At 39.8% G+C, this 576,716-nt stretch overlaps 3 protein-coding genes across 7 annotated transcripts; 1 reads left to right on the top strand and 2 right to left on the bottom strand.

Annotated features, from left to right (window-relative positions):
• Positions 1-175,319: 175,319 nt before the first annotated feature.
• On the top strand, positions 175,320-485,079 carry LOC132822743 (extracellular sulfatase Sulf-2-like). 4 transcript variants are annotated; one of them, XM_060836037.1, is made up of 23 exons: positions 175,320-175,515; positions 239,077-239,213; positions 299,728-299,827; positions 360,918-361,160; positions 376,406-376,645; positions 385,711-385,862; positions 397,303-397,472; positions 410,390-410,540; positions 418,644-418,819; positions 425,314-425,442; positions 430,642-430,698; positions 430,811-430,937; positions 450,859-451,066; positions 454,104-454,332; positions 457,492-457,588; positions 458,609-458,703; positions 464,653-464,718; positions 471,568-471,740; positions 472,772-472,914; positions 474,249-474,372; positions 475,779-475,812; positions 479,500-479,553; positions 484,118-485,079. In XM_060836037.1, the coding sequence occupies exons 4-23, from the start codon at positions 360,989-360,991 to the stop codon at positions 484,146-484,148; spliced, it is 2,628 nt and encodes an 875-aa protein (XP_060692020.1). In that variant the 5' UTR covers positions 175,320-175,515; positions 239,077-239,213; positions 299,728-299,827; positions 360,918-360,988; the 3' UTR covers positions 484,149-485,079. The 4 variants fall into 4 exon arrangements, with proteins under 4 accessions (XP_060692020.1, XP_060692021.1, XP_060692022.1 ...); XM_060836038.1 differs by lacking the exon at positions 239,077-239,213; XM_060836039.1 differs by lacking the exon at positions 299,728-299,827.
• A 14,839-nt stretch (positions 485,080-499,918) lies between these two features.
• LOC132822931 (sodium-dependent lysophosphatidylcholine symporter 1-like) lies at positions 499,919-549,009 on the bottom strand. Of its 2 annotated transcripts, XM_060836349.1 has the most exons (14): positions 548,496-549,009; positions 547,014-547,139; positions 543,049-543,173; positions 537,492-537,624; positions 531,798-531,876; positions 530,979-531,136; positions 529,075-529,165; positions 526,828-526,949; positions 524,936-525,019; positions 515,568-515,651; positions 513,722-513,834; positions 506,493-506,636; positions 503,428-503,604; positions 499,919-500,234 (listed from the first exon to the last, which is right to left on the bottom strand). In XM_060836349.1, exons 1-14 carry the CDS (start codon positions 548,583-548,585, stop codon positions 500,195-500,197), a joined length of 1,566 nt encoding a protein of 521 aa, XP_060692332.1. In that variant the 5' UTR covers positions 548,586-549,009; the 3' UTR covers positions 499,919-500,194. The 2 variants fall into 2 exon arrangements, with proteins under 2 accessions (XP_060692332.1, XP_060692333.1); XM_060836350.1 differs by lacking the exon at positions 499,919-500,234 and having other exon boundaries at positions 503,481-503,604; positions 506,489-506,636.
• Positions 549,010-553,139: 4,130 nt separating this feature from the next.
• On the bottom strand, positions 553,140-576,407 carry nsfl1c (NSFL1 (p97) cofactor (p47)). The gene is made up of 9 exons (XM_060836351.1): positions 576,266-576,407; positions 573,057-573,154; positions 569,816-569,887; positions 568,020-568,185; positions 566,202-566,294; positions 565,070-565,179; positions 561,745-561,882; positions 555,868-556,032; positions 553,140-553,767 (listed from the first exon to the last, which is right to left on the bottom strand). Exons 1-9 carry the CDS (start codon positions 576,368-576,370, stop codon positions 553,605-553,607), a joined length of 1,110 nt encoding a protein of 369 aa, XP_060692334.1. The 5' UTR covers positions 576,371-576,407; the 3' UTR covers positions 553,140-553,604.
• Between the last annotated feature and the right edge of the window lie 309 nt (positions 576,408-576,716).

Below are 576,716 nucleotides of genomic sequence, written 5' to 3'. Positions count from 1 at the left end.
CACCAATATAGAGGAGGCCACATCGGGTGCAGCGGATGCAATAGATGATGTGTGTGGAGGTACAGGTGAACTTGTGGCGGATATGGAAGGATCCCTTGGGGCCTTGGAGGGAAGTGAGTGTGGAGGTGTGGGCGCAAGTTTTACATTTCCTGCGGTTGCAGGGGAAGGTGCCGGGGGTGGAGGTTGGGTTGGTGGGGGGTGTGGATCTGACAAGGGAGTCACGAAGGGAGTGGTCCTTGCGGAACGCTGATAGGGGAGGGGAGGGAAATATATCCTTGGTGGTGGGGTCCGTTTGGAGGTGGCGGAAATGGCGGCGGATAATACGTTGTATGCGCAGGTTGGTGGGGTGGTAGGTGAGAACCAGTGGGGTTCTGTCTTGGTGGCGGTTGGAGGAGCGGGGCTCAAGGGCGGAGGAGCGGGAAGTGGAGGAGATGCGGTGGAGGGCATCGTCGATCACGTCTGGGGGGAATCTGCGGTCCTTGAAGAAGGAGGCCATCTGGGCTGTGCGGTGTTGGAATTGGTCCTCCTGGGAGCAGATGCGGCGGAGACGAAGGAATTGGGAATATGGGATGGCGTTTTTACAGGGTTCAGGGTGGGAGGAGGTGTAGTCCAGGTAGCTGTGGGAGTCAGTCGGTTTATAATAGATGTCTGTGTTGAGTCGGTCGCCTGAGATAGAAATGGAAAGGTCTAGGAAGGGGAGGGAGGAGTCTGAGACAGTCCAGGTGAATTTCAGGTCGGGATGGAAGGTGTTAGTAAAGTTGATGAACTGTTCAACCTCCTCGTGGGAGCACGAGGCAGCGCCGATACAGTCATCGATGTAGCGGAGGAAAAGGTGGGGGGTGGTGCCAGTGTAGTTGCGGAAGATGGACTGTTCCACATATCCTACGAAGAGGCAGGCATAGCTGGGGCCCATGCGGGTGCCCATGGCAACTCCTTTAGTTTGGATGAAGTGGGAGGATTGAAAAGAGAAGTTATTCAGGGTGAGGACCAGTTCAGTCAGTCGAAGGAGGGTGTCAGTGGAAGGGTACTGGTTGGTGCGGCGGGAAAGGAAGAAGCGGAGGGCTTTGAGTCCTTCGTGATGGGGGATGGAGGTGTACAGGGACTGGATGTCCATAGTGAAAATAAGGCGTTGGGGACCGGGGAAGCGAAAATCCTGGAGGAGGTGGAGGGCGTGGGTGGTGTCCCGAACGTAGGTGGGGAGTTCTTGGACTAAAGGGGACAGGACCGTGTCGAGGTATTGGGAGATGAGTTTGGTGGGGCAGGAGCAGGCTGAGACAATGGGTCGGCCGGGGCAGGCAGGTTTGTGGATTTTGGGCAGGAGGTAGAAACGGGCGGTGCGGGGTTGTGGGACTATGAGGTTGGAGGCGGTGGATGGGAGATCCCCTGAGGTGATGAGGTCCTGGATGGTCTGGGAGATGATGGTTTGGTGGTGGGAGGTGGGGTCGTGGTCAAGGGGGCGATAAGAGGAGGCGTCCGCGAGCTGGCGTTTGGCTTCAGCGGTAGGTCAATTCAGAATGTCCAGTTTTGGGCCTATGGTCACTTGACTACAGGATATTTCTGGACCTTCCACCTATTATCAGTTTAATTGTCCAACACCATTCCAGACTGGATGTGGCAGTAGACTTTGTAGAGTCTTGATGTGTTTTATTGGTTGGGGGATTGCTGAAGCCTATCTATTGCATTGTTTACCATGTGAGTAGTCCTGTCTTGTAACTTCGTTGATACGGCATTTTGAGATATCTCTGATACTGTTCCTTCTTCATTTTTTATCTAACCAGAGTTAATTGTCTGGCCTGATGGTAACAGTATGGTGAGGTTTATGCCAGGCTATCAGGTTAGAGATTGCGATTGAATACAATTCTGCTAATGATGACTCACAGCACCTCATGGATGCTCAGGTTTCAGTTACTAGATTTCTTTGCATCTGTTTCATTTCATATGGTGGTAATACCACATAATGTAGAATGGAGCATATCTTCAATGTGAAAATGGGACCTTGTCTCCAGAAGGTCACTCCTATACTGTGACACTTTCTTGAACAGATGTGTCTGTAACAAATAGATTGGTGAGGATGGATTTTAGTAGATTTTTGCCTCTTGTTGGTTCCCACATGACCTGCTACAGACTCAGTTTAATAGCAATGTCCTTTCGGACTTAATCAGCTCAGTCAATGCTACTGAGTCAGTTTTGGTGATGGGCATTGGAGTCCACTGTGATGGGTGGACAAAAAGATGGGAGACCAATTCAATACATATCTTAGTTCTATCTTCATAGATTAAGTCACAAATAACAACCCAAGAAATATGCAGGATCACATTGTTCCTTAATGGGAAGGAAGAATTGAGGATATTAGTAAGGAAGTGATATTGGGGAATCTAATGTGACTAAAGGCATTAAAACTCCTGGAGTACTTAATGTAGAAGAAATAGCAGATGCACTGCCGGTCATCCTCCAAAATTCTATAGACTCTGAACCAGTTCTTACTAGTTGCAGGATGGCTAATGTAACCCCACATTTTAAGAGGGGAGGCAGAAAGAAAACATTGAATTATATACCGGTTAGCTCAGATTTAGTAGTCAGGAAAATGCTCGAGTCCATTATAAAAGTTATAGTAGCAGATCACTTGGAAGATAGCAACTAGGTCGGAAAGAAATGGCATAGATTTACAAAGGGAAGTCATGCTTGACAAATCTGCTGGAATGTTTTGAAAAAGCAACTACAGAGGAACCTCGATTATCTGACTAACAATTATCTGAATTTTGGATTACCTGAATAAGATCTCAAGGTCCCATAAAGTATTACATCAAAGAGGTAATGAATTTGGTTTACCTGTACTGAAGAGTATGTGAAAACGCTGGGCTGGCAAAAACAAAGAAACACAAGCACCTCAAGCAACAGTGACTGGATTTTTTTTAGTAAGGGTTAGTTACACAGCCCTTTGCAATAGTAAGTGTTTTATTCCCGTCACTTTACCAGACCATTCATGAGAAAAGTAAACACATGCTCAAGATGGTGCTTCTGTCTTTCTATCGCAACACTGAGTTCAGCAGAAACTGTTAAAGGCTTTTGTGATTATAGAAGCTATTTGGGACCTTGCTTAATGCTGAGATTTCATTTATTTATGTGATGGTAAAGGTTTAGTCCCTCTCAGTTTAACCTGCAATTTGCAGAATGCAAAGATTAGTTTGTTAAAATAGAAGACTAATCAAAATTATACAAACTCTCCGGTAGAGCACAGCATTAGGTCAGTATGGCTTCCCTTGTTTAAGGTCAAATCAATTATCCGAATAATCAATTATCTGAACGAAATACTGCCCACCCAACTCGTTCGGCTAATCGGGGGTCTTCTGTATTAGATGGATATGGGGCAGTCAGTGAATGTGTTTTACTTAGATTTTCAGAATGCTTTCAGCAAGGTCTCATAAAAGGGGTTAGTCTGCAAAATTAAAGTGCAAGGGATTGGAGATTGTGTACTGAAATGGATTGAGAACTGGTTGGCAAACAGATTATTCACAGGGAAGATAATGGTGGTATTGGGAGCATTTGTATAATGTGTCATTCTGTAATATGAATGTATCAAGTTGTTTGACTAGTTGAACTAGGGCAGCACGGTGGCTCAGTAGTTAGCACTGCTGCCTCACAGTGCCAGGGACCTGGGTTCGATTCCTGCTTCGGGCGACTGTCTGTGTGGTGTTTGCACATTCTCCCCATGTTTGCGTGGGTTTCTTCTGGGTGCTCCGGTTTCCTCCCACAATCCAAAGATGTGCAGCTTAGGTGAATTTGCCATGCTAAATTGCCATAGTGTGAGGAACATTTGTCAGGAGTAAATGTAGGGGAATGGGTCTGGGTGGGTTACTCTTCGGAGGGTTGGTGTGGACTTGTTGGCCGAAAGGCCTATTTCCACACTGTAAGGAATCTAATCTAATCTTAACCAAAAATGCTCCCAATTTTGGCACAAGTCCTCAGACAAGGAGCACTTTTCAAAATTGACAGGGCTGCACTTACTATTGTTGTCTCCGGTATCTAAATTGACACTTAGTTGTCTGTCCAGTTTTATTCTTTGTTTGGGTTTTGTAGTGGTTTAGTAACTGAGTAGTTTGATAACCCATCTCAAAGGGTAGTTAAGAGTCAACCATATTGCTGTGACTCTGGAATCACATGTATGCCACACTAGGTAAGGATGGCAGATTTCCTTCCCTGAAGGTATGATTTGTTATTACAACAATTGTTAAAGGTTGCATATGGCTCACTTTGCAATTTCAGTTATTTATTGAATTCAAGTTTCACCATCTGCCATGGTGAGATTCATCCCCTGTCCTCTAGTATTCCAGATAATTATTCCACTGATATTTCCATTACACTACCACCTCCTCCACAAGGATACATCTCACAATTCTGCCTATTGATAGTTATGGCTTGTGTTTGATGGTCACTCAATAAATTGAGACAAAAGTTAAGTGCTGAAGAAACTGAAGGTCTGGTAGCATCTGTGGAGAGAAAGCAGAGTCAACGTTTTGAGTCTGGCAATACTTCATCAGAAACCTATCTGGGCTTTCTTCTTCACCTGTTGGCTCACCTCCACCGAACCCAGGCCTGTCTTCAGCATAAAGACCACTTTTTCCTGCACTGCTGTCAGTTCTGATGATGAGTTACCAGCATTTACATTCTTCCCAGAGGTGATACCAGAACTGCTGAGTTTCTCCAGTATTTTCTGTTTTTCTTTCAGATCCCAGCCTCTACAGTTCTTTCTTTCATTTTACTAAATAAATTGAATTTCATTTTATCCATGGAATTTGAGATTTTCTTTTTTAGGATTTGTATTCTTTGGTACTGGGTTGACATATTTTCTGACTGTATATTTTTAATAATAATGGATTATCAGTGGTGTTGATATTTCTAGAGATGAAGCAATAGATATTTTACTTGTTGCATTTTACTGTTATCACTTTAATTTATAAGTCAATATAATTTTATATTAATGAAATGAGACAGTCTAAGTGAACATTCTTATAACCAAGAGACACATAAAAATACAGCTGCTCTGCCAGGAACATACTGACTGAATTTTTATTTTTATTTATGGTTTGTATCTAATGTATTACTGCTACAGGGTTGCGTGAATTTTTTTTAAACCAGGGAAAAAATCATTTTGACTTTCACAAATGTGTCAATGGTTCTACTGATGATTTACTTTCTGAAAGAAATCCTTCTTATCTATCAATAAATGAACACATCTCAGGAAGAAATCAATGAAATTGAAGCCTAGCTATAAATATTAGTTGGTCCTAATGCAATGTTGTACATTAGACAGTGTAAAAAAAGTGATAAGTGGATAAGTGAAAAGATCTTTCAGTGGATCTCACTTTCAAAAATAATTCTTTTATCCTCCTTACTGTCATATGGATGTTTAGTTTACATTCGTGCCTGATTTTCAAACATTTGCAAAATTCACTGCCGACCAAAGTTTAGCTCTTGTCAAACATTCCAATTTAACTCAACAGTGATGGAGTAGAATTATGTTGTATGCAGTTTAAGGGTCACTTTCATCCAGTTCCACAAAATGTCTTTTGTTATGAGCTACTAGAAATGTTGAATGGTATTCATGAAGCACGTTTGTCTGGGAAAGTTAGATTTCCAGATAGGGCAGCTGCCTGTTAGTGGGATTTTTAATCGATATTCCAATCTATTCCATGCTTTCTTTGGTAGCGCCTCCCAAATTTGTAACCTTTCCCACCTGGAAGGATGTGGAGGAGCCTGTGTTGGATTCAGGTGAAAGCTAGTGCCTACAAACAAACCTGTTGGACTATAACCTGGTGTTGTGTGAATTTTAATTTTATCCACACAGAAGGAGAACAACAGGTCCGTGCAAACACCACCACCACCTGCGCGTTCCTTTAAGCGTCACACATTATCCTGACTTGAAAATATAAAATTGCTCCTTCACTGTTGCTGGTCAAAACTTGAAACTCTTCTCCTAAAAGCACTACTGGTGGATCTACACCACTGGAACTCTGACATTTCAAGAAGGTGCCACTTTCTCAAGAGCAAGTATATAGTGCTGGCCATATCAGAAATGTCTGAGGAACAAATTTGCAAAAGCAACAAATCACTTAATTATCTCCAAGATGCATTTTATCTGAATATCAGGGTATATCCATCCATCCTCAAAGTATTCAATCAAGTTTGTTAAAAATACAAACAAAAGAAACTTGAAAAGCTCAGCAGGTCAGACAATATCTGTGGAGAGAAATAATTTTTTTCAGCACACTGACCTTTCATCAGTACTGAAGTGAAATACAGTTTTCTGTGTTTTTAAATGGGAGAAGAGGGGAAGAACCAGGTGGAGGCCATAAGACATTAAATAACAAAAGGTTTCATTATGCAACAACCAAAAAAAGTGAAGTTGGCTAAAGGGAAGAAACAAAAGGTGGAATTCTCTCCTTATTGTGTGGCAAGAATAATATTGAGTGAGGTGACTAAATTGGCCAAGATTTTTACATTCAGATTATTGAAGCTGATAAAGAACTCACCTAGTTTGCTCTTTGAGCCTCAAATTTGCAATCTCATACTCAAATGGTGACAAGCATATTTCCTTGCATCTCATTAATACCTCACTAAGCACTATTAACTTTGCATTGCAAATCTCCTGTCCTCCAGCGAGAAAGTGGACAGCACAAAAACATGATAATTAGACACCTTGTGAGTTTTCTTCTCAGCATCAGCTGCAGTCTGCCAAATGCTGTGCTGGTCTTCCAAATTCTCTTAATATTTGAACAGCTTCTTATGTACAAGACTCCTATGCTCCTTTACCACTATCGTTCTCACTCCTTCAACCTTGCAACTTGGCATCGGCAAAGCCCCGGTCTTAAACACATCATCATGCCTACTCTCGAATCAATTCAGTCATCACTTTCGGGCTTCAATCTCTACTTTGGAGCAGAAAAACACCTAGGAATTGTATCATTCTGCCAGGTCACCTTCCCCCAGGGCTGGCCAGGCAGTCATGGATCTCAACAGAACAGTTTTACATTGAGAGTGTGGTGCTGGAAAAGCACATCAGGTCAGGCAGCATCCGAGGAGCAGGAAATTTGACGTTTCTGGCAAAAGCCCTGATGAAGGGCTGATGTTTGAACTGTCGATTTTCCTGTTCCTTGGGTGCTGCCTGACCTGATGTGCTTTTCCAGCACCACACTCTCGACTCTAATCTCCAACACTTGCAGTTCTCACTTTCACCTGGTTTTACATTGACATTAACACAAGCATCTTATGTGTCTTTCTTGTTACTTAGACTCACTGACTTTAGTGTTTTCATCGAGCAGATGGAGGAGTGGAGCGATTTTCTTTTTCAGTACAGAAAATATTGAGTGCTGAGTTACAGGCAGCCTTTGTGCTTTCAGTAAAAAGTGAGGTCTGCAGATGCTGGAGATCAGAGCTGAAAATGTGTTGCTGGTTAAAGCACAGCAGGTTAGGCAGCAGCCAAGGAACAGGAAATTCGACGTTTCGGGCCTTCATCAGGAATGAGGGGAATGTGCCAGGCAGGCTAAGATAAAAGGTAGGGAGGAGGGACTTGGGGAAGGGGCGATGGAGATGTGGTAGGTGGAAGGAGGTCAAGGTGAGGGTGATAGGCCGGAGTGGGGTGGGGGCGGAGAGGTCAGGAAGAAGATTGCAGGTTAGGAGGGCGGTGCTGAGTTGAGGGAACCGACTGAGACAAGGTGGGGGGAGGGGAAATGAGGAAACTGGAGAAATCTGAGTTCATTCCTTGTGGTTGGAGGGTTCCCAGGCGGAAGATGAGGCGCTCCTCCTCCAGCCGTCGTGTTGTTATGTTCTGGCAATGGAGGAGTCCAAGGACCTGCATGTCCTCGGTGGAGTGGGAGGGAGAGTTAAAGTGTTGAGCCACGGGGTGGTTGGGTTGGTTGGTCCGGGCGTCCCAGAGGTGTTCTCTGAAGCGTTCCGCAAGTAGGCGGCCCGTCTCCCCAATGTAGAGGAGGCCACATCGGGTGCAACGGATGCAATAGATGATGTGTGTGAAGGTGCAGGTGAACTTGTGGCGGATATGGAAGGATCCCTTGGGGCCTTGGAGGGAAGTGAGGGAGGAGGTGTGGGCGCAAGTTTTACATTTCCTGCGGTTGCAGGGGAAGGTGCCGGGAGTGGAGGTTGGGTTGGTGGGGGGTGTGGACCTGATGAGGGAGTCACGAAGGGAGTGGTCCTTGCGGAACGCTGATAGGGGAGGGGAGGGAAATATATCCCTGGTGGTGGGGTCCGTTTGGAGGTGGCGGAAATGACGGCGGATGATACGCTGTATGCGGAGGTTGGTGGGGTGGTAGGCGAGAACCAGTGGCGTTCTGTCTTGGTGGCGGTTGGAGGAGCGGGGCTCAAGCGCGGAGGAGCGGGAAGTGGAGGAGATGCGGTGGAGGGCATCGTCGATCACGTCTGGGGGGAATCTGCGGTCCTTGAAGAAGGAGGCCATCTGGGCTGTGCGGTGTTGGAACTGGTCCTCCTGGGAGCAGATGCGGCAGAGACGAAGGAATTGGGAATATGGGATGGAGTTTTTACAGGGGGCAGGGTGGGAGGAGGTGTAGTCCAGGTAGCTGTGGGAGTCAGTCGGTTTATAGTAGATGTCTGTGTTGAGTCGGTCGCCCGAGATAGAAATGGAAAGGTCTAGGAAGGGGAGGGAGGAGTCTGAGACAGTCCAGGTGAATTTGAGGTCGGGATGGAAGGTGTTGGTAAAGTTGATGAACTGTTCAACCTCCTCGTGGGAGCACGAGGCAGCGCCGATACAGTCATCGATGTAGCGGAGGAAAAGGTGGGGGATGGTGCCAGTGTAGTTGCAGAAGATGACTGTTCCACATATCCTACGAAGAGACAGGCATAGCTGGGGCCCATGCGGGTGCCCATGGCAACTCCTTTAGTTTGGAGGAAGTGGGAGGATTGAAAAGAGAAGTTATTCAGGGTGAGGACCAGTTCAGTCAGTCGAAGGAGGGTGTCAGTGGAAGGGTACTGGTTGGTGCGGCGGGAAAGGAATAAGTGGAGGGCTTTGAGTCCTTCGTGATGGGGGATGGAGGTGTACAGGGACTGGATGTCCATCGTGAAGATGAGGCGTTGTGGACCGGGGAAGCAAAAATCATGGAGGATGTGGAGGGCGTGGGTGGTGTCCCGAACGTAGGTGGGGAGTTCTTGGACTAAAGGGGACAGAACTGTGTCGACACTTATCGCTCAAATCCTCCAACCCTGGTAACATTCTTATAAATATTTTCTAAAACCTTTCAAGGTTCACAACATCTTTTGGATAGAAGAAGACCAGAATTACAAGTAATATTCTAAAAGTGGCCTAACCATGACCTCCCAAATCTCATACTCAATACTCTGACCAATAAAGGATCACTATCCTATCTATCTGTGACTCTACTTTCAAGGAGTAATGGACCTGCACTCCAAGGTCTCTTTGTTCAGCAATATTAAGTCCTGCTCTGATTTGCTTTTCCAAAGTGCAAGATCTCACATTCACCTAAATTAAACTCCCTCTGCCACTCTTCAGCCTATTGGCCCATCTGATCAAGATCCCTTTGTAATCTGAGGTAGCCTTCTTTGCTGTCCACTGCACTTCCAATTTTGGTGTCATCTGCAAACTTACTAATTATACCTCCTGTGTTCACATCCAAACCTGGACTTTGGGAATAAATTTGCACATTGATAGTTTAAGTAACAGGCTCAACTGAAATGAGGGAACACTGAAAGCTCATTTGGGCCACCAGTACTGAAACAGAAAAGGGAATGAGAAGGATAGTGAGGAATTGGTGTGTCTCAGGTACAGACATCCTAAAACAAAATTAGTTTCTTGTCATAGTGGATTAAATATTAATTGTGCAATAACTTACAAATGGCTGTGACTGCATATATAATGGATGAAATAAGTTGTTGATTCTTTCTTTTGGGGAGGATTTAATAACTTTGATCTTGAGGCCCTGCTGGACTCAATTGCAGTAACCATGTTGATGCTGGTTCAGTAATTCCAGAAATCTGGCTTAAACTTGTGCTTCACCAAGAGACTACAGGGAGAAGACAGGAGAATGGGGTTGAGAAACAAATCAGCCATGGTTGAATGGCAAAGCCGACACAATGGGCCAAATGGCCTAATTCGCTCCTATATCTTATAACCTTATGGTCTTTTGGGTTAGTAATTGTCAAAGAGTGAAGATTTCAAATTATAGTCTTAAGCAATCATGAGCATTTGACTGTACGCACTGCTTACCTCCTTGTTATGTCAGTTCAACAAGTCATACGTTTGCAAGGAATCTAAAAGTGGAACCTGATAAAATTCTTCATAAACATGGAGATTGATGTAGTTAATTCTGAGACTGGGGTCCTGAATTTTAATCAGGAAAACTACAATGATATGAGATGTGAGTTGGCTGTGGTAGATTGGGAAATATTACTGAAATGAATGGTCGTAAATAGGCAACGGCAAACAATGAGCAAATGGGTGAACTACAACAATTGTTTATTCCTGTTTGATGCTAGTGCAAAGAGAACAGTGACAAAACCATGGTTTATGAGGAAAGTTAGATATAGTATTAGATGCAACAAAGAGGCATACAAGTTAGCAAAAGAGAGAAAAAAACAATAAACCTGAGGGTTGGAAATAGTTTAGAAGTCAGCAGAGGAAGACTAAGGGATTGATTAAGAAGGGAAAAATAGAGTATGAATGTAAGCTTGCAGAGAATGTAAGAATTGACTGTAAAAAGTTTGATAGGTATGTAAAGAGAGAAAAAAAAATTGGTGAAAACAAGTTAGGTCTCTTTCAGTCAGAAATGGGAGAATTTATAATGCTGAACAAAGAAATGTCTGACAAACTAACTTCATACTTTGCTTCTGACTTCATAAACGAGGACACAAATAACACACCAGAAATGAACCTACGAACAGAGGGTTCAGTAGGACGAAGGAATGGACACAAATCTGTATTAGTAGAGAAATAGTGCTGGAGAAGTTGAAGGCTGATAAATCCCCAGCGTCTGATAATATACATCCCACAGTACTTAAGGAAGTGGCCCAACAAATAGTGGATGCATTGATGTCATCTTCCAAGATTCTTTAGACTCTGGAATAGTACTGTTAGCTAAATTCTTCATATCTACATTTTTATCAACTTTCTTATTGCCTTCCAACTAATTAGGGAATGACTTATCTCCCCAAAAAAATCATGTGAAATACCTACAATATACTTCCAGGAATTTATCTTGGACCTCTATCCATCCTAGTCTCATCTACCTATTGGTTCATCCTCTTATGCAATTAATTTGTAGAATATTTCAGTATTCTTTTCAATGATTTATTTCCATGTAATCCCAGAAGAGATATAAGTTTTTTTTGTGTTCTCAATACAAAAGTTGCCTCTATCTTTCTCTTCTTTCTTTTTCTCTCTCTCCCATCTGCTTTCCTCCGTTTTACTTGTCTATTGTTTGTTTTTCTTTCCAATTGAACCTCTTATTTCCCCATTTCTATCTTCCTCCTTTAACAGTTTAGCACTCCTCTTCTCTTTGTTGCACTTTCTTTCTCTTGCACCTTACTTCTCTTCTTTCCCCTTTTTTCTCTTTCCATTCTCCCCTCAGTGGCTTAACAACTTTGTGCTTTGGTCTTATCTCCAACTGTTGATTTGTTTCTTTATCTCTCTCTCTCTGTTCCTTTCCCAATGTTTGCACTATGCCTTATGGAATGTTTCTGTTGATGAAAAATTCATTTCTAACTTTCTCTTTGCACTCATTGTCCATTTGTTCTCTGCTCAAATTCATTGTATAATCTGTTTCCAGGCAATTAAAAAAAGAATTTATTAAAGTTTGGCCTGCTTGAAGGGCACCTGGTTAAACTCCATTACGCGTTTCTGAGAACAAGGAAGTTATAGAAGATTAACAGAGCTCAGCAACAGTTACCCTGGTAAGAGATTTTACTTATTCAGATGTGCTTTAAAAGCTAAATATTTTATGACAAAAGGTTTTAGCTTCCTTTAATAACTAAATGCATTCCATTGCTTCTCAGACTAAACAATGTAAGATTAGAATTTCAATTTTCTCTGCAAGTGGGGATTAATTTAATTATAATGATTTGAGATCTTGGAATTTTTCAGTATAAATAGTACTTGTTATATCAGAGTTCACCAAGCATGGGCACAATTGTACAATACAATTTCATTCAGATTTTACATGTGTACTCAAATGTGGAGAATAACTAATTCTTATTCAGTTGGGTCATTTGTTAAAAATGAATAAACTTGAAAGTCAGCTTATACAGTAACCAGATTTTAAAATTCAATACAAGGAAGTGTGTTATTTTCCTTTAGTGACCTTACTGTGGTGTGATTGGACCATGTTTTGTTTTAATTAGTAGCCCAAATTCAATTCTAGCATTATTGTTTGCTGAAAAACAAGCAATTTGTTTTCAAGTTCAAAGTGCACTAACAAAATCAGCCAGCCTCCTATTATCACAGTCCAGTGGTTCAATGGAAATGCTGATGAAAGTACAAAAGGCAGTGAGCTCTCCAGGAGTAGTCTCTAAACAGAACATTGTATGGAGTGGATGTGTTAAACAACATTGAGACCTTATTACCACTAATTATTTAAAATTAACACAGTGATTGTAGTCAGATTTCTGTATGAGGAGGTTTTGGATTCATTATTCTATGCTAAAACCTCAATGTAATACTAAGGGAATGCTGCTTTGTTGTGGCTATTGGATGAAATGTTAAAAAAAACGCCCATTTGCCTGTTCAAGTGTAAAAACTTTTCTTGACTTTGAAGAGTAGCAGGAAATCATTTTGGTCAATCTAATCCCCAGCCAACATAAAGTGTTAATCATTTAAAACATTTAACTAGAATAACCACCGGTATATTTTTATAAGACTATGTAGTACACAATAGGCTGGTTGCTGGTTTGCCTACAACTTAACAGTGACTACGCTTCAAAAGTGGTTCAACTGACCATTTGGGATTACTGAGAATGTAAAATCAGATGGGCTATGATCTTATTGAACAGTGGAGCAGGCTCAAAGAACCAAATGGCCTAATCCTACTCCTAAATCCTATATCTCATATTTCTGTGTCAAATTAATTATTCTCATTCCTGAGATCCTCTCCACTGCTTTGCCATCCGTTTCAAAACTAGTCACAGAGTTCTAGCTGAGATCTACCACAACTGTATTTTATGAGCAAATACAAAAGCAAAATCGATAGTTGCTCACATTGCCAGATTCACCCATTTTAGAAAATAAAAATGCTGTTAAGTCCAATTTGTTGAGAAATGGTTAGTAACAACTTGTAGGTGATAGAAACCCCATTTCCAAATAATTACTTAAAGATTATGAATGAGCAGCTAGTACAGCATTTCATTGTGAAAGATACACATGAAATGCAATGATTTTATTGAGATACAGCCCTCCAATAAATTAATGAGAGCAGTTCACAGCTTTCTGACCATGAAAGGCTGGATATAGTTGCACATAGAATGTCAAGACTGATATGAATTTCTCAAGTTAAGTAGGGTAATGCAATTGGAATTATTATGGGGAAAGGAAGCAATTTGCATGAGATGAAGGATGCAAGACAAAAGGTGAAGAACATAGACATCGAGGTTAATCACTCAGCAGTTTGAACCTGTCTGTCATTTAATTAGATCGACATTGGCCACTCCCTGAACTCCATTTAGCTCCAAACGATCCACATTCCTTAATGGCTATACCTAACAGAAATCTGCCAATTCCAGTTTTGAAAGTTTCAAAGACCTTTTGAATGGCTTTTGAGTTTAACAGATTTCCATTCCCCTTTGTAGCAAGATTCTCATGAATAGTCTACCTCTAATTTTAAGTTTATGCCTCGAGTTCTGGAATCTTCCACCGGAGGAAATTTTTTCTCAGTATCTATTCTATCCAATCCTCTAATAGACTTAAAGAACTCATCAGATCTCTTTTGAATCTCTTATACAGTCTGCCCTTAATCTATCGAACCATTTTGGTAGTGTTCTGGGGAGAAGGTGGGAAAGAAACAGGAATGGAAGGGTGTGCTGATAAAGGAAAGTTCAGATCAGTGACTTAGGGACATAGGAAAAGGGGTACACCATTCAGCCTCTCAAGTCTGTTCCGCCATCACAGTATTTTAACTCCTTTGAACTGCCCAGACTTCATATGTTCTCTAAACTTCTCCATCAAAACTTTATCAATCTTACATTTAATATAATTGTTTGAGCTGATTTCAGCTGGAGATGATACCCTATTTTACCACCCTTTCTGGGAAGAGGGAAAAAGCAAAACTCTTGTGCCTTACCAAATACTATGTACACATTTGATATCACTTCCATGCATTCATGTTTTTATTTATCAAGTCCAGAAGTGAATTTATTTTGCTGACTTTTTCAGCTGAAGGAATGCACAAATTATTCTTCATATTTTCAGTTTGAATATATATGTATTACTTACTGTGTTGCAAAGGTGCATGGGAGTTTAAGACATGCCTGTTCTTCATTGGAAGCAGATGGCATGATCGCACACACTCAAGCCAAATTTTCACTTCCATACATTCCACAATCATTGATATCCATTTGTGGAAAGATTTTCTGGGGTTTCAAAGGTTGATTCATGTGTTATCCACAGTATATTTCATCTCTCTCTATTCGAAGTCCCTTACTCTTTTAGATTGGCTTTCTTACACTTTTTTATTTCTACCGAAACTATGCTATTTCACGTTATCTTTTAGTAAAACTATTGCAAACACAGTCACATAAGAAAGCTGCTGAAAGTGATGAGTATTTATTTTAATATTTCCATGAGTTGTGTTCAGCTTTCTTGCCTATTTTTCACTGGAGGGTTTTGGGAAGCTTAGGAAACCTATGGATGTGTGATTCAATGTAAACTGGATTGAGCAATTTTCACATGTTTAAAGGCAGCCTGCTTCTTCCCAGATCCACAAGCTGCAGCTAAATACTGACATCAGCTGATTGGACCTGGCATCCAAGTTCACTTCCACCTTTGCTTGGGTTGTTCCAAGTTAAAATCTCTCCCTGAATGTTTTTGAAGGCTTCACTTTCACGAAGGAGATTGAATAGAAGCACTAACAGAATAAAATGAATGTAAGGGATAATATCAGTGAATTCCTAAGTTATTGGGTTACCCCAAAACAATTGGACATTAAACTTTCATTTAAATAGAGTTATAAATAACAGTTATAGATCTGAAATTCCTTTGCTTGCAATAAATAGAATGGAATGTGTGTTATTTTACAATTATAATCTTTTCACAATTCTGAAGCAATTACCAAGCTCACATCCTTTATGTACTTTGGAAAGCCTGTTTCTAAATTTATACAAATGTGATTAAATGTGGTACCATGTTAGCTATGCTGGTGAGCATTATCTTGGAATGACGCCAACATTTTTTAGGTGGATTAGAATGGCCCCAGTAATACAAAAATGTTTTGCAGTACCTCATAGCAACATTAGTGTACTCTTTGTGATTCTCAAGACCTGGTGAGAAATTCAGAAGTTGCATGACTGGAAGAAACATTAAGTTAAGGAGAGATAAATCTGCAAGATGGTGTTCAGCGCGTTTGCCTTCATTACATAGTCCTTTTGAATATAGGAGTTAGGAAGTCATGTTGAGATTGTACAGGACATAGGTGAGGCCTCTTCTGGAGTACTGTGTCCAGTTCTGGTCACACAGTTATATGAAGGATATTATTAAGCTGGAGAGGGTTCAGAGGCGACTTACCAAGATGTTGCCAGGTATGGGAAGTTTGAGTTATAAAGAAAGACTGGGCAGGCTGAGATTTTTTCACTGGCACAGAGGAGATTGAGAGGTAACCAAATAAAGGTTTATAAAGTCATGAGAGGTATGAATAGGATTAATGGGAAGTGTTATTTTCCCAGGTTGGGGGTTTTCATGACTAAGTGTTATACTTTTAAGCTGAGAGAAGAGAGATTTAAAAAAGACATGAGGGACAAATATTTTATGCAGATAGAGGTTCACTTGTGGAATTAATTTCCTGAGGAAGCGATGGATGCAGGCACAGTTCCAATGAATAAACAATACTGAAGTACTTACATGAATGGGAAAGATTTGGAGAGATAAGGGCCAGAAGCAGGCAGGAATGACTAGTTTAGTTTGGGATTATGTTTGGAATGGACTGGTTGGAACGAAGGGACTGTTTCTGTACTGTATGACTTTAAGAATCAATAAGAACACAGAACGAAAAGGGTAAACTCACTGATGCTATGCTCTTAGAGTCATAATTGAAGACAAGATTAGTGGAGTACAACACGGATCACAGAATTTATCTGATATGTGAGGAAAACTGTGATTATAAATAAAAAAAAGTATGTGAAGAGAATATTCTGGAAAAGAATATGACAGAAGGAGAAGCAAAATAATGTTAGGCAAATTATTCTGTAGGGAATGGATCAGTAGCAAGGCATCTCAACTATTGTGTACAAAACTCAGAACAAGTTGAGAGCAGCAGGCAACTGTTGGTGAATCAGATCTGAAATTACTGACATGATAAATCAAATAATGATGATTTTGCTAAGGAAAGAGTCGAGAGCAAATTAGGTTTGTGATGTGTGAGGAAAAGAATGGACTAATTGGTGAGGGAGCTCAACTTTGAAAATTAAGCAGGTATTCTGAGACTTGCCTTATGCAGTATATAGCTCAGTGGTTAGCATTGCTGCCTCACAGCGCCAGGGACCCAGATTCGATTCCAACCATGAGCGAGTGTTTGCACATTCTGCTTGTTTCTGTGGGGCTTTCCTCTGGGTGCTCTGGTTTCCTCCACAGTCCAATGATGTGTAGGTTAGGGTGGATTGGCCATACTAAATTGTTCATAGTGTTCATGGATGTGTAGGTTAGGATGGATTGGCCATGCTGACTTGTTCATAGTGTTCACCGATGTATAGGTTAAGTGCAGTAGGCAAGGATAAGTATAGGATAATAGGGTAGGGGAAGGGTTTGGGTGGGTTACTCTTTGGAGGATCGGTGTGGACTTGTTGGGTTAAAGGGCCTGTTTCCACACTGTAGGGATTCTGAGAATTTGTTATTGCATGGAAATCAGTAATCATAGGTGAAACTGATATACTCTTTCCTTTCTGTATAGACGACCTATACCATATCAATTCCATGATTCTGTTATGAAAATCACCACAGAATAAAGCATCATGTCTCAAAAGCAGCAGCAGAGTTACACAGGATATGAGCTATGGAAAACATCAAATTATGAGGAAACAGGAGATAAGGTACTCTGAACTTTGGTCGATGAGATCGTGTTTGGTGCAAGGTGGAGACTCAAACGTGCAGTGTACTCTTCTGAAAAACAATCCTGAAAGTGCTTGTTTCTGAACCAAGGTTGGAGAAACTTAATGAGTGTAATTGCTTCATTGGATGTTATGTCAGAAGGTTCATGGGAGGAATCAAACACTGTCACGTGTAACGCCAACCATATCAAAAAGTGAGGTCGAGGGCCTGACACAAAACAAGTGGCAGGCATTTCCAGAATCTATCCCCTTGCACTGGAGCAATTTAGGCTCTTCAGTGGGCCAGATTAAACGCATTAATCCATGACGGTTGGGAGGAGAGACCCATGCCAAAATGCCAGCCCAGAGAGCTTCCCTGCATGGACTGGTGGTCAGCAGGGGATCGTCTCATAAAATGGTCCCTTGGGCCCACTTCCAATATGTTACCATTCCCCCAGGTTTCCTTTACCATATGGGCTTTCAAACACTATATATCCGTCATTGGGACCATATTGGCAGGCTCTGGCAGCACCCCAAACAGTTGCAGAGTCTGAATCCAGTGCAGTTTACATTCTCAAGCCAAGAAAGCGGGATACACATCTGCTGGATGCAAGAACACTGAAGAGAGAAATACATATATTATGCCAGCTACAGCGATGCTTAATTTGCAATTATTTCGTCATTTGATTGCAAGCATGTAGAGTGAACAATTTAGAGTTAAAATGCTGGCCGAAGGCAATTGATAGATTGTTCCTAGCATTAATTTCTGACAATGTTCAATTTGCATCAATAAGATGGCAAGGATCCATTAGGAGGTGAAAGCTAGTTAAAAACAACCTATAACTTGTGACTCGCAAAGTTGTGAGAGTGGGAGCCAATCATTTCATCATCTCTCATGTAAGTATTACAATGGACTCTCAATGACAAGTTTCATATTTCATATGGGTCTAGGATGGGAAGATTTCAGACTGCAGAAGGCACTCTCTCTTTTTTTTAATAAAACATGAGTTCTCTCAGCTTGCACGGCATTATCATGAAGTTGATGCACATGCTAAGGCTAGAACTAGGTGAATTATGGAGCTCTCTGCTTGTCTCACTATGTGAAAGAATGTGCACAACCCTGATCTGCAGAGAATGCCACTACTGACTGTTCTCTGAGCTCAGAACCTCTTTTACCCCTTACGTACCCAACATAGGTCATTGATGCACCCAGTCATTAGTATGATGTTGGTCTCTGTGGCTGCCTTCTCAAGAAGGTGCAGGTGAATTCAGGAGGACTAGGGCTGACTGAAAGCCTTTGAACAACAGCAGACCACTCTGGAAATAAAGGAGCACCCAGCTCAGGCAGTGGTCTTGGCCGTAGATCCCTCAGGATGTATCAAGTCATCTGGAAGGTGAGAGTTGTTTGCTCCTGATTCCAATTTCTGGGGGTGAGCTAAGTGCGGTATCATCCCAGGACACTGATAGAACTATGCTGGTTGTTTGAGTAGGACCTGTAAGCTGCAAGAGTTGGGGACCATCCTCTCCTATTGCCACTTTGGACTTCCAGAGAACAATGGGAACCCTGTGTGGGATCTCTGAATCATGCACCCACAAATGCATCAGGACAGTTACTGATGTTACCTGTCCAGAATCACATTGATTAATTTGGTTGCCTCTGACAGGCTCAGTGCTGCAGCATGAAATGTCTCTGGCATTCCCAGGCGCAGGGTGTCATTGTCTGCACACACATTACACTGAGAGGGCCATATCACTACAGTGTGGAATTCATCAACAAGAATGGGATCCATCCAAAATTCTGTGTTCATTGTTATCACTTCCTGGAGATTTGTGCCCCCTAACGCTGCCTGCTGCCATGACTCCTACATCCTAGGGCTCCCGTCTGTACCTTGTGACTTTGATCATCCAAATGCCTCACAAGGTTGATTATGGGAGAACCAGGGCAATGATTGCAAGTTTAGCTCATGCCCAATGTGCAAACCTCGGACTGATGCGAAGCCCAGATATAATGCTATAATGCTTCAACCAGGCCCATGTTAGAGCAGATGATAGGGCTGCTGAAGATGTGGTTCTGCTGCTTGGACCAGTTTGGAGATGGCTTCCAGCATAGTCTGGATAGATTGTGCCACATCATCCTTGAGTCCTGTGCTCTGCAGAATTGGATCAGGCAGCAAGGTGATATGATGGATGCTAAGAAACTAGGAGAATGGGAGCAGCCTTCCAAGGAGATGGATGAGGACATTAGGAGGAGGAAGCTCTCCTCACAGATGATTGATCTCAGCTGCGTCAAGTTCTACAAGGCAGACAGAACCTGATTAACACCCAGTTCCAATAGTTGGCAGCTGAGTACAGCAAGTAATCATGGGCAGTAAAAGTTTTGTTGGCAATCGTACCAGCATTTGATTTGCATTGTGAGGGCAAGCTGCATCCTCTATTCCTTTGCTTAGGTCTGCTTCTTCTGGCTGTAAATGAAAGTTTTAGAATTGCCGGATTGCTTGTAAGTAAATAAAGTTCCCGTACTGGACAATAACAACCAGATGTGGGTCTATGTGGGCATTGGAGACAGGATAGCAATGACTTAGAGTGTTTAGTTAAGATCAGGTAAAGGGTGTACCATGGTGGGCAGACAGCAAATGGTGTGAGAGAATGGGATTGCAGGTGTGAGGGAATGTTAGCCTGCTGGCTGTCTACGATGAAAGGCATGGCTTAATGCTTCCTGTGCTATGATTTTGCCGGAAAGAGTAACACCAATTACCATCACTTGCTCATTTCACAGCAACCTTTGGAAAATGGCCCATGCATCAGGGATGCTGGTCTCTTGGAGGACATCCAGTGAAGGACGAGTTCTTCTGGGCATGATGGTTTGTAGAATTGGGGTAGAATCGGGTGAGAGGAGTCTTAGCCAAATAGGTAGTTGAGCAGGATGGTTTGGTAAGATGCATGGCAAGGACTCATGGAGAGAAACCGTCCATGAAACCTGACGAAACTTGCCCCAAAAAAAGTAAGATGAAGCCCATAGTTTCTGTTAACAGAGAATGCTCCTTCCTCTGATAATAGATTCTGAAATTCTTCCAGGCAGATTCTTGACTCCATAAATAATATTTAGCAAATCAGATATGAATCTGCTTTTTCAACTCAGAAAAAGACATTTCTCATTAGACTTTCATATTCTACAAAATTAAACAAGTCACAGGGCGAGACTTTTGACAACATTTATATTCATAATGCTCGGTCAGTTGTACATGGACAGCTTTTGGAAGTTTTCCAGCAGGAGAGGCTTTGATTCTGTTAAAATGTTTGGTAAAGAAAATGCTTAGACATTCTGTACTTAAGGAAGTACTGTTGAAATAAAAATATTAATGTTACTGCAAGTTTTTAATCGAGATCTTGAAAAGATGTCATGGGAAGGATAGAATGGTTCGGGAGGTATAGAAATAGAAGGTGAAAGAGGGGATGGCATGAAAAAGATGACAAATGAAGAATGGACTGGTGTAAGATAGGAATGGTGTTCGAAGAGTGCAAGGGAAGAGGTACCATCAGGTTGGCCAGAGATGGAGTGGCATGGGATGGAATTGGCACAGGAGCTGTGGGAGGGAGTGAATGTCAGTGGAAGGTGAAATGAAAATAATAAAATGGCACTACAGGAGTAGATGAGATGATGGAATTGGCTAAGTAAATGTATTTAACTGCAAATATTTTATGATTCAATGTCAGTTTATGTCAAATCAGAAGGAACATACTAGACCATCTAAGCCTTTGATTCATTTGGAAGGTATGGATGCCAACACACTCAACATGGTAGTCAACATGGGGGCAGAAGATTTAATTTATCAGCAGTACTTCCAAAGAAAAAAGCTTGCTGGTAAACAAGAAGATTTCAAGGAAATCAAATCCTGCTGATTGCTGAGGGCAACGAACCAGAAAATATCTTGTGGCAATTCTCAACGCTAAAGAATACTTCAAAGAACAACAAGAGAGTCTTTCAGACCTGATAAAAATATGCCAGAACAGACGGAATCTGCAGCTCCAGGATTAAAGTGTAGGCTGTTTCATAAGGTGCTGACTAATGAGAATTGAGTTCAACTGATGAGGAAAACAAATATCAGAGATTGCATAAACCAAAATGTAAAAATTCCTTGTAAAGAGGAGACCTTAATCATTACAGTAATTCAAGCTGAAAGGGCGCAAAGAAGTGTTGCAGCTCCAAGCAGGCATTACCACCATAGCACAGAAAGCACAAGCTAGATTTCCACTAATATGTTCTCTTCTCTGTGGACCTCTGGGATCAGTGTATGGCAGTGATTTCTGGAGCTGGAAGTCAATGCTTCAAATGTCATCAGACTCCTGAAGCACAACCACACTGTTCAAAGGAAACATTGGGGACCGGGCATGGATAGAAAAATAATGACCGAGACAAAAACTCACATAGTCTGGAAGTGGGGAGCTGGTCAAACTATGAATTTCATTATCTAAAGCTGATAAGTGTCAGGCAACTTAAAGAACTGTACTAGGAGAAAGTGAGGACAGCAGATGCTGGAGTACCAGAGTTGGCCTGTCTCCCCAAAGTAGAGGAGACCACATCGGGTGCAACGGATACAGTAAATGATGTGTGTAGAGGTGCTGGTGAATTTGCGACGGATATGGAAGGATCCATTGGGGCCTTGGAGGGAGGTGAGGGGGGAGGTGTGGGCGCAAGTTTTGCACTCCTTACGGTTGCAGGGGAAGGTGCTGGGAGTGGAGGTTGCGTTGGTGGTGGGTGTGGAACTGTTGAGGGAGTCGCAGAGGGAGTGGTCTCTCTGGAACGCTGATAGGGGTGGGGAGGGAAATATATCCCTGGTGGTGGGGTCTGTTTGGAGGTGGCGGAAATGACGGAGGATGATACGATGTATCCGGAGGTTGGTGAGGTGGAAGGTGAGGACCAGTGGGGTTCTGGCCTGGTGGCGATTGGAGGGGCGGGGTTCACGGGCGAGGTGCGGGAAGTGGAGGAGATGCGGTGGAGAGCATCATCAACATCATTTACTGTATCCGTTGCACCCGATGTGGTCTCCTCTACATTGGGGAGACAGGCCGCCTACTTACGGAACTTTTCAGGGAACACCTCTGGGACACCCACACCAACCAATCCAACCGTCCCGTGGCTGAACACTCTAACTCCCCCTCCCACTCTGCCAAGGACATGCAGGTCCTTGGCCTCCTCCATCGCCAGACCCTGACTACACGACGCCTGGAGGAAGATCGCCTCATCTTCCGCCTAGGAACCCTCCAACCACACGGGATGAATATAGATTTCTCCAGCTTCCTCATTCCCCCCCCCTCCCCCACCTTATCTCAGCCCCAACTCCCGGATTCAGCACTGCCCTCTTGACCTGCAATCTTCTTCCCGACCTCTCCACCCCCATCCCCTCTCAGGCCTATCACCCTCACCCTCACCTCCTTCCACCTATCATATTCCCAACGCCCCTCCCCCAAATTTCCTCCTCCCTACCTTTTATCTCAGCCCGCTTGGCACACCAGCCTCATTCCTGAAGAAGGACTTAAGCCAGAAACGTCAATTCTCCTGCTCCTCGGATGCTGCCTGGCCTGCTGTGTTTTTCCAGCATGACATTTTTCAGCTGAAAGAAGTGAACAATTCTGCTCTATCACAGAAATCTTTCTGAAGGCTCCAAAAGAAAGAAATCCTCTATTACAATCAGAAGTTCACAGAAATCCTTCAAAAGATCATCAAAAGATAGGAAAACGATCATTATTGTAAAATAAAAAGCATTAAATGAGATGAACTATCCAATCACATTCAGAACCATGATATCAGGAACAGTATTGCCAGGGAAGATGTTGTTTTTATTTCTGGTTATAGTAGAGGTTTCCCCCTTTCACAGCTTTAATACGGGATTTTCTGTGTTTTGGAAGACTTAGTTCAGAGATGCGCCAAATTGTTCAATTACTCTTCCTGGAAAACACAACTCTTGACATATAAAATAACTTCTGAACTGGATACTAAGTCAGAAGCTGAATAAGTACACAACTGGAAATATAGCAGATGGCATTTTTGTTTGTGAATATGTAAAATAAGCAACAAGCATATTCAGAGGTACTGAAACTTTTTGACAATTATTTCACCAACAGAGAGAATAAAATTTGTGAAAGAACAAGATTCAGCAAAAAATTACAGCATTCAGAAGAATCTGTGAATGTTTTTATTAATGTTCTTTACAGATTAATTGAGATTCAGAAGTCAGACTTGATAAGAATTGGTGTAAACATTACTGATGAGTATTTGTTAACATTATTTCAGTTCAAAGAAGAACTGACTGTGGAGAAAGTCATACAGATGGTGAATGAAGCAGCGATCCAGAAGCAATAAGTTTAATCCAACAGGAGGAACTTTTGAGCTGGACATGGACGATAGTGTCACAACATTATCAGATAACAAGTCTTGGTTGACAACACACTGTTTATAGTCAAGAGTGTGATGCTGGAAAAGCACAGTTGGTCAGGCAGCATCTGAGGAGCAGGAGAGTCGATGTTTCAGGTAAAAGCCCTTCCTGATGAAGGGATGCTGCCTGACCTGTTGTGCTTTTCCAGCACCACATTCTTGACTCTGATCTCCAGCATCTGCAGTCCTCCCTTTCACTTAACACATTGTTTATAGCCCACAAACATTTGATTTCATGGCTCAGGGATAGTCCCAAATAAAACTGAAAGCATGACCTACAAGGGACTGGCCAACAAAAGAGCACCAAATGCTTGAAAACCTGTATGTACTGCATAATGTGGAATTTTTACTCATGAGTAGAAAAGGATGTATTGATCTCAATCTCATTGAGGAAGCAAGAAGCTACTACCACCGATGAGAGTTCAGATTCCAAGTGCCCACAAACTTTGAGAAGAAAGGCAAACAAACAGGCAGCAACCAAATACCATACCCAACTCAAGGCAATGGAAGCATCTGCAACTTAATTGAGTCAGATTGTAACAGAACACAAAGACCAACCAGTTATGACAAATTCAAGCTAGTGCTGAGATGACTAGGAAGGAACAGTTTCATGTAGAATATCTGGCAGCCTTACCTTCCAAAGGAAACTTCACAATAACTGTAATGGAATTTTCATCAAGCAAAAAGGGATCTTCAGGTAACACAATTAAGGAAGTGAACAAGTTAGTGAATGAGAAAGTCCAATCTAATCAACTACTAGAAGTAATAAGTATGCTTACTTCAGCAATGATCTACAGGTTGGTTGTGAATGTCAATGCACTGACAATAATTAAAGATCTGGTGCATTACAACCTGTGAAGTACATCTGAGCTGGAGAACCTTTAATTTCTTGCGTCTTGTTTTGGAGGCTGTTGTATTTATTCATTTGATTTATCTTGAATCTTCAGATATTGTTGTCCCATTTTAGTGGGAGCAATATGCACCATATCTTCAATTTATGTCAGCACATTTATGTTCACAATCTACCTGTAGATCTGTGCTGAAATATGTAAATTTATGACATGGATCAGTTCATTTGGTCATTAATTGACCACCTGGAGGTCTTTGTCCACAAAAGTTTCAAAGCATGGCATTTAAAATGTAAAGAGTCCCCACCTGTCCAATGGGACCTTCCAATCCACTGTTGTGCTCTCCAATTTCCAAGTCCATTGCTGGGCATGGATTCTAAGTTCTGCTCCACAAGATTACACTTGGAGAGGCCTCTTAGAACGTGTTAAGAGTGGTTTTTGCAATCAGCCCTTACTTTATTACTGTAATAATCTTTACATTCCAATTGAGGCTGTCAATCACACTGTCCAAGACCATACTGATAACAACTCAACAAAACGGCTATAACATCAAAATAGTCTTTTATGAGAATTTAGTATTATCATGAAAGTTCCTCGAAAAAAATTAGAAAGATTTATATGGGGTTCAAATAGTTGTGCTTGAAAATTTTTCATCTTATGATTATAGTTATCACAATGGCATCCTGTTTAGCAAATTATTTTAATATCTGGAAAAAAATCTTAGATTACAAAAAACAAAGTTAGAAGTCATATTAAGTTGTGTAGATGTGAATAGTGACACAGTCAGGTTAACTGAATCAGATAGAGTTCAATTTGGGCAAGTGTAAAGTCATTCACTGGCTCTGAGTAATAAATTTTGATCTGTTCTCTTCATGATAAAAATCTAAGTGCTATGGAGGAGCAAAAGGATTTAAGATATAAGACACAGGCACAAATCACTATATACAAGTGCACAGATATAAAAAGCATCATAAAGGCTTATGAAATGTTTCTTTTTCTCTTTACAGTGATTGGAATTCAAAATGAAGCTTCAGTTCTCAGAGCCTCGGTAGTAATAATCATGGTTACAGTGCATTATTCAAGAAACATATTTACAGTCCAAAGGCTGAATTAATGTGACTTGCATTGGAAAATTCATATATAAACTATATACTCAGGTTAAAATCATGAAGCATAGTGTCACGTAATGACAAAAATTGGCGAACAACTTCAGCAAGCGATTGGAATTTTCGAGGGACGAGAAAGTTGAATTAAAATTATATTAATATTACAGATCAATACACTATACCTACACTACAGGCACTGAGAAACTAATAAATTTCACAATTTAAGTACGTTGTTGAGGGCCTGAAATGTGAAAGGAATAGATCTGTATCAGTACTTTACATTTCTATCCTTTTACATATGGGATTGAGTTTGGCAAGATCTTATTTTGGCAGCTGACATTCAACTTTGGTCAAATTTCAGGAAATTGACATTGGCCATGGAAGGAGTACTGAACAGATTATACCAGAATTATAACAGGTTTTAATTATTAAGGAAAGGCTGCATACATGTGTTTATGTTCTCTTGAGGTCACAGCTAGAAATGAACTCATCAACACCCTTGAACTTATCAAATGATTCAAAAGGATAGAAAGCTAATGGGGAATCAAGAACAATATTAAAATTATAACTAGACTATTTAGAAAAAAAAACGAAAAGCTTTTTTCTGGAGAAAGCAGAAAGGGTCTCCTTAAAGTGCTGCAACCATAGAGGAATCTAATCCTCTTTATCATCAGCAAAACATTTACTAGAGCTGTTCTAAACTGCTTATTGCAACATCTGGACCAGAGAACTGGTCAGCTACAGGGGTATCAGTGTGGTTTCAGAAAGGGTCACAACTTGAGAAAAAAAAATGGCATGTTTATTGACCTGAGAAGGCCTTTGACACAGTAGCCATGACAGTCTTTGGAAGGTAAGGGAGAAATTTGACTGCCTTGAGAAATCCTTTTAAATGGTTCAAAAGACCCATGATGCCATGCTTGCATGCTATGTGTGGAGAACATTCTGAATGATTCCAAATCACTCATGGAATTCAGTAGGGCTGCATGTTTTTTTCTCTGTCTTGTCAGGTGCTTTCCATTATGATGATCCTGGCATTGAGATCAGATATTGCATAGATGGGAAGCTGCATAATTTGAGACCAATCATAGTAAAGCTCAAGATTCCTAAGGATATGTTGCACACTTCTCTGTGTGCTGCTGACTTAACAGTAGCTGTCGGTTCAGAGCTGGTCTTGCAGTATAACGTGGACCTGTCCTCCAATACATGTAACAACCTACGCCTTATGATCTGCTCACAGAAAACTGAAGTAATGTACCAGCCTGTTCCAGGAAAGCCCTGTCTCAATTCCAAGGTTTCAGTTCATGGTCAGAATATGTCAGCAATAGATAAGTTCACTTATGCCAGCAGCACATTCTCTTGAGCTGTGTATATTGATGACGAGATTCATGCCTGAACTGCCAAAGCAAGTATAATCTTAAGAAGATTTCAACAATTAATCGGAGAATGAAAAAGAATAAAGCTGCTTACCAAACTGAAAGTTTATAGAGTAATTGTCCTGTACTCCATTTTTTTGCATCTGCGTTTTTGAATGGACCAGCGCTAAGAAAAGGAAATCAGTAACTTTCAATTAAGCCGCTTTTGAAAGCTTTTGAATCCCAGATGACAGAACAAAATACCAGCTGCTGAGGTGTTCATTCAAGTTGGTGTGCCACCCGTCCAGATCAAATTAAGATCATCTTAACTTGCGTTGGGCTAATCACGTAACAAAAATGCCTGACACTTATCAAAGTGAGTGCTTGAGTGTGCGGCTTCGTTCTCATGGAAGTTGTACAAAATGCTACAAAGGCACACTGAAGGCTTCATTTCAAAGTTTGATATTGATTTTTGCTATTGATTGCTCACACAGGATCACTGCACACAATGCAGCTCCTTAGAAAGCAAGCACACTCAGACACAGGGAGAAAACACAAGCAGAGTGGATTAGCCAGGATTGCGACTGAAAGGATGTTTTCCCTTGAAAGCAGTGAAGTCTGAAACATTGACCATTTAAGGCTGAGTTAGATATATTTCCCATCAACAGTAGACTCATGGGTTATGCAGAGCAGACAGGAAAGTGGAGTTAAGACTCAATTTGAACAGCCATTATGGCAGAGAAAATGCAGGGGCTGACTAGCCTAGGAGATGCTGGAGATCAGAGTCAAAAAGTGTGGCACTGGAAATGTTCAGCAGGTCAGGCAGCATCCGAGGAGCAGGAGAATAATTCCTGATGAAGGGATTAAGCCCAAAACATTGACTCTCCTGCTCCTCGGATGCTGCCTGACCTGTTGTGCTTTTCCAGCACCACAATTTTGGATTGAATAGCTTAGTCTTTGTAATTCTTGTGTTCTTGTATTCTTGTAAATCTTAAGTCAGCAATTCATCCACAATGCAATTGCCTTTGGTGTCCTGTCGTATTTGTAGTGAATCTTTCAGATGCGAAATGGACATAGCAGTCACGTATGTACACATCACAACTCCATCAAATACTGCAGTTGATGAACATGGTCACTTTCACCTCGAATGACAGACAAGAGATTGCATAAAGACTAAATGGATGGCAACAAATACCTGAATCTTTAAATTCTATTACCTTTGACGAATGTCAAAAGGAATATAAATTAGTTTTGTCCGTGAGGCATCCTTTAAGGCCAAGACATTAAAACTGTATTTTGTTGTTAAATGTTCCCTTAATATGTTAATGTCATTCACAGCACAGATGTAGCTCTGTGAGGTTATTTCTTTTTTCCTATTTTATGATAGGAAGTAGGATTTGTCAAGGCACAATAGCTCATTATTTACATTCTTGAATGACTTAAGCACTTAACAATAATCATTATTTGTTATTTTTCTCTACTGGTTTTTGTTCATGTTCATTGTGAGGTACAATTATTTAATCAGTGTAGTGGCGGAGAAAACATCCTTATAATTTTAAAAGCAACAGAATACTACTTCTGTAACATAGCAAATAAATTAATTTAGGCTATTGTTTGTTGATAGGAATTACTCATTTAGCCAGAAGTATCTCAGCATTGAAATGGTACATTTATGCTTTCCAATTAAAATTGTCTTAGAACAGCTGAAAGGTCTATCCTATTTAACATGGTATGAAAGGTCAGATAGTGACAGCCACATTTGGAATATTGCGTGCAGTTCTGGTGACCACACAATAGACAGGGTGTGGAGGCTTTGGAGAGGGTGCAAAAGAAGTATATCAGAATGTTGCCTGGATTGGAGTGTATTAGCTATAAGGAGAGTTTGGACAAGCGTGGTTTGTTTCCACTACAGTGTCAGAGACTGCGAGGCAACCTGTTAGATGTGCTTACATTTGTTAGAGGCATGGATAGGGTGAATAGTTGGAATCTTTTTCCCAGAGTAGAAATGTCAAATCCAGGGGGGCATAGGTTTAAGGTGCGAGGGAGAAGGTTTAAAGGAAATGTACAAGGCAAGTGTTTACACAGCGGATGGTAGGTGTCAGGATTGTGCTGCTAGGGGAAGTGGTAGAAGCAGACATGGTAACAACATTTAAGAGGCATTTAGGCAGACACATGAACAGGCAGGGAATAGAGGAATGCACAGGCAGATTGGATTAATTTAGGATGGCACCATGGTCAGTGCTGACATAGTGGGTTGAAGGGCCTGTTCCTATTCTGAGCTCTGTGCATTTCACCAGATGACATGCTATTCATTCTCCCGATTCCTGATCCAGTCTTGACAATTAAATACATAGTGACAATTCTGACTGATAATTTACCAAGAATGCTATACGTACCAGGACCTGGTGGGCTTTCTACTGGCATATTAATTATTCTCTTCCTGGCAGAAGCCTGGCCAATAATACTTACTTTGTACTTCTTGTGTCTTAGCAGCCACTTAAACGGTCAAATAATGGTCAAGAATGTTAATCTGTCTCTGGAGAATTGTAAAACATTAAGCAGAGTCACATACTTGTAAATCCTTGTTCAATGATGTGATCATTAGTGTGAAGAGTAGCTTTGTGATCAATAACACTGATACCAAGATCTTTGAGTTTTGTTATGTAATCAATCACGAACTTATCATTCAGGAGCAGAAATTGTTATACTTTTTCTTCTATGCAGCTAAGAGAGAGAGGTAGCTGAGCAGCCTTGTGAAGCAGTTGTATTCCTGCTGCATAGAGAAAAACAAGTGCCTTAAATAAACCGCCAAATTAAACTATTTTCAGCATAAGACATTACATGAGAGACAACTGAGCAGTGGTAAACAGCAATAAAGGAACACAGTTCAACATTACTGTTGTACATGCTTCTGGCCATAATTATGCCTGAAATAATTTGTGTACATTAGTGTTTGGTGCAATAATTGATGAATTGATTTAGTATCTAAAAGAAAGTTACTTGTCATTGTAGCAATGGCACTATCAGTGGTTATTATTGCTCATGTGGAGTCATTGTTAAGGAAGAGTTCAACCCTGTCTCATTTTCTAGGATTTTGCTGCAGTCCCTAACTCTAAAAATATTCAGACTGAAATTGAATTGAATTAAATTGAATTTATTGTCACATGTATCGAGGCACAGTGAAAAGCTTTGTCTTGCAAGCAATGCAGGCAGATCACATACTTAAGTAGCATAGATAAGTAAATAATAGGTAAACAGCAGCAAAAACAAAACCACAGGTACAGGCAAATGTTAAGAATTTGTGAGTCCATTCAGTATTCTAACAACAGTAGGGTAGAAACTGTTTCGAAACTGATTAGTGTGCGTGTTCAAGATTCTGTACCTTCTCCCGGATGGTAGAGGCTGTAGAAAAATATTGCCAGGGTGGGATGGATCTTTGAGAATACTGACAGTGTTTCCTTGACAGCGGGCCTGGTAGATGGATTCTTTAGATGGGAGGTTGGCCTTTGTCATTGTCCGGGTCGAGTTCACCACTCTCTGTAACAGTCTCCGATCTTGAATGGTACAGTTGCCATACCAGATAGTGATACATCCAGACAGAATGCTCTCGATGGGGCACGTATAAAAATTGGTAAGGGTATCTGCTGTCATACCAAATTTCCTCAGCTGCCTGTGGAAGAAGAGACATTGTTGGGCTTATGTAACCAGTGCATCCACATGAAGAGTCCAGGAAAGCTTGTTGTGGATGACCACTCCCAGGAGCTTCACACTATCCACTCGTTCCACCTCTGTGCTGTTAATGTTTGGTGGGGTGGGGGGGCATGAGTAACATCCTGCCAAAAGTCAATAATGAGTTCCTTGGTTTTGCTGGCAATGAAAGCTTGGTTGTTCACAGTGCACCATTTTTCCAGGTTTTCCACCTCCGGTCTTTAGTCTGTTTCATCACCATCTGAGATTTGACTGACTATGGTGGTACCATCAGCGAATTTGTAAATGGCATTAGTCTGGTATTTGGCGATGCAGTCATGGGTATACTGCACGGGGCTGAGTACACACCCCTGGTGGGGTGGGTGGGGGGGAGGGTAGGTGGGTTGTTGAATGTTAGTGAGGTTGAAATATTGTCATCAATCTTCACTGATTATGGCCTGTGGGTCAGGAAACTGAGAATCAAATCGCAGAGGCTTAGTCTGAGGTCACTAAGTTTAGTAATCAGTCTCGAGGGGATAATAGTGTTGAATGCTGAATTGTAGTCAATGAGTAGGATTCTTATGTAACTTTTCTTGGTGTCAGGAGGTTCTAGGGAGGAGTGAAGGGTAAGTGATAATGGCATTTGACATGGATCTGTTGATCCGATAGGCAAGTTAGAGTGGGTCAAGAGTAGTGGGGAGGCTGGATTGATTAATGCCATGACCAGTATTTCAAAGCACTGAAACATGTAAGATTCAGAGGTGCCTTGACAGGGTAAACATGAAGGTTGTGTTTCCTCTCTGGAAGAATAGAACTATGATCATTGTTTAAAAATCAAGGGTCATCTGTTTCAAACAGACGTTAAGCGATTCTTCTTCTTAGTGGGTCCTAATTCTTTGTAAGTCATTTCCTGAGACCGTGTTGGAGGCAGATCCTTAAGCATTTTTAAGGTAGAAGAAGATAGATCCTTGTTAATCAATGGGATTGAAAGATTATCTGGAGAAGGCAGAAATGCAGATTTGAGGTTCCAATCAGGTTAGCCATGATCTTATCAATTGGCTGAAGAGGCTGATAAATATGATCATGCACCTTGAATGTACACACCTCAGTGACCATGCCTTACTGGTGATACCAGAGCCACACCATTTTTTAAGTCATAAACCATATTGTTTAAATAACATCACTGCACTAGCTTGCCTATGCTCTCCAAAACAGTTTTCCGAACACAGTCAGTTGCTATTTTAGACTGGGACCCTACTACGAGAAAGTGAGGACTGCAGATGCTGGAGATCAGAGTCAAAAAGTGTGGTGCTAGAAAAGCACAACTATCAGGCAGCATCCAAAGATCAGGAGAATCGATGTTTCAAGCATAAGCTCTTCATCAGGAATCCTGATCAAATCTCTTGCTCCTTGGTTGCTGCCTGACCAGCTGTGCTTTTCCAGCACCACACTCTCGGACCCTTCTACATTCTGAATAATGTCAACACATTCAGATTTTTTTCTCAGCTTATTCTAATCTCCTCTTCATCCAATGTCCAGACATTCTCGCCAGCAAAAATCATTCAGGATGAGGAACCTAGGCCAACTCACTCTTTAGAACAGCAAGTTGCAGGGGTCAATCATTGCAATCATACTGCCATTCTGCAGGAGCTCTGCAGACAAAGTTCAATGAAATTAAAATATCTCAGAAGAAAATTAACAGTCAAGCCTCTTGAGGTAGCAGAAGGCTGATTCTGGAGGCCCAGAGATGCAAATTTCCCCCAGCTGTTAGCAGTGCATACCAGTGGTTTCATTCCATTGACAGGGGCCATTGTGGTAGGGTGATAGTGCCCCTAACTTTGAGCCAGGTGGCCTGGTCTCAAGTCTCACCTCTAGAGACATGTCTTAACACATCTGAACAAGCTGATTATATAATATGTAGATTGACACATTTGATGTTTTCTTGTGGCAGAAAGGTAGTGTCTCTAACTCTGGACCAGGTGACCCAGGTTCCAGTCACACTTTCTCCAGAGCATGTGATCAGATTGATTAGAAAGTAACCAATTAGACTGACTGACAGAATCTTGAAGAGTAGTTTGAAAGAAAACAAATAACTAAACAGAGTGAAACTGTGGGAACTGCAAAACGTTAATGAGTAAAAGCAGGGGAACTGTAAAGTGGACGTGCTTGGTGTGAGAATTGGCTGCTGAGTGAAGAAAAACATAAGTTCAAGAGATGTTTAAGTGTTAGCTCAACTTAGCCCAACAAGAGGTGATTTGTAAAATGTGAAGGATGAGTAAAACAAGGCAGTCAATTCTCCTGGGAAGCAAACAACTATTAAAAGGAAAAGTGATCATTCATCAAAACACTCTGAACAAAACGGGATCAGTGCTATTTAAATTAACTGTAAATAATTCCATATAATCAATGTCTAGGTGCTCTTGATCACAGTAGGATAATAGTCTGACTGTAAGCTTTCATCATAAGGCTGATTATGGTGGTTTCACAATTTGCAGGATGAAGCAGAATTGGCAGTTTGTTGCTAAGGGACCGAGGCATTGCCAGTTGTCTATTGTTGCATTCTGAGTGGAGATTGATAACCTGAAGAAAAAAATGAACCTCCAGTTAATAGCTGGCAGGTTTTATAACTATCACTTTAACAATGACTAAAAGAAAACTATTCATTAAACAATATTTTTAAACAACCTATACATCAGACTGCAGAATCATACAATTCACATCCAAAGGAATTAAGCCCATGTAGTAAATAGTTGTTTCCAGTTCCCATTGGGTTCACATTTTTTCATTTCACCAAATAGCATCTTTGAGTAACCCCAGGCACTAGCCTCAGTTTTTGGACTGTTTCTCAAATTCACTACCAACAGTAAAGTCAATTTGTTTCTTCTCCGAGTTATGCATCTTCCAGACTGCTTAGATTGCAGTGTAGATTGAGTAAGAGACCATTTCCTTCCTGTGTCCAGCTTCCAGCTCACAAAGAACATGTAGCCTCGTTTTGCTGCTAACCAACCAACAGATTGTCTTTTCTTCCCTCTTGTTTCTTTTCCCCAAAAACTTGATGCCAGCAAGTCAGTTGAACATAACCGCCCTCGCTCTTTCATACCAGGTATGGGAGCTTCAAACTTTGTTCAGCCAGTTCCTTAACGAGGCCATGTGTCTTGTCAAGCAGATTCAGCACAGTCAAATGTCTCCCTTCACTTTAACACAAGTTTTATTGACTCAGCCTAAGACTTAATAGTCTTTCTTATAAATCTCATAACTGCACCACTGGATATTAACACCAGTGAGAAATTCCCAACACCTAAACAGAAATGTATGATCAGTTTTTAAAGGAGCAATATATAATGTCTGGAGAAATTATTTATTTTATCTGTAAATTATGTACAATCCAAAGATGTGCAAGTTAGGTGAGCTGGCCATGCTAAATTGCCCATAGTTTTAGGTACATTAGTCAGGGGTAAATATAGGGTAGGAGAATGGATCTCAGTGTGTTACTCTTCGGAGGGTCAGTGTGGACTTGTTGGGCTAAAAGCCTGTTTTTATACTGCAAGGTACCTAATCTAATCAGATCAAGTGGAGTCCAACATTACAAGCTCAAAAATTCATCTAAGGTCTTTTGCAATGTTTAGTATAGATGAGTAAGTAAAAGCAATCAAAATAGTTTCACAGCTAGGAAGTGGTGATCAACAGCTTTTCAATTTATGAAAACAATTCTTGAATCCTTGAGTTAAATTCACTCTACAGCAATCCCTTCTTCCAATATTGCTATTCCACCTGTTTGGCAGGAGTTTTATGATTCATGTGATACTTCTGGCAAAAATACATCATGAACATTCCAGAAAAAGTTCAATGACTAACAGAATGCACTTTTTTTTCATGGGAACAACACATTATTTACATTTAGGCAATAGCCCAAAACTTGCTGGATCTGACTGGGCCAGCAGCACAGGTGCCTCTTGAGCAGCACATGCCAGGCCTCTTTATACATGATATCAGAAATCATGCATGTCATTTCTGGCCAGCTTAATTTAACAATTGGGATTCTTTTAATTGCGTGAAACATATTGAAGAGAGAGATCTAAATGCTGGACAAAATCTGTTAACTGTAATTGATTTTAAAAATCACAGCTTTTACCAGTATTCCAGTATTGTACATGGGTTGTCATCAGAATGTAGCAGTGAAATAGAAGATCAGCACCTTTTCATTCTCTTGCATGTTGTAATGCCTTGTATTGCCTGGCCGTCAGTATTTTGTCCAGTTACTAAGGAATAGTTCACAACATAAATTATCTCTATGTTGGATAATAATAATGGTCTGAAAATGTGTTGCTGGTTAAAGCACAGCAGGTTAGGCAGCATCCAAGGAACAGGAAATTCGACGTTTCAGGCCAGAGCCCTTCATCAGGAATGAGGAGAGGGTGCCAGGCAGGCTAAGATAAAAGGTAGGGAGGAGGGACTTGGGGGAGGGGCGATGGAGATGTGATAGGTGGAAGGAGGTTAAGGTGAGAGTGATAGGCCGGGGTGAGGTGTGGGCGGAGAGGTCAGGAAGAGGATTGCAGGTTAGGAGGGCGGTGCTGAGTTCAAGGGAATCGACTGAGACAAGGTAGGGGGAGGGGAAATGAGGAAACTGGAGAAATCCGAGTTCATCTCTTGTGGTTGGAGAGTTCCCAGGAGGAAGATGAGGCGCTCTTCCTCCAACCGTCGTGTTGTTATGTTCTGGCGATGGAGGAGTCCAAGGACCTGCATGTCTTCGGTGGAGACAGTTCCAATACCGTACAGCCCAGATGGCCTCCTTCTTCAAAGACCGCAGATTCCCCCCAGACGTGATCGACGATGCCCTCCACCGCATCTCCTCCACTTCCCGCTCCTCCGCCCTTGAGCCCCGCCCCTCCAACCGCCACCAAGACAGAACCCCACTGGTTCTCACCTACCACCCCACCAACCTCCGTATACAGCGTATCATCCGCCGTCATTTCCGCCAACTCCAAACGGACCCCACCACCAGGGATATATTTCCCTCCCCTCCCCTATCAGCGTTCCACAAAGACCACTCCCTTCGTGACTCCCTCGTCAGGTCCACACCCCCCACCAACCCAACCTCCACTCCCGGCACCTTCCCTTGCAACCGCAGGAAATGCAAAACTTGCGCCCACACCTCCTCCCTTACTTCTCTCCAAGGCCCCAAGGGATCCTTCCATATCCGCCACAAGTTCACCTGCACCTCCACACACATCATCTATTGCATCCGCTGCACCCGATGTGGCCTCCTCTATATTGGGGAGACAGGCCGCCTACTTGCAGAACGCTTCAGGGAACACCTCTGGGACGCCCGAACCAACCAATCCAACCACCCCGTGGCTCAACACTTTAACTCTCCCTCCCACTCCACCGAAGACATGCAGGTCCTTGGACTCCTCCATCGCCAGAACATAACAGCACGACGGTTGGAGGAAGAGCGCCTCATCTTCCGCCTGGGAACCCTCCAGCCACAAGGGATGAACTCGGATTTCTCCAGTTTCCTCACTTCCCCTCCCCCTACCTTGTCTCAGTCGATTCCCTTGAACTCAGCACCGCCCTCCTAACCTGCACTCCTCTTCCTGACCTCTCCGCCCCCACCCCACCCCGGCCTATCACCCTCACCTTGACCTCCTTCCACCTATCACATCTGCATCGCCCCTCCCCCAAGTCCCTCCTCCCTACCTTTTATCGTAGCCTGCCTGGCACCCTCTCCTCATTCCTGATGAAGGGCTCTGGCCCGAAACGTCGAATTTCCTGTTCCTTGGATGCTGCCTAACCTGCTGTGCTTTAACCAGCAACACATTTTCAGCTCTGATCTCCAGCATCTGCAGACCTCACTTTTTACTTAATAATAATGGTCTGCTACATACAATCTGTTTCTGAAGGCATTGTAAACTCATTCCAGTGTAAACATCTGCAATTGTTTTCTTTTAGTTTGCTATTTTTGAACTATGTAATGCCTCTTTGTTAGCTCCAAGGTGGCAACCAAGTTTTAATGTTAAAGTTTAACTTTTGCACAAAAATACAAGGGAGAGAAATCTATGAAAGTTAAGCTGAATGCACAGCTATTACTAAATTCCCAAAACTAACTCAGCAGAGGCAATGGAGATGAATGAATTCACTACATTGTTGTGAGTTTTGTACAGTTTAGATGATTTTTGTCATTTCAGTTCCATCTTGTTACACATTACTCTTGACACCATCCAGCTAACACTCGATTGGTTTTTCTCAAACTCTTTTTCCTTAAATCTTTATGCATGTGAGATATTTGACCCAGTCATCAATTTATCACAAGTATATTTTTTGCAGCTTTTGTTTTAGTGTTGCTTCTTGTCTAAAACAAATTCTTATTATGTCATTCTTCCCAGCTGATATCTGAAGATGTCGGGTGTTTTATCTTGTGCTGCATGTTTATGCTACTACCTGCACACTGAGATACTATTGTGGAATATCTTGGGTTTTGGTTATCTGGCTGTAAGGCTGTTTATTCCTTATCTCTCCATAAGGCTCTTCAACTCCTTCCATGCTGTAATACTCCTTTATTTCTATCTGCCCATGGTAGGTGATCAAATACAGCTCCTACTATAGTGTCTAAAACCTCTTCCATTAATGCTTATTCTAGAGTTGTCTCTTCTTGCTTACTGATGCCTGTCACATGATCAGTTACAGCATCTCAATTTAGATGAATCTCATTGTAGTACAGTTTGTGCTCATTGTACCAACTTATCTCTACTGTGGAACAAATCATGTCCATAATTTTACTGTAAGGTTAGCTACAAAGCATGTCCATAAGATGCAATGTCATAATGGCATCATATCACCTAGAGCTGGAACCTATGTCTGTTGGGTTCCAGAGATGTCTACTCTTACCATAGTTATATGTAAAATGCTTGATAAAACCTGCCACGATTCACTTATTGTCAAGTTAATGATAATGGTCAAATAATCAATCGATCATAGAGCTTTATTTAAATTGATTTACTTAAACTGTGAAACACGTGGTAAGTTATAAAGCTGACATCACGGCAAGCAATTGTTTTCAGTGTGTGCAGCTTTCTAATCCACAGCAGATTAACAGCCAGGCAAAGTCACAATGCCTTAGCCATTCAGCACATGGAGGTCTTAAAGGTGAGGCCTCTTAAAAGCCAAGCACATACAGAAAATCATCCTCCTTTCTAAAAGCGGTTAATCTACTTACAATAACAGGTTTCCTTAAGAGTCTCGATAGTATATAGGTAACTTGCTGACACATCCAGATCTTGTGATAGTGACATTGTCTAGAGGCGATATCAAGTTTTTCTTTCCTGGACTGTCCCAGATTACAATTAATATTTTTTTCAGCAAGAATTTTAAACTCTGGATCCTTTGAATTCTGTCTACGCTTCTGCTGGTCCAATATATTTTCTCCTTCATGGCCTGGTCTAATAACTGCTCAGCCTCTCCCCATTTACTTTTCTGTCATGTCTTTGTTGAAGCCTGAAGCTCTTATTCTTGCTGCTTTGCTGGCTGTGTGGTTCTCTATATCTTTCTGAATTCCTTCCCTGGAGCATTATTGTTGGTATTGATTTCTAAAAGGAACATTGTGTGTATTATGAATCTCCAGGCCTTTTTGCAAGTCTGTTGTCTTCACTACAGTACTACAGAATTACTACATTGCTGAAGGAGGCCATTCAGCCCAGCATGTCTGCACTGGTTCTCTGAGCATTTAACTTGATCTCTTGCTTTGTCCCTGTATCACATCATATTGTTTCTATTTAAAAATCACCCAGTGTCCCCTTGACTGCCTCTACCATACTTCCAGACAATGCATCAATGCATCCCAGACTGTACCTACTCACTGCATGATGATGTTTTATCACACTGATATCATTCTTTTGCAAAACTCTTTAAAACAGTGTCCTCTTGAGCTGTTTGAATGGAAAATGATTTTTTTTCCCTATCCACTGGACCAGACCACTCATGATTTTGAAAACTTCGATCATCAAATGTCCTCTTAGAATTTGACCCTTCCAACAGTCATGACTTTTCCAATCTTTCATCATGACCGAACTGTCTCATTTCCAGAACCATTCCTGTAAACCTCTATGACACTGTTTTCAATTCATACACATCCTTCCTAAACTGTGGCACTTAGTGGGAGGTTGAGGGCTGACATTATAGAATTTTATAAAACCATGAGGGCATTGAAATGGTGCATAGTAAAGGTCTTTTCCCGAGGGTAGCGGAGTTCAAAACTAGAGAGCATAATTTTAAGGTGAGAGGAGAAAAATATAAATGGAATCTGAGGGGCAACATTTTCACACAGAGAGTGGTTTGTATGTGGAATGAACTGCGAAAGGAAATGGTAGATGCAGCTACAGTTACAGTATTTAAAAGACATTTGGATAGTTATATGAACGGGAAAGGTTTAGAGGGATGTGGGGCAATGCAGGCAGTGGGACCAGTTTAATTTGGCAAACCTGGTTGGCATATTTGAGTTGGACTGAAGTATTTTTTTCTATACTGTTTGACTCCATGATCTTATGACTGTGACTCTGTGCATAATTTTCCAGCTGAGTGCTAACCATAGTCTTATATAAGCTCATCATAAATTCCCTGCTCTTGTACTCTATGAAGCTTAGAATTTTCGTTCTTTTATTAAGACCTCTCTTTACCTACCTTAATGACTCATGTACATATACACACAATTCTCTCTGCTCCTCTACAACCATTTTTAAAATAATCATTGTGTGGGAGGTGGGCATCGCTGGCTGGCCAGCATTTATTGCCTGTCCCTCGTTGGTGGTGGTAAGCTGACTTCTTGAACTGCTGCAGTCCACCTACTGTGGGTTGACCCACAAAACCATTAGGGAAGAAATTCTAGGATTTTGATCCAGTGAATATATCTGACTTGGTGGTATATTTCCAAGTCAGAATGGTGAGTGACTTGGAGGGGAAATTGAAGTTAGTGATGTTCCCATGTATCTGCTGTATCTTCTTCTTCTAGATGGAAGTGGTTGTGGGTTGGTATGTGCTGTCTGAGTACCTTTAGTGAATTTAGAATAGTAACCTTTTTTCTCTATTACTTCTCCATGAATTTTGTCTTCCACCTGAGTGCCCACTCCACCAATGTATCAATATCCTTTCGAAGATCTACACTATCCTCATAAATTTTGAAACTTTACTAAGTTTTGTATTATTTGCATGCTTGAAATTGTTCCTTGCACATCAAGATATGGGTAATTAATATATCAAGAAAAGCAAGAGTCCTGATACTTATCTTTTGGGAAACCCACTATAAACCTTTTTCTAGCCTGATAAAATATCCATTGACCATTATCCTCTGTTTCTTATTCCTCAGTCAATTTGGTATCCACACAACTAGTGCACAAATCTGTTGTGTGGCACTGCATCAAATGCCTTTTAGCAGTCAGCGTACTCTACATCAACAGTCTTCCCCTCATGAACATGTCTGTAGAGTTTGATTCCTAAGACAAGTTCAAGCAGAACTTGGGAAGTAGTAAGGATGACAAAAACAGTCAACAGTGGGACATAGGTTTTTGCTCATTCACTTTAACCTGTCAGAGAATATGATGTGGGAAAACATCTCTGACAATGTTTTATTTTCTGCTCTGTGCCTTGGTAAATTGAGTGAAAGATGGGCATTTCCCTGGTGCATGCAGAAGTGTACAATTTCTACATGTCTAACTATATTTCTAGTGATTGAATAAGTGTTGAGATTTTACTCAGGACCTGTAAGATTTTTCAACCTGTGAGGATTGTTTCATGCTTATGTCTATCATTCAGTATCTCTTCATACTATAGGTTTTTAACCGGATATCAAATCTATCAAATCTTTATGGAAAGCTTGCATAGGATGGATGTGAGTACTAATTCATATAGCTAACTCCCCATTTGCAAAACCATAAAACGAACCTTTGTCTCTATATCTGCTCATGAAGTGATCTATGGACTGTGGGTTTATGACTAAATGACAAGAATTCTAGTAAATGAATGTGGACATTTAATCTCACTCTGAGTTGGTCTTTGAATGTGATCCATATGGAATGTGGATGTGGAAATGTCCAGTGTAGTAAAAAGGTGCCATAATCCTATTCTCTCCTTAGAGAGACAGAAGATTGGTGGTGGCATACCTGAGCTGACTACATGGATGTAACCCACAGGGTACACTCAGTTCCAAGATTATCAAGGCAGAAGTGGGGCAGAAGCTTATTGCAAGTTTTTCACTAATGAGTATGATGTGCATCTAAGAAAGTCTGTATTTCTAGTTATGAGTTCTGTTGGTCTTTGTGTGGCAGATAAACTTGATTGAGGAGCCAAATCTCTACCCACACATTTGGCAGGTGTTTCCAGGAGGTAGAATTGATCTATGACCTTGAGGTTCCAGGCTTTCCTTTCTCCAGGTCTTTTTTCATACTTCCTCTTGCCAACTTATATTCTCAAAGAATTGTGTCCCTTTATACAGGAATTTCAAGTTGATTTCTTCTGAAAAAAAGGTCTCCCACACATTGACATCTACATTGCATTTCCTGAGGAAAACCTTCAGTGTGTCTTTGAAACCATTTTTTTGCCCTCCTCTCATTTGAGTGTCTTCCTTGAAATTGTCAAAGATGATTTACTTTAACAGTTGGAACAGGCATCCTAAGCACATGGCCAGTCCAGTGGAATTGGTTTTGGATAATTGTGACCTTGGTACTAGTGTTATTGTCTCCTTCTAGAATATTGATGTCAGTATGTCTGTCCTCCCAACTGATGTGGAGAATTCATCTCAAACAGCATTGATGGTACCTCTCATGGTGGCCGCTACATAGTCCAAGTTTTGGAATCATATAGAAAAGTCAGAAGGATGATTACCTTATACACAAGGATCTTGGAATCAGCAAAGATATCACCCTTATTGAGACCCTCATCTTTAGGTATCCTAGGGTAGTACTTGCAGATTAGAAACAGTGTTAAATCTCTGCATTGACGTCAGTCTTAGATAAACAGTAAGAGAAATGTTTCACTTTTGAAAGAATTTTTCTGTTGATTGTAATAGACCACCGCATGACCTAGGGCAAGTTGATAAAGGCTATGAGTCTTCTTAAGGTTGAGGCTGACACCAGTTCTTTGATATGGTTCTCTGAAGGTGTTAAGTGAAACTCAAAGATTTGTTTTTCCGAGAGAACAGAGATGACGTTATCATCCACATACAGAGGTTTCACAAGTAAAGTGGGTGTCATTTTCTTGGATTTCAACTGGTTAAGTCTGAAAAGTTTTCCATACATTCTGACAATGTCCACATCACTGGGAAGCTTCTTCTTAACAAGATAAAATATGATGGTGATGAAGATGGAGAAAAGGATGGTTGGCAATGACACATCTCTGTTTGACCCCTGCCTTGAATTTAGAGGATCCTGTCCTATTACCTTTCCTACTGCTGCAGCCTTCATCCAACCCAGTAGCCATTGAAATCAAATAAATATCTTCTGCCTAGATCATTCGTTGAGGACTTCTTTTGGATTATGCTTTGTCCACCCCATTCTGACCACCTGGTGGCCTTGCCAGGAGTTATGAACTCGTGATGGCATTGTCCTTAGGATCAAAGGAATACTCAAGTCTCTCAATTTCAGCAAGGTGGCAATTGCCTTTTGGAAGTCCATGTATATTATATCAACAGCTTTTCCCTCATAGAAGAGTACATATTTTTCAATTGATAGGACAACTGAGAGATCACTTAAGTCAAGTTCAAAGGACATAGAATTAGTAAAAGACAGAGGTGGGTTCCAAGAGAGGATTGCTGCTTAAGGGCTTATGCCCAAACTGTTTGCTCTCCTGCTCCTCAGATGCTACCTGACCTGCTGTACTTTTCCAGTGCAACACTTTTTGACTCTGATCTCCAGCATTTGCAATCTTCACTTTCTCCTTGCTGCAGTTAATTGTACTGTACATTCTGTGTAGGTGACTCAGTAAGGCATTGTGGGCAGTTAGATGGCTTTGTGCTGTTACAGCTCAGAAGGGAATTCTAGAAATTAAGTGCAGCTAAGTGTTGGATCAGGACTTAAGGATAAATCCTGGTGAGCTGAGAAAGCAGGAGTTTGACTGGCTCTGTGCTGGTAGAAGCTGGGAGGAGCTCAGATAAAGTCCCAAAATATTAATAATTAAGTTCAAGTAAAGTGGGGTTGGGTTAAAAATCCTACAAGAAATATTTGCTGGTGGTTCTGAGCAAGATTGGAGTTCAGGGAAAAACCTATAGACAGTTTTAGCTTGATGGTGGTAGCTGTGGGTGAAGAGTTGGGAGTTATGCCTGTGAATGAGTATTTCAATGTCTTTCAGAGATTCAGAAGCATACACCCAGAAAAGGAGGAAGATTGGCCAAAATGTGAGCAGTCATTGAGGCAGTCCATGGTAGAATGGTTGTTGAGGGAGACTCAAGGTCTGACTGACAAAAGTGATTTCTTGTGAAATGTAATAAGATTTGATAATCAAGCACGTGAGTGGGTGATTGCTCAGATATCCATGAGATCTATCTTGATTGTATCTGTTATTTGAAGTGCATTGTGGAGGGGGTGGGGGAGGGTTGTTTCAATTGCAGACAATGTACCATAATAATCACATGTTAAGTCCAGGTGTTAGAAATAAGTTGTACATGTCTTGTGGATTGTATCACTGTGTTAATATTGTAAGGTAAAGCTTATTCTTGCTTGTTCAAAATGATGGCGTCTTGTGGCTTTATTCTCTGAGTTAGTTCCCTGGATCTTACATTTTGACTACTGGAACAATAAATTTACTGGTCCCTAGCCAGACAATAACATAAATTTGGCTGTCTGGTCCAATATCATAACAACTCTTTCTTTTGAGAAGAATGACATCAATTGAAGAAAGTCACTTTTTCTGTCTATTTTATTGTACTTGTACAAAAAAGCAGCAACCACAATTGGATAAAGATATTCCTCCTTGTTGTGAAGATCAAAACAACATAGAGAAGCAGAAAGATACTGATATTCTGTAGTCCCAGATGCCATCAGCTGCACCTAACATCCATTGGAGATGAACAGAACCAAGGTGACCAGAATAGAAAGTTGCAGGAAGCTCAAATGAAGTTTAAGGACTTGCCAATGTATATTTTAATCAATCTGTTCAAACCTCTGGAGCAGGTTGGAACACAGGGCTCCTTGCCAAAGTTGTAGGTTAAGTGCAATGAACAGCCACCAAATGTAGACACCCACACAATTAAACAGACATCAGCTGAGGAGGAGCTTATTCAATCGAACGTAATCCCCAGCCAAGATTCAGAATTTTATATAAGCAAGACAATATCAGAGAAGCTCTGGATTTTGGAATTAGAAAATGATCATTAATCATGTGTGAAGACGACCTCAGGGCTTTGACATAGATTGAACATCAAAGGGAGCTTGCAAATATTAATAATAAACTACTGTTACAGAACTCTAATTCTTTTTTGGGGAGGCTGTAGTGTTGTGTGATGTCTTTGGATTAATAATCCACACTGCTAAACTAATTTTTTCATGCTATGGTTTGAATCTGACCATGGCACCTGTAGAATTTGAACTCAATAAAAATCTGGAACTTAACATAACAAAAGGCTAGCCGAAGGACAACCATGTAACCATTGCTGCTTTTCATTTTTAAAAAACCCGTCTGGTTCACTAATATAATTTAGGGAAGCAAATCTGCCATCCTAACCCAGTCTGGTTTACATGTGTCTCTAGACCCACAACAATGTGATTGACTCTTAGATTCCTCTCTGGGTGGTAAAAGTTGGGCAATAAATGCTGGCCCAGTGACACCTACACCCCATGAAAAAATAAACATTCTGAGCCAGTTAACTAAAGGTGCAGCTATTAGCCATCACACTGAAAAACCATAAGCTAGAAGTAGCTCAATCAGCCCACAAGACTGCTCTGTCATTCAACCAGAGCTGATATGTTTCTCAACCCCATCTCCCGTGACCCTTGATCCCCTTCTTGATCGAGAACCTATCTATCTATCTCTTTTAAAGACACTCAAAGACACAACCTCAGCTGTCTTCTGCAGCAATGAGTTCCACAGATTCACTACACTCTGGCTGAAATAGTCCCTCCTCATTTTAGTTCTAAAGGGTCATCCCTTCGCTCTGAGGCAGTACTCTTGGGACCCAGTCTCTCTCACTAATGGAAATATCTCTTTCTTGGCCACTCTATTCAGGCTTCTCAGTATTCTGTAAGCTTCAATGAGATTCCATACCCATCCTTCTAAGCTCCATCAAGCACAGTTCTCAACAGCTCCTCATATGACAAGCCCTTCAAATTCCTAGGATCATCTTGAGAAACTACTCTGAACCCCCTCCAAGGCTGACACATCTTTCCTTAGATACGTGGCCCAAAACTGCACACAATATTCCAAATGTGGTCTGACCAGAGCCTTCCAGAGCCTTCGCAGTACATCCCTACTCTTGTGTTCTAGTCTTCTTGAAATGAATGCTAACATGGAATTTGCCTTCCTAAATGCCAAGTGAACTTGCAGGTTATCCTAAAGAAAATTTTGAATGAGGACTCTTAGGTTTCTGTGCTTTAGATTTCCGAAGACTTTTCCCACTTTTAGGAGGTAGTCTATGCCTCTATTCTTCCTACAAAATGTGCATAACCTCACACATTCCCATATTGTATTCTATCTGCCACTTCTTTACTCGCTTTCCTAGCCTAATGCTTCTGCAGCCTCTCTGAGTCCTCAACACTCGCTGTTCATTCACAACACAACACTATCAAGCCTCAGAATCTGAAAAGAAAATATTAAAGAAAATTTCTGCAAGTGCTCTATGGAGACAACCATTGCTGTTAAACAATTGGCAGAAAAAAGAGTTGCTCTATTAACAGGAAATTCTTTTACTGGACTATTCATACCTCGAAGATCACTGTGGATTATTTGCTGAGGAAAATTTTCTGCTGCAATCAATGAGTAATGACTCTAACAATGTGAAAAATAAAGTCTTGAGAGACAAAATGGTGTTGAAACAAGGTTGTTTAAGTTTGTAGAAGATTATCATGGAAAAGCAAGCCATCATGAATGGCAGAGATTAACTCGAGAAGGAGTACGATTTTTTTGAAGAGGGGAATATAAACACATATAAACACCAGGAAATGAAAAACAATTCTGTTATCAACATCTCACTACTGGGGAACTGATAAACTCTGAATGTCATCTTATCATTCAATCTACTGTCAACTCTGCAAACCAGATTGCTACACAGGAACTTCCATCCTCGTGCAGTATTGCCTTTATTGTTAATGGTGCATTCATACATGTTGATTGAGTTCCTGAGGTGACTCTTACCTACAAAGAAGCCATTTCAAGTTGAAGCCTCCATGGAAGTAATACCACGTCATAAAGAAAAATAAATTCCTACACTTGGAGTAGGAGGGAAGTCCTCATATGCTTATCTCTTATCTTCAGAATGTTTTTCATTCTTTTTATTTACTCCTTTTACTGGTCATAGTTGTAGTTCATCAATGTGTTTTATGTTCCAGTACACAAATCCATATAATCATATGGGGATAACCATTGCTTCATAAACTTTAAGCTTTGTTTTCACCCAAATATCTTTGGATTTCTGTTGTGTATTTTGCACCCAGTAAGGTATTTGTACCTGATGTAACAATGCTTATAATATATTACATTCACAAGCACATCCAAATCTGGGCTAACATCAAGCTATTTGTTTATAAAGGGCAGTATTCTTTTGTCAGCACATCATGCTTCAAGTAGCCGGAGTTAAGGTGGAATATGAAACTCTTATACACTTAGGCCACATGCTGTCACATAATGATGATATCATGAACATATTGCTTAAAGGTATACAGACATGCTGACTGTTAGCAATGATTCAACACTTTCCATATCCCACTTAATTAATCAAAAGCAGCAGAAGTATAGATGTTTTGTTGTAAACTGCAAAATTCCCTTTCTGTGATAATTAACCCAGCAAGGCATACAAACACATTCTCTTGTTCTAACAGAACTGAATGAAATAAAAATACATTTACATCATAGTAAATAAATTAAAATCCATCGGTAATTCTGGCTGTATTTAGATTGATTTCTATTTATTTTAAACATTGGAGGAGCAATGGCTTTGATCTGTGCTGTTTTCAAATGCTGTATTTTAGTTTCCAAAATATTCAATCCCCTTGTTGAACCTTTTGTCAAGCAAGAGCGAGTTAGTTTGGCTGAAAATGAGAGAGAAAGTATATTCAGAGCAACATAGGGTGGATAAAGTCTGCCTGTATGGAGGCATTACAAAACATCTGTTTTTTGTATCCTTGTTAGTGGAAAGATTCCACTGGCTCTGTGATTACTAGAAATGAAAGGTTCTGCTGATGTTTAGTCTTCTAAGAGTATGGCTCAAAGAGAAAGGCTGGAATCAGCAAGTGATGTGAAGAACTAAACATCCTCCAAAGATGTTGCAAGGGTTAGGGGATTTGAGCTATAGGGAGAGGTTGAATAGGCTAGGGCTGCTTTCCCTGGAGTGTCAGAGGCTGAGGGGTGACCTTATAGAGGTTTATAAAATCATGAGGGGCATGGTTAGGGTAAATAGATAAGGTCTTTTTCCTGGGGTGAGGAAATCCAGAACTAGAGAGATAGGTTTAGGGTGAGAGGGGAAAGATATAAAGTGGACCTAAGGGGCAACTTTTGCACACAGAAGGTGGTGTGTGTGTGTGTGTGTGTGTGTGTGTGGAATGAGCTACCAGAGGAAATGGTGGAGGCTGGTACAATTGCAACATTTAAAAGGCATCGAGATGGATATTTGAATAGGAAGGGTTTAGAAGGATATGGGCTAAGTGCTGGCAAATGGGACTAGATTGGGTTGGGATATCTGGTCAGCATGGCCGAGTTGGACTGAAAGGTCTGTTTCCATGCTGTACATCTCTATGACTCTATCTAGAACTGGTTCAATTCATAACAATGTTTGCTGTCATTTGGACATAGGGGAATATAATTTTGGTATTTTATTCCATGTTTCAATGTGATATTTGAAGGTATCTCATGTTTCTACTCCTTGCTTCCTGGTATATTTTGATTCTGCATTTACAGCAATCTTTAATAATGCTTATTCATTGTGACTAATTTGCTGACCTATGTAGTCAATTTCTGTGCCAACATGTTTAAAAAGAATGTAAGGAGAGACATGAACTATTTTCAGGCAATTCAAAGAGCAATACAAATAACAGGATATATAATTCATGAGCAATCTTTTTGTCTCAGTTCCCATGGTACATAGATCCACACTAGAAACAGATGTTATAAATACAATATCATTTTTTTTTATTCCAGCTGAATTTTAGCTTTCTCCTGTGATCTTTGACTTCTTTTGTCTCGTATTGAGCCTACTATTGAAAATAACTAATAAACTAATGCAACATCTGGCTTCAGCAATGCAGAAGGTTATATTAGAATTTTCTTAAACAGTGTATTTTTCATTTGTGGAATGTGTTCTTCAATAACTGGCCAGTAATTTTTGCCCATTGCTATCTGCCCTTGAGAAGATGGTGGTGAATGCTTTTTTGAACTGCTGCAGTCCATTTGTTGCAAGTAGGCTTACAACAGGATATTGACCTGGCGACACTAAAAGGAACAACAATATATTTACAAGACAAGATAGTGATTGCTTGGAAGGTAACTCTTAGCTTGTTGAGTTCCCATGTATCTGCCTCCCTTGTACTTCTAAGTGGCCGGCATGAAAAATGCTGTCTGAGAAATCTTGGTGAATTTAGAGGGAAAAAAAATCTGCAGATTAAAGAGGTAACAGTTTAGAGAATAGACAGAGACACACCAAAGGACTAAAAGAGAAAGGCTGAAATCAGAAAGTGATGTGAAGAACTAATTCAAATTGTCCCCGAAGGTCAACTCTGTTTCTCTCTCCATGTATGTTGTCAGACAACAATGGGCTACCAACGCAGTAAACAATATACTTCTCTATTCTTCATGGATGAGTACCAATTTTAACACATTTTTCCACATAACCCATGCTGTATCTTTATCAATAGTTCGACTGGGACAATACATCCATCATAGGACAAGCCAAACAAAGACATGCACGAGAATTCCGAGAAGCATGGTATTCCAACCGGAACTCTGTCAACAAACATCGAGTTAGACCCCATCTACCACCTCCTGACAAACAGAACAGGAAGTGACTTCACCACAGGAAATAACATCACCACAGGAAATGACATCACCAACCCAAAGAAACCCAAACATATAAATAGAAAGCAGGAATTTTCAGCATTGCTTTGCATGAGGTCCACTGAAGATGTTACCTAGTAAGGTAACGAAATGTTTGGAAATGAACCTTCCAGCTCAGCGAGCAAACCTAATTCCAAAACCTCAACCTGAGTTACAATTCTTCTCAAAACTCGCTGTTACCAACTAATTCTCTCTTTTTCATATCAGCCACAAATGGCCTACAGAGTCATCATCCAGGAAAATGGCACAACCTGATGACCTACTCTTTGAGGAAGAAGTGTGAGTCCTCAGAGGATGCCATGAGAAGTTGTCCATCTGCAATGTCCCCAGCTCAGAGACATTCACCTCAGTGGGTCCTTTATCCAGCCCAGATTCAGAGACACAATCTGGTGTGCACATCACTTATGTGTGCCTTCAGCTGATTGAGGAAGAAACACCCCATTTCTGTGAGGACAGTTGGAGGCAAAGTACTGCTCAACCCCAGGCAGAAGACATGTCTCTGTTCTTGGCCATTAATAACTTGTGGATTAGAGTGGTGCTGGAAAGGCACAGCAGTTCAGGCAGCATCCGAGGAACAGGAAAATCGATGTTTCTGGCAAAAGCCCTTCATCAACAGCTTGGTCAACCTGTAGTACTAGGTACGGGAACATCAGACAGGCATGCCACAGACCAGGAATGACTGATGGTAGAGTCATTCCACGCTCTCATTATTGTTCAAGCCGCAAAAATTTGGATGCTTCAATGAAAGGAGGGGGAGCCACCTTGGTGCCCTACTCCAGAGCACTCAGTATCTATCATGTATGCGCTCAGGTGAGCACTGCACTGCGCTAGCCACAGGTGCTCAGCTTCAACAGAAGCGGAGGAGGGGGTCAGGGGAAAACAAGATTCCTCAACTTCACAGCTGGTGCCTGTTTCTCTGAAGGGGATAGGGTGTGCCAGCCAGCTCCACAGTGAGAAAAAGAGACATGCCAACACACCAGCAGCTTCTTGTCAGCACTTCCCAGAGCTGGCCTGCCTTTCCCTGTCACTCCAAACACTGTAGCAGTTCAAGTTGAGTAGTGTGAATCTGATTTGTTTCACTTTGGTTTGATTTATTATTGTCACATGTATCTAATCAATGAAAAGTTTTGTTCTGTGTGCGGATCATAACATACAAAGATCAGAGGATGATTGAACAGAGTGAGGAACACAAAGTTACAGCTACAGAGAAGGTGCACAGAAGCAAAATCACCATTACATTTGAAATTTGAGAGGTCCATTCAGAAGTCTAACAACAGTGTTAGCTGTATTAGCTGTCCTTGAACCTGTTGGTATGTGTGTTTAAAGCTTTTGAATCTTCTGCCTGATGGAAAAGGTTGGAAGAAGTTATAACTGGGGTGGGAGGGGCCTTTCTGCAGCAACAAGAAGTGTAGGTGGAGTCAATGGCCTGGGCTGTGTTCACAACTTTCTGCGCAGGAGACTCTCAGTAGGTCTTTAGGCCTGAAAACACCAGGGTGGCGACCTCCCAAGCTTTCAAAGACACCATGACATACTGCAAAGCAGTTTCCCTTTGACCCAGCTGTAGGAGCTGAGCCGGCGCCAAGACAAAGTGAGAGGGAGAGAAAGAAGAAAATTACTGAGGACAAACCTGTGGCATGGATATGCAATCAATTTATAAATACACACTTTTGTAAATATCTATTCACCTGCACTATTATTTCATCTGCTTTCAAATGACTCTTCCTAAAGGCCGAACTTAAGTTCCATTATCAGAAAGATGTGGAGCATTTAAATCAACAAACATAATTGCCAAACATTGGTTGTTCCTTCATAAGCATCAAACTGGGTGACTACAGATAGCCTAAACCATCAGGAAAATACACATCTAAAATTTGGGGATTGCAACCAAGCCATTATCAGTACATAACTGCTGAAGAAAGATCACTGGATTCAAATATTAACTCTGTTTCTCTCCACAGAAGCCAACAGACCGACTGAGTTTCTCCACATTCTCCACATTATGTTTTTGTTTGTTTCAATCTCCAACATCTGCAGTTCTTTTGCTTTATTATAGTACTTGCCTCATCAGATCTCAGTCAACTTTGAGACTAAGAGTATGATGTAGCAGAGGGGCCAGACTTCTGATTTCCATATGGTTCTCTTTCTCTCACTCATCTTAAAAGAGAAATGGTGATGTGTGTGTTATTTCCACATACTTCACAAGTAAAGATTTGACTACTGTGCCCTTCTCAAAGAAATAATGTTTCTCTTATGTCAGTGAGATGGTGCACAAATCATAGCTCATTGCAGTTGAACTGCTGTCAGATAGGATGCTGAGGCATAACAAGGGACTAGTGTGGTCTTATTGCAATGTAAAACATTGAAGGGATGGTGATAGAAAATCTCTCATAAGCGGCACTGTCAGGATGAGTGACAACTTGATCAAACTCATAAGGCAGTAGCTTCCCCGAAAGTACTCACATGTCTCAGGCTCAAGGACTACACCAACGCCAACATATAGCTGAACAAATTAGTAGAAATGTTCACTGGTTCATTGCTACTTTCATGCTAGTTTTGCTGTCGGGGAGTTTTTGTACCAGCTGATTTGCTTTTACAGAGGTGAGATTAGATCCATATTAGGGATAACAACTGATCTTTTTATTGACTACAGAAATGAACGAAAACACTAACTCAAATAATTGGAGCTAAGTAAGACACTAAGTAGAGGGCTGGCTGCCAATTTGCAAATGATATTAGAGTTTGCAAATGTAAAATTTCCATCCAGCTCAATAATCCTGGAGGGTATAGGCTATTATTTTACCTCCGCCCTTTGGATTTTCTCTGAACCATTGTTCTGTCTTCATCTCATTGATGCGCTTCATGAATCATAACAGGATCCTTACTCTCATCTTCCTCCTCATAGGATTCCTGTCATGTCTGCATTTCCTCCTTATCCAACATATTCCTGCTTTTGGGAATCAGATTGTGGAGACACGCCACACCATAATGTTGTGGCACATCCTACTTGGACTGTACTGCATCTTCCAGAAATCAATAGTCTGCTTCATAATGACCCTTGCTGAAGTGTAGTCAGCATTGTACATTTGTTTATGGCATATGATTATTTCTTGGAGAGTATATGAGCCAGGTTTAGAGATGATAACCTTTGTATGGGCTGATGATCCTGGAAAAAGGCTGGTACCTATAGTGATTGTAACGAGGTCAGCCAGAATATGAGTTCCCTGATTGGGGCTGTTATTCTGGTCCAATCTGGGAATCATGGCTGACAGATAAACACAGCAGTGTCAGACATTCTGCTCACTCTGAGAGCTGGCTCTGAAGGAACTGAATCAATGTCAAGGACTATCTACGTGTAAATAAAGATCGACTTAGTGATGGGATACCACCCTCTGTGGAGTTATTCCAGGACCTTTGTATACTCCCGTATGTGTGAGCTGTTGAAACTTGCTGGATATCCACCACAAATTACAAAATGTGGCCAGTATGATTACGGATCAGTTGAACTCCAAGGGAATAGAAGTCTTTTCAGTTCACGAACTTTTGGGTTAGAGATTGGGCACTTTGGGGACAGTTGTTAGCATCCTGTACCTGACAGGATGACAGAGTCCTGATGCTCTAGCTGATTGATAACATCGTGTGGGAAGCAATGGACGGTGGTGTCTGGAGAATATTTTATCAGTGTGCAACCAGAGACCCTCATGAACATACAACGGTGAGATGCCATAGAGTCATTTAAATGAGTCACTGGTGAAGGAATCAAGGGCAGCTTTAACCTCAAGGGCTAAAGGATCTAGTTGTCTCCCGATTCTTCAGATGGATTGTCACCCAGTCCTCCCCAGCACAGGTCCTCATCCAACAGATGATCTGGGTGTGACACAATGGCTTAGGATATCTTCCAGTATTGGAGCTCAGTCATTTGCAGATAGTTCCAATCAGGTCTGTTGATGTGACTCCACACCAGAGCTCTGTTTTCTTGGTGGATGAGCGACTCCTTCTCCTCTTAGAGGCTGAGTGCTAGCTGATAAGAACTGCTGTTGGTTCTGAGCCTGAAACCCTTTCATCTCTGCTACCTTCTGTTTCACCCCAGAAGCAACAGCACCAGAAAGACAGATGAATCAGTTTTGGCCACTCTCAGCTCAGTAGATGTAGAATGTGAAAAAAGTCTAACAGATTACAATGTGTTTTCAAAGGGACATCCTTCACAATAAACTAGATTACTAGGTGGCAACCAGTGAGCACAATGAACCCTCATACGTCTTTCATGAGCAATGGCCTGAAGTGGATTAGCTGAAGCATATTGACTTCCAGATTAAATCTGAATTGAAGGCAGATGGCTAGGAGTGGGTCCATCGGCCTGTTCACCAGCACTAAACTCTGCCCTCTTTGAAAATAAACAGTATTTACTCTTCCCACTTTGCAAGCAATCCACTCATGTTTCAGAATTTATCCTGCAGTTGATTTTTGAATCAGTATGGTAAAGTTACAATTTGTGACTGTATAATGGAGTTGCAGACTTGCCTGTGACCCATGTTTAACCTATAACTTTTCATGCCCCTTTTTCTTTGTTATCTCTCTGGCACAATGACTCTCATGCCCCATAAACTCTTGTTTCAGTCGAATTCCTTTAGACTATAATTAAGTTGTGCCCTCTTTAATGCTGGAGACTGTTGCTCTCCAAATTCCTATGTACTTGACAGTCCTTTGTCCACATCAAATCAAGACCAGAGTGACCATGACTTAACCTAAAAGCCCCTTTGGGATTACACAGGCCCTTATGATAAACTACCATGTCCCAACCTTGTATCTCCAATTGCCCCCATCACTGAGGCCTTTCACTCAGAAACTCTGCGCAGAGATACATTCTCAAACTTGAGCTACTCACAACCTTGATGACATCTTGAATAGACATCAATAAAACCCTTAGATTATGTCTGATCCACCTGTCCTGATTCACCTCTCTTGAGACTAATTTTGTAACAGAACCCCAATGGATTGACAAGCATGTCCCTAACTACTTATACTTGACTTGGCTGATCTTAACCTAATCCCAAGAACACGAGGATCATCAGACTTACATTGAACCAACTACCTGACTGGCCATGACTAATCCCCTGAACTAAAATGGCCCAGACCCTGGACTGACTGTGACAGTGCACCCTGACTGATTATAGCTCACCCTCAACTCACGAAACACTTATCCCTTTTGATTTCCATGCATCAGCATTCCCTTCAATCACATGCAGTACATGTGTTGTTCAAGAATTCCACAGACTGCTCCTATGACATCATCTCATACAGCAACATGTGTATCCCCTGTAGGAATTTTACTTATACCCTTCAAAGTTTTTGAGAGGCATAGGTTTCATGCCCCTCTCCATCTGCTAAATGACTATCTGTAAATTAGAATGCTGGCTGCCTGTCCATCTGCACCAAAGCAGTATCTAAAAGCCAGAAGATGTTTGGCTGCCTGTATCTGTTTATGCAATGTATAAGCCAACAAGTGATGCCTGATCCTGCTCGATACTAGGTGACATGATATTTTGAGACTGATACATTGCCTTGTCCAGTTCAGTAAATGAAGACAATTACCATATATCATGGAGTCATCTGCTGCAATTAGGTCCATAAGTTAAGAAAATGAAAATGGCTGTTACAGCCAGAACATACCAGGATTCAACACAGAGGAGTGAATGAAGCAGGCTCCCATTCTGGCAATATTGCCAAGTTTTTGAAAATTAAGTTTCTCAACTTTGAATGTTTATTGGAAAAGAAAGTCAATACAGTAAGCTGCATAATTAATGAGATGTAAGTGTATGCTAAAAGCCTTCTTGCCACCTAATGGTGAGAAGTTGATCTCATTATCTAAGAAGGAGAATTTAATTATGTGTTTTTCTCATGATGGTGAGAACCTGATTTTTGGACTCTTGCATGAATAGCTCATCAAGATCACAAATATTCTCCTTAACTCAGGGAGAGGAAATCACACCTATAAATTTTGCTTTTGATAATTCCCAGAGAAATTTGTTCTCTAAAATGATTCAGGGATTGTTTTTATTTAACTTAATGTCTAATATCACAATAACAGATCATAACCTCAAATAATGTATAGATATACTTAATGTTTAAGTATTGCATTTTTTTTTGAAGAAAGACATACAAACCAAAAGTTGGCCAAGGATGTAAATTCAGTGGCTACCTAAAATCCCATTGTGGATTACATTGAATACCAAGCCATACTTATAAGGTGCTCGTGTACCAATCAAGTCTTTGGACTGGTCCCAGGCTTACATTTTGAGGACTTGGGTTCAAATTCCACCAAAGCAGACGGCAAAATTTGACTTCAATGCAATCTGGATTGACACCAAAAATGCAGAAATGTAAAACCCTATTTTGATTTACTAATATCTTTTAAAGCGATATCACCGCCCTCTTTACCTGTTCTGATCTACAGCAATATATTTGATTGTTATATATCCTCTGAAATATCAATAATTCAGTTCAAGGCCATTAGAGATGGGCAAAAAAAATGCCAGCCATGCCAGTGACATTCACAGCCTGTCAAAGAATAAAAAAAATGGAATGTTGCATCTGATGATTGCCAAAGGTACTTCAGATAATCAAAGTTTGTGAGAAGATTTGTAGCTCGGGTGCTCGCTGTCGTGGTTCTGTTCGTCGAGCTGGGAATTTGTGTTGTAGACGTTTCGTCCCCGGTCTAGGTGACATCCTCAGTGCTTGGGAGCCTCCTGTGAAGTGTTTTTGTGATCTTTCCTCCGGCATTTGTAGTGGTTTGAATCTGCCGCTTCCGGTTGTCAGTTCCAGCTGTCCATTGCAGTGGTCAGTATATTGGGTCCAGATCGATGTGCTTATTGATTGAATCTGTGGATGAGTGCCATGCCTTTAAGAATTCCCTGGCTGTTCTCTGTTTTGCTTGTCCTATAATAGTAGCGTTGTCCCAGTCGAATTCATGTTGCTTGTCATCTGTGTGTGTGGCTACTAGGGATAGCTGGTCGTGTCGTTTCGTGGCTAGTTGGTGTCCAGGACAAACAGGAAGACAGCTAACGATCCACCTCCATGAACACCAACTAGCCACGAAATGACACAACCAGCTATCCCTAGCAGCCATACACGCAGATGACAAGCAAAATGAATGTGACTGGGACAACACTACTTGGACAAGCCAAACAGAGAACAGCCAGGGAATTCCTAGAGGCATGGCACACATCCACAGATTCAATCAATAAGCACATCGACCTGGACCCAATATCCCGACCACTGCAGCGGAAAGCTGGGACTGACAACTGGAAGCGGCAGATTCAAACCACGACAAATGCCAGAGGAAAGATCACAGAAGCGCTTCACAGGAGGCTCCCAAGCACTGAGGATGTAACCTAGGCAGGGATCGAAATGTCGGCAACACAAATTCCCAGCTCGGCGAATAGTACTTCAGATAGCAACACTTTAAAGGGACATGTGCTATTCAAAGAAATGGAACTGTGATTTCCCATGTAATGTGTTCCAGATTACAGATATTATGAGTTAAAATGGAGACAATTCTAGGCACAACACGTGTTTGTGTTCTACGATATGAGGAATACACAAAAAAGGGGTTGAGTACAAACTGAAACTCCTGGTCTCCTTGTGCTAGATTGAATGCGATAGTGTAATTTTTGATTCTCGTGGCAGAGTGCTAAATGATGCTATGAAGGGACACAGCTGAGAATGTCCACTTGACATCTCGTATGTGCAGGCAAGTAACGAAATAAATTTGTCCTGATTGCTGAAAACTAGTTGAGTCAGAAACCCACCATTGAAGGAAACCGGACAAACTTCTAAGTAACCACAGAGCAAGAATCTCCAAACCATTATTCAATTGCCAAAGTCAGCGCTACCAGATTTATCTGCTTAATGACCAGAATGTCTTACAAGTGATTTGTCACAGAAAAGCCAAAGACTGATTTGCATATTTATTTACTTTTAATTTTTGGCTCCTTTCTCATCTCTAATCTGAGTGTACATGTGCCACATTTAATTAGTTTTTCTTAGGTTATGGTCGCTAATAAACACATTCTTTTCTAACACACAAAAGCCTAGTCCTTCCTTACCTGGGGGCATTGGAGGAATTTCATCTGAAATCATAACAAATTGGGGGACCTCACATGGGGACAAGAAAGAGCACTTGTGTAAAAATCAGATCAGAATTACAATTAATTTTTAGATAGAAAAAATAGCTGGTTCTGGAAGAGGTATTACTCAGCGTAAAATAACTTTTAGAACTGAAGGGTGACATAATATTTCAAATTGTAAACTGATATACAGAAGACATTGATCAGAATTTTATACTCATTATAATGTCAGAATTGGGAATACTTGTGGATAATTTTATATCTTTCAGTATATGTGTAAAGGAGGAGTTAAGTGGGTTAGAGTTTTAACAAGTAGTAGAATTATGAGCTGGAGGCAAGTCCACCCAATCTTTCCACTGAACAAAGGTAAACATGCACTTTTTATAAATTTTCTAACTTCCTTGGCTGACACAAATAATTTATACATCGCTGCAATTGCATACACCCAATCAGGTTCATCATGTGACTGTGTGATCAGACCATGGACAACTTTAAGTCATTTTATGTTAGAACATAGAATGACAAACTTCTAGGTAACCGCAGAGCAAGAATCTCCAAACCAGTACAGCACAGTACAGGCCCTTCGGCTCAATGTTCTGCCAACCTTTTATCCTGTTCTAAGGTCAAATTAACCTACATACCATTCATTTTACTATCGTCCATGTGTCTATCCAAGAATCACTTAAATGTCCCTAATGTATTTGACTCTACTACCACTGCTGGTAGTGCATTTCACACTCACCACTCTCTGTGTAAAGAACCTACCTCTGGCATCTTCCCTAAACCTTCCTCCAATCACCTTAAAATTATGCCCCTTCATGATATTCATTTCTGCACTGGGAAAAAGTCCCTGGCCTCTTTATCTATGCCTCTCATCATCTTGTACACCTCTATCAAGTCACCTGTCATCCTTCTTCACTCCAGTGAGAAAAGCCCTAGCTCCCTCAATGTTTCTTCATAACACATGCCCTCCAGTTCAGGCAGCATCCTTGTAAATCTCCTCTGCACCCTCTCTAAAGCTTCCACATGCCTCCTATAATGAGGCAACCAGAACTAAACACAATATTCCAAGTATGGTCTCACCAGGACTTTATAGAGCTGCACCACAACCTTACAACTCTTAAACTCCTTCCCCCTGCTAATGAAAGCCAACACTCCATACATTTTCTTCACAAACCTATCAACTTGGGTGGCAACTTTGAGTGATCTATGGATGTGGACCCCAAAATCCCTCTGTTCCTCCACACTGCCAAGAATCCAGCCTTTAACCCTGTAATCCACATTGAAATTCAACCTTCCAAAATGAATTAGATTAGATTAGACTTACAGTGTGGAAACAGGCCCTTCGGCCCAACAAGTCCACACCGACCCGCCGAAGCGCAACCCACCCATACCCCTACATTTACCCCTTACCTAACACTATGGGCAATTTAGCTTGGCCAATTCACCTGACCCGCACATCTTTGTGACTGTGGGAGGAAACCGGAGCACCCGGAGGAAACCCACGCAGACACGGGGAGAACGTGCAAACTCCACACAGTCAGTCGCCTGAGTCGGGAATTGAACCCGGGTCTACAGGCACTGTGAGGCAGCAGTGCTAACCACTGTGCCACCGTGCCGCCCACCGTGCTTTACACTTTTCTTCCATCTCCATCTGCTGCTTCTCAGTCCAGCTCTGCATCTTGTCAATAACCCGTTGAAACCTACAATAGCTTTCCACACTATCCACAACTCCTCCAACCTTCATGTCAAAGGTAAACTTAATAATCCAACCTTCCATCTCCCATCCAAGTCATTTTTAAAATCACAAAGAGCAGAGGTCCCAGAACAGATCCCTGCGGAACACCACTGGTCACCGAGCTCAGGATGAATACTTTCCATCTATTACCACCCTCTGTTTTCTATAGGTCAACCAATCCTGTATCTAGCCAGCCAAATTTCCCTGTATTCCATGCCTCCTTACTTTCTGAATGAGTCTACCATGATCTGATGATGTTCAGCAGATCACCCTTAACAATTATCCTTGAGTCTACAAAATGTATCTCATTCAACCACATTCCAGACAGCATTCCCATTACTGACAAGAGGGGGCCTCTTCTAACCACCTTAGATTGACTATCCACAGGAATGCAGTTAAATTCCAAAATACCTTTATACTTAAAACTCCATTTTGATGTCTAGCATGTCACTACACTTTGTCATATAACACAATATGTGATTAAAGGTAGCTGCTTCAGCAATAAATTGTCCCACCAACATCCCCCTTTCAGTAATATCCTACCTCTAGGTCTATTAACCAAACTATTTCTCATTTTACTCCACATAAGATTCCTTGCCTCATCAGGCCGGGCATATGGTATTACTGCCCCTTTGTTTACACCCTTTGAGGGTGATCCTGTGTAAGGTGTCATTTTTCCATATCACATTGGTATTGGCAAAATGGTACCAGAGGGAGGTGTTGCCCTATAGGATGCCTAAGTTTTCTATCTGATGATAGGGTAGGGTCCCATTTCTATAGTTGCAATGGCAATCATCAAGATCATCCCTATTCTAGTGGTACTGTTAGTCTTGCAGTTGGGAATTACTGGGTAGACCTTCATTAAATGTTTAACAGTACAATCATGCACTGTCACCTTATATCTAGTCACTTTAGCCAACAGTGTACTGTTGACCCAATCAGATACCTTTCCCCCACTTAGGATCTGCTTGAGATTGTGCTTCATTCAGTCTACAATCCACAATTTGCCTTTGCCTATGTTTACTGATATCTTGTCATTCTCTATCAATCAAGCAGTAGGTTTTTTACCTCAGCTCAGATTGAGGTCTTTCATAATTCCTCTAAGGCATTCCATATTCTCATTTATCCCTTTGGCCAATGCATCAAGAATCCACTTCTCTTTATTCCTGCTTCTAAGCCACCCAGATAATTATAATTTCAGGGAGCCTCATGTCTCACTCCCATCTTAACTGATTAAGTTCCCATCAAGTCAGGCACTTCCTTATAAAGCTGACAAGCTTGGGAATATATTGTACCATGGAAGGTCAATGAACACCATCTCTCAGTCTTGCAGCAATTGTAGTTTCAACTTCTCAACATTTTGTCTTCTGTTTGCATGTCCTTAGTTGATTTAGAACAGAGATTTGGTTCCCTCATGGGGTATCTGTACTTATTGTGTTTAAATTAGCTCTTGGATGATTCTGAGTCCAAGCTATCTCATGTATACTGTTTGATTTAAGATTGGAGGAACTGATGTAAAGGATTCTAGTCTGATCCTGACTCTAATTTTTTATACAATTGCCCTTCATTAAGCAGGATAGCACAGAGTCAATCATTTCACCGGTGTCATTGCAACCATTAACATCTCTAATAATATTGCCATTAACACTGATGAAGTTAAACTTTGAGTTATAAATGTTATTTATTGAATGAGTCATTAAAAGGAGCTTCCTTGGAATTGTAAGCTTTTTTTGGACATGATCTTAATTTCTCACTTTTCTTATAATTCTTCTATGTCATTCTTCTTTTGATCTTCAGTGTGTCTGCTCAAATTGTCTATGTGATTTTTCATTCAGTTAATCTATTCCATAATTTATTTCAAGATTCACCACATTCTATCATCCATAGCCTCTGAATAATATAGACTCAAATTTATGCTCCTAATTTAGTTTGTTATCCTCCAGTTCTCTATCTGTAGGTAACTTCACTCATTAACAGTAAAATAACATTATACATGGACTTAATATTCTCCAGCTCTCAGTCATCTGTATCTGTTTTAAGGATATTTCTTACTAAGTGGCAAACTTCCCTCCTCCTTTGCAATTTTGATCGCTTTAGCAGGTATCATTAAGTTTAATTATATCCTAATTGTTTGAAAGTCAGTTTCTCTAATGATTGATGTATTCTTTTACTTTATGGGCCACATTAACCTATGCATGCCAGGTTGTTTGTCAAAGGGGAGGCATTGAAACCACTCTTCAGTGCAATATTTGCCATCCTTTGTACCAGTCCATTTTGAACTGGTTTCAGCATGTTCTCACACACTTATGCAGTAACCTAATACCATGCCACACAGTCTTGACTCTCACGTGATCTGATGAAAAGACCTGTGAGACTTTAACTTATCTCTCAGTGTATCATCCCATTGCCTTGGGTGATGGCTTGATTGTCAAATTCAGTCCCCTTAAAAGGAAAGCCAAGGGCACAAACACCATCAAGAGAAAGCTACAAGTTTACTGTTTTCATTCCAACTTTCCTTTCATTAGAATACATGTTAATTTCAACTGAGAGTAATACATATTATTGTAATCTTTGTTTGCTGCCAAACATCTTCTGTCACCACATTCCAGCCTTAAGCTCTTCCTTGCATCCAATTTGGCAAATCAACCAGTTACCATCCTATTTTATTTCTGAGCCTTGGAGAGATTTACAATGCAATGGAATATTCAATAATATTTTTAAAACAGAAGTCACACATTTCTGTTTGGTTCCAGGCAATAACATGCTTTGTGCATTCTTTCACTTGGATGACATTTTGTCAAACATTACTGATATATCACACTGGATATAAACATTGGTCCAAATTCAGTAGTTAATTTACTTCTTCAAAAGACACTAACGATTTTCCTCCCATTTCTTGAAACCACAGATTTTCCAGAATACTTTTAAAATTTCAAGTAACTATTCTCCTAAAATATTTTAAAATGTCAAGCCATGAGAGTCTTAACATAATTTCTTTTAGTTATCTTTTAGTGTTCCCAGGCTTATTAGTTTTGAATTGTCTGCTATTCAATATATTTGATGTTTTCACAGTAGTTTGCCTATACATAGGTACATTGTTAACATATAGCTTGGTGTGTTAAGGATGATCTGTTCATCACTCTGCTGTGACATTGTAAGTCTGCAGACAAATTCAGAAAATCAAAACTATTGGAAAACCCTATGTATCTGCTCTTATCTGAAGCACAAAACTATCTATCCATCCCATTTGCATAATGGGTTAATTAATCCTAACATTTCTATTGATAAAATAAATTAATTTATTGAGCATCATAAATTCTCCAAGCTTAAATTTTCCCAACCCTGAGTTAAAAAGATACTTAAATTGGGGAATTTGCATGCTTTTAAAAATCTTTGACTTTGTGATAACTCTGGGAAATTGGGACTTGATTCCAGTACACTATACCTGTGAAGCATAACATATTCAATGGTATTGCCAGAATTGAATCCCCCAACATCTATATCTTGTGTGAATGCAGGGAATACCACTTTTTATCGATTGAAAGATGCTGCCTGAGTTGGTGAATATTTCCAACAATTTTCATACACACCAGGTTTCCACTATTCACACTATTTTGTTTCTGGATCTCAGAGACATCGAATATTGGATATGTGTCGGCACAATTTGTGATTCAGCTGACTTCCTTCAATTTAATTTTTTTTAATAACTGCAGCAGTAGTCCAAATTTGAGACACACCCAAGTTCCTTTGTCTTGACAGACTGGCTACCAGGAGATACATTGTAAAATGAAATAGAAATGGAAATCATGGAAGGAACAGAGCAAGAAAGGTCACAAAATCTCTTAAGATTGCTCCTTTCAATGGACTATGTGCAATTTGTGCCGTCATCATGTTCCCTTTTGCACAGTTGAATAATCATAAAAGAAGCTTTGTAAAAATTCTTACAAAGTAATGTTAAAAAAGCCAAGCGTCTGTGAAGGACACTGGGCCCATTGAAACTTTCTGTTTTTCTGCTTCCATAACACCTTTCAGTTTTCTACTTCCTCAATAGAACAAAGCTGAAACTTCTGACTCCTGATCTTACTCTAGTAATATCAAAACCTATTTTGAATCTCTTTTATCCCAGTTGCTAGTTTATTTCAATTTTTTTTAGTAAAGATGTTCCATCAAGAAATTATCTTACGTTTATTTTTCATCTATTTCAGTGTTTGTCCTCCACATTTCTTGCTAATCTGAATGTCACCCAAATGAACTAATGATGCCTCGTTATGTGAGGTCAACTTTTAAAATAATAAGAATAATCAAAGTACATTAGTGCTGTAACCACTGAAGGGAACAGGCCAGAATGCTGTCGGTGCATGACAATTTGCGGGACTGTTGGCTGCATTTACAAAGCAAACATTTTTTTTCGGGACTTTGAGCAATGGTTTTGCGAAGACTGAATAAAAAAAAACAAACAAAGGTCAGGACAACCTAGGAAAAATTAAGGAGAAACTCATTTGCATATTGTCCTTTTCACATACTACATAGACTTTCAATTGTTGCATTGCTATGCAGGTAATTAGATCTTCAGCTTACCACACATACGTAAAACTTGATTTGGACTAGCTGCTTGTTCGAGCAAAAATCTGATTTTCATCCCTATTGAAACCATTGGAAATGAAAATTGAAAGGCTTTAAGGACAGGTGGCCAATCTTCAAAACTAATTTCACACCCAGAAAGCAAATTGAAATCATTTAATTTGCACTTCAACCATCGATTCTCATGATACTCTCTCTTAAAGGTCGCTGTCATATCAACTTAAAACTGGTGAGTTTTTGGCCAGCAGTGAGGACAATCATTTCACACTAATTTATTTCATGATTACTCATGGTTATACTAGGCCATTAAATATGCTACTTTGGCTGCAGAGTCTGTTATGTTACAAACATCAGACTATCATGGCTATCCAATGGATGTGAGCAATGTTAGGCTTCAGAAAGGAGTTATTTAATAGATGGGGCAGCTGAGTATTACAAAATTAAACCCAGCTAGTGTGACAGCCAGGACTGAGATACGAAGGTAGTTTTAATCTAACTCCCCGACCTCTAAATGTACCAAAGAAAAACCCTATCAATTTCATTACATATAATCTTTTATTCAACCCTCACCAGTCACACTCCATGAATATAATTTCCATGGTTCAAAAAGTGATTGAAAATAATGTTTATGGAATATTAATTATGTATACACATTGTCCTGGTAAATCTTGTTGTAAATCTTTTCAATTCTGTTTGGATACTCGGTCTGCACCTCTACTGAGTGTTTACAATTCTGTAGGAAAATTGTACGGAACAATAGTTTCTGATTATTTTGTACAATGGCCTCCACTCATGAGATTATAGTTAATGTCAATAATCTACTTGTATTATCCATTTCTTCCAGCCTTTTTGAAACCCAGGATGATGCAGTTTCTCAATCCTTTTACTTTCATCAACAAAAACAAATTCATTTACACTAAATTATTTTTAAGATATTTATTTTTAATAATTTAGTAACTAACTAACTCACAGTATTTTCTTTTTTTTAATTTATCTCATTAACAACAGATTCACATTAGTGGAACATCACAACTAATTGTTTCTTTTTCAAATGAAGAAGAGAATTAGCATGAAATACAGCAGACAATATAATGCAAATTTGGTATTGTGTCACTATCATTGGATTTAAGTTTCTATCGTGCTAAATTGATTTAAGGTGGTATACATTTGGAGATTAATCCCTTGAAAAGATGTGATTCTGTTTACAGAATGAACAGAAATTATCGGGAGCTCAAGATTTCCAAAGCATTTAAAAGATGAATACCTCAACCTTTTTAAAATTAGGTAATAATATGAATAGAAAGAAAATGATCAAAGTTATCAAATGTTTCCAAGATTAGGTATCTCACATGATAGTGATGTATAAAACTAAATCTCCATCTTTTAAGAATACTGAGAAACATATTTTACATGTTTTCTAACTATTTTAATATCAGCAATGTTTATCAGCGAGACAAATCCTTTCTTTCTTAATCTGTTGTTTTAATTTAGTTTATTACATGCTCTCGATGTGTTAGGGAATTTTGACTTCCTTTTTAGTTACCAAACAGGCAATGTTTAAGAAAATATCTGTCCTTTAGCTGTTTCTGTTTATTTTGCAATAAATTTTGTAACTTAATTGGCAGCAAGTTTTGTCTGATGGTTGAGTATTGATGAAACAGCTCTGGATCTATATTCCAATGAAACATGATAAATATTAGATCAGGAAAAAGAGAGAAATAAATGTTATCCTAGAAGTCCAGTTCTGGTCACCTAGTTATAGGAAGGATATTATTAAGCTGTAGACGGTTCAAAAGAGATTTACCAGGATAATGCTGGGTTTGAAAGGTTTGAGTTATAAAGAAAGGTTGGATAGGCTGGGACTTTTTTCACTGAAGCATAGAAGATTGAGAGGTGACCTGACAGAAGTTTATTAAATAATGAGAGGTATAGATAGAGTTGATAATAGTTGTCTTTTTCCCTAGGATGGGGGAATTTCAAGACCACGGTCATATTTTTAAGGTGAGAGGTGAGAGATTTAAAAAAAGATATGAGGCAATTTTTTTTTACACAGAGGATGGTGCACATGTGAAATAAACTTCCTAAGGAAGTGGTAGATGTGGTTACAATTACAGTGTTTAAAAAACATTTGGATGGATACAGGAATAAGAAAGTTTTGGAGGGATATGGGCCAAGAACAGGAAATTGAGATGAGTTTAGTTTGGGATTATGTTTGGTATGGACTGCTTGGATTGAAGAAACTGTTTCTGTGCTGTATGACGCTATGATTCTCTGATTCTAAGTGGTGATGGTTTCAGAGTCAGATTGCATTACTTTCTGATCATTAAATACTCAGTACAGTGAACAAACAGAAGTGGTTATTTTTGGTTGACCTATTTCTGAAGATATTATAAATTATGCAGGTTATTGTGTTCATTACCATAGTACCTGAATTTCTGATCATCCAGAGGTATCGACCATTAAACGATCTGGCATCTTAGTCCAGTTTAATTTTATGTCAACATTCAATCAAGTTCAAAATGTGGTCAGCAATTTTCGTCAAGTCTAAATGATTTTACTTCAAGTGTATCCACAAGCATAGCATGACATACGTGTGAAGATATTAAGACCATAAGACATAGGAGTGGAAGTAAGGCCATTTGGCCCATCGAGTCCACTCTGCCATTCAATATTCTGGGACAGAGACAGTTAAATTAAAGTAAGTTGTAGTTGCACAGTGTGTGACATTCAGGAGTTGTTTGTACTATCTCAATGTGCCTGAAGGAAACACTATGCTAATGTCAAACTCTGATCATGTTTATCACCTTAGACTCGTGGTTAATGGAAGCATACTTCCGCTAATTAAACCACCTTTGGAAACATTCCAGTTGGCTTTTGAATCCACTGTTTGAAGTTACATTATTTAGAATTTGGACTTCACAGCCAATTTATCTTTTTTGTTCATGAGTGCAGTTGAAAATTATGATCTGAAAATAAAATATAAGGAACATGTCAGTAAGTTGCATTCAGTACGCAGCCTAAAAGTACATTTAGTCATTTGCTGGAACAGTTCAGAACATTTTGTTTGCTATTCTGTATTTCTAGGCCTAATCAATCATATTCAGAGATAATAAGAAATGCTGAAGTTGTTAAACGTATGCCTTGTTATTTAAAATGAGAGAGATTGGAACTTCAGAAATGGCTTCAAATGGAAAAAAAATGCTACAATGGATAAACCTCAAAGCCATGTGTTGTCTTTGTTTTTACATGCCACGCTGGATGTTGCATAGAATCCTTACAATATGGAAGCAGGCTTTTTTACCCATTGAGTCTACACTGATTCTTCGAAGAGTATCTGATACACACACACACACACACACCCCCCTAACCTATAACCCTGTATTTCCCCCTGGCTAATCCACCTGCCTTTTGTTCTGTAATAAATTTCCCAATGAAAGCTGGTGATATATTCAGTGTCCATGACTCACTGCAAGAGTTATAGAAATTCCTGGAAGAAAATCACAGGGCACAAGACTGATATTGGAGAACATCTTTTCCACGTAAAAACTAACTGAGCTGATACTCAGAAGGGGCAGAATCACTGGCAGGAAATTCAAAAGTATTTGGTATAAAATTTAAAGAGATAACCCACATGTGAGCTGCCATTCCTTAAAGATGTATGCAAGTCCCTAAGGGGATAATGCTTAAGCAACTCCATTAAACACACGCACAGCCAAAAAAAAAGACAAATAATGAAAAATAGATGATGGGCAAAAGGTAAAAAAACTGGAGAGACAGTCCAGTTTTCTTTGTTCCCAAATTCTGTTGTTGAGATGATCCTTGCAATTTTTTCTGTGGGCCAGAATGTTACTTCAGTAATCTTTATTCAGAGTTCCAAGCTATTTGGTTACCTGAGAACTAATCCAATGGTTTATGGCAGGTAAAAGATCCCTGTCCTTGATATCTGTCCTGATGAAGGGCTTATGCCCGAAACGTCGAATTTCCTGCTCCTTGGATGCTGCCTGACCTTCCTTGATATCTGGTCACTAGTTCACAGACCAGTCCATTTTTTATTGACAACAAAAGCTGCATCTGTACACTGCTTTGATTGTAAATCATCTGCAACATTCCTTCAACCACTGTTTGTTGAAAAGTTTGTTTACATAATGCCTGAAATGATTATCAGATTATGTGCTTTTCAAAACTAAAATCAACTGTTCACTGTCAGTTCACAGTTTTTAAAACATAAAATAAAAAAGACATAGCCTTTTCAAATGATGTTAGGAGAAAACCTTTAAGTTATCACACATAGATCAATTGAGTTGGGTGTGGTCCGGCTATTGTGACAACATTGTTAAGAAGTCATTGGAGATCCAGCACAGGTCTGTCATGGTCAATTGAAACAGATTATATGATGGTGAGTTCTTGAAAGCAACTTAATGCCAGATCACTTGACATATGGACAGTTCTTTAAGTAGTCTGCATTACCTGTTGCTTGTAGCAGGAGCTGGCACCATATCTAAAAGCTAGACAGCCCTCTGTTGGAGTTAGAAATCATCTTCTCCATTTTTTAAAAAAGCCCTGCTGTTTCAATTTCTGCATCTGCAACCTTTCTTACTTCAACACAAAAAGAAGTTCCACATTTTAGGGAAAACACAGATCAATCGGTGACATTAATAGTTTCAACAGAGCTCTGAGCTGTCACAATCCACACGCTGTACCACCTGCAGCATTGGATAGTATGTGTGATTTCCATGTTGTCTTTATCAGCAGACAGGAATGAAGGGCTCCTACCCGAAATGTTGATTTTCCTGCTCCTCAGATGCTGCCTGACCTGCTGTGCATTTCCAGCACCACTCTAATCTCGACTCTAATCTCCAGCATCTGCAGTCCTCACTTTTGCCAAGTTGATTTTACCCTTACTGCGAATCATCTTGCCTACCTTGAAGAAGTTCTCCTCATCTCTCTACAATAAATACTATATCAGTGATACAATGTAACATCCAATTGAATCCAAGGTATTTGTATACCTAATCATTTAAAGCTGCTTTAATAGAAGCTTATGAATATTATGTATAAATAAAACACAGACAAATAAATTTCTACTCAGCTTATTCATTGGGAGTAGGTATATCAGCTCATCATGGGCAATGTGAATTCAGAGTTGCCCTGCATGTTGACATGGTGCCACTCATAAGTTTTCCAGGCAGGAGGTCAATTGATTTGGGAGCCAGTGAAGGCTGTACAATCTGTGTGAGGGTGTAGGCTGTTTGGATGCACAATCCTGGCAAGGGGTGTGGAAAGGGATTGATCAATGGAGGAAAGACAAGGTGTAAATTGGAAGGGAAAAGGTGTTAATTGAAGGGTCAACGTGGTCAGAGGAACACCTGCAAGGAAATGAACTGCTTGTGCTGTTGGTCCCAAGAGGTAAATGTTGGATAGGGAGGAACAGAAGGCCTCATGGTGGAGTTGGAGATATTGGAGCCATTCTAGGCATGCAGATTTCTCACAGAGGCAGATCGATCCAGGAGGGCCATAAAGGGATGGGCCTTCTGAATTTGCAAAAGCTGCCTTAGCTTTCAGGTTTCCGAAGGTTTAACACTTGCTCATCTTTCAGTTTTGAGTAAAGTTGGACCAAGGTTGGATATGTATTTGGATCTGCTTTCAAACTGTAACCTTTCAATCAAGTTTGCACATTCTCTCTGTGTCTGTATAGGTTTCCTCCAGGTGCTCCGGTTTCCTCCCATAGTCCAAAAATGTGCGGGTTAGGTGAATTGACCATGCTAAATTCCCCGTAGTATTAGGTGAAGGGGAAAACGTAGGGGAATGGGTCTGGGTGGGTTGCGCTTCGGCAGGTCGGTGTGGACTTGTTGAGCCTTCGGCCTGTTTCCACACTGTAAGTAATCCAATCAAACCAAGTGCATTTTGCTTTTATTTAAAATTTCCTACATGGTATTGAAGTGCAGAATAAGAAAAGAAATGAGAATAAGAAAAAATACCTTGAAGAGTCAAATGCATATTGGGTAGATCATCTGCCCTCACCCATTTTACACCTCAGCCAAACTTGTCTTTTATCCCGACTGAGACTTAGAATATGATTAAGAAAAATAAATGATCCAGCGGAAATTTGATTTTGATAGGAGAAGATATTAAGATGTTTGAAGGATTGTGGTCAGACCAATAGAGAATTAGCTTAATACCAAGACCAGCTGAAAGTTAATTCCTGGAGTGAGGCCATCATTAACTGAAATTCTTGGACCAAATCCATCAGCAAACCAAATTCCCGAAGTAGAAAATCTAAGACCAACACTAACATCATCGAAATGAATTATAGACATTGAGCCACTAATCCAATTATTTAAAATTTTGCACTTGCCAAAATTGTAACTTCCTGAATTTTGAGGAATATCTTTGAATCAATATTTGCTTCAACATTTCTAGGCAATCATTATAAAGAGAATGTTATATTTACCTCATTAGCACTTTGCTGACACAGTTCAGACAACCATGCAATTCATGTCATCTCATTGATATGCCACATGCCACCCAGCCATCCACCCATCACTAGCCCAAAGTATAATCTTCTGGATTTGACTTGCCTTTCATTCCTTTAAGTTCAATGATTGTGTTATATTCCTTACAACTTAATGAAGGCAAGAGAGGAAAAGCAAACAATATAGACCAAGTTTAACACCTGCTATTTGGAAATTGCTAGAGTCTATAATTAAGAAAAAGGTGACTTTTTTAGTTGATCAGAGGCAACTGGCAAGGATTTGTAAATGACGGCTTCTGCTTGATTAACCTATCGAATGTTCTGAAGAAGAGATTAACATGGTGGACAAGGGAATCATTAAGGTATTATTTTTGTTGACTTCTTAACGTATTTGATAAAGTCCTTCAAAAGAGATTGTTAGCTAAAACTCAAGCTCAAGGAACTGAAAGCAAATTATTGACTTGGTTAAGAAACAGACTGAGCTGGGACAGAGAGTAGCAATCATATTCAGATGCTATAACAGGCAGGATAAGACAAGGAGTGTCCTACATGAATAGTTGGGGCCTCAACTATTCCCTTAATTCAATAATGACTTACATGATGGGCTAGAGATTCATAAAATTAAATTTGCCAATAGCATAAAGATAGGCAAGCTTGTAAACAGAGTAAATGGAAGCATTGACTGGAAGTGTATAAGGGTTTGAGTGATGTGAGCTTTGACAAGATTTTGGGTAGAATTCAATGAGAAATCAGGCAAATGATGTCAAGAGCATCTTGCACTATTGTTTATGCTCCTGCTGACCAGGATGACAAGTTCCTTGGTAGGAAATGGAAGGTTGCCAACCAATGGGGATTGATGCTTGCTGAACATTTTTTAATGATCCAACTCACCCCACTAATGATGTAATATTACTTCGCAATATAGAATATCTTACCAAATGCACCAATCAAGCTGGTATTGAGAAATCTTAACATGGAAATCAGGGGGGAGGTTTGGTGACTTCAACTTGCTGTTTACAGAGAGATCTGGGTGTTCTTGTACACCAGTCAATGAAGGCAAGCATGCAGCTATAGCAGGTCGTGAAGAAGGCTAATAGCATGCTGGCCTTCATAACAAGAGGGATTGAGTATAGAAGCAAAGAGGTGTTTCTGCAGCTGTACAGGGCCCTGGTGAGACCACACCTGGAGTACTGTGTGCAGTTCTGGTCACCAAATTTGAGGAAAGACATTCTGGCTATTGAGGGAGTGTAGCGTAGGTTCACGAGGTCAATTCCTGGAATGGAGGGATTACCTTACACTGAAAGACTGAAGCGACTGGGCTTGTATACCCTTGAGTTTAGAAGACTGAGAGGGGATCTGATTGAGACGTATAAGATTATGAAAGGATTGGACACTCTGGCAGCAGGAAACATTTTTCCGCTGATGGGTGAGTGCCGAACCAGAGGACACAGCTTAAAAATATGGGGTAGACCATTTAGGACAGAGATGAGGAGAAACTTCTTCACCCAGAGAGTGGTGGCTGTGTGGAATGCTCTGCCCCAGAGGACAGTGGAGGCCCAGTCTCTGGATTCATTTAAGAAAGAGTTGGATAGAGCTCTCAAAGATAGTGGAATCAAGGGTTATGGAGATAAGGCAGGGAGCGGATACTGATTAGGAATGATCAGCCATGATCATATTGAATGGTGGTGCAGGCTCGAAGGGCTGAATGGCCTACTCCTGCACCTATTGTCTATTGTCTATTGTCTACTCTGAAGAATGTTCATGTTAGGATCATACAGCATCACAATACACGGGCACCAGTCATGTACACATCTCATGCATGGATATTGGCTTCCAACACTTGCCAAACCCTCATGACCATCATGGCACCTGTCCAATTATTTCAGCCTATATAGGAAGCAGAGGCTTATATTGCAGGATGTGCCATCAATTCATATTGAAAGGTTACAACAGGAAAACCTTGCATGTACGGGTAGATGCCCAGGTCACAGATTGGGCTAGCCAACATCTCAGGACTGCTCATTTGTTCTTTTAGCATTTGCACAACTTGAACTTACCTGAACATTCATGCTATCCATGATGCAGTCTGGACAGTCTGTAGCAGCTAGTCCTGTAGGGCCAGAATCAATAGTCAGGGGAAGCTGCAAGCACAGCATTCAGTGTTGTGTCATGTCTAGAGGCTGCTTGTCAAAGTTGGTGTGGGTGTGTGTGTGGGTGTGTGTGTGTGTGTGTTAGACATCCAATGCCAAGAAGGTGGGAGATTCAAGATTGAGGGGAAAAGACAATTGTGGAGATAAGAGAGGCAAGCCTCAAAGTTTATGGGGATATTTGGAACATCATCAGAGGGCATGATAGTTGTGGGAAGAGGGTTTATCGGTACTGGCAGTGATTATTACTGTAGTCTCCTTAACTTGAGTGTAATGGAGCAGGCTGGGCATCATTAAGTTGTAATGTCAGGGTTCTAATTCAAGGAAGACAGTTAGGGGCAAAGTTCAATGTGCTGGCTCTCTACATGAGCGGTGGAATGTGTGGAAAAAAAGGGCTGGCAGGATTATCTTGCAGGCTTTACAGCAAGATTCTCTCCGAAAACTCAACTCAACTTGTACTTTGCCAAAGAAAGAAGATTCAGCCCATTAACGTACAAAGAAACATTGATCTGCAATAGTTGGATTTCTATGTAAGCAAATGTTTGAGAGCATCCCTTTTCATCTAGAGAAGGTACAACTGATTTATTTTTGCATTGGGTAAAGCAAGAAGCATTGAACATCCAAAGAAGCATGGGTGTCGACATACGTAGGCCATTGAAAATGTCACAAGCAGAAACAGAAGAGTCAGAAAGCATAACAGAATACTGGCTTTGCAAATCAAGACAAAAAGAATAAAGTAGAAAAAAGACACATTTCAGCTTTACAAAGTCGTATGTAACAACAGTAGGAGGAGTGTCAGCTGTTCTGGGCACCATGCTTCAGGAATGATATAGCTGGTCTGGGAGGGAGTACCATATAATTTAACAAAACACCACAGACTCCAAAAAATTAGGTGCAAAGGAAATTTTAAACAAACTAGGGTCTCTGAAATTTAGAATTTAAGAAGTCCAAGATTTCAAAATTTTAAGAGTTAGGGCAGCTTGAGAAAAAACAATTTCCCATTGGTTGGAGAGTCAAGGACCAGGGGACATAGTCTAAAATGTAGAGCCAGAACTTTCAAGTTTGAAATTAGGAGACATTTCATTGTACAACATGTACTGGAAGATTAGAACTTTTTCTTCAGTGAGAATTTATGTTAGGTTAATAATTAATCTTAAATCTGTGATTGACAGGTGTATGTTATGACAAAAGTGTTTGGTAAATATGACATTGAGTCACAGATCAACCATTATTTCATTGAAGAGCAGAACAGAATGAGGGACGAAATAGCCTATTTCCGATCCTATGTTTTGTAACTCTGCTTTAGGAACAGCAGGAGGATCGTTTCTGTAAATGTCGCAGAGCGCATCAGCAAGGATTATTGGTGGATAAGAAAAGCAAAAGTTGGAAATCCCGTTTGGAGATTTCATTATACAAACATTGGGTGTGCTTTACTACATTCCTGGCTTTGCTATTTTTACACAGGCATTACCCACTGAAAATAAATAGGTTAACACCTTAATTAAAATAGTTATTAGCACATTAAGGGATTGAAGTTGGATAGCTGCCGAAAACAGCATGGGGATTGCAATATGCATTTAACCCATACCTGTTCATTACATTGCAAATAATGTTACATTGGTGCTGCCTGCTGTTTTACATGATTGTGGCTTGCTGCCAGTACTCCCCACATTGTCCATTGACTGAATGCATCAGCGGGGGACTGGCTGCTCCTTCGTAAAAGCAGCCCACTCATCTTAAAGGGGATGTGTTTGGTACAGGGCAGAGTCCTTTGTGAGCTGAAGCTACATTGTAATTATTTAGAAGTTTGGATGATTCTGTGAATAAGTCAAGGATAAAAAGAAGTCTTAAAAAGCCAAAGAGCAGAAGAAATAATCCAATAGCTAGCTTAAAAGTTCTCAAATATTGTTTAAAGGAGACAGGAAGTCAAAGGTTTTCATTTGCATTAATTGGAACTGACACACAGAATTCTGGATCACAATAAAGCAAACCTTGACAGAGAAAATCAAAATATGCTGCATGCGAAGATGATACTGATTGATTGGGCCATCATTGGCAAATACATTTTGCAGGGACAGTTAACAGGAATTCTCAGACCAGGAAGATAGTCTCTGATTGGTCAGGACGCTACCAAGGGAATAATGTAGGCATTGGCAGTCTCCATGACTCAGTTTTGCCAATGAAAAAAATGCAATGCATATACAAATCCCTTTTCCTTAAACAGGAATAAAACTTCAACAGGGTCATATGTGTTAATGTAGCACACGTTACATTGGTGCTGCCTGCTGTTTTACATGATTGTGGCTTGCTGCCAGTACTCCCCACAATGTAGCATCTAGTACAAATAAGTGCGTCACACTGTGAGCATGACTGATAATTTTGAATTGGTTGCCAGTGTAATTCTTAGCACAATCCAGATTATTTAATAAATGTTGATCAATAGCAGAATCACATCTCATGTTGGACATTGTGTTCTAAGGCTCGTAGGCATGAACTGGTTAAATATAAGCAGCATTCTGTCACTGCAAATATCAACAGGTCACTTTGTTTGATGTTGTGGGTGTACCTGGTCTATTACACTAGCAATGAAACTCATATCACATATTTCATTATTCATTCCTATGGTGGACAAAATATCATTTTGATTTGGCGGCAGCATCCTGTTAGGATAGAAATCTACTTGCGTGTTTGCTGCAAAGGAGCTATGTGAGACTGCTAGCTTCACTTGTTGTTCAAACTTTTTGATACATCTCCCATCATGAACAGGTCTACGGCACTACTTCTGGGTCTGAATGGCATCCAGTTTGCCTCAGGTTACCCTGGAAGGCAAAGGTGTCTCAAAATTTCAATCACAGAAGCCATCTGTCATATACTGCTACTTTGTAGTAAACACACAAATGGATTTCTACACTAAATAGGATACTGTCATCAAGCCAAACAGACATTTTGTCAACCATACAAATGAATAAAGTAACTTATATGTTTCAGTGCCATGTTAAAGCTGAAATAAAGCAGCACTTTGAAAGAGTATACATGGGTTTACAAAAATAATATTTGGATTTCAGGGATTAAGTTATGAGGAGAGATTATACAAATTAGACCTGTTTTCTCCAAAGTTTAGAAGGTTAAGGGGTAATCTGACCAAAGTCTTCAAAATGTTAACAAGACAGGGTAGATAAAGACACACTATTTCCACTGGTTGGGGATTCTAGCACTAATGGGCATAGTCTGAGAATTAGGCTCAGGTCGTTTAAAAGAGATATTACAAAGCAATTCTATACAAAAAAGGTGGTAGAGGTATGGAACTCTTTTCCAAAAACAGGAGTGGATGCTGGATCAGTTGGCGACTTTTGTTAAGCAAAGGTATTGAGGGATCAGTCAAAATCTCAGTGAATGGCAGACAGACTTGAGGGGCTGAATGGACCACTTCTGTTCCAAATTCCTAGGATGACCTTGAGCATGGAGTTTAGTGATTGGAAAGGAACAATTTCAGAACAAAATGGGTCACGTACAGAAGGGCAAGAAGATCTCTGTTCCCAAATTGCGCTGAATGTCACAGGGTTGAAAGTGGAGCTGAATGCTGGACTTGGCCAACCCTCTTTGGTTTACTTGGACACAAGAATGGCCAGACTGAAGGAAGTGTTGTTTAGAAACAAGCAAAAATAGAAGTCTGCATGAAGTGAGGACACAAGCAGATTTTTAAGCTGAAGAAATATACTTAAAGAACAAAAATGATCTTTGTAGGTCTCAATCAGAAGACTGAACATGAAGTTGGCACGGTGGCTCAGTGGTTTGCACTGCAGTCTCACAGCACCAGGGACCTGGGTTCAATTCCAGCCTCAGGTAAGAGTCTGTGTGGAGTTTGCACATTCTTCCTGTGTCTGCGTGGGTTTCCTCTGGATTTTCTGGTTTTCTCCCACATACCAAAAAATATGCAGGTCAGGTGGATTGGCAGTGCTAAATTGTCCATAGTGTTAGGTGCATTAGTCAGAGGGAGATGGGTCTGGATGGGTTGCTCTTCAGAGGTTATTGTGGACTTGTTGGGCCAAAGGGCCTGTTTCCACACTGTAGGGAATCTAATCTAAAAAAAAATTGATAATATATCTCAAATCTGCTGCAGTTAAATATTTGAGTTAACTAGGAAGACCAGGAAACGTTATCCAATGATACCTGTACTAATTACAGATAGGGTAATAAGTGATTAGAATATACAAATGGGATTAATGTGAAAAACTTATAAAAATATTTTAAAACATGTGGATTTTATTATTCTTTCAAAATCCACAAATCTGATAGTCAACAAATAGATCATTTCTCTTTCGGACCGACTAAGTTCTTTTCAGCAGTGTTAATATGGTTTTAGTAATAAAAATGTTATACCTTATTCAACAAAGTACAACTTTTTCATAGCTTTTTAGTGCGAGGCTTAAGAACAGAAAATTGTAAATTTTCACCATTTCTAATTGATTACATTTAAGAGAATCTCAACAACACACCCACCTGGAGAAGTTCTGAATTTCTGACAGCAGTTTCTGGATTTTAAATGAAGTTTAACTGCACATGTACAAACTCCAGAACTTGCTTTTAGTTTCTCTGAAGTACTTAACAATGGCAAAGCTAACAATTTTGCTGTCATTATAATTGCCAAATCTGGACCAATGCTGAATCCTGTAACTTTTCTCTGGTAATTCACATTTGACAAAATCGCAAGACCCTTTAGGGTTGAAAATCAATGTTCAGTTAACACCACCAAATTTCAGCTAGTATAAATCATAGCATTTGTCAATGTTTTTGCTATTGTTCACAAATTACTTGTTTGCATTGTTCAAGGCCTTAATAATTCTGAATAACCAGAAAGATCAAGTAAACAACCACATCCTGGATACAAAGTGCCTATTTACATTTTTCTTGCATGACTCATTAAAGAACAGACACTGGTATTTCATTCACTGAGCTACCTTTTAATTAACTTATATCATTGAATGAGGGATTCTGAACCATCTTGACAGATAAACTGTTGAGCTGACATTTATAGATATTGAAGTTTGCCACTTGAAGTTGAACGCAATTTTACTGACAGGATGGTGTTTCTTAGCTTTATGTAGCATGTACTGAAACCATTTAATCTTCCCAGGAAATGGCTACAGGCTTCTCTGTTTTCTTCTCAATCCTTCTATTCACTAATTTCTCTGCACCCTCTGAAAGGCCTTGACATCCTTTTTAAATTAGCATATTCAAGGCTAGACATAATGGGCTGAATTTTCCTGTGTGCATTGGGACCATTTATAGCCAATTAGGGATGGTGGGTGACATACGGGTGAAAGAGAGTCAATCAGAGAGGCTGACCCAAGGATTGATTAACAGCCCCACTGCAAGAGATAAGTGAGGTTCAGTCCGTTGGGGAACGAAAGGGCACCACAAAGTAGAAATACTCACCTAATGGTCCACCAATTGTCAGAACTGTCAAGGGCATCAGATTGCAGAGGAAATGGCTGCAGAGGAGTGTATTTGCTTTAGACGTGGTGTATATTATGCTGCTCCTTTATATATGAATCATATGATGGCACACAGAACTCCCACTGTGAAGTTGTGTCTGATATTTGGTATATTATTGGGGACCTAACAGACCTAACAAATATATCATTTGTAAAGATTCATTGAAATACTAAAATAAGGGCTAATGCACGCTTTAGTATGTTAATTAACTATGTATTGCTGTTGGCAGGAGAAGCTACCTCAAAGAAAAGCAAACAAACAATGACCGCATTGGAGAGCTATCATTCCTCCATAACTCCAAAGATCTCTCCATATAGCTAGGAAATTTCAGCAAGAAATATGAAATTGTGATGTGCTGATTTTCTGAATGATAAGGATGACAGCTTTGTTCATTGATACGTCTGTTTCTATGAAGTCAGAGAGGTGTGGAAAAGTGAAATGTATTTGAGAACAAGAGGATAAAGTCTCAGAGACTTTCAGGTGTACAGCATAGAAAAAGACCCTTCAGCCCGTCGAGTCTCTGCCAAGTCAGTCAAAAGCAAACCACCTAACTATTCCATGATCTGGGTCTGTGTTCCCCTGGGAACACAGTGTTCTTGTTCCAGCATTAAAATGGTAGTTGCTGATGCAACTCAATATTCACCATTGTGTGCAGAAGAGGCCTGTAAGTAGATTGGGAATGTGCCATGATGGTTCTGGGATGATGCCATATGTTAAATGCCAATATCCATGGATGCGGGTTACTTTTGGCATGTGCTGTTGGATTGTGCCCTGAAAGTTGGTGCCTGATATCCAATGTAGAGGTTTTTCAAAGCAAGCAGCGAGCTGAAACTGCCAAATGCTTGCTCTGGTATGTTTGCCTGGAATGGGAAACATGGGAAACGAAATACTAATGAGGGTGAATTGGGCTGTTAACAAGACAGTTAACAAGCAATAATCGCCGTTAACTAAGAACTTGTCACCGCCTAGTAAGGATTTTGCAATGACACTTGTGAAAAACATTAAGGATGGCACTAGTTGCTCCCAATGTTGAGATAAGATTTACTGCACTTGTCTGCCACATATTGAACCATGCTGAAGATGAATTTCGCTCTTGTGTTTAGAAAATCTTTCATTGTTTCCCTCATATCGGTTTCCAATATTGACCATTTTAATTTCCTCACTTACATCCTCTCTATATTTTCTAAACGACTGGAATATCTTTAATGAGCCTTAGTTTTTTTTTATCAGCCATCTTTTTGTATGTTATTGTAAATTCTCTGTTCTTTCGCTGGCCTCTGCTTTTTGCTGCATTCCCTTTACTGCTTCCTAATAACAATCTGGAATTGATTGAACATGCCTTTACTGCTTGCGAAGTTTTTATGCTAATCAACTTTTGTTTGAAAGTTTCTCCTTACTTGTTTTATCTGCCGATTTTCTTCCTAATTCACATGGATAAGTTCTATTTTTATCTTATTAAAATAAACTTTTTCTCCAGTCAAGTCAGTGTGTCTTTGAACGAACATTTTCATTTTCAATTTTTGTATTGAGCCTAATTATTTTAATGTCTCTGCAACCAGATGTTCCTTTTTGGCTAGTTAAAATCACTTACTTTATAGCCAAGATGTTTCTTCATACTTGTTAATCGGTCTGCATATCTTTTTCTGTTTCTCATTTCTAGTATTTGGCATACTACCTTTTAATACAATACCATAACAGTTTCCTTTCCATTTCTCAATAGTCGAGCGCTGCAGTGGAATCTTTGATTAATACTGTTCCTGCCCTCTATCGTTTTCTAATCTAACATTTCAAAATAACTTGCAACTGGGTATGTAACTCTCTCACATCCAACCTCAGTCTAAATCACAAATTGATTAATGCAATTACATAATTTCTTAATAACAATCTGGAATTGATTGAACATGCCTGTCTGCTTGTCAATCTTTTTAAATCAATTTTCCTCCTGGTCTGTTTGTTATACTTTGAATGTTGTCTTTCTATCAACATCCCTTGCCCTTTATGTTTTCCTCAGTGTTTTCTTGCCTTTGGTTTTTACTATTTCTCTCAACACTCATTGTAACCCTCCCTGACAGCATGTTGCTGTCCTGTTCACAATAATGTGGAGGTGCCAGTGTTGGACTGGGGTGGACAAATTTAAAAATCTCACAACACCAGGTTATAATCCAACAGGTTTATTTGGAAGTGGGGCAGTAGCTAGTGGGGCAGGACCATAAGACATAGAATTTATCGCAAATGATCATAGTGTCATTCAACTGATACCATGTATTGAACAAACCTAGATTGCTGTTCAGTATTTCATCTTTTAGAATGGGTTGCAGGTTTTGGTTCATTAACATGTCAATCCCAGAACTTCTTTCAAGTCACATTCCCGAGATAACTTAAGATTTTATATTTTAAAAAAGTGACATCTCAGCTCAGACAATGTATTAAAAGTATGAGTTTGGAGTCTGTATGTATTCCAATCTTGAGAGAGACAGGTTCTATTTCCAAAGTAGGAACTTATAATATGTCACATGGATTGACTGCCTGCAGATTGTGTACTTTTTGAAGTTGCATTTACAGAATTGTATTTTCAGATGCATTCTATTTTGTTTGAAATGCACACAATCTTTAAGCACTCAATATTTTTTATAATCCATGTGACATTTTATAAATTCCTACTTCCGGAAATAGATCCAGTCTGACTCAAGATTGGGATACAGATAGACTCTAACCTTACATCTTTAATGCACTATCTGAGCTGAAATGTTACCTTTTTTTTATAAAACCTTAAGTTATCTTGAGAATGTGACTTGAAAGAATTTCTGGGATTTACATATTAATGAATTGATACCTGCAACCCATTCTAAAAGATGAAAGACTTAAAAGCAGTCTGGGTTTGTTCAATATATCATATCAGTTGCATAGCACTATGAACGTTTGCTATATATCTGTGTCTTTTGATCCAGCCCTATCAGTTAGCTGATGAAGGAACAGCGCTGCAAAAGCTGGTACTTCCAAATAAACCTGTTGGACTATAACCAAATGATCATAGTGTCATTCAACTGATACCATGTATTAAACAAACCTAGATTGCTGTTCAGTATTTCATCTTTTAGTATGGGTTGCAGGTTTTGGTTCATTAACATGTAAATCCCAGAACTTCTTTCAAGTCACATTTGGACTATAACCTGTTGCGTGATTTTTACCTCTGTTCACAATACTTCTAATACTGATGGAAAAAGTGTTTCAACCATTTAAAATCAGATTGTGATTTGAAGACTTTAAAGTTAGATTTATTCGTTGAGTATAAAATTTGAAGACCCTTCTATTAAGTTATATGATTACAGCTTTCAATGCCATTTAATGCACATTATAAGCATGATATGGATGATCAAATTTATGTTCCCATCATATGATTTTTTTTATCTATGACCTTTCATGGAGTAAAATGCTTTTGTAAACTGGGGGAAACATGGACTCAGTATGCTAGCTTTGATGACTTGATGATAGCTGAGGGCAAGTTTTGGGAGAACCCTGTGCAATAAACAAAACTGTCTACACTGAAATTGTTGTTCTAGCTAAATATATCAAAACCAAGCAATTGAGTCAGTGTCAGGAAATTTGTAACTCTTGTTTAATTTACATATGCATGATAATCTCTTGTAATCAGGACATGAAATGCTCGATTGCCAGTCAGCCAATTTGGGAAGACAATGGACACAGAAAATACACGCTTATCTATATTTCAACATTGCTTAATGTTTGAGCAATAAAGTAGAGAGAAAGAAAACTGAATTTGTGAAAATGAGAGTTGGAACTCTTTCTCTTCCTAATTGTTTTTCTTAACATTTTGAAATGTAATGCCTAGTGATAGGGCAAATTTGGAAAATAACCATTCACTGAGAATGCAAAGATGTCTACAGATTAATTATCACTGAGGACACTAATCAACAATAAATCAACAGTAACCTTGGGTTAAAAACTAACCTGAAAGGATCTGAGGACTATTTAGCTCTGTAACATTTGTTCTTCATATCTGTACCAGACTCTCCATTTTTAAATTCTTAGCCAGTTTTTGATGTTACGTTTTTGTTTCAGGGTTGTTAGGTAAGAAAATTCCACTTGCTTTCACCAAACAACCATCTTTTAGTTGGAGTGTAAAAGCTGAATGCTGGAAAAATGAAAATACTTGCTGTGTCCAATTGAAAGGGAATTATAAAGTGAGGAGCTGTTAACCCCTCATTACCTGGTTGTGACACAGGTTAGATTTAGTTTTGAAGAATGTATTGAACTGCTGCTTAAAAAGTGACTTTAAAACTCACAGTATTGCCTTAACAGCATGATTATAAACAATTCATTGATTTATCCCAACAATATGGAACTAATTTAGTCTCTCAAAGTCACATAATGTTTGCAATAAATATTATGTGTAGAGTTAACATTTAATTTTGAAATAACAATACATTATTTTTTGTATAGATGACCCAAAGGATTTCAAAGTAATTGTCATTTGGCTTTAGATCAAACTATTAAATCTGGTTTACTGGAATTCCAATTGCCATTTGATTTCTGCATAACTTAAGACAATTTAACAGTTTTCTTGTCTTTGCTAGTACCGAACCTCATTATATTTCCAAAATAAAGATTTTTGCTGCACAACCCATTATTCCCTACAGTGTCCCTATAATGTTACACCTCACTGCTTTATGGTGCTCTGATCAGTGTCTCTGTACTGACATACAGATGCTCTAAGCAATTGAAAATTTCATTTAGAATTCCATTGGCCAATTCAATGTTTTATTTGGTATAAGGATAAATTTGTATGGAATAAACTGTACTTGTTTAACTTGATACAGCCCACCCAAAATATTGGCACCCTCACAGCAGATACTCGACAAATATTAAGACATTTCTCTGGGACCCTTGATTCTGATGTTTGTAGGACAGTACCAGCTAGGGTAATTGCAATACCATTTTTATTGATATTTTTATTGATGTACTTCATGAGAAATATGTCTTGGTGAAACAAATTACAATCTCTAGGGAAGTGTACCTAGAAATTTATTAGAACTAAAATCTGACAAGTCCCTCACCTTGTTGAGTTTTGGTCTTTAAAGAAATAGCTACTGAGATAGTACATGCATTGGCTTTTGTCTTACAAAATTGCTTAAACTCTGCAAAGTTCCTATCATAATGGAAAAGCAAAATTTCTTCTCAAAGGGGATTGAGAATCTTTGGAAAAGTGCCTCAGGGAGGGTGGAAGCAGAGTCATTAAAGCTTTTGAAACTCGAGGTAATTAAATTTGTGATTAACAAAGGAGTCAAAGATTATCTGGCATAGGTTGGAAAGTGGAATTGAAGCTGCAGTCAGGTTTACTTAAGAAAGGAGGAAGGCAGAAAGTACGAACTCACAGCTTAACATCTCTAACTGGGAAAATGCTGGAATCTATTAAAAAGGGGGTGATAGTGGTCACTTAAAAATGTCAGTGCAATCAGGGTTAATGAACATGCTTTTGAGAAAGGAAAACATGCTAATTGGAATTATTTCAGCAAGTAACAAGCAATGTGGATAAAGGGGTGCTGGCCAATGTGCTGTACTTATATTTCGAGAAGGCATTTGACAAGGTGTAACATAAAAGGGTGTATAGTCTATATTTCTTTTTCTATATTTTGATTGAGGGATGAAATGAGAAGACAATGGTATGAAAAACCAAATATTATCGAAGAATCTTTGTACTTTTTAAAAGCAAGTAATCTGACACTCAATTCAGGGAGGAGTTGGTGTCATGATAATGTCACTAATCTAGTAATTCAGGATCCAACATTAATGTTCTGGGACATGAACTCATATGCCACCATGGCAGATAGTGGAATCTGAATTTAAAAAAACAATAAAGATAATCTGGAAAAACAATGGAGATCATGTATCCATTACCAACTGTCACAAAAATCCAGCTGGTTTACTAATGTCCTTGGAGACGGTCATCCTTATTGTCTGGTCTACATGGTAGTTGACTATTAATTGCCTTCTAGACAATTAGGAATGGGCAATAAATGCTGACATAAACAGCGCAATCGACAAGCTGTGAACAACCTTCTAAAACAGTGCTATTTACACAGCTGCTTGTTCAAACAGTAGTAGAAGCTTAGCTTCTAGATGAACTGGAGCCAAGGGGTGTGTACAACTGGAACACTCATCTGTCACTAGTGACTAGTTATCAATGATAAAGGCCTTCTGCCTACAACAATGTGGTGGGCTCCCAAGCAGCTAAACAGCTTGGAGATGTGAATAGTTGGGAGAAATCAATGGATCACTTCAAGGAAAAAAACTTTCTCTTCCTTTTCTTTGTAGTGAAAAATTAACCTGAGGAAAGCCAGTGTATTTTGCTCTCAACGGTTACTGTAAGCTGTGGCTCTTAATCAGTAAACCATCAACCCTGTACCTCCTACAAGCAAGTAAAGGTATCAGGAGAAAGAGAATCAAGGAACAGCATGTTCTGACACACCAAAAGGACCATCTTAGTTAACCACATGGATGGGAGTAATGAACTGTCTTCCCTGTCTTTCCCTCTGCCCATTACACCCATGACTTTTTTTTAAACTATCTATGTCTATGTCTGCTTGTCTGTGCCTGTGTATAAAGGATTTACAAGAGAACTGGAGTTTTAACAAACAGTGTCAAATGTAGACAGTTCATAATTGTTTATCTGTTATGGGGTTTATTTTCAGCACACTACTCCAGTGAATTGTAACAAAGTTATTACACAAATAAGAAATGATGATGTGGTGGGGAGGCATATTCGGAAGACACAGGATTGATTAGACAGCAGGAAATCTAAATATAGAACATACATAAACGGGCCATTGTGAAATGGCAAGACGAAGTGAGTGGAATGCCACAGGAATCAATGCCCCCAACTTTTTCAATGTTTGGATGAAGTGACTGAAAATTTGCTTGCTAATTTGCTGATGACACAAAGATAGGTAGGAAAGCAAGTTGTGAAGAACAACTGTGAAGAGAGTTTGCCATTAGATATAGATAAGATAGTGAGTAAAACTTTGGCAGATGGAGTTTAATACAGGAAAATGTGAATTTGTTCACTTTGAGAGGCAGCATTGAACAGCAGCATTTTAATTAAATGGATTGAGGTTCAGAATTCTGAGATATGGAGGAATCCGTGTGTCTTTGTAAGTGAGTTACAAACTGTTCATATGCGGATATTGCAAATTTAAGACAAATAGAGGGTTCTCATTTATTGGAAGAAGAAATAGAATATAAAAGAAGGGATGTTTTGCAGGGGATTTGTACAGGGCACTGGTCAGATCACATGTGGAGTACATTATACAGTTTGATCTCCTTATTTAAGAAAGGATATAAATGTATTAGAAGCAATTGAGACAAGTTCACTTGACTGATTCCAGGAATTTGGAGGATTATCTTATAAATGGTTGAACATGTCAGCCTGTAACCATTGGAGTTTAGTAGGATAAGACACAGTCTTCCTGAGAGGACTTGAAAGGTGCCTGCTGAAAGAATGGATGGTTCCTCTTGTGAAAGGGACTAGAACCTGGGCATAAACTACAATATGTTTAAAAATGAAGAGTCACCCATTTACAATGGAATTGTGGAGAATTTCCTCTGTCAGAGCATTGATAGCCTTTCGAACAGGGCCTTGGAGAGAGGTGGAAGCAGAGTCATTAAACCTTGTCAAAGCAGAGATAGATAAATGTATGATTAAAGGAGACAAAGAAAAATCTGGTGTAGGTTGGAATGTGCAATTGTAGCTGCAATCAAATAAAACATGACTTTATTAACTGGTGGACAAGCTTAAGGGCCAAATGGCCTCTTCCTGCTCATAATTCATACATTTATAAATACAGGAAAGTACAGAAAACTGCATGTATGTATACAGAAATATTACTACCTGGCAACACCCTCCCATAGACCGAGTTCAGAAGTCATTCTGTTGCAGTATTGCTTCACTGTCGAGGTTACTTGATCGCTCTTTCACAATATTTTTAATGAGATAGCATGAAATGTAACATTTAGACTACAATAGATGACCAAGAACCACTCATGATGATAATGTAAACAATCAAGAATGGTACTTATGGGAACTAACTCTTTACTGATTTTATAAGCATTATTCCTTGTTCTATGGCAACGGAAGAATAATGTTCCATTTTATTCAATATGCATTTTTAGTTAGGCAGTTTCCTCAGAATTCGCAAAAAGCAGCTCTTCAGAAGCAAATGCAAAAAGAAGCACTCCAGAGGAAAGAATGCAAGTTTGGTTCTCAAATAGTCATAAATGATTAACTATGATGTTAAATATCCCCTGCTGAGTACTACATCAAGGCAGCAGACAAAAGGCCACACATTCTAATCTGTTCCTCAATTACACATCTTTTGCACTCTGCCTTTTGGCAATATCTTCAAGATCTGTGGACCTGAGAAAGAGAAACCAATCCCAGTTTAATTACCCCTTCCTGTGCACTACTGCATATTTTTGCGACAAAAATCTGGCAAGTGTTCACCTGTCTTTCGGCACTAAACTTCAAGTTTAATTTATGCAAGTACAGTTGGTTCTGCTATAACGCTTATTTAGATTAGATTACTTACACTGTGGAAACAGGCCCTTCGGCACAAGTCCACACCAAAGAGCAACACACCCAGACCCATTCTCCTACACCTAACACTACGGGCAATTTAGCATGGCCAATTTACCCAAGCTGCACATTTTTGGACTGTGGGAGGAAACCGGAGCAAACTCACGCAGACGCAGGGAGAATGTGCAAACTCCACACAGACAGTTGCCTGAGGTGGGAATTGAACCAGGGATTCTGGCACTGTGAGGCAGCAGTGCTAACTGCTGTGCCACCATGCTGCCTGTATTTCTTCAATGCAAATTGAAGAATTTAGACCATTATCTGGAGAACATAGTGACCCCACTTTGTATCAGCTATAACATGATTCTAACCCCATTAGTTTAAATAGCGTGGATATTGCATGATTTTCTTAAACACGAGATCACACGAGAATGGAACTATCGTGTTACATCAAAACGAACTGTATCTGCATAATTTGCATGAAACTGCAAGACAGTCATGATTTTAACCTGTAATAGAATATGTCTTTCTCACAAATGGTCAGGGATTTATGCTGCCCACAATAATACAAGTCATCTTTTCACAATGAATGAGTATTGTACCCAGTTGGATCACTAGATGAAACTTTGTTTTTAAACAGAAATTTTCCTCCTTCATAAATTTCCTGTCAAAAATGCGTCTTGCCTGCATTGTATGCCATATTTTAAATAGGTGGGAAAAGAACTTTGCACATAGTCCTATAATTCTGTTGCATTTATGTAACTTGGAAGTATCATATGATCCTGAAAATATATATGGAAATTTTTATTTCCCCATTAGTTTATAGTGGGTAGTAATGGTCAAATAAAATAATCAATATTATCATCTTTAATGACTTTTTACAGTAATTACTTTCTGCAAAATGTTCCATAAAAAAGACAGTTAATAAAACGAAGGATGGATTTTCAATCAGTAGGCTTATTCTCACAAGCATTGTATTGGCATGTGCCCAAGTCCTGCTAAGTACCAACAGGGACTGTAGCATTTGGTTTAAAGGTTAATGACTGTGTGAATATTACCTCCCATAATGATGATGGAAGAGAACACATGACTGAGAAATTGAGGGTTTGGTTAAGAAAAAGAAGGTATATGTCAGGTATAGACAGGATAGATCAACTGAATATTTAGAAGAATATAATAGCAGTAGGAGTATACCTAAGAGGGAAGTCAGAGGGCAAAAAGGGAACAAGAGAAAGCTTTGGCAAACAGAGTTAAGGAGAATCTAAATATTTTGTACAAATACATTAAGGGCAAAAGGGTAACTAGGGAGGGAATAGGGCCCCTCAAAGGTCAGCAAGGCAGCCTTTGTGTGGAGCTGCAGCAGGTGGGTGAGATACTAAACGAGTATTTTGCATCAGTATTTACTGTGGAAAAGGATATGGAAGCTATAGAACATAGGGAAATAGATGGTGAGATGTTGGAAAATGTCCATATTACAGAGGAGGAAGTACTGGATGTCTTGGCATGGATAAAGGTGGATAAATCCCCAGGACCTGATCAGGTGTACCCTAGAAGTCTGTGGGAAGCTAGGAAAGTGATTGCTGGGCCTCTTACTAAGATATTTGTATCATCGATAGTCACAGGTGAGATGCCGGAAGACTGGAGGTTAGCTAATATGGTGCCACTATTTAAGAAGGATCATTTGCACGAGCCAGGGAACTTTCGACCAGAGAGCCTGACAGCAGTAATGGGCTGGTTGTTGGAGGGAATCCTGAGGGACAGGATGTACTTATATTTGGAAAGGCAAGAACTGATTATGAATAGTCAACATGGCTTTGTGCATGGGAACTCATGTCTCATGAACTTGATTGAGGTTTTTGAAGAAGTAATGAAGAAGATTGATGAAAGCAGAGTGATAGACATGATCTATATGGACTTCAGTAAGGCATTCAACAAGATTCCCCATGGGAGACTGGTTAGCAAGGTTAGATCTCATGGAATACAGGGAGAATTAGCCATTTGGATACAGAACTGGCTCAAAGGTAGAAGACAGACAGTGGTAGTGGAGGGTTGTTTTTCAGTCTGGAGGGCTGTGACCAATGGAGTGCCACAAGGATCGGTGCTGGATCCACTGCTTTTCATCATTTATATAAATGATTTGGATGTAAACATAGGAGGTATAATTAATAAGTTTGCAGATGGTACCAAAATTGGACGTGTAGTGGACAGCGAAGAAGGTTACCTCAGATTATAACGTGATTTTGATCAGATGAGCCAATGGGCTGAGGAGTGGCAGATGGAGTTTCAATTGGATAAATGTGAGGTGCTGCATTTTGGGAAAGCAAATCTTAGTAGGACTTATCCACTTAATGGTAAGGTCCTAGGGGGTGTTGCTGAACAAAGAGACCTTGGAGTGCATGGTCATAGCTGCTTGAAAGTGGAGTCACAGGTAGATAGGATAGTGAAGAAGGCAATTGTTGTTCAGAGCTGGGAGGCCATACTGTACAGGACATTGGTTAGGCCACTTTTGGAATATTGCATGCAATTCTGGTCTCCTTCCTATCAGAAAGATGTTGTGAAACTTGAAAGGGTTCAGAAAAGATTTACAAGGATGTTGCCATTTTTGGAGGATTTGAGCTATAGGGAGAGGTTGAATAGGCTAGAGCTGTTTTCCCTGGAGTGTCGGAGGCTGAGGGATGATTATTTCAATGAGCTCCCACACACCATAACACAAAGGAAATATGCAGAGCAGAGGAAAATCACTTATACAGGGTATTTAAAAAGAATGGGTACCCAATGAACACAGTCCTCCGATTTCTCAGCAACGAACCCAAACAAGCAGACAAAACATGTCCAGAGATGCTAGTCACTCTCCCCTACATCAAAGACATCTCAGAAATGTCTGCTAGACTACTCAGACTCCTTGGCATCATGGTAGCCCATAAGCTCACCAACACACTGAAACAGCAGCTAATGAACTTGAATGGCCCTATAGAGACAACAAGCAAAACTAATGTAATTTAGAAAATACCTTGCAAGAACTGTAACAAACACTACAATGGACAAACAGGCAGAAAACTAGCTACCAGGATACATGAACATCGACTTACCACAAAAAGACATGACTCACTCTCTCTAGTATCCTCACATCTGGATGAGGAAGGACACCACTTTGACTGGGACAACACATCCATCCTAGGGCAAGGCAAACAGAAACACATGTGAGAATTCCTAGAAGCATGGCATTCCAACTGGAACTCTATCAAAAAACGCATTGACCTAAATTCCATTTACCACCACCTGAGAAAAAGAACAGGAAATGACATCACTATAAGAAATGATGTCACCACAAGAAATAGCAGCACCAACCCAAGGTAACCCATACACAAAAAGAGAAAGTGTGCTACACCACCAGTGCTTCATCCTGAGGCTCACTGAAGATGTTACCTAGTATGGTGACAATACGTCTGAAAATGCACCTTCCAGCTCAGCGAGCAAACATATATCCAGAACCTCAACCTGAGCTACAAATCATCTCAAAAGTCACAAAGAGGTAATGAGAGTCAGAAACTCAGCTTTCCAATTTATTGAAGGCTACACCACAGATGCACAATAGTCTGAGAAGAAAATCCCAATACAGTAATGTCAAGCTTCCAGTCAGAAAACCAAGCAAAGATCATGGATCTGGTGAGAAGCCTTGTGAAAGAGTAAACAACAATTTAATGGCACACTCGTCAGACAATTGTGGTATTGGGGTCCAGAAGGGTTAATACTAAAATGTGCTATAAGGACTATCCACTATGGTTCTGACATATACTTGAGAAAAACAGCTGAGGATTTCAGATCCTCCTCAAAGTCTCAATAACAATGTTAATCATATCAATGTAACCTTCAACTAATTACTAACATATAATAAGATCTAGCTTGCTGACTGCAAGCGAATGATAGAATCTAATCCCTACAGTATGAAAGCAGGCCATCCAGCCCATCAGGTCCACACTGACCCTCTGAAGAGCATTCCCCCCAATCCCTGTAATCCTGCATTTCCTGTGATTGACTGACCTAGCCTGCACAACCCTGGATACTATAGGTAATTTAGCATGGCCAATCCATCACACCTTAGGTCTGTGAGAGCAAACCCATGCAGACACAGAAAGAGTGTGCAAGCTCCACACAGACTGTCACTCAAATCTGGGACTAAACCCAGGTCCCTGATGCTGTGAGACAGCAGTACTAGCCACTGTGCCACCCCAGAATCTTCTAGTTATACCAGCAATTTGCTTTCCTCCATCACACCAGACTGAGCAATGTCTGAATTTTCTTTTACTTCAAGAGGATGATGGCAACAATCTTCTTCATGAGAAGCAGCTCATAAAATATAGCACACTAACAATATGCTAAGTAGTGACGCAGATTTGATTTTAACTTCTCAAACGATAGTTTTCAATGGTTTTGTAATGTCTTAGTAATAAATACTTAGGCTAGCTGAGATACTCTTAAGGAAAAGACAATAACCATAGTAATATGAGTGTAAACAGTGTTTGACAGTTTCTAATACCAAAAGGGAAATTTAAACATCAAGCAAACCACCTGAAGGCTGAGAAAATTTACCATTGGTTAGTAAATTTGCATTATTTGAGAAGTTTGTCCACAAAGAAAGACAAATCAAACTCAAAGTTGGACAAATCAGAGAAAAAGATTGTTGAATTACAGAATTGCTTCAAGATTCTGAAGCCAAACAGGTCAATACATTACTTTTTGAACTCTGCCAGTGCTTTTTGAACTACACCAAAAAAAATCCACATGCCCAAACATAGCAAATTTGGCATTTGAAAAAGCCTGACTTAACAATGTTGTAGGGCAGAGAAATTCACCCTATGACTCAGTGCATAAAGGTCTGGCAAAGTTATCAAAAGGTATTATGTTTATAAAACTTGATACCAAGGGTGGTGGTGCCTTTGAAGAAAAAGTTAAAATAACTATCAACCTTCATTACTCCATTTGGGAGATTTTGTTTTAATTATGGTATAATGTCAGTGTTGGAAATATTTCAAAGAAACACATTAAAAATTTTGCAGGAGCCATAAAGGAGTATTATGGATGACATGTTAGTACATGGTGAATCTCTCAAAGAACATGACCTGAAGGTTAAAGTTATTTTGAACTGGCTACAAGAAAATGATATGACATATAATAAAAAGTGTAAATTCTCAAAAATGTCTGTTGTTTGCTAAAGGCTTGTGTTAGTAGCAACAGCATAACAGTAGACCTACAAGAGACAAGCACAACTTAATGAGTCGTTACTTTCACCCAAGGCTTCAGTGATTCTTTGGTTGGTTAATCAGCTGGCAAAGCATTTGCCTAACCTTGTATAAATTTCTGAACTCCTGAGAGAGTTTGAAGGAAAACCCACGCACAGTGTTGGGAAATGCATTAAGTGATGACATTTCAAAAATGGAGAAAAGGCTTTCAAATGACTTACTAGCTGATTATGACTTCTCAGAATCAATCACAATTGCAGCCAAAGCCTCCTGTACAGGGCAGGAATAGTCTTTTTTCAATAAAAATCAGATAGTTCTTGATGGCTGGTTTACTTTGCATCTTGACCATCATCTGTCATGGAAAGGAGATATACAGTTACAGAGAAAGTTGTCCTTGTAGTCACTTGGGGTTGAAAAATGTGCTCATGTTATATCTTTGGCATATAGGTTATCATAAAGATAGATCACAAACCCTAGTTTCCTGACTTAATAAAAAAAACAAACTCAGCAGGATGCCCCTAAAATTCAGGGATTCTGTTTGAGATTAATATACTTCACCTATGAAATAGCATATGTCCATTGGCAAACTGCAATTGATAGCATTTTGCAGAGCAACCACTGACCATTCTACACAACAGGATGTCAATCTCAGGATTAATATTTAGTCAACTCTTAGATAGCTACAGGTCAATTGCCAGAAAACTCGAACAAGCTGCAAAAACTCTACGTGAATACTATAAAGGATGCATTTGAGATTAATGGGAATCTGTTTGCCAAGGTATTTCAATATAATTAAATTTGTGTTATATGTAAATAGTTTGCTTTTTTCTATTTTGATGTTCATTTCTTGGGCAGAGTAAACTTTGGTTCTATTGTTAAAACTGAATCTGCAATATTTGTGCTTATATTTCAGTAAAAGGCCAACTTGTTAAAACAAAAGCAAAAGACAAAATATGATCTAACAAACTAGATTTCAATCTGTGAACCGTCTAGCTGGGATCATAACATAATAGATTTTGATTTCATAATCAATGACTGACTTAACGTAAAGAAAATCCACTTCCTTCCACTTCTGAGCTTGGTTCTTATCTCCATCTTTGGATCAAGGCTGTAAGAGGTCTGGAGACAAGTTGTTCTGTCGGAATAGGATGAGTTACAATTATCATTAGTTCTGGAATGAAGCTTCATCTGAATACAGACATTTTTAATCTGAAGGACATCAATCAAACATACTGGTAGAAATAAATTGAATAACTGATACTCTGATTTGTTGTTCCTTGAGTGGAGTAGCTGGGACAAATGCTAAGGAAATCACAGCCCTGCTACATGACAATTTATTTCCAAGCATGGTGATCTCACAGGTCTTTGTGAAAACCATTGCATTCTGGACTACTCATAATGAGATCTGCAGTGGTAACAGTGATGAGATACTGTTGTCCAAAGTATTGCATTGCTACATTTTATGAAAAAAATGTCATTTGTGGTCACCATGTCAACACTAGGCAATATAACTTTACTCCTTTACTTGCCATCTTGCATTTGCAATATGAGTCATGTAGTGTTATCTCCACAAACTCACTAACTGCATCCTCACAGATATGTGTAGTATTTATAAACAATGAAGGTACCTTCAACTTTGTATGGCTGTGTATAATGGTGATAGCTTATCAGCAGTCCATTTATGTCTCTACCAATTCTCATTTCTAGTGATTGCTGATTTATTACACCCTTTAAACATTATTGCCCCAAGTCAAAATCATTATCCCATTAAGGGATCTTGTGGTATCTGTTGTAGTGGCAGTAGTGGTGTCCTTATCTCTGGGCAAAGAGGCATGTGTTCAAGTCCCACCTGCTCCAGAGGTGCACAACATCTCTGAACATGTTGAATAAAAAAGCACTCCCTTTAGTCAAGTTGTTCTCCTGTTCTGAACCTCTTTTGGTCTAAATAACAAAAAAAAAGCAACAGTATTAGGATTGTAGAGCAAAGTTTGCATTGTTTGTGATTATGTGTGGAAATATGTCTATTCTTTTGCAGATAAAAGTGAGAAGGTAATTAAGATCTGTTAATACTAGGCTGAAGCTTCTGGATTCAATTTGCCTTATTTTCTTTGTGCATTTAGGATATCCAGCAAGATCTTATCTGAGGTATAATTTCTGCACCCTCTTCCATTTCGGAACTGTTCATCCCTTCAAGGCTAGCTTTAAAATGAGGGTGGGCCAGGTGTTCAGTTGTCCAAGAACTATACTTCTTTTTTGTTTTGCTTATTGAAATTGCATCCTGCCTTGACATTCATTTTATGATAAGGTCACAGGAATTATGACAAATTAACAGTATTTCCATCTATTCTTTTTGCTGGTTAATAGTTGTGCCCCATGCAGCCTTTGGAAAAGCTACAATAGAATTTGATCCATGTACAATTATTGTTAGTGCTGGCATATGGCACTTTAGATATTTTATAATGAACCTATTCAGCAATACTACAACATACCTTTGGAGTAGATAGGATTTGAACCTAGATTGACTGGGCCAGAGGTAGAGATATAATGACTGCTCCACAAGATACTTTCTAATCATCCTGTTCAAATGCGTTAATGTACACCTCTGGAACAAGTGAGATTTGCTTTTTAACTCAGAGCACGCAGTACTTTAATGAATTAGATACTTCCCCTCCCTAATGCATGAGATCCAAATGCAGGTACTAAGAAGGGAGTCTACTTTGCATTCAAAATGAAGGCAGAGGTGGAATGTTCAGTCAGAATTATGCCATTCCAATTTACATAAGTAAAAGGCTTGTTGTGTGCTGGTGCTGGCAGGCAGGATAATGTGCCAAAGTTACTGGCTTGCATTTTTGATGGCTTTTATGAAACCTGGATTTCATCGTGTTGAAAAAAATTGCGTACAACTGAAATCTACCAAAAATAATTTGTGGTATTTTTGAAAAACATTTCTCAGAATTTTACAATTCCCTGCATAAAATAAAGTGTACAGACTGCATTGATTTAATAGGGTATTCAGGTCTTGAAACTGTGGGATCAATAGCATAACTGTAGTTTATGTCAAATTGATTTACTTTCAGGTCACTTCCCAATATAAAAAAGATCACCTGTAACATCGCCAGCTCCTCATTAACTCTAACAGCAATTTGTGTAAACCTAGCATTTCCATTTCTCATATTAAAAAACAGATGACTGATATTTGGTATAAAACCTGGAGTCTCTGTCTTTCCCATTAAACAAATGTTATTCTGTATTGGATGATAGTGATATCTGAAGAAATAATCTAGGATTCCAAGACTTTTCAGTAAGGTCTGATGCATGCAATCATTTAATAGTGATCAATTTAATAAAAAGGTTAATAATAAAACTTCAGGGATATGGAGAAGAGTGATATCGGACTCAAAATGTTAACTCTGTTTCTCTCTCATAGGTGCTGCTAGAGCTGCTGAGTTTCTCCAGCATTCTTTGTGTTTCCTTCTGATTTCTGGCATCTGCAGTATTTTACTTTCATTAATAATTTAATAAAACCCATTTTATTATGACTGAAATATTTGTTTTATAGTGGAATAGTAATAAGTCACTCACCTAAGCCTCTACTTGTCCAGTGCTGTGGGTGGTTGCGTTTCAATTCTCACCATGGCAGTGAGCTGAATCTGAGCAGTAAATAAAGAATTGTCTTTGAAAATGTGAATGAAAGATATGGTATTTCTTTCATTCTAATATGAATAGAAAACTTTGCAAAAATGAGTCAGCACTTCCAGTCTCTTAGAGCTGATAATAACTTTAGGAAATTAATGATTGACCCCTGTAGTGATTGTAAAGCAGTCAACCAGGTGGACCTCATAGAATATGAGTTTCTGAACTAGGGCTGTTAATCTGGTCCAAAGCAGGTGACAGGTATAAAGTGGAGTGTCAGCAGTATGTTGACTCTGACAGCTGGCTCTGAGGAAGCCAGAACAGTGACAAGTGCAGTGCAGGTGTGAGTAAAAGGTGACTTGGTGATGCGAGTTATTTTAACCACCACCAAAATAGTTAAGTGTCCCTCTTGTTTTCAATGTTTGCCTAGGTACAGGCCATCTGTTTGAATGAAGATTCCCCCGCAACCCTTCCAGATTAAATGAGTTGGGAGTTCCTTCAACTCCCCCTCCCACTCCACCAAGGACATGCAGGTCCTTGGACTCCTCCATTGCCAGACCATAGCAACACGACGGCTGGAGGAAGAGCGCCTCATCTTCCGCCTAGGAACCCTCCAACCACAAGGGATGAACTCAGATTTCTCCAGTTTCCTCATTTCCCCTCCCCACACCTTGTCTCAGTCCCAACCCTCGAACTCAGCACCACCTTCCTAACCTGCAATATTCTTCCTGACCTCTCCGCCCCCACCCCCACTCCGGCCTATCACCTCACCTTGACCTCCTTCAACCTATTGCATTTCCAATGCCCCTACCCCAAGTCCCTCCTCCTTACCTTTTATCTTAGCCTGCTGACACACTTTCCTCATTCCTGAAGAAGGGCTCATGCCCAAAATGTTGAATCTCCTGTTTCTTGGATGCTGCCTGACCTGCTGCGCTTTTCCAGCAACACATTTTCAGCTCTGATCTCTAAGATTTGCAGTCCTCACTTTCTCCTTTCAATGGGATTTGTCAACTTCATTAAATAAATTAATATAATCAATAAGTCTTTGTATATTAATTAATATATTCATTCAAAAAGTGTGCAAAATAATGTATTAATTTAAATAATGCACAAAATACAATTTTAAACAAAACACTCACAGACCAAGAGCAAATATCTTAACAGATGTTTGGGGAAGTCTTTGGCCTGATGCCCTGATTCATTTTGCAGTATTCAGCTAATAAGTTCCAAATGAATATTTAGAAAACCCTTTGGATTTCAATCTGACAAGCCCGTGGATGCTTCCATTATGCCTTGGGATATGGACTTCATGACAGTAACTGCTACTGAATTGTTTTGAGTATCTTTGGGTTACTCTCTGCATGATGATGCTTGGTTTCCTCTGCATTTTATATTAAAATGTTCTAAAATACTAGATAATATCAAACATAAATACAAACAGTAAGTTCTATCATATCATTTACAGACAAACTTTGTGATAACTGAGTAAGATTAAGTATTTAATTCATTGTTCTGACCTCACATGTGTAATTGCATTTGAAGCATTAATGGGCGACCCTTTCTTTTGGATACTGGTGATTCTACTTCAAAAAGTTTTACGCTTAGATTAACCTCTCAATGCCTGATTGATTGTTTATTTATTGATATTGAATCATAAGAATGCTTTTAATTTGAATTATAAAGTTTTGGATTACATTCAATATGAATACAGAGCAATTTATTGTCACTACTTGAGTCATGCAAGTACTAATATTGTACACTTTAGCCCAAAGCATATCCAAATTGCCCTTCCATTTGGAAAATAGATTCATTTTTCTGAATTAATCATATTAAAGTAATTAGCTAGTTAAGTTACATATGAATTACACATAATAGTGTTTATGGTATAGCCAACATTTGAATGGGATTTTAAAAATTCTTTTATGGAATATGGGTGTCACCATTTGACGAGCATTTGTTCCCCATTAGTAATTCCCTTTGAACTGTGCAGTTTGCTCGTAATTGTTACTAGCCAGCCACATTGCTGTGGATGTCACGTTGCCCAACCAGGTAAGGATGTAGTGAACAACATGAACTCAAAATCTGTGGTAGTTTCATGGCCACTGTTACTGATGTTAGTTTTCAATTACAGACTTGTTAGTTAACTTTAATACTTAAATTCAAAATGTCAGCAGCTGCTGTGGTGGAATTTGAACCAGAGTCCCCGGATCATTAACTTAGGCCTCTGGATTACCAGTCCACTGACTATTTAGATTAGGTTAAATTGTTTTTGAAACGCATACAAATTATTTATATACACCACAGTTTGCAAGATATTTTTCCAAAGACTTCAGCTTGCAGTAATTTCTGAAAATAGCCCAGAAAATTAATTTCAATACAGTATAACATGTGGATTTTCAAATTACAAATGCATACTCTTGTTAATATTTGGTGCTAGGCTTTCTTACTTTTTTTTATATAGTCCACACAAGTCAGGCTAAGCACAAACAAAAATTTACATTATTACAATTTCTTCTATGTGTTCCATTTGTCTCCCAAAATACTTTTCTCCAGGTCAAATGCTATAATCAGAAGGTAGTTATTGCCAGTAGTTCCAATAAGTAATCTTTCTCAGGCATCAACCTTTTAATAAATGCTGCTGAACATTCAGCCTTCTCTCTGACTACTCCTTTAATGATCAGCAAATATTAATTTTGGAATTTGGGAATGGCAAAGGCATGCTTACAATTTGCTGTGTCATAAAATAACAAATAATATAAATGCTCTGATAAATGTTTTCCTTCTATTTGGAAACACATATCAGCAACTTCAAGCTGTAATCTACTACAGTTATTATAATGGCCTTTTAGTGGCCATTGATTGGATCTGGATAGACAATTGAAGTAGGGAAGTGTTATGGATAGCACCCTTGTTTCTGAGCCAGATGCTGAGGTCCAAGTCCCACTTCAGGACTTGTTGCTTTGGAATGTGCACTCATATCATGGCAAAACAGATTGGTAAATATTTCTGATATATCTAAGGAAGGCTGTAAAAGCAATAGAGTCTCCTGGTCAATGATATGGATTAGCCCACCTCAAACCCAAGCCTCTAGTGGGGAACTTGTTTCAAAAAAACTGATAATGGAAACAAGCAGACTTCCTTTGTCATTAGATGCAGGAAGGCTTCTTAAAAAATGCTGTGCCTCAGTTAGTAGATATACTGGTCTCTGAGGCCAAAGGGGTTGAGGGTTAAAGTGCTACTCTAGGCTTTTCCAAAAGCTGTTTCTGGAATGAACAAATGTTTCATGGTTCCCCTGAGTGTTGGCAGAATGGACGTGAAGGTTGGGCCACAAGGTGACTCAGGTCTCTTGCTAACAAGAACAGGTTTGCTATGAGCACATTCTTAGTGCCGTTTCTCCACTAGTTTGGATAATAGTCTTAAGAGAATACTCCCAATCAGACATGATAGTCTTCAATTTGCTTCAACAGCTAAATGCTATTAATCTTCATTCAGCAAAATTTTGACTAGTGATACCTGCGCAATATTGGCAGAAGCAAATTGTACATATATTTGAAATATAACATTCTCAATGGCTGATAAAAAGTATCAGCAATTATTGTGCTATTATTTTCCCCCTTTAACTGTTAAAGATTTTCGTGATGTTTTGTCTGTGTATTTTAAGTCTGAAAAAACTTTCGCCAATGTTATGTTTGCTCTGAATATCTTACAGATGGTTGGGTCTTGGCAGTCAAGTTGAAATTAGAATTTGAGCTTTTTGCACGCAATCTTTTCATACTTAATGAATCTTGCCCTCTGGGACCTAATATTTTGTTCCCACCATAAGATTGTGAAAGATATCATTGCAGGAATCAACAAGAGCAAAAATATTTTACTTGCAACAGAATGGAATTTGTTGACACAAGAAGGAGCCACATTTTTAACATGTAAACCATTTAAACAGGGAATACTGAAAGACATGATTCATAGTCATCCCACAATTGACCTTTCCAGCTGACAAACTTATTTATCAAATTTTCTTCTTTAAGATCCTAAATTACCTCTTTCTACGTAACTCTCCACTCCCTGGTTTATGATCTGTTGTGACAGTATTGGCCATCTATGCAAGACTACTTTAATTAAAACTTCTGTGTAATAAAATCTACTCATCTCTTTCCATTTATTCTGTATCAACTACTACTGCTTTTCCATGTTTGTGGTCATGATCAATATTCATAGACAAGCTATCGATCTTTCACTTTGTTTTACCCAACAACCTTCAATACCAACTTTGAATGAATATGTGCTTCCAATTGAACACTTGTTAAACCTTGGCCTTTAAGTTTGATTCGGGACCTCTCAGCATAGCAGTTCCTTATATTATCTCTTTCTCAATTTGTGCTGAAACTGAAAAGTACACACCTTTGTACCCTTTTCAGATCTGAACTGTTTGAAATCCCATCTGGACTCACACTAAGAACATCTAACCATCATCTTCACACTATTGTACTCTTGAATTCCTACTTCAACAACATCACAACTGAAATCCTTATCCACTCCTTTCTCACTTATAGATTTCTTGAATACTGAACCCCTTTGAGCCACAGAACACATGATCTTCAATGCTTCTTCTCTCTCATCTTGACTTATTGACAAAATGTGTCATTTTGACTCATTGGTAGCACTCTTGCCTTTGAGTCAGAGATTTGTGGGTTCCAATTCCATTGTAGCACTTACATGGTAACCTAACTCAATTTATTCCAGTACTGAAGAAGATGTGGTCAATAATAATTGATCCTCTTGCACTACCAGAACATACTCTGAGTATTCATTCTTCAGTTAGCACACCAGTATTACTTTGCTCATCATTCTTTCTTGTGTGGATTCTACTGTGTTTGTATACATAACAGTAACTCTATCTCAAAAAGTAATAATTTGGTCGTGAAACATGTTGTGGCATTCTCAGGATAAGATGAGGAAAAAATTAAAAATAATTATTTTCATTTGAATACCACTGTCATTTCACTTTGTCCTTGTCATATGTACATTGGTTCACAAAGGAAGGCCCATGGATCCCTGGGATCGGCAAAGACATTTGTGGGGGGGTGTCTTTTAAAGGCATGATGTGAGCAATAGTATTCAAATGAGCTTTGCTTCTGCTTCTGCTCTTCCCTTTTTATCTCTGTACTCTGTCTGTGTTCTTCCTCCTCATACTCTTGTTCTCTGCTTGTTCTTGTCCTTCCCATGCTTCCCCTTCATCTGTGCCCTGCAACATTCCTCCTACTCCAACCCCAGTGCCTGAGTGCTTTTCCCAGCTCTATTATCTACATGCTTGTTTTCACTCCGCAGTCTTCTTACCCTGGGTGTCTGTCTTACAGGGCTCCTCCCCTCCCAATGTTCCTGCCAAGAATAGCCAAAATCTGTAACAAGAAGCAGCCGCAGCCATTTTGTGAGTAAGGGAACACTGGTTTTCTTATAAGTAAAAACATCCTTTCCATATAGTTTTTTGATGATTATTATGTGGGATTATACATTAGATGGGTGGTGGCTGGGTTGTGTCTGTGAATATTAATCCCATTTGTAAAGGGTGATATAGCCAAAAGGCTGAAGACCAGAGCTGTTAAAACAAAATCCTTCATAACCTTGCTTCTGAATATCTCTACGGTCTCCAGTACTACAGATCATACACCACAATTTCATTGAGTTTGAAGTTCCTCTCTGCAGTTCACCATCATTGACCTGCTTATAAGATTTCTCTTCCAGAAAATCAACATTTAGATTGATTATGTTCACTTCATCGTTTTTAGAACTGCAAGAGAAAGCTTTCGTTCATTATTTGGCGTCTGAATTATTTACCCTTTTCTTGCCTTGAGATGTCTCACTCAGTCAATGTTATTTACGTAAGCGTTAGTTGCTGTTGACAGGATAATGATGTGAACTTTCAATGGCAGATTTTTTAGGATTGCATGTGAATTATTATCATTCAAAATGTGGAAGCATTTTTATTGATTTACTTTTATTTATGCAATTTTTACGGTGAACTAATATTACTAAACAAACATAGAATGAACAACTAGGCAAAGGAAATCTCTGCTACCAGTTAGCTGTATTATATTATGTAACATGCCCATTCCAATAACAAGAATGATGAGTAATATGGTGAAATTTATAACAAGGATAGTCAGAAAATAATTGTAAATGTTGAAAGGCATTCAGTACATCCCATTGAACAAGATCCTAAATTCTCAACAATGTTGTTTCCCATTTTGAAATGATTTCAGAGTTTGTGCCTCAACTAATTTCTATTGATCACTCCACTGGAGATTTAATTAAACTGAGAAGTTCAGGATAAGTTTAAATTTAGCCAAGTTATATGAAGAAAGAAGTATAGCATTTAAAATATATATGAGCACATTAAATCTCGTGCAGACATGATTGGTGAAGAAAGAAAGAATGATTGATGATCTTAGTATAAAATTCACTTCCTGAACTGATGGAAGTGTCTGGTGTCTTGCCCAGTTCGGGCATGAAGATATTACAAATAGAAAGAAAATGTTTTAAGGTGGCTGGCAGCATATCATGGGACTTTTGGCAGTACACAGCTCCAGATGGTCCTGAAACTCAAGGCAAATACATAATTTATATAAGAACAAACACAGCAATTGTGAAATACATTGGACAATTTGCCCTTCTGCCTCACTACAGACAATAGAGGTATAATGGATGCTAGATGAATATGCAATTGATCTTATTGACCTTTCATCATGGTGTGATGACTCTGCATTCCAAACACAAAGACCTTGGCTGTATGAAACTCTCAGGGTGAAAACAAAGTGTAACGCAGGATGTTTACCAACCTATTCTATTTGAGAAAGAATTTGGATTTGCCACTCCTAATCAAACATTGGGTAGAATAATGTTTCCACATGTTGTCTGTTTTTTCTTTTGCCTTTCTCTTTAAACTTTGGATTATTTATGTTTCAGAAACTGTTCATCTTTTATTTACTCTACTTCAATTCTTTATAACTTTAAACACCAGTCAACTCTGTTTGTTTTGGAAACAATACAATTAACAATTCTCAGCAATAATACAGTACATGGGCACATGGATAATGAGCTACATTTGTTACTACCACGGATGGCATCAGAAAGCTCAACTGAAGCCATCAAGCCAGCTTTACGGCAACTACACAGCCAAGGTAATAAAAAGGCATGCTGCAAATGTGTTGCTGGTCAAAGCACAGCAGGTCAGGCAGCATCTCAGGAATAGAGAATTCGACGTCTCGAGCATAAGCCCTTCATCAGGAATAAGAGAGAGAGCCAAGCAGGCTAAGATAAAAGGTAGGGAGGAGGGACTTGGGGAAGGGGCGATGGAGGTGGGATAGGTGGAAGGAGGTCAAGGTGAGGGTGATAGGCCAGAGTAGGGTGGGGGCGGAGAGGTCAGGAAGAGGATTGCAGGTTAGGAGGGCGGTGCTGAGTTGAGGGAACCGACTGAGACAAGGTGGGGGGAGGGGAAATGAGGAAACTGGAGAAATCTGAATTCATACCTTGTGGTTGGAGGGTTCCCAGGCGGAAGATGAGGCGCTCCTCCTCCAGCCGTCGTGTTGTTGTGTTCTGCCGGTGGAGGAGTCCAAGGACCTGCATGTCCTCGGTGGAGTGGGCGGGAGAGTTAAAGTGTTGAGCCACGGGGTAATTGGGTTGGTTGGTTCGGGCGGCCCGGAGGTGTTCTCTGAAGCGTTCCGCAAGTAAGCGGCCTGTCTCACCAATATAGAGGAGGCCACATCGGGTGCAGCGGATGCAGTAGATGATGTGTGTGGAGGTACAGGTGAACTTGTGGCGGATATGGAAGGATCCCTTGGGGCCTTGGAGGGAAGTGAGTGTGGAGGTGTGGGCGCAAGTTTTACATTTCCTGCGGTTGCAGGGGAAGGTGCCGTGGGTGGAGGTTGGGTTGGTGGGGGGTGTGGATCTGACGAGGGAGTCACGAAAGGAGTGGTCCTTGCGGAACGCTGATAGGGGAGGGGAGGGAAATATATCCTTGGTGGTGGGGTCCGTTTGGAGGTGGCGGAAATGGCGGCGGATGATACGTTGTATGCGGAGGTTGATGGGGTGGTAGGTGAGAACCAGTGGGGTTCTGTCTTGGTGGCGGTTGGAGGAGCGGGGCTCAAGGGCGGAGGAGCGGGAAGTGGAGGAGATGCGGTGGAGGGCATCGTCGATCACGTCTGGGGGGAATCTGCGGTCCTTGAAGAAGGAGGCCATCTGGGCTGTGCGGTGTAGGAATTGGTCCTCCTGGGAGCAGATGCGGCGGAGACGAAGGAATTGGGAATATGGGATGGCGTTTTTATAGGGGGCAGGGTGGGAGGAGGTGTAGTCCAGGTAGCTGTGGGAGTCAGTCGGTTTATAATAGATGTTTGTGTTGAGTCGGTCGCCTGAGATAGAAATGGAAAGGTCTAGGAAGGGGAGGGAGGAGTCTGAGACAGTCCAGGTGAATTTGAGGTCGGGATGGAAGGTGTTAGTAAAGTTGATGAACTGTTCAACCTCCTCGTGGGAGCACGAGGCAGCGCCGATACAGTCATCGATGTAGCGGAGGAAAAGGTGGGGGGTGGTGCCAGTGTAGTTGCGGAAGATGGACTGTTCCACATACCTTGTCAATGGTAAAAGTACTGTCCTCCAACTCGTTTCAATTTCAAATTAATCTGAGAGCTGATATTCTGGCAATTATAAGGGCTAAACCTTTTTTTCCCATATGGTCCAATTTTTATGTCTCACATTTCCTATCGTCATAGGTGAAAGTATGGTATGATCCAAGAGTTATTGGGGTGGATACCTTCAGTAAGTGAGCAAAGTGGGAACATTTCAGTTGCACTAGAGAGCTGAAAGAAGTTAAACATGATGCCAATCTTATCCCTAATTCCTCCCTCCCTTCACCAAGCCTCGATTTCTCCTTCCATACAATACCACACCCTCCAAATCATCTTCCCTTCACCAACTCCCTACCAATCTCCCCTTCCTTCACCACAGCTCAGTTACCAGAAATGAAAACACAAGATTTTAAAGGGGTGACTGAGTTGTCAGGAATCAGTCCAAACTTCATGGTAGTCCTTGCTACTTTGTAGCTCATGACCCAAAAACTTTGTTTTACAACCACACTGAAGGTCACAACTTACAATTTGGAATGCCTTATATAAGAAGGTCCACCGCTTACTAAAAATTCTCTGCTTTTACAAAGCCTTCTTTCTAGCTAAAATATCAGTTAATCTAAGAAACTACAGGTCTGCTACAAAAGAGTCTGAAGCAATTTCAAGTTGTAACCAAATTAATTTTTCTTCATATAGAGCCAATGTTGTGCATTTGATAGTGTTTGAGAGACATTATATTTTACAACTCTCAGGCAAATGTATCATAATAAATAATTGCCAAAATTCACAAAAAGTTGGTACTAGAATCATTTAAATTAGGAAGAAAATAATTTTGACTGTAAGAGAGCACATTAATATCACACATTAAATCTTATAAATTGTGAGCAAGAATAAATTTCTTAAGCTTTGCGCATGACATGTGTGAATCCAGATCTATAAGCAGACTAATATTTTTGATGTACCTACCAGATATATTTTGAATTATAATTAATTTGTATGAATTTTTATTAACTTTCATGACTATTTCTCATTTGTGATTTGTCCATTGCTATCAGCTTACTTTACTAAGCCTGTGTTGACCTCTTTATTAACTACAAATGTAACAAATTTTACCCCCTAATGTCAATGTAAGGAAAAGGTTCCATTTCTAGAGCTGAAAATGTGTTGCTGGAAAAGCGCAGCAGGTCAGGCAGCATCCAAGGAACATAAGCCCTTCTTCAGGAATGTTTTCCATTTCTAGCCCTCACATAGGTTTTGATTTGCAGTACTGTTTCTTGAGTAGGAGTAGGTTTTCATTATTAGCCCCAATATACACTTTTATTTTACTATACTCTTAGGTAGATACCAGTTTGTATTATAAGCCTTTGCGTTAGTGTTACATTTCATAATTAGCTCCTATATGTGTGTCAGTCTTCATCACTGGACACTGTTTGAATGTCAACTTTTATGACTGAACTTACATATGTGACAGTTTCTGTCAACAACTCCTAGGGATATATCACTTTTCACCAGTAACCTCTGTAACACCAATGAGATTTGTTCATTGTACTGATTCTGAAAAATGCAAGATCTGACAGAAGTCAAAATTGGCCTTTAGAACTTCAACTTTTAGATCTGGTCTATCGTTTTCCATCACAATTTTAGCTCTAATAGAATTATGGTCACTGGTCCCAAAGTGCTCCCCCTCAATCACCTGCCCTACCTTATTTCCCAAGTCGGTCAAGTTTTGCACCTTCTCTAGTAGGCACATTCACATACTGAATCAGAAAATTGTCTTGTATGCATTTAACAAATTCCTCTCTATCTAAACCTTTAACACTATGGCAGTCCATTTCTATGTTTGGAAAGTTAAACTCCCCTATAATAACCAACTATTATTCTTACAGATAGTTGAGATCTCCTTACAAGTCTGTTTCTCAATTTCCCTCTGACTATTAGGGGGTCTATAATATAATTCCAATAAGGGTGATCATCCCTTTTTTATTTCTCAGTTCCACCCAAATAACTTCCCTGGGTGTATTTCCAGGAATATCCTCCCTCAGCACAGCTGTAATGCTATCCCTTATCAAAAATGCCACTCCCCCTCCTCTCTTGCCTCGCTTTCTATTCTTCCTGTAGCATTTGTATCCTGGAACATTAAGCTGCCAGTCCTGCCCATCCCTGATTCATGTTTCTGTAATTGCTATGATATCCCAGTCCCATGTTCCTAACCATGCCCTGAGTTCATCTGCCTTTCCTGTTAGTTCCCTTGCATTGAAATAAATGCAGTTTAATTTATTAGTCCTATCTTGTCCCTGCTTGCCATGACTGTTTGACTTGCTTCTATTCTCAACTGTACCAGTCTCAGGTTGATCTCTTTCCTCACTACATGCTTTCTTTTATTGGTCAGAGTATTGAGTACAGAATTGGGAGGTCATGTTGCAGCTGTACAGGACACTGATTAGGCCACTGTTGGAATATTGTGTACTATCCTGGTCTCCTTCCTATCGGAAAGATGTTGTGAAACTTGAAAGGGTTCAGAAAGGATTTATAAAGATGTTGCCAGGTTGCAGGATTTGAGCTATAGGGAGAGGCTGAACAGGCTGCGGCTGTTTTTCTCTGGAGCATCGGAGGCTGAGGAGTGACCTTTTAGAGGTTTAAAAAATTATGAGGGGCATGGGTAGGGTAAATAGGCAAAGCTTTTTCCCTGGGGTCTGGGAGTCTAGAACTAGAGGGCATAGATTTTGGGTGAAAGGGAAAAGATATAAAAGGGACCTAAGGACCAACTTTTTCACGCGGAGGGTGGTACGTGTATGGAATGAGCTGCCAGAGAAAATGGTGGAGGTTGATACAATTGCAACATTTAAAAGGCATTTGGATGGGTATATGAACAGGAAGAGTTTGGAGGGATATGGGCCGGGTGCTGGCAGGTGGTACTAAATTGGGTTGGGAAATCTGGTCGGCATGGACAGGTTGGACCGAAGGGTCTGTTTCCATAGAGTATCTCTGTGACTCTATGACTCTAAGTGTTGAAAATCATAAAGATTTCAGGCAGAGTAAATAAAAGATGAACTGTTTCTGGTGGCTGAAGGATCAATAATCAGAGGTTTAAAGTGAAAGGCAAAAGAAAAATAGAGGCAATTTGAAGAAAATCTCTTTTACTCGATATGTGGTTAAGAGTTGAAATGCATTACCTGATAGGTTGGTGATTACAGATGTAAGAGGAATGGAACTGGACAAAGACTTAAAGGCAACAAGTTGTAGGAAGATAGAGAAAGGGTGGGGATAAGTGGAAATACTCTGCAAAAGATTCAATCCAGACTGAATGCCCTTCTTCTTGTATTGCACCATTCTATGATTCACTAAAATGGGAGTCAATAGTTCCTGTTTCTTACTTACTTATTATACGCATTATTCGCAATGTCAAAATAAAAGACGAACACAAGAGTTAGGAATAGACTACTCAGCTTCTCAGACTGTCTCTGTCAATCAAAATGTTTGTGAATGATCTGATTGTGGCTGTTTATATCGAAATAGCTCAGTTCAGAAAAAATTGTGAATTGTGCAATTAAAAAATTAATTGATTAAAAACAAGATTGTATTAGCCAAAAGAAATTCTGCATTGCGAGCACATTTGAAAGAGGAGGAATTATACTCAGGAAAGTGATTGACATGTGCAGACTGGCAAGGTGGTAAATTAGGAGCTAGAGCATTCTCAGGGCAGAACAGACCAGGTTTCGAATTTTGATGATAGGTATTTCAAATACCAAGGATAGAATGATCACAGATAAAGGGCAGGTTATAAATGCCACAGAGAATTTCATGCAAAGGAGAAAAAGGCATGCGCACATAGGGAAAGCAGTGTTCTCACTACAAGTAGTTAAATCATTTTGCACACAAGTGTCTGGTGAAAACAAAGCCCAACAAACAGATATAGATGCCTCCTGGAGCAACATGAGCTGAAGATTTCAGCAAACCCATCTACACCATACAGAAGGTGATTTCAATTAAGTCAAGATGTGGGACATGGTTTGCCACTAGTGGACTCAGGAAAACATCAGATTAACATTAACTATCATGCGCACATAGGGAAAGCAGTGTTCTCACTACAAGTAGTTAAATCATTTTGCACACAAGTGTCTGGTGAAAACAAAGCCCAACAAACAGATATAGATGCCTCCTGGAGCAACATGAGCTGAAGATTTCAGCAAATCCGTCTACACCATACAGAAGGTGATTTCAATTAAGTCAAGATGTGGGACATGGTTTGCCACTAGTGGACTCAGGAAAACATCAGATTAACATTAACTATCAGAAAAACACCAGCGCATCATGAATTGTATTGACCTTCATAGACCTGTGTAAAATGCACAATATGGCCATCAGAAATGAAGCCCTCAAAACTATGGGTTGCAGGTAAATAATGGCATCATTTTCATGCTGAGAGGACAGATCACTCTGATGGCCCATTGCAACACCATGAAAAAGGAGCTGGACTTTTAGATCATAGATCATAAGCAAATGCTGCTCATTTCTGTTGGGGCAAGTCTAAAGATTAGACTGGTAACTCCCAGTGTATCAAAAGAAATTTGCAACACATTGCAGAACGTTACATTATTGACAATAGGACAGATCATGGGGAAGAACAACAATCTGTATACAGGGTTAGGATGCCTTCAGGAAGAATATAATCATGAAGTAGATTAAAATGCAAGATCAAATCACCATCTGCTGAGGCAAATTTCAGCTGCCCTCTAGGCTAGTTTGAAAGACAATATGAAGTTCTGGAAAATAAGGGATTAATAAAGAAACTGACAACTTCAACAGAATGAATTAGCAGCTTGTTGGCAGATAGCACCTGTAAAGCTGAGAGTATTAATTAATCCGAAGAATCTAAGTAAAGCCCTGAAGAGCTCTCATATCTCATGTTAAACATTAAAGGAATTTTGACGCAACTTTCAAATATAAAAATCTTCAGCACCCTATTTGTGAAAGTTGGTTACAGGCAAGGAAATCTGGATGAATGAAGCAGCTTTCTATTACATTCTGGAGATCCTTCAGAAAATACAGATGGTTGTACTTGTCATTGACATTTCCACTGCTCCAGAATAATATCAACATAGACAAGGTGAAGTCATTGGTGATCTTCCCAGAGTGGAAGCTACAGTGGCTGATCTGCTTCTTTAGCTGTGGAGGATCATTGGCAGAAGCCATTGCTGGCCATGATCAAATTCACATGTGATTGCTCAGTAGAGCTTGCCAGGTGAATCAGAACCTGATCAAGAAATTACTGACGGCAAAAGAAGCTCAAAATCACATGCCACATACTGACAGAAAAAACTCTTTGCCCATATCCCCTCAAAAAAGACCTGTATCAGACATAAAAGCAATGCAATGGTTTGTTAGATTCACCAACTGCTTGGCAAATTGCTTGTCCAATATGTCCAAGGAATTGAGTGAAGTCTGAGGGAGGCAAGAGAAATGCTCTACTAGACAAATGTGAGCAACAAAATCAAGGACCACATCAGCTGGTGCAGTATTTACAATGAGTGCCAAGCTAAACAAGCCAGACAGCTGCTGATCACATATGATGTCCCAGACAGCCCATGGATGAAGCTGGAAGTGGATCTCTGCACACTCACAGGAACTTATGATCTTGTCACAGCTGACTACTGGAAGCTGGACCAGCCAACTTCAATGCTGCTGAGATTATCAAATGCAAATTTCAGCCATTATAACATTCTTGATGCTTGTTGTGATGAGTGACAATCACCTTTAGTTCACAAGTGAAAAATTCAGTTGCTTTAGAAACAATTAGGAAATTCAACATCAAACTATCATCTCCCAGTATCTGCAGTCAAATGGAAAGGCTGAGGTAATGATGAAAATTAGCAAAGCAATTGACAAATTTCATGTAAGATTTATTCAAGGCAATCTTTGAGTGGAGAAACACCCCAAATGTTTGACATTTGATGTGGCCAATGGTATGGAAAGTAATCTAGTACAAAGACTAATTTCACGGTGTACATGAGAAACTCCTCCAATTCTAAAAAAGACTGAAGCCAGAAATATCAGGTATGAATGATAAATTCCATATGAAATGGCACAAAGCCAAATTTTATTGCCAGAGTAAGGCATTAAAGGACTAGTCATGGTAACTCTTTCAACTTGGAACTTGTGTGGGGCAATTGTCACCTTGATCGTACACAGTGGTCTTGAATAACCAGACATATCATTGCACGTGTGCCCAGTTGCAGCTTAAGGGGGTTGATCAGGAAAAGGTGATTGTTACCACCAAGACAGATCAGCCATCAGACCCAGCAGTCCACAGCAACCTGTCAACAGAAATGAAACAACGACTGGTGCTACAGCAACAATAAGTGACACAAGAATGACTTTTCCAAGAAAAGTAACACTTCCTAGAGATTGATGAGAATAACAAATTGCTAATGCATAAAAACAGCCATGTGATAATTTACATGATAATGCTTTTTTCTTGCTTCCTTTTGGGTTATGAAAGGAGGGGCGTTGAATTGAAATACAATCATGTGCAAATGTCCTTCATGGTCTGCCATCATCAAGCAACGTTACCTTGCAGTACCAACAGCATTAAGTTGACTTCAAGAAAGACCTCAAGTTCAGCACACTGGTAGATTATACACATGAAATAAAAGCATCAGCTCCATTTTCTTGTCTATCTCCATTACCCTTCACTTCCCTGTGGATATAAATATTCTAAAACCTGTATTTCATCTTCATTGGTGAAATATTTCATGATGCTCCAGATTAAATTTCTATCTGAATTCTAGATACAAATTTTGTTTAGGATGGAAGCAAATGCTACATATTTGAACCACTTTCCAAATATTGTGCTTTCCTGCCCCACTTCAATGCATTTAAGCTGAAAGAAAAGTAAATGCAGAATGTGTATTCGTTTTGACACAGCAAATTTCTTTTCAAGTTTGTTTCACTTTTAACCAGATCAGAAAAGAAGCAGCAACTATGTGGACTGGGGAATAGGGCTGGAAGAGAAAGAAAATAGCTAGGCATGATAGCTGCAGTGGTTGGGCCACGTTTGCTTAGCTATTCTAGTTAATGTTGCAATGGTTTCAAATCTGATGCTGAAATAATGGTAAGTTTATTAACATGTAAATGGTCCTGCAATTTTCGAAAAAGAAAAAAATGTCCCACAGATTGTGAAAAGTGGCAGGATGATATGTGACTTTCTGCTATTAGCCTCACAAAATTAGCAGCTGACCCTTGACTTCACCATGAGCTTTGTGCTACGCTTGTGTATTAATTAGCCATTAAACTCACCATGGTAAGTTAAGGCTCGTACCTAACAATGTATGTACCTTTTTAATGAAGAAATTAACATTCATAGAATGACATTAACAGTCATGCAATGCCAATTTCTCCACCCCCCAAAAATTTAACCTATGGAGTTTCATATCCACAGTATTGAATTGTTAGTCATTTTTCTCATTTAAAAGGTTTTGTTTTTGTCAGAAACATCTTACTTTCTCCCTCGTATTCCAAACACACTCTTCATCCCTTTATTTCCCTCTGTCTATCTGATTTGATTGAAATTCAAGCTAATTCATGTTTTGTTCTTCTTCTGTTTCATTTTCTATTGTTAGTTTTAACTGTGAAGATGCTAGATTTCCAGATGCCACATTACCTCTGTTGGGGAAAATGTTTTGATTGAAGGATGTGGTGAAAAGTGTATCTAATGGGACAAACTGTGAGGTAACCTGCTCCATTGAAATCTATGCCATAAATTGCATAACGTTGATTATGAAGATTGGAGTTTACTTCAGTTTTTATGCAAAAGTATTTCCTCTGTTAGTAGAATTGGATTGTGTTTGACATCTATTTGATACATTTTCTGGTGGTCGCTGGTAGTCTCTTTTGTACAGAAAAGATTGTTGCAGCAGTGTTTTCTACAAGTACCAGTGAATAAAACAGATAGGCTTGAAACTTCTAAGAACAACAATTGGCATCTGGTTGAGCCTGGAGAGTATAGGAAAGGTTAGAATGAGGTCTGGGCTGAGTTGGATCCATAGGTGTGGAAATAGAATTAAGGAAGACAGGGATGGCGGAGCTTGGTGTGCAACAGTTCAGGTCCAAAATGGAGGGAAAGAGGAGAGAACCTAGTCAGACCTGAAACTGGGTGTTTCAGGAATACAGGAATGAATGCCAGGTCTAGGAAGGTTGAGGCTGTTTGGGACAAGGGAATGTTTTGTGCCCATAATGAGTGAGTGAGTGGTTCAGTTTTATAGTTAGCCAAGGGTTGGAACAGGTTCCAATTCCTCCAAGTTTTCCTAGTTACCTATCCAGGGAAATGAATCAATCGATCCAAAGTCTCCAACTTTAACTCAGAGTTGGGGATTCTTTGGAGGATTTCAGACATTTAATAATAGACCATTTCAAGTTTAAACTTACTGGGCAACCATCGCATAATCTATACTTCAGTATTGACCATCCAAGATCTGGACCATATTTTGTCATGTCATTTCTGTGTCCATTGGCCTTTCTCTGCAAAGTTATAATCTTCAAGGAGAAAGTGAGGTCTGCAGATGCTGGAGATCAGAGTTGAAAATGTGTTGCTGGAAAAGTGCAGCAGGTCAGGCAGCATCCAAGGAATAGGATATTCGACATTTCGGGCATAAGCCCTTCATCAGGAATGAGGAAAGAGTGTCCAGCAGGCTAAGATAAAAGGTAGGGAGGAGGGACTTAGGGGAGGGGCGATGGAGATGTGATAGTTGGAAGGAGGTCAAGGTGAGGGTGATAGGTCGGAGTAGGGTGGGGGCGGAGAGGTCAGGAAGAAAATTGCAGGTTAGGAGGGCGGTGCTGAGTTTGAGGGAATCGACTGAGACAAGGTGGGGGGAGGGGAAATGAGGAAACTGGAGAAATCTGAGTTCATCCCTTGTGGTTGGAGGGTTCCCAGGCGCCTGGGAAAGTTATAGTTGGTGATTTGTCCACAAAATATGTAATGTGGTACATTCTTAAGCAACTGTTGATTGAATTGCATGAATATTGGCTGTTGGTCAAGAAGTGGAAAGGGCAGTGACCTACAGTTATTAATTGAAATTTACTCAATCAATAAAAAGTCAAGTGTACTGAATGTAACACAAATACTGAGCACCTGAATGTTTTCAAGTGAAAAAAGGTACCATTTTGACTAAGCTATTCCATGGACTGTTGGCATTAAGGAATAACTAGAAAAATTACTCTGAGCTGGCAGCCCTACTCACCATCCAGAGAATCCAGCAGGTTCATCACAACTCGTTCTGACTCTATTGTCAGCGGTTTGTTCTCTAAGGTTGTGACTGAATTCCACCACTGTGAGGCAGTATTTCACACCTCTCTGTACTGTCTGCAAATCACAGACAAGCTAAGTGGGATTAAGGTTCACTGGTGCCAGTCAGGTCAGTGCTGGATTAGAATCTTGAAAGACGAATGGCACTTGCCCCTGGGAGACCTTCCATAGTGGACCCCCTGACCAGGAGGGAATTGGCTAAGTTTGCAGGGATATGACTTTAACGACTGGTGGCAGCAAGAGGCCCTTAGTGACACTCAATAGGCTAATTGGCCTCTGGCTGAGCAGGCTATCTGCTCCCACTGATAGTAAAATATGAATGGAGATGGGAAGATAAAGGGCATGAAAGCCCCTGCCATCTCATTTGATTTTATACCCCCACCTACCCCTCACCACTGATCCTGGAACTTCCTCAATGCAGCTACTGTCTAATTAAAATTTTGCAACATCTAGAAACCTAAAATACAAACATTGTCATTGTTGTTGTCCTGCATTATTGAGATAAATATTTTCAGCTACAAGAACCATTATAAACATTATTCGTTCAGTGATCAGTGAGCTCATGCAGCAATGTTAAGAACAGTTCTTGAGAGTGGTTTTGTCCACAATTGCCAGAATCAATTTATCTGTGACAGTTGCTATCAGGAAATGTGACCTTATTTCATCTGGCATCATTTGGATCCACAAATTCAATGTTGTAGAAATGAATGAAATCACAGACTTACACCAAGATCCTCACTCCAATTTCCTTCTTTATAAATTTAGTATTGCTAGATTTTCCAGCAAAATTTCAATCATGCTCTCAAAACCCCCTTTCTCCCGCAAAATATTGAAAGCATAATGCTCAGGATTACATTCATCTTTGTTCATAAAGAATTGAATTAATTAGGTGTGTTACTGAGCAGATAAATATCAAGGGATCATATTAAGTCAATGGAATTTAGAGAGCGCACAGAGAGACTGATCAAGTTTTGTGCTAGATTGTTTCTATTTAAATTAACTATACCCTCTGGATGAATACCATTTGTCCTCTACAGCCTGCACAGATTAGTGTCGTAAAATATTCCATTCTGAATGTAAATGAGTCTCCTTTCTGATTAGCATTCTGTTTGATAATGTAGTCCCAATTAAAATTTTACGCAGTACAGGTTTTTTTAGCAGGTGGTTTTAAATCTGCAATAGATATCATTATTTGTTTGGCTGGTTAAGTGAAAAAACTTAGGCTGAAGTTTTTAATACCTTGGATGGCAGGGGAGGGATCGTACACATAGAGTGAATGGGAATTGCAGAAAAAACATGGTTATAATGAGAAGACAGACAATCAGTTACTTTTTGTCACTTTGCTAATTTTATGAAATATTGTTTAATTTATAATCATACATTTGGGATTTTGGGAAGATGCAAGACATTCTAGTTTCCACTGCGGTTGTACTTACAATATCCTGAAACGTTTAATCATTTGTTGTTCAACTTAGAATCATGGAATCCGTATAATGTGGAAGCTGGCCATGAGGCAAACTTTTCTTCTCTGTAAAACCTATTGATATCTTAATTTTCTTGATTTCTCTATTTTCCTTCACAGATAGGTATTTCCAACAGCTTATGGTCTGGATATTAATCCTATGAAGTTTGGGAAACACCTAATAAGCTTCATACACTTCGGGCTGAATCCTATGTTTATTGGCCAAGTCCAAGTTATGTTTGAGTTTTTTGGAGGATTTGTCAACCACATACCTAGCACATTGTCATGACATATCTTACCAAATTCACGGCATTACTTGCCAACCCATCCCTATGGTGTCTCCTCCATCTCATTTCTGCCTCACCTTAACCACACTCTGGTCAAAAGCCACTTTCCAAATGCTATAATGCATCCAGACAAGCATTAGCAATTTGATTTGCCCTGGTCATTGAAGAGTATGTCTACAAGGTGCCAGAGAAGGGGAAGATGGCAGCACAAATCAACAGATGGGACCTGGAGACCTGGAGACCTGAGTGGATGGGATAGTGCAGAGGAGGGCTGTTTTCTTCCCAGAAGAACACCAGCAGACGCTGCTCAATTCTGAACCTGCCAGACTGATCTCGGGTCATTTCTGGATTAAGTGTTACCTGCAGGGTACAGAAGAATGGCCAGCAATGCCGCCAAAAGATCAAGAAATTTCTCCATTCCACCAGAATCTTCTCTCTGCCACCTCACACTCAGTCTATCTCTGCCATTGCACAGACCTCCTACCGTGGCTCATTCCCCACCACTTGCACTATTGTGTGCAATAGCTTTCCTCACTCACTCTCCCCCTCAGCCTCCCTCCCCACATAACCTTGCACGCCCTCTGTGCTGTCTTCTCAGTCCTTTGCTAAACCTCACCACCCTTGGCCCACATGCACCAGTGCTGACAGTCATGCCACCCACTGTCATCTCACTTAATCCTTCCCACCTTATTCTCATTACAGGTGAAGACAGGCCGTAGCAAGACATGTAAATGGAGGTTTGCCCAATTTCCATCTTCTTACCCGTAAGAGCAGAGAATGTTGGCCCTTGCAGGAGAAGTCTGGGATTGCTCCTGTCGAGATACTGAAACATCTCGATTAAATGGATAAGTAGAATTCTACCTGCAATTGCCACTGGCACATCTCTCCCGCTATTACTATCAGCCATTAACATCACTTCTAGCCACTGGCTGCAATGCCTTCTTTCTATTTTTTATTGCAGGCTCTGGAAGTCTGCCTTCAACCTCAGTGTGAGATTGCTGGAGAGCCATACATATCTGCAAGCTTTCAGACTACTGCTCCTTTATCAGGAATGGTATGGTAGGGAGGTATAAGACACAGTATGAGGAAGGAGTGGAGCTATGAAAGCTTGCAATTTCAAATAAACCTGTTGGACTATAACCTGGTGTTGTTTGATTTTTGACCTTGTCCATCCTAATCCAACTCTGACATCGACACATCATGAACAATGTTAAGGAATGTTCTCCACTTTCTACAACACTCTTGGAAGTTTCACAAGTCATGGGGTATTTTTGACCAGCATTCACCTATCTTTATGAAATTGCTACTAAGTCTTGCACCACTGAGATGTCAATGTTAGATTTACAAGCACTGATGATGGTTTGATGCAAATCGCTTTGGACCAACATTTTAACTTTAAACACATTCACTCCACATGCATTTCAAATACACAAAGCATGTGCAGCCAGCAAGCAGCCGTGTCATAAAAGTTTAGCAGAGTAGTCCTCACAGCGATCTGCGAGGTACCAGTTACATAGGGATCCTGGCACAGGAAGTGAAAAGCAGCCTCCTATACTGGTGAAGGGATTGGTCATGGAAAGGTGTGCAATTGGGGTCTGTGGCCTCTGTGGTCTATGGGGACTGTGTCACAGTTAGTCCTGTCATTTTACACTCGGTTGTCTGGGGCATGGGCAAAGTAGTTGGGAATACCTACAGTTATCAGTCAGGGGTCTTTGCACTGATTGTACTGGACAGTCTGGATAGGCTACTCAGGGGCTGGGTTATAAACAGTTCGGCATTGTCCAGAGAAACTAGGGGAAAGGGTGCTGGTGAGATCTGCTGTCATAAGGAGATCAGGAACCCATTTATGTGGAGTGGTGACAACAGACTAAGGGGAAGGGGGAATGACATTTGTAATGAGGGCAACTGTATTTACAAGGGGTAGACATATTAATGCATGGATAGGATTAGGGTAATGTGGCAGCGGATTCGTCTGCAGTCACCACCGTGGTTTCGAGGTCTGACCACACCTGGCATGATCACTTTATACGTTAGGGACATATAGGGGGGAATGATGGGTCATAGACACTCAAGTAGACAGATTAAGTGGAGACTTGAAGAAGTATCAGGCCCATGAGGGTTCACAGGAGAGGCTATTAGGAGGGGATTTGGATGCTCAGGCCATCACCAATACATAGAAGTAGACACTGGAAGCTACTGGTGAAAGAGTGCCCGTAGTCCACTTCCATCATGTCGGAAGTTGAAACCATGCAATATGAAAGAAAATACCTGTGACTACAACCACACTGGGTGAGGTAAGTGGTTTCACCTGTGAAGGAGTGGGTTGCACTGACGTTCTTGAGGGCAAGAACATGGCACACAGATCTATGCACTTGATGGATCACAGACCTGTAGGATCTGCGTTCTGCGTTTTCATTCCTGTGTTCTGAAGGAGAGTCACTGGACCCGAAACATTAACTCTGTTTTCTCTCTGCAGATGCTGTTAGGCCTGCTGAGGTTTTCCAGCAGTTTCTGATTTCATGCATCCACAGTTCTTAGGTTTTTTTTCCGAAAGAATAGAGCTGTTTGATCAAGTGAGGTCATGATGCCAACAGAAACCATTTCCTTCTCTATGCCTTGTACAGCCTGCTATGTGCTCATGCAGGCCATCCCCAAAGATATAGATCATAGTACCTCCTGTCCTGTGTGGACAGAAAGTTAGGCATTATCCTGACACAGTCACATTTAGGGTAACACAGAGCCTCAAAAGGCCGATGTATTATAAAACTAGTAAAATTTGTCCAAACATGATACTTTATATACAGTGTGTTTTTACTCGTGCTACTAAAGTATTCTCAATTGTTTTGTTTTTGTTTCTTTCTCTCCAACTGTGATGTTGTTTCAGGTTCTGCAGCAGTGTGGAATCTGTTGGCCGTGGAGATTTGGAGGTGGCTGCTGGAGAATTTGTGTCTGGATGGGCCAGACATGCTGAGGGTTGTCTTGCCAGAGGCAAATGGAGCCTTCTTGGCTTCAATTTCCAAAGGCTGGAGGTGGAAATGAACGGTGGATGTGAAGGGCTCAGCCACCTGTGGCGTGTCCTGAGAGGGGTCTTTCAAGTGGCCTGTATGCTACTTGTCCTCTGACACCACCCTGTATACTTGTGAGGAAGTGCCACCTGCAATGTGTACCAGGTTTCCTATCCCTTGTCATTGTGCCTTCAGTCATGAGAGGCAATGTCTGGGGAAATGGTGTGCAGGAGAATGCATCTTTCTGTTGGGTCAAAGATCATCAAATGCAAAGTGGCAATTGATTGGAAATTTAACTCTGAATTTTGGCTTTCACAGCCAATGTTTCACAAACTGCTAAAGCATAAAGGGGCTGACAGATTGGAAAGCTTTTAAAGATTGATCAATGGCAACTTCTTCCTTTCTTCAGTGAAAGCCTTTTGTTCACTGGACTATTGAGAGTGTGACTTCTGTGCTTTGGAGGTTATTTCTGCCCAGCTTCGGCTCCTTGACTTTGTTCTCTATTTCCCATCTCAGTCTTAACTATACCAGAGAGATGTGACTTCCTCTGAGGATTGCCCAGAATTCTCCCAAATCAGCTGGTACATCATGCTTGCTGGACCTATGAGAGATGAAAGGCATGAGTTAGAATTGATAAGTGGCAAGGGTTCAAAATCATCATAGAGTAGACAATCACATTGGTTGCATCAATTTAGCAAGAGTGAGTGATGTGCTTCATCTGGCTTTGTGATATTTAATCCTGTAGCCAGGTTTCTGGGAAATCGCTATCTCTCTGTCTTTTAATGGCCAGGCTCCCAGCCAGAACTGACTTTCAACATCCTTTCCTCCAAAGTGTGCAGAATTGCAAATACTGGAATTGAAAACTCCTCACATTTCCTTTACTCTTCTGAGAACTCTGTGCTGTCTTCTCCAGGAAAGAAAGAAAGCAGAGTTCTGACTGAAAAACTGCAAGTTAGATGACAATATTGTGGGGAGTGACTTCGGGGGATGGGTATGAGATGGCGTAAGAAGCAGGAATGATGGTTATTGAGGATGTGAAGAGTGACCTGAGAAAGGAAAATGACTGGAGCCACAAACATGTTCAGGAGATGTAAAGGATTACATTAATGGGTGAGCAGTTAGTTGACTGAATGTGGGATGCTGCTTTCCTTTCCTGTTAAGACCATGAATGCTTTCATCACTGGATGCATGCAGCACCAATTTTCCAGATTTGATTTCAGTGTCTGGCCTCTTATTTCTCAACACCACGCCCATTCACTGGGAAGAAAAAACGTTGTGGCACCTTAGCGTCTCCAGCATGTCCTCCAGGGACGCCCCCAAGAATTGGAATGGCCACCTTTCCACAGTGAGATTCTAACATTGCCCTTGCTATTTCTGTAGTATTACAATAGTTCCATTCTGAACCCTCCCTGACTTTAAAAGCCACGTGTAGCTTGTTATCACACCAACCTGTTCTGTCTGGTTGCAAAACCTGGATGCAGGTCATTAGTATAGTGGCTGAGGTAAACAGCCAGGAAAGAGCCAAGTCTACAAACATTCATGTTCCAGACTTGCTGCCACCCTCCCCCGTTGTGAGTGGGATGAATTGCAAACATTCTGTTTGTACGCTTGGCTGGAATATAAAGGTTTTCTGCAATACAGATTGCAGATTGCATACACATACAGTGTCACTAGAGATAGGAGAGTGCAAATACAGTGTGACCAAATTTTGTATGCAGTTTTCATTATAAATATGCACATAAGATTTCAGAAAGAGAAACTGATTGATTTTTTTCATATATGGATATACAAAATTTTATACACAATGTGCAATATTAGGTTATTGAACAGTTGTGTTGAGTTTGGCTGGTGTAAGAAAAATATAAAAGACTTTAAGAAATTCACTGGTGTTCACAGATCCTAGTCAACTAATAAATAAGAAAGAAAGATGTGCAGTCAAATAATGCATTGCCATGTTGAAACATCTCACTATGTCAAAGTGCTCCCACATAATTAATCATGTTTTAGAATGCAGTAGAGTTGGTATGTTGCCACTGGCAACTTGTTTCAAGTTATGTTGTGCCAGAATTTGCTGGAGCTGGAGATTATCTGACATGTCCAGTTAGTCAGCCTATTTTTTTCAAACAGCAACTGAAACACGTTTTACCCAGAAAGCTGCAAGGTGTGTAAGAGCAACCAGGCATCTGGAATCTTGGTGAATGATTGGAGCCACCATGTATCTCCTTAACCAATAAGGTTAAATGATCAAAAGTTTAACCTAGAAAGGACTGACAAGGAGAATAAATTCAAAGACAAATCAGGTACAGAAAGAGAATTAAACAAAGGGAAAATAAAGATTTAGTTCAGAAAATGAATATAAGTAAAAAATAATGAGAAAAGAATTCTAAAAAGAGAGTAGTTTGTCAATTTTAAGATAACTAACAACGTACAAGTTGAAGAATTGTGACACAACATTTTAATTCTTCACTTTTGAGGCAAAAGAGTTCGACAAACAGTTAATAACAATTCTCAATTTGTTAAAACTAATAGAATAAAACAGAATAGAATTGAATAGGTTTTATTGTCATATATAATGAATGGGTATTGTGAAAAATTTATACCTCTCCAGCTACAGCACTGACTTAGATACAAAAGTACCTAGGCACAGTTTCTAGTTAAAAGACAACTGAGAAATAAAATGTCGAGCAATACAGAAATAAAAGTTCAGTACAACAGACCACACTGGCCCCAGTTCACACCAGGTCCTGGCTCCACACTGTGCTGGCAACACCCCATACTGAGAGACTCCTGTGGGAGGATGCCATCTTAGAGACCCCTACATGAGGAGACCATTGCACCAGGCTGGGGGTTCACCACACTTGCAGACCCCTCCATGAAGAGGCCACTATGCCAGGCTGGTAGTTCACCACGCTGGAAGAACTCTACGTGAGGAGGTCACTGCACCAATTCAGGAGGTTACCATGCCAATGCTGGGAATTCATTGTGCCAAGTCCGAAGGTTTCATGCCAACACTAATAGGCCGTTGCGGGAGTACAGGAGGTCACTACGCTACATTGGGAGGCTGCTGCAGGAGACTTCTGTGCCCGGCTGGGAAGCTATTGGAGATGCTGCAGCAGGCTGAAAGTCACTGATGGAGGCCAGGAATTGTCACCAGAGACTTGGAATCATTGTTTGCAGGAGGCCAGGAATCATTACTGGAGGCTGGGACTCATCATTTGAGGTTGGGAATTGTCACTTGCTGGAGCTAGTAATTGTCACTGGAAACTGGGGGAAAAAAAATGAAGAAACTAAAACACTAAGAGGAAGAAAAAGATGAAAAGAACAGAGGGGGCAGATAAGCTCTAGCTGGAGTGTCCCACTATGCCTCCAGCTTGTAACAGGTTAATTGCTAGACTTAACTTTGTATGGTAAACTTAATTGGTGATTAATATACACTTGCATGAAACTTATGAAGGAGTTAAGGACAAGATGTTCTTTTTGTGATATTAACAATGGGCCAGCACAAATTGTCCTGAAACTTGTGGGATTTGTAATTCATGAATTATTTCTTGCTCACCAAAAGTTTCTGGGTGAGTTTTACATTAATCTCAGCTTGTATCATTCAAATGCCATTGTTTCTCTTTAGCAATGCCAGCCCGTTGAGATGGATGTTTTTGATGTTTTTGGATCAATGAGAATTCTAGGTGAGATCATCAGGAAAACATTTTCTATCCTTTGAGTAATACTATGGGATATAAACAGACAAACAAGATCTTGGTTTAAGTCTCAGCCACATAAGCAAACCAATATAATAAACATAGGGCGTCAAGTTATTAGTGCTATAGCTTTTTCAAAAAAAACTATCTTGAATGATGAAAAAACACAATGAATTTTCAGTATCTTCTGTATAATTCAGGTGCTATGTTTTTGAAGAATGCAATTTCTAAGCACGCATTCCTTCATAAAACAAATACTTTTCTCATTCCACTAGTTACCACTTCCCGCTAACTGTAACTATCTTTGCATTGTGATATTGCACTCTGATTCAGCATGTTCATTTTTCACATTATGAATACTGCTGTTAATTATTCATCTAATCTGCTGCATATATTTAAAATAGGCAGCCATTGATAATTAAAGGTTTTCCATCTATGACTGAGTGATTATATCTTGACGTGGCAAAATATAAAATTACGATGTAATTTACAGCAAATTATCAAACAAGATTGTAATTTACAGCCTAAAAAAATCAAGTCTGATAAAGTGCGACACAGCTGGACTACATTAGCAATCAAATTTCTTGTATCTGGACTAGTAATAAATTGCTGCTCATAAATAATCAATTACAGATGTGTTCATTACTTACAGACCTAGCTCTCCCCTATGTCTTTTTTTTATTTCCATGATTGGTTAAGCATTTTATCTTTTCATTTGCGTTTTCTTCCAAATTAAGGTCACAAATATAATGAAGCTTAACACTTACCCTTTTTAGTTTAATTAAACTTTTCAACTCATTTACAAAATGTTGCATTTGTGTCTTTGTCATTATTATTATAAATAGCAAATTATTATAGCAAAGTAATGATGGAGCTCCATCCCATCTAATTGATTGGAATCACTAAATCACTATTGGACAGTGTAATGATTGTAACAAGGGCAGCCTTGAGTTCTCTGATGGGGGCTGTTAATCTGGTCCGATCAGGGAGCCCTGGCTGACAGATATAAACATGAGTGTCAGACATCTTGTTCACTCCGAGAGCTGGCTTTGAGGAAGCTGGATCAATGTCAAGGACTCTTCATGTATAAATAAAAGATGACTTGGTGACGGGATACCAACTCCTGTGGAGCTTTTGCTGTGGCAAAGGGAGTGGGATTTGAGAAAACAAAAGAATCCCACTGGACCTAAATTGAGTAAGAGAACTCATAGGCCAGTATCCAGAAGAATGTACATCCTGCAAAGTCCACCTACAGCTGTTTGGAACAGTTACAATATTTAGCAACATCTAAATTGGAACCAAACAAAACAAACATCCAGTTAAATAGTCACCTGGTTCTAATGGAGGTCAACACCAGTGCAGCTGTTTCGGTGATCACAGAACCAGTCTTTACCAATCTTTGCTGTCGACTCCAACCATTATGTTCATGTAAGACCAGGGAACCTTTACAGATTAAGTGTACAACTTTGGTCTGGTCTCTTATGAAAAGCAGCTAGTTAAGTTACTGCTGATTGTAGAAAAAGACTCAGACCTAAGTCTGATGGAGTGAAAGTGGTTGAGAAGGATTCACCTAGATTGGCTCAATATTTTTTGATTAGTAAATGGCTGCCTGAGAGAAGTCCAGGTTAAACACCAGATATTTTTCAGGAATCATAGGATCCCCACAGTGTGGAAACAGACCATTCAACACATTAAATTCAATCAAGCTACCAAAAAACATCACTCCCAGACCCCGCCCCCCCCCCCAACCTATAACCCCTGCAGATACCATGGACAATCCACCTCATCTGTACATTTTTGGACTGTAGGAAACCAGAGCACCCAGAGGAAACCCATGCAGATTTGGGGAGAGTGTGTAGACTCCATGCAGACAGTTGGTCGAGGGTAGGATTGAACATGTGTTGCTGGCTCTGTGATGCTAACCACTGAGCCACCACACCACCCTTTGGTCCACCATTTGCCATGGCAGATTTTGAACCTAGGCACAAGATCATTACTGGGATCTCTGAATTTATAGGCCAGTGACAATACCACTAGGCCATTGCCTCCCTGTTAAGGTGAGCTATGGACCTAGGAAGACCTAGAATAGTCTAAGGACTATCAAAGGAGCCAAGGCCACCTTGCATGTTGACAAGGAAACAATTCAATGATTCTGCAAAGCCTGCTCAATGCAATTTGCCTTATGGACAAAAGTAGAGGCAAAAATGAGAAGCTGAAAAACAAAGGAATCATGAAACCTATCCAGTTTGCAGATTGAGCAACACCAGTCATACTGATGGTGAAGCTCAAAGGGTTGGTTCAGATTTGTGGGGATTTCAAACAAATGGTAAACAGCTTTTCACAGCTGGAAAAATACCCAATCCCCCACATAGAGGATTTTATATGCAAAGCTGGCAGGGGGTGCTGTCCACAACAAAGCTGGACATGAGCCATGCACACTTGCAATTGCAGTTAAATGAGACTTCTCAGAAGTATGCTATGACTAATACACATAAGGGCTTGTACCAAAATACAAGCTTGCCATTTGGGGTCAGCCTGTGCAATTTTTCAGCAAATGATAGAGAACATTTTACAAGGTTTAACTCAGGTCACTATTTATCTAGATGATGTGCTAATAATTTTGAAGTTCAATAAAGAGGACTTATAGAATTTGGTCATAGTCTGTAGGTGTTTCTCCCAACCTGGTGCACACCTTAGAATGAACAATGTTTCGTTCAGGCACCCCAAGTGATCTACTTGGTCTACAAGATCGGGTTATATATGTTGGAAGATAAAGTGAGGATGATCAAAATTGCCCCAGCTCCCTTGTCTGTACCGGAGCTTAGGTCTTTCCTTGGGTTCTTGAATTATTACGGAAAGTTCATACGTAACCTAACCTCCATACTGGCATCTTTGCATCAACTTTGGTAAAATAGGTCAACTTTGGAAATGGTCACATAGTCAAGCCATAGCTTGGGAATTGAAGAAACAACTATTCTTCTCTAAGGTATCAGCACACTATCATCCCACGTGTGATCTGGTATTGACATGTGATATCTCCTGGTACAGCATCTGGGTAGGATTAGCTCATTGGTGGCACAAAGGAAAGGAACACCCAATATTGTATGCATTCAGGATTTTGGCTAATGCAGAGCTAAGATAGAGAAGGACGGTTCGGTGGTCATAGTTGGAGTCTGAAAGTTCCACCAATATCTTTACGGATGTATATTTGTAATAATAATGGACCGCAAACCCATGCTAGGTCTTTTTAAAGAGGGAAAGGCAGTGTCGCCCGTAGCTTTAGGCTGAATTCAGCAGTGGGCTCTAATACTAAGTTGGAACACCGTCCGAGAGGCCAAGTAGAAATACAGATGCATTGAACTGCCTCCTGTTGGCAAATACACCATCAGTGATACCACCACTAGAAGAGTCCATAATGGTTTTAAATTTTCTGGACACACTTCCAGTCACAGCTGACAATATCAGACTTTGGATGCAGAAAGTCTGGCAAAATTGAAATAGCTGGTGGTGGTGGGTGAGACCAAATGGCCGTAACAACCAGAATTGAAACCTTTATAAACCCGTAGAACCTGATCACAGTAGAGGACAGCACATTATTATGGGGAGCAAAAGTGATTGTCCCAGGTGAAGATTGCCGCCAGATACTGGCTGAACCCCACCAGGGTCGTCCAAGAGTTTCCAACATGAAAATGCTAGCGAGATGTCTGGTGGTTAGGATAGGATGCTGACATAGCTGCATTCATGGGGCAGTGCCCAGAGAACCAACAGGACAAAAATTGCCACCAGCAATTTAATGGCTGAGTAAACCCAGGGCTCCGTTTCACATCAACTATACAGTCTCTCCATGGCTCAGTGTTCTTAGCCATTGTGGATACCCACTGAAAGTGGTTGCATGTGCATCGAGTTCTTTATCAAACACAGTATGATGATAGAAACACTGTGCACATCTTTTGCAATATGCAGACTCCCGGAAGTATTGGTAACAGATAACGGGCCACTGTTTACCAGCAGGGAGTTGAAGTATTTTCGAAAGTCATATGGTATTTGTCATGTAAGAACAGCTCCATACCACCCATCATTCAATGGTCTGGCAGAAAGAGCAGTCCAAACTTTAAAGGCAGGCTTAAGGAAACAGCCTACAGCTTCAGAAGATACCAAGCTGTCCTGGTTCCTGTTTGATTATAGGACCACCCCTCATGCTCGCTAACGCTGATCTGATCTTGCTAACATTGATCTCCCATAGTACACACCCTGTGCAATGTTTCCTGTATGCCTCTGTCAAAGTCTTTTTGATCTGTACTTCCTTGCTTACTATGATCTGCTTGTAAACAAAGCTTTTTGCTGTACCTCAGTACATTTGGCAATAAATAAATAAATACATAAATCATGCGGCTACATGGATAGCTCTAGCAGAGTTGCTGACGGAGCCAAAACTCTGCACCTGATTAAATTTGATCTTCCCAGACCTGGGGAGAGGGTAAAACTATCAGGAACACCAATGCCAGACTCAAAAAATCTGTTAAGTGAAAAAGACAGTTTCCTTCGAGGGGCCAATTTTAGTGTCGGCACCACAAGAATGACCCTGCATTGATAATAGGCCTAGACAATGCAAGGTCAATTCCAGTGTTGTACAAAATTTGGGTGGATGTGATAGTCCTTAACAAGCACAAGGATTAGATTACATTAGATTACTTACAGTGTGGAAACAGGTCCTTCGGCCCAACAAGTCCACACCGACCCGCCGAAGCACAACCCACCCATACCCCAACATTTACCCCTTACCTAACACTACAGGCAATTTAGCATGGCCAATTCACCTGACCCGCACATCTTTGTGACTGTGGGAGGAAACCGGAGCACCCGGAGGAAACCCACGCAGACACGGGGAGAACGTGCAAACTCCACACATTCAGTCGCCTGAGTCGGGAATTGAACCCCGGTCTCAGGCGCTGTGAGGCAGCAGTGCTAACCACTGTGCCACCGTGCTGCCCACTAAGGACCATATGAAAGCTGCAAACTTACAAATGGTGCAGGAGTAAAACGTGCCCACCTCCTCGACTGCTTTTCTGACTGTTCCGGAAGCCGTGTGTTCTCCCTCTCCATCAAGCATCTTGGTTCCTAAGATGGACACTGCAGATGTCGCCACCTCAATGCCTTTGCCATCTGAAGAGGAGAATGAAGTTCTTCCAAGACTCTCCAGGTACAAGAGGCAAGCTGCTGTATGTTACACGCTAGGTAAAAACAAGGACTGCAGATGCTGGAAACCATATTCTAGTCAGCATCTGAGCAGCAGGAAAATCAATGTTTTGGGCAAAAGCCCTTCATCAGGAATAGAGGCAGAGTGCCTGCAGGGTGAAGAGATGTTATACGCTGCCTGTGAGAGGCAGAGTTGATGCAACCTGACACAATGCTAATACTGAGAATTACAAGAAATACTACCAGCCCAAGTCCTCGAACCCAGAGGGGGAGAGATGTAGTGATTGTATCGATCTCATAGTATATGAATTCCCTGACTGGGGCTGTTAATCTGATCCAATCAGAGAGTCCTGGCTGACAGGAGTATCAGAGGTTCTGTCCACTCTGAGAGCTGGTTCTGAGGAAGTGGGATCAGCATTAAGAACAGTCCACATGTAAATAAAGGGTGACTTGGTGAGGTGGTACTGACCTCTATGGAATTATTTCAGACAGTTCCAACTTTTATTGGATCAACATTTTCAGCAATATTGTGACAAACCTCTGAACCCAGGCCACATGGCTCAGAGGCAGGGACACGCACTAACAGTTCAGTTTTCTTTACATATCCAAAAATGCTTTCATACACAACTGCATGGGTTTTTTTCCCGTATTATTTTTCACCTGTTATCAACAACCTCTAAATAACCCATTTCTAATTAATCAAATTACTTGCAAAGCCTCTGTTAAGGGATCTTAAAACCATGAAGCAATCAACCCACCACTCTCCCACTCTGCATGTTTTTTAGGATTCAAATCCAGGTCCCTGGAACATTACCTGTGTCTCTGGATTAATAGTCTAGTGACAATACCACTTTGCCTTCGCTTCCCAATGAGGTTTATTGACAGCTCACAGATATTCTTGAATCAACCCATTCAGAGATGTCATAACACATATCTGCAACACGTGTACCTGAAACCATGCCTCCTACCACTGGCTTTTAGGACCACTCTAACTGATAATTTAAATGGTTTCTAATCAACCTGTTTAGAGATGTTCTTACACACACATCTGGATAGGTAGGACCTGACCCCAGGCCGCCTGGCTCAAAAGTAGAGATACTACCCATGACACCAAGCCCTAACTGACACTTTATGTTTTGTAATTAACCTATTCAGAGACCATATTACATGCCTCCAGAGCAGGTGGGATATAAACCTGGTCCTCCTGGCCCAGAGACAGCAACATTACCTCTGTGCCACAGCCCCATTCCAATTCTTAGTTCATATCCAAGACTTAGCTTAATTTGTCATCCTTCATACTTGTCAATGGGCTATTCCTTATGATGGTAATGCCACAGGCTCAGCCCTACTCCTCATCCTAGGCCTATATTGTATATTTCCAGTTGCATTTCGATCAGGAGCAGGGTTTCAAAGTGCTAAGGCTGATTGTAATACTGCTGTACCTGTTTTAGATGAGGTAGCAAAAGATCTGCAAGATACATATAAACAACTAAAAAAATTAAAACTCAATCTCTTTTTTTTATATTTCTGATTAAGTGTTAGTTCCTCATGACTGTGCTCATTTTCTGGTGATGAATTTATTGCTTTATTAGGAGTTATATTTGACCAAGTGAAGATCATAAGATCTAAAGTTGGTTAATGAAGTGAAAGTTGCATGATATCATGAGTGGGTTTTTCACTTGCTTGACATATGATACAATTTTTTTTATGTTTATGCTTTTTTGTTTCTATCTTTCCATATTTACCTCCTTTGCTGCCTCTCTTAATTCAATATATGTTCTTATTTTTGTTTCCTTTTAGATGGAATAATATATGTGATGTGAAGTAGAAATCAGTCACCAGAGGCTGTGGGCTATTTTTGGAGTAGGAACTGTTGAAGAAATATGACCCATTGCAGATCCCTTTACCAAATGCCAATGTACTCATTACACGTGCAAATGCATCCATTTCCTCATATTGGGACTTTTGGAAATCCCAATGCAAAGACTTGATTTGTCCAGGAAATTTAAACTGCATCCAAAATCCTCTGAAAATGTCTCCAACTCTGAGCGAGTGTTGGACTATTGACTTACTTAGCTAAAGTCTTGCTAAGGAACACAGAAAATACTAGAAGGATTTGCATCATTTTAAACACCATGATAATTAAATAACTGATGATGGATGAGGGGAGCATGTGGCTTCAGCTGCTTCTTCAATGACCTTCCCTCCATCAGAAGGGATGTTTGATGATGATTGCATAATGTTCAGCATCGTTCATGACTCCTCAGATATTGAAGCAATCCGTGCTCAAATGCAACAAGATCTGAACATTATCCAGGCTTGGGCTGACAAGCAGTAATTAACATTCATGCCAATCAAATGCCAGACAATGAGCATCTCCAATAAGAAACAAACAAACTGCCCCTTGGCATGCAATGGTGTTATCGTCTCTAAATCCACCACTATCAACATCCTGGGAGCTTACCATTGACCAGAAACTTAACTGGATTCATCATATAAATGTGCAGTGAATAATTCACCTATTGACACCCTAGAGCCTGTCCACCCTCTACATGGCAAAGGTCAGGAGTACTTCCCACTTGCCTGGATGCATGCTGCTCCAACAACATGCAAAAAGTTTGACACCATACAGGACAAAGAAGCCTGCTTGATAGGCATCACATCCATGACCATCCACTCCATTTACCACTGGCACTCAGTAGCTGCAGTGTGTACTATCTACAAGATGCACTGCAGAAATTCCCACAACAACTTCCACCCAGAAGGACAAGAGTAGCAGATACATGGGAACACCACCAGCTGCAAGTTCCCCTCCAATCTACTTACTATACTGACTTGGAAGTATATTGAACCACTGTCATGGGTCAAAATCCTGGAATTCCCTCATTAAGGGCATTGTGGATCAACTACAGGACATAAACTGCAGCAGTTTAAGAAGTCAGCTTGCTATCACTTACTCAAGGGCAACCCGGGCCAGGCAATAAAAAAAAGATGCTGACCAGCCAGAGAAACCCACACCCCACAAGTAAAGAAAACAAAATGCTCTAAGATAGTGTCACAAGGTGAGGAACATGGAGGCTCTTTAAAGTCAGTGGCAAGCTAAGGTCACTTGGTCCTCGCTCTGCCTTCCACGTTAAGAACTCAAGGCATGTAGTTTGCTTGTGGTGGGTGCTAGATGGAAATCTGCAGATTAATGAGATGAAATGAGTAGGTTGTTAACAAGCAATAATGCCGCTTAAAGCAATCACCATGCTCTGGCAAGATTTACATCTCGATGGCTGGAACATAGTTAAAGGATACAAATTGTTCCTGATGTCGAGAAATGGCTCACCAAACTTCTCATTTGCTTCTGCCACATTTTTCTCCATAGCCCATATTGTTCATGCCTCAATAAGATTCTGCTCTTTGAATATTTTTAAAGCAGCATTAGATAGATTCTTGATAAACTAGGGAATGAAAGGTTATCAGGGATAGGCATGAAAGTGAACTAGACAGAACAACCACAATCTTATTGAAAGGAGGAGGGCGCTCAAAGGGACACTTAGGTGATCTTTATGTTCATATGTAAGTTGTCAACAATGCCTACTTCTCATGAAAGTTAAAAAAAACATTTTTTTAAAGGATGCAATTCAAAAACTGGGGCAAGTGCCAATAATTCTTTGCCCATTTTTTTTAACATTCCTTTCACTATTCTGTACCCTTTAGATAAAGCAATGATAACAGCATTAACTGTAAGTTATTTCTTGCTTCCAATAACTCTTTCATCAATCATTAACTTCTTATCTTTTCATACGCATCTCAACCAAAGAGCTGATGGATTTTAGATGGCTAGTACTCAATTTTCTATCCTCAAGACTGTAGAATACTACTACAGTGCTTTTATCTTTTATAACATTGTTTTGTTCCCTTGCAAGTGCCTGAGTGATAAGGTAGTTCATTTTTCCTTAAAGGGAATGAGTTGAGATTTATAATGGTTGAACAAGGGAGCTGTCATCAAATGTTAGCTGTGCCTCTTTAATTAATTAACCATCCAATTTTTATGTTCATACTCCTGACATACATCAGGCAGGACCTTTGGCTTTTTAGAGACCACTTATTGTTTTTAAAAATTAACAACTAAAATACATATTTAGCTCTATTACGGTCTTGTAAAAATGACAAACATATATAATAAAAAGTGAAATAAAACAGACAGTACTGAAAGATTGAACTTAAAACAGAAATGCTAAATGACTCAATAGGACAACCTAATGAGAGGTCTATACCTGAAATATTAATATATCTGCTCTGTCCCCAGGTATTGACTGGTGTGCTGCATGTCTTGGGCATTCCTTTGTTTTTTTTTGTTTCAGGAATATGTGAACTATGCCACTTTATTGGCTACGTGCAAAAGATATAAGAACCAAAGGAGTAATAGATATAATTTATGACACACAAAGCTGTGGAGCCATTGACTCATTATTTGGCAGAAGCACGATCAGCACTTGCATAAAACAAAATCTCAACCACAGATTTCAAGCAATAAATATTGATATGACCCCTTTATCAACAGCTGGTATATTATAGGTACTGCTACTTTGTTTTATCGATTGGAATGTTTGGTATTCTTTTGAACATTTTACTGTCATGTTGTAAAATTTCTTTACGTACCTTTGACTTATGAAAATAACTTCATAAAAATGAAAGTTTGTACAGCACAGTGAAAGAAGAAAAATGATATTTGATGCAAGACTTAAACACATGGATAGCCTAAACATGGATTCTTTATTATGCTAGTATTAGGATTTTACAAATATGAAGGAAAATTAAAATTTGATTCAGAAAAGAAAATAATTATATGGAGTTACCTTATAGTTGACATCTGCTTCATGTCTGAGTTCCCTTGCTCATTACCATCCCTCACTATCATGCCTTTAAGACTCCATTGTCAATTTTCCTCCTTAAGACCTACCATCTGGCAATTATACTGAGGGTGCAGTGACCATTCATTAAACAATTTTGTGATCAGCAGCTTTGATTGCACCATGATGGCTAAGTTTTCAGGTTCACATCGATTGGCAGCTTTCTCTTTTTCCATCACCATTTGGGTAAATTGGATCTAGATCAGGTAGGTAAAAACAATGTCTGCAGATGCTGGAAACCAGATTCTGGATTAGTGGTGCTGGAAGAGCACAGCAGTTCAGGCAGCATCCAAGGAACAGCGAAATCGATGTTTCGGGCAAAAGCCCTTCATCAGGAATAAAGGCAGAAGCGTGGAGAGATAAGCTAGAGGAGGGTGGGGGTGGGGAGAAAGTAGCATAGAGTACAATAGGTGAATGGGGGAGGGGGTGAAGGTGATAGGTCAGGGAGGAGAGGATAGAGTGGATAGGTAGAAAAGGAGATAGGCAGGTAGGACAAGTCCAGACAAGTCATGGGGACAGTGCTGAGCTGGAAGTTTGAAACTAGGGTGAGGTGGGGGAAGGGGAAATGAGGAAACTGTTGAAATCCACATTGATGCCCTGGGGTTGAAGTGTTCCGAGGCGAAAGATGAGGCGTTCTTCCTCCAGGCATTGGGTGGTGAGGGAGCGGCGGTGAAGGAGACCCCATGACCTCCATGTCCTCGGCAGAGTGGGAGGGGGAGTTGAAATGTTGGGCCACGGGGCGGTGTGGTTGATTGGTGCAGGTATCCCAGAGATGTTCCCTAAAGCGCTCTACTAGGAGGTGCCCAGTCTCCCCAATATAGAGGAGACCGCATCAGGAGCAACGGATACAATAAATGATATTAGTGGATGTGCAGGTAAAACTTTGATGGATGTGGAAGGCTACTTTAGGGCCTTTGCCAGAGGTCAGGGAGGAGGTGTGGGCGCAGGTTTTACAGTTCCTAAGGTGGCAGGGGAAGGTGCCAGGATGGGAGGGTGGGTTGTAGGGGGACGTGGACCTGACCAGGTAGTCACGGAGGGAACAGTCTTTGTGGAAGGCTCCTGCCTTCCACATTCATCAAAGTTTTACCTGCACATCCACTAATATCATTTATTATATCCGTTGCTCCCGATGCGGTCTCCTCTATATTGGGAGACTGGGTGCCTCCTAGCAGAGCGCTTTAAGGAACATCTCTGGGACACCCGCACCAATCAACCACACCGCCCCGTGGCCCAACATTTCAACTCCCCCTCCCACTCTGCCGAGGACATGGAGGTCATGGGGCCTCCTTCACCGCCGCTCCCTCACTACCCAATGCCTGGAGGAAGAACGCCTCATCTTCCGCCTCGGAACACTTCAACACCAGGGCATCAATGTGGACTTCAACAGTTTCCTCATTTCCCCTTCCCCCTAGTTTCAAACTTCCAGCTCAGCACTGTCCCCATGACTTGTCCGGACTTGTCCTACCTGCCTATTTCCTTTTCTACCTATCCACTCCACCCTCTCCTCCCTGACCTATCACCTTCATCTCCTCCCCCACTCACCTATTGTACTCTATGCTACTTTCTCCCCACCCCCACCCTCCTCTAGCTTATCTCTCCACGTTTCAGGCTCTCTGCCTTTATTCCTGATGAAGGGCTTTTGCCCGAAACATCGATTTCGCTGTTCCTTGGATGCTGCCTGAACTGCTGTGTTCTTCCAGCACCACTAATCCAGATCATGGATCTAGATCAGTCAAGTCTCTAGTAGTCATATGATCGGCAATAGTGTGAGAATAGAGATATATTTCCAAGTCAGGTTAGTGAATAGATTGTAAAGGAGCTTGCAGTTGGTGGTGTTCCCATGTATCTGCTGCCCTTGTTCTTCTAGACCGAAGTGGTTGGAGGTCTGGAAGTTGCTATCTAAGAATCTTTGACAATTTACTGCAATGCATCCTGTAGATCATACACGCTGCTGCAACTGAGCATCTTTGGTGAAGGGAATGGATGTTTGTGGATGTGGTGTCAATCAAGTGGACTGCTTTGTCCTAGATGATGCCAAGCTTCTTGAGTGTTGTTAAAGTTGCACTCATCCAGGCAAGTGGGGTGTATTCCATCACACTACACTCCAGACTTGTAGATGGTGGACAGGTTTTGAGGAATCATGAGTTGAGCTACCCGCTGGAGTACTCCTAGTCTCTGACCTGCTCCTGTAGCCTTTGTATTTATATGGCAAGTCCAGTTGAGCTTCTAATCAATGGTGAATACCCCAGGGTGTTAGTAGTGAGGGATTCTGTGATAGTTACATCATTGAATGTCAAGGATATAAAATAAACCTTCACATGCTGGTGTCCAACTCCCTGTGATGCTCCATATATCTTTTCCTTAGACTTACAGTGTGGAAACAGGCCCTTCGGCCCAACAAGTCCACACCGACCCGCCGAAGCGAAACCCACCCATACCCCTACATATACCCCTTACCTAACACTATGGGCAATTTAGCTTGGCCAATTCACCTGACCCGCACATCTTTGGACTGTGGGAGGAAACCGGAGCACCCGGAGGAAACCCACGCAGACACGGGGAGAACGTGCAAACTCCACACAGTCAGTCGCCTGAGTCGGGAATTGAACCCAGGTCTACAGGCGCTGTGAGTCCTATTGATTCCTTCAGCATTCTCTGATATTGTCTGCACATTATGGAGTGGGGCTGCCATCTGTACATTGTTTTCTCAAACTCTCTGTGGAAACCAACTGGATGAAGGTTCTATGAACTCGAAAGCATGAAGAGAAATCCCCAAAAAAAGTGCATTCTCTTCTGTATTTATACCTTTAACATATGTTTCTCTTAATAATAGTCAACTGAGCTGGACTCATAAATTGGACAAAGCTGATCATGATTATATTTCCAGATTCTTCTGAAACCCTGTCTTATATAGGCATTTAAACTAATCTTAACATAAAGGGGACTAGAGAAAAGCTATTTGCTTCCAGCCAACTCTGGAACAAGAAAACATCAAGGCACATTTTACTAAAATGAGCACTAAGACTTTTGCAGGTCATAGAATCCCTTCAGTGTGGAAACAGGTCCTCCAGTCCAACAAGTCCACACCGACCCTCCAAAGAGTAACCTATACAGACCCATTACTCTACATTTATACTTCGCTAATGCACCTAACCTACACATCCCTGAACACTATGGATAATTTAGCTTGGCCAATTCACCTAACCTTCACATCTTTGGATTGTGGGAGGAAACCAGAGCACCCAGAGAGGACCCATGCAGACATGGGTAAAACATGCACACAGACAGTTACCTGAGGCTGGAATCAAACCCAGGTCCCTGGTGCTGTGAGGCAGTAGTGCTAACCACTGAGCCACTGTGCCACACATCACTGAGTTGGCAGATTGTCTCAAACTTCCACCTCTGTCTTAAGTTATTGGCCAGAAAGAAGCCCAAATATAACCTGCACAAAGGAAAATTACTGAGCCCAGCTCACAAAAGAAAACTTATTGGACACTAATCTCCAGGAAGTTGTAACTCCATGAACTGATTTTTTTATACCTTTGGATTTATTAAAGATTGTAAATTGCAAGTTATCCCCTCTCCTGTCTTATCTTTTTTAATTTCCTGAGCGCTTGTCTGTGTGTGTATGGAATAGCAAATGATTCCACTATGCTTTGAGCGTTTTGTTAATAAAGCCTACTTTTGATTATCTTAAATGTTTTTGCTGTGGTTTATTTCAAAGATTGGAATCTGAAAACCAGAGTTTGAGGATTAGCCTTGGGTCTACCTCAGTTAGGATGGGATTAAAAAGGAAAAGTAGCAAAGCAAAAATTACTGTGACATCTTGGGTTTAATCGGGGAAAAGCAATCATAATTTAAACTCACCCCATACCCTTTCCACCTGTGACAGAACCCACCCAGTTCTTCACTCCACTACTGCTCAGATTTTCTCGTTGGCAGGAGTCATGGCTTCCAATGAATTAGGTTAGATTAGATTACTTACAGTGTGGAAACAGGCCCTTCGGCCCAACAAGACCACACTGACCCGCCGAAGCGCAACCCACCCATACCCCTACCTTAACCCCTTCACCTAACACTACGGACAATTTAGCATGGCCAATTCACCTAACTTGCACATTTTTGGACTGTGGGAGGAAATCGGAGCACCCGGAGGAAACCCACGCAGACACGGGGAGAATGTGCAAACTCCACACTGTCAGTTGCCTGAGTCGGGAATTGAACCAAATAAGGCACCACATTTTTGTTTCCAGAAAAGTTGGTATTCCTGTGGTTTGACTTTCAAGCTGAACTACAAAAGTAGGCAAAGGCTGCATTTAGGCAGCATCCGAGGAGCAGTAAAATCAACGTTTTGGGCAAAAGCCTTTCATCAGGTTCCTGATGAAGGGCCTTTGCCTGAAACGTCGATTTTACTGCTCCTCGGATGCTGCTTGAACTGCTGTGCTCTTCCAGCGCCACTAATCCAGAATCTAGTTTCCAGCATCTGCAGTCATTGTTTTTACAAAGGCTGCATTTAGTCTTTCAAAGGCCCCTTCAAATATCCAGCCAAAGATAACACAAAAGAATATATAGGAGGGACTGGAATTCAGGTCACCAAAATCTTTATCCATCACATGCATGAAAGTGACAGGGGCATAACAGAGCCCAAATTGCATTCTCATCTATTTATAAAGTCACCCGGTGCTGGTTAGGAATGCTCATCTTTTTGATGTCTCGTTCAGTGAAGGATAGCTGTTTATAATCCAGAAAACTTTGCCCATTTAAGAACTTCTAATGCCTCTTCAGGTGGAACTGGAAGATAAGCTTTCTTTGGAGTATTTGCATTGAACATCTGAAAATTGACACTGATCCTCAATTTTTCATTTTTCTTTCTCATGAGGAGTGTGGGTGAGATGCAATAACTTGATATTTTTTGGATGACACCTCATTGCAAAGTAGTTCCAGATGTCCTCCCAGCAATGGCATTGGATCTGGTGTAAGGAATTTTTATTGGACTGTCATGATTAGTCCCAATATTATCACCATCTTTACTGAAAGTTGTCCTTTTTTTTTATTCATTCCAGGATTTGGACATCAATGTCTAACCCAGAATTTATTACTCATCCCTGAATGCCCAGAGGGCAGTTAAGAGTCCACCTCATTGTTGTGGGTCTGGAGTCACATTTTAGCCACATCAAGTAAGGAAGGAAATTCCCTCACTTAAAGGCATTAGTGAACCAGTTGGGTTTATCCAACAATCGACAATGGTTTCATGGTCACCATTAGACTCTTAATTCCACCATCTTCCAAGGTGGGATTTGAAAAAGGTCTCCAGAACATTATCTGCGTCTCTGGATTAACGGTCCAGTGATAATACCACTAGGTCATCGCCTCTCCCATTTGATAAGAGCTCAGACAAATTGCTTCCCGAGGACTCCTTCAACTTGCCAACATCCATATTTGAACTGAGATTAGAGATGTCTCTTCCAGTTGGTCATTGTCCATGATAGTTTAAGGTCACCTACAGGTGCTCGTTGTTGGAAGTAAACATCTTCATCACTGAAATTGTCACCCTGCAGGGGTATCTGACCACTTCCTCTCACAGTGATGAGGACAATCCAGAGTTATTGCAAATGGGGACTCAGCTACATATGACAAGTGACACTTTAGCAAGGCTCAACATTGGCCAGTTGGATTCAGCTAGCATGAGCCTTCAAGAGAAGTCACAGTGCTGTGGAGTAAAAGAACAAATTGATTTCCTGTTACACAAATAGTTCTAAAGTCCTATACAGACTGATGTACACCTTGAGTGCATGGAGCAAGGGCAGAGTCTCCTTAGATCCCTGGGCTAACCTGGTAATATATTACTTATATTGGTTACAGTTTGTACTTTCCACACCCTATTATCTCTTTTCATGAGCTGAAAATGTGTTGCTGGAAAAGCGCAGCAGGTCAGGCAGCATCCAAGGAGCATGAGAATCGACATTTTGGGCATGAGCCCGTCGATCCTCCTGCTCCTTGGATGCTGCCTGACCTGCTGCGCTTTTCCAGCAACACATTTTCAGCTCTGATCTCCAGCATCTGCAGTCCTCACTTTCTCCTATCTCTTTTCATGGTCAACCTCAACAATTTCAACATTTTTCTTTGAGATAATAAGGACTGCAGATGCTGGAAGTCAGGATTGATAAAACATTGAGCTGGAAAGGCACAGCAGGTCAGGCAGTATCCATGGAGCAGGAGAATCGATGTTTAGGGATCCAACTTCTTACTTCTCTTAAAGTATTGCTAGGTCCGAAACTGCCAGAAAGCCTGGGCAATGAGAAGTGTCATTGAGGACTGATAAGGAGGGCTCAATGTTGCTATGATAAGGGTTATCTGACCACTACAAATTGAGACCTAGAAGAAGAAAGAAATGTCAACAGCTCATTTCCCTCAACAATGTGCTCTTGGGAAAAAAACTGACAACATTAAAACCTTTACTCCAATGACAGTTATCCTGTGCTAAAATTTTTCTGATCATCAGTGACAAATGATATTGGAGTATCTTATCTAACAATCAATGAAGTGTAATACCACATGAATGAATTACCAGTTTGCTGTCTTGTCTAAATTAAGTCAAACTACTCATTTCCTCCAAATGTTGATGTTGTATTTCTGGTATAATACTCAACTGAAGCAAAGGTTTGAATCTCTAACCTGTTCGAAAATGTGGATAAACCACTTGTATAGATAACAAGGTTGAGTGGTGTGCTTATTTCAGACTTTAGACTATTGCAACATTTGAGCAAGGTTTTTTAATTGATCTTTAAGACATTAAGATAATTTTAGAATTTGAATTTTAAGTACCGTTAATACTTGAAAGGAATGTTGTAAATATTTTATATGCCTTATAATATGTCCATGATACCCTTGTCCTATCACCCTTGGTTGATATTCTTTGATAACAATAGAATTATGAAAAATATCAGTAAAAATTATTCAGTGGAGCCACATCTCATCATTCACTGGGTCACATCCTTTGACCATGTACTGTTTTTGAGTAATCAGTAATTTGTTTAGGGGACAAATTCCACTCTTAGGTTTCAGATAATTCTTAATGGCAACTTATACTACTGCTACCTTTAGCAATCACTAATAGGCTTTCAATAATCCCTCATATACTAAATTAAAAAATGGAAAGAACTGTGGATGCTGTAAATCAGAAACAAAAGCAGAAGTTACTGGAAAAGCTCAGCAGGTCTGACTGCAGCTACAAAGGGAAATAAAAGTTCATGTTTCAGGTCTGATTTTGAAGAAGGATTACTGGAACTGAAATGTTAACTTTAATTTCTCTTCACTGATACTGCCAAACCTGATGAGCTTTTCCAGCAACTTCTGTTTTTGGTCCCTAATGCATTATTGTTTTTTTTTTGAATTATAGAATGACATGTCACAGAATGAACCATTCAGTCTATTCTGCCTGTGCCAGTTGTTTTGAAAAGCGAGTCAATTAACCCCATTCTCCAATCCTTTATCCAGAACCTTACATTTTTCCCCATTCAGGTCATGTGTCACATCAAAGAGAAATACATGATGTTTGATCACTTTTGGTTTTCAATTCAAGGACAAATAAGACACTGGTGGGATTACACTTCAATTGCAGCTAGGTTTCTAGATAGCTTTATTAATGACCTGCTTGAACAATCTGAACCATGTAAACATGAAAATCGACAATCACATTTGTGAATGTATCTTCACTGTCTTTTAACTAAATTAGTCGTTGAACTTCTTCAATCTAATGAGGAACTAACTCTAAAACATGCAGTTCAAGTAGCAATGGAGAGAGAGTCTAGAGAATTGTTCCAGAAACAATATGCAGCAGAAGTTTCACTCAAACACAACATTCCACAGACAGTGTTGACTATTAAAGGAATGAAATCATTTAGAAAATAGAACAAAGAAAATTGCAGCGCAGTACAGGCCCTTTGGCCCTCAATGTTGCACTGCCCTGTGAAACCAATGTGAAGCTTATCTACCCTACACTATTTCATTTTCATCCATATGTTTATCCAATGACCATTTAAATGCCCTTAAAGTTGGCAGGTCTACTACTGTTGCAAGCAGGGCATTCCAAGCCCCTACTACATTCTGAGTAAAGAAACTACCTCTGACATATTTCCTATATCTATCACCCCTCAATTTAAAGCTATGTCCCCTCGTGCTAGCCATCACCATCTGAGGAAAAAGGTTCTCACTATCCATCCTATTTAACCCTCTGATTATCTTGTATGTCTCAACTAATTCACCTCTCAAACTTCTTCTCTCTAACAAAAACAGCCTCAGGTCCCTCAGCCTTTCCTCATAAGATCTTCCCTCCATAACCAGGCAACATCCTAGTAAATCTCTTCTGAACCCTGCCAAAGCTTCCACATCCTTCCTGTAATACGGTGACCAGAACTGTATGCAATACTCCAAGTGCAGCCAAACCAGAGTTTTGTATAGCTATAACATGACCTCATGGTTCTGAAACTCAATCCCTCTGCCAATAAAACCTAACACACTGCATGCCTTCTTAACAACCCTATCACCTTGATGGATTTATGTACATGGACACCAAGATCTCTCTGCTCATCTACACTACCAAGAATCTTACCATTAGCCCAGTTATTCCTTATTTCTGTTGCTCCTTTCAAAGGGAATCATTTCACAGTTTTCCCCATTAAACTCCATTTGCCACCTCTCAGCCCAGCACCGCAGTTTACCTATGTCACTCTGTAACCTGCAGCATCCTTCGGCACTGCTAAATCACCCTCAACCCCATGCCTCCATATTTTTTGCAACAGCCTATCATGGGGAACCTTATCAAACACCTTACTGAAATCCATATACACCACATCAACAGCTTTACCTTCATCCACCTGTTTGGTCATCTTCTCAAATAACTCAATAAGGTTTGTGAGGTACAACCTACCCTTCACAAAACCATGTTGACTATCTCTTAATCAACTTATTTCTTTCTAGATGATTATAAATCCTATCCCTTATAATCTTTTCCAACACTTTACCCTTAAGACACTTTAAGAAGTAAACTTATTTGAAAAACATTCAGTATGTGATATCAACATGAAATCTCAGGTAAGCTGATGCTACAGTTACAGGTGTGGCTTCCAAATCCCAGATCGATAAAGACAATATCATCCAGCGATGCACCCACAATGTATTCATTGTAGGAAAAGAAGTCATTTTTTGGAGACATACTCCAATCTTGATGTACAAACCAAGAATCAAACCAAATTGCTGCCAGGCCAATATGTAAATTCATGTCTCTTGGAACAAAACATTGAAGTGCTGGTCAATTTTGCAATGGAACAGGTTTCATTGAGAACAGAATTACACATAAACAACATTACTCTTTTCGCAGAGGATTACACAATCCAGAGGCTAATGTTGGAGAAGAAATGACTCAACTTGCTGTACATTCCTGCAAGTACACCAAAACAAGACCCTCCAGCAAACACTGCTGATCTAATATAAGCCAGCAATGAAAAAGAAAACTCATCAAGTTTATCTTGCATTTATATACCATATTTTAGTATTTTAGAGTTCATTTATCAACATAGGTGTATCAAGTCAAAGATTTGGGAAGAGTCAGAAGACATTTAAAAAAAAATGTGGTTTATTTTATCAAAAAATGTAATCTAGATAACTCATCTGTGAATGCATAAAACTGTTAACCAGTGTTTATGAATGGAGGATGGGTGTTTTGTTAGGATGCTATGACCTCAGAGTCATCTTGTGATAATGTCATGGAGAATTTCCTCATTAGGCAAAAATAGTGAGTGAAATTAAAAACAAGTAGAGAAACATAGACAGGGAAGCATGTGGAGTAGGCTGACTAGCATTAGGCAGTAGAGAGAAATTTTAATTGCTAGTACATGCATTTTGAATCTTTTTGCTTCATAGTAATTGTTAGCTATAATTTGATGTGGGTATTATTCTTGTCAAATAAAAACTTATGCTTAAGGAAACAGAGATAAAGCTGTCTAAGCTGCTCTTTTGAAATGATTTGGAGGTGCTGGTGTTGGACTGGGGTGCACAAAGTTAAAAATCACCCAACATCAGGTTATAGTCCAACAGGTTTATTTGGAAGCATTAGCTTTCAGAGCACTGCTCCTTCTTCAAGTGGTTGTGATTAAGGTTGTGATGAACCACCTGATGAAGGAGCAGTGCTCTGAAAGCTAGTGCTTCCACATAAACCGGTTGGGCTATAACCTGGTATTTTGTGATTTTTAGCTTTACTGAAAGAGTGTGGTATTTGCATTGTGACACTTTGATAATACAAATATTCAAGAAGTTCATGAAATAACATTTTGTTTGACTTCAGTATAAAGATAATTGTAGTGTGTATGTATGTTAACATGATGGCTTCAATGAAGCTTCAATGAAAGCTGCTGCTTTCGAGACAGCATATTTGCAGTGGCAGTGGGACAGGTCTCATAAAATCTAATTTGATCATTTTGATGCCAATTGCTCACTATCCATATTATGGGAGCTGGCAGCTGAAAACCAATATAAAAGCAACTCACCTCTCAGTGGTTCATTTTCAGAGGGACACGGGTAATTGTTCCAATGTCATTTTAAATCCAATTCCCACACTGGCACATTAGTCCTGCAGTCAGTCATACTGTTGTGCTTCAGTTGCACCTGACAGAAAGGAACTGCAATGCGGTATGAAATATATGAAATAGTAATTTTTTCAATGCTGGAAAAGCTTAACTCTTAACATAACCAGACTCGGCAAAATTCTAACAGAAGTATATATTGCCAATCAGTGAGTCTGCTAAATATGTCATTAATTCCTTCAATATTAATACAAAGGACCAGTTTTAGCGAATATGCTGATAATACCAAATTATTTTATTTTTAGAATAACCTTAAAAGACTTCTCTAATATTCTGGAGATCACTGGCTCCCAAGATCAAATACATTATGCTGATGTACTAATATACTCTGAAAAACAATTACTTACCATGTCTTAATTACCCACTCATCATTCTTTCCTCTCAAATCTTTAACTTGCTTATAATCAGAACTGCATTAAGTTGCTTAATATATTATTTACTATCTAAATAAAAACAGGAGATCTTGGACTGAAATCATGCACACATCAAAATTAGTAAAGTTTCACAACAGACCTTTGAAATCCACAATTGCTTTGTGTTTATTGACTCAGCTTAGACTACTTCTGATTGCAAAAGTGATACTTTCTCGCTCAGACTAGTGACATATCAGCCATATTTCACATTACTGAAACGTGCAGTCGATTTCCATGTGTTTAATCAACTTCTTTCAGAATTCAGGAAGCCTTAGCATTCAAAACTAACTAATCAGTACATTGACTCCTAATTTTCATTGAATCAATCTCATCATTCCTGTGCTATGCAATATCCTGGTATTCTGCACACTTGGAATTATGAGGTTAGTTCAGTTGGCTGGACAACGTGTTTGCAATGTAGAATGATACCAACAGCACAGATTCAATGAAGGTACCATGAAGGTTTCTCCTTTTTAACTTCTCTTCTCAGGTGTGGTGATCCTCAGGTTAAACCACACGAATAAGAGAGCAGTCCTCTGAGATTATAGTAACTTTACTATATGCATTTGTAGTGTGTAAACAAATGCTCATTAAATATGTAAAGAATATTCATTTCGTATATTCACCCCCTGGTATTTTGAAATATAAGAAACATGACTTTTGAAAATAATGGCAGAAAAATTATTTTTGTTTATCTCCTTGTCTCCCACTCACTCTTTCAAATTCTCCACATCAACGTTGAACTTTTTTCAATGACTTCCAGGGACTTCATTATGTTGCTGCTTTCCTCCCAATGCAGTATTACATCAAGACTCCTTGTTGTTCAAAAGTGACAAGTCTGAGGGTGTATCAGCAAGATTTTTTTCAGCAAGATTCCATATTGTGTCCCATTAGCTTCCTTAACATGCACTTGTGTCATGGTGTTTGCAATGCAGATATGACAAGACATCTTTAAGTAAAGCCATCCTTATTGTGACCATTTTAAACTATAAAAAATACGAGTGGATAATTAAGTGCAAAATGGCTGTAAGGTCTAATTTATCACATTGCGACGTGAGTATGAGTGCAATTCTATGTGGTGGTGAAAAATGGTGATATCACATTGCTGCACATTCTGTACAGCACCTGATACATGGAATGAAATATCAGGTACTGAGAATAGCAGGTAGCCAAATAGATATATTTTGTTCCACAATCTAAAAAAAAAATTCTACTCCATAGCATCTGGTTAAAGTGGTATCTTTTGCAGTCGTATCACCTTCTGAACCCCTGTGTGGCTAATTTCTCCACACACTATTTTAAGCACTTTGGGTTTCTAGGCTAGAACTAATACACACTAATCAACTTTCAAATATCCTAATCTTGAACTTCACTAGTATGTTCCTGAAACACTTATTTGTTTTCACGTGTCCTATGAAGGGTAGTTGGATTACAGAGAGAAAACCAGGATTTGTGGGTGTTTCAAAAAACTGCGTTCAGTTTCCTTCACTACCCCTTACTAGCCACAGCCTGCTCAGCTATCCTGGTGATTAAGCAGCATGTTACATGCTTGAAAAGTGTGAAAATGAACATCATTACTGGTGATTGACTAGTTGCTGCAAATTTGAAGTGGCACAGACCTAACTAGAGGAAACCTGGGGAAGGCCCAGCAGCTTGATTGGCAAATGCTAATCACTAACTGAAACAGATGGACTTGAATAATTATTTCCAAATTAGGAGAATACTGTATATGTTTATTTCTCTTATCATTTCTCAAGCAACTAAATGGCAATGTGTTGCAATGCACAGTTAACCATCCGATGCACCTGGACATGCCCATTACTTGCTAACACTTGACCACATGGCTCAGTTCCACTGGTGAAAAGGGCATGAAAAACCAACCACAGACAGATTCATCATCATTCTCAATAATCAGCATTGTAATCAGTGCAATAGGTGAGAGAGATAATAAATTAGGGATCCACATAGTGTGAAGTGCAGCAGCTAATAGACATTGAAAGGATAACAATAAACACAGCTGCTTCAAATCCCACTTGTTCCAGAGATATATTATAGTACATCTGAGCAGATTGTTTAAAAATATTTAGATGCAGCTGGGGGGAGAACAAATGCAAGCTCAAGATCTGCTGAAGATGGCAGAGGTACACACTGTAATGGCATCTACTTCAGGAATGGCTTTAGGCATGGAGAGATGGGCTTTAAGCAACCATGCCATGCCTTCTGCTTTTGCAACATTATGAGACAAGACTCAAATAATCTACAATGTACTGTGAAACATGAAGGACTCAATGGAAACATTCATTTGGGCCCTAACATTACAATTTTTCAGGACCAGCTACTCCTGTTTTTTTTCTTCTGGAATTTAATCTGGCCTGTATCCTTTTCATGAATTGGAATAACTAAGAGATTGTGAGGATAGGGTCTTTGATTGCTCAGTAAACTTCCTATAGTCTGTTCTCTTCAAGATCAATGCATGTGCCGAAACAAAAGTTGCATATCTGCCATATGTCATGTCATGATGCATGCAGTCCTCTCTAGCAATCACAGCACATCTGCAGCCTTGCACATCCTCAAGCTCTTTCTAAGTCACAAGGGTCAATGATAGCTAGCCTCATGTCTATTCAGATTTTGCTCCTGGAAGTCAAGTGAGCTGACTCAGATACCATATACTTGTTAATTCTCTCTAGGTCTCCAGTTGAACTTCTGGGATTTGCTGCCTCTATCTTCCTCCTCCCTCAACTTTCTAGTAGGTATTGCCAGAACATCTCACATTTTCTGAGCTGCACAAGCATCTAGAGGTCATCAGATCAGGCAGTTTTTGACAAACTGTCAAAACCATGAACTAAGGAGAAAGTGAGAACTGCAGATGCTGGAGATCAGAGGTAAGACAGTGGTGCTGGAAAAGCACAGCAGATCACACAGCATCCGATAATCGACATTTTGAGTGTAAGCCTTCATTAGGAATGAGGCTTTTGGGCCGGGGAGGGGGGGAGCTGAGAGATAAAAGGGAAGGGGGTGGGACTGGGGGGTATATAGCTGAGAATGTGATAGGTAGATGAAGGTGAGGGAGAAGGCGATAGACCTGGGAGGAGGGTGGAGCAGATAAATGGGAAAGGTGATGGACAGGTCATGAGGATCGTCCTCCCCCCACTCCACCAAGGACATGCAGGTGCTGGGTCTGCTCCATCGTCAAACCCTTACCACACAATGCCTGGAGGAAGAACGCCTCATTTTCCATCTTGGGACCCTGCAACCACACAGGATCAATGTGGATTTCACCAGTTTCCTAATATCTCCTCCCCCCACATTGTCCCAGTCCCAAACCTTCAACATGGCACCGCTCACATGGCCTGTCCATCACCTTTCCCATCTATCTGCTCCACTCTCCTCTCTGACCTATCTCACCTGCTTCTACTTATCACATTGTCAGCTACCTTCCCCTCCAACCCCACCTCCCTCCCATTTAACTCTCAGCACCCCGACTCACAAGACTCATTCGTGATGAAGGGTTTATGTCCGAAACATCAATTCTCCTGCTCCTCGGATGCTGTGCTTTCCCAGCTATACGCTCTCAAAACTATGAACCAAGCCAAGCTGTTTTCCACTAAATTCAATTAACTAAACAATTGTTCAGATGGTTTTCGAACTGTACAACCCGGTTTACTGTAGTTCAGCAAATATAGCAGTCCTGCTCTTTCCTATTAAAGTTGTTTTGGGGTCTAACCTGCATCACGGCTTAGACTTACATAAGGAAATCATCTGCCACTGAAACAGGTATATGCTGCCCTTATCACAACTCTATTCTAAATTGTATTGGTTGCATCACCAGTATTAGCTGGTAACAAAGAACATTGTGAGACTATATATATATATATATATATATATATACACACACACATATATGTGTGTGTGTAGAAATATATATATATTATATATATATAAGCGAGTTCATTTAAGATCATTGTTATTATTCTTTTTATGTAGATCAAACTCATTGCGTAAATGCTATTGTTAGAGTTAAACCAAAACAATAACTTAATTGTTATTCCCTCATTGATCTGGAATCTTATATTTAACCACCAATACTGGTACATGATCATATACTTACATCCAGGTCATAGAATCATAGAGGTCATGGAGATGTATAGCATGAAACAGATCCTTCGGTCCAACCCGTCAAAGCCGACCAGATATCCCAACCCAATCTAGTCCCACCTGCCAGCACCTGGCTCATATCCCTCCAAACCCTTCCTATTCATATACCCAATCAAATGCCTCTTAAATGCTGCCATTGTACCACCACTTCCTCTGGCAGCTCATTCCTTACACGTACCACTCTCTGTGTGAAAAAGTTGCCCCGTAGGTCGCTTTTATATCATTCCCCTCTCACCCTAAACCTATGTCCTCTAGTTCTGGACTCCCCAACCCCAGGGAGAAACTTTGTCTATTTACCCTATCCATGCCCCTCATAATTTTGTAAACCTCTATAAGGTCACCCTTCAGCCACCGACATTCCAGGGAAAACAGCCCAGCCTGTTCAGTCTCTCCCTATAGCTCAAATCCTCCAACACTGGAACATCCTTGTAAATCTTTTCTGAACCCTTTCAAGTTTCACAACATCTTTCAGATAGGAAAGAGACCAGAATTGCATGCAATATTCCAACAATGGTCTAACCAATGTCCTGTACAGCCGCAACATGACCTCCCAACTCCTGTACTCAATACTCTGACCAATAAAGGAAAGCATACCAAACACCTTCTTCACTATCCTATCTACCTGTGACTCCACTTTCAAGGAGCTATGAACCTGCACTCCAAGGTCTCTTTGTTCAGCAACACTCCCTTGGACCTTACGATTAAGTGTATAAGTCCTGCTAAGATTTGCTTTCCCAAAATGCAGCACCTCGCATTTATCTGAATTAAACTCAATCCGCCACTTCTCAGTCCATTAGCCCATCTGGTCAAGACCCTGTTGTAATGTGAGGTAACCCTCTTCGCTGTCCACTACACCTCCAATTTTGTTGTCATCTGCACACTAACTGTACCTCTTATATCGCATCCAAATCATTTATGTAAACGACAAAAAGTAGAGGACCCAGCACCGATCCTTGTGGCATTCCACTGGTCACAGCCTCAAATCTGAAAAACACCCCTCTACCACAATTCTCTGTCTTCTATTTTTTAGCCAGTTCTGTACCCAAATGGCTAGTTCTCCCTGTATTCCATGAGATCTAACCTTGCTAATCAGTCTCTCATGGGGAACCTTGTCGAAGTCCATATAGATCACAACTACCACTCTGCCCTTATCATTCCTCTTTTTACTTCCTCAAAAAACTCAATCAAGTTTGTGAGACATGATTTCCCATACACAAAGCCATGTTGACTATCCCTAATCAGTCCTTGCCTTTCCAAATACATGTACGTTCTGTTCTTCATGATTCCCTCCAACAACTTGCCCACCACCAACGTCAGGCTCACTGGTCTATAGTTCCCTGGCTTGTCCTTACCACCGATCTTAAACAGTGGCCGCACATTAGTCAGTCTTCCGGCTCCTCACCTGTGACGATCGATGATACAACTATCTCAGCATGAGGCCCAGCAATCACTTCTCTAGCTTCCCACAGAGTTCTAGGGTACACCTGATCAGGTCCTGGGAATTTATCCACCTTTACCCATTTCAAGACATCCAGCACTTCCTCCTCTGTAATATAGACATTTTGCAAGATGTCACCATCTATTTCTCTACAGTCTATATCTTCCATATCCTTTTCCACAGTAAATACTGATGCAAGATACTCATTTAGTATCACCCCATTTTCTACGGCTCCACACAAAGGCCGCCTTACTGAACTTTGAGGGGCCCTATTCTCTCCCTCATTATCCTTTTGTCCTTAAAGTATTTGTAAAAACTCTTTGGATTCTCCTTAATTCTATTTGCCAAAGCTATCTCATGTCCCCTTTTTGCCCTCCTGATTTCCCCCTTAAGTATGCTCCTACTTCATTTATACTCTTCTAAGGATTCACTCGATCTATCCTGTCTCTACCTTACATATGCTTCCTTCTTTTTCTTAACCAAACCCTCAATTTCTTTAGTCATCCAGCATTCCCTATACATTCCAGCCTTTCCTTTCATGCTAACAGGAATATACTTTCTCTGGATTCTCATTATCTCATTTCTGAAGTCTTCCCATTTTCCAGCCATCCCCTTACCTGTGGACGTCTGCCCCCAATCAGCTTTCAAAAGTTTTTGCCTAATACCTTCAAAATTGGCCTTTCTCCAATTCAGAACTTCAACTTTTAGATCTGGTCTATCCTTTTCATCATTATTTTAAATCTAATAGAACTGTTAAAGGCAAAAGTTTAATTAAATTTCTGTGAACCTAAAATAAAGGCATTCAGTACGACAACGCAAATATACTGAGCCATTCAGACCAAAGAGGTCCAATATCCTCTCGGTTCAGTGCTGAGGGTTTGTTTATGAAAACCCAGGTGACAGTAAAGGATGATAAAAAGCTTTTTGCTCCTGTGGGCTATGGACAGAAAAACCTCAATAGAAGTTACTCCTACGAAGTTGGTGCATACATGGAGCTGGTGAGGTGAAAACCAGGTTGGGTTTAGTTGCATCACTTTGATATTCCATACATCTCCATTGTATAGATATTCAGAGACTCATACAGCCTGTGGAAATGCACCCCAGTGATATTCAGCACAAGAAGAATTATATCCTAGTCAGTGCCAATAAAAGGGGCCTGCAGGACAAGGGGGAAATCTTGGGAAGGAACAGAAGAAAAACAAGGAGTTTCTTAACAAGACAAATTACAATTCATTGAGGAGGCAGAATATCACCTTAGATTTTGGGCTGCTATGACATGAGTTTCTTTAAGAGACATTTTACTGCTGACCTTTCTAACGTAGTTGAAATCAATCAGATTGCTTGTCAAGAGCTTAAACTCAGGGATTGTATCTTCCTTCTTTGTATTGATTATAATATAATATATGTAAGTTTGGTGGAAAGGTGGCAACAGGCATCTTCTGTCCTCCTTGAAAATTGTATTGGTGTGATTCAGGAATGACTGTTCAATGTGAGAACTATTGGTCAGAGAGATCCACACCTGCACCTGCTCAGCGATGAAGTGGTACAGCATTCTGGGAGATAGCATTCCACCTTGATTTCTTATCCCTGAGCCACTTCTTACAGACAAAGTTAGAAGTTGGGTGTCAGAATTGGAATACATAACCTCCAAGTTGGAGCTGAACTTGTTTGATAGAATGTTGGGCAGCAACTGTAGTCACGTTTGAGCTCAAAAAGTGAAAATGCACAGGTGTTTAAGCACAGAATATAAACATGAACAGCATTTTTCTAGGGTTGCTGGCATCAGAACCCAGGATTCACTCTTCCATTCTTGAACAAACTGGGAGAGAGAGTTGACAACTCATACTATTTTGCAAGATCTGACCTGGCTGTCTGCCCTGTTTGCTTTCTCAAATTTGTTTAATCATCATAATTATTTCAAACTCACCAGCCTGCAGTGTGAGTCAGCACCAAGAACTGATCCAGTTATATCAAGTTTGAAAATGAACTCTCACATTGTGTAACCAGAGAGCCAGAGACATCAGAGAGATCAAAAGCAAGAAAAGGTAAATTATCACCAGTTGATCTTTCGATCACAAATCAATAGAAGCTCCAAGACTTCGCAGAATTCTTGACTGAAAATTCAAGATCTGCAGGGAAACACCAATCCTTAATCTGCCAGATTGACTGATTGGCAAGATTTAGACAGTGAATGTATTCTGGGATCACCAATTTAATATAAACTTGATAATACAATGTTAAAAATCACACAACACAAAGTTATACTCAAACAGGTTTATTTGGCAGCATTATCTTTTGGAGCATCGACAACTACCCAGCAAAGGAGCAGCGCTCTGAAAGTTAGTGCTTCCAAATAAACTGTTGGACTATAAACTAGTGTTGTGAGATTTTTAACTTTACACCCCAGTCCAACACGGGCATCTTCAAATAATTATACAATGACTGCCTTTAGCAAAAGAAAATCCACATCAAATTGTGATGATCAATTTCAAACTAAACAGGAGTTTAAACTGTTTTTAAACTTGGATTGAGAAATTTCAATTCGCCTCTGGCAATAGACTGCAATTAAAATGAAAAATTATGACAACTTGAGAAGGGATACACCCTATCAACTGAATTGGTGCTCACACCAATGATCACATCAATACCTGGATATTCTCTCTACCCAAATAATTATTCAGCTTTTAAGTGTAAACTGACAGAAAAAAACTTTATTCCCAAATCCGAAAATACCTTAGAAATACAATACTCCACCTGGTGGAATTGTGGGTGAATTCTGTAACAATTTCAAAAATGGTTCTCAGCTGTAGGCAGAAATGTTGTTAAATTTGCAAATGCAACAATTTTCATATCCTGATTTGCATATTGATGGCATTTGTGTATTTTTCAGGCTGGTAGCTGCCTGTTGATGGGATTACTGCACGTCTGAGTATTACATCAGGTGGATTTGGGACCTCCCTGCTGCAAATGAGGTGTTGTCCCTCACCCACTCACTTTCATTTGTCAATTGTTGAATGTTTAAAGGCTCACAGAGCAATTGAAATGAAGTTGCACAATTAAAAGCCCTTTTAAAATATCTGCTTCTGAAAATTTTGATCAAAAGGCTTACCATTCAGATTTTTCTTTTACCAATTGCAATTGCCCCACTGTGGGAGACTACATCTTAATTTGCTTAGACACCAGGCTCTGGAATTGAGGGAGGGGGGTGGTTCAATGATAACACCATCTGTTTGTGATGGTGATGGTATCTTTTTCTCTGTGCTTGAGGTCGAAAATAACACACATCACTCATTCAAAGGGATGATGCCTTTGGTGATCTTCACATTACCTGAGTAGGATTGAGGATATATGGAGACAATGTTCCTAAAAGCACAGTTCAGCCATTATGGCATTCTCAATATTGCCTTGAACAAGTGAAGGATTTAATTGCTTCATGGAAAGAAATTGGAAAATTCAATAACACATACCACAAAATAATTAATCCTGGAGAGGACTTCTTCTGTATTGGAGCAGTCTATGATTCTGTGATATGGTGTTTAATTTTTCAACCTTTCATGAAGCAATTAAATTCTTCACTTACTCAAGACAATATTGGAATACCATAATGGCTGGACTGTGCTTTTAAGCATTTGACAACCTCAGCAGTAGCTATTGACGTCAACTTGTTCACTTCCCAGAAATCAGAACAGTAGTCTATTGTGACAAGATAATCAGTTCCTGTGAGTGTGAAGAAATCTACTCTCAGCTTCATTCATGGGGTCCATCTGGCATGTCATGTATAATCAACAGCTCTCCAACTTGTTTAGCTTAGTAAACCATTACAAACACTGCACTGGCTAATGCTTGGCCAAAGTCAGAAGTCACATGACATCAAGCTATAGTCCAACTCGCTATTGTGTGACTTCTGACCTTGCCCATCTCAGTCCAATACCCGTACGTCCACATCATGTCTGGTCAGCAGAGCATATCTCTTACCTTGCTTAGGCTTGACTCAGTTCCTTGGTGATTGACCTGGATGTGTTTTAGTATCTCTCCTCTTAGCTACTTCAGCTTAATGACTCATTTTCCTTTGTACAATATGCAATCTCAGGTGTCAACTCACCTCTGTATCCAATGCACTCTTGTAGCAATAGATGTAGCCTTAGTGCACTTTGGCTTTCCTTTTATCATTTCTTCTCAATATTTACTCTGAGCTTCACAACTGTTGGGAAGTTCAGCACACATCAATCAGCATGGCCTCTGCTTCTAGAAGCCATCTCCGTGTACAGAATTCCGAGGTGCAGTCACACTACATTTCAATCATGGTCAGCAATAACGTTTCATTGTGTCTTCACATCCAGGAAGATCATTTACTATCTGATGTTGTCTGCAACAATGTTTTTTTCTGGACTAGTGAAAATGCCAAATGGCATGCATGACCATCTGTATCTGGTAAAGGGCATCCAGAGTATATCTGCTTTCAGCAAACTTCACTTACCACTCACATTCTTTGCAACCAGGGTGGTGGAGATTGTTTTACCTCTGCAAGTTGTGGCATAATTCCTTTAAAGATTGGCATGACATAGTGAAATCTCTTCAGAGCTTTATTTGGGTCAATGCATCCTCTCAGGTTTCCTGGTTGTTTTACTGTTCCTGTGCCAATTCTACAGGAATTGTCATTTCCTTGACGATTCCCTTCTTGATCAGCTCTCCTATTTACTTTGTCTTTCATGCTGGCCCTGAGTTGAGATGAGCAGCATTTGTTCATGATCTGTGATCTGGAACTCCAATTCCTTTTTCATGTTGTTGCAATGGGCTCACAGAGGAATCTGTCCTCTCTGCATGAATATGATACCATTGCATAACCCTAACCTTAGTTTTGAGAGATTCATTTGTGAATCACCTTGTTGTCCACTTCACACAGGTCTATGAAGGAGATGACAATGCATGATGTATTGATGTCAATCTGCTAGTCAATGCTGATGTGATGTTTTCCAATTGCAGTCCTCAATTCACTAGTCAGAACCATGTCTATTCTATTGAATTAATTGAACTACCTTTTGTATGATGTAATGTGATTCATTGGAATCTCCAGCTGATGTCTCTCCAGAGGCCATCTCTATCTGTTTGTTAGGCTTCCTTTTAGCTGGACACTTGTGTGCAAAATAATTCAGCTTCTTGGAGTGAGAACACTGTTTTCCCTATGGTGGATAAGCCCTTTTCACCTTCGCATGAAGTTCTCTGTGGCATTTGTATCCTGCCCTTTATCTGTGATCGATCTTTGGTATTTGGAATATCCATCATCAGAATGCAAAACCTGGACTGTTCTGCCATGAATATGCTCTAGCTGTTGATTCACTTCTGCACAAGTCAATTGCCCTCCTGAGCGTAAGTTTATCTTCTATCAGTAACCATCTTTTCACTTTTGGATCCCTTATTCCTCATAAAACCCTGTTTCTAATTAACTCATCCTTTAATTGTGCAAATTCAGACACTTATGCAAACTGAGATTAACGATGTTATGTCTCGATCTATCAAGTTTGAATATGTACCATTAGTCTGTCACTTGGGACTCAAAGCATGCCATCAATGTTTTAAAATTTCTGCTGGATTATTTTCTGCATCACACAGAGACTTAGGGTAGTATATACCTTGATACACAGTCTCTATCCAGCACTGATATTTTATTGAGAGTGTTTAAGAGGATAAGAGTGACAATGTCATTCAGTAATTAGACATTTTTGGTGCTACCAGATTACTAAGTACAGTTTTGAGGATGTGTGTGCATGGATGTATGAGGAGAGCTTGGGCACAACTGTCTTTATTCTTTGGATCTTCTAAGACCAATAGATAATCTCATTGAAATGTATAATATTCTCAAATGGCTTAACAGGGCAAATTCTGAGGTTGGCTTCTGTCACTGTGGAATCTATTAGTAAGTGTTAAAGTTTTGGAATAAAGGGATGTCTATTTGTCAGCAACATGAGGATAGATTTCTACAATTAGATTGCTGAGTGTTTGGAATCCTCGAGTCAAGAAGACAGTGGATATTTAGTTATTGAGTTTATTCAAGTAGAACATCAATTGATTTTGAACACAAAGGCAATAAAGGAATATGGGAATGTGGCAATCAGGGTAGATTTGAATAGCATTCAGTAATACTCTTATTGAGTGATGAAGCAGGTTTGAGGGATTAAATTATTTCCTCCTTTTTTTTATTTTTTATGCCCTGGGGTTCTTACATTGAGTGCAGCCATCTTCTTAACTTCCACAGGCAAGGCTGTATTAACAATGAGTTCATATTGATATCTTTCCTCAATTTAGACAGTTAGTCTGCTTGGTTAAAAGTGCACCCTATAATATTATTGATAGGCCAGCTGGCAGGATGTTTCCTTTTAGAATGGAAGTTTCTTTTCAAAGTATAGTCTTTGGTGCCTTTCTACTCACTCCATAATTGCATTGCCTGAGGCCACTTTGGTTTGAATCTGCCTTGGAATTACTCATTCCCATTTATTTAGTTAGCTTTTATATCAAGCGCTTTCCCTCAGCTCCAGCCATTACTATTTATATCAGCAATTTTCTCTAACCAGCACCGTAGAGATATAGGATGTGGGACATATGTTGTACTTAAATTTGTATCCTTGTATTCAGGGGCACAAGTAGCATGTAAATATATGCTCATCACCATGAGAGAAACTGAAATAGAAACTCCAGAGTACCAATGTGGGCATACTCAAAAATTATAGTATTTCTCTGGCACTAATTTAGTTTGAATTCCTATGTGTAGATACCAAATGCTAACTCTGTATACATTATAAAGGAACAGCAGACTTTGTATGACAAACTTCTGTACATTTCTAAAATAATTAATTGACCAAAATAAACTTAAGACATTGAGATCATTTCTTTTAATTGCTTGTTTGTGTAGAATGTAAGTATTGCTATGAAATAAGACATCCTATTGAAGCTTTAAGCCCTTCATTAATCAGGTCAGTATTCTAAGAATACCAAATTTCAAAGGGGATAACAATTTCTACTGCATAAAAAAATGGTGCTGAATAGTTGGGAAGTGGAATCTGATCAAGGTGTTTCCATGGAAAATGCACCATGCAAGAGTTCTTCCTTCCTTCATGGCCACCATTATAACCCCAATAGGGGATCCCAATGGCAAGCGTTGTCTGTGTCTGTGTCTGTGCCTGTCCCTGTGCGTGAGTCTGGCTCTGTGTCTGAGTCTGCGTCTATCTCTGTCTCTGTCTATCTCTGTCTCTGTTCCTTGATCTTGAAGCAACACCCTCTCTTTCACCTCCTAAGCTGGAAAACCTCTGACAGGTTCATCCACTTCAAGAGCTCTCACAACAGCCTTAATTTAATAGAGAGCCTGTCTCCAGGCCGGTGAAGGGAGGATCCCCTTTAAGATTCCAATTAGTGATTATTCACCCTGGGTTGGGTGCAGCACCTAGTAACAGTTCTAATCTTTGTTTCCCATGTCTGCTGACCAATGAGCTTTCTTCAGAATTGGGTCACAACATGACCTAATTTTAATAAGGAAACTCTTCATCCATTTGTCTGCATTATCCTGATCCACTTGAATTTACATCTCTTTTTGGAAATCATGAATGTTTGTTTTCAGCAGTGCTGAATTTAATAATAGGTTAATTTTAAACATTGGCTCTGAAAATATGTGGAAGGCAATTCAATCCAGTGACAGACTGAGTCCCACTGGAATTTGAAGGGTCAAATGAGTGCATCCGAAGCCTGCCCAGAATTCCCTACCAGCTTTGAATCCTTTTATAAGGGAATGAGTTATAACTTCTTTAACAAAAACCTAATCTTCAGGCTCAATGGGAAAACTGAGCCTCATAAGCTTTCTAAGCAGTTAATTCTGCCAAACTCCCATCCAAATTATGGCAGGAGTCCAAAGGAACTGCTGAGGAAATTCAGTCCTGTATACAGTCTTCATAACCCAGGGGTACCACACCTCTAACTTTCTTAATACCATACACCATTATCAAACAAGCTGAGATTTCCACTTGCGGCTTTCCTGACACACTAGATCATGAAGCAATCCTGTATTATAATTATCATTTCTGGCCCTTAGTTGAACAATTTCAATTTATGTTTGGCTGGCTGAAATTTTCCATTAATATAATTAGCCTCTTTGCATTTGTTCTGCTTCTGTGTTGAACTTCAAGTCTAATCCAGTGGTGTGTAGCAACCCTATGGTAAGGATTCTGCGACTCCATGGAGACCAGAATAGGAGAGAGTAGGAACTAAAAATAATCTAGCTGGCAAGTTGTCAGGTTCCCCAGCTCTACCCCATCTCCAGGACATTTTTGTAGAGGTGAGTTGTGCTATATCTCATAGTATGTCAGTGTACCTTTAAGAAGCACATATGTCCAGATACCTTTAAGAGGCATGTTCATGATATCAACACTGTCTCAACATATGATCTAAGAGTATAAAGATTGCATGCTTTTCTACAGTAACTGAATGGTTTAAATCTAGTTCAGATACTACTGTGTCTGTTAAATTCATAATTGTATGTACTAACCAACTTAGTAAGTGTCTGCTGGATCCCTTAAAACCACAATATTCATGCCTGTTATCTTATGTTATGAATGGTTGCAATAGCATTACTGCCTCAGGTAACAAACAGTTCTGGAGTCAAAACCTTGTATATGCGTTCCACATGGTGTTGCATAGTGGTGTCATGAGCAATGGTCACAGTGGGTAACCTTTGTCTTCTGGTAACCAGCCTTGTAAGAAGGCTGGACACTGAGTTGCCAAAAGTATTTGAGAGTGCTCCAGAATGTAAGGGTCATGGCAGCTACCAGGATTATAAACAAACGCCTCCAGGAAGTGCTAATGATGATCGCAGATGATTTGCACATTAATTGAATGGAATTCCTTCCTAATGATGAATTCTATGATCCTATTAGTGCCATATATGGGCAATCATTGGCACCCTGTACCCAGCTCTGTTGCAAGTCCCACTACCCAGCTGCAGCACTGACTTTGTTTTGGGAAGTGAAATGAACTGGTATGATTTTATACAGATGGTATTGGTCACTGCTCTGATGTATTTGTTGGTACATGACTGAGACATCCCACACAAGTCATCTGTCGCTCTTGGAAGGGGCCAGTGACATGAGTGTTCAGAACAGCTATCACCTTCACAGACAGAGAGATTATGGTTTCCCATTCCTGCAGCCCACATGTCCTGTCCCTGGACATGCAGAGCCCGTATTGGTACTGCACCTCTCTCATCTCCAGGAAGTAGAGGCAGAGACAAAAAGCTCAGCGTCTTTAGTGCAGCCCACACATCCTGACGGGCCCTGCATCAGTTACCTGCCCCTGAGCTGTGCGCTTCTCAGCCTCTGCTGGGACTGACTGCCACTCCTGGGCTTGGTGTCAGCCATGGTCCTCCTATATCCACCTCCATCACTTTGGGAACGTAGCCACAGCAACCACCATCCAACCAGTGGCAGGACTCTCATAATGTACCTGGATAATAAGGGCTACATCTCCATTATCCACCCATTTTCAGGCTCAGTTTGTGCAGCAACTTGGTGAAGGTGTCATGCTAGATGAATAACCATGCAAAATGTCACTGAGTGTGTGCAGTGCTCTGACACCGTTCCCATCTCTGACCCGCATCAGCCTTTCAACCTCTGACTCCGTTCAGTAAAGACCATCATTATATTTATTTGATGAATGAGGATGGATGTTGTGTGGCTCCCGCAGTGCCCTGGGAAGTTGCATGAATAAAAATTCATCTTTGGCCAATGTAATCTCAACATAATTAAAATGCTGATGTTCAACTTGTAAGCATCAAAGGCATGTTGCAAATTACCTTTGACCAGCATCTGATCCTTAAGTATATTCACTCTGCTTGCTTCACAAATAGACGTTGAAATGACTGCAAATCAAATGTAGCTGGGGTTTGTAAATGGTTACTTCATGTATTTGTTCCCTCAATGCCCTAGCATCCAGAAAATAGGATTCCCATATTTTTATCCATCAAAGTGACACTGACTCCATCCCACACATTGTCCTGGCAATTGTTTCGCACTCTGTATCAGCAGAATGGGAAGTTGTGGCAGGGAATACACCCTTAATGTCCTATTTTATCCCATACTAAGTCAACAGTTCTTTAACACCCACCTTGCCCATGTCAAGACCCACCACAATGAAGCTTGCCTGTGCCTGAACACCAACATTACACCTTAATGATTCCCACCTTGGTCCACAATGTTCCCCTTGTACAGGCTGCAGCGGTAGTCATTGCCAGTAATCTGATCTCAAGACCTTACTATTGACACATTACTTGATGATTAATAGAAGTATGAAGTCATATTGGTAGACCAGCAACAATTTACACATTTTAGGCGCATCCAATACTATCACTGAAATCAACAAAATGTCCCAAACCAACAAGATCTGTCACAGATAGTTTGTCATATCTACCCAAAAGCTGTCCAGCTTTTCTTGATATCTGTAAAGCATCTGGCATAACGTGTCTCAGAATAGTTAACAATGGCAGGGGTCATTTACCGTGTTTTCTGTGTGCAAGTTGTTTTGGAGATTTTATACCCGCTGAATTGTTGTTACACAAAAATGTCGCAGTGCAATGCAAAAACCTTGTTTTGTTGCTTCACTTTTAATTATCATTGATTTCACAGCACATTCATATGTTCTGCAAGATCATTTGACTGTGGATAGTTAGGTGATGATGTGAAATAGGTTGCTTCATGCTTGGTAAACACATCTTTAAACCAATACATTACAAGCCTACTGAGACAAATTGAAGAAAGCCAGCTGAGATTTTCCTGTTGACTTCCAGGGCACTGCAGGTGTTGGGGACTAGATTGAAGATTAGCACTTCAGGCAGGCTGAGAGGCCCTCCTGGGATTGCTTGTGTAGCAGAAACAGATCACTGTAGGAGATGCTCCCAGCAACCTTGCCCTATCTCATTCCAACACACGATTGAGGTACAAAATCTTTTTTTTAAATTTCAGTTGTAAAAGTTGGAGAGAGGATGTATAAAATAAAATGCCCTGTCACTTTCTTAACCTCCATATAGTAGTCCATCAATGCCTAATTCAAAGTGAGTCATTTGTCCAACTCATATCTAAAAAATTCTACTGCATGGTCATCAAGTCAGCATCTGTATCGAATGTTGCAGAGTTACCAGGTAAAGAAATATAAACAAGGGACATAACTCAATTAAAACAACAGCAGATGTTGCAACAATGACTCAACAATCTTGGCAGGAGAAATAATGTTTTTATTTCAGTTTGGTGACCTTTCCATTAGAACTGGATAAATTCAGAGATGTGTGAGGTTTTAAGAAAGTATCAGGAGAGTGAAAAGAGAGGAGCCAGGTGGAGAACAAAGGGATGATCTGTGAAATGGTAGAAAACAGGAAATTATAAATAGAAAAGAATTGATGGTGCAAGGTTAAGAGATATGATAATGAGACAATAAAGAAAAGTCATACTAGGAGAGACCTGAGATCTTTTTATTCATACATAAGACATGGTCCTTGCAGGCTGAGTATTTAGAACCCATATCTAATTGCTGTGGAGAAGGTAGTGGTGAGATGCCTTCTTGAACTGCTATAGTCCTTGATTTGTAGAGATACCCATGGTGCTGTTAGGAAAGCAGCTCCAGAGTCTGACTGAGTGACAGTGAAGGAAGATTGGAAGATGCTGTTGAATGGGTGTCAGTAAGTTACTGCAGTACATCTTGTAGATTGCATACATTGATGCCACTCTGTGGTGGGTGTCAATCAAGTGAGTTGTTTTGCCATGGATGGGGTTCAGCTTCTTGACACCTTGGCATGTCTATGAACAGCTGCTATCCATAAAGGTGTTCAATGTTTACATGATCAAACATTTTGCCATTTTGTTTGAAATTTTTATTCATTCAAAACTCATCAATTTATGCAGAGTTAAAATCAGGCCTTTAATCTCTCTTATCCTTCACCTCCCTTTCCCCATCCCCATCACTGTACTTGCTTAAAATCTTCCATATTTCTAGCTTTTCCTAGTTCTGATGAACATTCATAGATCTGAAATATTGAGTAGTATTCTCTCATGGGCTTGAGGAACCCAAAGTTGCAGCCAAGTATTAATCCTGGACCAGACTGGAAAAGGTATTTTCTCATTTGCTGGCTTCCTAATTGGTTACTTCCTTGTGTGCTATACTCTTATGGTCATGGGTTGAATGGTTGACGATGGGACTGCTGTGTTGCCAGCAAAATGCTGGTGGGTCCCCAAATCATCTCCAATTGGGTTCCAATTATTTAAACTGGCTGCCACCAGCAGAGGGCAAACACATTTGCATTCTTGTATGTCCCTGAGAACCATTCTGATTACCCAGAGAACTATCCTATTGCAGATTTCTGTTATTTTCCTGAGCACCCCACCCATACCTGCCATCCTGGGACCAGGAAAACTCTGCCCATTAACTCTGTTTCTTTCTCACCACAGATGCTGCCAGACCTGGCATTTCCTGTTTTAGGGCAGGTAAGTGGGATCACAACTTGTTTGATCATAATAAAGGAATTGAAGAGAGAGGGGGTGGTGATACAGGTCAATTCTTGGTTGGCAACACATGAAAATTGGCAAAAAGTAATGACTTTTGCAGCACTTGCTTATAACTAGTACTTAAACCTGTAATACATTTTACATGGTCTTTTGGGGTGGGGAAGTTCTAATTTTCCATGACCAAATGAAAAGAACTGGAGACCAATGAAAGCCAGTTACTTTTCAAAGATTTCCACAGCCACTGATTGATTCTTTCAACTATTCGTTTACTATTATTACACGTGAACCTAACCTTTTACTTGTATATGGCATTACCTCAGTTTCAGACATTTCTCAGGCTCTTTTCTAGATTGTAAAAATCTGTATTTAAGAAAAGGAATAGCATTTCCCTTTATGACAGAATCTGTTTCAGGTATCATCAATTGTACATCCAATATTCAATGGGCCTGGGCTAAATGTTACATAATGAACCTTATTGATGCAGTCATATTGTCATTATGGTAGGAAGAAGTGACATTTGAGAACACCGTGTGTAATCTACTCATTTTGCAAAGCCACTTAGTTTATTTAATATCTCTCATTCTTCATATTTATTTTTGGGATGTGTGAATCATGGACAAATCAGAATTTATTGTCTTTGCAATTTCCCCAGAAAATGGGAGGCCTTTCTTCTTGAATCACTGCAGATTCTTGGCAGTGAATGTCTTGTTTGTCTCTGTTACAACATGTTTGAGTAATTTGCTATGCAGAACGGTGTGGTGCTGGAAAAGCACAGCTGGTCAGGAAGCATCCGAGGAGCAGGTGTGTCGACATTTTGAGCATAAGCTTTTCATCAGGAATGTGGGGGTGCCCAAGGGGGAGGTGAGAAATAAATGGCGGGGTGGGGGCTGGGGAGAAGGTAGCTGGGAATGTGATAAGTAGATGAAGATGGGGAGGTTGATGGTGATATGTCAGAGTGGAGGGTGGAGCAGATAGGTGGGAAAGAAGATGGACATATAGGACAGTGCAAGAGGGCAGTGCTGAGTTGGAAGGTTGGATCTGGGATAAGGTGGGAGGATGGGAAATAAGGTAACTGGTAAAATCGGCATTGATTCTGTGTGGTTGGAGGGTTCCAAGGTGGAAATGAGGCGTTCTTGCTCCAGGCATTGGGTAGCTTGGATTTGGTGGTGGAGGAGGCCAAGGACTCGCATGTCCCTGGCATCGTGGGAGGGGGAGTTGAAGTGGTTGGCCACAGGGCATTAGGTGTGTCCTAGGGATGTTCCCTGAAATTTTTTGTAAATTGACGTTCTATCGCCCCAATGTAGAGGAGACCACATCGAGAGCAACGGACACAGTAGATGGTCCGTGTAGAAGTATAGGTAAATCTCTGTCAGATGTGGAAGGATCCTTTGGGCCCTTGGATGGAGGTGAGGAGAGAAGGTGTGGGTACAAGTTTTACACCTCTTGTGGTGCAGGGGAAAGTGCCGGGAGGTGAGGGTGGATTGGTGGGGGGTTGTGGAGCTAAAAAGAGAGTTGCAGAGGGAATGGTCTCTGCGGAATGCAGGCAGGGGTGGGGAGGGAAATATATCCCTGGTGGTGGGGTCTGTTTGTAGGTTTGTAGGATCCTTCCACATCTGACAGAGATTTACCTGTACTTCCACACATGATATCTACTGTGTCCGTTGCTCCTGATGTGGTCTCCTCTGCATTGGAGAGACAGGATGCCAACTTGCGGATATTTTCAGTGAACATCTCTGGGACACATGCACTAAATAACCCAACACCCTGCGGCCAAATACTTTACCTCCCCCTCCCACTTCGCCAAGGACATGCAAGTCCTGGGCCTCCTGCACTGCCAAACTCTAGCCACCCGACGCCTGGAGGAAGAACACCTCATCCTCCGCCTTGGGACTCTCCAACCCATGGCATCAATGTGGTTTTCACCAGTTTCCTCATTTCCCCTCCCCCACCTTATCCCAGACTCCACCCTCAAACTTGGTACCGCCTTCTTGAATTGTCCTAAATGCCCATTTTCCTTCCCACCTATCCGCTCCTCCATCCTCTCCGATCTATCGCCATCACACCTCCACCTTCATCTACCTATTTCATTCCCAGCTACTTTCCCTCCAGCCTCCATGCCACCCACCCCCCACCCCACTCCATTTATATGTCAGCCCCCTAGGGCCATCTCCTCTTTCCTGATGAACAGCTCATGTTCGAAACATCGACTGTCCTGCTCCTTGAGTGCTACCTGACTGGCTGTGCTTTTCCAGCACCACACTTTTCGATTCTGATCTGCAGCATCTGCAGTCCTCACTTTCTGCTATGTTTCATACTGACCCAGGAAAGTCCAGGTTGAAGAATCAACTTTTTATATATAATCCAAGGAAGACCCGTCCTCTTGTTGCTTTTTGGCACAAGAGGAAACAATAAATTAGCTGATGAGAGAATCCGTGCTGCCAACTGCTTCTCCACTAATTCTCCAGCTCACTAGGACAAACAAAACACAGCATAATTTTCAGAAGCACTGGTATATCTCCCATTCAATAGCTGGCATGAGCAAAGGAAAATACTACTTTTGCCACTGAGCAACTGCACAGCTGGCATAATAATGTGACCAGTCAATCACTTGTAATCGCTTTCATTTTTAAGTGATCAAAGAGCACATGTTCTTTATCAGTAGGTATTGAAATGAAATTCTATAACATGTGTAAGATGCTGAAGGTACTCACAGTTCAATTAAATAATTCCCCTATAAAGTGATAATGTAACAAAAAAAGTTGCTGATAAAGCGGAGTTAAGTTTATTGTCCCTCATTGTGTGAAAGTGTAACCGTGAAGAACAAATCCAAGCAATGATAACAGAAAAATGTTGAACTGCATTGTAAAATTGAATGCCAGGAACTGAAGAAACAAAGGGCAGAATCTGCCTGCCCATGTTTTTCAAAAGATGTGGGACTATTTCCAGAGCTCGATCCTAGTAATTCTGACTTGTGTTCTCCTGAGTGATCGTACCTATAGAGGACATTGATCTGGCTGCTTCCCAGGAGTTTTGTCCAATAAAGGATGGTAATCATACTGCACAGATAGGCAGCTAATGAGAGAGTCTGAAATAGTGGGTAGCTGGAAACCTCACCATGAGAGATGCACACGGCTCATATGGGAGGGAGACTACAGATGGAGGCAATTCTTTCAAAGAAACATTAAGTAAACTGTGGCTGTAGCTACCAGTTGTGGTCCTCTGGGAGGCTAGGCTCTGTAAGAGGTGACCTCTCTGTTAGAGACCTTGCTAGCCCCTGGCCAGTTGCTAGGAGGCTGCCAGGAGACTGTCAATGTGAAGCCAGTCCACTCTCTGCTCAGTGATATCACTGACTGTAACTTATTACAATCAGCTGCCATTTTTTATTCCTTCATCGGATTTGGGTGTCACTCGCTATGCCAGCAATTAATGGCCAGACGGGCAGTTAAGAGTGAACCATATTGCTGTGGGATCAGGTAAAGGTAGCAGATTTCTTTCTCTCAAACATATTAGTGAACCAGATTTTTTAAAGCGACAATTGATCACCATTAATTCCAGATTTTTAATGAATGCAAATTTCACCAACAGCCATGCTGGGATTCAAACTCAGCTCCCGAGAACATTAACCTGGTTTTCTGTATTACTCGTCCACTGACATTACCACAATGTCACCCCCTCCCCTTAGCTAATGCTGTAATCAAATCAGCTTTCAAAAGGGTCCTCAAGAGACACGATGTGGTTGGGTAGAATTCCTGGCACTCAAGTTTTAAAGACGCTGTCTTACCTCCAAAACATTACTAATAAGATTCTACTCAAAGTAGGGTAGGGCCAGTGGCTAATTGTCAGCACCTGAAAGAAGACAAGAAATCCCAAGTGGAAAACCTTGATACAGGAACAGTTACAGTGTTAAAAAGACATTTAGACAGGGACAAGAAGAGGAAAGGCTTAGAGGGATATAGGCCAAATGCAGGCAAATAGAATAGTTAATTATGACTCCATGGTGATAACTCAAAATGGACACAAGCTGAGAGACATGGTTTTGTATTTGTAAATTAATTGATGTTCAGAAAATTGCTACTTGTGATCTTACCTGAGATGAAAGAAGCTCACTAACATATTGGCACAGACACCACTAAAAGACCTGCTTTATATTCCAGTCTTGTTACAGTCTTAGCTTGTGCTTCTCTACAGCTGTACAATTTTCAGAACAATAAGTTAGGATGGGGTCACAGATGTCATTCTACCCTGATTATAAGCATTGCTGATTCATGGGACTGTGTGAATATGTTTTCTTTTGTTTTTTTTAAGACAGGCAATGCAGGGCAGTTGGGTTACAGGATTAGGAAGAATTGCTTCCAGTGGCCTGTGGACCTTATACTAGAGTGACCTATTTGAGGTTAGTAAAATGTCTACATAAATTAAAAACACACATTGCTTAGAGCTGGAGAACTGGCCTTTTGTTCACTATTGATCGTAACTTAGTGTCATAAGCACTGACAATCCATTCCACAATTTTTCTTTTTATTGATTGGCTAGCATCCATTATTATACCCTGAACAAGAAACTGTTTTGAATCAGAACAGTTACACTGATTTCATCTTCGAAACAAACTATAAATGTTACTTTACACTTTGCCTGTACAGGCTCAAACATTCAGCTAAATCTTTGAGGGCTTGGTGTGTTATTGGCAGTGGTAAGATTTGTTGCAGAATCAGACATAAGGTCCAGGGAGACCATTCTTGATGTCAATGGCATCTCATGCCAACTTTTGTCTTTTTTTGTCCTTTTTTTCCCCCACACTACCACCTGACAGGAGTGATGCTTATTTTTCCCCAGCACCCATGTCATTAGATTAGATTACTTACAGTGTGGAAACAGGCCCTTCGGCCCAACAAGTCCACACCGACCCGCCAAAGCGCAACCCACCCATACCCCTACATTTACCCCTTACCTAACACTACAGGCAATTTAGCATGGCCAATTCACCTGACCCGCACATCTTTGGACTGTGGGAGGAAACCGGAGCACCTGGAGGAAACCCACGCAGACACGGGGAGAACGTGCAAACTCCACACAGTCAGTCACCTGAGTCGGGAATTGAACCCGGGTCTCAAGCACTGTGAGGCAGCAGTGCTAACCACTGTGCCACCGTGCCGCCCACGTGTCATATGTGTGCAGGTGTTGGACACAGTGAAAAACAACAAGTGTATGAATCTTTGTTTATATTCTACCACCAGGAAGAAAGGAAACACCTGAGTGGCCAGTGACAAGCATTGCCTTTCTCAGAGGACAATGCTGCATGGTCAAACAGTGAAGGAGAGGGCAATGATTAAATCAAAATAGAGTCAGAGGGAGTAATAATACACTCCATTCCCTGTGGTGTCCACCTTTCCCTGAAAATCTCGAGGGTGTTGGTGGACACCACATGCTCAGCCCACTTTGTTAATATCCAGCTTCCTTTCTTACCAAATGTGCTGAACAAGCCAGATGTCAGGGAATCTCAATATGAAAATGACAGTGGGTACCTGGTGATTTCAGTTTGATGGATTAGGACCAAACAGCATCTCATGGGCACCAGCTGCACCACCTCTCATTCATGGACATTGGCACACTAACACAACTCATGACCATCAGGGCACACAGCACTACAGGCAACTAGCACTGATAGGCTGCTACAAGGACAGTTTTCACACGTGGCCAGGCACCCAGTTCACACACTGGGCTAGGCTGCATCTCAGAGCTGCTCACTCCCTTAGTGATCAACCACTTAGTGCCTAACTGCATGCTAGCAGCTTCCCTCCCTTGTCATGCCATCTTATGCCATGCCTCCAGTTCTGTGGTCTTCGTCAGAGCCAAATGCCATTAGTACTGTCATATTGACAAGCTCCTTTGTGCAGGCACACAGAGAGGCTGCTAGTCATGCCTTGTCTGTAGGGTTCTATCTGGGGTGGCCATCCCAATGTATGGCTCACTGAAACGTGAATCAAACCCCCACTCACAGAATGTGCCTGCTGGCTGTGCAGAGAAGACTCTGCTTTTGTAGTCAACCGAACGGCTATGTTGGAAACTGGGGCTGATCTAGACCTCAATTCAGTTAAAATGGGGTTGGGGAGGTGGGGTATACTATTAGTCAGGGGTCCTGGTACTGTCAATCAAGGGCACAGTCCAAATACAGTCCAGGGGCTTGGCTATGGATAGTCATTCACGTAGGATGCTCATGGTCAGGGGATTTGCCCAACTGCAATCTGGGGAATATGTCAGTACTATATGGTGAACATCAGGAGTCACAGGAGTTATGTACAGTCAGTCAGAGAGCTACAACAATAAAGGTGGGGTCTTGTCAATCATGTTCATATGGTCCTCAGCATCTGTCCATCAATGATTAAGAAGGCTGTAAGTACAGCCAGTAGTACAGCAGGGAGATCATTGCCAAAAGGAGTGAGGGAGAAAGCAGGGGCAGTAATAAAAGTAAGGACAAAGACAGTGATGGGGAAACTCAAGGTGCAAGAAGGCCAAGGTTGGGTATGTGTAACAGCATCAGAAGAAATAGTAGATTGTGGGAGGAAGAGTTATGGCAGTGACCATCACCATGTCCTCACAGAGGAGCAGAATGAGCAGGGTGGGCAATTGGAGGTGAAATTTAATGTGGTGGGTCTCCATCTAAGAGGATGAGTGAATCAACTGCTAGGACCAAGTTTGGAGAGTCAGGAAATGGGTTACTCGCTACAGTATTCCTAGTCTCTACCCTGCTCTTAGAATAGAAATCAAAGAAACCCTACAGTGTGGAATCAGGCCATTCAGCCCATTGAGTCCACGCCGACTCTCCAAAGAACATCCCACCCTGACCCACCCCCCCTACTCTAGCACCTGGAGAACCCTGAGGAAACCCACGCAAACATGGGGAGAATGTGCAAACTCCATACACACAGTCACCCAAGGGTGGAATTGAAACCGGGATTCTGGTGCTATGAGGCAGCAGAGCTAACCACTGAGCTAGCATGCTGCCCCACCATACTCTCGTTGCCATTATTATTAAATGGCAAATCTAGTTGAGTCTCTGGTCAATGGTAACCCCAAGGATATTGCTAGTGGGGAATTCAGTGATGGTAACACCATTGAATGTCAAGGGCACAGTGGTTAGATTGTTTTTTATCAGCAGTGGCCATAACCTGGCATGTGTGTGGTGCAAATGTTACTTGCTGCTTGTTAATTGTCCAGAAGCAAAAAAAACTGCACATGCTGGAATCCAAAGTTGACAGGCAGGAGGCTGGAAGAACTAGGCAGCATCAGGAGGTGGAGAAGTTGACATTTCAGGTGTAACCCTTCTTCAGGACTGGGACTGGGTGTAAGAGGAACTACAGATAAAATGGGTGACGGGGACAGGGTGGTGAGTGGGGATAGGTGAAGACAGATGGAGGGTATGACCTGGTTGGTTGATGGGAGGAATGAATCTGGTAGGCGGTTGGGAGGGGTGGAAAGGAGGGGAAGGGGCTGGGAAGGGAGGTTATTTGAAATTGGAGAACTGCTGGATCCTCCGGGCTGTAGACTGTCCAGGTGGAAGATGAGGTGTTGTTCCTCTAATTTTCAGTTTGGTTCAGTGTGGCAATGGAGGAGGCCAAGGATGGCCATGTTGGAAAGGGAGTGGGAAGGGAAATTAAAACAGGCGGTGGCTGGAAGTCAAGGGTGTGGTGCTGGAAAAGCACAGCAGGTCAGGCAGCATTTGAGGAGCAGGATAATCGACATTTCGGCTTGAGCCTTCTATCAGGAGGTCTGGTCTGGAGTGCTTCAGCATCTAAGGAGTCCGTGAATAGTACTGAACTCAAGGCAATCATTGGCGAACATCCGTACTTCCAACCTTAAGATGGAGGGAAGGTTGTTTATGATGCAACTCAACATGATTGGTCCTAATACACTACCCTAAGGAACTCCTGCAGAGATGTCCTGGAGCTGAGATGACTGATCTCCAACAACCACAACCATCTTCCTACGTCAGGTGTGATTTCAACCATCCCAGAGTTTGCCTCTTCATTCCCATTTGCTAAGGTTCCTGGGAAGCCTTCAGGAATGAGATAACAAGAATCCAGAGAAAGTATATTCCTGTCAGGGTGAAAGGGAAGGCTGGTAGGTATAGGGAATGCTGGATGCCTAAAGAAATTGAGGGTTTGGTTAAGAAAAAGAAGGAAGCATATGTCAGATATAGATAAGATAGATCGAGTGAATTCTTAGAAGAGTATAAAGAAAGTAGGAATATACTTAAGAGGGAAATCAGGAGGGCAAAACGGGGACACGAGATAGCTTTGGCAAAAAGAATAAAGGAGAATACAAAGGGTTTTTACAAATATATTAAGGACAAAAGGGTAACGAGGGAGAGAATAGGGCCCCTCAAAGATCAGCAAGGTGACCTTTGTGTAGAGCCATAGAAAATGGGGGAGATACTAAATGAATATGTTGCATCAGTATTTACTGTGGAAAAGGATATGGAAGATATAGACTGTAGGGAAATAGATGGGGACATCTTGCACAATGTCCAGATTATAGAGGAGGAAGTGCTGGATGTCTTGAAATGATTAAAAGTGAATAAATCCCCAGAACCTGATCAGGTGTACCCGAGAACTCTGTGGGAAGCTAGAGATGTGATTGCTGGGCCTCTCGCTGAGATATTTGTATCATCAATAGTCACAGGTGAGGTGCTGGAGGTTGCAAACGTGGTGCCACTGTTGAAGAAGAGTGGTAAGGACAAGGGAACTAGAGACCGGTGAGCCTGACCTCGGTGGTGGGCAAGTTGTTGGAGGGAATCCTGAGGGACGGGATGTACATATGTTTGGAAAGGCAAGGACTAATTTGGGATAGTCAACATGGCTTTGTGCATGGGAAATCATGTCTCACAAATTTGATTGAGTTTTTTTGAAGAAGTAACAATGAAAATTGATGAGGGCAGAGCAATAGATGTGATCTATATGGACTTCAGTAAGGCGTTTGACAAGGTTCCCCATGGGAGACTGATTAGCAAGATTAGATCTCATGGAATACAGGGAGAACTAGCCATTTGGATACAGAACTGGCTCAAAAGTAGAAGACAGAGGGTGGTGGTGGAGGGTTGTTTTTCAGACTTGAGGCCTGTGACCAGTGGAGTGCCACAAGGATCAGTGCTGGGCCATTTATGTAAATGACTTTTTGTCATTTACATAAATGATTTGGATGCGAGCATAAGAGGTACAGTTAGTAAGTTTGCAGATGACACCAAAATTGGAGGTGCGGTGGACAGTGAATAGGGTTACCTCAGATTACAACAGGATCTGGACCAGATGGGCCAATGGGCTGAGAAGTGGCAAATGGAGTTTAATTCAAATAAATGTGAGATGCTGCATTTTGTGAAAGCAAATCTTAGCAGGACTTATACACTTAATGGCAAGGTCCTAAGGAGTGTTGCTGAACAAAGAGACCTTGGAGTACAGGTTCATAGCTCCTTGAAAGTGGAGTCGCAGGTAGATAGGATAGTGAAGAAGGTGTTTAGTATGTTTTCCTTTATTGGTCAGAGTATTGAGTACAGGAGTTGGGACGTCATGCTGCGGCTGTACAGGACATTGGTTAGGCCATTGTTGGAATATTGTGTGCAATTCTGGTCTCCTTCCTATTGGAAGAATGTTGTGAAACTTGAAAGGGTTCAGAAAAGATTTACAAGAATGTTGCCAGGGTTGGAGGATTTGAGCTACAGGGAGAGGCTGAACAGGCTGGGGTTGTTTTCCCTGGAGCGTCGAAGTCTGAGGGGAGACCTTATAGAGGTTTACAAAATTATGAGGGGCATGGATAGGATAAATAGACAAAGTCTTTTCCCTGGGGTCGGGGAGTCCATAACTAGAGGGCATAGGTTTAGGGTGCGAGGGGAAAGATATAAAAGAGACCTAAGGTGAACTTTTTCACGTAGAGGGTGGTACATGTATGGAATGAGCTGCCAGAGGATGTGGTGGAGGCTGGTACAACTGCAACATTTAAGAGGCATTTGGAAGGGTATATAAATAGGAAAGGTTTGGAGGGATATGGGCCTGGTGCTGGCAGGTGAGACTAGATTGAGTTGGGATATCTGGTCGACATGGACGGGTTGGACCAAAGGGTCTGTTTTCATGTTGAACATCTCTATGACTCTATGACTCTATGTTCAAATGCTGCCATAATCAAGGGGTGTCAATCTCACCTCACCTTTGGAATTCAGCTCTTTTGTCCATGTTTGAATCAAGTCTATAATGAGGTAAGGGGTGAGTAACACTGGCGAAACCCAAATTGGGCAGGTTAGTGCTGAGTACATTCTGCTTGAAAGCATTGATGATGGCACCTTTCATCAGTTACTGTTGATTGATGGTCAACTGATAGGACAGTGACTGACGTTTTAAGTGTGGAACATGACTGTGAAATCTTCACATTGTCAGGTAGATACCAGTATTGTAACTGTACTGGAAGAGTTTGACTAGGGGTGCCGCCATGTCTTCTCTACTATTGCTGGAATATTATCAGAGCCTGTAGCCTTTGCAGCAACCAGTGCCTCCAACTGTTTCTGAATATCAGATGGAGCAAATTGAATTGGCTGAAGACCAGCTTCTGTGGTGCTGGGGACCACTGGAGGAGGCTGAGATGCATCATCCACTTGACCACTTCTGGCTGCAGACCGTTGCAAATGCTTCAGCCTTACCTTTCTCACTGATGTGCTGGGCTCTTCCATCATTGAGGGTGGGGATATTTGTGGAGCTTCCTCCTTCAGTGAGTTGTTTCATTGTCTACCACCATTCACAACTGAAAGTGGCAGGACTGCAGAGCTTAGATCTGATCTGTTGGTTGTGGGATCACTAAGCTCGGTCTACCACTTGCTGTTTATGCTGTTTGACATGCAAGTTGTCCTGTATGGTAGCTTCACAAGGTTGATACCTCATCCTCAGGTATGCATGCTGCTGCTTCTGAGATGACCTTCTGGCTTGATGGTAATGGCTGAGTGGGGGTTATATTGGACCATGAGGTTGTAAATTGTGCTGGAGTACAATTCTACTGTTACTGATGGCTCCAGTGCCCTGCTGGATCTGTTTTGAGTTGCTGGATCAGTTTGAAGTCTGTCCCATTTAGTGCAGTGATAGTTCCACACAACATTGAGAGCCGAAGGGCCTATTCTGCACTGTATTGTTCTAACACTGTTCTTATAATGAAGGTAGGCCTTTGTCTCAACAAGGACTGTGTGGTGGTCGCTCTTACTGATGCTGTCATGGACAGATGCTTCTGCGGCTGGCAAATTGTTGAGGATGGAGTCAAATATGTTTTTCCTTCTTGTTGGTTCCCTTGACCCCCCCCCCCCAACACACAAACTCAGTATTGTAGGTATGTCCTATAGGACCTGACCAGCTCGACCAATAGTTCTGCTGCTGAGTCACTTGTGGTGGTGGACATTGAAATCCCCCAGACAGAGTACATTCTGCATCCTTACCACCCTCAGTGTTTCCTTCAAGTGTTTTTCAACATGGAGGATACTGATTGGTCAGGGGAGAGAGGATGGTGCATGGTAACCAGTGGGAGGTTTCCTTGCCCATATTTAGCCTGAAACCATGAGACATCATAGGGTCTGGAGTCAACATTGCGAACTCCCAGGGCAACTTCCTCCTGATGGTATACCACTGTGCCACCACCACTGCTAGGTCTGCCCTACCCATAGGACAACACATATCCAGGGATGGTGGTGGTAGTGTCTGGGACATTGTCTGCAAGATTTAATTTCCTGAGTATTAATATATCAGTTGTTTGATTAGCCTGTAAGACAGCTCTCTCAAATTTGACAGCATCCATTAGATGTTAGTAAAGAGGACTTTGCAGGGTCGGCAGGGCTGTTACTGCCATTGTCTTTTCCGGTCCTCAGGTCGATATCAGGTGGTCCATCTGGTTTCATTTCTTTGTTGAGATTTCATGATAATTGATAACAACTGAGGTGCTTTTTAGGCCATTTCAGAGGGCAGTTGAGAGTCAACCACATTGGTGTAGGTCTGGAGTTGCACTAGCCCACACCAGATGAAGATGGCCGATTTCCTTCTCTGAAAGCTACTCAGTCCTCTCCTGCATCCTCTGTATATTATGTTCAATAAAGCCTGTTGCTGTTCATTCACAAAAGTGTAGATATCACAGTTTTACTGTTATTGGTGAGCATTCAGCTGATCTAAAGAAAAGATTATGGTTAAAGTGGCAGCTGACAGAATGCAGCAAAGGACTCAAGAGTGATCTTAACCGTCCTTCCCTGACCCCACAATGACCAACCTTTCCCGGTGGTATGGTAGTAATTGTTTTACTTTTTAAATATCCTGGCTAATTCTGATAATTTTTTCAATAGGTATCGTATTTCTGAAATTATATCTGCTAAGCAATAACATGGAATGTAACCAAATATTATACAACAAACTGAGGTTAAGGTAACAATATAGTAAATCATTACTCACCATAGGAAGATGTGACATTTGTGTAATAATAATGTAGAATGTTACAACAGGAGACCTCAGGGTAACGACAATGCATGAAGTTAATATAAAATGAGCTGACAGAGTAATGGAAGCATAGACTGTTACACAATATAGTATGAGCTCAGGTTCAGGTACAATAACTTAGAATTTTATATGCCATTATAAGAGCTTGTGGTTAGATGGGGAAGACAGATCTGTTGTGATGCAGATGGAAGAGCTTTTAAATCAGTAATTTTGCAATTGTAGACGTGAAAAGGTTGCATTGCATCTTGTCTCCCAGGGAACAGTAAGATAGGATAGCTCGTGTATAATTAGTGTAAGCACTTCTTATCTTACAAATACAGCCATGGAGTCAGTTTTAAGAATCTGTTGCATTGCAACATAGCCAGATCTTACTTCCCCTGAAATGAGATGCCTTTTATAGCACCTTTATGGCTGGAATAAGCCATCCTGTAAGACAAGTTGATTTTCAGCACATGTGCTAACAATGCTGTCTTGAACTTCATCTCCCAAGCAATATTCAACTGCATTTCTGAAAAATAAGGAATGTTTTAGTAATGGCTTTATATATAAGTAAAATATTCCATATGTTTTCTAAGAGTTATATCAAAGGTTAGAAAAATAATATTCCTGGGTACTGATGTGAATTCCTTAACCTATCAGAATGTTCATGTCACATGTGTAAATGATTTTTGATCCTTGCTCCTAGAGAGTTTCAGACAAGTGGGTGGCAAGTTACATTACTAATGACACCCACAGAAAGATATTTAGAGGAAACAAAGTAAGCATACAAAAACTTTCTGAGTGACTGCAGCCATTCTATTAATACTACGTTCCTTGAACACAAAACCTCTACAAAAGCTTTAAAGCTGAGGTGTATTCTATTGTAGCACAGCTGCAAAAGTCAGAAAATTCATTTTATTTCAAGAAATTTCAAAGCATATTTTGAGAAATTTGCAGAAATTTTACAGATAGACAAAACAGTTGGGATTGTGACTAGATAGAAACACACTAGATCCTGAGCAGTCTTGATAGGACATATGTGGAGAGAATGATTTCTGTAATGAGGCAAACTAAAATTAGGAGCAATTGATGAAGTATCAGGTGCTCCCCATTAAAACTGAGGTGAGGGGAAACTTCTTTTCTCTCACAGAGCTGAAGACTTATAAACCTCTGAACGAGAAGATGGCACAAGGAGACAGTCCTTGAATATCTTTAAAGTAGAAGTAGATAGATTTTTGATGGATAAAGAATGAAAGGTTATCAGGAGTAGGCAGGAATCTGGATTTAGGGTTACAACCAGTTCAGCTGTAATTTTGATGAATGGTGGAGAAGGCTTATGTCTATTCACATGTGTGTGAATTACAATGCAGTAAAAGGGGGTGGATAGTTTTTATTAGTAGTGACAAATTGGCTGCAGATATTTGACAGTCTGTTTTATTCTCTATTTAATGTTGTTTTCCATTTGCACAGGTTTTAGCACCAGCATCTGCTAATGTGCTGTAGCTCATGCTTGTGCTTCACTAGGTGATCAAATGCACTATATGTTCTTTATCTTCAGCTAGGCGACCCACCTGCCTTACTGTCACTGTGAAAATAGTTGTAAAGCTTATTCAGATATAAAAGTTTCCATCTATATCCAGGCAATTTGCTTGCTTTGTGTCTGCTGCAGATTGTACAGGTAAAGTGTAGTTTACATAAATCATTGAAAAATCGATATAATTGATTTATGATTCATTTACTGTTGGGTTAAAAGGCAGGATGGGAAACTGATTTATTCACCTGTACATTTTACAACTCATTCTTCCTCTATCACATTTGATTTTCAGAAATTAATTCCCTTTGGAATCTCTCGGTAGGAAAGACATTTTCTGCACTGTTCTATCATATTTAAGGCATTCGAATGAATTCAATGAATTGCTGCTGGGACCAATTAAGCCAACTGTTTCCTAATAAATAAAGAATACCTTTCCCCTCTGTATCCATAAAAAGCAGCTGATCAAACTGACATGTCTGCTACAGATGTACTGTGAATGCACAAATATGCCCAGCCAAGAATCTGCAAAGTCCTTGAAGCACAGGCAGCTTAAGCAGAACCGATCCACTTAGTAACTTTCCCCACCTCACAGCTCATTTACCAATTAGCTGTGCAAGGTACCAGTCGTAGAATTCTGGAGTGCTTTAGATGGTAATCTACGCTCCGCCTCTGCTTCTAGGAAACACCCAGCCTGCAGCTTTCAACTGGGTGCAAACAGAGTACAGTGACTAATCCAGGCGTGTTTCAACAGATGGTTAGAGCTGGCCTAATTCAGTCACTGCAGTTGAATGAGGTTGAGAGGAGAAGCTACTGAGAGCCCTTTTCGGAGCTGTGTGGTCTCTGCGCTTCCTGGCATTGTTAAGGGGATCCTCTTTGAGAAGCCCGTGTCCCAGAAATGAGAGAAAGCTGACTGATAAAGGTAGTGTGAACTGCTGCAGTTTCATGCTTTACTTTGTAAGCCTGTGCTCTGTATCAGTGCTGTGTTTTAGGCTAGTCGTATTTACAGTAAGCTAATGCCATGCTGCAAGTAAGATAGTGTCATGTTGAGAAAATAATAATTTTGTAATGAATGTTTTAGTTAGCTTGCAATGCATCCTGTTTGGAGCCTGTGTTTCTATTCTCATGTAATGTTTTACCACTACTACTTTACCCCATAGCCAGCTGAGTATAGTTGTCTGGAGCCTGAGTTTATGATAGTAGCCAAGATGAATGAATTGAATGAGTAAAGCTTATATACTGTTTTTATTGTAAATTGTGATTCTGTATGAATAGTATATTTATGTTGGCAGTGAATTGGTAATTATAGATTTAAATTCAGTGATTAAGGTCTAGGTTTACTTATAGAACAGTTATAGTTCTGGGTAGCCAGAGAACCTCTCTTGCTTTGTCTTCTATATTCATTTTGTAAGCCTTTTTTTAATTTAGTTTCCCATATTTAATAAAATCAAGGAATGCAAGTGATCAATTCTTGTGACTTGAGCAACAATGTTAACCTTTCTAAACCTCTATGAACCTGCCATTTTTTCAACCTGTTGTATGGGAATATGTTTTGAACTCTGTAATACCTATACATACCCAACTTAACACTAGATGCTGCTGGATATGTCTGCTTTTGCATACTGATCTTAAAGAGCATCATTTTCTTTAGTTTGTTGCAAAAGCATATTTAAGGCTAGCTCTTCATCAATAGTAATTGTTTATTTAAATTTAATTTTTAAGTAAGCTTGAGCATTTATGCAAAAGGAGTAATGTTTACATTATGAATTACTAATATTTGATCATGAAATCCAGCTTCTGCCCTCGAATGGTTTGTAGACAATGCTATTCAGCTTGGACATGTTTTTTTTAAAATCTACCTCTTGCCTAAGAGGAGGAAGAATTCTGCCCATTTGCCATAATCAATTTGCCTATGTATATTAAAATCAATAATTGGTTTATCTTCTGATTGCCATAGTATCAGCAGGCTTTATAGGTGCATTAGGTAATCAAATAAACTTAAATATCCTGAGTTGTAAATATACAAAATAAATGGTAACTGCACTGAGACCATCTACAAGATGTAAAAACATGTAAAGGAAAAGATTCAAGTTTGGTTTGGTGTATTTTCTCTTTAATAGCTTTGAGTAAGTTATTTCACCATTTTTGACAATTGTAAACTCCATTGATTATTTCTGCTTTGCAAACAATTTATAATCTCTTGATTTTTTTTCACACTGTGGAAGTACAAGGTCTGACTTCTAACTTGAATGCCAGTGTCCCAAGGTACAGATCACATCTCTCAGAATGCCTGTGATTGTGCTGGGAATTGGTCTGGTTTTGTTTAATAACTAAGCTGCCATTGATCTATGGACTGAATCCAATCTGAGTACAGTGCCAGAAACACTCAACAGTTTTTTTTTATTCATTTAATGCACAAAGATCTCCATATATAACCAAACTATATTTAGAAAATGTATTTTTCCATTATTATTTATCCGTGTGTGCAGACTGAATTTATGCTGAGATTTGCACACAAATTGTGTCTGTATTGATTTAAGATGCACTCGAGCCATACTTGAATAAAGAAAGATGATTAGTTTCCTCTTTAATATACACAGGCCTATTATAAGTGCAGATTAGCTCCAGGTGAATCACCAGTGTAATATGAAGTCATTGTGGTTGTAAAGAATCCTGAATTATTTCAAAATAGCTTAGAGGGAAAGTGAGACAGACCATAACCATTAGCCATCCTTCTGGTTGGTTTGATCAAGGTATCTATCCATGTTTTCTTTTGGAAGATGGACCTTTACCTGGTGGGAGAGCCTCTATCTTCTGTGTGTGTGTCATATCAATGGCTCTAATGGTAGTCAGGTTGTGCACAGAATTGATTTAAATATTAATGAGGCAATTTGAATAGTGCATGATTTGCACAAAGCCAAAATTAGAATTCTATGCACATTGGGGATTGACTGATATATCCCCAAATGTGTCCCTGAATAAAAAGGAGTTTAGCCATTGTGTTAAATGAAAGGAAAATGCAGTGCGATATTGATGCTGCATTCTGATTTTTTTTCTCCTTTGTCTGCCTATTCAAATATGGAAATTAATTTCTGTGTAGTGTGTCCTTTTTACCAGAAATATTTTCTATTCTTTATCAGTGTGAATTTTCTGGAACCAGATGAGCCACTAGAGGGAGTCATTTGTTACAATACAATACAGCGTTGGGCTAGGATGAGGTTAGCCCGTGGAAGATGTACCTACTTACAACCAGCCGTAGTGATAATACCATTGTTCAGGCTGTTCAAGTGAAGGTTTTAATCTGAATACAGTTTACTGTACAATTACCTGGATTGTAACCTTTTTGGGATTCTGATTTATGGCCCGAACAAAACTTGCCCTTTTTGGAATTTCTACTGTATCTTAAAAGAAAAATCTTCTACGTGTAAAAGTCATAGCTTCCCAATATACCCATTTTAAAAATAAGGGACTTACTGCCTGAAACATGAAGTTAATTTACTTAATACGGTCGGCCTTGCAAAAATGTTAGTGGGATTTTCATTAGTGTGATGGAAAAGCCACTGTCATGTTGTTCTGAGGCTCTTACTGCTTTTTTATGGATTTTGATGAGTAATCGAGGTTGAAATGATTAAAAACAAGTTAGCGAAAGGTGAAGTACAATAATTTTGCCAGATGATTCTAAGATAATTGTGTATCAGTTGGTTTGAATATAAAACCAGAAAATCACCAATGTAGCTGCTGATGATTGAGTTAAATAATGAAACAAAAATCCTTACCACCTTAGGGAAAGCTTGGTGCACAATTCATTGTGGTACCCTGCTTAGGACTTGGTCTCTCGCTTTCTTTCATTCAAGATTTGACTCTGTACCTTTTATACATGGAACAAGGACAACCTGGAAACAGTCAGTTTATGGGCCCTATAGCTGAACGACCAGGGGACATTCTGAGCAATAGGCAAGTGCAATATCTTTTGATTCATTCACAGGATGAGGCATCGCTGGCTAGGCCAGCATTTGTTGCCTATCCCTAATTGCCCATGGGGCAGTTAAGAGTCAACCACATTACTGTATGTGTGGAGTTACACGTAGGGCAGACCAGGTAAAGATGGTAGTTTCCCTCCTTAAAGAACATTAAATGAGTTTTTCACAACAATCATCAATGGGTTAATAGTCATTATTAGTCTCAAAATTCTGGATTTTTTAAAATTGAATTCAGTCCTCCATATCCGAAATAACGTAGGTGAGCTTGTAGCATGGATAGGTACCTGGGCCTTCTATGTTGTGGCCATTTCAGAGGCATGGTTAGAGCAGGGTGAGGAATGGATGTTGCAGGTTCCAGTGTTTAGATCTTTCATTTAGAACAGGCAAAGTGGTAAAAGAGGGGGAGGTGTGGCCTTGTTAGTCAAGGATTGTATAACGGTGGCTGGAAGAATTTTTGACGAGGACTCATCTACTGAGATAGGGTGGGGTGAGGTTAGAAACAGGAGAGGAGAGATCACACTGCTTGGAGTTTTTTTATAGGCCTCCGCAGAGTTCCAGGGAAGCGGAAGAGAGGATTGGCAAAATTATTCTGGGTAGGAGTGAAAGGACAGGGTGGTCATTATGGGGTACTTTAACTTCCCCAACATTGACTGGAATTGCTTTAACTCTAGTACGTTAGATGGACCAGTTTTTTTGTCCAATGTGTATAGGAGGGTTTCCTGTTGAAGGGCCGACAAGAGGGGAGGCCACACTGGATCTGGTGCTTGGTAATGAATTAGTTGTAGATGAGCATTTTGGAGAGAGTAACCATAATTCAGTTATGTTTAGTTTAGCGATAGAAAGGGATAGGTACATGCCACAGATCAAGAGTTATTGATGGAGCAAGGGCAATTAGGATGCATTGAATGGGGTAGCAAAATGCGGGGGATGCAGAAAATGGAAATGTGGAGCTGGTTTAAGGAAAAGATATTGCGTGCCCTTGATAGGTAGATCCCTGTCAGGCAGGGAGGAAGCGATAAGGTAAGGGAACCGAGGTTTACTACAGAAATTGCATCTGTTGTTAAGCAGAAGAAGGAGGCTTATGTGTTGATTGAGGCAAGAGGGTTCAGATAAGGCAATGGAGAGTTACAGATCAGCTCAGAAAGATTTAAGGAGAGAGTTAAGAGCAAACCGAGGACAGATAGTAAAGGAGAAGTCTAAAGCTTTCTATAGGTATGTGAGGAATAAGAGGATGACCAGGGTAGGAATAGAGCCAGTCAAAGACAGAAGTAAGAAGTTGAAGGTCAACCCTGTGGAGATCAGAGAGGTGCTAAACGAACATTTCTCATTGGTTTTCACTCAGGAAAAGGAGAATATTGTAGAGGAGAAGAATGAGGTACGAGATATTAGACCAGAAAGGATTGAGGTTAGTTACAAACAAGTATTATCAATCCTAGAAGGAGTGAAAGTAGACAAGTCCCCTGGGCCAGATGGGATCTATCAGAGGATTCTCTGGAAAGCTAGGGAGGAGATAGCAGAGCCTTTGGCTTTGATATTTGACTCATCATTGTCTATAGGTTTAATACCAGAGGACTGGAGGATTGCAAATGTGTCCTTGTTCAAGAAGGGCAGTAGAGATGACCCAGGTAATTATAGACCAGTGAGCATTACTTCTGTTGTAGGAAAAGTTTTGGAAAGGATTATAAGAGGTGAGATTTATAATCTAGCAAGCAACAGTTGGATTTCAGATAGTCAACATGGTTTCGTCAAGGGCAGGTCGTGTGTCTCAATCCTCATTGAATTTTTTTGAGAAGATAACCAAGCATGTAGATGAGGGTAGGGCAGTTGACGTGGTATGCATGGACTTCAGTAAAGCCTTTGATAAGGTTCCACATGGAAGGCGGTTGGAGAAAATGCAGAGGCATGTGATTAAGGGTAATTTAGCAGTATGGATTAGAAACTGGCTTTCTAAAAGAAAGCAATGAGTGGTGGTTGATGGAAAATATTCAGCCTGGAGTCCGGTTACTAATGGTGTGGCATAAGAATCTGTTTTGGGACCATTCTGTTTGTCATTTTTCTAAATGACTTAGATGCAAGCATAGGTGGATGGATTAGTAAATTGCAGATGACACTAAAGTCGATGGAGGAGTGGACAGTTTGGAAGAATGTTACAAATTGCAGGGGGACTTAGATAAACTACAGAATTGGGCTGAGAGATGGCAAATGGAATTCAATGCAGCTAAATGTGACGTGATACGCTTTGGGAAGAATAACATGAAGGCAGAGTACTGGGTCAATGGAAAGATTCTTGGTAGTGTGGCTGTGCAGAGAGATCTTGGAATCCATGTACATAGATCCCTGAAAGCTGCCATCCAGATTGATAGTGCTATTAGGAAGGCATATGGTGTGTTAGGTTTCATCGGTAGAGGGATTGAGTTCCAGAGCCGCAATATCATGCTGCAACTATACAAAACACTAGTGCGGCCACACTTAGAATATTGTGTACAGTTCTGGTCACCATATTTCAGGAAGGATGTAGAAGCATTGGAAAAGGTGCAGTGGAGATTTACCAGGATGTTGCCTGGTCTGGAAGGAAGGTCTTATGAGGAAAGGCTGAGAGACTTGGTTCTATTCTCATTGAAAAGAAAAAGGCTAAGAGGGGATTTGATAGAGACATACAAGATGATCAGAGGATTAGATAGGGTAGACGGTGAAAGTCTTTTTTTTCCCTAGGATGATGTCAGCTTGTACGAGGGGGCATAACTACAAATTGAGAAGTGATAGATTTAAGACAAATGTCAAAGGCAGGTTCTTTACACAGAGAGTGGTAAGAGCATGAATGCCGTACCTGCCAATGTAATTAACTCAGCCACATTAGGGAGATTTAAACAATCCTTGGATAAGCACATGTATGATGATGGGATCAGTAGGGGAACAAGCTGAGAATAGTTCATGGGTAGGTGTAACATTGAGGGCTGAAGGGCCTGTTCTGCGCTGTATTGTTCTATGTTCTATATGCTGCTGCAAAATTTGAAACTAGATCCCCAAAGTATTACCTGGATCTCTGGATTAACAGTCTAGCGATTTTAAAACCAGAAGGTTATTGCCTCCCCATCGATCTGGTAGGTTGAAAGTGACAAGGAGAAGTGTGAATCAAGTTGTGGGAGACGTACCTTCCTAGCAAATGTACTGCAGCTCTGAAGAAAAATTCTTTGGTGATGGCAGAAATTGGTGTGATATCATTCGACTTTAGCAAGGCTTTTGATCTCTGTTTCTCAAATATTCAGCCCAAAAAGAACCGGAGCCAGGTTTCTGAGCAGGCTTGAAAATTGGCCAAATCTCAAAGTGGTGGTTATGAATGGAATTTTGTTGAATGATAAGTGAAGCCATTGGCAGAGGGCCACAAGACCTGTATTGGGGCCATTGCTGTTTTCTTTGTAAATAAGAAATTTGAAACTTTTGGACAGAAACAAACTTGTCTAAGTTATAAAGATAGTATTAAATTGTGCCAGTCTGGGAGGTTGGGTGGGGGGGGGGGGGGTGGTGTGTGGGGGTGGTGAGATTGGAAACAGTGAAAAGACAAACAAGAATGTTGAAGAGATGAACTTAGATGCAGTAAAAGGTATTCCTGACTGAATTATGTTTCTTAATATTTCACAGGATAAGGGTGTTAACAACTAGGTCTACACTTATTGCCCCGGAAAAGATGATGATGAACTGCCTTGTTGAATCACAGCAGTCAATGGAAGTGGGGTGGACGTACACTTTCAGTGATGGTAGAGAGAGAGTTCCAGGGTTTTGATAGAGTCACAGTAAATGAATAGCAATAAAGTTATATATCAAGGCTAAGATGGGAAGATTTGTTTCAGGATGGAATCAACAACAATGAGGTAAAAGGCAGGGAAGTGGCACAGGAAGGCACAGGAGATAATGAGCTCGCATCTATGTTCTATATGCTGTGATAGAATGGTGCTGCAGACTTGATGGGCTGAATAGCCTATTTCTGCTCCTATATTTTATAGCCCTACAGTTCCACATCTGGACGGCATTCGGGTTGGCAGAAACTACAAAATATTGAGAAACACAAAACAGACATTTCCTACTACTGGATAAGTTTATCAACATTAATAGTCCATTAATGCAAGAGCAATAAAGATTGCTAGCTGGATCCTAAGGCGTGTAACCACCAATATAGACCACAAGTTCCAGGAACAAGTGGCAGCTTTGGGTATGGTCCTGCCTGAGGTGTTGTGTTCAATTCTGGTCACAACTTCAGTAAATATTTTCAAATATTTTTGGAACTATTAGTGAAGTTAAAACATAAGACATCACAAGCTTTTAGTTGAGAATGCTTACTTTTTAGGAAATGAATGCTCAGGAACCACTTCACATATTCTTATAGCAATCTTTAAAAATAAATTATCGGAAAATGGTAAGCCTGGGGTTACCACAAATTCCAGACCAGATTTCAGACTGATGTTTGGAGGAGAAACGTTTATCCCTAATCTTATTATAACTATATTCTGAATGCAGTGATTGTCCAGATCTCTGCAGTGACATAACTTTTACATGAATTTCAACTTCTGGTTAAAAGCTGAAAGGATGACAAAATTAATCTTTTGTTCTTTACAGTAACAAAGGAAGCACAATAACAAATGTTTTTGTAGGTGGCTTAACTACAGGACTAAAATCTTCCCTTCAATTTTAAAACAAATGATAAGCCCACTTTACAGATGTATTTTTACTGTTCCTAAACTAGTTGTTCAATTTTCATGGACTTTGTACAAAGTGATTCTTAACTCCTGGCCTGGTGACTTTAACCCCAGAATTTTAAAACAAATTGAGGCTTTTTTTGCTAGCAGTTAGTACATGTAGGTGAATTTCCCAGCCTCGCTAGTTGGGTATGTTCTGTGAAGCTCCTACCCTCATGTTCTGTGCAGTGAACTATGGAGACTGTTGACCTCCAGCTGCTCCCTTTCTCTTGGATCTTGGCAGAATAACCTTGTCTGTGACTTCTCCCACATGAGACCCCATCTCACTTGAAGTCCATCCCATGGTAATATGATTCACATGGTATTCGTATCCAGTAGAAATCTAGCTTTGAGTCTCAACTTGTGGAAGTAAATGGGCAGTTTAAAGCACATCTGTTTACAAAACCGTATTCTCAACACTTTGACACTGTAGGCTCACTGCCCACATACGGACAGATATGCTGTTGCCAATGTTTCCAAGTATAAAAGTCCTGCAGCCTCTTCCCAGTGAAATGATACTTTATGATTTCTAATAATCAAACAGGTTTTATAGTCAAAAAGTTACATGACTCCATCAAAGGACAGTCCAGAATGCAACAATCTGTGTAAAGTTGCCACTCTCTCTCACTCACTCACTCACAAAGGAATGACTAGTGCTGAGTTTAACCGGAGGGTCACCATGCCTCCGCAGGAGGGAAGGTTGAGAAAGCATGATCAATCTTGATGGTCTAGGCTGGTATGGGAATTGAACCCATGCTATTGGTGTCACTGCTCGCAAGCCAGCCTTCAACCAAATGGACTAACAAACCTCCAACAATCTATAAACCTAGTAATTGTGACATGGGTTCTCAAACTGCAGTCTACATTAGTGTAAGATCAACAGATCTCCATTTCAAACATCAATTTCCCAGAGAACCTATCGATCTTCTGCCAAATATACGAAGATATGGGGAAAATCTCTGTGGCAGTTACAGACATGTAAGCTTTCTAAGAGAAAATGTAATTGAATTTTCAAGTTTGTAGTCTGACTGTCATGCTGTGATTTCTGCTATATCTTTCCTATGATTATAATGTTAAATATTAATCAACAAAGCAGGCAGTACTCAACCTTTTGTGTCAGTGAAATCCGATAATCTTCAAGTTGTGCTCAAATCTTATGTGAATTTCAAAAAAAATAAACTACTTTTGTAGGGCCAGAAGGTGATAAGATCAGGTCTCATGAACAGTCGATGCCATTGAAAACGGGAAGTCTTTCTGTCAGGACAGTGGTTGTGTAACTTTCTACATGGGTTCCCTCTTTACTCAAATCATGACACTTAAACAATTTCACTTCATGATACCTTAAACAACTTCAGTTCAAACAGTTGCTCCCTGCTGTACTCTTTTTTTTAATGTGGCATGTCAGTGCTTTGGGTTTTTTGAACTCAATGAAATGGAGATTATTGCAAACATTCATCATGTACAGATGAAGGTGACAAAAAAGCCTTCTAGCTCAAAATATCAATTTAACTTATTGTAACTGTGATATCTCAATTATTGATGGTTTAAAAATTATTTCTGTATGCAATCTGGACGTCATTTGTTTTCCATTTACTGGCCTTGAACTGAATAATTCCTAGGCCATTTTGGAGGGCAATTAAGAGTCAACCAAATGGATATATGTCTGGAGTCACAAGTAGCTCGAACAGGCAAGGTGACTGATTGCCTTCCCTAAAGGACATTAGTGAACCAGATGGCTTTTCACAACAATTGTCAATGGTTACATGGCCACCATTAGACTGGCTTTTAATTTCAAACATTATTGAATTCTGATTTTACCTTCTGTCACTAAAGTATTGAACATGTCACTTTGGAAATGTTTTTAAAGTTAAACCACAAAAGTTTTCACCTTTTACCTAATGAGTCATATGACATCATTTTGAAGACGACCAAAAGAATTCTCTGGAGTGCTGGGATGCGGCTGTATGCAAAGTATTTTTGCATTTTCTACATTACAACAATGCTAAAATTATTTTGTTAACTTTAGCAGATCTCAAAGCACTTTAAAAGCTATGTAAGGTACTATATAGATGCAAATATTTTTTGACAGCTTTTCACTCTTCAGATGGGAGGAAACAGTCCACAACTTTACTTTACGAAATACTGAAGTGGTCAGAAGCTATTGTTCAAGATTTCAGTTGTGGTTGAGTGTACCAAATCAAATTACAACTCAAACCTGATGTTCAGTTTCATTTAAAAATGCTAGTAAATTGATGGGATTTAATTCTCAGATTATACATTTCAGACGTAAGATGACGTCCTTGCACAGAGGCCTGAAATATTTTGCTTATGGTACTGTACACAATCCAGTCTCCATCCCGTAAAAGACATTGGTGCACTGGAAAATGTACAGAAATGAAATTTATGACCCGTAGGATTATCATGGGGTGGGGGAGAAAATGGAACAGAATGAACCTGCTTTTCCTTTTTAGGAAAGAAAAAATAGTGAAGATTTGATAGAAGTCTTTTGAATTTATGAATGGGTTGAGGTGGTGTGCAATCTTTCCATGGCCTTGGGGAAAACCCAATCTGGAAACTGTTGTAGTATGAGCTGTTTAAAATAAAGTCTGGCCCACAACATTGGTGTGCCATTGGGTTTGCAGTATACTTGTGGAAATTACATTGGAGTTCATAAGGAGTATAGCATGAAGGTGGACCTCTTGAAAGGTCACCTGTTGTTTCAAACCACAGCTCACATTCGTATTTAAAATCCCCCTCAGCCTCAGTCTTCATTTTTTGCATCTCCCCTATGACTGTCTGTATCCCTACCAGGTAACCCCCTTAGCCACGCAAACAATGTGTAACCAATCCTTGAGTTGAATTCAGTTCTATCAAACAATTTTCATCAAAAAATAAACACTTTATCATCTAATAAAAAGTTTCTATATCATTGATATAGAGGGAAAAATATTTTGTCATGTGAAGTGGTGGGAGGGGGAGTGGAGATGTTGGAATACCTTGCAAGCTAATAGCTTTCAAATATTGCATCAACAATCCAGAAATGATACCAAAGGGATGATCTGTTGATTCATATTGCAACTGAAAACTCACTTAAAACTCAACTAGGAGAAAGTGAGGACTGCAGATGCTGGAGGTCAGAGTTAAAAAATGTGTTGCTGGAAAAGCGCAGCAGGTCAGGCAGCATCCAAGGAGCAGGAGAACCGATGTTTCCAGCATAAGCCCTTCTTCAGGAATGAGGAGGGTGTGCCAAGCAGGCCAAGATAAAAGGTAGGGAGGAGGGACTTGGGGGATGGATGTTGGGAATGCGATAGGTGGAAGGAGGTTAAGGTGAGAGTGATAGGCCGGAGAGGGGGTGGAGGTGGAGAGGTCGGGAAGAAGATTACAGGTCAAGAAGGTAGTGCTGAGTCAGAGGGTTGGGACTGAGAAAGGGTGGGGGGAGGGGAAATGAGGAAGCTGGAGAAATCTGCATTCATCCCTTGTGGTTGGAGGGTTCCTAGGCCGAAGATGAGGCGCTCTTCCTCCAGGTGTCGTGTTGCCATGGTCTGGCGATGGAGAAGGCCAAGGACCTGCATGTCCTTGGCGGAGTGGGAGTGGGAGGGGGAGTTAAAGTGTTCCGCCAAGGGCGGTTGGGTTGGTTGGTGCAGGTGTCCCAGAGGTGTTCTCTGAAATGTTCCGCAAGTAGGCGGCCTGTCTCCCCAATGTATAGGAGGCCACATCGGGTGCAGCGGATGCAGTAAATGATGTGTGTGGTGGTGCAGGTGAATTTCTGATGGATATGAAAGGATCCCTTGGGGCCCTGGAGGGAAGTGAGGGGGAAGTGTGGGCGCAAGTTTTGCATTTCTTGCGGTTGCAGGGGAAGGTGCTGGGAGTGGAGGTTGGGTTGGTATGGGGTGTGGACCTGATGAGGGAGTCGCGGAGGGAGTGGCCTTTCCGGAACGCTGACAGGGAGGGAAATATATCCTTGGTGGTGGGATCTGTTTGGAGGTGGTGGAAATGACAAAGGATGATCCAATTTATCTGGAGGTTGGTCGGGTGGTAGATGAGGACCGGTGGGGTTCTGTCCTGGTGGCGATTGGAGGGGCGGGGTTCAAGGGCGGAGGAGCGGGAAGTGGAGGAGATCTCCTCAGACGTGGTTGACGTTGCTATCCACCCCGCCCCTCCAATCACTACCAGGGCAGAACCCCACTGGTCCTCACCTACCACCCCACCAACCTCCAGATACATCGTATCATCCTTCGTCATTTCCGCCATCTCCAAACAGACCCCACCACCAAGGATATATTTCCCTCCCCTCCCCTATCAGCATTCCGGAAAGACCACTCCCTCTGCAACTCCCTCGTCAGATCCACACCCCTCACCAACCCAACCTCCACTCCCAGCACCTTACACTGCAACCGCAAGAAATGCAAAACTTGCACCTACACCTCTTTCTCTCCCCCCCCCCCCCCCCCCCCCCCACCTCACTTCCCTCCAGGGCCCCAAGGGATCCTTCCATATCCATCACAAATTCACCTGCACCACCATACACACCATTTACTGCATATGCTGCACCCGATGTGGCCTCCTATACATCGGGGAGACAGGCCGCCTATTTGTGGAACGTTTCAAAGAACACCTCTGGGACACCCGCACCAACCAATCCAACCGTCCCGTGGCTGAACACTTTAACTCCCTCTCCCACTCCATCAAGGACATGTAGGTCCTTGGCCGCCTCCATCGCCAGACCATGGCAACACGATGGCTGGAGGAAGAGCGCCTCATCTTCTGCCTAGGAACCCTCCAACCACAAGGGAAGAATGCAGATTTCTCCAGCTTCCTCATTTCCACTCCTCCCCCACACACCTTTTCTCAGTCCCAACCCTCAGACTCAGCACCACCTTCTTTACCTGCAATCTTCTTCCCGACCTCTCCGGCCTATCACCCTCACCTTAACCTCCTTCCACCTATCGCATTCCCAATACCCCTCCCCCAAGTCCTTCCTCCCTGCCTTTTATCTCAGCACGCTTGGCACCCCCTCATTCCTGATGAAGGGCTTATGCCCGAAACGTCGATTCTCCTGCTCCTTTGATGCTGCCTGACCTGTGCTTTTCCAGCAACACATTTTTCACTTAAAACTCAGCCAAGTATTCAGAATTTCAGTTGACTGAATGATAGACTACTCTCAGAAAGAAAGAACAGAATGTGCTCATTGAAATGCACAGTGCATGTTGCTCATTGTACGAGATCAAGTTGTTAGAGCCATAAACATCTCAGCACAACAGATGTTGCCATGGGATGACAGATATATTTTTAACCTTTTTTACACATTTTTCACTGCATTATGATGTCTTTTCCATTGGAAAAGTACTATTATTCAGGTGGCAGAGTAAAAGAAACTGTTTAAGGATCAATTTACCTTCCACAAACAAGTCATTATAATGAATCACTTACAATTGTAAGTATTTTTATCACCCAGTAGCGGCATTTGTAGATATGGAAACATTTTACACTTTTAGCATGTTCTGGATTACCCAGCAAGCTTTCTATTTTATTGGGCTTATGGACCGTAAGCCATTATTTTCAAGAGGAATTCTGATTTTCATCTCCCATGTCAAACAAGAAACCAGACTTCAGCAGGCAGGATGGGTGCTTTGCACATAAGGCATTCCTGACCCACTCAGCTAACAAGAAAATGATGCAGGGTTGGAAATTTCAAGAAAAGTCTGATTTCCTCCCCGAAGTGTATCACTCAGTTCAGGATAGCTGAGGATGGGCAATAAATGTTGACCTGACCAGTGGTGTTCGTGACTCATTGAAATAATTCTTTATGACTTTGCAGTGCAGCATGAGAGGATGAAGGGGAGCTTGCTTTCCTCCAATGACCTGACTGTTGAAATCCTTGAGCTCAAGCTGTTAGAGGAGCAGTTTCAATTTGCAGATGGGAACTCTGAGTCATACAACTGACTTAAAACAGTGTGCAATGAGCTAATGGACAACATATTTTAGAAAGTTGGAAATGATTATTTAAGTGCCCAATCAGTGGCACTGAGGTACATTTCCGAAGAGGGACATGAAGCTACTGGCCTTAGCTCTTCTCGCACTCCCTCCGTTCACCCCCCCAACCGACCACCACCACCCCTGCCTCAAATATCCAGTAGCTTAGGAATTTGGATTATCCCATCTGGAACCATAATTGGGATGTGGTCATAACCATAAGTGAGGCAAGGTAGATGGGGTGAGTGAGTGGAAGGTTAAATCTTCCTCTGAACCTGGGGAAAGTAAACTTTATCTGGCATTTGTTACCTTGACTGTTTTGTGTCCTTCACTGTGAACCAGCCAAGGTGTTTCATTTTAGTAATTTGCTGTGTACATGACTTTGCAAAGTGGATGATAGATGGATGATGCGAGGGATTTCAAACATCACTCTCCTTTTGTTTGGAGGGTGGAGTGACAGAGGTGAAGAGGATGAGTGTGCACTATGGGGTGAGGGGCACTGTTGAGGGGTCAGTCAGGCCATCCCTAGCTGTGTAGTATTAGTAAGATGACATGACCATGCATGAGCTTCATGTTGGGGCAGCCTCAGTCACAGAGCCTCTTAACCTGGATGAGGAATGATGCCAGCATCTTGGAGTGGTATTCTCTACCATCAGCTTCTTCAACTGCTTTGACCCTTTTTATACAGCCCTTACATAATGGGTGGATTGGCTGGATGCATCTCTACATCATCTGTCTGTTTCTTGTTCTCCATGTTAATCTCTGAAGGAGCCTGTATGCTGAAGCATGGACACTTCCCATTTTCCTGCCTTCATCGATAAGGAGCTCATCTGCCTCTAATGCTCCAGAAAGACCCACTTTGTTAGTGATTTGAGTTTCAGAATCTCTCCCAAGCAGAGCATGATGTGTGTCAGTTGTAATCACAACTGAGTCTACCTTGCCCTGCTCCTCCACACTGTCAGGATGCATTGCTCCCCCTATGCTCACTGTTTCAAGCTAGTTTGAGATCCAACCAAGGCATGGATGGTGTGGACCTATAATGTGCTGGTAAAGGTTTGAGTCTCTTCCTGCCAAGGGAATTGACAAAAACAGTCCATGCAGTGACATTCTGTTGTCCCTCTGCTGGAAGCCCTTTGGGAAACACATGAATGTGGTGATAAGGACTTGACCACTCAGGAGGTGCTCTACCAACCCTGCAGATGTTGGTATGAGCCATCGTATGTATTGTGCAGGAGCCTCTTTCATGCCGTTCAGCAGAAGATATTGGTATGAAATGATACTGCTGCTCCCAGCTTCCCATTCCTGTGGTTTCCTCAATATCCAGTACTACCACTTCCTTTTGATGTCAGATTGTTAGTGTACCACACACCATCTGCCTACTTGATCCTCTTTGTGGGAGTTGTTGTTTTTACATTTCCTGCAGAATGAGGAGACATTGATATGAGTAGCCTGTTTCCGTCTCCTATTCCAGCATGATGTTGACATAATCAGAAATGCTCCACTTCTCAATTACACTCTGTACATGAAGGTGGCTTGGTCACTTGTCACAGAGGATGATGTGCACTCAGTTTCTATGAGCTGAGTAGACTTCTACCACCTTTTTTGGTACTCACCTTCCCAGACCTTTTTATTAGGTCATGGATTATTTTTCCACACTGGATCCACACATTCTTGGTCACTCCTGTTCTACTGACCATCATCTCTTGGTATCTTCTTTCTGCTTAAAAACAGGGAACAATATTGTTATACCTTTTTTGGCAACTCCCTCTGGTTAATACACTAGAGAAGAAACTGAGCATGTGACCTCTGAGCTCTTTCCTGTACCGTTTTCCCAATAAATGGTGATCCCAATCAGGATGACCACTTGCTTTTTCATAGGCCCCCAGTTATTGGTCATGCTGCCATGGCACTCCCAGTGTTAATTGACTTCTGAAACCATCTGCATGCCAATAGGTTCTTCATTTTAAAGTTAAGCTGCATCACTAATGCCAGCACAGTCAGTGGGTCAGCATCTGGATATAATGCAGAAGTTGGATTCCTGACCCCTGGATTTAAAATGTGTGTCTGCTAATGTTTTTCTTTGGTGATACACAACAGGGCCTAGTTGATGCGGGGCCTACCATAAGCAGCGTTCCTGTAGGTGTTGAGTAGGGAGGAGTATCACTTCAGAGATTTATGATCGTGCAGAGAAAACCTCTGCTCTAGTTATTTTCTTCATAACACACCTGTTCAAAGTGAATGTAATCCCTTCAGATTTTGTCACTGAAGACCGGAAAATACTGCACAACACCAATGACAGCAATAAGCCATGAAATAGATCTGGGACTGAAGCTGCTGAAATGCTTCTAACGCAGAACAGATGGAAGCTGAATTGAATGGCAAAAAACCTAAATTCCCTTGATATTCAGAAATATTTTAAAAGGTACCAGAAAACCCTTCAATCACTTTTGAATATGAATATTATGATTCCCTCCTCAGACATTTTAGATTTTGAGCTATGGTAAACTTATAAACTGACTACAAAGCCACTGTGTCTATCTCTCTCCTTCATTAATGATTCACTTTTTAGCTATGCGTGATGCATTATTAATGCCCAATTTGAAACTTCCAGCACTGCCAATCAGTATTCTAGTTATTAACATGGCTAAATAAACCATGAGCATTCACTTCTGCAAGGCCGCCCCTTTCCAACAAGCCTCTACTGTAAGCAGTAAATGCATAGCCTGAATGAATATTCATGATGAAATGAAGTAAGGGATTGTGTTAAATGCTGTCTGCAACCTCAGCAGTGTTATGAATGTCTCCTTGGTTTTCAAAAAAAACCCCAGAGAAGGAGCTAGACAGACAAGAAGCCTTTTTTGGAATTCCTCCTGGCTGCTCCAGCCTGTGTTCATTCACTGGCACTTTGCCCTAAGCTACTTTTGTGGAATAGGATTCTGAACCTGAGCCAGTCATGTTGGTTAGTATTCCAGCAGGATGTGCTGATATTGGCAATAGGCGCATAATAAACTGACACACTTGTGGCATTGAAATCCCTTGTCACCCCTGGTGAGAGGGATGATGGGTGTATCTGATCCTGTGTTTGAAAGAATGGGGTTAAAGCTGCATTGACCTTTTATTGAGATTCTGTTTATGACCTTGTTAACCTTTGGCAATTGTCTAACTACGGGTGTCCTGGGAACCAGAGGTTTGTTTTCTCAAAGGTGGCAAAGCTTTAGAATTGTGCAACCAGTGTTTATTGTGTTAGTTGCATGTTACTTAATAGAAATTAGCTAACAAGCCCTAGGGGCTTATGGCTGGGGCAAGATGTAAACGTCATTGATTATGTGTGCATTTTTAACAATATTTTATATATACAGTGTCATACTATCTCGCACTTTTATCTCATGCTCACACAGTTGCTGATGATGTTAAGGCCATTTGCCAAAAAACACTGGATTATTATAAATGTCAATTATGACACAGCTGAAAATGGCCTAGGAATCTGCCTGAGCGAATGCATGAAATTTTGCAGCAGTGTACTGTTGGAATTGGTTGGCTTTTAACAACCACCAGATATATCTTCTTTTTGTGGCTGGAGCCATACTCTGGTACAAAGAGTTTTCTCCTAATTTTTCATTTCCCTTGGCTTTTGTTTTTACCAGGACTCTTTTTAGAGCTATTCATTCAGTGTTGTCTTGTTAATGGGAACAATCATTCCCTTCACTTCTGGAATTCTGTTCTTGATCCATATTTGGACCAAGAGATCTTATAAAAGAAGTAATCTTTTTAACCCATTACTCAATCCAGTTTTGAGCATGAGCATTGAAAGAAATAAGGAGACTGCTCAGATTAAACACTAATGTTACAACTGTTATTTGTTTAATAAAGACCATTTATCATTGTACCATATAATCATGGCAATATGAGCAGGAAATACACATTAGTCACTTTTATTTTGTATTTGTTTGTGGCATGCATATGTCACTGGCAGGGCCAGCTTTAATTTCCATCCCTAGCTGCCTTTTGAATCACTGCAGTAGTATAGATATATCCACAATGCTGTTAGAGGGAGGTCCAGTATTTTGTACCAGTGACACTGAAAAATGACCAAATATTTCCAAGTCAGGATGTTGAGTGACTTTAAAGGGAACTTGCAGATGGTGGTGTTTCCATGTATTTGCTCTAAATTATATTGGTCATGGGTTTGGAAGATGCTGTTTAAGGAGTCTTAATGAAATTCCTCAGTATATTATGTGGCTGGTAAACACTACACATCTGTTAGAAGGACTGAATGTTTGTGGATGTGATGCCAATCAAGTGGTCTGCTTTGTCCATGAAAATGTCAAGCTACTGGAATGTTATTGGGGCTGTGCTCCCCCAGGCAAGTGGGGAGTATTCCATTGCCCTTGCGCCTTCTAGGTTGTAGACAGGTTTTGAAGAGTTAGACGAATTATACGTTGGAGGATTCCTAGCATCTGACTTGCTCTTATAGTCTCGGTTTTGTATAGTTAGTCTGGTTCAGTTCTGGTCAGTAGTAACTCTCAGGTTGTTGATAATGGAGGCTTCAGCAATGGTAACACTATTGATTGTCAAGAGGTGATGGTTAGATGCTTTCTTGTTGGAAGCCATCATTGTTTGGCATTCTGTGGCTTTGTAGTATATCACCAATTTTTACAAATGCACCATAAGAAAGCATTCTATCTGGTTGCATCATTGCTTGGTGCAATATCTGCTCTGCCCATGATCTTAAACTAGAGAAAGTTGTGAACACAGCCCAGACCATCATGCAAGCCAACTTCCCATCCATGGATTCTGTCTACACTTGGTGCTGTGGAAAAGCTGCCAACATCCTCAGACCCCTCCCTCTTCAGTAATACTCTCTCCCAACCTCTTCCATCAGGCAGAAGCTTAAACACACATGCCGACAGAATCAATAATTGCTTCCATGTTGTTATTAGACTGCTGAATGGGCCTATCTAATGTTCTTGCTTTTGTGTGTCACCTGTATAGCTGTAACCCTGCTCTGTCTAAGTATCCTATGATGTGTATGTCCTTGTAAGTTATGATCAGCTGGTACTGTATGCTAAACCAAACTTTTCACTGTACGTGGGTACGTATGGCAATGATAAATCAAATCAAATATAGGGGTCTATTTTATGATAGACTCAGGTAATGAGTTCCAGCTGAGCAGGCTGTTGTCTGTTACAAAGGAATTTATGCTCCATGAGTTCCACGATTTATGCTTAGTAATTCCCCTTGGGCTGTTAGGGGAGTTACCACCGGCATGGATATTTCTTGCCACTCATTAGCCCAAGCCTGGATATTGTCCAAGTCTTGCTGAACATGTTTGAGTATCTGAGGAGTCATGAATGATGCTGAACAGTGTTGATCAGAGGGAGGTATTGACTTCTGGTTCCTGAAGCTGATGTGGAACTCTGAAGACTGCACAGTGGCAGGAAAAGTGAGAGGGATTGTAGGTGCTGAAGATTGTACAATTCATCAGTGAACATCCCCACTTCTTACCTTGTATTAGAGGGACAGTTATTGATGAAAACAGTTGATGGTTGGGTCTAGGACCCTACCAATAAACAGCTCCTTCGGACAGGTCAGCCATCTCAGTTCCAGGACTTCCAACAGCCAAAACAATCTTCCATTTCTAATGTATCTTAATTTGCATTTGTTCTATATCTTTTTGCACAGCACCTCTCTAACATCTGTTCCCCATCCCCTATGTCAAAAGTATATTTAAAAACAATTTTAAAACTCCTTTTCAGTTCTAAAGTTCATTTCACACTGTGTATTTCCACAGATGCTCCCAATATCTGCTGAGTTTTTCCAATATTTTCTGATCCTTTTGAGCCAGCAGAGAAGTTTTACACCTCCCCACCCCCACCCCCATGATCAACACAGATTTCTCAACTTTGGGGCTTCTGGCTGCTGAGTTCAGTCAAGTTCTTCTTGCTGTCAAAGGCTGTCACTCTGACCTTACCTCTGGAATTCAATGCTTTTGTCCATGTTTGAACCAAGGCTGCAATAAGGACAGGAGATGAGTGGCCCTGACAGAACCAAACTGGGAGCGACTGTGCAGATGCTGCCAAATAGCACTGTTGAAGACACCTTCCATCACTTTATTGATAATCTAGAACACACTGGGGCACTAACTTAGTTGGGTTGAATTTGTTGTTTTTGCTTACAGGACAAGCCTGGGCAATTTTCCACATTGTCAGGTAGCTGCCAGTGTTATAACTGTGTGCTGAAAGAGCTTGGCTAGGGGTGCAACAAGTTCGGTATCTAAACGTGTGGCTCGTTTGGAAGCAAGGTCATCAGGTTTACAACATTCAAGCTGTCAGCATATATAGAGTTTGCGCTGCCCAGCACACTCTTTTATGTTTACAAGCAAAATGAATTTAATTGAATTGGCTGAATGCTGCCAATTTATCCGTGGAGGAGACTGGGAAAGATCTCTCTCCCTAGTAGCTGACTATACTCTGATTTGAGTTCAGGAATTCCAACTGCTCCTGCATTTATCCACTTTCAGTGAAGATCATGACTTTTGGGCATTTCTTCTTTTGTACTGTGGACCTCAGTAAAATTTGGGCTTTTTAAATTTTGGAACCAGAATCTAATTTGCTATACTTTTGCTCACTTGTTTCTTGGAGTGTTTTTCATGGTAAATAAAGCAAATTCAATGGGAAATAGCACATTTATTGTGAAACAAAATACACTCTTTCCTGCAATTATGTGTACAGTAATATAGTTTGCTGATTACAGAGGATCAGTCTTGTCCATCAACTACCTAAAAGGCAAAGCTAAAATGACACCCTTTTTAAAAGAGATTTTGAAATTTGTAATGTTATTATGGACAATCTCTTCTCATTCAGCACATATTCCTTTTGGTGGATTACAAATAAAATGGATGGTACAAAGATGGCTACTGGAATTATCTGCAGCCCTGTTAATGTACAACTATGTCTCAACTATGTTAAGAATTATGGATAAAGCGATGACTGTCAAGCTTAGGATCATCTCTCTGAAAACTGCTCATTTGAATTTATGGCTTTGTCCTTTCTGTAGGTTTGTCCTTTTTCTAGTCCTTTCAAAACTCTCTAGGAAATTCGTGAAATCTAATTATAGTTCATGGCATGGAAGGATTTTGTTTTGCATCATTCTGTTTCATCCTGCCATCTTAACAGAAACTCAAGTTACCAGTGATGGATACGGAGATGGCATAGACCTTGGCATATGTATAACTCTAACAAAACATTTGGAGAGCAACATGAGCCATAACCACAGAATCGTTACAGCCAAAAGGAAGCCATTCAGACTTTTTCATGTCTGCACCAGCTCTTTGAAATGAGCATTTCGCTTAATGTCATTCTTCTGCCTTCTCCCTCTAACCCTGTACATTCTTCCTTTTTTAAAAAAAAATCAGTTAATAGCCTGGTTTCCTTTCAAATGTTATGATGCTTTTTTAGTTGCTCCTGTCCTGCTGGCTTCAGTGACTTATGTAGTCAGATACAGAGGTCTCTTTGCTCCTGTGCTAGAATTTTATCCTTCACCTTTTGCCTTGTCACAGCATTCTTCCTAGAGAAATGAATTTACTTCACACTTTTCTCTGCATTGAACTTCACCTTCCACTTGTCCACCCATTCAGCAAAGTTGACGAGCTTTTTGAAGTTCACACTCTGCAGCTTACAGTTTACCATTCTTCCACTCAGCATTGCCAGCAAACCTTTTGAAATTGTGTTAAGGTTTAGATCATTTAATGTTTGTGTAAAGATTTGTAGCTCAGGTGCTGTAGTTATGGATATGTTCATTTGAGCTGGGAAGTTGATTTGCAGATGTTTCGTCCCTTGTCTAGGTGACCTCTTCAGTGCTTTGGAGCCTCCTGAGTGCCATCCTTCTAAGAATTCTCTGGCTGTCCTCTGTTGAGTTTGTCCTATGATCATTGTCTTCTCTCAGTCAAATTTGTGGTGTCCATCATCTGTGTGTTTGTGGGCGGCACGGTGGCACAGTGGTTAGCACTGCTGCCTCACAGTGCCAGAGACCCGGGTTCAATTCCCGCCTCAGGCAACTGACTGTGTGGAGTTTGCACGTTCTCCCCGTGTCTGCGTGGGTTTCCTCCGGGTGCTCTGGTTTCCTCCCACAGTCCAAAGATGTGCAGGTCAGGTGAATTGGCCATGCTAAACTGCCTTTAGTGTTAGGTAAGGGGTAAATGTAGGGGTATGGGTGGGTTGCGCTTTGGCGGGTCGGTGTGGACTTGTCAGGCCAAAGGGCCTGTTTCCACACTGTAAGTAATCTAATCTAATCTTTAAAAAAAAAGCCACTAGGACAACACCAAGATCAAAGGACAAGCTCAACAGAGGACAGCCAGAGAATTCTTTAGAAGTATGGCACTCAGCAATGGACTCCATCAACAAGTACAAAGACCTTGACCCAGTATACTTGCCACTACAACGAACAACCAGAAACGGCAGAAATGGAACCAAATACATTCGAGAAGAGAGTACAACAGTGCTTCACAGGTGGGACTAGATTGGAGGGATATGGGTCGGGTGCTGGCAGGTGGGACTAGATTGGGTTGGAATAACTGTTCGGCATGGACCGGTTGGACCAAAGGGTCTGCTTCCACGGTGTACATCTCTATGACTATGTCACCTAGACAGGGAATAAAATATCTGCAAATCAACTTCCCAGCTAGGCAAACATAGCCACAACCACGATAGATCATTAATGAGAAGAAACAAAGGTTTCCTCAACTGACCTTAGTGATGCTCCACTACAAGTCTTCCTCCAGCCAAAGAAGCATTCAGCAATTTCCATTTCCACTTCCCTCTATATCCTGGGATATATTTCATCAATTCTTGCTGCTTTATCAACTCTATGTACAAACATCCTATTCAATAGCAGCTTGGTCATATCTTGGAGTGTCCAAATTACCACTTCCTTTCATAAGGAAGATGATGCTATCAAGATCATTTAATAAAGACAGGTACAAAATATTCATTAATAACTCAGCTATGTCCTCTGCCTCCATTGATAAATTCCTTTTTTTGATGTCTCTTCAGTCTACTCCTATTTTTCTCACCTTTCCTTCTCCAGAAGATTTCGGGAGTCCCTTTTTATATAGTTTTTTTTTACTTCCCATTTTACTTTTTATTTGTAGAGCAGGGTTATGTTCAGGATAACATGATTATCTTCCTGTAACTCACTTTTTAGTTACTATTCTGTACATTCGGAAACATGTGCATTAACACTGACTTTGATGTTATTACTCTCTATCTTTTTATTCCATCCCTGCCTATTAACTTCCTATTCATTAGTCAAGTGATGTGCATATCTCTTCCAGTATTGTGTGTGCCTTGGTAATCCTCTTTGATTTTTTTTTTGTTGCCTACATCCCTACCAATCTGGTTTAAATCCTCTCCAATAGCATTTCAAAGCACCCTGCATGACAATTTGCCACTCGTAATATGGGGAGCTTTCACATTCTGTCCCCGCATCTGCGTGAATCGCTGTCAGGTAATCCAGTTTCCTGCCACAGTCCCATGAATGTAAAGGTTAAGGGGGTTAGCCAGGATAAACTGCTGGCTAATGTCCACTGATAAGCAGGCTATGAGGTTTTTGGGTTAGGATCGGCGGTAGTTCCGGATGAGGTACTCTTCAGAGGGTCAGTGCAGACTTTGATGGGCTGAATGAACTCTATGCACTGTAGGGATTCTTAAAAATTAAAAGCCCCAACTCCTACATCAACTATCCAACTACACACACACCTGTTCCATCTTTCTTTCTACAGTGGAGATTATTGGTGTCCTTTTTTGGTTTTTGTGTATAATAAGCTTTACTATAATAAATTGTTAACAATTTGAAATCCTTACTGATGGTACATTTACTAATATTCATGCGCCTTACTATAAGTAATGTGCTTTACATTTTTAAAACAAAAACTTGCAAGTTCCTTAGTTTTTTCAAGTAACACCTAATTTTCTTTCCCAAATGCAGATTCCAACTATTTCTTAGTAGAATTGTGGCTTTATATCCATGCTTCAGTCTCGAGGGGAGATGTGGGCAAATGCTTATCCATTTCAATTATCAAATGTAGAGTGGGCTAAATATTGCCTGGCTAGAAATAAAGTGCTTTTTTTTCCAAAAAAAAACTTTCCTCTATTCTGCTATAATGTGTCACACCCCTTTTTTCCCCAGTGTGATAAATTGTTCCAGTCATCCTGCAGTTATTCTGAGCTAAATTGCAAACGTGTGCTTTTAAGCCCATTCCCAGTAGGAAACATGTTGACAAATGTGAAAATTCACTGCAATTAGATCTTTTTCAGGCAAATCCTTTAGCACCAACTATATATTCAATCGTGCTCTGTCCATTTCACTAAAACTGGAGCATGATCCTTTACAGGATATGTTTGATTAATTATCATAGATTTTACAAATTAGAAAGCTGCTTAGCTCATTGTGCCTGGGTTGGTGCTACCTATTTCTTGTTTTAAGTATATGTCTATCTATTAAATACTGTACTGATTCTTTCACTGTATCATTTCTAAACAGCATTTTGGAACTGACCTGATTGCACAAAAAGCTATGACACAGTAGGTGTGTGTGTTGCAATATAAACTCGTGCATGGAGCATGCTTCTATTGGTCAAGCAGGTACAAACAGACCTTATGAGGTTTTTTTGAAGTATCATAACTGCCCAATAAACTATTCTTTAAAGCAAATACTCTGAAGTCTTATTTTCAGGTCTTGGTTTAAGTAACACCATTTATTATAAAAGGTGCACATGATTAAGTGAAATGAAATCCCAGTTTCACTATGATTTCTAAACAAAAGTTGTGTTAGAATTTAAGGTGTTTCTGATGGATTTTATAGAATTTAGGAATTTTCTCACTTTTGCTGGTTAACAATTTTGCAGAGATTCTAATGCTAATGTGTTTTGTTTAGTCAACAGTAACCTTACACAAAGGTAGAACAGATAAACTATGACACCCCTGCATGTTTGTTCAGGTAATGAGACTGAATAGCTCATCAGAGCATACACCAATGATTCGTAATGCATTGCTCCACAACCGTTTTTTGCCATTTCCTATATCATTTATTTACACATTTAATAATTTGCAATGTTGTTTTATAGTTCATCTCTGCACTGCCAAATCTTGAATTGGGGCCTTTATGAAAAATATTCCAAAACAAGGTACAAAATAAAATGAACCTTTGTTTTAATTCAGTATAATTTAAAAGATAATCCGCATTTACTTGAATATGGTTTATCCTGTTTGTCTCAGAATGAGATTAGTACTTTTATTCTATCGATTAACAGGGCTGCTTTGTTGAGTCCTTTTTTCTTGTTGTTTGTAGAAATTATTAGGATGTGAATATGGATGGTTAGTAAGTTTGTGGATGATGCCAAAATTTGTGACATAGTAGACAGTGAAGAAGGTTCTCTAAGGTTAAAAATGGATCTTGATCAAGTGGGTCAATGGGCTGAAAAATGGCAGATGGGGTTCAATCTGGATAATGTGAGGTATTGCATTTTGATACAACAAACAGGTAGGGCTGATAGAATTAATGGAAGAACTTTGGGTGGTATTGTAGAACAAACAAAGGGCTCCGGTATATGATTCTTTGAAATCTATGTCACATAGAGTGGGTAAGAAGGTGTAAAGCATGCTTGCCTTTATTATTCAGCACCTTGTGAGTATAAGAATAGGGATATTTACGTTGAGGTTGTACAGGATCTTGGTAAGGCCTTTTCTGGAGTACTGTGAACTGTTCTGGTCCCCCTGCTATAGGAAGGGTATTACTAAGCTGGAGAAGAAATTTACCAGGATGTTGCCAGGAATGGAGGGTTTGAGTTATAAGGAGAGGCTGGGACTACTTTGACTAGAGCGTAGGAGGTTGAGAGATGACCTTTTACAGAGATTTATAAAACGATGAGAGGGATAGGCAGGGTGAATGATATGTCTTTTCCCTAGGGTTGGCAATTTCAAGACTAAGGAGCGCATTTTTTAAGTGAGAGGAGAAAGATTTTAAAGACGAGGGGCAATTGTTTTTACAGTGGTTTGTATGTAGAATAAATGTCCAGAGAAAAGTGGTGGATGTGGATAAAGTTACATTTAAAAGACATTTTAGATAAGTACATGAATAAGAAATATTTGGATGGATATGGGCTAAGCACAGATAGGTGGGACCGGTTTAGTTTGAGATTATGGTCCACATGGTCTGGTTGTACTGAAGAACTGATTGGACATATGACACCAACTCCATGACAGTGATTTGAAAGTGAGGCAGATGTTTTTAAACCAGATATATCACATTTTTGTGATCTCCTATAACTGTGTGAAATGTACAATGACTATTTGGCCTGGAATCTATGCTGTAATACATGCACTTTCCAACCATTTTTGTATTATGATTTTAATTGAAGTCTTGTCTGTGGCCTTTCTACCAGTTGGGGCCTTTTGTAGGGAGCAACTAATACCTACTTAAAGGCCATATTATGCCCATACACCCCACCACCACTGGCATTAACCCAACAGCAGGTAGAACATTTGCTGTACAAGGAACTCTACAAGTAAACCCATGTGAGACTGATTGTGGGCTCCTAGAATGTGGGAAGTTCTTTTTGTTCAGTTGTACTTAGTGCCAGATTGAGGGCTGCAGCAAGCAGGGGGAGGGAGTCTCATTAGCCCACTGAACGGCAACCTGACCCAGTGATCTTGTTGCTGCATTCACTGTTTCATTCCTATATCTAGCCATAACTCAGCATTGCCTGGGTTCCAGCAATGATTCTCTGTGTTTCTTAATGCTAGTCTCTCCTACAAAGGGAAATGAGCTTTGAGTGTGATCTGCTGTCAGCATATTGTATGTTTCAATAAGGTCACCTCCTGTTGTCCTAAGCGTCAATGGATACAAGCCTAGCCTGTCCAGCTTTTCCTCCTCTGGTAACCACCCACCGTATCAGTTGAGCGACGACTCTGAACTCGTGGCATGGAAGGTCAAAAGGTAAATGTAAAATGGGGATCCTGCAAAGGCAAAACAGAGAGCAGACAGGCGGCATGGGAGGCTGGATTTAGAGCAGAAAAGTCATGGGGACATCGGGCTGCAATTTGGAAGGGTAGATGGGGTAATGGTAAAGGGTTTGAGATGTCGGAAGGGTCACTGGCTCTGATCAGAGGTTGAGGAAATGGATAAACTGGAAAAGGCAGATAAGTGAAAAGGTAATTAACTGGGTCCAACTCTGTCTCATTTCTCTTAATTGGTTTTCTAAGGCTTAGAAAAACCAGCTGGCCAGGGTTCAATTTAAAGTAGTGGCTAAATGGGAGGCAGGAGCCTTTTTTTTCTTATTTTAAATTAACAACGCGCTTCCTGGCAGTTTCATCCTTTCAATTCTGCCAACATCATTGTAAATCTTTTCTGAAACCTTTCACATACTTTATTTTTATAGTCTAGTGACCAGAAATAAACCCCAATAGTTTGTTTGAAGTAATTCTGGCCAATAATAAAAATACTTGAATCATACTGCCTCCATTTCTTTTGTTTTAGCCCAGTTAACGTCAAAGCAGTTAAAACTTATTGGCTTTACCCTTCAGGCTGACCTTTGCCTGTCGCGGGTATCAATTTTAAAAAAAGATATACGACAGTCACTGAAGCAATTAGCAAGAATGAATGCAGTTTAATGGGAACACAGACCACTTTTATGAAGCCATTTTCAATGTACAATTGCATTGTGTGGTTCTAAAAATAGATTTATTTATGGCAGATTAGTCTTAACACAATTAACTTCATGTTTATTAGAAATGCAGTCCTTTCCCTTTGAGGCAAGTTACTGAAAAGATGAATGCAATAATAAAGACATCTCATTTTTAAGCAAGGAGGTACAAATTACTTGTAAAACCATGATGCAAGTTATTTTTTGAAATTGAGATAGAATATGGTGGTTTGGTGGACAGTGAAGGAAGTTAAGTAAGATTGCAAAGCAATCCCGATCAAATGGGCTGAGGAGTGGCTAATGGAGTTTAATTTGGAAAAAATGTGAGGTATTGACAAATAAGGGCAGCACTGAAACTTCCGAAGGCCCTACTTTTAACTCTGTTGTAGAACAGAGACACCTAGGAGCTCAGTTATATAATTCTTTGAAATTTACATCACAGGTAGAGAGGGTGATTTAAGAAGGCGTTTAGCACGCTTGCCTTTGTTGCTCTGATCTTTTGAATACAGGAGTTGGGACATTATGTTGAGGTTGTACAGGATGCTAGCGAGGCCTCCTCTGGAATACTGTGTATGTTCTGCAATAGGAAGGATATTAATAAATTGGAGAGAGTTCAGAAAAGATTTCCCATGATGTTGCTGGGAATGGATGATTCAGCTATTTAAAAAAAAAGGCTGGATAGGGCAGGGACTTTTTTCACTTGAGCTTAGGAGGTTGAGGGGTGACCTTTTTGTAGATGTTTATAAAATCATGAGGGCATAGATAAGGTGAATAGCAAGGGTCTTTTCCTTAGGCTGGGGATGGTCAAAACTAGGTGCATTTTTGTAAGGAGAGAGGAACAAGCTTTTAAAAAGGAAATGAGGGACAAATGTTTTACAGAGTGTTTCATATGTGGAATGAACTGCCAGGTACATGCAGGTGCAATTGCAACATTTAAAAAAAAATTTGGGTAAGTACATGAAAAGGAAAGGTTTGGCGGGATATAGGCCAAGTGGGACCAGTTTAGTTTGGGAACATAGTCAGCATGAACTAATTGGACCAAAGAGTCTGTTTCTGTGCTGTATGAATCTATGCCAATTCTTTAGGGAGTAGTGCCTTTTTAGTTTTACACTTTTTGCTGGCATGATGTGCTCGTAATCTGTGATCTGCTGTGTGGCAGTGGTCAAGTAACTTTTTTATTAGGGTATGAGAGCAATCTGAGAAATTGTCTAACTTGGTAAAGTTTTGGGGTAAGTATTTAATAAAAAGTGAGGTCAAGGCGTAGTGGTACTGTGAGTGGGCTTGAAATCCAGAGGCTGAAGTCAGTACCATAACGACACTGGTTATCAAAATCCATGATTATATTGCAAAAATCCGTGATTATATTATGTCTGTGTGGCATAGCAGTAACATCCCTGCCTCTGACAGAAGTTCTGGCTTTATGTTTGAACTGCCTCACATCTCAATTATGTCCTTTATATGTCCCAACAGAACTATTTTAAAAACAAAACTTTTAATGAAAATAATACAAATTTTAAAATGAGCTCTTGTTCCAGGTTAAAACAATATCCTATGATTTTTTTTTGTCTCCACTTGTTCAACACTAGGATAAGTTTCACATCTTTCCTATGAAAATATATTTTCACTAGTAAAATCCATTCCTGAAATCTTTATGTAAGTAATTCTGACTGTTTGTGGCAAACATTAAAATTGGAACAGAGATATCAAGCATTTTCCGCACTTGGTTCATAATTATGCAATTTAATTTTTCATCATTTTGACAAATTATTTCATGGGTCATGGTTACAGCTGAGAATGCTACCATTACAGTAATCCAGGAATTTTTCCCTAAAGGAAAAATGCCAGATAAAGTATTAAATGTGTTTCAGCATAATGGAATGAGTCTCCTATGAGTTAAGTCGATACAGACTCCAGTTCTGAAGAAGGGTCACTGGACCCAAAACATTAAATTTGATTTCTGTTCATCAATTATTGTCAGACATGCTGTGTTTTACCAGCAACTTCTGTTGAAGTTGCCGAAATGTTTGGTTCTGACACTACTTTTCCTTTTCTTTTGAAAAAAAACAAATCAATAAAATCCAGTTTCACAATATGACTTACAATCTGTACAGTTGGACTCATTTGATCGCACACCCCACCCTACCCCACCTAAAGCCTTGACCTGAGCTGAACCCACTTCCTACAAACTGTTGCGGGTTAATCATCACAAGTTACTTTTTAATTCTGCTAAATATTTAAGAAATATCTCAAATCAAGTGCTAAAACAATAGTTAAAAATTTATTAAGCCCCCCTCAAGTAAGCAAGAATAAGTCTGTGATCCAACTTAGCTATTACCCAATTAGTGGTGAAATCTGGCTAGGATTTCAATAGCAATGTGTCTCTGGAAGTCCAGGGTTTGGTCCTAGTGCAGGTTTGTGGTGTGACACTGTTGATGATTTGATTGATTCTTTCATTCCCTAACATTGATGACACTTCTGGAGACCTCAAGTCTATAGCTTGCCTTCTCATCAAAAATAGTTCCTTTGTTCCATGTTACACCCTTCTAAAGCACCCTTTTTCCTGCAATTAACTCCTTTGCTTCAAACATTTACTTCTGCAGACTGGTCTAATTGTGAGAAAGTGAGGGCTGCAGATGTTGGAGATCAGAGTCGAGAGTGTGTTGCTGGAAAAGCACAGCAAGTCTAGCAGCATCCGAGGAGCAGGAGAATCGACGTTTTGGACATAAGGGCTGATGAAGGGCTCATGCCCGAAACATCGATTCTCCTGCTCCTCGGATGCTGCCTGGCCTGCTGTGCTTTTCCAGCGCCACACTCTCGAGATTGGTCTAATTGTCCAATTGTTATGAGGCAGCAGAGTATCAAGCAGTGTTATCTCCTATCCACCAGGAAACGGTTTGTTTGTGTTGTTTTTGCAACATCCCAGGGATGTTGCATTCACATGTTGCTTTAACTCCTTTTGTAACAGTGTCTTGTTCCTTTCATCTCGAGGAACAGTTCATTCCAAAAAGAGTCATTGCTGATTCTTTCAATCCATAATTAACAGTTATTTAGATTATGAAGGTTGTCACAAAACAACAGAATTCAACAGGTTCACCAAATTCTCCATGAAGTTTCTCCACTTCTCCTCAGTCTGAAATATTTTGCCTGTATCCTAAAACTATGACTCCTTAATCTGGGTATTTCCACTAGAGGTAAAAAGTGAGGTCTGCAGATGCTGGAGATCAGAGCTGAAAATGTGTTGCTGGTTAAAGTACAGCAGGTTAGGCAGCATCCAAGGAATAGGAAACTCTACGTTTCGGGCATAAGCCCTTCATAAGCCCACTAGAGGGACATCATCCCTCTATGCAGCCGTGTCAGTTAAATTCTATCTCATTCTTCCAAATTTCAGTGAATGTTGGCCCAGTTGACCCAATATGATAAACCTGCCATCCTATGATATATATCTTTCTTTAAATCAGGAGACCAACACTGCATACAATGGCTATACAGTAGCACACTCCAAAGGAGTTGCTGGGAAATCGAACATTCTACTGGATAATGGCCCTACACCTGGAGCCTCCTGAAAGTCTCTATTTATATCAAAGAATTCGGATGTTTCCACTGAAATTAAGGAAACAGTAAGTTAGTAAAGGTTAGACTATTAAATACGCAGTCTAACTCCATGCTAACCATTCTACAGACTCCCCACTTGCATCTCAGACTCCCAACTACATCTCCCCCAGACCCGGACCTGACCCTTCCAACCCATCCTTCCCCCAATTTCCTGCTAGACCCAAACTTCTCCAAACTCAACAACCATCTTTCCTACCGCAGCAGATTTTTTTAAATTTATTTTAATCACAGAGTCACTTACCTGGTCACCATGCACTCTGGCAACCTACTGACTTGTCACCCCTTTCCCATAGCGTCCTATCCTCCAGGCACCTTACCTGTTGGCAGTCTGCCCTTACCTACCTGGCAGCCTAACCTCCCACACCCTTCTATCACACTTGTCTTATACCCACTGTTTGACTGTAGCTGTCAGAGCAAGTGTCTGGAATTGTTTTAAATTTCAGATCATGGCAGCTGGCTGCTGTGAAAGGGTGTGCGGTTTGTCTTTCTCTGACAGTTCTGCATGATGAAAAGACTGTGTCAAAATAAAAGTGCTCCACATTTTCAAAGGAGCCCTGACCCTGATGAGAATTTCCTGTCACATATTCTGATCTCCCTTCTTTCATGCAAGGGAATGGCCAAATGGGCAACCTATGTGGGATAGCCACTCCTTGGAAAATCTGACCCATTGTTACAGCCAGCTAAGGATGGGTCACAGTTGAGTTTTTTTTAAACTTCCTCTCAAACAATTGCAGTATATGTTATCTTTTTCTTCAGCATGTAGCTGTAACACTTTAATTAAACTTGCCTGACCATATTCAATTCTGAGATATCTTGAGCAAGACAACCTGGGTTTTATTACCTATTGAACTTGAGAAAAATAAAATGAGACATCTAAGAAATACAAATTTCACATTGAAATTGGTTGGGAAAAGGGTGTGTTGTACAGGCAGTAAAAGCAAATGCTGTTACAGATCTCAGAAGTTCTTTCGTGGTACAAGAATGAAAAGGACCTGTATCCACCTTTTTTAGATGTTGTCCTGTTTCCTCCGTAATGGGAAAACTGCCACATGTTGGAGTTCTCAGTGAATCATTGTTTCAAGTTACTTCTGAAACCAGTACCCATTTGAAAGGTGTGTGTGTGTGTGTGAATTCCAGTTTCTTGCTTACAAATCCATCTTCCCATGTCTGTGTTCTGCTAGTCACAACTAGATGTTGATAAAGTTCCAGTTGTATATTCCTGAGTCTACTCATTGATTGTGGAATATTCAGCTTGGGAAAACCATCTTTTATCTTAGTATATCTTCCAGAAAGATGCCAACCAGGGGATACGGATGATTTTCGGCGTCCTTTTCATAATAATTTTGGCTCACTCTGAGACTTGTTTATTGATGATTCGTGAACTTGGCTAGACCTCATCAGGTGTTCACAACCATTATTTTAGGCACACTTGTCCTCATCAAATTTGTTTTTACTCAATTAAATTCTCATGTGTTAAAGTCAAATGACTGTTACTACTGCATTGAAAATGAGGTATCAATATTTAACAATGTACTGCAAAAAAAAACTGAAGAAATTAATCAGTCCTGGCAGCATATGTAGCAAGGGAAAGATGGTTAACATTTTGAGTCTAATATGGCTATTAGATAGTGGAATCAAGAGTTATGGAGATAAGGCAGGAAGAGGATACTAATTAGGTATGATCAGCCATGATCATATTGAATGGCGGTGCAGGCTTGAAAGGCTGACTGGCCTACTCCTGCACCTATTGTCTGTTCAGATTTTCACGAGTTAAAAACAGTTCCAAAGAAAAATCAGATCAGACTCAAAACACCAACTTCCTCTCTGTTCACAGAAGCTGCAAGACTTGAGTTTTTCTAGCATGTTATGTTTTTACTTCAGATCTCCAGAATCTGCACTATTTTGCCTTTATAAACTGACTACTTTCCTATTGCTCTGATATTGGTCATTTTATGACAAAGTGCTCATTCACTATCTCTCACTAAATAAATTGTTTTACAAACTGCAGGTTATTTTCCACAACCAGAAAGGGATGCATACCAAATAAAACCAAACATGAAATGAGACTTCCAAGAAGCATGGGTTTACTTTACCGTTAAATATTTCCGTCAATCATTCAATGTATCTGTAATTGCCAGCCCAGTGGGACCAACTCAGCAGTGGTAGTGGAATCCTGCCCAATCAGAGTCTGGTTTTCAACTTTCAATTAGTTCTCCTTTTCCTGGCAATAATTAAATCCAGACCATCAGTATCAGTATCTTGCAAGATATTATCTGTCTTTTTTCTCGGTATTTCGTTCATGACTTAACAAATGACCATTCACAATGAGTGCTATAAACCATGTGGCTATTGCAAGTGATACATATTCCTAAACAGCTGTGTTCACTCCAATTTGAATGCACTTTTGTAAAAGATATGCAGCCACTTCAAAAACTGCATTAAAAGGTTTGCATGATAGATTTTGCTGTACTACTTCACATACAGCGCACAAATTGAGTTTGAATCCAATTTACCATGTTAAATAAGGTATGACAGAATACCTCATAAAATCATTTTTAAAAAGAACAGATTTTTGCATATTAAAACCTTTTCCTAATATCTCAATAACAACAGGTTTATTCTGTATTCCTTTCGGTACATTTGTATATAAATCGGAATGATAGAGGAGTTGCATTGGTAACACAGGAGAGTTTGGTTGAGTGTTAATATATAATAGAAAATGCTGAAAGTACTCAGGTCAAGCAACATCTGAGAGAAACAGAGTTAACATTTTAGGTCAATAATGGCCCCAATTCTGCTGAATGTTGCTAGCATTTGTTTTGTTTTTATTTTGATTTGAATCATTTTGCTTTTATGTTAGTGGTGTGAAATATTGAATTTCCATTTAGCTTGCCTGACCAAATTGCATATTCTTGCATTTGGAATAATAGATTAGCTCATGTTGAATTTTTGCGAAGGCCCACCTGGAACATTCTTCTGTGGCAGCAGGAGGTACAAAACATGCCACTACACGTTTCCACCGCGCCGCTCCCCCCCGCACTCCCCCCCCCCCCCCCCCCCCCCCCCCCCCTCCCCCAACCTCCATCCAATGCCCCAAAGACTCATTCTAATCTGGCAGAGATTCACGTACATTTCTTCTAACCTGATTTATTGCATCCATTGCTCCCAATGTGGTCTCCTCTATATCTGAGAGACCAAACACAAACTTAGGAACCTGTTCAGGGAACATTTATGGTCTGTATGCTCCAATCAACCCTAGCTTCCAGTTGTCAGCCGTTTTCAATTCCTGCTTCCACTCCCCCAATGATATGTCTAACCTGGGCTGCCTCCACAGTCAAAATAAGGCCGAACCCAAACTGGGGGAAAAAAAAACACATTTTCCGCCTTGGAGCTTACAACCATATGGCCTTAACCTAGAATTCACCAGCTTTCAAATCTCCCCCAGCCCCCACCTCGTCCTAGGCCCAGCCCTCCCTCTCCACCACTCCCCCATTTCTCAGCTCTCTTTCCCCCTCCCCCAGTCCTGATGAAAGGTTCCAACCTAAACTGTCAATTTCCCTTCTCCACTGCTGCTTGACCTGCTTTTTCCAGCTCCACTCTTTATCCAGTCTGACTCTCCAGCATCCGCAGTCCTCACCACTTTCAAGCTAAATTAGTCAGCCAAGGGATATGGTGGCAGTGTCAAAGAGTGTGGCACTGGCCAGTCAGGCAGCATCTGAGGAGCAGGAGTATCTATGTTTCAGGCATAAGCCCTTCATCAGCAATCCTGAAACATTGGTTCTCCTGTTCTTTGGATGCTGCCTGATTGGCTTTGTGTTTCCAACGCCACACTGTTTGACTCTGATCTCCAGCATCTGCAGTCCTCACTTTCTCCTGGGATATGGTGCCAGTAAATGTATGTAACAAAACGTATAATGATTAATTTAAAGTAAGTCTATTTGTTGACTAAGCAAGTTTGAGCTACTGGGAGTGACTGAATAGGCTGGGGCTGTTTTCCCAGGAGCATCGGAGACCGAGGGGTGACCTTATGGAGGTTTATAAAATCGTGGCAGGTATGGATCAGGTAGATAGACAAGGGGTGGGGGACTCCAGAACTAGAGGGCATTGATTTAAGGTGAGAGGAGAAAGATTTAAAAGGGACCTAAGGGGGACCTTTTTCACAGAGAGGATGGTGCGTGTATAGAATGAACTGCCGGAGGAAGTGGTGCAGGCTGGTACAATTACAGCTTTTAAAAGGCATCTGGATGGGTATATGATTAGGAAAGGCTTAGAGGGATATGGGCCAAATGGGGGCAAATAGCATTGGGTTAATTTAGGGTATCTGGTCAGCATGGACGAGTTGGACTGAAGGGTCTGTTTACGTGCTGCACATCTCTATGACTCTAAGTGGGACAATTAAAGCTCTTGTTCTCCCATATTTATGGGTTTGAGAAAACCATTGGTGGTTGTGAAAAAATTACTAAGGGATGCATGCACCTGGAAGTGCAGTGTTAAACACAAATCCATCTGCCTGGCTTCACTTTGACATCTCATCAGCGTTATTTGCTAAATATGTTTTTTGGTTAGTTATATTACGGGCCATTTCTTAAAATAATTTATATGTTTTATTAATAACTAGAAAATTATTACTGCTGTGATTCATAATTAAGTAGCCAACATGGGGGAAGATGATTTGTGGGCTATATTTGAGTGGTTTCCTCTCCCTTGGATTTGGCTCTGTGTGAATATTTAAACATGGTAGAAAATTGCTTGAATCTGCTCCTCAACTGCGAATTACATATACACTTCTCATAACTTAATCCTTTGGCCAAAATGCAAACCAATTTTAAACCGCAGGAAGAGTAAACAGTCACATAGAATCAGAGGTCTACAGCATTGAAACAAGCTCTTCGGCCCAACTTGCCAATCCACTCACAATTTAAACCAGTCCAATTTGCCTGGGTTTGGTCCATATCCCTCCTAATACTTACCTCATCCATGTATCTGTCTAAATATTTAAGTGATGAAATTGTACTTGCTTCCACCACCACTGGCAGCCAATTCCAAACATTCACCACCCTATGTGTGGAAACAAATGCTCCTCTGGACCCTTCTGTGTATTTCCCTTCTCACCTTACACCTATGCCTTCTAGTTTTAGACTCCCCTACCAAGGGGGAAAGCTGTTAGCTTACCTACCTTTATCTATGCCTTTTATGATGTTATAGACCTCTATAAAGTTACCTCTCAGTCTCCTATGCTCCAAGGGAAAAAAATCCCAGCCTATCCAACCTCTCATCTCAACTCAAATCTTCCAACCCAGGTAGCACCCTAGTATATCCTTTCTGCACTCTTTCTAGTTTAATGATATCCTTTCTGTATTAGAACAACCAGAACTATTGACAGTATTCCAGATGTGGCCTCACCAACATCTTGTACACCTGCAACAAGATGTGCCAACTCCTGAAAGCAAGCATGCTAAAAGCCATCTTCACCACCCTGTCTACCTGTGACTCCATTTTCACGGAGCCGTGAACCGTTACCCCTAGATCTTTGTTCTTTAATGCTCCTCAGGGCCCTGCCATTGACTGTGTAAATCCTGCGGTGGATTGCTTTGCAAAATGCAACACCTTGCATTTGTTTATGTTCAGCACCAGCTGTCATTCCTCAGCCCACTGGCCAAGTTGATGAAGATTTCAGTACATTCCCAGATAATCACTTTCACTGTCCACTCTAACTACCAATTTGGTGTCATCCACAAACTTACTATTTATCTAGAATATCCTGGTCCAAGTGTAATTAATCCAGAGTCTGCTCCTCAGGTTTTTATCTTGAATCTCCCACTTGGTGTGCGCATAATCTGGACAAGTTTCTCAAGTATATATCTCGAAGTTTCTGCTGCTACTCTGGTGTGCTTTATCTAGGCTCCCATCTCATCAGATATTTACGATCAAGTAAGACTTTAAAGGATGAATAGAATAATGGAAACACTTCCTTACATCAAGGATTCTATATGTTTGGCATTAAGATGACAAAAATTACTTGGTTTGTTCCACAGTGTCTCAAATGCTTTGCATTGAACTGCAAGTTGTAATGGCCACTCTGAGCATTACCCTGTGTAATCCATCACCGGCATGTTTTTGTGATTAGAAGGGATCTGTTGGAAATGGTTTGTTTTGTTTGTCTGAGGCGTGCTTCCACGAAAAGGTTTTTGTCTTTAGGCATACCTTTTTATTCATACCAGTGAAAATAACAAAACTTAACAACACGCAAATGATGCTGTTGTAGCCCCCACCCCAAAAAATTTGACTAACCAACCAAACACAAATGGCTCCAGATCAGCTGACATTGGGAATTAGCAATGTTGGCATTATTTCTCTGTGACTCAAATGTTGCACTGTTGGCTGTGTACTATCAGCTTAATTTCATATATGAAAGGGTTTTAGGATATGGAACAAGCAGCTTATGGTTAAAACTTCACCTGGGAATGGTGCCATTTATAATAGTGAGGGAGATGGGCATAAAAATTATGTTTCTGCTTTTCAAGGTGAGGGCTGATACTGAATCCTTAAGAATGACAGCACAGCTAGTCACCTTTCAGCCTACACTAAATGTTTAACTACTGCTTTTCACTTGTCTGCGGCTGGAACATTTTCCACTTTCAGCTCATTGTGTCAGCATCAAACATCCAACCCCTGTAAGGCTAGATTTTGTCTGGCTGCAGAATAAAGCTGCTTTTTCCCAACTGTATCATTTTCTGCTAACCCAAACATCTGAAGGTCATCTTGCTTTGATGCCGATCTGATGTTATTTGTGCTGGTCTGTAGGCGGTTTTGTCTTGATTTTTATTAATCAGCTACAGACTAAGCTGAAACTCTGCAGAATTGTTTCATTTGAGAGAATAAAAGCCGGCACTGAGATATGAATCCCATCAATTTATATCCAATGTTCAGGCTGTTAATCTACCCTATCACTGAAGATCTCTCAACATTCTTTGGCGAAAAAAGCATCAAAAAGAAGAAAACAAAAGATTTGCTTTTAGTTATTGTACACAGGATAACATCCCTCCTAAAGGCATAGTCATAGAGGTCGACAACATACTGAAAGGCCCTTTGGCCCATCACATCTGCACCAGTCAAAAACAGCCATCTAAGTATCCTAATGTATGCATACTTGCAGTTTCATTCAATGTTATTTCCTTTCTGAAAATTTCTGAAAATAACTTAACTAAAAAGCTTTGAATAATTGGATGGGAACGTTCTATATCCAGATCCTCATTGGTGTGAGCAGAAGCCTAAACTGAACTTGCATTGATTGTACAAAGTTGTTTTGTTTCTTCTGAGGAAGTTTAGTGAGTAATTGGAATAATATTGTACTGGTGTAGCTGATGAATGGATGGTGGGTATAATTTAAGAACTAAAGCTGGTTAAAACATTGAGATGGAGTACAGGAAACTCGACCCATCTAAACTTCAGCCAATTCAGCAGATTCTCACTGTAACTATGTCCACTGCAACCTAAATCACCAATGCCTGAACTTACTCATTTTGACGTGGCCCTGTAATGGGCAGAACTTTTGCTCACTCCGTTACAAACGAAGGGCCTGGAAAGTGGCTCGGATCCCTTCTATTGGGAGCCTTGAGTTCGGACAGAAAATTCCAAAACCGAAGAGGTGTATTTGCTTCTTCCAGTGAATATTCAGGCACAAGCATAAGAAGCAACAGGCTTTTGAAGGTCAAGTTGGTTAAATATTATAAAAATACCATTACAAGCTGGAAATTAATTTAAGCCTGATAATATGTCATATGTATTTTCAATCCTTCCATTTTTGCATATATATTCACTTATAGAATAACTTCCAAGAATGGCCTCTCCCAACATATATGCTACTTTTATCCTGGAGTTAAGCAGGAGTTGTACTTGACCAGCTCCTCTTTCTGGTTTGCAAGAAACCCAATAGCAGCCTCTGCAGACACAGGGCAGCATTTGTGTGTACAATGGTGACAAGTTGCTCTGCTTCCCATGCACTTACTTTGATCTACTTTCTTGTACTATCAGCCAACTTAGCCAATAAACTCTCTTTTTAGTCAATTTTTTTGAAAAGAAAGTCTCAAACTCTGCATATTTGCCACTGACCGTTCAGATAGAACCCATACAATGTGGAAGTAGGCCATTTGGCCCATCAAGTGCACACTGACCCACTGAAGACTGTCCCATCTAGACCAACCATCCCTCCTACCCTCAACGTCCCATGGCCAATCCTCCTAACTTGAAAACTTTTGGATTGTGGGAGGAAACTGGAGGAAATCTGCACAGACATTGGGATAACGTGCAAACTGTACATAGTCACCCAAGGGAATTGAACCCTGGTCCCTCATGCTGCAAGGCAGCAGTGCTAACCTCTGAATCACAAACCTGGCTCTGTGATTGTACCTGGGGAGAAATGGATGAATGGAGCTTCTAGTTGCATTGATCGAGGGAGTGATGAGCAGGACAAAGCTGAAGACATCAGAGAGTAGGCTTTGGTGCCAGAAAGTGTTGCATCACTCACCTTTTTCTACTTTTATCCTTTGAACCTCTTCTAGATTATACAATGTTTCCAGACAGACTGGGTGACCACTTTGCAGAACAGCTCTGGCGTGCACGAGCATGACCCCCACTTTTCCGTAGCCAGTCATTTTAATACAGTGTCCCATTTGTGTGTCCTCAGCATGCTGAGGTGTTCCACTGACACTCAGCACAAATCGCAGAAACAGCATCTCATTTTCAGACTAGACACTTTAACCCTTCTGGACATCATAATATTAGAGTTCAACACTTTATTCAAATTATGAACCAACTCCCATTACTTTCCTTTTTTTTAGTTTTGCATTCTCTGTCACTATGTCCCCTCTCCCTTCCTCCCACTCCATTGGATCTGTCTGTTCTTTCAAGGCTGGCAGTTAGACACACTATTGTTCTGCTTTTCTCACAATCCAATTATTTAATCTGCACCATCCACATCCTTTCTCCCTCAGCACTCTACACTCCAACCCTCTCCTCAACTATAGCATAAATATTGCCCCCTTCTCACTTCACATCAGCTCTAATGGAGAGTCATCTAGACTTGAAACATTAGCTTCCTGTCTCTCCATGGATATTGCCTGACCTGCTGTGATCTCCAGCATTTGTTTTCATTTAAGGGACGCATACCTGCCATCCACTTTCTCAGCTGCTTCCATCACTTTTTGCCTTTTGGCAGAAAACAGCATTTCTCTTGATTTCCCCAGATCTTGCAGCACGAACCTTGGAGATGAAAAGACTACAGATAAGACAAATGAGGTCTGAACTGCTGGTGAACGTTGAACGTATACCATTACAGCCCAGTACAAGCCCTTCAACTGTCAATGTTGTGCCATTCTTTGAAACCAATCTGAAGCCCATCTAACCTGCACTATTCCATTTTCATCCATATGTCTATCCAATGACCATTTAAATTACCTTTTAAAGTTGGCGAGTCTACAACAGTTGCAGGCAGTGTGTTCCATGCCCGTACTACAGAGTAAAGAAACTACTTCTGAATATCTGTCCTATATCTATCATCCCTCAATTTGAAGCTATGCCTCCTCATGATAGCCATCACCACCCGAGGAAAAAGACTCTCACCATCCACCCAATCTAACCCTATGATTATCTTCTATGTCTCAATTAAGTCACCTTTTAACCTTGTTCTCTGTAACGAAAATGGCCTCCAGTCTCTCAACCTTTCCTCCATAAGACCATCCCAGTAAAACTCCTCTGAACCTTTTTCCAAAGCTTCCACATCCTTCCTATAATGCAGTGACCAGGACTGTGCGCAATACGCAAGTGTGGCCGCACCAGAGTTTTGTACAGCTGCAGTATGACCTCATGGTTCTGAAACTTGATCACTTTACTAATAAAAGCTAACACACCATATGCCATCTTAATAACTCTAATCTGGGTGGCAATTTGAGGGATCTATGTACATAGACATCGAGATCTCTCAGCTCATCTACAATCAAGAATCTTCATGTTTGCCCAGCACTCTGCATTCCTGTTACTCCTTCCAAAGTGAATCACCTCACACTTTTCTGCATTAAATTCCATTTGCCACCCCTCCACCCAGGTTGCAGCTTATTTATGTACCTCTGTAACTTTCAACATTCTTTGGCACTATCCACAACTCTACTGATCTTCGTGTCATCCGCAAATTTATAAACCTATCCTTCTCTGCGCTCATCTAGGTCGTTTTATAAAAATGACAAACAGTAGTGGACTCAAAATGGATCCTTGTGGTACACCACAAGTAACTGAACTCCAGAATGACCATTTCCCATCAACCACCCCCCGTCATCTTTCAGCACGCCAATTTCTGATCCAAACTGCTAAATCACATTCAATCCCATGTCTCCATATTTTGTGCAATAGCCTACCATGAGGAGCCTTATTAAATGCCTTACTGAAATCCAGGTACACCACATCAATAGCTTTACCCTCATCCACCTGTTTGGGCACCTTCTCAAAGAATTTAATAAGGTTTGTGGGGCCTGACCTACTGACGATCCCTAATCAACTTATTCCTATCAAGATGATTATAAATATGTATATGGGACTAAAATTCCATCCCCACCAGAGATTCCAACTCTAATGTCACCCATCTCCACTGTAACTCGAAAGGAGAGTTAAAAATCACACAACACCAGGTTATAGTCCAACAGGTTTAATTGGAAGCACACTAGCTTTCGGAGCGATGCTCCATCAGGTGACGAAGGAGCATCACTCTGAAAGCTAGTGTGTGCTTCCAATTAAACCTGTTGGACTATAACCTGGTGTTGTGTGATTTTTAACTTTGTCCACCCCAGTCCAACACCGGCATCTCAATCTTGAAAGGAGAGAGCATTGAAATCCTCAACCATATCACCTCCAGATATTTGTCTCTTTTAGGAAAGTAACAATTTAAGGGTGCTACGTGAAGACTGCAAGACAATATTGTGTAAACTTGCGAGCAAGCTGTGGATGTGCATGATGACCCCTTTTTTACAAATGCTCACAGCAACATGTGTATAATGAGACATTTTTCAGGACACAGCGTATCCCTGAAACACCACATGCATGCACACCTTCCGAATGGTGACAAGTATGTATGAGGTATTTCCATTAAACAAGGCGGTTGCAGCTGTTTGAGGCTTTTCTATACAGTAAGCTGGGATGTTTATCTGTCCCCTGCAACACCCTGAGATGATCTATTTGGTTAGGACAGTGGTGTCATTTTGAAGTGTTTATTTTGTCACTTCTATGAGCATAGAATTGATGTGAGCAATAAATAACCAGTGGATTTTCACACTTGTTAAATCTATTAAATGTATCCATTCAAACCTGCTGTTAGCCTCAGATTAAACTTAATTGCTAATACTGAGTGAACATGTGTGGCTGCCAGTAATAGCTTAAAAAGGGAGTTCTGTTGAGATAATCTTTTAGTTGCTGCTACCTGCTGAGCTGTCATGTTCACTAACCTCTGGTACTGCTAGGTGTAAAGTGAGCACCTCATTCTGTTCGCACTGAACAGAATTTTGATGAAAATGCTAGGTATCTCTATGGAGAAAGACAGTGTACCTTTTTGTATTGTGTGGATAGCAACAGTTTTCATCTAAATTGTCACTTGACAGACCAGGATAGAGATGGTTTCATTTGAGAATCACAAACGTGCAATTTAAGCTTCATTATGTCAATCTTTTCAGAAATGGAAAAACGTGAACAGTTTTTCATGAAGTGTGTGTGTGTGTGTTTGTGTGTGTGTGTATTTTTTTCAGGACTAGTAAGATGTGGGTTCAATCCACCATTTTTTTAAAAAGATTCTCCTGTTCTTCTTCATTAAAATAGAAGCAGAAAAACATAAGGGCTGCTCATTTGATCACCTCTGTTTAAATTTACATTGTGGGCATGAAGTAGGAAGTAGGCATCTATCATTTGAACTTGACTGGGGAATCAGATGTTAGATTATGTATTTCTCAGCTCCTTGGAAGGGTGAGTGCAAAGCAATAATACGTGGCGATGTTTCACACACACGGTTCCAAATGAATTCTCAAGAGGACCATTCTGTTTAGTATTCAGGGTTCTGAAATACACATCAGATACTTGTATTCCTGGCTGCAAAGTAGCCAAGGAATGAAATAAATTGCATATAGTGTACTCTACCCTACACCTTACAGATTTAAACTTTACTTAGGTTTTGTAAAATTTGGATTAATACCATTGTCCAGAAAATGATGTACTGAATATTAGTGTTTTTGGTTGGTCATTTTTGTTGAGTTAGTTTGAAGATGTCTTGCTATCTCTTAATAAACTCACCTCCTTTAACTCCCAACCCCATCTCTATGGTGCTCCTGTTGTTTGATTCCAGCTCCATCTTACCACACTCTGTGCCAAGGTGAACTTGCCACTCACTGAACATTTGTCAGAAGGCTGGTATCCCCGGTGTTCACGTCATCTTTAATAAGGCACTGTGTATCCTGGACAAATGTTGGCAATCCAAAGTTGTCCCTTAGTGGTCGCACAATGACACAGCAGCCACAAAGCCACACTATTTGCTGCACACAGTTGGCATGGCTGACACTCCCTCGCACATAGAACTTTATTCTCTCAGCCTAACCACCACTTAATTAAAAGACGACAGAATTTATTTGTCCTCCGCTACATCCCATCTGAACACTCTTGCTAAGTCATTGCTACTCTGTGCCCAAAGCCTACTGTTCATCTGTATCTTGCTGTTGTCCTTTAAGAGACCATCACGTGGGAAAGCATTTGGACAATTTCACGTGAGTTTTTTTTGATAGACAGCAAAAATGAACACCGTGTATAGAGGCCGCAGTTCACCTCCAAACTGCAAACCAAATTCTGGCATCATGTCCAATGCCTATTTGCTCGTGGTGGTCTTCAGCATCTCCTGGAAGTGGGTGTTGTCTGGCTTATATTGCCCATTGCAGCTGAGCTTTGTATCTGTCATGGACAGGGTGAGCTGCTTCCTTGTCCTCCTGAGAAGACTGTTCCCATTCCCCAGTTCCTCAGCATCTATCACGTGACTTTGTTGCATACTCCAGTTGTTCAGTGCATAGCACATCCGGATAATGCAGTACACTTTGTTCAGACTAAATTCTGGCTGAAGCACCAGCTCGTTTCAAGCATTTCCAGCCCTATGGTTTGCTCCACCATAGCCCGAGTTGAAGCATGGCCAGTACAATATCTGCACTCCACATCAGTCAGGAGTTATGTGATGGTGTCATCAGCCATGGTTGCAGTTGGTAGCTCTTGTCTCCCAGTTAACCTGGTTTTATATAACCAAGGACCAATCAAATGCATCAGATACATAAGAGGGCTCTGGGTATGTAGAAGTTGTAGCAGCTGCCAGGGTAGCAGGCATAAACCTCCGAGATCTGGTAATGGTGATCGTGATCACCCGAATGTTAATCAAATGGAGCTCCATTTGGTTACTGAATGCCACTGTTATAATTATCAACCTCTGTGTGGGGTGTGTGCATGCAATTGATGGCACTCTGAGCAAGGCAGCTTTGTTTTCAAATCTTGCTGCACAGGCTGCAGCAGCCTGTCATTTGGAAATAATGTACCAAGTGTGAGCTGTAAATGTTAGACCTCGCTGAGGGTGCACAACCCAAGACATCTCTCATGGATCACCTATCGTTCCTGGGAAGAGCCAGTTCAGTTCCAAGCAGCTGTCACCTTTTTAGCCACTGGGAGAGGATGACCCCTCACTTTGAGGGGAGGTGATGGTTTAGTTGTATTATTGCTGGGCTGTTTGGTCCAGAGACTCTGGGAATGTTCTGGGGACCCAAATTGGAATCTGACTTTAGTAGATGGTGGAATTTGAGTTCAATTTTTTTTAAAAAAACTGCACTGAAGAGTCTGGCCATGAATCTATTGCTGATTGTCAGAAAAAAACACCTGGTTCACTGATGTCTTTTTAAGGAAACTGCTGTCTGTATCTGGTGTGATGATGCTGCTCCTTTTAACAAGGTTATGCTGTCCTTGGCTTTTCTTCATAGAGGTCGTAAAAGCAGAGTATTCTGAAAGGTCTGGCTTTGAAGGGTTTGAAGGCCAGTTTGATTATACCTAACAGATACTGCCTCAGGCAAAAGGCTTTTAAATTGGGGGAAAATAATTTGTGCAGTAAAAAGGGAATGGCCAGTTCTCCCAGCTCAGCTTTTCTCTGGTTTGGTTTAGCAAGCAGAGTTGTAAAGCTGCTGGACCCAAACAAGCAGGTTTATGCTGATCTTCCCTCTCTCTGACTGACTGCTGTCTGTAAGATGCCGTGTTTGATTTTATCTTTTGTGCCAAGGGGTGTTTATGGGGATTGTTGCGAGTATTTGGAGCAACATCATTAAGTTGGGTGATTTGGATTTTGAGATAGGTTAAGTTGTTCTGTTCATTTTTGTTTGTATTTCACTCAGTAATCTTATAAATAAATTCTGTTTTGTTTAAAACAAAGTGGTTTGACCAGCTGCACCCCTACAGGACTATCTGCTTTACATCTGCTTTACATCTGCTTAAAACAACTGGAAAAGATAGGGTCTGGACTACTTTTCTTGAAATGTTTCAAGGGGTTCTGGCCTACATGTGATTCCAGACCTATAGTAATATGGGCTCTAAGTGCTCTCTGGGCAATGAGGAATGGACAATAAATGCTGGCCTAGCAAGCAACATACTCTGAATGAATTTTTAAAAAACTGGTAGCTCTTGGCTGCGCTCTCATGTTCATCAGTGTCCTGCGCCATTAAGAGCCCTGTATCGGCTTCCAGCAGGAGGAGTTGGGGATGATAAAATGTGGTTCTTCCCTGGATTTGACTCGTCCTGCTGGAGAACCTGTGGCTGCAACATCTGCCTGAGCTGGTTGCTTCTTAGTCTGTGCAGTGATCTGCTGCTTCTCAAGAGCTTGCCTGTCTGGCCAGTGCGGAAGCAGGCTATTCGGCCCAACAAATCCACACCAACCTGCCAAAGAACATCCCACCCAGATGCAGCCACTGTGCTGCATACAACCTTTATCAACGCCAACTTCAAGTTTAGATTTGTCCCTTTTTAAAAGATAACCTCCGCATTAGATGGTCCTTCTGCACAAAGAAACTTCTTAACATCACTGTCTGATAAACCAATCTGTGCTAATTTGTCAATTTTGATGTTGCATGTGGATAGTCTAAAAGCTACACTTAGAATAGGCAAAAGAGTTTGAACAGAAGGCTGTGTGTTGTGTGAAGACTTGCAGTTATAATTCAGTTCCCAGCTTGAATTCCTGTATGCTGTCATAATTCATTTTCTTCAGCAAGTGCTAAGGGAATTCTATCTGAAGCTGCCCTCTAGTTATATAGGTGCAGTACTTTTACATGTTCCTACCTATGTCCTGCAACTCTCCTCTTTATAGAGGTCAAGGGTAGTGTCGTTGGCCATGCAGCTGCTTGGATGTTCCACCCACACTGATAGATGTGCCAATTCATTGGCTTCCACTTTCAGAACCTTCTGTACAACTTAAAAATAGATGCAACATTTGGTTGTGAGTTTGAGATTGTATAAGATTCACTACAGTATGGGAACAGGCCCTTCTGTCCAACAAGTCCACACCGACCCTCCAAAGCATAACCCACCCAGACCAATTCCCCTACCTTATATTTACCCCTGACAAAAGCACCTAACAGTATGGGTAATTTAGCATGGCCAATTCACCTGACCTGCACATCTTTGGACAATGGGAGGAAACTGGAACACCTGGAAGAAACCTCCGCAGACACTGGGAGAGTGTACAAACTCTACACAGTTGCCCGAGGCAAGAATCGAACCCGGGTCCCTGGCTTCGTGAGGCAGCAGTGTTAATTACTGTCACTGTTTGGAAGGCACTATTACAGGAGGATGGGCAAGTTGTTGCAATCCATTTTGGTATGGTATGCACTGACACTGGGCACTGATGCCGAATAAGGTGCTAAGCAAGCAGGTTGCTTTGTCTTTGCATGATATTGAGCTTCACAAGTGTTGTCAGAGCTGCATTCCTCCAAGCAAATGGTGAGTAATCCATTACATTTCTGACTTGTAGCGGATGGAAAGGCTTTGAAATTTGTAGTGAGTAATTCTCATGATTAGATTTCTCAGCTGCTGACATGCTGTTGTGGTGATAGTATTTATATGGCTGGCTTATTTTAAGTTTCTGCTTTAATGGCAACATAGTTGGCAATTAATGGTCATTGCCTGGCACTTTTTGTGTGCTATAAATGTTACTTCTCACTTTACGAGCCGAAGTTTAAATGTTGTCTTGATCTTGCTGCATGTAGGCACATGCTGCCTTAGTATCTGAGGACTTGCAATTAGCACTGAATGTAAAAAATAGGAAGTCAAGTAACACACATTGCAGTGAATGGAGATGTAAGATTTTTAAATAAGTTTTTAATAAGTTATTAATAAATTATAGGTGTCAAGCAATCTTGAAATGAAACACAAACATAATGTAGAAGAGGAAATTATGACTACAGTCCTGCTTTGTCGCTAATTGAAGCAAATTAAAATGCAGTGATGTCATGTATTTTTGATAACCTTGTTGCTTTCAATCATGGGATTGAAGATGAATAATGATGCACATTATAAGAATTGGAACTACATTGTACAGTGAATATTCAATATGGAGCCAGTATTTGCATAAAGGTAGAGTTAGAATGGCAAGACTCTACTCAGCTGGAAATAAGGATTTTGACCAAGGTCAGACAAAACAATTCCCCACTTGCCTTCGGAGGAGTTTTGCAGATGAACGCCAGGGCCAGGAGCCTTCCCAGCCAAAGAAGAACAGACCAGTCTAGGAGTCCCTGCTGGCTATAACTGTGTGGCTCGTCACTAACATCACAGCCCTTACCTCTGCAGTAATACCATATTCTATCATTTAAAGCTCCGAAACCACTTTGAGAATTGTATGAGGTAAGTAAATGGCTCAGGGCGCCAGATAGCTGGTACAGATGGATGTGGGCTAGAGGACAGAGGCTATGATCAGATTCAATTGGAGATGGGGTGCCCACGGGGTTGTTTGGAACTGGGGAGATGTGGAGGAGGATTGGCGGTTGTTCTGGTGACTTGAAGATGTTGGTGGGAGAATACTTTAGAGTTCACCAGGAGCTGGGGTAAGGTTTTTTAATTACTGTAACCGTTTCTAGCTAACTATCCAGCTAGTTGTAGCTGTCCAAATTCTCTGACTGTAACTCAGAGTTTGGGCCAATACCAGACATTTCCAAATGTCCATGACTGCAAAGTCAATTGCACAGGTACTTTTGCATAATCCCAACATGTGATGACCACCTATACAAGTATTGGGAGTGGAATACATTCCAAAAATCAAACCCTGACACAATTGACCAAAACACAGAGCAAGAAATATCTTTTGAACTTGAATTATTATATTATGTCAATAGCGACAAATAAACCTACTTAAGTATTGCTTAAAATGTATTGAATTTGGGACATTGGCAGTGATTTGGGGATTTGTTGCTGTAAAGGTCTGCAAGTAATGCACAATATTCTTCATTGATCAAACAAGTTGATGGGGTGGGGGACAGGGGAAGAGAATGTGAGCATTGAGAGTATCGAGATAGTGAAGTGTTTTTGACTAGCCACATAAATTCTCATCAGTTCTTGTTTTGCTGATCATTACACAATAGATTAATGATATAAAATGCACATAATTTACACCATTACTCCCAGAGTCTTCCAGTTTTGTCTCTTATGTATGTGCTGTTCTTCAGCAACATCATTCAGAAGCATGACATTGGGTTCATCATGAACACTGATTAATAACTAACTCGATCTCACCAGTCCCACCACCTCAATCTTCCACTCGTGCTCATTTTCCACACTGCTTATCCCTCTTCTGGTAATGGAATGTATTCAACTAAATTATTGGTAGGATCAAAGCTCTTTATCTTTTGAGCCTAACAGTGAAATTTGTTCCCTGGCCTCTGATTTCTATCCTTCTCCTTGGTAACTTTGTGAGTGACCCAGATTCCTTATGTCTTTGTTGTATTTGACTCCAAAATGAACTTTAACCACTCATCTGCACTGTCTGCTTCCTCCTCTGTAACATTGCCTGGCTAGCACCTGCCTTAGTTTAGCTGCCATTAATGTTTTAATTTCCCCTTTTTTATTAGCTCCAGGCTTCATTTCCAGGGCAGTATTGGCCTACCTCCCATCTTCTTTAAATCTTCACCCAGTTATCATCAAGCTTATGTTTGCTGAATCGTATTGATTGATTCAACTTCAAAATTGTCAACCTTTTCTTTCACATCATTCTATGGTGTCACTTGTCCTATTTAACCTTCTTCCACCATACCCACCTCCTAAGATCACTTCTCCAATTCTGTCATTTGCCAATAATTACAATCCGCCAAACTTCAGCTATTTGCAGCCTATGCATTGTAACTCTCCCTCCAAAACTACTACTCCTCTCTATCTCCTCTAATTTTAAGAAACTCTTGGAAACCACCTCTTTCATCTGTCTAGAATCTCTGGAGTGTGTCAATGTTAAAATTTGTTTGCAATGCTTTTGTACAGCCCATTGACATTAAAGGTAGTTATACCAAAGGAAGTTATCCTCGTCAATTATCTTTGTTTTATGAAAGCTAACTTTATGGACATAAAAGATCTTAATATCACCCTCCCTATCTTGCTATTGTACCAGTTCTGTAAGTTATACATGTACTGATTTAAAAATCCATGTGTATACAGTTATTTCCATTCATTGCCAGAATTCAAAACTTTGTGCATTATTTTACTTCAGCTTCATTTGTGTAGAAAAAGGTTATATTTTAAAGTATTCACTCATTTGTTTCCAGAGCTTTTCGTGCTGTAGTGTCTAATGCCTTATGCATTACCAGATGCAGAAGTAGTTTACAAACAGCAAAAGTCTGGTATGGGCTATAAATTGCTAGTATGATTTATGAAAAACAGTGCTGTGTTCTGTATTTGCCTGCACTTTTTATTTTGTGTACTGTTTGGAGTAAGAATGAGACCTTCTGTTGAATTGTTTTTTTGGCCTGGTTAAACATTTTCAGTGATGGGAAATAAGGATCACTGCATTAAATCCTTCTCAAAAAAAAACCCTTATTTTTAAACAGTAACCATTAGTTCTAGATTCTGCCTAAGAGGAAACATCCTCTTGACATCTATCCTGTTGATGCTCCCTCTGGGATCTTGAATGTTCTAGTCAGTCACCTCTTACTCTTAAATGTCAGCAGGTACAAGCCTGCCCAACCTTTTTCTCATAAGCCAACCTGCTCATTTCACTTCAAATGTAAAAGCAACGCATGTGCCATTTGCAAGACATTACATAAAACATGCAGCAAGTCAATAGTGGAAGGGGAGAAGGTTTGTGGATGTGGTGCTAATCAAGTGCGTTGCTTTGTCCTAATTTGTATCGAGCTTCTAGAATGTTGTACTCTTCTGGATGGATGGAGGGTATTCCACTACACTCCTGACTTGTGCTTTGTAAATGGTGGCAGTGCTGAGGGAGATAAGGACAAGTTATTCACTACAGAATTCCCAGCCTCTTGTAGCTACACATTAGCATGACTTATCCAGTTCACTTTCTGGTCAATGGAATTCCTAACCACTTGATAGCTTGGAATTCAGTGATGGCAAAGCCAGTGACTGTCAGGAGGCGATCAATAGATTCTTCCTTGCTGAAGATGGCCACTGCCTGGTACTCGAGACAAAAACAGCATATCAAGCCTGTTATAGTATTAAAAAATAACTGAAAGGAGATAAAATAGATGCTAAACATCAAACCCCACTGTGTATCAAACATGTTCCTGACTGTTTAATTATTTCAGCTGTGGTGTAAAGTCCACTTGGAAGTAAGGTGCCAAAAGTGATCAAATATTAGTTAGTTGATGACACCAAAAGTCGATCATAATGTTTTGAGGTGCTGAAAATAACTGTGTAGAATAGCATATGATGAATACTTCATTAAACCACCATTATGTTCCTCTTCATTATTTTGAGATATTTTTGTGAATGAACTTGAGTAGAGAAAAAAAATTCAGATGAATTTTTTTAAATTTTGGCATTCCACTTAGGAAAAAGAAATTCAATGCATGTTTAATTTATGAACATTGCCTAATAATGTTTCATCCTTGAACTCATTGACTGCTGTGTTTATGTCAGAAGCAGCATGCAAGCCAGATGAGAGCCATTAGATTCTTGTGAAGAAGAGTTTTGAAAATTCAACTGACATTCCAGATGGACTTTGATTCGTGAATTATTATTCTCTGTTCTTTATCAATCCTCCAAAGCTGCCAAATTTTAAGGGCTGAAATATTCTGTCCTTCCTGTACTGCCTTAGAGTGCTCAGACAGCTGATCCCACAACTTGTATTGCAAGCTGTGAGATAAGCTGGTATATTTTGCCTTCTGTTGCTGGAGAAGTGGCTGACAAAAGGGAGAAAACATGCTGCTGGCCACAGGCTGTGAATACAACATCAGGTGCACTTGTGTGGGATTTTGGAATGATACTCAGTCTCAGCCGCAAGACAGTGTCAGCAATCACATTCCATTTGCTGTTGAGTTTTAATTATTGTGAAAATGCAGCAACTTCAGAAAGCATGCGGGGAGGTTGAAACCCAGTTGCTTTTTTTTGTGTGTGAAGTTGACAGTGGAGTGGTATAAATCATCTAGCAGCTTGTTTTATAATTCATGAGAGAGCTCTTCCTTACCACGTTGCTGGCTGGTATCCATGTCAATAAAGCCATGCATCATTCACTTTTTTAAAAAAAAAGTCATGTGAAGCCTGGGATCATTATGTTATGCCTTGTACATGTAGATTTATTTTACTGTGACCTAGTAAGAAGGGCTATTCAGTGATATGCTGCAGCTTGTCTGATCCAGTCATGAATGATGGTAGATCATTAAGTGACTCTTCTGAGGAGGTGGTTCCATTTAAACAAAATCTCCTTAAGATGAGGAAACATGGCAAATTAATGCAAAAAACCAGGCTGAAGCATTTGCAATCATTTTCAGCCAGAAAAGTCAAGTGGATAATCTATCTTTGCCTCCTCCCCATGTCTACAAGATCACAAAAGACAGTCTTCAGTCAATTTGATTAATTCCACATGCCATCCTGAATGGCTGAAGATGCTGAATACAGCAGTGTCTATGGACCCTAAGAATATCTTGGTTGTATTGTAGAAGACTTGTGCTCCAGAACTAGCCAAGTACCACCTTAGTGAAGTTGGTGCAGTATAGCTGCAGTGCCATATCATTTTTAATTTTTGGAAAATTACTCCGTATGTACACTTCACAAAAAACTGATCAAATCCAGCTTGTGATAGAGGGTATCATCGACAATGCTGTAATGCAATACTTATGGAGCAATAACCTGCTCACTAAAGATCCATATGGGGCTCATTACAGCCATAAGAGCTGAGGTTGATGAGATGGGAGTGACTGACTGTCCGTGACAGCATGCCTCACTGGGTCAAAGGTTGCTTTGAAAGAGCCTTAGTAAAATTAGAGTCCATGGGAATTGGGGAAAATTGTCAACTGGTTGAATAAGTAGTCCAAAGGAAGATGTAAGTGTGGTTGGTGGCTTCAATCCCAGGTCATCCCTCTGTTCTTCAGGGTAGTGAGCTCGACTCCAGTTTGAAGTGGTTCATCAGTAACCTTCTCTCTATCCAAACACTAAGTAGAGATGTTAGCTGATTATTTCACCAAGTTCACCATTCTTGACAAATTAATTACTGAAGGCATCTGTGTCCATGTGCAACATGACCTGGACAAGTGGCAAGTAACACTTTTTTGTCTCGAATACCAGGCAATGCCATCTTCAGCAAGGAAGAACCTATTGATCACCTCCTGACAATCACTGACTTTGCCATCACTGAATTCCAAGCTATCAAGATGTTGGGAATTCCCATTGACCAGAAATTGAGCTGGACAAGTTATACTAATGCTGTGGCTACAAGAGGCTTGGAATTCTGTAGTGAGTAACTTGTTCTTAACTACCATCATTTACAAGCACAAGTCAGGAGTGTGATGGAATACCCTCCATCTATCCAGAAAAGTACAGCTTCAACAACATTCTAGAACCTTGATACAAACCAGGACAAAGCAAACCACTTGATTAGAACCACATCCACAAATCTTCTCCCCTTTCACTACTGTTGTACAGAGATAGCAGAGTGTACAATGTATGGCAGAAGCACAATTGACACAATTCTATCTCGAAGCTAACAGCTTTGTTGCCACATCAAAAACTTGAAAACAATATGATGACTTCAAGCATACAGTTACCCCTTAGTCAGACTAGGTTGACTGTGGGTGGAGTTTGAATCTGATCTGACTAGGACAGATTTGCTTGCAGTGGGACTTACATTATTAGTCTTACTCTGGATGGTGCCATCTCATTCAAGGTTCTTTGGCTGATTTCACACTTTGGCTGCAAGTCAAGTGCTTCTGTGGTTAACTTCTCTCTGCCCCTTGAATTGTCTGATTTCTGGAGTGCCCGTTAACTATATGATTCATGAATTGGCCGCTCATTTCTCTGGCAAAATTAAACAAATCTCGTAATGTAGTCTTTCACATGACCTCTCCCATTCCTATCCAGGACAAGAGCAACAGACACGTGAACACACCACCTGCAAGATTCCCACCAAGCCCCACACTATTTTGGCTTGGAATTATAACACTTCTTCCACTGTCTCTAGGTCAAAACCTTCAACTCTCTTCCTGATAATACTGTCCTTATTCCCAAGGGCTGCAGCAGTTCAGCAAGGCAACTGCTTGTGGGCAGTTAGGGACAGGCAATAAATCCTGGACTTGCCAGTAATGCTCACAGTCCGTGAATGAATTTTAAAGATGGAAATTTCTTTATAGATGCTTGATATAGGCTTTACAGTTTTCACATAAATAAGTATTTCACCCTGAATTATACTTGAATTGATTGGAACCAGGCAACTTCCTTCAATCAGCATTTTTAAAACAAAAAAGTTAGGACCAGATAGTATTAACAAATCACGTGCAAAAGAATATATAAAATAGTGAAGTACGGGAAGTTGACCCATCTAATTTAACGCTGAAAAATTATGGTAATTTCTTTTTGCATTTCACAAGAAAACCGATGTATTGTAGTTGAAGAGTACTAATTTTAGAAAGAAAATGTTGGAATTTTGGACTTATTCTGAAAATGATAATTATCCTGAACCTGTTATAAATCTGTGAAATGTACTGAATATTTGTGCATCTAAAATGCATGATAGTTAGACTTCATATTGACTCCACGTTTCATGCCGGTTTTGTCAAATGCACTGTATCTGGCATCAGGAATTTCATAAGATCATTGTTAAGTATTTCACCACCAGTAATGCCATTTTGAGACTCATTACCAAAAGAATGAGAAATGTTGTTTCTCCGACACAACTGCTTAGAGAAGCATGTTGCTCAAAGATATAAATTGTTTATACAATTTAATGATCAGCCATGACTATCTGGTTGCTTGAATATTGTCACATTCTTGACTTGCAATGTTGTGCAATACAGACATGTAAAACCCAGCATCCTGAAGACTGCATCATTCTCTCACTCACCTCTTAAATGTACAGTTCATTTCTGCTCTGATGACTTGAAGAAAACAAATATCTTTTGATGTAATTTCTCTGCACAATAAGATAACATTGCCCTTATTAGTCTGTACTACCGGTGCCAATGGCACTAGCTCATGTACCTAGTAGTACTGCTCCTGATTTAACAAAGGACAATGGTGTTTGAGACCTAATATAATTTAGCCTTTCCATTGGAAACTAACTTCATGACCAACTTTATGACTAAAGTTTGTAGCATGGTTATACTACAAGCTCATAGATATTTGCTGAACCTTCAAAAAGAAAAGTTATTGCTCAGCCTAACAATGGGGATAATTTTTAACCTCAAGGTGGTAGGTGTCAGTATGCATTGGGTGACTGGGGGATGGGGAGGACAATGGTGACATACTGGTTGGTTGTTGATTTCTGCAGTTTGTTCTGGTGCTTTGCTGTATCATTCAGTCAGGTCTGTGATTTTAAATGTGTAAAGAGCCAATTGAATACTCAGCTCTGGACTCTATCTTTTAACAGCTTGCACTGGTATTTTCTGAGCTGTCTGAAACTTGCTAGGTTGACTGAAGTAGCAGTGCATCAGGGGTTGATGGGCTTGTAAAATTGACAGGGTGGGAAGCAAAGAAATAGTGAACCAAGACAGCTGCTACCTTGTGTGAGTAAAAGATGTTGCTCACAGCACTTGTTTTAAGAATGTGCTTTCACTGCGTTAGAGCTGATTCTTCCAACTTTGAGGTCCTATTCTGCTACCTTTGGTCTATTCTGACTTTGATTTGCATATCCTGCTTCCCACTTTCATAGGACCATGGGAACAGCTTATACCACCATTTTTATTCTTTCACGGCAATGTGAGTAACTAGACCAGCATGTGTTTTTTGTGCCTAAATAAAGTTTGATGTGTAACATCAACAATAAAAGTAACACCATGACAAATTTTGGCATCCAAGGCATTTGACCTTGGAAAGCACCCATTATTTCACTTTTACTTTCCCCTTTCTTCCACGTTGGCTAGGCCTGTATTTATTTCCTGTCCCTATTTGCCCTTGAGAAGGTGGTGGTGAGCTACCTCCTTGACCTTCAGTCTATGTGCTGCAGGTAGACAAAAATGCCATGGGGAGGAAGTCCAGGAATTGGATTCTGCGACAGTGAAGGACCGACAACATATTTCCAAGTCAGGATGGTGAGTGATTTGGAGGGGAGCTTGTAGATGGTGGTATTCCCATGTATCTGCTGCCCTCATTTTTCTGGATGGCAGTGCTCATGTGTCATGGTTATGGAAGGAGTTGTGTAAGAGGCTTGGTGTATTTCTGCAGTGCATCTTGTAGTTGCGCACACTGTTGCTACTGAGTGTTGGTGGTGGAGAGAATGGATGCTTGTGGATATTGTGCCCATCAAGTTGGAACCTTTTACCCTGAATGGTATTGAGCTCCTTAAGTGGTGGAGCTGCATGCACCCAGGCAAGTGAGAAATATTCCATCACACTCCAACTTATGGCTTGAGGATGACAGACCAGCTTTGGGAATTCAGGAGGTGAATAACTTGCCACAGTATTCCTGGCCTCTGACCTATGCTTATAGCCATTCTATTTATGTGGCAAGTCAAGTTCAGTTTCTGGTCAATGGTAACCTCCTAGGTTTTGAAAATGGCGGTAATATTATTGAATCTCAAAGGACAGTGAATATCTGTCTGTCTGTTATTGGATATGGTCGTTGCCTGATATTTGTGTGGCAGGATTGTTACTTACTACTGTAAGCCTAAGCCTGGATATGTCCTTGTTGCATTTTGTCCTTGGCAGCTCTGCTTATCACTTGTTGCTTATGCTGTTTGGAAGTAAGTAGCCCTGTATGGTAGCTTCACCAGGTTGTCACCTCGTTTTTAGCTATGCCCGGGGCTGCTCCTGGCACACCCACCTGCCCCCTCCATTGAACCAGGGGTGATTCCCTGGCTTGATGGTAATAGTTGAAGGGAGGATATGGCAAATCATGAGGTTGCAGATTGTGCCTGAGAACACACAGCATGATTGTAACTGATGGGTTTCTCCAATCTCTCACCACCAATGCACAGTGCCTCTGGAAATACTGATAAAACTTCACTCATTATCTGCTACTGCTCCAGGCACTTGACAGTTGCATGGCACTCGCTTTCCTGTCCTGATGAGAACATTTAAACCTTTCAGTTCCTGAATCCATAATTACAGACCATCTCCTGGCAGTTGCCATCTCTGACTTGCCACAACATGCGCTTGCTCTCAGAAAATGGACTTTTTCTCCCTGTGCCAGGAATAATCATTTTATTTAGGTTTTTAAAACCCATGGCATTAGTTCCCATAGTTGCCTCTGAGAACCAGGGTCATTTTTTAAGGAGGTGTCATTCCTGTGTTGAAATATCCTTGTCCAGTCCTGCAAATTGCAGATTGAATCCATTTTGGTGTCTGCTGACCTCCTCTTTTTTTAAAATGTTGGGGATTCCTCAATATAATGTGACTTTTGATTCTACCCCCCTCCCCCCACCTTAATTAGTTTACAAACACAGTTGATAAAGTCTACAGACAGTTGCCCCAGGCTGGAATCAAACCTGGTACCGAAGGGCAGCACGGTGGCTCAGTGGTTAGCACTGCTGCCTCACAGCACCAGTCCTGGGTTCAATTCCAACCTTGGGTGACTGTGCAAAGTCCACACAGACATTCTCCCTGTGTCTGCATGGGTTTCCTCTGGGTGGCTCCAGTTTCCTCCCACAGATTAAAGATGTGCAGGTCAGGTGAATTGGCCGTGCTAAATTGCCCAGAGTGTTCGGTGCATTAAGTCAGAGGGAAATAGGACTGGCCGGGTTACTGTTCAGGGGGTCGGTGAGGGCTTGTTGGGTTGAAGGGCCTATTTCCACGTTGTAGGGAATCTAATTTAATCTTAAAAAAAAGAGAATTCCAAGGTCATGCTCTTAGTGATGCTAGAAAGGGAAAATGATCAATCCCTTAATTTTCTTTTGAATAGTTTGTAATTTAAGCTTTTGCTATTTCCTTATAATATGAACTTCTATAAGGTAACAAACTCCTTTCTTTGAGTTTCTGCTTGGGTATTGTAATACTCATTTTGAGCACAGGATAGAACCCAACCTTGTTTGAGCCTTGCCCAGTCCAATAATGTGTTTTACTTTGGAATATAGCTAACAGAACACTGATGGAAAGTTGATTGGTTCCCAGCCCAACTAACTAAAACAACTTGGACTCTGATTTGTCATTGATCAGTTAAACTTCAAGTAATAGGAAGAGCTATTTAGAGATCATTCAGAGATCTTTAAGGTGAGATAATACACGCACAAATTGAACATGAAATAAGACAAAATAAAACTGGTCATAAGTGTTTTGGCCGATAGAGCAATTGTTCATGGAGTTATAATGAGAGGGAAGCAAGTGAAGACACAACTGTTTCTTTTATCTCCTAATACCTCTGCTAACTCATCCCATAATAACATTGTTTAGAATTAAGATGTGATCTGACATACAATTCTCCCATATGTCAGGAAATTGTAATGTGGGGAAGGAGAGGGATTGAAAAAAAAAGTGACAGAGGCAAAGTGCAAAGACAGTGTATAGATGTGGAAACTAATCATGGTCAATGAGCCAAGTTAGTGCATAGAATCATAGAATCCCTACTGTGTGAAAACAGGTCATTTGACACAACAAGTCTGAACAGCATCCCACCCAGACTCACCCCCTCTACCTTATCTGTGTAACCCCACATTTCCTATGGCTAATCCACCTAACCTACACATCCCTGAGCATTATGGGCAATTTAGCATAGCCAATCCACAAAACCTGCACATCTTTGGACTGTGGGACAAAATTGGGGAGATTGTGGAGTTTGCACATAGTCAGTCAGTTGCTCGAGGCTGGAATTGAACCCAGGTCCCTGGCACTGAGTGGCAATAGCGCTAACCACTGTTGTCTTTTTTTTATTAAAGTTTATTATCTAATCAATCTGCCAGAAAGCTTTCTTTTACTTTGTTCCTTTACGTGCACAGGAAGTGAACATGGCAGATGAAAAAGAAAATTAAGCTATCCTGTTTTAAAAATCTTTTTTCCCCTTTGGAACCCTGCATAGGGTCACTGCACCAGCTTGGAGAAGTCATTGATTATACATGTAGAATATTCTATTAATCCAATGAGTGGAAATGAAGATTTATTTGCTATTTCAAGGTCATTTATGAAACAAATGGGAGCACCTTTCACATGAATTACCTCTGAATATTAATTTACCAAGGAATATTGTTGTAGTTAGGGGGGAGAAAAAGAAAGGGACTTGGTTCTTTCCATACAGGACTGATGCGTTTCACCCAGACACTGTTAAAAGATGATGGCACTTAGCCATGCATTCCTAATTAGGGATGGGATAGAAGGATGAAAAGAGGGACTATGCGAGGTCAATGAATGGCAGGAGGAACAAGACCTAGGCTGTGTGTGTGAGCAAAAGGCCTGTTGTCTGTTTATGGGCACATTGGTAGCAACTAAAACGAGGTTTGATTTGACTCTGGTCAACCGTGCAGGTCCCTCCCTTTTACATTTTAATCCTATTTCAAATCAACCTGTGCTTTTATAATGCTGTTTGTTATTGTTGGGTCTCTATGCTAAATTTTAAAGTCCAAAGACACTGTTCCTTTATTCATAATTATTTTTACTTTCTAAAACTTGTTCTTTGAAACTATCATTCAATACTATCCATTGCAATGGGAGCATAATTGAAATTTACTTCAGTTATGCGGGTTCTCATCTTTAGATTTAGATCAGTTAGATCATTAATTTTTCTTTAATTGTATTTTCAGTCTTCTCTGACCCCGCCACCTCTCCCCAATCCCCAACACCTAACGTTTCCTTTCATTACAAATGATTTTATTTGTGGCCCAGTGTTTTTATTACCTCCCTCTTCAGATAATCTGATAATTCACTTGCTTGCATAGAAATTATATTCATAAAGCTGCTGTAAACAATGAGATCTAATGCTTCCCTGATTATAGTCCCCATGTAGTCATGTGAGCAGTTGAATTCTTGTGGTGGCTGTAACTATTGCTTTTCATTGGTTAAACGCAGCTACCCTTGTCAGTACAATATGGGTTTAAACAGCATCATAACGAAATGTTTCCAGGGGTAAAAATTTCACTATTTGAAAACAATTGGTGTATGAAGGAAAATGACTAAACTAAACTAAGATGCCAGAATTATACCTCAATTAAAATTAGGGTTACCAGAATGACATCCCTGAACCTTTCAATGAAGAATCTGCTTATTTCATTTTTATTGAGTCTTTGACATTAGCTTCCTTCAAACAACTGGAGGAAAGATGCACTTTGTGGAAAGATTATAAGCAGAAGTCTGCACCCAGAAGCCCATCATGTGTAGTGTTATTAGTGGAAAGGTTGAGAACTGGAGACGCCAATATAAGCTGATGAGCAAACGCAGCGTGAAGGAAATGTTTTGTATGCACATGTTATCATCTGAATTGCATTGCTTGGGTGTGTGATGTAGGCAGATTTAATCATGATTTTCTAAAGAGAATTGAATTATGAGAAGGGAAGACTGTAGGGCTACAAGGAAAACATGGCACTAGTTGAGTAGCTCTTCTAGAGATTCAACAAGAATTGGAGCTGAATGGTCTCCTTCATTATTGAAATCATTCTGTGATTTGGTTCTGCACTTGTTTTCATCTGTTCTTTGAGATGGATTAAATTTAGGCGTAGTTTAAAGCTGTGGCACCGACCAAGACTGCCTAGAAACTAGTAAAAGCATTTATGCACAAATGATACTTTAGGTTCTGTCGTGAAGTTTCTGATAGTAATCAAAGGCTGCATTAATAAAGGAGAGCCTGGAAATTTGAAAGGCAGAGGTCCATCTTTATAACTTTGAAGTGCTTGCTGAGGACTGTGGATGTACTCATCTTATGGTACAAGTACATAACTGCCAGCCCTCTTGACTGCTTTCCTCCCTCCTCCCTCTTCCCTCTAGTCTCTCCTGAGGTTCTCTGCCAGTATCCATGCTGGCTGATCTTGCTACTCCCTCAGTACTATGTTAATGATTTCGGTGGACCTATTTACAGTGATTCTGTCATTGTTCTCGTTAGCATGTAGTATGCACTGCACTAGGATCACACTACAATTTGGACATGATCCAATTTCTAAGCCAAGGAATCAAAACCTCAGGAAAAAATAACATTCAGTCCTTAAGTATTACTAGATGGATCCTGATGTTTGGGATATAATTTTAGAAACTGAAACTGTGCATTGAGATATCACTATGTAATCTATAACTCCTCTCAATCATTTTATTTTAAAATAAGGTAATCCCTTAACTAAATAGAGGGGGAGTATTTCAGATGAAAATGAAGCCTTTAATTTCCAGCGTAACTTCAGAAACTGTCTCAGAATTGCAGTGTTTTTGGAAACATATGAAGATATAATCAATTTATTCGAGATAGCTACTTGCAATATTCAAGACGACAGTCCTCCATAACTCCTCCAAAAGCAATGATGCCCATGACTATCTCCCTGCTTTCAAAAGCTTCCAAGAAACCTTTCTCTTTAACTGTATCTTCAGTCTTTACCCCCCCCCCCACTCCTTTCATCGCAAATGATTTTATTTGCTGCCCAGTGCTTTCGCTTCTTCCCTTTTTAGATGATCTGATCATTCATCTGCTTGCATAGAAATTATATTCATAAAGTTACTATAAACAATGATATTCCTTACAGAAATGACCTTTCAAAATCACCCATGAGAACAATGATTACAATACATGATATTTGGAGAATATGACTATGGTTGTTCTGTCTAAAAGGCCTGTTCCAAATATAGGTTGTACTATCTTAAATTCTGTTAATTCTTCATAATCTTCCTATATCTTTTATTGACGCCACCATTTAATAAAGCTTCAAAGTGTCTCAATATTTCCTTTTTTAATGTTATTAGACTCTCATCTGTGAAGCTTAATTTCCCTTATAATATATCCATTATAATGTTGCATATTTTTCTGAAATCGGGTCTTTTATACTAATGCTGAAGATTCTGATAAATTATACTGCTTATCTGGGCCACATGCATCAAATACTTGACAGGGAACCATTTTAACTCTGTGTGTCATGAAATAATTGTGTATATCTGACAGCGAAATGTGTTTCAGCCTAATTCTGAACAATAGCTGGGTTTCAGCTTTCTTGGAAGTTTATGGGGTAAGCCAACTGAAAGCTAACAAAGAATGTTGATTTCCTTTTGCTCCAATTTGTTACAAAGAAAGCATTTCTTGTGTAATAATTCATGAAGAACTTTAGCATTTTCACAGCTGTTTGGTTTGCAAATATACAGAATAAAATGGAGGGGAGAAGGTCTGAAAAATGTAATGCAGAGGATCCCAAAATCTACCTCCATTTATAACTTAACCCAAATGTTCCTTTTCAGAATCAATGTATTTTCATTAGCAAGTAAACCTTTGAAAGGTTATTTTCAGAGGTTATCTTCTATTCCAGGTTCTCAGTGATAGGTCTTAACCACCATATAGATTTTTGAGTTAATTTTGATCCTTGACATTTTTCTATCCAGTCTATGTGCTTTTGCATGCGGCAGAGATTATTTCATCCTCCAATGCTTTGGTGGTTGCATTTTTGATAGCTTTCATTTATCAAAAGAAGCTCTTACAGATTTTTGATATTAGCATGAGAGTTTTTAGATATGACAGTTTTCAATCACTTACGGCTTTTTAGTTTAAAGAAAAACTTATCACATTCATTCTAAATGATTATACAACAGTAAAAAATGAGGTCTGCAGATGCTGGAGAGCACAGCAGGCCAGGCAGCATCTCAGGAATAGAGAATTCGACGTTTCGAGCGTAAGCCCTTCATCAGGAATGAGAGAGAGTAGCCAAGCAGGCTAAGATAAAAGGTAGGGAGGAGGGACTTGGGGGAGGGGCGATGGAGGTGGGATATATGGAAGGAGGTCAAGGTGAGGGTGATAGGCCGGAGTGGGGCGGGGGCGGAGAGGTCAGGAAGAAGACCGCAGGCCAGGAGGGCGGTGCTGAGCTGAGGGAACCGACTGAGACAAGGTGGGGGGAGGGGAAATGAGGAAACTGGAGAAATCTGACAACAGTGCTGAGTATGAAGACCCTTGAATGTATGGAAGTAAAAATCTGTTATAAAGGTGTCTCATGAGTAGAAAAATGAATGTGGAATGCTTCAGCATTGGTTAAAAAATAAAACCTGTTAATAATTTGGGTTTGTGATTCTTAGAAGAAAATAGACCAATAGCAATGTCTGAATTCTTACTGTGTCTTGTGCTATTAGAAATGTATAATATATTAATTCTTTGAATTGTGCAATTACAAACAATGCCCCAAACTAAATTATATTTATTGATAAAACTGAAAGAAATTCCAAGTTCTGCCTGTGTTGACATTTTATTTTACTTTAGTGTTTTGTAATGATTTCCCTACCATGCCTCCCTAAGTTTCTTGCTCCCATCGGGCTGCTGAAGTGGTATCCTGTGATCTTTTACAAATTTAAAAATAGAAACTGACCTTGCCCAATATTTAAGATAGTTCAGAATGTCCGTGCACGCTAGTGGCCCTGGCTTCGGCTTTCTTTCAATTCTGCCTCGTGCCTGGCCACTATAAATTAATCTATTGTCAATTAAATGTCCTTTTCCCTTTGCAAGCCAAATGTCGGAATCCTTTGTGCGGTGCTAATTTTGCAGCTAACATTCTTCTCTCGTATGGGAATCCTCAGCTGGAAGAATTTCACATTTTGATTTGTCAATCAGTAGTGTATTAAGCAAAATCCAGTAATCCAATTGGGTCTGCTTATGGAATGTAACCAGTTTGAATAATCAAACTATGGTTCCTTTATGTCTTTGCAATTGATCTCTTGCAGAATACGCATTGGAATCAGACTTCATATATAATGTTCTTGCGGACATACACTTTCTATGCCGCTTGAATAATGAAGCTGTAACAAAGTGACCAGTTCCAGGACCCCTCCTTCCCCACTCAAGGGTGAAAGCACTGAAGGTAAGAAGTGTTTAATGGAAAATGACATGTATCAAATCACAGGGTTGTGTGAACAAAATAACAAGTAGATGGAAGATTTATCATCATTTAGTTTTTGAATGACATGGGAAATTGTCTGGCAGCAAATACAAAGTTAATTCCCTCAAAAACTGAATTGTGAATGCTCTGTTGGAAACACTATGCAAAATGAATGTTTTTCAGTGTAAGCACAAGAAAGTTAGGAAACTCTCTCTGGCCTGTTCTTGCAAGTAAATTATTGTGCAATATATGTAAGCTGCTTGCCCAACCCCTACTTTCTTGTAGTTGGCTTGTAGTCTACTGAAATCTGAGGATTGCACAATAATCACAGGAGGTTTCCATACAAAAGTTACAATCAATTTTATTCCTACATCTTATTGTTTTCATCATTTCTGTAAAATCAGCTCTTTAAAAAAAAACCTATGTAAAATTAGGCTTAAATGAAATGAAATGAAACTTGAAAGGGTTCAAAAAAGATTTATAAGAATGGTGCCAGGGTTGGAGGATTTGAGCAATAGGGAGAGGTTGAATAGGGTGGGGCTGTTTTCCCTAAAGTGTCAGAGGCTGAGCAGGTGACCTTATAGGGGTTTATAAAATCATGAAGGGCATGGATAGGATAAATAGACAAAATCTTCTCCCTGGGGTGGGGGAGTCCAGAACTAGAGGGCATAGGTTTAGGGTGAGAGGGGAAAGATGTAAGAGAGACCTAAGGGGCAATATTTTCACGCAGAGGGTCGTACGTGTATGGAATGAGCTGCCAGAAGAAGTGGTGGAAGCTGGTATGATTGCAGCATTTAAAAGGCATATGGATGAGTATATGAATAGGAAGGGTTTGGAGGGATAAGGGCCGGATGCTGGCAGGTGGGACTAGATTGGTTTGGGATATCTGGTTAGCATGGACAAGTTTGACTGAAGGGTCTGTTTCTGTGCAGTACTTCTCTATGATCTAAGCCAAGTACTGAGATTTATTTTAGTTTAAAGAATTGAAAACTGAGGAATTCCTGATGCACTTGTTTAGCATTTTTATTAGGCCATACTTTGCACAGTTCTAGTCTCCAGCTTATAAAATTAGTGAAGGTCTGACAAGGATGATACAGGACTGGAATATTCAGGCTGGCATTCTTTCCTTAGCAAAAAAGGTTGAGGCTGAACCATTAAAGGTCTTTAACTTCTGAAACCATTTCATGAACTAAAATATAAATATTTCTAGAGTAGAGATGAGAGAGGAAATATAAAGAACATCAATGAAAAATAGTTATGTAATAAATCCAAAAGGGCATTCGGAAGAAATATTTTTTATTTCAAGAGTGTTGAGAGACTAAGAATGTGAAATGTACAATCTCAAGGAGTAATTGGAGCATTTGATAGAGATACCTTTGGAAAGGAAAGCTAGAAATGCATGAGGGATAAAAGAATAGAAGTATATGCTAAGAAAGTTAGATAGAGATGGACAGAGACTCATTGGTTTTTCCCGGTGTTTCAACATTCTTCTGTTTGAGGAATTCTGTCTTTCACTGAATTGAGGAGCATGTGGTGTGGACAGGAGTTCTGGCAGAGGATCAGACCCAAATGTATTGAATGTCAGGGCAAAGGTGTATGATTTCTGCCCACTTCTATTTCTTACATACTTGCTAGTAGGTCAATTCCAAGTTTGAGATGTAACATGCAGTCACATTTACTGAATTGGAATGAATCTTTTGGGAGTGCTTTTGTTTTTGCTTTCTAGTCAGATGTTTGCAATGGCAGCAACAATTTAACACCTGGAGGTAAGGATAACCGACTGACTGCAAGATTTTGACTGCTCCAGTCCAAATCTTGTCATAGAAAATAACTAGTGTCATTAACAAAATCATTACTTTGGATGAAGGCAATCATTCAGCTCATTTGTCATGTTTATAATTCAGTCACCAATTCTGACACACTTTTGATGGTGAATTCTATATTCCAGTGACATATTGAGGCAGGGAAGATGAAAGGATGGATAGCAATGAGGTTCATCTGCACCCAGTGCAGTCTCTGCACACAAGCTGTGATCATGGACCTTGGTTAAATTTTCTACAACAACCACCTTTTATTAATCTGTGTTCAATGTAGTTAGATTTACTAATGAAGTAATATTTGAGATTTGCAATAAATGGTGAGCTGACCAGTGGCAGTCAATGATGCAGTTGCCATCTGCTTCTCTATTACATACTCACTAACCTACCACAAGGTAAATTTGCAATGCCCTTATTTGTAAGCAGGCCACTGATGTTTTATTCCTAGGACAAACACTTGCCCTGTTGGGAAAAGTGTAGCAGAATGAAAAGGCACTGCAATCATTCAGGCTGACAGGATCCACAAGGTTGAAGAGGGCATCGACTATTTCATTGATGTTCTGAATTATAGAACTGGAAATGCTGCTGAGCTTCCCATTTGAGGAATCTAAAGCCACAGTAGCACGGCAAGGGAGCCCTCAAAAATCTGTACAGCTTGGATGAACTTGGGAAGAAACCAGAACTGCAAAAAACAGTACAGCCTGCAGATCTTCAGGAATAGATGTTTCTGAGTGAGGTTAATCTAGAAAGTGTGTACCTAAGCTTTCTGCTCCAAAGGAAGGGGACCTATCTGTATCACTATGGCCTTCAATGCTGCATCCATCATGCTGGATCCTCTAACTCCTTGATTCATGTTCTTCAAGTTTCCATTGCGCTAATCATTTTGTCCAGCCAATAAGTTATCAATGGCACCCAATTAGCCAGGTTAAAGCGACATCAGCATAACTGGCAAAAGACAAGTTCAGGTATTACACTAGGAAACAGCTTTCCACAGAATGCTTAATGTCTGAAGTGTGTGCAAGCTCTTTTGGTGGTGGGGGAGGTGCTATTAATAGTGGTAGCAGACTGCCTAGAGTCATTTTAAGAGTTAGTTAGACTGTAGTTCTCTATGAAAGTATGTGTTAAATAGGTAGAATGCCCCTATTTAAAAATCTTTGTTGTCTGGGCAACTATAAACCACTAAATTCTCATCACTTAATCCACCTGCTTCAAGTCAGAGAACCTTAGAGCTTCAACTTTATGGGCTCTGTAGCAGCACCTATATGGAATATCTAAGCTCTGAAGGAGTCTTCTCACTAATGTCGGTGTAGATATGCCTGATGTTTGAATGTACTTTGTGGTGGTTCTCTAATCTGTAGTTATGTACAGGTTAGAAACTAGGTCACTCAAAATACTACATCGGAATTTTCAGGTTCTGTTTTCATGCAACTGGAAGGTGTTCATACTCAGCTCATTTTAAGCAAGGATGTGAAATTTAACTCTCTCCAGACCCTCAGGCACAGGAAAGATGTGCATGGGCACTCTGGCATATAAATTCCTATAATGTAACCATCACTTCCCCTCTCTATTCTGCCTTGTTGTGTTATCCTCCCTTTACTGATTAAGTGATTCTTCAGCATGCCTAAAAAATAGAAAAGAAACAGAAAGTAAATACCCTTTCGTTGTCAATTACATGGCAGTACATTTTGTAGCATGATGCCATACTTAAGTGTACGCCCCTGCAATAAGGAATATGAGAGTCAGTGTCCAAATAGATGAGATAATATAAGAATGATGAACTAGATTTTTGCTTATTTAATACATCCAACTTTACAGCTTTACTTCTACAGCCCCACAACGTAGAGTCCTAGAGATGTACAACACAGAAACAGACCCTTTTGGTTCAACTTGTTCATGCCAACCAGATATCCTAATTAATCTAATCCCATTTGCTAACACTTAGCCCATAACCCTCTAAACCCTTCCTATTCATATACCCATCCAGATGCCTTTCAAGTGTTGTAATTGTACCAGCCTTTACCACTTCCTCTGGCAGCGCATTCCAACATGCACCACCCTCTGCGTTGTCCCTTAGGTCTCTTTTATATCTTTCCCCTCTCACCATAAACCTCTAGTTTTGGACTGCCACAACCAAGGGAAAAGACCTTGTCTATTTATCCTATCCATGCCCTTTATGATTTTATAAATCTCTATAAGATCAGCCTTCAGTCTCTGATGCATCAAGGAAAATAGCCCCAGCCTATTCAGCTTCCCCCTGTAGCTCAAATCCTCTAACATTGGCAACATCTTGGCAAAACTTTCCTGAACCCTTTCAAGTTGCACAACATCCTTCCTGTAGGAGAGAGACCAGAATTGCACACAATATTCCAAAAATGGCCTTAACCAATGACATGTATGTTCGAAACATGACCTCCCAACTCAATGCTCTGACCAATAAAGGAAAGCAAACAAAGCGCTGCCTTCACTATCCTATCTACCTGAGACCCACTTTCAAGGAGCTATGAACCTGCACTCCAAGGTCTCTTTGTTCAGCAACATTCCCCATGACCTTACCATTAAGTGTGTAAGTCCTGCCATGATTTGTCTTTCCAAATTGCTGCACCTCACACTTATCTAAATTAAAGTTTAGGAGCAGAGGACATTGTGTTGTAAGTGTTAAGAGAAAATTCAGTTAAAGCTTAACAATACAAGTCCATCACAACTCCTAACTCCCCAACCTACCCCCAATAACAATAGGTATCTCTTACACATGGAATAAGTACTTACCAACTGTAAATAGTTAACCTTCTTCATTTATGCGATTAAACAGAAGCCTTTTGGAGCAGATTGTCCAGTCTACTGATTTTGTCTGATTGTCAGTGAACCACCATGGATGGTGATTGGATTCATTAGATTCTGTGCCAAAGTTGAAAGTTTGCCCTAAACAGCCAGAATTGTACAGTACAGTAATTTGTTGCTATGTAAGCTTTCAAGAATCTTTTAATATTGTCAGACTGCTTTCATAGAGCATTCAAAGTGTAGCAACATATTAATATATTTATTAATCTTTTATTGGTGGTTAATTCTTTGTATTTAATGAATTATAAATTTGAAGTCAATCTTTCTTACAGACTACTTTGATTCTTTTTATTACTTCTAAAGTCATACTTTCAGGATGAGTGCCCAGAAAAATCCACCTTACCACACAACAATACTCCTATAATTCCCCTGTAGGGATTCTATTATTCTATCAGTGTGTGGATATTACTTTTATTCATTATAATCAAAGATTTTGTTTTTCACAAACCTTGAGGAATTTGTCAATAAATGTACACATTTTTTTTGATTGACACTGTTGTATGTAGCTGCTAGTTTCCTGTCACGCAGAACCATCCAAAGAAACGACCAGCCAGGTTGTCCTATTCAAACAGCTGTAAAAACTTGCACATCATTATTCCATTCACAAACTATGACTTATTCTAGGAAAGACCAAGATATTTAAAAAAAAATACAACTATGGCTAAGGCAAGAAAATCTCTAGAGAATTCATCTTCAACTCCCAAAGGCAGGTGAGCAAGGCAAAACTTCCCAATAGCTTGCAGCTAATATAAGTAGAACAAGCCCAGAGGGATTGATGTGTGCAAAGTGCATTGTGAAAAAAAAGTTATTCAATCAAAATTAAAAGGTTTTTGTGTTATAATCCAGTTAAAAAGATTAAATATTTCCAATTTGAAACAGTCTTATTTACAGATTAATGGGTGTTTCATCCTGCATCCAAACTTCTGAATTGTGAATTGAATTGAATTAGCTTTGTCACATGCTAAAATGAGTACAGCGAAAAATTTCTAAGTCACTACTTACTGCACCATCTTAGGCACAGAGTACCTAAAGTACAATCCTTTATTACAGAATAGAGAAATGAAGAAAAAAAGTTACAATACAGCTATACACAGTTTAATCATAAGTCATTAAGACAAGAAGCAAAGTTAAAAAGACAAGCATCACAGTCTCTCTCCAAAGGCTCTCTGCAGCAAACCAATCCCCACTTTGGAATGCTGGTGTCCATTGCCGCCTCAATCTGAATTGTGTTCATTATTATAGATTTATATGTTGTAGTTTTGGCTAATGCAAAGTAAGTTCTTTGCTAATTAGATTCTGGTCTTTTTGTGGAACATCAGTGGAGGCCAAGATAGCACATCCATTTGATTATTTCTGGGTTAAGATAGTTGTGACTGTATCAACCTTACCTTATGCTCTGATGTACTAGGCTCCTCCTTCATTGAGGGTGGAGTCTTTTAGTGAAATCTGTAACTGTCCACTGCCATTAAACTACTGCATGTGGCAGGACAGGACAGATTTGACCTGATCCATTGTTTGTGGAATCACCTAACTCTACCTATCATATGCTGTTTCTGTTGTTTGACATCCAACTAGTCTTGTGATGTAGCTTTACCAGGCTGACACTTCTTAGGTAACCTGGTGCTGCTCCTGATATTCTCTCCTGCATTATTATAAGAACTGAGGTCGATCCCCTGTTTTGGTGATGGTAGAGTGAAGGATATGGGTCGAAAAATTGTGGTGCTGGAAAAGCACAGCAGGTCAGGCAGCATCCAAGGAGTAGGAGAGTCGATGTTTCCTGAACCATTGCTGATGAAGGGCTTATGTCCAAAATGATGACTCTCCTCCTTAGATGCTGCCGGACCTGTACTTTTTCAGTGCCACACTTTTTGACTCTTGACTCTCCAGCATCTGCAATTCTCGCTTTCTCTTGATATGCCAGGCCATGAAGTTGTGTTGTTGAAGAATGATTTGGCTGCTTGTAATGGCCCATAAGGCCTCCTGGATGCCCAGTCTGGAGTTGCTAGATCTGCTCAAAGTTTATGCCAGTGAACATTGTGACACAACATGATCAAGGGTATTCTCAATATGAACACAAGACTTTATCTCCACAAGGATTATGCAGTGGTCACTCTTACAGATACTGTCATGGACAGATGCATTTGTGTTAGCAGATTGCTAAAGATGAGATCAAACACATTTTTCTCTTTTGGTTCCCTCAGCATCTGCTACTGACCCACTCTAGCAACAATCTCCAGTATGACTTAACCAGCTCAATGAATAGGGCTGATCAATTAGTAGTTAGTGAGGCCTCTTCTGGAGGTCTGTATCCAGTTCTGTTCACCTTCTTTTGGCAGGATATTTTTAAGCTGTAGGGATTTAGCAGGATATTGACTGGAATGGGAGGTTTGAGTTAAAAGGAGAGGCTGGGGCCTTTCTTTAATGGAGCATAGGAGATTGAGGGATGACCTTAGAAGTTTATAAAGTATATAGATAAGATGAATGGCAAGTGTCTTGCCCTCAGGTGAAGATTTCAAGACCAGAGGACATATAGTTAAGGTGAGAGGAGAAAAATTTAAAAAAGACTAGGGATGGTTTATGTGCGGAATGAACTTCCAGAGGAAGTGGTGGATGCATGTACAGTTACCATGTTTAAAAGGCATTTGGATAGGTACATAAATAAGAAATGTTTAGAGGGATGAGGGCCAAGCCCAGGCAGGGAAGACTAGTTTAGTTTGGGATTATGGTTGGCATGGACAGGTTGGACTGAAGGGTCTGTTTCCATGCAGTATGACCCTGACTATGATTCTAACAGATTGAGGCTGGCTACGTAAATTTCCTGAAGGATCTTACAAATCACAAGAGCAACTGTAATTATGTTAATATAAACCAAGGTCAAACTCATCAAGGATGAAAGGTGTCGATCTCAATTTACTTGAAACAATATAATATTAAAATTTCTATCATGCCTTTCACAATGCTCCCCTCATGTTCAGTTCTAAATTAGTAAGCGCAAAGTAAGAGGTTCAAATCCGAACTATTTAAAATTTTGACTTTTGTTTTAAAACAGATTTTCATTTAAATAGCCTCCCTTTGAAATTTGGTATGGCCTGAAAACATTTGTGGAGATCACAGTTTGTGACGAAATTCTGCCTTTTGCTTCTAATGCAAACCACACACAGAGAAAGTTGCCATAACTGTCAGAGGACTATGGATTACCTTCATTACGTCCACACAGCTAGTGTTGAATTTTTAGTGTGAAGATCAGCATGCCTCGGAGATTGCAGAAAGCAGGGCCTTCCGGGTGCCTTCAGCAGTATGGGAATTGAACCCACATTGGTGTAATTGTGCATCATGAACCTATCATCCAGCCAAGTGAGAACACTAACCTACAGTATGCTACCTATTCGCTTAGCTAAATGTTAGGTAAGGTAAGGTAAGGAGTGACTACCCAATTGAATAAGGGACACAAATCTGAGAGCAAAATAAGAGTTCAAGCTACTCTTCACTGAAGTTAGATTGCATCTTTTTAAAAGCAGTGTGTTTTGACTGGAGAAGAGTTTGGGAATGAGTTTGACTTGAGAAAGTCACGATAAAGTATTCCAGTGTAGAACAGGAGTCCTCTATGAAGGAGCTTGATGGCAGTGAGAATGAGGTTCTTTAGCCACTGTGAAGGAAATACGAGCAGATAGATGTCACAATTGATTCCACCAATGTAGCTCAAGGAGCTGGATGCACTTCCGCCAGAGTTCAATAACATTACATGAGTAGCCGATGAATGCATTTTCAAATATGCTTTTCCACAAAAAACACTGAAGACCGTTGCCTGCTGTTCAACATACTACACTCATTATCACTAGCCTAGCCACAATCTCTATAATTACGAATTGTATGCAATATTCACATCCTCATCTCATCCTCATGCAGTTACTGCTGTTACAGGCTATGCATCCACATCTCTCGGGTTGCATACTTAGTTAACTGTTTAAATATGGGTGCCACATCTCTCCAATCTATTGCATTACACTCTGATGCACTTCGCTGTCTTCTGGTGGTGGACACTTACACCTAATGGTGGGAACACGTGTGGCTGCAAGCCCTCACCCAACTGCAACACAGAGAATAATGTGTCAGTGGCAAGGTTGACAGTTTCAAAAATGATGTTATGCTTAAAATTAATTTCTCTCTTCACATTTATTTTCCACCACATTCCACATTCTCTCCTGATATGCAACTAACAGTTGGTATAACACTCACATCGTGCTTTCTTTCTTCCTCTTGATACAATGCTATCCCTGTACTTTTCAACTTTCAGATACCTAAGAAGTGCAGACTGGTCTGACAATGTTGCAGGGTTATGAAGTGGAGGAGGCAGAAGAGACTTTTGATGAAGAAACATAAACACTCATTGTCTCACAGCCAATATCTCAGATACTGACACTGCACAACTAAAAAGGTCACTTATTGGCAAGATTGGCATATGGGGAGTGGCTTGCAGCCGAGTTAGGGAGAGGGTAGGCAGAGGTACCAACTCACCAGATGGTAACATCGCACATGAGTTCTACTCTTTAAAAACTTGGATAAGGAATTTAAGTGAATTATGTGCAGAAAAAGACAATGGTTATTAATACAACTGTTTAGTTCATTGTAAAGCCAGTTAGAAAGACTATAGAAAGTCGAGCATCAATGTTGTCTATGGCTTTCCATAAAGTTTGAAACCTATCATTTCCAGCATTAAATTGCTTGCCAGTTCAATGAGTGCAATTGCAAACATAACCATAATGTCAACTCTGATAGGCCAGTACTTCCATTACAACGTAAGGAACAGCCACCCAACATGAGATTCCCATGGTTGAAACTAAACTGAGGTCAGCAAAAACTCAGCCTACTACCACGTATGCTCAATCTGCTTCCATTAACTTTGGCTGTAGTAATCAATATTCAAAAGAGCTTGCAGGATCTCCCAATATAATGCCCTTCACTGTATTGAGGGTTGCTGAGGAACCAGTCAAGAAAAGTCCCAGTGGCTCCATGGAGCTTAAACCTATTGTCTTCTCCCAGGAGAACAGCATTTGCTTTCACAGCGCTGCCTGCTCTGCCAGTTTCTGTGCTGTTATCTGCTGTCCAGCCAGCCTGAACTGCTATTATTTGAGGCGGTTCAGTCAAAACCAAACCATTTCCAACCAGGGGTGCTTCAGAAGGCTCTGCAAAGTCATCTTGTAATCCCAACAACCAAAAGCCAGCAGCTGTCTACCAGCCATACTATAAGCACAGGAACTGAAGCACTACTGGCAATCGAACAGGGAATACAGACAGTAACAAATAAAGAATAATGATAAGTTGACCTTCGTATGCAATACAGCTAGATTTAATCCATAAATTTTGTTGGAAATGTTTATTCTGAGGTATCTTTCATTTTAGTAGGATAGTCAAACATATAGTTCTTGAATGAGGATTTGGGGGACTGGGCTTAGAGATATCTTGGTTGGATGAGCTGATTTCCAGACAGCCTGGTCAGAAAAAAGCCTGTGTTGGTTATCTCCTTCCCTCCTGTTCTTTCTCCTCAACTTTTATTAATGTTGTGAAACTTGAAAGGGTTCAGAAAAGATTTACAAGGATGTTGCTAAGGTTGGAGGATTTGAGCAATGGGGAGATGTTGAACACACTGGGGCTGTTTTCCCTGGAGCGTTGGGGAGGCTGAAGGGTGACCTTTATAGAAGTTTACAAAATTGAGGGGCACGGATAGGATAAATAGGAAAAGTCTTTTCACTGGGGTGGGGGAGTCTAGAATGAGTGGGCATGGGTTTAGGATGAAAGAGGAAAGATCTAAAAGAGACCTAAGGGGCAACTGTTTCACGCAGAGGGTGATACGTGTATGGAATGAGCTGCCAGAGGATGTGGTGGAGGCTGGTACAATTGCAACGTTTAAGAGGCATTTGGATTGGTATATGAATAGGAAGAGTTTGGAGGGATATGGGCCGGGTGCTGGCAGGTGGGACTAGATTGGGTTGGGATATCTGGTCAGCATGGACGGGTTGGAGCGAAGGGTCTGTTTCCATGCTGTACATCTCTATGACTCTATGTATAGTGCAAGATAGTGTTGGCCATTGTGATTTAAGTGTTCAGTTTTGGAAAGGTATTCAGGGTGAACATAGTTCCTCTGGAGTAAATCAGCATTACTTGCTGCCTGTGATCACAATCTGTATGCTCCAAATGCCCACACAAATGACCAACCTGCACCAACAGCTGTTGTGACTGGCACCAAAGATGTGCATGCAAGACACAGATGCCTGTTTGGACCCAAAACAGCATCTGTACTGCTGAAAATAAATATAGGAACTATGCAATGAATTTTACTACACCTCTTGTTTTCACTGTAACAGGCAGCACATGTTGATGCCGTTTAGTGATTCAGAATGTGATCTTACACGTTTACTTAATGTTTTGAACGAACTGTGTGCAGCTGTACTTGGAATGAATGGCTCATTAGCTCAAACAGTTTTGTGCCTTTGGGATTAAGCTTTGGGAGCATTCAATATTGTGCACCACAGTTTGCAGCAGAGATTTTTTTTTGACTTTGCAACTGGAATAAAACGTGCTTTTGTATTTCTTAAAATACATGGCTTACAATTTTGGCAAGGAATATTTTCCTCCTTTCCATTCATATATTTCAACAGGGTTTTTCAAGACACAGAAATCTTCAACATATCACATAGTCAAGTATGATCTATGTTAAGACTGAATGTATTTGATATTTCTGCTTTCCATTTCCTTTATTTTTAATGAGACTACTTTGATACAATTCACCATTTTCACAACTTACTTTTTTGTTTTAAAAACAAATTGATTTGCTGTTGTTCATAGCACTAATAATTATTCCAGTGTCTGAATTATTATTGATTTCAGGCAATTTTTCTAATACATATCCATCATATTGAGAGCAATGTGTTAAGTATGCTAGGGACTTTGGTACTTTTGAGCATAATGTTTACTGTGCTAACACCTGTGAATGTTGAGTGAGGACAGAATTTGAAACTGCTATGAATTTCCTCTGAGGTAAAATAACCCTCCTTTGGGTGAGGTTTCAGAAGGTAACACAACTCCGTAGAACTGTACTAATAAATTATATAGCAATACGTAAAGGTTTCAATCCAAAAAAAGGACAGTGACTGCAACCAGTCAATGTTGGCATTTATCTTCAGCATAGACAAACAATTACAATAAGAAATAAAGACGTGCATGTGTGAGCCTTACACAAACTCCTGAACAAAGTGCTTTAAAGTCAATTAAGCAATTCACTTTAAGTGAAATTGTTGTTGTAATGTGGAATCCAAATTACACGCAGCAAGCTTTTTTAAGGAAAATGACCAGATGATCCTGTTTGTTCAAAAATAATTGCTGAGGGACTGTAATTGACTGAGGTATTGGGATTACCTCTCCTGATTCTCTTCAAAATGTCATACTTTTTAGAATATATTTGGCCCACCTGACGTGACAGAGAGGACCTTTTGATTTAATGTCGAGGGTTGGCAACTGTGATTTGAGGGAGTTCCTGGAAGTTTCTTCATGTGACTGGTCCTCACATTTTAACTATTATTTGGCTAACACACCTAGCCCATGTGATGCACTTCCTTCCTCCATCAGATGGAAAGCAAAAATGCTTTTGCCTAATTGAATGATGCTTGATTGTTAGCCAGGAGAAAGTGAGGTCTGCAGGTGTTGGAGATCAGAGCTGAAAATGTGTTGCTGGAAAAGTGCAGCAGGTCAGGCAGCATCCAAGGAGCAGGAGAATCAATGTTTCGGGCATGAGCCCTTCTTCAGGAAACCTTCTTCATGATTGTTAGCCATTTTTCACTTTTTCTTCAAGTCTGCGATAAATAAATTGTGAAAGAATGAGAAAAATTTCATTGAGCTGTTTGCGGTGATTTAAAAGAGCCAGTTTGAGTCTTGTATTGTAGATTGTATTCAAGTGCATGCTAGGCACAAGCTCCATCTGATTGATTTGGGGTAGCTGCTTCAACAATCCAAACGTTTCAGCAATGTTTCTGATTCTCAACTTGATGCAGCCCCACCCCCTCTTATCTCAATCTCCGCTTTGGATCTGCTGGTTTCTATAGCAACTCAAGCTTCAGTTTTCTGTTCTCTCCACGCTCTGAGTAGCAATGGATAATTGTTGCAACTTTCATTCGAAGCCAGCTTCCCACAGGAATGGAAACTTATCCCATCATTCCTACAATATTAGCAACATATCTCATTGTGTTTTCAGTGCTCATAAAATAGACAAATGTGGCTAAGCTATCAGGGTTCATTTAACAATCTTAATCAACTGTCTCACTTCAGTCTCTTTTGATTTCATGATTTTCCTCCAGGATTGCATATAGCAGTGCCTTGAAGATTAATCTTCAATTCCTGAGGACTCTTGGCCAATCCTGGAGTGTTATCAATCTATTAACATTTCATCTGAAAGATGGTGTCTTAAACAGTGCAAAGTTGTCAGCATTGCACTAATGTCGGCCTCGATTTTTGCATTGTAGTTTTACAACTGTCCTGGTCAAAGGTGACAATGCTAATGCAAGGCATAGAAACAGAAATTGGGCCATTTGGCCCATCCAGTCTACCATTCAATCATGGCTGATAAGTTTTTCAACCCCATTCTTCTGCTTGCTCCCTTTTTACAATCAAGAACCTAACTATCTCTGTTTTAAATATATTCAATGACCTGGCCTCCATGGTCTTCTGTGGCAATAAATTTCAGACTCTCTGGATGAAGAAGTTTCTCCTTATCTCTGTTCTAGAGGGGCTTCCCTTTACTCTAAGGCAGTGCTCTTGGGTCCTAGACACTCCTGCCTATAGAGACTAACTAAACCATGACCAGCCCTTTTTTTTTCTATATCCTCTTTCCGTATACTTTTAACCTTATTTGTTGTACCCATTTTATTCCATTCAATCTTATCTTGAATGTTCATGTTTCTGATTAATCCTGGCTGGGAATTCCAAAGACACTTAACTGTTTGAAGATGCTTCTCCTCCTGATGATGTTTATCAGTTCTTACATTTTACCTTGTATTTAATCTATACGATCTCATTCAGAGTTCTGAAAAATAAGTCTACTTCTATGTGTCTTGCCCTAGCATATCATAATTTTAAACAATGCTATCATATTTCTCCATGAACTTGTTTTAATGACAAATATCAAATCCTTACTTCCCACATTGGGCAGTATGCCAGTAAATCTGTATTTAATCCATTTTTTAAACCCTCCATTTCTTTCTCATATGTTATGTTGTACATAGTACCCTTACTGAGCTGTTAAATGTTTTTGCTGGTTATTTCTCAGCTTTCAATCTGCTTCATTACAAAACTCAGAAGACCACGATCTATTTGACACATTTTGGCCAATCTGATTTGTTACTCATCTTTTTTTACACAGTTGACTTGTACCTTCCAATTGCGCTGCTCTTTCATATCACTAAAATTAAAAAGCAGTTTGTGGTTATAGAACACAATTTAAATTCAAAAACATCTCCAGATAATACAAATGATCACAAATGGACCATAACAAAACTGATACTGAGCCAAATAAGGAGCCATTAAGATAGATGACTAAACATCATTTAGCAGTAAGAGTGAGAGTCTTAGAGGCAGATATTGAACAACTTAGGAAGGGAATTCCAGAAGTCACCAACAGTTGCATGAAGTAAGTGGAGAATGGGCAAGAGAACAGAGTTGGAATAATGCCGAATTCCTGGAGAGTTGAAGAACTGGGGGAAGGTGCAGACCTGGGAAGCAACAAGATCATTGAGTGATTTGAACACTGGGAGTTTAAAACTGCAGGAGTTTCAAGAGCTAAAGCCAATGCAGGTCAGGGAGCTTTGGCATGGCAAATGAATGGGACTGGTGAGGGTTAAAAAATTGACAGCAGTTTAAGATGAATGGTATTTGTGCTGGTGGGGCAGGGATGGAATTTTATCATCTGGTAAGGTGTGGCCAAAATATCAGATCAAATAGAGTTCAGAAACAGGTGGTGATTTCCAGAAAGGAAAAATAGTCAAAACTTGTCAATGACCTATATCCTGGCATGGTTCAACTTTTATACCTCAAAATTAAGCTCCAGTACATGCATACATGGAGAATAAGTGATCAGTAGAGTTGGACTTTGGGAATGTGAACTTTTAAAATAAAACTAGTTAAAGTATATGCCTAGAAACGCAGTGCAGCATCTTTGTGACCATCATTTTGTTGCTTCATAAGTTTATTGACAGTAATGGAACCAAGAAGGATAAATAGAGTCAATGTACAGTCAAGCCATGATCGAAGTAAATAGGAGAATCTCATGAGGGAATTCATAGATCTCTAGTTTTCCAATAAGTTTCTTATTCCAAGAAAGTTGGGTACGTTGGTTTAGTCATCTTGAAAGATTTAGCAAACATTTTAGTTCACACTTTTGAACTCTGGGAGAGTACAAATATTTTAAGATAGTTGCAAATAAGAAACAATGAAGCTCGAATTGAGATGACATTCTGGCATCCATTGTAAAAAATAAAAAAAAAACAACTACAGCTGAGGAGAAATTATGGTACAGGTTACCTGCAAGTGAAAACTTAGCATATCAACATAATTGTCAACTCTATATATAAACTGAATAACAGATTCCAGTGATCTTCAAAGTATTAACGAGTATGCAAGCAAGTAGTTTGGCTCAACTTGTCCATACTGCCAGATTTCACAATTAATTTAGTCCCACTTGCCTGCATTTGGTTCATATTCCTCCATACTTATCCCATCCATGTACCTATCCAAATGTTTCTTAAATGTTAAAATTGTACTTTCCTTTTCTATTACCTCTGGTAGCCTGTTCCCATCAGTCATCATCCTCTGTGTGGAAACAAAATTGCCCCTCTGGACCCTTTTGTATCTCTCCCCTCTCATGTTAAACCTATGTTCTTTAGTTTTAGACTCCCCTACCATGGAAAAAAGCTGTTGGCTATCTACCTTATCTATGCCCCTCATGATTTTGATTTTACAGGTTTCTGTAATGTTATCTCTCTATCTCCTGTGCTCCAGGGAGAAAGCTCCCAGCCTTTCCTTATGATTGAAACCTTTCAGTCTTAAAATAATGGACATCTGATAACTTTATTAGTGTTAAGTTTTAAAAAATAAAATCCTGGAATGTTGGCTCTGAAGTCTGATTTTTGAATAAAGATAAGTGCTGTTTTGGCAATTAGTGGCATGAGGTAATCCTTTGTTACACTTTTGTTACACACCATATTTTTCCTCAGGTGAACACAAGTTTTAAACAGAATATTCTCAGTAAATGCGACACTAGGAGCTGCTTAATACTTTGGGACATTGAAGATATATAAGATGTTAAATTGCCCATAGTATTAGGTGTATTAGTCAGGGGTAAATGTAGGGGAATGGGTGTGAGTGGGTTACTCTTCGGAAGGTCTGTATGGACTTGTTGGGCCGAAGGGCCTGTTTCCCCACTGTAGGGAATCTAATCTAATTTTAAAAAAAGCTGGTTATTTCATCATTACAAGGATGAGATTGAGCACAGCAGGTGTTTAAAAGTAAGATTATCAATATCTCAATGGCGAAGTGTTAGAATTATGTATGACCTGAAATAACAACAAATTTCGCATGGAGATTATATCCAATGGGTTAGTGTAAATAATTTCATTCAGATCAAGGAGTGTAATGCAATGGAAATCTGATTTGTATTTAAGCCTCTTAATATCCAAAGTATCAAGCATTTCAGAGTCCTGAAAAGTATAACTGTATGTGTGTGTACTCTTTCCATATGTATTTCCATTTTACAGTTGTATTTCAAGGTTATAGTCCCATATACACTCATGTACTTCTGTGACTGAGTATTTTGAGAAGATTTTAAAATATTCTTTGGCATCTGAATAAGCTAGGTTGACCTTGTTCAGGCGACATAATTTATTTCCCTTCATAGTCCAAAAAAAATTGAAACTTGTTCTTGTCCCTATATGCTGGCTGAATGTGGCAATGTGTCCTAAAGTTGGTCCACATTGTTGCCCTTCCGTTTAAGCAAAGGTTGGAACTTTGGTTGGACTCATATTTCAACTTGAAATTAAACTGTGTCAAAGGAGATAATTAATCACCTATTCGGACCAGACCTTTGGATAAACCCTGGGGTAAGACAAATACTGAATGTGCTTTACAGTGCTGCCGTTTCAGAGAGGTACATTTTTAAAGACGCACAAATTGACTACATGAAAATCATTCTTTTATTCAACATTTATAGATCCAGAAAACGTATTTGCATAAATTTTCTGTTCTGGCCATTTTGAAACGAACTGCTTTAGTGTGCTTGTTGAATGTTGAGTTTTCCATATCCCTGAATTGAAATAAAATGTTTTAGGTTGAGCATAAACTTTGACCTCAAGATCCAGCTGATCAGAATCAGAATATAAAACAAGGTATGAAAGTGGAATTCGTTAATCTAACTAATTTTATATTCCTCTGCACAGTGTTCCATTGCCTATAGATTCTTTCTTAAATATCCGTAATGGCATGTTTTACATTCAGAATATTTTACAATGTACCCTGGAATAGAAGAATGTTTCAAGACCTGTTGTGAAGGAACATCAGATTTACTTGGAATGAAGTTAAAAGCATTCATAAATACAAGGGCTGCAAAATGCTGCTTGCTAACACATGGAGTTTTGGCTATTGTCTTCAGGTGGTAAATTGTACTTAAATTTAAATAGTAATTTTTTTCTTTTTTTTCTCTCATTATGTTTTTCAATTTATTTTTCAATAAAATCCATCAAGTTTGTCTGATATTTAATCTGTTTTTAGAAGAATGTTGAAAGTATAAAATAAATACTTCAGTCTTTGGACAACCAGGGTTCAGTTCTAGCATTCATATCACCCAGTCAGAGTTTTGGTGCCATTCCAAGAACTGAAATCAATACAAAATTCAGGCTGATACTCTATGCACTAACCAGAGTAGACATCTCATCATTATAAAGGTACGTGTGTTATGTGCCAACTTTAATGTTATATGCAGTGTTAAAACTGGTAATGCAGTGAAAATACAGTACATTCTTAACACATTGGGAGGTTGACGATGAGATGCTATTTTGTAATAAGGTTAATGGCTGAGTTGCACAATTTACAGATTTCTTCCTTGTCATCTTGCATTATTTGAGAATTAATAACAGCATGCACATTAAACTTGCAGTTATTTTGACAGCAATATCAGCTCCACTCATGTCTATGTGCCTTAACACCATCTAATATAAGATTAATCATTCAGGAAACCAATGTGTTTTAATGAATCTCTGTCTTTCAGCTACTAATTGTCTTGACTGACAAAGCTGTCAGTGGAGATGCACTTTCCCTTTGACATTATTTAAACGGCAGCATTGATGTAAATGGTCGTTTTTTTTTGAGATAATAAACATTCAGGATGATTTTTATGTCACCAAAGTTGGTTGGTTCCTTGTTTAGTTTTGGCTTGCAACAAAGCAGTCAGAATTTTTCATGTAGTCATGTAACCCAAAAGAGAAAAAGCCAAGAGCTCAATTTCATAATGAGGTGTGGTGGGCAGTTCCTTTTGTTCATATTTTCAGTTGAACAATTGGGTCATGGAATTAAATTGTATGGTGTCAAGTTTCCCAACATTTTCAAAGTATAAGTGGTATAATTGCCTGTTGATGATGGCCAAAACTTAATACCACTAGCAACAGCTTAATTTTTCACTTTGATTGTGATTCCTCTCCAAGAAACAAATGCCAACAATAAGAAGCTAACGCATGATTCGTTTGTTATGAATTATAGTAACCAATGTGTACAAGGAAACAATTTTCCCACACCTGTAACTATGTGGCTAATTCTTGTCATCTTGTCAATCTTTCTGTACCACAGCTGAAATATGGCTTTTTGAGGCAGCATACCTTGCTGGAGTAAGACTTCATTAAACTTGAGAATTTTGGATCTTTGAGTCATTTGGTTGAATCGCCACTTACCAAAGTCACAATTCCTAGCCCCTAGAAGGACAAGGGCAGCAAATACATGGGAAGACCACCACCTGCAGGTTCCCCTCCAAATCACGCACATCTGAATTGAATTGAATTGAATTGAATTTATTGTGATGTGTACAGAGGCACAGTGAAAAGCTTTGTCTTGCAAGTAATACAGGCAGATCACATAGTTAAGTAGCATAGATAAGTAAATAATAGGTAACAATGGCAAAAGCAAATTCACAGGTACAGGCAAATGTTAAGAGTTTGAGTGTCCATTCAGTATTCTAAAGTCAGTAGCGTAAACACTGTTTCAAAACTGACTGGTGTGTGTGTGTTCAGCCTTCTGTACCCTCTCCCTGATGGAAGAGGTTGTAAAGAAAAACACTGCCAGGGTGGGATGGATCTTTGAGAATGCTGGCCGCTTTTCCTTGACAGTGAGCCTGGTAGATGGATTCTATAGATGGGAGGTTGTCCTTTGTGATTGTCCGGGCAGAGCTCACCACTTTCTGTAACCATCTCCGATCTTGAATGGTACAGTTGCCATTACCAGGTAGTGATACATCCAGACAGAATGCTTTCTGGCACACCTATAAAAGTTGGCAAGGTATATTTGCTGTCGTGCCAAATTTCCTCAGCTGCCTGAGGAAGGAGAGACATTGTTGAGTCTTTTGTAACCAGTGGTTCCACATGAGTCAGAGAAAGCTTGTTGTGGATGACCACTCTCTCAGGAGTTTGCCACTCTCCATTCATTCCACCTCTGTACTGTTAATGTGTTGGGGGGAATAAGTAACATCCTGCTGAAAGTCAATAACGAATTCCTTGGTTTTGCCGACATTGAGAGCTAGGTTGTTCTCAGTCGATCTGGAAAAATGGTGCACTATGGTGGTGTCATCAGTGAACTTGTAAATGGCCTTAGCTTTGTATTTGGCCAAGCAGTCATGGGTATACAGTGAGTAAAGTAGGGGGCTGAGTACACACCCCTGGGGGGTTCTAGTGTTGAATATTATAAAGAATGAAATATTGTCCCCAATCCTCACTGTGGCCTATGGGTCAGAAAACTGAGGATCCAGTTGCAGAGAGTGGGGCTTAGGCTGACATCAGTAATTTTAGTAATTAGTCTCAAGAGCATGAAAGTGTTGAAGGCTAAACTGTAGTCAGTGAATAGGATTCTTATGTACCTGTTCTTGGTGTCCAACTACTCTAGGGAGGAGTGAACAGAAGTGTTATGGTATCTGACATTGATCTGTTGGTCCAATAGGCGAATTGGAATGGGTCAAGAGTAGTGGGGAGAGTGGAGTTGATTAATGCCATGACCAGCCTTTCAAAGCACTTCATGACTACCAAAGTTAGGACCACTCGGCGATAGTCATTGAGACATGCTGCATGGGCCTTCTTAGGCACAGGGATGATGTTGGCCCTCTTGAAACAGGCAGGGATAGTGGCCTGCTGCAGGGAGAGGTTGAAGATGTCCGACAAGACCTCTGCCAGTTGATCTGCGCATGCCCTGAGTCCACAGCCTGGTCCTCCGTGTGGTCCCATCGCTTTCCTTGGATTCACATGAAGGAAAACTGATCAGAACTCTGATGCAGTGACTGTTGGGATAGGTTTGTCAGGACTTGTCGGAATAGGTGTTAGCTCTCCACCGAATTCAGGCATTGAGATGATCTGGTCAGGATGTGTCATCGTCTGCTATCTTTGTTAGACACTAAGTCACTGTTCCTTCATTAATCCAAAATCCTGGAACTCCTTTTCCAGCAGTACAATGAGTATATCTGCCAACTTCAGCAGTTCAAAAAAGCTGCTCACTACCACTTGCTCAAAGCCAATTCGAGATTATTGATACTGGGGAACACAGTGAGTCAGCCAGCATCCATGGAGAAAGAGCAAGCTAACCTTTTGAGTCTAGATGACTCTTCTTCAGACAGAACATGCATGGAGAAAGTGAGAACTGCAGATGCTGGAGATCTGAGCTGAAAAGTGTTGGGCTGGAAAAGCACAGCCAGTCAGGTGGCATCCGAGGAGCAGAAGAGTTGACATTTCGGGCATAAGCCCTTCATCAGAAATGTCTGAACGTGAGTGGGGCCAACATTGCTGTCAAACTAACTGCAAGTTTATTGTGCATGGTGTTATTAATTCTCAAATAATGCAAGATGACAAGGAAGAAATCCATAAATTGTGCAACCCCATCATCAACCTGTTAAAATAGCAGCCCATCGTCAATCTCCCAATGTCTTAAGAATTAGCTGTTATTTCACTGTATTGTCAGTTTTAACACCGCACATAACCTTAAAGTTGGCACTTAATAAGACAATTACCTTTTATAATGATGAGATGTCTGTCTGTCTGACTGCCCTTTCCCCATCCCATTGAATGTTCCTGATGTTTTGCAGTTTTTAGTGATGTTTGATGGCAACCATCTTTTATTCATTCCAAGGGACAATGTTGGGGAACTCTTAACCTCGCTCTCACTGTCTCTTGTGCTCTGTCATACTTTCTATTTCTCCCTTATTTTCCCTTATTAGCCAGTTTACTTTGGAGGCTGCTAGTCTGTCCTGTCAATCATCCATCTGAATCCTTTCGCAATTGGATGGTGTCACTCACTGATTCTACCCTTTCTTTTCATGTTAGAAATTGTGAAAGTTAGTTACTGCAGTAGTGAAATGAAATCCCACAATCCATAGTAAATACCAGGCATTTTCAGTTTTAAGGAGAGTCCAATATCCAACTCGATGGGCAATAACTGCTTCTCTACTTGATGCCCATATCATTTGAATAAGTAAACAAAACATTTGTAGAATGAGCAGCATTCATATAGGTATATGAAGCACTGGCTTAGAGGAAAGAATGTTAGAATCCAATTATAATCAACACCTAGTATTTATAGGCAATTGAAATTGATTGCTCACTCTCATTGTGACATATCTATGAAAGAGAACAAAGTAACCCGAGAAGTTAGAGGAGTACATAAAAGCTACTACTCTAACAACTGATAAGCATTAGGTTTTGAACCTAGCTTGCATTTTATGAACAGGGCATAAGCCTAATGTCCATGTGATAAAGCTAGTGTTAGGTTTGTGGAGAGGGGCATTAGGCCACTGACCAAACACACAATTGACCTTGAGAATTTGCTGGGATCAGGCAAATTTCAATATTGAAGTTGGCCACCTGTAAATGTCCTGCTTTTATTTGCAACTTGTCACCTGGAGAAATAGGAAACACCATATAGCTGCAAGATTTCTAAACCTGCTGTGTTTTAAAGGACCATCAGTCTTCAAATAACTGAAATTGAAACCAGTGCAAAGTCATTCAGAAGGGTAATGAGGGCAGCCACTGGCTGGCATGGCACCAGATTTTCTCCTGTGATATGGCCATCTTTCTTTAGAAGATGTGAGGTATGGGTGGAATGCCCTTCTCATGAGGTCAAAGGGCAACAAGCTATACAACTGCCCAAACACTCATGTCTTCAATCAGAAACCAAACTGGTGCAGGATAACTCTGGAGCTAAAATTTACACATTTAGAGTACAGATTTAGCGCACACCTGCAGTAAAAGGACTCAGTGTAAGAAGTTTAATGACTTGACCACAGAATCACGATTTGTTACAGGGCACAAGGTGACCATTCAGCCCATCATGCCAACACTGGTTCTATTACCTAGTGACAATCTCCAGCCTTTTCCCCCACTTCCATCCAGATAATCATGCCCTCTTGAATGCCTCAACTGAGCAGTGCAGTCAATAACCCAACCAGTTGCTGTGTAAAAAAAAAAAATATTTTTCTCAATACCCTTCATTTGCACATCACTTTAAATTTATGGCCTGTCATTCTTTTTATTTCTGTATAAGTGGAACAGCTTCTCCTTATCTACTCCATCAAGCCTACTTACGATTTTGGAAACCTCTGTCAAATCTTCCCTCAGTCCCATCTTCTTCCATCTACCCTGACCAGGGCAGGTCAGAGAAGATCCATATGCAGGAAGAACGATGGGTACAATGTAATGACAAAGCATTTCTCAGAGTTAATTATTGTCTAATGCCCAGACAGTTTCAATTTTATAGTTAATTTAATTGGTTAGTTTATCCTCAATCTTTAGACACGAGCCATTGATTTAAGAGGAAAAAGAACAGAAGAACCTAGTGTTAAAGCACATCCGGACTTTAACAACAACAGAGTCAGGATTAGAGTGATGCTGGAACAGCACAGCAGGTCAGCATCCGAGGAGCAGGAAAATCGATGTTTCAGGCAGGAGCCCTTCATCAGGAATCTGATGTAACAACAGATTCTGTAACAACAACAGAAAGGCAGAGTACCTGACTTGAAAATGCACAGCCTGTTAGGCAAAATTGTTTACACTGTTCTGGTGTGATGATGCTGCTTCTGTAACAAGGTTATGTTGTCCTTGGTTATTTTTCAGAGAGGTCGTAAAAGATACAGACTCCAAAAAGTCTACATTTGAAGGGTTATAGGGTCAATTTGATTATATTATAGCTGATAATACTGCCTTAGGCAAAAGGATTTAAAGTTTTTTTTAAAATTGCACTTGTATAATGAAAGGGGAGTGGCCAGTTCTCCCAGCTGAGCTTTGGTTTGGTTTGGTCTAGTTTATCCTTCTGAAAGCAATCAAGCTGCTTTGGAGGCTGCTGGTCCAAGAGAAAGCTACATGAAAGAAGCAGGTCCATGCTGATCCCTCTCTCTGACTTCTCTCCTGTAAGACCCTGGGTTTGATTTATTACTTTTGTGCAAGGGGTATTTATGGGGACTGTTGCAAGCATTTGAAACGGCAGCATTGTGTTGAGATAGTCTGTTGGGTTTTCGGATAGGTTAAGGTATTCAGATTCTCCTTTGTTTATGTTTCACTCAGTAATCTTGTAAATAGATTCTGCTTTGTTTAAACTAAGTGTTTGACCAGCTGCATCACTACTGGGATATCCACGTTACACCTGCTTAAAACAACGAACAAAGTTGAAGTTGGGCTAATTTCTTTAAGTGTTGGTCTGGTCTATAACACTGGCTAATTGAAATATTTCTATCAACTTGGTATTTGCTTAGGTTTTAAGGGTTGTTTGACCTCTTGGAAATGTCTCTGCCCGTGAGAGGTTCTGTTGTACATGTTCTCTTCTCATAGCCAGAGTTGCTGTACAGGAAATGATCTGGAGGAAGGGATGAGATAAGAATAGTCTTTACAAAACAGCAAGATAACATGGATTCTGGGAATCTGAAATAAAAACAGGATATGGTGGAAATAAAAGTCTGGCAACCTCTGTGGAGAAGTAAACTGATTTATCTTTCATTAGACTTGGAAAAAGTAACAGTTGTAACAGATTTTAATTGAATAGAGATGTAACATTTGTCCTTTACCCCCTCCCTCCACAATATCCAAATAAATTACTGTTACACTAAAAGAGATTATGTATACTTTTTACAAATTCGTTTTTGGGATATGGGTTTGCTAGCTGGTCAGCATTTATTGCCTGTCCCCGATTGCCCTTAAGAAGGTGATGGGGTGCTGCCACCTTGAACCACTGCAGTCCACCTGCTGTGGGTTGACCCACAATGTTATTAGGGAGGGAATTCCAACATTTTGACCCAGTAACAGTGAAGGAATGGCAATATATTTCCAAGTCAGGATTGAGAGTGGCTTGGAGTGGAACATATATCTGCTGCTCTTGTCCTTCTAGGCGGAAGTGGTCGTGGGTTTCGAAGGTGCTGTGTGAGGATCATTTGAAGTGTATCTTGTAGATAGTATACACTGCTGCAATGTAGCACTGCAGGTGGAGCGAGTGGATGCTTGTGGATGTAGTGCCAATCAAGCAGGCTGTTTTTTCTTGGGTGATGTTAAGCTTCTTGTGTTGTTGGGGCTGCACTCATCCAGGCAATTGGGGACGATTCTATCACGCTCCTGATTTGTGCCTTGTAGTTAATGGACAGGCTTTGAGTGGTCGGGAGGTGAGTTATTTGCCGCAGTGTTCCTAGCCTCTGACCTGACCTTGTAACCACTGTTTACGTGGTGTGTCCAGTTGGGTTTCTGTCAATGATAACCCTCAGGATGTTGATAGTGAGGATTCAGTGATGTAATGCTGTTGAATGCCAAGGAGCAGTTGTTTGTTTGTTTATTGTTGCTGGTCATAGCTTGACATTTGTGTGGTGCAAATGTTATTTGCCACTTGTCAGCCAAAGCCCGGATATTGTCCAGACCTTGTTGCATTTGAACATGGATTGCTTCAGTGTCTGAGGATTCGCAAATGGCGCTGAACATTGTGCAATCATTGGCGACCATCCCCACTTCTGACCTTTACGATGGAGGAAAGGTCATTGATGAAGCAGCTGAGGATGGTTGGACCAAGGACATGACCCTGAGGAACTCCTACAGAGATATCCTTGAGCTGAGATGACTGACCTCCAACAACCACAACTATCTTAGTTTGTGTCAGGTTATGACTTCAACTAGCGGAGAGTTTGCATTCTGATACCCATTAATTCCAGTCTTGCTCTGGCTCCTTGATGCCATACTTGATTGACTGCAGCCTTGATGTTGAAGGCTGTCACTGTCTGTCACCTCTAGAATTCAGCTCTTTTGTCCATGTTTGGGCTAAGGCTGTAATGAGGTCCAGAGCTGAGTAACCCTGATGGAGCCCAAACTGGGCGGCACGGAGCAGATGCTGCTGGCTAGCCATGTTGACACTTCCATCACTTTGCTGATGATCAAGAATGGATCTAGCCGGTAATTGGATTCCTCCTGCTTTTTATGTACAGGAGGTACTTGGGCAATTTTCCACAATGTTGAATAGATATCAGTGTTGTAACTGAACTGGAACAGCTTGGCTAGGGGAGTGGCAAGTTCTGGAGTGCAAGTCTTCAGTATTAATTGCGGGAATTTTGTCAGGGCTCAGAGCCTTTGCTGGATTCAATGTCTCCTACCGGTTCTTAATGTCACATGGAGTGAATTGAATTGGCTGAAGACTGGTATCTGTGATGCTGGGAACCACAGGAGGCAGCCAAGATGGATCATCCGTTTGGCACTTCTGGCTGCAGATTGTTGCGAAAGCTTCAGCCTTATCTTTTGCACTGACTGACGTGCTGAGCTTTTCCATCATTGAGCATGGAGTTATTTGTGGAGCCACCCCCTCCGGTGAGTTATAGAATCCAAGAATTCCTTCAGTCCGCAAGTCCACACTGACTCTTTTGAAGAGTCACTCACCCAGACACATTCCCCTAGCCTGTTACTCGACATTTGCCCCTGAAAAATACACCTAATCTACACATCCCTAAACACCATGGGCAATTTAGCATGGCCAATTCACCCAACGTATACATCTTTGGATTGTGGGAGGAAACCGGAGCACCTAGAAAAAAACCCACATAGACATGGAGAATGTGCAAACTCCACACAAACAGTCACCAAGGCTGGAATCAGACCTGGGTCCCTGGTGCTGAGGCAACAGGGCTAACCAATGAGCCACTGTGCCACCATGTTTGGTCGTTTAAATTGTTTAATTGCCCTCCACCATTCACAACTGGATGTGGCAGGAGTGCAGAGCTTAGATCTGATTATATTGCATTCATTGCTGATGATGTGATCTGCTCTACAATGGAGAGACCAAACACAGATTGGTCTGTTGAGTCTGCAAAGTCTGAGCTGAGTTTATCGTTTTACTTTTCTGGTCTTGTTGACGTAATGAAGCTCAGCATAAGTTTGAGTAACGATACTGCCTCTTTCAATTAGGCACTGTAAAATATTTTGGATTTAAGAATGAGTTGAACAATTAAAGATCATTACCTTGCCCTCTAATTATTTTCTATTTTTGTGCTTTTATTTGAGAATTGTGGATGTTGATGATTCTAATTTCCATTTTATGTCTCTACTAGATACATCACTGGTTTCTTTCTTTGTCTCATTACAATATCTCTTTAGATTTGTTGCTTTACTTTTGTGAATTGTTTTCTCCTGCTTTCTACCACAGGCTTTTCCTTTTTGTTTTCCTTTCTTATCCCATCCATTTCCTTTCACCCCTCTCTGCGCTTGTTTTAATATCAGTTACATCTCTGAATTCTGTTCTGACAGAATTTCCAGTTCTGACAAAAAGTCTGAAATATTTCTCCCTTCATAGATGGGGTCAGATCATTTGCAGCAATTTTTATTTGTCATTTTCATTAACCCTTTCGTAGGATTGATAACATTTGGGCAGTTACTATCCAATATTTGCCAATTCAGAAGTAGTTCAGGAACTAATTAGCATTTCCTTTATCTGTTGTCTATGGGATTCAGTTCTACAAATCTCTAGTTTCAACCATAATATTTCTTCTCACAGCCTGGCAATTTTATCACTCTATACAAAATGTTGGTGGGGGAACAGGCAGAGACATGTTCCCAAAATACATTCCATTGCAACCTCTGAATGGAACTGAAGAAGAAGAGTAGAATCCTTTTGAGTATAAAGGCAGTAGGATAATGCTAAAGAGGAAAATCAGGAGGGCAAAAAGGGGACATTAGATATCTTTGGCAAATACGGTTAAGGAGAATCCAAGGGGATTTTATAAATACATTAAGGACAAGAGGATAACTAGGAATAGAATAGGGCCCCTCAAAGATCAACACAAAGGCAGCCTATGTGTGGAGCTGCAGGAAATGGGGAAGATACTAAATGAGTATTTTGCATCAATGTTTACTGTGGAGAAGAACATGGAAGATATAGAATGTTGGGAAATAGATGTTGACATCTTGAAAAATGTCCATATTGCAGAGGCAGGGGTACTGGATGTCTTCAAATGCACAGAAGTGGTTAAATCCCCAAGAACTGATCAGGTGTTGCCTAGAACTCTGTGGGAACCTAGGGAAGATTGCTGGACCCTTTGCTGAGATATTTATATCATCGATAGTCGCAGGTGAGGTACTGGAAAACTGAAGGTTGGCTAACGTGGTGCCACTCTTTAAACGTAGTAAAGGACAAGCAGGGGAAGTATAGACCAGCAAGCCTGACATTGATGGTGAGCAAGTTGTTGGAGAGAATCCTAATGGACAGGATTTACGTGTATTTGGAGAGGGAAGGACCGATTAGGAATAGTCAGCATGGCTTTGTGCATGGGAAGTCATGTCTCTCGAACTTAACTGAGTTTTTTGAAGAAGTAAAGAAGGGCATTGAGGGAAGAGCAATAGACAAGATCTATGTAGACTTCAGTCAGGCATTCAACAAGGTTCCCCATGGGAGACTGATTAGCAAAGTTAGAGCTCATGGAATTCAGGGAGAACTAGCCATTTGGATACAGAACTGGCTCGAAGGCAGACTATAAAGGGTGGTGGTAGAGGGTTGCTTTTCAGACTAGAGACCTGTGACCAGTGGTGTGCCACAAGGATCGGTACTGGGTCCATTGCTTTTTATCACTTATATAAATTATTTGGATATGAACATAGGAAGTATAGTTAGTAAGTTTGCAGATGACACCAAAATTGGAGGTGTAATGGACAGCAAAGAAGGTTACCTCAGAGGTCAATGGGACCTTGATCAGATGGGCCAATGGGCTGAGGAGTGGCAGATGGAGTTTAATTTAGATAAATGCGAGATGCTGCATTTTGGAAACGCAAATCAGAGTCGGACTTTTACACTTAATGGTAAAGTCCTAGGGAGTGTTGCTGAACAAAGACACCTTGGAGGGCAGGTTCATAGCTCCTTGAAAGTGGAGTCGCAGGTAGATAGGATAGGGAAGAAGGTGTTTGGTACGCTTACCTTGGTCAGAGTATTGAGTACAGGAGTTGGGAAGTCATGTTGCGGCTGTCCAGTTCATTGATTTGGCCACTTTTGGAATATTGTGTACAATTCTAGTCTCCTTCCTATCAGAAGAATGTTGTGAAACCTGAAAGTATTCAGAAAAGAATTACAAGGATGTTGCCAGGGTTGGAGGATTTGAATTAGAGGGAGAGGCTGATTAGGCTGGGGCTGTTTTCCCTGGAGTGTCAAAGGCTGAGGGGTTACCTTTCTAGATGTTTATAAAATGAGGAGGATTGGTAAGATAAATAGACAAAGTCTTTTCCCTGGGATGGGGGAGTCCAGAACTAGAGCCCATAGGTTGAGGGTGAAAGGGGAAAGATATAAAAGGGACCTAAGGGGCAACCTTTTCACGCAGAGGGTGAATGAGCTATTAGTGGAAGTGTGTAGGCTGATACAGTTACAACATTCAAAATACTTCTGGATGGGTATATAAATATGAAGGGTTTAGCGGGATATGGGCCAAATACTGACAAATGGGACTAGATTAGGTTAGGGTACCTGGTCAGCATGGACGAGTTGGACTGAAGGGTCTGTCTTCTAACTGCTCTGTGATTCTAACTTAAGAGCAAAAAAAATCTATATATCCCAAAAAATCCATTGGCACTTGGAGAATTCACAAAACTTGTAAGCTTGTCTGATCCAATATTTCAAAGTGATTTGTGCCTTTTACAACGCCTAGCAACACAAGTTGTTTCATATCTACAGACATTAATCAAGGTACATAAATGAAATGGTAACTAGGGAAAATGTGACCTGTGGCTTCATCTTTAATATCATTTAATTTTTATTTGGCTAATTATATTTGGAAATTATTAAATCTGCATTATCTGTCAGAAATGATGTAGGCCTATCACATTCTCTAAAGTGGGTACAAATTTAATACGAGTGATACCTGCCCAATTCCCAAACACACATTCAATTTGAGTACATTACTGTTGAGTAAAATTATTTCTATGTTGATGTTAATCACAGTTTGATTAATTTGTCCCCTTTTTCCATTTTCTATACCGAGTGACAATCAGATGCAGGATTATTACAGTGATGTACTCCAACCTCTCTACAGTGGTGTTAATTGAAAGTTTTTTAATGATCGTCCTAACACTCATTGTTATCTGGATGACACTCTTCACCATAAAATGAATGAATCTGCGACACTGAGGCAGGCTTAGTTCTTATTCAAATCCTCTTCTGTGTAACTAAAGGTGAACTGTCTGTATGGAAGATTAACAATTAAGAGTCCATTTTTCAAAGACCAGATTTTTTTTTTCTGAAACAACAGACCACATCAGCTGGACTGAAAGAAAAGTCTCCAGGTAACTCATTCAAATCCATCGAGTACAGATGATCAGAAATTTCCTTTTGAAATCTGCTCTTGACTTAATGTAGAATTTTGTTCAAAACATGAAATATGGATTTAAATAATTCCTTTGTGGAGAATAACCTAATTTAAGCATCATGTTATATTATAGTCACCGATGCTACTGAAAATGAGCAGATTGCTCTTATACACTTGATAGGTGAAAGAAACAAATCAGTCTGCTGGGAAGTTAAGGCTACTGATTACTTATTCACCCATGAGATTTTGATGGTCCAGTGAATCATGACATTGTCATAAAGGATTTACTGTGGTATAAAGTAGCTTCTATTTTTCTTGATTTGAGCTCTATGACTGGTGCTGTTAACTCTTTACAATTAAGTTGATGAGTGCACTGTCGTCAACCATCAGAAGGCAGATATTTGTATTCTCTCATTTGAGGCTAATTACTTTTCAATTTAGCATAACTTCTCTCGCCTGAGGTGTAGTGATCTGCTAAGTTACTGTCAGTTGTTCCTCTGTAAAAGAGCAGCTCTATGATCTGTTAGAACTATAGTGAGTTAGCGTTCAAATGTTTTGCAATGAGAAGATGTAATTTCATGTGTATCTGTGTGCTCCCTCCCCCAGTTTGTTTTGAGTACCTCTATAAGCTTGCAGGCTTTTATGGAAATTCTGATATCTTTGCTTTTGTGTTCTTTGCTCTCACCTTAGACTTGTGAAATGTTTACATCCAAATAAATTGAGTAAAAATATTTTTCTAGATTATTCTATAAATTGCACAGTTTTGTAAAGTGTAAATGAGGAACAAAACCTTTGACCAGATCTGCAAATATTTAAAAGTGACTTGGTAAATCATGAAGTAAGACTTTTAAAAATAGTACAAGGATTAATTATATTTTAAGTTGACTAAATATAATTGAAATGCAAAGACAATGGACTGAATTTTCATGGAGCTTAAATTGATCCTCGAGACATTTTAAAGTTGTACATTTGAATAAATTCCACCACCATTTCTGTTCTTTTACTTATTGACTGGGGGATGAGAGTAGCATATGAACTATACGTGGGAAATCCAAACTCAATAGGAACATTTGAAATTGCTGCCGTGTTCAGAGATGACATTTTCACAATTCCAGTGGCCTTTAACATGGAATATGGAATTATGCAAGAGGTATAGTAGTTGTGAAGGATAGATTAAAATCCCTTTGTGTCATGATCTGAAATATTTTCATGTCTTTAAATAAAACTGGCCGCAGTTGCCAGTTGGTGAAAAACAAAGAAAACCATTTCTGTGGAGTGTACCATCTGGTGTAGTTTAGGAAAAGAATACTCATTTAATATCTGGTTTTTCATTTTCAGATTTAGATTAGATTACTTATAGTGTGGAAACAGGCCTTTCAGCCCAAGAAGTCCACGCTGACCGTCCGAAGAGCAACCCACCCAGACCCTTTCTACTACATTTACCTCTTCACCTAACACTACGGGCAATTTAGCAAGGCCAATTCACCTAACCTGCACAGTTTTGGACTGAGAGGAAACCAGAGCACCCGGAGAAAATCCACACAGACACTGGGAGAATGTGTAAACTCCACACACAGTTGCATGAGATGGGAATTGAACCCGGGTTTCTGGCACTGAGGCAGCAGTGCTAACCGCTGTGCCGCCCGGTAGAGATCATTGATGCTTCAGTGTGATATGGATAAGTTGAGTGAATGGACAAATGCATGGCAGATGAGGTATGATGTAGATAAATATGAGATTATCCACTTGGGTCGCAAAAACAGCTGTATTATTATTCAATTGCAAAAGATTGAGATAAAGGAAGGGGAAATGCAACCTCGGTATCTTTGTACACCAGTCATTGAAAGTAAGCATGCAGGTGTAGTAGGCTAATGTTACGCTGGCCTTTTAGCTAGAGAATTGGAGTGCAGGAGAAGGGATGTCTTTCTGCAAGTGGATCTTGGCGAGACCACACCTGGAGTATTGTGTGCTGTTTTGATCTCTTTATCTGAGCAAGGATGTTCTTGCTATGTAGGGAGTGCATCAAAGGTTTACCAGACTAATCCCTGGACTGGTACTGATATATGAAGAGAGACTAGGGTTTAGAAGAACAACGGAGTGAAATCTCCTAGAAACTTGTAAAATTCTGAATGATCTGGACAGGGTGAATGTAGGAATGATGTTCCCGATGACAAAGGAGTCCAGAACCAGGCAGCAGCCTAAGCATATGGAGAGGCCTTTTAGGATGGCGATGAAGAGAAATTTCTTCACTAGAGAGTGGTGAGCCTGTGGAATTCTCTGCCACAGAAAGTGGTTGAGGCAGAAACATTGATTGTTTTCAAGAAGGAATGAGATGGAGTTAGATATAGTTCTTTTGAGTTAAATGATCAAAGAATATGGGGTGAATGTGGGAACAAGATATTGAGTTAGATGACCAGCACAACCTAATAAATGACACAGAAGGCTGAAAGGGCCAAATGGCCTATTCCAATTTTTCTATTTACCATTTCTGAAAGGTTTCTTTTATAGTTGAACCCATCGTGAATGCTTGAGTTTCAAATTGCAAAACCAATTTTCTCTGTGGAGACTGTATCACGTTTTGGTTTTAAGAGATTGTTCAGGGATGAGCTGTCTTTTCTTGGTTAGTGAATAGAACTTTGTCTGATAATCCCCGCACATGATCCATGGGTTCAAAACAATTTGAAACTGTTTTAAAAAAAATTAAGCTGCATTTATACTTTGCATGCTATGGAGACATGGGTTAGTTTCATTTTTGTGTGTTTTTATTGGTATATGCTGAGAAGTCTTGAGCTCTGGTTTCTTTACATGTTTAATTAGGTTTTAAAGCTTCAAGGTGAACAGTTGTGTACATTTTAGTAAAAATGTAGCTACAGCAAAATTCTTTCCTCATAGTGACGGGTCCAGTTACATAGACAAAACAATTCAAAGTCTGTCAGAAGTGAAAAATGGCTGGTTTTGCGGATACAATCATAGTGAGTTTAATTTGCAGTTCATCTTGAATACCTCGGTGACAGATATTGGCTAAAGGAACAGAATTTTTAGTGACTGTGTAGAAGTTCACTGAAAGGAAATTAGTGGCAGCTATACCAGCCTGATTCTGAGCAAGAAGTCTTCATGAGCTACAGATAACTCTTCACTGAGGTTTGAGAATTTGTAAGGACATTGCTGGGATAAAAACAGTACCTTGAATAACTCTCTCTTTTCCTTTTTATCTGCCGTGAGGTCTTTCCAACTATTTTTAATTTGTCTTGTGCATTTTTAAAAATACATTTGTGGGTATCGCTGGCTGGCAGCATTTATTGTCTGTCCATTGTTTCTCTTGAGAAACTGATGATGAACTGCTGCCTTGAACCACTACAGTCCACCTGACCCACAATGCTGTTTGGGAGGGAATTCCAGGACTTTTACCCAACGACAGTGAAGGAATTTTCCAAGTCGGGATTGTGAGTGACTTGAAGGGAAACTTTCAGATGGTGGTGTTCCCATGTATCTGCTGGCCTTGTCTTTTGAGATTAAAGTGGTCATGAGTTCAATAGGTGTTGTCTGAGGGTCCTGGGTTAATTTCTGTAGTGCATCATGTAGATAATGCTTATTCTGAGCATCGGTAGTGGAGAGAATGGATGTTTGTGGATGCAGTGCCAATTAAGTGGATTGCTTTTGCCTGGTGGTGTCAACCTTCCTGAGTGTTGTTGGAGATGTACTCAACCATGCTAGTGGGAAGTATTCCATCACATTCCTGACTTGTCTTGTCAATGATGGACAGGCTTTGGAGAGTCAAGAGATGAGTCACTTACCGCAGTATTCCTTGCCACTGACCTGCTCTCATAGCCACTGTGTTTGTATATGTGGCAAGTCCAGGTGAGTTTCTGATCAATGGTAAAAGATGTTGATAGTGGGGAATTCAGTGATAACACCATTGAAAGTTAAGGGACAGAGGTTAGATTATCTCATATTAGTGATTTTGATTGTCAAAACATAATTTGTATTTATTGTGCTTAAGTATTTTATTCCTTCTGTAAAGAGCACAGAGGTAGCCTTTGATCAACACATTTTGGAACCGGCATTCATATTTTAAAAGGTAAGTTGGATCTTGCAAGCCAGGTTCACTCTAGGATCTGACTTGTCCAATGTTAGCACCATTGCAATCACAACAAATGCATTTCATATTTCTTTTTTAAAAAAAAGTATATGATGTGTATGAGTGAACCTATTCTAGATTGTTAGAATTTTTTTGTCATGTCCTCCACATGGCTCCTGAGTTCTGCCTACAGAGGTTTTTTTTAAAAAAACACCTGTTCAGAGATGTTATTATACACCTCTGATGCAGGTGGGACTTAACTCTGGAGCAGGAGGACCAGTTTTACTGGTAGTATCCCTAACTCTGGAGCAGGAGGACCAGTTTTAGGGATACTACCAGTAAAACTGGTCATCCTGCTCCAGAATTAGGGATACTACCAGTGTGCCACACAAACTCTTGCCAATAATAGGTAGTATGCTAATAGCTGAGGAGTTGGGACTTGGGTTTATGACATGATGTGACATGGAGATAAATGAGAGAGTGAGGGTCAAGAACATTATACACACCCCAAATGGGCAGGGTGCGAGGGCCTAACAACTTTGTTTACGACTAGGCCAAATCTTCAGTGAACTGAGGCAGTTCTTCAAATTAACCCAGGCCAGCACTCCTCCTCCCTGGCCACCTTCGAAATGCCTACAGTGGGGATAGGCCTGACTCAGTTACATTCTGATCTCTTCTCCCTCCCCCATCCTCTACTCCCACCATGGCCTGTGCCCCCACCCTAATCCCACCCGAATGAAACTTGTGTATGCGTAAGACCCAACTCAAGGATTGAGTCTCTTGGATCTTGATAGATCACTTATTTGCCCTCCACTGGAGTACTATATACAGTTGTGGACATGATCAAATAACACACCTCTGTAGTGGTGCCGAGAGGTTTACTAGGTCAGCAATTCAGTTAAGAGGAACAGTTAAAATGTTTACATCTGAACAGGAACAGTTAAGAGAGACTAAAAAGTTTAAGAAGGGAAAATTAAAAAAAATTCTGCTCAATGGCTATAACTCTAGGCTATAGATTCCAAATCATTGGCAAAAGGCCATGAAGTGAGGTGACATGTTTTCATTTATTGTCAGGATCTGTAATGTTCTAGCTGAGATAAGGGTCAAGGGTCTCCAGTTGATCTCATAAATTATTTTAAGAGGGAGTTGAATTGGTATTTATGAATATTAAGGGAAATACAGAAGAGTGATTAATTGGGAACAAAATTTCTACAAGTTAGAATGTCTCGGACTTTGGGTGAAAGGAGGGAATATAGACTTGGGTTACAGATTCTCATTTGATAATCTACATTATCAATCATTTTAACTTAGAATGTTTTTGGAAATTCCAATTTACATGTTTGGTGTAACAAACTGATGCTCAAATAGTTGCAACAAGTCACACTATTTTTCACAAGTGTGTGACTGTGTGCAAACATAGCCTTTCCAATCTGGCCTCCACTATACAGAATCTCTTGGATCCTATTCAATTGTTTCAGCCCTAGAGTCATTTACACATGGCCATTTCTATTCAAAATCCCTTGCCATGGTTACTACTGATAATTAGGTTGCAAGTTTCAGTCTCTCATTTGGATCATGAAAGTCCTGATGGCCATAAAAACTCCCTCTAACTCTTTTTTAACAGTTTGGTGGCTTTGGCAACACTGAAACAGAGGTACTTGTCCAATTCACAATCTCTTACCCATCCTTCCTCCAGTTCTTTTCCCTTTCTAGTTGTGCAATACGCAAGACAGTACAATCTCAACTATAATTTTCAGGAACTTGCTACAACATCTGTATCCATTTGAAAATCTTCCAAATTGAACACTGCTGTATCATAAAATGCCAAATAGAAAACACATTGCAGTGCTGTCAGATTTCAATGAGCTTTCTACTTTGTTCTGCTACCCCCACCCCCCCCCCCCCCCAAAAAAAAGCGCCTGGTTGCTTCACTGTTGATCTGTATTTTAACTTCTGGTCATGATGGGCACTACCCTGGAGTGATATTTCTGTATTCCTAGTAATTTGCTGAAGGACAGACTGTTGAGCAGCTGAGACACCTTGCAAGCTACTTTTGAGCACTGTGCTTTGAGTGCTGTGATAGCAGCTTGAGTCTCCATGGCAACATGCTGGGTCTCCATGACAACAGTAAAGATTTCATGACCTAGGCCTGAGCTTCCAGTGCATTATTTGGATGTTCAGTGGATTTTGCCAGTATTGCAATGGAAATGGAGACATTGACCATCAGATACTGCTTTATAGTTTGGTCTTAAAATGTTATCAAGAAGCTAGCCATCACTTTGATGCTGAAAAGGATGGACTCCCATAGTTCTTTTCAAAGCTTGAGGCAAATTCCTCTCTGCTCTTTGACAATAATGGCATGGTCTGTAATAGGCCTTAATGCAACAAGTTAATGCTGAAAGACATGGGAGCAGTGGGGTAAATCCATGCCTAAAACCCCAAAAGCACTTGGGGAAAATTCCCAGCTTAGACTGGTGTAATATCAACCTTAAATCTTGAAAAGTACAGCTCCCAATACAATAAACCCCTATCTGCAGCGATAGTACAGGTATTTCTAAAACAATGTGCTCAGTTATATTAACATTTCCTCAATAGTTTCAATCAGTCTCAGTTGGGCTTCTCTCCAAGTGTTAAGGCTGGTCTTGACTTAATTAACTACTGATGTAATAGTTCCTTCAGGTTTGCTAAGTTGGGCAAAAACTTCCCCAGTGACTCACCATCCCCATAATTATTGGAGCTCCATGACATTTTGAGGGGATGGAAATTCTGTAATTGCCCTGGCTTTCAGAATCTGCTGTTATCCTTGATGAGTGTGAAATGTGCCCTTTGATTTAATTAGTTGGTTGTGGGTCTGTCATTTGTTATTGAGTGTAGGGACCTCTTGCGTATTGTCATTGTAGACCTGCTCTCACTCTGGTGTCATGCTTTGTCGTAATGAATCCATGAACTAAGATGCCAATCACTTGGCAAAATGCTCACCCCAAACCTTCCAGAATATTTGTTACCTTGAGACAGCTTCATACTTCACCTCCACACAGGTATGTGAAGCTAGGCAGAATCTTGCAGGGATCAATGTGACATGGGCTGTGGCAGAATTGCACAGAAGTCTAACAAGATTGATCTCAAAGTCAAGTTCATCATGTTCCACCTTCTATGTTTTCAGATGCGGCATAGCAAGATTCTCACTAAGCAGTAGTGAGATGCCAATCAATGTGGATTAATACTTGTTAAATGCCTTGTTAACATCAGAACTCACCTCATTAATATTCAGTCACACTCTTACCAAAATTGGGAAAATTCAACAAGGAACTCGGATCATGTGCTTTGTATTTCAGTTCGCTACTTCTTCCACATGGCCTCCATATTGATTATGACCAACCATAGTCCAGGGCATGATCAACTGGTACCAGTTGCACACAGACTTCCTCCATGGGCATTTGCCATCAATTGCCATTGACCAGAAATGGAATGAGACTGATCATCTAAATAGTGGCTACTAGAGCAGGTCAGAGGATAGGAATGCTGCAGCAAGTAACACTCCCTGACTCCCCAAAGTCTGTCCACATTTACAAGGCACAGTCAGGAGTGAGATTGAATACTACTCAGTTGTCTGATTTAACTACAGTTCCAGTGGCACTCAAAGTTTGATATTATTCAAGACACAGCAGTCCGCTTGATTATCACCACATACACAAGCATCCACTCTTTCCACTACTGATGCTCAATCGCAGCAGTGTGTACTATCTATAAGATGCTTTGCAGAAAGTCACTAGGCTCCTTAGACAGTATCTTCATCTATGGAATTCCTTGCCAGGGAAGTAGTTGATGCTACTTGAGTAATCGCTTTTAAAGCTAAGATAGATACTTTTTTGAAAAATAAAGGAATTAAGGAGTATGGTGCAAAGTCTTGCAAGTGAAGCGGAGTCCACTAAAAGATTAGCCATAATCTTATTGAGTGGCAGAGCAGGCTTGAAGGGCTGGACGGCCTCCTTGTGCTCCTAGCTCTTATGTTCCCTCACAAAGCACTTGCTTCAGAGGTGATGAGTCCTCTTGGGTTCCTACTGAGCAAAACCTTCCTCTCAGTGGGTAAAAACATACAACCTTTGAGTGTAGGATATGTGTGTGACCCAGAACAGTACTATTTTACTTCCGAGCACCCTAACAGATCATCTTACAATGACCGATGAGCACTCCTGAAAGAATTATTGTGTGTGTTAACTTATAACTGAAAATGTTTTAAAATGTCCCTGATTATCTTCAAAAGTCACTGGGAATATAATGCTGATGGTAATTCAATGGGGAGTTATCCTGATGTAGTTCTCCCCCATTTTCTTATTTTCTCAGCAGCAAGGCCACCAGAGGGTAGTCATGGGGCAAAAGTATCAAAATGAAAAGGTGAATCCAAAGTGGATGTGAATAGGATCAGTAGACATATTACCAACACTGTCTTTCATATATGACCTATAACATGTCCTTTTGTAATTCACTATTATGACACTAAAATGACACTATTTTGTCATTTTAATCTCAAATCAGAGATCTCTTTTTGTTTTCTCCTCCCTTTCTTTGCATCTGTACTTATTTAAATATCTTACATGTCTAGTTTCTGTGATTCTCAGGAAAAGTCATCTAACTAAATCATACCTTTTTGTTTTCTATCCACTGATGGGCTGCCTGACCTTCTACATACCACTTTTTAAAAAAATTAAAATCAAAACTTAACTCGATGGAAATTATTACACCTTATCACTTCTTTTGATAAATTTTAATCTGCAAATACAGCTTTCCTTGAAGGTTACAAATATTCAAAATCTTTTCCAATATATACCACAGCACTGTAATGTGACTGCTTTGTATGAAAGTAGTGTAGCTTTAAACGTTATAATAAAAGTTATTGCTCAAACTACAAATGGTTCATTTGTGGTATTAGGTGTTCCAAATTTATTCAGTAATATATTCATATGGCTGCTTGTACTTAATCATAAACTTAGCTGTGCTGGAAACCCACTAATTCTCTGCATCACCTATCTGTACAATTATCTTGCAGTTGTCAGAGGAAGGATGTATGCTTTAATACAGTTTGTTCTGTAACTATTCCCAGTAATTTACAGCCGCTTCCTGTTGCAGCTCTCATTTATCATCCTGAAAGGTCCCAGTGCAACTTGTGTCTGAAATATTGCTGTATGCAAACCATGAGAAATTAATCATGTTACACCCTGGACCCTGTAAATAAACATGGGTTCAGTTTTTAACTCCTTGGAACCAGTCATTTTCTCCAGCCTGGCAGAAACTAGGTGAATGAACAATTAAAATGAGGGCAGATGATTACCCACTTTGATTCCACCATGGCACGATCTTATCTTCATCTTTTGATCAGACAAGCGATACCCTCAAAAGGCCTTTCTATTCAGAGCAGACCTGCAGATGTCACCAGGGCCTGCCCATTGGTTTTAGTCAAAGGGTTGAATAGCAGAGTAGTGATGGTTTCTTCCTCAGGTCAGAGCCGGTAGAAGCTGATTTGTGGTCAGTAGAGGATCATGCAGTGAAATGATGAGATTTTCAGCTTCTTTCCAGCCATACCTGGAAAGGGCAGCATGGTGGCTCAGTGGCTAGCACTGCTGTCTCACAGCGCCAGGGACTGGGGTTCGATTCCTGTCTCGAGCAACTGTCTGTGTGGAGCTTGCATGTTCTCCCAGTGTCTGTGTGGATTTCCTCCAAAAGCTCCGGTTTCCTCCCACAATCCAAAGATGTGCAAGTCAGGTGAATTGGCCATGTTAAATTGCCCATAATGTTAGGTGCTTTAGTCAGAGGTAAATGGAGTCTGGGTAGGTTACACTTCGGAGGGTCGGTGTGGACTTGTTGGGCCGAAGGGCCTGTTTCCATACTGTAGGAAATATCTAATCTAACCTCATTCATGCCACCTGATCACTACCACAACTACCACACCATCCAAGTCCTGAGCCTCCTGTACCTCCTGTCCAGTCACTAACTGTCATATGCCACTATGTTCTCACTGCTAGCGCCAGCAACATTTGCATAGTTGGTCAAAACAGTTGCGACAATGAGGCTGGGTTTTTGAGATCAGCTAGAAGAATACGAAACATTTGCTAGCTCGATTTCTTGAAAATAAGCCTGCTTTTTATGTCTTTTTACATTTTCTCAGTTTGTTTTGCAGCTTTAGGCTAATAGCTTGACTTTTGTGTAGTTTGTGATGAATTCAGTATGGAAGCTGTCTTACTGATACTTTGAGAGTTTGAGGATGCTGAACAGAATATGAACAACCAGCCATTTATCAGAAAAGCAATCAGTATTGTCCTGGCAAGAATTAGCCATGGAATGGTTCGAGCACAGAAATAACTCATTAATATTGTGCAATGATCCCTAAAGATACAAACTGGACAAATCGATTAAAAATCTTTTTTTTTGCTGCTACAATGGTTCCTAAAAAGAATGGCATTTATAAAGCTTTGGTATTTCTAGTACTGTACCACTGAGACTTGTCATCCATGATTAATTTTTAAAGTTATGCCCATTCATTGACTGCATTTCACTGATTCTTGGCTGTGTTACTGAATTAAACTGTGCAGTAACAAAGTACCACCCTTGAAAACTGATAGGGTCAGTCCCAAGCTTAAAGTATAGTGACATCCCTGGGGAAAAAGACAATATAAACGGAAAATGACTACATTTGAAAAATAAGAATACAATGCAGTTCAAGGGAATATACCTGTGATACAAACTGAAAATGCTAATTCCGAGGGATGAAATGTCCCAAAATTTACCTCCACATCAGTTTTGAGCAATTGTGCAGAGGGATTCGCTCCGTTTGCTCTAGTGACGCACCTTGTACAATTCTCTGCTGCTCACCTCATTACGTATGCCACTTGTGCCTTTTACACTCAGTAAAAATGGAAGTGCTTGCCATTGCATGGGGACTTTGTGAGGTTCATGCTGCAGATGCCAAATTTCAATCCCAGCTCGGCACCATATCAAATGCTGCCAGCCTTGGCCTGAAGTCACCAGTTGGGTCAGTGCATTGTCCACAGTCTGAAGGAATGTGCAGCAATGCCTCAAAAAACGCAATGACCACTTGCGCTCTGCAAGGGTAAGTGTCACTATTTTCTCTCTCTTACCCCTCTCACTCTAACTTTGCTACTGCATCCTCATGGCCGAACACACACACACTATATTGTAAGCAAAAGTCTTTTCTGAATGAATGGGTTTTGCTCACCTTCTGGCCACATATTTGCTCTCTGACACTCCTTCCACCTCTCTCACTCAGGACATCTCACCACCTTTCCTGACAATGGACCCCAAACTGACATGATTCCCCCTTGACTGGACTGAGGACTGTTCTTCAAAGTTGAGAAGTTACTGTTTGGTTGAAGTACAGTGTTTGCTCAGGAAGCTGCTGCTATATGTATAACCTTTGTGTAGAGCAGTTGTATACAGCAATATGTCAACACCCTTGTCTGGTCATTGCTGATCAACGTGATGAGTTACCTGGCTCTCTGTCTGTGCTGCGAGGCACAGCTGAGTTATGAGCATCTAAGTAAGCACAAAGTGATTGAACACTAAGAAAGCAAAGTAAGAGTGTTAAGATGCACCATGTCTGAAAAATGAGATGAGTGCCTGTCCTTGCATGCAAAGCAATCTGGTAATAGCATTGCAATGTGAAGTGTTGATGAATTATTGGAGTTTGAACTCATCTGATAAAAGATTTTTGGCATAGATATAAATATGCCTAGCCTTGAAACATGCAATTGTGGATTATGTTGTGGAGACTGTAGAGGCATTTTTTTTCCCCTCTTGTAACTTTAGGTCCTAACTAACTTCCAAGTTGACTGAGTTTAAACTTGAGAGAAATGCCACCTAGAGGATCCATAAGTAACTGAGTGACAACAGGCAGTTTATGTGGCATTTAACAGGCTGCATGGTATTTAGAGGCTAGCATTTGACCTAATCTGTCCTTTTAATAATTACTGGTTGATTTTTGAGAAGATTGTTGTTCACTTGCTGCTGGAAGTTTGAAGAGAATTTTGACTCAAAACGTTTGTATTTGAAATGTCAAGAGTTCACCAATACGCTCTCCATACTCTAGAATGTCTTTGAGGGCTTCACCGAAAAGCAATAAATGTGATGTTTCTCTGCCTCATTTGGTGGTTGGTTTAAAAGAAAAGCAACAGGAGAAAGGGAGTGTTTGAACATTAGTGATTTAATGGTGATCGGCTTACTCTGCAGGACGAAAGACAGCAGGCCAGGCAGTGAAGCACCAACTACTACAGGAGAGGGGAACAGGAGTACAGTTTGGAAACCTTTTCTTCTTTGTGTGAGTACAGGGACACTCCCAAGAACCTTCCTTTTCTGTTTGAGTCACCCTTGAAGATGCCATCCAGTGCTAGCCATCCCATCCCACACCAAAGTGAGTGGGTGAAGCCCACATTTACATCTGTGAAATTCACAACTAATCAATGTTTGTGCGCTAAATCTGCAAATCATTGTTTAAATTAATTCTGACAAGTTCAAATAATGGTCATATTGTACAAATTATTATAGCAATTAGATTGAAAATTGTGAGCACAAGACATGCATTTAGTGCCAGTTTTATCCTTTCACAAAAATAAACCCTTAAGCCTAACTTTGAAGGCCATTTTTGATTTGCAGCAACAATTATGTTCCTGCTGCACGTACTTGAAATCTAAAAATATAAATGTTTAACAAACATGCCTGTTACCTATTGCCATTATTACCTTTTGGTTGGAACTGCTAAGATAACTTAGCAATTGTCGTGAGTAATTAAATAGTGTTCCATACAAGTACAAAGTAAAGTAACACAATTTTCACAATGCAATCATTTCAATGATGGTAGACATAAAGCCATCTTTTAACCAGCCCCATATCCATTGACGTAAAGCATGAACGAAATCAACCCTTGTTTGTTTGTAGGCCCATATGGTTCCTTTGCTGACAAGATTTAACTCTTCCCCTGAGCTCATGTAAACCGGCTGCCATCAGTCCTAGAACTGCATGCAAGTATGCATCTTTTGGGATTAGTATGTTACTCTTGGGACAAAATTGGCAATAATAGAACTACCGGTGGAAAAATAAAATGCAGGTTAAACCTCACCAGTGTGAACACCTCTACAGAGCTAAGGAAATTATGGAAATAAAGTGTCACGGTTTAATTGGGATGAGGGACATTTTTGAAGTTGGCATACTGGCCTCCATGAAAGGTTGCTCCAGTTTCAGAGCTTTTGTACAGCTGCTAAACAGCTTTAATGGTGAAGTTGTAGGGGGTGAAATGATTGAATTGCCCAATGCAATTCTTCCAAAATATCTCCCATTAATCAATTGATTCAACCACGGTAAACCAGTGGGCTGGATTTTATAGCTGCAAGTCAGGTGGAGTACCTCCCATCCTCCCATGTGAACATAGACTATGTTGTGATGATGTCGGGTTTGTGTGATTAGATGTAATTATGCCGATCTCCCCTTTTCCGGAAGATGAGCAGGGACCAAAATTCAGAAGTCTGCGTGCCATTTTAAAATTACTACTTCACAAGCTATAGAGCTTCTTAAAGTACCACTTGAATGCAACTTTTGATTGCTGCATTTTTAGAAGGTATATGCTTGGGAGTGCTTCCCGACAGGTACAATGAAGCAATACAGAGCAGAAGAAGAGACCTGCCATTGAGACCATGGTGTCTTGCAATATCTGAATGAGTTTGTTTTTGTTTGACATTGCTGAGCCTTCAATTTTTAGAAAAAAAATGACTGGCACAAAGAACAGGGGCTTCCTTCAATTTATAACTGTGACCCATTTCCTGTTGGTGGCATAATCTGCACTGATGTCCTGGTTAGACATATATCCCCTTACTTTGCATCAGTAATTAGCTACTTTCCAGCCAGGTGGATGTTCTTTGCCAAGAACAATTGAGTAGTATTGAGATGAATACCTTTTTTTTGGTCTTGCTTGAGAGAAAGGTATTAGCCAAGAAACTCTGAGAACTGTTTGTGTTGAAATACTACAGTGAGGTCTTCAACATCCACAGAGTTCTCATTGGAAGGACAGCAATTAGTCCCACAATCAAGTCGGAATGTGTAGGTGTCAGTATTTGACTGAGGTGAACAAGGTCAGAAGTCAGACGACACCAGGTTATAGTCCAACAGATTTATTTGAAATCACAAGCTTTGGGAGATTTGCCCCTTTGTCAGGTGAAGAGTTCACCTGACGAAGGGACAGTGCTCTGAAAGCTTGTGATTTCAAGTAAACCTGTTGGACATATAATCTCATACAATATAGTGACAGGACAAGGCAAAAAAAAAGGAGCGGAGTGGACCATGTCCTGCTTATAAGTGCTCTGCCATCTAATATGATAATGACAAATCTACTATTCAACTACAGAAGCTATTAATAGCTACTGAAATCAGTCTTCAAGTTTTCAATATGCTCACCTTGAGAAGGACAGCCTTAGTTAAGTAAAAGGCCTACAACAGTATCAGACTTCTATCTTTTAAAAGTATCTTCTGACTTGTACCTACTTTGAATCATCATATCAGTGTTCTAGCTAACAACTAGACTTTGTTTATTAAGTAACTTTCAACAGTAGTTTAACATCAGGCTAGCCCTTGATCTTATTCATGATAAAGCTTTGCTTCTGTTTTTTAAAAAGTTGGAGCATTCTGAAAAGGTGGCAAAACGATCTGTGCAAGTTTACAGTTCACCGACCACTCTGGGCCCACTTGGGAACTGCAGTCATTACCTGGTCTGAGCTACATATCACAAGACCCACAGGAGCATGGTAGACGTTTGAGAAGATTTGCAGCTCAAGTTGAGGTTCTGGATGTAGGTTTGCTTGCTGAGTTGGAAGGTTTAATTTCAGATGTTTTGTCACTATACTAGGTAACATCATCAGTGAGCCTCTGGATGAAGAACTGGTGGTATGGCTCGCTTTCTATTTGTGTTTAGGTTTTCTTGGGTTGGTGGCATCACTTCCTGTGGTGATGTCATTTCCTGTTCTTTTTCTTAGGGGGTGATAAATGGGATCCGTCAATGTGCTTGGTGATAGAGTTCTGGTTGGAATGTCACGCTTCGAGGAATTCTTGGATATGTCTCTGTTTGGCTTGTCCTCGGATGTATGTGTTGTCCCAGTCAAAGTGGTGTCCTTCCTCATCTCTATGCCAGGATAATTGAGTGTAATTTCTTTTTGTGGATAGTTGATATTCATGTATCCTGGTGGTTAGTTTTCTACCTGTTTGTCCAAAGTAGTTTTTGTTACAGTTCTTGCAGGGTATTTTGTAAATGACTTTAGTTTTGCTTGTTGCCTGCATAGGGTCTTTCAAGATCATTAGCTGCTGTTTTAGGGTGTTGGTGGTTTTGTGGGCTACTATGATGCCAAGAAGTCTCAGATGCAAGATGGTTGACTAAATACCCTCTGAAATGGCCTAAAAAGCCACTGTTATATCAACTACTACAAAATTTAAAGGAGTAAAATTGGATAGAGGATCTGGTCTGACTAAGGCACTGGAAAAAATAATGAAAAATGGGGACTAGTGCTAATGTTAGCAGAGCTGTCTCCCAGACCAGTCAAGCAACTGCTTGACAGTCATACTCATGGAATCATGCTTTACACATACAGTCCCAGCCAACACCATCGCCATCCCTGTCCCACCAGCAAGTCAAACAGCAGGTGGTGGCACAACTGTACACGGATGGGTGGGAGCTGCCTTTGGAGTCCTCAATATTGACTCTAGACTGCATGAATTCTCGAGGCTTGATGTAAAATGCCAGCAAGAAACCTCGTTGATTGCCAAGTATCCTGTCCCAGCTGATGCTTCAATCTCCTCCATGGTGAATAACACTTGGACAAAACATTGAAGGTACTGAGGGAACAGGTGGGTCGAGGTTGTCAACATCCACCTCTAGAGGTCACTTTGCAACATTGCTACTGACCGAGCTGGTCACACCATAACCAGCATTACTACTGTATTTGGTCTGTTACTATGTTTGAACTAATAAGAGGGAATGACATACTTGACCATCTTCTCACCAATATACCTGTCATAGATATATCTGTCCATGGCAGTATGATGTAAGTGACCACTACAGAGTAACTATGGAGACAAAGTACCACCTTCACATTGATGTCCTCCATCTTGTTATGTGGCACAATATCTGTGCTAAATGGGATATACATGAAACAACAGATCTAGCAACTTGGGACTGGGCATCCATGCAACACTGTGGCTATTAGCATCAGAATTGTACTCCAGTACAATGTGCAATCTCTTAGCTCAGCATATCCACCACTCGACCATTATCATCAAGCTAGGTGATCAACACGGCTTCAATCAATGCAGGAGTGCATGCCAGGAGCACCGTGCATGGCTCAAACTTCTATGGTGAAGGTACAATGCAGGACTACCTCCATGCCAAACATAAGGAGCAAGTGTTAGGTAGGATTGAAAACAACCAACAGATCCGATCTAAGATCTATAGTCCTGCCATCTCTAGTTGGAGATGGGCATTCTCCATTCACTGGAGAAGGGCATTCCTCAATCAACCCCATTCTCAGTAATGAGGGAGCCAGGTTGTCTGCACAAGAGAAGGCCAAAGCATTTGCAGAACCCTCCAACCATCTGTTCCAAATGAATGATTTGTGTCCCTCCTCCAGTCAGATGCCAGTTTCAGCCAATTTGACTGATTGCAAATGTTAGCAAGAAATAGTTGAAGGCACTGAGTACTGGAAAAGCTATGGGCCCTGACAGAATTCCAACAACACTATTGAAGTCCCGTGTTCAGAATTTGCTGCATGTAGCCAAGCTATTCCAGTATAACTGCAATAACACTGGCATCTACCCAACAATGTAAAAATTGCCCAGGAATGTGCTGTATACAAGTAGCAGGACAAATCCAACCCAGCCAATTAATGTCCTATCAAAAATAAAGCGACAGATGGGACTATGAAGCTGCAGTCGCTTCGTAATAACCTCCTCACTGATATTCAGAGTCACTTAGTTCCTAATATTCTGGTAGCTTTGATTCAAATATGGACAAAGTGCTGAGTTCCAGAATTGAGGTGAAAGTGACTGCCCGTGACATTATCAATGAATTATAGAAAAAAATGGTGTTTTGCTTAACTACTGGTATTTGCTTCAAAAGCACAAGATGAATACAGATAAAGAAGGTCAAATGCTCCATTTTGGCTAAGACAGAGTCAAGATGATGCAGGAGGAGGTCATTCAGCTCACCCTGTTTATTCCTACTCTGAGGCAATCCTGTTAACACTATTCTCCACGAGCTCCATAGCAGCCCTACACATTTTAGATGAAAATTTTTTTTTTAAAAAACTGACATCCCTTTAAAGTATCTGACTATATTTATAGTGTTCACCTCTAATACCTGGAAATCTTGTTGATGTGTTGTACAGCTATCATACAGAGAATAATTTGTTAACATTATTCATGGGTTTGTTTCATTTTCCTAAGTCTGTTTCCTCTGTGTCTCTCTTTTGGTTAAGTTTGAAGTAGTATTCTGTATTTAGTTAGTGGGTTTTAAAGCTCTACAATGTCACCTCTCTTTCAAGACAAAGAAGCCAGATATATCCAAAATTCTTCTGCATGTAATTTTTTTTTAATCTCAAATGATGTTGGCTAGCATTTGTGCATCCCTAATTGCCCTTTGGATTGGGATGGATGAGTGTGTATCATACAGTTGTTACACAAGGAGTTCCAAGGTTTTTACTCTGTGAAGGAAAAGTGATGGTCCAATTCCAGGATTTTGTGTAGTTTTGAAAATATTCTTGTTCCCATGCATTTACTGCCCACGTCCTCCTTAGTTGGTCACAAGTTGCTGTTGCAGAACTATGACGACTTGTAATGCACTTTTGTGGATGGTGCACACTATTGCCACGGTATGTCAGTGATAGAGCGAGTAAATGTTGACTGTCCTGATCAGTCATGTCATTTTCCACCTTCTGGGTCTGATTTTCTCAACTTATATCATAATGTCTAGAAGTCAACTTGGTAATCTAAGGTCTGGTCTAACAGAGTACTATATAGTTTCAGCATTTTATCATCTAACCTTGAACAATATCATTCTATTTGCTTTGTTACACTGATTACAGAAGATGGACAGAAGGCAATGTTTTTGTCTATTTATCTGAAAATACACAATGCATCTCAAAAAGTCATGAATGGATTTCAACTAAACCTGGTACAAAGGTAGAGCATAGCCCAGGGAAGAACTGATCATATCTTTTTACAAAGGGTTGTGGCTGGATTCTAATTTTTTTTAAAAATGTGTTGACATTGACAAATAATGTTGTGGATTGCCTGTTCATTGGTGCAGTTTGTCATACATGTCAAAGTGTAAGCAGATTATTCAGAGCAAGATGTTGAATATGGCATTGGCCTGAAGCATTGTAGTCTTAGAACATCAACTAGACAGGGAAATGCCTTGAAGAAAAGATGCATAATTGCAGTTAGCACAATGTTTCAAATGTATGTATCTACTGATTGACCTATTCATTGATGATTACTGTACCAGTGACTGATAGATATTGCATTACATCTGTGAAAATTCTTGTATTGTTTGCAACTTCATCCTGAGCTATTTTGACACTTATTATGGAATATCTGCATTACTATTTTCCTTTGCTATAAAATTCTGTACAATTGGTGATATTAAATTCCATATTCAGTAAGTGGGCATAATAATTGAGTTACATAAAATACAAGTCCCAGGTGTCTCCTCAGATTCAAATGCCTCTCTTTCACTTGGTATTGTATGCACATTGATTGTTTGCATTAAGCTTCTGAATCCAAGCTGCTAATGTAATTTATATAGTGGGGCCTCCAAAACAAAATGTTCTTTCATGTCATGTGCACCAAATCTATCTGACATAACTCTCTTCCAACAAATAACTATTGTTTCCCATCAGCCAATGTATTGCTCACACATAGGTAACGTACTGAGTCTCACCACTTTCTTTGAGGAAATTTTGTTAAATACCTTTTAAACGTAAAAGGTCACTACACCTTTTCATAGTCCACTTGGAATGTCAAAATCATTCCCTCATTTGAATCACTGAATATTGTTTAATTGATTATTAAAGCACAAATGTCATGGTTAGCATTAAATGCTTTATTGTCTCATTTGCACAGCAGTAAGATGATGAATATAACACAACTTTAATTTTCAACTGCCCTTTTTTGTTCTGCAAACCAAAAATGCTTTGCTAAACATTTTTGTCTTTGAATTAATATACTTTGGGTAATAAATAGTAATATATTTTCTTTAACATAATCGAGCAAATAATGCAGTGTGTCATTCTATAATTTTCATTATTAATGATTCTGAAACTAATTGCAATACTTAATGGTGGAAAGTAAATGAGACATTCCAAAGTAGCACGCAGCCTTTTTGTGGAGATTATCTTTAGAAATGCTTTTAGCTAGTTTCAAAATAAATATGCTACATTCTAGAAGAATAATCGCTGTATTTGACACTTGTGAAATTTCAGATTCCAAAGTTAAACTAATCCAGTAAAGAAGGCTAGTTGATCTTTCAATTTTTTTCTTGTGGGATAGTAGTCATTTTTTAATGATCAAGTTTATTCTGTGTTATGTCATTGACAATAAAATCTGATGCTATAGTAATCATGACACTGGTCCAAAGACATCAAAAGCACTCAACCACACTTCTCTGTAGCAGTGTTCTGTTTCTAATGGATCAGAGAAGTTGCACGATCAGCTTCCATTTGCCACATAAAGTGGAGAAAGTGGTTAGTTGTTTTGTCAGATTACAGATAAAATAGAACTTTTCATAATGTAACTTAAAATATATTTCTGGCCTCGTCTTTGTTGCAAATTGTGATTCCAAGACTTCAGTAATTAATGATTTTCATAAACATCAGTATTTAAAGACCTACCCCCCCCCCAAAAAAAAACAGGATTTTACTTATGCAAACCATTAACTTGTATCTATTTCAATTAAAACAATATTGACCAATGCTTGAATAAATAATAAGAATGTCAGCATTGGATTGTTACTGGCAGAGTGCTGTGGGAGAGGTTTGTGGTAAATACAGTCCTTCTCTATTAGCCAACACAAACTAAAGTGAAACAGCAGACAGAGGAAAAAAGATAAAGATGATTTCTTTAATCAGCAATTACAAGTGTACTGCTAATATTTATTATAATACAAGATGGAAAGTACTTTTTTTTAGCTTCTGAAGTAAAATTTTATAAAGAACTATATTTTCTAACATCTGGCATGTTCATCCTCACATACTTTCCCTTCACTGAGATCATCCAAAACTTCAAACATCACATCTTTTGAAGCAATCTGTAATGGGCAGATTTGCACTGAACTTTGTAGGAGATGTCGTACTGTCATTAGACAGGTACACATGAGCACAATGAAAATCTGTAACAGGATTGTGAATTGGAGTAACTGAGACCAAAAAATTGGACTAATTTCAAGAATATCTGGATGCTGTAATTGAAAAATGGCAAGATGCTATTTTGGAAGCTTAACATTAAAAGCACTGAAGAACTATACTCCTCTCGGTCTCCTTTTTGATTCTGCAATTAAATCTATTTGCTAATTTTTTTCAAATATGAACAGCACAGCATGTAGCCTTGCCTTTTGGAAATGCATATTGAGAAATGGCAGGTGCAGTTTGATTTCTCTGCTCATATTATAGAAAATCATGTTTGCTTGTAATTTTCTGACATTATCAAACAGGCTTTTTACTGGCAGCATTTGTCAGAACACTGGTACTTTCAAGTATTCATCTGCTGAAAAACTGGTTCATAATTATCAAGTATTATCAGTCCAGAGATATTCTGGACAAACAGTTGAATTAAACAAATGCATCATCTTCTGTGAAGCTGCTGGACTAATTTTGCAATTCATTGAGGAGCCATGTTTAGGGGAGCTTGATCAGAGTATCGCGCTACAATGCTTTGGCTTTATCTTTGGTTTATGAGCAATGGGATTTTGAAATTAACCCTCACTTTTCTGGAATAATGCGCTCTTATTTGTGTGGTCTAACTCTATCATTATAATACATTAGAAAACCTTACAGGACAGGTTACAATTGACAGGTGCCAATTTCTGATGAGAGAATAAATTGGCCTTAAATATTGGTCATTCATGTTGAATGAAAATTTATGGAATGATTTAAATTTTGGGCCATAGAAACGTTAATCTAAGTGCCACTGTGTATCGGTTTAAACACTATATTTCAGTAAAACTGATGTTAACAAGTCTGTACAAGGCACATTAATTAAAATCAATCATTTGAAAATATTCCCATTCAAGAAATGCTAGCAAACACAATTATTCATTATGTTTTGTACCTAAAAAAATTTTGCATGGAGAAGCCATTGGTCAGTAGATATCGTTTGGTTTTGCTTTGGTTAAAATGTGTAAAATGATGCATGTTAAACATCACACTTAGAGACCCAATGAACATGGCAATCACTTTTTCTGAATTCCCCATAGAACCAGTGGATGATGGCATGCTATCCTGTCACATCACAGGCGTGAAAATGTGAAACCTTTTAGACTTTGAATCAAATCACTGTGCTTTTTTGGCCCAATGACATTTCAGTGCTGAAAGAAACATGGGTCCTGTTGGAAAGCAAAGGGCTTTGGTTTTGTATTTTTGTCATGATCTCTGTAGGCTTTGTGCAGCTAATTAATTTTGTGCAGAATGAAAGAACTGCAGTAAGGCACAAGGCAGCTATGATACAAGGGGATCTTGGTTCTTAGAAAGGTATTTTACCCTTTATTTAAAGAACTGTTGTCCATTTTAATGACTCAAGTTTTTTCTGGTTTATAATGCTATCATGTGTTTCAGGATGGGTAGTTTGATGCTATTACTGAACAGTGATTTTTTTAAGAAAATTGAGTATTTGATTAAAGATTACAAAATCAGTAATATATAGCTTTTCTCTAACCTTTTTGAAAGATCTACATTAAAACAGATTAATCAATCGAAACCTGCAACACCACTCAAAGTGATTAAAGACTTAACAACAATCCAGGTTTGTTCAATATGTCATCAGTTGTATGACACTTTGATCTTTAACTATAATTTCTCTGTCCTATGATCCTGCTGCACTAGCCAGCTGGCAAAGAAACAACTCTCTGAAAGCTTGTACTTTCAAATAAACTTATTGGACTATAACTTGGCATTGTGTGACTTTTAACTTTGTCCACCCCAGTTCAACACCCACACTTCCACATCATATATTAAAAGGTTTACATCAAGCTGACTTTTTTTCTATATTACTAAATATGATGTCACAAAACACAATGCTTTAATGGATGAATTAAAATGTGAAGCCTTGGCTTGCCCATTTATCTGTTGCTGTTATTATCTTCATTAACTGAGGGGCAGACTTCAAGTACAAAGAATTATGGTCCAAACTAGATTTGATGCTGAAATATGTTCTATCATTTGATTTTCAGTACATAAACTGCAATTCCCATATCAGGTAATTCTCTCCTGTACTGCTTGCATTCTACATCCAAGTACCACTCCATATTAGTTCCGAAATTTTAGATATCGAAGAGGCTATTGCTTGCTGGTAAAGACAAAGGCTATTGGCAGCAGCTCCACACTAAAGATACCTTGTTGTGTTCCTGTATTCAATAATACTACTTTATATACCTATATATATTCCTTTCTCATGATGAAGTTGACTCTGTTTAGAATGATAAATTGATATTTTTAGATTATATACCCTGCTTTATTTTTCTTTCCTTTAGTTTTTGCAAGTTTCTTATCTTCATATTATCTTGTCACTGGCATTTTCTTAAATCAGTATTTCACAATTTTTTCAATTGATTGTGAAGATTTTAGGTTGTGCCTTTATAAATGCATTTAAACAATGATGCTCATTGAATCTAGATAAAAAGGAGAATTGAAGTGCAGAAATATGCATTTACTTTAATATAGTGAAGTGAGAGGTCATTCATTGAGATAGGCAGACTACAACTATCCTTTATATTGGAATGCTCATGCACAACATTTTCACTGTAGTTGAACCTGTGAATTGGTGAAATAAATTATTGTCCTACTTTAATTTATCGTCACTATTTGCAAAGCATCAATGTCAAAATAATCATGCAAAGTAGAGGGAGCAATGCTGTAAATGTTGTTTGCTTAATCTTTCCATAATCTGTTATTAATTTGATGCTAGAGCCAGAGCCTAAGAGCTATACAGCATGGAAACAGACTCTTTGGCCCAACTTGTCCATGCCACTAGATTTCTTAAATTAATCTAGTCCTATTTACCAACATTTGGGCCATATCCCTCCAAACCTTTCCTATTCATGTACCTATCCAAATGACTTTTAATTGTAATTGACCAGCCTCCACCACTTCGTCTGGCAGCTAATTCCATACACACACCACCCTCTGTGTTTAAAAAGTTGCCCTTTTTAAATCATTCTCCCTCACCCTAAACCTATACCCTCTAGTTCTGGAATTCCCTAACCCAGGAAAAAGACTTTGTCTATTTACTCTATCCATGTCTGTCATGATTTTATAAACCTCTATAAGGTCACCCTTCATCCTTCAATGTTCCAGGGAAAATAGCCCTAGCCTAGTCAGCCTCTCCCTATACAGAGAAGCTTTGACTATCTGGCATTCGATTAACCGAATTTCAGATTATGCGACAACGTTGCGAGGGCCCGATGCTTGGCTAACAATGTTATCCGGCATTCGATTAACCGAATGAAATACTGCCCACTCGTGTGCTTCCTCTGTATAGCTCAAATCCTCCAACACCGCAACATCCTTGTAAATCTTTTCTGAACCCTTTCAAGTTTCACAACATCCTTCATATAGCAGGAAACCAGAATTGCATGCAATATTCCAAAAGTGGCTTACTCAATGCTCTGTACAGATGCAATATGACCTCTCAACTCCTGTACTGCAATACACTAACCAATAAAAGCAAGCATACTAAATGCCGCCTTCACTATCCTATCTACTGCAATTCCACTTTCAAGGAACTATGAACCTGCACTCCAAAGTCTCTTTGTTCAGCAACACACCCCAGGACCTTACCATTACGTGTAGAAGTCCTGATCTGATTTGCCTTTCCGAAATGCAGCACCTCACATTTATCTAAATTTAAACTCCTCAGCCCATTGGCCCATCTGACAAGGTCCCGTTGCACTCTGAGGAAACTTCCTTCACGATCAAATTGTGGTATCATCTACACGTTTACTAACTCTACCACCTGTGTTCACATCCAGATCGTTCATTTCAATGGCAAACAGCAGTGGACTCAGCACTGATCCTTGTGGCATACCACTAGTCACAGGCCTCCAGTCTGAAATGTAATCCTCTACCATCCTGACTCCTATCTTCAAGCTAGTTCTGTATCCAGATGACTAGCTGTCCCTGTATTCCATGTGATCTAACCTGAATGACGAAAATTGAATCTTTGGGGAATAATCAATAGTTGCTCCCAAATTTCTCTTTCCCATTGTTCAAGGAAATGCACAGATATTATTTCACTCCATTTAACTCTTCCTTAATGATCTAGTTTTTCTGCAAGTGTACATTAAGTTTATAAGTGTACAAGGTGAAAAGCACTTGCCTGAACAGAGGCTGAAAATTAGTGAGGAATTGGACATCATCCTAATTTGAAATACTAATTATCAGTACTATCACTTGAAACCAACCTGACTAGGTAAAATACATATGGAATAACTGAGTGACATACTTAAACAAAAACCAAGAGAACTACAAATGTTGGAAATTGGGAACAAAACCAGAAATTGCTGGCAAATCTCAACAGGTCTTGCAGCATCTGTGGACAGAAAATCGACAATGTTCGGTGTCCAGTCACCTTCCTTCAGAGCCCATGTCTGATAATTTCAAGGGGACTTTCGTTACTTGGGGTCCAAGCAGCTGATAGAAAAGTCCTGAACAGTGGAGCAAGTAAAACCTGGGGATGCACAAGAGATCAGAATTAGAATACCACTGAGTAGTGTAGGGCGAGAGGAAGTTGCCAAAATACCAATCAGCAGAAGGAGGCACTCATGGTGACCTATTTGCTTTGTTGCCTATGTCAGAAAAAGTAGCTAAACTGCCTTCATTCAAGCATTGCGAGCCAGTTGACTCAAAGAATAAGTGTTGCTAGGTGTTCCTTTGCAATTGCTAACCCACTTAGAATGAATGGTTTTTTATCGTAGCTGTCCACCCAGCAGTCAGTCTAGAAACCAAAATGGTAGGTTCATGAAACTGTGTGTGGAACTGTTACTTTAGGTGTCTTCTCAATTTGTTTTTCCTCTCTTTATCAGCATAGTAATGAGATGAAAGATCTAATGACAGCTGCAACGGTATTCAGCCAGGGAAAGTAAGCAGCCTATCTTTTAGTTAACTATATATTTATACTTTTATAACATTTGTGGTGGCTTATGATCATTTCACGGCAGCACTCAAAGCACTTCTAATGATGAGTAACACTTTGTATTTTTGAAATAGTTCTCATCAAACCACTCATTGTGTCTACGTAGAATTTAATATCAAACGAAGAAGCAATTTTGATTGCCAAGTTTAAGTTTTGATTCTATTCTGGAGGTGTCTGTGAAGTATTTATTTCCTTTTTCGTGCTAACATACACTTGTTTCCCATTCATTTTCTGTGGAGGGTGTGGTGGAAACGGTGCCAAAAAAACCAAGCCCAGTTTTATTAATACTTGCTGTGCATGATATTTGTTGCTGAATGCATTATTAGAATCTACCATTACTTTTTACCTCGTTTTTTTTTCTGAAAATAGGAAATAGTTATCATTGCACAGCTAAGAAGGTGCTTTATTATCATCCTTTCTTCAAACTTCTTTACGATGTTGCTTTTCAACATTTTTTTTCAGATAAAAGACTGAACTGAATGAATGTTGCACGTTATGCAATTTATGTAATTTGATATTGTTTATAATTGGCGTTTATGATTCTATTCAAGCTTGATCAGTTAGAAATTTATGGCATTCATCAGTTAGGATCAACATTCTCTGTAGGCGGCCTTTGTTGGGTTCCATGCACGATTGGCTTCTGGTTTTGGATGTTGCTGTTTCTCATGGACCTCAAGTCCAGGCCACTGATAAATAAATTAAAAGAGCATTGCTTGGGGTGTTACCACTCCAACTGTGCAAGCACACTCTCTCAAACAGCTACAAGAAGCCTTAAGATTCTATCTTCTCAACACTAATTTTTTTGACCAGTATCATTAATATGCCTAGTAATCACAGATTTTCTCACAATGTTCAAAATATGCAATTTTGAATGCAGTATATAGACTTAATCCATTATGCTACATGATATTTGATTCAATAAATTGTCAAATCACAGCTGCCGATAATACTTCATTCTTAGTTCTGCTAATGTTTTGATTTTAATTTATCTTAGTGTAATCAATGCTATTGTCTATTATCAATTCTTGAGGTAGTTCTAAAAAGATTAGATAATCCAAAATGAATGCTGGTAGTTCCCACTGGAAGTACAGACCTCTAAGCAAAACGCCATTTGGTAAATTGATACATTGTTTGTTTAGGTTTAAGTGCATCCTGCTCATATCCACAGGATTTTAAAGATGTAGTTTTGTCAATGTTTGGAATGTGCTGTACTTCTAGAATTCCACCAACAATGATGGACAATATTGCCTGTAATGGTGGTTGTTTTATCATTAAACGATTACTTTCACTGAAAAGTTAGATTTTTAAAAGATTTCATTTTTTTTTAATCCATTATTGTGGTTTTGCTGCCTTTTTCATCGTGTCTGGAATACACTAAATCAGTGCAAAACAGACCAGAATACTGAATATTGCTTCAATCAAGAATGTCTTGAGTGACATTGAATTTTTGAAGGTGTACTTAACCCATTTTTTCTTTTGTCTAGAAACATGTTATGATGTACACTTTCCAAACTGAGTCCTCCTTTGCTTTATCTGTAAAGTAATTGGTATATCTTCAAATAAAATCTGATCTAATAATTCTGTGTGAAGTCCACATGTCTTTATGAAGAATAAAATTAAACCATGATCTGGTGCAAACCTTTGTATCTAATGATTATCCTGAAATCCATTCTTTGCTCTGTTAGCTGTTGGCAGCATTCCCACCTCTGAGATGGAACACTGTCAAATCAAAACTCTCATTTCAATGCCACAATGAGGGAGTCTCGTCAGAGGTGCTGTTTTTGTGGATTCAGTATTAAACGAAGACCCTGTAAGCTCCCTCATGTGGACATAAAATCCCATAACAATATCTTAAAGTGCAGGGAAGTGATCCTTGATATCCATTACTGCATTTTTCTTTGCTCCTTGAACATCATTGAATAAACAGATTATCTAGTCATTAACCTTCTGCTGTTTGTAGGAGTTTTCTTTGTGCAAATTAGCTGCTGTGTTTTCTTCAACAGTTAGTTGAATAGTTAATTGAAAAATGCAAAGCTACGCATAAAAGTACATGTCTTGAAATATATTGGACATTATTTATGATATGTAGCTTGACTTTACTGATGTACAGATATGAGCTGCTATCTGATAGACGGCTGGTAGGTGGCTCAATGATCTGTCTGCAGCAGAAAACTTCAGCTAGACAGTTGAAGTTGGCAGGCAATTCCTTGGTACTTTGTTGCAATAGACTTTGAAAAGTCTGTTGAGAGAAAATCCCTCGAGCTTGGTTGCACTATCAGAAAACTCTGCCAAATTATGTGCATGTACAGATGGAGTGGATTCATCTATGACAATACAATATTACTTTCTATTTAGAGCCACTGACTTACATCTTTTAGATGCTTTTGCTGAACTAATGTATTTTCTGGCATTTGATCTTGTTGGCCAGTTACCATTCTTTTCGTACAAAAATCCTTTCTTTTAAACTAAAGATGCTTGTTTTTTCTGTCTGTTTTACTTTCACGTGTACTTACCCACCTGGTAGGGTAATGTTGTGTCTGAAGTTGACTGTCACGATGGTTAAGGAATGGTAAACTGTTTGTTTGACTTTTGGCTGATGGAAAGTAGGTTCCTGTATTACAAATTTCAGTGGTGCATCTATTCCACTGGGTGAAACAAACTGATGAAACTAGTTGCGCACATTATGCTGGATTCTCCAACAAGTTGCCATCACATGTAGATTATTACGCTGCTTTTTGTTTTGGAAGTAATAAAAGAGCTCTGCACTTCTGACAGGAAATTTCAAACAGCGATTCCTTCAGAAATGCAGATCTGTACTTTAATTCTGACAGATCCTGTCCGGTATTGAATAGTTAGGGAAAGCAAACCATGCCCACTTCCACAGCCCTCTGACATTTAAATGATCAGCGTCACAAGGAGCCACTTTGACCGCTCCTGCGAAAGAGCAACGACACAAAGTTGGCATGCTGGGATGGGTGAATAGGGTGCCAAGTGAATAGATTGGTAGGGCCCTTGGTGGCAAGGGGAACTGGTCAGTGAAGAAGCATTCAAGGGAGGCCGGATGTGTGGGAGATATGAAGCTCAGCAGGAGATGGTGCTTATTGAGCTAGCGATGGTGGGGAATGTTAGGTTCAGGGAAAATGTCACCTCTTATGGCAGAGGTGGGGATATGATTTGTTGTCATGTCTGGGCAGGGGGGATGTTGGTTTAAGGTCTGGGGAGGTGTAGTTGGGGATTGTTAATTTGCAGGTCAGTTGATCAATTATTTAAGAGTTAGATGAGATTTTTAATAGGCTAAATTTTCCTGAATACATACCTACTTAACTATAATGAAGCACTCTCAATTCTCCAATTTACATGGTTACTTTTGAAGTTAGCAATTGCATGGGCATTACCCAGTGGAATCTTCAATTGTGTAAGCAATCCCCTTGGCGTCTGTTGCAATGGAAATTCCACAGGGTCCCTGTGCACAACTCCCATCTAAGCTTCAGAAATGATTATCTTGCTCAGAAAATCATTATAGACAGATTTGAGTATTGGGTAGTGCTGCAATTAATGTCTGAAGCAGTTTAAGTATGGTTTGCACTGTTATGCCAAAATGCACTTTGTGTATTGTTAACAACTTTCTGAAAGCCTGAAAATTTAGAAGACTAAGGGAACCTGATGAAATGCTTAAAATATGTGGTGGAATGTCATGTCACAAATAATAGGAAATGTCTTCATTGATCTTCAAGTTACTAATGTGATGTTACTTAATATTTAATATTAAGTAATTATAGAAGAATTAAAGAGAAATTATGAAACTCTTTGCTCACAGAGATACTGGTTAAAGTTTGGAATTCTCTTCAATGAATCATTGTTTAACCAGGTATCATAGACTCTGCTCAACAGAATAAGACAGCTGGTTGCAAAAGAAGAAATTAGATAGTGATGGTGAACATACAGGATTGAGCTAAATGATTTTAAAAACAGGAGGAAACTACTCCCTGTTTGACTGACCAAGAAGTTATATTCCTTGCTCAAAGATTCTGTGGCTCTTATGTTTAAATATATATTAAGAGGGTTGCCATGTTGGGAGCCTATCGTGTTGCTGGAGGGTATGAGTTCAGTATTGTTGACTGTTGTGGAATCAAATAATGTTGTTCAATATTACTGTCATCTAATGCCGTAGGGAGAAAAGTATCCGTTAGAGTGTACAACTGAATTAGAAGCATGACTAGGTTGCTTGGCTTTTTGAGCTTGCTTCACCACTCGAGATCATGGCTGATTCCAGGGATGAAGGACTTGTCATATGAGGAGTGGTTGAGCACTCTGTGTGTGTGCTTAATGGAGTTTAGAAAGATGAGGGAGGATCTCATTGAAACTTACAGAATACTGAAAGGCCTAGATGGACTAGATCTGGAGAAATATGTCTCCATTAGTAGGATAGACGAGGACCTGAGGGCACAGCCTCATGGAGGAATGACCTTTTAGAAATGACATGAGGGGATATTTCTTCAGCCTGAGGATGGTTAATCTGTGGAACGAGACCATTTTAGTGAGAGTATTTAGGACTGAGATAGGATCTTGATTAAGTGGATCAAGAGGGGAGAAGGCAAGAGAATGTTCACAGTGCACTAGTAGTGATCTGACTAGTGCCTTGTATGGTTTCAGTAAGACGTCCTGGTTTTTATTATCCATACTATTTGAATTAAAGGCCAACAATCCATTTGCCTACCTATTACCCATGGGATGCTGCTGCTAGTTTTTGAGAGCCTTCTGCATCTGAGCTGTGCAATCTCTCAGCATTTTAATTTTTTGTATTCTTCCTATCAAGTTATGGAGTGCATAAAGTCATTTTGACTTAGAACCTGCACAGGTATAATGTTTTACATTAAGTTGTCAACTCATACAGTTTCCCTGTGATAAGGTCCAACAATGGCTTTATTGGTACATCAATAATAGTTCAGTTATAAAGTTTAAAAATGCTGTTCAGTAATGTCATCCATAACACATTCCAGTAACCATGCTTTATGGCATCTATTGATTGTCATCATGTGATTCAATCATTAATGGTGTCCAGAAAATGGTGTTTATGACACAGCAGTAATGTTGTTGAAGTTACCAGTGCCCAATAATTGCAAACAATAATGATGTTCATGAATAGTACTCAGTAATCGTGCCTTTGTTTTCATTTTTAAAGGATCATAGACTTTTTTTCCTTTAGATGGCATTTTTTTTCAAACTATTCTGTTGCATTCTTAGAAATTTGCGACAGACGACCTGATCTTTCATTTCTGGGAACTGTAGAGCATTGGAATACTGGAATCCCGAAAAGTCATAATCCTGTACGGAGTCTCAAGTTGTAAGTAGGAACCTTCTCTTTGTTACTGTCATAGAAAATCATTGTTTTAATTTTAAATTTAAGTTACTTGTTCTTGTGGGATTCTCATTTAGTCAACAATAAGTGGCATTTTTGGGCGTGAACAGGAACAAAAATTATAAATTCTCAATTTTTACGGTTGTCTTGAGGTATTCTGAAAATACTTTGTGACTAGGAGGTAATGGTTTTTAACTAAGATAGTCAATACTGTCCTTTTGTGTACCGATATCATTCTGTTTTCTCCACCTGTTCTAGTGGAAGTACGATATGTAAATATTAATGAACATTGCACAAAAGATAACAATGAAAACTGGAACTGTACTACTCCAGGATTTTGTTTGATTTAATTTGTTTGCCAACCATTAAAAGCAGACAGCTCAGAATTGAATGACTCTCCAAAAGCAAATGCATCTTTATATCACTTGTTTAATGTCATAAGACATTCCAAATCAAAAGAAGAATGTTGCTGTAAGAGAAAGGCGATATGGTAAAAAGCAAGTCTCTATGATCACATGATAAGCAGCTCACTCATTATACCAGGGTCACAGGAATGAGGTAAGCTGGGAATTGAGGGGTTCTAAGGCAAGACCATGCTTTTATCCTCCATGCTCTCTGACATAGAATATGAGAGCTTTTTTATTGTCACTGGCCCTGAACTGCTGAGAATGATCTCCTCTGTAGAACACAGGAGCTGCGAGCATTCTGGTCCTCTACTGGGTTGCTCTCCTCCTTTCTGATGTGTGCCACCTTGTCATGCAAGACATGGGGAAGAAAGCCAATGATTCTGACACAATGTGTTCAGGTTATGGGGCATGCCAATATTGAACAATTGGAGGTGTATAGAAGCAGAGAGATGAATTGGAGTATCTGGATGTTATGCATGAATCTTGATTGCCAGAATCAAGTGGGCGGAGTCGGTCTGATAGATGTGTGGCACGTTGAGCAGTGAGAGAGCTTGCTAGTGAGTAAATAAGAGGTCATGTGAAGGTCCATTCATCCACCTTAACCACCCACATGAGATAATTAGATGCTGATGCAAGGTCATTTTTGTTCAGCTGCTGGGAGTTGACCTCTCTGATCACTTGTTCTGGTTCTTTTTGAGGCGCATCCTTGAAGGTGATCCGACTTCTCCACTTTGTGCATATTTCCGTTGCATGTCTCCATTATTGCATTCATCTAGAACCCTTCTGCCCTGGTGCTCGGTTTTCCATGGTTTAAATTCAACAATAATATTCAGTTTTCCTTAAATACAGCCTGTCTTTCTTAAAGAACAGTCTATTCCCCTAGCTACCGACTCTAGCTTCATTATAGGTTTAGTCTCAGATTGTACCGAATCAGTTTATAACCTTCTAGTTGGCATCACATTTAATCTTTTTGACTGTATATTAGTGCTATCACTAAGATCTGCTTTTTTCCATTCTTTCTTCACTGATCTTCTGCTGAAACCCTCTATTTTGCCTTTACTATCCTTAGGTTTGACTATTACAATACACAGGACAAAAGGGAGGACTGCAGATGCTGGAAACCAAGTTTAGATCAGAGTGGTGCTGGAAAAGCACAGCAGGTCAGGCAGCATCCAAGGACAACCTGCTGGTTTTCCACATGTACTTTCCATGAACTTGATGGCATTCCACACTCTGCACTTATCCTAGAAAAAACACTAATTCCTGTTGTCCTATCAATTCTGTACACTGATTTGCATTTGATTTTAATATTCCGATCTATCTTTTCAAGTCCCTCCGTCACTGCATGTGTTCGCATCTCTCTCATCTCCTCCAAGCCCAAAAGTTCTGAGATATTGGTTTTGGTATTGGCCTGTTGTGCATCCCTAATTTTTCATTACTTTTCTATTACTGACCACTAGAGTAAACTCTCAATTTGTTCCCTGTGCCCTTCTGCCTCACTTTCTCCTTTTAAGACATTGTTAAAAGCTGCCTCTTTGGCCAGCCTATTGATTCTAATATCCCATGTGGTTTGGTGTAACATTTTGTTTTCTTCTATTCATTCCTGTAAAGTTGACAAGTCTAGCGCTGGAAACGCATGACCATGTCCTCACCTTTTTCCTCACTCCTGTAAAGTGCCTTGGATCCTTATTACAGTTGCTGCAGCTAGAACTCACTATGTGGTCTCAGCATAGTACTGATTGCTCTTTAGTCTGGTATATTTTGATGTGCTCTTCTCTTTCCAATGGATGACTAAGTAACATTTATAAAATTACATTCCAATGTCTCAGACATTTTAAAATAAGATTTACATTTATTAGGAATCTACCTTGCCTCCAATGTAAGCACACATATTTCTGTCAGAAAGCTTTGAGTTGAAATCTCTCTACTGGCTGCCCTCTTGTCCCAATCCTGTTTTAATACACATGCATGCACATGCAGACAAATTGTGGACCCTCTTGTTCAGTTCTGAAAGCTTTTTTGTCATATTGAAGGAACTGAGAACCTGTCTGATTTCCCAAGTGGATGTAACAGTGTGATTATCCTCTTTCCAAGTTACATAAACTTGGATCTAAACATGATAATTCTAAATCTACTTAACTCCAGGATGTTCCCAATAATTGAGCAAGTTTGCTGCATTTTATTTTAACTTTTATTTTCCCTGTGATGTCACCTGTTTCTTCAAGAATGAATTGGTTAAACTCTTGGAGAAAATAATGCAGGCATAAATGAATAAACAGCTCTAAGTTAGTCAGCATTAATTTGATGAGCTTAATTGCCTCTTTCTCTGAATTGCAATTCTATGATCGAGCAGTAGTAAAATGACTTGTGCCTAATTATTTAAGGTACACTAATTGTTGGCTTTGTACCAGTTAGATTAAAAATTGATTTCTGTAGTTGATATGGCACAATGCACAGTTTCTCTCCACACCTACCCCCCCACCCCATTTATGACCTCTGATGTAGTTTTAGATAGATGATCCATTGAGGAAATGGTTAAGACTGAAAAATTAATTGTTGGAAGTGGCACTAGGGAATCACTGCCAACAGCTGATGTCTCTAGCTATATTTTAACTCATCGCATTGCTGAACCGGAGGCAAAGGTCATCTGTGAATGCATCCACCTGGAGGATTTTCGACAGATTCTTTAGAAAATTTATGTAGAGAAAGAGCAGTACAAGGAGATATTAAATCAAACTCTCCACTTCTAAATAGCTTTCATCTCCGTACTCAAATATGTCCCTCACCAAGTATTCCATTGAAAGCAAAGAAAAAGATCCAAAATAGATATATTTGAAATGAAGCCTCAGGAAATGCAGTCTTCATCTAATCTTAATGTTGTAACAGTAAGTGATAACTGTCTTCAAAAGTATGTGTTCAGTTGTTTCTCTTACAGTGTGTTTACTGTTGGATCTGGTGATGTAATATGGGTTCAATATCCAAACATTTGGACTCATGGAGACGTACAAAAAGTCAGGATCAATGGTGTAGTCTTGTTAATATATTATGACTTGAGTTCTAGAATGTGTGCCCTATTTACAGGTGCCAATAGACACAACAATGAGTGCAGTTTCATTTTACATCCCGACTGTCCTACCTACCATATTGGTTAGGGTTATCTCACAGAGTCTGATATGCATGCCTAAAACCAGAGCTAACCATTGGCCTAATGCCACTAAAGATATTTCAGGCCATCTGTGAAATTAGACTTTGAATGACCAGTGTGTATATGCCCATGTCTTCAAATTCTTAGCACCCAAACCAACAGTACTTAAGTACTGCTGAAAGTAACCATCCAAAGTGTTGTACGTACTTTTGTTATTGAGCCAGAGCTAGTGGAACTGCTCCTCCCAGACTTGTGTTAAAGCTATAGGTCATTAACTGCCACTGCTCTCCTTGTGCACCATTGGATTTTCAAAAAATTATATTCAAAGTGAATTCATGGTAGAAGAACTGACAGTCATCATGTGCATATATGAGCATTCACATGCACTTGATATCTGCTTTTAGGTGGTTTAAGTGTGCATTGCGATGAGTTTTTCAAATTTTCATATTGATTGAAGATATTCATAAAGTGAGAGAATTTCAAATCAGAGTTGTTTCTGACTTTTAACTTCTCCAGAGACCAAAGAGACTTTCTTTAACCACAGTCATGGTGCCACCTGGTGTTTCATTTGAATATGCCATTTGTACAAGAACAAATAATGCCAAGTATATGAATGAATTCAAAATTGAATTAAAATATTGTACAGGCTTGACAAAAGCTTACTCATGCACATTTAATAATTACAAATTGTCAGGTGGAAAGCAGCGTGTGTGGTGGTGTAAGTGTGAGAGAATAATGATGCTTTTTTTTCCACGTCTTAAAACTGTTTTATTTCATAAACCCTTAATGAATGCTGTTAACAATAAACCTGACCTTCCAATCTGCTTTTAGGGTTTCATAGAATTGGAAAAGTCCCAATTTATAAAAGATAGAAAAAGCAAGCTAGATTAGTAACACACTTAAACGACCCTCTAGTCTGATAAATTCTATTTAAAATTGCTCCCAACAAAGTATTTTGTTGGAAGCGAAGTCTGGATGAAGCATGAATTGAACACCATGGATTGTAGCACCAACTGATGGTCTTGCTGTTCCTGGCGTATCTCCCAGGAATTTCCTGATGCAAAATATGAAACATTTCCATTTTACTGGCTATTCGCCTCCTTCCAGAAATTGTCCCATGCATGATTCATTAAGAAAGAAAGGAAAGATTTTTGGAGGATTTCATTTGTTAGTAGTGGGATGAAAAATGTCTGTTGAAAAATGTATAGTATTTTAATTATACTTTTACATACTGAAATAGGACTGTGTTTATCTTAGATGCAGAGCAATCACAGTTCAATTGTGTAAAGCCTTTTTCTCAGTCAGGCTTTTGAACAGATTCTTACAGAAGGTAGAATCCTGACTGGACAGAATTACTAACTCTGTTCGTCATAGTGTTCTGCAAGGCATTTAATATTAAAGTACTTCAAGGAGAATTCTGCTTATCTACATTTATAGTTTATGAGTTCCACTCTGTACATAGTAAAATCCTAAAACAACTTTCTAAGTAGTAGAGAGTTGTCTGCTACCTTCAAAATAGATGATACTAACAGTGGTTTTGGATTGAAGCCGACCAAATAGTTTTCAGAATAACATCTACATAGTTTCCTTCTGCACTGGCTTTGCAGCAGCTAAGTATTAAGATCCATGACTGACACAAGACCAGTAAAAGGATGAAGGAAAAGGGTCAGTTTTGTTCTTTGCCCTTGAATCAGAATCCATAATAACTTCATCAAAAGAGGCTGGATAAATACTTGAAAGAAATCTTCAGAAGGGTAAGTGGAAAGAACAAGAGAATATGACTAGATACATGATAGTTTCAGAAAAATGCATGATAATAGTCTGAATGGCCAACTTTTTGAGCTGTGCATTTCTGTTGGTCTCACTGACTATTTTGACATCCGTGTGAAGTTGTTATGGTGCCTCTCCAGAAGGAAGTGGCAGTGTAACTCGAGTGAAGTGTGAATGTGATTCCTGAATTCAGTGAAGCTCTGATATAAAACTCTCTTCAGGAGTCTTGGCTCATGTGTTTGACTTTGTGCAGCTTTGGTATAAATTCAACCCTGCCTGTGCTATGTTTTAAAGTGTCTTTTCAGCTTTTAACATTTTAATCTTTGTGGAATGCAGAGGAATTGCTAGTGTGCATTAAGAAATGCCTCGATTGGTGGGATGGGGGTTGGGCAGGATACTTCATGATTCTCAGCTTGTACAGAGTCCCTCAATGAAATCTGCAGCTAAACATAGTTGGTATCGAAATTCCGGTCTGCCAGATGTGTGTTACATTCCACAACGACCAATTTGAAATCAGTAATTATAATGAAAATAGCATGTCAGTGCCAAAGCATGGAATATTATTTATCAATATTTGAACTATTACTTACATTGAAGTATTTCTTAATGAATGAAAGGTCAGAGAAACACTTTTACAATAGTTAATGGTGGCTTTACTATGCATCTGGGGAGCCAATGCTGGACAGTCTATGCCTGATTCTACCAACGTTCAAATGAGCACGGTTTATATAAGTTTTCATTTTCAATTACAGTTTAATAGGATTAAGTAAGCAAAAGCCATGACACAAGTAGCTCTGGTGGGCAGATGATTGTGTTCCTGCACAGTAGTTGCAATGCTGAGTTGGGATTGTCATAGATTCATAGAGATATACAGCACAGAAACAGACTCTTCGGTCCAACTCAACTATGCCGACCAGATATCCTAAATTAATCTAGTTCTGTTTGCCAGCATTTGGCCCATATCCCTCTAAACCCATCCTATTCATCTAGCCATTCAAATGCCTTTTAAATGTTGTAATTGTACCAGCCTCCACCACTCCCTCTGGAGGCTGGTATAATTACAACACTTAAAAGGCATCTGGTTGACTAGATGAACAGGAAGAGTTTAGCTGGATCCTTTGGAGACAGTAAAGAATGCGTTTGTATTCTGCATAAAAGGTTTGCAGGGTAAAAGGATGTGGTTTGAAACCATCAAAGTGACAATGGCCTTCCCTGTTTCTGACTCAGGTTATCATGTGCACTATACACATGCCTTCCATTTCTTAATTAGGTGATTCTGCAGCATTTTGTGTATGCTTGAGCACCCTAACAGCTGGCCCTGATAAGCACTTTCAAATAAATCCACATTTTGCACTTTCAATGACATTGTTTTACGTTAACCCATGATAGCTTTCCTGGGGAACAGCAACCATCACCCATGTACTAGTATGATGGTGATGTATATTTCTTGGCCAATGGAAAAAGGAGTTGTGCTTGTCTTCCTTATCCATAATAATTTGCAATTGATGATATATCAGGGACTTGCACAGTTTTGCTTTGACATACATTTTAAGGTTGTCACAGTCAAAATAAATCCAAACATGCACCATTTTCAGTGGAAATTGGCCTTTTGGCACAACAAGTCCACATGGACCGTCTGAAGAGTATCCCATCTAGACCCGTTCCCCTACCCTATTGCTTTATATTTCTCCTGACTAATGCACCTAACCTGCACATCCCTGAACAGCAATTCAGAATGGCCAATTTGCCTAACCTGCACATCTTTGGATTGTGGAAGGAAACCCACATAGACACGGGGAGAATGTGCAAACTCCACACAGCCAGTCTGCCGAGGCTGGAATCGAACCCGGATCCCTGATGCTGTGAGGCAGTAGTGCCAACCACTGAGCCACCATGCTGCCTGGTACAGTTTTACTGTGGCAGTTGCAAAATGGAGCATTATGGACTTCACTCACAAATAACTTCTGCAGAAGAGTTGCCTATATTCTGAGGGACTAATTTTGGTCGGTAGTTTTGTATGTGAACTGTAGAGAAATTGATTGCAGTGAAACTTTGACTTGTCTCAGAAGGCTGGGGTGAACTGTTACTGAGCAACATGGAATCACAATGTTAGAAACAGGTCGAAGGCCCAAGGGCTGGTGTATGTTTTACACATAACTAGTTCTGCCAGTTCTACTCATTTGCTCGTACTCTGGACTGAATCTTATAGGGACATGAATGATATGGGCTGTGGTGAGAACTGTGGCAGAAGCATACAAGAAATCTAATAAGGCCGATGTCGCTGTTGGGAGCAACTTGTTGCATCTTTTTAACTAAATATCCCCACGCGCCAAGATGAACTTCTCACTAGACAGCAGTGCGTTTGTTTTTGTTGGGGGATTAGTGCTTGTTAAACCTTATTAACAGCACTTCTTACCTCACTGATATACTGGATCCTGTTGTATCACCTGTGAGCAAATAAAGACACTGAGAATTCTCAACATTTGAAGTCAGAGTGGTGCCTGGCTGCTTGCTGTTAGCTGCAAGGATCATCCAAGTTTCAAGATGGCAGCAGAGTGACAGGGCAGCGTGTGGACTCTTGCCCAGGGCTTATCTGCTCCCTGCTCTTCTCTTTACTTCCCTTTTTCTTTTACTTCTGCTCTTTCTTTCTTTTTATTCTCTCTTGTTTTTCTTGGAACCTTTGGTAGTGGGTTAGTCAGCAAAATGGGCGTGGCACGTACAGCAGGCCGTAAGTGGAATGGCAACACCTGCCAGTTTCTGAGGTGGCAGCAGATGCGTGTCCTCAAGGTGACTGGAGGTGGCAGCAGGGACGTCCTCCTGACGCTCGACTGGTGCCGGCAGTGGTGGTAAAGCACCTCCACTGTTTGGAGACAACAACGGCAGATGTTTCAAGATGGCAGCACCTTGAGGGGGTGGCAGGAGAAGGACTGTGTTGGCGAGAAGGCAGTGACCTGGTCTAGTAGCAGAGCCAGGAATTCCTGGCTGCAGTAAGCCCAGAGTCAGAACTCCTGGAATTGACAAGGTGGTGGCTTCAGCAGTGGCAGTGTGGTACGCCCAGAGCCAGGGCGGTTGACATCTTTGAGGCAGAAGTGGAGCTGGAGACTTCTGGTTGTTGGGCGAATGTAGGTTCAGCATGAAACCCAGTGTTGACATCGATGAGGTGGGCCTAGCAACGAGGGGGTGGTGTCTAAATTTGGCCACTCTCACATTGGTGGGTCCAGCACAGACAGTGGGGAGGCATTGGAGAAGGGGTAATGATGCAAATGTCATTGGAGAGCCAGCTCAAGGCTTTCTTTCTTTCAGTTATATCTGTTATCCCTTACATTCTCAAACTCTTCAAATGGGACCGAATTGTGGCAACTGTTCATTCACAGTTAATTGCAAGTGAGAATAAATTTACTTATCAAAGTAGTTCACCATCTCTGGGTGTGACTTGGAGGCAGCTGCTATATGCACCCCTTGTCCACTGGCATATAATTACCAAACTCTCAGAATCCCTATGGCATCTCTTCCATCCACCTACAAGCTGCTTCAGAAATACAGTCCTGCATTTCGGGTGCACTGGAAACTATCATCGAAAAGCTGCTGCAAGGACACTTGCACAAGTTCACAGATTAGACCAGGTTGCTTGCTTGTGCTGTCGGCACTCACTTAGCATCTACCTGGAGTTATACTCCATCATTTTCAACATTTATATTCCGATCACACCACCATTCCCTCCGTGACTCGCTTGTTAGGTCCACAATTCCCACCAACCCGTTCTCTACACCTGGCACTTCCACTTGCTACTGCACGAGGTGCAACCTCACCTCACCTCTGTCCAAGACCCCAGAGGACTTTTTTTACATCCGGCAGAGATTTACTTGCATATTCTCAAACCTCATTTACTGCATTGTTGCTCTCGATGTGGTCTCCCCTACGTCGGAGAGATGGAGTGCAAACTCTTGTTACAGTTCAGGGAACGTATGCACCAACTGACCCCACCTTCCTGTAGCTATCCATTTCAACTCCCCCTCCCACATGCCCTATAATGTGGCCATTCTGGGCTGTCTCCACTGCCTAACCAAGGCCACCCACAAATTGGAGGAAGCACACCTTATCTTCTGTTGGGGAGCCTACAACCCCACAGCCTCAATATTGTATTCACCAGTTTCCAAATCTCCCCACCCCATTTCAGATCTGACTCTGCACTGCCTTCTTGACCTGACCTACCTGTCCATTTTCCTTCCTACCTATCCACTGACCTATCACAATCACCACCTACCTACCCCCCCCCCCATTCATTTCTCAACCCCTTTTCCCCTATCCCAGTCCTGAAGAAATGTTATGCCCAAACTTTTGACTCTCTCGCTTCTCAGATGCTGCCTGACCTGTTTTTCCAGTGCCACACTTTATCAAGTCTGACTCTCCAGCATCCTGGCCTCCCTCCCTTGTCTTGTCTATTGGCACAATCACGTGACCATGCAGCTGTTAGCAATCATCAGTGAAGAAGGGGCAGACATCTTGCTGTAAGGCAGTATTCTATGTCATTCTCATACTTTCCCCATGTGCCAGCAGCTTATGGCAAACATACAGTAAACAAGCAGCCATTTCCCGCAGTCATAGGGAGTAATCCTTACTGAAGCCTACAGAGGCATTCATCAGTCAGGGATCCCTGCACAGTAAGTAGAGGACAGTATCTGACACCATCCAAGGAAGTGGATATTGTCATGACCTTGTCAGGTATTCCTGGACAGAGAATCCATGCCTCTGCAGTCTGGGTAGTGCCCATAATCAGTCTTGTTTCTCCATAGTGGCTATTGCATGAATTAACACCGTTAGGGAGAAGTGCATATGTCAATCAGGCTTCTGGACAGTTCTCATCTGAGATGTCTGGTTAGTTTGGTCAGGGCGCTGAGCCATAGTCAGCTGGCTGACTTCCATATACCTGCTTGGTGCTCCTCAGACTCCTTGTGATTATTGGCACAGTGTCTGATTACCAATGTTGTTGTGCTCTCTCTTGCCTGGGGTTGAGTGGGCCTCTTCTCAACAGTTCTCAAAGTGCCAGCAACCCAAGATTCCTTGCTGCCTTGGCCTGTTGTGGAGTTCTCACAGCGAGGCCCTCTATGAGCTGTGTTCCTACAAGTTCTACACTTGACATTCTCACTGCGGTGTCAGTATCTGAGATGGCAGAAGAGAGAAGGATGCAGGCGGCAGCTTTGCCAGTGTTTTAAGGTCCTTGAGGTGATCCCTTCTGGCACAGCATCCTGGAACCATGATCATATGGCACACATCTACAAGACATGAGAGCGAAGGCATCACGGTAGTGGTTAGTAGTAATGTGCAATAAATGAGAGAGACAGCAGGATTAATGCAAGAGTTACAGTGGTCTGACAAATGTACCTACTCTGGCAGGATGTGAATGTATTGACATGCCACAAGAGCAGTATACCTTCCCCTGTGAGTGGGTGGGGAGCCTCATGTTGGGCACTCCTCCAGTTGTCCTGGAAATACTAGCCCCGTTATTAGCTGTTTCCTTCCATAAGGATGAGAGATAGACTTGAGATGGTGTGAAAGTGGCTAGCATTGCAGTTAGCATTGGTTCAGATGATAGAAAACTGGTGGGTGAGTGAGTAGGCAGCACAGAGGCCATGACTAATAGTGTTGTGGGTGATTGTGAGGGAGGGAGATGTTGCATGCAACAAGGAGAGAGGTAAGAAATGAATGCAGTAGGAGAGGGTGAATGTGACTGAGCAGAGAAAATAATGTGGTAAAGAGGCGAACGTCATTGATCTTTCTGCAGCACTGCTGGCAGTTCCTCAGATTGCAGAAACCGCACTAATGTGCGTGGCAACCTATGAGCAGGTTGCAAGGATCTGGAGGCATCGATGTTTGCCAGCCTTCTACTAAGAGGACAGTATTCTTTATGACCACCCTGGGCACCAGCAAGTCCAAGTTCCTGTTGCTGAATTTGCCACCATTTCCCCCTTCTCCATCATCCCCAGAACAACAGTGTGCCAATGAGCAAGACAGTTTCAGCATGCCTGTGTTTGGCCAGGTGTATGGCAAGTTGGTAGAGATGGCACTGGCATTTCAGTAGAGTTCCAAGGAGCAATGAATGTTTCTGGGAAAGGCGACTGGTCTAATGGGGCTGGACTTAGTTGAGAAAAGACCCATAGAGGTGGGGTCAGTAGTTAATGAGATCAGGATTAACAAACTCGTGAGAGATCATGCTAGTCCTGCAAAGAGAAACCCTCCAAGAAACTGACCCACTTATTTTGGCAAAGATTCATTAATATTGTTTTTTTCAGACACTTGCCTAATTCCTTCAAGATCTTCCATGTTTTAAACCACCTTTGTCGTGAAGAGCTTTTTTTTGCAATTATTTTGAATTGGTTTTCTGCTACAATATTGATTGATGAAAACAGTCTTGCTGTTTATGATGCATATAATAATCTTAATGACTGAGGCTGTGACCCGTAATGAATATCAATGGAACAAAAATTACATGTATCTCCCATTACCTTAACTGCTCACCACTTGTCGTCAGTCCTACCCCGGTACATCTTATTCATTGCTTTCAAATTCTTTCAATATAAATATTTACTGACGTTGAATTCATGGAGATTGTCCTCAACTATTCACAGCTTTTCACAGAAATGCATGGGTGAATCACTAGGTCCTGATTGCCGTAGAGACAAAATCATGATTCTCCTGCCCAAGTGTTGAACAAAATAGTGCTTGAATTTTAATGCAGCAAGTACCATAATCATGTAAGTGCTATAAAAGTATGCTGTTTATAAATTATTGATGCTTTCATGCATCATAGAATCTCTTCTATAATGAGTCTTGTATGGTTTGTACTAATTTTCCTGGAACAGTGTCTGTAAATGAACATAATTGAATGTAGAAAAAGGTTACCAAGGCAGCAGACTACATTTTGTGCAAAGCATCAACTGAATTTGGTGCAGTATGATTTTGTATCAGCACCAGCAATAACCAAATACAGAATTTATTTTTTGCAATAGTGATCGGGTTCAGATGCCATTTAAAAACTGGGCAAAAAGCAGAGCGAAAACTCATACATGTTGATCCTAAAAACAAATCTTTGTGGTATTACAGTTCAGTCACAGTCTGTGTTGCTGTGGCAACATACTTTTACTTGCAGCTTGTAGTCTAGAGCTATGGATAGTGATGGTAGAGGTTCCAATATTGACATGGCTGACTAGAAATCTCTCTGGGTCTTACAGCCTGCACGTGTTGATAATTGATGTTTGTTTGTTTGTTGCTGATTATTACAGACCTTCCTTGGCCATCAAGTGCTGGAGCAAGGTATGAATGCAGTATGTATCTGAGGCAGGGATGATATACCCACAAATATCACAATATCCAGGGAATCATATTTACTTTTAAATAGAAGATGACAAAATGTATCTACAGGAATTATTTTCTAACTATTGTGTTTGTAACCCATCATAGCTGTTGCATTTTTAAGTGAAGTTACAAGAACCATCGTGCAAAGAGAACTGCATGAAAACATAAAAGAAAATATTAAATGTAGACACAACTTTGCATATTTAAATTAACAGTTTATTATCAATGATTTCTCTGACACATAACATATATACATAAAAGCATATAGGAACTTAACTTACCATAATGACAAGGAATGTCTCATTACTTTTGAAGTTCAGTGAGCCTCCCACTGCTCCACATTTTAAATGCAAATTATCCCACATGTTTACTTCAATGAAGCTGACAAATGGGTCTTAGATTTTAACATGTCTTAAAAAGACATCTCCTCCAACAGTGCTGCGCTTCATCAGTACTGCACTGGAGTGTGAGCCTTTATTTGTTTTTTTTTTCCATTCAAGCCTGTTTATGGGACTTGAATCGAGAAACATATAACTCAGGCAAGAGATTAACCAACTAAGCCATTATTGGATATTGAAGAAAATAAAAATAAATCAATAATTAAAAAAAAAATCAAGACTTGCTTTTATTTTGTGACATGAAGACCCCTCAAGCACTTGATATGCAATTATGACAGTTTGGAAAATGTAGCCAGTAATGATCCACTTCAGGACCATTGACATTTGAAAAGAAGTCCAAATACTGTATTTTAACTTACAGAACAATGCTGCAATTTTTTAAGCAAAACAAATTTTTCTGTACGTAAAAGCATTAAATAAGACAAGTGCTGTTAACTTACCAGTATGACTTCATAATGGAGGTGAGTCAGCCTCTACCCCAAGCTGGAGAGCTGGCAATTATCCCAACTTACTGATATGGGGCAAGGCCTGCCAAGTTACTGCACAGTGGTAGGATCAAGGACCCTGGGGCAGATGTCCTGCTCTTTAAGACTTGCCAATTGAAGTCTCTATGCTCCATATAACACCAGCACCATCATAGAGTCAATGACTACTACCAGTTTGACACATATCTATCTGAGATCCAAGAACATAACTGAACCATGCCACGGGATGAATGATGGCAGAAACTGTATCATCAGGAAGTACAATTGGCTGCGGACCTCTCAAGTTATGTCATGGATCCTCACCACAGTCACCTTAGTGAAATAATCCTGGTGGGTTTGCTACTACCGTGCTCATTTTTGTGGGAGAGGAAAACGGAGGCTCTTCGCTAAAACAGGTTCACTGCATGACAGCAATCAGGTACCACTTACACTAGGGCACAAAGAGACCTGAATGGTAAGTATATTTCCTTTTAGAGGTTCAGCACTGTTCCAGCCAAATATCTGACAACGTCGTCATATTGAGTGAGTGATTTTCATTGCACTTAGCAATGTTAGCCCTTTTTAAAAGTCTAAGCTTAGTCAGCATCTCCCCCAGGTTCTTATTCCATTATTAACGCATTCATGTGCATTATTACATTTACCACTACCCTCTTGTCTCTGGATTAACAAATGCAGATTGCCTGATAGTTTCGCTACTCCACAAGAATGCATTCTTGATGAACTTGAAGGATTGGTAGATTAATGACTGTGATTTTGTTATTCAGTCTGCAAAGTCAGAGAGTCATTATCATTGTGGCATTCCTCATCAAGTCGTCTAAGTAAAGTATTGGTGACTGATCTGCAAAGGGATGAGATTCCTGCAGTTTCTTCATGTGACTTCTTTAGCTGTGCAAACAATATATCACCTCTGGCCCGCAAATTGAATGGCCATTCTTTTCCTATTGAGACTCTATGTCCAGACCAATGCCCCTGACAAAAGTGTGTTGATCTCTGTACATGGCAGTGGTCACTAGCATGAGCAGCTTGCTGCTGCTGCTCCTGCTCCTGCTAAGACCGTACTTGCTTACATTTTTAGTGTCCCCTGGACTTGATTATAAGGTCAACTTCTGTACTGGTTTGAAAGCTGAGTCTTCAGTTTTCTGCCCATCAGCAATTCTGGTAGAATGGTAATTTAGCGATTTCAAATAAAAGTCAACATTTTTCTGGACTCCACTCTTGGCTTCCCCATTGAATTATCGAAGAGTAGTGTTTCAAAATTTAATATTGGCAATTCTGAGGGCATAAAAACAGACCTAACTTAAGAATTAGGCTGATAACAGTGCAGTGGAAGACATTTAAAGGAATATTTCTGAATATATGGCATTAGTACACTTCAATGTGACAAAAAATTTTAGGGGGTGGCAGGGGGAACCCATTATTTGTTAATTAAAATGTTCAAGATAGTATTGTACATAAAGAATATTATTGTGCAAAGATACATGACTGGTCAGAAGATTGACAGAACATAAAAATCACTAAACAGTGTCTAAAAGTTTAATATGGAGGTTAGAAGCTATCTAGAAATGTAAAAACAGGTACAGTAATTAGTTTCTATAAATATTTTGGCAAGAAACGTTAGTGATCATCATTTTGTGTAGTAAGTAGGCCTGAGCAATAACTATTGGAAAGCAAGGTGCTATGAATAAAGGAGCTCGTGTGTGAAAATATACTTCAATTCCCAGCAGATACAGATAAGATGCCAAATCAAAGTTTATTGCAGAAAATAAGATTAGTCATTTGATGTATAAATTTCTGTCTGCCAAAATGTTTGGCTTAGATTACCTTTAGCATTTCTTTGATTTTGACCTGAACTATCTCATTAACTACTTTTGTCTGAGTAGCTATTTGAATTTTAACTACTCTGTATCTATCCTACTTGTTTTATAGCCAAAGCATTCTTTTTTAATAGCTGGGCACTGCCTCTGCCTGTGAGATTTCCTTATTCGCTAACACTGCAATGCCTACAAAATACTGAATCTTAAGAATTCTGACTTCAAAGCTCTAGTGACATTTTTTGAATCTGATTTCTGCTTTTAAATCTTGCTCTATTAAGAACTTTTTTTTTCTCAGTTTAATCAATTGTAGAACTTCATCAAAAGTATTCATTGCTTCTTTAATGCCTTATCAATCTATGAAATATAGCTATCGTCTAAACTGAACACAAGTATATTTGCTTGTTCTGCTTTTGATTTACTGTCCTGGTTTAGAATAAATTCTGCATCTTACAAACTGTTCTCCAAGACATTCAATTCTCTGTTTTACATGGCAACCTTCTTTCTGTAATGATATCTACCCAATGCTATTCATGTATTTTGTTTCCTTTACTTATAGACATTCAATTCCACGGTATAATTGCAGCTACTATGTACTGCTGTCCTGGAAGGTGTTTTCCACAAAATGTGTAATCAAAATGGATTTTTTTGCAAGTGTATAGGATATTTCCTATCTTTCGGAACCTAATAAAGAGAATGAAAATCATTTAACAGTTTTACTGAATAAAGCCCACTCCATTCAGCTTTAAAGAAAATCCAGATCTTTTGACAACTTTATTAAGTGAATCTGACTCTTTGTGTCTTTAGAAGATGGATTTAGCTCCTTTAATGGATTTCCTTAAATGGTGGTTGCCTATTGTGATGCTATCAATAATCCCTCTTGCCTTTAAAATGTTTTTTTTCCTGGATGAGTTCCATGGTTTGTAGTTGAAATAAATTTAGATAACTCTTCCATACTCCCCTTTAGATTCAATGTTATCCTAACTTGTTTTTTCATCAACCTTTTCAGCCAGGCTTTTAAATTGCATCAATATCACTTGAATTCTGGCTTTGTAACATCCCTGATGCAGGAAATTCATTTTTAAACAACTTCTGTGGCCCTTGATTTTCCTTTCATGCTCCTAGCAGCCATTCACAATAGTCACAGTGCTTGCTCTGAACAGGAAGTACTGTTTTCTTCTGGTTCCCTCAGCCTGTAACTGTCATATTTTTAGACCAACGCCCATCAATTTTTAACTTCACTCATGGAGTCTCCAATGTCCATCTGCTCTCTGGCTGAACCCTGACCTGGGTGCACATTCTCAAAGCTCTGACTCCTGATGTAATCTGTAACTGACAAATGTAACAAATGCCCTAACTCCATGCAGCTTCTAGCTCAAACTTGCTTCTGTATCTTTCTTAACAGGCTTCAAATGCTTCTTCGGGTAAAAAGTGAGGTCTGCAGATGCTGGAGATCCCAGCTGAAAACGTGTTGCTGGTTAAAGCACAGCAGGTCAGGCAGCATCCAAGGAATAGGAAATTCGACGTTTCGGGCATAAGCCCTTCATCAGGAATGAGGAGAGTGTGCCAAGCAGGCTAAGATAAAAGGTAGGGAGGAGGGACTTGGGGGAGGGGCGATGGAGATGTGATAGGTGGAAGGAGGTCAAGGTGAGGGTGATAGGCCGGAGTGGGGTGGGGGCGGAGAGGTCAGGAAGAGGATTGCAGGTTAGGAGGGCGGTGCTGAGTTGAGGGAACCGACTGAGACAAGGTGGGGGGAGGGGAAATGAGGAAACTGGAGAAATCTGAGTTCATTTCCCCCCCCCCCCCCCCCCCCCCCCCCTTGTCTCAGTCGGTTCCCTCAACTCAGCACCGCCCTCCTAACCTGCAATCTTCTTCCTGACCTCTCCGCCCCCACCTCACTCCGGCCTATCACCCTCACCTTGACCTCCTTCCACCTATCACATCTCCATCGCCTCTCCCCCAAGTCCCTCCTCCCTACCTTTTATCTTAACCTGCCTGCCACCCTCTCCTCATTCCTGATGAAGGGCTTATGCCCGAAACGTCGAATTTCCTATTCCTTGGATGCTGCCTAACCTGCTGTGCTTTAACCAGCAACACGTTTTCAGTTCAAATGCTTCCTACCTTTTATTATAAATTTTGTCACTTTGAATCTTGACACGGCTTGCTCGTTGATGAGTTTTCGGAATGGTTGCTTTCCCAAATGCTGTTGTGAGTAACTTTTGAGGCTGTGTTTTGAAGATTTCTTCAAAGCTCCCCGAAGTCAGCCCTGCTGCTCACCATAATTGCAAGATGGATCCTCAGTGCAATCACCTAGCTGAAAAATACATCAGGTAGTTTTGCTACCATCATGTTCCTTTTTGAAGTTGAGTCTGAAGGCCCTGACTGGTCTGCTCCTATAGAAGAAAACAACTTGTTGGGTGGCACGGAGGCTCAGTGGTTAGCACTGCTGCCTCACAGCACCACGGACCCAGGTTCGATTCCAGCCTTGGGCGACAGTCTGTGTGAAGTTTGCACGTTCTCCCTGTGGCTGCATGGGTTTCCTCCGGGTGCTCCGGTTTCCTCCCACAGTCCAAAGATGTGCAGGTCAGGTGAATTGGCCATGCTAAATTGCCCATTCTAAACTGCCCATAGTGTTAGGTGCATTAGTCAGAGGGAAAAGGATCTGGGTGGGTTAATCTTCGGAGGGTCAGTATGGACGTGTTGGGCCGAAGGGCCTGTTTCCACACTAGGGAATCTAATCTAATCTAATTAAAAAGGCTCTTTGCCTTTAAAAAAAAATATATAGTTTATTGCATGATAACTATCAAGTACAATTTAGATTGGTATGGTAGCAATTGTTACTACGCCCATAGGGGTAACCTGGATGATCAGACAATCTCCTCTGAGACCCAGAGCGATTACACCATCTAAGTTTGTATGATGTCATCCTTTTAGGCAGTGCTCAATGCATTCCTCAGTCTTTACTTTTTAAGAGTATGACAGCTTGCCACTGTTCTCCAACTAAGCCCCAACTTGTTTATTATACTCACTCCTGTATGGCAAGGCACTGTTTATCATCATCTGTAAAGGAGTGTTTAGATTTGGCTCTTGAGTGGATAGCCAAAGTCCACTTAAGATCCTGCATTCTGTGTTGGGACAGAGTGGCTGTCTATGGGGATTGGGATGAAGACAAGAATGTGGCAGTGTTGTCACCTGCCTGGCTAATTTAAATTCCACCTTGGCACCTCGTTTTCCACAGTTGGAGACATTAGGTTCTGCCCTGTCTCTCCCTTATTAATGTTGCCCAGGTTTCTGCACCAAATATCAAGACTGATATGAGTCCTTTATAGATTCTTACCTTCAATCCTGATATGGATGTTTAGAAAATCATGTTTATACTTCTCTTTGCAGTTAAACCTACGTGAGGCAAAAAGTAGTCTTCAAGCTGATGGCTGTTCTGTTAAAATTCTAACACCACTTTTTGCAATTGAAACTGCCATTGGACTCCGTAATATACCAAACCTTCCATTTCCAGACTTGCAATTTTATAAACATTGGTCTGACTATTCATGACATGCTACAAGTTAAACTTTGCAAATATAAAACGACAATCAAAAGATTCTCTGATTTATTTTAAATAAATCTTTTCTTTTCAAAAATGTTGGGGTCTGAGCTTTGTACCCTGAAATTACTATCTATGGGGATCATTCTAATTAGATGTTAATTAGTAGATAATATTTTTCAACTCTGTTGAAAATTTGGCTGGGCTTTTGTAGACAACTCTGTTGGGCCTAATGGAATGAGCTTTGGTGTGGATACATGAGATGTTGAGTTAATGTTTGCTTTCTTGCCTTGTAATAATTTAGGTCATTTGTGATATTAGAAAACATTTCAGTATAATTAAAATGCAAACCTCATAAATGCATTTATCAAGCAAATTAGTCTGTGCTCCTAAGGATAAACTGTAAATACATTCCTTAGCGATTGTCATCTTAGCCATATTTTGGTCTGTGCCTAAATTTGGTTAGTAATTCAAATAAGTTTGGACTCTGCACATTAGCTCAAGCTTTATTAAGATAACAACAGCTGACCCTATCAATAACACTAATCATGTAGTCAGTAAGTGCGCTTTAAAACTTTGAGTTATACTCATTCAAAGTCCACAAAGATAGCATGTTCAAACATTTTTGAAAAGGTCACATATCTCTATATTAATCAGTTTAGCATGTAGCTCGACAGATTTTGATTTTTTTAAAATCTTCGTGGACCATTCCCTATTCAGTTATTTATCTCTGTCTGTTCAAAGTGTTTGGATAAATGAAATTTGAATAGAGATTGAAGCAGTTTCACTCAATGCACAGTACAAAACCCACAGCACGCAGCAATAGTACTTCCCTGCAAAATTCCCCAAAGCGAACTTCTATTAAACAAAAACAGATCAATAAATAATGACTTTCGGGGAAATACATTTTTTAGGAACCTATTTTGCAATAAATATTGTAGATAGAATTGAAAATGAAAAATACATCTGAACTGATTATAGTTTCTCTCTCAACAGAAGATTTGCTTTTGGAAGTTTTTATTTGTCAATAAAAATGAAGGATACAAGTCAAAACATACTGGCTGACATTCTTCTTTGTTTGTTAATATAATTCATTGATCAGCTCTTAGGAGTTTTCCCTCTATATTTCATGCAATCTAAGTTTCTTTCTACTCATTTGTTTAGTCTGTCCCAATGAGTTTTACATAAAATAATCTTGTAATGTTATTTGCAAAAGAGCCAATAATAGAAGTTCGATCAATTTAAGATCGATTAAGAATTGCACATACCTAACTATCAATGTAATTTATTCAAATCCAAATGCTCCAAGCCGTGTGATTTCAATTTTGTTAGGAACTAAAAATTAATGAAGGATTTGAAAACACAATTTTCAAAAATTGTATTTTGCTTCATTTGAGCAGAGCAGCAAGAATTTGCAAATTTTTTAAAGAAGATTGGTCTCAGAGCTTCATGTAAAGGGTGTCTTGCTTTTCAAATAATGTTGGAATTCTGCCAATAATATTTATTGAGAGCATTGTCAACTTGATTCCAGATGCAGTTAGTAGAAGATAGTGATGAGTCACCTATGTAAATTGAATAAATTACCCAGATCAGTGAGGAAATTGTGGTACTGCACCACAGCATTTGGAAATAGGAAGCAGTATCATTTACTGGCAGAATGAATAAGAATTATAATGGGAATGGACTTTGAAACAGTGATCAAGCAGATATACATGAGGGAGAGACATGTAACCCTTTCTTACCTTTCAGTCAGTCCTTTCCATTAGTTTTGTTCAACCTTGATAGTTCATGGACAGGAAGGAATGAAAATTGTCCACCGTTCTAAAGCTGATAGTTAATACAACCACATTTTCCATTAGGCTGATACTTTCCAAATTCAGGATTAGTGGTGCTGGAAGACTGGTTAAAGGTTTCTCTCTGAAATGCTCACCCCATTGCTCTCTCCACAGTTGGTGCCTGACCTGTGGAGCATTTCAAGCATTTCCTGTTTTTATTTTAGATTATCAGCTTTTGACTTGAAGGATATGTAGTGCTTGTTTAAGTTCTTTTAAAAGAATTCTCTCTGCTGACCTTGCCACTCTGTGGTTTTGCTGCAGTGCCCATAGCATGTTTTTTTTTGTTGTTGAAACTACATTGGAAATACAACCAATATCCATCTGTACCATTCTTTGATTACTAATGGAAATGAACAGCAGGTTTCTGTTTCAGTTTTTGGCACTATTCCAGTATTTGGTTGCCTGTTGTAGGATCTCTGGTATACATAGAGACAACATAGCTTAGCACTTGGATTTTAGTAATCTGTGCTCAGACAGGATTTTATGTAATATTTTAGAAATTTGACTTTCAGTAATGATGGAAATGATTTAAACAGCCACAGTTAATCTTCCACTTCAAAACATTAGTGATGTAGGAATTGATTTTGTTATTTCAAAAATTGTATTTGATGGATATGTTTTACTCCAGTTTACAGTACTGTACAGTGAACTGGAGAAATTTATTTATTTGTGAGAGGAAGTTTTGAATGATGGCCATGATTAGTGTTTGGATTCGAAGGTGTGATGGATGCTAATTGTGATTTTGGAACAGTCCAGTCATCCTACCCCACACTGGCATGTTCTGTTTTAATTAATTATCTTTTCTAATTTTTTTTTCATCTCCAATCAGTAACAGCAGCAAGAAGAAATCAGCAGGAAGTTGTCACACTCAATAACATGCAAGAAGCTGCATTGGCTCATTGTGACTGAGCAGCTGCTGCTTCTAAATAGGATTGGTGATAGGATATCATTTGGAACCTCTATATTCTTCAAAATCTGATATTGTAAAACATAGAAGTACCAAAATGAAATTTTAACTCCATAGAATGAGACTGCAAGTAGGCAATTGTTGCAAAGCTATTCCATAATATGAGCTACAAATATTTGCACATTTTTCTGTTTTATTGCTTGATTTGTTTTTGGTTTAATTATAATATGCAAATCAACACTGCTTTTTGAATTATGAGTGTCTGAAGTGGTCTCTGAGCTATTGCTAAGGTTGATTTCTGGTCAAGGTTGAACTTTCTCATGAGTGTGAAGCACAACACAAGGCAAAAAGGATCTCCTATCACTGACAGTGAAATGGCAGTAATGATCACACTGTCTAGTAGTGTGAGTGTTCTCTGCTGGGTGGCATTAAACAGCTTTCTTTGTGGTTCCAACATGTCTAACTGTCCCTTGCTGACCTTTGATATATAGATAAGATTATGTTATGGCTGAACAGGAAATTGGTTAGACCACTTTTGGAATACTGTATTAAATTCTGATCTCCCTGCTGTAGGAATGATGTTGTGAACCTTGAAAAGTATCAGAAAAGTTTTACAAGGGTTTTGTCGGGGTTGGAGGATATGAGCTATAGGGAGAGGCTGAATAGGTGTCGCTATTTTCCCTACAGTGTTGGAGGTTGAGAGGTGACCTTGTAGAGGATTATAAAATAGTGAGGGGTATGGATAGGGTGAATAGCCAAGGTCTTTTCTCTGGGGGAGGAGAGTCCAAAACTAGATGGCATAGTTTAAGGTCAGAGGGGAAAGATTTAAAAGGGACGGAAGGGGCAACATTTTCAGAGGATGGTGTGTGTATGGAATGAGCTGCCAGAGGAGGTGGTGGAGGCTGGTATAGTTACAACATTTAAAAGGCATCTGGATGGGGTATATGAATAGGAAGGGTTTAGAGGAATACGGGCCAAGTGCAGGCAAATGGAACTTGATTAATTTAAGCCAGCTGGTCAGCATGAATGAGTTGGTCCGAAGGGTTAGTTTCTGTGCTGTATATTTCTGTGACTCTATAATAAAAAAAAATGGATTTTGTGCAGTGGGAAATTAGTGAACTTTCTTATCATGAGTATTCCATAGAAAAACGCTTGAGATATTGTATGAAGGTTCGAGAGATCACTTGAATTAGTTTCAGTATACAGCTGTATTGACCTTTTTATTGAGGAAAAAGAAGTTTTTTTTTAAACCATGCCTGCCTGGCAGAACTTGGTCAGACAGAGTTAAAAATCTCCTAAACACTTTGCCCGAAATGGTGTCTCATAAATTTAGCTCCAATGGTATTATGTGGGTCCTCCCAGATATTTCAGCAAAAGGTGAATCTGTGAACCTTTACCTGTGAACATCTGCCCCCAATCAGCTTTTAAAAGTTCTTGCCTTATACAGTCAAAATTTCCTTACCTTCAATCTAGAACTTCAACTTTTAGATCCTTCTAAAAGCAGCTGAAGGCATTGGCTCCAAGCCCTGGCATTTTTCAATTAATTTGTGCCTCAGAAGCTGCCAAACCCCAGTAAAGCTGTACCATTACAGCTACAACACTGGCATGTGCCCAGTCATGTGGAAAATTGCCCAGGTATGACTTAAATTTGAAAAATGGAACAAATCCAACCTGTCTGGTCACTGCCCCATCAGTCTACCTTCAAGCATCTTCAGATTATTGGAAGGTGACATTAACAGTGCTATCAAATGTACTTAGTCAGTAATTCACTGTTCACTGATCTTTCATTTGGGTTCCACTTAGGCTCCTCCACTTCTGATCACATTATATCCTTGGTCCAAGCACAGTAAGGATCTAACATTCAGAGGTGAGATGGAAGTGACATGGAGGCAGAATTTGATCGAGTGTGGCATCATGAATCCCTAGCAAAACTGGTGTCAATGCGAATCGGTGCGTAAAAAGTCTTCACTGGTTGAAGTCATATCTAGTTAAAAGCAAGATGGCTGTGGTTGTTGGAGGCCAATTGTCTAAGACATAGGACATCATATGAAGGCGTTCCTAGTATTCCAGACCTAACCAGTTCTGCTTCATCAATGACACCATCCCCACTCCATCCCACATGCCCTGATCCTCTCCCGCTCCAATTCGGTCAGAAGTTTGTGGGCGGTACGGTGGCACAGTGGTTAGCACTGTTGCCTCCGCGCCAGAGACCTGGGTTCAATTCCTGACTCAGGCGACTGACTGTGTGGAGTTTGCTCATTCTCCCCGTGTCTGTGTGGGTTTCCTCCGGATGCTCCGGTTTCCTCCCACAGTCCAAAAATGTACAGGTTAGGTGATTTGGCCATGCTAAATTGCCCGTATTGTTAGGGGTATGGGTGGGTTGCACTTTGACGGGTCGGTGTGGTCTTGTTGGGCTGAAGGGCCTGTTTCCATACTAAGTAATCTAATCTAAAAGTAAATGGGAATGTTCACTGTGAAATGATCAAATTCTGGAGTGACTTATGTTAAAATGCATGGACGATATCTCGAGCTTGGACTGAGAGGGGGCGAATAATAATTTTGCCACATAAATGCTGAACAGTTGCCATCTCCAACGATTCCTGCAAATGGGTTTTCTTTAAACAGTAGTTAAGGATTACTGTTGTGTTACATGTTGGACACAGCAATGAATTCTGTCCAGATACTGAGTATTAAATTGACTAATTCCCAAAACAGTTATGACATTTAAGTAGCATGCTTAAATTACTGTTTGTCCCACCTTTGTGTTGTGGACAGCTTGTTAAATTATTGCCTCCTTCTTTTAAACGTGATTTCTACATGGAGACCTACCTGCATTTTTAAGAAACCTCTTGTAACTGTGAGGATTGGGTTGAAGTGTGTTTGATGAGAGAGGGGTTAACAAAACCTCCAGGTGTATGCTGAATATTAATGAAAAGGAACAGCACAATTTAATGCCAAGAGTGTTGTTCCAAGAGCATTGATTCTGTATAAGAAGTTCTCCCATGTGTTATGACTAAGTTAGAAGGTGTGAACTGACACCCTTGTTCCTCCTGGAATTCAGTTAAAGCAGAGTCTGAATTTAAAAAGGAGATGAAATTGCCAATAAAATAAATTAGTTTATGTATAGAGCTTGGAGTCAGAAATATGCCTGCCAGGTTTCTGAAGTTAACAAGTATTAAACGAGTTTTATTTTTAAATCACTTGGGAAAAGATACAAAAATGATTAACAAAAGGTTTTAAATATGCAAATGTCTTACCAGCCATTACTACTGATGATCAGATCTTAAAGCTTGGTCGTGTTAAAAATAAAGTCACAAACTAAAATTATTCAAGGATTCACAACTTGTTTATAGCTGAGGGGTCACTTTCTACAATGGAACACTGAGGGAAATACTGAGCATTCCAAGCTGGAAATGTTTGAGGAACAGTTTCAGAAATGACTAAGAATTTTCAAATCACCAGTGACTCTGAGGGCCAGGCAGTCGAGATGAGAGATTCCCTTCTGTCATTGGATTTCTACAGAGAATGAGTTAGGTAGTTTCTCCCTCAGGCTGAAATTCAAACAATATCAAAACCAAAGCTATAAACCCAGGCATGTGATTTCCAGTAAATCTATCCAAGCAATTAGCTTGAGACATATGCTTTAAAAAAAAGGACACAGCATCCTTTTAATGACCCTTTTCTTTATCAAAAAAGGTCTCGATTAGTCTTTACAAATGAAGCACAGTCCCCAATTTATTTGAACAGAAATACTCCCAAAAAATATGATATTTATAACTATATCATAGCTACCTCAACACTAGATTAGACTAGGCCTAACTATAATTTCTAGGCAAAACTGAGGACTGCAGATGCTGGAAACCAGAGTTTAGATCAGGGGGGTGCTGGAAAAGCACAGCAGGACAGGCAGCATCTGAGGAGCAGGAAAATCGACATTTCGGGCAAAAGCACCACTCTGATCTAACTACAATGCCTTAACACTCTGTAGCCCTTCCACTTGCACGGAAATGTCCAGTTTCCTTACTTGCTATTTCAGCTGTCTTCTCTTCAGCAAGGGTCAATACAATGGTGTGAGTTAAATCATTGCCAGTCTTGGAGTGCTCCCTTGTATTATGCACTTTCTTTTCCTTGCAGGCAGAGACGAATTGAGTGCCATCTGAATGGGCACCTAATCCTTTCAGGAGTATGCAGAAAGCTCCTGTGCCTTCACTAGGTAGTATTTCTTTCTCTTGAACTAGTTTCCACACTAGTTCCACACATTCATATCCATGTTTTCCATCTGATACTGAGGCCTAGAACCAAATTCCTGTGTAGCTTTCTTCCTTATTGTCATAGCTTTAATGCTTGAAGCTTTTTATAAGAGCTATTTTGCAAGGGAAAGTGGCATAATGTAATAACTAGAGAGCATATGGGGTTGTTGAGTCTTTTGCATCTCCGGACATTGATAGACTGAACAGTTACTAACTTCCATTGCTACTATTTGATAAAAGTTGTCTTTATTCTGAAGAGTAGCTAAAGTTCAGCAGAAGAAAATCCCTTCAGGAAATGTAAGAAAACAGAAAAATGAGCCGCCTTAAAATGTCACAATCAACTCACGTTTGGCCAGTTAAATTGGCATTATTTTAAAAGTAAAACTTTGAAATATTTTGATACATCCTTATGGTTTTAAAAATGGAATAATGACCATTAGTAGCTTTGCAGCTAAACCTATCCTTGTGCTAATTAGCTTATCCCTGTATTGATCAGAGTTAATTCACAACAAAGATAGAATGAACTACAAATGTATGTTCTGTGTCTAATGAAACTACTTCTCTTGCTGAATGTTTCAGCATATTCTGTTTTATTGCAGACTTCTGACAATCACAGTTTTAGAATATTTACTTCTGGAATATTTATGTGTGGTTTTGTAAGCAACTTAATGTTCCAGAAACAAACATACCCTTTTTCCATAGTTCATAACAGCAGAATGGATTGTTTACCAATACATTTATAGGAGTTCACTTTGGTTATTCCTTAAATTTTTCTGAATAATTCAATTTGTGGATGTTTGAATGTTACACAATGTTTCAACGCTTATCGCATTCCTTTGCTGTGCACAATGAGAAGTTATGGGAAAGATAATTTTTATAGAATAATAAGGTGTAGCTTATTGGAAAACCAGTCAATTTGAAGAATACTTTGTTAGTATAAGGTGCCAAATGATTTATGCTTTGCTTTGGGCTTGGTACGAAGAATATGATCTGAGGAACTATTCACCAGAGACTGTCTAAAGACTTCACTACAGTATTACACAAGATCATTAGCAGGCGCCTGGAGGTTGAATGATGATGGATACTTTATAAGCCATGGTAAAGAAAGCCTTAACTAAATTCTGATCAATTCCAACTTAATGGCTATAATAAAGTTAGTGTTCAAGCTAATGTAAATAATATCATGAGCAATGCTTTCTTCAGAAGGTGACAGGTTGCACAGTAATGAATTTGAGGTTATGCATTCATCATGAATTTCAGCTCGATGGAATTATTTTGGCATTTGTTCAAGGTAGATGGAAGACAAATCTTCACTTTTTTTTAGTTTTATACCCTTACTTTTTAAGTATATTCATATTTCAAATAAATAAAAACAGTTACATTCCTGTAATAAAGCTGCCTACAAGAAATTTTTCTGACTGAACAAAAATTAATTTTGAGACTTAGCTACATTTAAATTAACATGAAATTCAGGCTGTAATAGCAGAAATGTGGGCGCAACATGAAGGTATACATGTTGAGAATTGGTGAGGGCATTAACACACAATACAGCTGTGGCTATGTGCTCTATTTACACTTCCACAAGTATGAATGTATGTTTTGAAGGAACAAGCGCTGAGCACTGTGAATGCACAATACCGATCTAAGTTTAGGAACAGATTATTTGAGTATATGTTAGTTGAAATTTCACTCTAAATTGTTGTTAAATGTTGTTCCAAAAAGTATTCAGCATTGAGTTCCTAGTGTATTCAAGAAATAAAACAAGTGGTGGAATTGTAATGTTCTGAGCATCTCATATTTTAAAGTTATTCAGGAGAAAGTCTCTTGGGGCTAGCTGACCTCCAGGCCCAAGTTCTTCAAAAGTGTTCCCTCTATACCAAAACACTATCCAATAATACCATCCCAAATTGATTCCACTATTATTTGTTTTCATCTTCACAACTGATCTTATCATTTGTGAACTGTAAGTCCTTTCTTAACAGTGTCATTAAATCTGATTTTCACATATATGTGGTGGTTTTTGTTCAGTCACCAGTGCTGACAGCTGATCTACTTTGTAAGGAAATGTTTCACAATTACATTGTTGCAGTCTCTATATTGTGTTTGTAGTATAAGTCGAGTATTACTTTGAGTTAAGGGAAAGAATTTGACTTCCAGAAATAAATAGCTAGTGCATAGTTTTTTTGAAATTGTAATATTTTTAAAATTGTAAAAATTGTAAAAAATATAATTTTCAATAGAGAGGTTGGAAAACGTTTGAACCAATGGTCTCCAGCAGTTGGAGTAATTTGGAGGAGTATGGTACCCTTCCAGATTGATAAGGGAGAGCCTAAGTGCCCTTTGGAGTTGTTGAGAGTAATTATGAAAATGTGTGAAATGAGGATAACCTCATGGGAACAGGCAAATAATTTAAAATATTTAAATCCACAAGCTATTTAAAAAAAGACTTCCTACTATGTCTAAATGCAGCTTCAATAGACGGTTACTTGTGTAGGCCTGAGGACATCTAATTATAGGATTAGAACTGCGTGACTGATGCTATAATCTATCATTATCACAGTGGGAGGTCTGTAAATTCACTGCTTTTACTGTTTGAAGTATTTCTAAAGTGTTGCATGTGGGATTGTGAATGCAAGAAGTTGTTTTTGTAAGGCAATTGTAAGGTTACTTGAAGGCATTTAAATATATTGAATGTTTTTTAAAATAGTGAAGCCACCAATATGCAATCTCCTCTCATCATGGTGGAACCTGGCTAAACTTGCATGCATTCTGTCATGGCAAAGCTTGCAGGCTGAGAAGTGGCATGTTTTGGTCACAAGGTTGTATAAGATAAGGGACCATGGGAATGAACAGATGATCATGGATTGTCGTGGAGGGTATGAGCGACCATGGGTTGGGTGGGCAGCATAACCTGATATGAAGGACCATGGAAGGTATTTGGGGTGATAATGTGGCATGAGTTGGCATGGATGGGGCATGGGGAGTGAGGTTCTGAGTGTGGTGAGGGTTAACATGGGTGTTCTTTCATGGTATCAATTTTTTCTGGTACAGCTGAGGAAATGTCTTCATAATGACCAAAATGGCCCTTTTTACACAATCTGTCTCACTATTGTATCCAGATAGAGTGGGCTCAACTCCTGTTAAAACCTTCTTTCCCAGAAGGAAATATTGAAATGAAATATTCCCACTGAAACATTTTCTGTTGGGTTGCATTAACAATGTGAGGAATGCTCTAGCCTCAACGGGAAAAAAAAATCACGTTAAACTGTGTGAGCACACCAATCACATAGAACCAAAGGGGCCACATTGTCCCTTGAATTGATGGATGGGATACTGAGGAAGAGTAATGTTGAATTATTGTATTAAAAGTAAAAGTGTTCTAATTTTTCAGGAGGCAATGTATTTCTAGTTAATTGTTGTGTTTCATTAAATTCAGCAATATTTTGCCTATTAACATGCATGAAAAAAATTGTTGTCATAAGACTGCTGTGTTTACTTCAGCCAGAATTTTGATAACTGTATCCCTGTATAATTGTGGTTTATCATTAATTTTGACTCAGTACTTAAACACATGCTCAAACAATTACGACCCATATGAAGATAGAATTTTGTGAATATTGTTTAATTCTGCATTTTTAAAAAAAACCTGTGGATCATCATGATTCAAGTATCAGTACATTAAACAGAGTATTGAGATTGGGAGTGTATTTACATGTTTTAAGAATACTAAGTCTGCACTTTCAAACTCCTAACCCTACAGATTTGATTGTTCATTTGCAGCAATACCTCTGCAGCTGTCAGTCTGCTCTATTGTTCTTACTCTTCTGCCTTAGAAGCCCAAATTCTCAGTATTCTCTTCCATCTTGATATGGTTGCTGCCCTGATTTGAAGATAATACTGTGGTGCCAACTATTTGATGGTCTAACAATGTAAGCCAGTATAAGTATGAAGAATGATTTCAACAATGAGTAGGGTATTGGTTTGACCAATAGTTGTTTCCTAAATGAAATAACTCCGAGGCCAGTATCCCATCACCTTTTACATCAGAGTCTTTGACGCTGATCAGCCAGCTCTGAGTGAACAGAACCTCTGATATTCCTGCTTATATCTGTCAGCCAGGGCTCCCTGATTGAGGCTCTTAATTTTGTCTCATCAAGGAACTCTTATTCTGTGGGGTCCACCTGGCTGACCATGTTACAGCCACTACATGTCTATTCCATTCGGAGTCCAAGGACATAGGCTGTTTTTTTTTGGTGTTGCTCCTCCTGGGGAATTTTAGCATTGGGTCAGGTTCCTCCAAGTCTACCCCTGATAGGGGTGGCATGTGTAAAATAGCTCACCTCTTGTGCTCGGTGTGCCATGGAAGAAATTCTCTTTGGGTGACAAAGGTGTCAAGGCAGTGAGATCTGCCATGTTCATCTCAAATTCTAAAATATTTTTTAATGCTTAATGGAGAAGGAGAACCAACAGGTTCCAGAAATGTCAGAAAGGCAGATTCCTACACCATTTGAAAGTTTGTTGCTTCCATATCATCCACTTGCTTGTATCCACCTCACATACCCAAACTTTGTACATCACTAGACCAGAACTCCCTTCGACCATGGCTGTTACCAATGCAGGGCTATTCCTGTGGCTCCTACACCAAACTTCATCTGCTGAAATCAACTTCATCTCTCTCATAACGGAGTCTTGTGTCCAGCATTGATGTTCCTGATGCCTTTTCACCCTCCCCTCCCCCTGATGAGATCTAATCTGGTGTGGAGTCTCCTTCCCATTAGCAACTCTGCTGGCGCTATCCCTGCAGTTTCATGAGGCATGATCCTATAATCAAATAGGAACTGATACAGTTTGGTATCTAGTGAGGCTGCAGGCTGTTTCTTTATGCCTGCCTTCAAAGTTTGAACTGCTCTTCTCTGCCAGACCATTCGAGGTGTTTGGTGTTGTCCTTGCAAAATACTCAAATTTCCAGCTGGTAAATGATCCGTTATGTGTGACCTACACTATCAGCAGTCTGTATATTGCAGAAGATGCATGCAGTTTTTCTCACGTCGCCCCTGCATTTGACATATGAACTCTTTGCATGTCCAGCCATTTTGAGTGGGTATCCACAGTGACAAAGAAATTGAGCCCATGAAAAGACCTACATAATCAGTGTAAATGAGTCCAGGGTTTATCTGGCTGATCCCACGAATGGAGGAGAGCTGCTTGTGGTAACTTTTGTCCTTCACACTCTGGGTACTGCTCCACCAACATGGCTTTGTTTGCATCCTGTCCTGGCTACCAGGCTTAACTTCTCATCAACATCTTAATTTTGGAACCCTCTGAATGACCCCAGTGGAGTTCAACCTGTATCTGGCGGTAACCTTTGCTCGGGACAATCACTCTTGCTCCCCACAATAGTATGCCATCCTCTACTGTGATCTGGTTTCTCTGGGTCCTAAAAGATTTTGAGTCTGGTTCTGACGACCCTTTGGTTTCCCCCATCACCACCAGCTATTTCAGTTTTGCCAGGACCGGATCCTTCTGTGTTCAAAGTTGGATCTTGTCAGGTATGAATGGAAATATGTCCAGAAAGTTTGAATCTATTACGGACTCTTCTGGTGATGTATCTGTTAATGGATGGCAGCTCAATGTATCCGTTACTTTGCCTCCCTGATGGTGTTCCATTTTGCAATTAAACAACTTAGTGTTAGAGCTCAAAGCTGAATTTGACCTGAAGCTATGGGCAGCACTGTCTTGTACTCTTTAATTAGACCCAGCAAAGATTTATGGTGCATTATTATTACTTATTTATATCCATAAAAGTACCAGTGAAACTTTCTGACAACAAATAAGACCGCCAACCCTTCCTTCTCTGTCTGAGCATGTTTATGCTCTGCATTAGCCAAAATCCTGGAAGCATGCACTAATGGGTGTTCCTCTCCATTGAGCCACCTAATCTTACCCTATGCTGCAAGGGGAGGCATTGCATGTCTAAGATCTTGCTTGGGATCGTAGTGTACCAACATTTCAGAGGATAATTATTTCTTCACTTCCCTGAAAGCTATGACTTGGCTATGCTGACCATTTCCAAGGCTGATCCTTTTTCTTTGATGAGCTGATGCAAAGGTGCCACAATAGAGACCAGGTTATGTATGAACTTTCCATAATTGCTCACCAGCCCAGGGAAAGACATAAGGTCCGGTATTGATATGGGAGCCAGGACAACTTTGATCACCCTCGCTTAATCTTCTGACAGGTGCAACCCAATCTTGTTGATTGCCTGGCCCAAGTAGGTGACTTGGGGTGCCTAGAACACATTATTGCCTTCTAAGTCATACACCCGCCTGGATAGACTTCTGAGAATAGGTCCAACGTCTTTAAGTGCTCCTTATTGGTCTTCCCTGCTATTAGCACATCATCCAGATAAATGGCGACCTGAGGTAGACCTTGTAAAATGTTCTCCATCCATCCACTGAAAAGTTGTCCAGACTGACGATATCTCAAATGCCAATCTCATGTATTGGTACAAACCCTTATGGGTATTAATTATAGCATACTTCTGGGAACCCTCATTTAACTGCAATTGTAAGTATGCATGGCTCACATCCAGCTTCATGAAAGACAGCCCCTCCCTGCCAGCTTTGCATATAAATCCTCACTGTGAGGGATTGGGTATTTATCCAGCTGTAAGCATTTTTAAAATCCTCAAAGGTGAACCAACCCATCAGGCTTCATAATCGGAACAACCAGTGCTGGCCAGTCTGCAAGCTGGACTGGTTTGATGATTGATTCCTTCACTTTTCCCCCTTCTGATTTCTGCCTCTATTTTTTCCTGTAAAGCAAATGGCATTCATTGGGCTTTGCAGAATCGGGGTATTGCTTCCAGTCAACACAAGGTGGCCTTAGAGTTTTTGATGGTTCCCTATTTGGTCCAATTAGGGAACTTGTATTCAATGAAGTCTACCTAGCTGACCTTGTTGCAATCACTACACTATATATTCCAGATGACATGGAGCCATTTTGAGAGATGTTTCGCAAACTGCGTGTGTAGTTCATGAGGAAGACATAATCAAAGATTCCAAACTGTAGAACAGAGAGAGCCAAATATACTCCAAGACTTGAAACATTTGCCAATTTATATTCAAAACTCTGCTAAACTAACAGAAGTATTATGTTCAAAAATATTAATGCCTGCTCAACAATGGTGGTGTTTTCTAATGAATGCAATTGTAAGTGTGCCAATAAAGCAAAATTTGAAGGAAGAAAGCTATAATTACAGAGACTTGTAAGAGGGACTGAAATGTTTAAAAGCATTTTTCGACTTGAATTACATTTTACCTTGCTAACTACACTGAATTACATTTTGAATTTCAGAAAATGTATTAAAATTTTAGGTGTTACTAAATTGTTACGTTGCTGTTTGATTTGCCAAACTTACACTCAAGACTAAAATTAGGTTCAATGTCACATTACTGACATGAGTGCAGTGGAAAGTTTACCATGGTGCCACGATGGTGCCACCTTTGGTGCAAGGTACCTAGGTACTTGATTTTAGGTGAAAGTGAGGACTGCAGATGCTAGAGATTAGAGTCAAGATTAGACTGCTGCTGGAAATGCACAGCATGTCAGGCAGCATCTGAGGAGCAGGAAAATCGACATTTCAGGCAGGATCCCTTCATCAGGAATGCTGATTTTAGGAATAAATTAGAAAAATAAAGAAAGAAATAGTTCTGCATTACAGTCCTTCAAGCAAACCTTGTCAGGCCAAGTCTCCAGTCCATGCTGAACTCTGATTACATGGTAGTTTAAGTAATGGAAATTAAAGCCATTAGACTTTTCCAAAGGAAATACTGATACACATTATTAATTCATGCAGTCATTAAGAGGCTGCAAGTTTCTGGAAAGGATGTGTATTCAATAATCTAGCGCCAGAAATGATAGACATTGATGCCAATATTAGCTCATTAACATTAGGTTACTCAATATAAGGTTTCAAAGTGTTTAGTCAAAGTAGATTTTGAAATAGTTATTTTTTAAATTGAAACCTCATAAATTAAGTTTAAACAACACATAAGTAGTCTTTTGATATCACAGAACTTGCATATTGCTTTAAAAAACATTTTTGTCAAAGCTTTGTTTTGCATTCATCAGAAAAGTTTGCAAGAAATACCAGAATAAAGGAAAAACAATTTATACTGAGTTTATCAGAGTGCAGTCTGACTGGCTGGTGAGTGGATTATGGTTTGTTGAGGCATTACAATAGAGACTGTAGTAGTAAAATGATAACTGACAGTTAATGACCAAGATTTGTTTTAACTTTGCAATTATGCAGGTGGACTTTGATTAGGCAAGGTACTGCCCTAAAAATATGAACCAGACAATGGATGTTCAATTTATAACTGACTTGAAATGGGCACAATATGTATTTTCTTTGTTTGTAAAGAATAACACCTTGAGCATTAACATGTAGCTTTAAGTTCACGCAAGTCTTGTCATACTGCGAGTCTGACCAACAATCCTAAATTCGTTGTCAGCATAATTCTTCTCACATTCTGCATTAATCCTCTGATTCATTGAAATACAAGAAGAGTGTTCCTTTTTCAAAAAAGGAGATATTTAATCCTGTAAATAACTTCAGCAAATGGTGCTTGTTGTAAATGACAAGAGAAGTTGAGAATTATGAATTGAATTTTAGTTAAGAATGTAGAAAGCATAGCAAATGATACACAACTCAGATTTTTAAAAATCATTTCTTTTCTCTTTTTATTGCTGAATTACCCACCTCATGTTCCAAGTCTCCCATGGTTATGGCCCTCTAGGACATATTGAAACCCTTTTAGAAAGCAGGACATCATTCTACCAGATAAGTGACTTGATTTTTCACATCAGGTACATGCCATATTTGGAAACGGTATTTTGTGTACATACGGGGTTCTACAACCCAAAATGTGTTCCCTAATCTATAAAGAAGAGTGCAGGAAAGTGATATGTGCTGGCCTTTGATGAGCCACTCAGCAATTAAAGTCGTATTCAGCAGCTAATGCTTTTCTTTTTGTCTCTGGCTTCAAGCTCGTTGCTCAACCCTCATTGATCAGACTGGTTGACCTAACTCTCCATGTTGCAAGTTAGTATTATTGAGGTCTAGACTACAATAATGAAAACTTTCCTTTCAAACCGAAAGATAACTTGAGGTATTTTAAATCAGTAAGCAGCTCTCCCAGTTTTAAAAGATACAAAACTCTTGGCCACACATTCAGAATTTCGCAAACGTAATCTCTGAAAGCATCACTCCCTCTAAACAAGCTCAGATGGTCACCTGTGTTTTCTTGTCTTACTCAACCCACACTCTCTAAAACTTTGGTGATCAATGGAGCTCAATATCATCAATTTTCTGTATGGCACATATACCCTAGACTTCAAAATGGCATCCAAGACATAAAAGGTTTTGGGGTAGCTGTTAGCATAGGTTGTGTGTGCCCACCAGAAATATGTCAAGCAGAAAGACCACCAACACTGTCTGCAGTCTATAAATCAGATGACAGAGGTGGAGATTGTCATCAGCAAAATGTCAACAGTAGTGTTAAATGTCACCAACTGGGTTTTTAGCTATGTTAACCAGTTGCCTGAACGTTTGGCACGGTAAGTCTCTGTCTGCATCTGGTTCCACCATCCGTGAAATGGCACAATGGTGAAGCTGCGTTAGAGAGCTGTTCTGAGATTTGTTTTTTAAATGGCCCATGTCTCCCAATTCACATCCTGGTATTGGTAAAATCTTGTCCGTTAGATTAGAAGACTAAAGGCTTGTTGTGGTAACAGGTTTGAATGGGAGTCATCAAGGAGGAAAGAGAGGGAGAGGGGAGAGGACTATCAGAGGTCTGCCAGAGATTTGTTCCAACTAGCTGCAGGCAAGGCTGCCAGTGGTTGAGCAATTACTGTTGGGAATGCTTGAGAAATCCGAAATAGAGTGAGGGGTCCGAGAAGGTTATGGCACTGCAGGAGTTTACAGATGTGTGGACAGGCAAGGTCATGGTAGCATTTCAAAACAAGGATGAGAATCTTTCAATAAAGGCATTGTTTTGGCAGGACCCAGTGTAGGACAGGTAAAGTAAAATACAACCTGATGAAATTTAAGATTTAGTCGAGTTTTGAATGAGCTGACCTATCTCCCTATAAATAGTGCCATAGGCACAATTTTATTTCCAGAGAGGTGGGGCAAGATCAATTCTTGCTGGCTGTGGTGGTATTTCAGAGATAGGCCTTCAAACCAGTCCTACTCCATGGCTATCTGTTCTGAGATTTGCTCGGTTGTGTTAAATTCCACTAGATCCTCTAGCCCTCAGATTTCCATCCAGTTTCATTTTCCCTCTGTTCTTCTTATTCTGCATATGACCTCCCTATTTGCACATCTCCTATACCTTTTCATATTCTTCATGATTCCTGCATTGCTGCATAGCCGCTCCTTGACATTCCACCCCCTCCTATGTGTAGCCATTCACCCAGTGTCCACTATGTGCAAACTTAAAAAAAAAATTTCAGACAAAGTGTTGGAGATCTCCTGCTCTTGAAAAGAGCTCTCATTCATGCAACTGATTCAATAAATATTGACCACTCAAATGGTCAAGTTTTAGTCAGCCTTCTAAAAGTGCTGAACTCTTAGGAGGTAAAACAAAATTACCTGTTAAACAGCAATAATTGTAAGAGGCTCAAGGACATGGATTTTACGTTTCAGAATGGCATTGTTAAATATGATCTACGCACTTTCAGAAAGGAAATTATTTTTAATGATCATGTGATCCATTCCAATGTAAACTTCAATCTAATACTGATCTAATACAATTAATTCAATGTGAGGGATAATAATAATTATTTCATTTTAATCAGTTTTGTGAAATATAAAAAAAAGTATGAATGATGCAGTTGTTGGTAGTATTTTAGATCGAGATTAAACTAGTTGCAAAATTACCACTATCTGGCATGATTAGGTAATTGTTTATTGCATCCATAAGGTAGCTCTCTTCTGTGTTTTGATATTGCTGTTAGTTCAATGGGTTAATGCTTTTGAGCAAATAGAGATAAATGTCTCACAAATGTGTAAAGCTGTCATCCTCCTACTGTAGTATCAGGTAAAAGTAATTTCTAGGCTATTTGAATTTTAAAATGTTGCTGTAAGATTTTTCAAACAACTCTAGTTAAACCCTTAAAATATTGAAGTACTTTTGTTATCCTTAGAATGATCTATTGATGCAAATGAAATGTCCACTCATCTGAAGCCATACATCTTTCTTTCAAGTTATTTTAGTATTTAAATATTCCTGCATTTGTTTTTTTTTCCAATGGTTGGGATATAAACAATGGTCATGCCATAAATTTAAAACCTACGTTGTGAACATGTACACTCCAATGTTCAATCTAAATATTATAATTCATGTAATGTTCCACTCAAAGGGGGTAAACAATGAGACATATTAACAGAGCAATGTAAATGTTTAAAAATGCAATTATGGTGGGCGAAAGTGTTTCTTGTGTTTTATTATATAAATGGCCTGTAAGATTAAGTTTGTTACAGATAATGAAGTCTTTGTGAAGGCTTGAACATCAATTTTGAAAAGATAATAAACATGTTAATGCCTTGTTTTTGAATTCCTGTTAATATTTCTTCAGAAATTTGTCTGAAGCAGGAAAAAAAGTTAATAAATAAAGTGAATAATTTTGTTAGATTTCCTTCATTTTGTTTAAAAAAAATGTAGATGTGGGTAGATAGTGGTAGCATAAGAGAAAGACAGGTTCCATTACTGTTAAAGATGGCATATTTTAAGAGTTGGACAGGAACTGATTGGAAACCCATGTAAAACTGGATATTGGTTCAATTAAGTTTTGTTCCAAGTGAGCAGCAATATTAGTGCCCAAGGTCCTAGTATCAACTCCTCCTCTACCGTGCTGGCTCAAAGGTTTCATTGTGGAATACATCAACATTAGGTCATTTTTGCTTAAGAGTGGAGAATAAAGTATACTCAGCTTAAATCTATATGGTTTAATAGTATAATTTTATTTTGTGCATGTTCGAATTTCCCTGCATGTTTTTTTGGAGTCTATTTTGTTCATACAGTTGATGATCTACCAAATTCAGGAATTCACTGTGTTGGGTACAGAAGTGTCAGCCCCTGTTCCCTGGATGAGTGCCAAAGTACATTTTTTGTGCCATATCTCCAAGCTAACACAACTTACACTTTAATTGGCCACTGCCTGTGCCAGCAACAATGCTACTTTGAAGATTGCACAGTGGGAAGTGGTTGAGTCTAGCAGTCAGACATTCTCGATTCTGAAACATTCAATCTAGTTTCCTCAAGCTATATCATTTAGTCCATAATGTGCATCGACAAAGATCCCATGTTTGGATTCTATGTTGCTTTCCCACGTAAAATTGCACAACCACAAAATAAAAATGTGTGGATCTGTATTTGTGAAAAATGGATGCATAAATTGCATCCACCAGCCTTTTCCATCCCAATTTTCCATACAAAATGGAGCATGTTACCCAAACTTGTTCTAATGGAGTAAATATTCTTGCATTTCATAGGCCTATACCGGTTGACGCATCAGTTTTGAAATGTTAAATTTCAAATGGAATTTTTTTTTTGTAGGAAGCATGTTTTAGAAATGAAATATTTTATTCTTTTCCCCACTGCACCTGGCAGATGGGCTTCTCTGTCAGATTGGTTGTAATTGTCTTCATGCTGAGAGATTTACTGTGCACAGCCTTCTGTTTTCTGCCTCCTGATAGAAACCTAGCTAAGGATTTTCTTCTGTCGTTTGCAAAACCAGCAAGCCATACAGGATGATGTAAAAGTCAGGAACCGTGAAAACATTTTCTATGTGCTTACATCAAAAACAAGCTCCAGAACTACCTTTGTATTGTCTGTCACGTCCATCATATCTAGGTCTCTGTAGTATTTCAATCCCACAGAAACTGATAACTTGAAATTCACTTTCTTTTAAGATCTGAATGGATAAAAGAAGATTCAATATTACGTTTTTCACTACAACAGCAAACTAAACAAACTAACACAGTTTTAGTTGACAATTTATACTTTAGTCCAGAAAAGAGAAGATTTTCCTTTTTATTTTATGTTTAGTATCACTGAAAGAAAGAGTTTCACTTTATATGTCCTTCAAGAATTGAACTTCTACGTAAGTAACCGTGTTGCTGAACAAAGAGACCTAAGGTTGCAGGTGCATAGTTCCTTGGAAGTGGAGTCTCAGGTAGACAGGGTGGTGAAGAAGGCATTTGGCATGCTTACCTTCATTGGTCAGAACATTGAATAGAGGAGTTGGGATGACATGTTGTGGCTGTACAGGACATTGGTGTGGCCACTTTTAGAATACTGCATACAGTTCTGGTTGCCCTCCTACAGGAAGGACATTGTGAAACTTGAGAGGGTTCAGAAAAGATTTATAGGGATGTTGAGGGTTGGAAGGTTTGAGCTTTAATGAGAGGCTGAACAAGCTGGGATTGTTTTCCCTGGAGAGTCAAAGACTGAGGGGTGACCTTTATAGAGTTTTATAAAATCATGAGGGACATGGTGAGGGTCAATAGCAAAGGTCCTTTTCTTAGGGTGAGGGAGTCCAAAACTAGAGTGCATCGGGTTGGGTTGAGAGGGGAAAGACTTCAAAAGGATGTGAGGGCTAACTTTTTTTTTACACAGAGGGTGGTATGTGGGTAGAATGAGCTGCCAGAGGAAGTGGTGGAGGTGGGTGTACAATTGCAACCTTTAAAAGGCATCTGGGTGGGTATCTAGATAGGAAGGGCTTAGAGGGATATGGCAAAAGTGAGGATGGCAGGTTCTGGAGATCAGAGTCAAGAGTGTGGTGCTGGAAAAGCACAGCAGGTCAGGCAGCATCGGAGGAGCAGGAAAATCGATGTTCTGGGTAAAAGCCCATCATGGGCCAAATGCTGGCAAATGGGGCGAAGTCGCAGTGGCTCAGTGATTAGTGCTGTTAACTCTCCGAGCCAGAGACCTGGGTTCAATTCCAGCCTCTGGTGACTGCTTGTCTGTGGAGTTTAGATTAGCGTGGTGATGGAAAAACAGCAGGTCAGGCAGCATCCTAGGAGGAGGAAAATCGATGTTTCGGGCAGGAGCCCTTCATCAGGGCCTGATGAAGGGCTCCTGCCCGAAACATCGATTTTCCTCCTCCTCGGATTCTGCCTGACCTGCTGTGCTTTTTCCAGCCCCACCTTAATCTTGACTCTAATCTCCATCTGCTGTCCTCACTTTTGCCTGTCTGTGGAGTTTGCACGTCTTGCCATATCTCCTGAGTTTCCTCCCAGATGCTCTGGTTTCTTCCCACAAGATGTGTGCAGGTTATATTTAGATTGGTCTCATTGTCCAGGGATGTGCAGGTGGACTAGCCATGGGAAATACAGGGTTAAAGGAATAAGGTCGAGGGTTGGGTCTGGGTGGAATGCTGTTCGGGGGGCTTGCTGTGGACTTGATGGGCTGAATGGTCTGGTTCTAGACTGTAGCGAGTCTGAGGTCAGACAGGATATCTGGTCAGTGTGGATAAGTTGGACCAAAGTGCCTCTATGGTGCGGTATAACTCTGACACTGTAGCTAACGTATCACAATATAGAGCACAGTCCTGAAGACTTGAGTTCCAATTTTCTTCTCTCCCAGCCTTGAACAATTTTAACACAAGGATTGTCCCACATGGTACAAGTTTTCTTGCTGCTTTATCCCTCTATCTAAAGCTAGACAAATCCTTCTAGCCTTGTAACTTCAACTAAACCTTGGTCCAAACAATCCCCGTCCACAACTACACTCCACTTCTCTCAGACTCTTCTCTCCCCTTCTTCAATTCTCTGACTCCATTTTTAGTGATAATCCTTCAACCAATATGCACTATTAACACAACAACCCCCACACTTACAGAAATCATGTGTCAAAATCTGATAACCTAAAACTCAAGTTTGTTAGCTGTTCTGCTGACAGAATAGAAATCCCCTTCTCTGCCCAATCCTGCAGAAAAGGGGATTACTCTCAGTAAAGAGGCAGGGCCACAAAAAGTTCATCGCAGTGATGGATGGCTGGACTGATTGAAGATAAGGCACAGCATTGTCTTCCATGGGGTAAGACTATAAGACATAGGAGTGGAAGCAAGGCCATTCAGCCCGTCAAGTTCACTCTGCCATTTAATCATGGTTGATGGATGTTTCAATTCCACTTACCCACAGTCTCCCTGTAGCCCTTAATTCCTTGCAAGGATGAGTCAGTTATGCAACAATGAGAAATGAATGGTGGCAAAATGGTCTGGTTCATGTCCTGAATGCGGATGCTGAAAATGTGTTGCTGGAAAAGCGCAGCAGGTCAAGCAGCATCCAAAGAGCAGGAGAATCCATGTTTCAGGCATGATCCCTTCTTCAGGAATGAGGAAAGTGTGTCCAGCAAGCTAAGATAAAAGGTAGGGAGGAGGGACTTGGGGGAGGGGTGTTGGAAATGCGAAAGGTGTAAGGAGGTCAAGGTGAGGGTGATAGGTCGGAGTGAGGGGGGGTGCGGAGAGGTCAGGAAGAAGATTTCAGATTAGGAAGGCGGTGCTGAGTTCGAGGGATTTGACTGAGACAAGGTGGGGGGAGGGGAAATAAGGAAACTGGAGAAATCTAGGTTCATCTCTTGTGGTTGGAGGGTTCCTAGGTGGAAGATGAGGCGCTCTTCCTCCAGCTGTCGTGTTGCTATGATCTGGCGATGGAGGAGTTCAAGGACCTGTATGTCCTTGGTGGAGTGGGAGGGGAGTTGAAGTGTTGAGCCATGAGGTGGTTGGGTTGGTTGGTCCAGGTGTCCCTGAAACGTTCCGCAAGTAGGTTGCCTGTCTCCCCAATATAGAGGAGGCCACATCGGGTGCAGCGGATGCAGTAAATGATGTGTGTGGAGGTGCAGGTGAATTTGTGGCGAATATGGAAGGATCCTTCCAGCGACATATTTTCAGCTCTGATCTCCAGCATCTGCAGTCCTCAATTTCTCCTGAATGCGGATGCACCAACCTGTGTATTCAATGGGTCACCCTCTGCTAAGCTCACTTACTCCAGCTTGATGCTGCCACTTAACACGTTTCTCCCTGCCTTGTCAACATTCCAAAGGACCAGTTCATTCTGTGGTAACAAAAAGAAATTGCTGTCAAAACTCAGCAGGTGTGGCAGCATCCGTGGGAAGAAAGCAGAGTTGGTGTTTTGAATCAGAGTGGTGATTCTTCAGACATGTTAGCAGCTGGAAAAAAGTGGTATTTATACCAAAGGTAGGTTGGGGGGAGGGGTGGAGGGTGCAGGGTAAGGCATTAAGGAAAAGCTAAGTAGATAGGTGGAGATGGAGCTCAGAGACAATGATGTGAAAAGGAAATTATGGGCAGCAAGCCAGAACAGAAGAAAAGCTGAATAAAAATGATAAGAGCTAAGAGTAGGAGAGAATGGGTAAGCCATTCTGAGAGCAACCCATGTAGTGTGATAATAGACCTAGGAGTACGTGAAAAGGTGACTGTGCTAAAACCTACTGCGAATCCTCTTGCAAGAATGCCTTCCTTGAAGAAGCTCTCCTCCCTCTACAAGGATCTCTGTGAGTCCTTCTCTCACTGCACCCCCCAGGTCGTCATCTCTGCCCTGAAGCTCTTCAGCCACGTCCTCAAACAGACTCGCTACCACAGCCACATCTCCTTCCTCAGCACCTGCCTACGGAACCGACTGACCCTGCATGGACTCTGGACTATGTTAAGAAGGGCTTATGCCCGAAACGTCGATTCTCCTGTTCCTTTGATGCTGCCTGACCTGCTGCGCTTTTCCAGCAACACATTTTTAAGCTCCGATCTCCAGCATTCGCAGTCCTCACTTTCTCCCTGTGCTAAAAGCAGCCCGTGTCATAACAGGATTGGAGGTGGGTTTTAAAAATAGGTGGAAGAATGGAATATGGCTCTAACGTTAGTGAACAGATGTTGAGGCTGAGAGGCTACAGTGTCCCCAAATGAAAAAGGAGATGCTGCTCTTCGAGCTTGCGCTAAGGCTTTCCGAACAAGCCTGTGACAGAAATGCTGGCCTGGGAACGTGCTGGTGGGCTGAGGTGGCAGGCAGCTGGAAGCTCGGGATCATTTCAGTGTAAAGAATGCAGATGTTCTGAAAAGCAGTCACCCTGTTTGTTTGTTTGTTTTATCTCTCCCGTGTAGAGGTGACCCATACTGTGAATAGTGAATGCAAGTAGACTGGATTGAATGAAGTACAGGTAAACCACCTGGAAGATGTGTCTGGTTACTCTGTGATATCCTGGCCTGCCACTCTGATAGCCTTTTCGTTTCCATTCAGGTGCAAGAGATTGATGACCTTCATTCTCATTGACCAGACTTCATGTTCCTCCAAATAAAAGTGATTTAGACCACAAGGTGTTGGAGCAGCAACAACAGATTGAGTCTGCTCCCCTATTGGATATGATCCAGTTTATCTGTTAATCCTCAACTCCGCTTTCCTGCCTTTTCCCCATTACCTTTGATTCCTATGCTGATTAGAAATCTGTCTACTCCAACTTTGAATATATTTAATGCCCCAGCGTCAACAGCCTGCTGTGATAAAGAATTCCATGGCCTCACTATCCTGTGAGAAAAACTCCCCTTGTTCTGTCTTAAATGGATCACCCCTTATTCTGCGACAACGCCCTCTAATCTTAGACTTTTCCCACCAAGGGAAACATTTCCACAACTAATGCATCAAGTCCCCTAAAAATCTTGCATGTTTGAATAAACATATACTTGTATTTCTTCCAACCTGCTTTACTTTATACAATATTTGCAATGTGGTCGTCTCCATACAATGGAGAACCAACACTGATTGGGTGATTTTGTGGAACACTTGTTCAGTCTACAAACATGACTCCAAGCTCCCAGTGTCCTACTTTTCAAATTCCCCACCCTGCTTCCACTCTGAACTTTTTGTTGTTGGCCTCCTGTAGTGTCCCAATGGACTGCAACACAAGCTTAAGGAACAGCATCTCATCTCTCAACTAGACACTTGATAGCCCTCTTGGTTTGATGTTGAATTTAACAGTTTTAGATTGCAAACTCTGCCCCTTGATTTTTATATCCCTCTGTCATTTCCTTTCCAGATCCTGCTGTTCACACCTCTGGAGACCTTTTAAAAAAATAAACATATCCTATTACCTTTGGCCTTGAATGTCACTCAATTAATCCCTCCTGTCCTCCACAGTCTAACTAATCCTCTCTTTTGTTCTTTTTCTGACTCTTGTCCTTTTCACTTGTTCAGAGACTGTTCTATTTCTAACATTTATCCCAGTTCTGATGGAAGGTCACTGACATGAAATTTAGCGCGCGTTCTCTCTCTCTGTCTCTCTCTCTCTATGGATGTTCCCAGAGCTACCGAGCATTTCCAGCATTTTTCTGTCGTTACTTCAGAATTCAGCATTTTATGTTGTCTGTTTATAATTTGTCAAAATATCTTTGCGTCCATTATATAAGTAATATGCTGCTGTTTTGTTCAAGAAATACTTCCAATATATTGAGTTCATAAATCAATGTAGCCTATAGCTATCCAATGGAATCAATCCCTGTTGGCATATTCCTAGGGAAACAAATGTTTTGAATATTATATTGAAGTCCACAACAGTATATTTATCAGATTTTATTACTTCCATTTATTTGCATGTTAGATATTAGGCACTTCACTTACACTGTAAAGTGTGGTTAAGGCAGCATGTGAACAATGCAACCCAATCCTTTTGTGTTACTGGCAGCAAGCAACAGCTCCTGATTTTCACAGCTCAGTGCCATGTGTTACTAAGTGGGCAGGGAGATCAACAGTAATTCAATTTTAGTAACACCACATGGTAGCAACTCCAACCTTGTTAACACCAATGCTGAGGTGGTGATAATGAGGCTCTACATCAACAGCAACTTGTATTTATATAATGTCTTTCACACAGAAAATTACATATGGTGCTTCACAGAGGCACATGCCAGGATTCTAAAAAGTGTGTTGGGAGGCAGGAGGACCAAGAACACAGAATCAGGTTGGATAACAAGGGTGGTGATATACCTGCTGCTACTGGCACTTTACTGTTGGTGGGATACGTGGCAGACAACACTTCCTTAAACAAACTGAGGCCAAAGTGATGATTAAGCCCAACAGAGGATTTTTTTTCCCCATCACTAAGACAGACAACCAGGCATAACCCATGAATTCATAGAATCTTAGCATCCTTATAATACGGATAGAGGTCATTCAGCACATTGAGTCTGCACCAACTCTCAGAAGAGCATCCTGCCCAGATAACCTGTCTATCACCTTTTATTCCCGTAACCTTGCATTCATCATGGCTAATCTACCTAGCCTGCACAAATCTGGACAGTACAGGATACCTTAGCATGGTGAATCCACTTAACATGCACATTTTTGGACGGTGGGAGAAAACTAAAGCACCTGAAGGAAATCCATGTAGTGATGGGGAGAATGTACAAACTCTACACTGACTGACAGTCACCTGAGGCTGGAATTGAACCATGGTCACTGACACGGAGAGGCAGTAGTGCTAACCATTCGCACTGTGTTGCCCAGTTCAGAGTCGGGGGCTTCCTGGTCACTCTCCTTGTGACCACACAAACTCCCCAACATCCTCCTTTCCCATTGCCCCCAATGAAAGAAAACACTGCCCCCTTGATTTCTATCCCCATCATGTACAATATTCTTTGGTCCAGGCCAGATGCAATCAGTATTGTTAACTGTCAACCTTACAATACTTCCCCAGTATGGTACTGCAGTTTTAACCTAGACTGTTGCTTAAATCTCCAATCTTAAGCTAGCTATTATATTATAAGAAACATCACCAATTTGCATGCAACAAGCAGCAATGCAGTCGTGACAGAAAATCTATTTTACTGAGTTTGATCAGAGGATAGTTTTTGCCAGTACACGGAGTAACCCGTCACCTGCTCTTCAAAAAATGCCACAGGATCTTTTAAATCCACCTAGGAGGGCTTACCTGCCTATGTTTAAAGTCATAAGGATAGTACCCCTGACAGTGGAGCACTCCTTCAGAGTGGAATGTCCTCTTTAAATTTGTGCTCAGCTCTAGAGGGTAACTTGAAATCTCAACCTATTTTGAATCCAGAAAAAACAATTACTGTCAGTTGAATCACAACTAATACAAGGCATTTGGCTGGAGATTCAATAAAACAATGACCATCCTCTGAAGGAAATGAAAGGAGGGGATTATTTGTCGGTGTGAAATGGGGGAGAGCAAATCAGTCTGCTTCTCAAATCTCTTGGTAACTAAAGCTCGGGAGTGATGTAAAGTGGGCTGCTGCTTTGCATTTTGCATATTGCACAAGGTCAAAATTACCAAAGATTTAAATTTGAATTTAATATTAATGCAGAAATCTTTAGTGATATGACAGAGGTTTGTAATAAATGTGAAATGTATTCAGAGGATGTACAGAATAGGACAATAAACTTACATATTTCAAAGGTTCCTATATTGTAGTCAACCGTTCAGTTGACAGTGATGAAGTGCTCCAAAGGGCGTTTATTTGCTTAGATGCTCCTGTGATGCAACCTAATTGGTTTGGTTAATAAATAACGAATCTCAAAATATGCACCATTTTTATAGTTGCCTTTAGCTGAGCAATGGAATAGTACCTGGTGACATTCTGAACTAACAAGATGGATTTTTATTGCTTGCAGCTACAGTATATAAAAATATTTATTCTGTCCAGAAGTCATGTTAGTATTTGAATTTACTGGGCTTAAGATAGTTGTACAAGACCCGAATACAGAAGAGAGAGGAGTATAGAGTCCTCCATATTTTAGCATAGAGGCAGGAATGCTAGACTTCCAATTTCAAAACTTTTAAAACTGAAAGATTAATAAGGTTTGTTGCAAGCTTTTTTGGGTTCAGTATAAAACTATTTTTAAAATCTCACATTTTTTGCAAACTGTGAAAATATTGATACCTCAAATATGCACCTTTAGCATCAGTGTCAACTGCAAGACTTCATTGCAATTTTATAGTGCAGAACCAATACCATTCTGCATTATCCCATTGCTGCTTCTGCTGCAAACTAACAGAAATATTAACTGCTGAGAATAACCACTTTCCTATTGAAAACAATATGAACTGTTAATCTGAATCAAAAATGAACAGAAATTAGGAAAGCCATTCAGCCCTTAAACTAGAACTGGGCAAGCTATATTCATTAGTAACCTACCTACTTTCGTCTTTTGTTTTATTATTCATTTTCTGCATGTTTCTCTAATTCCCTTTCAAACAATGTTACAGCCTGTGCCTCAATAGCCACTCTCAGAAAATTACTGCCTTTTTCGGAAACTTTCAGATCATTTTCATCAGGACAGCGTTATATCCTATTAGGTTGAAAATGTACTTCAATATCATAAATGCTACATTTCAAGCTATTTTGATCCTTCACAAAGATGACATTTAGAAAGTATGGTGTGTTACTGATTTGCAGGCCCGTGCTGCAGAATTCAGAATTGTTGCTTTGAAATTAACTTTTGAAGCAGCAATTTAACATTCAACAGCATTCATTAAGAGTAAAAGTAAACGAAAAGATTATAATCTATTTTGATTCAAACATGCTATTTTGGTGAAACATGGGAGTTGATGCTTGAAATTCTGGACTGGGAACTGGTTCTCGAGACAATGTGGTTGTGTGAGAGGAAGGGGCATGTGGGAGGGTGATTGTCTGGACATGAGGGGTTACAATGGAGGCAGTAAATTGTCTGCAATTTCTGTAGTCTGGCTCTTAAAGCTGTGAATATAATTGAAGTGCCAATCATTGTCTAGTTGCTCTCAACAATTCTGTGGGAAACGGTGCAAAAAAGCCTCTGTTGGCTTAATAATAATTTGAGCACTCATACCTGCCCTTTTCCATTAGTTTCTCCTTGATTAGCTTGATTCCTAATGATTCATTATTTTAAAGATAAATTATTTTTATATCATAGATGGATGAGATTATTGATTAGGGTAACAAAACCCATTTGTGATTATCACTACCTTAACCATTTCTTCAGAATCTGCTGAAATATTAGCTGCTGGTATTTTGTGAGAGTGATCCTGCACATGGTGTGTTAGCATCTACTTAAAGGTAAAAGCATTTGCAAGGTATTTCAATATCTAGTAGGCATTTTATGGTGCTTCAAATTCAATGTAATTATTGCATACCTGGGGAGGTTTGGGTCATATTAAAAACATTGCAATGGAGAGTTTGGAAATAAACAAAACAATGAGGGTGAAGAAAAGTATTCAAAACTAGAGGTCCCTGGATCACTAATGATATGGAGGCTGAAATGAGACAAAATGTAATAACCCTAAATTTTTTAATATGTTTCATAATATAAGATGGATGTAAAATGAACATAGAAGGTACAATGTAGATCTTTAGAGTTAATTGAGAACTAGGGTATGAGAAAACATGGGTAATGTAAAAAGGAACTCCAGTCTTTTATAAACAAATTAATAGTAAACAGCCACATGAATGTGATGTAGGGCAGGTTAGGCACCACAAATGAGATATCTCTGAGGCAAAGGCATAGGTGGTGAATGGGTATTAAATAAATGATGCATTGGTATTGAATGCCAATGTCACATGGAGCTAGCTGCAAACACACAGGAATGCACCATTCCTGTGTGACATCAAAGTAGAAAGGTGATCCTGTCTGGTCGAGACACTTGACAAATCATGCAATCTGATCAAAGTTGATTGACAATGTGCGACAAAATAATTACTAACCAAGTTAAAGCTAATGGGAGTAAAGCAATGAAGATTGCATGGATTCAAAATTGACTAAAGGTTAGAAAACAGAGTAATGTTGAAAAGTTGCTTTCCAGACTGGAGGTCTAGATTATGTTCCCCAGAGGTTGCTATTAGAATCACTGTTTTTGATGCTCATGAGCTACACTTTATATGTAAGGCATAATTTTCAAAGTTTGCGATGATATCAACTTTGAAAATGTGACTAATAACAAGAAGGATAGTAGGAGCAGACCAGCAAAATGCAATGGACTGGTAAAATGACATGACATTTAACACAGTAAAGTATAAAATGCATTTCAGTTGGATGTCAGAATAGAGAACTGATTAACTAAATGGTATAATACTTCAAAAGCATGCATGACCAGAGACATTGTGTGATCTCACAGAATTACAACATATTAAGTAGGATATGTGGCACAGAAACAGGTCATTCAACCCAAAGAATCTAATAATTTAGGAAGAATGTCAAAACCTTGGAAAGGGTATGGAATGGTTGAGGAGATGAAGGACCTCAGTTGTGTGAAGAAACTGGAGAAGCCAGTGGTGGTGTTGTAGCAGAGAGGGTTGAGGAGAGATTTGATAGATGCTCAATAAATGATTTTGATCAAGTAAATAAAGTCAGTAACCAGAGGACTGAGTGTTTGGCAAAAGAACTACAAGTGAAATGAGGAAACATTTCTTACCTTGTGACATGCTCTGATCTGCAATACATTCCTTGAAAGGTTGGGGAAAGCAGATTCGGCTGCAACATTCAAAATAAGTTTGAGTAAATGCTTAGAGAGACAAAAAGGAAGACAGGCAACTTTACTGGGCGGTTGGGAAAGAAAGGGGAGAATAAATTGGAAATAAATTCCTCCAAAGGACTCGATAAACAATGAGCTGAATGGTCAAGTTCTGTGCAGATCATTCTATACAGAACAACCTCAATTATCCAAATGAGACAGACGGAGTATTTTGTTCAGATAACTGTTCGGTTAATGTTTTTAGGGGACCTTGAGATCTTGTTTGAATAATCCAAAATTTGGATAACAGAGGTTGTTCTGTTCTATGAAAAGTAAGGAATAGATATACTGTATCTGCTAAGCCTGACATGTAGTCACAATGTATCAGTAGTTAGTTGTGAATGGTACTTGAGAAGAATTGTATAGAAAATGCTAGCTTGAGAAGAACTTCTGCTGAAATGAAAGTTTGTTTTTTAATAATGTCTAAAGTATCATAGGGATGGGTCTAATGTTTCTTCAGCTAAGCCTGAGTTGTATTGAATTTTCTTGGTGGAGAGGGGGGTTTGCTGTTTGTTGCCTTGAAGCCTAGCAGGTTGTCCTATCATAACTTAATAAAATTGCTGCATTATTTACCTACATCACCCCTATTGGAAATCTTTGGGCTCACTTTTCACTCCATATTACCATATGCCATTCCCAGAACAATTTGTCACTCAGTGCATTACCCAGAATTAATTGGCATCCCTTTCTCGCACCAACTTTGTCACGATCCTGCCCGCATAAGGGCTAAGGAGCTGAGTAGGTCTCTGATCAAAACACTTAGGTCTAACAAACATCCTTGTAAAATGTGAATACTGTGTTCCGCAAAATGTGAGTCACCTCTCAGGCAAGGTGTCAATGTAGTTTTCATCATGTGAGTGCACTATTTGTTAAGCCCCCAAATGGAGGGATGATACACTAAAATGGGAACACAACAAAATGCGGCCACAAGAACATTTTCAACTCTTGCCAACCCGAAAACCATTTTTAAAGATGAATCAGTAGAAGAGGAATGTAAAAAAGGTTTGGGGTATTGCAAGTGGATATTAATGCAAATAATTATTGGAAATTGGATATAATAAAGATCAACATGTCAGCAATTTAGCAGATGTGGGTTTTTCATGGTTAAGTAGTTCAATTTCATAGTTTGAGGGACTGGCCATTGCAAAGCAGAATCAATAGCAGAAAGACGCCCATATGGCACTACAATTCTAAAAATAGATTTTTGCCTATGCTTTTGGGGTGGGTCACTGACTCATGTGCGCAGCGGTCCCCATGGGATATCTCTAATCATTCTTCAGTGAGGAAAAGAAATGAGCTGATAGTTGTTTTAAATCTGTACACCGACTTCACCAAAAACCACATTCATTTAAGATCACTGGAAGAAAAATCAGCTGCATTCTGCTACAGTATTGCCATCATGTAAATACTATTTACCATTTAATTGTTTGGTGCTATAGAACTTAAACATTGCTGAAAAGAGGGATGAAGTTGAAACATTTTGCATCGCACCTATCAGGACTGAAACACAAGCCAACTCTAAGGAGAAAATAATTATTTATCCTGCAACATGAGGAAAGTATGCTGATTGGATTCAACAATATTTGGCATGGAAATGCAGCAGGACTTTATTAGTTAACTGAATAAATTCAAACCAGGTATGTTGATTCTTGTCGGACATTGGCAGCAGGGATTGGCTGTCTCCAGAGGTCGTGCCTCAGTGAGGAAAAAAGTGCAAAGTATATATCGATTCCTTTTGCTGTTAATGATCAGGACTCTATTGATTCACAGTTGGGAAAATATGCCACAGGTGGAATTGAGCCAAGAACTGGGACTTGTCTCTAGCACTTCATTCCAGCTCCCCTTTGAGTGTTTATGAATGCGACCTGGTGCAGTTTGTTAGGTTTTGTTTGTTGAATACCTGACATTTATTCATTTGGTTGGCTCCGAAGTAACACCAAAAGTACATTGCCAATTTTAAACTGAATTGCAGACAGTTGCTGAAGGAAAATTAACTATGGAGCCAAAAAAGCGCAAGCTTTCAATAATTCCATTAAAGCTTGACAGAGAAATATGGGTCACGTCGTTCAACTACTTCGTGTAAAGATGAATATGTCAATCTTGATAGAGGTGGTTGTTTTGTGATTTAAGTACACAGACTTTTTCTGATAGCTGTAGAATTGTTTACAACAGAAGCAAACTATTTGGCCAATCAGTTTTATTTCTAAGAGCAATCTGTTCCAATCCCAATCTACTGCATAGAACTTGGATTCTTTAACATAAATATTTTTCAAGCAACTAATTCCTTATTCAAATAACTGAGGGACGACAATCCCTTGTCAACGATTGCAAAATCATGATCGTGACAAAAAGGTTGTAGAAGTGGGGGGTGTGGCAGAGGGACAGTGGAAGATGAATGTAGATCTAAAGATTTGTGTATATTTTATTTATGATTTGTAGATGATAGCATTGAAGTATTAAAAAATGTACATGTTACCTACTCCAACTAGAATCAGTTGCTACTGTTGCCTGTGATTATGGCTACTACCACGTGATCTGAGAAGGGCAGAAAGTATGTTTTATCATCATTTGCAGGTATAGAACAACAATTCAACTTTATTGCTCCAACTGATTTCTATTAGAACACAGCTGGATCCCCACACACAGTACAAAACTCCAGCTGTGGCTGGTGGGTTTGGGGATGCGTATGATCCCTTCTGTCACCATGCAATGCAGGGTGAGTTGCAATGACTGATACAAGTGAGAGTTGGAGCTCTCCCAATTTACTTGGATTGAAAATGCCAGGTTTCTTACAGGGCATCTGCACAAATGAAATTACACTTTTCTGAAGTATTGAAATATATGCAAATATGGTTGACTTACAGATCAGCTATTTGGAAGTTATTCCAGATTGATATTTTACAAACTTTTTTTTAAACAAACTATTTGACATTACACAATTGTTCTAGACCATATTATTTCAAATGTAAAGTTAAATATCTTAAATAAACTCCACAACCTATAGATAAATTAACTCTCTCCATAAATTTTAATCTAGTGCTTCTAGCGAGAGAATATTAATCTCTCAAATCCTCAACATCCCAATGAATGAAATACTGGAGTGTGACTTCCTGTGAGCTGCTGTCAATGTTTTATCCATGCTCAGCAGCCTATAAATTTGTTTTATTTCTTTAAAAAGTAATCTTGCAGCTTAAATCTTCAAGTTTTTGATTTGCTTGTCCTCAATAAAGTTGCTTATCTATCAAGTTGCAGACAGTTTGTATCCTTTTTGTTATAAAACGTTCTGAGCCATATCCCAGAAGTTAATGAAGTATAGTAATTGGTTATGATCTATGTGTCTGTTTTTGACTCCAGGTCATTTAAAGCTGTCATTAAAAGAAATGAGCAATGTACTTTCCATAATAAAGAGCAATTTAAAAGTAATTCTCTTCATCATAGAACATGCTGGTGTAAAATGCACCACTTTTAAAAACATGCCCTATTTGGAAAATTGTTGAGTGCATCTTTGTCTGCAAGTACATCGAAGGTCAATTTTACAAATGCTGAAGCAGGGCCTGCCTGCATCCACAGTAAATTGGATAATCATGGACACACTTCAGTTTTTAAGAGTCCAATAATATCCATTCCATTGCAATTTCAGGCAATGACTATCAGGCCACAAGAGACTTTGCATTTCTGCTAGGTTTTCCCCACAATTAACATCTTTGAGACACATGAACCAGAAATTTTACATCTAAACTTTTACAAATAAATTAGGAAAAAAGGATTTTCAGAAACAATGAGCTTTCTGAAAACTAATAATAATATTGTCAATGAAACCAAGATATTCCCAGGAAATTAATATTAAATCAAATAAAATCAATCTAAGCAAAATACTAGCAAGGAGGAAAATGACAAGTGTAACAAAGTCTAAGCAACAGCTGGTTCCGACCCCAGAGTTTAAGAAATGAAGTGGCAGTATTGCAGATGACTTGCTGTAATCTTTCTCAAACATTTCTCAGTTTGGAAACTTTATTTAGATGAGTCAAGTCACACTGCTGATTTAATGTGGGTGACCAGGGAACCACCGAATTATTGAACACTTAGCCTCAAATATGTTCAGGAGATTGCTAAAGTCTGTAATTGAGTTTTCGGATGCCCCAAAGCGAGCCTGCGTGGATTTGTAAAAGATAGGTTATGCTTAATGAAAATGCCAATTTTGAAGGGGTAAGGCATTTGATAAAGTCCTTTTATAAGAAGCTGTTAGCTAAAGTTGAAGTTCATGAAGGCAAATTCCTGCTCTGATCAGGAAACTGGTTGAAAGACAGGCAACACACTCTGGATTTTGGCCTCGCACCCTAATTGAAACAATGCTGCAGAAATTATCATGTAAATTTGTGCTTGGTACATCTAATTGTTGTCATACAACCCTTTGCTTGGTTATTGAGTTTTATAATAAATAATTATCCTCATTTCTGCGACAACTGAAGTATTAGATTATCGGTTAGTTGATTTCTGATTAATCTCTCACAATTACAGAATTAGTACACCCAGAAATTATCTATTCAGTGCATCACATCTGTGTTGGCTGTTCTAAGGAGTAATTTGTATACTGATATTCTCTGCCTATCCTATCATCCCTATATATTTCTCTTCTTTTGCTTAGAATATGTAGAAACATTTAAAACACAGGAGGTAACTCTGACCATCAGATCTGAACCAACCGAAAATAGCGTAATCTATTTTTCAGCACTCAGTTGGTCATGAAATTGATAAAAACATATTCAAAAAGGGCAATGCAATTTTACAAAATAAATGTCTTGGATTCAAGCTGTTGATTTTCCCAAATAGGATATCAGAACATGGCTACAATTGAATTAGAAGTTTTACATAAGATGACATTTTAGAAAGTTAACACTTAATAAATTTATCTTTTGAATGAATTTATTGTCCCTAAATATGGGATGCCCAGAAACATTGATCCAGTAGCATTCTTACAAACCGATTCCATATGCATTAAAAGAAATCAGGCTGTTGTTGGGTAATTAATGCACAGTGAAGCTAAGGTTTAAGTATCAATCAACAAAATGATGTTCCCTCCTGTAGTCAACTGGAACACCTAAGGTTCATTAAATCTCCATTTGTTTGTATGAATTTGCAGCTGTCCCGTAATGCTCTTCATTTATTATGTTAGCACCCAATTATACTGAAACCAGCCGTCATTTTTCTTTAGCACTTGGCTAAATTTCTCCTTTTGGCTATTAGAGGAGTCGATATGTGATTGACCAACTCTGACTTGCATTTGGCTTATTCTGTATGCAAAATTCTATTCATCTAATGAAGCCATTCTTCATTTGAGTTTAATGAAAGTTACTCAATCTATAGCCACAATGTGAACACAACTCCCTATTTGAATGGCAATCCCTCCAGAACAAACTGCCATTTAGTTCCATTCCACTCTTAACCCTTCAGTGGACTGTATTTCTTTTGCTTGTACACACTGCTCACAATTTCTACTTTACAACACTTGTTTAAACAATAAATCTCCTTTTATGATCCCTCTGCTGAATTCCTGACTGTGCCCTTGCCATAGACAATCACTTGCATTCTTGTTTCAACTTAAAATGCCACTGTAAGGTACATAGTGTCCGTTCTGAGCCATTATGTATATATTTGCCCTCCCTGGAGGTGGTGGTAAGTGAAAATAATTGAGCATGATTGTTCCAGGGAGAGAGATTCATGTCCATCTGAGTAATTACATTCAATACAAGGAGGTCCATGAGTGACCTCCTTGATACCTCCCACCAATTGTAGCCTTTAACTAGGCAAGTAATGGCCACTTAAAGGCCTCAACTTAGCACTTTCTGAATGACCTGCCTTCTGCAGGTGAGAAAGATGCTCGTTGAACTGGTTCCCCTTTTTTTTAATTCATCTGTTCCCCTCAGTTGGTTGCAACAATGTTAATTTAAAAACTGATCTTTTCCAATGTGGAAATCTTATTCCTTGTGTTTTAAAAGAAGCCAATTTAACCATGCTTTCATGAATTAACAAAAAGACAGAGTTTATTCCTAAGCGAAGATAAATTAGCAATGTAACACACAAATTATAAATAAGAGGCAGATCCATAAGTATAAAAGTAAACAAAATGTATATGGATCATTGTTTGAATTATTGAATGTTGTGGCCACTGCAGTTGAGGTTACTGATCGCATCAACGTTGTCCAACTGCCAAAGTCAGAAAGTGCTGGAGAATCTCAGCAGGTCTGGCAGCATCTTTTGACAGAGAAACAGAGTAAAGTGTTTTGAATATATTTTATGTTTTACAGTCCACAATACTTCCAGACATGCTGGGTTTCTCCATCACTTTGCTTTTATTTCAAACTTCCAGCCTCTATAGCATTTTGGGGGTTTTTTTTCCCAGTTGAACAGTTGGCTCCATGATGCTTAGATTTGTAGATTGGTTGACATTCTGCATTTCTGTTTCCATACAATTGTGATCGAATTCCCAACATTTGAGGTGATAAAGTTATTTTAGTTTTAATGTTTCTTTTCGTTTGGTTTTCAACACTGAGTGAGAGCCTTCATTTACGTGCAACACAGGGGTGACCACATTTTTCTTCAATTGTAACTATCATACCGCACCAACGCTCCTCCCTCGAATTATAGACATGAGAATCTTCAACCCCACTAGTACCCACAGTAAATTTGAAACAAATCCTTTAACACCTGTCTTTGTGCATTCTTCAAAGGGAGAAATGTGTCTGCAATTTGAACAGAATCCAAACAGTTTGGCTTGCTCTTGAGTGGAAGCTCATCAATTCTTTCATTACCCTTGCAGTCACAAGAGATTGTAGACCAGTGTATGCTGACTTCCCTTTCTTGCCCGTCCACACCCTTTGTCTGTTGTTTGAATTTCCCTTTGCATCGGTAGGTGTGACATTCCATGGCTTTATCTCTACAAATAGCTACTTAATTTATATTCACGGCTGTTTTGTTGGCACTAAAAGCCTTGTTTTAAGGAAAAAACACATTTAAAAATGTCTACAGTAGTTGGGGTTCTGACCCTTGGTCAGGACCGGCAACACTCCGGGCAGAACTTCAGTGGCTTGGCTCCCCATTTGACAAGCTCATCAGAGAACACTTAGGGTCAAACACCAGTTGGATGTTTGCGAGCTCTGTAGCTGGTGGGGACTTAGAATTAGTTATCCCTGAAGTCACTCATCAGTAAATCTGGCCTGCATTAATCTTTTTACCCACTGGTTTTGAGCCACATCTGCACCCTGATATGAGCGGTTAAAAATAATAATACAGTGCTAATTTGAAAAGAAAATTAAATATAAAATAAATTATTGAATCAGTTATAAAATCTTAGAGTTCAAATGTTCACATCTGTAATTTAATCATTTTGTGGTTAATTAAGAACTGACTGTATTAAAATATGTTCTAAAGGGAAAATAAAAGACCATAAATGCAACATGTGAAAAGTATTTGACCAATGAAATTACAGCACTTACACGCTTTAGCATAAAGGCTGCACCAATGCCTCTGCTGTTCTGAGGATTAAGGACTAGTCTAATATAGATGACAGGATGTTTTATTGTTACTCAGTATTTAAATCCCTTGTGTAGTGTATACATTCAAAATAAATCTCAGCTTAACTGCAAGATAGAATGGCCACATGGTGGCAAATTGCAGAGCATGACCTCCAGTTTCAGTTATTGAAACGGGATGTATGGTTGCGAAAACAACGAAATTAAGTCAGTACATTTGCAAAGGCCAAGGATATTGAGCTCATGTGACTGACTGACTGACAACATCTGAAAGAGCACCGAGAGACTGCACTGAGAGCGGTCTGGAGATAGAAGCTCTAGAAAGGACTCAGCAGATAAGGTAAGAAGATAATGCTGAGAAATGTCTACCAGCACATTTAATAAAGAAGGGTCACTTTGTTTCTGCCCAGCCTCGTTGCTGATACTGTGATAATTGATATGTTCTAGAAAATAGCTTCATACAGATTGAATGAAGGTAGTAGTTGTAACCAAAAATTACTGCTGAGGCACTGAAGGATAACGATCAGCAGTACTGCCTTCGAGCTTTGTGCTTCCACTCTGTTGGAGTAACTGATTCAATAAGGTAACTGTTTATAGTACTGTATTTTATCAAGTTAATTTTAAAAAGTGATAATGAGAAAAAGATAAGGATTGAGAAAATTAAAGCATCCACACAAACAGTACTTGTAGTTCTCAGGTCCGTTCTAGGGATTAACTGGTTAACTCTAGTATCTGTAGTGCATGTGTAATAAATAGGGCAAAGTAACCAGAAATAAACATTATTGCACAATTTTTAAACAAATAAATAAACTTGAATGGAAATGTTTTAATGTTCATTAATACTTCAAATATTCCTGTATATGTAATCATTATGTTGTTAGAATTCTATACAGAAGTATAAAAATGTTTTGCATGAAGTATCATTAGATGGGCCAGTTGTAAATAAAGACTCGTTTATTTAAATGCAGTAAATTGGAGAAAGGTTTCATGCACCATATGCCAGGTATGCATTGGTCATTTGCATTGCCTGTTGTCAGGACCATGGCCCTTCATATGTCAGCTGTTATAATGGGCTAATTTGATGGACAGAATTTTATGCTCCCCTTGTAGCCTGCTTTGTAGGTATGGGGTTTGTAATTGAGTGTAATACAATTTCAGTGCCTACATATCTGCCTCTGACCCCAACTTTACACATGGTGGGGAAGGTGTCAGATACACTACCTGCCCTTGGGTAATTTAGGCACTTGTTTTTGTTTCATTGGGATGTCAGCATCACTGGCCCGGTCAGCATTTATTACATATTCTTAATTGCTCAGAAGGTGGTTAAGTGTCAACCACCTTGCTGTGGGTCGGGAGTCACTTGTAGGCCAGGCCAGGTAAGATTGTCAGTTTCCTTCCCTAGAGGCTATTAGTGAACCAGGCAGGCCTTTCCTGACAATGGACAATGGTTTCATGGTCATCATTGGAGTCTTAATTGCAGATATTTACTGAATCCATTTTCTACTGTCTGCAATGGCAGAATATGGATCCAGGTTCCTGGGACATTACCTGGGTCTCTGGATACCACTGGCCTATCATCTCCCCTTTTAAGTGGCCAACACACGGATGCTTAAATACTTCTAGCTATTTGCTCAACTTTTTTTCTCATGAGGGTAAAGTTTGAAGGTCTCACTCTGCTGACTGTTGGCAGGAAAATGGGTTTATACTTTTCTCAAAAGGTCACTAGTCTCCTGTACTGACTGGGGTGGTGACAATGATTCTTGCCAATATGACCCCTACTTGGGGTTTCAGAACAATGAGGGACCCAAGTATTAGGATGAGGAAGTGACCGGCCAGCAGCAGATGTCTGCTGAAAGCCAGCCTGCCCCTGACACTGGGAATGAGAGATTCGACCAGCCTCCCTCAGGAACCCACTGCAATGACATTCCACTTTGCTTGTCGTGCTTAGTGTGATGTGAGCCCATCTGCTGCTAAGTTGGTACCAGCAGCATGATGAGGCCCTTAAGACCCACTCGAGCATCTCCAATGCTTATGGGGCAGGAAGACCATCCATAGGCATTGCCTGTCCTGGACCTAATCAGAAAAGTGATAGTGTACTCAGCTGCCATCTTCCCACTGGATTAAACACCACCAGCCACTAACTTCGCCATGAGCTACGCCAAATGTTTCAGGTCAATGACTGTTCATCAGCATGAAATGATCATTGGCCTGAAACATTAGGTCTGTTTTCCTCTCTCGACAGACGCTACCTGGCCTGTTAGCAATTTGAGCTTTTTCTGGTTCTGTTTCTGTATAATATGTTTTTTATATCCACTGTCTTATTTAAAGATATATTTGTGTTCACATTGTCTGTCATAGCATTGTAAATCCATGTGATACTATTCATGATTTTAAATTCTCTCAGTATCTCAGCACTTTGAATAAAATTCTAAAGTGGACATAATCATCATTCACTATTATTGTTTAAGTTCTCTTTGCCTGACTGAAATGTCATTTGTTTTGAGATAGACCGGTTTTGCATCTATTGAATAATAACTAAGTCAGAGGTTATTAAGCACTAGGTATTCCCTGTTGTTGAAACAATTGCTAACATGCCATTGCAAAGAATGCATTCCACAGGCTGTTCATTGTAATGTCATTTCATCAAATTCATTTTCCATGTTTTTATGGATGCAAAGTAACAATTCTGATCTGTTAGATCTTTATTGATTTTGTTTTAAACTTGCATGTTGACATGTCCATGATATATAGCAGAAGTTAGGCCATTCAGCCCATTGTATGTGCTCTGCCATTCAATGATAGGTGATAAGCTTCTCAACCCCACTCTCCTGTTTTTTTCCCACAATCCTTGATCCCTTGACAATCGAGAAGTTATCTATTTCAATCCTAAATATACTCAATGATCTGGCCTCCACAGCCTTCGATGGCAGTGAATTCCACAGATTCACCACTCTCTGGCTGAAGAAGTTTCTTCTTAGACCCTCTGTTTCATTTGCTGTGATTTTACTGCGCAGTTTTCATCCAAGTATTAACTTTGGCACCCATATCATTCCTGCCTCAACAGGTAGTTATTAATTATTGCTGAGGCTACCTTTGAAAACACAATCCAGCTCAAAAATGACCTGTTTTGCGAGGTGATAGTAACACCCCTTGTTGGGCTCGAATTTGCAGGATGCCTAATTTAAATCACCTCAATAGAGTTGGGCTACCTAAGTTGAAAAGGGTTGAAACTCCCCCATATGATGATTCCAGTGGATGTAGCCTAATAAGCAGTGATAGAGTCATAGAGGTATATAGCATGGAAACAAACCTTCAGTCCAACTTGTCGACCAGATACCCTAAATTAATCTAGTCCCATTTGCCAGCACTTGACCAACATTCCTCTAAATCCTTTCTATTCATATACCCATTCATTTGCCTTTCAAATGTTGTAATTGTATCAGCCTCCACCACTTCCTCTGGCAGCTCAATCCATGCACTCACCATCCTTTGAGTGAAAACATTGTTCCTTAGGTCCCTTTTTAAATCTTTCCCCTGTCACCCTAAACCTATGCCCTCCAGTTCTGGACACCCCCAACCTAGGGAAAAGATCTTGTCTGAAAGAAGTAGGTAAACCACTTTGCAAATGATGTGGAGCTGGGTAAAGCAATCTGGCTGCCCTGCTCTGAAAATCTGCTGCCAAGCTATGATTACCTACTGCCCTTCTCCTATTGACCTCTTGTCTTTCCATCTGCCCACTAACTTAAAGTCCATAATGGATTCTGAAACCCACAAACTTTGCATTGGAAAAAACTTCCAGCTCATCTAATTAATTGAGATAAAGTCCAGGATACAATTGGGTCCTTCTCTAGCATCTATGATGATTGAAAGATGGTCATGCCTCATTTATACCCCAAGATTTTCAGAATATTGTGCAAACTTGAGTCTAAATTCCAAATTTAAAAAAAAGGAAACAATGCAATGTATTATTAATGTAATGAGCTGGTTTCCTTGGTACGGAGGGAAGAGGAATGATCAGATAATATGCTTCTTGTTGATGCAACATTATTGTCTATTTTTTTAAAATTGCAGAGCTGAAAATAAACGAAGAAAGGAATTCCTTTCCTAACCTCGGAAGGACAAAAGGCCTCAAGTGAGACGAAATGTTACAGTCAAGACTTGCCCTTGGATTGGTTGTGTTGGGATTTGTTGCTTTTGTGAGTCCTGGGTTAGCTGTCCTTTCTCAGCGACTGAAAGGCCGATTTCAAAGAGATCGCAGGAATATTAGACCAAACATCATCCTCATTTACACAGATGATCAGGATGTGGAACTTGGTAAGGACAATTTAACATGGCATTTTGTAATAAAATTAACTAGTTTACTGCCTTTTTGAATTTCTACCAGTTAGCCAACTGGTTAGTAACAAAAAATATCCAGCCATTTGATCTCATGGGCATAAATGGTTGGTTTGTTTTATATTATCCCTTGCTTCCAGTTGCACTATTATTTGTTGTCTTTACTTGTCCCTTTTTAATTGTTGCAGTGTACAAATTTAGTGCATCTTAATGCTTCTGCTTAGTAGTAGTCTGTTCAGCTAAATGATGAAATAGACTGACATTGAGTTCAGTCCAAATGTTTCTCTCATGACTTCACTCATGACTTAATTCTGAGCCAAGAGACGCTTCACATACCTAGTAAGTGTGGCAAAGTACTGACCTGTGCCAACTAACTAAACTATAATGAGACTTACTGCTTTTGCCAACAACATATAGGATATTCTGGAATTCCCAGATCACTGAAGTCAGGATTCCAGTGTTTTTCTGTGAAAGTGCAAAACTACTAGTTTTACTCATATTGCCTGAAGTGTTTGAAGAAGACAATTACTGCAATGTTGCTTTGTTGCTCTGGCAAAAACAGACAATATTACTGTATAATATATTATAAGAAGCAACGTTATATAAAATGAAATATTTACAAAACACAAAATGAGAAAATTGTGTTTATCAACAGCTAACGAAATGGGTTATCCACTTAACCCCATATTGCCCATCTACTGCATAATTCATTATCAGTAATTCGTTACTGAATTTATTCTTTTGGTGATAATGTATTCCCTCTAGTTACTGAGTTATTGAATAATGAAAACAAGTTCATCCTTGTATCTTGTGAAAATTTCTCTCAACATTAGCAGGAGAAGAATTTAAGGGGAAAGTTGGATAGTCCTTGAGTTCATGCACAGGAATCAGGATGTGTAATTATCCAGAGCCTGGATGAAATGATGCACACTGGTGCTGCTTACAACCGAGCACTAAGTATACTGAGTGACTACATGTCTCAGTCTGTGGCTTTTGGTTCAAGGCAAATATTAATTGAAGCTAAGCTGCAATATTTAAAGCTAGGTTGTACTCCTTGAAAGGAAATTGCATTCTACCTGCCGTCAATATTGGAAGAAGCTTCAAGCAGGATGATAACGGTGCAACTTCACAAAAGAGCATGCCTCCAGGATTTAGGCTGCCATTACAGAAGGGGGCAGGGTACAAGAGGGAGAGAGACTGCCTTCCCCTAGGAAGCTTTCCAGACGGTTGTTCAAGTGGCATGATGAGATGACTATGGCACTGGATGTCAACAGTTTAATGCCATGGTCATGAATGTAATGCTGCAACAAATTTAGTGACTTCAAATGAGTGGTCAAAATCAGTGAGTGCATCCCCTTACACACCAATTCTTGCAAACTATATAAAATTAGTTTCACGTACTGCTCCATTCGACATACCAACTCGATCATTATCACTCCTCTGTATCACTAATCAATTCTCTTCTTCATTGCTACACCTCATACTTGTGCACTTTACATTGCCCACATCTCTCAGCTTGTGCATCTTGACTGCTGTTTGGATGTAGGGTGCACATTACGCATGTCACCATGCTGACAGTCAAATTTTCCTGTTTTGAGTAGGGCCAGGCCCGAAACAGCCAGCCTGACCACCTGGTCAGCATCCATTTCAGTTCCCCCTCCCACTCCCCCTCCGACATGTCCATTCTCTGCCTCCTCCATTGCCATAGTGAATCAGACTGCAAATTGGAGGAACAATACCCCATCTTCCGCCTGGGCAGCCTACAGCCCATAGGGCTCAACATGGGTTTCTCCAGTTTCAAATAACCTTCCCAACCATCCCACAACTCCCTTTCTAGTCCCTCCTCCTCCTGTCATTTCCACCTACTGACCCTTTTCCTCAGCTACCAACTGGATTCATCCCTTCCATCGGCCAACTAGATCATACCCATGACATGTGTCCACCTATCACTACCTCACATCTGCTACTCTCCCTGTCCCATCACCCCCACCCCTTTATCTGTAGCTCCACTTGCCCCTACATCCACTTCTGAAGAAGAGTTAATACCTGAGACATTGACTTCTCCATCTCCTGAATTTGCCTGGCTTGCTGTGTTCTTCCAGCCTTCTGTTTGTCTACTTTGAATTCTAGCACTTGCGTTTTTTTTGTCTCAAGCTAATATATCCTGACCAGCATACAGGAGTTGGTATTGGTAATAAATGGAGTGACTGTCACTGTGCTGAAATATATTATGGGGATTGCAGAGTCCTGCACTGGGGGAGCTGCAGTGACTCTCGAGCACAAATCTCATGCACTTTCTCAGGACAACAGTATTTGTCCTCCCACCACTGATACTCAGCCTGTCAGCCAGCCAACTTAAACTAATCCTGTCCATGCCTAGATAACACAGCCCACAACTGATGTCTAATTATTCGTGAGTGTCCTGCAAGGCCATCTGCAGTCTCCCCAACTGATTCCAACATGGCTGGTTGAAGAATTCTGTCACAGAAGTAGTGTTACGTTGGAGCACTAGGCCGAGTAAAAGCACCTGCAAATGGGCACTAAGAGAATGCACAAGGGTGAATTGGTTGTGTATTAGTGTCGTTGGTTGAAGCTCTTCTGGATTTGGTATTTCTCGTAGCTTTTATTTCAGAATTCTGGGCAAGGGATCTCTCCACTGTTCAGTAAGAGAGTGATGACATGCTGGGGAAGCATGCTGAGCAATGGGGACCTAGGGTTTTGTTCACAGCATCCAGAGTCTGATACTATACTCTTGTGTACCAATGTGCGGTCAGCCTCCACCATTCTTCACAATCCTCAAAATCCACTTTGTTCTCCAATCTTCATAATTTGATTTTCCTCATCCATTTTCATCAACCTTCAGTCCTTGTACTACTTCCTCCTCCATTACTCAGTCTTCCTCATCCTCCATTCCAGTACTCTTTGCTCCTTCTCCTCCTCCCCATTTTCTTACCTGGGTTTCATCCACATCCCTCAGGCACTCTCCTCCTCCATTTCTCTTGCACATTCCTCCTCAATTCTCTGTGCTCCCTTGTCCTCCATTATTCCTTTTACATTCCTTCACAACTATCAAGTACAGTTTCTTCATTTTCTGTTGCCCCCACAATTACAACAGTTATAATTGACCCTGTTAGTCCAGTTGCCAATAGCAAGTAGTTTTGAATAAACATCAATCAATATGCCGAGAAAGTCAAACAATTAACTCTCAACATGACCAGCATGTTGTATATAATCTACAAATTCATTTATATTTGTATTATGTACTACTTCAGATCCAAATAAAATTCTGCCCTTTTTCACAGTAATACAATCCATACATTTTAGTTCTATTTAATGGTGTCAACTGACCTGAGCCTATCTTGCATTGAAAGAAGATCTCTTTAATCACAGTAATACATTTTGAAGAAATGTTAAAAATGGATTCTGCATTTTAATGTTGTTGGAATGTTTTGAAACACTGCAAAAATATTAACCAACTCATTCACTTATTACTAAACCTATAATAAGTCTTCAGACTCATTCAGTTAATCCCAGAGCAATGAAATGTCATCAATTTCTCACAAATTATACATGGGGGAGAGCTTTCTATATAGCAACAGACCATTATGGGGAATCCAGTGTATTGTGTATTTGTGCTCTTGTTACAGAGTTGACAGGATTATAAATACATTATGCATATGTCACATAAGCAATATAGATAGCTGGCCTTGCACCTTCAGTTCATTTTTATAGTTAGAATTTATTGTTTGCACATTTTGGTCATGGAGCAGGGAGCTTAGCTGAGCAGGCATTTTTTAAAATCTAAAGAACTCGTCATGTAAAATGAATGGTGGCACACTTGGGTGTTATTTCATATTATCTTAAAGCTAAAAATATGAATTAAGTATTCAACATTTCTGAAGGTTTTACATGGAGGAAGAAAGAAATAACAGATAAAAATCAAAGGATGGGCAATTCAATTTGTAGGCATTAAACAAACCCTGTGAACCAAGGAGAAAAATGACTGACGGCCAGATTTCCCTCCTATAATTTGCCAAATCAGACTACATACGTGAAAAGCCAGTGAGCTAAGAGCACAGACTCTACCCTGTAATAGTTGGAGATTTGTATTTTGTCGGATAGTTTGCTTGATTTGAGCAAGATGCTTGTCTCTTACCTTTAGTGTCTTTGCTGGGCTGATGACTTCCAGCTCACAATGACCTTCTGTCTCATGTTGAATTTGGAAGGTCTCTCTCATTATTGCATCATCTTCAACTTTCTTCCTCAGGAGGACTACATTTGACGACATGTTTGCGATGTGTAACTGCTTCCCTTGTTTGTAAGCTACATAAAGATTAATTCTCTGTAACTGGAGAAAGATACTTTGTAAATGCTTTGGAGCACAGGGCAGTGGCTCAAGAAAAATGCTTCCAAGTGGCTTGTGGTCAGACTCAACTGTCATTTTATCCCTTCCAAGTAGATAGTGATGAAACTGTTCACAAGCAAAGATAATGGTTGAATGCACTTCCTTGATCCTGGGCATAATGTTTTTCTATTGGTGTTAGAATCTTGAATACAAAGGTACCCTGTCTTGCATTACTCCACAGAGTGGCTTCATTATTTACATCACAGTAGATCAGCACCAATGTTTTGCCAATAGGTGGTTGATTTTAGTGATTGCTATGTTTTTTTCTATGCCCTAATACCAGTGCATGTTCATTTTTGTGTGATGGTGTGCACTCCAACAACAAAATTGGCAAGAATTTAACCAAATATTTGATGAATCCAACAAATCGTTGCACTGTTGATCACGACATCACTACTACAGCTTTCACATTTTCAGCATCTGGGTGAAGTCCTTATACTGTCAGAATGTGTCCTATGTACTTCACTTTGACCATTTTAAATTTTTTCATGTACAACTTTAGCTTCATCAGACATGTACTGTTGAATGGTTACTCTAGATTTTGATTGGATCAACAATGGCTTGTGTTGTTTTTCTGTATCAATAAACTAGCAAATCATCCATTACAGAGAGATCATTAACTATCTCATGCTGACTGCACTGATATTCTTCTGCAGCAATGGAAATGCCAAAAAGCACCTATATCTCGCAAAGGGTGTCATGAATGCCATTTAAAAACTACTGTTTTCATCTGGCTTCACTTATCAATAACCATCTTTCACAGCTAGTTAGCTAAAGACTTTTAGCTTTGAAAGTTATGGCGACATTCCTTCAATATAAGACGTAGTGAGATTTCTTAGGATGTTATTTAGATTTTTTTGGCTCAATGAATAATCCCAACTTTCCAGATTGTTTCACTGCTTTGATGCTACTAATCCATTCAGTAGGAGTTGATGATTTCTAGAATATTCTTTTCCAGCTCTTCCATCTTATTTTCCAGGCTGGTTTTAAGAGCAGCTGGAACTTTTTTCGGCAGATGCTGAATTGGTCTTGCATTCTCATCCACTTCAAATCATAGTCTTCTGGAAAACATATTAACTTTGTGAACACATTTTGTATTTATCCAATATGTTTTTCATGGTCAATAATTGCATGTGCTGTGATACATTGCAAATCTCTCTTGGCCTAATTTTTAGACTTGCTCCACTGAGTGGCATTTTCTTGTCCTCTGTGATTTGAAACTCCAGATCATTTTCCTTATTATGGCCATAGACTAAAAGTAATCTGTCCTCTCAACACAAGTACAATGCAACGTATCATCTTAACCTTAATTTTGAGGGTATAAGTTTTTTGGATCGCTATGTTGAACCAACTTGCATTGGTCTGTGAAATTTGTGATGTTGCAAAATATACAAGTTACTATCTGATATTTTCCTGCAGTCCTCATGGCAACAATCACAAACCACGTCTCATCTGTTGAGTTGACTGAACCAACCTATTAAATGATATGTATTTGAGGAAGTAACAAGCAAGTTAGGCCAAAGAAAGCTAATGAATGTTGCCTACCTGCACTTCAAGAAGGCCTTTGACAAGGTGCCGCACAGGAGGCTACTGAGTAAGCTAAGGGTCCGTGATGTCAGAGACAAGGTGCTTGCATGGATTGAAGCATGGCTGTTTGGCAGAAAGTGGGGATAAAAGGATCCTTCTCAGGATGGCTGCCGGTGACAAGTAGTGTTCTGCGAGGCTCAGTGTTGGGACCACAACTCTTAACTTTATACATTAATGATCTAGATGAAGGAACTGAGGGCATTCTGGCTACATTTGCAGATTATACAAAGTTAGATAGACGGATAAGTAACATTTAAGGCAGCGGGGAGGCTGCGGAAGGATTTGGACAGGTTAGGAGAGTAGGCAAAGAAGTGTGAGGTCATGCACTTTGGTAGGAAGAAAAGGGGCATGGACTATGTTCTAAATGGGGAGAAAATTTAGAAATTTGAAGTGTGACTTGGGAGTTCTAGTCCAAGATTATCTCAAGGTAAACTTGCAGGAAGCAAATGCAATAATGACATTGATATTCACGTCCTCTGAAAATAAAAGTTTGAGAAGATTTGTAGCTCAGGTTGAGGTTCTGGATAACATCTCTGAGACACCTGCACCAATCAACCACACCGCCCCGTGGCCCAACATTTCAACTCCCCCTCCCACTCTGCCGAGGACATGGAGGTCCTGGGCTTCCTTCACCGCCGCTTCCTCACCACTGGAGGAAGAACACCTCATCTTCCGCCTCGGAACACTTCAACCCCAGGGCAATAATATGGACTTCAACAGCTTCCTCATTTCCCCTTCCCCGACCTCATCCTAGTTTCAAACTTCCAGTTCAGCACTGTCCCCATGACTTGTTCGGACTTGTCTGACCTGCCTAGCTCCTTTTCCACCTATCCACTCCACCCTCTCCTCCCTGACCTATCATCTTCATCCCCTCCCCCACTCACCCATTGTACTCTATGCTACTCTCTCTCCACCCCCACTTTCCTCTAGCTTATCTCTCAATGCTTCCAGCTCACTGCCTTTATTCCTGATGAAGGGCTTTTGCCCGAAATGTTGATTTTGCTGTTCATTGGATGCTGCCTGAACTGCTGTGCTCTTCCAGCACCACTGATCCAGAATGAGGTTCTGGATAGTTTGCTTGCTGGGCTGAAAGGTTTGTTTCCAGATATTTTCTCACCATACTAGGTAAAATCTTTAGTAAGCCTCCACATGAAGTTCCAGTGGTGTAGCTCGCTATCTATTTATAAGTTTGAGTTTTCTTGGGTTGGTGATGCCATTTCCTGTGGTGATGTCATTTCCTGTTCTTTTTCTTAGGGGTGGTAACTGGGATCCAAGTCCATGTGTTTGTTGACAGTAGCGTTCCGACAGGAATTCTTGTCCGTGTCTCTGTTTAGCTTGTCCTAGGATGAATATGTTATCCCAGTCGAAGTGGTTTCCTTCCTCATCCATATGTAAGGATATTAGTGAGAGTGGGTCATGTTGTTTTGTGGTTATGTTTCCTGGTAGCTAGTTTTCTGCCTGTTTGTCCATTGTAGTGTTTGTTACAGTTCTTGCAAGGTATTTTGTAAATGACAGCTCTACCAACCATCCGACCCAAACTTTGGGTCTGCTACGTAGATGACACCTTGGTCATCAGAAAATGAAACAAATTAGAGGAAACCTTCAAGACCATCAATAACACCCTGGCATAAAATTCACTAAAGAGGAGGAAAACCATAACAAACTTCCATTCCTAGATGTTGCAGTAGAGTGAACAACCAATGGGGAACTTCAAACCAGCATCTACAGGAAAACAACACATGTGGACCAAATATCGAACTACAGAAGCCATAATCCCAATACCTACATACAAAGCTGCATTAGAACATTATTTCAATAAGCCACCACACACTGCAGCACAGAGGAAGTATGCAGAGCAGAGGAAAATCACCGACACAATCTATTCAAAAAGAACAGGTAACAATGAACACAATCTGCCGATTTTCTGAGCAACAAATCCAAACAAGCAGACAAAACACGTCCAGAAACCCTAGCCACTCTCCCCTACATCAAATTCATCTCGGAAATGACTGCCAGACTACTCGGGTCCCTTGGCATCATTGTAGCCCACAACCCGGCAACACGCTAAAACAGCAGCTAATGAATAAAGACCCTATACAGACAACAAGCAAAGCTAATGTCATTTACAAAATATCTTGCAAGAACTGTAACAAACACTACACTGGACAAACAGGCAGAAAACTAGCCACCAGGATATATAAACATCAATTATCCACAAAAGGACATGACCTATTCTCGCTAGTATTGTTGCATATGAATGAGGAAAGACACCACTTTGACTGGGACAACACATCCATCCTAGGACAAACCAAAAAGGGTCACTGATGAGAATTCCTCGAACCATTCCAACCAGAATTCTATACACAATCACATTGACTTGGATCCTATTTACCACCCCATGAGAAAAAGAACAGGAAACAACATCACCAACCCAAGAAAACTCAAACATATAAATAGAAAGTGAGCTACACCACCGGTGCTTCATTCAGATGCTCAATGAAGATGTTACCTAGTATGGTGATGAAATGTCTGAAAGCGAACCTTCCAGCTCAGTGGGCAAATCTACATCCAGAGGACTTGAATATAAAAGCAGAGATGTAATTCTGAGGTTCCATAAGGTTCTGGTCAGACCACATTTGGAGTATTGTGCTCCATTTTGGGCCCCATATCTCAGGAAGCATTTACTGGCACTGGAGCGTTTTCAGTGGAGATTCATGAAAAGCTTAACATATGAGGAATGTTTGAGGACTCTGATTTATACCAGATGTAGTTTAGAAGGATGAGCGGGATCTAGTTGAAACACACAGAGTAGAAATGGCATAGATGGAGTAAATGTTGGGAAGATGTTTCAGTTGGCAGGAAAGACCGGGACCTGAGGGCTTAGCCTTGCAGTAAAGGGAAGACCTTTTTTTAGAACAAAGATAAGAAGAAACTTCTTGAGCCAGAGAGTGGTGAATCTAAGGAATTCATTGCCACAGATGGCTGTGGAGGCCAGGTCGTCAAGTATATTTAAGGGTGAGATAGGTTCTTGAGCATTAAAGGTTATGGGAGAAAGTTGGAGAATGGGGTTGATAAATGTATCAGCCAAGATTGAATGGCGGAGTGGACTCATGGGCTGATAGGAGTAGAAATTAGCTAATGTCTTCTGATATATACTGTTGTATGTACATCAGGATCACCAACTGCTGTCTCTTCAGTGGCCAATTGTATCTGCCTGTTGTACTACTTTTTAGCCATATACTTGTGAGCAAAACGATGCAGCTTTTTCCAGTGAGCTTCCCCCGCTATGCATACCTCCTTTTCTTTTGCACAATGTAGTTACTTCTCTTACACAGTTCTTGCATCCTTCCCTGTGTAATTATTATTCTACCTTTTGTGTCTGAAATATTTGTTAGCAGCATGCAAGGCCATATCTGTTTTGCCCTGTTATGCTCTAGCTGTTGACTCTCAACCTCGGCACTCCATATGCTAATTGCTTTCCTGATTTTGAGTTTGTTCTTCTCTTTCACTTTGTATAGCCAATTCCTAACACAATCCCATCTCTCTTTATCTCATCCTTTTAATTGTGCAAGTTCACAGCTTTCTGTAAGCTGAGTTAATGATGTTATATACTGACTAATGGATTATTTTTCACTTTGTTCCCTTGTGCTGAATATGCACCGTTCATGCATACCATTCACTTAGGGCTGCAATGGGTACTTTCAAAGCTTTAAAAATTCTGCTCAGAGATTTAGGGTGGAATATATTTGGACACAGTCCCTAACCAAAGCTGATAAAATAGTGATGACTTACACTTGTTCTGATTTGTGAAATAAGTCTGTTGATTTTGCATTAGTGTGCCATTGTTTTTAGAAGAGTTCCCAGTTCTGCCTCAGGTTCCTGGTAACTTGAACAGGAACTAATTGGGAAAAAACTGCAGCCATTTTATCTTAGTGTTTTTCACTCAATACTCAACTTTTTATTAGCAGCAGCTTCTAGCTCTGTAACTGTGCGCTTTTTATTGCGTTCAACTCAAGAAATTTAGTGAATTGAAGCTTAAAATGTCTGCCTAAAGGGTGGTGCCTCATGGTGGAGATTGTGTCCAAGACAGACTAGGACAGACATTTGTAGGTGATTGAAATTTTATCCAAACAGTCTCACTCAGCCAGCATGGTTGTAATACATATGAAGTGCTAAATGTTGGGTCTGACTGTGCAATTGAGCAGTTCCCAGAGAGCTGTGCACTCCACCATGCCTGATCCAACATGGTTATGTTGAAGCATTAAAGATTTAACAAAACAAGATATTTACGGACATATTAACGTTATTAGTTCAGCTAACTTTTAAGAGCCCAATATATTATTTCTTCTATTCTCAAGAGCAAATACAGAGTAATTCAAATGTGAAATTTTCATGATAGCTTCAATAATTAAATGTGATAAATTACATGCATTTTTGGCGCTGCATTATTATGATAGTAGTATATGAAACATCTATGGCTGTTGTTCTAAAACTTCTATTCTGAAGCCAAGAATGGGTTCTATGCTATACAAAATGAACTGTTGTCAATGCAATATACTATCTGAACCGTATAGCAAGTATTTCCTGAGTTTGAGTTTAAAACAAAGATTAAAGCAAATAATCCAGTTCCCCAGGACTTGATCAGGGCTGAATCTCCAAGGCTGTACTGTCAGAATTGCTGTTCTTCAGATGAGAGATTAAACCAATGCTGGAATACTGGCTGATATTAAAAACCTTTTGGCACTATTCAGAGGATTGGGGTCTCCTGGGCACTTGGTCCATATTTACAACAGCCAAAAGCAAATTAACTAGTTAGTTATCTCATTATGACATATTGGATGATCTGCTTAAATTGGCTATAAAGTTTTTCTGCATAATAATTGCTTTGTTCAAAACAACTTATCGAATGGAAATGCTCAGGAGTATTTTTGAGAAATGAGAAATACCAAATGAGGCAGAAACAAAGCTCCTCTCTTTCTTTCTAATTAGGGTTAGGTCCATTTAAAATTAATGGAAAGCTTATTTTAGTGGCTATTGTCTTTCTGAATATTTGACTTTTTTTTATTTGTGAATGATGTGTTGTGTGCTCATTTCTTTCAGTAAGCGAGGGATATTCCAATGTAAGAAATAGAGTATTGCAAACATATTGAACCCTATAATAATGCAAGCTTATTATTTGCTGACTAAAATACAGCAGTGTATAACTTTGTGCAATCTCTTAAGTCAAAATATGTAATTATTTAGCTTTCTTGAGTCAAGTGGAAGTTTAGAAAAATCCTTAACTAATCATCTGTCTGACCATAATCTTCTGATGCTGGAAAGGTACTTTCAGTGCAGTTTTAATTTCTTAACTTAGAGGTTTGAATGTGGCAAAGTGTGAGGTTATGCACTTTGTTAGGAAGAATAGAAACATAGACTAATTTCTAAATGGGGAAAGGCCTCTAAAATCTGAAGCACAAAGGAACCTGGGAGTTCTAGCTTAGGATTTTCTTAAGTAACATGCAGGTTCAGTTGGTGGTTAGAAAGGCAAATGCAATGTTAGCATTCATTTTGAGAGGGTTAGAATACAAGAGTGAAGATGTGCTGCTGAGGTTGTATGAGGCTCTGGTCACGCTGTATTTGGTATATTGAACAGTTTTGGGCCTTATATCTAAGAAAGTGTGTGCTGACATTGGAGTACGTCCAGAGGTGGTTTACAAGAATGAACCTGAGTTTAAAGAATCTCTGTCTTATGACAGCAATTCATAATTTCTCTCATAAGTTTAGGACTATACTTAATGGAATTTAGGAGACTGCGCGATGACCTTCTTGAAACAACATATAGGATTCTCAATTGTTGACAGGATAGATGTGGAACTGTTGTCTCCTTTTGTGCGTGTGCGCGCGTGCAAGTGAGCGTACGTGTCTCGGACCAGAAGGCATAATCTCCGGATAAGTGTCACCCATTTAAGACAGAGGGTGGAATTCTTTACCACAGAGTGCTATTGCTGTGTTAAGTATATGTCTGGGTTAAGTATATTTGAAGTTGAAATGGGTGTAGTTTTAATCAGGAATCACAGGTTATGAAGAAAAGGCCAGAAAGCAGAATTGATGATTACGAGATCAGCTATGACCTCATTAAATGGCACAGCAGACACCGACTGAATGGTCTGCATCCGTTATAACATCTTATGATTCTACTTAGTGATATTAACTCTCTGAATTATTAGATTTTGAATGCAATCAAATGAGGCCTTGCATTCCCACAGAGATGCTTTGGGTATGCTTGTTTGTGAGCAGTGGTATATGTCATTTGGTAGATTAACTAATGCTTATTTAGTGTGCTTCATAAATAAGAAAGTGCTTCTCTGTTCAACATGTCAGGTCAGAAATGTAGATCCGAAGCATTCAACAGCTGAACGTTGCTTCACATTTGGCAGAAGTAAAATCTGGACTAATTGCTATACACTGCTATACCATTCTAAAAGTGCATCTTCCATAGGGCTTTGCAGAATAGTCATAAACATTTGTCTTCCAATAACATAAACAAATGTGGTTAATATGTGACAATGACCAGATAATCTCATGATGTTGATTGAAGGATAGTTTTTGGACACCAGGGATAAATCCCTGCTCGTAAAAAATGAGGTCTGCAGATGCTGGAGATCACAGCTGAAAATGTGTTGCTGGTTAAAGCACAGCAGGTTAGGCAGCATCCAAGGAATAGGAAATTCGACGTTTCGGGCATAAGCCTGATGAAGGGTTTATGCCCGAAACGTCGAATTTCCTATTCCTTGGATGCTGCCTAACCTGCTGTGCTTTAACCAGCAACACATTTTCAGCATAAATCCCTGCTCTTCAAAATAGTGTCGTGGTTTATTTTTCATCAAATCCAGCAAGTGAATGGGACCTCGGCTTCATTACTCACTCAAAGACAGCACCTTGAAGGGTGTAGAATTATCCACACTAGAAAGTATAGTTTGCTATTTATGTGCACACACCAGGAGTAGGGCTTGAACCTGGAAATTCAAAGACAGAAGTACTATTAACTAAGCCATAACTGATGATCAAAACAGAGATTACAGCATATGTTGCTTGATGCATTATTCATCTGCTAAGATGGATCTTTCTATTCTGAAACAACAAAGTTGGCATATTGTTGATTAATGATGTGAATGTGCTGGTGTTGGACTGAGGTGGACAAAGTTTAAAAATTGCACAACACCAGATTATAGTCCAACAGATTAATTTGAAAGCTTGTAGTTTCAAATAAACCTGTTGCTCTATAACCTGGTGTTGTGAGGTTTTAACTATTGTTGAGTAGACATAGTGCAGTGGTCACAAGGTTTAATTGACTGATAAGAAGACAATGTAGTTGAGAATGTTCACCACTGAATCCTTCACCAGGCTATTAGTGAGCAGCTGTGGTGATATGCATGTCTTTTCCAAATGCTATTGCAAACTGTTTTTTTTAAAGTTACAGATATTCGGGCTGGAGGAATGATTATTGCAGTTGAAGTGTGGACCAAAATCCCTGTTCAAGTTTAGGTAGATTTGGTGCTTGCTGAGTTGCCCTGCACAAAGTAATGAAATCCTGGCTCTTTGCTATGATTAGGTTAGTTGTTACCAAGGATTTGCTTTAGATAGAGAACTGAAGAGGAGCAGATAAATTATTTTCTTTTGGGAACATCTCTTCTCATATTTTAAATAATTGTCATTCACACATTGTAAAGATTTTTGAAAGAAATCAAAATTTTGAAAATGATGAATTTAGATGGCTCTGAAGAATAGGACTAGCCGGGTTGCTCTTTCAGAGTGAGGGCAAATATAGCTCATATAGTGGCCTCGAGTACTGCAAGTTTTGTGATTTTTGTATAAATCACTACAATAATTTTGTCTATGATTTGCTTGTCTATAATTACTTAACAAAAACTCCAACAATAAAGTTATCCATTGTTTCACTGGGTGGACAAGTGAGAGAAAGTTTGGAAAACCATTGAGCTCGTGCCACTGACCATGCCACTTGGGCAAAAATGGAAATAATTCTGTGCAACGTAGAGATGTGGCATGAATGTGACAAGGTGAAATCAAAAGCTGGCATGGGTTGGTCTTGATGATCTTGTCATTTTAATTATGTTGAGATAAAATTTCACTTTTAAGTGAAATGGGAGTAGAGGGTGGAGAGCAGATGGCATGGAGGAGGGAGTAGGTGAAAATGGGAGATGTGTTGAAGTAAGGAGAATGGTGATGAAACATGCAGGAGCTTTAAAAAAAAACTAATTATTTCTTATTTATGTGAATTCAGAGACAGTCAGACACCTGGCACAACATTTTTCTTCCAATCCCAAAGCTCTTAGTTTGAATATTATCATGATCTAATATTTGTGTCATGTTGATATAGTGAAAGCATAAGTAAACAGTCCTAAAAAAAACAGTACTTTTAAATGGATTAATAATATTTGCAGAGCCTTTTGGAAACATGACTGACCGATAAAGTGTGAAGATAGTGGATAATGAGGAGTGTGGCTGAGGGGAGAGGGCCTAAAGACATTTGAAATTGGAAAGATTGAAGGAAGCATTGAGGACTAAAACTCAAAGGCTGAACTATCACCCGGCCACCCATCCAACTTGGGCCATGATCATAGGCAGGCAAGAAACACATCACTGAGGCCTGTGATGCAAATGCAGTGGGGAACCTAGCTCCCTTAAAACGATATCCAGACAATCTTGTCAGGAATTACAAATTAGAGCCCTGCAGTCAATTACGTATAATTACAGAATAACATAAAGGAAAATATAGAACAGATTAATGGGCTCTGGTACTTAGTTGAATCCAACGGGTCATCTGCAATTCTAATTTTGGTCTGGTAATTTGAAGATAATCTGAAGTTCCTTTTAGTGTGAGAGATGGGAATTGTAGAATGACTCTATCCAAGTCACATCGTAGTTACTCCCTTGACAGTGTCAAATTCTATAAAAGTCTTATTCAGAGTTATGTATGGTGGGGGCGGGGGTAATTGTTGACATTGGACGCAAATGTAAAACTAGCTCTAATGATTCAGCCACCCATTTTTTGAATCTGTCCCAATTTTCATTTTCATTTCCATCTCATGCAAACATAACATTTTACAGTATTACCCCGAGTCAAAATTGCTCATCAGTGTGTCACAAACCTGCCAAGCTTAATATTTATAGGTAATTCTGTAGAAGATTAATTCTGAGTATTCATGATTTCAATTTCTGCACTTCTCAGGATCTTTGGAAGTAATGAACAAGACCAGGAAGATCATGGAGCAAGGAGGAGCACACTTCACAAATGCATTTGTGACAACACCCATGTGCTGCCCTTCAAGATCATCCATGCTGACAGGGAAATATGTCCACAACCACAATACCTACACAAACAATGAGAACTGTTCATCTTCCTCCTGGCAGGCCACACATGAACAGCGGACATTTGCTGTGTATCTGAACAGCACTGGCTATAGGACAGGTATGTTACTGAAGGAAATTACAACCCTTTTATGATGATCTTCATAAACCTTGAATCTGAATACTTTGTGGAGAAAAACCATGTTTACGTAAAATCAAACTGTGATTGTAGAAACATTTTAACTGTTGTAAAATTTCAATGGAAGCACCAAAGAACTTAGAAAGTTAAAACATTATTTATGGAATGTACATTGATTGCTGTAATTAACAATTTAAGCAAATAAATAATCATGACCAGAAGTGTATGAATTAATTGAGTAAAAATTCCAAAACGCGAAAGTGAGGATTGCAGATGTTCAAGATCAGAGTCAAAACGTGTGGTGCTGGAAAAGCACAGCCGGTCAGGCAGCATCCGAGGACCAGGAGAGTCGACGTTTCGAGCATAAGATCTTCATTAGGAATGTTCAAAAGTTGCTTAGCTGAAAGTTTTATCTATTTAAACTTAGTAAAATTATATGGCTAAAGAACATGTAAATAGGGATGAGAATGAACTGTTATAATGATACTGGTGTAATTTATCAAATAACCACCCATACTGCAATTTCAACTATACAGTTACGTTCTCATAAATCCATGTATGTTAGATTGAATCTTAAGCTATTGAATGCTGTTTTATTCTCTAGAACTACTTATAACTATACATTTAAGCCAGATGATCAAGATTTTAGGACCATATGTAGCTTTGAGTTAGCTTCGCTAACAGATCTCTATTAAATAATTAACTATTATAATTCTTTATTTAGAGAATAAATATCAAAAGCTGAAGTGAATTCCACATTTTTCCAATCTGGTTAAAACATCATGTTTGAAAATGAGAACACCGTGTATATCAATTTCAAGGGCACAATTTTCACAGTGATCCTATTTTCATACTAAAATCTTATGGGCATGTTGTTCAGACCAAAGTGGCTTCAGCTCCACTGTAGACAGATTAATTAAGAGACACTTACTGAGATTGGTTTCCAATTAACAATATAACCGATCTCACCCAGTAGCTGGCTGACCCCGAGGACCAGCAACTCAGCAGCACTGTCGATAGAGGGACAGATGCAAGTATTAGGGCATCTTGATGTTGAGGCACTCTCGAAGGATGCATAAGCAACATCCAGGGTAATCTGTAGTGGTGTCTTTGGTACTGTGAGGCAATCATTTCCACCAGGTCCTACCCTTGTCCTATGGAGTCTCATGAAATTAGAACCCGCTGAGGAGGGCACCTGGATGTAACTGGCGGAATAACCATGTTGGGTCAGGTGCCAATCTGAGACTTGTAAAGTTCCCAAGGTCTACTAATGGATGCTTAATTGGATTCAATGCCCTTCTCCAGTCAGCAGCTGGCCAAACCACTACCATTCCTGCCTTTGGTGGTATTCTATGGTAGCAGGAAGCCATCTGGTTTCTCTCCTGATCATGTTTTCTCACACTTCCCACTTCTCAGTCCATCATGAAAAGGCCAATTTAAAATGCATTCCAGTAGGACAAGTGCTAACCTGTGCCATACATATTGTAAGATGTATTTGTGAATGATCTCATTATCCCTCATTCTCCAACAGCTTCCCACCCCTGCCTTAATTCAGGGCAGAATTGATGAGTATCAGTTGTAATGTCCCATATAATTCAATTTCCATTTTTAAAATCATTTTTAATCAAGGATCAGGATAAACCTTCCCAAAAAGGCAGTTCAGGTTTGACTATCCCAATCAAATCTTTTGATGAATGGAATGCAATAGATACTGTCTTTCTATGACTTTTGAACACCCAATAAAAAGTTGGCTAATAATATTGAGACTCGTGGAATCAGAGGGTCAGTGTCAGTTTGATTTTTAAAAAATCAGCTCTGACAAGGTTTTCTGAAGAATGTTAGTTTCTAAGTTCAATCTGTAAATAACACACCACATGAAAATCTATTGTGTTGCTAAAAGGAGAACAGATGTTTAGCAGATCTTTCATGTCTAGACAGCAATTGCAGTACAATTTTCTCCCTATAGATATGTGGTGAGCATCTAACCTTTCTAATTTTAAACAAAAGGTTAAAAAACATGACCTTTTTTGGCTTTCAAACAGATTTGATATTCTGTTGTAAGTAAACGTTTCTTACTGTACAATGGAACGATAATTTTGCATAGCCCATGTAGTTCAGGAACAGGCCACTAGCCCAATCCATCCACTCTGGCACGTTTGCTCCACTTGAATCTCCTCCCATTTTTTTCTCATCTATATCTATCATTGTATTACTCCAATCCCTTCTCCCTCAATGCCTGACCAGCTTCCACTTAAATGCTTTATACTGTTCACTTCAACAACTCCCTGTGTTAGTGAGTTTCATGTTTTAATCACCCTTCTAGGCATAAGGGTCACTTTTTTTGTACTGTAAGGAAGAGGTGGCTGGGAAAACTGGGGTAGTGTCTTTATTGTCAAAATGTATCCAAGTTAGAAGAGATTATTTCATTTTGTGTTTAAGTTCTCATGCTCAATGCGTATGATGCAGAATTGGCACGGGCACCCTTAGAACTGATAGTTTGTCTGATATTGAGCTTTTTTTCATAGGATAGAAGTATCACTCGCTAGACCAGCACTTGTTGCCCATCCAAAATACTCCTTGAGAAATGGGAACATTGTTTGAAAAACAGTCAAAATTATAATTGTTCAAATCTTTTTGTGAAATGTAGCCTGCAACATCTCTCGTTAAGTTGTCATAAAAAGGTATCTTAAGATTGATCCCGTAGTCAGTATAATCAGATCATGTTGATCATTATTCTCTGGAAATTAATTATCTTAAGGAATAGAATTTGCAGCCAGTTACACTCTTGTGCCAAATAAATGTTTTCCAGTTAGTGGCCCACTGCAAAAATTGGAGTTAAGAACAAAGAGACACAAAACTTTAAGCAAGTGTTAGATTGGAGATCTGAAATGAGTTATATTTGTTAGAATTTAATAGAAGTAAATATAATAGAAACAAACTTAAATGCGAACAGAAGAGAGGAATGATGAAAAATGGAGCCTGAAAGTGAGCAGAAATTAATTATCTAAGTATTTTTAAATTGTAATATTATAATTATAAAGCAGTTCCAAGTAGTCAACTAAATTTTTTACTGTAATTTAAGTATTATTTCTTGTGACTTAAGGGCAATGTTACCTTTAATAATTGCTTGTTGTTCTTGGAATATTTTTTCAACTTAGTTCCTTTAATTTTGTTTGCACGGTTGCTTACAGAGGATAAGGTTTGCATAGTTCTTTGTAAGTTTGCATGCACATAGCTTTCTTTTTAAATTCAAATATGGGATGATGGTGTTGCTGCTTGAATCAGCATTTAATGTCTATCTCCAGTCATACTAGAGGTGGTGGTGGGCTGGCTTCTTGAAACAGAACAGTATATTTGGTGTAGATACACCCACCATGCCATTAGGGAAGGTGTTCCAGGATTTTGACACTACAACATTAGAGGAATGACTATAACTTTCTAAGTTAAGATGGTATGTGGCTTTGAGGGGAACTCAGGTGGTGGTGTTCCCATATATCTACCACTGTTGTCCCTTAAGACATATTCCTGAGGACCACCTCTAGAAATGCTCTTGAGCTGAGATGACTAACCTCCAACAACAACTGTCTTCCTTTCTGCTAGGTATGACACTAGCCAGTAAAGAGTTTTCTCCTGAATCCCATTTTTGCGAGCTTGATACCACACTCAGTTAATTGCAGCCTTGATGTCAAGTGAAATCGCGTGTATGTGGAATTCAGCTCTTTTGTCCCTGTTTGAATTAAGCACATGATGCATGGAGACATGGCCTCAGTCATTAGAAAACCAAAAGTTTAGAGAGTCTAGATCTATGCAGATCTGGATCAGTGCAAAAACTAAATTAAGGACTAATGATATGCATGGTTTATCGAATAAAAATATTAATGAAAATTTTGTGTTGCCTTATCTTACCATGTTTGTTTCATTCACCATTAGTTACATCATACAGTATGATGTAACTAACAAGCAAGTTAGCAGTTTTCAGGGTTAGGCAAAAAAGGGAAGTTGCTGCCACAATCCTGCCAGCTCTTATAGTTTTAAATGATGGAACAGACTAGTGGGCAGAATGGCCTGCTCCTGCTCCTAATTCAAGTGTCATATTACAACATCACCAAACTTAACACTGTGGTCACTTTTTAAAATCAAGCTCTTGTCTTATATTGAGACTAAATAATGGGAAACCTTAATCCTCTTAAAGAAATTGGATAAAATCAGAGTATCTGATGTATTCTATGACCTAATGTAGTTGCTTATTTTAGTATAAAACAGACACCAGTCTTTTAGAAAAATAAGTTATTACTCTTGCACAAGTCTCTCATACCATTAAAAATGTAATTTTTTAAGCAGATCCTATATAGATTGGGGGATGTAAATCTTTTAATGGTTTCAAGTTCGAAATAAAAATCTGAAGTTACTTCAATATATGTGGACTTTTACCAGCTATCCCGTTGATATTGTATTATAGTTTGTGTTTAAAATTCGATGCTCAGTTCCTCCTTTTAGATTTTATTGAGCCCCTGCTGGGATTTCTATTGATTCCATGTATTGAGTATTTGATATGCATTGAGAATTTATCCACAGAGTGTTTGGTTCTTTTACCGTCACACAAAAGTTTAAAGCTTCTCTTAAGCCATTGAATTTAAAAGATAACAGTAATGAGCTGACAATTACTGAAGCACACCCTGCTAAAATACCAGGAGTCCTGTTTTCTTCCCTATATAGAGATGATTTGGAGATGCTGGTGTTCGACTGGAGTGTACAAAGTTAAAAATCACACAACACCAAGTTATAGTCCAACACGTTTAATTGGAAGCACACTAGCTTTCGGAGCGACGCTCCTTCATCAGGTGATTGTCACAATAACCTGGTGTTGTGTGATTTTTTAAAATCATAGAGATGACCACTTGAAATGGTGCGTTTGTCATTCCAAAGTTTTAGCTGAATTTTACAAGGTGCTTTTATTACTATTAATTTGTGGTGAAATAAAAACAAATAGAAACCACTTTTTTTTTGCTTCAGCGTAAGGTTTTTTTTAGATTAGGTTAGATTCCCTACCGTGTGGAAACAGGCCCTTCGGCCCAACAAGTCCACTCCGACCCACCCATACCCATTTCGCTCTGACTAATGCACCTAACACTATGGGCAGTTTAGCATGGCTAATTCACGTGACCTGCACATCTTTGGACTATGGGAGGAAACCGGAGCACCCAGAGGAAACCCAGTCAGACATGGGGAGAATGTGCAAACTCCACACAGACAGTCACCTGAGGCCAGAATTGAACCTGGGACCCTGGTGCTGTGAGGCAGCAGTGTTAACCACTGCACCACTGTTTATTATGTTTACATTCCAAGTCTTGATAGCTAAGCATTATTAATAAATGAAGTAGTGAGTTACTGAAGTTTGCATTGAGATATGCCAACGGCAGGTTTTTCATTTTCAAAGTTCTTTGTGATTGGAGAGTGATGGTTCCTCTGAGAATTACAACAAGAAATTCATTCACAGAATCATGGCTAGTTCAGCTATACAGGAGCAGAAGGAAAGTTTGGAAAGCGATAGTAATGAAGGATTCTATATTTGGAGGAATCCGACAGCTAAAAATTGCTGAAGGAAATATTATAAAGTTGGTAATTCACAGACAATGTGGGGTGCACCGAGGTGTGCTGAGGGATGTAAAGCTGGTAATTTTGGAGGTTATTGGCCGTCATTTTCCAATCTATCTTAAATACTGCATTAGTGCCAGAGGATTGGAGAATTACAAATATGGCACCCCTTTTCAAATGCCATGCTGTCAGCACTGTTGAATTTATCCAGTACTTTCTCTTTTTCTATTAGAGAAACTAGGTCTCTTTTTACTCAAAGAATAAGTGAAGAGGATATTCCATGTTTACAAAATTATAAGGGATTTTTATTAAGGAACTGGAGTGAAACTATTTTGACTGGTCAATGACTTGGCATGTACGAACCCTCATTTATAAAAACATAAAGAGGCATTGGAGAAATGATTTTACACTAATGGCTGAACTTTACGTCCTTTGGGAACAGGGTGGCAATATGGCACAGCAATGTGGAAGAAAGTGTGGAAAAAAAATCTTGCTTCTGCTGTGTAATTTTGCCAGTTGCAGGGGAGATCACAGATGAGTCCAACCACCTGGAGCTCAATTGAGCCATTTAAATGACCAATTAAGGGCCACTTCCTGCCACTGCAGGCCCTTTGCCAGTAGCAGTTGGTGGGTGTTGGACATTGCCATGTTGAGAGAAAACTTGGTGAAATCTAGCAGCTGCCCGATGGGCTATCATGAGTGGGACCACCGTTCCAGCATTCCACAACCCATGGAGGACTCTCAGCCAGCAATGGCCACTCCTGCTGCAGAGGTGCTGCCTACTGACAGAAACTGCAGGGCATACTCCTCACGGAGCCCTCTCCAGCTATCCCTAAACCCACTTATTCCACTTCGTAAGTGCAAAAATTCAGCATACCCTCATCTTGTAGGCGCAGTCCCAGCAATAACCACCACTGGTGGTGCTGCTAAATTCAGGTCCACTGATTGGATCAACTGCTCCAGGGAACAGACCTCCAGCCTTACACAGGATGGCAGCCTCAGTGGATGGCGATCACTTAGCTGGTGCTGTGGGCAGTATAATTATCTGTGCTACACTGTGTGCTGAAGCAGGGTTGCCTTTTTGAGAGGTCGCAGTGTTATCCTGTCAGAACAATTCCAGCTAAGAGTTCTTAAAACACAAACATATCGCTAGCAACAAGTAGTGAAAGATCCATAACAGCTTTTAGAAAGTAACTGTATGTTCCAAAAATAAAATTTCAAATGGGTATGGGAAAATGGCACTAAATTAATAATGCCTTCGGGAAATCAGACCGGGAATAATGGCCTAACACAGTTGTAAAATTCTATGGCTCTTGTTAAAATTAAGCACCACCTGTGGATTTAATGAAATTGGGGTCAGGGCCCCCTCTCTAATCAAGAATCTGTTTCCAGTTGAGTTTTTCACAAAACCTACAGTTTACTTTTGGCATGCATACAAAATCAAATAGGCTGCAATTTGAACTGGGATAGTGAGATCTGGTATCCACCACCTGCAAGTACAGACCACAACACACATTCTGCCTAATGGTCAGAAATTTTCACTTCAGTACATTAAGCAAGATTAGCACTCTGTTCAGACAGAAGATAATGTTAATGATATCACCTGCGTAATTCATGCTCCCATTCAACCACAGAATGTAACTTACATACTTGAAAATACTGAAAAATATCTTTTTATTTATCAACCACAATACAAAACTAAAAACTATCTTAAGAGCTACAAAAAATAAGGTACTCCCAGGTTATGTACCTCTGAGATATAGGGCAGTGTGCCTTTGCTTCCATAGAAATGTCATGGTTTCCAGTGAGGTGGTTGCATTACAGGGTTTTAGTGTTTATTGAGTTTTGTCCATTTTGTTGCCATTGATGAATTGAATCAGGCAATTTTGTGTTATTTTATCAAGTATTAACCCTGAGTTTGCATGCATCTATAAGAATTTCGGGTTTTTAAATGTAAAGCCTTTCAAAACTATTCAAAAGCTATATCCACCTTCTATTGTTCATTTTTCTTCTGTTTTATGATTTAACTGCTTTGAAAATTGAAGATAGTATCTTGTATATTGAGCAGTACATTTGTTTTTTCTTTAACTACTAATTTTTGGTGTGTTTAACAAATTGATTAGCTGTACTTCCCAGTGCCTCCTGCTGTGTTGAAGCTTTCAGGCTCAGGATTTCTCCAAACATGCTCTGGCATTACATAGATAGGGAAGGGGGTGGGTGAAGGGAATTGGGAATTTTTGAATAGATGACACTTCAGTTTCCAATCACCACTGCTTTATTTCATCAGAAATGACAGCGGGTTCTTAATGCTTCCTATCCAAATTTCACAGGACCACTGAGCAAGACTGTAATACAAACTGCCAAGCAATCTGGTATTTTTACTGCATGTGCCCTCCCCTTTTATATGTGAATATGGATAACTTTGTAGCAGTGTTGCAAGTCCTTTTTGGAAAACAAAATGGCCTAAACCTGGTCTTGATCAACCGCTTCCTTCTTAACATCGCAATTGTGTTCAACTCTCCGAATTGGAGGACTATCTTCTGACCCGGGAGATTTTTGAATAGTTGTTTCATGTCAACATGTCATTGAATTATCTGCTCACACACTAAAACAATTATTCATTGTTGGGGCTGTACATATGAATCATGGAGTACTTACAGAAAGAAGATTGCCTACCTTTTTTTCATTTGGTGGTGTTTAAAGTTCACCCCTCAATTTCTGTTCTTTGGTAGATTACATAAAACCTGGTCTTACTTTTGAGATAGGAGGCCAGGTTACTGTGCAAGTCAACCAGAGACTGAAGGGTCATGGCTCATGAGCATGCATACGTACTGGAAATGTTTGTCTGGACCATTCAATACTGGCCCATCCATACTGTACAAGGTTGGAGGATGGCACTCCAGTTGCTCAGCTATGATGGACACCTGCATGGCTACAGGTGTATTTTGTGCACTTATTGAGTTCAATCTGCCAGGAAATTGGCATTCTTGCTCAGTCCAAACAAGAGATCATTCGATACCCCATCCACCACCCAAAACACAAATTGGATTCCGAAGATAATCCATCGTTCGCAAATCAGACTACAAAAGAATATTCTTTCAAAAAGCTGCCTTTCATAAAGTTAGCTTAGAATGAGTCCACAGCTCCCTCGCACCCGGTGGTCAGAAATCAGGCTACTGGGAGCCTGTGAAAGTGTTTACTTCCTTGAAGCACTAGAAAAACCAAACTTCTTTAGTGGCTCGTCTGGGTACACTACCTTGTCGCTAGTTGCCATGCGACATTAATAGACTTGAGAACCACTCATGACCTCTGTGCATTTCTATTTTTAAAAAAGTGAACTGATCAACAAAAGAGAGCTTGCTATTCTGTTATTGGGAGTTGCTGAATTCAGCAATGTCAATGTACAGCTTTTTGATTTGGATGTTATTTAATTTCCTTTCTTTGTATTACAGCTTTCTTTGGAAAGTATCTGAATGAGTACAATGGCAGCTACATTCCACCTGGTTGGCGTGAGTGGGTTGGATTAGTAAAGAATTCTCGGTTTTACAATTACACACTCAATAGAAATGGTGTAAAGGAGAAGCATGGATTTGACTACTCAAAGGTACTTGTCTATATCTAGCTTTTAGCGGTTCAGTATCCTATTCAAACAGTGACTTAGACAATGATTTGCTGAGTTATACACTTCACACAAAACTAAGAGTTCAGTTGTATATAGCATTGTGACTTAAATTTTCTGTATCACACTTAAACATTTTACACGCTTGTGACTTTGAATTAATCCTATGAAAAAACAACCTTGAAAGTTGCCAAAATTACTATTTAGCATACAAAATAGAATACTCTCAGCTAGATTCTTAACAAATACAAGGAAAATGAACTGAATTTCACATGTAAGAACCTTTTGGATGTACCATCTTCACAAAACAGAGAAATTCTTAATTCCCCACAAAGGTCTAAGAGGAGCAATTAACCCTTTATGCACCATAATGTTTTAGGTCAAATTCAGTATTAAGTAACTATTATTGAATAATGTTACATGTGAAACTGAGCTGCTGGATGGGATGAAATTTTCTTGCACTAGATACTTTTGTCTTTTAGTTTAAACACTGCAACTGCCGTTGAAGCATGTGTTTCCTGAAACGCACTCTAGCTGAACACGAACACACTATCTAAATAGATAGAACTTGGAATGAGATCAGTTACATCCAGTCTCCACACTTTTGTAGTTTTTAAACTGGAACAGAAGTGGAGATGGAAACATGGTAATAAGAATCATGCTGATGTTATGGAATGGACCAAACTCCCTCAAAGTATATCCAGGAGATCGCCTAAACCCTACCATTTGACATATTTAAAGGCACGTATACAGCTCTGTATTCCAGATGTGATTTGATTGGTCAAATTACTGAGCTTTAAGCAACACAATTTATTCTTATACCACAGTTAAAATAGAATAAAATAACTTGTATGCCTTAGCTTCATTGAAATATTTAGCAAAATAATATAGTATTTAATTACAACTCATGAACTGTTCCACTACAGCAGTATCCCACGAACATATTTCTGACCATGTCAAATATAGTAAAACAGATTTCCATCACTTGTGATCTTCTTTAGCCCAGGAGAGAGGAAAAACTAAAAGCCTGAATCTAGTAGTAGAGAGAGAACTCGAGCTTCTTGCAGCAGCAGAGAGAAAGTTGTATCTAGCAGCTTCAACTCTTTAAAAACCCCAACTTCAACAGCTGAAAACAAAAACAAAAACTCTGGTCTGAATGAACCTGACTTCACCCACTCATGCTTCTTTTGTCTAATTTTTTAAAAAAGTCATTTATTCTGCTTCCCATGAAGCAGATACCTCATCACCAGGTTTGCTACTCGTCCCCAAGAGAAATGGGTCAGAACAAATCCCTCTTAAAGACACATTTGTTACACTGAATTGATGGAAAAATATGTGGTTGACCGAATTATGTACATCAAAGTTGTTATCATGTCCACATCCAATGTCCCCACTGAAATGTATTCCTACACAGTGTCCTAGTGCCAACCATCGTCATCCTGCTTCATCAATGACCTTTATACAATGTTCTGGACCTTTGCCATTCCTCTGATACTGAAGTAATGTGTATATGCAGCAAGGTCTGGCCTACATTGAAAGTTGAGATGATACTGGCAACATTCACATCACACAACTGCCAGACATTGACAATCTCCAAGAGGAATCTAACCATCTCCCCTTGACAGCCATGCACAGGAGCACCACCACCTGCAAGTTTCCCTCCCAGCCACTCACCATTCTTGCTTTAGAAGTATATTGTGTATCTTTCACTGTCCCAGAATCAACATTCTGAAACTCCCTTCCTAACAGCACTATAGATGCGTACGTGCACCTATGTCCTCCGTTTAATAAATCACTCCACATCAACTTTGGTTGGTTTTAGGGGTGGCCAGTAAATGCCAGATTAGCCAGCAATGATATTTCCCTAGCAACATCTAGTGGTTAAGTAAAATAAATTCCTGACACTCACTCTAAAATCAACAAGAAACTATTTATTTAACTAACTCTAACTCTAGCAGTGAACAAATTAATGGAACTATTAACAATCCAAATAAATACTGAACAAACGGCAAAAGGAAAACAGGCATTATTGCTTAGCAGGATCTGAACCTACCACAATTTTACAGAGCAATCAATTTTCCATTGGGAAACCCACAAGTTGAAAAATAAGATATTAAGTTCTTTCATACTAACTTCATCTACCCTCACTATATTGTAGCAAGTTGCTGCAAAAATATCCATCCGACCAGTGTTGAAGTGCATGCTCAGATGAATTAAAAATGTTACACTGCTTAAAAAACTGATAATATCTAACTCTCATTGTTGGCAGGTGCAGAAAGTAATTCTGTCCCATTTCAACTCCAACACTGAAGCTATCCAGGAAACTTGATCAATCTCTTTCAGCAGTTCAAGCAGGCAGTATTTATTGGGGGGGGGGGGGGGGGGGGGGGGCGGGGACGGTGGTCAAAGCTAATTTTCAACTTTATCTGAAGTGTCTTGGCATGAGAGTGACATTAAATGAAAATGGCTGTGCGAGATATTTGGAAATCATCACCAGAAACAACTTCTGGAAGCATTATGCTTGCTTATGTTTCACAAAACAACAAAAAAATTAAATAAATTCTCTGGTTTTAGAAATCTAAGAATGGGATTTAACCTTACTCATGTTAGCACTGCTGATGCTGACCTGCAGCTGTCTTTACAGTTATGCAGTGACTCCATCATTTAAGTGATAATTAAAAATAAACAGAAATGGGATGGATGCTACCATGATTTGTGATAGTGTTATTCTCTCTCCTTGAGCCTGGTGGTGAGTTCTGTGAGATGTCATTATTAAAAACCCTTCTCTAAAATCTACAAAGGGTCGGCTGAGAGTAATATCTGATTTTTATTTCTCTTTACATCCCCTATTTATTAAGATGCCTTTAAATTTCCTCATGAATGAAGTCAAAACTGCATTTCCCTTTCAGCCTCAATTTTCCATTATTGCTTGCTTTCCCTCTTCACTTTACAAACTTTGCCTGTCTAATTACTGCCATAAGTCTGTGTCATATTGAAGAAAAATAGGTTGATAGTGTTCTAAGATTGGAAAATCAGTACTGCATGAAGCCAATATCTTGCCAGTTGTTGAGAGACGCAAAAGCAATTTGGCTAATGCATTACTTGCATCATTAAAATATTATGTTCTAACCTGAGAAACAACCTTAGTCTAGTTAGGGGAAAAAATAAAAATCTGTCAGGCATTCCTCTTGTTTGCAATTCCATAAACTCAAGGTAATGAACATGTTTATATTTCTGTATCATTTATATACACACTTCACTGAGTACATTTAGTGTTATCATTCCTCGTTTGTGGAGAAAACCATATTTAATAAAGTTAAACCACATTCCACAGGCTTTCCATCTGTTGAAAACTATAGCAGTCATGATTTTGCTTTTTCTCACCATCTTTGTAGCTGCTGATATTTTGACTTGAAAACAAAAGTATTGGTACTTAGTTTCTGCAGATGTTTTATAGTTAATGGATCAGTTGTTTTATTTTGTATACGATTCCAACTATTTGGTCCAAGACTAGAGAACATGTTTAACAAACCCACATTGATAATGTACTGTAAATGGAAACAGGGTTAACCCATTCCAGCAGGAAGCAATTGGCCTGCTGCAGAAAGCACATTGGATGAGAACCACACTCCAAATTTGAGTTAAAAGACAACTTTAATAATCCGAATTACCTGCGGCTAGTACATTCAGAAGATCAATGGGGGAACATGGCTCCTTCAGTATTCTTATGAATGCAAGAGCAAATGGAGAAGATTGCAGTTGTCTCAGTTTCATAGATCTTATCATTGCAGGAACCTCTCTGCCTATATTAATTCTGGTAGTATCCAGGAAACAATCCTTGAGGTAGCTTTCTTACTGGTTAATTCAGTGATGTGTGTAGAATGTCACAATGACTAAAAATGATTGATTGTTTTTGCAAAATATTGTGCACATATATGTGTGTGTGTTTGTGCAGGACTACATGTGCTTAAGTATCGTCACTTATTGAGGCTATTAAAAATAAATTTTAAACAATGTATCGTTAACATTATAACATTGGGCCAGATTTTTCAGGGAGTGACAAATTGTCACTCTGGACTTTTGATTTTTATGAAAGAAAGGAACTCTGCATTTTTGACAGGAGATCCTGCTAAGGGCTCCCTTTAAGTGCGGAGTCATAATTCCATTCAGACTGTTTTTTTTTGTAGCATAAAACTGTCAGAGAAGGGTTATGTTGGGTTGTGAGGAGAGATGATGGGTCAGGTCCAGTAGCAGCAGTAGGGTATGTTGAGGGCATGAATCAAGTCAGGTCAAGTCAGACAGTGGTGAGGGGTTTAGTGGGGAGAGGGAATGAAAGAAATCCGGTGGCCAGGTGTTTTGGTCAGGTCCAGTGGCAGTTTTTGGGGTGCTTGTCAGGGGTTGGGTCTAGTCATCACGGTGAGTGTATGTTCCATTTGGCGAAAGTCTGGAAAAGGTATAGTTGGGATCTGTGAGGTACATATGGTGTTTGTTTCATAATAAGTCAGGAGTTGCACAATGTATTTAATAATCTTACTTGCCTTGAGTAGCTATTTTAATTAATTTCAGTTGAGCCATCTCAAATCTGAATTTTATGGGGATGTGTGGTGGGTTCCAGGCATGGAGGAATTGCTCTGTAGAAACTTTGATTTCCTAAGAAATTCCTTTGGGATCTGCTATGATGGGGATTCCACATGAATGCTGCGTGCAACTATGATCCACATTGGACTATCGGGCTAGCTGAAAATCTGCCTTATTAACTCGAGATCTCTAGATGTAGAGTTTAAACCAGACACTTGCTATATTGTCACCATGCATTTGATCATGCATGTTTCTTTCGCTTAGCTGGTAATGCCTGCTGCTTCAGAATATTCAAGTCTCTTAAGTAATGAAACATGATGACTTTGTATTCCACATGCTATGTAACAGAAACAATACCCTCCTGAAAGGCATTTGCACACTTTTTGGCTTTAAGTCAAATCTGACATTGTTACTGAGATGCACCCGATACTGCAACAGTGGTGGTAAGGCTCTATTCTTATCCAACTACTTAAGCCGCAAGTCACTTTGTACTGCAGAGTTTCTGTTCCATGTTGGAGTGTAGGAAAATGGTTAATTGCCTACATTTCAAGACTAAAATATAAGTTGGTGTAAGTAACTACTGCATTATTTACACCGTTGCATACATAATCCTTTTTATGATCTGGAGAAAAACATTCACATAGTGGGTGCCTTCAGTTCAAATTAACTAATAGGACAACAGAGCATAGCTAGACTATTGAAGTGATCCAATTAGTATCATGGAGAAGATATCGTATTCAGCTGGTCACTTGTCTGATATGGTTCCTGGTTTATATTTCTACGCAAAAGTTTTCCCAACATTATTTAATGAATTAGACAGATTTCTATTTACAGTTTTCTTGTCTGGTTGATGTGCTTGGAATATAAGGAAAGCAGGAAAATAAATTACATCTTCTCTCCAAAAACTTCATCAACTTGCCAACCCTTGAAAACTTTACCTTTAGACATGGAGGGGAGAGGAGGGGTGGTGATTAGGCTCCACTGTTGGCTTTATTCATGTTCAGCACTGGCAAAACCAGAATTTATTGTCCGTATCTGTACAACCAAGTGACATGCTTGGACATTTCAGAAGGAAGTTAAAAGTCAACCAAATTGCAGTAGCTCAGTGTCATTTACTGCGTAAGGTGAGATTTCCTTCTTGTTCAGTGACATCCTTCGGTGATTTTTTCTAACAATCCAAGAGTTTCATAATCGCCATTATAGATAACTTTATTTCAGATTTATTTAATTAACGGAATTTAAACTCTCAGACAGTGGCATTAGAATTCATGCCTCCAGGTCTCAGCTGGGCCTTTAAATTACTGGCCCATCGACTTTAGCCATTCTGCTATCATAACACCTCCTCCATCTTTCTCAATATTTACCCTGACTCTATATTATTCTGAAAAAGCACAACTTTTTCTAACTGTTGGCTTTCATTCCTGCCAAACGAATTGTACTTATTCTCCCTACCACCGAGGTTATGGATTTAGAGTGAACTAAACTGTTCACACTGAAGGCTTCTTATGTGATTTTAGGCTAGGCTTCCAGGCCCACAATGTTGTTCATTCCATTTTAGGTTCTGCCTAATTAATGCCGAAACCTTTAGCCTTTGTCCTCTCCAATCTTGAATGTTCAAGTGCTCTCCTAGATAGTCTCCCTTATCACCCATTCCATATCCCATACCAACCATTGTTTACCTATCCATTACCCCTTACTGACCTACCTTAGCTTCCAATTCTTACCCTTGCATTTTAAATGACTCAAATCTTGCTCATCCCTATCTCTGTGACTACCACTATCTTTGTCCTCTCGTACTCTGTACCTCTAAATTTGACATCTCATAAGTTCCACTTGACTTTAACCATATGTCAATATTTTCACTCCTTGGGTCCCATATTCTAAAATTTCAACTGAAAATCAGTGTCTCTGTCATTTATCCTTTCAAATACACATTTAAAGATTTTTAAACCTACCCTTTTAAACCTAATTTTGAGCAAACCTTTTGGCAACCTGCTAAGCAGCTTTATTTTGATTATATGTCTGCGAAATACCTTTGGACATTTCTGTCCATTAAATGTATGAATATTTAGAGTGAACTAAACTGCTATTTAAGACCATAAATGTAATAACAGAAGTTGACCATTCAGCCCATTGAGCCTTAGGTCATTAAGCCAAGAATTATTGGAAGGACAATTGGTTTAAAAAAAATAAAGACTGTAGTCAATAAGTAAAGAGTTGTCCATCCTACTAACATCAAGTAGGTTATTTCTCCAGGATATGTTATTTTTCTAAATAATGTATCTAGGGCAGGCAACTCTAGAAAATGTTTAGAGGCAGCAACAGGAACTTCTAGATGTGATGATGGGCTGTTTATACTTGCTTCAGTGTTGTGAATCTTTGTATCAATTAAGGCAAAAAGGCCCACCATCACTGAACTCTCTCTCACTTTCCCTGCCTCATCTTGCCAACCCTCCAACCCCTATTACTCTCATGCGATCCATGCCAAGGTATTCCCCCAAGCAAACTGCATCCAAAACCATGCCACTTTTTCATGCCCATTGTAGAGAAGTTATGAACCCTATCATGACAGCTGGATGTGATTTTTTTTCCCAAAGAAAAGCTTTATGGAAAGATATTGATGAATGACGACTTAATGACTTTTTAAAATAAAACTCCTCTTACTGCAGGGCAATAAGACTGTTGATCATCCTCTAAAGCTTCAATCGCTGAAAATACAAAGTTATTGAGACCTCTTAACCCTCTGTGTAACTAAAGATTGTGATATTGATAGCTGAGATCAGATCACCATAGCTCTCAATCAAGCAGAGGCTTAAGGGTGTCAATGGAATAATGACTGTCTGGATTCTCGACCAAGAATGCATGCATGGAAAGTTGAAAATAGGGTTCTGATCAGAGATCGGGTGCAGTTTTTTTTTGTTGGCAATTTTATTCGTTTAATTGCAGAGTGAGGAAATTCAGGGTAAGCACAGATGTTGAGTAATCAGTCAGCCAGTATCTTACTGAGACTCTAGTGGCCTATCCCTGCTCTGAAGTCTTGTGTATAGATGTGTGTTTTTTGTTGCCTCTACCAGTGTTGTTAATTAATCTTGCAAAACTGCTGGTGTTGGTGCATGATTTGTTTTCCTTATCTGTGTGCAGTTTTATTGTGTATTCAGCAGTCTTCAAAACGATAAATGCCCAACGTTTTTGGATAATCTGTATTGGATGACTTGCACTTCTGATATCTCCAAATCATAGCTCTTCCTCTTAAAAATGTTCATTCCAGTGATGGGTTTCAGACCTCTAAATCTTGACTTCAATGTTTTGACCCAGCTGCAGAAGTGCACAGTATCTGGAGCTTGATACTCTTGTCTCTCTCCAGATTTTAACACGCAAGGGTAACTAATTTAGACCTAAAGATCCCTAATCTACCTTTTGGCCCCTTTGCATTTGTGCCTAAGATGTTTGAAGGCACATTACCATGGTCTGTTGTATTGGCCAGACCCAATATTTTACAAGGGAGTGATAGTTTTGTCACGTTTCCTGATCATTAATTGCAAGGAGCATACAAAAAAATCTGACTGAACCATCTGTCAATTGTCAGAAAATTAGACAGAAGATAAATCCATCTAAATTAGAATACATTAGAGAGTAAGAGTATGAGGAATTGACAATTAATTAAGAGTATCATGCTGTCAAAACATCTGTCAAAAACATTTTGTTGTTAATTAAATTTAAAGAATAAAGTCTGTGAAATTCTGCACAGCAGCCATTCACCCAGTTATCATGGGAAAGCTGACCAGAAGAATGATCAGTTGGATAATGACAAACATCAAAGTAGGAGCAATGTAGACCATTCAGCTCTTTAAGCATTTTCTGTCATTGAATAATTAACTGGCTGATCAGTTTGAGTTTCAAATTCTACATTCCCATCTATCCCATCTATTCCCATATAATAACCTTCAATTCCGAGCCTAATGAAAATTGATCCATCCCTGTCTTAAATATTCAATGATCCTGCTTCCACCACTACCTAAGGCAGAAAGTTTCAATGTTTTGTCAAACCTCTGGGAGAGATAAAAATCTCCCAGCCTGTCCAACCTATCGTCAAGATAGTTCATTCATTCTAGGTATCAATCAAGTAAACCTCCTTTGAACCACTTCAAACATATTTATATCCTTCCTTAACTAAAACAAAAACTGCACATAATAATCAAGAGTCTCGCTGAAGCATAGCTCTTCCTTTTATTTCAATCCCTTCCTTATTAGCCATAGCATTCCTTTAGCCTCCTTAATTGCATGCTGAACCTGCATACTAACATCTTATGATCATGCCCTAGAATACCAAAATCCCTCTGCAGCTTCAAGTTCTGCAGTCATTCTTATTCAAAGTAATGCCCTCAAGTGGTATGGTAACTGAAATTTTAAGAGAAAGATAACATTTCTGACATCCAAGTTAATTAGGAAGGCATCAAAATGTTAGTTGCCAAAGTCCAAATATCTGCTCATGCAAAACTACTACAAATGTTTTCCTTGGGGTTACAAGTTGTGTACAGAATACATACTTCACTGTTGAAAGTGACAACTGATCCTTCTCCACCCTCTAATGCTGTTTTCCTTTTTTAAAAAAACTCTATTCAAGAAAGTGCAAACTATTTGACTGTAGATAAGATATATGGGAAAGAAGAAGACAGGATTAATGCAAACTCCTCTAGTTTAAAATCTAGCATTGTTAATGGATTAAATTACTACATCATCTTGTTATTTCTAAAATTCTTTAAGGAAAGGTTAGAAATAATTTGAATTGACTTTACCCTCACATCCATGTTATAATTTATCGAGTCAAAGAGATGTACAACCGTCCATACCGACCAGATATCCGAACCTAATCTAGTCCCATTTGCCAGCACTTGGCCCATATCCCTTTAAACCCTCCCTATTCATATACCCATCCAAATACCTCTTAAATGCTGTAATTGTACTAGCCTCCACCACTTCCTCTGGCAGCTCATTCCATACATGCATCACCTTCTGTCCCAGTGTGTATGCACCTTTTAATTGTCATTTTTACCAGATACAACTGATACAGTAATGACGAGACAGTGTTCCTCCAGAACTGAGTGTGCTACATGGACAGCACAAATGTACGTGGCATAAAGTGCATAAGAAGTGCAAAACACCAAGTTACGGTGTATTAGAAGAATGATTAAATAATAGACATTTTTTTGAGCAGCAATTCAAAGTCTTGCAAAGAATTTCAGAAGGGAAAGAGTCCGGTCATACTGCGTTAAGGAGCTTGATGGGTTGGGGGAAGAAACTGTTGCACGTCTGTCAGTGAGAGACCAAATGCTCCTGTATCTTCTGCCAGATAACAGGAGGGAGGAGAGTTTGAGTGAGGGATGTGTGGGGTCTTCCACAGTGCTGTTAGCCTTTTGGATGCAGTGTGTGATGTAAATGTCTGTAATGGAGGGAAGGGAGACCCCGATTATCTTCTCAGCTGTCCTCACTACCCGTTGTAGGGTCTTATGATCAGAGACGGTGAAATTCCCGAACAAGGTCCCCATGTTGATTGTAATGATGTTGGAGATGTTGTTCCCAATCCAGACTGACTGACATTGTACAGTCAGGAAGTCCAGGATCCAGTTACTAAGGAAGGTACTGAGGCCCAGCAGACTCAGCTTTCCAATCAGGTGCTGAGGAATGATAGTGTTAAATGTAGAACTGAAGTGTCTTTGGACAGCAGTCTGACGGAGGTGTCCTTCTTCTCCAGGTGGGTGAGGGCCAGATGGACGGTGGTGGAAATAACATGGAGGGTGGTGAAAAAGTTGCCCCTAAGGTCCCTTTTATATCTTTCCCCTCTTAGCCTAAACCTATGCCCTCTCATTCTGGAGTCCCCATCCCAGGAAAAATAGCTGGTCTATTTATTCTATCCATGCCCCCGATGATTTTTTAAACCTCTATAAAGTCACCTCTCAGCCTCCGATGGTCCAGGAAAAACAACCCTAGTCTATTCAACCTCTCCCTATAGCTCAAATCCTCCAACTCTGGCAACATCCTTGTAAACCTTTTCTGAACCTTTTCAAATTTCATAGCATCCTTCCGATAGGAAGGAGATGAGAATTGCACTCAATATTCCAAAAGTGGCCTAACCAATGTCCTGGACACTCCCAACATGACCTCCCAACTCTGATACTCTGATCAATAAAGGAAAGCATATCAAAAGCCACCTTCACTATCCTATCTACCTGCAACTCCACTTTCAAGAAATGATGAACCTGCACTCCAAGGTATCTTTGTTCAGCAACACTCTGGCTTTTGCCTGAAACGTCGATTTTTTTTTTTCCCTGATCCGAGGATGTTGCCTGACCTGCTGTGCCTTTCCAGTGCCACTCTAATCAACACTCACTAGGACCTTACTATTAAGTGTATATGTCCTGCTCTGGTTTGCTTTTCCAAAGTGCAGTAAATATAAAAAAGCAGAATAACCAAATATTGGCAACTTCTAGCAATAAAACTCGGTAGCTGCATCGATGTACACTAATTCCAATGTGTTTGCATTTTTCAAATGATGTCTATGGTTTTAAACATGAATATTCTTTCACATATTGCAGTAAAATCTTACATTCTATTGTGGTTCGAGATGGCATTAGAGCATGGCAACACTTTGCAATTTGCACATGAAGAAACACTTTCCAATGTATTGTTATATACATGTGACAATAAATCTAATGTATTCACTGTTTCCAGCAATTATACACTAATTAAAATGTCACCGTATAGAGACTGATGGGTTTCTTCTTGTGCTTCTTTCAAAAACTTTCTTTGTAAATTTAATGTTCAATGTATTATTCTTCTGTTTTGATAGGATTACCTGACAGACTTGATGACAAATGACAGCATCAACTATTTTAAATTATCCAAGAAGATTTATCCACATAGACCAGTTATGCTGTTGATAAGTCATGCTGCACCCCACGGTCCTGAGGACTCTGCTCCACAGTTTTCCAACCTCTTCCCCAATGCTTCCCAGCACATGTGAGTGTTAAGATTATTATAATTCAGTTTTGTAATCATGCACAAGGTGCAGTAAACATTACAGTTCCTATTTGGCTGCTTAAGCAACTTGCAAATACTCTACTGTAGGTTTACATTGAGACATGTTCTCTCATGTATTTTCTTGAGGAAGTAGAGTTTATATAATGTGCTGGTGTTGAGTTACATAGGACAATAAGCTTCAATCTCATCAAGAAAATTGCTGAGTTATGCCAATTTCTCATACAGTGACACAATGAGGAATTTTGAAAATCACCATATCCTCCTTGATGTGGGATCCTTTTTAAATAGTAATTTCTTCTGGAAACAAACTTGCATGGAAAGAATATTGGCATGGGTCATAAATTGGGATAGATTTGAACCCATTCCTAGTAATATAATTGCCAACAGAACCTTGTTTTGCTTTAGCAAGAAGCATTTAATTCGGTTCAGATATTGAAGCGACCACTTGCTTGTAACATAAATGGAGTATAATGTGAGAAAGTATGAGGTTGTCCACTTTGACAGGAAGAATTAAAAAGTGTTGCTATCTAAATGTTGGTAATTCATTGAGACGCAGTGTGATGTGTTCTACTGCATAAATCAGTGATTCGTACGTTGTCCAGATACAGTGATATTGAATACAAAGGTATGGAAGTTATGCTTCAATTACAAACTGCATTGGTGAAATCACATCTAGAGTACTGCCCTCCTTTGTTGAAGGGAGGTTGTATCAGTTCAGAAATAATTTATTTGACTAATGCCAGGAGTAAGAAGGGACTTCAAACCTTGAAGAGATTGAAACATATGAGACCCTTAGGGACCTTGACAGTGTGGTTATGGAAAGGATGTTTCCTTTTGTGGAATAATCCAGAAACAGGGATGACTTTTTAAAAATAAGCTATCACCCATTTAAGATCATATCGAAGAGAAATGTATGAATCTTTTGGAACCCTCTTCCTCAAAAGAAAGTGGCAGCAGAATCTTTGAATGTTTTAAGATAGATTGCTGATCAGCAAGGGGGTGAAGGGTTATCAAATGTAGATAGGAATGCTTGGTAATAAATCATCCAACATCTTACACAATGATGTAGCAGGCTTGAGGGACTGAGCGGCCTACTCCTTGTAATTCAGATGTTACTATGAAACCTGTTTATGATGATTACAGGAAAGGTGGATCAACATGGGAAAAGCTGAAAACAGCTGAACAATCTAACAAGGTATTGTTGACAATTGTGGAGCAAGAGAGTTTGACCATTAGGGCTGCTGAGGGGGAAGATATTGACAATAATGATAGGGAGGAGACTGACCGACTGCCAACAGCAGAGTGGTGCCTGAATGTTTTGTTAAGAGTCTTCATGAGAGCATTCTTGTTTCCTCTGGCTCGTAAAAATTTCTGGCAAAGAGACTTTGAGTGACCTGGCAATGTATCTGTTTCCATTTAACTACCAATTTTCCTGACCCCAGGGAAATCCATACTGTGACAGTGAATTTTAAATCTGCCTCCAATTATCACAATGAGTCCAGTTTAAATATGATAAGCAAATTACCTGTCACTTCATGGTGGAATTGTTGAAAACCATGATGTCTGTTTTAAAAATATGTTTTGGTTGCATGTATGGCATGCTAGAGGCATGTTCCCCATATTCAGTTTGTTAGACTACCTCTACTGTCTGTCATAAAATGAGTCAATGATTATAGTAGGCACTACACCCAAGGATATGGCAAGCAAGTCATTTACTGAATGAACGAATTGAATTTATCTTTCAGCAATTTGCTTCTCGTTCTGAACCCTGCATCTACCAATATCGTGCCAGATCTGTCAGTTAACAAAATCCCTTTGCCTCCTGGAAGCAGCTTAAGTCGTTTATATAATGCAACTTGAATTGAGCCACATTGTGTTTTCAATATTGTCGGATAGATGTAGAACTATCAGCACAAATAGATGTTTATGTTAAATCTGCATCCACACATCTGCACCTTCAAGGCAAAGAGTAAGTTGTCATCTTCATGTCTTCAAAGCACTAGTGAGTTAACAAAGTACTCCAAATGCATAGGTTGCACGGCAACACAGAAGCTGGCATTTTAATGCCGCAAAAAAAGATTCTGCACTGAGCATTTAATTGCCGTTAAGAAATTGATATCTGAGTGAGGGCATAGCTGTGTTACTGCCAATTTGCAGTGTGTGCATGGACACATTTTCGTTTATTGGGATTGTTCCACTTTTAATGCTGATATGTTTTAAAAGTCATGTTTGAGCTGAGCCAGAAGTGCCTTTGCTTTATCTGAGAGTGCAGTAGATGTTGCACATGCAGGCGCACAGATTTGTTGAACATACTACCTGCTGAGGAGATGAGGAAAGTGGCAGGTGGTAGGAAGAAGCAGTTTATACTGGCAGGCATCCACTTGTTTCAATCTGCACCAGTGTTAGGTTCACCATTTAGGAGGTTTTGTGTTGGTGTTGCTGCCAAGTTGGAATTAATTCTGATCACTTTTACTTTCACTTTGTTGAATTCTTCATCAGTAATTCAGTTGAAGTGCAGTGTGTGAGCACCACTGTCTCTCCAGGAAAGTGGCCATTATTCTTAAGCCAAGACAGTGTGTTAAGCAAGTTATCCAACAATAGATTAGGAACATGGGAAACTTGTGTCAAAACATACATATTTTAACAAGGCATTGATAGATTTCTTAAAAACGTTTTTTTAAAAAACTGTTCATTACTCCCTTCCCTAGCTTAGGTGGTGAGGATAATTTTAGCATCTTGGAACATTGCCCAATTAAGAACAACTAATTAAACACAAACCAAGAAGAAATCAAATTTTGATCTTCCCAATGTTTATGGTTTGGCTATTCAAAATATTTGCTGAGCCATTAGGGAAATCTAGCTTTGAGTTTGTACTGTTATCAGTCCTTATAAGGACTGATAATAGTACGAACTCAAAGCTGGATTTCAAGGACTGATAATACTTCTGTGAGGAAAAGATTGGCAAGATTGTAGTCAAAATATTGAATAAAGGAGGTCAGCTTGGCTTAAATTCTGTTATTACCATTCATGTTGAGTCAAAATTAAGGCTAATACTTTCCTGCTATTCCCTGAAAAGCAAAGTTTGAATCTGAGAATAAATGCAATTCTGAGCAGTCCTGCACAATATTATTAGTCAAGCCATTCTTAAAGTTAAAACAGAAGACAAATGGAATGGGATGAAGTTGGTTATGAATGATGGATGATATCATTACATATTTTAAACAAAGAAACAAATTTGGGTCCAATGGGATAACATGAGGGACTAGGAAGAATCCAAAAATGAGCAACCTTTAACCTTCTCTGTACAGGTAGCAAGTACTTAATAACCATTGTATAGGGTCGTTATCTGTGGGCTTTCCTTCTGTTTTTCAAATAGGGTCTGCATAACCTGTTGACACTCACCCCAATTCATGTACGTTGCACATCAGATTAACTTGATCTCCGCTCTGAGACTCTGAATTGGAGAGACTCGACAGACATTTCCTACAATGATGTGAAGTTCCAACATTACTGTTGCCCACCACTTCACATCACTGCAGTCTTAACATTGTGCCTCTACTGCCAATTTTTCTCATTATCTAGCTCTCAAATGATAATGTAAGTTGAAAATAAGTTACTGATAACTAATAAATATAAATTGGTAAAGTGATTTGTCTTGATTCTGCATTTAATAGCTATTTGCTATCTTTATTATAAGAATTGATGGATTAGTTTAGTTATAATTTGAGAGAGGGTAATTAATGCTTAGCTCCATTTTTTAAAATCTCCATTGTTCCTTCTACGCTGTCGCTCTCTCGCCATCTCTCTCTTTTTCTTCCCTCCACGACCTGATGGGATCTTCCTTAAATTGCTATATTTGTATCCTCTTTAGTCACAGGAGAGGTCCCAGAGGCCTGGAGAATTATTGGAGAAGGTTCTCACGGATGTTCTCACATTTGCAAAATATTGACTTATTAACAATGGGCACTATGCCTTTGTGCAAGGAAATTTGTGTCACACAAATGTGATTTGAGTTTATTGAGAAAGTGACAAAGGTGATTGAGGGCACGGTAGTAGATGTTATCTGTATAGACTTTAGCAAGGGCTTTGACAAAGTTCCTCATGGCAGGCTGATACAAAAGGTGCAGTCATGTGGGAGTTGTGGTGAGCTAATAAGATGGATACAGAACTGGCTTAGTCATTGGAGGCAGAGTGTAGTGGTGGAAGGGCATTTTTTTCTGACTGGAGATCGGTGACCATGTTTGGGACCATTGTTCATAATATCTATAAATGATTTGGAAAAGAATATAAATGGTCTGATTAATAAGTTTGTGGTCAATGCAGCAGGATATGGATAGGCTGGAGACTTGGATGGAGAAATGCTAGATTAGTTTAATTCACACAAATGCAAGATGATGGATTTTGGAAGATCGAATGGCAAACCCTTAGTAGCATCAACATAGAGGGATCTAGGCCTACAGGTCCAACTGGATAAGGTGATCAAGAAGGCATATGGTATGCATATCTTCATTGGTTGGGACATGAATAAAAATTGGCAAGCCATGTTGCAGCTGCATAGAACCTTAGTTAGGCCACATTTGGATTATTGCATACAGTTCTGTTTGCCACACAACTAGAATGATGTGAAGGCCTTAGAGATGGTACAGAAACAGGTTATGAGGATGTTGCCTAGTTTGGACGATATTACGTATGAGAAGCAATTGGATAAACTTAGTTTGTTTTCATTTGAACATCAAAGAATGATAAAAGTTTACAAAATTGAGAGGCATGGATAGTCGGATTCTTTTTCCCAGGGTAGAAATGTCAATTACAGTTCAACCTTGATTATCTGAACATCAATTAACAGAATTTTGGATTATCCAAACAAGATCTCAAGGTCCTGTAAAAACAATGTAAGGCAACTCAGCATTCAGTTATCAGTTAAACGCCATTATGGTGTGCATTGCCGAATAACTGAGAAACATTTGGATAACTGGCACTCCTAAATTACCACTTGTTTATGATCAGATCGATTATCCGAAAAATCAATTATCTGAATAAAATACTCGCCCATCTCATTCAGATAATTAAGGTTCGACTGTACTAGGGGGCATAGGTTTAAAGTAATAGAAGGTATGTTTAAAGGAAATGTGAGAGGATTAATTTTTCTCCACACAAGGTGGTGAGTGCCTGGAATGTGCTGCCAGGGGAAGTAATGGAGTCAGATACAATAGCCATGTTCAAGAAGCATCTTGACAAACACATGAATAGACCGAGAATAAAGGAATACGAAATGCATAGAGACAAAAAGCTTTTAATTTAGAAAGGCATCATGTGTTGGTGCAGTCTTGGGAGGCCTAAGGACCTGTTCTTGTGCTGTACTGTTGTTCTTCTTTGTCCTGTCTTTCATTTGATTTTATAGTACTCTGTTGTATCCCAGTGATTTTTCCCCTCAGCTTTACATACAGTCTTTATATATATTTGAGGACCGAAAGTTGGCCATAGTAGCAAAAGAATAAGGAAGGAATCAGATTACTTACAAATCTACTGGAATGTTGTGAAGCAGTTACTAACATGGTCAAGAATGATAATCCAGGAGAAACGTTAACTTGAATTTTCAAAAACCATGTTAGAACCGTGTAATGCTTTCGAGAGGTTTTGGGTTCAGGACATAGTTGACTTTCTACCTAGCTGGATCAGCACCAGTTTACCTACAGACAGTAGATTTGTCTTAAAAAATCACTCCTGGTGGTGTGGGCATTGCTGGCCATCATTTATTGCCTATCCTGAAAGTGGTGGCAAGCAGCCTTCTTGATTGCTGCAGTCCATGTATTGTAGGTCGACACTTATGGTGTTCTTTTCCCTGTCCTGGCCTCCAAAAGCCGTTAGAGAGTGAATTCCAGTATTCTGACCCAGTGACCTTGAAGGTAAAATTCCAAGTCAGAATGATGAGTGCCTTGAAGGGGAACTTGCAGGTGGACATCTGCTTCCTTTCTCCATTCTAGATAGAAAATGCTTGTCATAATCTTAAAGGAATTTCTCTTGTGCATCTTGTAGACAGTACACTTTACTGTTACTGTTACTGGGTGTCAGTGGCAGAGAGAGCGGATGCTTGTGGATGTGATGCCAGTCAAAATGGCTACTTTGCCCTGGATGGTGCCAAGCTGCATGAGCATTGTTGGAGCTGCACCCCTCCAGGCAAGTGGGAAGTATTCCATTGCATTCTTACTTGTGTCTTGAGGATGATGATCAGGCTTTAGTCAGTCAGGAGGTGAGTTGTGCGCTGCAGCATTCATAGCCTCTGACCTTCTCTTGTAACCAATGTCATTATATGGTGAGTCCAGTGAATAAAAGGAAAACAGCCTGAAAATATGAAAGTAATTACGATACTCAACAAGTCCTCTTCTGAAATCTTTGCTGTTTCCAATACTTGCAAGAGATGATGAACAATGTTTTTGTAATATCAATATGTTTTGAAATTCTTTGAGGGTTGTTTTGGTTAAACAGCTTTTTAATCCAGATATGTTGAAGACCATCTTAGATGTGTAGGTGGTTTTTTATGGAAGGTAAGCATTAGCAAAGACATGTTTGTGATGCACATAACTGTTTGGAAAAGTACGTGTTCCAGATTCTGAGTCAGCAATTATAGAACGTCTGTGGGTGGGCTTTGCAGTCTGTATGAAGAGCTGAACACTTCTGTGGTCCAATATCAAGCTAATGACAGCATGACTTGAGGATCAGAAACATTCAATCCTTGTAAATATGACCACATGTTCCAGTTATCAAAACCCAGCTGAAAAACACTCGTGACATGAAACCAATTATAATCCAACTGGTTTATTTTACTTGGAAACCAATTGAAGATCAGAAAATAATTTTTTAGTGGAAGATCTGTTTTTCTACAATATTCAGCATCAAAAGAAATTTAAATGGCTTTAAATGTCAAATGCTAAACACATTGCATTAACTGTCCCTGTTTCGTGGACCTTAGAAAGTAAGAGCTCTCCATCTTGCTCTAATTATTCCATATTTTCAACAGACAGCCTTCTTAAAGGAGTGAGATGAGAGACCTCTTACCTTTGAGCTCTTTTGATGCCCAGATTAGCTGACCAAGTTGTCAATCAAAGCTGTCACTTCAAATGGGAAAATAGGGATGATTCTTTCTGTAGAGTTTGTGGCAACTGCATTTTAGGTTTAAGTAAGTCCCTGCTCCCTTAAATAAAAACAAAACCTCTCGGGGCATCACCCAGTAATGTAAAATGCATGTGTTTGGTATAAATTTGTTTTTCTGGTGGCTTACTGACCTGTTCTTTCAACTTATTGCCCTAAGCGTTCAAAGTGCAATCAGTAAGGTACTGTACATAAGCCTACTTGATAAGACAAGAACCCAAGGTGCTGGGGTAATATAGTAACATAGATAACTGAAAGAAGACAGACTTAAGATAAAAGGGGTATGATAGGAACAGCAATCTTTGAGATTGCCACAGGGTAAATACTGAAGACATAATTTATTTGCAATATATAATGATGGATTTGCACATGAATGTGTTGCAAAGTTTGCAGATCATACAAAAAATAGGTGGGAAGGCAACAAGTGAGGATGACGCAATGAATCTATAAGGTAGGAGAAGTGAGTGGGCAACAACTTGCCAGATGGAACATGTGTGATAATGCATTTAGAATAGACAAACTGAATATGATTATAATGCGGAAAGACTGTAAAAAGCCACAACATGGAAGGATTTGGAGGTCATTGTGCATGGATCTCAAAATGGCAGCATCTACATTCGGGAAATATACAAGGCAAGCAGACTGCTAGCCTTTATTTCAAAGTAAATAAAGAATCAAAATAGGTAGGCCTTACTAAAAGAGTATACAAGACTCTAGTCAGACCATGACTAATAATATGTGACTAGTTTTGAGCCCCCTTATCTCAGGAAAAATGTACTGGCATTGGAAGCAGTCCAGAGAAGGTTCAATAATTGTGGATATGCAGGGATTGTGCAATGATGAAAGATTGAGTAAGTCGGTCTTGTACTCATTGGACTTTAGAGGAATAAGTGGAGACCTTATTGAAACACACAAGCATACCAGGGAAATTGACAGGGTAGGTCAAGGGAGGTCATTTTCCCTTGTTGGAGAATCTAGGACCAGAGGACAGTCTGAATAGAGGATTGTGGATTAGTGGTGCTGGAAGAGCACAGCAGTTCAGGCAGCATTGTCCATTTAAGACAGATGTGGATATTTTTCTCAGTAGTGAATTGATGGAAAGTTTTACTGTAGAGCACTATAAAGTATATTCAAGGCCGATATAGAAAATTTTAAATCAGTCAGGGAATCGAGGATTATGGGAATAAGACAGGAAAGTGGAGTTGAGGATTATCTGATCAGCCGTGAACTCATTGAGTCTGTTTCATCATTCAATGGGCTGAATCAACTACTGCTAATGCATCCTATAACCTGGTGTCATGTGATTTTTGATTCGCATCCTGTGGCCTTATGGGCTTAATTAACATTACTGGAATTAATTGTTTCTTACTGGGAGAGGACTCTTTGTAAACTATTTACTTTGAGAGTAACAAATTGGTCAGAATTTAGTCTAACTGCTAGAAATACACCCCTCACCTGTTGGAATTCCATGAACATCTGTACAGCAAGCTACTGCAAAAGTAGCAGTGAGAAAACACAACACACTCTACAGGGCACGCAGGACCTTTCCTAAGAGGGCAACAGCTTCATTTTTCCTAATTAATCAGATTGAAGAGTTTTTAATGAGCAGCCAGAGGTCTGAACCAGGAATATAAATTAGAATTTTGAATTGAATGTCAAAAACAAGAGAGAAGGCAAGATTGGATTGAAAAGCATTTTTAAAAAGAGTATTTCATTTTCTTCTTTTTAAACCTGCAGCAATTAAAAATGGTTACAGAAAACGTGGCACTTAAAACTAATGAAATTTCATTTTCAATGCCAAAGTAGTGGTTTGACAACAATTAAGACTTGCAACCATTAAAAAGGGTACTTGTCTGAAATGGATAGGCCTTTATATTTTGTAGTGAATTCAGTCCATCTCTGCTTGTTCAATACAGTTGAATGGGGAATCAGTCAGTGAGGGTGCCATTTTCAATCAACTTCCAGCAGTCAGTAGCTTCTGGATTTTGCAGTTAAATGCATATCTGAACTTAAAGTTGCTGTTTGATTTGCACAGAAATAATGGTGTCATGAACATTGATACTACTTTTACAGTTAGTTCTGTGCTGGAATCCCAGTTGTTCACAACATACATTAACATGTTGGATTGAGGAACTGATTGCAGCATCTCCAAATTTGCAGGAGAGTGGTAGTGGTAGTGGTAATCTGAGTGGTAGTGTCTACAGTGAGGAGGATGCTAAGAGGCTGCAGGGTGACTAGGACAGACTAGCTGAGTGGGCAGATACTTGGCAAATACAATACAATGTGGATAAATGGGAGGTTGTCCACTTTGTTCATAAGAACAAGAAAGCTGATTATTGTCTGAATGGTGACAGTTTAGGAAAAGATGAGATGCAACGAGACCTGGATATCATAGTGGAACAATCACTAAAGGTTGCCATGCAGCTGAGGAAAGCTAATGGCATGTTGGCCTTCTTAGTGAGAGGATTTGAGTATAGGAGTAGGGATGTCTGCTACAGTTAAACAGGGCTTTAGTGAGGCCACACCTTGAGTACGTGTACAGTTTTAGCCTCCTAGCCTAACAGAGTATTCTTGCTATTGAGGGAGTCTAGTGAGTTTAACCAGACTGATTCCCAAGATGGCAGGACTGACATTATGAGGAAAGACTGGATTGACTGGGCTTTTACTCAGTGGAATTTAGAAGAATGAGGAGGAATATCATAGAATCATGTAAAATTCTGATGAGGTTGGACAGGTCTGATGTGGAAAGAATGCTCCCGATGTTGGAAAAATCCAGCACCAGAGGTCACAGTCTGACAATAAGGGGTAAAGCCATTCAGGACTGAGATGAGGAAGAATTTCTTCACTCTGAGTTGTGAACCTGTGGAATTCTCTCCCACAGTGCATTGCTGGGGCCAGTTTGTGAAATGTATTCAAGAGGGAGCTAGACGTGAACCTTGCGGCTAAAGGAATTAAGGGGAATGGAGAGAAAGCAGAAATGGGATACTGAAATTGCGTAATCAGCCATGATCATATTGAATGTTGCTGCAGGCTTGAAGGCCAAATGGCGTACTCCTGCACCTAATTTCGATGTTCCTGACCCAATATAAATCAATCAAAAAAAATCACTTGAGAAAAAAGTGTCACAACAAATATAGGGTAAGCTCAGAGCTTGGGGTTACTGTTGTACAGTTAGGGGTCACCCTTTTTAGGTTAGAGATGATAAGAAATGTTTCTGCTTAGGTGTATGTGACTTTCAAATTCTCTGCATCAAAAGATGGTAGAAGCAGGTTCACTGGATGTTCTTTAAAAAAGGGAAAAGTAGTATTTTGTTAGCTACGGGAATCTAAGTTTTCTGGGAGTAGATGGAAATGTGGAATTCGAAACGCCAGCAGATCAGCCATTGTCTTATTGAAGGCAAAGCAGGCTTGTATGACAGAATGACTTATGGGCTTTTATCTCTTATGTTGATAGTACAAAAAGGATTTCTATTAATAATGGTTGAAAAGCAAAATGCTTTGTGTGTAATTATTGATCTTATTTCAAAACTGTCCTATATTTGTGAGGCAATGATTAGTAATAACAAAAAAATGCATCTTTAGGACATTGGATTGCAAGTTATCAAAACAGATCAATGGTGAGGCCAAATGAACTAATTTTAATAGAGAGAAACTGACCGCACATATGCTTGATCCAGATCTTAATAATGAAACCTACAGATAAGAGTAAATTCAACAAACTATTTAATTTTGACCATGAGCATGGGTCTAGAGTTCAAAAAGAAAATTCACAATATCTTAAGAGTTATTCAGAAATGATTGTTTCCTTCTGCCTCCACAGGACAGTTGTTTAAGAGCAGTCCCTGGAGGTAGATGATAATTTGGTATAAATGGACACCATTATAAGAAACTGGATCAATATCATTTAAGTGAAAATTTTGAGTGCCAGATAATGATTTTCTTCCAGCAAAGTGGAAGGGAAATATTGCTTCAGCAAAGCAGCATTTAAAGAAGGAGTGTGAAAGAGATTCTATCCTGAAATAATTAGATATTGATTTTAGATGGAGAAGAAATGATAGACCAGAATATTTTCTCACCTAGATTTTCTTATGTTCTTTATTTCATCATTTAGTGTTATAATAATCATAATATGGTTTCATTTGTTTAGAATGCTTTTAATATACTTTGATGTAATAATGACACGTATTGATCTTGCCATCCTGTGTGCCAGAAACCTGAGTTAATTTTCAATAAGCTGTCAAATAGATGTCTTTTGTACTTCTGTTATATTCTATCACTGGAATTGGTTATTTCTTTACACGTCTTTGAATGTTTCACAAATATGTATGTTCACAGATAGCAGTCATCAGAATGGAGAATATTGGATCTTGATACAATTACAGCTGTCTCTCTGTATCTGTTGTATCTCAGTATATCTCTAAGTGGCTTTGATTATCTAATTCTCTCTCCTTATCTGCCTAGCTATTTCACTGTCTATTTCATTTATGCAATTCACTATATCTAACTTCATTGTTCAACTATCGTTCACTATCCATCTATCTATATGTAAGTACTTCTCTATTGAATTCAACAGTAACTGTTTATGTAGCTAAGTACCTCTCATTTTCTGTCTGTGTACGTATTAAGTCTACATGGAAGTGCTGGAAGAACTAATTGATCTAAAGAAATCAAAAATTAAACTTAAATTTGCCTGCAATTTTCTGGCTTCAGGCCTGATTTTTAACCCTGTCTTCAAAAGCAAAAGTGGACTGGAAAGGTGTCCAACATGACAACAAGGCAAGTCAACTTATTTCCTTAAACCAAAATCTCCCCCAGTACCATCTTAATTTGCCTGAATTTAAATAGAGGAAGATTGGTTGTCCCAGAGGTACTGCATATAATTTAAGTGAGTATTACACCTCCAGCCTGTCAACTACGTCCTAGCTGAGAACATGAACCTTGTTAGTTTTATGTTGCAGTAAGATAAGGTCATCTTACAGCATCTGTACCACCAGTTTTCTCTCCTGTTTTCAAATTGAGACTGGTCTTAAGCTGGATTGGTGGGTGAACAGTTACAAATGCATGGGCTAACTGTGACAGCATTGGATGCGACAGCATTGTGAAAGGCAAGTCATGGTAGATTGGGGACTTTCGTTTTTGCAGCATGTTCCATATGAAGTACATGAAGGTAATTCAGTTGATGTGAGAAATATGCATTTTCAGAAGGCACAAAAAATGTTGAACATTTGAAACATATGGTGTGAAAGAAATTGTAACTAATAAAGGGAATGAATGCTAGAGCACAGATATCACAGTAGGAGTAAATGAATGTATTTGAATTGGCAGGATGTAAATAGTGGTATCCCATTGAGATCTATGCTAAAATCTCTGTTCTCTCTATTTATATAAATAATTTAGGCAAAGGCACAAGTTTTATGATGATAGTAAATTAGTCATCATGGCACACTGAAGAAATAATGCCAGCAAATGCAGAATAGCATCGGCATGTCGGCAGAATGGGCAGTGCACACAATTTAATGAAATGCAATGAAAATGTAGCATTAAATTTTGATAAAAGAGCAATGAGATGGGGCAAATTATAAATGTTAAGTGTGAAAGAGAGCAGAAGCACAAAACTCTAGGGTCACAATCTAGTGATATCAAAACTTAGTGTCATAATTGTGATCAAAGACACAAGGAATCTAATATCGCTCTAACACCAATTTATAAAAACCTTTAAGATTAATTTTTTTTTAATTACATCTGCAGTACCCCCAGCTATAATTATGCACCCAATCCAGACAAGCATTGGATCATGAGATATACTGGCCCAATGAAACCCATCCATATGGAATTCACTAACATGCTACAGAGGAAGCGCCTGCAGACGTTAATGTCTGTGGATGAATCAATGGAAAAGGTATGTTGTCAGTGAAAATTATAAATGCATTAATATTGAAACATTTGATTTTTCTTAACCACACAGGTATCCTGAAAATTCCTAAGTCAAACTATTGGATATTTAAGTGCCCTCAAACAGGTACACCTTTGTTATGATTCAGGCAAATCGCTCGCACGTGAAAGAGAGCATTCCAATAAATATTGTGCAAAATTCAATCAAGTGACCCATCATATAACCTTTCTTGCTTACCCCTCGCACCCCCCACCACAAATTTTGAGATTGTGCTTGCCACCCAGCATTTCATCCCATGATTGAATCACTCCACAGATGAAAAAGAGAATCTTCAAATTAAAAAGTATTATTTGTTTAGTATCATTTTACATCAATAGCTATATTAGGAGCGTCGCTCCGAAAGCTAGTGTGCTTCCAATTAAACCTGTTGGGCTATAACCTGGTGTTGTGTGATTTTTAACTGTATATTAGGAGCAGAGTTCTCTTTTCACTTCAGTAATTAACCACTGCAAGTTTTTTTTTTAAAATCTGTACTCCCATTAGATATTTTACATGAACATTCTTTACAAATGATTGCTACATTGCAACATAAGAGTCCAACATAGAATAGTACGACATAGAAAAATCATTCCGAAAAGAGACTTTGTCTATAAATTGCATACGTTCATAGCATACTGCACTGTTGTTACCACTTTGACATATATCACCATTGGATAAATACTTTATTGAAAAAAAGTGATCACCAATCTGATTCCCATTTGCGTGAAGTAGAACAGGACTGATACAATAATGCCAATAGCAATATTTTATGAGAAAAGAAGAATGAACTGATCTATTTGATGAATGTAAGAGCACATCAGGTAACTGCCAATATGACATCAACCACAATCTCGCTTCTATTTTATGAAGCATTGATCTTCCAAGCTAAGGGAAAAAAGCCACATTATAGTTGCCAGTGCAATTGACAGCAAAAAAAAAAGTATAGAAATCCCTGTCCAGTGGATTTGGCAATGTCAAGACCAGCTTAGTTTAACAATCTGAGGCAAACCCCACAATATTGTAGGTAGCACTGAGGAAATGTGAAAAATGACTACTGTTGCAAGATTCCCATTCCTGTCTCAGTCTAAACGGTCAGACAGAAGCTCTAGCTGACATCATATGGCTGTCTCGCACCAAAGATCTGACAAATGCTTTGCACCTGAAACGTAGACTCTTTGTTCCTTATAGCTGATTGACCTGCTGCATGCATTCAGCGTTTCTGTATTTGTTTTACTACTTAATTGGTTGGCCACTGTATTTGGAAACCTAATGTAGTAGTCAGAATATTTTATGTACTCTGCTTGCTGAGCTTGCCCATCTGTGCTGCCAGTATGATTTGTTTTAACAAGTGCATTGTTCCATTAGTAATAACCTGAATTAAAAATAAAAATTGTATTAGAGGTTTTTGTGGTGCAGTGATAGTGGTGATAGTGTCCCTGCATCTGAGCCAGGAGAACTAGATTCAAGTCCCATCTGCTTCAGAGGTATGTAATAACATCTCTGGACAGGTTGACTAGAATTTTGTTTTAAACTGTGAAATAGTACTTTTGTAATTATTTGCATCAAGAAAATATTTTTGCCTGAAGATGGAACATAACCTCCTATGGAACCAGATTGTACTAGGATTAGGTAAGACTTCTGACTAAGAGAAAGGGTGGGGGGATTAGATTCTCTTAAAACAGTTCTGGGGAGGATGGGGGACAGTAATTGCATAGAGCGCAAACCTATTGTCCTCATTAAGAAATAAGAATGCATCCTCCATGCATGCTATTTTGCCGGTGTCTCTGCTGCTTCCTGTCAGTCAGTGAGGCTGAACTGTTAATGATCATGTTGATATAGTGCAGTGTGCAGCCAGATCTTCTGAAGCTATGATCTCTTATCATTAACCACAAAGGGCACTATATAGGGATAATAGGAGCAGCAAAGATGCGCAGAAGACAAGCTGTAATAAAATACTCAAAGTGAATAATTGACTTTTGTCTGCATTATGACTTTTTTTTCTAAACTGTTAAAATGTTTAAATTTTTAATGATTTTTATTTTGAATAATTCTCACATTGAGGCAGTAATGATCATTTACAGATGGAAGGGAAAATATGTGCATGCTCTGTGTTGAACAGGGATTGTGGTTTCTGGTATCACATGGGATAAATTCATTACCAAAAACCTAATGAAAGGAAGGTTCTATCTGGGTTGCTTCCTCTTGTCCTAGTTCTCCTCCTCCACCTCCCGTTAGTCCCTCACATCCACATATATATGTTGTGTGAAATCATAGACATTTACAGCACAAAGGAGTCATAGAATCATAGAGATGCATAGCATGGAAACAGACCCTTCGGTCCAACCTGTCCATGCTGACCAGATATCCCAACCCATTCTAGTCACACCTGCCTGTATCCGGCCTATATTCCTCCAAACCCTTCCTATTCATATACCCATCCAAATGCCTCTTAAATGTTGCAATTGTACCAGCCTCCACCACTTCCTCTGGCAGCTCATTCCATACCCATACCACCCTCAGCGTGAAAACGTTGCCCCTTAGGTCTCTTTAAGATCTTACCCCTCTCACCCTAAACCTATGCCCTCTAGTTCTGGACCCCCCAACCTCAGGGAAAAGACTTTGCCTACTTACCCTATCCATGCCCCTCATAATTTTGTAAACCTCTATAAGGTCACCCCTCAGCCTCCGACGCTCCAGGGAAAACAGCCCCAGCCTGTTCAGTCTCTCCCTATAGCTCAAATCCTCCAACCCTGGCAACATCCTTGTGAATCTTTTCTGAACCCTTTCAAGTTTCACAACATCTTTCTGATAGGAAGGAGACCAGAATTGCACGCAATATTCCAACAGTGGCCTAATCAATGTACTGTACAGCCACAGCATGACCTCCCAACTCCTGTACTCAATACTCTCTTATCAATAAAGGAAAGCATACCAAACGCCACCTTCACTATCCTATCTACTTGCGATTCCACTTTCAAGGAGCTATGAACCTGCACTCCAAGGTCTCTTTGTTCAGCAACATTCCCTAGGACCTTACCATTAAGTGTGTAAGTCCTGTTAAGATTAGCTTTCCCAAAATGCAGCACCTTGCATATATCTGAAGTAAACTGCCACTTCTCAGCCCATTGGCCCATCTGGTCAAGATTCTATTGTAATCTGAGGTAACCCTCTTCGCTGTCCACTACACCTTCAATTTTGGAGCCATCTGCAAACTTACTAACCGTACTTGTTATGCTCACATCCAAATCATTTATGTGACTGGCAGAAAATCTGACCCAGCACCGATCCTTGTGGCACTCCTCTGGTCACAGGCCTCCAGTCTGAGAAATAACCCTCCACCACCACCCTCTGTCTTCTACCTTCGAGCCAGTCTGTATCCAAATGGCTAGTTCTCCCATTATTCCATGAGATCTAACCTTGCCAATCAGTCTCCCGTAGGGAACCTTGTCGAACGCCTTACTGAAGTCCATCTAGATCACATCTTCCGCTCTGCCATCATCAAGCCTCTTTGTTACTTCTTCAATCAGCTCATCCTACTTACACTGACCTTTGAAAGAGCTATCTCACCTAATACTTTCCAATTCAACGTCCATAATCTTGGATGTTATAGCACTTCAAGTGTATATCTAAATATGTAATTTCTAAATATCTAATATCTAAACACATTAATGAAGGTAGAGCAGTGTTTGTAGTGTATACAGTTTTAGCAAGGCGTTTGATAAGATTCTGAAAGTAGGCTCATTCAGAAAGTAAGGAGGCATGGAATACAGGAAATTTGGCTGGCTGGATACAGATTTGGCTGGCCCATAGAAGACTGTTAAAGTTTGTAATGGGACATTGACAGGATGCAGAGCTGGGCAGAGAAGTTGCAGATGGAGTTCAACCTGGTAAAGTGTGAAGTGGTTCATTTTGGAAGGCCAAATTTGAATGCAGATTATAGGCTTAAAGGGAGGAATCTTGGCATTGTGGAGAAACAAAGGGATCTTGGGGTTCACGTCCATAAATCCCTCAAAATTTCCACTCAGGCTGTTAAGACGACATATATGGTGTGTTGTCTTTCATTGGCAGGGGGATTGATTTTAAGAGCTGTGAGGTTATGCTGCAGCTCTATAAAGCCCTGGTTAGACCACATTTGGAATAGTGTGTTCATTTCTGGTTGCCTCATTATAGGAAGGATGTGAAAGTGCGAGAGGGTGCAGAGGAGATTTACCAGGATACTGCCTGGACTGGAGGGCATGTCTTATGAAGAAAGGTTGAGGGAGCTGGGGCTTTTGTCATTGGAACAAAGGAGGATGAGAGGTGACTTGATACAGGTATCAAAGATGATGAGAGGCATTGAGAGAGTAGATAGCCCAGAGACTTCTTCCCAGGGCTGAAATGACTGTCATGCAGGGCATAACGGTGATTGGAGAAAGGTTTAAGGGAGATAACATAGGTAGATTCTTTACACAGAATGTGTGTGGAATGCACTGCCAGCAGTGGTAGTAGGGTCCGGTTCATTAGGGACATTTAAGTGACTCTTGGATAACCACATAAATGATAGTAAAACGTGGGTATGTTGGTTTGTTTGATCCTAGAGTAGGATAAAGGTCGGAACAACCTGAAGGGCCTGTACTGTGTTGTACTGTTCTAAGTCCTAAGTAAATGCCTTGCAAATGTGATGCGAGTTTCTGTTTCTGCTACCTTTTCAGACAGTGACTCTTAAATAGCCATTTATTCCTGGGTGAAAACAATTCTCCTGTCACCTAATGGAAGACTCCTGGTTATTGACTCATCTAAGAGAATTTGGTCCTTCTATCTAGGCACATGGTAAATTTATAAACCTCAGTTACACACCTATAGCTTTCTCTGTTCCAAAGAATGTAGCCCCACATATCTGCATGACTTAACTTCCCAATTCTGGCAACATCTCACCTCTGTAGTGCCTGTTATGCATTTGTAATCTTCATCTATGACGTGTTACAGAGCTGTACTCTAGCTATGTCCTAACTTACTTTTTATATAGTTTTACCATCATCCCCATGCTCTTGTTAGCAGAGATACAGAATATAGGAAAGAATTTCATAAATGCCACCTTTTACCCATCATATCTGCCTGGTTTGCTATATTTAGGAATCTCTGGGCAGACTTGCCAAGGTCTCTGTTATTTGAGGCTTGACATTCAGTGTCTGCAAAAGGATGTGCATGCAGTCATTGACATTTTCCAATCCATGGAAATGTGCAATTCCTGGTGAAGTTACCTACTCCATCTACTACTACTTGGCAAATAACAATGAAATTTAGTTAGCCCTCATTTAGAAGGCAAAAACCATCACTTCACTTGTGTATTTGCTGACAACCTACTTTGAAATGTTACACATATCTCTAATTCCTCTCTGTCAGGACTCAGACATGCACATATTCTTTTCATGGTCACCTATTATATTCACAAACAATGTCTTTCTTGTTGTGCCTTATGGCAGCAGCACATAGAACACTTCACTCAGGACATCCAAAATGAAACACCGACACTTCACAAATGGTTCCTTGCTGAAGGTGAGGCTGGACAAATGCTAACCAAGCTCCCTGAGAGAGGCTCTTCTGATGAACCATTCCCACCCTCTGATTCCACTTGGCCTCCACTCATTTGCCAAGTCATGTTGTGTTCTGGGAGCAACAGGTTTGTGTAGAAATCTTCAACAGTAAAAACATCTTATGAATTTGTCTTGCAATTCACTATTGGAGCTTGGAGTTGGAGAAAATACTAAACACCTGCAGAATCAAACAGCAACCAGTAGAAATCATCCAGCCACTAAATGTGATCCCTAATAGGCGCTGGTGGGCGTTGCTTCCTGTTGGTGAATGTGTAGTCAGCCGAGCAAGGTCGAGAGAGGATTTTAGGAGAAAGTGAGGACTGCAGATGCCGGAGATCAGAGCTGAAAATGTGTTGCTGGAAAAGCGCAGCAGGTCAGGCAGCATCAAAGGAGCAGGAGAGTCGACATTTCGGGCATGAGCCCTTCTTCAGGGCCAAGATTCCTCCCTTTAAGCCTATAATCTGCATTCAAATTTGGCCTTCCAAAATGAACCACTTCACTCTTCTGCTCCTTGGATGCTGCCTGACCTGCTGCGCTTTTCCAGCAACACATTTTCAGCGAGACAGGATTTTAACTGGAAAATGCGAGTTGACGTCAGGTCAATATCACACTCAAGCTATCTTCTCATTGTACTTCTGAAACTGTTTGCTGCACTCTGCCAATGCCTGTACCTCTCAGAGATACATGGAGCTGGCTGAAACAACGTGCATTAAAAACAGGAACAAATAAATTTAATTTTTCACCTCTTAAGACTAATTCCTGACAGGAAATTACTTTGTGTTTCTTTTATTTAATGACTTAGAGCCCAGAAATGAGAAGAAAGTCCCTGAAGTCACTTTGGGTGAAGGAATGAGAAGTTCTGCTGAGGGGCTTCATTACAGTGGCTGAAAGCATTGAGGAGTCTGTTTCCAACAGGTTCACAGTTCCTTGAAAGTGAAGTCGCAAGTAGGTAGGATATTGCAGAAGGCATTTGGTATGCTTGCCTTTATTGTTCAGTGCAATGAGTATAGAATTTGGGAGGTCATGTTGCAGCTATACAAGACATTGGTTAGATCACTATTGGAATACTGCATGAAATTCTGGTCTCTCTGCTAAAAGAAGTCTGTTGTGAAACTTGAAAGGGTTCAGAAAAGATTTACAAGGATAGTGCCAGGGTTATTTTCCCTTCAGTGTTAGGTCACCCCTCAGTCTCGAACTAAGTCTTTCCCCCAGGGTAGCTGCGTGCAGCGCTAGAGGATATAGGTTTAAGGTGAGAGGGAAAATATTTAAAAGGGACCAAAGGGGCAACTTTTTCACAGATAGTGATACATGTATGGAATGAGCTGCCAGAGGAAGTGTTGGAGACTGGTACAATTACAACATTTAAAAGACATTTGGATATGTATAGGAATAGGACGGGTTTAGAAAATATGGGCCAAGTGCTGATAAATGGGACCAGATGACTTTAGACTATCTGATCAGCATGGTCTGTTTCTGTGCTGTATACCTCTCTAACTGTGTGTGGTATTATATTGCTTTGAACCAGCCCTCAACATTGTATTTTTGCCAACCCCAACAGAATTTCTCACAATAGAATTGCATGCTTCGACTTCTTTTATCTTTGGAAGCCCAAATCATTGTCACACAGACTTTGTTTCAAACCCTAAGCTTGGAGAGGCAGATGTACCCTTTGATGAGGTTGGTGGAATAAATAGGTACAGGCTTCCAGGAAGCTGCTCATTTTCTGCCATATTCCATCACTTGGGTCAGGGATAAGCTCCAACTCCATCCACTGGCAGCCATGCAATTTGATTGGCACATTACAGCCTGTCTCATTATGTCTGTATGTTCGTTCCATCGTCACTGCATCAATTAGTATCCAATACAGTGCCAGACAGCTGGACCTGAATTTCTTGCTACAAGTCCAAATACAGCAATCTGCAGTCAGGTCCTCTGAGACATGAGTATCCAAGAATCGCCAGCCATGATTATCTCAAAGGTGCACAGATGAACAACCATCTGTTTACCTGAAACCATTTGAGGGAGCAAATTCAATGGGATGGTTAGGAAGTATTCTGTTTATGAAAAACCCAGTGGTTTGAGCACTTGAGTATCAAGAAATATTCGTTCAATCTGTACGTCACATTTTTTGTTTGGTGCTTAGTTTTTCAATATTGTAGTTGGTTAGTCTGCAAGGGTAGAATGTCACTGAATTTAATGCAAAAAGAAGGGACTGGTGAAAGACCTAATACAAGGATTGTACATATAGCAGGGCTTCTTGTGCTATGTAGGTAAGTTGAGTAGGTTAATCAGTGTTAATGGATCAGTTACTTCTAGCTTTCTATTGCTAAGACAGATTAATCTAGTATAGTTAAAATGTAATGATGTATGAGAAGGAAATAGAGATTACACTTAAGCAAAAATACAATGAGTACAGATATTAGTACCCACAAATGCTTGGTGTAGACTCTCATTACATGTGAATTTTTCACTTAAGTGTTTACATTTGATCTTTCAGCTCTATAACATGCTTGTTGAAACTGGAGAAGTGGACAATACGTACATCATTTACACAGCAGACCATGGCTATCACATTGGACAGTTTGGACTCGTCAAAGGAAAATCGATGCCCTATGAGATTGATATCAGAGTGCCATTTTTCATGCGGGGTCCCAATGTGGAACCAGGGTCAATGTAAGATGGTCTATAATCAAAACTGAATTGAATATCATTGCAGTAATTCTAGGATCCTAAGACCATGAGGTGTATCGTAGAAGTGATTTCATGTTCACTCTTGAGAACTTCCATTTTAGGTATTTTCCAATCAACCTATTTAGATGTGAAACCAGGTCTGCTGGCCTAAGGGGTATGGATGCCACCACTACATCACAACAATCCTAGAAGCTCCATTTTATTCGCATCAACAATTGAATGAAATATCTGTTTGTAATAGTGGCCAAATTTTGTTGAGCTAGTGGGGCGTCTCAATAAATTATAATGGGCTCAGGGATAATGGGTGTCATTTGGCTCATTACTTCCACATTCCACCTTTAAGAATGGGTTTTGCCTCCAATTGGAGACTGAAGCTGGGCCTCTGCCATGATAATTTGGACCTGGCTGCTATGCTTCCCTTTCTGACAGGCGGCATTAAACTCAGCCCAGTGTATCTTTGACATATGTTGAAATACAATGGCATTTAGCACACTAAAAGAGCTAAGTATTTTTATTAGCCGTTGTTTAATGCAGCTATAGATCAATTGCTAATTTTGCCATAACTCCTCGGTCAATTGGGATTGATTTGAGGAACTGGTTCACTGGGCCAAAACCTGGAACTCACTCCTTCGCAGTGTTGTTGGTGTACAGGTATTTACACCAAATTAACAGCGGCAGTTCAAGAAGGCAATTCACTACTAGGAAGGCATCTAGGAATGAGCAATAAATTCTGACCCAGCCAACAAAGACCACACCCCCTGAAAGAATGATATTTGCTTTGAAGGAAAGAAAAGGATTTTTGTGTACATAACCTAAGTTTAAAAAAAAATCTGCCAGAATCCTAAGAAAATTTTTTTTTTTCCAGACACCCTTCTTCTATGCGTGCACTTTGAAACCAAGACCTCATCTGAGTTGTCCAGTGTTTCAGGTGGATGTTAAAGTTAGCACGAGTAAAAATTAGAGTAGGGTGAATAAAGCAATATTTTAAAATAAAACTGATGCATTGGTAATTCACCCCAGCCCTTCGTGATGTGTCAAAATGCTGCTACATTTGTCTAAGCAACGACCCAGTACTATAGTATAATTAGTTAAAGGGAAAATTGGAAATGATGAAACCTTGGTAACCAGGAATCTTTATTTGAATTCTTATTACATAAATCACAAAATACGTTTTCTAATAACTGCCTGAAATGAATTTCAGTGTGCTCTCACTAACTTGTAAATGTTTTATCAGCCATATTATTTCTTTATTTTTAGCCAAATGTAAATGACAGGCTTCATTGACTTTTCTTTGTCCTTGACAATTAACACAGAAATGAGTTGCTAGACATTTTAAAAAAAAAAGGAGGTTCATCCTAGTTACATATTGCAATAATTAATTTAAAAAGTGGAATGTAGATTTTCTGTTAAGCTTCAACTTTTAATCATGTTGCAATTTGATGGAGTCATAGAGATGTACAGCATGGAAACAGACCCTTCGGTCCAACCTGTCCATGTCGACCAGATATTCCAACCCAATCTAGTCCCACCTGCCAGCACCCAGCCCATATCCCTCCAAACCCTTCTTATTTATATACCCATCCAAATGCCTTTTAGATGTTGCAATTGTACCAGCCTCCACCACTTCCTCTGGCAGCTCATTCCATACACGTACCACCCTCTGTGTGAAAACGTTGCCCCTTAGGTCTCTCTTATATCTTTCCCCTCTCACACTAAACCTATGCCCTCTAGTTCTGGATTCCCCAACCCCAGGAAAAAGACTTTGTCTATTTAACCTATCTATACTCCTCATAATTTTGTAAACCTTTATAAAGTCACCCCTCAGCCTCCGACGCTCCACGGAAAACAGCCCCAGCCTGTTCAGCCTCTCCCTATAACTCAAATCCTCCAACCCTGGCAAGATCCTTCTAAATGTATTCTCAACCCTTTCAAGTTTCACAACATCCTTCCAATAGGAAGGAGACCAGAATTGCACACAATATTCCAACAGTGGCCTAACCAATGTTCTGTACAGCCGCAACATGACGTCCCAACTCCTGTACTCAATACTCTGACCAATAAACGAAAGCCTACCAAATGCCGCCTTCACTATCTTATCTACCTGTGACTCCACTTTCAAGGAGCTATGAACCTGCACTCCAAGGTCTCTTTGTTCAGCAACACTCCATACGACCTTACCATTAAGTGTATAAGTCCTGCTAAGATTTGCTTTCCCAAAATGCAGCACCTTGCATTTATCTGAATTAAACTCCATCTACCAGTTGTCAGCCCATTGGCCCATCTGGTCCAGATCTTCTTGTAATCTGAGGTAACCCTCTTCCCTGTCCACTACAACTCCAATTTTGGTGCCATCTGCAAACTTACTACATAGACCTCTTATGCTCGTATCCAAATCATTTATGTAAATGACAAAAAGAAGAGGGCTCAGCACCGATCCTTGTGGCACTCCACTGGTCACAGGCCTCCAGTCTGAAAAACAACCCTCCACCACCACCCTCTGTCTTCTACCTTTGAGCCAGTTCTGTATCCAAATGTCTAGTTCTCCCTGTATTCCGTGAAAAGTAACCTTGCTAATCAGTTTCCCATGGGGAACCTTGTCGAATGCCTTACTGAAATCCATATAGATCACATCTACCGCTCTGCTCTCATCAGTCCTCTTTGTTACTTCTTCAAAAAACTCAATCAATTTTGTGAGACAAGATTTCCCACGCACAAAGCCATGTTGACTATCCCTAATCAGTCCTTTCCTTTCCAAATACATGTACATCCTATCCCTCGGGATTCCCTCCAACAACTTGCCCATCACCAATGTCAGGCTCACTGGTCTATAGTCCCCTGACTTGTCCTTACCACTCTTCTTAAACAGAGTGGCACCACATTAGCCAAACTCCACTCTTTTTGCACCTCACCTGTGACTATCGGTGATACAAATATCTCAGCAAGAGGCCAAGCAATCACCTCTCTAGCTTCCCACGGAGTTGTCAGGTACGCCTGATCAGGTCCTGGGGATTTATCCACTTCATGCATTTCAAGACATCCAGCACTTCCTCCTCTGTAATTTGGACATTTTGCAAGATGTCACCATCTATTTCCCTACAGTCAATATCTTCCATATCCTTTTCCACAGTAAATACTGATGAAAAATACTCATTTAGTATCTCCCCCATTTTCTGCAGCTCCACGCAAAGGCCGCCTTGCTGATCTTTGAGGGGCCCTATTTTTCTCCCTAGTTACCCTTTTGTCCTTAATGTATTTGTAAAAACTCTTTGGATTCTCCCTAATTCTATTTGCCAAAGCTATCTCATGTCCTCTTTTTGCCCTCCTGATTTCCTTAAGTATACTCCTACTTTCTTTATACTCTTCTAAGGATTCACTCGATCTATCCTGTCTCTATCTTACATATGCTTCCTTCTTTTTCTTTAACAAACATCCAGCATTTCGTATATCTATCAGCCTTTCCTTTCACCCTAACCGGAATATACTTTCTCTGGATTCTCGTTATCTAATTTCTGAAGGCTTCCCATTTTCTAGCCGTCCCTGTACCTGCAAATATCTGCCCCCAATCAGCTTTCAAAAGTTCTTGCGTAATACTGTCAAAGTTAGCCTTTCTGCAATTTAGATCTTCAACTTTTAGACCCGTTCTATCCTTTTCCATCACTATTTTAAATCTAATAAAATTATGGTTGCTGGCCCCAAAGTGCTCCCCCACTGACACCTCAGTCACCTGACCTGCCTTATTTCCCAAGAGGAGGTCACGTTTTGCACCTTCTCTAGTAGGTATATCCACATACTGAATCAGGAAATTGTCTTGTACACACTTAACAAATTCATCTCCATCTAAACCCTTAACACTATGGCAGTCCCAGTCTATGTTTGGGAAGTTAAAATCCCCTACCATAACCACCCTATTATTCTTACAGATAACTGAGATCTCCTTATAGTTTGTTTCTCAATTTCCTCTGACTATTAGGGGGTCCATAAATACAATCCCGATAAGGTGATCATCCCTTTATTTCTCAGTTTCACCCAAATAACTTCGCTGGATGTTTTTCTGGGAATATTCTCCCTCAGCACAGCTCTAATACTATCCCTTATGAAAAATGCAACAACCTCACCCTCCTGCCCTCCCTTTCTATCCTTCCTGTAGCACTTGTATCCTGGAACATTAAGCTGCCAGTCCTGTTCATTCCTGAGCTGTATTTCTGTAATTGCTATGATACCCCAGTCCCATGTTCCTCACCATGCCCTGAGTTCATCTGCCTTCCCTGTTAGGCCCCTTGCATTGAAATAAATGCAGTTTAATTTATTAGTCCTCCCCTTGTCCCTGCCTGCCCTCACTGTTTGACTCGCTTCTGTTCTCAACTATATCAGTCTCAGATTGACCTCTTTCCTCACTATCTCCCTGGGTCCCATCCCCCTCACCTTACTAGTTTAAATCCTCCCGAGCAGCTCTAGCAAATTTCCCTGCCAGTATATTAGTCCCCTTCCAATTTAGGTGCACTCTGTCCTTCCTTGTACAGGTTACTTCTTCCCCAAAAGAGATTCCAATGATCCAAAAATGTGAATCCTTCTCCTATACACCAGCTCCTCAGCCATGCATTCATCTGCTCTATCCTCCTATTCCTGCCCTCACTAGCTCGCAGCACCAGGAGTAATCCAGATATTACTACTTTCGAGGCCCTACTTTTCAAATTCCTGCCTAACTCTCTCTAATCTCCCTTCAGACTCTCAACCTTTTCCCTTCCTATATCATTGGTTCCAGTGTAGACAATGACCTCTTGCTGGCCCTTTTCTCCTGTGAGAACATTCTGTACCCTCTCTGAGACATCCTTGATCCTGACACCAGGGAAGCAACACACCATTCTAATTTTTCGTTGCTGGCCACAGAAACATCTGTCTGTACTTCAGACTAGAGAATCCCCTAGCACAATTGATCTCTTGGAACCCGACGTACCCCTCATTGCATTAGAGCCAGTCTCAATATCAGAAACTTAGCTGTTCGTGCTACGTTCCCCTGAGAATCCATCACCCTCACCACCCTCCCCCTTGTCTGTTCTTCTCCCTTTTAAAACTGCTGTTGTTTTGACTTTGTTTTGGAACTTTGGGGGGGGAAAATAATGCAACAACATATAAACCAGTAATTGCTGCTTCTGGAATTCGAGGAAATCACCTCCAGCACCTAACATACCTCAAAAAAGGAGCAGCTGTTACAGCCAGAACTTTTCCTGGCCTCCATCTTGGATGTTGATAATTAGAAATTAAATCAAAATTGCAAATGAATGCGTCTTACTGCTCTTGGAATATTAAAACCTTGCTGTTCTGGTCACCCTAACCCAGGGTTGATAAATAGAAATAGCCACATCCCCTTGAATTCACGAGTCTAATGAGTAAACGTTTGAGGCAATCCTGTTCAGAATATTTATATTAAACAGAAATTGTTTACAATTATGTGGAATTATTTACTTTAATAAAGCTAATTGCTGAAGAGTTAGTGAAAGTAAATGTAGAATGTCACTTGCCTCAACTATATAATGGTTTAAATACTTCTGTCATTAACTGAGGCAAAATAAATATTATTATACAGAGGAAACTTTGCCTAGAACAGAGTTTTAATATCAGTCTGACTAAAGTCATGATGATTTAATAAGTTATCCCAATTACGATAGTTTCTGTTATTTGAGAAAGCAAAATATATCTCGAGAAAAGGGAAACCGAGATGTTAAATTTGACTCTGATGGTCTTTTCCGCATGTTAATGGCACTGAGTTTCCCCAGGGGTTAGCAAATGACCCATTATAGGCTAGCAAAGGTTCAACTTTAATCCCAGCCAGTTAGTGGATCTTTGATGGGATTGGTTGGAGTACTTCAATTAGTCTTCTATATTTAGAAGAAAAAGTATGGGTGACATTTTCCTCTGAGCTGACCTTACATTGAGAGTTAAAAATCATACAACAACAGGTTATAGTCCAGCAAGTTTGTTTGGAAGCACTAGCTTTCGGAGCGCTGCTCCTTCATCATGCAGTGTTCCAAAAGCTGGTGCTTCCAAATAAATCTGTTGGACTATAACCTGCTGTTGTGATTTTTAACTTTGTCCACCCCAGTCCAACACTGCTTCTCCACATCATTGTCAAAGAGTGCATGCATGACAAGGATCAGATGGCCTCTTTGACCATAAGGGTAAAGATCAAGTTGTTCAGAGTCACTCTGATACTGTGACAGTGCCTCAATTTCTACCCCAATTCTTTTGAATAGATTCAATATCCGTGCTGTTCATTCAATTTAGAATTTACTGGTGATGTGCAAGTATAAAGACTTCCTGATTCATCGAGCTTATTATTATTATAATTTCTTGAAGTTAATACCGTGGCTATGATAAGCAACTTCAGCTGCTCTGGAAGATTGTTCAGAACTTGCTGAATATTGAATATAATGGTCAGGGCAGAATTATGAACAGTTCCTTTTGTTGTTTATTTCCAGAATTCCTCAACTTGTTCTAAATATAGACCTTGCCCCAACAATTTTAGACATTGCAGGTCTGGACATTCCAGCTGACATGGATGGCAAATCTATTCTAAAGCTTCTCGACACTGAAAAACCCGTCAACAGGTGAGAGGACCAGGATTTTATGTTGACTAAATAATACTGTATCTGAGAAGCCATTAGAGTTTAGTTTTGCCAGGGTTGTTCCTTTGCTCAAATCAATGAGTCTGAACGTGATAAACAAACTGAGTACTATTGAGTTACTACATTTATTGCTATATCGGGTAACTTTTTTGCTGCTGAAAAGATTAATTAAAACTGGTCACAGCAGAACACTAATTGCCAGACCACTTTAAGAATGTATGATGTTGAATACCTGAGCATGGGCCTTCACTAACGTATTTCAGATTGCAGCTTGAAAAAAAAATCATTAATGTGTTGGAGGAAAATACTGATAGAGAATACTTTTTCCTCAGGTGGTAGGGTGGGGCGGTTCAGGATCAGTGGTGCTGGAAGAGCACAGCAGTTCAGGCAGCATCCAACGAGCAGCGAAATCGATGTTTCGGGCAAAAGCCCTTCATCAGGAATAAAGGCAGTAGGCCTGAAGCGTGGAGAGATAAGCTAGAGGAAGGTAGGGATGGGGAGAAAGTAGCATAGAGTACAGTGGGTGAGTGGGGGAGGGGATGAAGGTGATAGGTCAGGGAGGAAAGGGTAGAGTGGATAGATGGAAAAGGAGCTAAGCGAGTTGGACAAGTCCAGACACGTCATGGAGATAGTGCTGAGCTGGAAGTTTGGAACTCAGGTGAGATGGGGGAAGGGGAAATGAGGAAACTGTTGAAATCCACATGCCCTGGGGTTGAAGTGTTCCGAGGCGGAAGATGAGGCGTTCTTCCTCCAGGCGCCTGGTGGTAAGGGACTGGTGGTGAAGGAGGCCCAGGACCTCCATGTCCTCGGCAGAGTGGGAGGGGGAGTTGAAATGTTGGGCCACGGGGCGGTGTGGTTAATTGGTGCGGGTGTCTCGGAGATGTTCCCTAAAGTGCTCTGCTAGGAGGCACCCAGCCTCCCCAATGTAGAGGAGACTGCATCGGGAGCAACGGGTACAATAAATGATATTGGTGGATGTGCAGGTAAAACTTTGGATGTGGAAGGCTCCTTTAAGGCCTTGAATATAGGTGAGGGAGGAGGTGTGGGCACAGGTTTTACAGTTCCTGCGGTGGCAGGGGAAAGTGCCAGGATGGGAGGGTGGGTTATAGGGGGGGCGTGGACCTGACCAGGTAGTCACGGAGGGAACGTGCTGGGAGAGAGTCCAAAACTCGAGGGCCCAGGTTTATGGCGAGACAGGAAAGATTTAAGAAGGACCTGAGGGGTAACATTTTCAGGTAGAGCATGTTCCAAGTCTGGAATTGGCTAGCAGAGGAAGTGGTGGAGGCAGGTATAATTGCAACATTTAAAACGTTTCTGAAAGGGCACATGAATAGGAAGGGTTTAGAGGGATACAGGCCATTTGCTAGCAAATGGGACTAGATCAGATTGGGATGTTTCGTTGATGCAGATGAGTTGGACCCAAGGTTCCATTGCCATGCTGTAGGATTTTGACACTGAGTAGTTGATTGCAAAACTGTGTAAAGAAAATTATGTATCCACTATTTATTGCACTGGGCATATAATATTTTGCAATAGAATGGAAGTGCTTTGAATTTTATTTGCATTGAAATCAATGTAAGTAAGCGTTGTGGAATTTCTATAAGGAGTGTCTAATTAGTAGCAATAGCATTTTTCACAGATGCCTATTGAAAATCTAGCTCTATTAATTTCCATACCAACCTTTTGAAAAGGTTATTTTAAAAAATGTGAATTCCAGTTGTTTTGTGAGTTTAATGTATTTGCAGTGATTTTGGAGCTGAATGCCTAGTAATAAGAATTCCGTATTAGAGCAGCGAAACTGAAGTATTGCACATCTTTTATTTTTCAGAAATTAAATGATGTGAGATGTAGCTTTCAAGGTGAATAATTATCGTTGTAAGGGGTCTATCTTCGCACTTCTTCATTAGTTTAGCTTCTGTACTGTCTAAGCTGTGCAATGTTTGTTGTTTCCACCTGTTAATTTGTACAGCAAATAATTAGGCTTTTTTTTGTTATAAGGCAATATGTATTAATATTGACACTTGTGTCAATATGTGAACTAATTAATGAGTGCAATGGCATAGCATCTAGCTAAACCATTACAGTGCATCATCTCTTACAGGTCCAGGGAACAGAACAGTTTTTCTGAGCTAATGCAGTAGATGAGCTGAAAATGCTCGAAGTAATGGGTAGGTATGGTAGCACCTGTCAGAGAATGGAATTGTTTCAACATGTAAAGGTCAGTCCAGTAGTGAGCAATGTGGAAGCATCCCAAAAATTAGCGTCAGTTTGGGATCCCAACATGACCCCTCACTCTTCAGCTTTCTCTGGAGTAGTATTGGAGGGAAGCAGGGAACTCCCTTGGATCAATCATGTAAGAAATGGCTTAAGGTTGTTAAGCCAATATTGAAGTAGTTTAACCTCAAGGTCCAGATTTCCTTGCCAGTGACCCATTTTCCTGACTTGTCAGTTACCCGCTTGAATCACTGGGGTAATTGCAAACAAGCTGAGGAGACATCACTGAGACTGAAGAGCTGGAACCATGACTATTGAGATACCACTGTTCATAGAGAGTGTGTTCATTTCTTGACAGATGGAGGAAATGCCATTCATCTAGCATTGTATCCATCTATAGCTTTATTTCTGTACTGTCAGTCTTCACAACAGCATGAGAACATCTTGTGCAGCTGCCTATGCGTTGAGAGGAAAGAACAAAAGCACTACAACTAGCAAAGCTGCCTTATCATCAAAGCGAGGAGATGGATGCCATAATCCGTCAACAGGAGACAAGGCCCCTCAGCCTAGGATCAAATTTCTTGTCAAGTTTGAATTTCAGTTCCTCAGGAGATTCTCCTGCAGTTCATTGCTGATGTCTGCAGAAAGCAAGAACAAGACCTTTTTTTCCAGTGGAATGGTGGTTATGTATTGCCAAAGGCTGCCTGCATTTGGAGTGCCCCCACTTAGCCGCCCCCTGCCTCCCAAAGGAAAGGAGGACCTAATTAAAACATAGAACTTAGAAGATGACAATGTAGTACAGGCCCTTCGGCCCTCGATGTTGCGCCGACCTGTGGAACCAATCTGAAGCCTATCAATCCTACACTATTCCATTTTCATCCATATGTTTATCCAGTGATTTAAATGCCATTAATTTTGGCAAGTCGACTACTGTTGCAGGCAGTGCACTCCACACCCCAACTACTCCGAGTAAAGAAACTACCTCTGACATCTGTCCTATATCTATCACTCCTCAGTTAAAGCTATGTCCCCTTCATGCGAGCCATTACTATCCAAGAAAAAAAGGGTCTCACTATCCACCTTGTCTAACCCTCTGATTGTCTTATATCTCAATTAAGTCACCACTCAATCACCTCCTCTCTAGCAAAAGCAGCCTCAAGTCACTCAGCCTTTCCTCATAAGACCTTCCCTCCATATCAGGCAACATCCCAGTAAATCTCCTTTCCAAAGCTTCCACATCCTTCCTATAATGGAGCCAAATGGCCAGTTTCCATCCTGTAGGGAAACTAATCTAATGCAGTGACCAGAACTGTATGCAATACTCCAAGTGCAGCCGCACCAGAGTTTTGTACAGCTGCAACATGACCTTGTGGTTCTGATATTCAGTCCCTCTATCAATAAAAGTTAACACACTGTATACCACCTTAACAACCCTATCAACCTGGGTGGCAACTTTCAGGGATATATGTATGTGGACACAGAGATCTTTCTACTCATCTACACTACCAAGAATCTTACCATGAGCCTAGTACTCTGTATTCCTGTTGCTCCTTCTGAATTGAATTACCTCAATTAGTGGAAGAAAATTGAAACATGGGTGTGAAGTGGCAATAGGAGATGAGTGAGTGGGATTGTTGGCTGTTCAGAGTGGGGATGTGAAGTGGTGTCTGCACAGGGAGGGGGGAGTGAAGCTGCAAAGTGCATCGTTTTAAGGCAAACCATTTTGGATAAAACCAAATGTGAAGCTTACCAGCTGAAACTGTTCTGCCGCTCATTTTCCTTGCCCCCAAGAGGCTCCAGGTTTTGGGTGCTCTTTGTGCATGGTCTCCAGTTTGAAGGAAACAGTCCTCTGTCATCTTGCTTAAAGATGTTAGTTTTTTTTCTGCCTGTCTTTGGGAGAGGTCCCCTCATTGCAGCCCATCAGATTGCATAGATAATATGGAGAGAAATCCAGGGGTCAACCTTCTCAATTCGCCGTGCCATTCTAGTAGCTGCCTGCAGCTGAGAAAATCCCAGTTCTGTGCTTTTCTAAAACGTGCCCTTCCTTTGGAAACTTTTCTTTGAGAGAATTAATGTGTCACTCTTTTCTCCCTTCAAACTGGAGAGACAATGGTATTTGTTTTATTTTGCTCCCTGGTGAGGAGTAACAATTCGTTATGCTGGGCAGAGAGTCTTGATGCAAACCTGAAAAAGTTTCTGCCTTTCCAGGAGAGATTATGGTGATAAGATTCCAGTTGGAGCTAAAGTTTCAGGATGATATATTTTTGCTAACTTTGTTTCTCTCTCCACAGATTCTACTTGACTCACTGCTTATTTTCAGCATTTTTAATTCAGATTTCCACCATTTCATAGAATCCCTACAGTGTGGAAACAGACCCTTTGACCCGACAAGTCCACACTGGCCCTCCAAAGGAGTAACCCACCCAGACCCATTCTCCTACTCTATTATCCTATATTTACCCCTGATTCATGTATCTAACCTACACATCCCTGAACACTGGGCAATTTTGCACGCCAATTCACTTGACCAGCACATCTTTGGATTGTGGGAAGAAGCCGAAGCATCCGGAAGAAACCCATGCAAATGCAGAGAATGTGCAAACTCCACACACCCAGTCACCCTGAGGCTGGAAGCGAACTCCGATCCCTGGTGCTGAGGCCGCAGTGCTCACCACGGAGCCACCGTACCACCTTGTTCTTTTGTTTTTACAACACAAAAATAGATCTAATTGGTTTTCAGATTCATGATAATGTTAATTGCTTAATAATCATCACAGGGCTAAAGACTAAATCTAGCTAATGGTAATCTAGCCTTCAGTAAAGCAAATTAATTTTGGTCAGTTACTACTTGGTTCAAATTATAGTGCACCTAAAAAAGGAATGCAGATTACCTAGAGTTCAACTGCACTGATCGAACATATAAACCTGAACTAAGTTCAATAATGTAACTACTATTTAATTCCTCAGGTTCAACTCAAACAAGAAAACAAAAATATGGCGAGATTCTTTTCTTGTGGAAAGAGGGTATGTTATTAACATTGTCTTAAAGCATAATGTGAAGTTTTTTCAAATTGTCATCTTAATCATTGTGATAGCCAGTATTAAAGGAGCAGTGTTTTTCTTTTCATTTTGTTAGTAAGCTGCTCCACAAGAGGGATGAGGGTAAGAACACCCAAGAGGAAAATTTTCTGCCGAAGCATGAAAGAGTGAAAGATCTTTGCCAGAAGGCAGAATACCAGACACCTTGTGAGCAGTTTGGCCAGGTAGGTTTATTCAGTCACCTGATGTTGACGAACTGTATGGCAAAGGCCGTAAAACAGATCATATGGTGCAAGCACTTCACAGAACTTCCAGGAATTGCGATTATTTCTGTAGTACTTCTATAATAATTCATACATGACTGTGATTATGTGCAATTTGATTGAAAGGCCCAGACTATGCAACTGGTGCACTTCAGTTTAAAAGATCTGGATGTGTGGGAGTGAACACAAAAACAATCGTGGGACAGAATATTGCACAATGAGGAAAAGACAGAATTATCAGTATTCTAAGTAGGTATAATAATCCCAAGTTTTCAGATAAAGAGAGCATTCTTTAGATTTTATTTCTGATAAGGCATTTTATTCTGTCAATTTACATCCACCATTTTATAATATGTAAACTTGATTTTCAGTCCATTAGGGATTATGAAGCATTGCTGCCAGAACGTCTGAAGATTAAATAGTACTTAGCCACGTTGTAATGTTGAATAGTAGCAGTTTAATGTGGTGTGGGTTCTCACCCGCTGGATCCTGCATTAAATCTCCCATGGCTCATTTTGTTTAGAATCATTACCAGCTGCCAGATTGCATAAGGAGTACTTCATTTGTCTGGGTTGGTTTTGAACTCAATAGAACATTATTTCTAAACAAAAAGAAATCAGTTAAAGGTGCCAAAGTCTACAAAGAATCTTGAGACACGCCTGCCCAGTCCTTGCTGGATGTCACAGCCCACAGTTGAGTGTCAATTTGTCCTTCAAGAAAAAGGCAGTATATCAGTAAATGTGATGTAATGAATTGGGTGATATCACTTCCATGGTTGAAGAGCTGGGAGTATGTAAACTAAGAGTTGTGGCTAGTGGTTGTGCTAAGTGTATGCAAGTGAGGTGAAGCTTTGAAAGTGAGGTATAAGTCATACCTAATAAAGACTGCTGGTGACCAAATGGCAGGGTCGAGTATATTCAACAGGCTACGGCAGCAGCTGGTATGATATGGTATCTCAAAATACATTTACTAAACTTTTTAGGTTAATTCACATGATGTCACTGAACTTTTTGCCTGACTCCATCCAGGTCTCAAGAGCTGGTGTGCTCTCATTTTCTGTATTGGCTGTTGTTTCTCAGTACTTACTGGGTGGCCTCCTGGATCCCTATGGATTGCAGCACTGCTCCTCCACATTACCTTCTGTGGTCTCTCCTTTATAGTAGTTAAATTGCTCTTGCCAAAAGCAGAGCTCACTCCAGAAACTGATGTTGGGTTGCGGGGAGCTGCAGAGGATCAAATCCAGACCCATCGTCTATGACATTTGTAGCCTCAACTCATTTGTGTTGAAAACTTCTTCCTCAATTATTATTTGATCTGCTGTGTGCCTATGCCCCTTCTAACACTTATCTCCAAGATCTGTGCTTGGAGATAACATGAACTCTTGGTGGTAATGAGTGCAGTGACCCTGACCAGCTGACCCTTATATTGCCATTTTTGATTCATTCATATTCAAGAAAACATATGGTTGGACAAGAACATTGATCACAATTTGCTTGGTTTTGTACTGTACTCTTAGTTATGTAATTAAGATTGTTAGCCATGTTAATTGTTGTTCTTTCACTTGGAAAATGAAGACAATTCACTTCCAATACATTTACTTTAATTCTACCTTAATTTAATTCAATCTTAATTTCTAACTTTGTTCCTACTCTTTAATAACTCTAAGTGTCAGATCATATTAAATTTTGGATGTAGGTTTGCTCGCTGAGCTGAAAGGTTCCTTTCCAGACGTTTTGTTACCTTACTAGGTAACTTCTTCAATGGACCTCATGCTAAGCAATGCTAAACATTTCTGCTTGGCATACATTTAGTAAATGTATGCTAAGGGGTCTGAATAGTCTGGCAGTCATTTCAGAGATGTCTTGGATGTAGTGGAGAGTGGCTAAGGTTTCTGGACATGTTTTGTCTGCTTGTTTGGGTTTGTTGCTGAGAAATCGGTGCTCATTGGGAACCCATTCTTTTTGAATTCATGGTATAGGTGATTTACCTCCTGCTCTGCGTAGTTTGAAGACGCTGGTTTGAAGACTCCTTGGCATCATGATAGCCCACAAACTCACCAACACACTAAAACAGAACCTAATGAACTTGTAAGACCCACACAGACAATAACCTTCTCAAAACTCGCTAAAATCATATTAAGTTTAATTACTTTCCAGTCTTTCAGAAATGTTGCAATTTACATTTCCTGTTTCTTGTCCACATCATTCATAATTATTAGGTCAAGATAAGCCATTTCTTGCGGATTCCTTTACAAATTCATAAGGCAGCTGTGCATTACATTTATCAGCACCTGATTCTAAACTGTTTGAATTTTGCTAATCGATGGTAGATTTTATGCATTAAGAATGAATCTCCCACTAAAATATCCTCAAATACCTGCTCCAAACTACCTTTCTGTATTTCTTCATTGAACAGCTGTTCAGCTTTTTTGTAACTCTATTTTGTACCCCTTGAGTTAGCTTGAATATTTTTTCCCATTAAAGATTTCTATCAGCCTTACTACATATGTCACCTCCTTAATTCCATAGGTTCCATTATTTTATCTTCCTATTTAGTGCTCTAATTAATGCTTTTTTTTTGTATGGTACATATCCCCTTTCTTCCCAAATGGCCATTATCAAAGTGTATGTTCAAAGGTTAAATGTATGAACATACAGATCTGCACTCCCATTGAGTAGATACCACTGACAATGATCAAGCCTAGAGGAACATTCTCTTGTTCTTCCCCCAATCATGTTTAGCCTGTGAATAATATTCTGACAGCATGCTACTCACTATTGTCCTATTTATACGAAAACACAAATGCACACGTACAAATATACAGGTATGTGTGAAATATTATTAATTTTTCATTATATGTACCTGAAGAAATTACACTATTAATGGGCCTGAGTCTAAAATAAGAAACACACAACTTCCAAGTAAGGATTCGGAGCAAGTACAGGATTTATTGTGTAAACTCCATTTGAAATGATTTCAATATGCCTTCTAGGTTGGAAGCAGCATGTTAAGTGTGATCCACTTCTTGAAGAAAACCCAGTCTTGGTCTTCTCATGATATGCAACATTAAATTTATACCAGTAATTGTCTCACAGATGGTCAAACCAATTCCTTTGGCAGAGTTTTTAGCATAAATTTAAACAAACTGTCATGACTTTGCTACATTAAAGATCACAATTCCAGAAGAGACCAATATTACCTTTTTAAATGTAATTAACTGTTAACATTGTGGCTGCAAAGAATAATTTATCGCCATAAAGTGGATTATTATGCAATGTGTGCTGCATACTGGGTGGTGGTAATGTTGATGCTGCAGGCCTTCTCATTTACATGAATTCAATTTTATGTTAGTTGAAAGTTGGAAAAAAGCCATTTTTAGTTTGGTTGTGTATGTGCAGTATGCTTTGTGCTCGGCTCATACACTGTGTATATGAAGTTATAATAATGGTCATAATATTCTTGGTTTTGATATAAAGTCAGGAATTACTATTTTTATTTGCAGATGCAGACAGTTGGGTTGTTTTATCCTAGGAATGGGCAAGTGGCATTTGCCTCTTCAGTTCTGAAGCATCATACCAGACTTGAAGCATCAATCTCATTTTCTCTACAGATGCTGCCAGACCTGCTGAGTTTCTCCAGCACTGTTTCTTTCAGATTTGCAGCATTTCCAGTGTTTTGCTTTTATTCAAGTATATCTTTTCTTAGTTTTCAGCTCTCAAATATATATTTATGATTAGCTGTTTGATTTGATTTATTCTAGTCACGTGTACCCAAGTGCAGTAAAACGTTTTGTCATGCGAAGTGTACAGGCAGATCATAGCAAACAAGGACATACAGATCACAGGGTGCTTAGAGCAAGACATACATGTTACACTGCACAGGAAGTGTGCAAAGCAACATCACCATTAGCAAGATCAACACTATTTGAGGTTAGAGAGTCCACTCATCAGTCTAATATCGACAGGGAAGAAACTGTTCTTGAGTCTTTTTTGATGTGTGTACTCAAGCTTCTGTATTCTCTACCTGATGGAAAAGGTTATAGGAGAGCATTAAAGATGTGGGATGGATCTTTGATGTTGAGGTGCAGTTGTCTATCTTCACTGCAGTCCTTGGGTCAGGAAGCTGAGGATCCAGTTATAGTCGACAGAGTCAAGACCTCGATCTTGGAGTTTTAAGATTTTTCTGTAGGAGATTGTGGTGTTGAAGGCAGAGCTATAGTTAAGTAGGAGTCTGATGTAGGTGAACTTGTTGTCCTTAATGTGAAATTTAATATTTCAGGGATGAGTATAGGTCTAGGGAAATGACATCAGCTGTGGCCCTGTTAAGTTGGTGGGAAATTACAGAGAACTGAGGTAGGATGGGAAGCTGGTGTTGATGTGGGCCATGACCAGCCTCTCGAAGCACTTCATGATTATGGTGGTCAGAGAAACTGGATGGTAGTTATTAAGTCACATTGCATGTGTTTCCTTTGGTATTGGGATGATGGCACTCAGCTTCAAACAGGTGGGGACTTCAACTTGTAGGAGGGAGAGTAAATCATAACTATTTATTGAACTATATGAAATATGAATCAATTATCAGGGAATATAAACCTGCAAACCTTACACAATGTTTAAGTAATGGCTGTTCCTAGCAGAAATTTTGTTTTTTGAACAGATTCTACTGATTAAATTATCTCTTCTAACAAATATCATAGTTTATTACCTTGCAAAAATTACTCCGTAATTGCTGACACTGATTTGAAATGTACCATTCTGGAAAATTGGTGTCCACTGCATGGAAATTGGCCAATTACAATGCACCTGCAGGAGTCATCCTTCAGCCCTTGTCGAGCAGTTCATGATCATTTAATTGGTGTAAATGCTGCGCAGTGCCCAAATTTGGAGAGAAATGTGTCAACATGTTCAAACAATCAGATCACATTGACTGATGAGATCCAGGATGTACCACTTCTGTTTATAATGGAATAGCACAATCAAAGTTCTGGCATCCTTAATGATTTGTGAAATGACGGGTTTAGAAGAAAACTGAACAGTTTGCTCAATAAAGAAATACATAAAGATAGTTGACAGCAAGTGTTTGAGGGTATTTTAGTGGGAGATTCATGAGATCTGCCCCAGAGATGCTTAAAAATAAAGACGTTTGATTCTTCTTGCCACTGAATGAGGCTGTCAGAAAGTAGAAACAACAGATTAAAAAAAAACCACTAATACAAAATAGAAAGATAAAGTTGTTATTGTTGTGAAGTAGTAGTTTAAGACAAATGTAAACACAAGGGAAATAATAACTTCTATATTGCATGTGCTGAACCATTGAAATGTTGAGGGATTAGAGTGGTATAGAGACTAGGATAAGCTCACTGTTTTCTTTCTATCAGGTATTGGTCTGGTCTAGATGTTCATTGTCAGCAGTATAATTGCTGAGGCCCTGAGATCCATCCTACTACAAGCTTCATATCATACTCCAGCTTAAAACTGTGCATTTATTTTTTTTTTCCCAGTGTTCTGAGTTGTTTTCAAAGCCATGTGGCCATACAATGCAATATCTCTGGAATCTCCTGTCGCCCATAGAGTCCCCCATACATCATTGTCCACTGTCCCCTCACCATGGCACATGATTCACAGAACTTAAGTGCTTTCCCCCAGTCTCGCTTTGTACCCCACCCCCCACCCCATCTCGCTTTCCCTATGCAACAGTTATTCTGACAGCTTGACTCTGCTAACATTTTCAATTATTATTTTCAATCCTATTTCCTGTTTTGTACCCTGTTAATAGAAACTACTAAAGGAATATAAATTATTGCTGCAGCTGGTAGTGATGGACTTAACCAAAAATAGATCTCTCCTTGGGGGAAGGGAAAATCTGGAAGGAATTGACATCACAGAGACAGAGCTGATGTTCTGAGGGCTATTTTTCTCACATTCTGTGAACTGCACAACATGTGCCATCAGTATGTGCAAATTGATTGTATACAGGTGTACTATACAAACGGATAGTGCAGCACCAGATGAATGCACATGTTACACAGCTGGGATGTGGCGTATGAGGCTTCTAAGTTTCACCAGTAACAACTAAACTAGTTAAAATAACAATTTCCTCCACACATTATTAAAACAATTCAAAAGTTCTTTTATTCCCCATTTATTCTCCATTGCTCTTGTTGAAATAGTCTAGTATCTCAAATCTCCACACACAATTCTAATTTTCCATTCCTGGATTCCTCCAAATGAATTAATGTTGCACACAGGAACAGCTGTCTGGTACCAGGAGACATGCTACTTAGCATTTATGTCAGTGACAGTTTGTGGCAGTGTGATCAAACTCATTATTTCTGAAAGCCTGAAATGCACAGGGACTACACCAAACAAACCTCTGGGCACTGATATGTGCACATCAGGATTAAGCACAGATCTATGTATCTTCAGTAGCTCATCAGTTCAATATGCAATAATCCATCAGGGCTGTTCCAGCACCTGGGAAACATTTAATCGTAAACCACGAGCAAAGCCAGCAATACACAGAGCACAAGGGAAAAATGCAGAGGTGAAATGTCTTCAATAAAAATTTTGCAAGTACTGAAAAATTTCAGGTTGCAGTTTTTTTGTTTGTCTAGAATGAGTGTCATATATCAAAAAAACAATATTTTTTAATGTTCACTAGAAATTCATGATATTGGCAATCTTCACTGTCACATTCAGACACAAAGATAGCTTCAAGGATATTGTTTCAGAAGTCCAGTCATTTTCAGAATCTGTCCTACAGATCAGAACTCCTAACCCCAACCTAATACTGAAAACAGCATTTTGCCATCAAACATATAAAACACATCATCAATTCAGTCCTTGTTGCAAAAGTCTGTTAATTCCAACTTTGCTAAAGGACAGTAGCGTATTTCTCAACTCATGCAGATAAATAACAATGAAGGTGGCAATTTGACCCATCTAGTTTGGATAATCCAAGATGGAGGATGGGAAAAATTTCTGGCTGTAACAGCTACTCCTTTTTTTTGAGATATTTTAGGTGTTGGAGGTGATTTCCTCTATTTCCAAGAGCAGCAATTACTGTTTTATATGCTGTTGTATGTTTTGGAACTTTGAAGAAAAAAAAAGTCAAAACAACAACAGTCTTAAAAGGGAGTGGAATAGACAAAGGAAGCACATTGAGGTCAGTGCAGGAGAGAGAGAGAAAGAAACTGACAGAGCTGTGAACCTGCACAGTTACTATCTTTGCCGTTTGAATTCATGTATCGCTGCACATCGGAGTACATCTGGGAAAATGAACAAACAGTGAAATTCACAACTAATCTTGGAGGAACCAGTTTGGGAGAGGTCACAACTCAGAGACAGATAAGTGGATATTTTAAGGGTGGCCTTACAATAAGTCTGCAGTAGTAAGTAGAGTAGGTTCTTTCGTGATTATATGTTTTACTGAGATATGTCTCTTGATTAAACTTAAAATGTAAGCCATAAGTATTAATTTAACCTGGACCAGTATTTTGTAGAGAAATAAGATGGTGCTATTTTCTGGGTCTGTAGATTGTGAAGGAACAAAAATGGCCTTTAGTAGAATGATCTGATCTTCTTGTCGGATGTGAGAGTTTAAGGAGAGTTTATGGGTTACTGAGGATTATATCTGCAATAAATGCTGTTGATTGCAAACCCTATCAGATCAAATGGATCGGTTAGAGTGGCCAGCAGCGAAAATTCAGAATGGGGGGGTTGCTTCTCTGGTGCCAGGATCAAGGATATCTCGGAAGGTGCAGAATGTTCTCAACAGGGAGGTGGGCCAGCAGGAGATCATTATATGCATTGGAACCAATGACATGGGAAGGGGAAAGATTGAGATTCTGAAGGGTGATTACCGAGAGTTAAGCAGGAATTTAAAAAGGAGGTCTTTGAGAGTAGTAATATCTGGATTACTCCTGGTGCTGCAAGCTAATGAAGGTAGGAATTGGAGAAAAGAGCAGATTAATGTATGGCTGAGGAGCTGGTGTGTGGGAGAAGGATTAGTGTTTTTGGATCATTGGAATCTCTTTTGGGGTAGAACTGGCCTGTACAAGAAGGATGGATTGCATCTAAATTGGAAGAGGACTAATATACTGGCAGGGAGATTTGCTAGAGCTGTTTGGGAGGATTTAAACAAGTAAGGTGAGAGGGTGGGACCCAATGAGATAGAGAGGAAAGAGATCAATCTGAGACTGGTACAGTTGAGAACAGAAGCGAGTCAAACAGACAGGGCAGGCAGGGACAAAGCAGAGAACAAGGTAGGACTGATAAATTAAACTGCATTTATTTCAATGTAAGGGGCCTAACAGGGAAGGCAGATGAACTCCGAGCATGATTAGGAACATGGGACCGGGATATCATAGCAGTTACAGAAACATGGCTCAGGAATGGACAGGACTGGGAGCTTAATGTTCCAGTATACAAATGCTACAGGAAGGGCAGAATGGGAGACCAGAGAGGAGGGGGAGTGGCATTTTTGATAAGGGATAGCATTACAGTTGTACTTAGAGAGGATATTCCCAGAAATACATGCAGGGAAGTTATTTGGGTGGAACTGAGAAATAAAAAAGGGATGATCATCTTCTTGGGATTTTACTATAGACCCCATAATAGTCAGAGGGAAATTCAGAAACAAATTTGTAATGAGATCTCCGTTATCTGTAAGAATAATAGGGTAGTTATGGTAGGGGATTTTAACTTTACAAACATAGATTGGGACTGACATAGTGTTAAGGGTTTGGATGGAGAGGAATTTTAGTGTGTACAAGACAATTTTCTGATTCAGTATGTGGATGTACCTACTAAACAAGGTGCAAAACTTGACCTACTCTTGGGAAATAACTCGGCAAGTAACTGAGGTGTCAGTGGGGGAGCACTTTGGGGCAATGACCATAAATCTATTTGTTTGAAAATAGTGATGGAAAAGGATAGACCAGATCCAAAAGTTGAAGTTCTAAATTGGAGAATGGCCAATTTTAATAGTATCAGGCCAGAACTTTCAAAAACTGATTGGGGGCAGATGTTCGCAGGTAAAGGGACGGCTGGAAAATGGGTAGCCTTCAGGAATAGATAACGAGAATACAGAGAAAGTACATTCCTGTTAAGGTGAAAGGAATGTCTGTTAGGTATAGGGAATGTTGAATAACTGACGAAATTGAGGGTTTGGTTAAGATAAAGAAGGAAGCATATGTCAGGTATAGATAGGATAGATCGAGAGTATAAAGGCAGTAGGAGTATACTTAAGCGGGAAATTAGGAGGGCAAAAAGGGGACATGAGATAGCTTTGGCAAATAGGGTTAAGGAGAATCCAAAGGGTTTTTATAAATATATTAAAGCAAAAGGGTAACTAGAGAGAGAATAGGGGCCCACAAAGATCAACAAGGCAGCCTTTGTGTGGAGCCGAAGAAAATGGAGCAGATGCTAAACAAGTACTTTGTGTCAGAATTTACTGTGGAAAAGGACGTGGAAGATATAGAAGATATCAGAGAGGCTGAACAGGTTGGAGCTGTTTTCCCTGCAGTGTTGGAGGCTGAGGAGTTATAAAATTGAGGGGCATGGATAGGGTAAATAGACAAAGTCATTTCCCTGGGGTCGGGGAGTCCAGAATTCGAGGGCATAGGTTTAGGGTGAGAGGGGAAAGATATGAAAGAGACCTAAGGGGCAACTTTTTCACGCAGAGGGTGGTATGTGTGTGGAATGAGCTGCCAGAGGATGTGGTGGAGGCTAGTACAATTGCAACATTTAAAAGGCATTTGACTGGGTATATGAATTGGAAGGATTTGGAGAGATATGGGCCGAGTGCTGGCAGTTGAGACTAGATTGGGTTGGGATATCTGGTCGGTGTGGACGGGTTGGACAGAAGGGTCTGTTTCCATGCTGTACATCTCTATGAATCTAGTACATCTTCCCATAGATGTCCGTGTTCCACTATTATTGCATCTGTACAGTAGGTTCTTGAATAATTGCAAAGAAGCACTTCAATTTCCTTACCCTGAGTTATGATATCACTGTGTGCAACTTAGCAAACTCAACTATATTATTCAGTATCATCTGCGAATCTGTAACCAACTTTGGTTATTCTTTTAATTTTGTGTGTTGAATTTGTAAAATTGGAAATGATAGGGATCCCAAAATTACTCTCTGGGTCGCTTTACTCAATGTATTTTCCGATCTGCCAGCATCTCCAAATCCAGCACCAGATCCTTTCTTGCATGCAGCAACTTCATTATGCACCGTAAAGTCTTATTTATATACCTATAGTATTCAGCTTGTGTGTAACCTTCCATGCGAAGTTTTCTGGAAATCTAAAGAAAAGAGAGAATTTGCATTTATACAACATTGTGTGGCATATAAATGCAGCAGTCCAACGCAATGTTTGCAATTTGAATTTTAGATTTGAGAAAAGTGTAAGGAAAAGGCAAAATTTAAAAAAAAAACTCTGCTTATTCTTCAAACTAACACTATTTATTGTACTTGAATTCCAAGTACTATCAGACACAGTACTGAAAACAAACAATGTTGGAGATCACAGTGGGTAAGGCAGCTTCCGTGGAGAGAAAGCAAGCAATTGTTTGAGTCTAGATGACTCTTCATCAGAGCTGAAGTGAAGCGTGGAGGGGGCAGGATGGGGGAGGAGGACTAGGTGTTGGGGTGCTTGGGGAGAAAGCGTATGGATAGTTCAGATTAAGTGATTGGAATGTGAGAATAGCAAAACAATGGTGTGTCTGACTGCCAGACTGGAAAGAACAGACAGTCCCACCGAACTAGGAGGAGGGGAGAGAGGACCTAGTGACAGAAAACAAGCATAACCAAAAGAAGGGGAAGGAATACGAGTTGGTTTGCAATTTGAAGGTGTTGAGCTCGCTATTGAGCCCAGAGAGTTGTAAAGTACCTCGTCTGAAGATGACCATTGGAGGCTGAGGGGTGACCTTGTGGAGGTTTATAAGGTCATGATGGCCATGGAAAGGGTAAATAGACAAGGTCTTTTCACTGAGGTGAGGGAGTCCAGAATAAGAGGGCACAGGTTTAGGGTGAGAGGGGAGAAAATTTAAAAGGGACCTAAGGAGCAACATTTTCATGCAGAGGCTGATGAGTGTATGAAATGAGCTGCCAAAGGAAGGGAATGGAAGCCGGTACAGTTATAACATTTAAAAGGCATATATGAATAGAAAGGATTGGGTGAATGAATAGAAAGAGTTAAGAGGGAAAGTGCAAGCAAATGGGGCTAGATTAGGTTAGGATATCTGGTCAGCATCGACGAGATGGACGGAAGGGTCTCTTTCCATACTGTACATCTGTATGACTCTGAGATGTTGCTTCTCCAGTTTGTGCTGTGATTTACTGGAGCATTGCTGCATGCTGAGGAGAGACAGATGGCATGTGGGCAGTGAGCTCTGTCAAAATGACCGTCTACAGGAAAATCAGGGTCATGCTTGCGCATAGACTGGTGGTGTTCTACAAAGCAGTACTATCAGATATGGTCATCTGGGATCTAGATTATGGTTACATTAGATAATTTATTTTTGAGTGTTTACCTTCATGTCCTCTTGCGTATTGGTATTTCTACCCAGTGATGTCACCTTCATGACATCACAGTAAGCATACGCTCGAGTTCTATTACCCTGTCACAATAAAGACCTTGACCAATGACATACTTTTGAAGTTTAAGTCATTGTTTAATCTAAAAAAAACCTGTGTGTTAGTCTGTTTACAGCAATTCAATTTACCATAGTCTTGCCAGATCATAGGCCTGCTCTCTCATTAGAGAGATGACTGGTGATTTAACCTGAGAGCCACCATATCTCAGGTGAGGGGAAGAGGTTGAGAAGGAGAGCCCTTCCTGGTAACCTCAACTGGTGTCGGGATTGAACCCACACTGTTGGCATCAGACTGTTTCTCAAATCAACCAACTAGCCAACTGAGTTAACCTGACGCCCAGGCTCCACAAGCAGCAATGTGACATTGATAAAGTATCCTGTTTTTGTGATGTCCATTGAGAAGTAAATACACTCATTGAGTCATAGAGATGTACAACAAGGAAACAGACCCTTCGGTCCTACTTGTCCGTACCAACCAGATATTTTAACCTAATCTAGTCCCATTTGCCAGCACGTGGCCAAATCCCTCTAAACCCTTCCTATTCGTATATCCATCCAGCTGCCTTTTAAATGCTGTAATTGTACTATTCTCCACGACCTCTGGCAGCTCAGTCCATACATGCGCCACCCTCTGTGTGAAAACATTGCCCCTTAGGTCTTTTTTTATACCTTTGCCCTCTCAGCCTAAACCTACGCCCTCTAGTTCTGGACTCTCCCACCCCAGGGAAAAGACCTTGTCTATTTATGTTATCCATGCTCCTCATGATTTTATAAACCTCTATAAGGTCACCCCCTCAGTCTCCGAAGGTCTAAGGAAAACAGTGCCAGCCTGTTCAGCCTCTCCCTATAGCTCAAATCCTCCAACCCTGGCAACATCCTTGTAAATTTTTTGTGAACCCTGTCAAGTTTCACAACATCCTTCCAATAAGGAGGAAACTGGAATTGCATGCAACATTCTGAAAGTGGCCTAACCATTGTCCTGTATAGCCTCAACATATCTCCCAACTCCTATATAAATGCTCTGACCAATAAAGGAAAGCATACCAAATGTTGTCTTCACTATCCTATCTACCGATGACTCCACTTTCAAGGAGCTATGAACCTGCACTCCAAGGCCTCTTTGTTCAGCAACACTCCTGAAGACCTTACCATTAAGTGTATAAGTCCTGCTCTGATTTGCCTATCCAAAATGCAGCACCTCGCATTTATCGAAATTAAACTCCATTTGCCATTCCTCAGCCCATTGTCCCATCTGATCAAGATCCCACTGTACTCCTGAGGTAACCTTCTTTGGTGTTAACTACACCTCCAATTTTAATGTCATCTGCAAACTTACTAATTATACCACCAACGTTCACATCCAAATCATTTATATAAATGATGAAAAGCAATGGACCTAGCACCCATCCTTGTGGCACACCACTGGTCACAGGCCTCTAGTCTGAAAAGCAACACTTCACCACTGCCCTCTGTCTTCTACCTTCGAGCCAGTCCTGTATCCAAATGGCTAGTTCTCCCTGTATTCCATGAGATCTAACCTTGTTAACCAGTCTCCCATGAGGAATCTTGACGAATGCATTACTGATGTCCACATAGATTACGTATACAGCTCTACCCTCATCAATCCTCTTTGTTACTACTTCAAAAAAACTCAAACAAGTTTGTGAGACATGATTTCCCATGCACAAAGCCATGCTGACTATTCCTAATCAGTCCTTGCCTGTTCAAATACATGTACATCCTGTCTCTCAGGATTCCCTCTAACAACTTGCCCACTACCGATGGCAGGTTCACCAGTCTATAGTTCTCTGGCTTGTCCTTCGTACCTTTCTGAAATAGTGGCATCACATCAGTCAACCTACAGGCTTCCGGCACCTCACCTGTGACTGTCGATGATACAAATATCTCAGCAAGGGGCCCAGCAACCACTTCTCTCGCTTCCCACAGAATTCTAGTGTACACCTGATCAGGTCCTGGGGATTTATCCACTTTTATGCATTTCAAGACATCCAGCACTTCCTCCTCTGCAATATGGACATTTTTCAAGATGTCGGATCAGTGGTGCTGGAAGAGCAGCAAAATCGACGTTTCGGGCAAAAGCCCTTCATCAGGAATAAAGGCAGTGAGCTGGAAGCATTGAGAGATGAGCTAGAGGAAGGTGGGGGTGGAGAGAGAGTAGCATAGAGTACAATGGGTGAGTGGGGGAGGAGATGAAGGGGATAGGTCAGGGAGGAGAGGGTGGAGTAGATAGGTGGAAAAGGAGCTAGGCAGGTCAGACAAGTCCGGACAACTCATGGGGACAGTGCTGAACTGGAAGGTTGAAACTAGGATGAGGTGGGGGAAGGGGAAATGAGGAAGCTGTTGAAGTCCACATTGATGCCTTGGGGTTGAAGTGTTCCGAGGCGGAAGATGAGGCGTTCTTCCTCCAGGCGTCTGGTGGTGAGGGAGCGGCAGTGAAGGAAGCCCAGGATCTCCATGTCCTCGGCAGAGTGGGAGGGGGAGTTGAAATGTTGGGCCACAGGGTGGTGTGGTTGATTGGTGCGGGTGTCCCAGAGATGTTCCCTAAAGCGCTCTGCTAGGAGGCGCCCAGTCTCCCCAATGTAGAGGAGATCGCATCGGGAGCAATGGATACAATAAATGATATTAATGGATGTGCAGGTAAAACTTTGGATGTGGAAGGCTCCTTTAGAGCCTTAGATAGAGGTGAGGGAGGTGGTGTGGGCACAGGTTTTACAGTTCCTGCGGTGGCAGGGGAAAGTGCCAGGATGGGAGGGTGGGTTGTAGGGGGGCGTGGACCTGACCAGGTAGTCACGGAGGGAACGGTCTTTGTGGAAGGCGGAAAGGGGTGGGGAGGGAAATATATCCCTGGTGGTGAGGTCTTTTTGGAGGTGGCGGAAATGTCGGCGGATAATTTGGTTTATGCGAAGGTTGGTAGGGTGGAAGGTGTGCACCAGGGGCATTCTGTCCTTGTTACGGTTGGAGGGGTGTGGTCTGAGGGCGGAGGTGCGGGATGTGGATGAGATGCATTAGGGGGCATCTTTAACCACGTGGGAAGGGAAATTGCGGTCTCTAAAGAAGGAGGCCATCTGGTGTGTTCTATGGTGGAACTGGTCCTCCTGGAAGCAGATACAGCGGAGGCGGAGGAATTGGGAATACGGGATGGCATTTTTGCAAGAGATAGGGTGGCAAGAGGTGTAATCCAGGTAGTTGTGGGAGTCGGTAGGTTTGTAAAAAAATGTCCGTGTCAAGTCGGTCATCATTAATAGAGATGGAGAGGTCTTCTATTTCCCCACATTCTACATCTTCCATGTCCTTCTCCACAGTAAACACTGATGCAAAATACTTGTTTAGTATCTCCCCGATCTTCTGTGGCTTCACACGCAGGTTGCCTTGCTGATCTTGAAGGGCCCTATTCTCTCCTTCGCTACCCTTTTGTCCTTAATGTATGTTGAACAGGACACCAGAATTTCTCCTGTTTAAATAGTGCCCTGGGATGTTTCCCTGAGAGGGTGGATATGACCATAGTTTGGCGTCTGGGTTTATCTCGTACCAACTTGGAAAACTGATTCAAGCTGACCAACAGCTTTTAAAATTAAAGAAAATCTGGCACAACATGAGAAAGTTCATACTTTGAAAAATGACTATATTTCAAAAACATTTTAACTGTAAAACACGATGATATCCTGACACCATGTGCACTATCAACCCAAGCTTGTTCATTCTTGCATCTCCAGAGTCTTGTTGAGAACAAACAGCCGCGTGAATTCTGTATTTGAGGTTATCACTCTATCACTACCATCATCTATTTCTTCGGCATCCAATTCCTGTTGTTTTCAGTCTATTTGCTTTACTGGTTCTTCTTAAAAATGACTCTCTTGTTGGAATGTATGTCCTTACCACTCACTCAGTAACAGGCACTTGTCCTCCATTAATGCTAATTACTGGTGTCACTGCTACATTTAGCACCAGGGTGTTCACTGCTCCCTCACATTCTTACCTATCATTTGCAAAAACTGTGGACCTTGATGTTAGTGCAAGGGATGGGGTTGACTAGATGGAGGAACATGTTTCAATTCAATAGCAGCTGACCATGGAAAGGAATGAGACTACAGATGAACCAGTTAGTGGCTTCGCTGACTTTACATAGTGAATATTGGCATGTCAGGTAATCTTCAAAATACTGTCAATTAATTTGAAAAGCTGGCAATCACTGTATATGCAGGGGTAATAGGGTGATTAATTCTTGGTTCTTATTTACTGCTTATGGAAATCTCAGGTTAACTCTCTCACTTTAGAACCATTTTCCAGTGAACACAGCAGGATATCAATTCTTAACTTGAGATGAAATTTGTTTGCACTGTTGAGTCTTGTTAAACTCTTGCATCATTTGTAAATACTGGATTAGAAATTCAGCTCATCAGTATCCATGTTTTGGATGCTGTAAATGCCCTTAGAGTTCCAAAATGGCACTGTAGTGCATGTACACTCTTGTGAATGATATCATGTCAGGCTCAGCTGCAAGGACAATCACATGCAGTGGACATCCATCAGAAATATGCAAAACAGGTACAGCGCAACATCAATCAGAATACTGTAATGATCTGACTCTAATAAAGCCGTACTGCAGTTCAATGTTCCACAATATCCCCCTTCAATCTTGTACAGCTGAGCTACATTTAGCAGCAATAACAAACCCTACCCCACCGGCATTAATTAAATAGCTTGCCAGCAATTTACTGATTAACTGCTCAATAATTTCTTCTGATTATTGCTACAATTCTACAAATGTTTGATCCTTTCTGGAATTAGATGCGGAAATTTACATTGTGGCAGGTGCAGACAGAAGCTTGCTGAGCCTAAGACTCCTGTACAAAACAGCTGATCCCAGTTATGGCTGTACTAGTAGGGATTCTCCTTGAAGCATGGCATGACATAAATAATGAACAGAGGTCACACAGAGTAGGGTAAACTGCTGGAAGAAGGAGTGACTCTCAACAGTGGGAATTATCTACCAAGCTTTTTGAAATAGTTATTCGACCTGAATATAAGTGAAGTGATGTGTGGGATTTCATGCTTCAGTAAGAATATTCTCCCTGGAACCTGTTACCTGCTGTGGCCACAAATACAATTTCACTGCAGTACAAGGCTGGTCATAGCATTGTGAAGTAATTGTGGCTTTTAATGTACTTATATATACTGAGCTCCTTCCAGCTTGATGGTGGAAGTGTTTGCAACATCTTGTAATTTTCCATCACTTGTTACGCAAGGGAGGTCACTAACCGTCTAATCAAAGGGGGATAACCATAGTTCATTTGCACTTGCGAAACCAGGTAAGCAGCAAAAGTGTATGGCTTTATTAGTATTCCGATCTCCCAAAGCACAGGTGATATTGACCACAGTATGTCATTGTGCAACTACCATATGTCAAGTGTGCTCTCAACTGGAACAGAAAGGGATCTCACTTCATCAGGTGTGTGACCAAAGCCAACACTGGCAATACCTTTATTCTATAGCAGGCTTCTGTGCCTGCTGCATTTGAGCTGCCAGCATAAACCAAAAGGGTGACCTTGAAAGACTGTCCACTGATGACATGACTGATGGGTTTGGCATGAAATTCTCTCAAATGCACAGCATGCATACATTGAAAGCCCTATTGCCACTAGATGTAATAGAGCAGCAATTGGCATGCTGAAACACAGCTGCTACCAGCACAGCTCAAGTGAATCCCTGTAGTAGGGCTTTTATTTCATTGTGGTCCACAGCACATGTTTTTGATCATGAAGGAGCAGCTTTTCCTGCTAGCTGCATGGGGAGGGGTAACTGTGAATTAGTAGCATAAGGCATAGCTTGAAGATGAGGATGAACCTGAAGTCCCCATTCACAAGCTTTTTTTAAAAAAAAATTGGCCATGAGATATGGGCATTGTTGGAATGGTTTGTCCCTCGTTATCTTGAGCTGATATCTACTAACTTTTTGAGTTGTTGCAGTCCTTGTGCTGTGGCTTCTAGAAACAGGCTGACCATCACAACCCGAGCAATTAGAAACCACCAAAAAAACTGGCCAGTGATGCCCATGTCCCATGCCAGAATAGTAGTATCTCCTGACACCAATGCTCAATAAATTTCAGCGACACAAACTCTTTATTTTCAGACTTGCACTTGTGCAATATAAAGCTAATTACAAAAAAAGACCTTGCTTAAAAGTTTTTTTTCACCAAGTAATATTCTTTATCATTATTTTTTGCTTTTCATTGGGTTTTAGCACTCCTTACCAAAAAGAAATTGAGATTTTGGTGCCACTGTGCTTTGAGGTGTCAGCAGATGCATCATTGAATAAAGAAATATGGTTTAGAGTCACTGCAATGCTGAGTGTCTGAGTGAGAGGTGAGACCAATGAATATTGGTTAAGAGTTGTAAAAGGAGATTGTTATTTGCTGAATGTTGGGAGCGTGGTGATCTAAGCAATGACTGACCCAATCCATTGGGATGTGGAATTTGAAGATGCATTCACTAACTTTTAGCCACTCTTGAAATCTTTGAGCAACTGCTGTCATTGTATGTAGATCCTCATGGCTTGACTCTTTTGACATTGATCTCTGCAACTGTCTGATCTCACTGCCTTTAGTGACTCGAGGGCTGCCTTTCCCATCTGATACACTCCACCTCCTGCACCAAGGCCTCCAGTGCAGCATTCAAACAACTTGGGGCCTGCCTTCTGCCCTGTTGTGTCACCCATCACCATTTCCCAAGTCGTGAGTCTAAGCGACTGCTCCAACCACAACTCACCACCTCTTTTAAATGACACAGGCTAACTTTAAGTTCCATGGTGGTAGCCATGCATGATATAGACTTCCTGCTGATATATCCAGACAATGAATACTACAGATTGCTCTTGGTGAATGCCAAAATCATTCAAATGAGCAGGCTGCACAAAGTAACCTTATTGCAATCAGTGGTTTGGGGCTGAGTATTCTATTTAGTTTTATGTGGGGTAGGAAGGAGATCATTGGCACAGTGGGTGTGTCCTTGCTTCTGAACTAGAAGGTCTGGGTTTGATTCCCACTTAAGTCCTTGAAATTTCTGCTCATAACATTTCCAAGCGATTATCAACCTGTAAAGTCTTCTAATATGCTTAGTCAGATGGTAAGAATAGGACAGTCTCCTGGTTAGCCATGCTCGATGTATCTCAAACTATAACTTCTGACAACAGGCTAGTAATTTGTTCCAGGAGAAACTAGCTATCGAAACAAACAAAAGCATATGCTCTGTCTGGCTTGTGCCACTAGACATGGGAATGTCTCAGGGACTTAGTTCAATACTTGCACTTAGAAAATGAGCTAGGATAAAAGTTAGGATGATCTAATTAGTCTCTCAATGTAAAGCATAAGATAAGTGGAGTGCTGTGTACATGTGTGTTAAAAGTTGGATCACAAATTTACTTCATCAAAATCAAGTAAAATTTTAGTCTCCTGCAATTGTTTTCCTTTCCTCACGATCTAGTGAACTGTATTTCTCTGGATCATGTAACATCAGTGACTTCCTGAAAAGGATGTCAAACACTTATCACTTTCAAATTTGAAATTTTGAAATTTTTTTTGAGGAGTCTTATTTTCATAATTTTGACTTTTGTCCCATCTTTCAGACAAATATTTTTCTCCAGTTGGACAGCTGACTGGAAAATTGCTCAATGAATTTGTATAGACTGTTTGTACATATATCCACTTAGCTCTTTAATGGAACAGTGCTCTGGGTAACCATGTCACCTTTAAATTGATACATACACCTCTCAGATTTATCTTTCCTTCCCTCAAGTAGTTTAAAAAAAAATGCTGCTTCATCAGCCCAGCAGTCATTGGGTGACTTATCCCAGTCACACTTTTTCCTACAAAAACCCAGATAATAATTATCATCAAAGAATTTAACTATAGAAGCTATTAGACCGCAAACCACAAACACTTCGGAATGTTTGCTCGATAGAATCTAAAGCAGAAAAGAAACCTGACTTGATGTATTATTTCATTTCCTCTCCATTCTAAACCATTGATTTATGCAGCCCAATATTTCAATGTTTTTTTTTCTCCAGTAACAAAAATCTATGTAGTTTCCTGCCACAGGTATCCCAGAGGATTTTTACAAAAAACACTAATGCTTGGAAATGAACATGTGGATCTCTATTTTTAAGAATCAGAGTTGGAGCAGTGTGTGTGTCATTCACAAGTTTGGTGATTTTCATTCTTTTCTGGAAATTTGCTACAATCTAACAAAGTGGTAATTTTTCTAGAAATGGCAGTGTGTGGAAGATTCCACTGGAAAGCTTCGGCTTCATAAGTGCAAAGGAATGGCTGTCACAGCAGCATCTGAGAAGAGGAGGTCTAATCGCTTCCAGTCCAAGTATTACAACGGTGATGGAGGAGATTGTGATTGTGAAGAAAATGGATCCAAAATTAATACAGCAGCTCGACAGAAACAGACCATTTTGTCCAAGCAAAGTAAGTCATTGATTGGCTTATACTGCATAAAATTAAGGCAAAACGGCAGCATTTCCTAGTTGGTCTTGTCATTTTAAAAATTGAGCATGACAACTCAATTTGTCATGGAACTTGGGAACTGCTTGGAATTTGGGAAAGCTTACCTTACAGCAAAATAATCTCACTGAGGTGTATACCTTATTTAAAAAGTGGAAATATATGTCCTGAGTTCATGTAAGATTAATCTAAAGGAATGGAAGTGATTGCGCTGGACAATGGGCAGAGGAGATTTACCAGGATTTTCCTTGGATTGGAGCATTTTCACAATAAAGGTTTGATAAGTGTGAGGTGTTTTCTTTAGAGCACAGAAGACTGAGGGTGTATAAGATTATGAGAGGCATGGACTGGATGGATAGGAAACAGCTCTTCCCCTTTATTATAAGGAGCATAACTTTAAGGTGAAGAATGGGTGTTTTACTGGAGATTGCAGGAAATGTTTTTCACCCAGAGGGTGATGGGAATTTGAAACGCATTGCCTGGGAGGGCAAAACTCTTAGACTTTGAAAAGTACCTGCATTTGAAATGTCTTAACATTCAAAGCTTTGGCCAAGTGCTGGAAAGTAGGATTAATGGAGATAATGAAGGTAGACTTGATGGACTGTAGGGCCTCTTCTGTGCTCTATGACTTGATGCATTTGTGACTCACTATGACTCCAATGGTAGTACGAACAGAATGGCTTATTCATAAAGCCACCCCCATGCCCATCGACCCCTGTGATCCCAATAAGTTTTGACTCCTCCCAGCTGGTATTTGACCTGAGTCAGGGTTGAGCATTTAACTGTGTCCCAGAAGTTTAAATCTATAAGGCCTAGTGCTCTGGGAGTGGAGGTGGGAGAAGAAAACAGAGCAGTCAGATTGCTGTGTATGTTACCTTCTGAAGCCCTGATTTTTATCACCCACCTCAAACATTGAAACTAGCTTACAACTTCCAATATATAATTGCACTTTTTAAAATGAAAAAATAAATTCTAGTTGTTCCATGTTGAAAGATGTAAAGCCCTTCTTCTGCATACTTAGCAGCTCGGGGAAACATGAGATGCTCAACAGAATAAATATAATTGCTTTTCTGTAACTGTGTATTGCTGTATTCTAGTGACATCTAGTGGTTATCTTTGGCAACAATAACGTTAGGAAAAAGAACCTAGAAATGTATCACACCCTTAAATAAGTAACAAGCAGATTCATCTGTCTCCCCTCCCTTCAATTCTCTTCTTGCATTCACCATTTTGTTTTATTTATTCTCTATTTTCAATAAATGGTCAGCCCACGCTATCTCATATATAGATGTTGCTATTTTTTCCTCAAACTCCTCTGTTCGTCTTTCCATTTTAAAAAAAATCTAATCTACTTTTATCCTTTTAACTTTACCATGCCCTTTTATTTCTTCCTTCAGTTGATCTCCATTTTTTTTCATAATGGATCAGTTCTCCATTTTGCAAAGCAAAAGATTTTGAAGACAAATCTGCATACAGCACAAGTAGGAATCCTTTGGAGCTAAAATAAATGGCTTTAGTTTATTTGATGAACAATGCTGTAGGGACGCTTGTAAAAAGCAGCATATTAGGCGCAATGCCTGTCTGAACATCCAGTACCTGATTCCCTGTTTCTCTCCCTGTAGCTTGTTACTGTCCAGAATATCAATTTTCTTTAAGGAAAGTTGGAAGAAGCAAAGATGGAAGGAGGATAGGATGGAGGAGTGGGGCGGGTGGGTGGAGAATGGTGAAGTTCTTCATAGTTTAGAATTCATGAAGATGTTATGAGATGCCCCATAATGCTTTACGTATTACTTAATTTACAGTTTTAGGTCCCCTTTTCTAGACCGAGCAAAACTGCATGTCTCACCATGGTTACATAGTCCAGGGATAGCATGGTTAAAGTCATCCCTCGTTACCACCATGTTTAATAGACATGCCCATATTCAAGCAGATAAGTTCAACCTAATTTATGGAGAAAAGGACTGCAAATGGTGCTGGTCAGTGGTGTGGTTTTTCACTATTGATAACACCAAATTAGCTCAATGTTGGACAGAATGGCAGCAGAAAATCCTGTCTTGTGATTTTTGAAATGTTGGTAATGAGCCAGCTTGTAACATAACAAGTGGGTGTCATATCTGCTCATGACTAGGCAAATGTTATTTTGAAGTGCATGTTAAAAGAATGAATGTAGGCCGTAGGTCCCTCTATATACACTCCACTATTAGTAATTTCTCAATGCAGGACCATTTCTTTGTCAGATGGGTGGCTCTGTGTATTTTATACCCAGCTCCCAGGAAGTAAAATCAACAGAGAAACAGCATGCTCTATAGAAGCCCCTCCTTAAGGAGTTGGGGTGGGGATGACAGGCAAAGTGGTTGATAGTGGGAATTCTATCTCTTAGTTGGTGGAAATCTCATCCTGGGAAGTCCCTAGCTAATTGAAGTGACCAGGAGTTCCAACAGTACTGACAGTGCTAGAGCTCAGTCGTTGGACTGCAAGGAGAAGTACAGGGAAAATGGCTGGCTGTTCAAGAAATGTTAATCCTGGGGGCTTCAGGTGGTAAGGAGTCCTAGAACTCCAGGGGGCATTGTGGGGAGTCAGTTAAAAAGCAGAGGTAGTGGGGATGTAAAGGGTAGGGTGGGGAATCGAGTTTTGAAAAGCAGGTAGCTTTCAACTTGTGTGGTGCCCCTAATGTGGGCCAGACATCCACAATTGAAATTCCATTCCCCAGCCCCCTGCTCTGAGTATGTGCATTGGATAGATTGGGGGGCGAGTGGACTTAATATTGAACATGGGCCCTCCCTATCTTCCTGCCCTCTCCTCCAGAGAATATGCCTGGCCAAGGCTTGTGAAATCTTGCCCTGCATCAAGTCCTCTTACATTCCAATCTGTAATCACATTTGACTGCAATTGCAGTTTAGGACTTCAGTTTTTCAAGCTCTGATGTCTGCTCATTACAGATTCAAGAGTACATCACTTATCTCCGCGATCCTATTTTGAGTGTTTTTATATTTATTTTCAGAATTTAAGCAAAGCTACATACGGAATAGGTCAATCCGTTCAGTATCTGTTGAACTTGAAGGAGAAGTCTATGATCTGGATCTGGATGAAGGATTTGATCCAGTTGTGCAAAAGAACGTCACTAAACGCCATGATGTGGCTGATGAGGAAGAGGAGAATATGGGTGAAAGCAGTGGCACTGACAACAGCAATGAACTAATTGTGCCAAGTTCAATTAAAGTCACACATAAGTAAGTTGCAGCATTTATCCTCATTTGTTTAATTGACCTCTATTTCCCAAATGTTTAGGAAAGCCAAGAAAGATGATCTATGTACCATTTATTGTAATGCATTCAGTGACATCACTTGGCTGCACTGGCCTTATTCCATTCTTAACTATCTAATACAAAAGACTCTCCTACAACAGCTTCTGTTCCTATCTCGGGGCGGGATGGGGAGGGGGCACCATTATCTCTGGTGTCCTCTGAGGATCTATCACTTCTCCTTTAGAAGATGTTTCTTGGCAACATGATCTTACCACTGCTTCTTTCAACTCCTCCACGAGTCCTGAATTATCAGATTGATTATTTGACATCGGCTGAAAATGCGTTGCTGGAAAAGCGCAGCAAGTCAGGCAGCATCCAAGGAGCAGGAGAATCGACGTTTCGGGCATGAACCCTTCTTCAGGAAGGAGGAGAGTGTGCCAAGCAGGCTAAGATAAAAGGTAGGGAGGAGGGACCTTGGGGGAAGAGCGTTGGAAATGCGATAGGTGGAAGGGGGTTAAGGTGAGGGTGATAGGCCGGAGTGGGGGTGCGGGCGGAGAGGTCTGGAAGAAGATTGCAGTTAGGAAGGTGGTGCTGAGTTTGAAGGTTGGGACTGAGACAAAGTGGGGAGAGGGGAAATGAGGAAACTGGAGAAATCGTAGTTCATCCCTTGTGGTTGGAGAGTTCCTAGGCGGAAGATGAGGCGCTCTTCCTCCAGCCATCGTGTTGCTATGGTCTGGCGATGGAGGAGTCCAAGGACCTGCATGTCCTTGGTGGAGTGGGAGGGGGAGTTGAAGTGTTGAGCCACAGGATGGTTGGGTTGGTTGGTTGGTCTGGGTGTCCCAGAGGTGTTCTCTGAAACGTTCCACAAGTAGGCGGCCTGTCTCCCCAATTTAGAGGAGGCCACATCGGGTGCAGCAGATGCAGTAAATGATGTGTGTGGAGGTGCAGGTGAATTTATGGTGAATATGGAAGGATTCCCTGGGGCCTTGGAGGGAAGCAAGGGGGGAGGTGTGGGTGCAAGTTGTGCACTTTTTGCGGTTGCAGGGTAAGGTGCCGGGAGTGGAAGTTGGGTTGGTGGAGGGTGTGGACCTGACGAGGGAGTCACAGAGGGAGTGGTCTTTTCGGAACGCTGATAGGGGAGGGGAGGGAAATATATCCCTGGTGGTGGAGTCTGTTTGGAGGTGGCGGAAATGACGACGGATGATACGATGTGTATGGAGGTTGGTGGGGTGGTAGGTGAGGACCAGTGGGGTTCTGTCCTGGTGGCGATTGGATTGATGATGCTCTCCACCGCACTTCCTCCACTTCCCGCTCCTCCGCCCTTGAGCCCCGCCCCTCCAATCGCCACCAGGACAGAACCCCACTGGTCCTCACCTTCCACCCCACCAACATCCGGATACATCGTATCATCCGTCATCATTTCTGCCACCTCCAAACCGACTCCACCACCAGGGATATATTTCACTCCCCTCCCCTATCAGCATTCCGCAAAGACCACTCCCTCCGTGACTCCCACGCCAGGTCCACACCCCCCAGCAACCCAACCTCCACTCCCAGTACCTTACCTTGCAACCGCAAGAAATGCAAAACTTGCGCCCACACCTCCCCCCTTACTTCCCTCCAAGGCCCCAAGGGATCCTTCCATATCTGCCACAAATTCACCTGCACATCCACACACATACTGCATCCACTGAACCGATGTGGCCTCCTCTATATTGGGGAGATAGGCCGCCTAGTTGCGGAACATTTCAGAGAACACCCCTGGGACACCCGGACCAACCAACCCAACCATCCCGTGGCTCAACACTTCAACTCCCTCTCCCACTCCGCCAAGGACATGCAGGTCCTTGGACTCCTCCATCGCCAGACCATAGCAATACGACGTCTGGAGGAAGAGCACCTCATCTTCCGCCTAGGAACCCTCCAACCACAAGGGATGAATTACAATTTCTCCAGTTTCCTCATTTCCCCTCCCCACATCTTGTCTCAGTCCCAACCCTCGAACTCAGCACCATCTTCCTAACCTGCAATCTCTACCTGACCTCTCCGCCCCACCCCCACTCTGGCCTATCACCTTAACCTCCTTCCACCTATCACATTTCCAACACCCCTCCTGCAAGTCCCTCCTCCCTACCTTTTATCTTAGCCTGCTTGGCACACTTTCCTCATTCCTGAAGAAGGGCTCATGCCCGAAACGTCAATTCTCCTGCTCCTTAGATGCTGCCTGACCTGCTGCGCTTTTCCAGCAACATATTTTCAGCTCTGATTTCCAGCATCTGCAGTCCTCACTTTCTCCTATTTGACATCCATTACTGGTTGAACAGAATGTTCCTCCCAGTGAATATTGGAAAGTCCATTGTTTTAATCTTACCACAAACTCCATTCCCTCGCTACCAGCTCCATCCCTCATCCTGGCAACTCAGTACGGATAAACCCAAATGTTTGCAATCTTGGTGCTACGTTTGACGCCTAGTGGCATTCTGACTGCAAATTTATGCTGTCACCATGACTAGCTATTTTTGCCTCTATAACTTTGCCAGATTTTGTTTGTGTCACAACTCATCTGCTGCTGAAACACGCAGTCATGCTCTTGTTACCTCCAGTCTTGACTCCTCCAATGCTCCCCCGGCCAGTCTATCACATTCCACCTTCCCTCCAAAAACTTGAGACCAACTAAACCTTTTCCCATGTCCTTGGGTGTACTGAGTCCTAATCACCTATCGCTCCTATGCTCGTTGGTCTATGCTGCCTCCTGGTTCAATGGTACTGTAATCTTCGAGGTCTTATCCTTGTTTTCAGCTCTCTCCATTGTCTTTAATTTCCTTTTGTCTATAATCTCTTCTCATCGCATAACCTTTCAACGTTCCTGTAAGTCTGGCCTCTGTCCGCCAATTTCATTACTATTCCATTGGTAGCTATATCTTCAGGTGCCAAGGCCCCAAATGCTAATATTCCCTCTTCAAATAGCTCTTCTACTTCTTTGCCATTCTTTTCTCTTTTAATATGCTCCTTAAAACCTATTACTTGAAGCAAGATTTTGGCCACCTGCTTTTGTATCGCCTTAAGTGCCTTGGTTTCTGTGAATGTTTCAGTGAAGTGTTGATAGAGGGAACTGCACAAACAACTGTTTTGTTCTTATCATAGGTGCTATATATTGGCCAATGAAACTGTTCAATGTAACCGAGATCTGTACAAATCACTTCAAGCGTGGAAGGATCATAAGTTACACATTGATCATGAGGTTAGTTAGAGAAATCATTAGTGGTATACTTCACATGGAAATTTACCAAACCAATGAAAAATGTAAATAATTTCAGTGGTTCAAATTAACTGACTATTAATATTAAATCATTTTTTCCTTGTCTAATTTGTAGTTCAAAATGTTTTTGTTAAGAAAAAGTTTGTAAATTATCAAAATGATACTGCAATTTCTGTTTTTGTCTGAGATAAATTGTTGATTTACAGTTAACATTAATTTTTATGTTGAACAATTAGATTTACATTTTCAAGTATTACTATCAAATGATCAATTATGTTAACAACTTTACAAATTAACACAGCAAATAACTTCAGTGAAAAAAAATTCCACACTTCAAAATGTGTGATAGAGACAGCTTTACCAGAGAGCGAGTACAAAGAGAGCAAGCCTCAAGCAAGATTTAGGTTATGCTGTGTCTTTTTTTCCCCACAGAGCAGTAGATACATGGAATAAGCTCCGAACAGTTAATGCTATGTCAATTACACATTTGAAAAGGAGCTAGATGAATACTTGGTGAAGGGCTGGATCAAAGGTTATAAGTTTTGATAAGGATGATAAAATGCTGTCTGGTACCATATTAACCTAATCTTACCGGGGAACCTGGAATGATGCTTGTGGATTGCAGTCAGTGTTGAGTGATGTAGTTTGCCATTGTTAAATTGCGGTCTTGAGGCTTTTGTTCGATTACCTTTGGGCTTTGGGGAAGAATTTTCATAAGTACTTCCTTGTTAATGCAACCTCTAGCTATTCCTGCTCTCAATTAAATAACATGCATAGGTTACACATCTGGATAAACCCAGCAAGGTCTGGTGGAAATTGTGGGTTTGATGAGTTGACTGACTTTTGCATTGTTTCAGGTTTTCTTATTTTATTCGAGGACTGGCACATTGTTTTAAATGTAATAAATAGAAGTTTGCTTTGTACAATCTGCACCACGTGAAAGCTTATTTTCAGTGGTTGAATGCTATAAGCAGGTAATCCTCCCTTTACCTCTGTCCTTAGATTGAAACACTTCAAACTAAAATAAAGAATTTACGAGAGGTCAGGGGTCACTTGAAGAAAAAAAGACCTGAAGAATGTGACTGTTCCAGGATGAGGTTCGTTTTGGAATTGTAGCTTCCTTCATTGTGTCATTAGGATAGTCTTCTTTCCATATATTAACTTTTATATGGATTTCCCAAATATATTCAACATCATGAGACATTTTGGGTGATGGATTATTATTTGTCATTAAAAATGATAGCACGTGATTGTCAATTAATAAGTTTCTCTCACCGCTTTCTGCTGCCACTGCCACCCTCGTTGTAGTAGTATGTCTTTCATTTTATTGTACCTAGCGTGTCCTATGCTGAGAATAGAAAAGTGAGAGTTGAACTAAAATGACAGCCATAGCTATAAAAAACAGTACTAAGAGTCAACTGTGATGGGTTATGTCTTATACTTCTGTGATAAGCTCACCTTATAAAATTGTGTGTGACCACTAGATGATACAGAATTGTAATGCAGGCCTCATTTAGTTAAATAGACCCCAGTTTCTGCTGTGTAGAGAGGCCTACAGCTGGTGTCTGCCAGGAGTGCAATGAAGGAAGTAGAAATTTGCTGAGACTCGAATGTGCTGGATACCGGCCTTTGTTATTGGTCTCAGCCAGGATTTGTTTCAGGCAGATCCTCAGAATTCCCAAACTTGGCCAGACTGATGTAGCGGGGGAAGGAGTGACTTAGAGAGAATTCCCAGAAGTGGGAGTTTAATTAGTCTGGTCTCTTTATAAAGCTCTCTGTACATTTAGTACATCACATGCTTAACAGTGGAACAGGTCTAGAAAATCTCTGAAGGAAGCCACCTTTTAAACTAATGGAGGATCATGAAATATTAGAAATATAGAATCCCTACAGTGCAGAAGACGGTCCTTCAGATATGCAGAAATCTTCCAAACAGCATCCCACAAAGACCCTGTGGGACATTTACCATGGCTAAGTGACCTAACCTGCATATCCCTGGGCAATTAATTGTGGCCGATCCACCTAACCTGCACATCTTTGGATTGTGGGAGGAAGCCCATACAGACACAGGGAGAATGTGCAAACTCCACAGAGACAGTCGCCTGAGGCTGGAATCAAACCTGGGACCTTGGTGCTGTGAGACAGCAGTGCTAACCACTGAGCCACCGTGCTGCAAGCTGATTGCACTTTCTGCTGGCCTGTTCCATCATTTCTGCACTCTTACCTCCCGTTTTCTAATTTGCACTGCTTAGTAATTTACTGCTTAGCCAATGTATTTGGTGACCTCCCACCACCTGTAATTCTTGGATAGTGTCAGGAGCAGGGGTAAGCAGTGCTCACAGTGGGTTGGTTCTGTGTGTTTTAAACCCCAGATGGTTTTGATAAATGTATTTTTACTTATGGGACCTGGAATGCTAAAACGTAAGTACTCCGCTCTGATTTAATTTATAAAACAAAAGTATTTGAATTCTGTAATGGGCTGGACTTTCCTTATGGGCTTTGGGACCTTGGCATCGAGGTCAGATGGGAATCAGAAGCCTACATTCTATGTGGATCAATAACTCCTCCTGTGACTTTCTCCAGAGTGGCCAATTACTGGCCAGTGAGCTGAACCATCAAATGAAGCAAGGCGGGTGGGCACTGAAGGCTGGAGAACCAATAGCACTGAAGAAGTGACAGGCTACTTTTTCATTTAACAGGAAGACAGGATGTCTCAAGGTGGAGGCAACCCCCTCTCCAAATTTTAAAAATAGAATTAATGGCCAGGTCACCATTTTTTAAAAATTCATTTTTGGAATGTAGGTATCGTAGGCTAGATCAGGATTCCTTACCTAATTACCCTGGAGAAGGAGGTGCCTGTACACACTGCAGTTCTTGGGTGTAGGGGTATGCACAATGCTGTGAGGAAGGGAATTCCAGCATATTAACCCAATGACAAGTAAGGAAGGTGATTGTATTCTCTGTCAAGATGGGGTGAAGTTTGGAGGGCAACTTGTGGGCAATCGTGTTTCAACGCAACTGCGACCATTGTGTTTGTGGGTTTGGAAGGTACAGCCAGAAGAGCCTGGTGGGGAGTTCTCCAGGCTGCTGGACTGTTGCCCAGTGCACCTAAGAATCCAGAGACCAACTAGCAACTTGCAATATAGGCCTGTAGCTAGGTATATTAGCTACCTGCTACTTTTAGGCAATTCACCTTGCTGACTCCAATCTTTCCACACCCAGGAAGGTGACAAATGGTGTGAATTTCTGCCCTTGCCATTTTCCTGCTTGCCTTGTCAGATGAAAGATGCTACCAGTTAGGTTTGAAAGCAAGATCCTTCAGTCCAAAACAAGAATTTTAAACAGAGCTGATACTGTAGATACTAAGTGAAGAGCTATCCATGTTTGATCTGGTGAATAAATTAAAATGTACTCTTATTTTTTAAAAAAAAGTAGGAAACGTTTCTTTGAAAATGTTCAATATGAATATATTGCACTAAGTAGCAAATTATCAGTGAGAGAGAGAGAGACCCATCCGTAACTTGTCAGAAAAGTTAAGATTAGTATTAACTGATAAGAGTTTTGGGAGCTCTTGTGGTTCAGTGGTAGTATCCCTATCTCTAGACTGGGATGCTCATGTTCAAGATTCACCTGCTCTAGAGATGTGTAGTAACATGTTGATTCGAAAGTATTAAATGAAGAGACTAATAGTGTTTATAGTAAGCCTGAAGATTGGGAATAATTCAGAAACTAGCAAAGGGCTACCAAAAAAGTTCTTAACAAAAAAAGTATATAGAATTGAGAGAATACTTGTCATTGTAAAAATAGAGTGTTGGAGATTTTACAGATATAGAAAAAAAAAGCATAAATAAATGTTGGATCTTTAGAGCGCAGGGACAAGAAAACTTTAAGGGGAATGTGGAAAGGATAGGGATGTTGAGAAAGTAATATTTCCTTGAAAACAGAAATTATATACCAAAACAAATGGTAGACAAGGAGCTAATAAGTGTGGGGAAGATAAACTAATCAACATCACCAGAGGAAAAATTAGAAAAGTGTAAGGGGCTATGAGCCAAACTTCCCAGGATCGGATAGCTTACATCCTAGGGTTCTAACCCACAGAGATTATGGATGTTCTGGTTATGATTTTCCAAAATGTACTAGATTCTAAACTAGTCCTGATGGTTTGGAGGTTAATACATTTAACATTGCTGTTCAGAGGAGAAGGGAAAACATAAAAAGGGAGCTTCAGACCAATTAGCCTTGTATCAATTATAAGCCAAACATTGGAATCTATTGTTAAGGAAGGTTTAATATCACACTTGGAGGCCATTAGCTCATTTGGTTGTATGGCTAAGTGTGGTTCCGAACAATGACAACAATCGGGTTTGACTCCCATTCTTTCTGAGGTGGTGCTGGGACATACCTCCTTACCTTGTCCCTGAGAGTGAAAGTCAATGCAAAACTGCCACTGAGGAATTTGCCAAGGAGACCGCCTCAAGATAAAACATCAACAGACATTGGTTGATGGACATGCCTTTAGGCAAAGCTCATTTGAACATAAGCAATTTTTTTTCTTAAAATGTGATTTATTAGATAGAGGCAACCTAATTGTATGAATGAAAAATTGGTTGGCAGACTTATTTTTTTACACACCGATATAGTAAGTAGGATACATAAGTGGAACATGGAAGTTGCAAAATATTTGGATTTTCAAAAGGTACTCTGTAAGATGCCACACACAATGGTTAATACACAAGATAAGGGCTCTTAGATTTGGGCATAATGCTGTTGGAGGATTGATTAGCACAGGGTAAGGATAAATGGAACATTTTCAAGTAGGCAGTCTTGAACTAGTGGAGTGTCATCAAGGTCTGTCTTAGACCCTCAGCTATTCATGATCTATACTAATAGCTCTGAAGTCACAAAGAGTAGTGTATCTAGGTTTGTTGACTATATGAAAACAAGTAGAATGTAAGTTGTGGAGAAGACATACTGTATAGAGATCTAGACAACTTGAATAAGTGGGCAACAAAGTGACCCATGGAGTATAAAATGAAGAAGTGTGAGGTTACTCATTTTGGTCAAATGAATAGATAAACATGGCAATATTTTAAAAGGCATGAAATGCTCAAATGCTGATGCTCAGAGGCTGAATTTTCCCAAGTAACACAGACATTGGCATGCAGGTACAGCAAGCATTTAAAATGACTGAATGTTGACTTTTATGACGAGGTCTGAAAACGTGTTGCTGCAGGTCAGGCAGCATCCAAGGAACAGGAAATTCGACGTTTCGGGCATAAGCCCTTCATCAGGAATGAGGAAAGTGTGTCCAGCAGGCTGAGATAAAAGGTAGGGAGGAGGGATTTGTGGAAGGGGTGATGGAGATCTGATAGGTGGAAGGAGGTCAAGGTGAGGGTGATAGGCCGGAGTGGGGTGGGGACGGAGAGATCAGGAAGAAGATTGCAGGTTAGGAAGGCGGTGCTGAGTTCAAGGGATTCGACTGAGACAAGATGGGGGGAGGGGAAATGAGGAAACTGGAGAAATCTGAGTTCATCCCTTGGTGGAGTGGGAGGGGGAGTTAAAGTGTTGAGCCACAGGGTGGTTGGGTTGGTTGGTCCGGGCGTCCCAGAGGTGTTCTCTGAAACGTTCCGCAAGTAGGCGGCCTGTCTCCCCAATATAGAGGAGGTCACATCGGGTGCAGCGGATGCAATAGATGATGTGTGCGGAGGTACAGGTGAATTTGTGGCGGATATGGAAGGATCCCTTGGGGCCTTGGAGAGAAGTAAGGGAGGAGTTGTGGGCGCAAATTTTGCATTTCTTGCGGTTGCAGGGGAAGGTGCCGGGAGTAGAGGTTGGATTGGTGGGGGGTGTGGACCTGACGAGGGAGTCACGGAGGGAGTGGTCTTTTCGGAACGCTGATAGGGGAGGGGAGGGCAATATATCCCTGGTGGTGGGGTCCGTTTGGAGGTGGCGGAAATGACGGCGGATGATACGCTGTATATGGAGGTTGGTGGGCTGGTAGCTGAGAACCAGCAGGGTTTATGACGAGGGAATTGAATAACAAGAAGAAAGAAGTTTTGGTAGAATAATATTGGACCTTGGTGTGATCAAACAGAGAATATTCTATGCATTTTTGAGTCATCTTATTTAAGGAAGAGTATGTTTGACTTGAGGATGGTACAGTCAGTGTTTGATATTTTGACTCTTGAGATAAGTGATTTGTCCTGTAATGATTAAACTGAGAGTTAAGAAGAATGAGAGCTGATTTGCATGAACGTTAAAAGATTCTGAAAGAGTTTGACAAGGTTGATATTGAGGTCATTATCTGTGACTTCAGAATCTAGACTTGGAGGCTCAGCTACAGGGATAATGTGTTGGTTGTTTTGGAGTGAACTGAAGAAGTTACAAATCTTCAAAGTTGTCTGCTCCAGAGATTTGTTGATATTTCTTCACTGATTATATTTTGGAATCTATCGGTCCATCTTCAACTTTCAGGGGATCAAAGGATACAACAGGAAAACAGACTTGAGGTAGATAATCAGCCATGTTCATATTTAAATGGTGGAGCAAGGTCAAGGCACTGCTTAATCTATTGCTACACATATTTCTTATGCATTTCTGTTTTCACCTGGTAAAAGGAGACAACTTTAGATTTTTTAAAAAGAATATTGATGATGGACATTTGCAGGATCTTAAAACCATTAGTGAGCTCTCAACCAGTACATTACTGGTAATCATGTGTTCAACCATACTTTCTGATGGAAATGATTTTAAGAAAACTTGGTGATGGTGGCTGGGATTTGTTAAGTTGATGTAAGGGGACTCACATTATTCAATCTCATTTCAAAGTGTTTACAATAAACATTGCTGGAGAGGTGTAGGCCACAGTAACATACAGCTTCTAATAGCATCCATAACCTTTAATTAAGTACTCTTTAAGTATAGTTTCTTGGGGAAAAGAGATTGATGATACTTGTAAAGATTAGCTGTTTACATATTTAATGCCATTGCTTGTAAAATGCCTTTTGCCATTTTCTTTATGTTCTTTATGTTCTTTGTCATAGTTTTCCCTCTAAACATAAGGGAACGAAAGGAAAGCTCAAGCACAAAGGAGCTAATCATCCCTTCAAGTAAGTAAGAAGACTCCCAAGAGTCCAGTGACATTGTCCAGAACATCCGATTCTTTGCAAATCAAATTTGTAGTCCTCAGCTCTCGTTTATTTTAGGGTTTATGTAATTAGAAAACTGTTGCATTCCATCACCCCACTTTAACCTTGTCTGGCTTTTCACAAGCACTGTGTGCCTGCTCAGTATTCAGTTGAGGAGAATCACTCTCCCAATGACCACCGACAATTGAGTCGAAAATTTTGGCGAACATATTTTAGTTTTGTGCTTCAAATAAGTCTATCAAAGGCTTTAAGAACGCTCTTGTGGCAGGGTGGCAGTGTCTTTACCTCTGAGCTAGGAGGCCCAGAATTGAGTTCCACCTGCATCTCGAACAGATCAATTAGAAAATATCAACTATAGACATGATACAATTAAATGGGGAAATGTCATAATCAAATTTGTTGAAAATATAACCTTATTATTAAACTGTTGCTTTGAATATTTGTTGCTTTGACACTTTGATGACAATAATCTGAAATCCTCATCCAAAGTTTAACTAACAAAGTATCATATTGCTTCTGTGACCTTACACCACATGCTAACAATTAACTGTTGTAAAACTAAATTTCATACTATGCTGAATAATGTTTTCTTTATTGAAGAAACAGCTATCAACAGCTTTCTGTAACACACTGATTAATAGTTACTGTGGATAATAACAAACAGAAAAGCAATGTACAAGCATATGAAGCTTTCATTTGCTATTGTTAATGATGGAGATTAGTCTGGAATAGGACTAGGCAAAATTACGAGAAAATGAGGTATACTCACTCTTGGGTACTGAATTTCAAATGAAACTTAATTATATCCAAATGATATGCTGTTCTGTTAAATGGAGTTAAAACTCTCACAACACCAGGTTTAATTGGAAGCACGAGCTTTCGGAGCGCTGCTCCTTCAGCAGGTGGTTGTGGGTCCACTACCACCTGACGAAGGAGCGACGCTCTGAAAGTTAGTGTGCTTCTAATTAAACCTGTTGGACTATAACCTGGTGTTGTGTGATTTTTAACTTTGTATACTACAGTCCAACACCGGCATCTCCAGGTCATGACTGTTAGATGGAGAGTGCTATGTATCGTCATCGTCATGAACTAGACTGCAAATAAGCTCTGAGAAACTTTGGAAAATACTCTGCACTTTGAAATAGAATTTTCAAATCCTTGGCCCATCTAACAGACATTTTAGACTTTGTAAAGGGTAAATAATTAGTTTCTTTATATCCAGCTGAGCAGCTTTGCTTTACAATTTAATTTTAAAGACACTTTCTCCTATTGTTGAACAGTCCAACAATTTTATTTTATCAACCATTTCAGTTATTTAAACCAGTTTAGAAATTGGAAGGATAGAAATTTGTTTTCCTGACTTCATCTTTCCAACAGTCTTTCCAACAGTGTTTCCAACATGAAAGACATGGAGCAGAAATAAACACTGTAACTTTGTGTTGTCCAGTTACTAACCGAGATTCTGATGGAGCTGAGAATCTTGGCTGCATTTGATTTATGCTTTACTGCTAAGAGATGCACTTTCTACTAATGTGCAAACAGCCTCATTAGGCTGTTTGAAGGCAGATAGCCCTGAAACTGTGGCTCCCAGCTCTGAAGAAAGATCACTTGACTCAAAATGTTAACTGTGCTTTCTCTCCACAGGTGCTGCTGGACTTGCTGAGTTTCTTCAGCAATTTTTGCTTTCTGTTACTGAATTATGCTGCTTATTTTCAATTTTTTAATACTGTCTCCTGCATTATAAAATTGATGAATGGAAGAGAAACTGCAACACCTTTTTTGTAAGCATTCAGGTTTTTGCTATCACAAAAACAAACACACATTTTTTCATCTACATCCAGTTATGAGGGTAATAGGCAATCTTGGAAACCAAAATTGTACAATCTTAACTGTGAAACAAAATCATTTTTTAAAAATGCATAAGACAAAAATAAACCACTACCTCACATGGAACTCAAAGCTATTGCCCTGGGATTAAGATTTAGACTTTTCATGGCAATCTTTTTTTCACATGTTTGACAATCAATCTTCTGAAGGAGCGATCCTCTAAATTTTTAATTGATCATTTACTGTACAAGTAAGGCTATTGGTAATCATAAAAAGAATCACATTTTCAAAGGGGTACTTGCACTATTAGTTACTCAACTTTCTATGGCAAGTCAAAATTAAAACTGCCATAGTTCTAGCAGACTATAGAGTTTTTGTTAGAGAGAGGTCAGTAGTGGAGATTTAACCTGAGGGTCACCTTAAGTGAGGGGAGGGGAAGTAGAGTCCTTCATGGTCCTCAGTCAGTGCAGGAATTGAACCTACACTGTTGTTGTCACTGTTTCTCACGAAGCAGCTGTCAAGTCAACTGAGCTGTTAAGTTTTTCAATCTGTTACCTTTGGTTTTCCAATTAATCTGCTGAGAGAGCAGTCATTATACTTTCTTTTATTCACCTTAAGTATTTTCCCTCCACCTTGAAACCATCTTTCATCCTCTTACAATCTCATATTTTTTTCTACAGTAATGCTATCAAACATCTCAATTTCCTGCCTCCCTTTATTCACTTTAACCTGTCTTCTGCTGAATTTGCTGCTGTCTGTTCATTGTTACCAAATTTGGTGACAAGTGTGGTGCTGGTAGTTGACAAATTTCAGGGCGAGAGCAGTAACTCCCCAACATTTCCAACAACTTCTGCCTGGTCCTGACACTACCACAAATCATCAATCCATCCTCTCCAGATCTGACACTAACTTCATCTCTTCTGGAGACCTCTTATCCACCATCTCTAATGTTGTATTTTGCCCATCACCAAACAGCAGTTTTCATCTCCTTCTCCAGTTTCACAAATGGGACTATTCTGATTAGCCATAGCCCCATTATTTCAGCCTCACCAGCCTGACTGAACTGATTATGTCTTGTCCTGATATTTTTTCTCCCCTCCCCCAGTTATCTTCCCAGCTACGTATACTCCCTTTCACTTTATCATTTCCAATTTCCTGACGCTAACTTTCTTTCCTTCACCATGAACATCTAACCTCTCACCTCTTCCTCCTTCTGCTAGGACAGTCTGAGAGCTCTCTGTTTCTTTTTCTGAAATGGAGGGCCAACCAGTCGTCATCCACATTTTCAATCTCCTCTGCTTGGTGGAAGCTGTTCTCACTTTAGACAACTTACCCTTTAACTAAACCCATTTACAAAAGGTAATTGGTGTTACTATATAACTACAGCGGTCTTTGCAATGCCGACCTTTATTTTGTGGAAATGTTCCAAACCTCCTTGGATCTGATTCCTCACGTCATTTTCTCGTACGCTGACTGTAAAGGGAAAGTGGATGTTAACACTTAATAGAACATTTCATTTACATGTGTTTCTGAAATATTGATCTAGAAACTGCTTGTACAATATTTTGTTCAGATGAAGAATGTTTAAAGTAACACAATCATGGAGGATGAAATTTATGATAGTAAATAAAGTGACTAATCTCCATCTGTTAATGGTGTGATGTACATATGCCTCCCAAGTCTAAAACTGATTAAGGAATGGTTGCTGATTGGAGAAATTGCTTACATTTAAGGTGAACTGATCTTCACAAAGGAGAAGGGAGAAGATTTTAAAATTGAACATTCTGTAAATGTAGATTTAAGCTAGGGCAAGTTGAAAATCTGTCTCAATATGTCTGAAATATCCTGTAAAACAGTCCTTCAACAAAGTTAAATGCAAAAACATGTATAATTATACGATTATGCTATTATGATGATTATTGTGATTACTTTCAAAAGTGACACAATTATGCTATTAAAAAATAGTTTCACAAGCCTGCCAAACCTCTGACTCTGCCAGCTGTTTTCCAGGAATAGAGTCACAAATTAGTCATAAACATTTGCTTGATGACAGTGAGGTCTATTGCACTAAACTAATCCAAACATTTAGCTTGTATTTTTAGATTTTCAACAAGTTGTGTGTGAAATTATCTGTTTGTAGATAATGCAGAAAAATAAACGCAAATCACATTGGAATGCTTTCAGAAAAGTTTATGGAAAAGGTAGAAATTAAACAATATAGTCTATCATATTCAGGTACTTTTACATCTGTTGTAGTGCTAACAAGCATGATAACAGCATTGTTTGTTTCCAACAATTTATTAAACAATTGACGGTCTAAGAAATGTATAAGTGAAAAGTAACATCACCGTAGTCCTATTATTCCATAGAGTCTCGAGGCAGTAAGGACTTCTCCACTGTCCAAGTGAGGCCAAAAATAAACTGGAGGAACAACACCTGATATTTTGCCTGGGAGGTTACAGCTCAATGGCCTCACTATTGACTTCACCAGCTTAAAAATCCCTCTACCCCCCGCCCCAGCCCCATCCCATGTCCAGCCGCCACACCCTCCTTGCTTCCCTGTCCTGACCGAACCTGTCTACCTTTCTACTCACCTATCCGCTCCACCCTTCTCACTGACCAATCACAATAACCCTCTACCTGCATCCACTTGTCACCACCTACCTTTCCTGCCGACCACCTTCTATTTACATCTCGGCTCCCCTCCCTCTCCCCCATCCTGATGAAGAGTTTCGGCCCGAAATGTTGATTTCCCTGCTCCTGAGATGCTGTCTGACCTGTGCTTTTCCAGCTCCATATCAATTGCCTCATACCACACATCCCTCTCTAATGAGAGTGCAGCTGACTGTGGTTTAACCAAGGGTCGTCATGCCTCATGCATGGGGTGTGGAGGTAGAGAAGGAGACTCCTTCAGCTGGTGTGGAAATTGAGCCCATACTGTAGGCATCATTTTACATTGCAAACCAGCTGTCCAGTTGACTGGGTTAACTGACCCCCAAATAATTCTGTACTATCACATTGTCATGACAGCATTGAAGGAGGCCATCTGCTCCATTGAACTCCAGAGCAATGCGGTAAATTCCATTCCCCTGCTGTATCTCTGTAGCCCTGGAAGTTTTTCAACCAATTTCTCTTTTGCAATCATTTCATTATCTCCACGCCTGTCACCCTTTATAGTCCAAGAGTTCCAAGTTGTAATCACTTATTGCACCTAAAAGTTCTTTTTCTCATCCCCTTTGCAATTCTTGGTCATATGATTGTACTATTAGTGAATCAAAGAAAATGTGTTTGATTATCTTATCTAAACCTGTCAGAATCTTTTATACCTCTGCCCAATCAACCTTCATTACTCCAAGGAGATCAACCCAGCTTTCTTCAAATTTTTTCAACTAGAGAACCATTCAGGCAATGCTGTCAAGGACTATGTGACCCTTTAAAAGGTGAAGTCCAGGACTAGATGCAATATTTTAGTTGTGCACGAAGAAGGGCTTTATAAAGATTGAGAATAAATTCTTTGCTTTCGTCCCTCTACTTATGAAGTTCTAGATCCCATATGCTTTGCTAACTACACACTCGTAATTTCAGCTACCTTCAAAGCTCAATGCAGATAGCATAACCACAAACACCCTGTCTCGGTCCGTCTGTCATTGCAGAGATCTTAGAACTGTGATAGTAATATGTATTTTAACAGATTCAGTTGGGTCAGGGAAGCAAGGAGGAGGGCGGCTGGACATGGGATAGGCTGGGGGTAGAGGGATTTTGTAGCTGGTGAAGTCAGTATTGAGGCCATTGAGCTGTAAGCTTCCAGGCAAAATACCATGTGTTGTTCCTCCAGTTTTATGTTTGGCCTCACTCTGATAGTGGAGGAGTCCTTACTGTCTCCAGGCCCTATGGTATAGTAGGACAATGGTGACTTTACTTTTCACTTGTACATTTCTTAGATCATCAATTTTTTAATAATGACCGTGTCATTAATATGTATTGCTCTTTCTAGCAAAATGTATCAACTCTCACCACTCTGCATTAAATACCAACTGCCATTTTTAAATAAAAATTCATTCTTGGGTTCTGGGTGTCACTGGGAGGCTAGCATTTACTGCCCATCTCTAATTACCTAGAGGGCAGTTAAGAGTCAGTTACGTTGCTATGCTTCTGGAAGCTAGATCAGTTAAAATTGGCAGATTTCCTCCTCCTAAAATGAACCAAATGGGTTTTTATGGCAATCGATATGGTTGCCATTAGGCTAACTTCTTAATTACAGATTTTTATTGAAATCAAAACCCACCATCTGCCATGGTGGAGTTTGAATCCATGGCTGCAGAATATTATCCTGGTTTTCTGGATTGCTCAACCAGGGAAATTATCATTATGTCACCACCTTCCCTTGTCTGCCCATGTTATTAGAATTTGTCCTGTTGCTAGCAATTGGTATCATCGCATCATCCTTGGTATTCTTCACACCTTTAGATTTGGCAGAAAGTTTTGAAAATAGACACCTTGATACCAGTCATTTGAACCAATGCCTACCATTGTCTAATCTGGAAAAGCAACCACCCACCATGTCTCTTTAATTTCTCTCCTTCAGCCTATCCCCATAACATCCACTCCTACTGATATTTTGATGGGATTTTTTTTGTAAGCATCAATGCAGAGTATGAAATTAGGTATTCAGGCCTTTTCCTGTTCCTTGAAATATGTATGACGCTGTTAATTTCTAATATCCCCCACCTCACTTCCTAACATCGGCTTACTATTCACAAAATAATAGAAGACTTATTGAGCTTCCTTTTTATGTTAACTGCCTTATTTTAAGTTCTTAGACCTAATGAATATCCAGAAATATTAACTTAATGATTATTGAATTCAATAAGTAAAAGACTAAACAAAATTAATTCTGAAGGAAGAATTTTATGGGTGCTTAAAAAGTGTCAAAGTGATGAGTGTATGCTGAGCTGTCGTTCCCTTTTCTGTTCCTAACTGTAGGAAAGGAAACCAGGATAAAACTGAAAATGCTTGGATGTTTAAGGACGAGAGAAAAAGGAAGAAGCTGCGAAAAATGCTGAAGAGACTGCGAAATAACGATACATGCAGTATGCCTGGTCTCACTTGTTTCACACATGACAACCAACACTGGCAGACACCCCCATACTGGACATGTAAGATCACAGGGCTGCCTACTGTACCCTAAACTGGTCTGGATATAACCAGACCTACAAGAATGAGAATTGTGTGGAACACCTGCAGTGAGAATCCCATAAGAGAAGAAAAATAACTGATTTTTTTTAATTGAAGTTTTTAACAGAGAAAATATTCAAAGGGGTTTTGCATGAGAGTGACGCTAAAGAATAGTGAAAACATTAGGAGAATGGACCAATAGTGTAATAAAAATAGTGAGCTTTATAAAAATGCCTAAAGGTGAGAGCTGAACAAGCAAGGTGCAGGAGGTTTAGAGATGAGTTCAGAGAATCATACTAAGGTAAATGATGCCTCTACCATTGAATATGGAATAGAGTATGGATTCATTTACAGAATGCTAAACTTTGGAAGATTTTTAAAAAAAACAAGTTATAATATTAAAGGAGATTAAGAAGGTAGGATTGAATGAAGTACTGAAGGGTTATGTATCTGGTGAATGTGAAGTGACGATCGTAAGAAGATAGAGTCAGTGGAAATGAATAAAGAGGAGATTGATAGACAAGTATGATTAGGGCATGTGGAATGCAGGAAATTGAGTTTTAATCAAATTTCTCTGGGATACAACTTGGGGACCAGCAGCAAAAGAATTCCTGATATCCAGTGTAAAGCTAAGAATGATGTGGATAAGTGCATCAATGATAGTAGAGCCAGATTGATAGCATTATGGAGTTGGAACAATACAATTTCATTATTAGAAATCACAGGCATTTGAAATTCTGCTCTTGCTGAAGAAGGGTGAAGTTACTCACTGCTTAAATCTGTTTGAGTGAGATGACAAGTGCAAAGATTTTAGCAAGAGCTGAATAAAATGTCTTGGTTTTTGAAAATGAGAAAATAATGGTTCATAGCAGCTACAATCTGATCTTGAACACGGTGATCTGAAATCCAGCGATCATAGAGACATTAGAAGCAACAAAACGATGAAGGTGGGTGCAAATCACACCTGGACATTGACATATTATTTTTTAATTAAAATCATCTCCTGTTTTAGTGGGGCCATTCTGTGCTTGTACCAGTGCGAATAACAACACTTACTGGTGTTTGAGGACCTACAATGAGACCCACAACTTCCTGTTCTGTGAGTTTGCCACTGGTTTCTTGGAATACTTTGACCTCAACACAGATCCTTACCAGGTAAGCAAGAATCATCAACTCACTAAATTTTTGCAATACATTGAATGAAAATAATACTAGTTACCTCCCAGCGTTGTGCTTAATTTTAGAATTTTTACAAAAGATAGAAGTTACAACAAAATCTGTGCAAATTGATTATACTTATGATTTCCATTACATACTTGTAATTGTTATATGCTCAGTCTGATATGGAAACTGAGTGGCCAAGCAGTGAATTGCTTGAAATAAAATAAAATTGAATGAAAAAGATGATATTCCATTAAGTGACACAAGATTAATGGTGCTCCGCGTTTAGCAAATCCCTCCAACAGCACGCAGTGATGTTTGAGATGTTCTGTCGCAAATTTTCAAATGTCTTCTGCAGGTTATTCAGGATAACACAAAGGTTGAATCTAATATATTACGCTGTTCCATCCGTTCACAACTAATGGCAGTCTGGTTGAATGCAAATTACTTGTGGCATCATGCCCCTCTACTTTTTTTTTAATTAATGTATTTTTCCAATTGACCTGTTCAGAGAAGTTATTATACACATCTGGAACAGGTAGAACTTGAATCCAGCCTCCTGGTCCAAGTGTAAGGACACTACCACTGTAACACAAGAGGGCCCTTGCCTCAGCACTTGTTCCTGCACAATTATGAAAATCAGCTCACGTCCTTAAAGGTACTAATTGTCTGCTTTAGACAGTTGGTTTGAGAACCTTGATTGAACCACACTTCTTGTACAATGAACGGTTCTGATTTCCTAATTATGAAAAGGATTTGGATCCACTGGCTAAAGGCAAACTACGTTTACTACAGTTGTTAAAATGAGTGATTTTAACCTGTCAAGAAAAATACCGGGCTGGAGCTATTCTCAACAGAAAAGAGACAACTGAAGTGTAACCTGGTATAGATGTTCAAGATTATATCAGGGTTTGCAATAAATACTGGCCAGCCAGCAACACCCAGGTCCCATGAGATTTTTTTAAATAAAATCCAAGTAACACTGATGAGAGCAAATTTTGATTAAAGCTGATGCTATCTATAGATTCCCACCAAACTAATCAAATTGGTTACGGGATCTGATACACTTTACTCAGTAATATGAGGCCACGTCTGTGAACTCTCCCAAACTGCATCTTGAGAAATTACACTGGCACTGAACTGTAGCTTATACAATAGTAATTTTTGAAAGCAGAGGAGCGAACAGTTATCAGTGTGCATTGCACATGTCCTGTAATGGTTAGTGGAATCGTAATGTGTTATCCTTGTTAATGTTATCCAAGTTAAATTGTTTTAATGCATAAATGATTAGCATTCTCTTTTAATCAAAGTTTGTCTTCCGTTCATAGCTGATGAATGCAGTGAATACGTTAGATCGAGATGTTTTGAACCAGTTACATGTACAACTTATGGAATTACGAACCTGCCGCGGCTTTAAACAGTGTAATCCACGGACCAGAAATATGAACACAGGTACAGATACCTACCAGTATTCCTGTGACCGAATATAACACATGCACTGTTGCTGCTATATCTTGTAAAAAAAAAACATCCAAAACAAAATCCATGTCAAGATTATTCATGTTCTTTAAGTTTGTATTTTGTAGATCTCACTATGGAAAAATAAAAAAGCTGTTAGTAATTCAGTTAAACTATTGTTCTGAAGGTACATTTCAAATTACCTTTGGTATTTCCATTAGGGAGCCATTAACTTTTGCATCACGTGTACAATTGATTCAGAAGTTAATGCCCATATTAAAATTTATGGCTGACACTGTCAGAATAATTAACTACAGTTGGAGTTCATTTTCCATACACCATCAATATTAACTTTCACAGGGATTAAATTAGTCAAAGGGCTAAAGAGTTTGTTATAAATCTCAGTAAAATGTCAATGAACTAGCTTAAAAGACTTTGGACCTATAAATTGAAAATATATGAAAAATCTGTACTCCAAGCTCGTATTTGTGTTTTTTCTAACATTGGTTTCTTGCACATGTGCATGATCTACTTTGAGCTGGATTTCTCTCTCGTTAGTTGGGCATGTTTTTGGTGGATGGAAGGTAATTAGCCTATGCCAGCTGGCTTCATATGAAGTCTGATGCCTTCATATCTGTTCCCAAACTAGCCTCCACAGTACACTAGATGTGTTGGAATTGGCAGCCCTCTTTGCATATTTAAATAAGGAAATAATGGAAACGAAGCATTCTACCAGACTTATTGACCTGGATATGATCCTGCACACACCATAATGTAGCTGACATGGGCAGTCAAGTGGGAGTGGACAGGTCAATTTTTTATTTTACAGCCTAGCTGGAAAAGAGCAGTAAGAAAGTGGGGTTGCTCATTCAGGGGCACCCTGCATGCATCGGCAATTTTCAACCCCCTGACCTCAACCCAAGATATTACCCAACCCCACTCCCTGCACTTCATGTTCTGTGTAATCCACAAGCACCACCCCCAAGCCATTTCCCTGCATTATACAATCTCTTCCTTCCCTAAAACCTTGGAATTTACTTTTCTGAGGCAGTAGTGATTTTCCAGTGTGCCCCTTACAACCCTGGCAGTACCTACGAGTGAACAGCATTTGATTGGACAGCAGTACCTGAGGGCGGGGCATTCTCATACTGAGGAGTAAAGGTCAAATCCTCTGTCAGTTTATGTCAATGTGTTACAGGGTGGGCTTGTTCCAGTCCTGATGGCAACTGGCCATTCTGAGGGAGTGAGCAGGCCATACCCTCAATCTCTCTGTGCTATTGTTGTCAAACATGATTGTTTGCACCCATCCTACATGACCAAAAATGTCACTCCTTAGCTTTAATTTTAAATCTGCCTACTGATCTCCTAATTGTTCTACAAAACTTTTCTTCCCTGTCTAGGAGGAAAAGATGAAGAAAAGTTTAATCAATACAGGTAATTTTAAAAAATAAATCTTATTTCCTTTCACCTAATGGAGCTCTGATTTTTTGTTTTACTATGGAACATTTCTACCTGTTTTCAATCAACATTATAGTATTTGAGGAGACTTTAAGCCACCACTCCATCGGGAGACACGAGTATTAAAATCTGAATCCCTACTCCGGTTCTACTTTTAATTTGAATTGAATTCAAGATGGAAAATGGGCAACCAGCCTACTCCTAAGATGTGGTTTGCATTTTTAATGTTGCAGTGAGATCTATGTCTTATTTCAGTTTGCTATTTAAAATGTAATTCTTGATAGCCATGTTTCCCTAGTCTGGAGGAAATCTACCAGTTAAATTCAAGTAAGGGACTGTGGCATCAGAAGCTAGGTACCTTTCAACTTATCTGTTGGGCCCAGCATATCCATCTCATCCAACCCACAAAATTAGACACCATTTCAAATCCCATCAATCTGCCTCAAACATCCCCACTGAGGTCTGATTCCACTACTCCCAGGCCGTTGACTCGAGGTTACTGAGTCCACCTAATTACCTTTTGAAGGCCTGGGGAATGTGGTCAATCTCTTGTGTCCCCAGGTCACTAATCTTCCCAATTGACCTCCATTCTCCTTACCGACCTTAAGCCTCTTATCCACCAAAGCCCCCACTTTCCATCAAGCAGCCCAGTCTCCACTGTGCTCTGCTCCCACGCCTCTGATTCCCTTCTGAAAAGTCCACAGTGTCATGTCATTGGCCTCTGATCCAGTGTTTATAAAGCCTTGGGTAAAAATCCCACAATGTGCAAAATAATCCAGATCTCCCTGGATTTCCAGGTTTTTTGACCTCCACTGCTCCCTGCACTGGCAGGTCAATAAAATTTAATGTTCCCTCCACTTTGTGTCATTTGTAATAATTTCTGCTAGTGTTGGAGATTAAAATGTTGACCATGATAATTGGAAACTGATAAGGCATTTTTCACCCTTCAAAATAATTTCCTGTCATGTTGAATAGGTGTTTATGCTTTGCTTCTCAGTTAATCTTGAGATTTTCATTACCACAAGGAGAAAAATGTTTATTGAATTCAGCTGGGAAACATTTAATGCACTATTTTTCTGTTCACTATTTTAAACGTAACCTCGTACCTCCATTAAAATAATAGAAGAATATCATATGGATTTGGCAAGTTTTTGTCCACAAATATCTCTAATCATAATTTCTAATCTAGCTGATATGAGTTGGTTGCATTAAGCATGATGCCATCTGACCCACTGGTCATTTCCATATTGTGTACGCGCCTGTAATCTGTAATTTCATTGTTATGTAAATTGTATACACTGAAGAGGCCATGCTCCACACCATCAGCAATGTATTCAAGGAAGATTATTGTAGAAATTCAGAAGCCATTCAGAAGACAAAGGTCATCTACCAGCCGCCTTCCATCTCCCAACACAGCTCCTTCACTCTCAGGAATGACAGTGGGCCATTGGATAGACTGGATAATTTCTCATATCTCTGGAGCTCCTCAATGAGAATTTCATCTGTAATTCTGCAATGCCAGTGTAGCCTTCAGCTGCCTGAAAAAGAGAGTCTTTGGTGATAAAAATCTTAAACTGGCATCACATTCATGGTCTACAGGACTGCAGAGTTATCTGTCCCTCTGTGTGCATCAAAGATATGGATATGCTCAGCAAATGCCTCAAATCCTTGGGGAAGTAGCATCAGTGATGTCTCTCCAACTCTTTCAAATTTAATAACTGGCTAAGCACTCCAATATCAATATCCTCTCTCAAGCCAATATCCTCAGCATTGAGATACTGGTTAGCTACATTGGGTAGACCACGTTGTTTCCATGTCTGGCACAAGCTTCCTAAAACATGTTCTATACTCAGGACTTCATCACAGCAAGCAGTTATTAGGAAGGTAAAGGAAACATTTTGATGATAATTTCAAAGACTCCCAGAAAATAAGCAATCTCCTCACCAACGCGAGAGAATCTCTGCCTAGGACCACTCAAACTAATGAAGAAGAGTCTATGAAGGTGCTAACCAAATTTAGCATCTCCAACAAATCCATGGGAGACCAAATAGAAGCAGTGGAAAAAGCATCTGAAAATCCAAGCTGCCCACTCACCTGTCCCATCTTTGGCAGCCTACAGATCAAATTACTTATCCACCTTGACTAACAACTGCTGAGTAGGAGGTCATCCTCGGTCCCTGGAATTGTCTAAGGAGCAAAGAAGTCATAAACTACATATTCTTAGTTCAGGCACAAAGCTGCCCCAGAACAGCGATCCGTCTCGCTAGGCCTGTTCACCTGGTTCTAGTAAGGTCTGAGTTATCTGCATTACTCTTCCTCCCGAGTCTCTTATGGCATTTGCACATTGGTGTGAGAAACTGACCCTCAGTCTCAGTTTGCCAATCTTTGAACACCATATCCATTTTCGTTGAATCTATCTCGATACCTAATTTAATCTGTCCCTTTAAACATATACTCTCCACCTAGAATAACATTCTTATTGCACAACATTAGAAAGAGATCTATATATACATGACAGGTGCCATCCAATCTTCAAGAAAAGGAGAACACTGGGATAGAAATAATATTCTCTGAAACATTATCTCCTCCTACCTCTCTATCTGAAACAAATGCTCTAAAAATCAGGGACAGTTCATTCTATTCTTTAACCCTGCTTCTCAATTTATCTCACCCTTTCAGTTTTTTTGCCAATATTTGTTCTAATTATTTTAATCTGCTGTGCAGATTAAAGATCCACGAAATGTTAAGTTTCTTTTAATTCAAAATTGAAAGGATTAAATTTTAGGATAAAAATTTCTACTTTACATGTGTTAATTTTGAACATATTCTTTGCAAACTAATACTGGAATAGATAACTTCAAGCAAAATATAAATCTTCCGAATAAGAAGCAAACAAATACACATTTAACATTTCAGACTTGCTCCAACCCCTAACTTTTGTTAAATGTAAAATAAACTATTGAGGGTCATGGTTTTAAATTTGTAAGGATGTCTGTTGCAGAACAGAATCAAGTTCATTCCCAAAATTGGACATTGCATGCAAAGTTGATTTATTATGGAATGACGTCCAAACTAATTAACTGTTAAGTATATGGTTGGCCTTCCATTATACAGGTCTCTTAAAACAAATTTTTAGATGATGCAATACAATGTTATGAGTACTTTATTCATATTTTGCTTAGATAATTTTATAAATTTGCAATGTATATGCTTTGCTGTATCTATTTTGAAAATGTCCTAACTAATTTATTTTATTGACTAACAATGCATCTGTACCAACAAGTGTAAGTTTGGGGTTATTCTATTTCTTGAAAGAAGCACCTCTACCCCACAGAACTTGTTTTCCAATATGCCTTCATCTCAGATTTGCAAGCGTCCTTTATGCATAAAACATGGAATTATCAAACTGAGGTTACATGATATAATAAGACATTAGGTAAAGCCAGATATTGGTAAGAATGGAAAGTATTCTACTTTTAAAGTGCTTTTACTCTATTCGTTATTTATTTGAATTTGCATCAAAATCTTGAATGGAAGTTAATATCTCAAGTCTAAGGTATCACCAAGAAGGCTATATTATCACAACAACTTTGACGGGTCACCTTTTTCAGTTTATGCTTTAAGATGCTAAGCTTTGCTTTGTCTTTGCTGCTTAAATACTAGGCAATATCAGCGCCGGAAATGGCCCAAAACGAAGAGACCAAACACCAAGTCCTTGTGAGTTGTGTGAGCAATATTCCAACAGATTTAACTACAGCTCTGCTACTTCAACAATTGCTTGCTATTTTTTCTTTTGCATGCAAAGCCTGATATCAGCATGGACTAATGCAACACCTTCTCTCTCTTTTTAATCAAATTAATAAAACTTTGAGATTTACTGAAATATAAAATATGTACTTGTACAGACCATTCAAAGAAACAGTTACTTACACATGAATTGTTATATCTATTTAAATATAGTCCTTAGCATTTGTCAAACTTAGAAGTGCTGAAATTGAAAGCATCACCGTTGCATTTGATTTGTTCAATTCCTACGTTTGTCGAGCAGTGACATATTTATAACTGACTAGATAGGAAACCTACTGATGATCAATTATAATAGACCATAAACAACTACCAATAAAAAAAAGCTAGCAGGAATTAGAATGGAAGTGATTAGAGCCATTCAAAACAATGTTAAGCCACTCGCCCTATTTGGAATGAGGAAATGTCAGCGAAGATATAGATGCAATGGGGTCCAGCTTTGTACTGCAAAGAGAGGAAACATTTTGGGAGGAATGATGAGAAATGAGTACAAGCACAGTAACAAGTCACAGAATTTCAAAGTCAGCTTGTAGGGTCTGAATTAACAGAACAGAAGATCAGAAAAACTATGAAGTTTAGGACAATAGGACCTAGCTGTATTAGAAGGAAGTTGAATCTGTCATTATTGAGGAAATGTGTGCTAGTATTTTGGGAAAGTGTAAATCAGCTTCCAACTTTATCCTGTAATTTCCCTAATATAGAAAAACTGCATCCATCTATTAAATCTGTACTCTTTAAAATCCACGAATTCAAGATTTGTCTCAGAAATAAATGACACAGAGCCCACAAAATATGTTTCTTTTTTGTTGTCAGTCTGTGGGCAAATTCATTTATTAGTTATTAAAATATTGGGATGTGGAAACAAAGGTGGATGGTCTAGTCAAACTGGTTACAGATGGAAGATGGAAAGTCAGCTGGAAACTGTTTAATCAGAGTTAATGGCACAAATAGATGTTGAGAGGTATATTAATAATGGAAGTCCATTCAATGAGGTGTGATTGGGTAGATTTGATGAAATCTGTTTTTTTCATTTCCAAATAATATCATCCATAGTTAAACATTACCCATGGAATGTCAGAGAAAGTTTTACACTGTAATAATTACGATTATTGCACAGGTATATGAGCCTGGTAAACTTAGCACAATACAGAAAAACTGCATCCAGTTGTTAGATCAGTTCCCACAGATATACTGTGATACAATTTGTTTTATGGTCATAAATGTTTATGTCTATAAATGCTTTCTCTTTATCCATTTCACTATACATTTGTTTTGATGGCTGACATTGCAAGACAGTCAATTGCATTTTGCATAAAATTATGACTGGCATGGATGGGATGCATAATCAGATTTTTTTTTTCCAAAGGTGGAAATGACGTAGGATTAAGATGCGAAAGCAACGTTTTTTGCACAGAGTATGGTGCTTGGAATGCACTGCCAGAGAAGGTGGTAGAAGCAGATATGGTAGCAATGTTTTAAGGGAGAATATTGACAGACAAATGAACAGACAGAAGATCGAGCAATATGGGCAGATGGGATTAATTTAGGATGGCATGTTGGTTGACCTGGCATGAAAGGTCAAAGAGCTTGTTCCTGTTCTGTACTGTTTTCTGTTCTATATATGGAGGGCCCCCAAAACTTTTCAGTCCCTCGGGCTAGAAATTCTTTTTTAAACTTAGCTGGTACTGAAATCTAACAGGGAGTGTAAAGCGGCACGCAAGAATTTTATCAGATTAAACATTGTTTTCAAAGCAAAAATACACTGATTTACATTGTACTGTAGAATGTGTAGTAACTGTTTCACTCTGATTCCATAAACCTAACAATTATCTTTTACCTTTCTTTTCACCAGTACTGATTTCTCAGTGAAGCAGAACTCAAAACATTCTTTATTTCTCTTCTTCTGGATTAGCCTGCTAAAATACTGCATGCATTTTTAAAGTTTGTGAGTTTGTTTTTTTTTATTTGAAGTGCTGTTGGTGTAGCAATGTTTACTAACCATCTTTCATATTTACACTTAATACACCTCCATTGTTTTGGTTGTCTTACATCCTAAAAATAAAAAAAAATGCAACTAATTTAGCATGGAGGGGGTGATTAATCCCTGATTAAGCTAATTTTTGGGGAAATGCATGACATTATCTCTGGCAAAGAAATTTCCAATGACCTCCAAATACCTGAGATGCCTGCTTAGAATAGATGAGAAGCCCCTGGGCAGTACCAATTAGAACTTACCCCTGTAGAAAGAGCCTGATATCAAATTAGACAAAAACTGAAGAGTATACTGTACTCAGTTTGTCAGGGTTTGCAGCAGCCTAATCCATGGTTTTTAGGGATCACTGGAGGCTGCTGAAAAACGGATAAGCTTTGATTAATTTACTTGCCTTATTGTATTGGAACTTGCACTGTTTTTCTCATTCTGAGTTCTCCCATATTGGGATAAATTCTGAAGCCTGCAGCATGACAGACGCAGGTCTGTGGTAATCTAAAAATAGTGGCTAACTTATCATCCTAATTATCAGTGCTGCTTTGGTTTCCGCTATTATGTGATATCCATGAGGTTTGTTGATGTTTCATCTTTGAACACATTTATGATTGGAATAGATACATTTTTGGTCTCTGACAATCAGGGTATATGGAGAGCAGACAGGAGAGTAGAATTGGATCCAAAGGTCAAGAGCAATTTTATTATTTAGTGGAACAGGCTTGATAGATCATATGGCCTATACCTATGGATATTCATATGTATTTTTTTCTTGGCCATAAGATGGACCTCCACTCCTATTGTGAAATGTTAGAATGTAAAAAATGGGCTACCGGAAATTATAGGAGCAATTGAGGGGCATGTTTGGGATTCTTGTCGTTGTTCTTTTGATGCTTGTTTGTAATTGTCACTTTTTAAAAATAGAATCGTGCATTATGTTCCTCAGGGTAAGGCAAGCATGAAACCTATAGTTTAACACATCTGACAGTTGTTGCGTCAGCATAAACAAGAGCTATACGTTGGGACTATGCAGAAATCCTGATACTGCTGATCCCAAGGAAATCACCCAGAAAGTTGAAAATGCTGATTGACAGTTAATCTCCACTTGAAGCCTTCAATAAAGTCCTTTTACAATTAGAGATTTTGAAGGGTTTTCAGGGTAGCAATGTCAAATACTAGGGATCATAAGTTTAAGGTGAGAGGGGAAAAGTTTCAAGGGAGATATGCAAGGAAAGTTTTTTTTTAACACAGAGGGTGATAGGTGCCTGGAATAGACGTACATACATTAACAGAGTTTGAGGAATTCAGACAGGTACATGAACAGATTAGAAGGTTATGGACCAATTGCAGGCAGATGGGATTAGTTTAGAATGACATCATTGTCAGCACGGACATGTGGGCTGAGGGGCCTGTGCTGCACTGTTCCATGTTCAATGTAAATGATTTGTAAAATGTGCTGTCTTCATGAATTAGAATAGACAAAAATAAAGTGCAGTACATTTTAAAAGTAAACAATATATTTTTATTTAGAATGGGAAAAAACTGCCCAACCAATCCACATGTTTATTTTCTATTCATACTTCGCCAACTGATGGAAGTCAACAACACAATTATTCCATATGACATTGCAATTAGCCTCAACTAATACCAAGTTTTTTGTATATTTTATGTCAGCTTTGGTTCAGTTGGTACTTACACGAGAAATATTGGAGGGTTAAAAATCTACTGTAATTCCTGGGTGATTATTCAATTGAATCCTGACCCAGGCATGGATGCACACATGCACACATACCACCTGCCCAAAGATCTGACAAATCCAACATGACACCCATGTACTCTGATCTGACACACAACACTGGTACCGCAACTGCCCCCCCACGCTGACTCAATATCACTATCTTGATCAAACCACCTTCCTCCAAATCCAATAGCCTTCTCGCTCTGACCTAATCTCTTGATCTACCCTAACCACTCATTCACGTGTATAACCCCTAACCCACCTCTCATGTATTTGGCACTTTACTCCTCACCCACCCTTTCTTTTCCACCCTACCCTTTCACAGTAGATGTATTGCAGGACCTTTAGACATAGAACACTGCTCACAGACTGCTGTAAAATTGGACAAAGTTTCCATGCTAATGTTCTCCACTGCTGACTATGATGATTCCCAGAAAGGATTCCATTGTTTCTTAATAGAAGGCTCTTCTCCAGGAATTTCCAGTGTAGAAGTCATCAAACTATAAGTAAGTGCTTTTTCTCTGATCAGGATTGGAAATAGGGTTCTCCACCCCAATTGGAGTTTCATGACCATTGTGTCCCAGCGTAAACCATCTTTCCTTCATTCATTACAACAACCCTTTACTTTACTGGACTTTGTGATATGTTCTGTCTCGAGATGTTGTCAGCACCAACTTGGTTATTCTTTTGTACGTTAACATGTGTTAAAACCCAGCTGTACATTTATTTTGAGCCTGTTCTGTGTTTAATTTCAGAGGACAACTTTGGGAAGGCTGGGAAGGATAGACTCTTGGGGAAAAAAAGCTGATTCCTTCAGCAGCATCAACTGGCAACAACTTGAAACTTTATACAGACAGGGTGAAAGCCTATACCTTTATCAACTGAATTTCAATTTTAGCCTTGAAGACTGAATAAACTAAGGGGGCTGATGTAGGTAGAATGTTTGCACTGTTGGGGAATTTGAATAGATAAGTAAACTATCAAGGATCATTTATGTAAATGAAGGTGGAATGCTTCTTCCACTGGTTGCTAGACTATCTGCTATAACTCAAAGTAATGCCTCATTTTGTTCAAAGCCATCATTTTGGAATGCAGCTCACTTGACTTACAGAAACTGGCTGATTCTGCAGGAGCAAAGGAGCAAGGTGCAATTTTATTTTTTGGTGGAGCACCTTGATTACAAGACATTTCCATTATTTTGGAAAATAACGTGAGGTGAAGGAAATTTTGTAAGACTGCGACAGTGGTCAAAATCAATACAAGGGAAATAAATGTACAAGCATGAAAATGGAAGGGATGAATTGTTTGGTGAAGACTTTCTAGAATAAAGTTTTGTTTGAAGTGAAAAGGAAGTGAATATTCAAATTGTTAATAATAGTTTTATCAACTGTCAGCCCCAATTTGAGAAATCTGCTTTGTTTGAGGACTTGCATATTTGTTCAGCCTCTGCCGTCATTATGTATAGACAGCTTTGAGATGCACATTTAGAAAGACCAGCGTCTGTACATTACTTAGAATTCTATCTTGTAAATACTTACAACTTTTACACCCATCAATGAAGTTTATTAGTGAAGCTAAGTCAATGCAAACTGGAATGCCTGGCTACATACAATAATATCAGAAAAAAAGCCTCATCTTTAAAACTGCACCATTTGATTGACTAATTATTGATGCATTTTAAAGTCTTGTTTCATACTGATTCGTTCAAATTCATGAATTCGACCGATTGAAGTTGATTTTTAACTTACTGAAATCAGCATCTGAAACCACATCTTTAAAATTGGCTAAATTTCAGCATAACAAGATGAGTTTAAAAATAAATCCTTAATTGTGTAATAAAATAATTTGCATCTGTTGCAATGATGCAATCTTCTATACTGGCATTTCTGATATGTTTTCTTTTTCCTCAATCAAGGATTTGTTGCACTTCTCCATTTCTCCTCCACCAGCATTGATAGAATCCTCCGCCATGTCCACTTCTGATTTAAACAATTTTGTTTTTCAATCTTCTCTTCCCTCTCAAGAATCACAATACAGGTTCCCATTATTCCCACCATCCATTTTTACTGGATCATTCTCTGCCCCTTCTGCCACTTCAGTCCTGCTGCTGCAAGGAAGCCCCTTTCCTCCTCCTCTTTCAACAATCCAAAGGAGCAATTTCTTTTGTGATGTCCAAGTTTAATCCTCAGTCAGAGCCAAGCACCACTCCTTCCAGCAGCACTTAATCACACAAGCACAGGAGACACAACAATTGCTTTTTTTTTAACCACTAACCTCCTTAATGTCTTAGGCCTCAAGTTCTCTTCCCAAATTAAAGAGTGTTTTATTTGTACTTTCAGTCAAGAATACTGTATTAATTTTCATAGTGTTTCATTTGGAAATCCAAGCATAGAAAGGCTGGCCACTTTGTGGGAACATATGCATTCAGTCCATAAGCTTGGCCTGGACCTTGGCCTCCTGTTGTTTAAATTCGCCATCTTGCTTCCAATCTGACCAACCTATTCTTGGATTCCTTGTAGTGTTCCAGTGAAGCTCAACACAATGTCACCTATTCATTTTTCAACCAAGCAATTTAGCAGTTCGGACTGTTGAAATCAACACACCCTTCCATTTATTATCTTCTCCAGTATCTTTCATTTTCCTTGCTCAAAATCTTTCATATTTCCAACCGTTACCAGTTCTGACGAAAAGTCAGACATGAAAAAATTAACTCTGTTGATTTCTTCACAGACACTGCCAGGCTGGCTGAGTATTTTCTGTATAGTCTGCTTTTATTTCAGAATTCCATCTCTGCAGTATTTTGCTTTTGAGTAAAATGTTTGAGATTTGCAACTTAATCTGAGATAACTATCAGGTCGATAAGAAATTTGGTCAAGCTAAATATGATGGTCTGTCTGCCAAAAATAAAATTCTCTAATGATGAAGAATGTAAAATCTATTCTAGAAAACTAGAATAAAAGTTGTTTTATCATTCTTTCTAAATGGAAATACAAACAAAACTGTTTATGATCTGCTTTACAACTTGTTTACTTCAAAGTGAAATACTTGATTCTTTATGAAGAACATTTTCAGATATGTATTGTATGAGGAAATGTTATTCCAAATGGCTGATCAGTCCAGACTGTAAAGAATTACTTTCTTTTTATCATGTATCTAGTTAGAGCACTAATGGTAGAGTTGTTTGAGATTTTTAAAAATAAGTAATTTGAATTGTTTCTACTGGGATTCATTAAAAAATGAATGGTTTAAGAGTAAATTGAATAATCCCTGCTCTGATCTATAGCATGACCTTTGAAAGAGCAAGGGTGAAGTGTGGAGCTAAAATATTGTAGCCCTCCAACCCACAGTGCCTATATATGTTGGTCCCCGTTGAACAGGGATTGCTGAATTTACTCTGATATATTACAAACATTTATCTCTTGACTTTTTTAATGGTTGCAAAATGATTTTTGAGGAAGGTTGTTGCAAATTGATTGATGTCATTACAAGTATTTGTCTGGCTAAGCTTATGTATTAATGATGTATTAATTCTTATAAATATTTCAACCAACAATTGAACATTTGATTTGTAACTGTAATTTTCCTGCCATAGAGTTAAAACTGACTGTCACTTTAGCACTGATAAAATCAAGACCTATTACAGATAGCAGCTATAAAACTGAAACCTTTGTTAATGATGTTATTAAAATTTTACCGTGTTCAAGAAATATTTGTCTATAGCCTTTAAGAATTCAAGTCTTAAAATGTATTTCTGTTCACAGTATTCCACTACCTTCTGTTTGTTAAGACTCTGTATTTGTGTAGTGATCAACACAATTAAGATTAAGGACAAATTCTAGATCAATTTGAATAGATTTTTTTAAACGATTATTTTTCTGCTTCCTTGTTCCGTATTCCTTGTTGTTCCTCCTAAACATTAATTCCCGAGGATTAAACAGTTACTATGTTCTGTGTATCTTGAATATCATGTACTCTTTTAGTAAACTAATTTTCTGTACACTTACAGTGCAAACTGTCCCAAAGTAGATTAGAGAGATGTGAATAACCCAAAATATTTCTTGGTTCTTCATATTCTTAAGCTTTTTTAAAAAATTGCCATGCGCTGCTGCTTGCCTGTTGCAGAGGACTGCAACACTTATAAGGGTGAAGATTGAATATTGAGCTTAAGAGACAAACCCCAATGCTTAGTTACAAAGTGGGGGAATGTGCAAGCAGGCAGATAGGCATTCAGAACCAGTGACAAGTCATCTGAGCACAGCATCTTTGGGCATAAGCCCTTGAATCTCAAGGATGCAATATTTGGTTAAAGTTTCCACTTTCCATTCAAGTATTATTAATGTTTTCATTTGTCTCAGTGACTTGGTCTACCTGTCTCCTTCATGTGTAATGCCCACTCAACACCTATCTGCGGTACTTAATTGTAGTGGTTCTGTATGCTACCTGAATGAGATAAACACTTCAGCCAGTAAAATGATGGTTTCAGGAACATTAATAATTTCAGCACTGCAAAAGAAATCAAATACAAACATGTTACAAGTTTCTTTTTGTGGAAACTAACATTATTTTCCACAAAATACATTTTAAGGTATTAGATTTAAAGAATAAACAATGACCAATGACATAAAATAAATTATTGCCGACTCAATTATTTACTTGATTTGTGCCACAAACTTTATTAAGGAATTTAAAGTTTTGAAATCTGTTCCTGTGTGAGTAGTTGAGGCATTTAAAAAGTGTGTTATCATGATCCAAAGCATCATTTGATCTATTCTATACTATGCATTATGGTACGGAGTTTCTGCTAGGTTTCACTGGTATTCCATGTGTAATTCTCGCCAGAGTCATCAACTATGTAAAAGGTCAATTAATTTCAAGTACAAATTGTTTATAAGCTTTAAGACTTTATGCTAGAAACTCCATCCACCTACAAAACCAGCCATTATTCTTGATTGGAATAATTATAATGGAGATTTTCCGATAATTGTACCTATTTGTGGCTCTTCAAGGAGACTCACAAATTTGAGCTAAAGGTTTTAGACGGAAGGACTCAAATAGTTAAGCTTTAAAAGTTTCAAGTATTTGTTTAAATTTGTAAACAACTGATTACTGTACAATGATTCTGTGTTGACATTTTAAAGCCTATATGGCTTTAAAATAAAGTTATTTAAAATCCAGGTGGACGATCTTGGTAGACTAGACTATTCTGATCTCAAAATTATTCTTCTTTTTGTGGTAAATGTATTTTAGAGGTATGATGTTATCACTCAGATCTACCATGGAATATTTACATCGGTTTAAGGAAGATATTTTCAGTATTCTTACACAGCAAACAAGATCTCCACCTGCTGCCTCGGGAGTCACACTGCCTCCTCCTTGGAAACCTGATTGTGTTTGGCCATTGGTAACCAGGAGGCTTTGCATGAGGTCAGGACACCAGGAGCAGGAAGCCCGCATCGATAAGATTTGCTAGCAGCTATTTTTCACAGCACTGTTTCTGGAGAGGTCAAAAATACACCATTCCAGTGGAGTGGTGCACAGATCAATGCAGGTTAAGGGCGAATGATGACGGGAAGTGCTCCACAGACTGTTTATCCTGAAGAAAGGGTATATTGGGGGCAGCAACAATAGAAGTAGTGGCTCTGAGGGACTCTTACCCCTTTCCCAAGCTAGCTTCCTTGATCAGTTGCAGTGCCTTTGATCTAGGGACCCCTTGTGGGAGATGTTAAGCAACCTGGTGTGTGTGTGTGTGTGTGTTGGGTGAGGGGGTGGTGGGGAGGTTCTGTCAGAGTATAGATTGCATCCAAATCAGAAAGTGCTAGAGCCTATAAGTCTCTGCAAAGTAACAACATCAATTGATGCGCATCTCAGCTTTATATGTTTATTTTGGTAAATAACAAATCATTTTAAGGACAACAAGACTGTAGAGAATTAAAGGGTGCAGTGGTTTTTCCTTCCTGGGAAAAAATGAAATAAAGATACAGAACAGGATAGGCAATGATAATGAGTATAAGTGAGAGTAGTTGACACTGACCTGAAAGAGTTGATGAGAGAATAGTGAGGAAGGAGATGAAACTTTGATCAAGATGCTTTTAAAATCTATGTTCTGTAAACATTTTATTCAACAGGCAAAAAGAGGTTGCTGCTAAGAACTTTGGAACCTAGAGATTGCAATGCAACTAAAATTACTTAACAGTGAAGAGCATGTTTTTGACTTTTTTAAAAAATATGATAGATCAAGATGTGTAGATGTAATCTAACTCTACTTGCCGGAAGCTTTTTGTGTCAGCATTTGTGTTGTCAGGAATGGGTCTTGTTGTCCTTAAAATGACTTGTTATTTACCAAAATAAACATATAAAGCTGAGATGTGCATCAACTGATGTTGTTACTTTGCAGAGACTTATAGGTTCTAGCACTTTCTGATTTACTGAACTACTGATGCAAGCACATTTTAAGAATATTTTTCCAGCATTTCTATCTGTGACTATCCTGATCCTGAAGATCAAATGTATAGTCCAATCAGTTGCACAGTAGATTTTAAATCAGAACTGCAAACTTAAATTAATTCATTGTATCTGTGTTTATAGTCATCTTGTGTGAGAATTATAAATAGAAGTCAAATAAAATGCTAATGAGGATGAAGTTAGGAAGTTTACAAGCATAAAGTTATACGAGATTTTGGGTGAAGTACATTGTAATCTTAACTCCTTTTTGGGACTATTTTGAAACAGGTATACTTCTTGAATGATCCCTCTCACTTAATTTGAGAAAGACTGATTTTACAGATGCGTGCATGGATTTGAAGAGGTGAGCTAACTCCCCCTGAAGGTAAAGAACCAGCTGAAAATATTACTGTCCCCTCACCTCACCTTTTAACCAGGTTATTACAAGCTGGAGATCTGTAACCGTGTGGATGTATCATCTTAACAATCTACCTATCCAGTGTTGTGTGTTTGGAAATGGCATCTTGAGTTTTAAATTCAGAAAAATGTGCAGACAATATATCATGTATTTGTTTATTAAAGAATTGAACATTGTCTTCCTTTTTAATTCTAAATTAAATCACAGCATTATTGCCTTGTGGAAAGAATGTATAACCCTATTTCAAATGGAAAAATCTGAGTATTATTTAATATTGATATTATTTAAGGTATCTATCAATATTTAGAACACCATTTAACTTTAATCCCCCACTAGAAAGCTACAGAAACTAGTGAGATATCTAGAAGCCGATGAAAGGAAGACCAGTCATTGTTATATGGCAGCAGTAGTACATTTGCTGAGAGAGATATTCCAGTGAATCTAAAATTTCACTGAATTCTCTCTCTTTATATCATAGGGGAAACATGTTAGTGAAAAAGAAATCCTCCATCTCAGTAAACATCCTTCAGGATGCTGAGAGATGCAAATACTGGTAACTTCCTTGTTAGAATTAAATTATCAGATCTAATTTGACAGGTTGATTTAGCTGCATTCTTCGATTTCACTGTGACTTGTTACTATGTCCATGTCCAAAGGTTTATCAGCACTTTAATGAGTTCCTATTTCTCAGAAAAAATCAAAACAAGTTTCTGTTTTTCAAATATTACATTGTTTTTAGTGTTGTGTTAGAGGATGTATGTGTAACGTATGTATCTTTGGATCTATTTTTTTCATTTGATTTGATTTTGATGTTTATTTCCTTTGCACAAAGGATGATGGTTTAGGTTCATAATGTCATGAACCCAGTATTTAGTGTGTAATCCATAATTTATTGAAGAAGCATTCTGTAAATCTACTATAATCCCTTGTAACATTGTGAAGGAATCCAGCCATAATACAAAGGGATGTTATGATCCCAGCTGATGGTAAAACTGGAGAGGTCAGATCACAGAGAGGTGTAGGGGATCATAAGTCTTATTTTCGCAATTTGACCATGATGGTGTTCAGTCATTCGCACCTTTGTGGAAATACCTTCAATTTACTTTTAACAAAAGAGCATAAGTTTATTATACAAAGAAGAAAATAGAGCAATATCACAATTTGGAGAGATCTTATCATAAACAGCAAAAAGAAAGATGTGACCCCTTATCCCAGCAATTTTTTTCTCTAAACACCCAACCAGAGTGAAGTATTGCTTTTCACTCTGCAATTTCTTACTCAAATGATGAGGTTGCAAGCATTTCCATTTAGCAACTTTTGAAAATTCAAGTGGTGTGACTCTGTCCCTCTCTCCTGGAGACAGCGGTCTCTTAGGCAGTCCCTCAGTTTGAAGGATGACCTTTTCCTATTCCAGTGTTATGAGTCCTAAGGTGACTACATAATTCACAACTGGATCCACAACCTCTGACAAAGGGGCAGGTGCTGTTCACTGATAGGAGTGTATGGGAGACTTGAGTTGCCATGCACTCCTGTCATTCATACTTGGCCTCTATCTGGGCCTGTTGAAGTTGCTCGAAACAGTTCACAGATGCTGCTCCCCCAGTTTGGTTGATATTGGGCTGGAGATTCCTCAGAATCCATGGGGATATTGCAATTTTTGCAAGATTTCAGCGTATCCTTGTGTTTATACTGCCCTCCTGGTAACTGTTTACCATGACACGGCTTGGTTAGAGAGCTTGGTTTGAAGGTCTTGTCATTAATGCAGACAAAATGGCCCACTCTACTCAGCTAATTGACTATAACCTGTGCCAAAATACTGGGCATGTTGGCCTGAGAGATGTTGGAGCCACCTATCCTATTAGCAGATTTGTAGGATTTTACAATGACATCACTGGTGATATTTTTCAGGCAATTTGAAGTATATGTCCATGTCTCTGTCACATATAGCACAGCTGTAACACTGCTTTCCTGTAAACCATGAGTGTGGTTTCTGGTTTAAGGTCCTTGTCACCAAACATCTGTTCCTCTGATGGTGAAAGGCTATGCTGAGACATTGAAGGCGACGTTGAGTTTGATCACCTAAGTTTGTCTTGGCTGAAAAGGATCCAAAGGAATGTGAATTGATCCACAGTCGGAGGGTAGCAGTGTGTACATTGGTTGCAGACAGGTAGAGGATCTTTGTCTTCCGGACCTATTGCCCAAGGCTCATTCTCTTCTTTGTTTCTGTGAATAAGTTGGAACTTATTCTCGGAGCGTTTTTCAAAGGCAATTAGAGAGAGATGAAAATCGTTGGCCTAGCCAGTGACACTCGCATCCTATAAAAGACCAGCATTGACTGGCTCTGAAGGCAGAAGTAGCACTGCAGCCTTGTACAACTGTAGTGCAGCTGTCTCTCTATATTGATCATATTGAGTGAATGGAATTTCATTTCAGGACATCTATAGTTGTTAATCAGCTTATTGCCAAAGGGTCTTTCTCATCCATTCAGCATTAGTTACTCCGGTTTGTTTCACATTAAAACCTTACAGCCTTGAGAGGAGACTTCCAGTCGCTACAGTGTTGGCCACATTCAAACTATAAATCAATGATAAGCCTGACCCATTCTACCAGCCAGTTATCTGACGAGAATTTATTTTTAAGTGGACTCCAGCTCAGGTAATTCTTGATTTGTCCACATGATGGCACTTTCAAATACATTTTAGTTCTGTGCACAAGGCTAGACATTGAAATTGCTGCTTCTGATACATGGGGACTTGGGAGGGGTGGCAAAATCGCAGTTCAGTATTTACTTTACCTGATCAGGTCACTATAAATTTGAAATAAATAACTTGCTTCAGAAATGGAGGATAAAAATTAAAGTCACCATTATCAGGGAAATAATTTATTGTAATAGTTTAATGCCAAACAATGGAATGCCATTAAGTTGAAGTCAAGTCTCTGTGTATTAGTTGGAGTTGATCTGTATTGATGGTACTATGCTAACAGTAAATATATATAATTCTCCTACTTAGATTGCATTAACATGTACTTGCACAAGCAAGGTAAGTTACAAAATTTCATTTCCAAAACATTACCACAAGCATCCTTTGTGTCAGCTCAGTCATTACAACATTAAACAACCAGTGCTGAGTCTTAATTTTTTTTATGCAAGTTGTTGCAAGCATGATGCAAAGTGGCACACAAGCTGAATAAATTGTTGGAATCAAACTAAATATTGCAATTTTTATTTCCATTTTCTACATTGGCCATCAGGTGTCTCCACTATTGCAAGATTATATGGTTTTGATAGGCACTATTTATTGGTCTGTAATCTATAGTGACAGAAACATTGTGATGTTCTACAAACAATATGACTTAAATTGATCATTTTACTGATATAATCGGCATAGATCCAAGATTCTGTACCTCGGTATCTTTTGTATTTAAGATTGCGCAATATGTGACAAGTTTATACCTTGCCACATGTACTCCCATTCATACAGTGAAAATAAATCTAATGCAATTCAATCCTAAACTTCATATTCCAAATTAAGCTATCTGTTCCTGTACTGTTGAAAATAGACACAATATATTGAATGCTAACAATAACAGTCATAAAGGTACAAACTTACAATTATGTATAGTCATTTTACATCTATAGATAGCACCCATAGTTTTTGTTTAACTAATTGCTTGTAGATTCATATTAAAATTACAATAAATTTAACATTTTTGTAATTTGGAAATATAAATGATTTCCTAAAACCATACTGATGTGAGCAATCTACTTCATAACTGAGATTGCAATCATTCACTCATCTGCCTCCGCAGTTTCCTTCCCTTTGTCTTGTTTGAACTTCCTCTAGCTAACTCAGGTTATTTTGCACATTTTTTCTAATTTCTCTTGAAAATCTCCTTTTGGTTTTTGAGCTCTACTTGTTTAAGAGGCTTCTTCCCTGCTCCTCAGACCTATTCCCACAAAACTTTTGATTCCCAATTTCCTCTCTTGGCTCTCCTGTTAGCTAAGATTTCTCTCTCCCCTTCAAATTGGCCAGCAATAACCTATAATAATTAGTCTTGCTGTTGCTGCACTAATGTCCTCAATTCCCCAAGGATTGTTCTTTGTTTTGCTATTTCCCATCTACATGTTGCAATGTCATCCAAAGGCCGTGCTAGGTTCTACATGTACACTGACATCAATTTCTACGTCCGCATTGCTTCTTTTTACTATCTCCCATGATGATCCAAACTGATATTAACAGTCACATGATATTGCGACATGATTAGAATGTATTTGATTTTGATTTAGTTATTTATTGTCACTTGTAATTAAGTATAGTGAAAGGTTTTGTTTACCAGTAGTAAAAGCAGATCATAGTACGCTAGAACATACAAATCATGGGTTGGGAAAAAAAAACCTAGATAGGGGCATACAAGTTACATCTCACAGAGTATGCACTAGGCAAGTTCAACATTAGCAAATCAGCATTATTTTAAGTTAGAGCATTCATTCATCTGTCATAATGGCAGGGAAGAAGCTGTTCTTGAAACTACTGGTGAGTGTGTGTGTGTGTGTGTGTTCAAGCTTATATAAATATGAAGTTTAAAGTCACACAACAATCTATCTTAACTAGATATCCTTACTCCTTATCTAAGTTGGGCAATCTCAAGAGTGCAGTGTAGCCACCAAACACCCAGACCACATTGTAGATATAATCCAGAAGGGTAAAATTATGCAGACTTGAATTGAAGAGAGGTAACAGGAGGAAGAGCATGAACTGGTGAATGTGTAACCTTCTTCATGTGTACATAAAACTGATTCCCCTGCAAGACAAAGGTCACAACAACAAAAGGAATCTATAGAACTTGCTTCGATAGATGGAAATAAATATTTGGTGTTGCTTTGAGGTGAAATAATCTATAGAACAGCAGTCTTTTTCTTTTTATTGTTTTTTATTGCAGAGAATTTACACTCATAAATAGGGGTGTAGAACAGGATAGGATAGATTTTCAGAACTGCCAAAAAGCTAGAGGCATTATTTAGAGTAGAAGCCACTGGGAGCATTAAGTTTGGTATTGACTTGACCCATGTCTGGCAAGCATATGATATTAACAGCATTTCTAAATCAATTTGAGCATATAAACAATACATTTTCCAACTCAAAATTATAGTTTGGTGAATGAAAACTTGCAATAGTAATTAGTGAAAATGTGACATCAACTTTAAATCTCCACAAACCTGTAGTCCATTTGCTTGGAATACTTTTTGAAGTTGATTAATTATGTGTGACCAAGTCTGCCTTACCCATACCGAAGGAGGAGAAAGTGAGGGCTGCAGATGCTGGAAATCAGAGTCAAAAAATGTGGCACTGGAAAAGCACAGCCAGTCAGGCAGCATCCAAGGAGCAGGAGAGTCGGCATTGTGAGTATAAGCTCGATGAAGAGAACTGTAGGCCATTTCCTCAGATGCTGCCTGACTGGCTGTGCTTTTCCAGTGCCACACTTTTTGATCCATACCAAAAAAAAACAGGTTCCGAAGCAGTTGTTTTGTGAGCTGAATTTCATACCATACTATTTCATGGGCCCAAATATCACATGAAATAAGGCAGAATCCATGTTGTTTGGTGCAAGACTGAATTCAACATCTTCCAGAAATTAGTCTAAGTTGGGCTAGGGCAAGAAAACCTAACTGTAAGACGTTTGGAAAAGAACACTGGTATATCTTGCTGAAGTTTGAAGTGTAACAAATCTTGTTTGACTTAAAGCGAATGAAACCTTTTCATTGGCTTGAAAAAGGGTTTTGGAGCATGTCTACTGGAGACACAAGTGTTTCCATGGGGCTGAGAGTTTGGAGCATAGCACGGCGACCCCGCTATATAAAGAAGTGCATTCGGTGCAGGAATGGTGGCCACCAGCAAAAAAAAAGGGAAGCAGACAGGTAAGTGCCAGGGTGCATCCTACTCGACAAGGATCTTTCTGTAACAGAAAGAGAAATTTCTGGAAAAGCTCAACAGGTCTGGCAGCATCCATGGAAAGAGAGCTGAGTTCATGTATCCAGTCCAGTTCCGCAAAGGGGTCACTGGTCTATGGGGTGTGCAACTCAGCCCAGATGTACTCCCAGTATTATATGCTTGTAGGTATAGGTGAATAGAGCAGCTGTGTGTGGTCAACGAGTTGGTGCAGGAGGGAGGGCTTTCGATTCCTGATTGGATCTGAAATTGGCTTTGTGACAAGAGGCAGATGTTTGAAAGTTCCTTTTGAGACTGGGAACCTGTCTTGTGGCCGTAGCACGGGGATTTAGAGATGGGGCTCATGGCTGTTGAGTGTGCATGTTATGCCTACTACATTCCTGTCTAGGTAATTAATCACACATGACACAAAAAATTATATTGTGGTAAATAATGAGGAAGAATTCCTTAGACTACAGGAAAACATAGACAGGTTAAGTCTGATGGGCAGAACAGTAGCAAATAGAACTTAATCTGGGGAAGTGAGAGGTGATGCGTTTTGGGAGGACTAACAAAGCAAAGATGTATCAATAGGTGAATCCTGGGATTTGCAGAGGATCAGATGTATATAACATCATGCATGATGTCCACAATCCTTGAAGATAGCAGAGTAGGTAGTCATGAAGGTATTTTGGGATACTTGTCTCTCAGCCAAGGACTGAACACCAGAACAGACAGGCTCGGATGGAACTGTGTAAGATGTTAATTAGGTAACAGTTGGAATACTGTGTTTAGTTCTGGTCACCGCACTACAGGATGTGATTGTACTACAGATTCATTGGGATGTTCTCTAGACGAGTGATTTAGCTATGAAGAGAGACTAGTGTGGCCTGGATTGTTTTTCCTAACATTTGACAAAGCTGGAAGTAAAGAGAATACTTTTCTGTTAATAGAGGGATTTGTAATCAGGAGGTATAGATTAAGGTAAAGGGCAGGCCATCCAGAAGTGATTTAAGGAAGAACAGTTTCTTGATTTCTGGAACCTACTGCCTGAAAGGGTGGTACAGGCAGGAGTCCATCATAATAATTTACTGTGGCATTACAAAAAGTAATACGAAACAAGTATATGAGCAAATATGAGAAAATGGGAGTAGAAACACAAATTACTGGGAAATTGAACTTGGTCTGGCAACATCCATGGAGAGATATCAGAGTTAATGTTTCAGGTCCAGTAATCCTCCTCCAGAACTCGCTCGGCCCAAAACATTAACACTAATTTCTCTCCACAGATGCTGCCAGACCTGCTCAGGTTTTCCACCAGTTTGTTTTTATTTCTAGTTTCCAGCATCCATAGTTCTTTTGTTTTTCTTCCAAGAAAGTGGGATCAGATGGGTGTTTCATAACCAACTTGCACATCTTTGGACTGTGGGAAGAAACTCTCAAAGACATGGGGTGAATGTACAAACTCTATGCAGTGCTGTCCACTGAGTCAATCTATTTTTATGTAGTTCTTAGTGTGTAAACTAAATCATGATACTGTAACTGCGTGCTTAAAGATGCCCCAGGGTTAACATCATCAGTTAATTTATCTGCTTTGACCACCTACCATTTGTTTGTGTTTGGTAAGAAGCCATTAGACTGATATTCATCTATTTGTCCAACTATGCATGTTCCTTGGCCTCAAGCTGTCAACTAAGAACTTGAACCGAGAGTTTTTGACTCTGAGACAAGGATGCTATCCATTTCATCATAACAGTTCTCTTAGCTATTTTTTTTATCTGGAGGTGTGACATAACACGTCCATCTGGAATTCCAACTGGATCATCTGGCTCAGAGGTAGGGGCACTACTATTATTCCACAAGACCCTTCATCCTCCCCTATAACACTAACACCTAAGGCAATGAAATACAGATCAGAAGTTAATCTAGATTTGTAAGATTTTCTAGAAGAGATGCTTATGGAATCACTACTGACCAAGAAGTCTCAAAACACATCTCTTTTCTTTATTAGAGATGTTGTGCGCAGCAACAAAAAGTACATCAAATCCCAGCCTGAGAGTTCAGAATATATAAAATATAAACTTAAGAAAACATTCATTCAAAAAAAGGAACCAACTTTTCAGCAATCGTTAATATACAATAAATTATCACGTTTCCTAAACATATACAAAGTAGACGTAATTTGTATTGTACATTTCTACTGATTGTGTCTCAGATAATGCTCCAGTTAGTTAGTCCTATATAAGCCTCCAATGGTTGCTTAACCCTTCTCCTTTATTGAGATTTTTGAATCATCAATGTGATCTTTAATTTCTCCCTCCTGAGTAGCTACATTACTTATTGTATAGATACAAACACTGGTAATAGATTACCTGTACCGAATGAAACCATTTTGCTCATTGGACTTCATGACAATGTTAGCAAGTTTCATCAGGGATGTAAAAGTTTACTACACATGAATGTAGATCAAATAACACAATTATTTGCTGTAGTCCAGTAATAAACATTTCAAAAGTTACATCACATTAAATTTTTGTTTTGAATTATATTTCACATCAACTCTGAAAAAATTACAATCCTACTGCTCCTTGGGTGGCACTTAAGGATCTTAGCCAAAAGGTATCCTTTGAATGTCCAAGTACAGACACCAAGCTCAATTCTTCTTTCTTCATCATTAAATGTTAGTCATACATGTGCGGAGGAAGTGGTTGTGTTTAGCTTCCTGCCCTCTAAGCTGCTTGTAACATTAATTACATCATTGCATTCAAAACAATTCAACAGCAACATATTTTCAGAATCACCACTAACTGTGCAGTAGGGATTTAAAAAGTACAATGAGTCATCTGTGAAAGCAAGAGTTCAAATTATCTCCAAGTTTCTTTAAAAATCCTTTAAGTATTAATACAATTCTTGGACATACCACTTAGCTCTTATAACTGATGTATTTTATATGTAATTGTTTTGTTCATAGGCTGGAGCTCAGCTCACACTGTTTCTCTGGAAACAAGGAGAACACATCAGCACTAGTCTCAAGGGTATTGCTTTCATTTTATTTTCAAAAACAAATTGCTGCTGATCTCAAGCGTCTTGGTTCTGTAATGATTTAGCTATATTGTTCATGTGCTACCATTATTTCAGATAATAGCTCAGTACAAAAACTAAATGACAAAGGAGGGTTTAGGATTAAGCTATAGTTACAGCATTAAATCGAGTGTACCTCTCCCCCAATGCTTGATTCCTATGATAAGGCTTGTTTGTTTGTGGCAGCATTTATTAGATGAACTGCTTTTAACAAACTTAAATATAATAAAAGTTTGCTCCAAAACACTCAAAAAAACATTTCCTATGTTGGTCAGTACAGAAGAGAAACTAACCTGAAAATAATCAAGGTCTTTCACAATTGGTTTATAATGGGTGAAAACATATCATTCATTTTTTATATAAATCATTCTGTCAAACACTTTTTCAAACAGCATCCTATAAGTTTATTATGTGGACTAACTATCAACTGTGATTAAATAAATAAGTTATTTTTATTGCACATGACTACTGAAGTATAGGATTCCATCCTATCTTCTGTTTACTTTAACTGGGAGGTAAAGAAAAGCAGAAATCAAGAGAGAAGTTTGTAGTCATTCTCTCAGGCTGCACACCTCTGCTCAAAGCACTAGAAGTTGCTCAGCTCTTCTCAGGAAGCCATCCTGCAGACAATTGAAGTTAGTATGTCATTTGATACAAACTGGAAAACATTTCTTAAAAGTAAAGAAAACTAAAGATATAAACTCCCTTTATTTTAGTTTCATGTTGTAGTGTAGCCATGTTGGGTAAAGAGATATAATTTGTTGACATCTACTTCAGTCTGCATTTTAGAGCTGTGTCTACATGACAGTTCAGCTCAGTCATGAGCCATATTTGGTAATATACACAAGGAGGCACACTTTGGTGACGACTAGCCCATACAGCTGCATTCCAAGAATTCTGCATCTCAATCCAACTGAAGCCAGAATCTGCAAAGATTTCAGTTCTTACAATGGGGATGGTTATTTTTAAAGGGTATTCTCTTCCAGTTCCATTTCCCAGCTTTTCCTATTAGGCAAAAGGAGACAAAGTCATAATTTATAAAATTACACAATAACCAACAGTATGATTCAGGAGACCAGTACAAAGCTGCTGTATTTCTGATACTTTCAGGTTCTTCAATTGTTTTTGTTTATGACTGTAATTAGTACTTCATTTCCAATGTAATAGTGTCACATTCAAAAATAAATATTTGAGCAACTATTCTGAGCTATTTGCTACATGTGTAAAAAGTTAATTTCTCATTCAATTGCAAGAATCTATTAATCATCTCTCCATTCTCTTTTCCCCACCTCCCATACACAAACAAATCTCTCTACATCCAGTCTATCAAGCTTACCACTAATATGTTTCAATGTAGTCTTCTCTCATTCTTCTAAACTCCAAGGAGTATAAACCCAACCTACACAATCTCTCCTCATAAGAAAATCCACCATACCCAAAATCAATCTAGTGAATCTTCTCTGAATTGCCTTCAATGCAAATATTGCTTTCCTTACACAAGGGGACCTGTTCACAGTATTTCAGACATGGTTTGACCAGTACCTTGTAGTGTTTGAGAGATTTCCCTTTTATATTCTATTCCCTTTACTTTTAAATCCAAAATACTATCTACCTTCCCTATTTACTGAATTTGGATGCTTGCTTTTTGTAATGTGTGACAATCCCCATAATCTCTGTGCTGCAGTCTTTCCATTTTTAAATAATAGTTTTTTTTTTATTTTTCTTACCAAAGTACACAACCTCACATTTTCTCATATTATACTCTATTGATCAGTTTTTGACCTTGATTGCACGCGCGTTCATTGCGTGATGCTCACTACTAGGCTTCTCCTTTTAGATGAACAAATGTGACAATAATTCATTCACTTCTGTCATTCAAGTCATGAATACATGTTGTAAGTGTGGCTTCAGCAGTAATTTCTATGGCATACCACTAGTTACAGACTGTCACATGAAATTGTCAACTTTATTCCAACTCTGTCTTCTATTAGTTACCCAATCCTGTCTCCATGCTAATATACCATCCCAAACACCATGAGTTCTCATTTTATCAAGTTGCCTTATGTGCAGCACCTTAACAAACATCTTTTGCAAATCCAAATATTTTCGATCTACCGGTTTCCCTTTATCTATCCTACATGTTACCTTCTCAAAAGAATCATAAATTAGTCAAACATGATTACTCCTTTGAGGCTATGTTGGCTCTGTTTAAAATTTAGAATTAATTTCTAACTACTCTGCTATTACAGGCAGTCCCTGAGTTACGAACAAGTGCAGTACTCGAGTCTGTTCACAAATTGATTTGTATGCAAATCAAAATGTGATGCAGAACAATATGAATAGCCATGTGCAATCATAGGAAGCATTTGTACATCAGATCTTTAAAATTACACCCCAATATGGGATTACTTCCATAAATGAGTTCTTATGTCCGCTAGTCAAAAATCAAGAATCCCTGTATTCTCAGCAACAGACTCCCATATTTTCCAATGACGAATGTTAAGCTAACTGGCCTATAGATACCATATTTTTTTTCCTCCCTCCCTTTCTGAACAAGGGTATTACAGCAATAGTTTTTCTATTTTTTTGGGCCTTTCCAGAAGAGGGATTCTTTGAAGAATACTACCACTGAGCCCATTATTTCTTCCTTTAATGGGCTAAAGACTGATAGAATTTTAATTTCTTTAGTGATAGTTAGTGTTCATTTCCTCAGCTTCATTCCATAAGAGATTCATTGTTCAATTTGAATTTTATGGTGAAACAAAAAAGAAATTGCCTGTTCGCAACATCAACTATATATAAAGCCACTTTTAAAGTACATCTTCACAGGACAGTAAAAAAATTTGGCAAAGATAACAGAGCACTCCAGTTGAGAGCATTAGAGGGAGGGAATGTAAGCATATGGTTAAAGAATTGTATTCAAAGATTAAGAAAGTGCCTTAATTATGGGTATGTGGCTGAAACAACAACTCATTTGTGATAGGCTAGAATCCATGAAAAAGACCATTCAGTTCAGAGCGTCTGCCCTCTAAACAGCATTCCACCCAAACCGAATGCCTTGCCCGACTCCCCTAACACATCCCATGGTTAATCTACCTTGCCTGCACACTTCCAGGACGTGACAACGCAATTTAGCAATCCACCTAACCTGCACATTTTGGACTGTGGGAGGTAATCAGAACACCCAGTGGAAACCCATTCACATAGGGGAGAACATGCAAACTCCACACACAGTCATCCAAGGCTGGAATCGAACCCAGGTCTCTGGTGCTGTGAGACAGCGATGCTGACTGCAATATCATGTTAAGACCCTTTCTAAATTTTAAATTTGTCACTGGAAAAGATTGTTCCATTTTCCTTCCAGTGGTTACGAATTCTGTATAATAAACCCAATTTGTTATTTCACTACTTCTCTCTCACCACAAATAAAGTTGCTTACGGGGCACTTGCAAAAACATGGGCCAAAGTATCACATAACAGATTAATGAGTGCGAATTCATTTTGCAACTTATTTTACAAAGATGTTAAGACTCATACTTCATTTCCATATATCCAAAGTGTACACTCACATTACACTTTGGTCAAGTCCATATTTCACCCAGAATATACCACAAATTTGTCACCGTCCTGTACTATATATTTTGCAATTCCTCCACTTGCTGCTCAGAGATGAGTGCAAGCATGTCATCTTATTCTGCAGCTACAACTTCCAACAATTTAACTGTTAATGGAAAGATTCTGATAAAGCCCTGCAAAAAAAATTCAGCCTTAAATATTCAAATATTATCCAATGCTACTGGATTTGTAAAATCAGGCATGGGTGTAGTTTTACACTCGTACCTTTGGGAATTGAGGAAAACAATGAAAAGATTTCCTTGACTGGATTAGATAGGTGAGGGAAGACTCCCCAATCAGGTATATATTTTGAAATGAAGATGCTGGAGGTGGAGAGGATTGTTTTTATTCTGTAATTTAATTTGTTGCTACTTTTAAAATGACAATGGTGTTGATTGCGAACATGATCACTGGTTCTTTGTGATAGTAGTACAAAGGATGCAACAAGGTAGGAAGTCAGTAAAATCTAACTATAAGTAACATGTTGCTGAACTGGACCTCAACCAAAGTATTGTTTCATTCACTTCTACTCCACCACGTAGACAAATTAAACATCAGAGAAACTATTAGTGCAGGCACTTACACAACTCCTTCAAGCTCCATCTTTAATTCTTTTCTTCGTGCCTCATTTATTGGATAAAAGTAAAATATTATTAAACCAATCAACAGCAGGGTTATCGGAACTGGTGCTATCAACACCTTCAGTGTCATTGCCACAGATGAAATGTATTCACAGGAACCTGGTCTGTAACCTGAAAAACTGAGGAGACAAACAATAGAATTCATTTGAGCTCTAGGTGTTTGCAACATATCACATTCAACGAAAATTTGATGTATAAACAACAATACTGCATACAGTTACAAGTATGACAAAAGAACACATAAATGCATCAAGGGACTAGATGGTGAAACAATGCACCCTTATGGTCAGCCAGGCTGGATTTGAGAGTCAGCATCTGAACCTTCAAAATATCGGGCGGGTCTCAGATGCAGAGGGCATACTGCCACTTCCAACAGATCCAAATTTTGGTGCAGGGGTAAGTGGACCACTGAGATTCGGGAAATCTGGACTCCGAATCAAATGAACTTCAAGCCAAGTTCAAATAGATTGTATTTCATGCAGCCTTAGCCAGCAGTATGGGAGTCCTGAAATGATGGAGTAGATGTTCCCATTTTTGATGGTTGAATAAAGTCTATACAGGTGTCATGATCTTAGTTTTTTTTTATTACCTGTGCTGTTCTTTAAACTTATAAAATGGGCAGTAGCAATCAAAGGGAGTCAAAAATATGTCCTGCTGACTGCTTTGACTTACAGGCATTGAAAAGCAAAGTAGCATCTGGTCATGCAGTTTCAATACAGCTCTTTCTTAATATACCCCCCTCAGGAACCATCATTAAAAATGTCTGACTGAGTATCAAAAGCTACAATTATTATATACCTACGCTATGATTATGGAGTTGGCAGGTCTGACAGTCGTCCGGCTACAGCAGAGTGGCAAAACTTGCATGCTCTGGGCCACTTTTAAAAATCAAGACAGATTTGAGAGTTGGTATTTTCCTTACATGAGCTATCTGCCTTGGTAGCCAAAATCCAGCCCCAATGTCCAGTTATCTTTGACCTCCTGAAGTACTTGTTATTTTGGAATACAGCATTTTACAGTTAATCACCTCTGCACATTTCACTTGGACTAATAAAATTTGTTTCATTTAGAACTAATGCCAGATTGGACTTCTGCATTAGAATCTTCATATCAGTCTTCACCTAGTCATATCATCCCTCTCATACTCTTTCCATAACTCTGACAACCTGTTTGAACCTTGCAGATAATGCCTCAGACACAGCCGTCCCAGCAGCAGGACAAACCCAACAGAGATTTATAGCACTGTGGAATACAATTAGGAATCCTAGGTATCAAACATTGACTGTGGATGCCATGAAATCTCATGGCATCAGGTCAAACACCAGTAAGGAAAGCTCCTGGTTGATTACCACATGAAGCCACTCCCCCCAACTGATGAATCGATCCTCCTCCATGATGAACACCAATTGCAGAGAGCACTGAAGGTGGCTGGAGCGCAGACTGTACTCAGGCTGAGGGCTATCAATGTTCATCACTAAGACAGGCTCAGTAGAACCACTACTGATAAGTTGGCCAGGTCTCAAGTGTTGACATGTTTAATTGAGGCCCTCACATGGGTGCTCTGTCAGGTTCTCAAATATTCTTCCAGTCCCATTCTGTATACTAATTATTAACCACCTATTGCTCAGAGCTGACACTTATTTAGCTTAAGATCTTAACATTTCTTCTTACCTTGCCTATGAAAACAAACTATCATATTTTCACCTTTGTAGTTCAATCACATTTTATTAATTGATCTCCCAATTTTCACTTTAGAATCACAATCATACAGCATTGAAACAGATGCTTTGGTCCAAGTCATCCGCATCAACCAGACATCCCAGTCTGACTTAGTCCTATTGACCAGGGCAAAAGTGAGGACTGCAGATGCTGGAAACCAGAATTTAGATTAGAGTGGTGCTGGAAAAGCACAGCAGGTCAGGCAGTATCCGAGGAGCAGGAAAATCGACGTTCTGGGTAAAAGCCCTTCCTCTTCATATACCCATCCAGATATCTTTTATGTTATAACTGTACCTGCCTTCACCACTTCTTCTGGCAGTTCATTCCAACTTTTCTAAACGCTCTCAAGTTTAACACCGTCCTTCCTATAGAAGGTGACAGTATTCTAAAAGTGGCCTCACCAATATCCTGTACAGCTGCAATATTGAGTATAGGAGTTTGGACACAATGTTCTGACCAATGAAGACAATCATGCCAGATGCCTTCATCACCACCCTGAATACCAGCCACTCCACTTTCAAGAAATTAATCATCTATATCCCTAGGTCTCGTTGTTAGGCAACACTTCCCAGGACCCTACCTTTAAGCATATAAAGGTCTGGCCTGGTTTGCCTTAACAAAATGCAACATCTCAAATTTATCTAAATTAAATTCCATCTGCCACTCCTCAAACTATCAAGGTCCTGTGGTACTGAGATAATCATCTTTACTGTACACTACACCACTTATTTTGGTGTCAATTGAAAACTTACTAGCCATGCCTCCTATATTTATACTTAAATCATTTAGATAACATGAAAAGCTATGGACCCAGCACCAATTCTTATGGCATACCACTTGACTTGCCAACTATTTTTAAATCTAGGTTCTAGTCATCCATTTTAAAACTGAATAATTCTAAATGGCTGACAGATTATAAACTTGTTTTTATAACTAGGTAACCTACTTTGTCACATGTGTGGCATTTCTGATTCTCAGATATGGGAGGATCTACTGTGATAATCAAGCACTATAATTCTCCATGCCATCTTCCTTCCCCAGAATGCAACCCAAAAGAGCTTAATTTGGTGCGTGGAAAATGCAGTCAAAATACAGAGAATGGGTTAGAGGTAAAAACCATGAAATGGGTATACTATTTCAGAAATATTTTAAACACAGATATATGAATGATTAAAAAAAAAATAGGAACCCAAGTCATGAATACCACCTAGGATTAAAAAAAAATGCAAAAAAAAAGTCACAGAGATACTGCATCAAATTAGTGTAATAATATAAATTGCTCACATACTGCAAACATAAAGTTGAAAATCCAAGAGAAGCTCCAGCAGCAAATTTAGTGAAAAACACATAGAATGAGTAGAACAATGGTTCAAGGTCTACACAGTGAGGGTTCTTTGCTCTGAAATCATCCACTACATCTGGGAGCATTGACCTGGAGAAAGAATTCAGAATAATCAGATATCCTTGTCTGGGACATATGTTGGTCAGACAAAATGATAAGACACAGCACAAATGAACACGCCACCTTCGTTGGTCAGATATGAACAGGAATTAATGTTATTGCAGCTGAAAGTTTTCCTCAATACCAAAGAACCATCTTCCATCAAGAGAACCATGTCTTCTGTTAATGTTCTTATTATTGTGTGTATACAAATTGAATCAATAGCAGCGATCCTTTTACCTTGGTATTCTACACTGGAAATGCCGAGCTTTCCCCAACAGTTCCCTTCCTACAGGGAGTTAAGGAAAAATTTAAAAAGAAGGACCTCGAGAGTAGTAATAACTGGATTACTCCTGGTGCTACGAGCTAGTGAGGGCAGGAATGGGAGGATAGAGCAGATGAATGCATGGCTGAGGAGCTGATGTATGGGAGAAGGATTCACATTTTTGGATCACTGGAATTTCTTCTGGGGTAGAAGTAACTTGTACAAAAAAGATGGATTGCACATAAATTGGAAGGGAACTTACATACTGGCAGAGCAATTCGCTAGAACTACTTGGGAGGATTTAAACTAGGGGTGGGGGGGGTGAGGGGAAACACCAAGGGAGATAGTGAGGAAAGAGATCAATCTGAGACTGGTACAATTGAGACCAGAAGTGACACAAACAAACAAACAAACAAACAAACAAACAAACAAACAGTCAGGTCAGGCAGGGACAAGGTAGGACTAATAAAATAAACTGCATTTATTTCAATGCAAGGGGCCTAACAGGGAAGGCAGATGAACTCAGGGCGTGGTTAGAAACGTGGGACTGGGTTATCATAGCAATTACAGAAACATGGCTCAAGGATGGGCAGGACTGGCAGCTTAATGTTTCAGGATACAAATGCTACAAGAAGGATAGAAAGGGAGGCAAGAGAGGAGGGGGAGTGGCATTTTTGATAAGGGATAGCATTACAGCTGTGCTGAGGGAGGATACTCCTGGAAATACATCCAGGGAAGTTATTTGAAATAAGAAAAGGGATGAACACCTGATTGGAATTGTATTTATAGACCCCCTAATAACAGAGGGAAATTGAGAAACAAACTTGTAAGGAGATCTCAGCTATGTATAAGAATAACAGGGTTGTTATGGTAGGGGATTTTAACTTTCCAAAAATAGACTGGGACTGCCATAGTCTTAAAGGTTTAGATGGGGAGGAATTTGTTAAGTATGTACAAGACAATTTTCTGATTCAGTATGTGGATGTACCTACTAGAGAAGATGCAAAACTTGACCTACTCTTGGGAAATAAGGCAGGGCAGGTGACCGGACGTGTCAGTGGGGTGCACTTTGGGGCCAGCGATCATAATTCTACTAGATTTGAAATAACAATGGAAAAGGATAGACCAGATCTAAAAGTTGAAATTCTAAATTGGAGAAAGGCCAATTTTGACAGTATTAGGCAAGAACTTTCGAAAGCTGATTGGGAGCAGATGTTCGCAGGTAAAGGGAAGGCTAGAAAATGGGAAGCCTTCAGAAATGAGATAACCAGAATCCAGAGAAAGTATATTCCCGTTAGGGTGAAAGGAAAGGCTGGTAGGTATAGGGAACGCTGGACCACTAAAGAAATTGAGGGCCTGGCTAAGAAAAAGGAAGCAAGCATATGTGAGGTATAGACAGGATAGATCGAGTGAATCCTTAGAAGAGTATAAAAGGAAGTGGGAGTATACTTAAGAGGGAAATCAGGAGGGCAAAAAGGGGACATGAGATAGATTTGGCAAGTAGAATTAAGGAGAATCCAAAGAGTTTTTATAAGAGCATTAAGGACAAAAGAGTAACTAGGGAGAGAATAGAGCCCCTCAATGATTAGCCAGACTGCCTTTTTCTGGAGCTGCAGAAAATGGGGGAGATACTAAATGAGTATTTTGCATCAGTATTTACCATGGAAAACTATATGCAAGATAGACTGTAGGGAAATAGATGGTGACATCTCGCAAAATGTCCATATAACAGAGGAGGAAGTGCTGGATGTCTTGAAATGAGTAAAAGGTGGATAAATCCCCAGCACCTGATCAGGTGTCCCCTAGAACTCTGTGGGAAACTAGAGAAGTGATTGCTGGGCCTCTTGCTGAGATATTTGTATCATCGATAGCCACAGGTGAGGTGCCGGAAGACTGGAGGTTGACTAATGTGGTGCCACCGTTTAAGAAGGGTGGCAAGGACAAGCTAGGGAACTATAGACCAGTGAGCCTGACATCGGTGGTGGGCAAGTTGTTGGAGAGAATCCTAAGGGACAGAATGTACATGTATTTGGAAAGGCAAGGACTGATTAGGGATCGTCAACATGACTGTGCGCTTGGGAAATCATGTCTCACAAACTTGATTGAGTTTTTTGAAGAAGAAACAAAGAGGATTGATGAGGGCAGAGTGGTAGATGTGATCTATATGGACGTCAGTAAGGCGTTCGACAAGGTTCCCCATGGGAGGCTGATTAGCAAGGTTAGATCTCACGGAATACAGGGAGAACTAGCCATTTGGATACAGAACTGGCTCAAAAGGTAGAAGACAGAGAGTGGTGATGGAGGGTTGTTTTGCAGACTGGAGGCCTATGACCAGTGGAGTGCCACAAGGATTGGTGCTGGGTCCTCTACTTTTTGTCATTTACATAAATGATTTGGATGCGAGCATAAGAGGTATAGTTAGTAAGTTTGCAGATGACACCAAAATTGGAGATGTAGTGGACAGCAAAGAAGGTTACCTCAGATTACAACAGGATCTGGACCAGATGGGCCAATGGGCTGAGAAGTGGCAGAGTTTAATTCAGATAAATGCAAGGTGCTGCATTTTGGGAAAGCAAATCTTAGCAGGACTTATACACTTAATGGTAAGGTCCTAGGGAGTGTTGCTGAACAAAGAGACCTTGGAGTGCAGCTTCATAGATCCTTGAAAGTGGAGTCACAGGTAGATAGGATAGTGAAGGCGGCATCTGGTATGCTTTCCTTTATTGGTCAGAGTATTAAGTACAGGAGTTAGGTGGTCATGTTGCAGCTGTACGCGACATTGGTGAGGCCACTGTTGGAATATTGCGTGCAATTCTGGTCTCGTTCTTATCGGAAGGATGTTGTGAAACTTGAAAGTGTTCAGAAAAGGTTTACAAGGATATTGCCATGGTTGGAGGATTTGAGCTATAGGGAGAGGCTGAGCAGGGTGAGGCTGTTTTCCCTGGAGCGTCAGAGCCTGAGGGGTGACCTTACAGAGGTTTACAAAATTATGAGGAGTATGGATAGGGTAAGTAGACAAAGTCTTTTCCCTGGGGTTGGGGAGTCCAGAACTAGAGGGCATAGGTTTAGGGTGAGAGGGGAAAAATTTAAAGAGACCTACAGGGCAAGTTTATCACACAGAGGATGGTGGAATGAGCTGCCAGAGGATGTGGTGGAGGCTGGTACAATTGCAACATTTAAGAGGCATTTGGATGGGTATATGAATAGGAAGAGTTTTGGGCAATATGGGCTGGGTGCTGGCAGGTTGGACTAGATTGGGTTGGGATATCTGGTCAGCATGGACGGGTTGGACCTAAGGGTCTGTTTTCATGCTGTACATCTCTATGACTCAACTCTGATATGTGGAGAAAGCCCGGTTGTTGGATTGTATCCCATACATTAACTCCAATAGGTGACTATATTTTCAAGAAAATGACTGCACAAGAAATAGCACCAGGAACAGAACATTTGATATTAATTAAAACAAATGAGTTGCAGCTTTGGAAGTTCATTCCAGTAAATGGGTTTTGGATGATTTGTCACAAGAACAAGATTTTCTGGACAGCATCAAAATAGTCATAATTGTTGAATTAGGGCGGAAGGATTTGAATAAGGATGTAAAGATCTGAAAGGGTTAACACACAGGTATACCATAAACAGCACCCTCTATGATGTCATGTAAACCTGTGGCCAGAACGTCCTACGGGTAAGGCTTAACACCCAAGTTCTCCTCAGTGTCTATAACACATCGATGTAACTGGTAACATGTAACTAGTCACTAAAATTAATAAATTAATTTGTGTTCAAAACAGATGCCTTTTCTATTCAACCATTAAGTGGTTTACCCTGACCACACTACAGCAAACAGGTCCTGTAGATCTCTTAAAGTCAACAAACCTACAAGATGGTGAGGTGCAGATCTAGCTTATCTGCATGTACAACAGTAGTCATACAAGAAACCAGACAAAAGGAAAGCTCACCAAACCTGCAAATTTTAAAAATAGACTTCACTACACCAGATTTTAAAAACAGACTCAATATACTGACTTGAATAATATTCCAAAATCCTAAGATCCAAGAAGAAATATTGTGTAGAGTTGACTTAGTATCATATTGGATTTTGTTTGTTTTCAAACATATATCCTGTCAGAGACAGCTTAGATATTTTATCATTACAAAGGAGTCCGTCAGTTTGCATGCACTTAAAGTTTTATAGTAATAACCTTATTAATAATTTAATTTACTTGTTTATAGGTATTTTATGCATATTTGCCTGAAAGGTTCAATATAATGTCAGTGAAAGAGTGGCAGGAATACCAGATAAACAAAGTACATGGCTATTTAAGGCTACCTGTTTCTCCCGAATTTCCACTAAAGTCACACTAACTGTACCCATATTTCTCCCCCTACAATGAGAAGTAAATTCAGTTGCGATTAACTCTTTGATGATGTGGTCTCGTACACAGTTGTTATAGGAACCTGGCTCCATACAAATTGGTTCCAGTGTTTGCCTACTTACAATAGAAACTGACTGTAAAACAGTGGAACATCCTGAAAATAAGGAAACCCCCATCAAAAATTCAACGTTAACACAGTTAAGCAAAACATATCATGAAGAAAAAAACTCACTTTAAAGCAGGAAGATTTCTACTTTCTTCACACAAAATAGTGCATGTTTGTTATTTTCTCATTTTGCCAGTCCATGAGACTGGTATTGTTTGGTTTTATTGTTATGAAGGTGTAGGTGCGTACTGTACTGTTAAAGAGTGTGGAAACTGGCACAGACCCAGAAAGGCACAGAGTGTGCTGAAAAATTTAAAAATGCAAAATTTGGTTGAAACAAATAGCTGGAGCTGCATTACCATGTAACACAACAAATTCAAACTCGGTCAGTTTATATTATGCCCCAGATACCAAAACCCAAAAAAATTTGAATTTTACTGTTTTGGATGACATCAAACCAATGAAATGATCCGATGTTCTTGGGTATAAAATCGGACATTTTGAACAGTTGGGGGAGAACAGCAAAGAGCACCAACAAGTATGGCACAGTGGTTAGCACTGCTGTCTCACAGCACCAGAGACCCGGGTTCAATTCCCGACTCAGGCGACTGACTGTGTGGAGTTTGCACGTTCTCCCCGTGTCTGCGTGGGTTTCCTCCGGGTGCTCCGGTTTCCTCCCACTGTCCAAAGATGTGCGGGTCAGGTGAATTGGCCATGCTAAATTGCCCATAGTGTTAGGTAAGGGGTAAATGTAGGGGTATGGGTGGGTTGCGCTTCGGCGGGTCGGTGTGGACTTGTTGGGCCGAAGGGCCTGTTTCCACACTGTAAGTCTAAGTCTAAAAAGTACAGACAGCTAGCCGAATAGCTCTCTGAAAGGTATCTACCCATAAGAAAGGTTGTGCAGAAGGCTGAAAAAAAGACGACCAAGCTGACTGGTTTTCAACTTTTTTTTGTAAATCTTGGTTTTTTGAAAATAAAAGGGACGAGTGTTGTGGAGTGGAGGTAAAAGATAGCTTTAAGAGAAAGGAGTTGTAAATAGTTCTTGTTTTAATGCTCTCTTTTGCACTTAAAGAATAAAATTGTTAATTTTTACATTAAATAGTGAGATTGGAGATAGTTCTTTGCCTCTCTAAATTTAACAGATTACATGCAAGGTGAGCTTCTCGGTGTGTCGGGTTTAAATTAGCAGAGGAATTTACCCAGTGTCGTAACACTATTATCTAAGCTATCGTAGACAGAGGATCTCTAGGAATGACTTTACTTGTCATCTGTGCTTTGTTACCTTGGGAGTTCAAGAATTTATACTTGCCCTCTCCCTTTTTCCCTTATTGAGGCACTGTCCATTAATGACATTTTCAAATATTGAGTCAGTATCCAAACCAATGATTTCCAGTTCTAAATGAACCTCAATTTCCTTCAATTAAACATCAGGAAACCTAAACTTTTGTTATGTCCCACTACAGTGTGCTGTGCAATTAACTCCTCCCTCTTTCTGGGCGCCATGAGACTGGGTCAGGCAAACTGTAATTTAAGTATCGAGTTCCACCTCACGTGAAGGTTCTTTCCAATCTAACACTACCAACTCCAAATTCTTTACTTCCACCTGCCACTATCCTTCCTGCCATGTCTTGTCTTCAGAATTAACTACTTCAATGTTTCATGGCTGACTTCACTTTCTTCATTTCCTCATTCAAATTTCTGATGTGCATATTCCATCTTGCACCCTTCCATTCCTATCCTCACTTTGGAGCACACAACTCAAATGCCTGAAGTTTCAAATCCTTACATTTTCATCAAAACTCCTTGATGACTTCATCTGTCTTTAATGCTGTAACGCTCTTGAACCTTCAAAAAATGATGTTACTCTTAAGTATCGTCCCTTCATTCCACAGCTGGCACTTTGCACTGAGTTATATTGGGCCCCCATTAAGAAATTCTCCTCTAAACTTACACCTTTCCACGTTGCTTCTTTCCTTTCAGGTATTCCTGTTCAACCACCTAACTTCAAGTCCCCATTACCTCACTCACTTTTTACTGATAGTCATTTTAGCCTCATGTCTTTATAGTATTTATTTTAAAGGCTTGACCTAGAAGCCAGCTATTAATGCATTATCAAGAATCTGGTAATAGGCCTGGTGAATGGAATGTTTATAAGGCACGATGGGAGGTACAAAATCCCGCAATTTCGTCATATTCTATGTATCCTTTAAAGTTCAAGAGGAGGAGCAGGAATCTCTGCAACAGTTATCTCTTTGTTTACCTCATTGCTCAAATTCCTTTGGATCAAAGATCAAACTAAAGCTCGATGTCAATAATTGCACAAACTTACCATGGCAACAAGAAAGCAACAGCAAGGCTAACACCAGCAGCAATGGCCATCACAATAATAACTGGCAGATTACCATTAACTGTGGCGATGATAATCAAAGGTGGAATGTACCACTGTGACAGAGTGAATGAGAAAAAAAAATGATAAGTGTCCGTGTGCATTCAGCTTCCCACTTTTCAATGGTAAAGCTATAAATTATATTTCTAATCAGATAAAGAGTTCAATTGAGAATTACTGATCAAAATACAATATTAACAGTCAGTACATTAAAATGATCAAATAGCATGAAGGAAGGGTTCAGATATAAATTAATATAACCCAAACCCAAAATATGAATAAAAAGAAATAAATCGAAATAAATTCTTACTGCACAGAAAAAAAGGTAAGGGCAAACTATACATTCTGGATCACTCATTCGAGAGATATATTATCCTAAACCCGCACCGCACACAAACATATTATTTTACATTTTTTATCTTCCCCCTCAGCCTGTTAAATTTTTGATCAGCACAACTGCTGTCCTTATGGCTGGAGTCTGACTTTGCAAAATTTTAAATATCAAAAATATTTTGGTCAAATATGGGGTTCATCATAAATTCTGTTTTGCTTTGGGGCCTTTTCATAAATCAGAATTAGATTCCAAGCAACAGGGATTAAACATTTCTTTAATCAATCTTCTGTAGGCTACATCATCACATTTTATTTCTTTGTACAGCTATATAATTTATTTGCTACTTTTAATCCTTCTGCTTCCAAATGTCTCAGATTAGGGAATAGGGGCAGGGACTGAGCTCTGACTGACCCATCATTACACAATGCCATTCTGAAACTAAGCAGTAGGTACTGTCACACCTACAATTGGTAGTTACAGTGTCTCCTTCACTATAATAATTAACTGCCCCCAGGTAAAGCAGACAATGCCATGGTTATACCTTAATAAAAGCTGCAGCTATCTTTTCAGGTGCCAAAAAACACTGCATTTAGATTATATGCAATGAACTTCTAATAAAAATAAATTGACAGAAAAGAAACACCATGTCTCATCAGCAATTGATTATATTGCATGGAGAAATTCTGTTTGCTACAAATTGGAAAGACAATAAGTGCATTTCTGAACATGAGAATGCAATGCGTGAATTTGGTTATGATTGGAGGTCCACGTGAGGGTACTCCCAGGTCACCAGCAGTACTACTGAAACCATGCAAACTGATCTTCACACAATAGATCAATGCCATGAATGATAAAGAAACATTCAAATTGAAAACTGGCAAATTGTACATATTTATTCTGCAGGGATAGAATCATGGAATCCCTACAGTGGAAACAGGCACTTCAGCCCAAAAAGTCCACACTGACCCTCCAAAGAGTATCCCACCCAAACCCATTCCCCTACCCTGTTACTCTACATTTACCTCTGACTAATGCATCTAACTTGCACATCCCCGAACACGATAGGCAATTTAACATGGCCAGTTCATCAATATATTTCTTTGAAAGGGAATGCAAAGATATTGTCCCTTTATAGAAAAAAAATGACTACTATATTTTAATGCTAATGGCCTTTTCAAACTAAATTGAATTACGGATATACTAAATTGGCAACTAAAAATCTCAACTGAATTTATCACCTAGAGGCATACTGAGTTAAAGACGATTCAACTTTCAATTAAAAACAACTTTTCTACTCTGTTGGGTCACCCGAGGTCATCAGCACATGTTCTTTAAAATAAAAACACACTTTTATATAAAAGCACAAACACAAGAAGAAAATGAATGTACAGGTAAATAACGCAGACAGAAAGACAAAGAAAGAATTCAATTTTGTTGACGAACAAATTCACTCACAATAAGTCCCACAAACAGTGCTATTTTCTTGCCAAATTTTACCAAGACCCACTGCCAGAATGGTACCATGACAGTTGCAGAGACCTGTAGAGAAATAGAAGGAAAATTAACAAGCTAACTCTGAAATAAGAAATAGAGCAAAGGGAATTTTGCAATGTACAAGCAGTAATTTCAGCACCAACAACTAGTTAGTGAATGACTGTTGCTCAATAGAACTAAAAATAGAGTACAGTGCGATGTTGCCTACATTAAATTATTGGTCTTTAATGTGGTCAGCATTCTTGTGCGATTCCAATTTTATACACATTGGAATTGATAGTCATCAATAGATAAAGGAAAACAATAATACAGAAGACATTGTTTCTCAAAGAATGCTGTAATTATAAAAAGTGCAAAAGTGACATAGTGCTAAAGACTCAACAGTGAATCAATAATGCACTGTAAATCTAGGATAAGCAATCCATTCATTAGAAGTAAATGTAAACATGCATTATGAAGGAGGTAGCAATGACTGACAGCTATCCTTGGGACACATTCTACCATCACGTTGCTGTGCATTGCTTAGTGATACCTAATGTTTTGTGACCTAACAACTGACCCGGTCAATGGATTTTTCTGGTTTCTGTACAGAATCAAAACCTCTGAAAAACAGTAATAACCCTGTACTTGTCTGGTGAGTCACATCTCCGAAATGTCTTTTGATAGAGGAAATAAAAATAACCAAATGGCTTTAAGCTCAACCCAATGACTTATAACATAAGGCACTCCTGTCTACAGAGTATGATGTTGAGTAGGAAGAATGTAAAAGCAGCATAGCTCTTACAGGAAATGATTGAAATGAGCATTGTGTTAATCATCAGATGAGAAGGAGGAGTTGAGTCAAGATCTCGGTTTTAAATCCATTAGTTGACTGTAAAAAGATTTTTAATTATGTTTAGCACACAGCAAATCATACTTTAAGAACAACGCAGTTCACTCATTCAAGAGTCAATTGGTTTCCTTGAGTGAAAGAGGACTTTTATAACGTACCAACCTTAAGAGAAATAACAAATCACATCAAACACACACACAATTTCAGGTATAAACTTTATACAGGGGAAAATGTTTAGTACAAAAAGGAAGATCAGTTTAACAAGTCCTTAGATTAAAACTTATCACCTCAAGAACTCCAAGATGACAGCTGTTCAATCAATGACGTGCTGCCTCAGCAGTAACAAAATGTATAAGCAGGCTTGAGTTCTCAGTGAATTAATGTGTGACTAATAGGCTTGTGATCTGGTGTAATCTTCACAGTGGGCAAACCCATTTCTACCATCGAGAAGGACAACAGCAGTAGATGCATGGAACACTGCAACCTGCACATTCCCCTCTAAGCCACTTGCCGTCCTGACTTGGAAATACATTGCTGAAGGAATGGCATCGCTAGATCAAATCTTGTAATTGTCTCCCTAATGGCATTCTGCGTGGGTCTACAGCAAATGGACTGTTGTGGTTTAAGCACCTTCTCATGGTAAAATGGGAATGGACAATAAATGTTGACCCTGAAATGAATACCAATGTCCCATGAATTAAAAAAAAGAAAGAGTGAGAGAGATCCTTATAGTTCTATTGTTACAAATCTATTTTATCCCCCTTCTTCTCCACTAAAACGAGCAGTTGTCTGAAATACAACTACTTTGTAGATTTCCTGTCAGACTTCATTCCTTCAAGCTGGAAAACTTGCAATTCACTTCCATCTCCAGCCAGTGAAACTTATCCAGAAAGAGGTAAATCAAACATGAGGTACTTATCTAAGTGCCATTACTTTTTCATAATGGTATACTCATTGGTGCTTATTGATAGTTTCATGAGATGGCAGAACTCGTGGTCAAGTCACGGTGGCCATCTGAAGTTAGTCTTTTTTTTAAAAAAAGACAACTTTAGTTCTTGAAAGCTTCAGAGTATTAACAGTCACATGACAGAATTCAAAAATTGATAGTCTGTTCTTATTATCACAACAACTCTTACCAAAGCACATTTGGTATATTTTGCGTTAACTGCTTCATTTAAAATGCTTTTTTGTAAACTGCACACTGTACTATAATTTTCAGCAAACCATTCTGAAGGTTACTGGACTCTTTTAAAGTGATCCAGATAGTTGCAGCATGGTGCAAACTAAGCTCTTATGAATGAACATTAGCAGGTTTTAGTTGACATAATCATATGAGGAATGATTCAAGAAAATATCTTATGAAACCCAAAAGACTCAGGATCTCGCTCCAAGTGATTGGATGTCTCTATTTCATAGCTATTACATATGCAATGCTCAGAAGCTATCTTCACAGTAAAATTACATTTAACCCTTTAGTTGGTAATTCTGAGGATTAAAGAGTTGGTTCACCACTGACAGTCATGCATCTAACTTTGCAATCTCAATAGATACCTAGATATTGAATAAAGGAAGTAAAGCTGCAAAGCAAGAGTCAGATGCAATCATTTTATAACAATGCACAGTTCCTCCAAATGTTGTCCTTCACTCTTTCCTTCTGCAAATTATGCTCTTCTGCCACTATTTAAGATCATGTTTCTCTATAACATTTTAAAGTTTTTGCAGTAAAAACATTATATTCAGAATCATGTTTCCATTTTCCAAAAGCATAAACAGTTTAAATTTTAACTATATGCTTGCATTGATATGTAGACTTAGGAAGAGTAGGCCATTCTGTAATTCCACCCTACTCTGCCGATTCAATAAGACCTTAGCTGATCTGGTCATGGTTTCAACTTCGCTTCCTGTTCTATCCTCCAGAATCCTTGACTCCCTTTAAACTCTGTAGAAATCTAACTTGTAATTAAATAAAGTGACGCAGGCACCACTGTTTTCTGGGGAGAAAGGAATCCACAAACTAATAACCCTCAGAAAAAACATTCCTTTTAACCTTAGTCTTAAAAGGGGGACTTCTTATTCTTAAACTCTCACACCACCTCAGTTAGAGTCTCCCTCCAGAAGAAGAAACATCTTTTTGGTATCCATTCTATTGAGTCTCTCAGGATCTCAAAGACCATTTATAATTTTTTATCTAAACTCATGTGGATTAAAGCCCAACCTGTTCAACCTTGCATTGAAAGATAAGCCATGCATCCCTAAAATTAATTGAGTGAACCTAGTCTGAGCTGGTTTTACTGAAATTGTTTTTTTTCAAATAAGGAGACTAAAGCTGCATGCGCTACTCCAAATGTGATCTCAACAAGGCCACAACATTTCCCAACTGTTATATTCTATCTTCCTTGCAATAGAGAAAAATATTCCAATTGCTTCCACATTGCTGCAGTTGCATATGTTTTGCGATTCATGTGTAACTGAGCACCCACATCCATTTCCCACTAAGTTGTGTAATCTAGCTTTCGACTTTGGTAAAATGCTCCTCTATACCACCTGCCAAAAATGTTCACATTATCACACTCTAGTTGCCAATGTTTTCCCCATTCACTTTAAATTTGTCTATATCCCTTTATAGACTTTCACATGCTCTCTAGCCAGCTTACCTCCCTCCCTATCTTGGTTCATCAGCAAACTGAACAGCCATATATTTGGCCTTTTCATCCAAGGCATTGATTAGACTGCAAACAGTTGAGGCTCCTAGACTGGGGATTGCAGCCTGTTACTTTAATAATAAAAAAAAACAACTGTTAGTTAACCAACCCTTTATCTATGCTAATATGTTAACTCCATCATCATGTGCTTCTATTTGTGCTGTAATTTTTGTTGTAGCAACTCATCAAATGCCTCAAAAAATAATAATTTACTTCAATTCTACTTCCCTCTCATAATGCCAAGTTGAACAAACAATTTTCAAAGCATCCTGCAAAGAACTTCCTTGGTAATGGATTCTAACAATATCCCTATGTCAGATTGGAGTTAACTGGCTTTTGGTTTCCTCCTTTCTGACTCCCTTCCTTTCTTGAATAAGGATTTACATTTGCTATTTTCCAATACACATGGACCCTTCCTAGAATAAAAGGAATTATGGACGATTCCAGTCAATACATTTACCATCTCTATGGCCATTTCTTAAAGTCCCTAGGATCTATGCCATCTGCTCCAGAGGACACCAGCCTTTCGATCTCTGTTTTCTCAGCAGTATTTCCCTGTTGACAAGGATTGTTTTCAGTTCAGTTCCTTCCTCCCGTTCACTTCTTGATTTTCAAATTTCTTTGGAAAATTTTCTAACTCATCAAGCAATAAAGACAGATAAAATAACTGTTCAATACCCATACTTTAACATTTCTTATTTCTATCGTATCCAATTTTACTTCTTGCTCTTTTGAGGTATGGTCGTCTCTCATCATTATTCTAAAGGCATCCTGGATTCAGAAAGCATCCTTCTCGTGTTTTTTTCTGGTCTACCATCATTTTTGAACTGCTGAATACCTTTCACATTCAGGTCCTTACCTTGACCCTGCAACCATATTTCTATTATGGGTATTAAATAATATATAGTTAAAAAGAAAAAATCTCAACACCAGATTATAGTCCAACAGGTATCTTTGGAAGCAATAGCTTTCAGAGTGCCACTCCTTATCAGGTGGTTGTGGAGAATTCAGTCGAACACCGGCACCTCCAAATCAAGTCATATATGCATACATCTGTACAGTTTAAGGTCAGAGTCTTTAATTCTGTCTTCTTACCATCTTTTACAATCCTGCCCTTATCTGCAGGGACACTCTGGCAATCATCACCCAAACTGTTACACTGCTCTGTTACCTTCTAGTTTCCCTCTGATATACCAAACCTCCTCTGATATGATCCCTCCTGCCATTATTTAATTCAAATCCTCTCTACCAACTAAGGTATATGATTTGCTAAAGCAGAGATTAGAAGAAACTGATCTCAAAGTTACACTCCTAATTTCCACAGTGCTGATGTGTGCACCTCAATTATCCCGTGCCAATCTTTGAAACATATATTCACTCACTAATCTTGTTCACCTTATCCCAGTTTGCTTGTGGCACAGGTAGATTCCAGAGAGTAATACCTTTATCATCTTCTTTTCAATTTAACTCCCGATTGTTCATGAACTCCAAACAGAATTTCTTTCCTAGTCCTACCTCTGTCGCTGGTGCCCATACAGACCAGGACGACAGAATCCTTTACTCCTTTCCAATTCCACAGCACACCACCCATTCATTTTCACTCTTCCCACTTCAATGGCTTCCTGAACGAGGGCAACATGATTAGTTCACTCATACACCTCGTGTCCTCTGCTCTCATCCATGTGAATGCATGGATCACAAACCTGTGGATAATTGCAAGGGCTAAGAGTCCTACACTTCAACCTTCGCGGTCCACTTAGCTGCCTTGCTCACTCACATTGCTCCTACATATTGGCCAAATCAAAAGATCCTACCTAAGTGTATAGCTTCTTGAACAAAGTGTCCAAGTAACTTTCTGCTCCCTGATGCACACTAGTATCCACAGCTTAGCCTCTAACTCATCAGCTCTGAGCTGAAGTTCCTCATGCCGCAGATGTAAGTGCTGCAGCTGCAAGACATAATCAGCCCTGTCACAGAGTTATAGAAATATACAGCATGGAAAAAAAAACCCTACGATCCAACTCATCCGTGCCAACTAGATACCCTAAATTAATCTAGTCCCATTTGCCACCACTTGGCCCATATCCCTCTAAACCCTTCCTATTCACGTACCCATCCATATGCCTTTTAAATGCTGTAATTGTACCAGCCTCCACCACTTTCTCTGACAGATCATTCCATACATGCACCATCCCCTGTGTGAAAAAGTTGCTCCTTAGGTCCCTGTTAAATCTTTCCCCCCTCACCCTAAACCTATGCGCTTTAGTTCTGGACTCCCCCACCCCAGGGGAAAGACCTGGTCTATTTGCCCTGTCCATACCTCTCTCTATCATCTTTGTTGGGTTTTATGTGAGTATTTAACCTTAGTAAAGAACTCCAATGATTACCCATAGGTACATTAAGTGCTTTAACTAATTAAGATGTAAAGTTAATGCAATACTTATATTTTTTTCTGGTACAAGTTTTAACTACTTTATTCATTCTAAAAAACAAAATTTAAGGGATGTAGACGCCAGTAGATGGGCCAGCATATGTTGCCCATCCCTAGTTATCCTGGAGAAGGTGGTGGTGTGCTGCTTTCTTGAACCACTGCTGTCCATTTGCTGCAGGTAGAGACACGGTTTTGTTAGGGAGGGATTTCTATAATTTTGACCTAGCAACACTGAAAGAGGAGTAGTCTGGATGGCAGGTGGTTCAGAGGGGAACTTGCAGTTGATGATGCTCCCATAGGCCGCCTAGATGACAGTGATCATAGATACATCTCTATGACTCTATCTTGCAGCTGTTTCTAAGAGGCCTTGGTGAACTTCTGCAGTGCAACCTGTGGATCATACATGCTGCTGCTACTGAGCATTAGTGTTGGAGGGAGTAAATGTTTGAGGATCTGGAGCTAATCAAGTGGGTTGCTTTGTCCCAGATGGTGTCAAGCTTCTTGAGTCTGGTTGAAGCTGCACTTCAGGCAAATGGAGAGTATGCCATCATACTCCTGACTTGTTCCTTATAAATGATAGAGAAGGGTTTCGGAGTCAGGCAGTGAGATATTCATTGCAGGGTGCATAGCTTCTAACTTGCTTTTGCAGCCACTGTATTGATATGGCTAGTCCAGTTCAGTTTCTGATCAATGGTAACATCCAGGAGGTCGATACACAGCGAGGGTAACTTCAAATGTCAAGGGGCAATGGTTAGATTCTCTTTTGCTGGAGATAGTCATTACTTGGCACTTGTCTGGCAGAAATGTTCATTGTCACTTGTTACACAAGTCTGGATACCATTCAGGTCTTGCTCATTTGGAAAGGGATCACTTCAGAATCGAAGGAGTTCCTCCTAGTTTTGAACATTATGCAATCATTGGTGAACACCCCTACTTCTGACCTTATGATGGAGGGAAAGTTATTGATGAAGCAGCTGAAGATGATTGGACAGAGGTCCTTCCCCTGAGGAACTCCTGCAGCTGAAATAATTGATCTCCAAATACCACAACAATCCGCCTTTGTGTTTGGTATAACTCCAATCAGTGGAGAGTTTTGCCTTTGATCTAATTTTGCAAGGCCTCCTTGATACCAAACTCAATCAAATGCAGCCTTGATGTCAAGTGCAATCACTCTCACCTCACCCTGGCATTCAGCTCTTTCGAGACAGGAAATAAAATGAAACTCATGAACCACTCATATAATTAATGCTTCCAAGCTTCAGTTATCACATACTGCTGCTGCTGTCTGGTTCTTTTTATGAGCCCATTACTTTCATGTCAAATGACAAACCAGCACCTCCTCCCTCAATGCACAAATTTGCCTACTCACTAAATTCACAAACTCACACTGTGTTTAACAGCACTCCATGGTGAGCTGCTCTTTTTAGTTTCGTGAATATGGTAAGTAAACACAATTAAACCATGATCCAAAGGCTACCTGAATTTACTCACTCACGTAAAATACAAAAAGGCATTTAAGCCGAGAGTTGTATTGTTTTTGTGCAACCACCAAGTTCTTCTTTAAAACACAGACCAAAACTAAAGGGAGTTCAGCATTTTATTGGAAACTTACAAACTTTAATTAGAAAATGTAAGATTATGATTACAACATACTCATAATCTGAATAATATTGTGTTATAGGTTCCCACAAAGGTCATTAAAATAGACCATGTGAATGGAAAATGACACAAGCTGGTATAGGTAGGATTGAATAATAGAATAACTATAAAACATTAAAAATGTTGATTGGTCTTAAAAGGAACAAATTCTTCTCTGCTAACTGGAGAAATAAAAGCCTTTTCTTGTCAGCTACTCTCTGATGCAAAACCTCCAAAAATAAATTTTGTAATTGCTGAGTACTGCAGTATGCATGCATTTGAATAAATTGTATTTGGTTTTTGGCGAGGCTGAAGGACTTGAAGGAATGGCAGGACTTATTTCAAAAATGAACCATGGTTTAAATTACTCAAGCATGGCTAAACCAGGAAATGACAACATTAAAAAGGAAGCTAAAAGTAATTACTATTGCAATGGAGCAACAGAAATAGAACACAATGAAACTATTAGCTTACAAAACATACTGGGACTCTCAGGAAGACATGATCACATTTGGTCAACTAGGTTTTTAAGAGATAAGTAGATACATTTTTTGGAAACCAAAAGTTAGGGAGGACTATCCCCAAAGATTGCCTTCAAAAAGTTGTTAAACTCTAAATGGCTGAAATATAACCAGGCAGTGAAAGGACAAAATTAATTAGTACTCAAAGCATTTACTGTTGATGTGGAAAAATAGAGCTGCACCAAAAAAAAGAACAAACATAGTACAAGTGCAGCTTGGGAATCAAGGAAGTATACATACATTACTACTTTAGAGCATTAAACCTAAAAAGAATGTTGACTCATATTTTGTGGTCAGGAGCAAAGGAAAGACATTTTATCAGTCATCTCCCAACATCAAAATGTTTGCAAGCTCAAGAAAGGCAATTTATTTTAATCAAGCAATAAATCCAATGCTGCGAGTAAAAAATGAGGTCTGCAGATGCTGGAGATCACAGCTGCAAATGTGTTGCTGGTCAAAGCACAGCAGGCCAGGCAGCATCTCAGGAATAGAGAATTCGACGTTTCGAGCATAAGCCCTTCATCAGGAATAAGAGAGAGAGCCAAGCAGGCTAAGAAATGGGGCATCTGCAATGCCTACACAAGAAATAGCAAGACTTTTCAAGAATAATACATTGATAAATCCTTACCGAGTAGTATGGGAATGGGTCTGGGTGAGTTAGTCGTCAGAGGGTTGGTGTGGACTTTTCAGGCCGAAGGGCTGTTTCCACATTACATGGATTCTATGAATCTATTCTACGTTGTCTGGGAGAAGATGATCCACTGGATGCAGTTAATAGAAGTCACTATTGTCGCACAATGACCTCTGGGAATTTGGAACCTATGTGAACTGCTTTTATTTTTTGAGTAAGCCTCAAAATTTACTAAAATTAGACATTCACAACCTATTTCCTTGCCTCTCCTGTTTTCCTTAGATTAGATTAGATTCCCTACAGAATAGAGTAGTGCATTTACCCCTGAGTAATGTACCTAACCCACTATGGGCAATTTAGCATGGCCAATTCACCTAATCTGCACATCTTTGGATTTTGGGAGGAAACCCATGCAGGCACGGGGAGAATATGCAAACTCCATACAGACAGTCGCCCGAGACAGAAATCAAACCTGGGTCCACACTTTGCCGCCTCCAATTGTGCAGAGTACTAACTTGGTCACCAATGTTTTCTTAAGAAAATAAGATGCAGGGAAATGAAAATCCTTACCTACCAGAATCACAAAGATGATGTGCTGAAAGTGATTTCCCAAACCAGCAGCGTGGGTGCAAAACAGAGCAAAATTATTCTGGACGAGCTGTGAGATAAAACAATATGGAAAAATGTCATAGTCATGTGATTTTGACATAAACCATACTTTATTTAATAGACTCATGCAAGAGCTTTTCCTCATTTAACACAAAGTCCAAACCTCAAATACTCAAGTTCCACCGGGTATGTATGTTAGTGCTCAGCACCAATGGTAATACAGCAGGGAGTTGAGGGACCTTGACGTCACTCCAGGTGCCCCTTCCTCACAAGGAAACAGGACAATGCTAGTAGGCATCCAGACAGAGGAGAAGCCAATACTTTTACTGGATGTGCCCCTAAGACTGACTGTGGCCCATTCTATAAGTGACTTGAATGGACATCTCTGACTGATGACTGACCAGACCCTGGACTAACCCCTGTGCAACTCCCTAACTGACTGACTGCTAATCCCTAGACTGACCATGTTGGATTGACAGGGCTGATCATAGCTCACTCCCTGAACTGTCTTGATTTAGACTCCCTGACCCTGGCTATCCCAAATAGCTGAACAGCCATGGCCAAGTCCTGGACTGAGGCTGGAGACTGCCCTTGACAAACTGTGCCAGGATTCCATGGCTGAAGAGCGTTTCCCTTGATTTGACTGAGGATTAATTCCCCTTTAATTTTGAGACACGGCCATTTGGTTGCTCCACATTTGCTGTGTTTACTGTTTATGCTGCTGAGACCTGCTATTAAAGTATGACATTAACGTAGCACAGGGTTGTATGGCAGCATTTGCATTCACTTGACTGATAACTGCTGACAACCATGACAAGCTGCCTGGTCTTGTGTCTGCTGTAAAAGGCAAGGCAAAGCAAGACAGAAGAACTGTGAGCCTTTAAACTTTGACATAATTGCAAAAAAGCAAGACAAGGCAAAGAAATATAGAATCATCTTGCATGTGGGTCAGGGATGTGCTACCAGGGTGCGGTTAGTACATGATGGATGGCAACATCCGTGGATGAGGGGTCTAAGGTCATCTGACCCATGAAACATTCCCGGAGATGCTAGTGACCGGTATAAAGATGGAGATAAGGGGACAGAGGTGATGTGCTTGAGTTGCCAGGTATCTGACTTTCATGTCTAAATTTGTCACTGTGTCGCTTTTAATGCAATGGGTGGGAGAATGGGAAACTACAAATAGAAGAGGTAGGATTAGTTAATAGTGAGATACTAAGAGATCTGAATACATGCATGGCAGTCATTGGTGAGAATTTTGTCTCACCATTCAACATTCGATTGGAATATAAGAGTATTTGCTCTTGCCATTGTGAAGCTCCTCGCATGTTGATCTCATGCAGTATTTTTGCCCATGCTGGTCAGTGCCTGGGAAGTTTCTATCCAAAATGTCAATGAGCTACATTGTCATAGGTTTTGGGAGGTGAAACAAAGCAGATTTGTTTCACAGTGAAATTCAATTCTGTCCATACTCAACTGACAAACATACTTTCTACAAAAGTCACTAGATAGCAAACAGGAAAAAGGAACACTGGATAATTTTCACCTTCCTAACTATAGGATGAAAGGTATTAATGCTCCAACCACCATGTTTAGAGATCAGCTAAGTCAGCACAAGTAGTACCTGGAGCCTCCCAAGTAAGGTATGATTAATCCCAGCCTCTGAAGTGGATTTGAACAGAATCAGAGAAATCAAAAAAGGTCATAACATTTATTGGGCAGTGCTTTAGTCTCATCGCTGTTATTTCTATTTGTCAAGATTAAGGTACATTGGATAATAAATTTTCAACTATTTGTTTTTATAAATGATACAAAAGTCTTAATGACCGATAAATATGTTTCATTTTTTTGGGTTACCTGAAAAGCCAATGAGATGAATAAAAAGCCAAATGTTAGGCTTAGGTATGGCTTGTGACTCATTACCAACTTCAGGCCTGTTACATATGACACATGGAGATGATCCTTTTGAGCAAAACCTCCTGCAAAAATCACAAAAACAGCCAAACATATTTGAATTATACTATGTACAAGTCAAACCAGTCCAGTTTAATCTGTTAGACATTTGCAGTGAGTCAATAATCAAATGTTCAGCCTTCACTTAAATTTTGAAAAATATGTTCACATTGCAATTGATCAATGACAAATCACCCATTCCTGCCAGTAACATCTGCCAAAATCTCCAGAACAAATATTTACAAGTTCGGTATTAACTGGCAGTTACTCACAGAAACCATTCAGTTGACATCCAGATTTACAAAGAAAAATGATGATATTTGCCTGTGTTAGTATTAGTGAGTTATCTAATCATCTTATTAGAATGCTGTAAAAGGAAAGTGGCAATTTGCTTGACACCATCACCATATTGAGAGTAACATTTCAGGATAGCTTTTGAGACTTTCCCATGCAGACAAAAAGTATATTTTAAAATCTGTTTCTATTTATAGATTTTCCTGGAATATAGATCACTTCAGGCTACAGCTGGAGAGACACATTAAGCAAGTATGCTGACCAGAAGACACTCTCATCTTACAGCCCACAACAGGCACATTGGAAGGATTGCACTCATTGAGAACTATCAAGGTCCACAGGGGAAATCAAAGCCAGAGATTCCAGCTCAAAGGCAGGGACACTACCCACTCTGCCACAAGGTCTCCCTTCATTTTAAGACAGTCACAGTGTGAATTTATGTCATGAAAATGGTACTGGAAGCAACAATCTAGGAGGAAGTGGGTTTGATTTCCTTGTTGAGGATTCATATGTAAGATCAGTGAGATGTTGCACATATGAAGGGAGTGGAGAGGGAGAAAATGATAGAACAAATTAATATAAAGTTAAATATCTGGACAGAACAACTGGAATAGCTCTGTATAAAGTCAGATGATCTCAGTTAAAGCACTGTTCAGCATGAACTTGTGTTAGATCCATCGATCCAAAAATAAGCAGATTCCCACCATCTTCTCAAGACAATAAACATCACTCTGGTAGTGACACATCTTTCTGTAAATAAATATTTTAAAAATATTACGAGACTTATCATCATCCTTCCACATGTAGGAAGTTTAAAAATTAGCCCAGTTTTCTGCCCCAGATCACAATCCACTCCGATCCTTCCACATCCAGAAGTTTATCTGTACCTCCACAAATGTCATCTACTGTATCTGTTACACCTGATGTGGTCTCCTCTACATCAGAGAAACAGGACACCAACTTGCAGATTGTTTCAGAGAACATCTCTGGGACACCCACACTGACCAACCAACTCCATTGCCCCGTGGCTGAATACTTCAACTCCACCTCCCACTCTGCTAAGGACGTGTAGGTCCTGGGCCTCTTCCATCGCCAAACCCTAACCACCCGATGCCTGGAGGAAGAACGCCTCATTTTCCACCTTGGGATCATGCAACCACATGGGATCGATGTGGATTTCACCAGTTTCCTCATTTCCCTTCCTTCCACCTTATCCCAGTCCCAAGCCTTCAACTCGGCCCTGCCCTCTTGAACTGACCATTGTTTTTGCCATCTATCCGCTCCACCCTCAGCTCCAAACTATCACCTTCTTCCCCACCTTCATCTACCTATTGCATTCCCAGCCTCATCCCAGCACACACCCCCTCCCATTTATCTCTCAGCCCTCGGCCCACAAGCATCGTTCCTGATTTAATGTTTATGCCCGAAACATCGATTTTCCTGCTCCTTGGATGTTGCCTGACCTGCTATGCTTTTCCAGCATCTTCAGTCCTCACTTTCTCCCACTATCTACTGACCATGATGAGAAAATTCATCCATGTTGACAACTTAAGAGTGAACACATGCTGAGCTTTGTTTTTTTTCACAACCAAAGCCCCTGCTTGCACTCACTGAATGAGTTCAAACATGAAGAATGGTCATTTAGATATAGCATTAGAAAGTTGTGGAGTCCAGTAAAAATCCAATGCCTGTTAGAAAGAAATTAAAGTAGAAGGGAAATATTTGGTGATGAAAAAGAGTAAATAACATGAAAAATAGCTCCAGACTTCACCTCATGGTTAACAAATTTTAACACTGAGGAATAACTTGTTTTCCGTACCTGTTACTGTCACATCTCAGTCTATCAATCTCACTTACCTGTGTGCTCTTTTACTCCAAGTAACAGAATCAATGAACAGAGAAAGTAAAGGCTCCCAATCACCATGGCTGCCAGCATGTAAGCCCATTTCTGAGAAAACAGAGAAGCACATGTTTCTTACAGGGATGGTCTGAGGTTCAAATTTCAGAAAATAAAGGCCCCTCAATTCATGCCAGTTTAACTATCCACAACATTGCTTGAACTACCCCCAACAAAATAATTCAGGCCACTCAAAAGCATTTTCAAGCAAAGTGAGGATTTTTGCTTTCAATACCCTAATAAGTCACCCACTCCAATTAGTGATTGCTTTCAGTGTAAAGAATTTAAGTCCAAAATTTAAATGATGTCCACTAATCTATGATTGTGACTGTTTAATGTGTAGTTGTTTTCAAAATTATTTTATCTTCTTCTAGCACACCACTTTTCTATTAAAGCTTAAAAACATACAATTTCTTCCATCTTTCCTCATATCACCTAATTCCAAATATTATTCTGTAACCCCTCCCTAAACAACATTACTGCAACAATCAAAGCATCAGAAAATTGAAGGATGATAAATACAAGATGCAGGAGAAATAAGCATAGTATAAGCAAGGCAGGAGGACTAGAAATGTGGAGGTGCAATAAAATGTACAGAAATATAAATTTTACACATCCACCAGATGTTCAGTTTTGCTTGCCGTTTTCATCACTCCTCTCTTGTGGCAAGAATTTACTCTGAGGTATGAGTGCAAACAGTGTACAGTAATCTGGACTGGAAGTATAAAAATTCAAGAATGAATTATATTAACCTAGCCCAAGATTTTATTTTACTGTGCATTAACATTTCCCTTTCTAAGGTGGACTGATAATGTACCTTCATGTCATAAGAATGTAAGGCAACGAACCATATTGCAAATTTCTTCTATTGTAACCTGAACAAAACTGACAGTAAATATTGCCAATCTAATAAATTGAAGGGCTCCAAAGGTAATTTATAATTGAAAGGAAAGGTTATCAACTGCTTTGGAAGACTAGGTTGCAGAAGTTTAGATTTTTTTTTGATATATCAGCTAACACAATTATACTGCAGCTTGTTCTTGTCACCAATTTCCCGTCACGCAAAATCCAAATTGTTTTGTATGTGATAAATTGTTCAGCCTAACATTAAGTACTTCTGATCCAGAGCTCGTTTCAAGGCACATCCTTGGGACAAGCAATGCAAGTTCTGCTTTGTTCCATTCCAGATATTGGTGCAGGCTTTGGATCCTTGGATGAGGGCAGGAGACAAATGCTCGAGACCCAGCTGTACAGAATGAGACTAAATTCTGTACATTGACAAGGCTAATAGGGGATTCATTAGTTAGGGGAAAAGATGGCCATTTCTGGCTGTCAATATGACTTCCAGATGGTTTGTTGCCTCCTTAGTGTTTGAGTCAAAGATGTTGTAAAATGACTGCAAGAGACGCTTCTTGGGGGGGCAAACAGCAAGAGATTGTGATGATAAACATTGGTTTTAACAATGTACATACAAAGTGGGATGTAGTCTTGAAATCAGAATGTAGGGAATTACTCAGAGAATAGAAAGTTTGGATGCATTTACACCATATAAACTGCAGCAGTTACAGAAGTTGAGGACAACTAACTTCAAGGGAAATTAGACATGCACAATGAAGACTAGCATTTTCAGTGACCCTCCACATCCCATTCACAATTTCTTTCAAAATGGAGAATCTTTTTCTGCGAGTACAATAGTATACAGCAAGGAAACAGAGTGCCTCTGGCTTCAGGATTATTTTCAAAACATATTCCAGTGCTGAACCTGACCAATTGTGACATTCACTCATCTCTGAATACAGTCAAGACAAGATAATTTACTATGCATCAAAGACAAGACTAAGGTCACTGAATGATTGGTACTGACCGTGTTATTGAGGCTGTTTACCAACGGGGAGGTGTTGTTGAGTTCTGTTCCATTCTGCATCATGCGGCATGTTTCAGCAGTTTGTACGTGATATGCTCCCACAATCTGACCTTGAATAGCAGCTCCAGCCAGTGTTGCAACAACCTCCACTCCCATTCCTGATGAGACAGAAATGCTTATCAATGGATTAAACAGCTGCCCATAACTGACCACAATAATACCTCAGCTTTACAACGTATTTCGACTCTTGTTCTTCACACTTCTTCAGGAGATTACATAATTTCACTGGTCTATATCATAATATTATTGTGGGGATGAAAACATCTATACAAACATCGTTCTTTCCTTCATCTTCTCTTGTCAGGATGCAGACCTTTAGGTACAACCTGTCCTACAATATACCATTTAGAGGTGCCCAATACTTTATGGTACACTTAGAGTTAATCTATAGAATAATATGCACATAACTGAACCCAACTATACCCTACCCAACCTGAGTTACTGGATAGTGACCAAAGATGGAAGCCTGGTTTATTATCTCAACTGCTCTTCTTACTGATAGCTGTTAAACACACCCTTGAGATGGAATGTACATTCCTGTTCCACATGGTTACCTGTGACGAAGGAACTGTATCACAGCAACACAGACTAAAAGCATTGGGAAACAACCCTGCTGCAAGTCATTATGACACAGGAATAGATATCAGACAGGAAAAACACGCAATACATGGATACAGGAGCCATGTAAAATTCTTGAAGGGAGAGACAGCAGAATAATTTTTTATTTAAGTTCAGCTTGAAGGACAAATCAGAACTTACTATATGCAGTCGCTGAATCTCTGTCACGCTGGCCACCACCAAGAAACATGGTTAGAGCAGAATAGGGCACGTGGAAACACTACAGAAACAAAGATTTAAAACGTGTTTGAAGAACTATTAGAAACTAGTTATTTTTCTGCTTTATTAGTCCCATAAAAAGATGAAAGACTGGCTCCCATCATTAAACATGTTCTGTGTTTTTCGGCAACCCAGAATAAATAATGAAGAATGCAGTGTTATTGAAGCTAACCAGCTTAAACATTCAGTTTTCACTTCTGGAATCTGTATCATGAATCTCTCCCAGGTTAAGGGATAAAAGTCTCATTGCTGATACAGCTGTAAATTTCAGGGCTGTCTCAAACAGCTTTACTTTTACATGGAAGACACACCAACTGGAAATTTTACAGTAGCTGAGCAAGAACTTAACAGCCAAAAAAAAAGTCCACTGCACAGGCTTGAAGGTATAACATATAAAAAGAATATTTCCTCAAACTGCAGTTAGATGTTAATAATTAATCATCATATTCAACCATGGTTCATTGGTAGCATTCTTGTTCGAATCAGAAGATTGTATATTCTTGCCTCAATCCAGGATTGGAGCAAGACAGTCTGGTCTGACATTGCAATTCTGAAGGAATGCTACTCAGAGTTGCTGTCTTTCAGCGGAGATGGTAAACCAACACTTTGCCTGTCCTCTAAGATGTACATGTAATTATCCCATAAAACTAATTCAGACCGCAGAGAAAATACCCTGTTTTTTTCTCAAAAATCCAATACTTACCTCTCACTCACCATCACAAAAAGGATTATCAAGTGATTGTCACATTGCTGTTTGCAGTTTGTGGCAGTTTCCTGTGCACAAATTTGTTGCTGCATCCCCGATAGAACACTTCAAACATATTTAATTGACTACAAGGTAATTTTGGTGCCACTATTTATGAAAAGCACAATATAAGTGAAATTAATTTTAAAAGAAGAACTTGCAAGTCATGCATTGTAAGAAAAGCATATTTAAAGTGCACAATATGAAGCTTGCAGTCATGGATTTTCAAACTTGTGTTGATGTAAGATATATTTTCCAGGATCTCACTGTTAATTTCTCCCTTTCCACATCAAAAGTAAAAGAAAATCTGCTCTTGGATGTAGCATTTTGTCTGTTCACTGCACCATTAACAAGTGCCCATCAACACACAGGTCCATGCACTACAAAATCACTGTCTCTTCACTTCCCTTTGAATAATCTCCTAAAAAAAACTCCTTCTAGTCACTACTCACCCTGCTCGGCATAAATTTATTTCAGGCCTCCCCCTCTGTGAAGCAACTTCGGAGGTTTGTCTATATTAAAAACATCAGTTGCTTTTTAGTTAACTGCATGGCACAAGGAGTGAACATTGATACTCCTCGTTGAGACAGACAGGAAGTGAAGTTGCCCACATCATACCACACTCACAGTTACATTTAATCTTAAAATCAGCAGGCTTATTTATGAACCATCTTAAACATGAATCTCCAAACTTTAAAAGATGCAGTACTGATGAAGTATTGCATCTAAAAGGCTAACCAATCTTTGCCACTTCAAGATTCCATGCAACCCCTTGTATAATTTTAATCTCACCAAAAAAAAATCTAGTACTCAAATATTGTTTTCACCATATACAAATGGCTAGCTTTACTATTTAAAAAGTTAAAAGTATAATTTCCCCTCAAATTGAGGCCAGATTGTAGTCTGACCCTATTTTCATAATCTGGTACGTAAGCAGGCACAGGAAGTATAAAAATAAAGCAGCTATCATACTTTCACATCTGAATTCTTGCCGTGGCTCTAAAACATTGCAAATGGTCTTGCAAAAAAAGACACTATTGGGATGGTATGGTGAGGTGACAAATGCTTGAGCATTGTTTTTCTCAGTTTTATTTGAAGTAAAAATACAACCAGTTGTGGAAGTAAATTAAATAGTCTAAGTCATGATATGAATTTAGTCTGCTTATGTTGTTACAAAAGCAAAATAAGTAACAATCTTAATAATTTCCTAAACATGCTTCAGTCATTTTGACATTTGTTTCTGTATGAATTATTTCAGTGCCACTTTCAGTGAATTAGATTTTGAATTGGAAAAAGGGTCATTCCTGTGAGATGCCATGCCCTCTCCTTTACTGCTGAGCCTGACTACCAATCTCACCACAGAACACTTCTTGAAAGCTTATCTGAGCTGTTGATGATAACCTAGATGATGATTACGCAGAAAACTGTATTGGCAGTTTGAATCCACTGATTTTTAGTTGCAAATGAAGACAGCTGCCAATGGAGTTTAAAGGTGGATGAATAGATAACTGTACTATCAGTCCAAAGCATAAAGCTGCCCACAATTCAGCCCTACTCTGGCAATTTGATGGATGGTATGGACACAACTTGTACTCAATTCCCAACTTCCAAACTGTACTGTAAATACTGATACCATATGGACCGCAGCGGTTCTAGAAGGCAATTCACTAGCACCTTCTCAAGGAGAATTAATGCTGGGTAAAAACCCTAGTTTTGTAAGTGATGCCATGTTCCAAGGAGGAATTAAAAGAGAGGTACAATAGTAATTTTGATCTCACCTTCTGGGATTAGCAGTATCAGTGGAAATGTGGAAAGGGAGCTTTTGGCAAGCTAGAAATAGATGAAGGCACAGCGCAAATACAGCTTTGTTGTGTATCTGTACCCAATTTAATCTTGATGGGACAACGTAGAAAGAGATATTATTTGCATAAGAACCATGCTGTAACATGCTCAATTGTTCGTTGACCCTTTATCATAACCAACCCAAACCTTATAAATACAATGATTATTGCCCCCTAAATGCTCCTGACAGACACAGGATCCACTACATCTACCTCATTCCTGGAACCACACCTAGCTGAGCCTCATTTTTCATCACTCTCAAATATACACTGTTGTTGAATCTTTTCCTGAATACACTCTAGGAACACTTGATCCTCGATGCCCTTTGTCCCATTACTACCCAAATTCTGAACCTGGACAAGTCTCCCACTTTAACTACTCAACAGCTCTTGCAACTCTCCATAAGCTCATCGCAAATTTATTCCTCTACGCCTTTCCAACTAGTAGGTGGCTGACAAATTATACCGAACAAAGTAACTACCTTTTTTGGATAAGAATGGATCTGGAGCAGATCAACCGGAATTAAAAACATTTAAAGGCAAAACATTATGTAAAGAACATGCTGTGGCTAGAGAAGGGATTGCAGCTGCAGTCCTCACTTTCTCCTTAGAAAAGAGATTGTTTTGGCACACACAAAGTATACTTCCATAAAGAGATAAAGGCAAGACAAACAAATCCAAAGCTTCCCAACTGACAGAAGAGATAAGGATTAGGATAAACCAAAAAAAACTTAAGACTGTTGTCAAGTGGACAATACAACTACGAACCAGACAGAAAATTGAGAGAGTAAGTGAAGCAGGTAATAGAAAAAAAAAGTGCAAGGCAGTTAATAGAAATGAAATTCAAAAGTTCTCAGTAGCCATATAGTAAAAGGATGGGGTGGGTCTAATTCAGGACTATAAAAGGGATTTGTGTGAAGCCAGGGAGTGTCACTGAGGTATTACTACGGAACAAGATGCAACACAAGTCATGGTGAAAGAGAAGCTAATTCAGACCTTGGTTTAAACCCAATCAGGATATGTACTAAATAGGATGGCTATACCCAGAGTTGATAAGATACCAGGATCAAATGGAATACGGAGGCAAGTGAGAGTAGAAATTGCAGAGGCATTGGCCATAATTCCTTCAACTCAAGAGAAACATCCAAAGACTGGAAAATTGCAACCTTATTCAAAAGAGAGTTTAGGATAAGCCCAGCACCCTCAACCTGGTAATGGTGAAACTTCCAGAAATGATAATTTGGGGCAAAATTAATAGTCACTTGAGCAAACAAATAAGAATTGAAGAAAGCCATCAGATATTTGTTATGGGCAAAATCACGTTTAATTAACTTGCTGGATTTTTTTGAAGCAACACAGAAGGTTGTTGAGAGTGATGCTGTTGATGTAATGTACATGGATTTCCGTAAGCTTCCAGTATTATACGTTAACATGCAAAGACAGTTACAACTCATGGAGTGAAAAGGACAGTATCAACATGGCTATGAAGTTGGTTGTGTAGTAGTGAAGGGAACTGTAGCAGTTTATTCAATGTTTTTCAAACTAGAGGAATGTTTGTAATGGAGTGCTCCAGGGGTCAACTTTGGGATCCATGTTCTTCCTGACACATGCTGATGACCTAGACCTTCATGGAGAGGGCACAATTTCAAAATCTGCAGGTGATACAATACTTTGAAGCACTGTGAACAGTAAGGATGTTAGTGTAGAACCTCAAAAGAACATAGGCATGTTGGTGGAATAGACAGACATGCGGTAGATAAAGTTCAACACAAAGAAATGTGAAATGATTCTTCCTACTAAACAGAGATATGATATAAAGATTACAATTCTACAGGAAGTACAAAAGGAGAGGACTCGGAATTTTGATGCTGGCAGGATTGGTTGAGGGAGCACTTCTTAAAGCATATAGCACCCTAAGCTTCATCTGAAGGGACGGGGTATAAAAGCAAGGATGCTACATTAAACTTGTATTGAAAATAAGCATTCAGCCTTAATTAGGATGCTGTATCCAATTCTTAGTGCCACATTTTAGGAAAAAAGCAAATGTCTTAGGACAGAGTCATGAGACAGGCTCCAATGACGAGGAATTTCAGTTGACTAGATGGATTGGAGATGTCAAAGCTTTTTTTTTCCCAGTAAAGGGAAAGCTAAAACACAGAATCATAGAAAACAGAGCTGGAATGGACCATTCAGCCCCTCAAGCATGTTCCACCATTCAATATGATCATGGTTGAATATCCAACCTTTGCTTCTGCTTTCTCCCCATACCCTTTGATCTCTTTAGCCCTGAGAATTATACCTAATTCCTTCTTGAAAACAGTCAAAATTTTGGCCTCACTTGCATTCTAGAGAAGATTTGGTACAGGTTTTCAAAATCCTGAGGGGTCTGGACAGAATAGATTGGGAAAACTGTTCCTATTGAGAAGAAAAGGGCACAAGTGTAAGGTAACTAGCAAAAGCAGCACTGGTGAGATGAAGGAACACTTTTTTTTTAAACACAGCAAGTGGTTGAGATTAGAAAGCACTTGCTGAAAGTGTGGTGGAGGGAGATTCAAGAGGTAAATGGATTATTGGCTGAAGAGGAAAAAAGTGCACTGCTGAAAGGAAAAGACAAAGGAGGAGAAGCACTTATTAAAAGTTCTCCTACAGAGAGAAGGTGCAAATACATCCTTCTGCATGGTCACCATTCCAGGAATCTTTGTATCTGAGGGAAACAGTTGTGTGAAATAATTTAATCATATTTCTGCTTTACTTTCTTAAATTCCAGAACTTGTTTGTATTGTTATGAAATCAACTTGAGGTAGTTTTTGGTCTCAAAACAGATCATTGTGCCTTTATCTAATACTTTAAATTTTCTGTAGTCATGTCAACTACCTGTCCACTTGTACAATGTTATCAATAATAACAATCCCAATGTTCAGATACCAAGAAAGGCTTGTATAATTGATACATTGATGTAGAAATTTCAGCCAGTCTCATAACTACGGGGTTTAAAGGATCAATTTGTTTCAGGTTAAACCAAAAACTTACACTCATGCAGGTATGAAATGCACAGTAGGTCATAAGATACCAGAAGAAACTGTATTTCCACGACATTGTGTAGGAAGGACTGAACCACAACAGGAAATAAGAAGCAACCCCAAATGGCATGGAAAATAATATCCTAGAGAAAAACAAATACAGCCAGAATTATTCATAAATAATGAAAGGATTTTTAAAAACATTCAAAATTTTTTAGTTGCAGTATCATTTTGACAAGAGTCGAATCACTACCTGCAGGTAGTACTCAGATCTAATACACCATTATTATGTAGTTTGAGAGATATCACAGTTAATTAGAATCATAGAATCCCTGTAATAAGGGAACAGGCCATTCGACACATCAAGTCCACACTGACCCACCAAAGAGTATCCCACCCAGATAATTTGCAATTATCAGTAAGTCTCAGTTACAAATAGCTGGTGTTTAGTTGATATCTTAATACCGCTTGGAAATCTTAGTGAAATTTCATCAGTTTCAGCCGTATTCATCAGATCTGTCATTTGTGCTTCAATAAAAAGTTCCCATTACAGTTTCTCTCTGTCTGGTTGAACATTTCTTGGGCATGTACACAACTGGATAATTTATACTAGGAGTCAATTTTGCATACAAAATTAGAAATACACCAAGAGCAATAAAAATGTATACTCACTAACCTACGACAGGCTTTTAAATTATATGAAAGGAATAACTAACCACAAAGTTTGAAGTATAAAGAATACCTGTTTTTAAAGTATTTCCAAAATTGCAAAGCCATAAGATAGGGAAATCATTCAAAAAGGAGTTAGTATTAATAAAGATAAGAAAGGAATAGGAGCTAAAAGACAGTGACCTTTATTTTACTATTGTTTAGGCTGTTTCTTTGAGGGATTCTCACCATGAGGCCAAGTGAGATTTCTCACCAGATCTTATCAAACTTGCCTCATTAATTGCTTCTGCCCCATGTCATCTTACTTATCCAACCTCTGCTCCATCTCATCATGCGTCCTTCCTAGCACAACTTGCCACTCAGCATTATCTGCCCTGGTGTCCACAGATTCTTTAAGAGTTTGCTCTGCCCCTGGACAAGTGTTGACAATCCAGCACCGGCCCCCACCAACAACACCATGACACAGCACATGTCTGATGCTCCCTTGAAAATACAACCCCATTTATGCTCCATGGACTCTGTCGAACCACCACGCCACACTCTATAACTGTGCCTAATTACATTCTGTCTAAAGCTACAGTTTGTCTAAACACCCTCTAAGTCAGTATTACCTAGCCTCCAGTGCACAAACCCAGGCTCACACCTTGTCATTGCTTGTCTGTGTGTGATGTACCCTTAGTGGATGATGAGGGAAAAAAAAATCAAGCAAATGTGAGCTTTTATTTATAGAATGCATTTGGAATAAAAACAAATAGATGATGAATGCTGCATGCACAACGACAATCAAATTTAAGAATCATGGCGATTGATTTTATTGCCGTCACATGTACCTATGTACAATGAAAAGTTTTGTTTGCAAGCAGTACAGGCAGATCAGAACAAACAAAAACATACAAGTCATAAGGCACTAAGACAGAGCAAGACTTAAAAAGTTACGACTGCACAGGAAGTGCACAAAAACAAGGTCAATATTCGAATTGAAATTAGAGGGGTCCATTCAACAGTTTAATATTAATAGAAGCTGTTCTTGAACATGATGATGCATGCCTTCAAACTTCTGTATCTTCTGCCTGATGGAAGAGGCTGGAACAGGGTAGTATCAGGATGGGAGGGGTCTTTGATGATGTTGGCAGCCTTTCAGCAGCAATGGGAAATGTCGATGGAATCCATGAATGGGAGGTTGGCTTCCATAATAGTCTGAGCTGTGCACACAACTTTCTGTAATTTCTTACAGTCCTAAGCAGAGCAGTTGCTGTACCAGACCATTATACACCAGATAGAACGCTTTCTATTGTGCATCTGTAAAATTTGTTGACAGTCCTTATGGTCCAATTTTTTGATCATTCTGGGAAAGAATGTGACCTTCATTGCCAGTTACCTTCATTGTTGTGTTATCTTGACTGTCGCAGCTACGTCTCAGAACCAGGACAAATTGCTGGTTATCATCAATCCTTGTACTTGATGATCTCAACCCTCTCCACCTCAGCTCTGTCGATGTAGATAAGGGCACACCCCTCTCCTTTCTTCCTGAAAGGAATGATCAGTTCTTATGTCCTTCTCATATTGAGAGAGAGAGACTGTTATCAATGCACCACGATATCCCTTGTAAGGCACTGGATCCTCAAATGCACCAAGTATACAAGGGGGCTCCAGTTGTGGCAGCTGCCAGGGTAGGGGTACACAACTCCAAGATGTTGTAATAGTGATTACAGATTATCTGAACTTAATGAAATGGAGCCCCTTCCAGCTGATGCAAGCTGCACAGTTGTGATACTGCCTCTTCAGTGCCATGTGTACAGCACTGACTTTGGAGCAGCAAAATGAATCGATGCAGTCTTGCAAAGTGGGTAACGGTCACTGTCCTGATGAATGACAGAACTCCCACACAGGGTCTCCCATCATTTCCTGGGAGCAGCAAGTCACATAGAAGCTCAGTGCCACAGTGACCTTCACAGTTAATGGCACATGACGACCTCCCACTCCTGAGCCCTCAGGTCCCACTCCAGCACAGTCTCATCACCATATCCTAGGACAGTGTCCTGCATTGACACGGTGCCTCTCTCAACCCCTGGAAATGCAGTCAGGGTAGAAATCACTGGCCTCTTAAGCACTCCATGCATCCTGAGGGGCTGTGCAACTATGACCTCTCCTTACCCTCCACAGGCTCCTGCACTGACCATCCGATCTGCTCCTTCTGCAACCCTTCATCCCTTAACAATGCAGCCACAGTGACCAACATCCCACCAGCAGCGAGGCCCATGACTCTTGGTACAAAGGGCCTAAATTGGGAACAGAGGGAAAGAAAGTTTCTTCAAGCTCACAACAGATCTCAGTGGTGAAACCTGCAGGAGAGAGACAGAGAGAGCTGAGCATGCTTCTCCACAAAGTGAGACACACTGCAGGTGGATAATGGGGCGCCATGTCTGCAATGCACATTCACATTCCACCTCAGTTGATGCTATCACTTGCTGAAGGTGCCACACTGAGACTGAGAGACAGAGTGACCCACATGGCCATGAAAAGGGGCTGCCTACAATGCAACACCACCCTCCCAACAGTACACCCACAAACTGCTGAACCTGACATTGCATTCAGCACACACAACAATAGAAGCTGCATTACAGAGGAAGACTCAAAATTGTGGAGCTCATACAAGGTCCTCGGAAGTTGCACTAACAGTGGCTTGCCGACAGCCTGCACAGGTTATTCACAGTGTCACTGCTGATCACTTCAATATTACTGGGATGCCCAGGTTCAATTTGCAAGCAACAATGGAATGCAACAAATCACCTTTGACAAACATCTGACATGGGTGCTGCAATCCAATGTGGTTACACCTCCAAACGTTGCTTCATGTTTTTGCTGCTACAATATACTGGCATCTAGTAAATGTGGATGCTGTAGTTTCATCATTAACTTACTCCATTCACGCTGGGCAGCATTCCAGCCATTTTCTAGCAGCACTTCACAGCAAGAGAAAGGAACAAGGGGCTGGCAATGCAGATCACACTGGTCACCATCAACACTGCGCCCCAACTCATCAGCGGGTAACTCCCCCATCACAGCATCCTATTAACTTGTTTGACTCTGAAAACCCATCTCAATCCATCACCTGAATGTGGAAACTTACCATACTAAACTTCATCGTCAACTGTCCTCCCTTCCATTACATCCTGCTGATACCCATCTTGCCCCTTTATACTCTCCCTGTGGAGGTCCCAGTGGTAGTCAGTCAGTAACCATCCCCGCTCAGCTCTCCAAATCAATTTCAAGTAGCCCCTGTTCAATGAGAGTGGTCCTATCAACATCCTTATCCCCATTAATAGACATGACTCTGCTTTCCTCCTCAGCCTCGACTCTCCTAACCCTCTATCACTGATCTCCCTGCTGCTCTGACAGCAACTTCCTACTGTCCTGGACCCTCCTGTAACATCGCAGATGCCACATACTGCTAACCAACTTTGAAGATTAGCCCCAGATTCATGACTGTTGTGTTCCCCACTCCCTCACTGATCATCTGCAGTTCCCCTGACTGCTTGTGCTGGTCCCACAAGACTGACCCCTGAATATTCTGAACTGTACTGGGTCAGAACCCTGGATCTTGTTCATTCCAAACAGATGACTGGCCTTGGATTTTATGCACATTGCATCTGTGACTAATGGTACTGACATACCCCAATCATTCTCGGCACCACTCTCCTTGCCTTAATTGAGGGACAGCCTCCACATATTTCTGACATGAGTGAACGTAGTGTGTTTGCCTCACAGACAGTTGACACATGCTGCGAATGATAAATTGCTATCTCAGTACTCCATACAGCAAGATGTCCCCTCCCCTGCGTTACAGGATGTTCTGACAAGCAGTCTGCCTGCATCTCTCACTAAACAGTCCTTTACAAAGGTAGTGACGACAATGGCTAAGCAAAACAATGCAAAGTAAGGCACTGATAGTGCACGCATGCAGGTTGGTAGGTACAAGATGAACAAGTGCTAAAAGAGCATGCTAGCAGCCTTGAGATGTAGCATTATCCATTCTGTGATCTATGTCCCTATGTATGTGCACAAAGTGGCCCTGCTGCAACCTTCTCAATTTAGTTGTTACTGCACCCTGTAATCTACATCTATACCTTATGAGTGACCTGCCAGCATAATCAGGGAGGTGCAGTGATAATTGCAATAGATTTGCAGATTTTGGATGCCAAAATCCATTACTGAGCGGTAAACCACCAGTGCCTACGGATCGTGCCCTGAGCTGAGACTCCCAGTGTGTAAGATAGGAATTGTTGGGAGCAAGTCACAAGCTGACTCTTCTGGTTATAAGCTCTGGTTTCCTGATATATATATATAGCTCATTTGGCAAGTTTGCTAAGATGGGAGTGTTAATATTAATGAGGTGAGTTATGGCATTAACACAGCATTTAACAATCAATAATGACCATTAATTGGCACCTCATGATTGTCCAGTGAGAATCTTGCCATGTTTCTTGCAAAAAGCTACAAGATAGAATGAGGTGATCTTGATGCCAAAGTAGGCCTTGCTACACTTATCATCTGATTCTGCCACACATCTCACCATTGCCCACATTCCCTCTAAAATTGACAATATTCATTTAAAATTCCTTAGAAATATAAAATAAGTACCTGTGGCATCCTGCGGCATCCTGCATTTATCAGTTCTTCACAGTATTTTGTGTTAAAGAAGATTACAGATCCAGCCGTTTTAAAGTGTTCAATCATGTAGCAACATCATCAGATGATTATCCTTACCCTAATATCTCAGGCAGACACCTGCTATCTAAACATGCAGAGCTTAAAACATGCCACAAGAGAGAATTGGAGGACTTTCTTCAAACTAATCCCCTAAATGTAGTAAGAAAACATGATCCAAGATATCTCACCAAGGAAGCAACTTGCCAAATCTTGTCCTTCTGCTTTTACTGACAAGGAATCCAACAATAGGATCAGTGAAAGCATCCCAAACACGACCAATGAACAAGATCAGAGATGCATAGAAAGCCTCCATCTGAAAGAAAGGATAATTGACAAAGTAAGCACTATTGTGCACATGCAGATCCTGCACATTTGAATTACTGAAATGGAAAGTCAACGACAAATTCTGAACTGCAAATGTACTAAAGGAAACAAAAGTAATCTAAAACCCTAAAATGATTTGATACAAACTGAAACCAATATTTAGTCTGTCCAGACTGTTTGGATTGATTATTTTAAGCAGCATAGCTGATGGTGGGTTCATTTAAATGGGAGATATCTGACCAATGCAGAGGTCTCTTGGAGGCATGCAGAAGACTGAAGTGTGCGGTGCATTCACAGCTGCCAACAGTTGTTAGCTGCAGCAGTTGGGTAGTGGAGCTGGAGGAGAGAAATAAAAGTGAAAGTGAAAGTTAAAGGGGACCCAACAACAAATTGACCCTGGTTGAAGAGTTTATTTCTGAGGCGTGGGGTAAATGGGAAGGATGCTAAATGGCAAAAAGGAGAATGGCGATGAAATGGAGGGAACAGAATGTGGATGAGATGAGATGGATGGCAAGGAAAAGATGAATTGGCATTGTGTTGGGGATGATACAAAAAAGAATACATGAATTGATAAAATTAGTTAAGTGTGGCAAACAGTGGGGACAATTATTTCATGTAAACTATTCTAAACCAATGCTTAATGTTAAAAAAGATATACAAGATTTGAAGATAAAAAGAGTTGTCAGATGAAGGAAAATACATCAGCTATCGTTTTTAAACAGAATTTTTACTGGACAGCCTCCACACAAACCTAGCCTCAAGATAGAAATTAAAATGCTACTATGAAATTTGAATCCTAAACAAGGACATTTTCATGGAGTAAGACATGTAGTTAGGAAGCAATCTTCTTTGCTGATAGATGCTGGAATTAAAAATAGCAGATTTCAAGGAAATAAAGTACTTATTCCTCGAATAGTTTTCAGTCCAATTAGACTTGCATCTTCTGACTATAAACAGACTAAAAGCCAGATTTTTCACAAAACTGATATTTACATTCCTCGGCCTGTTTTTGTACATTGGCAGATTAACGCAACATTTTCCAATGCAAGAAATTATGATTCTGTTTTCTTTATAAATCCTGGATTTAAAGAAGTGCTTTTTCAATATAATAAAGATAGCTTTGAATGAGAATTTTAAAGGAAGACAGAGAGAGATGGATAGGTTTAGAAAGAGAATTCCACAGCAGGTCCCAGGTTGCAGAAGGCAGTTTTAAATCATGCAATACAGAAAATCAAACTTTATGGCACACCAGAATTTGAGGAGTGTAGAGATCTCAGAAGGCTATAGGAACAGAAGAGCTTGAGTATAGGGAAGGTCAAGCCAATCAGAGAAGGTACAAAGGTAGGACAATACTGGAACAGTAATGTAAGCAATTCCTACTGCCAAGGTTATTACTACAGGCCTCCCCACACAAAAATACCAATCAAACGGGATCTGCGAAGAAGAGGAAAACCAGTAAATATTCATCCAGAAGGATAAAAGGGAAAGTACAAGAAATACGGCCAGAGACTTAAATGAAATATAATTCGAAGGACTGCAATGAAAATTCTGAGAAACAGGAAACATTACGGTGGAAGTTACACGAGTTCAGTTCTAAAGGGAAACAGTATAAGGAGCTGAAAGCATGGTATTTAATTAAGAAACAGAGGAAATGGGAATCACGAACTAACCATAGGACAGGGTAGATGCAGACGAAAACATTTAACTGAAAAAAATTCTCTCCTACTGTGCATGTTATGTAAATTTACAAATCTTAAACTATAATATTGACTATTTGCAATATTTTGTTGAGAAAAGTACTATTGATTTAAACTTGTACATACAACAGATACAGACTGGGAACAGTAAACAGTAACAGAATGCAGGTTTACTTTTTGCAGGTTAGATAATTGGGAGTTGATTTCATTGAAACATAAGGTTTTAAGGGGGCTTGAAAAGGCAGATACAAAGAGTCTGTTTTTCTTGCCTGGGAAAATCTAGAAATAGGGGGCATAGACAGTTATATTGGATTAAAACAATGAGAAATTTGTTTACTCAGTTATGAATCTCAGAATTCTCTATCCCAAAGGATTGTGGACACTCAGCTGTTCAGTATACGTAACAGCAAGAACAATAGAATTTTGAACATGAAGCAAATTGATGGATATCAGGCAGAAAAAAAGTGGAGATGAAGTCAAGATCCCATTGACTAGTGGAGTAAGCTCAAGGTGCTTGTGGCCTTCTCCTGCTCTTATTTCTCATAATCACAGATGCAGATGTTAAGATGTGAGCCATGGGATCATCCTACTTTCCCTTCTCCATCTCCATCTCCTACTGATGGGTTTGAGAATGAAGGGTGCACACATAGGGATGTAGCACGGGAAATCATAACTCTCTGGTTTAAGTGATCTCTGAAGGTAGTAAAAGTTAATTAATGTTATGATTCCAGCTGATGTTATCACTAAACAAATCAGATCCCAGCTTGAAATCTAGCTCGACAGATCATATTTTGTTTTGTTTTATTTAACAGAGATCTTTCACTCAAGCAGAAACAATACTGCAAATCTGATTTAAAACAGCAAAACAGATGCTTATTAAGCAAACAAAAAGATGATAAAATAGAATAAACCAAGCTATTTACATAACACAATGAAAGATTTTAAAACACGGTAAAACACAATCTGTTACCTATTCCAGTAGCACCCCTTTACAATATTCAAACAGCAAGACAATCTCCTCAATATCAGATTTGACATAACTGTATTCTGAGTCTTAAGAATTTGATGGCTTCTTCCTTGAATATGCACAACTGAGCTTAGACTTTCCTAGCTTTAAATAACCCTTTCAAGGTTCTAAACAAACATTTCAGATCTAAGACTTTCAACCTAAAGATGTTTTACATGGAAGTAACCAATCTCTATCTTTTCTAAATGAATTCCTTGTTCTAGGAGAACTGTTTCATCTTTCCAAATCCATATGGGATGCCTGTAAACTGAAGCCAAATGGTTTCCAAGCTTTGGGCATTTCCCCTTTGCAAAAACATATTCTGATCCTTATAGCTGAAATCAGCCTAATACTCCTCAATGTTTATCCTGCCTGCTCACAAAACTCTTCCAATGACATCAAGTTCCCATTTGCACCCCAGGAACTCAATCACTCACTCTCATACTTACTTTAAAGAAAAGCATTGTTCCATAAATAGAGAAGTTAATGATTAAACCCATTTATGCGCACAGTCCAAAATCTACTTGCCAATAGATCCAACTACAGACTCCAAACTAAAATAAATTAAAACCAAAATACATAAATAATGGCAAAACTTAAATCACACCATATATTGTTGCATTGCAGTTACAAATAGACCAGTCCAGTTAGGGATCGAGAGTGTGGAGCTTGAAAAGCACAGCAGGTAAAGAAGCATCCGAGGAGCAGGAGAATCCACGTTTCAGGCATCAGCCCTTCATTAGGAAGGTCTGTATTTATTCAGAACATTCCTGATGAAGGGCTCATGTCCAAAGCATCAATTCCCCTGCTTCTCGGATGCTGCCTGAACTTTTCCAGCACCACACACACAACTCTAATCTCCAGCATTGGCAGTTCTTACTTTCTCCTAGGCTAGTTAGGGATGCTGGGGTTCCCTTTTTCGAAGGACATTAACAATGGACTAGTTAGGATTAGAACTATAATCTGGCAGATTTAAACAAATTTATTGAATTTTATTTCCCAAGTTGTCACAGAAGAATCTGAATTCATGATGTCTAGTGTACTAGTTTTGTACCATACTATGGCAAAACGGCTTCACTGGAAAGATAATTACAGTCTTAAAAATAGACAGGAAAGTTTTGTATACCTGAACAACATCCAGCAGAAATATTTGGAGGAAGAAACCAATAGCATTTCCTGTCATTTGATATGGTGCACCTCCAACAGCAAAGCAGATCTTCCGGCAGAATGGCAGTGCTCGTCCATTGCCCTTCTATAGACAAAGGACAAAACAGTCAAAGGACTGTGAAGAATGACAGTAGAGTCAGCATAAAGATCAACTTTCTTCAAGCGTAATGCTTTACTTTCTGTTCTACCAAGTTTACCAAATCTTATGAAAGTCTAACAGTCCACAATGATTAGCACGGTTGCATCTCACCCAAAAAGTTTTACCTGGTCTGTACATCTTAGAAAAAAAGTTTGGTTAGTTAGCTTAGTAGTTCTCAAACTGTGGTCCACAGATTCCTCAAGGTCTGGTAACTGTCCAGATGCACTCAAAGTCATGTGAAATGCTGATTAGGCAGGGCTGACCCTACAACTGCGTGCTGCAGGTGATAAGCTAGCACAGCACGGTTAGAGAGTCACTGCAGTAAAGGTTAAATGGACAAATGGCATCCTGAAGCTTGGGTTCGTGTCATAAGCATAGAGTGGGCAGACTACCTTATCAGATTTTTTGGGGTGGAGCTAAACTGCAAGCGACGAGAATAATATTTCTGTGTACACTTACAGTTACAAAGGGTAAAAACAATGACTGCTGATGCTGGAAACCAGATTCTGGATTAGTGGTGCTGGAAAAGCACAGCAGTTCAGGCAGCATCTGAGAGTACCAAGGGACCAGCTGAGTTCAGCTTTGTTTAAAAGAGGTAAGTTTTTAAAAAATACTTCGACTTCAAGAGTATGTTCCTGAAACTAAGCAATATTGTCATGCGTACCACACATTATTAAGAATGTAACTTGGATGGGATGTGGGAGTTTATGATTATTAATTATTTTGAAAAGGGGTCCTACAACTAATAGTATGAAAATCACTGAGCATTTTTCCCCCATTATGTAATGTTTCACAGCCAGGTTAGATTCTGCTAACACTCCCAAGTAAATTCAATGCACACCATCCCAGAGGAAATACTGCAGTAACTGAAACACCTGCTAGCAGTTCTAACTATTGCTACTCCTGTAATTGAGTGTTTAAGGGCTTCTGCAGTTAAATTTTAAACAGACGTAATTTGTTTCAAATGTTTCAGCTGCTACTTTAATAATTCCCTGAAATTAATTTGAGTGTTTCCAATTATTACTGGTGGGAGTTAAATTGTTAGGGCGAACCCCACGAATAGAATCCCCAGGTTGTGATTAAAGCAAATTGGAAAGTTATTGTATCGCTAGACCCGCTCAGTTTCTCCAGCATTTTGTTTTTTATCCCTTTGCTACGTTAACTCAGGCCACACACCTCTGTGATGTTGACCACTGATATGTATGTGTCTTCTGTTCTAATTTCAACTATTATGGTTCCTTTTTTTCCAAAAAAAGAAAATCCAGAATCTGCTAAATTTGTTTTTAATTCTCTGCTTCTCACCTGCAGGACCCGCACGGAGCCCCTGTGATGGGGGTAGGTTTCCTCCTCTTCCAGTAACTTCTCACCCAGGCTCTGCTCTTCAGACCCCATCGGGCGGGCAGCGAGCAGGACTCACTCGGCTCCCTCTCACAGCAGCAGAGCCGCTTCCTCGTCACACCCCCGGGGATTGTGATCGAGCGGCGGACAGCGCAGCGTCACCGAGCCGCCGACAGCAACAGGCTCCTGCTGCTGGCGAGCCAGATCCAGTTCGGGGTTTGGATCAGCTCAGCTCCTGGATTCCAGTCCGGGGCTTCCTATTTCCCTCCTCAGGGATGAAGCTGAGCCGCCGGTTCCTCCAGATTCTCTACGGGCTGCAATTTCAGGTTCAACTTTCCAGGTTCCTGCCAGGCTCTGGGACGTCCTTGTTTTAAACTGCTTTATTCTGTTAATTGAATACGCAAACATAAGGGGGAAAACACACACACATGTATAGTGAAATATACTGTGGATCTTGCGTTCCGCTCTTTTCGTTTGAATTTTGCCATCAACGATTGAAGTGAGATTACAACACTTTGCAATTTCTGCAATTTTATCATTGCACAGTAAAGCTGCGCCTCCGCTCGACTACTTCAATTATTACAACCCCAGCAATCTTGAATTGACCCTTTCCTTTCACCAGCACTCCTTCCTAAATTAGCGAGATGCTAAGATCTCAGTTAGGAAGCGGCAAGATGCACAGCACTAAGTCACCAAATTCAACTTCCAAAGCCTCGATCTCCACCATTTAAATGGACAGGACCAGTACTACATGCAAGTTCCCCAACAAACAAGGTTTTATTTGGAGTATACGATAGTAGCAGCAGTTCACGACAACTGCTCACCACTATTTCCCGTGAGCAATTAAAATGGGTAATAAATATTAGCCTAGCTGGTGATTGCCACATCTTGCAAAGGAATTTATAACGAAATAAATTGGAAGGCATCAACTTCATACGTGCAATAAAACAAAACCGCAGATGCTGGAAAAACTCAATCAAAACGTGGAGAAATTCAGCAGGTCTGACAGCATCTCAGGGTCACTGGGCTCGAAACAACTTGTTTTTTCCCCCAAAACGCGGGGAGAACTCAGGTGTTTTAACTTGATGTGGAATGGGCCACGGCTCCTCATTGTATTTGCTCAGCCCCCTCTGTTAGCTTTCTCCCTTGATCGTAGAGGGAGGTAAGTTTCAACTACACCCATAACATGGCAGAACTTATCCAAAATGCTAGATATCCCTTACTAACCAGGTCCATATGTATACCACAAAGCAATGGAAGGCCGCAGCTCACCACCACCTTCTCATTTGCAAGCACGAATGATAAATGCTGGCCTCGGTAGGCTGTAGTGGAAAGCTGTTGGAACCATAGCTCTTTTCTCCAATGCTGCTACTTATATCTCACATGACTAAATATACACAATCCCAACATGTTATCCGATGAAAGATTTAAGAATGATTTAATTTCTAGATATGAATCTTGTCCCACTAGCATGAACATTCAATTCAATCAAAGCCAAGTGCACACTCTAATGAATGGGTGTACTATGTGCTGGCCAAATTCCTAGGAGAAAGATGCCGACGACCAGAATCAAGAGTGGGGTACTGGGAAAGCACAGCCGGTCAGGTAACATCCTAGGAGCAGGAAAGTCAATGTTTCAGGCAAGAGCCCTTCATCAGGAATGAGTCTTGTGAGCAGAGGGGTTGGAGTGATAAATGAGAGGGAGGAAAGAAGGTAGCTGAGTGTGTGATGGGTATATAGAAGTGGGGTAATGGTGATAAGTGGGAAGTAAGATGGTATAAGGTGGTGGTGGGGAAGGGGGGAAATGAGGAAACTGGTGAAATCTACATCAATGCCATGTGGTTGGAGGATCCCAAGGGAGAAGATGAGGCATTCTTCCTCCAGCCATCAGGTGGTTAAGGAGTGGCAATGCAGGAGGCCTGATGCAGTCTCCTCTATATTGTAATTGGGCATCCTGGCTCCCCAGAGCACTTCAGAGAACATCTCCAGGACACCCACACCAACTAACCCCACCTCCCTGTGGCCGAACACTAACTCTCCCCTCCCATTCTCCCAAGGACATGCAGGTCCTGGGCCTCCTCCATCGCCACATCCTAACTACTTGACGCCTGGAGGAAGAACACACCTTCCAACCCCACGGCCTCAATATGGACTTCACCAGTTTCCTCATTCCTCCCCGACCCACCTTATCCCAGCTCCAACCTTCCAACTCGACACCGCCCTCATGACCTATCCATCTTCCTTCCCACCCTCCTTTCTGACCTATCACCACTGTCCCCACTACAGTCTATCAATCGGACTCCTAGCCTCATTCTTAAGAAGGGCTCTTGCTTGAAACATTGATTCTCCTGCTCCTTGGATGCTGCCTGACCTCCTCTGCTTTTCCAGCACCCCATTCTTGTCTCTAGCTAAATTCCTATCTGTCTTGGCAAATAAATGACAAGTGAGATCAGCTATTCAGATCAATTGGTGACATAAACTGAGTACAATGTCAGGTGAAGAACTCTGAACATACTTTTGTTACTTTTCCGATAATTGCGAATACAGGGTATCCATGGTGGGCCCAAAGCAAGGTCAAGGGTGAATAATGGTAAATACTGTAAATTTGATCTCTGCTCCATTAGCTTTGGAGAATTAAATACTACTTTATGCAACACTATCCCTCAGTCTGAGTAAATGGAACATAATCCATAAAATACAAGTGTAGTTGAGGTAGAGTAGCAGCAGGTTCAACAGGGTTTAATAATGTTAACATTTAGAAACCTGACAAGCATTACCAAACATTTCACCAAATTTCAGCTTTGCTACCAAGACAGCTTAAAGCTGTCAAATTGTCTGTCAAGTTTATCCACAAAGGAATGATTAAATCTAATCAAATACTTCTAAAAATGTAAAGTGGTTTGGGATTTCTTGATTTAAAAAAAACTATATATAGTGCCTGATTTTAAGGATAACATTCAGGGTTTTGTAACAAGAACTGGACACATCTATAAGCTTTCCTAACTCCAGATTGCAATAAGAACTGGAGTTTCAGCTTTGGATGCAACTGGGAAACTAGGGCATAAATACCATTTGCAATTAAACTCTTTCCTCAAGCAAAATAGTTCAAGTTTTGCCGAAACACATTTACATATTCACAAACAAACCCTTCCATGATTATGTGCAGTAAAACAAAATGTTTCATATTATTTTCTTGGTATTTACAGCCATCCATTGATATACTCAAAATGTAACCAGCTGTTTTTTTCTTTTAAAAACACAGCTTAAAAATGAAGTTTTAACACAGAAAAAGAATTATTTTTACACTGACCTCCAACTATAACTTGATTTTGAACCACTCCAAATTATCTTTTAAAAATATTGAATTCTTTTTCAATAGCTTCACTCCTCAATTTTAGTATTTTACAGAAAAGATCTAAACAATTTTTAAAACATGAATACCCATGCCCTTTATCTTTGAGACCAGTTTTGAAGATCATCCTTAGAGAGCTAATAAATGGATGTTCAGTGGAAAATTTAACCTGGGGCTTTAACTAATTTGATGGGAAGGGCCCACTTACACAAAGACATAAATTAGCACTGACACCACAGAAACTCAATGCTGAAAATTAAAGTTCACCAAAATGTTATAAATTTGGCCTATTTTGCACTGGTAACATTAGTAGCTTTATCCCATTAAATTTGCCAAAATGAAACTGTACTGTTAAAACTTCTAATACCTCAGCATCACTAATTCTTTGAGAATTAATTTAAAGTTCCAAAAGGTATAACTCCATTCTATGCATTTCTGCTTTGTGACAGTCTGTAAGTATCTTGGATTTTGCTCTGCTGTTTTAAAAAAAAACTGATGTAAATTAAGATTGTGATTTGCATCAAAATAAAGGAAAACTCCTTTAGCCAGCACACACTGCTCAACACAACAGACCATAGTACATTGTTGTTTTTGTTCTCTCGTGACAGAAATGAACAGATGCAGCAAAGATTGCCATACATGCTTAAGAGATCAAGGCACTTTTCAACAACAAAGCAATAACACCAAACTGTAGAACATGCAGACATGAAACACTCAACCTCCATAATCACGGTTCTGTTAAAGAGGTTTAGGAAGTAGAAATAGATGCTTTGTCTCCAATTCTGTGCCCAATTTACAAAGTTTAAGATTATGAAGAGTTACGTGGTTATTACATGGATGTCACTGGCTAGAGAAAGGGCAAACAGTTGGAAAGAAAATTCTTTACAGTGCAATTAGAATAAAATTATTTGCACAAATCACCTCAAAAGTAATTTTTAAAGTAATCTTCAAAAAAGACAATAGTACTGAGGATCAAAAATAAAGTGGGATTACACATGAAGAAAAAAAAAATCATTTCAAGGCTCAATGAAACAAATAGCCTGTTTCTATAGAATGAAGTAATTACAGGTAGAAGAGAAAAGGGGCAAGCTCACTATTACTGTTGTTAAACTTTTAGGAATTTTGGTAAATGACAGGATTTGCTTCATCTCAAACTTTGACCCACAATATGCTTAGAAAAACCTCTTTTTGCGAACCGTTCCATCCTACCGTAAGCAAAGTCATTATCCAGGCTAAAAATAAAACTCACAATAACGTTCTGCTCAGATTATTCATTTGATGCAATAATGTACAAAATGAACAATGCTGGATACATGACCCATTTCACAACATATAATGTTTTAAATTTGAAAAAAATGTTAGAATGCAATTTTTAGTCAAGTTGCAACCCTATCTCCAATACAACAGCAGTCACAGGAAAGTAGATGTTAGTAGGATCGCATCAACTTATATTTGTGGATTTGAACTTTTAATGTATAATGTTTTCACTTAAAAATTGAAAAAAATGTTACAAATCAAAATACACAATTAAGGTTTATATCACAAAGTCACGCTTAAAGCTGTGTAACTGAATGCTTACATGTTATTACTTCAATAACCCTAAGGGTAAACAGTTTCATTTAAAAGCATTTTTTCCAATTTATCACAACCAGTGAGTTAAACTAACAAAGTCCGAACAGTTCAAATACTCCACAAACATGAGGTTTGATGGAGAAGTGCATTCATTTCAGCCTCTGTACTATTACAGCATTCAGCAAATTGGCATCTTTCAGGGTCTCATTCTCATTTGTCAGCTCTTTGCTAGGGAAGGTGGTCATCAGCACAAAAGGAGTATATGCCAAAGCCGGACGGGCATCAATTATGAAATGTCGAATATCCTGAACGCTGTGGACCAAGAAAAACAAGGTTATTTTTCCCTAATTACAAAAAACCCTAAAACTTTCTATACAGACTGAGCTACTGTGAATCTCTAAAGAAAGGACACCAACACGATCAATCTGTTCTTGATAATAATGTTATATTGTGCATAAATTCAAGTTTTGATCTAAATCAAGCAGTTGATTTGCTGACTTGATGGCTGAATGAAGTTAATCCAATGAGTGACTGAAGTATTTAGACAAAAATCAGTGTTTATTCTAAGCTTGATGACCTTAAGTAGAGTGACAAAAAGTTTACTTCACAACCCAGCTAAACAGAGAGTGAAAGAAATTAAAAGAAACTCAGATCAAAGATCTGTCCAGGTTGTTTTCCAGTGACTATTGCTGGAAAAGTGAAGATGTATGGTTTTTGGATAAAGATGCTGATAGAGTTGAGTCCAAATAACATTGTAGCATGGCTGAATTTCATACATATGCTCAATATCTAATGCACAAGACAGAAATGTCAACTGGGGAGATATTGGAAAACAAATCAGTTGTAAGCATACAATCCAAACTAACTCTCCAACACACTGCTTAGCACACTGCAAGTGTGCGAAGTTGATCAAGATAATATTTTTGGTTGAAGTAAAATTGATAGGCTACTCAAAAAGTTTAAATGCTGAAACTTACATTGTATTACTTGAAGGTACTACTTTCAGTGCCCTAGCATTTTGGCTTTTCTCAGATAACATTCTTAATACAACCATAGCTCACCAATTACCTCATTAAAATGGAGAGATGTTGGTGGACTAAATTGACTGTCATGAAAGGGTCACTGCATTTCAAAACAAGTTAGCTTTACATAGCTCCAATAATGCAATAAAATATTTAAAGGGCTGCACAAAAGCATAATAAAATATGGCACCAAGCCTCAATGAGATGAGATATCAGAGCAGATGACCAAACAGTTGGTTAAAGAAGCTGGTTTTAATGAATGTTTCAAAGGAGGTAAGTGGAGTAGCGAAACAAATAAGGTTAAGGGCTGGAATTTCAGAGGATTGAACACAGGTGACCACACCCTTGGTTGCCAATCATGAAGGAGTGAGATTCTGAATGTGAGGTGCACAGATAGGAGGGGATTGTAGGACTGGAGATTAGTGGGCCAATACATGGAAAGATTTAAAAACTAAAGTGATATTTAAGTTAGGATTTTAAAAGTAAAACCAATGCTTTGACAAAGTTCCATAATAGTACAAGTTGTCAAGTTTAGAAACCCAGTTATTCCTAGTTCTTCCATGAGAAATTAAACATGAAAACAAACTCTCTGGAGAATACTTTGTATAACATTTTACAATTAACTTCAGACAATACCCTTCCAATTCCCAAATGATATTTACAAAAAAAAAGAGATGGGCAGTTACTGAGTGTGCAGTTCCAATAACAGGGCAAATAATTATGTAATTCTGTTCCGAAGAAGGGTCACTACACAAAATGCTAACTCTGCTGTTTCTCTAGCGATTTCTGTTTCTGTATCAACGAATTATGATGCTTTTCTGAAGTTTGAAAAATGCTTGGACTGAGCCACACATGTCAAAGTGGTCCCAGATACAATTTTCTTCCCAAGTTGTACTATTTAGCTCAGCAACTCAGATGACGTTAGGAGTACTATAAGTGATCTTAGCACTCAAAGAACAGAGCATAGCACATGTTCTATTGTGTTCGGAATGGGCATCAGTTCACAGAATGATCAAATCATATCCATGATCAAATAATGCAATACTCATGCTGAGGTGCACACTTAAATAATGTGCCTAGAATAAAGTGCTTTTGGGAAAATGGTATATTGAACTTCAGTAAGAGTCAGTTTTTTTGAGAGAAAGGCAGGACAGGAATGACATTTTTCCTCCTATGCTGATATCATTAAAAGAATTTCTGTGAAATTGGGAAGTCAGGTCAGTGTAAATATTTTTTGACACATGTACAGTATAATGCAATAGCAATTGCAGGGACATGGGACTGTCAGAATCCATTTCATACACTGGCTGCGTTATGACAATGAGTAATGTTAATTTCCTTCTGAAAATAGGAATAAGTTGGAAAATGATTCTTGTTGCTATTATCTTACCTATGCGTGTGATTGAACTTCTGAACGAGACGCCCTCCATCTGCAAGCCGTATCTGGATACTAGTGGTCGGTTGTAATTCATTTACATGAACAGATGAACTTGCCTTTGCTTCATTTTCTGCTTGTTGTGCTGGAGAAGTTGTAGTGACTAACTGAGGTGTGGCACTGTGGACAAAAAACAAAAATAGGTTGGTTTGCCTAAATTGTACTCAAAGTCTTTTAACAGTTATAACAGTTAGTAAATAGAAAAGGCAGAATCAATGGAATTGACAATAATCAGCTGTAAATGAATGTGATATAAAATAGTTAATGCAAAACAAATTTATACAGCTTTAAATTTGTTTAATCTTGAAGTCTGATCATGATCCTCTTCTATTAAAAACAAATGGCAAGTTACTGAAAAATAAAGCAAAGAAAAGCATGTTTAAATGTAGGCATAATCCCTTCAAGCAAATACATAGATGTCAATAACATGGTTGATCTCAAGGCTCTGTGCCAGTTGGAGCTAAGTCATGATTACTATCTCAAATTCTATGAGTAATCTATGCTCAAAAAAAAATCCAACTGCAATATTAAGAAAGCTCCAAATGAGAGGCGTAGGCATATATGGAGGCAAAGTAATGAAATATGGTAAGACAAAAAAGTTCTAGATTTGCTACAAAAGTATAAAAACAAAAGAGATAAGTATGTTCAAGCAGAAAGTCCATGCTAACAGGGGATTTTTACCAACTTAATATAAACTGGGAGTTCCCAGAAATTAGAATCTCATTTAGTAAATGGAATGTCCCGCACAACCTTTCTCTGGGAGTCCAGGATTGACACTTTTATCTAATAATATTGTGTGAGAATTTTATCTGTAGCACATAAAACATTTCTGAGTCCGTGTAATTTCTCTTAGACAATTCTGACCTGGGTAATTTTACAGGGGTGGGGAAAGTATGCAAAATATTGGCATGGCAATATATAAAAAAAGAGAGAGAAAATACACTTAACAACTGACATCAAACAAACCGGAGTGGCAGACGCAGTTATAGTCCTGGAGAACATCAAATGACTAAGAAAGCGAACAATGAGTTTATTGCAAGGTCGGCAGAGTACAAATCTGAGGCCAAAATGCTCAAGCTGTACAGACCTCCACATCCCATTGAGATGTATTATTCTATTCTGAAGTGACTGAGGCACAAGTGAAGTAACCAATCTATGGACAATCTCTATATACAATCACAGAGAAGGGCCAGGGGGCAAATTCGAAAGATTAATTCCAAAAGAAGTTAAGAACAATTGATTTCTCCACCATCTTGAAATTGGATAAATGTAAAGAAATTATATACATTTGAAACTAGGTAGCATAGAAAAGGTTAAATCAAAGGCAATAATTCAAGTCATTTGACAACTGCAGGTCAAAAAGAAACAAATACAAACTTGTAAAAAGCAATGTACAATCGATGAGGAAGCATTCCTTACATATAGTTTAAGTAATTACTGGAATGATCTGTAAGTAGTGTACTGGAGACAAACACTCCAATCATTTAACAGCAAGCTAGATTCCAAAACTCCTCCTCTTTGGGTTGGAATGCAGGTGCAGACAGAACAGAACTGAAAAAGATTAAATTCCAATAGAAACAACTCAAATGGCTTCCTTATCTGCAGTTGTAGACCAGAGACTTCGAGAACACAGATAAGTGGATATAACAAAAAAAGTCTATTCTCTCCTACTGTGGTTCTCACTACTACTCCCACAGCTGGATCCTGAGGCTGTGACAACTCATTAGATACTATACCATTAAGGTTTCACATTCAACCCTCCCTGCTAATTGGCTTTAGTTTTGCATGAGATGACAGTGTTGTAGCTATGACAGAATAGATAATTTCTTAAACCAGACACTAATGCAGGAAAATGTCCAACGAGGAAAAGTGGGCAAGAAATAAGAGTGTGAAGAGATGACATAGAACAGGAATATGTTTTAAAATACATAAACTGAGCATAATGGAAGGAATACTATTAACACAAATGCTGCAACTGGAATCCAAAGGAAGATCAGCTGTTATTGCTGGAGACGTTTTACTGAATTAACAATGCAGACACAGATTGACTGCACTTTCTACAGAGTTGTGTGGAAACAACGTGTTTGGGCAGGAAGTGACGAAGAGAGGAAAGCAAAGGCATCAATTTGGTGTGACAAAATTAGATGAAAACAAATAGCTGGCAGATCAGCTTGGGAGCTTTAGAAGCGATGATAAGAAGCTTAACAGAGATCTTGGAGAAAATTTAAAGAGGATAGATGAAAAGTAGAGAGATTCATGGAAGAAGCTCTAGATTAAGAAACAGTTTAAGGCTTTACAACTGACATTGGGATAAAAGCAGTAGTCCAGAATAACAATGGAATGTTCCAAAAAGGATACAATCCCAGAGGAAATTGCTAAAAGAAAGTGGAGGGGGAGAATAAATTAAGTAAGTATTATCAAAACAATGGTTAAAATAATTGAGGGATAATAAACCAATGTAGGTCTGACAGTGTAGATAAAATGAAGCAGCAAAGCAAGGGCTGGGGTTTTGCATTTAAAGACGAGAGGACAGGAAATCAGAGCACTCAAATAGTTATGTCTTGAGGAGACAAGTTTATAATAATGTAGAGCCGGAGATAAAAGGCAGAAGTGGGTGATGATACAGAAAAGCAACTGGTATTGGTGAGGAAAAAATATAGATTTCAGCGTTTATCTCATGTTTGAACAAGATTGTAACTCGTAAGCAGTAATAGAGGTTCTGGTCAGAATAAGGAGTTTGGAAACTGTGAGAACCAAGACAGGGAATATGGTTTGTGAGGAGTCAAAAATGCTGACTTTGATCAACTTGTTATTGGGAAAACCAAAGTTGCGACTAGTCCAGCCTAAAAACTGAATAAATTCTTGTAATCAGAAACTTGCTTTCAAGGGTGGGGATGAAAAAGTAAGACGGATTCCTGTATTACTTTCAGAAGTTATTTTTGTGAATATTTCTCAAATTATAATTAGTTCTAATTTACCTATACTTATAGGAAGCTGGCTGCACAGAACACCAAAAAAATTGTAAAAACAAACAGTTTTACAAGTAATAAAGTACTGCAGATTGTCAGTGTCTTTTGTACACAAGCTATTCCACTAATAAAAGTTAAACTGGAGAAAAACTTATAACGTAATAGCCTGACACTGGGAAGTTAGGAACAGGAATAGGCCAGTCAGCCCCTTGAGTCAAGAGGGTGGTGCTGGAAAAGCATAGCAGGTCAGGCAGTATCAGTGGAGCAGAAGAATCAACGATGAAGGACTCGTGCCCAAAGGAAACTGATGTAGGGCTTGTGCCCAAAACATCAATTCTCCTGCTCCTCTGATGCTGCCTGACCCGCTGTGCTCAACTCTGAGCTCCAGCATCTGCAGTCCTCGCTTTCTCCTAGTTGAATTCAGCTCCTTGAGACTGTTCCACCATTCAATGAGATCATGGCTGATATGGCCTACCTTCACATACATGCCTTTGGCTCATATCCCTTAATACCTTTGCTTATCAAAAACAACTAATTTAAAATTAGCAACTGATCCTGCGCCCACTGCTATTTGTGGAAGAGTTCCAAACATCCACCATCTTTTACATATAGGAGGTTCTTCCTAACATCACTCCTGAGCAGTCTGGCCTTTACTCTCAGGTTCTGCCCCCACCGGTTCCAGAATCCCCAACTAGTGGAAATAGTTTATGTACTCTGCTTTTTCTTGTGAACACCTTGAAAGCTTTGATTAGATCACCCCTTTACCGTCAAAATTCTGGGGAAAACGTTTCCTCACAACTTTAACCCTGAAGTCCAGAGATTATTCTTTAAACTTAAATGTAAATCTACCTCTCAAAGTCAAATATATCCATCCTGTAGTGTGGTGCCAAGATGTGCTCTAATGACCCCATGGTGCTAAATGGGGACACCTTAGATTAAAAAGATCTTTTACCTCCAACTAATTTGTATTTCATTTTTTTTTAAATAATGATGCAAACACGCAAAGCCACACACTTCCTGAACGCAGCTGAGAAATTGGTTTTGGAGAACAGTTTTCGATTATATTCATTACAATATGAAAATTGCTACTGACTACAGCAACATGCTGCAAGTACCAATCAAGTGGATTTGTAACGTTCCCTTTAAGCTGTACAGTTGTGAAAAGGCATAGCAATCAGGAACTTTGCACTCAGGATGAAAAGAGCCACACACAAAAAACACTTCAAGATCTGCACATACAGAGCCTCAGATCAATCGTAAAGCTTTGTACAATGCAACAAGTTGATTGTGCAGAGTAAACAGGTTTTAGGCAACAATATTTCCTTCACAAAGATATTTTTCTTCTTCTAGTCAAATATAGTTACGTTCTCATTGCTTTCCATCAATTGCTCGAAGTGCAATGTACTGACGTTGCAGCAGACTTTACAATTCTCAGAAGATGGTACAATGGCACTACAGTCATGTTAAATATTATACGGTAGATTTTCATTACTCACTGAATCATTGTGGTTACATTTCCAAAATGGTGCAAGGCATTACACATAAAATTTGCAACCTGGAGCTCTTTACACCAGTCTTTCATTTTAATTAGTCTAACCTTTTTATACACCAAGGAACGAATATTTTTACATTGTTCCTTTACTTGTTCTCTTATTTCTGAACTAGTTATTCCTGGTTCGCTAACGACAGTAACTCAGTTATATGGCACATATCTGGAGTGTGACAAAACATCTTCCACTTTCCTGGTTCCAATAATACTCAGGAAGATTAATATCATCCAGGACAAAGCTGCACTTATTTAGCACCCCATCCACCACTTTCAACATCCACATTCTCCACCATTGACAAACAATGGTAGCAATGTGTAGATCTACAAAATGTACTGCAGCAACTCAGCAAGACCTCTCTCACATTATTTGCCAGACAGCCTCTACAACCTAGAAAAACAAGGGCAGCAAACACATGGGAGCATCACCTCCAAGCCACTGCATACTGAAACTGGAACTATAGTAGCTGTTTCTACTGTCACTGGAACTTCGTTCCCAACAACAGTGTAGGTTTACCAGGTGGACTGAAGCAGATCACCACCACAAGAATAAAATAAAGAAAATCACTTGCATCTTTTCCATGACACTCAATACATTGATGAATTTTTGTCAGAAGCCTACAAACCATAGACAGCCTACAAAAATTCAACACATCTGCCTCTCCTCAGAAAGCATCAATTGCACGGCTAGACTTAGCGGTATTTTCTGGAAGTACTGGCTTTCGCTCCCTTCTCTTAAAGGTCTGTCTTTTACAGGTTTAATTTTTGAGAGTTTCATTGGCATTTCTCACCTTCAAAAGTTTGTACAATTAATGCATAATTTTCAATTACTCTGGTTATCCTTCGACATTTTCCTTCATTAAAAGATGTGGTCTTATTGCAAACAGCAGCATCCAAGTGACACTTGATAGGCTGATCCATGACAAAGGGGTCATATATTTGAAAGTTGAAAGCAAGTTGATTATACAATTAACTGAATTTAGTCAAACAGTGATGTATCAATTCTCACCTTCTCGATAACATCAATCAATGCAGCTTATTGTAAATGGAGTAATTCACTGCAATGAATTCTCAGTGGTTTCAACTCAACTATTTAGCTAAATCAGAATAACTTTCACCTCAATTTGACAAATTCCCAAAAAGAACACTGAACTAATATATCTGGAATCCAATAACATTTACCTTCCCCAAATACTGATGCTTTGCATATACTAACGACAGCAACGTAGGGTGAACTGAATTGAAATGAGGTCCTACAGAGTATACAAACAGTTCAGATTATTGCCAAAAAGAACTTGTGCAAGTTTCTGCATTTACCTCCCTAACTTCTGTCCTTCTCCACCAAATGCCTTAAATGCAGCCTTTGATTTTACAAACTCTTGATCTCTGTGGTCTTCCATGTCCAGGTTTACCTGCCCACCTCGGGCCAATCGTCGCAGTTCCAGTGGAATCTCACTGCAAATAGTAGAATGAAGGACACTCAATATACAATTAAAAGCAACAACTAGGAACAGAAAAGTACTGTTTTACTCAATATTTTATATGAAATAGCAAATTAATTTCTGCAAAGAAATTTAGAATTGGCCTGAATAAGCCATCTTCTGTTCCTCAAGAATTCAAATCAGCTGCACTACATCATTACTAAAAAATCAGGTTAGAATTCTCAATGTTAAATGTGAGGTTGGTTTAAAGTACAACTAACATGCATTCACTTTGGATAAAATAATATGTCCAAAAAATATGTGATAACTAGTACAACTCATACCCCAACAGGCCATTGTGTATACTTTGTCCATGAGTAGTTTTGTTAGAATGAGTGTTAATTTTGGTGGACTAAGTTTTAGGTTTTGCAGTCAGTTTATTCACAACAGCTTCTCAAACATTACAGAACACATTAAATCAACATTTAAATTAAGGTCCCACAACCAACTGATGGTAATGAGAATCTTAAGTCCAGGAATTAACTGTGAGGTTTGAGTCATTTGTGAAACGATGTGCAACAGACAGACAGAACAATGTTAGAGTTTTTAGAAGTAGGATTCATTTATTTTTTAAATTACAGATGACAGAGTGGTCACAGCACCAGGGCCCTAGGATTGATTCCACCCTCAGGTGACTGTGTGTGGAGTTTGCACGTTCTCCCAGTGTCTGCAGAGTTTCCTCTGGGTGCTCCAATTTCCTCCCACAGTCTAAAGATGTGCACGTTAGGTGGATTGGTCATGCTAAATTGTCTACTGTCCAGGGGTACATAAGTTAGGTGGGTTAGCCATGGGAAATGCGGTGTTACAGGGTTAGTGCAAGGGTGAGTCTGGGTGGGATGTTCTTTGGAGGGGTAATGTGGATTCTGTGCCAAATTACCTGTGTCCAATCTGTAGGAATTACATGATTCTATGAAAAGAATTACAGTTTTTTCCAGACTGACAGACTAGTAATAACTCATATCAAAAGTACTATATAAGATAAGGTAAACTTGCCACTGTTTTAACACACCATAGGGCTGCATTCTCATTGTGTTGGCATCACTCTGCATCACAAATTGGCCACCCAGCCAACTAAGCTAACTGACCTGATACAGAATTGTTGAAGCAGTGTTCTCTATCTATACCAGGAGATGCTGAAGACTTTATTAACAAGCTGCTTTAAAATATCAATACCTAAGCAAGAAAGTTGTGCATATCACAAATCAAAATAAAACGCGATTACTAAAAAAAGTGAATAGAAAAGTTTTGCCAGACTTTTAAAATATTTTCTCTCTGCAGGAGAATCATTAAGAACCAGACATGACAGACTATTTCACTATTCTGAAAAGGAACAGAAACAGCATTTTTCATACACTTAACTGAAAAAAAATTCAAAAGTTTAGATTTGAGAGATTATCTAAATTAGACTGTACTTGACTATAGAAGATTAAGGGTTGTGTTGATTGAGCTTTTTAGGATTTTGATGGGAATTTCAAGCATAGAGAGAAATATTTCTACTGATGAAAGAGTCTCGGAGAAGGGGACACAACCTTACAAAATCAGATGGCCTCCTTCTTTAGAGACCACAATTTCCCTTCCCACATGGGTGAAGATGCCCTCCAACGCATCTCATCCACCATGCCCCCCCCGCCTTCAAACCCCACCCCTCCAACCGTAACAAGGACAGAACCCCCCCTCACCAACCAACCTTCGTATAAACCACATTTATCCGACAACATTTCCGCCACCTCCAAACGGACCCCACCACCAGGGATATATTTTCCTTCCCACCCCTTTCCGCCTTCCACAAAGACCGTTCCCTCCGTGACTACCTGGTCAGGTCCACGCCCCCCCATCAACTCGCCCTCCCAGCCTGGCACCCTCCCCTGCCACTGCAGAAATTACAAAACCTGTGCCCACATCTCCATCCAAGTCCCCAAAGAAGCCTTCCACATCCAAAGTTTCACCTGCACATCCACCAATATCATTTATTGTATCCGCTGCTCCCAATACAGTCTCCGCTACATTAGGGAGACTGGACGCCTCCTAGCAGAGCGCTTTAGGGAACATCTCTGGGCCACCCGCACCAATCAACCCCACCGCCCTGAGGCCCAACATTTCAACTCCCCCTCCCATTCTGCCAAGGAAATGCAGGTCCTGGGTCTCCTTTACCGCTGCTCCCTCACCACCTGACGTCTGGAGGAAGAACGCCTCACCTTTTGCCTCGGAACACTTCAACTCCAGGGCATCAATGTGGATTTCACCAACTTCCTCATTTCCCCCTCCCACCCCACTCCAGCTCCAGCCTTCCAGCTCAGCACCATCCTCATGACCTGTCCTACCTGCCTATCTTCCTTTCCACCTATCCACTCCACCCTGCTCTCTTACCTAAGACCTCCATCCCCACCCCCATTTACCTATCGTACTCTATGCTACTTTCTCCCCACCCATTTATCTCTCCACTCTGCAGGCACCCTGCCTCCACTCCTGATGAAGGGCTTTTGCCCGAAACGTCAATTTTCCTGCTCTTCGGATGCTGCCTGACCTGCTGTGCTTTTCCAGCACCACTCTAATCTAGATTCTTACAAAATCAGAGCCAATCCATACTGGGGAGAAATTAGGAAACACTTTCTGTACACACAAAAATAATTGTCAAAGTTTGGAACTCAATCTCACAGAAAGCAGCAGATATTGGTTCAATTAAATAATTTTAAATTTTAGATTAACATTTATTTGTGAGAAAAAGATATGGTGCCAATGCTGGTGGATTGAGTCAAGGTATAGATCAACCTTATTCAATGGTAGAACAGGCTTGTGATTTGAATGAGCCCCTCCTGTTCCTATGTTAACAGAAATAGATTAGATTAATGAGCACAGTTTTCAGTTATTGCCAGTGGCAACATAGTGAGATGTAACTAAACTCATTAGTTCATGCAATGCCCCCTACAGACATATTTACAGAAAGTTGTACCTTTTGTAACAAATCACCATGGTATTCATCACAACCTTTTCCACATGTTTAATGAATACATTGGTCAGATAAATACATTTGGTCTCATCACCAGAATTTATCAATAACAAAGTTTGTCTGCTTGCAAATATAGATGCACCAAGAGTAAAGTATACACAACTGGACAACAATGGAGCCATTCATAACCAAACTTGTGAAATATTTCACTTACCCTCGCCTAATAGCTTCCAGGAACTGGGCATTGGCAGGATCAGTGTAATTTCTCAGCTCTCCATCATCAACACTAAAACCACTTTTCCAGAGTTTCAGTATAACATGAACCTGTTGAACAATATTCAGAATTAGCTGGAATCGAGTGCAGCACAATCTAAATCATTCAGTTATGACTGAGGGGTAAATTGATTCCTTGATTAACTGCCAGCATTTACAAGTGTAAAAATTTCACATAATAGTTTCAAGGTTCTATAAGGGTTACATCATCATCCTATACCCATAATGTCATGGCCTGAATCTCAGTAATAATCCTGATAATATTGGACTTAAACTGAACAATGAAAGCAATAATTGGAAATAAAAAAGCAAGACTCCAAGTTTAACGTAATGCTCACTTCAATATCAAACAATCATCACTCGGAAGAACTGAATACAATTTGTTGTTTTTTTCTTTTTACAGAGGTACAGTAATTGTGTGCTTATTAGACCAGATTGAAACTATGTTTTTAACTGAGAATATTTGGGTTAGCCAAAAACGCATTGAACTACGCCTTTAGGGAAGGCCCTCCATACTTATCTAATCTGGTCTATATCTAACTCACAGAGAAACTATGTGATTGATATAAATGCCTTCAGGACAATAAGGAATGTGTAACAAATTCTGCCTTGTCACAGCTTGAGAGAATGAAGAGTATGTTACCTGCCAATTCTAAAATTGCAAAAAAAAACACTTGGCTTAAAGCTGGCTAGGAATCTGCTCAGAGGCATTTTTACATAATTGGAATATGTTTTATACTGCTGCAGAATTAATCTATTATTGTGCCATTAGGAGAAGAAATGGAGAATAATTTTGCAAATATTTGAACTGTCCAAAGAGTTTCAAAGGAAATTCACAGGGTAATCCACAGCCTAATTCGGTCATTATCAAAAAAAACATGCCATATTAGCAATTTAATGATTTGTTTCTACTATTTCCACATATATCACAATTATTAAAACCACATTATATTCCTGACTTAAGCTGAAAACAATTACATTACTTCCACGAACTCACAAGAAACTTTTCCAACCCGATTATATATAAACTTAAGTTATACTAAAGCCAGAATGCTGCATCTTTGAAAACTCACATCTTGTGCTGTCTCTGGTCTCCTTTCTCCTGTAACATATGCAGATTGTTCTCCTTCAGTTGCTCCTAAACGGTATCCACCACCGCCAAATGGCTTTAAGATAAAAAAAAGCTTCACAGCTTGATCAAATAAAAACTTTATTTTAACTAACTATGTGGTATGTCACACAGTATTAAAGTCAAAAACTTAAAATCACTAATCTACAACATCCATCCTAAAAATAATGTTAAGATTCTCATCATCCACAATACTTCACTGAAAGTTAATATAGTAACAAGACTGTGTTTATTGTCAACTCCAATTAAGTGTGCAGTGACTGCCTACAGCACACAGAAGTACAGCTTAGCAGTTTAAACTCCTGAGCATCTGCTCACTGAAATCAACAAACATTACAGAATGGCAGAACTGACTGATCAGTGAGTGTTTTATGAAATCTGCTGCACTAAAGCAGCCATGCAAGAAGTGCCTCTAAAATGCATTCGAAATTTGTTGATCCAGAAACATGGACAGAAAGACCTCTTGGTGCCGCACCCATTACCTAATAACTGTACAAGTAGAAAGCTATGCAGCAAAGGAATCTGCCATCAATGAGGTGAGGCAGGAGACAATTTGCAGCAACCAGGGATCAACTGGAAGAATCTGTTACCATGACATGATATTAACAATGCCATTTATATATATGCAAGCAGCCAGGGGTCATCTTTAGCGACCACATTGACATTAGTAGAACACACGGCATGTTAACAATAAATTTGTTTCCTTGTGATTTAAAGTGATGTACGAAGAGAATTTACTGTGTTACCACCTAGAACAGAATTGTTTAACTCCAGTCTAGCAGTGGATACCATTATCTTCAGCAATGTTGGGCCAATGTTGGGAGGGTTGAGAGATAGTGGTAGGAGGCTTGTGAGGAGCAAGAACATATGCATGGACCTGCTGGGTTGAATAGCTGTTATAAATATATTGTGGAGTGCTATGACTACTACTGTATCTAATGAAAATATGTAAGGACAATGGTGATTGGGAACGAGTTAATGTGGAATATGATGCTGGCAGCAGAGTTTTGAATGAATTAGAGATCTTAGGAGCATAGCACCATTGAAAGTCTTTTTTTTAAAAAAGGTTGTGAGGAAAACATTCAGAAAAGGCTGTATATCCAAACATGCTTCAAAAATGAATACCAGTTTAACTCAAATATCCTGGTAAGCATTTACACCTAAGGTCTCTGACACCTAAAGTCAAGATTAGAGTGGTGCTGGAAAAGCACAGCAGGTCAGGCAGCATCCGAGGAGCAGGAAAATCGATGTTTCGGGCAAGGGCCCTTCATCAGGAATTATGATGAAGGGCTCCTGTCCAAAACGCTGATTTTCCTGCTCCTCGGATGCTGCCTGACCTGCTGTGCTTTTCCAGCACCACTCTAAATCTTGACTCTAATCTCCAGCATCTGCAGTCCTCACTTTCGTCCCTGACACCTACAGTACATGTCTGTGGCATATTTGTACACTGTGGATCTACGTGAACAATTTTAAAATATGCCCTCAATTATTTTTAAAAAATGTTCACTAGACCATTTGCTCCTATAATTAGAATAGGAAAAACTTAGGAATGAGCTGGGGGGCGGGGGAAACAGGGTAAGGGTAAAATGACGAGAACTTTATTCTGGATTATAAATAACTTAGCATTGTGTTACAACTGATTATGAATATGTAATTAACAAAGTTTTACTACCAGCCCAGTTACTGTGATGAGGGGCTAGGGAGTAGCAGGCCTCCAAACCAGTCCAAAACTCTGCCTGGTAGCTTTTAATACCATACATACTTTAGACTTGCTGGATTCTCCAGGACTCTTGCCAGCTCGTTCAACAGCAACCGCACCATGCTCCTTTGCTCCTTTAAACAGGTCTTCTACTAATTCATTCGAATTCTTCTTTTTTGGAGGACCAACAATTTGCTGTCCACTTCTTTCAGAACCACCAGCATAAAACCTTTGAAATTAATAAGACACACACAATCACCATGCATAGATTAGATTAGATTCCCTACAGTGTGGAAACAGGCCCTTCAGCCCAACAAGTCCACACCGACCCTTCGAAGAGTAACCCACTCAGACCCACTCCCCTACATTTAGTCCTGACTAATGCACCTAACACTAGGGGCAATTCAGCATGGCCAATTCACCTGACCTGCACATCTTTGACTGTGGGAGGAAAGCAGAGCACCTGGAGGAAACCCACGCAGACACGGAGATAACATGCAAACTCCACACAGACAGTTGCCCAGGGCTGGGATTGCACCCGGGTCCCTGGTGCTGTGAGGCAGCAGTGCTAACCACCGAGCCACCGTGCTGCCCTCTATAGGGCTGGAGGGAATATTCAATCAGCTTCATTTTCTCAATACTGTATTGATGAATACAGTCTTTCAACTGTATAAAAATATCCAACATTCTTTTTTCCTTTCAGTACAAATTGTTCAGTGCATTCTTTAGATTTCAGATGTGATACTCACCTCATTTCTAACAATGGGGCATTATGTAATTGTTACTTTTACTAAACAAGATTAACCAATGAATTAAATACCTCAAATTACATTTGCGTGAGTATCAAGTAAGCATCAAATTTCAGGATTAAATAATAATCAGAACTATACAGTTTTGTGTGTGTGTGTGTGTGTGTGTGTGTGTGTGTGTGTGTGTGTGTGTGTGTGTGTGTGTGTGAGAGAGAGAGAGAGTGAGAGTGAGAGAAAGAGGGCGAGAAGGGTTCAGCAGCATGCTATATGGCCAAAGAGATTGGTGCTGCCTCCTCTAGGGAAGGCACAATGAATCACATACTAGGCAGTGTCTCTTCCTAGAAGGGCGGGCCTGGGTCAGACTTCTCCCTTAGCCTGTCAACCAAAGGCTGGTAAAATAGGTTGAACACCACCATGGAGGAGATAGTGATTGCTGCCATCACAGCACCACCAGTGTCAGAAAATACAGAAGGTCTTCCTGATTTCTTCTTTTGAGGGGATGGTGGGGGCATCGGAACAGTGGCTGTCTCCCCAACTGGTACTCTAATCCAATAGAAATAAAGGCCTGCATTTTGTTACACCTTTTCAAAGTGGGGCAGTTAAATTCACTATATGTTAAATGCACAAGGTGTAGCACATAATTTGTTTTTGCTGTCCGACTGTATGTTCTACCAAAAGGCAAGAGGCTCAGTTAGTAAGGAGTACCTTCCCACCTATGACAACCATCCCAAAAGATAAAGGGAATCAAGTAGCAGAACGTTACAAAAATACTTTAATACAATTAAAATTAGTCAGTAGTAAATCAGAACAGCTTACCAGGACATTCTGTTGTATGGATATATTAGTGCTCATTATGTATCAAACTCAGTTGGAACTTAGAACAACTGTGTCAACAATATATTTGTACAATAAACACTTCAAATCATAGAATGGCAGAAGGCCATTTGGGCCATTGTGTCCAAGTTTGCTCTTAATGGAGCTATGCATTTACACACAATACTATGCAAGTTGTATAAATCATAAGAAAATATAGGTTGGTGTGGTTCAATATGGAAAAATGCATTAACAGAAAGGCAAGATTCTTGTTGAGAAATGCATTGGTCTGCAAACCTCTGGCCTTCATCATCTTCGTCATCTTTCTCTTCATGCCACAAATCTCTGAATGAGGTTACTCTGGCATCACTATAATTTAAATATAGGAGATAGATTATTATCATTGAAGAACACTTTATCTAATTATTTGCTTTCTATTGTCAAACAAATATGGTACAATACTATAAGTATCCTTAATTAATCAAAGAAAAGCTGATTTATTCTGACTTTCCTCCAAGGAGGAAGTAAAAGATAGCTAGGATATTAAACACGGTTGTACACCACAACAAAAATCAATCCAACTGTGTATTTGAAGCAGAGCAGGGGCCAGACAGAAATTAAAGAACAAATCATTAAACAGTTTTTTTGACATAGAGAAGCAACAAAATATAACTGTGGAGGGCTGTTAAATTTTACGCTACTTAATAAAATACATTTGATGATTGCAGTGGTGTCTTAAAGGCACAGTTTGTCTTGTTGCTGTTTCATAACATCTGTAGTTACATTGGAGATTTCTTGCTCAAGTCCAACCCCCACCCAATAGTAAACACAATCTAACCCAAGATTATGCCTTTTTAAAAAATCCCTTTACATCCCTCACAAGATGAACTATTAAAGCATTTAGTCTCATACATAACCTAACTGCCTTGGTCAGACATGGATTACTTGTTTTCCTTTTTAAAAAAAATTGGTTAAACAACTGTTCCAGTTTCCCAGAGGCACTTACTCAACACAGCAACTGACAATTCCCCGGTGATAAGATTTTTTAAGAAAGTGCAGTGTCATGGCCTACACACCACATACAAACAAAAGCCCTTTCTGGATATAGCAGTCAACTAAGGCAGATGACAGCAAAAGGGACAAGTTACAACAGTAGCAGAAAGTAAAATTCAGCAAGAAAAAGACTGAAGCAACAAATATTTATATATAAAGAAAACAGATACAAAGACAAATAAAATAATCAACCACACCAATATTCTAAGCTATCCCAATGTGCTTACATACAAACTGCTCAAATCAGGGTTTTTTTTTAAAATCACTGTTTTGCACAGGATCTGCACACCTGCAGTAACCAGCTATTGTTTGGAAACACACAACCAATTATGTTATAATTAGCATTTGTGCTCTTGGCCACGAAAATCAAATTAAACCTGGCAGCTCCATCATTACTTCCAGCCTCAAGAATGTTAATAAACACAAGGCTGACCAGAACATAACGTGAAAAAAAAATTCAAAAGCCATGTAACACTGGAAAAGATTTTAAATTTAAGTGGCAGTGTGTACATACTGCTGTGAAATGCAAATTCATGGGATGGAGCACAAAATCTGAATTTATGTTTTATTTTTATTGTTTTCATTATAATAAGATACGCGGTGAAACAAAAAAGGTTTAATTTTTGTCAATAATTGATGTCTGCTGTTAGGAAAGAGTACACCTTTGTCAGCAATAGTTAAAGGACTGATCCACTTCCTACCTCAAATTGCAGATTTTAATTTCCAACTTTCCTTGCTACACCATGGGACATTCTTAACTACAAGCAATTTTAAGTCATAGTGCAGGGATAAAACATTCAGTCATCAGTCCACCTGTATTAGATATTAATACATAAGGACATTAAAGTTAAACTGCTAACTCTCACTGGGGGTTCATACATGAATCAGGCATTTGGGTCAAAAACCAGATATAACAGTGAAATAAAATCTAGTACAGTATCAAAAGCTCAAGAGAAATAGTGAAGTTGGAAAACACAAACAACAGAGAATAAGAATTGAAAGAAATGTAGATGCTGTAAAACAGAAACAAACACACAAATTGTTGGAAAATCTCAGCAGGTCTGGCAATATCTGTGAAGAGAAATCAGAGTTAAAATTTTTAATCTGGCGACCCTTCCTTGGAACTCATGGTAGCTAGGAAAGTGTTGGCTGATCTGCAGAATCTAGGGGAGGGGGAGGAGGTGGGGGGGGGGAAGAGGAGCGAGGGGTAAGGAATAAATGATAGGTGGGGACACAGCCCAAAAAGAGAGAGAAGAGCAGTTGAATAGACAGAGGATTGGATAATGACCTGGCTAGGAGGGTGAATAGCTGTTAATGGAGACTGTTAGTGGTTAATAATATGTAGTGTGTAATGGCAGACTATGTGATAACAAGGCCTGGTGTCTGGGGTAGGGGGCTAGGATATGGGAGAGTTCAGGCCCAAAAATAATTAGAAACATAGAAGATAGGAACAGGAGGAAGCCATTTGGCCGTTCGAGCCTGCTCCACCATTCATCACAATCATGGCATGATTGCCCAACTCAATAGCCTAATCCTGTAACCTCCCAATAACCTCTGATTCCATTTGCCCTAAGTACTATGACTAGCTGCCTCCTATATATGTTAAATGTTTTGGCATCAACTACTTCCTGCAGTAATGAATTTCACAGGCCCACGACTCTTTGGGTGAAGAAATGTCTCCTCATCTCTGTCCTAAATGGTCCACCCGAATCCTCAGAGTGTGACCCTTGGTTCTAGGGACACCCACCACTGGGAACATCCTCCTTGCATCTACCCTGTCTATTTCTGTTATGATTTGGAGGTGCCAATGTTGGACTGGGGTGTACAAAGTTAAAAATCTCACAACACCAGGTTATATTCCAACAGGTTTACATGGAAGCACTAGCTTTCGGAGCACTGCTCCACAACCACCTGATGAAGGAGCAGCACTTTGAAAGCTAGTGTTTCCAAATGAGCCTGTTGGACTATAACATGGTGTTGAGAGATTTTTAGCGTTATTCCTGTTAGAATTTTATAAGTCTCTGTGAGATTCCCCCTCACTCGCCTGAACTCCAACAAAAACAATCTCTCCTCATACATCAGTCCTGCCATCCCCAGAATCAGCCTGATAAACCTTTGCTGCACTCCCTTGAGAGCAAGAGCATCCTTTCTCAGAAAAGGAGACCAAAACTGCACACAATATTCTAGGTGTGGCCTCACAACTGCAACAACACATCCCCACTCTTGTACTTGAAACCTCTCGCAGTGAAGGTGAATATCAAACTGTATTCCCACTTATCGTTTACTCCTCATCTCCTCCCTCCAAACTATCTTCTGCAAATTAACTGACATTTTCTTAGCTACCATCTGTTCGGAGGCAGGGTCACCTGACCCAAAACATTAACACTGATTACTCTTCATAGGCGCTGCCAGGCCTGCTGAGCTTTTCCAGCAACTTTTATTTTTGTAACAAACAGAGAGCCTGACAGAAGCGAAAGACCCTCACCTTTGTGCTACTGTTCTCGAACCCGTACTGGGTTCAGGTTGTGGAAGAGTTATCACATCATCGTCACCACCTTCTTCATAAAAGCTGCCCAGGGCGAGCTGCAACCAAACATACAATACTGAAGACCTTTCTCAAGTGTCAAATCAAATTTATCATAGTTGCACACAAGCTTTCATTTAATTTTTAATGTAAAAATTACAGCAGTCAAGACAGAATTCCTTTAGACCATATTGCCCCGCATGAAATATTTGAGATGTCTTAAATGAAGACAAAATAATTAAATTATTTAGTGTACTTCCTTGATTTCCATAGCTGAACACCTTGTTCAATGTTTAAAAGTATGGAACAGGAACTTGAAGCAACTGATGTTAAGTATAGCATAACTATTCCCAATTGTTAGCAATCTACTACTAAATTTTATCTGGCCCAAAACAATGTATTAAACTTGTGAATTCGACATTTCCATTGTCCAACCCAAATTACACTCCTGTCAAAAAAGGATTAAAATCTAACATGGTTATAAAGGTTTGATGACTCATCTGCAAAGCTTCAACTAGAAGGTCACTGAATCACTTACATTGTGCAATTAGCTGATCTCAGTCAATGGTGAATAAGAGAAATGCTACAATTGGCTTTACCATCATCCAATAATTTTCTTGCTAGAAAATGTTACATTGGGTTATAAGAGGCAGTTCATTACTGATATCTCATTGTCAATTACCCAACTGTTATTAACATTTTAGGTTAACAGTCATTTTTGTTGAAGACGCCCATGAACTTTCAGTCAACACTCTGTGGGTCAGGATTAAAGCCCAATAAAAGTGACATCAAGTAGCATTCACTCAATGAAACTGTAGCAAAACTGCCTCGTTGATAGCTACTGTTTTGCTTTTAAATGTATATAGTTCACAAACTATGTAAAAATGAATGACAAACTTTCAATCATACATTTACCAAACAATGAACAATGAAAACACCAAAAAGCTATTGCTCTGGATCTCCACCCTAGTCATTAAGGTGTCTTCAATAATTATATTTTCAGGAAACTATATACAAGTGTAAAAATCTGGAGAATAATCTAAAAATTTTTACAATCTCTTTACAGTCCCAGAGGAGAGTCATAGTTAATGAACTAAATCAATGACTCTATATATTTTCTTTAGACCAAACAATCTTTCTTACAATTTTACTGTTTAAACTTTATCATCTGGTTTATAGTGCTTTTCTCGAAAGGTTAACTTTGTTTCACTTTCAATTCTTTTTTTATTTAAAGGACAATTCCAGCAGATTTTTTAAAGTCAATAGTGTGGTGCTAGAAAAGCACAGCAGGTCAGACAGGATCAGAAGAATCAACATTCTGGGCAAAAGCACTTCATCCCACACACCCTACTTTTATCACCAGCACCTGCAGTCCTCACTTTCCCCGAGCAGATTTTTTAAACATAAGAAAACCTCCAAAGTAGGTGACTGAGAAATCAATGTCCTTTTAATCTCTGTTTGCCTAATTATTGAATTTATCCTTCCCAAAAGCCATATCTTACTTAAACTCAGAATATTGGCAAAAGTTGTTAATAATCAAGCATTCAAAATTAGCACAGGGAAAAGGTATTAGAGTTTAACTACACTTAAAAACATAATGAACATACTAACTTTGAACTGTTTGACTCTTAGACTTAACTTACTTATCAAGACATTTACTCTGAGGTTTTGAGGAGAGACAAAACCTAAATCAAATGTTAGATTATTCTCTTCCAATGAATGAATCAATTAGTGATTAATGTGTTGTGGTTTGTAATTTGGCAATCTGTTCTGGTTTAAATATCACATGCAAAAACAGGAAATGATGGAGAAACTCAGCAGATCTAGCAGCAACTGCGGAGAGAGAAAGACCCAACATTGAGTCCAGTATGACCCCGTGAAGAATGTTTCTCCACAGATGCTCCAAGACAAGTTTCATTTCTCTAACACTTGTTTTTATTTCAGATTTACAACATCTTCAGTACAGTTATTTTTACAGTAATGTCCAGGGATATGCAGGCTATGTGGAATAGCTATGGGAAATATAGGATTACACAGATAGTGTGGAGGGGATGGATCTAGGTGGCATGCTGGCTACAAGGTTGGTGTGGTCTTGATGGGCTGAATGGCCTGCTTCCACACTGCAGAGATTCTATAAAATGAAAATTACATCTGGGAAAGTAGCCATTAGGATAAATTTGTGCTAATCTTCACACTCTACATATCATCTTGAGGCTGGTCATCACTAGGTAGGTTGATATTTCCATGAAAGAGGTCCACGGCAAGACAATAACAGTTTCAACCCTTGTTTTTCATTGATTTCCATGAACTTATCCTCTTCCCTAAATAGAATGGTGAGAGTCACTGTAATGAACAAATAGTCACCACAATCATAAAGTGTGATCAGTTATATTTAGCACCAACATATCAATCTTCAGGTATGGGAATATTGTGAGATGTCTTTGTGATAGTTGGCATCCCAAGCCTCAGTTTCTCATGAATTAACATTAAAAAATGCCTGCCTTTGAAAGCAATTTGAGTTGTTGGTGGTATGCCGATCACATTGCTGTTCTAAACTTTTAAATGCAATACCACATACCAGACTTTCAGGTGACCTACTCCCTAATCACGATCATGCTGTCTGGAACATTCGTAGACAGGGCTGACTCAAAATAATATCTGGGCTCACAGCAGACTGAAAGCTGTCCTCCCTGCAAGAGGTACCCTTTCTCCCCCAAACAGTATCCCAATTTAAATCGAAACTATCAGCTCGAGGAATTTCGTACCTGGTCCGAGTTCCTCAGCTGTAAAAAAAACACTTATTAGATGATCCTGGGCAAACAGCTCATGGGGCACAAACCATAGACTTTTTTTTAACATCTGAGACCATCTCCTGTGAACTACCCCCTGAACCACTGAGGCCGGATCTACCTCTCCCTCAGGCTCCCGCACTGCGGCTACAACTTGCTGAATCACCACTCAGCAACCCCGGCCCGACACACAGAGAGAGGGAGGGACGGAGCGGCACCAAGCCGGCATTTTGCGGGCCCCGGAGCAGGATCACATTTAAAAAGGGGGCAACCGCGTTAACCCGGCGCCATTTACCCGGACACTGCCACAGGCCCAAACTAGAGGCCGACCCTGACAGAGCGGAGAAGCCACGCTCCCTTCTCCCCAAATCGCGGCTTTACCTGAAGGTCCCAGTCCGCAGACTCCAGGTAAAAGCGAGCCCGCTCTTCCTCGACTCCTGTGACTGTCACGAACTCACGAATAGCTTCTTCCTCCGGCACCTCCATCTTCCCGTGTCACCGCCGGACTGTCCACCCACCCACAATCTCACGCACAAAGGTTCCGGTGGGAACAAATTATCCCTCGTAACGCAGCAAATACAATAAAGCTCAAAAAAGCAACAAACATTGCAATGTAGTGATGTAAACGAAGCAGTTACAAGCAATTAGTTTGCTTTCTTTGAGATTTACTAATTAGTAAATAATTCTTCTACTCAAATTTAGTAAATAATTTATGGATTATATTAAGTTAACATCTAGAAAAATGAGTCAGTGTATTAATATGTAATTTCACGAATAAAATTCAGATTATTTTAACTGAAATATATTGATAGTAGTAACATCGGCACATATA

The sequence above is a fragment of the Hemiscyllium ocellatum genome, chromosome 15 (genome assembly GCF_020745735.1).
Source record: "Hemiscyllium ocellatum isolate sHemOce1 chromosome 15, sHemOce1.pat.X.cur, whole genome shotgun sequence".
Classification (NCBI taxonomy): Eukaryota; Metazoa; Chordata; class Chondrichthyes; order Orectolobiformes; family Hemiscylliidae; genus Hemiscyllium; species Hemiscyllium ocellatum.
This window is presented reverse-complemented; position numbering and strand designations above follow the sequence as displayed.

What these genes read in the sequence shown, in the direction of transcription:
- LOC132822743 (XM_060836041.1), top strand. Translation starts at nt 360,989, where the DNA reads ATGTTACAGTCAAGACTTGCCCTTGGATTGGTTGTGTTGGGATTTGTT. An exon ending in AATGTGGAACCAGGGTCAAT is followed by an intron (nt 418,820 to 425,313) that starts GTAAGATGGTCT and finishes GTTTATTTCCAG; the next exon opens with AATTCCTCAACTTGTTCTAA. An exon ending in AGTTACACATTGATCATGAG is followed by an intron (nt 457,589 to 458,608) that starts GTTAGTTAGAGA and finishes CTCTGTCCTTAG; the next exon opens with ATTGAAACACTTCAAACTAA.
- LOC132822931 (XM_060836349.1), bottom strand. Translation starts at nt 548,585, where the DNA reads ATGGGGTCTGAAGAGCAGAGCCTGGGTGAGAAGTTACTGGAAGAGGAG. An exon ending in AGATTCAGCGACTGCATATA is followed by an intron (nt 531,137 to 531,797) that starts GTAAGTTCTGAT and finishes CTGTCTCATCAG; the next exon opens with GAATGGGAGTGGAGGTTGTT. An exon ending in GTTGCTTTCTTGTTGCCATG is followed by an intron (nt 506,637 to 513,721) that starts GTAAGTTTGTGC and finishes TTCTTTCTCCAG; the next exon opens with GTCAATGCTCCCAGATGTAG.
- nsfl1c (XM_060836351.1), bottom strand. Translation starts at nt 576,370, where the DNA reads ATGGAGGTGCCGGAGGAAGAAGCTATTCGTGAGTTCGTGACAGTCACA. An exon ending in TCGAGAACAGTAGCACAAAG is followed by an intron (nt 569,888 to 573,056) that starts GTGAGGGTCTTT and finishes TTTAAATTATAG; the next exon opens with TGATGCCAGAGTAACCTCAT. An exon ending in GAAGATGATGAAGGCCAGAG is followed by an intron (nt 568,186 to 569,815) that starts GTTTGCAGACCA and finishes TTAATTTCAAAG; the next exon opens with GTTTTATGCTGGTGGTTCTG.